At 43.3% G+C, this 576,716-nt stretch overlaps 1 long non-coding RNA gene across 1 annotated transcript; it reads right to left on the reverse strand.

Moving 5' to 3' along the window:
- Positions 1-114,731: 114,731 nt before the first annotated feature.
- On the reverse strand, positions 114,732-368,847 carry LOC137377928 (uncharacterized). The gene is made up of 3 exons (XR_010976516.1): positions 368,762-368,847; positions 361,646-361,764; positions 114,732-114,929 (listed from the first exon to the last, which is right to left on the reverse strand). It is a non-coding gene; the product is annotated as an uncharacterized lncRNA (long non-coding RNA).
- Positions 368,848-576,716: the final 207,869 nt, after the last annotated feature.

Genomic DNA, 576,716 nt, shown 5'->3' on the forward strand with positions numbered 1-576,716 from the left:
GACACAGGGAGAACTTGCAAACTCCACACAGGCAGTACCCAGAATTGAACCCGGGTCGCTGGAGCTGTGAGGCTGCGGTGCTAACCACTGCACCACTGTGCCGCCCAGATGCAAGAGGAAGAATGCATTTATATCTGCCAATATTCCAAGCAAGGCTGGCTGCAACAGAGTCCAAGTGGTAAGAGGATGAAAATCTTCTTTGAATACAGAAGACTCTTTACTATCATGGATGAATTGCTGGCATATGATGTCAGACTGGTGATTCCAAAGTCACTCTGGGCAGATATCTTGGAGAAATTATACCAGGGTCATATGGGCATAACTAAATGTAGAGCATGGGCTCAGTGTGGTGGGCAAGAATATCGAAAGTTATAGAAGAAATGATTTCAAATTGCCACTTATTTTGCCCCAAATCCCAACCAGACAGTGGAAATGCCTGGCGATGCATCTATTCATATTTAATGGAAAATCCTATCTGATTACTTATTTGATTACTTACCTATTTATTACTTTTCAAGATGGTTAAATGTTTGTACACAATGACAACTGAGACAGTCATTCGAATGTTACAAGAAATCTTTGCAACACATGGCATACCTTTTAATATCGTGTCCGAAAATGGACCACAATTTGCAAATAACTACTTCACGCACTTTATGGAAAACTGTGGATTTGTACATCTAACAAGTTCCCCTAGATAGCCACAATCTAATGGAGAAGTAGAGTGAGGGGTCAGAACTATTAAAGCATTGTTAAAGAAAAATGAAGATTTTCAAACAGCACTTTGAACTACTCCATTGCTATGCAGGGCAGCACCATCAGAACTGTTAATGGGAAGGAGGCTTAGAACACAACTTCCAATCCTAACCAGAAAGTTACTTCCAGGGCTACAAGTCCATGATTATCAGAGAGTTAAAGACAGAGATAAGTCTAGAGAAGACAACAAGACTATAATTATAATAGGAAATACTGTACCAGGAACCTACCGAAGTTGTTAGAAAGACAAAAGGTATGGATACAAGACCAGGAGAGAAGGAGTAATTGACCAGAGAGATGAGAATTAACAAAGATCTTATTTCGTACAAACTTCAGAAGGTCCTATAAGAAGAAAAAGGATGAATTGTATTTCTATTCATCAAAGACATAAATGAGTCATACATTTGGACGAATCAGATGTTGAACCTGAAATTCAGAAAGCACCGGATACTGCGAACGTCAATGAAGGCCGTCCAAGTCAAGAAACAAGAGGTCAGAGAAAGACTATTGATCTTCCGAGTCTGACAACAACACGATTAGGGAGAGTTGTGAAGCCTCCTGACAGATTGAAGCTGTGAGGGCAGAGACTTGGGGGGAGTTGGGGTAATATGTAAAAATAAATATAAATGAATGTACGTAAATATATATATTTGGATAAAGGCTTGGGGGAGATGTAGTATAAGGGTCTGAAAAGGTTAATGTTGAGAAAGTATAAAGAACGCCTCCTACCATGATGACGTAAGAGATCACATAGAGTCATAGAGTTATACAGCACAGAAACAGGCCCTTTGGCCCAGCGCATCAACACCGACCATCAAGCACCCATCCAATTTAATCGCATTTTCCCGCACTTGGCCCGTAGCCTTGTATGCTATGGCATTTCAAGTGCTCATCTAAATACTTCTTAAATATTGTGAGGGTTCCTGCTTCTACCGTACCTTCAGGCAGTGTGTTCCAGCTTCGAACCACCCTCTGGGTGAAAACATTTTTCCTCAACTACCCTCTAAACCTCCTGCCCCTTACCTTAAATCTATGCCCCCTAGTTATTGACCCCTCCGCTAAGGGAAAATGTTTCTTCCTATCTATCCTATCAATGCCTCTCATAATTTTGTATACCTCAATCAGGTCCCCCGTCAGCCTTCTCCGCTCTAAGGAAAACAACCCCAGCCTATCCAGTCTCTCTTCATAGCTGAAAGGCTCCAGCCCAGGCAACATCCTGGTGAATCTCCTCTGCACCCTTTCCAGTGCAATCACATCCTTCCTCTAGTGTGGTGACCAGAACTGTACACGGTACTCCAGCTGTGGCCTAACCAGCATTTTATACAGCTCTAACATAACCTCACTGCTCTTATATTCTATGCCTCGGCTAATAAACGCAAGTATCCCGTATGCCTTCCTAACCGCCTTATCTACCTGTGCTGCTGCCTTCAGTGATCTATGGACAAGCACCCCAAGGTCACTCTGACCTTCTGTACTCCCTCGGGTCCTACCATCCATTGTATATTCCCTTGCCTTGTTAGTCCTCCCAAAGTGCATCATCTCACACTTCTTAGGATTAAATTCCATCTGCCACTGCTCCACTCATCTTACCAGCCCAACTAAATTGTCCTGTAATCAAAGGCTTTCCTCCTCACTACTTACGACACCACCAATTTTCGTGTTGTATGCGAACTTACTGATCATACCTCCTATAGTCACATCTAAATCATTAATGTACACTACAAACAGTAAGGGTCCCAGTACCAATCCCTGCGGTACCCCACTGGTCACAGGCCTCCATTCGCAAAAACAACCCTCAACCATCACCCTCTGCCTCCTGCCACAAAGCCAATTTTGGATCCAATTTGCCAAATTGCCCTGGATCCCATGGGCCCTTACCTTCTTAACCAATCTCCCATGCGGGACCTTACCAAAAGCCTTACTGAACTGCTTTCAATTTAGTAAACTGTATTCGCTGCTCACAATCTTGTCTCCTCTACACTGGGGAAATCAAATGCAGATTGGGTGGTCGCTGTGTGGAACAGCTCAGTCCACAAGCCGTGCTCAAAACTTTCCCGTCGTCTGTCATTTTAATTCTCCGCTCCAGTCCAACTCTGACTTTTCTGTACTCACCTTCCTACACTGTTCCAATGAAGCTCAATGCAAGCTCTGGGAACAGAACCTAATCTTTTGACTTCTCCATCTGCACCTCCTCCAGGTACATCTTTTGTTTTTTTACTTGTACCTCTTAATTTGGCCGGCTGCAACCGGCCAACAAAGGAATAAAATGTTGGTCAGATCCTGCATTAAATTCGGGAAAGTGTGAGGGAAACCTGTTGTTAAAAGTTTTCTGACTTCAATCCAGTCATGTCCCCCCACCTACCTCCGAGTAAAATTCCAGTCCTTTATCACTCTGGTTAAAAAAAAATGTCAAAAATATTTCAATTAAATCTTTGCAACAGCACTTTCTTCCTGTGTTCAAGTGCTTTACTTTTTGTCTTCTTTGATAATAGCAGATTTAAAATGCTCATTTGAAGCACAGTAGGACATGATTGATTTTTGTCTATCTTTCTTGTGCGTAAAGAATTGACTGGGAGAAGAGCTGGAAGATTGGTAACCCGTGATCCTGGTTGGGAAATGCGCACAAAGTTGTGCATTTCTCCATTGATCTTTTCTGTACTCGTTGCAAGTTACGAGGGAGATAGGGGAAAGATTGATTGTTGGAATTGATTTGCTGTAGTCTGAGAGATAGGTAGAGTAAAATTTGAAGGACAGGTTACTTCTGTCATCTCTAATTGCCAAAAACAGAAATTGTTCTTCTCCACTGGAATTGTCCAACTGCTTTTGTCCTGCTTGGCTTCATGCCTGCCTGGTTTTCACCTCTGTGAAATGATGTCTTATACCTTGTTCAAATCAGGTGTCGTACACATTAATTCAACCTATTTCACTTTCCCTACAATTGTGAACTTGCTTATTAAAAGGTGATTTTGCCAGAGGCAAACAATTATGGATGAACCAATGAATTTTTATAGAACAATCAGATCAAACTTAGAAAATACACATATTGAAATGGAAATACAGAGACAGTTTACCACATGAATGATACTTTTTATTTTGTGATTATACCCTTCTTCTGCTCCAGTGTTGTTATCAAAAATTGAAAAGACATATTGGGCACAAGAAGTGAATAAATTATAAGATCTCCTGACATAAAGGGAAGAAAGAATTTGCATTTATATAGCAGCTTTCATGAGCTCAAGCCATCCAAATTTGTGCACAACAAGCTCCCACAAACAACAATGAAATAAATGGCCAGCTCATCTGTTTTAGCTATTGGTTGAGGGATAAATGCTGACATAGTGCCATGAGATCCTTTAAATCGACCTGCGAGGGCAGACAAGATCTTTGTTTAACATCTCATCTGAAAGATTGCACCACTAACAGTGCAGGGTTCCCTCAGTACTGCCCTGAAATGCCAGCTAAAATTTTGTGCTCAGAGTTGTGGATTGAGACTTGAATCTGATACTTTCTGACTCAATAAGTGCATTTGTGCAATGATCTCAACCACATAAACCCAGCTTTTCACAACAGATTTAGCTTTCAACATATTAAATTCTGCTGCGTGTCGATGTTGTAGTTATAGCATAGTAAGGATGTTGCAGAGAAAGTCTCAGATTCTGGATAAGGTCAACTAATAACTTTTATTATTCACCCAACACTATTTACACTCTCCTCATGCCTCCTTAGCGAGCATCTTTTGCACTGCTACTCACTTCTTCCAAAGCCCAGTATCAAATGGATGCTACATCATCACCCTTACAGTGGGAGGGGTTGCTCACCCTGCCTCTGATATTAACCCTTACATGTCCTTATACTACATCTCCCCCCAAGTCTTTATCCAACATTTTCTTAAACATATTCTTGATTTTATCAACTACCCTTTCTCCCCTCAAATCTCTGACTTCACAGACTTTGTCTCTTAGGAGCTTTCATGACTCTCCCCAATCTTGTTGTAGTCGGACTGGAATGATCAGTAGTCTTCCTTGTAAGTCTGGAATGCTGACTTCGGTTGCTCTTTACAAAAGATTATAGTATTCTGTTTGCTTTGGTTTTGTTCATCTTCATCTGGGTCTTCCAAATGAATGATGGACTGCTACATCTGGGGAATAGGGATAATGTTTCTCCTATTCCTATATATGTTCCCTTCAGTTGTATGTACCACATACAATCTCTGGTAGTTTTCATTTCTGTGGATAACAGTATCTTCCCTTTCTAGGTCACATATCCCTACTCTTTGGCCATTATTCAGCTTCGGCAACTCTCTGACATGAAATGTTTTGTTGTATTTTCAAGTTTGCTACCTTCTATAAGAGTTTTTCCAGTATCTTACTCTCCCATTGTCCTGGACATTCAATCCCAGAAGCAATTCTTTAGGCAACACAAGAAGTTGTGCTCTTATCTTCCTGCCCATCAGTAACTCTGCAGGTGATAGCCCACACAACAACGGTGCAGATTGATAAATTAAAAGTGAAGATCTTCATTCTTTTTTAATAAGGACTTGATGGTTCTTACACCTCTTTCCATTCCACTTTACCAGTTGACTGTGGATCACATGGTGAGCTTGAGATGTTGAAAAGCCATTGTTGTCGCAAACTGAGTGAAATATTCATTTGCAAACTATGGTCCGTTGTCTGACAGTATCACATCAGTGATACCACGTGTCACAAAGATGTCTTATAACTGCTTCAGTTGTCGTTGAAGGCAACCTTCACACTTTTATCCACCTTGAGAAATAATCACTGATGATTATGTAGGTCTTCCCTTTGAACGTGAATAAGTCCATACCTAGCCGTTGCCAAGGTCTGGTTGGAAATGGAGTAGCTAATAGAGATTCACGCTGATTTGGTCTTTGTATTGCACAGATCTGACAGCTCTAGATCAGATGCTCGATGTCTTTTGATATTCCCAGCCACCACACTGATGATTGTGCCCTTGCTCTACACTTCATTATTCCCATATAGCCTTGACGCAGATGTTCCAAGATATCTGATCTCAGTGAACTGAGAATGACTAGTCTGTCATTGTAAACTAGAAAATCGTCAATAATCGTGAAGTATTTTCTTCATTCATGGAAAGTTTTCATTGTTTTCCCACTAAGACATTCCTGTGGCCATCCTTGTGTGCAATACTGTCTTATGCAAATATATTCTTCATCGCTTTTTGGGTTTGGTGAATTTCTGTTTGCTTGCTGGCCAATTTTCTGTGACTATGACTCTTTCCCTTGCACAAAATTCATATCTCATTGTGTTGGATGGTCTACCGTCACTCTGGATAGCGCATCAGCAGATGTTTGCATCTTAACCTGGATGTACATGGTCTCATACTCATTTCTCATCAATTTTAAATGAAACCTTTGGATTCTTGGAAGCATTTTTGCAATCTCCTTTTCATCCAACAAAGATAGCAAAGGTTTATGTCTCGCTGATGACTCACAATCCAACGAAGTAGTTAGAAAATTTTTCACGTGCCCATATGGCAGCAAATGCTTCTTTTTCAATCACCTTGTCTCCATCTCAGACAAAGCTCCAGATACGTAGTACACTGGCCTACAAGAACCATCCAGTTGCTCCTGGCAAAGGACTGCCCCTAACCCAATGGGGGAGGCATGTGCCGCTATCGTTGTTGGTAGTGTAGGGTTATAGTGTGCCAATATGTCCGGCGATATGAGCATCTCTTTAATCTTCCAGAATGCTTGTTCTTGATGTGAACTCCAGTACCACACTTCTTTTTTTGAGAAGTTGTCTTAGTGGTTCTGTTATCTGTGCCAAATGAGGTAGAAATTTGGCTAACTGATTCACCATTCCCAGGAATCTTTGGAGCTGCTGAACGCAAGTAGGAGTAGGAAATTCTGCAATGGCCCATGTCTTCTGTGGCTCTGCCATTATACCTTTACTGCTTACCACGTGTCCCAAGAAACAAATTGAGGTCTTGGAAAATTCGCTCTTCTTGTTCAGAGTTAGCTCTGTTTCTTGAAGTCGTTGTAGAACTGCTCGAACTCTGTGGTCATATTCCCCTACTGACTACTCATGTATCAGGATGTTATCCATGTGACAAATAACTCCTTTGAGCCCTTCTAAGGTGTTAGATGTAGACCTTTGGAAGATCTCTGGGGCGGATGTTATACCAAACGGTAACTGATTGAAACAAAACCTCTCAAAAGGTGTTATAAATGTGGTTAGTAATCTTGAGGGCTCATCTAAGGGTATCTGTCAAAACCCACTATTGGCATCCAGTTTGGTAAACATGGTGCTGTGAGACAATTTTGCTAAACTGTCATCGACTGTGGACATTGGGTGAATCTCATGCACTACTGCTTTGTTAAGCTGCGTTAAATCCACAGAAATATGTATAGTTCCGTTTTGTTTTGGGACAGGAACCATAGCTGAACAACACTCCGTTGGTTGTATAACCAGAGAAATGACCCCCATTCTTGTCATCTCTTCCAACTGGTCTTGAACTTGGTTCATCAAAAGGTGAGGTATCTTTCTGGGTGTAAAGATACATATTGGCCTGATATTTTCTTTAAGTGTGATTCTATACTCTGTCCTGAGTCTTCCGAGGCCTGTGAAAAAGTTTTGGATAGTCGACTTGAAAGCGAGTGTTTACCTGCGGCTGTTTGACTTCCTCAATCATCTTGATCAGATGCAGGTCTGAGCAAACTTTTTTTGCTTAGGAGGGGAAATTCTTGGTTTTGCAAGATGTATAAGGTTTCAGTAAATTCCGTAAATTCAAGCAACTTGGAGAACTGTGTGTCCACCAGTTGTATGCAATGTCTCATCAACCCTGGCTCTTGGTCTGACAGAACTGTGACACGAGGACCTGTGTCCAATTTGAAAGTCATTAGGTGTCCTTTTGTGCAGATTTCTCCTAGGACCTCTCCTGGTTCCTTTTCTTCTGGAAGTTGGTGCGCTTCATTTACCGCTCTTTGTGTGAAGGTCTTTTGTTTTGCAAATTTGAGCGAAGAGGTCTTGTTCTGGCACTTTCTTCCACAATGCCCGGTCTTTTTACAGTTGAAACATTCCACTTTACTAGCTGGACACTGCTCCCATCTGTGGATATTCCTGGTTCCACAGCGCTGGCACAGTTTCCCAGTGTCATGCACCTTCTGCCCTGTGTGTGTCTTCTTCCCAATAGATTGCCTCTCCATCTTTGTACAGTTCTTGAAGCCAGTCATTGGATTTCTTCTAATATAAGGCTTCTCTTCAGCCCGCAGAATGGCTCTATTTTGTTTACAGACGTCAACCTCTCATACGATCTGAAATGCCTTCTCGAGTGTAAGGTCATCTTTCGATTGTAAGAGATCTGACAAAGATTCATCAACTATCCTGCCAACTATTCGGTTCCTTATCAGTTCCACCTTTAATTCTCCATAGTCACATCCCTCAGCCAATCTGTACAGATCATTTATATAAGAATCTATGGATCCATCTATCTTCTGGACTTGCTTGTCAAATCTTGCTCTTTCCAGAATTTTGTTGCTGCATAGATTGAAATATTTGTCAAAAGCTTGAAGAAGCTTGAAGTACATCCTCAAATTTATCCTAAGCCTCATTTATCCCTTGCCTCACAATCACATCGTCCGTAATAAGAGGGTATTTACTTGTTCTGTTTCTGATTTAGAATGCAGTTTGGTAGCAATCCTAAATCATAGGAATCTTTTACTCCATAAGATCCAATTTTGTACCTAAGTTCCCTTATCGTGGAAGCTTTCAGGCATTCCCAATTTCAGATCCATTTTTCTTCCCTAGGCTTTGATTTTCCTTTCTTTTTATTTTTAGGGTATTCCACCACTCTGTAAATGGTTTAGGCTTTTCTGGAATTGTTCGCCATCTTTCTTGGGATTTCTCGTGCTTTCTGACGGGTGCTGCACTTTCTCTCCATGGTCTGGTTGGGTAATGGCTGCCGACTGTGCCCGACTCCCAAATCGCCTTATCGATCGATCAACATCTCTCCCTGCTTTTTACCCGACCCAGAGCGCCGTTAGCCAAGAATGGCCCCTTTGAAATTATCTCACCTGATCCTGGACTTGCTGGACCTGGGAGTTTTGTTGCAGAGCACTACGCTTCTGTGGTGCAGTCTAAAAGCCTGCACCTGCTGTCTGCCTCTTTTTCAGGTGAAGAGCAGCTCTGGAGCTCGTTGCAATACTCGCTTCTTCCAAAGCCCAGTACCAAGTGACAGTTACATCATCACCCTGTTTCCGGCATTAGCCCCTACGTGTCTTATACTACAAACTCAAATTTGTCATCATCAATAACTACGATAAGTGCAAACATATCCAACTTATGACTCAATAGAAGTTGGGTATGTTCTTATTGTAAGCACAGCTGTTTGATGCTTGGAAATTCAATATAATTTATTCAGTGTTTATATCATATATTTTATAGATTTTCTCTTCCTGCATGAAAGGGTATACAGTATACTCATGGGAGTTGTCAAAAAAGTGCGCGGTTGCCCAATTGAACAGACAGCAGGAGAGGTAGTACTAGCCTAACTGTTATCTATTAAATCCTCCTTACATTTTTATTAATAATTCAAACACTATAACTGCTAACACACGTTAACTCTGCTTCTCTTTCCACAGATGCTGCCAGACCTGCTGAGTGATTCCAGCATTTCTTGTTTTTGTTTCAGATTTCCAGCATCCGCAGTATTTTGCTTTTACTATAACTGCTAATATTGGAGCATGTATGGTCACTGAAATGAGAGTTAATTAAATGTCATTATTTAGATCAAATGTTTATCTATAGATTAATAAGAAAATTGGCTTCTGATCAATCAAAAACAGTAATTCTTATCTTGGTAAAGTTCCGAAGGTATATTCATTATGACAACTTGAAGATATATCAATCAAGTGAGTTAAATATAATTCAATGTACATAAAGGAATTAAACTAATTGCGTCATAGACTTTCCACATATCACAGGGTACCTAGAGGGTGCATACATAATGCTAAAGGAGACGCACATGCTAATGGAACCGAATCTATATTTGTAGATCAGGTTTATTACAAAATAGAATTTTCATCTGCAACTCAAATACCCTAAATTTCTTACACAGGCAAAATGCCCTGATATTCCCTTGCTTAAAATGCAATATTCATTGTAAAAATACATGTTTACCAAACTAAAAGGCTTTCTTATTAATGGGCACATTTTGAAGAAATATTTTTTGCTTAGCATGCTCCCTCTTTTATGAAGGAAAATTGAAGTTTTACCTGAAATTATCTTTGCATTTCTTGGGTCAATTTTATTGATCATGTGGAGAGCCCAGCATAGGCAATCAGGAACCATAAAAGGTAGTAAAGTTTGGTTCTAGCTCACCGAGTAGGCTGTGGATGCTAGGATAATTGGAACATTCAAGACTGAGATAGATTGATTTCTGTTAGATAACTGTATCAAGGAATACGGCGGCACAGTGGCGCAGTGGTTATCACCGCAGCCTCACAGCTCCAGCGACCCGGGTTCAATTCTGGGTACTGCCTGTGTGGAGTTTGCAAGTTCTCCCTGTGACCGCGTGGGTTTTCACCGGGTGCTCCGGTTTCCTCCCACAGCCAAAGACTTGCTGGTTGATAGGTAAATTGGCCATTGTAAATTTCACCTAGTATAGGTAGGTGGTAGGGGAATTGAGGGAAGGTGGGGATGTGGTGGGAATATGGGTTTAATGTAGGATTAGTATAAATGGGTGGTTGATGGTCAGCACAGACTCGGTGGGCCGAAGGGCCTGTTTCAGTGCTGTATCAATAAATAAAATAAAATAAAAAAAGTTGTTTGTGTTGTGGCACTACGGAGACTTAAAGCGATTCTTGGGGTCAGATAGCACCTTGGATCACTAATTGTGTGGCATGCACTGTGTTCCTCATTGATAACTTGAACAGAGCTACACAGGTAGCTGCCCGCGATGCTGTCTGCCCCCAGGGAATTGGCATAGTCTGTGCAGTGCTGCTTTAAGTGCTATGCAATTTTCTTCTCTATACAGCAGAAAAAAGGAGTTGTCATATGTAATGTATCCTATGTTATGAGCATGCCCCGTGTGTGATGATATCATTAAACGTGATCTGGCCATCTTGGTATCTGCCTGTTCCTTACCAGTTCCTCCCAATATATAATAGATTTTAGTGACAAAATGGGATCAAAGTGCAAAAGTGTTTGAAGCAAATGGCAGTAGAAACTATGACGAAAAACATAAGCTCAATCCCAGGACCTACCTGCGAGGATGGTGAAGATTTTTGACTAGATTGCATGGAGCTTCATTGTTTCTGAAAAAGTGTGGCTGCTCTTAGTTGATTCTACAGAGTCCTAATGTACATCTGATTCAACTCCTGACTACGCTAGCTTTGGTGAGTTTGTTCTGATTAGGCTGACTTAGCTTCTGTATCACTCTTACAGACAGCCACAGTAAAGTGTTTACTGGATCACTGTTACATTTAAAACTGGGACAAAATGGCTGCACACACAGGATACATCGGAAGGCTCAGAATGTATGGCAGAGTTTGATAACTATTCAGTTCATACATGGAAAGAATGGACATGTTCTTCAGAACTAATAATATATTAGAATTCAAAGATAAAGTGAAGAAGCCCACACTCAGAATAAGACAATTCTTGAGTGCAAGAATATAATGAGTTCTTTATATTGTCTTATGCAACATAAATGAGATGCGTGGACTCCAGTTGGAAGAAGATCTCAAACAGGTTTATTACAGCTAAACTATTGTATAGTACAGAGCTAACTATTTACAGAACTTGCCTCAAGGTGTCACAGTTGCAGGGTGACTCTGGCTCCGAGTCAATGATTGCATCCTGGTACTTAGCTCATTAACATGCTAAGATCTAAAAGGGACATCACTTTGAAAGGCAACAACAAGGAAAGCAATTTTGCCAACAGAGATTGGCCCAGAAATGTATGGCACGCATATAAACCCCTTGCTCCCAACAAGGAAAATGTTGTGCCATTCAAAATAATTATTATCAGGTTGGAGGAACATTTAAATGCTAAGCCACCAGAAATAGCAGAAAGCTAGAAATTTGGAACCAGAAACCAGAAAAGTAGTGAAACAGTTGGTGAGTACATTGTGACACTGAATAATTTATTTTTACATTGCAACTTTGGTATATTCTTAGACTGTGCAATACGATACAGATTTGTGTGTGGATTCGTGGATGAAAGAATCCAGTCGAAGTTACTAAACACACAAAATCTTACTTTTGAGCTAGCGTGTAAGATTGCTTCTACCATGGAGATGGCATCAAAGAATGCTTGGAATTTCATCCTATCCAAATGACTTTTACAGCTTCTGTCCACTGTCTTCTGCAAGTCTAAAGCAGGGAAACCAGATCAGAAGAGTGCTGTTGATAAAATTTTAGCGTCTTGTTATCGCTGTAAGGGCAATCTTATTCCCACAGATATGTCAGTACAGAAATGACAAATGCTTTAGTTGCCAAAAGATAGGCCATATTTGCAAATGCTTGCCGAGTGCAGGATGAAACAGGAAAGAGAACCCTTTCCAGTAGTAATGGAAAACAGTGACGTCACAAGGATGGAGATTACAATCTTCAAATGAATCCGGTGTGCCTAAGCAAAGAGGAGCTAGGGTTATACGTCATTAATACCACCAGCAATTACTTAAATGACAGAAATTTTTTACAAAGGGGTCAGTAATCAACAGTACATCAACATGCACATTGATACAGCTGCAGATTGCTTAATTATGTGTAGAGACACGTATGAGAGCAAATTCAGTGACGTTCCTCTAACTGAGAGCACAGTTCAGTGGAAAACCTACTCTGGTGAGGTGATAGAAATGTGTGGACAAACGGAGTGTAATGTCAAATATAAGGGCAAGTCCCTCAAATTACCCATTGTTTTACCGACTTATGTCAACGTATCAGCATTACTGGCCAAAGGCTAGCTTCGTAAGCTAAAGTTAGACTTGAAGAATGTTTTCCAAGTTGTGTTGACCAAGAAACTTGATCAGCTATTGAATAGTTACAGGGACATTTTTGAGGATCGTTATGAAGGTAAAATTGGTGTGAAAGCGCACATCCAAATTAACCCTGATATAAAACCAGTAAATTGCAAGGTTGGGCTGGTTCCTTATGTTCTCAAAGCCCAGGCTGAAGAGGAACTAAAGAAGTTGGAGAGAAAAAGTGTATTATTTAAAACTGCTTGCAGTAATTGGGCAACCCCAATTGCCGATGTGCTCAAGTCAGATAAAACCCTAGACAATGTGTGGACTACAAAGTCACAATCAACCAGGCAGTGGATGATGAACAGTATCCATTACTGACCTCTCAAGATTTGTATGTGGAGTTTGCAGGATCCAGCTATTCACAAAGTTGGATTTGTCCCATGCTGATGCACAGCTCAGTGTGGATTGAGACATTCAGCAACATCTCATGATAAATAAGCACATGGGCCAGGATTTTGTGAGGTGACCTGAGGCGGGGTTGGAGGCAGGCGGGGCACGAAGTATCACGACAGGTGGTGGCAGGGGGGAGGGCCTGTTGCCTCCCCATCACCCAGCGATCTTCCCGCGGGTTGGATAGGCCGGCGACACCATCCTGCCCAGAGGGCAATTGAGGCCCTTAAGTGGCCTATGAACGGGATCTTACCAGTTGCAGGGTGGCCTCCACCGTGCGGGAACGATGCCTTGTAAAACAAGGCGCCCTCCCTACAAGCTTGGTGGGGTCCCTCCTTTGTGGGCAATTTGTGGCCCAAAGAGGACTACTACCAGGAACAACTTTATCCCTGGGACCCCCTCCCCCTGGACTGCACGACCATTACTCCCACACCCTCTCACTGGGGCCTTCCGGACTGGCCCCGGCGACCCCGCCTCAACTACCTCTGTTCCGGGGTTCCAGCGCTGGTCCTGGGTCCGAGGCCTTTGCAGTACTGCCAGTGGCTACTGCTCCCAGTAGCTCTTGCAAGCGGGATCCCTGTCCCTTTAAAGACTTAAACTTTGGTTCTTTGATTCAAAAAGACCAGAGGATTGCTTCAGGAGTGGCAGGGGTGGGGGGCACAAAAAGGCCTTTTCGGCCAGGTGCCGGGGGCCTCACCTCCAGCACAAAATCCAGCCCACATAAAGCTGGCCTTTGCTATGAAGTCTTCTCCAAAAATCTTCCAAGCTACAATGGATAAGATTTTGCAAGGAGTGCTGCATTGCTTGTGTAATCAGGATGAAGTGCTGATTGCAAATGCACTCGAGGAAGAGAAACTTCAAGTGCTGGAAGAAGTGTTAAAATGGCTCAAAGATCACAATGCGAAGTTGAAAGGGAGCGAGTGTGTTTATGTATAATCTAAGGTATTGTACCTTGGTTTGAAAATCAATGACAAAGGATATACTCAGTGAAAGAGAAGATAGAGGCAACTGTAAATGCCCCAAAGCCAAAAGATCTTTTCTAGGCACGGTTCAACACTACTCGCGATTTCTGCCTGAGTTTGCATTGGTATTAGCTCCACTACATGAGTTTTTGAAAAAAGATGTGAAATGGGAAGGTCTAAAGCACAACAAGGTGCTGATGATGCATGTAAGAGAAGCTTAACCAGGATGCACTACTCATTCATTACAACACAAACCGTGACCTGAAGCTAGTATGTGATGCTTCAAACTATGGAGTTGGAGCAGTGATTTGTCATGTCATAGATGACGGTCAAGAGAAGCCCATAGCATTTGCATCATGTACTGTTATGACCAGGTGAAAAAGAGGTCTAGGGTTCCCTTTCTGCCTTCACCTGGCCGTACTGTAACAGGGCTTAATTTTAAACATACCATTTTGTTTAGCTCCCCCTTGTGAATCCTTGTTCACTAACTTCCAATTATAAGGCAAAGAAACTAGCCAAACAGGTTTTCTTAGGTTTAAAGAAAAGAGATTGAACTTTATTAAACTTAAACTCTAAGTCGGATAGCACCTATGGATACGCAACATGCTCACACTAGCATGTATATGCAATACACACACGCAGATAGAGACAGGAAGGAGCAGAAAAAATAAAGTGGAAAAGTTTGAGGCAATATCTGAAGATGGTTTTGGTTACTGTTCTTCGAGCTCACTGTAGAGTCCTTGATTGTAGGTAGGTCTTGCTTTTCATTGGGCCCCAGTATTCTTCTTAAACCTTGTTTGATGTAGGAGACTTTTCTCTCTTGCAGTTCATGTGTCCTCAGTGTGTCCGGAAACTTGTGAGAAAGAGGTAGGAGCAGACAGGAGAGGTCTTCTCACTCTGGGAGCAAACAGTCTTTCTTGGGTTCAAAAACTCTGTGGCAAGTTCAAAAAACCCTGGACCAGCCAGTTAGTCATGTGACCAGCTGGTTTAACCAGTCCTGGCTTTTGTGGATTGTATCATCTTAGCAGTGGAATCAAAAGGTTTCACCAGTTTTTGTTGGATAGAAATGTATGCTTGTTACAGATCATAAACACATCGTAGCTATTCTGAATCCAAAGTCTGTAATACTGACAATGGCAGTGTCAAGGATGCATCGATGCGCTGTACTTCTCTGACAGTACGACTACAACATTGAATATTGTAGTTCGAAGGAGAGTGCTATCACTGATGTACTGTCATATTTGCCGCATGAAGATTCAAAAGTAGGCTGTGAAGGTGTAATCTTCATAACAGAAGTTGTGGATGAGGACTTTCCAATCACTGCAACTGAAATTGCAGTTGAAACTCAAAGACCCAGGGTGGAATTTTATGCTGTTCCCTGAGGCAGATTTGGAGGCAGGGAGAGCATAATATTGGTTAGGATTGTGGCGGAGAGGACCCCGCCACCATCCTGCCTCTGCCGAAATTTAGTTCGGGGCAGGTAGGTCTGTGAACGGCCTTTCTGCCCCGCCGCCAATTGAAGCCCTTAACTGGGTAATTAACCCCCAATTAAGGGCCTCTTTTCCCGCCACAGCCGTAATTACCCATGCAGCGGGTGGCCCTGTTGCCGCATGGGAAGCACAGCATGAAAAACCAGCCCTAGGTTGGGGGGAGGGTGACCCTCGTTCAAAGGCACTACTGAGACCCGGCATCAGGAAGGGGGGAGCCCGCTGAGGGCCACCTCCCTGCCCTTGCTGCCGCCTACCCTCCCATCCCGCGAGACACTCCCGCCATGACCTACCTTAAGCCTGGTTCCAGCACTGCGCATCAGTGTCCAGAAGCAATGTAACAAGTTTTGGTGTGAACAGGGATGCATTACGTGGGGTCATGGAGTGGTGGTACCTGATTCTTTAAGGGACAAGATTCTGGCAGAACTTCATACTGTACACATTGTTATAGTTAACATGAAATTTGTAGCCATAGGTTTTATGAATTGGCCTGGTCTAGATGGTGATCTCAAATCATTGGTTAGCAAATGTACAATTTGTCAAAACTGCAGGCATAAGCCACCAAAGACTCCTTTACAATGCCATGGTCAAGGGTGACTCACCCATTTCAAAGTATTCATTTAGATCATATGATTCCAGTGAGGGTTGATCCAAATCTTCAGCATGACCTACTTGATAGCAAGCTTTTTCCAGAGTGTGAGCCAGTTCAGATTTCAGTGTCTGAAGGATCAGTTTCAGAAAAAGAAACAAGATCTTCAGTAAGTCCTTAACTGAAAGCAGACAATGCCAAACCTGACTCTACACCAAAACCTGTGAGATCAGGAAGACTTTGTAAACCAGTTGTTAGGCTTTATTTATAGATGTTGTTTATAGAAAAAGTTAGTTTTTATTTTGCCAAGTGTGCATATTCTCAAGATTTGTTTGCTTTTGAAGTTGTATAGTTAGCGTAGCAGAAAATAGTTTATTAAAAAAATTAAAAGGGGAAGCAGTGTAATGTATTCCTATGTTATGAGCATGCCCAGTGCATGATGATGTCATTCAACCCGTGATCTGGCTATCTTGGTATCTGCCTTTTCTTTATAAGTTCCTCCAGATATATAACAACATACAGCTCAGTGATTCCAAATGAATGATGAAATAGATTTGAGGGGTTGAATCGACTACTTCTGTTCTTAAGTTCCTATGCAAAAGTGTCAGCTGTGGCTTAGTGAGTAGCACTCTCACCCCTGAATCAGAAGCCTGTGAGTTTAGGTCCCACTCCAGGAGATCTGTGCACGCAAATGCTCTAGTGCAGCACGGAGGAAGTGTTGTACTGTCTGAGGTTAAACTAAGGGTGCATCGACTCCCTCAGGTGGCCCTAAATGATCACAGGGCACTATTTCAAAGCATTATCCCTGGTGGCCTGGACAATACTTACCTTCAATCAACATCACTAAAACAAATTGTCTATTCATTATGAAAGTGCTGTTTGTAGGACCTTGCTGTGTGCAAGTTGACTTGTGTTTCCTACATCACAACAGTTCAAAAGTACTTAATGGCTGTAAACTGCTTTGGGGCCTGAGGTCATGAAAGGTCTTAATTAAATGTAAGTGTTTTTTTTTTATTTCCCCCTCCTGAATTGATCACTCTGATTATGTAAATGATGGAGAATGTGCTGAAGTAACTTCATTGCAACCAGTGAATACAGGGATGAAGGGGGAGATAGTAAAAATTCAAACTGCCCATTTCAGAGCCAACTGGCACTAGAAAACCACACTACGTGATTTTGCACCTTTCATTGTCGTTTTCTGGAACTGAGCAGCTCTGGATTGACTCTGAGGATGTCTTGAAGTAACACAGTTTGATAGGAAGCCACTCCAGAAAGCATGTCAAAGAAATTTCAATTAAAAAAATGGTCTTCCATAAAAGAAAGGGATAATTTAAACAAAAATACTCAGAACAGAATTTATTTTCCTTTCAAGTACTCTGCTTTTTTCTGATTCTTTAAACAATTATTTAGTTTTTAGTTACTGCCTTTTTTTTCAGTTTCTCCCCTCCTCAGTCGAAGGATGGGTTATAGTTCCAGAGGTGCTGGCAACCCACTGTTTGCTAATGTGTCTATTTTAACATGTGTACATCTGGATCACTGCCTCCAGAGAATCCTTGTCATCAGGTGGCAGGACCGTATCTCCAACACAGAAGTCTTCGAGGTGGCCAACATCCCCGGCATATACACCCTAATAAGCCAGCGGCACCTGAGATGGCTTGGCCATGTGAGCCGCATGGAAGATGGCAGGATCCTCAAGGACACATTGTACAGCGAGCTCGTCACTGGTACCAGACCCACCGGCCGTCCATGGCTCCGCTTTAAAGATGTCTGCAAACCCGACATGAAGTCCTGTGACAATGATCACAAGTCGTGGGAGTCAGTTGCCAGCGATCGCCAGAGCTGGCGGACAACCATAAAGGCGGGGCTAAAGCGTGGCGAGTCGAAGAGACTTAGCAGTTGGCAGGAAAAAAGACAGAAGCGCAAGGAGAGAGCCAACTGTGTAACAGGCCCCGACAACCAATTTTATCTGCAGCACCTGTGGAAGAGTCTGTCACTCTAGAATTGGCCTTTCTAGCCACTCCAGGCGCTGCTGCACAAACCACTGACCATTTCCAGGCATTTACCCATTGTCTCTCGAGACAAGGAGGCCAAAGAAGAAGAAGAAGACATCTGGATAGTGAGTGTTGGTTGGCTCGTTCTTCCTTGGGCCCATAACAACTCAGCTTGATCCTATCCATGCTTATTCTCCTCACACATACATTTTCCAACATGGGCCACTGGATAATTATTGAGAGAACCATTGCTTAATTTATCCCTCCATATTAAGTCTATTTAAAAATTCCCATTCATGAGGATACAACTCCTTTGTTGTCGAGATTATGTTATCGAGAGGAAAATGTATTAAACTTGAGTTTGAAAGGCCCAACCCTCCCAATTGCTCACAGTGCATTAAAGACAAATTTATAAAGCTTTTCACTGGTATATGACTAACCTGTATCTTATGGTACATGCATATTTTAATAAAGAATATTTTAGAAGGTTTTCACTATAAACACTGTTATGGAATGTACTGTTGTTAGTTGTTATTCTGCTCCAACTATTCAGATCATTATACTTATGTGTGAAGATATTGCTTCAATGTTCAACAATTAAATAAATCCTTGAGCTAGTATATATTTAAAAGAGAAATTAGCTCTTTAACAGGTTGTACTCTACTTAAAGTATATTTAAATTATAATAGTTTGTAAAAGACAGCAAACAATTTATAATTCAAGTTCTAAAACCTGAAGAAATTAATTCTAATTAAAACTAAAGATGATCAAATTTTGACTTTCCCATTACTTCGGTCTTACTGGATGTATTTACTTCTACACTGCATAAAACGTACAACGTTAAACAGTTGCACAGGATATTTTAACGATGATATGTTCTGGGCCTGGAATCCAAAGAAAATGTGGAGCGTCAGCTTGAAGCCTGCAACATGCCTGAAATAATTTGGGTTGTCACCAGAAAGGGAACTGGAATTCTGTGCAGAAGCTGTGGGCAAAGTTAGTTTGGAATGGGAACTGAAGGGAAGACTACAACTAAATATAAACAAGGAAGCGCCTGGATCCCTGTTGGTGCCAACTCTGCTCAACGCCTTGTGCTCTTCATTTAATATTGGACAATCCTCCCAGTGCTGATTGGGCAGCCAACTGTGATGGTTGTTGGCAACTAAAATGCTGACTCTGATACTTCGGCTATGTTATGAGACTTTTAAATATTTCCACAGCCCATCTGACTGAATCCCACCCGTTTTGGGGAGGTTAAAATATCTCTGAGTAAAGCTTTCAATGAAGTCATTAAAAGATATTAAAGTGCATACATTTAATCATATGATTTTTTATGGAACAATTTTCAATTAATTTCAACCTTTATTTTGAACATTAGTAATTTCAGTTCACGGGGGAAAAATGAAGGATGAAATAAAAATATCAGAAAGCATTTTAATTGATCTGTGGGAACCCATGCTAGGAATTCACTAAAGGGTTGTCCTGACCAACTGCCGTAACATCGGTGGAAGAATGGCATTAACTCCACTTACATCGGGCATACACAGCCGGTACTGATCTCCTGCAGAAGTTATAGTGGTCGATCGGGAGATTCGAAACTCCTGATGGTGGTCCCCACATTGTTCAATTCATCTCAGCAGCTACTGTGTGTCACACAATGTGACACCATTAGCATTTATTAGGCCGATTATAGAGCGGCCTGAGCAGCAGTTACTGCGAGTTCTTGTGCTGTATGCAATTATATACCTTATTTAATTGATAACTGATCTCCAAATAGCCATAACATATTGTTTTAAGTCTTCTAGCAGCTTATGTGACAAAAATAACCAGAAAATTGGGGACGCTTTAGGAAGAAACTTAAATACACAAACTGTGGGGTTGACTTTCTGCTCAGCTCTTGGGCAATTTGCTCAAAATCGGAGTAAACCGCACCAATGATCGTGGACTTTTAAGCATAAATTATGCTCACCACAATTCAAGTTCCACATTCTTTTGCACAAGCTTAAAAACCATTGTGCAAGAAGCCGCCCCTAGCACAACAAAAGTGGTCGCGCCCCAAGGGTGAATTAATCATCATTGGGAGTTTATGCTAACTGCTCTTATTTACAGGCTCCAAAAATTAGACTTTTTTTTCATGCAAGGACACTAACAGATACGTTTTAAAAGCTTTTGAATGTAATTTTTGTTTTTGTTTACCAAGAAATTGACTACTGTACCCCAACATAGCTAGGAAACGTTTCTGCATACTTTTTAGAAATTGTTTGCAGTTATTTAAAATTAGGTTACTCACAAATGGTGGATGGATACCATGATTAGAAATGATTTTTTGTGATAAAACCATTTTCGGCATTATTAATCAAACTGCACCAAGTTACCACTCTTCAATGTATCGAGAAATATTTTTAAAGCATTTTTTTTAAATGACATTTATACATGTACATTGTGTTCAGCAATATGCAAATGAGTTTGAGCAGAGACCCGAAAAATAAGAACACTTCGCAAAGCCGGCACAACCCTGAGCGTAATTTGCATCCAAAGTGAAAACTGCAGTATTATCTTTTAATGTGACTTTCTCTTAAAGAAGCAAAGGAGGAATGGGAGATTTTAGTAATTTAAATTTGAAGTACTCTTCTCTGTCTAGTGAATGTGAAAAAAAATGCTTGTACCTTGCAAGAACTATTGATAGTTGCAATGTCTTTTCCTGTCCATACAGACCTGCCATTTTGAATATCTGCACACAACAGGGAATCGCTCAGGTGTGTCACCAGCTGGTACGAGTCATCTGGTTCAGATGCTCACCCAGAATCAGCAAGAAGATTGATTTGTAGAATTTCCAACACAATTTCATGGGATGCTTCCTGAGCTGATATTACTTTAGCATCTTCCTACTGAGAGGGAGATCTGAAGTGATCCAAATAGAACATCAAAGTTGCAAATTCTGCACCTTAGGACTTCATTTTTGGCCCTTGCTTGGGGTGGAGGTGGGAAGCTAAAAATAACCCGGCTGGTCAGTGTGCCGGTTCCCCAGCTCTATCCTGCCTCTGGAGCAGCAGAGCTACCCATCCGCACACGGTGGAAAACTGATCAGGCAAATTAATAGCCACTTGAAGTTAATTAAAGGAGGCCAACTGAAATTTCCCAGGGGGGTCAGCACTCCAGCCAGGCCTAGAGACCTTCCCTGCCTACCTGGGTGCAAGAGCAGCTACAGGCTGCCCTGTAGATGGACTCCTCCTCACAGCGGTGGCCTGGCTGCAAAAGCATTTTTTAATTTAAGATTTAAAACTGCTGGAGAGAGGGCACCTCCATCTTGAAGCGTCCTCTCTCTTACTTACCTTCCATTGCATCCTGCTACTCCTTTCAAGCTTTTGATTGGTCCTCCAGCTTTGAGAGCTCACCTGTCATCCTGAATTGGATGGCAAACTTGTCTCCACGCTCCATGAAAATCACAATGAGTGCCGGGGTCAGGTTCGGCACCCGGAAATAGTCCCAACCTATGTTTCCCGTCTCCAGAGGGAAAATCCTGCCCAAGTATGTCACATCACTAAAATGAAATGTGTTTTTGATGTTTTAAAATGTAATGTCCATGTGGCGAAATAAATTTGCATCATTCTTGGCAGGTGTGGGCCTGCATGACATTGGCTAGGCCAATATTTATTGCCCATCCCTAATTGCCCTTGAGAAGGTGGTGGAGAGCTGCCTTCTTGAACCGCTGCAGTTCTAAGAAAAGAAGGCCTATTACAAAGGTTTGCCAAGCCCCTGGTTGGAAAGACATTTTTTTTTTGCATACTAGCAGACAGTATTGGAACAAATGAACCAGTCCCTGCTCCAAATAAACAGAAGAAACCTGGTCAAACCAGTCAGTCACGTGACCACTTGCTGGCCAACTAGGGGAGTTTTAATTTAGAGAAACAATGCTTGAAGACAGAAAGCTGTTTGCTCCTGGGCTGAGAAGACCTCCCTTCTGCCTGCTGTCATCTCTTTCTCACAGAACTGAAAACCCATTGAAGACACTTGAACCCCAAGAGAGAAAAGTCTCCTACAGTGAACCAGGTTTAAGAAGCATACTGGGCTCCAATGAAAAACAAGACTACCTGTAGCAAGTCATGTTACAGTTGTATATGACTTTGGTTCGGCCACATTTGGAATACTGCGTGCAGTTCTGGTCGCCACATTACCAAAAGGATGTAGATGCTTTGGAGAGGGTGCAAAGGAGGTTCACCAGGATGTTGCCTGGTATGGAGGGCGCTAGCTATGAAGAGAGGTTGAGTAGATTAGGATTATTTTCATTAGAAAGACGGAGGTTGAGGGGGGACCTGATTGAGGTGTACAAAATCATGAGAGGTATAGACAGGGTGGATAGCAAGAAGCTTTTTCCCAGAGTGGGGGATTCAATTACTAGGGGTCACGAGTTCAAAGTGAGACGGGAAAAGTTTAGGGGGGATATGCGTGGAAAGTTCTTTACGCAGAGGGTGGTGGGTGCCTGGAACGCGTTGCCAGCGGAGGTGGTAGACGCGGGCACGATAGCGTCTTTTAAGATGTATCTAGATAGATACATGAATGGGCAGGAAGCAAAGAGATACAGACCCTTAGAAAAAAGGCGACAGGTTAAGATAGAGGATCTGGATCGGCGCAGGCTTGGAGGACCGAAGGGCCTGTTCCTGTGCTGTTATTTTCTTTGTTCTTTGTTCTACAATCAAGGACTCTACAGCGAGTTCGAAGCACAGGAACAAACCCCCTTCAGAGATTGCCTCAAACCTTTTCACTTTATTTTTCTTCTGCTCTTTTCTGTCCCTATTTGTAGTGTGCATCGCATGTGCATGCTAGCGTGGGTGTATCGTGTAGCCGTAGGCATCAACTGAATTAGAGTTTAAGTTTAATAACATTTCACTTTTCTTCTTTAAACTTACAAAAGCTTGTTTGTATTCATTTATTTACCCTATAATTGGAAAGCTGTGAACAGGAATTCACCAAGGGAAAGCTCAAAATACAGTGTGTCTAAAATTAAATCCCATTACAGTAAGACCAGGTGAATGCTGAAAGGGGCCCCTAGACACCTTTCTCACCTGGACGTACCACCAGCAATGCCCACATCCCATGAACGAATAAAAAAAATTGTGTGGGAGCCAGCCAATTAAGGATCAAGAGTCGCGGGGACTTTACACTCAGAGGACAGAGGTGGCAGCAGAGGAGGCGAATGCAGCATCAGGTGATGCTGCGGAAGCTCCAGGCGCCATACTCAAATGGCTGATAGCCCCTGCCTGACTGCTCAGAGCCTTAACTTAGCCCTTTCATTCAGGAGTTGTATGTATCAGCTTGGAAGTCTGCAGGCAGAATAGCAGAAGGAAGACCCCGGGTGGCCCCATGGTTCAACATTGTCTTCCTCCAGACTCTGCTTCAGGCTGAAAAAGAAAGGCGGGAGGTCCTCTTTCCCAGGATGGGTGGAGGAGACCAGCCCATCTGATGAAGCACGCCTGGGTGGAGATAGCAGAGGAGGTCAGCAGCCATGGGGTCACCTCAAGGATCTGGATCCAGTGCTGGAAAAGGCTCAATGACCTCATCAGATCTGTCAAAGTGCGTGTTTCATTCCATTCCATTCCAACCCTTTGTGCCTAGCTTATGTCAGAGCGAGAGAATGTATTTGTTGGAGAGGGAGGGACAATCCAGGCATGGCAATGTGTTTTTGGAGTCACCAATGGGGTTTGAGATATGTTAGCACCCCTGTTAGAGGTGTCAATTCATTCCCCTGCATAGACCCTTGAGAGTGGCCACATGCAGGAGGCATATGTGAGCCCCCATCATGGCTCGATGGTCATTGATCATCAGAGGTCTGGGGCTTTAACCTGCTGGCAGTCTAACCACATGCATGTGAAGCCCGCCCTCCATGTTGGCTACCGATGGGACTATCTAGCAGGGACGTCACAATGTCAAACTTCCTGTAGGACATCTTGCATCCCAATTTTATGCCCCAACTACCTCTGTTGCCATCTCAAATGGCCCCATAAAATCCAGCCCAATGGGTCAAATGGCCTTCTCTGCGTTGTATGATTACATGATAATGAATGTTTGAAGATGGTATCAATTTGAGTGAATTTATTGATGGATTTTGGCTCAAAATCAATGAAGTGACTAACTATGAATATATGTTGGGAGAAAATAAAGAAAACAGTAGCTTGCAAAATAAATAAAATATGACTGCTGATAGATCTATATCCAGTGATGATATCTCTTTCTTTTGCTATTAATTTTGAAGGTGCCTATATATTCTCCCTCGCTCATCAGGCCTGTACTCTATTTGCATTGATTGAGTGCAAGTAAAGTCTCTCTGTGGAATAAATCTGAAATTATTTAAAATAGTTTAACATTTGATTGCATTTTACTTAATAGATTATCAAGAAAGACAAATTAAGGCGTTTGCCCAAGAGAGAGGATCAATTTATATTTGCAAGCAAAATGAACAAAATGAACAAAAGGGGGATGAAGCATAAATCCACTGTAACAGTTAATGAATCTAACCCCTGAAATGCTTATTGCAAGAACTATGCAATTCTCAACCAACCTCCGACTACTTAAGCTGTTCGTTTGATGGCGTATAAGAACAAAACGTTTTTCCGATGGTATTTAAATAATTTTTGCCAGTGACCATTTTGCAGCATTGTGGAAATGCTCTGTTGAAGATTTGGACACTTCCAGTAATGCTGTTTGCTTTATTTCAGCAAAGTTACATATCGATCAGATTGCCTCTGACAATTAGAGGCAATAAAATAGAATCTGGTGAATTCCACGCTGTCACTGAAAAAGCTATAACAAACAATATGAGTGTCAGTATCTCTTTAATGCAATCTATATTACCCAAATTATAGTACCTGTAATCATGTTATGCAAACATTACTCATTATTAATTTTGTTCTGCGTTAAACTATTTACTCAACTCCATGCACATTTTCCTGCAAATAACCTACTAATATTCCTATCAACTTGTCCAAAGGTGATTTATCAGGGCTGTCAGAAGTCATCTGGATAGGCAGTCTCTCTGATTACCACAATTCCCAATCCCAAACCCATCACACAACATAATCTTTGAAACTGGCTGCAACTGACATTCTTGGGTCAGGTTGTGTAGCACCGCTTTATGAGTGTCAAGCTGAGGATCAAAAGGATCAGGTTGGAATCCCTGTAGGGCTCAGCCAGCTTTCAGTCTTCCAAGATGTAAAACAATTCCGTCTGAATTTCATACCATAGAATTCGGGGAGGGGGGCAGGAAAGGATGAAGTAACTGGAGGTGAGTAGTGCTTGTCACACTGTTGCAATATCTTCTTACATTTGGCTGTGAAAATGAGAAATTCAGTAGGCAATTCAAGCCATGAGAATGGCTTCTACAGGTATTCTCTCTTGGACATCTTTAAGATTTGCGCTTAGATTTTAATGTTTCATATTTAGAATCATTTCCTATTCATCAAAATATATTATTTTCCCAATTACTTTTTTCACTTGTGCTTGGATAACAACAGGTGCATACAGAAATCAACAGAGACAAAAGCCAGAAATTCCCTTCGAACTTCTCCTGCTCTGCTGCTGTAACTTCTCCAGAATTGTAACATTGCATTACTGCAGATAAGCTAGCTTTCCCCCACGCCTCTGCCGACGTGAGGCACTGGAACAAGGGCATTCCTGGCCACAGAGGCCAGTTTTCCAGGGGGCCATGTTATAAAAAAAAACACAAATCATGGGCAGTGTACAAAAGTAGCACTATACCTGACACGAGTATTGTGCATCCAGATTTTGTCTCAGGCCTTACTTTTATCTCCTGGGCATTTTGTAGGTGGCTGCCTCCACAGACAGCTCACACAGCAGGTGAATGGAATTTCAGTGGCCATCTGGTAGGTTCCAGGATTGGGGAAGAGAACTGGTGGGGGAGCTGATGACAGTCCAGCAGTGGCTGGCAGTAGGGCCATGGAGCTGAGAGGGTTATTTATGTTCCTCTCAAGAAAATGTTACCCTTAAATGAAATTACCTTTCATTGGCTGTAGCGGCTGCTAAAGAATCCTTGCGTAAGGGGCCTAATGCCTGTTTTAGATGAGCACCAGGACAAAATGGTCCAACCCAATTTTTGGTGGTGTGGGGCATTAGTTCCCACAACTGGGCCCATTGTTAAATAAGGTTCAATGTCTGCCTCAATGCTCAAAACAGATCAAACTGTTTTCCATCACTCCTTGGAACATCTATGATAATCGTATAGTTTGCAGATGATTTTTGATTTGTACCTTCTGGTGATTTGACAATGCAGCCTTTTCTTATTGAGTCTTCTCAGAAATACTCCTCCCCGGCCTTTCAGTTTCAGTCATCCCCATCTACCAGAGGAATTTTACTTTTTGGGTAATGTTTCTGAAATCAAGAAACTGGGCCCATGGTATTGTTTAGCAGCTGTAAGGAAGCAGGCTAATGGTAGAATTATATTTTTGAATTGTTGGCTCAGATTTCCCTCTCAGCGACAAAGGAAGAGCTTTCACCATTCATCATTCATACAGATGGCCACAGACCTTGCGTGGGCTTGTCAGAGGAGACTTCCAGTCATCCAGCATCTGTTTCAATGTGGTGCCCTCTGCAGGGGATCTCTGGCACCCCTCAACAGGGCAAGCAATGTTGAGACTTTTCAAATAATCAGGTTGAAGAATTTTCACTGAGCTGCACAGGTCACAAAATTCGGTTGTGCAGCGAACTTATTTTCAATGCAATGGATGCCATTTTGTTCCAAAATGGAATTTGTGGTGCGCACACCATGCTTCTGGTGTGAGTTGTGTTGGAGGCCATCTTGGATAGGGTCTTGGATAGGTGTTAGCGCAGGTGCAGTGAGTATGCAGGGTATGCTGATTAGAACATCAGTCAGCGTGTAACATTGATTTGATGTCAGCACTGCCATGTTGAAGCTCAACACTCCAGCTAACGCCATCGCTGAAGCTCGCATAACTGAACGTACATTCAGCAGCAGGAAGGACCCGCCTACCAGTACTACTTAAAAGGATCTTCAACTAGTTTCAAGTTAGGTGCTGATTGATTTCTACTGGTTGTTGCTGAATTTGGAGAAGTGTTTGTACTGTTATTTAAAGTTGCTGAAGTTTACAGGGAGTGGTTTGGCAGCTGCTGAAAAACTTGGTCTTGATTTTAAGGCTTCTGTTCTGATCACATGCTCCTAGACATTGGTGCAATAGGTTCAATCCTCATTGGCCTGCAGCATGACAGGGGGAATGAGCAGAGACAACCCAGAAGAGAACAAGTTGCTCAAAGAAGGAGGAGGAGGGGGAAGAATGGCTCTCAGCAGGAGGCCATATCCACCCAGCGTGTTCAGGGAGCAATTTTCCTGCCTCGATCTAAGTGAGGAGCAGTGTTTAAGATGTCTCCCCTTTACTAAAGAGGTGCTCACTTAAATTTGCCACCCACTGCAGTCAGAGCTGTCACCTAAGAGCAGGGCAAGGACAGCGTTACCAGTGACTGTGAAGGTGACTGTGGCCATGAACTTTTATGCGTCTGCCTCCATCCAGGCTGGAGCAGGTGATGTTTGCAACATCTCCCAGTTCATCATTCACTGCTGTCTAAGGGTCTGAGGCTGAGGCTCTGTATTCCAAGAGAGCAAAATACAGTTCACTCTCTCTTGCCAGAGAGAAGCAAGCAGAGCGAGTGTGTGGCTTTGCATGGATTGCTAGCTTCCCTATGGCACAGGGTGCCACACGCGTCGCTTTGTGGCTGCCACATGCCAATTCTGAGATATACCACAACAGAAACAGATTCTACTACCTCAATGTCCAGCTGGTATTCAAGCATAATCATGCAGCTCAATGTCAAATATCCTGGTCGCAGACATGATGCCTTCAGTCTCTGGCAGTCTGCTGTGCTAGCTGTATTTGAGCCACCACGACAAAGGAGAGGGTGGCTGCTGGGTAACAAAGGTTATTCGCTGACCACATGGCTCATGTCTCTAGTGCACAAGAAGAGAAAGAGAAGGGAGGGAGGAGTCAATCAACACATTCCCTTTCTGCCAAGCTATCCATGGTAGACTCATCCAATTGCAGTATCAGTGAGCACAACCCAATTGCCCATTTACCAACAATCCCACCAACCTTCTCTCTGTTACTGACAATCACAGCGTCCTCTTGACTACAATGCTGAAATAAAGGCCATCCCAAAACAAAAATTCCAAGTCAATTTTATAAATCAAGTCGTCCAAAATTCCATACAGAAGTCAACTAATCACCCTTGTACATTCCGCAAGTGCCTGTCTTCTGTGTGCCTTTACCTGTCCTCATGCTCCTACACTGTGCTACCCCAGGGGCTGCAGCTTTGCTGATGGAAGGCTGCTGACTTTCAGTGGGGGAGACTGCAGATGGCCTTGCAGCATGACCTTGAGCAGCTCTGGCCCTACAAGGTCCAGCTTCAGACTGCACTGTCTCGACATGGGCGGCAGCAATCTGGGCTGGCTTGTTGACAGGCAACAGCAAGGGGAACACGCGGAGTCGCAGTAGTGAGAAGACAGAGGCTGTCACCCTGAGAGAGGACAGCAGGTTTGTGCTCCATGGAGCCACTGCCACTCCTGTTTCAGCAATCCTAGCAATGTGTTGGAGGACAGATTGCTGGACCACTGTGAGACTCTGCAAGCCCCTTTAAACACTGGTATCTGCATCTAGATGGCAGCAAGTTAAGCTTCCACTGAAATACCCATACATTGAGTGGCCTCTGCTTGTGCTGTAATGGAAGCAGAGACATTGGCCAACTGATGCTGCATGATGATTGAGACCACACATTTTCTCATGGATCATACCATCACTTCCATGCTGGAAAGGATGGACTCCAAGCTCGGCACACATCCCTATGCCAAGTTGATACCGGATTGCTCCATGCTCCTTGACATTTGCCACAGGCTGTCTGGCAGACCTGTCAATGCACGAAGCATCTCAGTATGCATACCCATCAGCCTTCTTCTGTATGCCACCTCTCAACGCCCTCTGCAGCAGAAATCAGTGTGACCTTGCTCTCCTGGGAGCTGGCACCTGTGCTAACCTTGTCCCATGCCCTGGCTGCAGGTCACTCATGCCCAGTGTGTCAGCACAAGCAGATCCCACCTCTAAACTTCCCTCGAAAGTACTTGCTGTGTCAGTATCTGAGCTGATGGCTGCATGCGTGAGAGCAAATGATGAGGCTCCTTCTTTATCAGCATCTGCTTGCTCTTCCAGCTCTTTCTCTTCCACCACTGCCTGGCCAGGTTGCAGGCTTTTGGGTATCTGATGGAAGAAAGGCACAGATAGAGTTGTCGGCCTGAATTTTCGGGCCCCGCCTAGGCTGGTATGGGAGGCCGACAGGGCCCTAAAATACCACCACTGGTCAGTTTCCTGATGCCATTTGCAGCGCCGGCTATGTTCACCAGGGCAGGGGAAGGGCAGGATCGCGAACCTGCTATATCCCCCATTAAGGCCAATTAAAGTGTTTGCAGAGCTCATTAAGAGATCATTAATTGGGGTGTTGAGAGTTTCATGGGGATGTACACGCTGTCTGGGGCCGACCAGGTGAAAGGAGACGGGTACAGAGTGGGAAGCCATTCATGGCCATCCCAGAGAATTATTCCGGAGCCATAAAAGTTTCAACAGTGCAGAGGGGGACTCAGACATTGGAAAACAGCTGCCCTTTAGCGCTGCACAGGTGTCAGGTAGTGTGGGCAGTCAGCTCTCAGGCAGTGTTGGGAGTCGTCACCCGCCTGGCAAAATGGGAGTAGAATAGCTGGGGGCAAGGCTGCCAAGGCAACCAGCTGACTACAAGGAAGGCAGCAGTTGGCAATAAGGGCATGACTCTTGGATTTTGGGCCCAGTGATGAAGAAGAGGCAACATCCTCTGCAGGAAGGATGGTGCCCCAGGCATCAGCGGGGTAGAAAAGAGGAACAGGGGGCTGGAAGGACAGGGAGGCCATACCCTACACATAGATCGCCTGGCGAAGAAGGAGCTGCCTGGAAATGACTCAGACCCAGTGCCGCAGGTAACTGCTACTCACTAGGCAGTTGGTCAAAGACCTCTGTGTCCTTGTTGCCAAAGACCTCGCACCTCATGGCACTGGTCATCATGCCCTGCCAGTAGATGTCAAAATCACTGTGGCATTGCACTCCTTTGCTTCTGGCTCCTTCCAAGGATCAGCTGTGAAAAATGGTGATATCTCGCAAACAGCAGCACACCACTGCGCCTCACAGGCCACTGATGCCCGATATACAAGAGCTGGACAATACAATCGTTTCACCACAGATGAGGCTTCACAGGTGCAGAAGGCACTGAGTTTCACTGCTATCACCGGATTCTTTCAGGTGCAGGGCATTCAAACATACGAATTAGGAGCAGCCTGCTTCACCATTCAACAAGATCATGGCTGATCTGATTGTAACTTCAACTCCACATTCCCACCTACCCCCAATAACCTTTCACCCCTTGCTTATCAAGAATCTATCTACCTCTGCCTTAAAAATATTCAAAGGCACTGCTTCCACCAACCTTTGAGGAAGAGACTTCCAAAGACTCACAACCCTCTGAGAGAAAATATTTCTCCTCATCTCTGTCTTAAATGGGCAACCCTTTATTTTTAAACAGTGACCCCTAATTTTAGATTCTCTAACAAGAGGAAACATCGTTTCCACATCCACTCTATCAAGACCCCTCAGGATCATATATGTTTCAATCAAGTCACCTCTTCCTCTTCTAATCTCCAGCAGATACAAGCCCAGCCTGACAATATTTCCTCTTAAGATAATCCACCCATTCCAGGTATTAGTCAAGTAAACCTTCTCTGAACTGCTTCCAATGTATTTACATCCTTCCTTAAATAAGAAGACCAATACTGTACAAAGTACTCCCGATGTGGTCTCACCAATGCCCTGTATAACTGTAGCATAACCTCCCTACTTTAGTATTCAATTCCCCTCATAATAAACGATAACATTCTATGAATCCTTCCTAATTACGTGCTGTACCTGCATACTAACCTCTTGTGATTCATGCACTAGAACACCCAGATCCCTCTGCATCTCAGAGCTCTGCAATCTCTCAACATTTTTCTGCTTCTTTTTTATTCTTCCTGCCAAAATGAACAGTTTCACATTTTTCCACATTATACTCCATGCACCCAAATGACCATCCAGGCACCCAGTGACTGGGTAGTGAGATTCATCAACAGGAAGGGCTTCCATTTCCACAATGTTCAGCTGCTCTGTGATTACAATGAGTTTCCTGCATGTGTGCTCTCCCTTTCCAACAGCTTCCCTGACTCCTTAATCATCCACCAATCCAGGCTGCCACAGATCTTCACTACAACCCCCAAATTCCGTGGATGGATTCTAGAGGACAAGAGATATCCCTTGAAGAGATGGCTACTCACAACTCTTCGGGAGCCCCAGAAAGAGGCACAGAGGCAATACAAGCAATGCTACCTGCTCGGTAGAACCACCATTGAGCAGGCCATCAGGTTTCTGAAGATGCGATCGGTCGATGGCGCCCTCCAATACCCTCCTGCAAGGGTTTCAGTTATTGTGCTGCTCTGCTGCGCCATCTCTTCCTCCTGCACTTAAATGAGGGCCGATCACAGAAGCTGATCAGGCCTTTCCCCAATGTCATTGAGGCAGGCAGAGTGGATGCCCATTTGCCACCTGCTTGATATATGCCAAAAATGAAAACCTACACCAAAGCATCAAGAACACTTTTCATAATGAAGCAATTGTGTCACCATTTATAATAATGAAAGATAAAGAGGAATATGGTCTATAAAGCAGCAATTTCCACACAAACTATAATTGGGAAACAGTTCCTGCAGGGTAAAGTTCCACTTGGAAAAGTGTAGACATTTTGAGTACAAATCAAAATAAATCAGTCCATTACACTTGGATTCATTTGATTTAGCATTTCTGAGGGTCAGGTTTTATTTTGCAATTTATCAAGCAATACTAAATTAATTACAGACAAGCAAGAATCAAAATCATTGACTAAATGCTAACTGAAGAAGAAAAGATGTTCATTCAGTTTCAATTACCTAATGCTGCCTAACTTGCCTTCAGTACAAAAGCAAAATACGGAGAATGCTGGAAATCTGAAATGAAAACAGAAAATGCTGGAAATATTCAGCAGGTCAGGCAGCATCTGTGGAGAGAGAAACAGAGTTAACATTTCAGGCTGATGACCTCTATTCTGTTGAAAGGTCATCGACCTGGAACGTTAACTGTGTTTTTCTCTCTCCATCGTTGCTGCCTGACCTGCGGAGTATTACCAAAATTTTGGCTGAAGAACAAGTCTCTGGATTTCATCATATCATCTCACAATATACTGTATTTCCTATTACCCAAATATAAGGGAAAATTACTAACAGGTGTTTTTTTTTGAACATTCATTCAAGGGATGTGGGTGCTGCTGGCAGGACATTGTTGCCAATCCCTAATTGCCCTTAAACAAAGTGGCTTGCTAGACCATTTCAGAGGACAGTTAAGAGTCAACCACATTGCGGTGGGTCTTTTTTAATTCATTTGTGAGATGAAGGTGTCGTTGGCTAGGCCAGCATTTATTGTTCATCCATAATTGCCCTTCAGAAGGTAGTGGAGAGCTGCCTTCTTGAACTGCCGCAGTCCTTGGGTGTAGGTACACCCACAGTGCTGTTAGGAAGGGAGTTCCAGGATTTTGACCCAGCGATAGTGAAGGAAAGATGATATAGTTCCAAGTCAGGATGGTGGGTGGCTTGGAGGGGAACTTGCAGTTGGTGGTGTTCCCATGCATCTGCTGCCCTTGTCCTTCTAGGTGGTAGAGGACGTGGGTTTGGGAGGTGCTGTCGAAGGAGCCTTGGTGAGTTGCTGCAGTGCATCTTGTAGGTGGTACACACTGCTGCCACTGTGCATTGGTTGTGGAGGGAGTGAATGTTGAAGGTTGTGGTTGGTTTGCCAATCAAGCGCGCTGCTTTGTCCTGGATGGTGTTGTGCCTCTTCAGTATTGTTGGAGCTGCTTTCATCCAGGCAAGTGGAGAGTATTCCATCACACTCTTGACTTGTGGTTGGACATGTGGACAGGCACTGTGGAGACAGGAGGTGAGTTACTCAGTGCAGAATTCCCAGCCTCTGACCTACTGTTATAGCCACAGCATTTATGTGGCTGCTCTAGTTAAGTTTCTGATCAATGGTGACCCCAGAATGTTGATAGTGGGGGATTCAGCAATGCCAGTGAATATCAAGTGGAGGTGGTTAGATTCTCTCTTGTTTGAGATAGGTCAAGAAAACCCCATATGCCAAATGAGAAATATTAATTTCATTAGTTGGAAACTTACATTAGATTTTTCTTATTAACATTTAAAAAAACTAGCATCCAAGATGGCCACTGCAATTTACGTCTGAAATACTAGGAGATTGAACTGGAGACAAAGTCTATCAAGATGCCCAGCCACAACAATGCTTTGGCTAACTGAGTAGATTATCCAGATCATCCTCGTTAGCGGGCCATTCAAATTCATCTTGAGGTTTTCATAAGTGGAGATGTCCCTCCAGGGGATATACACTGACAACACCACCTGAGAGAGCGTTTTGATTTTGGACTTTGGACCTCATTAAAAACAATGAGGATTGAGAGAACCATGTGACTGTCTGTCCATCTGTTAAAAATCTGGGAGTTATTATACTCACAGAAGACAAGCAGTAACTGAGTGTGCAGCAGCAGAGAAGGCTGTGTGCTTCCCTTTAATAAAAGCAAAATACTGCGGATGCTGGAAATCTTAAACAAAAACAAGAAATGCTGGAATCACTCAGCAGGTCTGGCAGCATCTGTGGACAGAGAAGCAGAGTTAACGTTTCGGGTCAGTGACCCTTCTTCGGGTCACTGACCCGAAACGTTAACTCTGCTTCTCTTTCCACAGATGCTGCCAGACCTGCTGAGTGATTCCAGCATTTCTTGTTTTTGTGTGCTTCCCTTTCTCGCTTTCTCTCTCCAGAAAACACCAAGTTTGAAAACTGTGTGTGACTGCAGACCCAGACAGAGACCAGAGGAGGAGCGCCAACTACAATTCTGCCTTCAAGATAACCCTGAGCAAAGCAGGCCAACCAGAAAGTGACCAGCGAGGACTTCAAGAAAAAAACAGGGAACTACAGACCAGTGAGCCTTACATCAGTAGTGGGGAAAATGCTAGAGTCTATTATAAAGGATGTGATAGCAGAACACTTGGAAAGCATAAATGGGACTCGGCAAAGTCAGCATGGGTTTACAAAAGGGAAATCATGCTTAACAAATCTACTAGAGTTTTTTGAGGATGTAGCTAGTAGAATAGATGAGGGAGAACCAGTGGATGTAGTGTATTTGGATTTTCAGAAAGCTTTTGATAAGGTCCCACATAAGAGGTTAGTGTGAACAATTAAAGCACATTGGATTGGGGGTAATATACTAGCATGGAATGAGAATTGGTTGACAGACAGGAAACAGAGAGTAGGAATAAACGGGTCTTTTTCCGGGTGGCAGGCGGTGACTTGTGGGGTACCGCAGGGATCAGTGCTTGTGCCCCAACTATTCACAATATATATTAATGACTTGGGTGTGTAATTCTCATGTGAATGTGTGCGTGAATACATAGCATAATTTTTTATTATTTTTAAATCGGGGTTAGCATGTCAAGTATAATAAACTTACCTCTTTCTTGATTAAACTCAAGAAAACCTGTCCAATTGGCTCTTTCACAGTCACAGTAAAGGAAAAAGGTAAAACACTCACAGAGGTGGTAAGCGCAACCACTGTTTAAGAAGGAATAACCCTGTTACAGTCAAATAAGAGAAAGGGAAAGAGGGGCGACTGTGACCCGCTCCTTACTTGGCCGTAACAATGGTCATTGCCTGGCATTTGTGTGGCACAAATTTTACTTGCCACTTATCAGCCCAACACTGGATGTTGTCCAGGTCTTGCTGCATATAGACAAGGGCTGCTTCAGTATTTGAGGAGTTGCGAATGGTGCTGAACATTGTGCAATCATCAGCAAACATCCCCACTTCTGACCTTATGATGGAGGAGAGGACATTAATGAAGCAGCTGAAGATGGTTGGGCCTAGGACACTGCCCTGAGATACTCCTGTAGTCATAGGTCGGCCAGACCAGATAAGGACAACAGAGGACATTAGTGAACTGGATGGGTTTTACAATAATCAATGATAGTTTTCATGACATCATTAGTGAAACTAGCTTTCAGTTCCAGATTTTTATTACTTAATTGTATTTAAATTCCACTAGCTGTCCTGGTAGAATTTGAACCCGTGTCCTCAGAGCATTAACCTGAGCCTCTGGATCACTAGTCCAGTGACATTACCACCATGTCACCATTACCCCTGGTGTCATATAAGTGAAATTATAAAAATGATTAAGAAACATTGAAACAGGTGAAACAAATGAAAATGGTGGATACCAGGAGATAGAGTTAGAATTGACAGATGCTGCCAGACCTGCTGAGTGATTCCAGCATTTCTTGTTTTTGTTTCAGATTTCCAGCATCCGCAGTATTTTGCTTTTATTTTAGAATTGACTGTGTTGGCCATGGTTCACCTCTGAATCACAAGGTTCCTGGTTCAAATAGAACTTGAACAAAAATCAAGACTGACACTCAAGGCTGAGGGAGTGCTGCACTGTTGGAGGTATGGCTAGGATTTTGTGAGGCCCCTTGAGGCAGGGTCAGAGGCGGGTGGGGGGGGGGGGCACAGAGTATTGCAACGGGTGCCAGGGGGGGCAGTGGGGCAGAGGGTCCATTGCCTCCCCTTCACCCAGAGATCTTCTCAGGGGCGGTATAGGCCGACGATGGCCTTTCCACTCAGAGGCCAATTTAGGCTCTTAACTGGCCTATTAATGGCCAATTAAGGGCCTCTTTCCACCGTTGCTAGGATCGTACCAGCAGCAGGAAGTCTCCCTGCGGGCTTGGGGGGGAGGGGGTCTCTCCTTTGTGGGCAATTTGTGGTCCACTGAGCACACCCACCAGGAACAACTTTATCTCCCGGGACACCCCCCTCCTGGACTGCACAACCACCCTCTCACCCACCCCCCCAGACCCCCCTGCCAGGAACTTCCAGACTGGCCCTGGCGACCCCGCCTCACCTACCTGTGTTCCGGCATTCCAGTGCTGGGCCTGGGTCCAAGGCCTCTGCAGTACTAGCAGTGGCCACTGCTCCCAGTGGAATGCTGATACTACTGAGCTGCCGGCCCTCTGATTGGCTCCCGTTGCTTTGAAGTCTTTAAAGTGACAGAATCCTGCCTCTTGAAACTTTGATTCGGAAAGACCTGAGAATTGCTCCGGGGGCGAGGGGACACAAAAAGGCAGAGGCGTGGTCCCCCCACCTTTTCGGCCCAGTGCCTCAGTCCACCGACTTCCGGCTGAGACATTAAACCAGGACCCGTCTGCCCTCTCCAGAGGACATAAAAGATCCCATGCCACTACTTCAAAGGCAAGCACAGATGTTCTCTCTGGTGTTCAGGCCAATGTTTATCCCTCAATCAACATCACAAAAAAAAATAGATTATCTGGTCATTATCACATTGCTATTGTGGTACCTTACTATGCGCAAATTGGCTGCCGTGTTACGGTCATTACAACAGTGATTACACATCTAAAGTATTTCATTAGCTGTAAATTGCTTTGAGACATCCAGTGGTCATACAAATGCAAGTCTGTAATTTTTTATTTTATAGAATAAGCCAGAGCCATTCAGCTAATTGTGTATTCATATGAAGGCAAAGTGTAAGAGGTTTGGAAGTGTGATGTGAAATGTAGCGCGATGTGAATAGCAGAGATACTTTAACCTGGATGTATTGTGACACACTATGAATAAGAAATGGTTTGGAGATTTTAAGCTGTAAGATAAATTAATTATAATTTTGGTGTTAATGTATTTGACAGTATCTGCTCTACTTTCACATACTTAGTGCCAGCACATGTTTCTTTCACAAAGGATAATGTTTCAGTCATAAAGTTCTTGAAGAAAGAACTGGAGGATATGTTTAGTGATCCCTTGCACCCAGCAGGGAAACTTGCACATGAAATGAGCACACATTGAAGATAGGGCCTCAGCTTTGTAGTCCGAACTCTCTGACCTGCTTGCTCTTTTAACCTGATTCCTAAACTGTCAGCATTGCATCACTGGATTTACCCTCAAGTTGTTACTTTCAGGCTGTAGTTTGATAGTTATAGTTTCAGATCTATTTATATTGCTTAGCTTCGAATCCAACACAGACAGCTGAAAATGAGCTCTGCATATAGATGGTTATCTAGTTGCACAAAGCTCTGAATTCTGGGTGGTAAGCTGTACATGCAATGAGAGCACAGATAAGAGCTTTTACACCCTCAGAAGATTTAAGTCTAGTTTATATAATATCCAGGACGTCCAATGATCCCTACTGTACATTCTTCAAACTTAACTTGACACTGAACTGAATTATCTTCCATGCAGTGTCAAGTCCAAGTGGAATAAGCAGATCTCCATGAGTGAGTCTCACTTTGCTTCACTCCAGCTCAGGTCAGGACCTGTCCCCAGAGTTATACATCAACTTTGTGTTGCTGCAAATGGAAACCACTTTACAGAATTGCAAAAGTGGCAGTCTGCTACATCCAAAGCTGTCCAGATTAGATTGACGATTACAGAATTTTTAGCTTAAAGCCACAGCAACTACAAGCAGGAACTCTTTGTTAATTTGCTGGGCAGAATAATAAAGAATGAATACATTAGACTTATTTGTTGTCTGTAGCAGAAATTTTCTTGCATTAAGTTGCATGCTTAGAATGATGTTACTTGCATGGGGTAATGTTGCATCATCTGAACAATTACACTCGTAAAATAATACATCACATCAACCAAATATAATTTATTCAGTTGACTAAAAATTGAGGCAGCCTAATACTAATTAGGTTTCAATTTAGATCATTCAACTTTCACAAATTTCTGTCTCACTGGCCCTTAAACTCACTGTGACCCAACAGGGATTCTTTTGTTTCATAAGATGAAGGGTCCCAGTTTAAAATGAATAGATTTCACTTTGAAATCGTGCCTCTTGTCTGCAGTCTCTATAACAATACCAAGAGATGAATATACCATCATGGGCTGATCTGAGAACAATTGTTATTCACAGACAAAATAAAACATTCTCTCTCAGCATGTAACTGTCTTTCTGCCTCCATACTATCTCTATTATTTTCTGCATTCCTATCTTTGTGTCCTTGTGTTTCTATTCCACTCATTTCGCCATCTCTTGGTTTACCTCTCATAATTCTCCCATTGTGGTTGTATCTCTATTCTCTAACTCTTATTCTGCCCTACATGTCTTTCACTCTCTCATTGCCTTGTCTTTTCTGTATAGCCCCTAGTCTCAATGTAAAACTCTCATATATTTTCCTTTGTCAATTGAAGTCATATGAAAAACCTAGGAGTATGTAGTGAGTGACAGGTGGGCACTAAGATCAGGTGAGGAGAGACTGCCTGGGTGTATACATGTTGGTGGGGGGGGAGGGGCGTGGATCTGGGGTGGGTTGGTGGGGAGGTCGGTGGTGGATAGCAGCCCTGAAATTTCACGAAGCAATTTACATCCCTAAGTTGGGATGCGTGCCTGCCCATTCTCTCTGGCACTAAACCCATTGTAAATATTACAGTCACTCAAAGCACCATGACACCAAGCTGCCCAGGTACAAGCTCCAGAGAATCACAGGATTAGGATTTTTAAAAAAGCATGTTTAGCCACCCAGAAAGCATGAGGGGCAATTTTAACCTAATCCGCGGAGTTTGCGTTCAACACTGGTTTTGCACCCTATCCAATTTTACTCTCCATTGGAGGTCCACCCGAGCGAGTTAAGTTAAAATTAGCCCCATGGTGTCAGGAAAGAGTAGGCTGGCTTATGGTCATTTTTCAGTTCCTAGTATTAAAAGACAACGAGCACTTAAATCTTGCTTTATTATTCATGGAAATTATAATCAGATAGTAAAGGTCCATTTGTTTCATACTGAGTTATTCAAATAAATGATTAAGACTTGAATGTTTATGTAGGACCAGAGAAATTTGATGCAATGTGATGTGAGGTAAGGTGATTATTTTGGATGAATGACGTTCGGGTTGAAGGAATGCCAGTTATTTGAAAAGACATTATGGCAGTTGTGACAAAAACAGACTGTGTTAAGCAGGTGATAAATTGTGTTCTGATGTCCCTCAGTTATCACCGAAGAGTTCTCTGAGTGATGATCATTCTAGTGCTCTCTTCTGTGTTTTTTTGCCACCAAAGCAGCAAGGATCACCTCTGCAGGAATATCCATTTTTTGGATGCCTGAATTGGGCAGGAAAATGTAAACTATAGCTATGCAGGACACCCAATCTAGAGTATATTACAGAGCCCCTCCTATCTAGGTACTGAAAGTGTCCTATTAAGACTCCAATGGTCCTCTTAATGACTACATTAATAGAAGTAAATTCTTCATTGTAATGCTCCTCAGCTGCTTTCTTGCAACTCTTGGTTATATCATAATAAGAATTATGGGGGCAAGGGGTATGGTTTGCCACCCACAAGCCATACATTTACATGAGTATCTTCCTTGAAGAGTTCAGAGAGTGTAGAACTCTGAAAGATTCATACATTAAGGTAACTTCCAGGAAATGTCTTCTCATACACACTGGGCTGAATTTTACAAGTGTGCCACATTTCACGGCAGCGCACTCCAAAAACGGCGTGCACCCGCGCGGATGCACCGCCTCTGAGCTCATTTAAATAGAGGGGATGGAGTGGCCGCTCCCGATGAGGTAAGGGGGCGGCCACCGTGCCCCAGCAACGGCGTCCAACGCCACCGCACAGGCGCTGATGCCATTTTTAAAGGGCTGTATGCCCTTCAGTAGCCTTTTAAAATTGAAAGGTCCCGATCTCTGGGATGTAACAATACAATGTCATGTCAAATAGAAATCACTTCTCCCACCTCCATAATGGGTAAATTAAACATTAATCAGACTCTTGCTCTATAATAAGCCTATAATAGTATTCCAAACTTTCCCCCCAAAACTTTGTTCCCTTTGACCCTCAACCCCTTCCCACCATCCCATTAGCCAGTAAAGATTGCTTACCCCGCTCCTCCGCCCCTCCCGCCCCGAAAATTCGATTGCTCCCCCCTCCCCACCAGGTTCTTGCCCAGAACTCCATGCGGAGTTTCGAACACGCGCAGAGCATGAACAGCAGCAGTATTATCGGTGTGGGACGGCTGCCGCCTCAAGGTAAGTTTATTTGCATGTCATTTGGTATAGTTTGCAAATGTATATGAAGGCCCTGCCGCCTGGTGGCGGGGGGCGGGGGGCGCACCGAGGTCTCCCCGCTGCCGGTAATATGCGGCGGGCCCTTCTCGATGTCACAGGTCGAGGCGGGCTTCTCCCTGCAGGATTTTACCGGCCCCCACGCTGCACCTTGTAGTGTCGAAGGGCAGGTAAAATTCAGCCCACTATCTGGGAATTCAATAAGTGGTAGTCTTTCCAGATATGAAATTGAGAAGGTTAGTAGTAGGCGCTCACAATGCTACATGGATGCCATCTATTGTATGCTTCACTTTGGGGAAGTCAGGAATGCCACAAAACTATATGGCCCTATCACAATGCCGCCTTGCTGATGTACCAGGCTGTTTGAATTCCCCAACTCAGTGGAAAGACACCTGATGAATGCATGCCCAATAGCACCAAGGCACAGCTGTCTGAACAGATGACCTCAAACACAGGTCTTCATGGATCAGGGTGTGCAGCTCTCCTATTGATCCTTTAGTGAAGTGCATTGTTTTAACACAAAGCTCCTGTCTAATGTTTACTACACGGTCTGCATAACATGGGAATGTAATCCTCAAATGCTGCCTCACTCTTCTTTCCTCCATCTTCTGCTGCTGGTACTCCTCAATTAGAATGACAAACAAGGAAGTCAGTGGATGTCAATAGCCCAGTTGACAATGTAATCTTGATTTCAGAAAGTCTTTGATAAGGTTACACATGGGGCTGAAGATGGATCCTAGGTGGCAAAACATTGCAGAGACCGAAAATTGATATCAAAACATGACAAAGGCTTGGAGTGGACTGTCAATTAGCCAAAGAAACCTAGTGAAAACCATAAGTACATTGAGAGGCCTGAAACAAAATAGAATTGAATCCAGGAACTAGAATGTAATGTGTATATGCATATGCAACAACGAGATGGCAGAGGGACATGATGCTGTGGCCTGAACAAGTGCAGAAAAACACAGCAGTGAAAAGCAGAGAACTAGCAAGCAAAGGAAACTGCCAGAGACAAGTCCTCAACTACAAGCGAAGTAAAATATCCCAGCTCTGGGAATGTGCAAAAGGGAAAATAAGTCTCCTGAATGACAGGCAGGACAAAGTAGGACTATAAGCGTAATTTAAGCATTTTCTTTTGTAAAATGTTCTTTCCAGTGTATATGTATATATACGGGGCTCAGTGATAAAACAAGATGGACACAAGAAAGAAGCTTGTCAAATGTCTTGAGCAATTTGATTAGGGAGTTTATTAATGCATGCTAGCTGTGTATTATTACCTTATTGGTCGATACTTGCTGCTCATTGGGGCACTTTGGCTCTTGTTAGCTTTCTTACCCGTGATGTAATTTTGAGCTGATCAGTTAATGCTACTTGATTGTAATTAGTTTTCTCAATTTAAATAATATTTGAGTCAATAGGTATTTTTAGCCCACAAACAAAAACAGGGGGTGATTGATACTTCCCCACACCCTACTAGTTGCAGGAATTATAATTAAATTGGTTCCATAGAGAAACAACTTCATCATCTCCATATATTTACCATGCTATATTTTCACTTGTATATGTGTGATAGACAGGAATAGCCTGGCCATGATCTGTAAACATTGTAAACACATTCTCCTCTGCCAGCAGCTGTCACAACTGATCGGATCTGGGTTTGATTGCCCTGATTAAATGTAGTCTGATCTGACTACTGTTCACACCATAGTTTTGTCTTTAATTAAAATATACAACAGATGGAACACCACATGTCTGAGGCATTTGCGTTGTAGACAATGGAGTGTTGCTGCAATCCCAGTCAGATTTACTAGTCTATTGCAAATTAAATTATACTGCTGGAGATTTTCAATTTACCAGTGAAGGAGAGGTGTTGCAACATTTGAAGTAAGTTCATTCACAACATTTTCAGACAGTGCGTTTTAAGTAAAAGAGCCGTCAATCTGTATCAAATCTGAATTCATAACCAAACCTACAGCTTAAAACTTGCCTTTGTTCAACAGATTTCTTTCTGATTCTTACCAATCCAAACGAGCATGCAAACATTAATATATTGGAAAGGTTATTATAAATATAGATCTTAGATTCAGATTTAGCTTTACTTGAAATAAGATTTTAACTATAGTTGTGGAAGTACTGACCTGATCTCTTAAAAGTTCACTCGCAGCTTTTAAAGCATTCTATAATAAGGTCCATCAATCAACTTCCCTTCATTTTCACTGTACAATATTTTGTTTGAATGCAGAAATGACAGATGTTTGGGGTTCATTACTAGAACTATGTGCCTAGTGATTGCTGTCAGCGATGCTACCTTACGAAGACTTAACAAATTCTTTTGTTCATTTTCATAATGAGAGATGTTAAGTCATTTAAAGGATGTGGGACAAAATGGCCAAAAGAAGAATTTGCTATGAACGTATTAATTGGTTGGAAGATAAAATTATTCAGTGTTAATAGAGCTATTGTCCTTCGCAATGCTTTTCTTCTATTCTGTCCTGTGCTGATATGAATGTAGATTAACTGGTTATTGGGTTAATTTGAAAAATTCTATGAGGGCAGATTTCTATCTGTTGTACATTAAAATGATAGACATATTGCTCTAGCAAATCACACACTTTAAAACATAAGATCAGCAGCAACATGATAGCCACCTTTCAATAACTTCACACTCACTATGACAATCACAGTTTAGTACCTTAACTAACAGGAATTGAGCCTCCTGAGCCTAGTCACATACAATTTATCCAGTAACTCAGATACACTGATGAGAAATGTGTGCTTTTCGTTCAGAAAGAAAAATGTTTTATATTACAGATATAGAAAGCAGTAGTCTCCAGGAGAGTACCAATTTTCAGCAACTTCATCCTCCTTCCCAATTCATACACCAGGAGGTGAATCTGGAAGAACAAATCTAGCAAATGCCAACTCCACCACTCAACAGCCTAACATTTGATGTGAAAGGTCATTGACCTGAAATGTTAGCTCTGTTTCTATCTCGGCAGATGCTGCCTGATCTGCTGACTGTTTTCCAGCATTTTCTGTTTTTATGTCAGATTTTCTGCATCCACATTTTTTTGCTTGAGTTTTATTGTTGCATTCATTACCAGTTCTCTTCCATAAATGCCCAACTTGAAGCAGTTTTGTTCTTCACTGACAGGATTTCCATTTTTGATGAAGGGTCATCAACCAGAAATGTTAATTGTTTCTCTTTCTACAGATGCTGCCTGACTTGTTGAGAGTTTTCCAGCATTTTCTGCTTTATTTTACCAAATTAAAAACCAACAGTACATAATCGCGACCACTGGAGGGGAAACAGGAACATAAAGTGAATACAGTGGAGTGTTTGAACCTTATGAGTCTGTAGGGAAAGGGATTTAATCAGGACTAAGGTCAATGCAGATATAATCACAAACAAATCCAATGTCTTCCTTGGGTGTTAGGTTATCTACCACATCTTACCTGCCATTAATAATGATCATGAAACTGCTAGATTATTGTAAAAATCCATTTGGTTCATTAATCTCCCTCAGGGGATGAAATCTGCCATCCTTAACCGGTTTGGGCTACATGTGACTCCAGACCCACAGCAATGTGGTTTACTCTTAACTGCCCTCTGAAATGGCCGAGCAGGCCGCTCAGTCGTATCAAACCACTATCAATAAGTTGGATAAGAATAAAACTGGATGAACCACCTATATCAATTTAGGCATCAAAAACAACAAAGGCACACCCTGCGCAGTCAACCCTGCAAAGTCCTTCTCACTAACATCTGGGGACGTGCCAAAATTGGGAGAGCTGTCCCATAGACTAATCAAGCAACAGCCTGGCATAGTCATATTCACGGAATCATACGTTACAGCCAATATCCCAGACTCCTCCATCACCTTCCCTGGTATCTCCTGTCCCACTTGCAGGACAGACCCACCAGAGGTGGTGGCACAGTGGTGTGCAGTCAGGAGGGAATGGCCCTGGGAGTCCTTAACAATGGCTCTGGACCCCATAAAGTCTCATGACATCAAGCCAAATGTAGCCAAGGAAATCTCCTGCTGATTACCACCTACTGCCCTCGCTCAGCTGATGAATCAGTGCTCCTCCATGTTGAACACCACGTTGAGGAAGAACTGAGAGTAGCAAGGGCACAGAATGTACTCTGGGTGGGGGACTTCAGTGTTCATCACCGAAAGTAGCTCAGTAGCATCACTACTGACCGAGCTGGATGAGTTTGGAAGGACCTATCTGCCAGAAATAGGCCTGCGGCAGATGGTGAAATACATGACCTCGTTCTCACCAATCTACCTGTCACAGATGCATCCATCCATGACAGTATTGGCAGGAGTGACCATCACACAGTCTTTGTGGAGACAAAGTCCTGTCTTCACACAGAGGATACCCTCTATTGCGTTGTGCTGTACTACCACCATATGAAATGGGATAGGTCCAGAACAGATCTAGCAGCTCAAAACTGGGCATCATGGGGCACTCTGAGCCATCAGCAGCAGCAGAATTGTATTCAACCATTATCTGTAACCTCATGACCTGGCATATCCCTCATCCTACCATTGCCATCAAGTCAGGGGACCAACCCTAGTTCGATGAGGAGTGTAGAAGAGCATGCCAGGAGCAACACCAGGCATCCTAAAAATGAGGTGCAAACCTTGTGAAGCTACAACACAGGGCAAGCATGTTAAACAGCGGAAGCAGCATGCTATAGACAGAGCTAAGCAATCCCATAACCAACGCATCAGATCAAAGCTCTGCACTCCTGCCACATCCAGTCGTGAATGGAGGTGGACAATTAAACAGCCAACTGGAGGACGAGGCTCCACAAACATTTCCATCCACAACAATGGGGAGCCCAGCACGTCAGTGCAAAAGACAATGCTGAAGCATTTACAACCATCTTCTGCCAGAAGTGCCAAGTGAATGGTCCATCTTGGCCTTCTCCTGAGGTCCCCACCATCGCAGTTCTTCATACAATTCAATTTACTCCACGCATATCAAGAAACAACTGAAGGTACTGGGCGAAGCTAAGGCTATGCACCCTGACAACATTCTAGCTGTAGTACTGAAGACTTGTGCTCCAGCCATGCTCTTAGCCTAGCTGTTCCAATACAGCAACAACAAAGGCATCTACCCGACAATGTAGAAAATTACCCATGTCCTGACCACAAAAAGTAGGACAAATTCAATCCAGCCAAATACTGCACCATCAATCTACTCACAATCATCAGCAAAGTGATCAAAAGTGTTGTCGACAGTGCTATCAAGTGGCACTTACACAATAACAACCTGCTCACTGATGCTCAGTTTGGATTTGACCAGGGCCACTCGGCACAAGACCTTATTACAGCCTTGGTCAAAAAATGGACAAAAGATCTGAATTCCAGAGGTGAGATGAGAGTGATTGCCCTTGACATCAAGGCAGCATTTGACTGAGTGTGGCATCAAGGAGCCCCAGCAAAATGTAGTCAATTGGAATCGGGGTAATCTCTCCACTAGTTGGAGTCATTCCTGGCACATAGGAAGATGAATGTGGTTTTTTTGAGGACACTCATGTCAGTCCCAGGACATCACTGCAGGAGTTCCTTAGGGCAGTGTCCTGGGCCCAACCATCTTCAGCTACTTTATCAATGATCTTCCCCCCCCATCATAAATCATAAGTGAGAATGTTCACTGATGATTGCACAGTGTTAAGTACCATTCACAACTCCTCAGATGCTGAAGCAGTCTGTGTCCACATGTGGCAAGACCTGGACAACATTGAGGCCTGGGCTGATAAGTGGCAAGATACAATCACACCACACAAGTGCCAGGCAATTACCATCTCCAACGAGAGAAAATCTAACCATTAACCATCTCCCCTTGACATTCAATGGCATTACCATCACTGAATCCCCCACCATCAACATCCTAGGGGCTACCATTGAGCAGAAACTTGACTGGTCATATAAATACAGTGGCTTCATGAGCACTTCAGAAACTGGGAATTCTGCAGCAAGTAACTCACCTCCTGACTCTCCAAAGACTGTTCACCATCTACAAGGCACAAATCAGGAGTGTGATGGAAAAATCTCCACTTGTCTGGATGAGTGCAGTTCCAAAAACACTCAAGAAGCTCAATACCATCCTGGACAAAGCAGCACACTCGATCCGCACCCCATCCACCACCGTAGGTATTCACTCTCTCCACTAATGGCATACTGTGACAGCAATGTGGACCATCTAATAGATACACTGCAGCAACTCACCAAGGCTCCTTCGACAGCACCTTCCAAACCTCCATACTCTACCACCTAGAAGGAAAAGGACAGCAGACTCATAGGAACACCACAACCTGCAAGTTCCTCTCCAAGTCACACACCATCCTGACTTGGAACTACATCACTGTTCCTTCACTGTCATTGGGTTAAAATCCTGGAACTCCCTCCCTAACAGCACTGTTGGTATACTTACACCATGGACTTCAATGGTTCAAGAAGGAGGTTCACCAGCACCTGCTCAAGGGCAATTAGGGATGGGAAATAAATGTTATGCTCACATACCAAGAGCAGTTTAAAAATGAGGGATAGCCTACACCAATAATCAGAAATCAAGATGTTGTATGCTTTCCATACAACTCTTGACAGTTATACAGCAATATTCTATGCATAACTACCTTCTTTGTTGCTACAGAAGAACCTAGACCACCAAGACAGCAGAGCACTACAGCTCCGTAAAGCATGTCAGATGCTAATGTACCATGCATCACAGCAAATGCTACTGTACAATATACCACAACAAATGTTATTGTGCCATGCACCACAGCAAATTATAATGCACCATAAACCACAACAAATATTACTGTGCAACATGTCCCAGCCAGGACTACTTTTCCATAAAGTGTGCCAGATGCCACTGTACCATACACCACACCAAATGTCACTGTACCATACAGCACACCAAATACATCAGCACTACTTCATTTCATTGCTTCTATTCAGCTGTAGGCTGAAAGGCAGCTGTTGCTTCAAGTTTTATAGTATTTTTGTTAACCTTGCTCTAAAAGGAGGATGCACCACAACCTGCAAGTTCCCCTCCAAACCACACACTATCCTGACTTGGAACAATATCGCCGTTCCTTCACTGTCGCTGGGTCAAAATCCTGGAGCTCCCTTCCGAACAGCACTGTGGGTGTACCTACCCCACATAGACTCCAGTGGTTCTAGAAGGCAGCTCATCACCACCTTCTCAAGGGCAATTAGGGATGGGCAATAAATGCTGGACTTGCCAGCGATGCCCACATTCGATGAATGAATAAATAAAATGCAGCATTTGCTATTTGCTATTTCCTTCTGCTATTAAAACAAAACCTAAGTGAACAATATGGGGATGAATTTTTGCCAAGGAGGTATGAAACAGGAGCTGGGTTTGTTTTAGGGTCAGAAAACTGCCTCTGGTGGGAAACTAATAACAGTTAAGATTTTGGCGTGGGGAAGCCCTTAACTGGTATGGAGATGGGTTACCAGTCCACTGAGGGTGGGGGGTGGGGGGGAGGCGGGAAAGGAGGCGGACAAACTGAACTGTGGGACTTGTTTAGACTCCCACAGCAGCTATCATTGAGGTTGCTGATTATCCTGAGAGAGAGATCTGAGGTTTGTGCCAAAGTCTTCCGCTGCACAAGAGTGAAGTGAGATGTCATAGGGGAGCTGAAGGCCTAGCACCTGGGGCAGGGCAGGGCCCCGCTTCATTGATGCTGACCTGGATCTAATGCTTGAGGCTGTGAGAGAGAGGAGGAACATCCTCTTCCAGGAGGGTGGCAGGAGGAGGCCACCTCATTGTGCAGTAAGGGCACCTCTCTGTTCTGCGTGATCTCCCTCCACCTCCTCTTCCCACTCTTCTCTTACCTCCTGTTACTTCTCTTCCCCCGATGAGCTGTAACCTTCCAGAGCCTCATTGTCCTCAAGGTCCACTCCGCTTTGGAGGGTCATGTTATGGAGAGAGTAGCAGACCACCACAATGAACGAGACTCTTGCAGACAGGTATTGGAGGGCACCACCCAACCGGTCATTCATCAGAATTGCACCTTCAGAAGCCAGATGGCCTGCTCGATGGTGGTCCTAGGGAGCAGGTGACCTTGGTTTTATCACCTCCATACCTCTGTCTGGGGCTCCCATAGAGGGGTGAGTAGCCATCTGTTTGAGGGATATCTCTTGTCTCCTAAAATCCATCCATTCACTTTGGGGGTTGGAGTGAAGATCTGAGGCAGCCTAGATTGGCAGAGGATGAATGAGTCATGGCGGTTGCCAGGAAAGTGAGCATGCACTTGGAGGAAGCTCCTGTTGTGGCCGCAGACCAGTTGGATGGTGAAGGAGTTGAAGCCCTTCCTGTTGATGGATCCTTTGGTTGGTCACTGGGTGCCTTGATGGTCACATATGTGCAATCGATAATGCTCTGCACCTGCTGATGATTGCACAATGTTCAGCACCATTCACGACTCCTCAAATACTGAAGCAGTCTATGTAGAAATGCAGCAAGACTAGGACAATATCCTGGCTTGGGCTGATAAGTGGCAAGTAACATTTGCGTCACACAAGTCCCAGGCAATGACCATCTCCAACAAGAGAGAATCTAACCATCTCCCCTTGACATTCAATGGCATTACCGTCGCTGAAGCCCCCACTATCAACATCCTAGGGGCTACCATTGACAAGAAACTGAACTGGAGTAGCCATATAAATACCGTGGCTACAAGAGTAGGTCAGAGGCTAGGAATCCTGCGACGAGTAACGCACCTCCTGACTCCCCAAAGCCTGTCCACCATCTCCAAGGCACAAGTCAGGAGTGTGATGGAATACTCTCCACTTGCCTGGATGGGTGCAGCTCCAGCAACACTCAAGAAGCTTGTCAACATCCAGAACAAAGCAGCCCGCTTGATTGGCACCCCATCCACAAACATTCACTCCCTCCACCACCGACGCACAGTGGCAGCAGTGTGTACCATCTACAAGATGTACTGCAGCAACGCACCAAGGCTCCTTAGACAGCACCTTCCAAACCCGTGACCTCTACCACCTTGAAGGACAAGAGCAGCAGATGCATGGGAACATCACCACCTGCAAGTTCCCGACCAAGTCACACACCATCCTGACTTGGAACTATATCGCCATTCCTTCACTGTCACTGGGTCAAAATCCTGGAATCCCTTCCTAACAGCACTGTGGGGGTACCTACCTCACATGGATTGCAGCAGTTCAAGAAGGCAGCTCACCACCACCTTTTCAAGGGCAATTAGGGATGGGCAATAAATGCTGGCATAGCCGGTGATGCCCACATCCCATGAATGAATTTTAAAAAAACCTGGGAGAATCCAGCGATGGAGGCAAAACCCAATGCCCAGTGTCTCTGCGATTCCATGCCTGTCATTAAATGAATGTGCTGTCCAGCTCTGACAAAGTGGACATCAGTGACCAGTGCAATGCAGTGGTGTGCAGACATTTTTGAGATGTTGCTAAGGCCTGCAGATGATCCTTGGAAGGAGCCAGAAGCAAAGAAGTTCAAGACCACAGTGACTTTGACGACCACTGGCACGGCATGGCAATCAATGCTGTGAGATGCATGGCAATCAATCGGTGACGAGGGCACAGATGTCTGTGACCATCTGCCTGGAGAGTCAAAGTCTCCTGCAACACTGGGTTTTGGTCATCTCCAGGTAGATCCATCTTTGACGGTATATCCTCTGTTGAGTGTTTGGCTTTCATTGCCTTCTTGCCATCTTTCCTCACCTGTGCTCTCCGAATTTCTAGGTTTCTGTCCTTCCTACAGAGGGTGGTGCCCCTCATCGTCATTGGGTCCAAAATCTGATATATGTGCCTTCCTTTTAGGCAGGTGGCTACCCAATTATGTTTGGCAACCTTGCCTCCTGCTTTTCTGCCCCTGAGATGCCAGGTGGGGTGACAATCCGGTTCAATGCCTGAGTGCTAAATGCTAATTGTCCCTGTCACCTGTGCTGTACCAAATTCTGTGTTCCCCTTTGTCCCACTGACCCTCTTAAGGGGTGGGTGTGGTGCCCGAGGCAGCCTTGACTGACTCCCTACTCTGTACCTGCCCCCCTTCAGCTGATCAAAAACTGACAGCTTCTGAAACCCATGTGCATGTTGAAATATTCTGCCCTTCCCCTCCAACAAGCTCTTTTTGAGCTTTTTAACTGTTTTAATTTGCCTCACTTGGAAGGAGAGTGGGCTTCCTGTTGCACCCTGGCTATCATGGCGGGTGCCGGGAATGGCGTTCTGTAACTGGCACACCAGCCAGTGCTGGTATTTTCAGGGTCCCCCTGCCTGTTCCTGACTTGGCGGGGACCCCGAAAATTCAGCCCATGTAAAATTTCTGGAGCAGGTATTTTTGAAATAGAGTATACTTAACTAGAAGGAGGGTAAGTTAAACAATATGGCATTACATCCACTATTCTTGTTAGATTTATATCATGGTTCAAACAGCTAATGACACCATTTCCACAAGGAGATTAGTGTATAAAATAAACTTACTTATTCTACCAGCAGCAATATTTTGTGTCATTGCACCTAGCAATTTAGATCTTATTAGCTTATGTTTTATAAGGACCATATTTTCCTCTTTTTGTTTTACAAACATGTTTTTCATGACCTTTTTTCATAGATTTTAATATCATACAATCAAAAATTACAGATGCACATAAATTTTGTACAGGTACACGAATGTAACTTCATTTTGTTAGTGAGAATGCCAGAAAACTGGCCAATCACCTGTTTTAATAAACAATGGACATTTGATTGGTAACATATATGTACATTTTGTGAATCCAGCTTTGGAGAGCACTACAGTTGAAATTAGCTCAGCAACAAAATTGCAACTTCTATTTCATTGACGAATCATGGAGATCCTTGTCATCTGTATGAGAGAGGAACATGAGAATCTTTTTGAGAAGACAGGGCATCCCATAAGCAGGTTCCAAAAGAAGCTGGCTGGCAATATGTAATTCATCATATAACTTAGGGTTAACTGCTGTGAGAAGATGCAGGGAGGTCCAGAGAAAGTTCCATCACTTAAAAAGAGTACCAAGATTAGGTAAGAATATCACTGTGCAGTGATGGAACAGGATGGATTACACAGATGATGTTAAGTAGTAATGGTTAAACCTATATGCAAAACCACTGTACTGATATTATCACATCTGCTCTCTTCACAGACCAGGAAGAATCAAGTGTTGTCCTGGCCTTAGCTGAATAGAAATAGTCAGCAAGGCATCAGTTATCAGCATACACTTCAAGCAAGCACTGGATAGTGACAGCTAACAACAAATATACTATGATGGGGATGAGGGAGTGCAAGATGAGATACACAGTACAGACGATGCAGAACTCACAGAGGTTAAAGTTTAATAAGGACAAGTGTGTGCAAGGAAGAGGTCCAGAATGCTGAGCACTCCTCGTGTTATCTCATGATGGAGACCTTTGTGGGCTTGCTTTTAAAGAAAGGATGTTACAACACATAGAATGGGTTGGACAATCACTTGGTCTTCAAACACATGTCCGTGCAAAGTCATGTGGCTAGATTGGATGCAAGCTGTTGTATATGTATATATTGTTGTACTATCTGTAAAGTGTTAGGAACTAATTAGCTAGGAACTAGTTGTTTTGTGTAAGTGTTCCAGTGGGGGGCCTCATTCATGGCTGCACTGGGGGAGCCATGTCATATGTAACACAAGAACCAGTTCAACCAGGTTCTACAGCACAAGCATGGTGTTGAAATATACAAGACTGACTCAAGCCTTTTCCAAAATTAAAGTATGATTCTTTCCAACGTCTGGTAACCAGAAACAACATAACGATGAAACACAAGCGGTTATCTATACTGTAGTTGCTATTGTGCAGAACAGATCCAGAAAGCTGCCACTGCTGTGATGGATGCTGGGGACTATGAAGCAGTCCAGAATGTCTTCAACCTGCTTAGAAGATAATTACAGAAAAGCATGATGCAGAATTTCAAAAGCTATGGAATGAAGCTTCAGCTAAGAAGAAACAGTTTGGCAATCTGTTTTCCATTTCTGTTCACACTGACATCTGATACAAATTTATTATGCAAATTAGTACATCACAGTCCAACTTTTACCCCTATGACTTCTAAGAAATAAAGAAAAAAAACTATCTTTTATATAGCACCATTCACCACCTCAGGACATCTCAAAGTGCTTTGCGCACTATCACATTGAAATTTCCTCTATTTGAATGTTTGGGTATTTCACTTGCAAAAAATGGGCTCTTCAAGTTCTGCACTCTTCATTTGGGTAGTAATGTCATATTCAGCATGTGGTCTAGCTTGATGCTGCTTTTTTTGACTGGAGTGAAATTAAAAGTTCAGCAGAATTGCATGGCCTTATAGTTAGGTATGATGAGCAATTATATCACATTACATGATTTGATAAAGTCCACAACTTAGCACATCTACACCTTTGTACAATATATTTTGAATGAAAGCAATCATGATTTTAGTGGCCGACAGGTACTTACATTGCTGAAAGTGCAGATTTTTTGCATAAAGAACATATACCATTATCACATGTACTTCATATTTAACTAACTAGATGGTGTTTGACCACAGAGGTTATGACGAGCAATGGAACTGTATATGAGAGCTGTCTTGAGTCAGTAGGATAATTTCCTCTAACCCTCCCATAGCAACCATCATGTTTCAAATTATGATCTACACTTAGATTTGGGACTGATTTTTCTGAACGAGGTCGGATGATTTCCAGGTCCTGACCCCACACCTCAGCTGAGTTGCAAACACGACGCGATCTTCAAATGTAAATGGCCTAATTGGGTAGAAGGAGAGGTTGGTGCTCAATTAGCACAAGCAGCAAAGGCAACCATGATGGGGCTTGCTGCTGCCTTGCCAACAAGAGCAGCTGGTCCATGGAGGGCTTGCGGAATTAAAAGGTGAGGCATCGCTTCCAAAATAAAAAAAGTTGTCCTGCGCTGGGCCTGTCGCACGATTGCCATGGGCCCCAAACATTTCATCTCCCACCAAAAATGTTTGCCGCCTGCCTGCTGTCAGCCCGACAGCCATGCACTATAGTGCACTAGACTGCACAAGACTAGCTGCAAACTTCATTGAAAATTGCTATGTTGCTCCCCACCCGGCCCCTTAACAAGTTCCTCCAAGAACTTAAAGAGCCGTTAATTGGAGGCGAGGGAGGCTTCCCTGTTCCCTCCTCCATTCCCTCACATTGGAGATTGCCGACTGTCCTGGAGGCATCGGTTTCCTGAGATGATCCCCGAGACTGTGGTTTTGGAATCAAGTCCACAACTTGTCCCAACCCCCCGCCTCTTTGAAAATCCGGCCTTTGATATCTTCACCTTGGTTCATAAATCAACTTTCAGTTTGCATTTTCACTTTTATTATTTACATAATCAGCACTTTACAAATGATAGGAAATCAGCTTTAGGTGATTTTAACACAGTTTGAACGGATTTTACACATTACATCACCAGCATTCACACTATAATCTTTTGGTATGGTATACATCAAGAAGAACATATGGGCCAGTATGACATTTCCAAAGCCAATAATTACTTAAATTAGATCTTTTGCTATTTGATATCTATTTTCAACATGAATTTGAAGCTCCCAGTGATAATTTTTCTCTGAATATAGTTTGAATAACAAATAAATAACAATATGCAAGTAAGCTTTTTTTTAAAAATTAGGATACTATGGGCAAACAGAATAAGGCAAGGAGCAGAAATGCAGGTTAAGCAATAATTAGAATAAATACTAACCTTTGCGTCTTAAACTTTGCTACAAATAGTTTTTTTTTGTTAGTCCGAACAGATCCCACAAAGATAATTCTTCATGTATGTACTCTACTTCTCGAAGCTCAATTCTGATAAATCATTTATTATTTTTCTATCTTGATTACAGATTTTTTTTGTATTCTATCTTTGGTTTAGTATTAGAAGCATTCTGAAACCTAAATAAAATAAAATAAACCTACACTTTTATAAACACTGACATCCATTCACTTTATCTTATGCTTATTAAAACAATTGTTTTTCTCTAAATATATCTCAGCATGGCTGCACAATTGTCTTCATAAAGGTAATTTTCAGTGGAATAACAAATTTCTTTGTTCATGGCATTTTAAAATAGGAGACTATATCACTGATTCATAATGTCAGATAATCCAATTACAAATTTGTATTGTACAAATCCTTCTTCAAAGACAAGAAACTCAGCACAAAAAATACATTATAGGATTGCAGTATCACACCTCGCATCACCATTAATTCATCTGGCAAAAAAGAAATAAGGGCCAGAAGGGCATGTGTGATAATTTAGTAGATTAAATTAGCACACATTTAATTCATTCAGTTTATTTCATTACCATACGTTACTTATCATAGTTAGGTCTACTGTTAACTAATTTGGATTACAGTGTATTGCAGCACAGTGCCAATGTAAGAATCATAATACGACATGACAGAGTTCATTTGAAGCTGATTTGGCTTTACATAATAAATTGATTTCTACTGCAGTTGCTTTAAAGTAGGATTACATATAAGATTTGCTCCACATCTGCAATTTTTCTGATGTCTTGTTAACAAGGTACATGTTTTGCAAATTGCAAAAGAAAAATGTTTCAACCAATATTACTTTCCTTGTTAGAAATGTCGCAGGGTTCATTCATAAGAATAGATGGTGAGTGGGCGGGTAGGGCACAAATTTCATTTTGTTCACTTCACATTTTACAATTGACAATTGGGGGAGAGGAGTACAAAGAACAAAGAACAGTACAGCACAGGAACAGGCCATTCGGCCCTCCAAGCCTGCGCCGATCTTGATGCCTGCCTAAACTAAAACCTTCTGCACTTCCAGGGACCGTATCCCTCTATTCCCATCCTATTCATGTATTTGTCAAGATGCCTCTTAAACGTCACTATCATACCTGCTTCCACCACCTCCCCCGGCAGCAAGTTCCAGGCACTCACCACCCTCTGTGTAAAGAACTTGCCTCGCACATCCCCTCTAAACTTTGCCCCTCTCACCTTAAACCTATGTCCCCTAGTAACTGAATCTTCCACCCTGGGAAAAAGCTTCTGACTATCCACTCTGTCCATGCTGCTCATAGCTTTGTAAACCTCTATCATGTTGCCCCTCCACCTCCGTCGTTCCAGTGAAAACAATCCGAGTTTATCCAACCTCTCCTCATAGCTAATGCCCTCCAGACCAGGCAACATCCTGGTAAACCTCTTCTGCACCCTCTCCAGAGCCTCCACGTCCTTCTGGTGGTGTGGCAACCAGAATTGCACGCAATATTCTAAGTGTGGCCTAACTAAGGTTCTGTACAGCTGCAGCGTGACTTGCCAATTTTTATACTCTATGCCCTGACTAATGAAGGCAAGCATGCCATATGCCTTCTTGACTACCTTATCCACCTGCGTTACCACTTTCAGTGACCTGTGGACCTGTACGCCCAGATCTCTCTGCCTGTCAATACTCCTAAAGGTTCTGCCATTTACTGTATACTTCCCACCTGCATTAGACCTTCCAAAATGCACTACCTCACATTTGTCCGGATTAAACTCCATCTGCCATTTCTCCGCCCAAGTCTCCAACTGATCTATATCCTGCTGTATCCTTTGACAATCCTCATCACTATCCGCAACTCCACCAACCTTTGTGTCGTCTGCAAACTTACTAATCATACCTGTTACATTTTCCTCCAAATCATTTATATATACTACAAAGAGCAAAGGTCCCAGCACTGATCTCTGCGGAACACCACTAGTCACAGCCCTCCATTCAGAAAAGCACCCTTCCACTGCTACCCTCTGTCTTCTATGACCGAGCCAGTTCTGTATCCATCTTGCCAGCTCACCTCTGATCCCATGTGACTTCACCTTTTGTACCAGTCTGCCATGACGGACCTTGTCAAAGGCTTTACTGAAGTCCATATAGATAACATCCACTGCCCTTCCTTCATCAATCATCTTCGTCACTTCCTCAAAAAACTCAATCAAATTAGTGAGACATGACCTCCCCTTCACAAAACCATGCTGCCTCTCGCTAATAAGAGTGTTTGTTTCCAAATGGGAGTAAATCCTGTCCCGAAGAATTCTCTCTAATAATTTCCCTACCACTGATGTAAGGCCTATAATTTCGTGGATTATCCTTGCTACCCTTCTTAAACAAAGGAACAACATTGGCTATTCTCCAGTCCTCTGGGACCTCACCTGTAGCCAATGAGGATGCAAAGATTTCTGTCAAGGCCTCAGCAATTTCTTCCCTTGTCTCCCTCAGAATTCTAGGGTAGTTCCCATCAGGCCCTGGGGACTTATCTATCTTAATGCTTTGCAAGACACCCAACACCTCCTCCTTTTCGATAATGAGATAACTGAGACGATCTGCACTCCCTTCCCTAGGCTCATCATCCACCAAGTCCTTCTCTTTGGTGAATACTGATGCAAAGTACTCATTTAGTACCTCACCCATTTCCTCTGGCTCCACACATAGATTCCCTTCTCTGTCCTTGAGTGGGCCAACCTTTTCCCTAGTTACCCTCTTGCTCTTTAGGAGTAATCTTGAGGACCTTCATCAGAAATACCAAGGATACATTGGGCCTTTGATACATTCACCTGGGATAATAGAGCTCGCACAAAAATGTATCTTATGAGAGTTGGAAAATAGTTACTATAATGAAAAAGACATGAGTGCCCTTGCGGGATCAGTAGGCTCCATATGCCCACAGAATCTGCACTAGAATTCAAAGTTTGTGGTTCACCCAAAGTTCTGTTCTGCAGTTTTGCTCCATTGAAAAGGAGTAAACTTATTGATCCCAATTATAGTGGAAATCAGAAAATGCCAAAGATTCCAAAATGCCAACATTCAAACTCAGCCGACACAAACACTGATATAATTAGGATCATGTATCAGAGTCCAACAAGTAAAAGTGGTGGACAGGAGTCAGCAGGAGTCAGAGGGAAAACAGTGCCAGAGACCAACGGGTAAAAGCAACTGACCTGAAGGAATTTCATGGGTGGCACAGTGGCGCAGTGGTTAGTACCGCAGCCTCACAGCTCCAGCGACCTGGGTTCAATTCTGGGTACTGCCTGTGTGGAGTTTGCAAGTTCTCCCTGTGTCTGCGTGGGTTTCCTCCGGGTGCTCTGGCTTCCTCCCACATGCCAAAGACTTGCAGGTTGATAGGTAAATTGGCCACTATAAATTGCCCCTAGTATAGGTAGGTGGTAGGGAAATATAGGGACAGGTGAGGATGTGGTAGGAATATGGAATTAGTGTAGGATTAGTATAGATGGGTGGTTGATGGTCGGCACAGACTCGGTGGGCCGAAGGGCCTGTTTCAGTGCTGTATCTCTAAATAAAAAAATAAAAATTTTGTCCCAGCATCCGGAGTGAGTGTGTGCATCAGGGAACGAGGTAAAAAAAAACTTAAGGTGACATCAGCACAAGGGAAGCTTGTTATGTAAGTCTTTAATAAGTCTTTAGTTTATTTCTTTTAAATTTAGTTAGTTTAATAGATAGAGGCATAGCATAGCACCTCAATCCCATGGAGTGTACATCCTGCTCCATGTGGGAACTCCAGAATGCTCCTCATGTCCTGGACAACCACATGTATAGGAAGGGTCATCAGTTGGAGGAGCTTGAGCTCCGGGTTTCGGAGCTTGAGCAGCAGCTGGTGTCACTGTAGTGCATCTGCATAGCTGAGAGCTACACGGATAGCACATTTTTGGATGTGGTCACCCCACAACCTATGGGTGTGCAGGCAGAGAGGGAATCTGTGATTACCAAGCAGTCAAAGAGAACCAGGCAGGTAGTGCAGGGGTCCACTGAGTGCATCACACTAACCAACCTGTATTCAGTCCCAAATACTGGTGAGGATGATCTTTCATATGTGGAGTGTAGACAGAGTCAAGTCCACAACACCACAGATGGCTCAGCTGCACAGGGAGTTAGGAGCAAGTTTGGGAAACCAATAGTGATAGGGGATAATCTATTAGGGGAACAGCTGGGCATGTCTGTGGGCGTAGATGTGAATTCAGGATTGTATGTACTCCCCCTGGTGCTAGGGTCAATTATATCACTGAGTGGCTGCAGAGCACTCCGAATGGGGAGATTGAAAACCTAGAGGTCACGGTCCATATTGGTACCAACGACATAAGTAGAAAAAGGGATGAGGTACTGGAGACAGATTTTAGTGAGCTAGGAAGGAGAATAGCAAGCAGGACCTCAAAAGTAGTAATCTCCGGTTTACTCCCACTGCCATGAGCTAGTGAGTATATGGAGAGATGGTGCAGGAGGGAGGGCTTTAGATTCCTGGGACATTGGGACTAGTTCTGGGGGGCTGGAGCCTATACAGGCAGACGGGTTGTACCTCAAAAGAGCTGGATGGTTTGCTAGTGCTGTTGGGATGGGTTTAAACTAACTTGGCAGGGGTGTGGGAACCAGGATGTATGATTAGAAAGGAGAAACAAGGACAAGGATTAGGAGAGACAGATAGCACCAGGGTAATAAAGAGTAAGGTATAAGGTAGGATCAAAGTAAGAAGGAATGCAACAAGGTCTAAATTAGGTTTACAGTGCATGCACATAAATGCACAAAGCATCGTAAATAAGGTTGGTGAACTGCAGGCACAGCCAACCACATGGGAATATAATGTTATGGCAGTACCAGAGACTAGACTCAAAAAAGAGCAAGACTAGATACTAAATATTCCTGGATACAAGGTGTTCAGGAATGATAGGGAGGGAAGGAAAGAAAGGATGAGGGGTGGCAATATTGAATCAGGAAAATATTACAGTGCTGGAGAAAAAGGGTGTCCTATGAGGGCTCAAGAACAGAATCTATTTGGTTAGAGTTAAGAAACAAGAGGTACCATTACACTACTGGGTGTATTCTATAGGTCACCAACTAGTGGGAAAGATATAGAGGAGCAAATTTGCAGGGAAAGTACAGACAGGTGCAAAAACTATAGAGTAGTAATAATGGGGCCTTTAATTATCCCAACATATCAATACATTAAGGGTAAGAGGATAACTAAGGAGAGAGTAGAACCCATAAAAGACCAAAAAGGTAACCTATGTGTAGGAGCAGAAGATATTGGCATGGTTCTTAATGAATACTTTGCGTCTGTCATCACAAAAGAGGGGGACGATGAAGATATTGTAGTTAAGGAGGAAGAGTGTGAAGTATTGGATGTGATAAACATAGGGAGAGAGGAAGTATTAATGGGATCAGCATCCTTGAAATTTGATAAATCACCAGGGCCAGGTGAACTGTATCCTAGGCTGTTAAAAGAAGCAAGAGAGGAAATAGCAGAGGGTCTGACCATTATTTTCCAGTCGTCACTGGATACAGGGGTGGTGCCGGAAGATTGTAGAATTGCTAACGTTCTACCTCTGTTTAAAAAGGGAGCGAAGGATAGACCAAATAATAACAGGCCAGCCTAACCTCAGCAGTGGGCAAATTATTGGAATCTATTCTGAGAGACAGGATAAACTGTCACTTAGAAAGGCACAGATTAATCAAGGATAGTCAGCATAGATTTGTTAAGGGACGATCTTGTTTGACCAACTTAATCAAATTTTTTGAAGAAGTAATAAGGAAGATAAATGAGGGTAGGCCAGTTGATGTGGTCTAGATGGATTTTAGCAAGGCTTTTGACAATGTCCCACATGACAGACTTGTTAAAAAAATTAAAGTCCCATGGGATCCAGGGAAATGCAGCAAGGTGGATACAAAATTGGCTCAGTGGCAGGAATCAAAGGGTAATTGTTTTAGCGACTGGAGGGCTGTTTCCAGTGGTGTTCCACAGGGTTCAGTATGGGGACCCTTGCTTTTTTGGTGTAAACGATTTGGACGTAAATGTAGGGGGCATGATCAAGAAGTTTGCGGATGACACAAAGATTGGTCATGTGGTAGCTAGTGAGGAGGATAGCTGTAGGCTGCAGGAAGATATTAATGGTCTGGTCAGATGGGCAGAAAAGTGGCAAATGGAATTCGACTTGGAGAATTGTGAGGTGATGCATTTGGGGAGGTCAAACAAGGCAAAGGAATACACGATTAATGGGAAAATACTGGGAAGTGTAGAGGAAGTAAGGGACCTTGGAGTGAATGTCCACAGATCGCTGAAGGTGGCAGGACAGGTCGATAAGGTGGTGAAGACGGCATATGGAGTCCTTTTCTTTATTAGCTGAGGTATAGAATACAAGAGCAGGGAGGTTATACTGGAACTGTATAACTCATTGGTTAGGCCACAACTTGAGTACTGTGTGCAGTTCTGGTCACCTCATTACAGAAAGGACGTAATTGCACTAGAGAGGGTGCGCAGATGATTTACAAGGATGTTGCCAGGACTGGAAAAATGCAGCTATGAGGAAAGATTGGACATGCTGGGGTTGTTCCCCTTGGAACAGAGAAGGCTGAGGGGAGATCTGATTGAAATGTACAAAATTTTGAGAGGCCTGGATAGCATGGTGGTGAAGGGTCTATTCATCTTAGCAGAGAGGTCAGTGACGAGGAGGCATAGATTTAAAGTGATTGGTAGAAAAACTAGAGGGGAGATGAGGAAAAACTTTTTCATCCGGAAGGTGGTGATTGTCTGGAACTCACTGCGTGAAAGGATGGTTGAGGCAGAGACCCTCAACTCATTCAAAAGGAGTCTGGATATGCAACTCGTGCCATAATCTGCAGGGCTACGGACCAAATGCTGGAAGGTGGGATTAGAATAGGTGGATCGTTTTTTGGACAGTTCAGACACGATGGGCCAAGTGGCCTCTTTTAGTGCCTTAAACTTTCTATGATTCTATAAACTGGACTAGTAATAGTCTAAATGGCAGAGAGATGGAAGAGCTTTTTGCAGTGTGTTCAGGGAGGAAGGAGGCATTGTTGGATCTAGTTCTAGGGAATGAAGTGGGTCAAATGGATCAAATGTCAGTAGGGGAAAATTTAGGGAAAATAGATCATAATATCATAAGGTTTAGTATCGGCCGTCCATGTCTCCGCTTTAAAGACATCTTCAAACGCGACATGAAATCCTGTGACATTGATCACAAGTCGTGGGAGCCAGTTGCCAGCGTTCGCCAGAGTTGGCGGGCAGCCATAACTGCGGGGCTAAAGTGTGGCGAGTCGAAGAGACTTAGTAGTTGGCAGGAAAAAATACAGAGGCGCAAGGGGAGAGCAAACTGTGTAACAGCCCCGACAAACAAATTTTTCTGCAGCACCTGTGGAAGAGCCTGTCACTCTAGAATTGGCCTTTATAGCCACTCCAGGCGCTGCTCCACACACCACTGACCACCTCCAGGCGCTTACCCATTGTCTCTCGAGATAAGGAGGCCAAAGAGAAGAGAGGTTAGTTGTGGAAAAAAACAAGGAGCAATCTAGAGTAAAAATACTTAGTTGGAGGAGGCCCAATTTCAGGTGGGTGAGAATGCTCCAGGTAAATTGGAATCAAAAATTGGCAGGGAGAACAGTAGCAGAACAATGGCCTGTCTTTAAAGAGGAGACAGTTCAGGTATATTTGAGGTACATTTCCATGAGGGGGAAAGTAGGACAACCAAGTAAGAGCTCCCTTTTTGATGAAAGAGATGGAGCGTAAGATGAAGCAGAAGAAGGGTACATATGGCAAAGGTTAGGTTGATAACGCATCAAGGCTCCGTAGACAGCACCTTCCAAACCCGCGACCTCCACCACCTAGAAGGACAGCAAATGCATGGGAACACCACCACCTGCAAATTCCCCTCCAAGTCACACACAATCCTGACTTGGAATATTTCGACGTTCCTTCACTGTCGCTGGGTCAAAATCCTGGAACTCCCTTCCTAACAGCACTGTGGGTGTACCTACCTCACGTGGACTGCATCTTGATACTAAATGAGCACTTTCAGTCTTTGCCAAGGAAGAAGATGCTGCCAAAGTCGTAGTGAAAGAGGAGGTAGTTGAGACACTGGATGGGCTAAAAATTAATAAAGACGAGGATATGGAAAAGCTGGCTGCAATTAAAGTGGATAAGTCACCAGGACCATATGGGATACATCCGAGGATTCAGGAAATAGGAGAGGAAATTGCAGAGACACTAGGCTTTATCATCTGATTCTCCTTAGATACAGGGGTGGTGCCAGAGAACTAGATATTGCAAATGTTACACACTTGTTCAAAAAAGGATGTAAGGATAAACCCAGCAACTACTTGTCAGTCAGTTTAATCAAAGTAGTGGGAAAGCTTTTAGAAATGATAAACCAGAACAAAATTAACAGTCACTTGAACAAGTGTAGATTAATTAGGGAAAGCCAGCATGGACTTTTTAAAACCAAATTGTGTTTAACTAACTTGATTGAGCTTTTTGATGAGGTAACAGAGAGGGTTGATGTGGGTAATGCAGTTGATGTCATGTACATGGGCTTCCAAAATGCTTTTGGTAAAGTGCCACATCATAGGCATGCCAGAAAAGTTGAAGCCATGGAATAAAAGAAACAGTAGCAGTATGGATACAAGTTGGCTGAGTGACAGGAAAGAGAGTAGTGGTGAATCGTTGTTTATCAGACTGCAGAAGCTATACAGTGGGGATCAACACTAGGACCATTGCTGTTCTTGACATATATTAATGAACTAGACAGGACACAATTTCAAAATTTGCAGATGATACAAAACTTGTAAGTGTTGTGAACTGTGCAGAAAATAGTGATCGACTTCAAGAGGACATAAGACAAGGTGGTGGAATGGGTGGACACATGGCAGATGAAATTTAATGCAGAGAAGAGTTAAGTGATATATTGCGGTAGAACGAGCGAGGAGAGGCAATATATTCTAAACAGTACAATTCTAAAGGGGGTGCAGGAACAAAGAGATCTGAGAGCATATGTGCACAAATCATTGAAGATAGTAGGGCAGGTTGAGATAGCGGTTAATAAGGAATATGGGATCCTACGCTTTACGAATAGAGGCATAGAGTGCACAAGCAAAGAAGTTATGATGAATCTATAAAACAATGGTTTTGCCTCAACTGGAGTATGTGTCCAATTCAGGGCACTGCACTTTAGGAAGGATGTGAAAGCTTTAGAGAAGGTGCAGAAAAGATTTACAAAAATGGTTCCAGGAATGAGGGACTTCAGTTAAGTGGATAGATTGGAGATGCTGGGGTTGTTCTCCATAGATAAGAGAAGATTGCAAGCAGATTTGATAGACGTATTCAAAATCATGAGGGGTCTCACAGAGTAGATAGGGAGAACTGTTCGCATTGGTGGAAGTGTCAAGAACGAGAGGACACTGGCTTAAGGTGATTGGAAAAAGAACAAACGGCGGCATGAGGAAAAAACTTTTTATGGAGCAATTGGTTATGATCTGGAATACACGGCCTGAGAGAGTGGTGGAGGCAAAGGTGGCTTCCAAAATGGGAATTGGGTAAACACCTCAAGAGAAAAAAATTGCAGGGCTACGGCAATAGGCAGAGAAATGGGGTTAGCTGAGTTGTTCTTGCAGGGAGCCAGCATGGACATAACTGTGCAGTAAATTCTATTATTCTAAATGTAGATATCTTGCCTAGTTTTAGAAGCCAAACTATTTGCAGATCAAATCACTGAAAAAGAATTAATTTACAGTTGATTTCAAAATAAATTGAGTAGTTAAAATAACACCCAACTCCAAATGTAGCGTTTTGATTCCTGAATTTGTAGGTTTGATCACTGACCAGTACCTTTCAAACATCACTCAGCTCTAACGTGTGGTTAAGAATTTTTCAATTCCTTGCTGTTTGCCGCCATATTTGGAGAAGTTACCTTTCTGTTTTAACACTGTCCAAAAATAATTGAGTTCCCCTTGGAGGAGGGGCATTTGGGCAATTATTAGATCAACAATAGAGCAAGTGTATAGAAAAGAGCAACTGATTTCCTGTTCTTACTACAAAGTACATCAACATGGGTCAAATTTAATACGATCAATAAAACCCAGAATAGCGCAGTTGCTGGAAATCTGAAGTAACAACAAAAAATGTTGGAAAGATTCTGCAGGTCATGCAGCATCTGTGGAGAGAGTAATGTAGGGGTAACATTTCAGGCCTGATGCGAGCTGCATCATTAATTCTGCCTCTCTGCCCACATATGCTACCTGACCGGCTCAGTGTTTTCTGCACTTTCTGTATTTATTTCATATAACAACTGTCTGCATTTTGAATCCTTGTACACAAGATTCTTTAACTTCTCTGCTTTCTCAACTTTCTGAAGGAATAGTTTTCCTTCATGATTGTTTTTGCATGTTAGAATGGATCTGAATGACCATGTATACTGCAGAAGTGTCCTATTTCCATTGTTACACAACAGAGCACCCAAACATCATTTACTGTTGGTCAAATTTGCAGCATGCAGCACTTCAAGTGAGCAGCACTATTTCTTCCCAAATGCAATTTCATTTGGCTTAATGGTTGTGCTGCAGTGAAATGAGTTACTTCACCCTTATCATCAGGTTGCACGAGGAAGTGCTTTCACAGTAAAAATAACAACCAAGGTCACCATAATAGACCCAGTGGCCGTTCTGTTCAACTGAATCTGTGGATAGCAGCTTGAATCAGATTTCATTCAAATAACTGATTATCAGGTGTCAGCTGTGGCTCAGTTGGTAGCACTCTCATTGCTGTATCAAAAGATTGTTGGTTCAAGTATTGCTCCAGGGACTTGAGCACAAAATCTGGGCTGACATGTCAGGGGAGTGCTGCACTGTTGGATGTGCCAGCTTTCAGATGAGACATTAAACTGTGATCCTATCTGCTCTCTCAGGTGGTTATAAAATATCCCATGGTGCTATTCTGAAGAAGCAGAGGAGAGTTCTCCCTGGCCAATATTTCACACTCAATAGTACACTAAACTCTCACAAATACAGATTGTCTGGTCATTATTCCATTGTTCTTTGTGGAAGCTTGGTGTTGTGCAATTTGGCTGCTTGTCTTTCCTATATTACAATGGTGATCATACTTCATTGGCTGTAAAGTGCTTTGTGATATCCTGAGGTTGTGGAGGATACTACATAAATGCAAATCTTTCTCTTTCTTGAATGTCAATTATACTCTTCCCAATCCTGGTAAAGGAAAACTACCAGCAAAGATCACAGTGCCAGTATATTCAACAAAGGCAGTATGAATAACCTCTGTAGAAGCCTTACTGACATCAGCAGCAGCACTACAGAACAATATTTTGGCAGATTTTACTTTTTTCTACAGGCTTGTCACTAATTTTTTTTTCTCCTCATTTTTACTAACTTTTCCTCAGCTGTGAAAAACAGAACACTTTAAAGTTACATATTGGGATGCATGGTGAAATGATCCAAAACAACAGATGTGACCTTTCTGGCTTTAAAACTCGACAAGAAATGTTAGAGGCTGTGTCCTGAGGGGGTGTAGTGATGGAAGTGGTAGGAGTAGTAATGAAATCAGCAACGGGGTTGGGGCATGTGCAGGGGGTGGGGATCTCTCACTGGAATTTCTTCTAGATGTGAATGTTTTTTTGAAATAGGCATGATTTGGACAGGACCTTGTCTTCAATATCTTTCACTGATCTGTTACTTCAGTGGTAGGAATACATCACTGCCAGTACCTCTTCATTTCACTTGGTCCTTTTATAATTACATAACAGATTTTAATAAACTGGCAAAGTAATATAACTTAATCGGCAGGACAATTATCAGAGAAGTAATACATTATATTGTCAATGGTGATAATTAGACATTGCACTCTGATTTGAAGGCTTAAAATTCAAGTGCGCTGAATCAAACGTTTGAACTTAACTCAGCTGATTCTGTGAGAGGGCAGAGTCTCCATTGGCAAGAAGTAGAAATATATGCTGTCACTAAATCCCTCGGGAAAAGAGAAATATACGCATTGAACTATCATGTAAAATGGTTTGAACTGCAAAAGCACTGTTGTGAAAAAATCTTTTTCCTTCCTGTGTAGCTGTTGATAGTCTGCAAAGGAGGAAGATATTTAGTGTAAAGAACAAAATGGCATTCCACATATATTAATGTCTATTTTTTCTTTTTGCCTTAAAGGGGAAGTCGTATTCTACCAGAATAAATATCAATCAGATATGTTAAGGCCAGGTTGGATCCCTGCTTTGGATTTACTTCTGATTACTGCCTGTTGCCTTATTTTCTAGGGCATCTCTTCTGTGATAAATTCAGTAATAATTTATGGAAATAACAGAATGCAGTCAGGCTGCAATTATATTGTTCATGTCCCACAAATAATGCAATAGTTCTTTCAGGCTAACATTTTTTTCTGTTTTGAAAATAATAAAATGAAATATGTACTCACAACAAAATGGCAAAATCGGCCTCTCTCATTACAATAAAACAATTGTAACATTTTAAGTTGAAATATGAATCAACCTGCATCCCAATCAATTATAAAGCAGACATTTTGCTATAGTAAAGACATTTGTTTTAAATTAATTCTGCTTGATAAGTCAAAAGGCCTTTCCTGTTCAAGAATAACAACTTACATTCTTATAACACCTTTAATGGTGTAAATGTTATGTATTATTTTCTTTTTATATCTTAATCGAGTCAAATACAATGTTTTTTAACCTTATACAATACAGAATATTCCAGATGAGTCTCTTTTCTTTTCATAAGAAAAAAGCACGTGCAAAAGTCAGGGTCAGTTAGCAGCAAACAAGATACCAACAATTAATGACCTGTCCTTGAGTACAATGCCAGCCAGTAAAGAATTATACAAAAAGCACATGGACTAAATGACGAGAGTGTGATTTTCAGAAATTGGACGCTCTGTAACAATCTGCTACAGCAGCGTGACTTCAATTCAGACAACCTCTCTGCTTTGTTTAGAGCCTCTTAGTCAATCAAAGAAAATAATATTTCCTTGTTCATCTTTGGCTTACAAATGCAATGGTACTTTACTCATTTTTGGGATGGTCATTTAATTCCTCTTTTAATTTAAGCTGATTAGAATTGAGACAGTTTAAAAAAAAAATCCAGTTGGATCATGTCTGATGTGCGAAACTGATGTCTGGGATGTTTCACTATTGCTGTAGTTTAGTCCCAAGGGTGCCAGTGAACATTAGGAAGATTCAACCAGAGGTGCACTGTTTGCAACCAATTTTCCTTGATCAGCTCATTAGTAGAGCTTCAGCTGCACATTAGGATGGGTGTAGGGAGTACCACACTAGTGGTAGCAAAGGAAAAGCATGTGAAAGTGAAATTTAAAGGGATTGAGACAATCAAAGGGAGTATCACAACAGGAGGACAAAATGCTGGAGAGTGGAGTACCATTATAGACTGGCAAAATTTCTGCAAGGCTTTGAAGGAATTCAATCAATTACAAGTCTTTACCAAGGCTGAAGACAATATTTAACATAGAAACCAGAAAATATATGGCACAGAAGGAGGCCATATGGCTGTTCATGACTGTATCAGCCTAACCTCATTTTCCAGCTCTTGGTCCATAGCCCTGCAGGTTATGGCACTCCAAGTGCATTTCCAAGCATTTTTTTAAATGCGATGAGACTTTCTGTCTCTATCATCCTTTCAGGCAGTGAGCTCCAGAACCCCATGATCTTCTGAATGAAAAATTTCTCCTAGACTCCCCTCCAATCCTTCTGCCAATCACAATTTGATCCATTCACATAAACTAATTGCCAAGTCATGTATGTAGCTTGGGTCACATACATCTTCTAGGAACATGGGAGATAGGAACAGGAGTAGGCCATTCAGCTCCTCGCACCTGTTCTGACATTCAGTTAGACCATGGATGATCTGTACCTCAACCCCATTTACCTTCTTTTGACCCATATCCCTTGATACCCTGACTGAGCAAAAATCTATTGCTCTCAATTGAAAATTTCAATTGACCCAGCATCTCGACCCTTTTGGAGGTAACAGTTCCAAATTTTTACTACTTTTTGTGTCAAGAAGAATTTCATTGATTTCTCTTCTACCTGATACAAAAGCGAAATACCATGGATGCTGGAAATCTGAAAATAAAACCGAAAATGCTGGAAATACTCAACGGGTCAGGCAGCATCTGTGGAGAGAAAAACAGAGTTAATGTTTCAGGTCAATGACATCCCAGTCTCTGCTCATATGACCAGCAATTGTCAGCTCGTACACTGTTATGAAAGTGACTTGTGTTCAAAAATATTTTTTTTTTATAAAGGGATTTTTAGTAAGCTAAATAAATGTTTAATCAAGGGGACGGTGAGGGCTGATTCGCAACAGTATTACTGTTTGTCACCTGGTTCAGGCTAAGCTTAAGGCAGAAACCATGGCAACAGGAGCAAAAAAATTGACAACTCTCCTTTGATTGGACAAGTCTAGTGGAAGGCACAGAACATCTGGGTGGAAAACTGCAAGCTCTTTGGCTGTCAGTCTGAGTGTGCGTGTGTCAAGTCTGGAAGGAGAAAAGTCAAGAGCTGCTAAAGTGCCAAAGAAGGACAGAGAAAGAAAGAATTCCAAAGAAGAACAGAAGATTATAACCCATCTCCTTTTCTCGCAATTCCATAAAAGACTCGATGAATTTCAGTGTGTCATTTTGTCTTATTCCTGCATTTCAAGAAGGCCTGCTAAATTGTTTTTCAATGCCACCTGTAAAAGAACTGTTTTTAAAAGTCCTGTCTACGTGCTCAGAAGGTTGGACTGAATATCAGTTTGGAACAACATATCTCATCTGCTGTTTCCTTCAAAAACCGAGCAAGTAGTTAACACAAATGCTTTTTCTCTGTCACAGAGCTCTGATATAAAAATCTCTTTTTACTTTTTCTGGTTAACGATTTAGGTATAAAAATATATATGTGTGTGAGTGCGAGTGTGAAGGGACTAAGGTTAAAAAAGGACTTTAAAAATTGGTTAAGGCAGAATAGAGGACTTTTTCAAAATTAATGTTGGATATTTAAAAATTTGATCTATGTGCTATTGTTTTAGCTCGTTACTAGTTAATACTTGTTTTATAGTAAACTGGTAATTTTGTTGTTCATTAAAGAAACCTGGTTTAGTGTGTTTTATTCTGAGGAGATAAATAGTGTATCCGATTGATTGTTTCAACAAGTGGAAAACTGTAAAGAACATGTTATGACCTGTGGAGAAGTAGGACTGAATTAATAGTGCACTCCTCCCGCCTTGGTCACAACAATACTAATAAGTAGATGCAGTCGCAGAGCCAGCTGCTAAGCTCACCTCCATTCCTGAGGGCAGACACCAACCAACATGCAATAGTTATCAACTATACTTCCTCCTCCTATTAAGAGAATACTTAAAATTCTTATGATTAAGAGGTAGAAGGAATATATTGTCCACATTCACTAAGGAGAAGCATTGGACAAAGCATATCTGCACCACACACCATTACAGTGTATAGGGCTCTGGTTAACTGTCATTGTAATGTGTCATCAGATTTCATTTAAGTGAGCAAAGTAAGGTACTTGTGGAGAACTGCAGTAGCATTCATAGGTCTTGATGCATACATGAGGTCAGTTGAGGTAAAGCTTTAAGTGACCAAGGTATTGAGTAAATATGCAGGAGGACTATTCTGCTTTGGAAGCTTCAAACAGCTAACTAACTGTAACATTTATCACAGTCTTCCATGTAAGTTTTGCTGATTGAGCCAACTTCACTTTTTCCGACTAGGGCCATTTTCTGCCTCTGTGCGCTGTTTCAGCTTGCTTCATGGCTTCACTCCTTCAAAATGTAAAGTGTGTAAGACACAATAACAATTTTGAACACCAAAGCCTGGATGTACTGCAGCACTCTCCTTCATCAATCCAAATGTCTGAGACTTTGTTTCATAATGCCAATGGACCGCTACTCCCAAGACACTGGTAGCAATGTGTTTTATGCCATCAGTCTTTCGGTCAAATCCTCAGATGCCTCATTAAGGTAAATAGCCATGGTTGTAACCTTGGCTCACCAGCAGCCATCTTGGGTTGTCATGGATTTGTAGAAGATGAATGATTGATGGTAACTGTCAGGCCAGAATGTATTCTTATACATGAGTATGGACAAACAGGTTGGAGGCAACCAGAAAGGGGTGTGATCGGGTTGGGAATGGGAATGGTCGGATTGGGATGTAATGGTGGCCTGAAAGAATGTCATCCTGGTGACCATGAGCAGCATGGTGGCAGGCATTGGTCTACCTTCTTTGGGATCTTTTGGATGAATTTTTGAGCACCCCTCCTCCTTGCAGCTCTACATTTTAAAATCTTGTTCATTGAGGTCTAATGTCGGCCTTTTTTTTCTGAGTACAGCTAGCGCTTGCACCGGGTGCCTCAGGGCAAACCAGTCATGCAGTGGGGGCCTCAAACAGGTATTAATCCCTTTCTTTAAACATGCAAATGGTCTGATGCCTCTTTCAGGCACGGTCACAACATGCTGACTTGCTTTTCGTTGCGCAAAAAGGCGAGTGGTGCACTTCCGGCTCGTAATGACTGTACACTTTCTGCCCACCATGTTGGAGGGTTAGGAGGCTGTTTAACAACTGTAAAATGAGCCCCATTGCAGAAGAATATCTAGGGCATGTTATTTTCATATGGCTGTGTCCAGACATGCTCATTTCCAACTCTCTGGCCTTGTATACGCAGACAGTGAATCAAGTGAATGTCTTCAGTGGGCATCTAAGATAAAAATGCAGCTGTCTAGCATGCATCTTTGTTTAAGGCTGCAAATAATCAGTGTATAGCCCAAAGGGCTTCCTAATAGGAGCACACAATGAAACATCCTTGGGAAACAGGCAGACGTAGCAGATAGCATGCAGCACTAAGACACTGACTGTCAGTTCCTTTGTGACAAAAATGCAAAGCAGCTGAACAGCAATGCAGAAAAATAGATGGAAAAAATATGCAATAGATAGTAGCAACAAGTTCAAATAAAACTTCCAACTTGACACAAATGGCTTTCCTTACAGCGATTGTTTAATAGGGGTGTTGAGCATCTGGAATGCTGCTTAGATTCTCGAGCTGCATTATATAAGCTTGTTCTTATTTAAATATTTTAAAAACCCTTAAGGAGATTAGCACATAGCAAAGTTGACTTAGACTTTCGAGTGACGAACTACCAGGGTGCACACACTGACCATCTTAAACTTAAAATAGAAACATGGGGCCTAGGACCCCAATTCACATATTGAAATAGACAGACACTTTTGGCAATTGGCAGTAGGCTCCTTTCAAAATGGTGCTAGGTGCATCATCGGGGTCAATGGGACAGTAAGGCTACCAACCCCAGTTTAAGGCCATCAGTGCCCCATTAATTCCAGACACAACAGGTTAAAATTGACCCCAGCATGTACATAGGCTTTCAGCTTTTGGAGCACAATATGACAACAGATGCTCTGTGCACTGAGTAGGCCTCAGTTCCCACAATGTGAGCTCAAATGACAAGGATAGCATTGCCTTCGGCATTGAAGATTGCATTGTTAGTCCCAGTGTTCTGATTATATAATTGAAATTTCAAATTCCACCTCTTCTCCCATGTTGAAGTCCAATATTTATTTAAAATGGGGCAGAAATTCCTCCAAAAATACATCCTGCAGATTTACATGTCTTATTGACATATATGATATGAATCTCCATCAAAGTTTCAAAGCAACAGAAGATAAAATGAAGATAAAAGTTGTCTGTTTAGTATTATGAAGTGATAGCCCTGATTTACCTTAGACAAGGGGAGTAAGGAGGCTTACTAATGGATCCTGAAATGCCAATGTGTTTTGTTGAATGATAATTTTGTTTAATCCACTGACTGGAGATCTGAATTTATATATTTTTTAAAAGACATTTTAAAAAGACAAGCTGCCAGCAAAGTCATCCTTAAGACCAGCTTCAGATGATCACTTAGTTTGTCACACTGTATCCTACATTGCAAAGGACTGTGAAGAGAGAGAATTACTCGTCTGCTAATTTCCCAGCAAGAACCAAGACCCAGAAAGTATAAAGGAACTACCTGTTCTCTCAGAGAAATACTGCTATCTGCTATGTTTTAATGACTGAGTGACTGTCATGTGACAAGCCACTCTCCATCTGTGGTATTAAGCTGGTGTTTTCTCTGCAGCAGAGGAGAAGCAACTGGACCCTGACATGAGCAGACCCTAAGTGGGGAACCCTCTCTCTCTCTCTCTCTCTCCATTCCAGCTTGAAAGCTTTCAAATCCTGCTTGTTGACTGACCACCTTTGCATACTCTGGCTACAATCAGAAACCCCATTGGAGGAAATCATCTGCATCACTATCTTCAAGAGACTCACCAAACCAGTCATCTACCTCTTTAAACTAAAAGCCTCAGGACCACTGAATTCAGCTGGAAGCCAGCCAAATCACCAAGCTTCATAGCCTGTATACCTTATTTTATGGACTCTAACTCAACCAATCTACCTTTCCCCACTCTGTAACCTATTTGTGTGTGTGTCAACCTCTAGTGTGTGAGTGAGAGTGAAAGTTGGCGCATTGCTTATTATTTTATTAGTTCGGTTTAGGTACAATAAAGTTAACCTCTTTCTTTGTTCACTCAAGAAAACCTGCCTGATTGGTTCTTGTTATGATCATAGCAAGTAAGTAATCAAACACCTACTGAATTGGCCAGTACATCCACTTTATGAAAGAATTAAACCTGTTGTGGTCTAACAAGGAGAGAGAGAAGAGGGAAGCCCTTCGACCCCTCCTCCCTTGACTGTAACAACCCACTGACAGAAGTGGGCAATGGGTGAAGTCAGCAAGTGTAGTTGTTATTTGCTTTGCTCTTCTGGGGATTGACTCCCTTTATCAACATCAAGATGCAGGAGCAACTTAAATAAAACCTGAGATCAATTCCAGTTTCTTATGCATCCCTAAGTTCCTTCGCCCCCACCATTTGTGCCCATGCCTTCAGCTGTCAAGGCCCTAAGCTCTTAAATTCCTTCTCTAAACCCCTCTGCCTCGCTATTTCTTTCTCCTCTTTTAAGGTGCGCCTTAAAACCTAAATCTTTGACGAAGCTTTTGTCACCTGTCCTAATGTGTACTTATGTGGCATGGTGCCAAATTTTTGCTGATAATGTACTTTGAAGCTCCTTGGGACATCTTACTGTGTTAAAGGTACTACTTAAATGCAAGTTGTTACACTAAGCAAACCTACAAGGAGGCTCATTAGGGAGCAATTTGAAGCTGAGATAATTGAGGGCACCATTTCAAACTGTTAAGAAAACCTGACATTCCAAAGAAGGATTTTTTAATTCATCAATTGGAAACCTGCATTAAACATTTTTCTGAAACAAAAAGAGCTGGAATTCTATGGTTAACATTTTTTTTTAAAAGCTGGCAGCCAAGATGGCCACTGTAATTTGCATTTGAACACCTTGCACATTCTAAGGCCTCAAAGAGGAGACACATGTCTGATGAGCCTGTACCAAATCAATGGCTTTCTCTATTGAGTGATCCACAGGAGATTGCTTTCATTAGCAGGATATTCAAAGCCATTGTGGCACATTAACCTTGAAAGGGCCAACCCTTCCAGATGTAAACGTTAACATCCTGAAGCCTGAGGGACTGAAATTCCTAAACTTGAATCTCATTATAAGGTTCCAGACAATACACTGAGGCAGTTTTGTTAATGGCTGTCCATCTCTGTGAAAGCTGGGAGTTTCCCTTGGACAAAACAGTCAAGCCAGTGACTCATTCTGGGCAGAAACCAGAAGGGCTGTCTCCCTCTCTCTCCCTCTCTCCCCAGAAGGCCTGGTGGGGGCATGCAAAGCCTAGCTGCTGGTTGCTGGATCCAAGACAAAGACAACAGGGAAAGAAAGCCACCAACAATTCTGCCGACAGTAAAAGTCTGAACCAGGTGAGCCAGCCACAAACTGCACATTTACCAGACAAAGACTTCAGGAACACAACTTCAGCAGGAAGACAACAGAATCATGCAACCCCACAGACTGTGTATTAATTTTTATTTGTCTGGGCTCTAATCCAGCCATAAATCTACCCCTTATCACTCTGTAATCTATTTGTGTGGGTATGATTCTTGTGTGAGTGTGTGTGTGAATGTGTAGCATAATTTCATTTTTTTTTGATTGAGTTCAGATTAAATATAAAAACTCATCCCCTTCATGTTTAATCTCAAGCAAACCTGTCTGATTGGTTCTTTTATGATCACAACAAAGATAATAGGTAAAACACTCACTGACGTGGTAAACACATTGTTATGCCAATGTGTTTTGTTGAATGATAATTTTCTTTAATCCACTGACTGAAGATCTGAATTTATATTTTTAAAAGACATTTTTAAAAGACAAGCTGCCAGCAAAATCTTCCTATCAGCTTAAGACGATCATCTAGTTTTCTTCACTGTATCCTGCACTGCAATGTTTGTGAGGAGAAAGACAAAATGTCTGCTAATATCCCAGCAAGAACTAAGACCCAGAAAGTTTAAAGGAACTACCTGTTCTCTCAGCAAGCAGAGGAATACTGTGAATTGCTATGTTTGAATGACTGAGTGACTGTCATGTGACAAGCCCCTCCCCATCTGTAGTTTTGAGCTGGTGTTTTTGTCTGCAGCAGAGCAGAAGCAACGTGACCCTGACATGATCCGACCCTAAGTTAGGGTCTCTGTCTCTCTCTCTTTCTCTCCATTCCAACTTGAAAGCTTTCAAATCTTGCTTGTTGACTGATTACCTTTGCATACTCTGGCTACAATCAGAAACTCTGTTGGAGGAAATCATCCACAGCGCTATCTCCAAGAAACTCATCAAACCAGTCATCTACCTCTTCAAACTAAAAACCTCAGGACCACTGAATTCAGCCAGAAACTAGCCGAATTACCAATCTCCATAGATGGTATATAAAAACAAGAAATGCTGGAACCACTCAGCAGGTCTGGCAGCATCTGTGGAAAGAGAAGCAGAGTTAACGTTTCGGGTCAGTGACCCTTCTTCGGAACTGACAAATATTAGAAATGTCACAGGTTATAAACAAGTGAGGTGGGGGTGGGGCAAGAGATAACAAAGGAGAAGGTGTAGATTGGACAAGGCCACATAGCTGACCAAAAGGTCATGGAGCAAAGGCAAACAATATGTTAATGGTGTGTTGAAAGACAAAGCATTAGTACAGATAAAGTGTTAATGGACTGAATATTGAACAGCAGCCAGTGCAAACATCTCATCTACCGATTAGGCACACTACAGCCTGCCGGACTGAACATTGAGTTCAATAATTTCAGAACATGACAGCCCCCCATTTTATTTTCATTTTTAGTTATTTTTTCTTTTTTGCTTTTTTACATTTTTTACAATCTTTTTTTTGCATTTATTTTATTTCATCTTAGTTTGTTCAGTTTGCTTACCCACTGTTTTTTTTTCATGTTTGCACTTGCTGCTGTACAATATTCAGTCCGTTAACACCTTGTCTGTATTAATGCTTTGCCTTTCAACACACCATTAACATATTGTTTGCCTTTGCTCCATGACGCTTTGGTCAGCTATGTGGCCTTGTTCAATGTACACCTTCTCCTTTGTTATCTCTTGCCCCACCCCCATCTCACTTGCTTATAACCTGTGACATTTCTAATATTTGTCAGTTCCGAAGAAGGGTCACTGACCCAAAACGTTAACTCTGCTTCTCTTTCCACAGATGCTGCCAGACCTGCTGAGTGGTTCCAACATTTCTTGTTTTTATTTCAGATTTCCAGCATCCGCAGTATTTTGCTTTTATCCATCGATGGTATACCTTTCTTCTATAGACTCCAACTCAACCAATCCACCTTTCCCCACTCTGTAAGCTATTTGTATGTGTGTAATCCTCTAGTGTGCATGTTATAGTGAAAGTTGGCACATTGTTTATTATTTTATTAGTTTGGTTTAGGTACGATAAAGCTGACCTGTTTCTTTAACTCAAGAAAACCTGTTTCATTGGTTCTGTTTATGATCACAGCAAGTAAGTAATCAAACACCTACTGGATTGCTCAGTACATTCACTTGAATAAAGAATTAAACCTGTTGTGAACAAACAAGGAGAGGGAAAAGAGGGTAGCCCTTCACTTGACTGTAACAACATCCACTGTTCAAAAAGGAATAAACCCTGTTGCGTCAAATAAGAGGAAGGACAAAAGGAGAGCCTTGTGACCCCTCCTCACCTGATTGTAACAAAACTCTTTTTACTTAAGATGTGAAGCAGAATGCAGAGTTTTCATGAACCAATATTTGAAGCTTTCTGTCATTAAAGAACAGAGGGCTTTTTGTAGGCGCATCTGCAATTGGATGCTGTTGTTTACCTGTTTTATGTGTCAGATCTCTATCTGTGTGAGCATATGCAAATCAAAAATTAAGGTAGGAGATGCATGTCATAGCTGGTCAAAATTCTATTCCTGTTTGTCATCACTTAAGCTATATGATGTGAGGGTCTTTCTTTCTGCTTTGAGAGGATATAGAAAAGCAGATCGCCTGTATATAGTGATGTAATGTAATGTCGGTTGATGTATTACTATTATGGTTTATTGTTTGTATTAGAGATAGACAAATTGGTAGAATAAATATATCTATATGTAAAGTATTAAAGCATAATCACCAAAGTATAGCCTGATAAAATTAGACCTGCAAGTACATCACTGAATGTACATTGGACATGCCCAGAATTAAAGGGGAAATTTTCTGCATCTGTGCTCCAGGCATAACCAATAACTGGGAAATGTAGCACCTCCACCCACCCATTGCCCTTCCATCTCCCATTCCCCTGACCCTCTCCCCCCACCCCCACTCTCGCCTGTGCTTTTCTGTCCATTAAAATGAATAGATGGAAAATCACTGGCTTGAGTGAGCAATTTTCTAACAGGCACACCAGGGTTCTGCCAGGGCTGCTGAAGTTGAAATTGTCCCTATAAACATCAAACAATACAATCTTGCCAAATCCTCGAAATTTACATGAAGTACTTGCTTCTCCTGATTTTGTTGTACATAGTTGCATCCACCATTTCATTTTAATTTGGAAATAAAATAATAAAGGGGCTATCACGAAGGTGGGCCTTAGAACCGAAGCCTCCTCTGTAATTAAGAAGACTGTGATCAATCCCCAATGATGTAGACCTATGGCACATCTTCAAAATATGTTAAGCGTCCATCCACTGTAGTCACTTTGGGACATTAGGGGATTATATAACCCAATGTTTCAGATTAGCGTCAGGCCTTCATGGAGGAGAGACAGAGGTCTGTGGAAAGTTTGTTTTTGTCTTTGTGAATCTAAAAATAAAAGTACGCATGAATGCTGAACTGCCTTTAATTGACCAGCTTGATTTGGTGGCGAGGACATGAGAGGGGTGACAAAAGTGATGGCCAACATAGCACAAGGGGCAGATGATCACATGCGATGTAAATAGCATTTACTTCATTTTTCCAGGTCTCTTCCTCTGAAACTATAGTGGAGGTTACAATGGTGATACAACAGTTTTAATTGATAAAACATCACAGCCCTCATAGCAATGACAGGTTGAAACAACAGCCTGTTGCCAAGTAGCAGAGGCTTCTTTCAGCTGCTACTTTGTTTTGGTCATACTATACAAAATAAAATACAAAAAGGAAGAACTTTCATCCATATAGCACCTCTCACAACCTCAAGATCCCTCAATGAGTCTCACAGCCAAAGAGGTGCTTTTGAAGTGTAGTCACTGCTGTACTGCAGGGTAAATAATTGTGTATTATATTTTTTATTGATGATCACTCTATTCAAGTTGATTGCTTTTAGTTTAGTTTAGTTTAGTTTAGAGATACAGCACTGAAACAGGCCCTTCGGCCCACCGAGTCTGTGCCGACCATCAACCACCCATTTATACTAATCCTATACTAATTCCATATTCCTACCACTTCCTCACCGTTCCCTATATTTCCCTACCACCGACCTATACTCGCGGCAATTTATAATGACCAATTAACCTATCAACCAGCAAGTCTTTGGCATGTGGGAGGAAACCGGAGCACCCGGAGAAAACCCACGCAGACACAGGGAGAACTTGCAAACTCCACACAGGCAGTACCCAGAATTGAATCCGGGTTGCTGGAGCTGTGAGGCTGCGGTGCTAACCACTGCGCCACTGTGCAGTACTCTGTTGTTACAACTTGTAATAGGTCTCCATTTGCTCCATTAATAAATCATTTAAGGATTACCGTAATTTCAAGAAAGTTCTTTTTCTACTGATCTTCCCAAATAAACTTAAACACATTTGGAGGTCCCAGAGATACGATAAAAATTGCAAACCTCAGTTAGAAGTTCAAACTTTGGCTTTGCTGAGAGTACATATTGTGCCAGACTTGGCCTAGCTACATGGGGGACAAAAGTAAAAGCATTTATTATGCATCTGACAGGTTGTGCTTTGAAGATATCTATGCACAAGCCTGCCAGCTAGACCATCTCACTCCTCCTCCTTCCTGATTAAGGAGGATAGCATTAATGTAAGTGTTGACTTATGAACAGTGGGGAAGAAAATTTTGGGAGCAGGTGTGGGAGTAGGATCTTCAATGTTGACTTAATGAGGTAAGCAATACCTTTTGTACATTTATCATTAGCTATTTTACTCTGGACAGTAACCGATGGATATCTTTTCCACCAACATTAGTCGCGATGCTATCTAACATTGAAGGAAAGGCACTGCTTTCTTTTCTTCATCCACAATTAAGTGATTGTACTACTTGGCCTCCAGTGTTGTCTTTTACTGGGAGCAGAAAATATCTGTGGAGACAGTGTTGTCTTATACATTATGCAGTAGATCTTTCTGGCAGCACAATGCCATTGCTTATTTGCGCATGGTTTTCCTCTGAAACGTTTTGCATATAAATGTGTCATTATGTGTGCATCTTTTCATCTTGTGGCTTGCTTTGATTTACACACAGAAAGCTTTTATTAAAGAATATGTACCATGCGAAACCTCATTTAGCTCTCGCACTGGTTAATCCCGTGCTACCTTGTGCTGCCTTGCACTGCCACCTAGCAGATGCACTGCTGCTTTGACAGTTATATTCAAATGTTTTTTGATAACATGCTCAAGGCATATATATTTATAATTAAGACAACTTAGTTAATTTAGATGTAAGAAGGGTATACATTTTGATAGGATTTTTAGACATCATTATTTAGTCATTCAAAATTGATTCCAATATTACTTATTGAGGAACATGGAAAAAACTAATTATACTTCCCAGCAGATGCCCGTTACTTTGTGCTGTTTAGTCTGCAGGAGAGAGCTGAAACTTTGCATGAAGGACCACTTTATTCATTCTTCTTCCAACATGTTGGTGATGTGTTTGGCAGTAACAGTAATATGGACATAATACTGTCAGATGTAGATTGGATGTGTTAACACAGTCAGAGCAAGCTCTGTTGTGCCATGAATAAGGAATGTGAATACTTCAAAGAAACACAGCTGTTCAGAGGTTCCATCACAAATTATATAAATATGGTGGAGAGAAAATAATAAATGTTCCAGAATGATTAAGGCTGAACTGGGAGACTGAGGGACAATCAACGCAACAGGACACATCAACAGATAAACACATACTCATAATAGCTGAAAATTGCAACTGTACTAAGTTAAATAAACAAGGATAATTTTCTAAAATAAAAGCAATATACTGCAGATGCTGGAAATCTGAAACAAAAAACAAAAAGTGTTGGAAATACTCAGCAGGTCTGGCAGCATCTGTGGAGAGAGAAGCAAAGCTAACGTTTCAGGTCTGTGACCTTTCATCAGAACTGTTCTGTTTTTCTGTTCATCTGTAATTTTAACATGGACATACAGCACATGAGAAGTACAATTGTATTTTAAATGTATCATTCAGGCAGTGCTGATGCTGATTTCATCGGAAATAATGTCAGTTTCTGATGGTCAGATTGTTTTGATTGATCAATTTAAGGGGCACATCTATTGGTGGGTTTATTTGGTGGGTGGTGCCTGGTGCACAAGCAGGCATGTGCGACATGTGGAAGACTGGAGCATGTGACGCACTTGTGGCTGCTAATGGTTGGTTGTGGTGGCAGCAGCGACAATAGGGTCAGGGTGGGGGGGGGGTGCTTGTGGGGTTAGTATTGGTGGAGAACAAAAACACCAGATAGTTTAGGAACTCCCAAAAACAGTTACCCTAGCTGGAAAGATTGTTTCTGTGAAAGATGGGATGGTACTAATGAGAGGGATAGGGATGGCAATAGTGAGATGGGAATGGCATAAGAGAGATGGCATGGGAAGGATGGAATGACATGGATGGGGATGGCTTGGGAGGGGTGGCATGGGAGGGGTGGAGGAGATGTTGGAATTGGTTAAATGTGACAAAATGGCGGGGACCATAATTTGATGCAAAATATCATTTAAAAGCTATTCTTTGTGCTAAAAATTAAGATTCAGTATATTTGAATGAAAACATTTTAGCAAGGCTGTCAGGTAAATTAAAAGAATACATCAGCATTGAGTCTATAGACGAAGAAGATGGTAACAATCTCTAGCCTCCATTGAACTTACACAGTCAAATTCCAAGGGGCATGCCACCGCACAAACTTAGACTTAAGGAAGGACCAGTTATAATGTTGCTAGAAACTTGAATCCTAAACAAGGAATTTGTCATGGAACAAGATTGCTAGTTGGGAAGCTGTTTTCTTCGATGATAGATGCTGAAATTAGAACAGGCAGATTTCAAGGAAATAAATGGCAGGATTTTATATTGCTGATGGGCTGGAAGGTGGAGGGGTGGGTTGGTCGGGGGGGGGGGTGGGGTGCATGGGGGATGACATCGCCTCAGCGTCTAATGGACTCCTGGCCAAATTCAACGGCAGGCAGTTAATTGCCTGCCTGCCGTTGGGGACGCTATCCCTTTAAGGGACAAAATCCCACCTCCAAGAGCTGCTGCCCAATCGGAGGGCCAGCAGCTCAGCTGTACCAGCAGCGCCATTAGGAGTGGTGGCCACTACTGGTACTGCAGGAGGCCCAGAGCAGCACGGATGGAGGAGACTCTGGGACAAAGAAAAGTGGGGTCGGGGTCGCCGGGCCAATCAGACAAGCCCCGATGAGAGGGTGGGGAATGGTTGGTGAGGGCAGGGGGGTCTTGCCGCGGGGACAGCCTTTGCCCTGGGATGGCCCTCTGTGGGCCATGGAATGCCTCTAGAGGAGGGACATTCCCCCCACTGAGCTTGCTCAGAGGCTCTCAGATTTCACCTGGCAGTGTCTCCATGTGGCCAACACTGGCTAAGTGCCAGCAGAAGCGGGGCACAGCCCTTAAGTAGCCCTTAATAGGCCACATAAGTGGCTTAATTGACTCCCAGCGGACTTCCCATCTGCCACGGTGCCCGCCACGGGCAAAATGACATAGGAAAGGACAACATGGTGCACACCACCTGATGCCACCCTACACCATTTTATATGCCCCCCCGCCTCCCACCCTGTCTCCAAGGGCATGATAAAATCCAGCCCCAAGTGTTTATTCCTCAAAGAATATTGAGCCAATCAGATGTAAATCTGCTTGTTCAATTCAGGAGAAAACATATTCTATGACCATAAACACAAAGCCAGACTCTTGAATTTGTATTTATATTTACGCTCCTATGTCTGTTTTTGCACACGGACAGCTTTATGTAGCTTCTTTCAGAGTGAGAAGTTTTGATTCTGTTGAAGCCTTTGGTGAAAGAATAACTAGAAATCCTGTATTTAAAGAAGTACTGTTGCAATAAAAATTCTAATTTGACCACAAATGTTTTGCGGGTCTCTGCTAGTTTTAAAATATTAGTTTAGAACAGCAGTGACGTCTTCTCACCATTGGGTCAAAATCAGCAGTTAAACTAAATGTTGGGTGGCAGCTTCAATTAATTTGAGTCATGTTTCATTTTCCAAATAAGTATGTGGTGGACACACATGAAAATAATCAGTCACACTCAGAACTGGGTCTGCCAATTGGTTCACTGGTTTTCTTTAATCCAGCTGTTCATACAATATAAATATTGTGACTTCCCATTCTTCCAGTGGTTATATCAGAGATACTGGGCTGAATTTTATAAGCCTGCCGCCAAAATTGGCGGCGGGCGAAAAAATGGCAGCCCAACGCCAAAGAGCCACCGCGATTCCAAGCGCAGCCGCTCATTTAAATAGCCAGGTCGGGTCGTCCACCCCGATCATGTGGAGGGGCAGGCTGTCTGTCCCCAGCAATGGTGTCAGCTGCCTGTGCACAGGAGCTGACACCATTTTTAAAGGGCTGTCAGCCCTACCAGGAAATTTAAATATTTAAAGGGCATTTGAATTTAAATAAATAAAATCATCTCTTTTGCCCCTCTTTCACCGCTCACAATAGCAATTAAAGTAATTATTTGCCCTTCCCCCCAAAAACACTTAGCTTTACCATCTGACCTTCCCCCTAAACTGCACAAACTTTCAACTTCAACCCTTCTCACCATCCCCTACACCCATGATGCTAATTGGACCCTGTTCCCCCACTTACTGCACTGATAAACTTGCCTCCACCCCCCACAAGTACTCTTCCTCGTTTCCCTGGACGGGGATCTGAAGGCGCGGGAGTGCTGGCCGCCGGGATGAAGATTGCAGAGGGACATCAGGAGGAGACATGAGATTCATTAATGCAATTATTTCAATTTATTTAAATATTTAAATTGTGATCCCATCGGCAAGCAGAGGGGGGCACTGCCATGAGGCCTCGCCACTGCCAACAATATCAGGCCGCACCCTGCCGGCGTTGAGGTCTGTGCCGTGCATCATCCAGGGCCATCTTCAGGCATCCCCAACCACCAAGGATCCCAACGTCAAGGGCTCCTTAAAATCCATTCTACTGTATGTGGTACTTACAAAACACTGAACTAAGCTGCATCACACTGTTAAATTATAGTGTTTAATAACTTTCTGAATTGCATGTAATCATATGATAGCTTATATGCACGAAACACATCAGACCACTTCAGTAAGATGTCACAATCTGCTATGATGGAATCTGCTCCACTTATATATGAACATATGAACATACGAATTAGGAGCAGGAGTAGGCCACTAGGCCTTTCGAGCCTGCTCCACCAGTCAATAAGTTCATGGCTGAACTGATTACTCCACATTTCCATCTACCCCTGATAACCTTCCACCCCCTTGCTTATCAAGAATCTATCTACCTCTGCCTTAAAAATATTTAAAGACTCTGCTTCCATCGCCTTTTGAGGAAGAGAATTCCAAAGACTCATGACCCTCTGAGAGAAAAAATTTCTCCTCATCTCTGTCTTAAATGGGCAACCCCTTATTTTTAAACATTGACCCTGAGTTTGAGATTCTCCCACAAGTGGAAACATCCTTTCCACATCCACCCTGTTGAGACCCCTAATCAAGTCGCCTCTTACTCTTCTAAATTACAGTGGATACATGTCTAACCAGTCCAATCTTTCCTCATAAGACAGCCCACCCATTCCAGGTGTTAGTCTAGTAAACCTTCTCTGTACTACCTCCAATGCATTTACATCTTTCCTTAAATGAGACCAGTACTCCAGATGTGATCTCACCAATGCCCTGTATAGCTGAAGCATAACCTTCCTACTTTTGTATTCAATTCCCCTCGAGATAAATGATAACATTTTATTAGCTTTCCTAATTACATGCTGTACCTGCATACTAACCTTTTACGATTCATGCACTAAGAGATCCAAATCCCTCTACATCTCAGAGCTCTGCAATCTCTCACCATTCAGATAATATGTTTCTTTTTTATTCTTACTGTCAAAGTGGACAAGTTCGCACTTTCCCATATTATACTTCATTTGCCAGATCTTTGCCCACTCACTTAACCTATCTATATCCTTTTGTAGCCTCCTTACGTCCTCTTCATAAGTTACTTTCCTACCTATCTTTGCGTCATCAGCAAATTTAGCAACCATACCTTCGGTCCCTTCTTCTAAGTCATTTATATAAATTGTAAAAGTTGAGGCCCCAGCACAGATCCCTGTGGCACAGCACTCGTTATATCTTGCCAACCAGAAAATGACCCATTTGTGCCAACTCTCTGTTTCCTGTTGGCTAACCAATCTTCTATCCATGCCAATATGTTACCCCTACACCATGAGCTTTTATTTTCTGCAATAACTTTTGATGTGGCACCTTAACAAATGCCTTCTGGAAATCTAAGTACACTACATCCACCAGTTCCCCTTTATCCACAGCACATGTAACTCCCTCAAAGAACTCCAATAAATTGGTTAAACATGATTTCCCTTTCACATAACTATGTTGACTCTGTCTGATTACCTTGAATTTTTCTAAATGCCCTGCTATAACATCTTTAATCATAGCTTTATCACATTCAATAATATCACATTCAATCTTTGTCAGCTGTTGTTACCTCAACAGCCAAACCATACACCAACATTAACTTAATTTGGTTTGTGCATTTGTGGCCACTTGTACACTGTATCAAATAGAAACACATGGGGCAGTGCCTCAACAGTGTGACATTCACTTAGGGCCTGATACTACTCAGTCTTGGGGATTGTGATTCATCGTGTCTGGTGAACACTTGAATGGGGCACAACTATCTTCCTGTTAACATCGATCTTTGTCATAGAAAAGGTGAATATTGTTGTAGAATTCCTTTAAGTTTGATTGCTGAGCTGTGAATTTTTAAATTGATGAAAATTGCATTTTTCAGCTCTAATCTATGACACAACAGTGTCTACAAATAGTTAGCTGACTTCATGGGCAGTTATAAGCGTGGCATCTGGAAATGCATTGAGAAAGATCTGTGCTTCAAGCAGAACAATATTCCCTGGCATATCAAATATTTTCTCAACTGTACAAATAGCATTACTTGTTAATGTTAGCAGCCAAACTTTCATACCTTTGCTGTTCCTGGGATTGTAGATTCCAGGAAATGTTTATATCTCAGTTCTGATTTCGATACAACACAGCAGTTGGTATGACAGTTGTGATGTATTTCACATCGAGTCACATCACCAGGACTGAGCCCGCCCAGATGGATGCCAGTATCATGGGCGGGTTATTACCGGCGGCAGTCGGGACTGCTGTCCAATTGAAGACGGCAGCCTGCCCCTCCAAACCACTGGCTCAATCAGAGGGCTACCAGCTCAGCAGCCTTGGTATTGCCACTGATAGAGGTGGCTGCTGCTGAGACTACAGGAAGAAGAGGGTCCCTCCATGCTGAGGCGCCCTTGCAGGCCAAGTAAGGATTTTTTATTCAATGTGCCAGGGCCAGGCTGCCAGGCGCTGGTGATCAGAGGGGTGAACCTGCAGCAGCAGTGTTGAAGCTGCAGAGGTGGCCATTGCCATGGAGCAGCCATAAAGGAAGGCCACCCCTAGGAACCCATTGGGAGGCCCCCATGGTTTCCCTGGTGGTCCCCCCAAGTGGCGGGGGCCCATCCCATCATGGGAAGTGGCTGTTAATTGGTTAATTAATTGATTTAATTGGCTGCCCACCTCTGGTCGGCAGGCAACTGGGCCGCTGCTGTTCTTGCCATTGAGAATATCCCGTGGTGGCAGGAAGATATTGAACTCCCCTCCTAATGCCTTTCATTGCTATTTTATGAGGCCTCCTGCCTCACAGCCCATTTCCAGAGGGCTGGTAAAATCCACTCCAATGAGTTACTATGGGGTACTCAACATCAGCCCGTCTTCCCTGCCCTGATTTAAAAGATTTCTGATCTGTTTTGTCCTGTTCTCTGAAGGTGCTGGCTGATGTTGGTGCAGTTTCACAGATGTGGGCTGCTGAGCCATATCTTGCCCAAATGGTTAGTCTTCATGCTTGATTTTGGACAAATTTTCAGCTTAGTACTGGCCTGGTGAGACTGCAATTGTGCATACCCTCAAGATTTTCTGATCATTTTTACCAGTGGGTGAGGCTCCCCAGTGGCAGTGCAAAAAATAGGAAAAATTATCCCTTGTATCGTGAGTGCTCAGCAGCTATTCGATCACTGGGGTGGGTTTGGGAGCTGACAGCTGAGTTTCACCATTCACATATGCACAGTTTCCAACTGGGGCCATTGTATAGTGTTCAAGAGCAAGAACAATAATTGATCTCCAGTACAGATCCCTGAGGAACACCACTTGTCACAGCCCACCAGTCAGAGGTGTTGCCTTTAGTTCTACTCTCTGTCTCCTACCACCCAATCAATTATCAACCCATGTCACAAAGTTACCTCCAATTCTGTGCACATTCAATGTTGATAACAAACACTTAAGTAGAACCTTATCAAATGTCTTTGGGATGTCCATACAAATAACACTGTCATGAAAATGTGCTATGCTGAATGATGATTTTGAATTTATCGGTTGGAAACTTAAATTAAAAAAAGGAAAGCTGGAATCTGAAATTCAACTTTAAAAAAGATAGCAGCTAAGATGGCCACTGCAATTTGCATTGAAATACCTCACATTCCAAGGGATTGAGGGGGAGATGCATGTCTGAACAAGCCCTCATCCAGAACAATGGCTAGAGCAATTGGATAAAATATCTGATATAACCCTCGTTAGCAAGGCATTTAAAGACATCTTGAACATTAACCCTAGTGGAGACGAACTTCCAGGGGCTAAACGTTGAAACAATGAGATGTGAGAGAGATTGAAATTCTTAGACTTGGATCTCATTAAAGTGAAAAAGAAAACACTGAGAGAATCATGTAACAGACTCCCAATCTGTGTGAAAACTTGGAGTTTTTTTTGAACACCTCAGACAAGCTTTGAGAGCTAATCAGCGCAGGACCCCAGTGGGGCTCTCTCTCTAGGTAATACTGTACATTTTGAACCCAGTCTGCGAACTGTAAAACATCAAAGTCTATCATTGCTGCAGACAGACACTCCGGAGAGAAAACCATCCACATCACTGTCTCCAAGAAAACCCTGAACCATCTGGCCACGTCTGTCAGCCAGGAAGTCAGGGCCACAGATTCAGCCAGAATACAACTGAATTACCAGACTCCACAGACTTTTAAAAATTCTTTCATGGGATGTGGGTTTCGCTGGCTGGGCCAGCATTTATTGCCCATCCCTAATTGCCCTTAAGAAGGTGGTGGTGAGCTACCTTCTTGAACCGCTGCAGTCCATGTGAGGTAGGTCCACCCATAGTGCCTTTAGGAAGGGAGTTCTGGGATTTTGACCCAGTGACAGTGAAGGAACGGTGATATAGTTTCAATCAGGATGGTGTGTGACTTGGAGGGGAACTTGCAGGTGATGGTGTTCCCATGTATTTGCTACCCTTGTCCTTCTAGTTGGTAGAGGTCGCAGGTTTGGAAGGTGCTGTCTAAGGAGCCTTGGTGCGTTGCTGCAGTGCATCTTGTAGATGGTACACACTGCTGCCACTGTGCGTCGGAGTGAGTGAGTGCTGTGCAGGGAGTGAATGTTTGTAGTGGGGTGCCAATCAAGTGGACTGCTTTATCCTGGATGGTGTCGAGCTTCTTGAGTGTTGTTGGAGCTGCACCCATCCAGGCAAGTAGAGAGCATTCCATCACACCCTGACTTGTGCCTTGTAGATGGTGGACAGGCTTTGGGGAGTCAGGAGGTGAGTTACTCACTGCAGAATTCCAAGCCTCTGACCTGTCCTTGTAGTCACAGTATTTATGTGGCTTGTCCAGTTCAGCTTCTGGTCAATGGTAACCCCCAGGATGCTGATAGTGGAGGATTCAGCGATCGTAATGACATTGAATGTCAAGAGGAGTTGGTTAGATTCTCTCTTGTTGGAGATGGTCATTGCCTGGCACTTGTGTGGTACGAATGGTACTTGCCACTTCTCAGCCCAAGCCTGGATATTGTCCAGGTCTTGCTGCATTTCTACATGGACTGCTTCAGTATCTGTGGAGTCGTGAATGGTGCTGAACATTGTGCAATCATCAGCGAACATCGCCAACTCTGACCTTATGATTTGAAGGAAGGATATTGATGAAGCAACTGAAGTTGTTTGGGCAGAGGACACTACCCTGAGGAATTCCTGCAGTGATGTCCTGGAACTCAGATTATTGACCTCCAACAACCACAACTATCTTCCTTTGCACTAGGTATGACTCCAACCAACAGAGAGCTTTCCCCCTGATTCCCATTGACTTCAGATTTGCTCGGGCTCCTTGATGCCATACTCAGTCAAATACTGCCTTGATGTCAAGGGCAGTCACTCTCACCTCACCTCTTGAGTTCAACTCTTTTGTTCATGTTTGAACCAAGGCTGTAATGAGGTCAGGAGCTGAATAGCCATGGCGGAACCCAAACTGAGCGTCACTGAGCATGTTATTGCTAAGCAAGTTCTGCTTGATAGCACTGTCGATGACACCTTCCATCACTTTACTGATGATTGAGAGTAGGCTGATGGGGTGGTCATTGGCCGGGTTGGACTTGTCCTGCTTTTTGTGTACATGACACACCTGGGCAATCTTCCACATTGCCGTGTAGATATCAGTGTTGTAGCTGCACTGAAACAGCTTGGCTAGGGGCATGGCAAGTTCTGGAGCACAGGTCTTCAGTACTATTGCCGGAATATTGTCAGGGCCCATACCCTTTGCAGTATCCAGTGCCTTCAGTTGTTTCTTGATATCACGCGGAGTAAATTGAATTGGCTGAAGCCTGGCATCTGTAATGCTGGGGACCTCAGGAGGAGGCCAAGATGGATCATCAACTTGGCATTTCATGTTGACGATTGTTGCCTTATCTTTCACAATGATGTGCTGAGCTCCCCCATCATTGAGGATGGGGCTATTTGTGGAGCCACCTCCTCTAGTTAGTTATTTAATTGTCCACCACCATTCATGGTTGGATGTGGCAGGACTGCAGAGCTTAGATCTGATGCATTGGTTATGGGATCATTTAGCTCTGTCTATCGCATGCTGCTTATGCAATTTGGCACGCAAATCATCCTGTGTTGTAGCTTCATCAGGTTGACAGCTCAATTTGAGGTATGCCTGGTGCTGCTCCTGGCATGCCCTCCTGCACTCTTCATTGAACCAGGGTTGGTCTTTTGGCTTGATGGTAATGGTAGAGTGGGGGATATGCCGGGCCATGAGGTTACAGATTGTGGTTGAGTACAATTCTGCTGCTGCTGATGGCCCACAGCGCTCATGGATGCCCAGTTTTGCATTGCTATATCTGTTCGCAATCTATCCCATTTAGCATGGTGGTTGTGCCACACAACATGATGGAGTGCATCCTCAATATGAAGGCAGGACTTTGTCTCCACAAGAACTGTGCGGTGGTCACTCCTACCAATACTGTCATGGACAGATGCATCGCAGCAGGCAGATTGGTGAGGATGAGGTTAAGTATGTTTTCCCCTCTTGTCGGTTCCCTCAGCACCTGCCGCATACCCAGTCTAGCAGCTATGTCCTTTAGGACCCGGCCAGCTCGATCAGTAGTGGTGCTACTGAGCCACTCTTGGTGGTGGAATTTGAAGTCCCCCACCTAGGGTACATTCTGCGTTTTGCCACTCTCAGTGCTTCCTCCAAGTGGTGATCAACATGGAGGAGTACTGATTCATCAGCTGAGGGAGGGTAATCAGGTGGTAATCAGCAAGAGGTTTCCTTGCCCATATTTGACCTAATGCCATGAGACTTCATGGGGTTCCAATTCGCTGTTGAGGATTCCCATGGCAACTCTCTCCCGACTGTAAACCACTGTGCCGCAACCTCTGCTTGGTCTGTCCTGTTGGTGGGACAGGACATACCTAGGGTTGGTGATGGCAGTCTCTGGGACAGCTCTCCCAACTTTGGCACAAGGCCCCAGATATTAGTCAGGATGACTTTGCAGGGTCGACAGGGCTGGCTTTGCCATTGTCCTTTTAGGTTCCTAAGTCGATGCCAGGTGGTCCGTCCGGTTTCATTCTGTTTTACTGATTTCGTAGTGGTTAGATACAACTGACTGGCTTGCTGGACCATTTTTTAGAGTCAACCACATTGCTGTGGGTCTGGAGTCACGTGTAGGCCAGACCAGGTAAGGATTTCCTTCCCTAAAAGGACATTAGTGAACCAGATGGGTTTTTACAACAATCGACAATGGTTTCATGGCAATCATTCGAATTAAATTCCACTTTCTGCTGTGCTGGGATTCGAACCCATGTTCCCAGAGAAATACCCTGGGTCTTTGCATTACTGGTACAGTGACAATGCCACTATGCCACCGCTTCCCCTTACTATGAATTTGTTCTGGACTCTAATCCAACCAATCTATTCTTCATCACTCTGTAACGTGTGTGTGTGTGTGTGTGTGTTTCTCGTATGTCTGTGTGTGTGAAAGTTGAAGTGTAGTTTATTATTTTTAGTTATATTGGGTTTTGATTTTTTAAGTACAATAAATTAACCTCTTTCTTGTTTACACTCAAGAAAACCTGTCCAATTGGTTCTTTTATGATCATAGCACATAAAGGGTTAAACACTCACTGAATTGGTCAGCACATCCACTGTTTAAAAGGAATAAACCCTGTTGCAGTCAAACAAGGAGAGAGACACGAGGGGAGCCTTTCAACCCCTCCTTACCTGATTGTAACAGAAATTTGAGGGCTCGTGTCTGGTTTCAAAACCCAAAGACAAATGAAAACTTGGAAGTGGGAAATCAAACTGATCCCTAGTAAAAAAGTTTAAAACTTAATACAGATTTTCTTGCGGTTTTCTGTGCTAGAGTACAAAGATGCCCACATTTGAGGCCAATATCTTCCAAGACCAGAGTGAAGTAACGTGGGACATGTTAAAAGCCCTATTTTTTGAAGAGTTGAGGAATGTAGCTGGGCATTAAGTGATTACTATCTGTCCAAAAGCTAGGAAACCCAAATTCCTAAAACATGTGGTCAACCATTTTGCATTGGAAACTGAGGACTCAGAATCAGTTTTAGAGGCGGAAACAGACAGGGTAACATTAGCTCAGATACAGCTAGAACAGAGGAGACTGGAATTAGAATTCTAAAAAAAAGAAAGAACTTTCCACAGAAAGAAAGAGGAGAGAGAACTTGAGGAAAGGGAGCTTTCCAAAGGGAGGTAAAGCAGCTCGAATTAACCAGAGGAAGTCTCAATGCACCCAGTGAAGGCATTGTTAGTGAAGGAACGACCCCTAGCTCAGGACCGCATGCTGAGTTCTTAGGGTTCTCCCAGTTGATCCCAAAGTTCATGAGGGGGATGTGGAAGCATTTTTTGTCTCTTTTGAAAAGCTTACAAAACAGCTGAAATGGCCAGCAGAGAGCCTGACCCTATTATTGCAAAGCAAACTAACAGGGAATGCCTGTTTATTCACTGTTGCCTGATGAGAGTTCATCAGACGACGAGATGACTTAAAATGTTACCCTGAGTACATAGGAGCTGTTACCGGAGGCGAGCGCCAAAAATTCCGAACCCTCCAAAAGCAACCTGAACTAACGGACCTCGAGTTTGAAAGAATTAGCAACTCGCCTTTGACCAATGGATACGGGCTCTTAAGATACAGCCCACATATGAAAACCTCAAATAGGTGATCCTTCTCAAGGAGTTCAAAAGCTTATCTCCCCTTTCCATTAATACCCATGTAGAGGAACAAAAGGTTCCAAGAGCCAGGCAGGCAGCAACCCTGGCTGATGAATTTACACTTGTCCACAAGCCCTTATCCCAAGGGAAACCTTTCCCTAGTCACCTCCAAAAACCCGAAAAGGATAAAAAGTGGGAGGGTGATAGGAGCCTGAACAGCCATGGGCGAGAAGGGAAAGCTAGACACACACGGGCCCTCCTCAGGCCAGAAAGGATGGTGCTGAGAGCAGGAGTGATGCCCAGGAGCCTGTGTGCTTCCATTGTAACAAGGTAGGTCACCTTCAAGGTGACTGCTGGAAGTTACGGGGAAAACCTGTAGGATTAATCAGGGCACACCAGACTAGTGCAGGAAAAGGGGCCTTGATGGAAAGCACAGCAGATCAGGCCGTGTCTTTAACAGCGGCAATAAGACCCAGTAAACATACTGCTGTGAGCATGGGAAAACTTAACAAAATCCCTGAGAGTTACCAGGATTTTGTGTCCCAAGGAAAAGTGACCCCATACCCCTCGAGTGAGGCAAGCAAGCCCATAGTCATACTTAGGGATACAGGGGCCACCCAATCCCTTCTGCTAGGAAAAGGCATGACCTTTCCTCCAGAGAGTGCATTGAATGCTAGAGTGCTAGTAAACAGTATTGGAAGAAAGTATGCCCATACCTTTATATCGGATGCACCTTGGTGTGTGACCTTGTTTCAGGGATCGATAACCATGGGGATTGTCCCTAGTTTACCTGTGGATGGAGTCGACTTGCTGCTGGGTAATGTTCTGGCAGGGGCAAAGGTGTTAGGTTCCTCAGTGGTTTTAGAGAGGTCAGGGAGATAGAGCAGTTGCAGGAGAAGATCCCTTGCATTTTTCCTGACTGTGTGGTGACCCGGTCCATGGCCAAACAAGCTCCATCAGAGGGGTCTGAACTGGCACTGCAGACAGATGACCCTACTGTCTGGTTATCTGAAATCTTCTTTGCGAAGTTAGAAGAACCAAAAGATATATTAAACAGGTCTTCCTTGGTCGAGGCTCAGCAAGTCTACCCAGTGTTAAAAAAGTTAGCACAGACTGATCAAACTGAAACTGAAGCAGAGGGAGTTCCTGAGTGCTAGTATTTAAAGAATGAGGTGCTGATGAGAAAGTGGAGACCACCTCACAGACCTGCTGATGAAAAGTGGACAGTGGTTCACCAGATAGTGGTGCTGCCGAGGTACCATAAGGAAATACTAAGAATAGCCCACAAACTTCCAATGGCTGGACATGTCAGTGTACAAAATCCCAAGCCCGCATAAGACAGCATTTTGACTGGCCACAACTTCACAAGGATGTGGTGGAGTTCTGTAAAACTTGCTACATCTGCCATGTTGTGGTGAAGCCCCAAACTACAATAAAACCTGCACCCTTAATTTCTATGCTGGCTTTTGGAGAACCCTTCAGCAGATGCTGGTGGATTGTGTGGAAGCCCTGCCAAAAACTAAAAAGGGGCTACCAGTATCTTCTCACCATTATGGATGTGGCTACCTGATTCCCAGAAGCCATTCCCCTAAGAACTATCTCTGCAAAGGCACTGGTGAGGGGCTAACCCAATTCTTCACCTGATATGGGCTGCCTGCCAAGATCCAGTAAGATTAATGCACAAATTTCATGTTTGGTATCTTTCAAAAAGTCATGGGTAATCTGGGCATAACCCATCTAAAGTCCTTAGTGGCCATGCCAGCCTGCTGTTCACCCTGAGGTCTGGGATGGCATTGGTGAACGGTCTCCAATGCCTGGGCACTGGCCAACTCTGGAGTGATCCATTCCACCTCTTTGTCCTCCTCTTCTTCCTCTTCCCAGTCCTCCTCCGAGATGGAGTGACATTCCAGGTCCTCCTCTACCTCCAGCTCCAGCCCTCTTTGTACTGTCATGTTATGCAGGGTGCAGCAGATGACCACAATATTAGACACTCTGGCTGGCTTGTATTGGAGGGCACCGCCCAACCGGTCAAGTCAATGGAAGCGCATCTTCAAGATGCCAATGGTCTTTTCAATGCCAGTCTTGTTGTTGCGCATCTCTCCATCCATGTCTGGGTAGCAGATGGGCGTCAGGAGACAACTCTTTCAGGAACAACCCTTATCTTCTGAGCCAAACTGAAGTCAATGGGAATCAAGACGAAAACGCTCCACTGGTTGGAGTCATTCTTAGCACAAAGGAAGCTGTTTGTGGTTGTTGGAGGCCGATTGTCTCAGCCCCAGGACAGTGCCATTGGAGTTCCTCAGGGTAGTGTCCTAGGCCCAACCATCTTCAGCTGCTTCATCAATGACTTTCTCTCCATCATAAGGTCAGAGGTGGGTATGTTTGCCAGCTGGCCTAATCAGTCCTGGCCCTTGTGGATTGTCTTCTCCTAACTGACCTGGGAATGTCTCTTCTACACACAATACCTGGTGATCAAAGATCCATTGTGGGTTAAATTGGAGCAGGGAATAGCCCCTTTGTTCTTTCAAGTGCCATCTGTTAATATGCAAAAATGTCTTTCCAGCCAGTCTGGCAGCCCTTGTAATCGACCTTCTCTGTTTCCCAGCAACAATTTGAAATTTAATGTCCATGTGGCAAAATTAATATGCCTCATTCTTGGCAGGTGTGGGCCTGCATGACACTTCCAATATTAAAGTCATTTTTATACATATCTATTATATATATAATATATATCAGAAAACAATGATCCTAGCACTGATGGACACCGCTGTCTGCCATCCTCCAGTCTGAAAAACACTGTTTTCTGTCTTTAAGCCAACTTTTTTTTTAAGCTAGGCTGACACTAACCTTCTTATTCCATGAGCCTCAAGTTTGTTAACCAGTCTTTTATGTGGTACTTTCTCAAACGCTTTCTTCAAATCCATATGGACAACATCCATTGCTTTTCCTTCATCAACCTTCTCTGCTACTTCATCAACAAAATCAATTAGACTCGTCAAGCATGATTGCCTTTTGCAAATCTATTCTGACTCTCGTGAATTAACTCAAACCTCTCCAAGTGCTTGTTGATTTTTCCCCCCAATTATTGTTCTGAAAACCTTACCCAACGACAGGTGTTCAACTGACCAGCCAGTCATTACTAGGAATGTCCTTACACCCTTTCTTGAATAAGGGTATCACATTTGCCACTCTCCTATCTTCTGTCACCTCCTCCTTATCTTGGGAAGATTGGAAGATTATGGAAAGTCCTTCCACTATCTCCACTCCCACTTCTTTTAGCAACCTGGGATGCAAGCCATCCGGACCAGGAGACTTAACCACTCTAAGCTTAAACGGCCTTTCCAGTACATTCTGCCTATTTTCACCCCATCTATTATCTCTACCATCTCTGCTGCTACCACTATGTTGTCAGCATCCTCTTCCTTAGTAAGCACCGAAACAAACGACCCATTAAGCATTCCAGCCTTTCCCTGTGCCTCTAAGCATATATCACCTTCTTTGTCCCAAATAGTCCCCACCCCATCTCTTGTTACCATCTTACTATATACATGCCAGTGTTACAGTCAGTTGAAGAGTGGTACTAGCTCCCATCTCTTTCTGCCTCTTGGTTGACCGCAGCAGGTGTTTTTTAAAGAATTTGCTTTCTAATTTAGTGAGTGTCTAACTGTTTAAGGGCTGTGAATGTAAAAGACACATGCAGCCAGGTTTTCTTGTAAGGCTCAGTGGTTAGCACTGCAGCCTCACAACTCCAGCGACCCGGGTTCAATTCTGGGTACTGCTTGTGTGGAGTTTGCAAGTTCTCCCTGTGTCTGTGTGTGTTTCCTCTGGGTGCTCCAGTTTCCTTCCACATGCCAAAAGACTTGCAGGTTGATAGGTAAATTGGCCATTATAAATTGCCCCCAGTATAGGTAGGTGATAGGGACAGGTGGGGATGTGGTAGGAATATGGAATTAGTGTAGGATTAGTATAAATGGGTGGTTGATAGTCGGCACAGACTCGGTGGGCCAAAGGGCCTGTTTCAGTGCTGTATATCTAAAATATAATAAAAGGAAATAGTATTTATTGTTTTTAATACCTGATAAATAAACATAATAAAAATGCTCCAATTCACACTCACACGTGCACCCAAGAGATTCACACACACACACAAGTAGGTTACAAGAGGGAGGATAGGTTACAGTGTTTAAGAGTGTCCAAATGAAAGTCCATCATATGCAGATCCTGTAGAATACACAAGAAAGGTTGATGTAGGTTGATGCGTTAGATGGTTTCAGGCCATATTTGGTAATTTTCCCTGGATTCTGCACAGAGATGATTTAAAGTCTTGACTGACGATCTCTGTCATTTCCTTTGAAATGAGCAGCTGTTTGGTTTATGTTGGAGATGTTGCCTGTGGTGTTTGGCTGGGTATATACAGGCAGGCAACATGCTTGCAGACGGCTGCAGAGAGAAAGGGACCACGAGTTTTCTTCTCACGGTTATCCACTCATGGCCTGTCTGCAATTCTAACCCACTGGAGAAGCAGTCTCTTTCTAACAAAGGGCTTGCTTGCTACCACATGATGTCTATTCCCAACTGAGCCGGTTACCAAATACGGTCACAACAAGCTGCAAAATCCTCATTCTAGTCCATTCTCTAAAGTGATGAGTTTAACTGCACCCACCTGAAGAAACAGATTATGTCTAAATATCTGTGAGTAGTTCAGGTAATGGGCCATTCACACTCGCTTATGCGGATTTTTCTGCAGTTCACTTCCAGATAGCCCGCTCCTTTCTGATAGCTTTGTAATTTGCAAGGGGAAGTCGTGTAAATGTTCGTCCATTTTATGAACTACTGTTTGTCACTCTTTTTAAAACTTATCCTATGGTTTCAATCCACTCAATAAATAAAGTCATTTTTCATGAAACGTGGTTTTATAATCCCAGTAAAAAATATTTGGGTTGCCTTTTATGTTAACTGCCTTCTCTCCTCATATTCTCTCCACCAGATTTTCCTCTTCACTTACCCTCTCAAACTATTGTATGCGGCCTGGTTCTCACTTGAAGAATTCACCTGACATGCATCATATTCTCTATCTCCCTCGTCATTCAAGCAGCCCTGGCCTTGGTTCCCTTTCCTTTCACCCTTGTTGGAATGTACCTAGCTTGTGCCTGAAACATTTCCTCCTTAAGGATCACCCTTTTTTTCATGTCAATCTTAGATTCCATTTTACCCTGGCTCAATCCCCTCCAATCCCATTGAAGTTAACCCTCTTCCAATTTAGAAGTTCTACTTCAGATTGTTCCTTGCTCTTCTCCATTACTAATGTAAACCTTATGTTACAATGATCACTCTTACCCAATGTTACCCCACAGACACTTAGTCCACTTGGCCCATCTTATCCCCAGCACCAGATTCAGCAATGCCTCTTTCCTAGTTAGATCGAGAACCTACTGGTCAAGGAAGTTGTCTAGAACATATTTTCAAAATTCATTCCCCTTCTTTCCTTTTACTGCAACACTACTCCAATTGATATTGGAGTAAATCAAGCCCCCCACTGTCACCACTCTATAGTTCTTCCACATCTCTGTCATTTCCCTGCAGATTTTCTCCTCTGTCTCTCACTATTTGGAGGCCTCTAGAACACCCACAGTCGCATGATCATCCATTTTTGCTTATCAACTGTAACCAAATGAATTATGTCTTTGCCCCTTTGAGGACATCCTCCCTTTCCAACACTACAATGTCTTCATTAATCCGTACTGCCACTGCACCTTCCTTTGTTTTCTTCCCTACCTTATTTGAACACTTTGTATCCTTGAATATTAAGCATCCAGTCCTCATCATTTTCAAGCCATGTTTCCATTATTGCCACTACATCATATTCCCACATGGCTATTTGTGCTTGTAGATCACCAACCTCATTCAGCACACTTTGTGCTTTTATATATATTGTCACACACACCAGAGTGTGATGATTCAACAATCATGGAATAATTCTGAAGAGTTATGAAAAACTGACTTTGTCTTTAAAAAATTAACCTTTATTTTTAACAGTGAACAATGGTGCAAAATGGCCACCAAATAAAAGGGGATTGGCCTTTTGTGTATTCAAACAGTCTGTCAAAGACAAAGGACAAATCATCAAAGCCAAAATATGTGAATGGAACCAATCTTACACCTGTCCTAAAACATTCCAGAATTGAATGTCTTCTGAAACAAAGGAAGTATGAAGTAGCCACATTGTGGGCTAATGTGCAATCACCATGGGGAATAGAGGAGAATGTCTCCTACCAGGAGGTGAGAGGTGACACAGTTTTACCTTTAAAAGAAGATAGCCAGAGAAAGAGAGAAAGAACTTGAGTTCCAGCCAAGCCAGAAAGCACAGTGCCCTGCTGAAAAAAAAAATCCAACATCTACAGTATACAGCAGTGAGAGTTAGAAGTAACCCGCCACCTTCAACAGAAACGTCAATCAAGAGAGAAATCTACAATCATCTCAGGTCTACATCCATCTAGAACTTCATTCTCAAGAGATTTCAACAGGTTTATCATGACATTTTCCCCCACTATAAACTCCCTTGCTCCTTCTCTTCTAGATTTGTGTGTGTGTGTGTGTGTGTGTGTGCGCGCGCGCACGCTAGCTAATGTGTGAGTGGATGCGGCTGTGACAATTTCAGGATAAGATGCATTGATCACTAAACAATTGACTTTCTGTTTTTAAAACCTACTAGAAAACCTGTTGCTGTCTCTTTATTTGAAAAATAAAACACTAAGGGCTGAATTTTATGAGCGCAGCACGCTCCAATCTCGGCGGTCTTTCTGCATGGATGCACCATCGCTGACCCCCCACAATATTTTGCGCAATGGCTCATTTAAATGGACGGGGTGGAACGACCGCCCCCGATGACGTATAGGGGGCGGTTGCTCCGTCCCCAGCAATGGCATCTGGCGCCACTGCGCAGACTCTGGCACCATTTTTAAAGGGCTTCAATCCCTGCAGTCTCATTTAAATTTTTAAAGGTCCCATTTCAAAGACAACTGCTGAATACTTTTAATTTTACTATGATTCCCCTCCGCACCCCCCCACTGAGTCTTCATTTAATAATTTGACAGATCCCCCAAAAAATACCTTTTGATACTCTGAACTTTCCCACTCTGACTTCCGCACCTTTGACCCTCAACCCTTCCCATCATCCCCACAACCAATAACAATAGTTCTCCCTGCTCCCCTCCCCCCGCCCTGAGAATTTTACTCCTCTCACCTCCCTACCAGTGTCGTGCCGCGATTCCCCAAACGGGGATCTGAAGGCATAGGACTTCCAATCACCGGCCGGAATATCGCCATGCAACGGCCACTTGGTCCAGGTAAGTTATTTAACTTTTATTTGCATTCATTATAATATGCAAATGAAGGTTCCGCCGCCATGCAGCGGGGGCGGGAGCCACACCGAGGCCTCGCCGCCGCCGGTAAAATGCGGCGGAGCCTTCCCAGCATTGGGGGTCATGGCGGGCCTCTCCAGGAAGAACTTCCAAGGCCCCCCCGCCATATATTACAAACCATCCCAGAACCTATAGATCAGACCTATTTTGAGCTCCAGACAATTAGGCTAGAACAAATTTGAGAACAGCGAAGATGGATTGTATTTCCAACTTCCTTCTCTTCTTAGAAGCAGGGTGCATTTGCGATTGAAATGATTCCAAGATGACACACCTCATGATGGAATATTGGAACACAACAAACTCTGCTATCATCTCAAGACCTGAACTGTACTCCAGTTAACGATTGGTAAGGCTAATTTGCTTATTAATGGGACTTGTTATTGGTTGGAAATATTCTCCCTTAGCTCCACATAACTGTGCACAACCAAACCCCGAAGGTTAACATAGCCCCAGCTAGTCGATCATCGGGTACCTTCCAAGTGGCCTCCCTGGACATTACTGGGCTCAGATCCAAAATCTGAGCTCAGTAATTTCAAGGTCAAGGATTTTATTTGCTTTGAGGCAAGTGAGTTAGGAAGAATTGTAAACTCTTTGTCATTAAATATAGAATTTACATTTAATACAACAATACTAATAGATTGAAGGCTGCAACATAACCAAAGGCTTTAGAAGAGTTGCATAAAGTAATTGAGATTCATTCCCACAGTTTAAGAGATCTACTTGAGCCCACAGATTGTATAGTTGTATGGTACTCTGAAATATCTATTATTCAGTGTATTGTATATCAGACAGATAAAGAATTCAAATCTATGTCTCAGGCTGGACATAAAAATAAATTCATTATTATTTAATCTGAACTATATGGAAAGTTACTCTACGCTAAGCTGTTGATTACTATGTAAATGTTTACAAAGGCCTGGACAACGTATGCCAGCCAAGAGCGACGTCTCAATTCATTCCATCTTCGCTGCCTTCGGAGAATACTTGGCATCAGGTGGCAGGACTATATCTCCAACACAGAAGTCCTTGAAGCGGCCAACATCCCCAGCTTATACACACTACTGAGTCAGCGGCGCTTGAGATGGCTTGGCCATGTGAGCCGCATGGAAGATGGCAGGATCCCCAAAGACACATTGTACAGCGAGCTCGCCACTGGTATCAGACCCACCGGCCGTCCATGTCTCCGTTATAAAGACGTCTGCAAACGCGACATGAAATCCTGTGACATTGATCACAAGTCGTGGGAGTCAGTTGCCAGCATTCGCCAGAGCTGGCGGGCAGCCATAAAGACAGGGCTAAATTGTGGCGAGTCGAAGAGACTTAGTAGTTGGCAGGAAAAAAGACAGAGGCGCAAGGGGAGAGCCAACTGTGCAACAGCCCCAACAAACAAATTTCTCTGCAGCACCTGTGGAAGAGCCTGTCACTCCAGAATTGGCCTTTATAGCCACTCCAGGCGCTGCTTCACAAACCACTGACCACCTCCAGGCGCGTATCCATTGTCTCTCGAGATAAGGAGGCCCAAAAGAAAATGTTTAATCCTTTGCTCCGACAACAATCTTGTACTTCATCAACCAATCTGCCACAAAACTAAGAGCTTTCCACAATGAGCTTAAGTCATCGAAAGCCCATTTGCAGATGGGGTTCATATGATAAATGAATAAAAAGTATTTCAATAGATCTTACAGCTTCTGCTAAATACATTAACGATCATCTAATTTGAGGTTGAAATGCATAAACAATCCAGAATCTTCCACAACTGCAATCACTGCTGAATTTGTGGTTAATTATTTTCATCCTGAGTGTGTAAACATGCAGATGTTTTGCTCAGAGAGTTGGTTACCACATTTCAAAACCATCTGTGGGCCCTGTGGTAAGCTGCACAAAACCTGTGCCTGACACGATAAATGGCTAAGCTTGGTGTGATGTAAACATTAGCTTTAAAAATCAAATGTATCCATCTCGTACTGGAGCAGATCTGTGCATTCCCATGTGGGAGAAAATATTACAAAAACCAATCTAATTTTTGCTTTTCTTGGACTGCAGTTCAAAATCAATAATATGAAAACTATCAAACATGCCTTTTAAATTGTCTGAGCCTTGAGACAGATACTCTACTAATGATCTGAATGGAGCACAGTATAGTAATTATTTAAATCTTATTTAAATAAATAATCAATAAAGTCAGTAGAAATTGTAATCTCATTTCATTAAAGATACATTCATGATAAGTACGAGACAATGGTGTGTAGGCTTTTTTTTAGAATCTGGAAAATGCAGCTTAGACAGATGTTAGCTTTAATCTCTGCAGATTTGCAAGCAGAACTTTAATAAGCTCCAAAGCTTTCACATTGATATTATTGAATATAAGTGTAGCTGAATGCAGTTAAACCCCTGTTCAAATGAACAACAGTATCATAATTCTCAGTCTCCTTTAAGGACTCCCAGTTCACATGAAAAACGTTACTAGAATTCTCATTCCCCTTTCCCTTTTTATTGTTTTTATTATGGTTTGAACTTGGTTGCTTCCCAAGGAAAAATAGTTTTGTCAGACATTTGTCATGCTAACTGTTCCTTTAAGCCACACGGTCAGTGGTGGTGATGAGGAAACAGCTGTTGTGCATAATGTAACAGCAATACCAGTGAATCATCTCTGGACCTGGTTTTACTGAAGGGACTCATTACTACAACTGACCATCTGTGAGCATGGCTAATAATTATGCAAAATAACAACTTAACATCTTACTTACATATGAGAGATTTGGAAGAGTACTACAGAAAGTCGAATGCATATTTCAGAAAGGTCAGGTTTCACAGTAAAACATGAAAATGTATCCCATAGCCTTGCAATGACATGCAACATTGTGAATTGAATAGAACCACACATACTTTTTATTTGGGGAAGTAATTTTGCGCACTTCAAAGTGAAGAATGTTCGGGCTGAGGACTAGAAAATTATACAACGCTAGATCCAGTGTCAACATTAAACACTCCTAGCTTTACTAAAGAATAAGTCAGATGCATGGGTAAAATTCTTTCTGCACTGCTAAACAATATAGGTTATAGGTTCACCTCAACCTCAGAATGACTGTGGTACAGCAATAGCATTTCTATCTTCCTCCTGCTTCCTGATGGAGGTTTACATCATCTATCTTTCAGATGAGACATTAAACCGAGGCCCTGTCTGCCCTCTCAAGTGGGTGTAAAAGATCCCTTGATACTATTTTGAAGAGAGCAGGGGACTTCTCCCCTGTGTCCTGGCCAATATTTATCCCTCAATCAACATCACAAAAACAGATTATCTGGTCGTTACCACATTGCTGTTTGTGGAAGCTTGCTGTGTGCAAATTGGCTGTCACATTTCCTATATTACAACAGTTACTACACTTCTAAAGCACTTCATTGGCTGTAAAGTGCTTTGAATTGTCTGGTGGTTGTGAAAAGCACTATATAAATGCATCATTCTTCTTTAAATTTCCAACTGATCTTCCTTCTACAAAAGCTGATTGGCACGCCTTGCAATTCTAGCAGGGGTTTTTTTTTTGCCATTGATTGAGCTTTCCAGTTGTTATGGCTCACCTTTTAACCTGGAACATTTCCATTTCCTGCAATAATTCTCCAGCCACAAAATTCAGCACTGTAATGTGATGGTACTTCTGGTATTGCTGACTGAGATGAAAAATTGTGTGGGGTACACTTCTGGCAACTTCCTGGGTGGCCACGCTGATCAGCATGTTTGGAAGGGCAATAGTGTGGGTGTGCCGTGCGTATGATGGAAGCATGTGGAATGGTCAGATCGTGACGCCAATCAGCATCTATGATGCTGATTTCATGCCTGACCTGACATTTTGGACTTCACAGGACCTATTAGCGGTCTTTCTTGTACACTCTCAGCCGAACATGCGTTTAGCTACATGAGAGACCAACCTTAGCAATGCTATTTAAAGGATTCCATTCAACTTGCAATTCAGTTATTTATTGCTATCTGCTGACTCTTGCAAAGTTTGTGGAAGTACTGTTAGAAGACTTCTGAAAAGTTGGGAAGGTCTGCGGAGCATGGTGCCGGGCACTGGAAAGACAATGGCTGTTACTGAAAGGTCTCTGAGTACACCACTTGTTCACATTCATGGAGGATATAGTTTCAGCCCCCTTTAGGCTGCAGCACCAGAAGGAGATGGAGCAGAGGCAGCAAATTAACAAGCTGCTCAAAAAGAGAGGAGAAGATGAGGGCTTTCAGCAGGAGGCCTTACCCAAATAGGGTCTTCAGGCAACACTTCTTCTACCTGCATCTAAGCCAGGAGCAGTGTGTTTGGCAGCTTCGCTTCACCAAGATGTGATTGGAGAACTCTGACACCTCTTACAACCAGACCTGCAGCCTCAGAGCAGGACTGAGTTGCCAGAGCCTGTCAAGGTGACAATGGCTCTGAATATTTTCAGCAGCGGATCCTTCCAGGCTGGAACAGATGACATAGCAAACATCTTGCAGTTGCTGTCCATGGCTGCATCCAGGAGATCACTGAGGCTCTGCATGCCAGGAAAGGGAACTTCATTGTTTTTACTATAAACAAAGAGAAGCAGAAGGAGCAACTACATGGCTTTGCCAGGATAGCTGGTTCCCCATGGTGCAAGGTAATATTGACTGCACATACGTGGAGATGTACCAATACCACAAAGGGTACCACTGTGCAGTTGGTGTGAGACCATATCCTGCACTAGCAGCAGTCAGGAGGCATTCATCCTGAGCCAGTCCACTGTGCCAGCAATCTTTCAGTCACCATGGAAAACCCAAGGGTGGCTGCTTGGTGATAAGGGCCATCTGCCCTACGCCTGGCTGATGATTCCCCTCCACAACCTCATTACTCATACAAGAACACTGTGCTGTCACGAGGAATATCATCAACAGACAATCAGGGTGCTGAAGCAGGACCCCCTGTCCAGACTGCTCAGGATAAGACCTCCAGTACTCATCACAGATGGTGTCCTGATTTGTGGTGGTCTGCTGCATCCTCCACAATTTGGTCTTCATGAGGGTGCAGCCCTTCCCACATGCGTTCCGCGACACCACATTAGGAGGAGGAGGATTATAGGAGGAGGAATATCCACATTCCGAACTGGATGTCCGTCAGAGCATTATCGGACCTCAGTTCCCCTGAATGAAACCATAGATCCGATGCTTACTGCTTCACACTTCCCCACCTTATGGTCCCTTTGCTATGGACCATCACAGCCACAATCCTGAAATAAAAGACACAACAAAACAACCATTCCATACCAACTTTATCCAATACTCCATACAATAGTCAACTATTCACTCTTGTGCATTCCCTTGGTGCCTGTCATCCATGTGTCTTTGCCTGTCTAGCACTCCCATTCAGTGCTTGCAGTTGTTGCATCATGGATGGTGGAAGGTTGTTGACTTTCAATGGGGGAGTTTGCAGATGGCCTTGCAGGACACCCTCGAGCAGCCCTGGGCCTTGAAAGCCCGGCTTTGGACTGTATGACTTCGGCATCGATGGCAGTAGTCAGCGCTGTCTATCTGTCAGGCAGCAGCAGGGCACTGGCAGAGTGGCAGTGTTGGGAGCACAAATGCTGTCATTCTGTGAGAGGATAGCAGGTTTGTGCTCCATGGCACCAGTGCCACTACCAGGGTGGCAGCCCAGCAATCCTAGTAATCTGCAGGAGTACAGATTGCTGTACTATTGTGGGACCCTGCAAGCTCTTTTGAGCACTGGTATCCACAGTGATGATGGCAGCAGTCTGATCCTGCATGATGGCAAGCTGAGATTTCATGACCTCAGTACAAGCTGCTACTGCAACACTCAGGCATTGGGTGGCTTCTGCCTGTGCTCGGCTATCGAACACTGTGTCACAGTTGGGTTGGTAAGTGTTCTTATGAAGTTGGTCACCACTTTCACAGTCGAAAGGATGGACTCCATGTTCTTAGCAAAGCCCTGTGCCAAGTTGGAACCAGAATTCTCCATGCTCCTTGACAGTGACGACAGGCTGTCTGGCAGGCCTTGCAATACACCAAGCATTTCTGTGTGCGTGTCCGCCTGCCTATTTCAGTACACCACCCGATTAAAGTCCTCACCAGAGTCTTCTGCAGCAGAACTCGTGTGTGACCTCTCACCCTGGCCACAGTGTCAGTGACAACTCCTCTAATTATCCCCAGTACCACCTCCTCCATGGAGGCCTGCACCCCCCCACCCCCCCCCCCCCACCAGTTTGCTGCTACTGCCTTCCATCATGGGTCACCAAAGAGAGGGAAGCGTGTCTGTGAGTGCATCAGTGAATGTGTTGCAATGAAGTGCCTGCCACAGTTGAATAGATGGCATTGTGTGCAAGCTGTGAGGTGTAAGCATGAAGCTTTCAATGTATGAGGATGAGGTGAGGCTATGAATTTGAGGTATGAGTCATGATTGATAGAGATTATTGGTAGGCAAGAGAAATGGGTGTGGTGAATGGAGCAGTTTGTGAGGCTTATGGTGCATTTGGAAGGATTTGACATGTAAGGGTGCATTCACTGACCTAGACCACTCATGTGAGGTCATTAAACTACTTGCGGCACTGCAACCAGATTCTCGGCGCCAGACTGATGGTATTGACCAGCAAGGCCATCTGCTCCCTCTGCCTTCTGAGCACTTGTCTGGAGGGCCTCCTGGCCCCCTGAGGGAAGAGAACCTTTCTCCTCTAGTCCATCTGTTGCACCAATGACCACAGGGTGACATCCAACCATCTGGGGGCACACTCTCTTCCGTGTTGCACCATTTCAGGTCCTTCCTGAAGTTCTTCAAATGTTGCCTGAGCTGTTTTAGCCACTGCTCCAGCCAGCATGCACCTTGCCTTTAAAAGGTGCAGTCTGGTTTTAAGTTGTGCAGGTTAGTTTTAACTCGCATGAACTTGCATCCCCTGCTGAGGTGTGCAACCACAGCCATTCAGCAGTGCATTCAGTACGAGGGTGCGCACCACAATCATGGAAATGAACAGACAAATCGAAGTTTGTATGCTGCCTGCATCACTTTGACCCAGTGTGAATTAATAGCGCTCGTGATCCCCATGCCCGATTTTGGGGTTATCTCATTTAGTCCCTTCCAAATTGATCTCTGATAATGGGCAGTTAATTCACTATTGCCCATTTTGTGCCGACGTGGAATTTGAATTTCACTTCCGAGATGGCTATAACCTATACCGGGTATGTCTAAAATAATTTTCCTACAGCACCCAAAGAGGTTTTAGAGGTAGAACAATGGTGTCCTAAGCCACAGCACCATCTAGTTTCTGTAACTATGTGGACTTTCCTCCTAAACCTTTTCACCTTGCTACCTCCCCTTCCGCCTTATAACCTATCCTTTTTGACTGTGCCTCGAGCCAGCTCTCCTAAAACCTTTACTGCTTGGTCTATCCTTCGCCCATGCAAGGTACCTTGGAATATTTTACCATATTAAATACATTATAAAATGTAACTTGCTCTTGTTGTGTGTAAGTTGTATAATCTGAATAACCTAGAAACTAATACCGGTTACATCAGAGGATGAATGGTTAACATGTTCGTACAATATTGCTATGTCTGTTTTTTTAATGGAAGCATTAATCAGATTTAAATAGGTTAAAGCTTCAGTAAGAATGTTGGACAGAGGAATATCATCCACTAATATCTTCAACAGTAATTTGTAATGTAATATATCTTCTTTAATGGTATATTTATAGTGAGAGTTGGGATAATAATGCAGCTTTGTGACACGCCTAATGCAGCTCATTTACCCAATTCATACAGTTTCCTTCAAAGTGTGTCAGCTGCACCATTTTTTCATCAATGACCCAGATTTTGCTGCAGCAGGGCATCTAATGGTATCTACAGGTAGTTAAACTTGCCCTTGCATGCTTAAGTGGTATAATTTATGCATGGCAAATTGCTGAAAACGCAAGCTAATAGCATCACAGTGAGGGAAACTGGGCCTCTAGGACCTGAGTGAACAGGACAAGCAACTCTGTATCTCCTTAATCAATCAGATTGAAGGATTATGAAGTAGTGCTGGGACTGAGAAGGAAGTGTAAATTAGAGTGGGTGAATTCAACATCAAATCATGTACCGGAAGAGAAATAGAGGGGGAAAGAAAGATTGGATTAAAAGAGTGAAAAAGAGACAGAAAGAAAAAGTAAAAGAAAGTAATATTTTTCATTTTTAGAACTCCAACAACAATCAAGACCTGGAAGGATTGAGACTTAACACTTGTAATCGTTAATTTTCAGTGCCAGAGAATTTGTTTGGCAGCAATTAATACTGATTACACTGTTAAAAGGGGACTCGGACATAAAACGGCTTAAGGATAAAAAGGATGAGGTAAAGCAGACAATGAAATGCAATTTTTGGGAGCTAATGATGGAGCGGTGTAACTTGGACAGCAACTTTTGCACATTGGTATTTAACCATACATTTGGACCCCGTCATAAATCAGGGTGAATGCCATTAACCTCGTCATTACTTTAACTCAATGTATCATTCATGTTGGCAAATTATAAATGATGATGAACACTTTGTCACAATATTAAGATTGTATTTGGCTTTGAATCCATGCAGTTTCTACTGGAGGATGCCAAAATCAAAAGAGACTTGGGATCCTTCTAGTGAATCAACTTCAAATCAGCACCAATTCAGCCCATGTAGTTTGAGTAATTTATATTGTCAATTGGAAGTCAGATTTTGGTTGATTTCAGGTGCAATCGGAGTCCCCAAATGCCAGTATTTGCATTCAACCATTTTACAGTCTGCTGCAATGCATGTTCAAACTTCACATCCCTATGCGGATAAAGTACTCATTTGCAGTCACTGATTAATGCCAGATGCTTTCTGTGTACTACTAATTGCAGACTAGACAAATGAGAATAAATCACTACTCCCTCCAAAACTTACTTTTTCAGCATTGTCTACTGTGAGATGCCTCAGCATCCTTGCCAAAAACAATCAGATTCTATTGATAGGCACTGAAAAGGGCTTGATCGGTACTGAATCACACTTTCTAAGAACTGTCTGTGTGGTCACTACAATGAGGGCCTGTCAGGATGAAAGCTCAGTTTCATTACATCACTGCCAAGGACAATAGAATATTGTAGACTCAAGTGATGTCGCTGGAAAAACATTATGTGTTTTGCCATGATAAGTAATGACTGGAAAAAAACTTGTCAGTGCATCCATGCAGTATCCAGAAATTTGTGCGCAGATTTTCCTGGTAGAATGCAAAACATCAAAACATATTTGTCAATGTCATTGTCATATCCTTTATTTAAATAATGTCACTGCACAGTTAATATTCCTGTTGTCATCTTGTCTCCACTCCACAATATGAAGTGTTTAATTTTCTTTAAAGTAGTGCATCTAATTTATCATTATTACTCTGCAGTCCGGATCACGTTTAGTACAATTCTTTAGCAATAATCAGGGAAGAGGGAAATCAGTGGTTAGTTTTGGCATCAATCACTGTGAATGTCATTGCCATTTTTAACACACCAATTGATATTATATAGATTCTAGTTTTAGGAACAAGATTGTGTTGACATGCTGCTTTACTTTGTATTCAATATTCATTATTGCTGAGACCTAAAGGGACTCAGATCCTGGCTGTTGATGTTCACATATGTCTGTTACAACGCCTGTAATGATTTAAAATAACTTATCCTTAACTATTTCAGAGCATGACAGCCCCCCACTTTACTTTCATTTTTAGTCATTTTTAGTTATTTTTTCTTCCTTTTTTTTGCATTCCTTTTTACATTTTTTACAATCTTTTTTTGCATTTATTTCATTTCATCTTAGTTTGTTCAGTTTGCTTACCCACTGTTTTTTTCAGGTTGTTTTTCTTCAGGTTTGCACTTGCTGATGTTCAATATTCAGTATATTCACACCTAATCTGTACTGATGCTTTGTCTTTCAACACACCATTAACATATTGTTTGCCTTTGCTCCGTGACCTTTTGGTCAGCTATGTGGCCTGGTCCAATCTGCACCTTCTCCTTTGTTATCTCTTGCCCAACCCCCACCTCACTTGTTTATAATCTGTGACTTTTCTAATATTTGTCAGTTCCGAAGAAGGGTCACTGACCCGAAACGTTAACTCTGCTTCTCTTTCCACAGATGCTGCCAGACCTGCTGAGTGAATCCAGCATTTCTTGTTTTTGTTATCCTTAACTATCTTCTTCTTAACTTAAGAAAAACTTCAATGTTAGTGCCTAGTTGAGCACTTATTTCGGCTTTTTTTCTCTTTCTTCTCCCTCCTGTCTTGAAAGCAGTAACATACTGGGATATGATTGCACATCAACCAGAATCCTTTTACTACCTTGCTCAAGTGAGCAAGAGCTCCAATTAACACAAGGACATTCCGGACCCTATGCTTGTAGCTTCATGCCTGTCTGCTCCTGATTCTGCTGTCTTCTACACTCTGGCCTCTGAATGCATAATATATTAAAATGGTCCTGTGCCTGCACAAACATACAATGCCAATCCATAGGACTTCCCATGGAGCTGTTCTGTTTCATTGCATTAACCCGTATCAACAATTAAACAACTTGGTATAAGGAAGACAAAATAATTCGTTCCAAAAAGATGGAAAATACTAATAAACACTGGATTATCCCCAATTAATAAAAAGCGAAAGATCTTGCATTTACATAATGCCTTTCATGATCTCAAGCACTTTGAAGTCTAGTCACTGTCACAACATAGGAATCATGGCAGCCAATTTATGCACAGCAAGATCCCACAAACAGCAATAGATTAATGATCAGACAATTTGTTTCTTTTAAATGATATTGGTTGAGGGATAAATATTGGCCAGGACACTGAGGAGAACTCCTCTGCTCTTCTTCAAAATAGTGCCATGGAATCTTTTCCATCGACCTGAGAGGGCAGATGGGCCTTTGGTTTAATGCCTTATCTGAAAGGCAGCACCTCTGATAGTGCAACACTTGCTTTTAAAACTATTTTTAACATTACTTGGAGAGGAGAATACTTTTCATTCAAAGTACCTGCCTCTGCATTATCCTTATCCTTTAGTAAAGGTTGTAGAGAATATTTTAAGGGCATTAAAAATTCCTGGATCAAGTTCATTGTCAGTGTATAATATTTAAAAAAAGTCAAAATCAAATCGCAATAACACTGAGATAACCTTCTGGGACATCAGTGCATAAATGCTTAGGACGCTTTTTCTTAAATTCCTTGCCCCAGGATTTTAGCAGAGGTACTAACCTGTTTTAATAAATGGTTAATACCTGGAATAAGATAGTGAAGAGGGGAATTTCAGTTAAGTGCATTAAACTTTTGTACATCAAGATCCACGGTGTATCTTCAAGCATCAAGTGAATCAAATTGGACATTGGATTAAGCTCTATCTTGTTGTGACTCAGCTTACATGCTTTTTGATGTATAATCGGTCACACATCTTTTTGCACAATACACTATATTCTGCAATTGTTCCGTCTGCTTTCACACATTTGTGCACTGAGCAGAAATCATCTATTTATGCAGCAAGTTTAGCTTCAGTTCGATGTGGCTACTGTTGTAATATTATAGTTGCAGCATAAATCTGGAATAACACCCTGATCTGTATAGAGAGGCAATGTGTGACCTCTGAAGCAGGCAGTCTGCCGCCACATGTGGTATCATTCCAGTTCCATGTAGTGACTGCCAATTTCTATGACTTCAATTACAATTCTTACTTTGTTAATCCAGAACAGAGCACAAGGTGTCAGGAAGGAGAACATAACAGCAGAGGACTGATCAGATAGCCACAAAACTATAAATGTTACTGCTGCATTTGTGTTCTGTGAACCTATGCAACACTCTGAAAAACGACACTGGGGTTCAAATTGGGCTCTGCAGCACCCATACCCATTCTTTAGGTGTTATGCAGCAATCTAACGCTTGAAAATGAGATCTAAGATGCGTGTGCAATTCCAACAGGAAGTGCGCAGGAAGCTATCTCGGTAAAGGGCTTTATGAGCACGCTCCTAGCGACTGCTAGTAGCATAGAGAACAAGCAGATCATATTGATTTGCTGTCAATGCTGCCATTTTCAAACTCAGCACTCCAGCCAATGCCTTGTCTTAATCTCACGCTGCACCAATGAAAGGGATCATGAACTACTTACGGGTTATTTGCTGGATTATTTCTTTCTGGTGCATTTGTAAATGTTTTTAGAGTTTTTCGATACTTGGTTAAAGTTTGATTACTCCTGGCATTGACCTTCACTGCTATTTACACCCACTGACTCCTAAGCATGTGTCTGGTGAGCCTCCTGCTACCTCTACACCATGTAGATACAGGACATCACTCCTTCCTTTTACCTCTTCCACCGAGACTTCCAATGTATTGTCTGAAAATATTAATACATGTTCTTTTGCATGTTTAGCCATTCTGCAAAGTATCACAGCCCAGACTGCCTTTCAAAAAAATTTCCACTATTTCTCACAGCCACAATGCACTTCTCCCTTGACAGTTACAGGCTGCCTTTAAGTAGCGTGAGCCAGTCACGATATTGAGCCCCGTGCTGATGTGTGCAGCCAATGAACAGCGTGGGTAGCACTTGTTGCATGCGGAAATAATTTAAAACACCAAACAGCAACAAATTGGCATGCTACCTGCAATGCAATAATAGCACATGTTAATTGTGCACCACGATTCACCGCACCTATTTTTGGAAGTTAACCAATTTAGTCCCCAATGTCTTTCTGTGGAACCACTCCCAATATTGCAGTCTAGAGTTCCCAGCATCATTCCAGAGACACTTGGCAGCACTACCAAGGGATCATTTTGCATTTACCAGTAGTAGCCCACACCTACAAATTATCATTATCATTGGTTGACCATTGTTCCTGCTCCTGTGTCAGTCCTCCATATCTCTTTATTCATCATGCAATATATTATTCTCCGATGGGAATTTTTATATCCCATACAATATTGTACTTAATTCTCGGTTGGTCTCTATTTAATTCAATGTTTCAGTTCCTATAATATTTCTGAAACTAGTTCCACTTTTACTCTGAAGGAATGGTCTGTAAAATTTTGCCTTTCAGAATGATACATCACAGAAGGAGGCCACTTGACCCATCATACCTGTGAAAGAGCTAGCCAATTAGTCCCATTCCCCTTTCCCTTTCCCAATAGTGCTGTAAACATTTCTCCTTCATTATTTATACAATCCCCTTTTGAAAATTATTGGCCGGAACTTATTGCTTGCCGGACAGGAGCTGTCCACAGACCGAAAAGTCGGTGGGATCACGCCTCCGCTTGGCCTGGGGATCCAGATAGGATTTTACGATTCCCAGGCCCTCAATTGGTCTTAGGAGGGACTTTCACCTCATTGAGGCAGGAAGTCCCGCCTAATGGAGCTGTCGGCCAATCAGCGGATGAAGAGGAAGGACGGCCCTGGAAAAAAGGTGAGATTTTGGGGCCACGCCGGGGGTGATCAGTTGGGCCCCGGCGAGGCAAGGGGAGTCAATTGGGAGAGTGGGTGGGGGGGTATGTTGGGCATTGGGGGTGGTTGGGGTATCAGAGGCAACACTGATTGGGCACAGGGTGCCCAATTAGGGGAGCCCCCACATGCTATCAGAAGGCAGCCTACTTCTATCAGAGGGCTTTTCTCAGGCCTGAGCTACCCGCCTGCCAATGATAAAATCCCCGTTACAGTGGACAGAGGCCCTTAAGTGGCCATTAATTGGCCACTTAAGGGCCTTGATTGTCCTGGGGCGGGAAGGTCATTCCTCACCGCCGCCGCCCTGCATGAAATGGTGGCAAAGGCGGGAGCGGATTGGGAAGGGCCTCCCGAGCCTCCCACTCCATTTTACACCCCACACCCCCGTCACCAGCCCGCTCTTTGTGGGGGGCCGTAAAATTCCAGTCATTGTTTCTGCTTCCACCAACCTTTCAGGCAGTGCATTCCAGATCATAACAACTCACGGTGTAAAAAGAAACTCCTTATCTCGCCTCTGCTTCATTTCCTAATTACCCTAAATCTGTGTCCTCTGGTTACCAACCATTCAGCCTCTTGAAACAGCTTCTCCTTATTTACTAAATCAAAACACTTTATAATTTTGAACATTTACCTTAAATCTACACACAACCTTCTTTGTTCTAAGGAGCACAAACCCAGTCTTTCCACATAACTGTGGTTCTGCATCCCTGGTACCTTTCTAGTAAATCTCTTCTGCACCCTCTCCAAAGCCTTGACATCCTTCCTAAAATGTTCATCTCCTCTAGCTGGGGCCTAACCAGTGATTCATAATGTTCAGCATATTTTCCTTGTTTTTGTACTCTATTCCTCTATTAATAAAGCCAAGGATCTCGTATGCTTTTAGAATAGCCGTCTCAGCTTATCCTTCCACCTTCAACAATTTGTGTACATACACCCCCAGGTCTCTTTGTTCCTGAAAACCCTTTAAAATTGTATCCTTTAGTTTGTATTGCATCTCCTCATTTTCCCAACCAAAATATATCACTTCACACTTTCCTGTGTTAAATTTCATCTGCTTTGTGTCTGCCTATGTCACCAGTCTATATCTGTGTTCTTCTGAAGTCGGTTACAATCTTCTTCATTGTTTACTACATTTCTGAGTTTCATTTCATCTGTAGGCTTTGAAATTATGCCTCATAGATCTGCAACTGGTTTAGTCATTCACTTTCATATCTGGCTGGACCATATAAAGCACTGTCAGGTCCTGCTTGCCTCTCTAAAATCTGCTCACTATTCCTGGATCATGCTGAAATGCAAAAATAACTTCAGGTTTCTTTTCCTTACTGCATACCATATTCTTAAATCCATCTCCCCTGTCTCCTTCACCCTCACCTCCAACTATAAGTGTGAGGAGGTCATGGACTTCTCTGCCACTAAGGTTTAGACCATCCTTTCAGCTGTCTCTTCTGCTTCCCTCCCTTCCCCTAGCCCACCAAGTCAAACTTCCCCAAAGGTTTCCCTAGGCCCTAGTCCTGAACTTTTATCTTTCTCTAGGTTCTCTTCTATCTCCCCTCATGTCCTCTCTGATCTCATTCATAGTCCATGAGACACACTTCTTGCTTCCTCAATCCTATTCCCACTAAATGTTGGACCATTCAACTTGCTTGTCCTGGACCTCATGTTAGCTGATATTGTTAACAGATTCTGCTCCTCCGAAACCCTTCAAATTTGCCTTCATCACTCACCGCCTCAAAAAAATAAACCATTGATCCTACTGTCCTTGCCAACTACGACCTCATTTCCAACATCCCTTTTCGCCTGCAAGTCCTTGAATGTGTTGTTGCCTCCCAAATCCAAGCCCATCTTTGCCACAACTCCCTATTTGAACCATTCCAATACGATTTCTGCCCTTGCCACAGCAATGAAATGGCACTTACTAAAGTAGCAAGTGAAATCCTATGTGACTGTGATCATGATAAACTATCCATCCTCTTCCTTCTCACCTTGTTTGCAGCCTTTGACACAGTTGATCATCCCATCCTCCTCCAACACTTCTCCTCCATAGTCCAAATGGGTAGGACTCCCTCATCTGGATCCTTTCTTATCGATCCAGTCATAGCCATAGAATCACCTGCAACAGCTTCTCTTGCTGCTCGTGCACCGATCTAAAATTGCCACTTCCCTTATTGATTCCTTGACATCCAGATCTAGAAAACAAAATTGAATGCATTCTATGAACTTGTCCTCTATACTATTCTTGCACATTTTGTTTACTAAGTCTATATGAAGATTAAATTCCTCATGATTACTGTATTTACCCTTGTTACATGCATCTTTAATTTCCTGATTCATATTCTGCCTGACAATATAACTACTGTGAGGGGGCCTATAAACTACTTCTACCATCGTTTTCTGCCGCTTGTTTCTTAGCTTTCTCCAAACTAATTCTACATCTTGATTTCCTGAGCTAATATCCTTACCCTCCACTGTCTTTATCCCATCCTTTATTATCAGGGTTACCCCTCCTCCTTTTCCATTTTGTCTATCCCTTCTAAAAGTCAAGTATACTGGACAATCTAATTCCCAACCTTGGTGGCTCTGCAACCATGACTCCATAGTGGCCATTCGATCAACCCCATTAATTTCTCTCTGTGTTACTAATTCATCTAATTCATTGTGACTGCTTCACACATTCAAATATAATGCCTTTAGTTTTACTTTATTTCTGGTTTTCTCTGATGTCAGCCTAGTACCTAATGCCCCATCAGCTTTGTTAAGCATTCTGTCCTTCCTGACCCACTCTGCTTATTTTTACTCTTCTACAGCCTTGACATTTCTCTTATTACTTTAAAATCTACCCTTTCCTGAATCCTCCCATCCACCATTGCCTGTCTTCGACCCTGCCTCAGCTCATTTGCTGCTGGAACCCTCATCCATGTGTTGCTTGGCTTTGAACTCAGCTATGCAATACTATGGCTGCCCACCTTGCACCCTCCCTGAACTTAGGCTCATCCAAAACCCTGCTGCCCGTGTCCTAACTTGCACTACATTCTGTCCACGCATCATCCCTGTGCTTATTGACCTACATTGGCTCCCACTTGAGCAACATCTTGATTTTAAAATTCTCATCCTTGTTTTTAAATCCCTCCACGGGCTCTCCCCTTCCTATCTCTGTAACCTCCTCCAGTCCTACAACTCTCCGAGATCTCTGCGCTCTTCCATTCTGGCCTCCTGTGCATCCTGATTTTAGTTGTTCCACTTTGGTAGTCATGTTTTCAGCCACCTAGGCAATAAGCTCTGGAATTCCCTCCACATTGCTAGCTCTCTCTCCTCCTTTTAAGACGCTCTTTAAAGCCTCTGACCAAGCTTTTGCTCATCTGTCCTAATATCTCTTTATGTTTCTTGTTGTCAAATTTTTATTTATTTATTTAGAGATACAGCTCTGAAACAGGCCCTTCGGCCCACAGAGTCTGTGCTGACCAAGAACCACCCATTTATATTAACCCTAGAATAATCCCATATTCCCTAGACTACCTACACTAGGGGCAATTTACAATGTACTTATCACCTGCAAGTCTTTGGCAGTGGGAGGAAACCGGAGCACCCGGCGAAAACCCACGCAGTCACAGGGAGAACTTGCAAATTCTGCACAGGCAGTACCCAGAATCGAACCCGGGTCCCTGGAGCTGTGAGGCTGCGGTGTTCACCACTGCATCACTGTGCCGCCCTAATGTTTGCTAATGCTCTGCGATTTATTATCACATTAAAGGTGCTATACAATGCAAGTTGTTGTTGTATACCCTGTTCCAAGACATTAATATAGCTATCAAATCGAGCAATGATCCTACCACTGACACCCAGGAGACACAGTAAATTTCCACCCAGTTTGAAAAACACAATTATTTACCACTACTCTGCTTTCTGCCCCGTAGCCAATTTTGTATCGATAAACCTCATTCCTCCACCTGATGAATATACCATTTCAGTTTTATTTGGTGTTCTAAAGGATGAATTCTACCTCTTATTTTACAACATTTAATATTCTTATTTCATCTAGTGCAGCAGTGTTGTTGTTCTGCTGTAGTTTTTGATTGTTACACTTTGCCTCTGTACAATGTTTTTTTCTCGGTTCTCTTTACTGTTCTGATCAACCTTTCGATACACTTCTGTTTGTTCCTATATTTATTTCAGTCCTCTTCTCTTTTCTCCCTAGTAGGATTTGTAAGGACTATTTCCCTCTTTATTTCATTATTAATTTGTTTTTTTTTTGAATCCATGTAGCTATGCTTGTTTAGTCTGAGACTAGTGTGCTGCAGGCTGTTAGAATATTTTAACATTGTTAGAACTCTAAAAAGTAGTCAAGAATCCCAGCTCGCTTTGCACCAGCAGTGGAAAGGGAGAAACTGACTTGAATCTGTGCGTGTGAACAAAAGACAGCTTGGCTACTCAAAGACAAAGAATAGATAAGAGGGTTGGTTGCTAAGAGACCCACATATCTAAAAAAGACTTGGAAGCATGATGCAAGGTCAGTGGTAAGTTGGTATTCTGATAATAGAAGCTCACACATTCCTGAGAGGAATTGTTTTTCCAGCCTAGATAAGAGATGATTTTTGGCACTACTTGGCAATACATGGCATGATCCATCCATTGTCAGCTAATGCAGAGGTGGCACAATGGCACAGTTAATGATCAGAAGATAAAAATAGAGATATGTACATTCAGCCCAAGACAGCCAAATAATGTAAGAATAGAGCACTCCCCTTTTAAGGTTAGAATTCTTGGAATGCTCAGAAATCCACAGCCAAGGAGGCAGCCTACAAGTCAGGTCTGATCAATTCTGGGTCTTCGAACCAGATTGTATTACTTGCTCGTCATTTAACGAAATATGAAGACAGTTGTATTATAACACTTTTGAATGAATAAGTATCAAAACATGTTGTGAAATAAACCACTAGGAGCTGAATCATGTGGAAGTTACTGTTGAAGGACTCACAGCCCTTTGATGTAACAGTAAACACAGTAGAAAACCATTTTCACAAGCTTTAAGAGATATTTCAGTTATCTTATGAAATGTTGGTGAACATCCACCCCAAATCCACTTGTTTTAATTCTGATCTCATTTGTTTATTTTTTTTTCAAATTTAGTTTTTTTTTAAGTTGTAAGCTGGCTTCTGATCTATGAATTCCATATCATGTTAAACTTGACCATTCTATGTCACTGTCTAAAGGTATGTTATAACTTCCATTTCCTGCATACTGTCTGGATCATTTGTGAATACTAGGTCATGATGTCCTCTGCCTCTTAGGGCTTCCCTCGCACACTGATTCATAACATATTCATTATATTTACTAACTCATTGCCAATGCAGACTTGGTTGAATTTCCCCATAAAAATAACACTCCTGTTCTCATATACCGTTCCTATCTCTGTGTAGAGCACTGTCTACTTGTTGCATTAAATTAGAGGTCTGCACTAAACTAATGGTCTGAACCATACCTTTAGTATTAGATTGGATTTTTCTTAGGAGAACCAAAATGGTTCCTTATGCAGCTTAACTCCTCCTTCCCACAGGATCAACTTTTATTACCCTCCCATTGTCCTTATCATACTTGGCTCCATGTTTTCTCGTCCGTCTGTGATTTTTGAATATGCTGTGCCCTTGACTGTTAAATTCATTTTAATTCTTTGGTGTTAACCATGCCTCTGATATTCCCATCATCTTGTGGTCCCCTACTATCACAACAGCTTTCTGTTCAGGCACGTTTCTTCCAATGCTTCTAGCATTCCTGTATAAGGATGTCAGCGTGGTCAAGTTTTGTCCCCTTCGGTGTTGGCCTTGACTCAGTGATACCATTCTCATCTCTGATGGTTGAAGCCCCACCCAAGAGACTGCAGTACATAATCCAGGCTGACTATTTTGTGTAGTACTGAGTGTGTGCTGCATTGTTGAAGGTGCTGTCTTTTGATTGAGACATTAAATGAGGCCCTGTCTGTTCCGTCAGGTGTTCATGAAAGCTCCCCTGCATTATTTGAAGAAAAGGAGGGAGTCCTCCCATTTCATGGACAATATTTATCCTTCACATTCTCACTACAACTGGTTTATCTGGTCATTTATCTTACTGTTGTTTGGGGGAATCATGTTGTGTGCAAGCTGATTGCCACATTTTCCTACATAACACAGTGACCGCACTTCAAAAGTATTTTGTTAGCTGTGAAGTACTTTGGAACATCCTAAAGTCATGAAAGATTCTATAAAAATGCAAGCTATTTCTTTCTAAAACTATTTTGTGATGTAACTATACAGTTTTGCCAACCTGTAATTGGTACCTACTGTTGAAGCAGAGTTCACTAACTCTTTTAAGAAGAAATTAGTTAGTTGCTTAAAAACTACCCCACATGGACTGCAGCGGTTCAAGAAGGCAGTTCACCACCATCTTCTCAAGGGAAATTAGGGATGGGCAATTAATGCTGGCCTAGCCAGTGACGCCCACATCCCGTGAATGAATAAAAAAAAACGAATATTAAAGGGTATGCTAAACAATCAGGAAATTAGGTGATTTGTGGAGAAAGGTGACAGTGCAGACATGAGGACCTGAATAGCCTGTTTCTGTGTTGTAGCATTCTATGATTCTACCTCCAAGTGCTGAGAGAGAGAGAGAAAGACAGAGATGGAAACAGAGAAAGAAACAGAGAAAAAAGTCACAGAATTCACCAACAGAGATTGGTCTTGTTTATATACATATTTGGTCCATTGAGCTCCACTCCTATTACTGAGGGGATGAATTTTCATGATTTGCTCACTGGGGTAAATTATAAAGTTCCTCCCCAACTAGCTTAAGCATCTGAAACATTACTTTCAAATGGCAAATATTTACTTGACTTTCGTTGTTTGAAATCTTGTGTTTATATTGCTTTTCAGTTGAGCTACAGCAGGGAATAAACTAGCAGTTCAACCTTACCTTACCTGAGAGCAATTGTGGAATGACTGATTGCCTCAGGATATAGATGTTATGCATGTATCTAGTTACCTAGTATTTACTTTTTTGATACTTCAGCAGTGTTCAGCTGCTGTCAATACATTCATTGCATATCATCTCCTGTTCACGTAGAACATAGATTCACAAATCAGTCCTGAAAAGACCCACATGTCCTATCAGTTATGCCCTGTATTCTGGGAAACTCAGCATAGTAATAAAAATGTGAATGCCTGTTCTGTTGGAAGTGATTGAAGCTTCTAAACTTTATGTAAGTATTGCTGTGGCAATAGAGAGTTCAGGAGCAATACTCAAGGTGGATCAGGCACCTCCAAGACCAATAGGTTTTCTCCCTATGGCCCTCAGCTCCTGTGAGCTCTTCTCCTGCTCATCCTGTTCATTTCTCCATAAATGCTAATTACTCTAACATTGAATAGGATCCATTACTGGCAACAAGCCAGTAATTCCTGAGTTTAGGCTATGCTAGCTGCTAGTATACAGCTGTGCTGTCTCTGTATGCTGCAGTTATACTTATTTAAAGTTGGCTTAGAATATACCCGATATGTGTACATTACGAGGCTCGTGGACTTTTCACTAGGCAGCCGTAATCGGCATTTAACAAGAAATTAACATATTAAAAAAATATATTTTATGTAGATGAGGAAGACTCAGTTAAAATGGTAAAAAATAAATGTTGGTTGTGCAAACTTAAAATTATTGTTCAGAATTTACCTCTAATCCTTGTGCTAAATGATGTGAGGAGTTTTGAGCATTTAATCACATAAGGTAGGCAGCATGGTATGGTTGAGAGGTTATACTGTATTACATAGAATTACATGGAATGTACAGGACAGAAGCAGGTTATTTATCTCAAGTGGTCCATGCTGGTGTTTATGCTCCACACAGCCTCCTCCCACCCCTCTTCATTTATCCCTATCAGCAGAACCTTTTACTCCTTTCTGTCTCATGTATTTATCTTGCTTTCCCTTAAATGCATCTATACCATCTGCCTCAACTGCTCCATGTGGTATCAAGTTCCACATTCTAACTACTGTCCTGAATTCCCTATTGGATTTTTGGTAACTATCATATTTCTGGTCTCTAGTTTTGGTCTCCCAAGTGGAAGCATCTTCTCCACATCTCTCCTATCAAATCCTTTCATCACCTTAATGAACTTTATTAGGCCATTCCTCAGCCCGCTTTTTTTCTGGAGAAAAGATCACCAGCCTGTTCAATCTTTTCCGATCGGTATGATTTACTAGATAGGTATTGCCTTTCCCAAGAGGACTTTTATGGTGATCAGTTAACCATCCTCGCAACTCCTCACCATGCACCTGCCTAAAAACTTTGCCAACCTCATCAGATCAGCTGAACTGTAGATTTATTCTGTCCTCTGCAGGGATTCCAATCGGCAGCCACAGAAGTGTGAAGCAAGTGTTTACTGCTGCACTGCTAAGATCCTCCAGCAGAAAATCAATGTAATAGCTTTTTCAGAGCTGCCAAGAATGACAAAATGTCCACATTATCAGTTATATCTACAGTGTTTCCATTATTATTTCAGCATGCTTCCCCACCATAGGTAATGCTCCCTTCATCTTTCAAAGCTTTTACACAGGCTTTCAGTTTATTCCATTTTACTTTACATTGAAAAAAAGTATACAAGAGGCTAAATGATTTAAGGGTTGCGCAGTGACACAGAGTATTGGAGCCCGAATGCTAAGTGGGCTTATGCCTGTGTGCTGAATTTCTGCTTTCAGCTCTGCATTAATAGAGAAGCAGTAGACTCTTTTGTACCTAGTAGATATGATGCAACCCATTTCTTCCACTGCAGTCTGCCCTGAGCAAGATTCTTGACTCTATTGGAGTATCAACTTGTCTTAAAATCCAGCATATTGTGGTTCTCTACAATTGATGTTTAAGTGTGTAACAGATTCTGTTTGTCTCTGGACTATATTATAACAAAAAGCATCTTTATGTGGACAGATCATTAGTCTGACTCACAATAACAACAATAACTTATAATTGTATTGCGCCTTTAATGTTGTGAAACATCCCAAGGCACTGCAGAGGAGTGTTATCATACAAAATGTGACAGCGAATCACAGAAGATGATGTTGGGGCAGATGAGCAAAAGTTAGGTCAAAGAGATAGGTTTTAAGGAATGGCTTAAAGGAGGAGAGAGAGATAGAGAGGTAGAGAGGTTTAAGGTGGAAATTCCAGAGCTTAGGGCTTGGGCAGTTGAAGGCATAGCCAACAATGGTGGAGCAGTTAAAATCTGGGATACGCAAGGGGATAGAATTGGAGGAGCGCAGATATCTCGGAAGGTTGTAGGGCTGGAGGAGATTACAAATGGAGAGGTGAGGCCATGGAGAGATTTGAAAACATGGTTGAAAATTTTAAAATTGAGGCTTAACTCAACTGAATGCCAATGTAGGTCAGTGAGCACAAGGGTGATGGGTAAATGGGACTTGGTGTGAGTTAGGACAGGGGCAACAAAGCTTTGGATGAGTTTAAGTTTATGGAGGGTGGAATGTGAGAGACCAGCCAGTAATGCATTGGAATAGTCAAGTTTAGAGATAACAAAGGCATGGATGAGGGTCTCAGCAGCAAATGAGCTGAGGCATGGAAATGCTACAGAGGTATAAACAGGCAGTCTTAGTGCTCTATGGTTGGAAGCTCAACTTGGGGTCAAGTATCATACCAAGGTTTCAGACAATTTCGTTCTGCCTCAGACAGTTGCCAGGGAGAGGGATGGAGCTGATTGCTAAGGAATGGAATTTGTGATGGGGAACAAAGACAATTCCTTTGGTCTTCTCAACATTTAGTTGGAAGGAATTTCTGCACATCCTGTACCGGAAGACAAGCAGTCTGACAAATGGGAGATGATGGAGGGGTTGAGAGAGGTGGTAGTGAGCTAGAGCTGTTGTCGGTGCACATTTGGAACATGAGGTTTTGCTTCCGAGGAGCATGTAGATCAGAAATAGAAGCAGGAGTTGGGGGGGGTGGAAGATTCCCTTTAGACTGCCTCCTAACTTCTGATCTGTATTGTGTTGATATGAGTACGACTACTTGTCTAACATCCAGTCTTGCATAAGCCTCAAATTTCTCTAAGTTAAACATTGGGAAGACAGAAACCATCGAATTGGTTCCTACCATAAAATCTGCACCCTTGTCACCAATTCAATTTCCCTCCCAGGCCACTGCCATAATATAGCCTGCCTCAGCCCATCGGCTACTGAAACCCTCATCCATATCTTTGCTACCTTCAGATTCAGCTCATCCAATGATCTCGTGCTCAGCCTGCTATTCTCCAGCCACTATAAACTACAGCCCATCCAAAGCTCTGCTGCCTTTATCCTATCATGCCGCAAAATCCCACTCACCATCTACTCTGATTTCTGGATACCAACACCTCCGATTTACAGTTATCATCCTTGTATTTTAAATCTCTTCATGGGCTTGGCCCTTTCCTTCTGTGCCAACTGTGAAACTAATTCCTCTGATTGTGAAAACAAGAATGAAGAGGGATAATCTTAAAATTAGAGCTAAAACATTTAGGAGTGAAATCAGGTAGCACTTTTTCCACACAAATGGCAGTAGAAATCTGGAATTCTCTCCCCAAAAGGCTATGGATGCTAGAACAATTGGACCTTTCAAAATTAGAGACCTATAGATTTTTGTTAGGTATGCATATCAAGAGATCTCGAGCTAAGGTAAATGGAGTTGAGGTACAGACCAGCCATGATCTAATTCTATGGCAAAGAAGGCTTGGGGAACTGAATAACCTATGCCTGCTTCTATGCTCTGTGTTGATATGTTGCTCTTGTAGCCTTCCTGTGCATTCCCCCCCCCACTGCTGGTTCACTCATTGGTGGCTGAGCCTTCAGGCATCTAGGACCTAGGACCTGGGGTTTCTGTCCAGGCCCATCCACCTCCTTCTGTTTTAAGAGCCATCTTGTACCCTACCTGTTGATGAATCTTTTGGTCACCGTTATGTCCACCTCAATGCCCATTATTCCATCTCTTGAGAAATGCCTTGAGGTGTTTTTGTACGTCAAAGGCATTATGAAGTGAATTTACATTGTTTTTCCTGGCTTTCCAGAGCTGCTCCACAGAAGTTATGGCAAAGGTTCTGGAGAATCTTTACAGAAATTTCCTTAATAAATAAATGCATTTTTTGTTGCTAGTCTTCTTCTTAAATCTGACTAAAAGCATTCCCATCATCCGTTCCTTCCCCTTTAGCCTTGTGCTTACAAGGTATGATGTCATTAGAACCCTCAACAATATAACTGCCTCATTATTATTCTGAGGTATTACCTATTCCCTGTATAACTTCAATAAGGGAGTTATCAATTGTTGGAGAGCATGGTACTGAAGCTGTGTGAACTGAGATGTGAGTTGAATTGTTCTATGATGTCAATGCAGATAAAAGCAAACAAAAATGGAAACAATTTTAAACTTGCTGGGGCAGCATTTATTGATTGTACAAATTTCCTTAGAATTTATTTCAGAAGTCTCATTAATTAAAATCTGTTTCTTGCACAGGCAAAGCAGTACCCTTAATGGATCACTATGAACATGTGTAAAATGGTTTTAACATACTTTAAAGCACCTTTAATTTGGAGAAAATGCCTTCATGTGAAGTGCAAAATTATATAATTTGAATTGTGAATGTGGTAATATATGCATCGTTAACATAAACAAGAAACTTTCAATGGAATTTGGAAAATAAATATTTGAATAATGTAAACAGAGACAAAGTCATAGCTCTGAGATAATCATTATATGCAATTGTGTTTCTGTTAGTTAGAGTCATCCTTAGATGAAACTAGAAAAAACTATTTTGATTTAAATGGCGTGGAATTGTATTTTACATTGCAATTTAATAGATTGTGTTTAAGTTCGATTCACTCCGCGTGATATCAAGAAACGACTGAAGGCACTGGATACTGCAAAGGCTATGGGCCCTGACAATATTCCGGCAATAGTACTGAAGACCTGTGCTCCAGAATTTGCTGCGCCCCTAGCTAAGCTGTTCCAGTACAGCTACAACACTGGCATCTACCCGGCAATGTGGAAAATTGCCCAGGTATGTCCTGTACACAAAAAGCAGGACAAGTCCAACCCGGCCAATTACCATCCCATTAGTCTACTCTCAATCATCAGTAAAGTGATGGAAGGTGTCATCAACAGTGCCATCAAGCAGTACTTGCTTGGCAATAACCTGCTCAGTGATGCTCAGTTTGGGTTCCGCCAGGGCCACTCAGCTCCTGACTTCATTACAGTCTTGGTTCAAACATGGACAAAAGAGCTGAACTCAAGAGGTGAGGTGCGAGTGACTGCCCTTGACATCAAGGCAGCATTTGACTGAATATGGCATCAAGGAGTCCTAGCAAAACTGAAGTCAACGGGAATCAGGGGGAAAACCCTCCGCTGGTTGGAGTTATACCTAGCACAAAGGAAGATGGTTGTGTTTGTTGGAGGTCAATCATCTGAGCTCCAGGACATCACTGCAGGAGTTCCTCAGGGTAGTGTCCTGGGCCCAACCATCTTCAGCTGCTTCATTAATAACCTTCCTTCAATCATAAGGTCAGAAGGGGGGATGTTTGCTGATGATTGCACAATGTTTAGCGCCATTCCTGACTCCACAGATACTGAAGCAGTCCTTGTAGAAATGCAGCAAGACCTGGATAATATCCAGGCTTGGGCTGATAAGTGGCAAGTAAGATTCGTGCTACACAAGTGCCAGGCAATGACCATCTCCAACAAGAGAGAATCTAACCATCTCCCCTTGTCATTCAATGGCATTACAATCACTGAATCCCCCACTATCAACATCCTAGGAGTTATCATTGACCAGAAACTTAACTGGAGTAGCCATATAAATACCATGGCTACAAGAGCAGGTCAGAGGCTAGGAACTCTGCAGCGAGTAACTCATCTCCTGACTCCCCAAAGCCTGTCCACATTTACAAGGCACAAGTCAGGAGTGTGATGGAATACTCTCCACTTGCCTGGATGGGTGCAGCTCCAACAATACTCAAGAAGCTCGACACCATCCAGGACAAAGCAGCCCGCTTGATTGGCACCCCATCCACCACCTTCAATATTCACTTCCTCCACCACCGATGCACACTGGCAGCAATGTGTACAATCTACAAGATGCACTGCGGCAACGTACCAAGGCTTCTTCGACAGCACCTTCCGAACTCACGACCTCTATCAACTAGAAGGACAAGGGCAGCAAATGCATGGGAACACCACCACCTGCAAGTTCCTCTCCAAGTCACACACTTTCCTGACTTGGAACTATATCACCATTCCTTCACTGTCTCTGGGTCAGAATCCTGGAACTCCCTTCCTAACAGCACTGTGGGTGTACCTACCTCACTGCAGCAGTTCAAGAAGGCAGCTCACCACCACCTTCTCAAGCACAATTATAGGGATGGGCAATAAATGGTGGCCTAGCCACCGATGCCCACATCCCATGAATGAATAAAAAAAAAGTTAACATTTTGCCAGTAAAATGACACTCGAATAATCAAAAACAGGTTATCTTTGCTTTGTTTGTGCAGCCAACTAAATAATTCTCACTGTTCAGTAGACATTCGCATTGTTTAATGTTTCAGCATATACTCACAGGATCCAATTTTAACCACTTCTGCTTGGCATAAATGGGCAGTACCTGCCCCAAGATGACACCAGAATTCTTAAAGCCTTGTTTAAGCTGGCATCCCAGATGCTGCCACCTTGCCCACCTGTCTCAGGTGTGAGGCCAGTTTTAATATATAAATCAGGATGATCCGACGCACATTATACCTCCAAATGCTATTGGAGTCCTAACGGACAGAGTGTGTGTGTTGCTCACTCTCTGCCCATTGAGCAGCCCAGCCAGTGGTCCTTAAAGTAACAGTTGGCAGCTGCTCAAAAGAAATGGCTTGAATGATTTGTGAACTTTTATTTTTGTGGGTTCAGGAGGAACAGGAATGTAATCCGGCTGACTGCTGGCCTGTGTGCGGCTTTCTCTACTCCCTCCACCCCTCCCCTTCCTGCCCCAAATCATCTCCCCTTCGAGGTTCTGACTGTAAGTCGACCAATTTGCTGCCCCTCCCAAATAGTGCGCTGCCTCAGGGAGTTGGTTTGGCACAACAGGCGAACTCCACCCATCTGCCTCCCCAACTTGTGCGCCTAAACTGAAAGTCGGTCCCACAACAATGTGGCTTTATCTATTCTGACAATCAATTTGAAAAGAAAGAAAATAAATAAATTCTTTGTTTAAAATGTGAAGAGAAAGCTGCAACAGAAGAAAGTATATACAAAGTTTTACCACTGACGTGACATTTGGGATGGCTCATTACATTACTCAGGCTGCACAAAACATATATTCAACTTGTGAACTCAATACAATAAAAGGTATTCAGAATGCTGATGACAAATTGGTACAATATTTCTGAGTTTTGTATTTCAGTGAGAGAGACCATTTCTCTGCTACCTTTGTAAACAGTCAGTGTTCAAATAATCACTTTGGTAACAGCTGTTTGCTTAGAATTGAACATGGGGTTTGATTTGATGGCAATCAGAATGAATTATATATTTTCAGTCAATTTTGTCCCCTCCCAATTTCAGTCAGGAAATAGGAAATGATACAGCACTGTACTATGAGAACATAATGACATCCCTCTACCTGTGACATCCATGGAGTAATTATAACCTTGCTAATCAGAAATGTTCACTTATCACATGCAAATAATTAACTGAAATCAACTCTATTGAAGAATAATTGTGTCTATCATTCCTCAGCTGCAACCCACAGCTCAAACATAAGAGTCCGAAAGTAGTGTCCTTTACCTGTTGTGTAAGCTTCAAATTAGAGTTTGAGGTTGATGGGTTGTAAAGATAAATATCATCAGTTTGACTATCTCTCCTTTTTTCATTTTTCTGTGTGAAGGGTCATATCCTTAATACGTGTGTCTTCGGGTACTTTGCATTGCCTTTTCTCCCCCAGCTGCAAACACTGCTAGTGTACCGGATATTTTTATTATCTACATTTTAATAAGAGCGCCATAGTGCTAAGAAACAAAATGGTATAATTTATTTCATGTACAGTTATTCATGGACTGACACTCAACCTGTACGGGCAATAGAGTAGTCAGTCACAGCAATGGGTACAAACTGATGTTAAAAAAAATGCACAGATCTAGCCCTGGAGATAGGAGGCCATAGGAGGCCATTCCCCCAACACAGGATACAGCTTCCTGGGCATGCCTGAGCACCAGTGCCTCAGGAGGCTGAGTTTCCCATTAGGTGGTCACTGACATTTGCAGCCTCCTGGAACAAGCTCTCCTTCCCAATGAACCAGGTGGACACAAATTATCAGTAGCTATCAAGGTCACAACAGCCCTTAATTTTTTTTCGCCTCCAGCTCCTTCCAGGGCTCTGTTGATGATATTTATCGTATCTCACATCCAGGGCTCTGTTGATGATATTTATCATATCTCACAATCTGCTGCCCACAAGTGTACCTCACAGGCGATGGATGCCATGTTTGCCAGGGCCTTCGCATACATGCACTTTGCCACTAATGAGGCCGGCCAGAATGAGCGGGTGCTTGACTTTACTGCTTTGGCTAGCATCCAGCAAGTCAAGGAAATCATCAACTGCACCCCCAGATCACAATGGAATCTTCAACTAATCAATGTCCATCAGCTGGTTTGCAACTACGAGAAGATCATTTCACATATCTGTGCAAGATTCTCAGAGAGTTACCATGATGTATTCAACCTGCTCCAGTCAAATCTCCCACAGATATTCACACATACAAGTAGAATCAGCGGATGGCTCCTTGGAGACAAGGGCTATCCTCGAAAGATGCAGCTGATGACACCTATGTGGAGTCCAAGCACTGATGCCAAGGAAAGGTACAGCTGAAGCCATATGAGCACCAGAGTAGTAACTGAGCAAGCAATTGAGATGCTGAAAATCAGATTCAGGTGCCTGGACAGAATTGGGGGACTCTTCAATATGCACTGTAATATTACTTGTCCTTTGATATGTGAACTATTGTAAGGCTCACAGGACTACAAGTAATATCCAAAGAAAACATGTGTTTTTATAATACTTTAACTAGAACATATATATACAAATAGATACTGCAGGAGCCACATCTAAACACATCTCACTCTATCAGGCTACACCTACAGACATCTCCCTGGTCATGTGTGACACAACATGACTTCCTCCAGTGACCTTCACTTACAGCTTCTTAAGGTGGTCCACTCTTAAGGTCGTCCCACAACATACCCCTTTATTCCAAATGTACAATATATAATGATATTGTAGTTCAGACTAACTATATATGAATAAAGCAAAATGTTAATTACAGGTAAGTAAGTTCAACACTCGATAAAACGTAAAGGAGGTTTGCATATTCATCCTGTTCTTGTTATCGTAAACCTCTTCTCAGAGCTGAGCTCACCTTGATGAGTCCTCTGAGACTCTGCTGACTCAGAACTCTGGTGGCATGTTTTTCCTATGTGCCCTTAGCCTCTGTACATTGACCTTCAGACCTTGGGCTGGATTTTACCAACCCCCCCGACGTCAGGGGCCATGGCGAGGGAGGCCCAGAAAATACTTCCGGGAGAGGCCCCGCCCCATTTTACTGGCAGCAGCGAGGCCTTGTGGTGGCCCCTTCACTGCTTGGCGATGGAACCTTAATTTAAACAGTCAAATAAATGTTCATGAATGAATAATCACTTAGTTCATCCCAACAGCTACCCCACGCCGATATTCTGGCCTGATGCCGGAACTCCCACGCCTTCGGAGATCCGAGGCATAACACTGGTGGGGAGGGGGAGGAGTGAAGTTTTCAGGGCAGTAGGGAGGGTAGTGGGGAAAAATGTCCCTATTGGTTGTGGGGATGGTGGGAAGGGGTTGAGGGTCAAAGTTTCTGAAGTGCAGGGAAGAAAGTTTGGGATCGCAAAAAATGTTTTTTGGGGGCGAGAGGGCAATTTACATATTGATTTCTCATTGTGGGGGGATGGGAAAGGAGATTAAAAGTGCAATTAAAAGGTTAATTTTATTTTTTGGACAGTGGGACCTTTAAAAATGTAAATTTCACTGAAGGGCTTGAAGCCCTTTAAAAATGGCAACGGTGCCTGTGCGGAGGCACCGGACGCCATTGCTGGGGACGGAATGCCCGTCCCCCTCTATGTCATCGGGGGTGGTCGTTCCACCCCCTCCATGTTAATGAGCCGCCGCGCAAAATATTGCGACGGCTCTGCAGCGCACATCTCACTTGTGCGCCGTGCCGTTCCTAAAGCTCGCTGCTGAGATTGGCGGCAAGCTTTCAAAATTCATGCCTTTGTGTCCCTGATGCCACAGGGTTGTCACATATCACACAGATCTCTGAGTTGACTTTAGTACCATCTGAGAATCGCACTATTGGGTGGCTGAACCTCGTACAATCCGGGCTGGTCTCATATTCTCACAACTTCTGAGGGATACAAAGTTCCCGATGCATGACTGAGGACTTTGACCTTCTATCCTACTCACAATCGAGCTAATTCCTGTCCTGCTTGCTTGTCATATGATGCTTTTCATCTTCCCTTGCTTAGACAGAAGTATATCCTTTACTGTGGAAAACTTAGAGAGATGATGACTCGGCAGGGTAGTTCTTACCTGCCTTCCAAATATCAACTCTGCAGGCGATGGTCAGCCCATATTCAATGGAGTAGTTCGGAGGTGCAGCATTACAACCTTGAGATCTTGTCCTGCCTGCCTGCTTGCACTTTATAATTATTGATTTGATGGTGTGCACCATGTGTTCAGTCATGCTGTTGGACTGTGGATAATGCGACGCAAATTTCACTTGACGGACTCTCCACCTCGCACACATGTCTTGGAATGATCTTCCTATATATCTTCTGGCATACCAAATAGGCTGAACAGAGCACTGACTGTATCAGCAACCACTGCACTTGATATATCTCAGTAGCTGCCTGATAATCAGAAACTTGGTGAAGTAATCCATAACAAGGAGGAAATCATCACCTTGAATGTAAAATAAATCTGTGCCAATCTTCACCCATGGATGTGAAGGTGTTCAATGTGAGATCCAGGGTTCCTTCTGTTGATTTGACTGACAACCATGACATGCCTCACAGGAGTTCACCACCATCTCAAGATCACTGTTGATTCCTGGCCAATAGACTGTCTCTCTGGCAGGCATCTGGTATATTTTATCCCTTGATGCAGTTGGGTTAGAATATCAGAACGCAGAGCCTCGGGTATTGTTTCCCTTTGAAAATCACCCCTTGTGATATACCGAGCTCATCGCGATATGGGCAGAAACAGCATAGACGTTCAGTTACTTCCTGTATGGTGTCAGGCCATCCTTCCACAACAACAATAGGGTAGGGTCACATGCCATCTCATCTCTTAGTTGCTTGCATTTGTGGGGTCCAAAATTCATGAGGTCGATCTTCAGGACATCTTCAATCTCTATATCCACACCGTGGACAAGCAAATCTAGAGGGACATCTGCATCTTTATTCAGGTGAGGCAACCTGCTCATGGTGTCCCATGTGACCATTTTGCTGCCCAGTTTATATCAGATGTCACAATCGTAGCCCTGGACCTTCACCAAAAGCCTCTGCAACTGCGGAGGAGGGTTCGTAAGTAGTTTGCGCCATATGGTTTCAAGTGGCTTGTGGTCAGTCTTCATGGTAAAATGTATTCTGAACAAGTAGCTGTGAAATCTAGCAACAGCAAAAACCAGAGCTAAGGTTTCATGCTCGATGTTAGAGTAATTGAATTGGGTTTGTGACAAATTCTTCGACGCAAAGGTGACTGCCTTCCCTTACTGCATGATGCGGGCGTCTAATCCCTTCTGGGAGGCATCAACCTCGATCATGGTCTCTTTGGTCAGGTTCTAATGCTGTAGTATGCTGTATGACTTGACAGAGCTAACTTTAAGGACTCAAACACCTGCTGGTGGTCTTTCTGCCACAAGTAAGGGTTTTCTTTACGCAACAGTTCCCTGAACAGTGCTGCTCACTCAGCAAAATGGGGGATGTACAGGGCCAAAAGGTTCAACAGCCCTAGACACCGTTGTAGGTCTTCCCAGTCCTGAGTTAGCATGGCTCTGACATCTTCGATCCTGTCTGGGACTGGGCATATTCCTGCGGTGGAATATATCGCCCCAAAGAAGTTGATGTGCCCAATGTTGACCTGGCACATCTTGCTCTTAAACACAAGACCCTCATGAGGAGGAGCCAGCAATAGCAAATGTTAGTTTCGGTCATGCTCTGCCTTGGTCCGCCCCATCATTGCAATATTGGCAGGTATACAGATACAGCCTGGGACATTTTCTGTTATCCTGTCCATGCAATGTTGGAAAATGTCCTGGCTGATGCACAGACCAAAACGCAACCATCTGAAACAGTATCTTCCAAATGGCATTCTAAAAGTTGTGAGTAGCTGGGACTTCTTAGAAACTTCCAAGCCTATTTGTGAAGAATACGCCGAGACTAGGATGCTTTGGTGGAGACTGTTTATTGCTCGCCACAGAACTTACTACTCCACTCCTAACAACACCAAGCCAATCCTGGCTGGCTCTTTATATATACATCTGAGTACAATTAACTAATCAAAACCTAACACTGTTCACCCTACTACTTTCAACTACTAGGTATTTAAGATCCATCAACAGAACTTATTAGACACAAAAAGATTCCCCTCTTTTCTTTAAATTAAATACATATTTAAATTAAAAACTAAAATGAAGAGTGACAAAATGATGATACATTCGTCTTTATCTTACATTATTATACAATCAACCTTCAACAGCACCAGCCATTAACATACTGTATATTCCCCCCTTCTATTTTTAACAACAAAAAAAAACTTGCTGAAAGAATTATAAAGCGATCTTAACATAAAAATGCCCATCGTCTATCAACTCATCATAACACAAGATGGCCCTCTTCGGAGACATCCAGCAATTTCTTTAAACAAGCACTTCTTTTCATAAAACAATCCGACACTGATGAGTCACGTTGACCCATTTTATTTTGGAAATTTCTTCTCGTTCAAAATTTTCTTTCATACTCACAAGATCAATACTCAACCTCTTTTCCGTGACACTTTTTGTTGAATGGACATTGTCCCAGAGAGAATGGTTATCTATGTAGCATTCTATAGTAAAATTTGTCTCCAAATGCCCCTTATATGAGTTCCTTTAAAATAGTCGATAGATACATACCCATATCTATCGCTTCTACCAGTGCAAGTGTCTCAGCAGCTCATGTGCTCTTAACTAGCCTCTTTATTTTCTTCGATTCCCAAGCAAATGGACAACATTTATAATTTTTTTCCCACCAAAAATATAATGAACCCTGCTGTGCTCGAAAAAACATTGGGATGATTAGCGTGTGAGGCGTCACTAAAAATGACTAATTTCATTTCTTCTGGATCACCCAATGCTGGAAACCTAGTGTACATTTGTCTAAACTCAATATCTTTAATGTTGTATTTGCTTTCAGCACTTCTCCAACAGTAGCATGTTTCAGCATGGTACATCATAGCAAGCATCTGGCATAGTTTGCATGAACAGCCAGTTTAATTGCCCGATTAAGTTTCTCAACTGGTCTGCTTCTTCCTTGGTTAAAGGGTCTTCCTTTTGTGAGGATCTGGCCTGATTTATTGGGATCCTATTAACATTCTCTAGGTAAGACTGTTGATTTAGGATTACCCCCAACTTAGTCTGCCTAACGTCCAACCCTATATATTTAAAAACTCCGGAAGCCCGACTTCCAATTTTAAATTCTTTTATTACTTTACCACAAATTTCTCAAATGCCGCAGATCCTCCCCAGAGAAAATTGTCCACATGCATCAAGAAAATGCCTGTTATTTTTTCTACATAGTACCAATAAAACATTGCTGGATCAACTTTTAGCTGAATACAACCAGCTTTTAATAGGACGTACCTAACTGAAAAATACCACAACTTGGATGCATCTTTTAGCCCATAATGTCCCTTCTACATTTCCAGCTTCTTTTGGTTGCTTTAAAAATACTTCTCTTTGAAATTTCTCCCCTTGCAAAAATGCTGCTTTGACGTCAATAGTCTTAAATTCCCATGAGTGTGTTCCTAAAAGGGCTAGGAAAATCTCCAACTCACTTTTCCTGCTGTTGGGAAGTCTCCTCTAACTTCTTGGCTGCCTAGTCATTCCTCAAATCCCCAAGTTATGAATCTGACCTTAGCTTTATACGTATCATGGGGAAGTACTTTCTCTGTACATATCCAGCTATGGGACAATGCTGGTTGTCCTCTATTGGGCACTTCCGTGTATACGCCAAACTCTCTTCAACTGTCAAGCTATTTTTGTTTTGCATTCTTTAACAATTTACAATTTAAACTGTTAGTAGCCACTAGAGCTTCTCCATTGTAAGGGCTCCTACTTCTTGTGGCGCTCCTCACCTGCTCTTTGGTCCTCGCTCTTGTTAAACTACGTCCCCCTACTAGATTTCCTATCCTTTTCTGGACTGCTATTACTCGACCTGTCCCTCCTACGACCAGACTTCCTCTCACAAATTTGTGACCCTTTTCCTTGGACTCACTTCCTTCTGCCAATCCATAGGCCTGATATCCTGTCCCTTGTCTTGCACATTCAGCCAATGTTTGTATTTTCCTGTGGCCTTTCTATAATGATGGCTTCCCACCATTCACTAACCCCTTCTGACATATATGTCACTCTAGTCCCAACTTTCAGTCGTTGACCTTTGGGATAAATAGTCTATTCACGATCTTCACTATCACTTTGTTCACACGCGGTTAGCCCATTATTTGACATAACATTTTGCTCACAAAGCTCAGACATATGTGCATGCAAAATTCATGGTGCATCATCAGTTTCCATCATTTGTTCAGATTCTGTCAGTGTATAATCAGTGCCAATAAGCCACAAGGAATGTACTCTAACGGTTTGGTTGCCATGTTGCAAATTACTGTTTTGCCATCAGTGCCTATAACTTTTCCTGGGCCTCGCCATTCTTTCTGGCCTTCTCTTTTGTAATAAGTATAAACATTTTTTTCTGATGGTCTGATCTGATACCTCAAAGCTCTCCTGATTTTTTCTGCAACCTCCGCCTTAATAAATGCTCTTCTCCCTGCATGCATAGCATTCAAATGTTCTGCAAAAATTTAACTAATTGTCATCCCTTCTAAAGCCAGGGGATGATCCCACATTTTCAGGTTTCTGCCATAACCTAATTGATAGGGACTCTAGCCCCCAACCATTTGAAGCGTGTTTTTCACATGTACCGCCCATACCAGAGCAATTGTCAATTTACAATTTGGTTGGTCAATTAAAATTTTAAGGAGCATTTCGTCAATCACGGTATGATTTCTCTCACAAATCCCATTACAAAAAGGACATTCTGCTGCCATGTGCATTGCTACAATATTCATATTTTCACACATACTCCTGAACTCATCATTGGCAAACTCTCCTCCGTTGTCAGTTAGAAATCTAGCCAGTGCTCCCAGACCCGTTCCTATCCATCTTTCCATTACCTTGTCCACTATTACATTTTTGTCTTTGCTATGAATTACCGTTGATAGACCGAATCTAATTGCTATATCTAAAACGTATAGAAGAAAAATGTTTTTGTTTTAATCCCATACCTTCAAGTCCGTCGCTATGGTTTCATTAAAGTCTCTCACTGAGGGGAGACTTACTATGGGTCGCGATGGCATCCTCCTGTATTTTTTACAGATATCACATTTTTCACTGATATCCTCAATAGTCATTATCTATTACCCCAATCTATTACCCCAGCATCTTTGAACAGAATCTTCAACCGATGACAAGATGGATGTGCAAACTGTCGATGTAGTTTTGAAATAATCTACTTTTTCTCCTTTAAATCCCTACCTCCGGATGCCATTAATACCTATTTAACATTCTGCTTAAAGATGTTAGTTCTTGTTAAAGGAATACAATAGCGTCCCGACTGTGTAAACTGCGAGTCTATAAATTTCCCAAAGACAATCGCCATATCATGTTCCAATTCCAATTTCATCTGAGCCTCTTTCATACACGGCTTACTAAACAGCAAGGGTATTTCACTGGATACTACATCTGTATGAATAAAGTGGTTTATCCCTGCTATCTTATATGGAATTACCACTCTTTTTAGACATCTCAATGTGTTGTCATCCCCAAACCTGAAACAGGTAGAACTGTCATATTCTTTGACCTTACTTTGATCTTACTTACTTAAAGAATCCATGCAACACTGTAACCAGTCCACTCCATATACTATGGACATACACCCTCTGTCTAGTACTGCGCAATTGAATGAATCTGTGATTAGGACAGTCATTACCGACTGAGGCTTCTCGTGACCAGTACAATTCCTTCCGATCAACCTGTATCGTCATCCTTGCCTTCCGAACCTTCCACGTCATGTGTCATCTCAAGAACCCTGTTATTCCTTCTTGGACAATTAAAATCTGGAACATTTGTTGACCACTCCTTGGTTATTCCTGCGGTTCATCTTTCTGCCATAACTGCCCAATTCCTGCCATCTGTTATAGCTGCCAAAAGGGTCCCTATCCTCTTGTGATTCTTCTTTCATACTGATGTTTAGGCCCCACATTGGAACGGCCTCAAAATGCTGCTAGCCTCGTATCCTCCATCTTCAGTGTCACCGCTGAAGAGCCCATCTGTACCATGAAAACGGCTGGAAATGAATGTTTTCCCAAAAAATGTTTTTAAGGCTTCAGACATCTGATCAAAAAACGTATCTTTCCTTGAATCTAACTCCAGTCAAGACTGAGAGCCTATCCATGTTTGATGTCCGAGCACAATCCAACAATTTGAAGGAAAGTACTAATTTAGGAATTCCAAGTAGAATCGCTGCAATCTTGCATATAGTTGGTATATTCTTCTATGGAAGAACCATCCATTTTTCTAAATTTATCAAAGTCTGACCACGCCTCACAGGTATTCAATAAGTCATCTTTCATATAAATTTTATCCATAAATTTTAAGAAAGAGTTGTCTAAAGCGGGCTGGGAAAATAGACTAAGGGGAAGGTCACTGTGAGCTGTGGCAGACATTTAAGCAGATATTTCATAATGCTCAGCAAAAATTTATCCTGGTCAAAAAGCAGGACTCGATGAGAAGGATGAACCACCCGTGGTGAACAAAGGCAGTCAAGGAGAATATCCAATCAAAAACTAAGGCATACAAAGTGGCAAAAACTAGTGATAGGCCAGAGGATTGGGAATTTTTTAGAAACCAGCAGCGGATGATTAAAAAGCTAATAAAGAGGGAGAAAATTGATTATGAAAGTAAATTGGCAAGGAGCAAGAGCTTCTACAAGTATATAAAAAGAGAGTAGCTAAAGTGAGCGTGGGACCCTTGGAGGATGCGACTGGAGAATTGATAACGGGGAACAGGGAAACAGCAGATAATTTAAACCAATATTTTGCATCGGTCTTCACAGTGGAGGACACAATAAACATCCCACAGATATCAGATAAGCAAGGAGCTAATGGGAGGAAAGATCTTGTAACAGTCTCTATCACGAGGGACAAAGTATTTAACAAACTAATGGGACTAAAGGCAGACAAGTCACTCGGACCTGATGGCCTACATCCAAGGGTTTAAAAGGAAGTGGCTGCAGAGATAGTGGAGGCATTGGTCGAAATATTCCAGAACTCACTGTATTCCGGAAAGATCCCAGCGGATTGGAAAACTGCTAATGTGATGCCCCTGTTCAAGAAGGGAGGGAGACAAAAAGCAGGAAACTATAGGCCCGTCAGCCTAACATTGGTCATTGGGAAAATGCTAGAGTCCATTATTAAGGAAGAAATAGCAGGATATTTAAAAAAGCTTAACGCAATCAAACAGAGTCAACGTGGTTTTGTGAAAGGGAAATCATGTTTGACAAATTTGTTCGCGTTCTTTGAGGATATAACAAGCAGAGTTGATAAAGGAGAACTGGTAGATGTAGTGTATTTGGATTTCCAGAAGGCATTCGATAAGGTGTCACATAAAAGATTATTGCAGATTATTGCACAAGATAGGAGCTCACGGTATTGGGGGTAATGTATTAGCATGGATTGAGGATTGGTTAACTCACAGAAGACAGAGAGTTGGGATTAATGGGTCTGTTTCAGGTTGGAAAGACCTAACTAGTGGAGACCCACAAGGATCAGTCCTAAGGCCTCAACTATTTACTATCGATATTAATGACTTGGAGGAGCGGCGGAGTGTAATACAGCCAAATTTGCTGACAATACAAAAATAGGTGGGAGGGCATGTTGTGATAAGGACATAAGGAATCTGCAAAGGGATATAGATAGGTTGAGTGAGTGGGCAAAAATTTGGCAGATGGAGTTTAATGTAGGAAAGTGTGAGGTCATGCACTTTGGTAGGAAGAATCAAAAGGCAGACTATTATTTAAATGGAGAGAGATTTAAAAAAAGTGCAGCACAGAGGGATCTGGGTGTTCTTGTACATGAAACACAAAAAGGTAGGTGCAGCAAGTAATTCAGAAGACAAATTGAATTTTAGCCTTTATTGCTAGGGGGTTGGAATTTAAAAATAGGGAAGTCTTATTACAACTTTAGGGCGGCACAGTGGCGCAGTGGTTAGCACTGCAGCCTCACAGCTCCAGGGACCCGGGTTCGATTCTGGGTACTGCCTGTGTGGAGTTTGCAAGTTCTCCCTGTGTCTGCGTGGGTTTTCTCCGGGTGCTCCGGTTTCCTCCCACAAGCCAAAAGACTTGCAGGTTGGTAGGTAAATTGGCCGTTATAAATTGTCACTAGTATAGGTAGGTGGTAGGGAAATATAGGGACAGGTGGGGATGTTTGGTAGGAATATGGGATTAGTGTAGGATTAGTATAAATGGGTGGTTGATGGTCGGCACAGACTCGGTGGGCCGAAGGGCCTGTTTCAGTGCTGTATCTCTAATCTAATCAAAAAAAAAAACTGTACAGGGTGTGGGTGAGGCCGCACCTGGAGGACTGTGTACAGTTTTGGTCCCTGTATTTAAGAAAGGATATACTGGCATTGGAGGCAGTTCAAAGAAGATTCACTAGGCTGATTCCTGGGATGAAGGGGTTGACTTATCAAGAACAGCTAAACAGGTTAGGTCTTTATTCATTAGAGTTTAGAAGAATGAGGAATGATCTTATTGAAATGTACAGGATTCTGAGAGGGCTTGACAGGGTAAATGTTGAGAAGATGTATCCACTAGTGGGGGAATCTCGAACTAGGAGACATAGTTACAGAATAAGGGGACACTCATTTAAAACTGAGGTGCAAAGGAATTTCTTCTCTCAGAGGGCAGTGAATGTCTGGAATTCTCTATCCCAGAGAGTTGTAGAGGCTAGATCAGTGAAAGTATTTAAAGAGGAGGTAGATAGATTTTTGAAATATCGGGGAGTTGAGGGCTATGAGGAGCTGGGCGAAAGTGGAGTTGAGGTCTGGGGCAAATCAGCCATGATCTTATTGAATGGCGGGGCAGGCTTGAGGGGCCAAATGGCCTACTCCTGCTCCTTTTTCTTATGTTCTTAGGTAAACCTTCCTCATTGTCCAATTGAGTCTCGACCTATGAGAACACTTTGCACCTGATTTTGCTTCTGGCGGGCAGCGTAAGTGCAAGGACTATTCCTTGTTTTTTCTTTGGTAAAACATAACCCGTCTCCATAGATCAACTTAATTCTTCCATTGATCGTAAGGTTTGGCTTCACAAAATAGCGGTGGAAAATCAGATCACAACACCTTACAAATGGTTTCAGTCATCTTTCTTCAAAAACAACTCCAATTACAGTCTTCTCAAAAAAAAACTCCAATTCTAATCTCCTGTCTGAAAATAAATCTTAGTCTCCAATCTTCACCTTTAGGCAGCCATCCTCTACTAGCAATGTTCGAGAAACTTCCAAGCCTGTTTGTGAAGAATACATTGAGACTAGGATGCTTTGGTGGAGACTGTTTATTGCTTGCCACAAAGCTTACTACTCCACTCCTAATAAACTCCAGCCAGTGCTGGCTGTCTCCTCTTTATATATACATCTGAGTACAATTAACTAAACAACACCCAACATTTGTTCACCCTATTACCTTCAACTACTAGGTATTTAACATCCATCAACAGAACTTATTGGACATTAACAAGCTTTGCGTTGAGCTTTGAAAAATACTTAGCACCAGTAAACTTAGGATTCAGCTCCTCCAGAGTCGGGATCTTATACAGGCATCTCATGAGGGCTAAATTCAGTCATCGCAAGTCTAAGCAAATCCTGATATTGCCATCTTTCTTCAGCATGCAGGTAATGGAGCTCCACCAATCGGAATGCTGGTGCACTTGGCAGATGACTCCGTTGCGCTCCATCTCATCCAGCTCCACTTTAAGCTTCTCCTGAATGTGCAGATTGCACCTCCTTGGCACGTTGATAGTAGAAACTGCATCCTCCTTCATGTGCAATATGGCTTCACCCTTAAAATCATTGATTGCATCAAACTTGTCTGGTAAGGTAGTTTCAGATCTCTAATCGACTCAATGCACTCAGTGTTGCAACCTTCCGTACCTTTTGGTGCGGCGCTGACCTCATGGATTGTGATGAATTGTAAATCTTGGCATACTGGAAGTCCTGCGACAGCTGGTGCAGTTGTGTCTACAATATAAAACATTTGTGGTCACCCCTCTGAGCTGCATAGCTGCACTGTAAGGTTATCATTCCTATGCACTTGATTGGAGAACCATTGTAGGCAGTCAACCTAGCCATGGTGGGTTGCACCATAGATCCCCAATTCTTTAAGTACATGTCCTTCAGTATACGGATGGGCAGAATATTTGCACTTGCCCCAGTGTTGATTTTCACTCTGAGCTTATATTTGCCACTCTTCTGCAGACATATAATTCCAATCACAGCTAATGCCTCAGATTGTATGATAGCATTGACATGCTGATCCAAATTAACTATGTGAAATGCTTGCTTGCTATTCACACGAGTGCATTCTTCATCTATGTCCTCCTGGCAATCTGTCTCTCTGCTGACCTGATGCATCTGTTTGGGTTTTTGTAGTGTGTTGGCATACCTTTTGCTGCATTTACCATCCTGTCTTGCAGACATTGGCTCTGCATGTGATCTGCCACCATTCCTGTGTGCAATATCTGAGCTCGGACCTCTGCATTGCCTTGTCCATTGTCCTCGCATGGCACAAGCTTTGCACTGGTCCTGGTATGCTGGGCAACTGTAAATTAGGTGAGTCAAGCCACATTTTCCACAAGGCTTAGCAAACTTTTGAGCCTTGGCTACCATACCAATTGTCGTAGCTGCCCAACAACATCTGCAACAGTTGGCACCCAGCCATGATGGCTTCAAATTTCCTTCCATCATTGAATATTACATATTCAATGTGACCTTTCTTCTTTTCGAACAGATCTTTTTCAAAGGCCCCTATTGGGGTAGATGTAATGACTAGCCCAATAACCCATTCTGATAATTTGATATCTGCAAAGTCACAATATTGAGCTTTGTGACGGCATGTTGCAACAAATTGGTCAATGGACTCATCTTGCCTTTGCAGGTAGGTCATAAGCTCAAGCCTATGTGCTTGGAAATTTACCTTTACCTTCCGATGCTGCTCCAGGAATGTCCATGGTTTGCTACGGTCCTTCTGATTCATCAGCTGATAATCCTGATGCATTGATCCATTGCTGGCCCTTGTTGCCCAGTGCGATCTTGATCTTGATAGCTTGTTTCTCTGGTTCGCTCACATCTTGATCTGGGAAACATAGTTCCATTCGCTATCAACACAGTTTAAATTCAGACATTATGTCCAACGCCTTCCAATCAACAACTGGGTATCAGAAAGCCATTGTCTTAATGATCCTGCATTTTTATAAATATAGGACTTTTTACAAGTTTTCTTTTTCACGGGCACACTTCTTTTTTTCTTGTTTTCTTGGGTACATAGAATCACAACAGGTGGAAGGGGTCAGAGTGCCCATCGCCACCGTGTCACCAAGCGGTTTTCCCAGGGGTGGGATAGACTAACAATGGCCTTCCCGCCCAGAGGCCAATTAAGGTGCTCAAGTGGCCTATTAATAGCTACTTAAAGGTCTCTTCCTGCCACCACTGGGATCTAACCAGTGGTAGGGATGCCTCCGGCACATGGGGAGGGTGCCTTGTAAAACAAGATGTACTCCCTGCGGACTTTAGGGTGTTCCTCCTCCATGGGCAAGCTGTGGCCCACAGAGGACACCCACTGGCAAAATCTCTATCTCCAATGACTCCCCTTCCCCAGGACTTCATGTCCACCCCTCCCAAACCCTCTCGCTGAAGCCTTCTGCACTGGCCCTGGGGACCCCGCCTCACTTACCTGAGGTCCAGAGTTCCAGTGTCGGGCCTAGGTCCAAGGCCTCTGCAGTAATGGCAGTGGCCAACACTTCTGGTAGTACTGCTGATACTGCTGAGCTGCCAGCCCTCTGATTGGCCGGCAGCTCTTGGAGGCGGGATCACTGTCTTTAAAGGGATGGAGATCTCGGCGCTGGAAACTTCGCCTCCAGAACAACGGAGGATTGCGCTGGGGGCATGAAAAAGACGAGGCAGGGGTCTCCCCGCCTTTTTGGCTTGGCACCGGGAGCCCCGGCGTCTCCACAAGATCCCAGCCACCATGTGCCAACCCAACCACCTGCCTTGGCAGGTGTGTATCTGAGTTTGTGGAGTGTGCGCCTGTGTCCTGTGATGGGGCATCCTCAGAGTGAGTGACTTCCCCTGAGAAGACACCATCCTCCTGTGGCACCACCTCCTGAAGGACACTTGCAGGATTATGTTGGAAATGAAAGACACAAATTGTACAAGATGAAAGGGTTCTCAGTCATCATGAGCATGTGATCATATTTCAGTGGCTCCTGACATTAAGTCAACATGAATAAGTGTTGTACGCCATGTGGTTGTGTGATATTTAATTTTGTCACTAGGTGGCTTGGAGACCGCCATGTTCCATCTCTGTTGACTGGGCACACCAAGACCCAGCATATCTCTATTTTCTCCTCCTCTGCAGCCATCAAATGACTGGAGGCCTACTTCCAGTTTTCTGCCTCTTCCAGGTGTTCTGTGCTCTCTTCTCCTGCAGAGAGAAAGAAGAGACTTATGGGTGTGAGCTGTGGAATGTTTTGAGAGGATAGAAGGACAACATTTGTGGAGGGATAGATGTCTCATTGCTATAAGATGAGGGTGAGTGTCAGTGCTGGTTGGTCAGATGGGGATTTGAGATGGCGCTTTGAGAAAGAGGGATGGATGCATCTGCAAGTTGTACTGGTCTGAGGAGTAATATGCGGGAGAAGGCTGGGGAAGGCCAAGTGAGGGGTTTGTGCTTGTATGTTCCATGCCACTCAGCTTTCTTGACCTGATTAGGTCATTAATTCTCTTGTGGCACTGTATCTTGTGTGCTATACTGGTCAGCGTGCCAATAATATTAAGTGAGAATAATAGACTTTGGGTCAAAGGAACAAGTGTTTATTTACATGTCCTAAGGGTCAATTCGGATCTTTCACTCACTGATACCACAGAGACAACAAACAAATGATAACCTAAAGGTAGGTGATGTAAGCCGAGGGTAAACATTATGGGAAGAGGCATGAGATAACGACCTACAGCTAAAGCATAAAAATAGGACTAATATAACAAGATGTTAGAAACACCAGGGCTGACTACCCTATTATTGAGGACAGCAACTGTAACAAAAGCTGAGGGAGACCTCACATTACAATTTCTGAGTTCAGTAATAGTGTCTGTTATCTGTACGTATTATGTCGTTTAATAAATCTATAACATTGTAAGACTGCATCTTGAGCTTTCATTCCCGGCACAGATGACTCTAAGCTTGTCGCTTTCTTATTCTATAACAGAGAGCAATGAAAGCATTACATAAACATAAGTTCATTCTTCCTTTCTTTTTCTCCCCCGATATACTTGTCTTTATTTTTGAAGAAATATTTAAACATTGAGCAATTACTGAATATTGACGGTTTGCATGAAAGACAGTATAAAGTTTCTTTATCACTCTAATATCCTGGCTACAAAGTCTGTCAAACATAGTGAATAATCATTCAGTACTGAGTTAAATACAACTGTTTCTTAACCACTTCAATTTGTGTTCTTGCATGCATCGAACACAAAGTAAAGCAATGGCTGGGATACAATATTCAGGTTCTCATCATTTTCCATTCCATATTAGGTGACTGAGCCTTTCAATATTTTGCGTGTGATTGTTAATGTCATTTAGAAAATCTATTTCCATGTAACCTGAGCTTTGCTTTTCTCTAATCCCATGTCATGCATAAGATGAAAGTGCCTAATGCTGGTGCTGAATAAAAATAGAAAAATTGGCAATGCCCAAATAGATGGGTACGATAAATATTCATAAAAATAGTGACATGAATAACAAGTTTTATAGAAAAATAATTAAAATGTGACATTCAGAATATTTCCTGACTTGTGTGTCCTTTCTATAATAGACAGATTAGAATTGCATGGGAAGTTTTTCTTTTGTATTAACATTTTGGACCTGCATAAGTAAAGAAGTCATCTAATTTATATGGTGGCATATTTTTGACTAAGCTTACTTAAAATAGGCTGAACCAGAATAGAAAAGCAATTGGGATTTGAAAATACTGCTTTATATTTTAAAATTCAGCCCAAGGCCAACTAGTAACATTCTACCACATTACTTCACATTGTGTTCACTGATACGATAGTTCACAGATAATTTTCTTACTCTTGGTAGGTGCTCATTGAAAAGATTGTTTATTTATAATTTACTTACCCTTATACAATGATCTGGATGAAAATCAAGTTTCCGGCACAGAAATCATTAAAATGTATTGTTCCAATGAATGACATGAAGCTATTAATACAATGTCGTTAATACAATTTCTCTTTTGAGGATGTTGCAATAACCTTATATGTATCATTGCCTTTGTCCTTTTGCATTTTGCCATGAGATGTTACAGAGAAGGTGTTTTGTTTCAGTTGTTTTCACCAAGATGCTTTAATACAAGGTCAGCTAATTTCAATAAATCTTCTTCATACCCAGAGCAATGCACATGCTGTGCCAGGAATGCCCATGGAGAAGGTTATCTGTCGGCAGTAGATCTTGAAGGGTTACTGGTCATCCATGAAAGGAAAATGGCTGGATGTAATAAAATGGCAGAAGCAATAATCAGCTGCAGAACAGCACCATTCCAAGAGATTGCTTTGGAGGTGCTTCTGTTAATTATTTGCTGAACCAGGAATTCTTAAGCTTCCATTAAGTTATGGGAGAGCAGTGATTTGTCAATCAGTATCTCAATATAACATTCAATAAGCAGACAGGCTTTAGCACAATAACGAGTAAGTAGAAAGCATTGATTGACTGTGTTCATTGGTCTGCTGCAATATCTATGGATAAAGCAAAAATAATTGTTGTGACTACAAATTAAATGAGAAGTTATGTAAAAGAGCCAAGAAGAAGGGATCTGGATTATTCATTTACTCTGTGTAGTGTACCACTCCATTCTGCACTGAATCAAATGTATATCTGTGATACTGCTTTCTCTCAGAATTATAGCTTTTAAAATAATTTAATGATATTAATATCCAAATAGAATCATAGAATCATAGAGTTATACAGCACAGAAACAGGCCCTTCAGCCCATCGTGTCCGTGCCAGCCATCTAGCACCTAACTATTTCTAATCCCATTTCCCAGCACTTGGCCCGTAGCCTTGTATGCGATGGCGTTTCAAGTGCTCATCGAAATACTTCATAAATGTTGTGAGGGCTCCTCCCTCTACCACCCCTTCAGGCAGTGTGTTCCAGATTCCAACCACCCTTTGGGTAAAAACATTTTTCCTCAAATTCCCTCTAAACCTCCTGCCCCTTACCTTAAATCTGTGCCCCCTAGTTATTGGCACCTCCGCTAAGGGAAAAAGTTTCTTCCTATCTAACCTATCAATGCCCCTCATAATTTTGTATACCTCAATCATGTCCCCCCTCAGCCTTCTCTGCTCTAAGGAAAACAACCCTAGCCTTTCAGTCTCTCTTCATAGCTGAAGTGTTCCAGCCCAGGCAACATCCTGGGGAATCTCCTCTGCACCCTCTCCAGTGCAATCACATCCTTCCTATAGTGTGGTGCCCAGAACTGTACACAGTACTCCAGCTATAGCCTAACTAGCTTTTTATACAGCTCCATCATAACCTCTCTGCTCTTATATTCTATGCTTCAGCTAATAAAGGCAAGTATCCCATATACCTTCCTAACCACCTTATCTACCTGTGCTGCTGCCTTCAGTGATCTATGGACAAGTACACCAAGGCCCCTCTGACCCTCTGTACTTCCTAGGGTTCTACCATCCATTGTATATTCCCTTGTCTTGTTAGTCCTCCCAAAATGCATCACCTCACACTTCTCAGGATTAGATTCCATTTGCCACTGCTCTGCCCATCTTACCAGCCCAGCTATATCGTCCTGTAATCTAAGGCGTTCCTCCTCACTATTTACAACACCACCAATTTTTGTGTCATCTGCAAACGTACTGATCATACCTCCTATATTCACATCTAAATCATTAATGTAAACTACAAACAGCAAGAGTCCCAACACCGATCCCTGCGGTACACCACTGGTCACAGGCTTCCACTCGTTAAAACAACCCTCGACCATCACCCACTGCCTTCTTTCTTTTTCTTTTGGGCCTCCTTATCTCGAGAGACAATGGATATGCGCCTGGAGGTGGTCAGCGGTTTGTGAAGCAGCGCCTGGAGTGGCTATAAAGGCCAATTCTAGAGTGACAGGCTCTTCCACAGGTGCTGCAGAGAAATTTGTTTGTCGGGGCTGTTGCACAGTTGGCTCTCCCCTTGCGCCTCTGTCTTTTTTCCTGCCAACTACTAAGTCTCTTCGACTCGCCACATTTTAGCCCTGTCTTTATGGCTGCCCGCCAGCTCTGGCGAACGCTGGCAACTGACTCCCACGACTTGTGATCAATGTCACAGGATTTCATGTCGCGTTTGCAAACGTCTTTAAAGCGGAGACATGGACGGCCGGTGGGTCTGATACCAGTGGCGAGATCGCTGTACAATGTGTCTTTGGGGATCCTGCCATCTTCCATGTGGCTCACTTGGCCAAACCATCTCAAGCGCCGCTGACTCAGTAGTGTGTACAAGCTGGGGATGTTGGCCGCCTTGAGGACTTCTGTGTTGGAGATACGGTCCTGCCACCTGATGCCAAGTATTCTCCGGAGGCAGCAAAGATGGAATGAATTGAGACGTCGCTCTTGGCTGACATACGTTGTCCAGGCCTCGCTGCCATAGAGCAAGGTACTGAGGACACAGGCCTGATACACTCGGACCTTTGTGTTCCGTGTCAGTGCGCTATTTTCCCACACTCTCTTGGCCAGTCTGGACATAGCAGTGGAAGCCTTACCCATGCGCTTGTTGATTTCTGCATCTAGAGACAGGTTACTGGTGATAGTTGAGCCTAGGTAGGTGAACTCTGGAACCACTTCCAGAGCGTGGTGGCCAATATTGATGGATGGAGCATTTCTGACGTCCTGCCCCATGATGTTCGTTTTCTTGAGGCTGATGGTTAGGCCAATTTCATTGCAGGCAGCCGCAAACCTGTCGATGAGACTCTGCAGGCACTCTTCAGTATGAGATGTTAAAGCAGCATCGTCAGCAAAGAGGAATTCCCTGATGAGGACTTTCCGAACTTTGGACTTCGCTCTTAGACGGGCAAGGTTGAACAACCTGCCCCCTGATCTTGTGTGGAGGAAAATTCCTTCTTCAGAGGACTTGAACGCATGTGAAAGCAGCAGGGAGAAGAAAATCCCAAAAAGTGTGGGTGCGAGAACACAGCCCTATTTCACGCCACTCAGGATAGGAAAGGGCTCTGATGAGGAGCCACCATGTTGAATTGTACCTTTCATATTGTCATGGAATGAGGTGATGATACGTAGTAGCTTTAATGGACATCCGATCTCACCCACTGCCTTATTGCCAAATTATCCTATTTCAGCCTTTATATAGGAATCCCTTGAAATTCAAGAAACATTCCACTGCCAGTTATTCTCTTACTAAATCAGATACAGTTGGTTTGAAATGTCCAGAATTAATGCATAGCACTGAAGGGAATATGTGGAGATCTGTGAGAACAGCAATAATTTAACAATGTTAGATTGGTATGAATACCTTACCAGCCAGCTATCACTTAATCTATGTGAATGTCGGGTTACTTAGATTAAGTTTTTTTAATAGTTTGCTAGTAGTCTCTGGCACACGTTTTACCATGCTAGTGCATGGTGCCACTTATTGACATAGATTTTACAGTAGTAATGATGATGAAACTGTTAGTCTTCACAATCATTACTCCTCTGAAACTGACAGCAACTTCTGGAGTCTGCACATGCTCAGTGAAACACAAAAATCCAGAAGTTGTTGTCAGTGATTCTGCATTTCTCGGAAGGGTGCACTTTTGATGTCATCCCAGACTGTAATCAATTAGAAATCACTGAACTGATGAGAACTTCCACTCTTAGGCTTTTAGTCCAGTTGTAAAAACCCTTGAAAAAGTTCCGTCTTGCTGAATGGGGTGTAACTGAGTTTTCAACAACCTATGAAGTTCATAATCACTGCTAGACAGCCTCACTAGCCCTGAAAGAGTACTTTCATATTTATTGAATGCCAAATGTCTCCATTATGATCAGTATTTCCACATATTTTTAAAATAATATTTATCTTAAAGTTTGTTTATGATATTTTAAATTCTACCTTAATCCCAGGTGTATGTCCTTCTATATTCATTTCTCTATCAATAAAATTTAAAAATTCAAAGTGAAGGGATTCAGTGGTTTTTACTTCTTGGTTTGCTGTCCATGAGAATACTTCAATGTGTTTGGAGGCTGACCCTGTGTGATGACATCATTGTTGCTCAATGCCTGGAGATCACCTTGAATTGGCACAACATTCAAATTAATATCGGGAAAGGGGAAATCCACACCACAGAGATTGCTGATCTTTGTGGAAAGCTTTCTTCGAGGTCAGCGGTGAGCACAGTTGCTTCACAGCTGACTGCAAAATCCAGCCCATTGCTTAAAACAAATAACTTCACAGTTTAACAGTTATATTCAACAGAAAAATGTGTTTGGCATTCTAAAACCCCCATCTCAGGATGACAACATAATTAAGCAATAATAGGAGAGTGAAATGAAACATGTATAAGACTTCTCGTATGATTGGAGGAGTTGGAGATGTTGAATTCTTTTCCCTTAAGTCCGAGATAAGTTGAAGCTCATACAGACATAAATGAGAAGCTGCCCTTTCCTCTCAGCTCCATTAAACATTCATCCACTTTATGTACTGAACAATGTGGGCTGAATTTAGTGAGCCCACTGGGGCTCCTGGCAGCAGACCTGGAAATGGGTGCCATTCCCACTAGTCATGTGGGTAGCCACCCCACCACAGTCACGCAGTGTGCATTTTCCATAAAGGAGGTGCGGGGCCCGTCCAATCACACATGGGGGCGGGATGCAAGACACGGAATACGGCGTCAGATGACTCCGAAGCAGGTGCAGACACCATATTTAAAGGCTTGCTCACCCTGCTTGTATTGCTTCCTTGCACTCATTTGCTGCTAGCTCGTCAAAGCTAGATCCGTGTTGCAGTGACTCTGGACTCCTTACCTCTTTGAGGTGAACCCCTCGGGATAGCAGAGGCAAGAAGCAGGGTGACCTCATGGTTTAGTGATGCCTCCCTCGAGCTTCCCTTCCAGGATGCAAGGGAAAGGCAGGAGGTCCTCTTCCCCAGCGATGACAAGAAGGGGTCCTCCTGCCTGACCAAGCAAGCCTGGATGGAGATCACTAAGGAGGTCAACAGTTGTGAAGTCACCCCCGGAACAGGGTACTGTGCCACAAGAGTGTCAACGACCTCCTCTGTTCCACCAAGGTGACTGCTCCATAACTCTCTCCTTTTTAGTGATTGCAAGTGGCTACGCAGGAGGAAATGGGACATGGGGAGGGAGGCACTACAACGACGCTGGTAGAGGGGGTTAGGCATCACTTCATCCTGACAGATGCATGGCTGCATCTCGGCCACAGGCCACCTTCTTTCACAAATCACCCCCATTAACTCCCCTGAGAGCAGACGGGAGCATGAGCTATACATGATACCCAAGTAGAGGACGAGGGGCTGACACTAGCAGAACTGTCATCTAGATCTCTCTGCAAAGTATGATTATCTCCATCTTTACATTTGCAGGATAAGAGGGCCCATACCAGGAAGGAAACAGCCTGGACTGGTAGAGGCATGCTAGATCTTTGGTCTCTCCCCACAGCAGAAGAAAAGACATTCGAATTGGCGGGGACCCAGGGTGGCTGCTCTATATGAGATGGAGAGACAATAGTCTGCACAAGAGAGAGAGGATTGGCTTCCATCAACATACAGTTCACTTCTGGAGACCCACATCATGTATGGTTGGCATGAGAAGATCTGCACAGCCCAACCCACACATGTTTATGTTCTCTCATGCAGGTCGGCGTCTTCAGGAGATTCAACCAGAAGGGGGATAGCCGTCCCCCTCTGAGCAGGAACAGCACTCAGTGGAGGCACCATCCCATGGCTCTCCTGCACCTTCCACCAGGGCAGATACTTTCACCTCTGTGGATTTCCACTCGGCATTGAAATCAGGTCACAAGCTGGTGAGAGCATGCACACAGGCCTGAGCAGCTGACTGAGGCTTTGATAGCCGACGTCTCTCACAGTCAGAGGACTTTGGGTGGCCAGGCCTATGCTGAGTCCCAGGTTGAAGACGAACCTCTGGTATCGGCAGCACTGGCATGCTGGAGTTGCAGAGAGGGGTAAGGCAACATTTGGCAGAGATGCCAGAGGCCATGTGCAGCCATGAGCTGATGATGGAGGAGTCCATTCATGCCATGATGCTGTCATGTCTCAGGCATGTGAGCGTACGGTTTCCTCCATCACAAGGTTGGAAAGCTAGATCCTACAAATGCATTCAGACCTGCACACCATCACCTTGGCCATGAGCTCAACGCAGCAGTGGAAAAGCCTCCAGAGTGTTGTCGATGCAGAGATGACCCTGCCTTGACAACTGAGGTTTTGTTACTTCCCCCAGCAGACTCTGATGGCCCTCAGTGCCCACCCTTGCTGATAGCTGACCCTTTCATCCATCAGTATGGGCAACCAAACATCTCACCCAACAGTTTGTTCACCCAAAACAGCCACCCAAATCCAAGCCCACCGCCTCCCCCTCCCTGCAGAGCAACCAAACCCAAGTCCCCCCTTGCAGAGCACCTGAAACCCCAACCCTCTTTGCAGAGCACACAGCACTGTAGGCTGGCAACAGCCTCCTGAAGAAGTAGCAAAATCTCAGTTGCCAAGGCAGGATTGTCTCTGCATCGACAGTGCTCTGGAGGCCCACTGGTCACTCGGCATGGGTCTCATACACCCTGTCTTTTTGGACCCCCTCTTCCCCTATGCAGTGCTGGTCATGGCTGCCTACCCTTCATGGTACTGAAGCCTTGCCAGGTGCCACCAACTTTTAATGGTCAGGAATCCGAAGGCACATGAGTGCTGCCCTCCGTCCACCTAATCCCAAGCCCCCCATTGAATCGCAATGAATTAGGTGTCAATGTATTAAAAGTAAGTGCTCAGCAATTTAAAACACATTCCCATTGAAGTGGCAATTCCACCTTGGTTCTTGCTCACCACTGACTAAATCCAGAACCAATGTCATGATGCTGGATTTCAGGGCGGATGCTTCCGACACAATTCTCCGCTACCTCCCACCCCCATGCCACCATTCTTCCTTCAAATAGCCACACTATATTCAGCCCTATGTGACAATTCATTCATCTTAAGATGGGCGCTTTCAGGGTTGTCAGCCAATGGCAAGTCCCCTTTTTATAGAATGAAATGAAACCAAATGTACATAGAATGACAATGCAGTCTCCAACTGGAGGCATGCTTATTTGCTCAGAATATAACATCCGTTGTTTTCACAGAACAAGGAGAAGTTATTTGCCCCTTGCCCAACCCGAAGAGTCAATTCATCAAAGCATCAACTGTAAATATATTAGCATAAATTATGCTGTGGGAGAAGTAGATAGTATATGGATGACTGTCCATACTGTCTCCCCACCTTGTGCAGGTAACTGACTTTCTTTCATAATCGACCAATGCCTGGGGTGATACCCACTGCAAGTCATACACCCTCTCATGCTCTCTGTGCTGCTGGGCTACCACCTCATCCTCCTGCTGCACTGCAACACGCTTCATCTATACTTGTACCAAAAGATTCCACTGTACTATTCACATCTATCACTGTTGCTATTTCAAAATTTCCCCATTCCTCTACCTCACTACTTGCAGAGAGCAGATGAGTCCTTGGCTTAATGTCTCATCTGAAAGAGAATTTCATAAGAATTTCCTACAGTACAGCACTCTCTCAGTAATTACACTGGACTGCCAGCCTATGTTTTTATGCCCATGTCTCTGGAGTGGAATTTGAACCCACAAGATTCTGACTCAGAGGTGAGAGTACTACCAACTGAGCCACGGCTGACACCCTTGAGAAAAATAGTTCCCAGGGTGAGCTGTCTGCACCCAAGAGTTGGCTTTCTAGTCACCATACAAATACACTGCAACAAAAACTCAGAGGAGCATGCTACAATATCATATGTTCTTGTGGCATAACAGGATCTGATTATTACATAGTAACCAGTTAGAAGCAAACAATGGAGCAGGTATGAACTGAGGAGTAAGTAACTAGACTGAAATCGTCTAAAAACTCACTGCGCTGAGAATTTTGACAGAGCTGTAAAAGTGTGGAGAACTTTGCTCACTCTTTTGCACTGGATTTAAATTTAGGACCCAGATATATAAGGTCAATATTCTAACTTAGCATCAAGTATCCTGTGTCAATGGGAATCTTTACTTCAGTATCCTCTAAACACAGGTTAAACCCACAGTTCAACAAACTAGTCCGGTTGTTGTAGTCATTAGGCACTGACATAGTCTGTATACTGAGTGCTTTTCTACAGCTATCTCCACAGTTCATACTTAAGCAATTCCCATCAAGGCTAGTGAAATAATGTAATTCCACTGTTTTCCTATTTATTAGAATGTTTTCACTTCAGATCTGTTTGAACTTCTGATGCCACTGGCTGGTCAGCTCAGGTAAGTGCAGCTGTAAATCCTCTGACAGGCATTAGAGCTCTGAAAACCGAATGCAGCATTTCTCCAAAGTTCTTCGTTTTTGCTGGATTTTTAGTGTCACAGATTTTGTACATGTTAAGAAAATAAATGATAAATGAATTTCCATTGAGAAGTAATCTTCTACTAGAACTACAGTGTGAGACAAAGAAATTAGTATTCAACTGTTTATATTTCAGAAGTCATGAAATTTAAATCTTCCAAACAGCATTTTCCATTATGAGGAAAAGTACAGGAATCTTAATGCAGTATCCAAATTGCTCATCCAGTCTGTTTGAGCTGAATTCTAAACCTGGTTGCAGAGGAGAAAATCACAGAACCAATTTAACGGCCTAGAAACTCGATGGCACTACACTCATTGTTCAAGCACAAAGTGGGCACCTAAGCTTTCAAAATAGAGGGTGGAGTGCCCTCATTATATCTGGTAATGCACTGCGTGCCTTATAAGTGAAGGCAGAAAAGAGGCTCACAGGGTCCGTGCCTGAAACAGGCATGTATATGCAAATAGGAAGTTTCATATCTCTTTCAGATACCCTTTGTAAAATTGGGCTTCCATGAACGCATCCCGCATTGGGCCAAATGTATTCAGGAAAATCAGGTTGACCTACGGCCCAACCATCCATCCTTCAAGAAACTGCTGCAGGCCGCCACCAAAAATGTACGTTTGTCAAAAAATACATCCCTGAATATAGAGCCGGGAGATGCAGAAGTGCTCCTTCCACCTCCACTGCAGTCCATATCACATTCCTTCCCCCACACTCCTGAATGGCGCATCTTGCTTCAAAACTCTTCCCCACCCACCAGGACCTACCCGAGGACTGCTGCTGGCAATGCAATGGCTCGAAAATGAAATTGTCTTCGTTTGCAAAGCTGCTTGGGGATTTCCAACAGCATCTGCAGCTCTCTGCTCTCATATAAATGAGACCCAATATCAGATGTGACTTGGACCGACCAGTTCAAGTAAAGAGATCAATCCCAGTGCCCAATTCCTTACTAACCAATTTCTAGGCTAATGTATTTTTATAGAAGCAAAACAAACTCTAGCCCTGATTCCATGAGGGACATTTAAGAAGCTGATTGACGAATTTAAGGTGATCAAGGTAGCCCAGACAGTTCCGAAGAAGGGTCACTGACCCGAAACGTTAACTCTGCTTCTCTTTCCACAGATGCTGCCAGACCTGCTGAGTGAATCCAGCATTTCTTGTTTTTGTTTCAGATTTCCAGCATCCGCAGTATTTTGCTTTTATTTTAGTGTTTAATTCACTGCCACTTCTCTTCCAGGAATGCCTACCTTGAAGAAGTTCTGCTCTTCTCTCCGACGGGATTTTCGTTTGTCTCTTTTACCTTGTTCACCTTCATTGCTTTCTATTTCCCTCCTGGTGTTTGATAAGGTATCTACCGAAACTCGTTTTCACAGCCACATCTCCTTCCTCAGTGACTGTCTCCGGCTCCGACTGATTCCACGTGGATTCCAACTGCAGTTTCACCCATCATGCTTTGAAACCACCCAGGATCACAGGTATCTCCGAGAAATACAACGTTCCTCGGACTGCTACTCTCGCCGCATCCTGAGATCTACACTCAGTGCTATGCGCCGCCATATGCACACACTGGACCTCTCTCTCCAGCAGCACCGTCTCACCTTATCTCAAATCTGTTCTACTCCGCAGTTTCATCTCATCTTACGTCTCATCCGACGCATTAACAAAAAACTTTTTTTCTTCCTTTCAGGTGTTAAGGAACGCAAGCTCCAGCAGCTGATAGGGACTAATGCCCCTCCAGATCCTCCTTCCGCTTCACTTCCCTCTGACCCCACCCCTTCTGATCTGACCCCTTGCCGTGTATTCACTATACCCTCTGACCTCCCCCTCTCTGATGCTGAGCGTTCTGTACTCAGCAAAGGACTCAGTTTTATCCCCTTACGCCCCCACCTCAATGAATTACGCGCTCGGCATGACGTTGAGCTCTTCTTCCGTCGCCTCCGCCTCCGGGCTCACTTCTTTGACCAGGAGTCCTCCCCCCGACCAGCAGACCCATTCACCCGCCTCCAGCATTCTCCCTCTACCAGGACCCCTCACCCTGGCCTCTTACCCGCTCTTGATCTCTTCATTGAAAACTGTCGGCGAGACATTGGTCGTCTCAATTTCTCTGCCCCCCTCACTCACTCTAACCTGTCCCCCTCTGAACTTGAGGCACTCCGTTCTCTCAGGTCTAACCCCGACATGGTCATCAAACCTGCAGACAAGGGTGGTGCTGTTGTTGTATGGCGTACCGACCTCTACCTTGCAGAAGCTCAACGCCAACTCACAGACACCTCTTCCTACCTCCCTCTGGACTATGACCCCACCACCGAACATCAAGCCACCGTCCAAAGGACTGTCACTGACCTCATCTCCTCTGGAGATCTTCCCTCTACAGCTTCCAACCTCATAGTCCCGCAACCCCGGACAGCCCGCTTCTATCTCCTTCCCAAAATCCACAAACGGGACTGTCCCGGCAGACCCATTGTGTCAGCCTGCTCCTGCCCAACTGAACTTATTTCTTCCTATCTAGACTCTATCTTTTCTCCGCTGGTCCAGTCTCTTCCCACCTACATCCGTGACTCTTCTGACGCCCTACGTCATTTTGACAATTTCCAGTTTCCTGGTCCCAACCGCCTCCTCTTCACTATGGACGTCCAATCGCTCTACACCTCCATCCCCCACCAGGATGGTTTGAGGGCTCTCCGCTTCTTCCTGGAACAGAGGCCCAACCAGTCCCCATCCACCACCACCCTCCTCCGCCTGGCTGAACTTGTTCTCACATTGAACAACTTCTCCTTCAACTCCACGCACTTCCTTCAAGTAAAAGGTGTCGCTATGGGTACCCGCATGGGTCCTAGTTATGCCTGTCTTTTTGTGGGATATGTCGAGCATTCTTTGTTCCAGTCCTACTCAGGCCCCCTCCCCCAACTCTTTTTCCGGTACATTGATGACTGTATCGGTGCCGTTTCCTGCTCCCGCCCCGAACTCGAAAACTTTATCAACTTTGCTTCCAATTTCCACCCTTCTCTCACCTTTACATGGTCCATCTCTGACACTTCCCTTCCCTTCCTCGACTTCTCTGTCTCCATCTCTGGGGATAGGTTGTCTACCAATATCCATTATAAGCCCACTGACTCCCACAGCTACCTCGACTACACTTCTTCACACCCTACCTCCTGTAAGGACTCCATTCCATTCTCCCAGTTTCTCCGTCTCCGACGCATCTGCTCTGATGATGCTACCTTCCATGACGGTGCTTCTGATATGACCTCCTTTTTCCTCAACCGAGGATTTCCCCCCACTGTGGTTGACAGGGCCCTCAACCGTGTCCGACCCATTCCCCGCACCTCTACCCTCACCCCTTCCCCTCCCTCCCAGAACCGTGACAGGGTTCCCCTTGTCCTCACTTTTCATCCCACCAGCCTCCATATCCAAAGGATCATCCTCCGCCATTTTCGCCACCTCCAGCGTGATGCCACTACCAGTCGCATCTTCCCCTCCCTTCCCCTGTCAGCATTCCGAAGGGATCGTTCCCTCCGCGACACCCTGGTCCACTCCTCCATTACCCCCACCACCTCGTCCCCGTCCCAGGGCACCTTCCCTTGCAATCGCAGGAGGTGTAATACCTGCCCATTTACCTCCTCTCTCCTCACTATCCCAGGCCCCAAACACTCCTTTCAGGTGAAGCAGCGATTTACTTGTACTTCTTTCAATGTAGTATACTGTATTCGCTGCTCACAGTGTGGTCTCCTCTACATTGGGGAGACCAAGCGCAGACTGGGTGACCGCTTTGCGGAACATCTCCGCTCAGTCCGCAAGCAGGACCCTGAGCTTCCGGTTGCTTGTCATTTCAACACTCCCCCCTGCTCTCATGCTCACATCTCTGTCCTGGGATTGCTGCAGTGTTCCAGTGAACATCAACGCAAGCTCGAGGAACAGCATCTCATCTACCAATTAGGCACACTACAGCCTGCCGGACTGAACATTGAGTTCAATAATTTCAGAGCATGACAGCCCCCCACTTTACTTTCATTTTTAGTCATTTTTAGTTATTTTTTCTTCCTTTTTTTTGCATTCCTTTTTACATTTTTTGCATTTATTTCATTTCATCTTAGTTTGTTCAGTTTGCTTACCCACTGTTTTTTTCAGGTTGTTTTTCTTCAGGTTTGCACTTGCTGATGTTCTATATTCAGTATATTCACACCTAATCTGTACTAATGCTTTGTCTTTCAAAACACCATTAACATATTGTTTGCCTTTGCTCCGTGACCTTTTGGTCAGCTATGTGGCCTGGTCCAATCTGCACCTTCTCCTTTGTTATCTCTTGCCCAACCCCCACCTCACTTGTTTATAATCTGTGACTTTTCTAATATTTGTCAGTTCCGAAGAAGGGTCACTGACCCGAAACGTTAACTCTGCTTCTCTTTCCACAGATGCTGCCAGACCTGCTGAGTGAATCCAGCATTTCTCGTATTAGTTTCTATATGTTTAAGCCAAAGTTACAGGGCATGCAATTGCTTTGCACGGCTCAACTTGCTGCAGGGGGCTTGTGCCACTTTGCATGGGTGCCCTCTGCTGCTGGTCACTTCTTGCGTGGCACATGCGCGTTCTGGGAGGGTAAGGGCACACACAGATTCATCCTCTGCGTGCATCAGAAGAAGTTGAATTGGCACTATCCTGATGTCACACAACCCAACCGGCTGATGTGGCGACAGGATCTAGAATTTCGACAATGGGGAAAGAGTGTAATCAACAAGAGTGGGCTACTTGTGTTGTGGAGTCATGAATATCAATTTTCTGCATTATTTTGATAACTGATAAAATTAAGTGCGATTTTTGGTTGGGGCTGGGTGAACTGGGTGCCAAAGACTTGCGGGTTGATAGGTAAATTGGCTGTTGTAAAAAAAATTGCCCCTAGTGTTGGTAGGTGGTAGGAGAATTGAGGGAAGGTGGGGATGTGAGAGGGAAAAATGGGATTAACATAGGATTAGCATAAATGGTGGTTGATGGTCGGCACGGACTCGGTGGGCCGAAGGGCCTGTTTCGGTGCTGTATCTCTCTATGACTCTAATGCACACGTCGGCAGTCTCTTTGTTCACTAAAGAAAACACAAGTGTTGAATTGTAAGTTGGGCCCTGCACCAATGTTATTTTAAGTGACAGGTACACTTATTGCAGGTAAGGTAATTTCTTATAAAATTTTCTATTGCAAAGTGTCTGAAAGTACTATGGAGTGTTTTTGGAGGGGTTTTGGTGAGTTCCTGAATTTTCCAGATGTGTGTTGCTAATCCTCATGGGGGGGGGGGGGTGCGGGGTTGGGGGCTGGGGGGAACAGAGGAGTAGGTAACCTGTCCAGACAAAGGCTGGAACAGGTAGGGAGGCAGCAGTGGCAATGTCTCCGGGTCTGCAGCCCAACAGAGAAATGAAACAGAGACAGCAGAGACAGCAAGCTCCATGCCATGCCCTCTGCCAAGTTGGAGCTGGACTACTCCATGCTCCTTGACAGTCACAAGACACTTTGTGGCAGGCCAGCCAATGCACCCGGCATCTCAGTGTGCATGCTCTTCAACGCTCTCCTGTATGCCGCCCCATCGAGGATCTCATCTGAGTTCCCTGCAGTAGTACTCATTTGCCATCTCATGCTCTAGTGAACTGGTAAACAAACCATCTTTTACCCCTGGCCTGGCCGCAGCCAACTTGTGCCCAGTTGACTCACAATGTGCTGATCTCAACTCTGTACTGGCCTCCATGATACTTTTTTTTATTCTTTCATGGGATGTGGGTATCACTAGTAATGCCAGCATTTGTTGCCCATCCCTAATTGCGCTTGACAACTGAATGGCTTGCTAGGCCATTTCAGTTAAGAGTCAACAACATTGCTGTCTGGAGTTGCATACAGGCCAGACTAGGTAAGGACGTCAGATTTCCTTCCCTAAATGACATTAGTGAACCAGATGGGTTTTTACGACAATCAATGATGGTTTCATGGCACCGTTACTGAAGCTGGCTTAACATGCAGTGCGAATAGCTGATCTGAAGGCTGCACATGTTGGATCACGTGATGGGGCCTTTTCATCAGTACTACGCTGTTGCTCTCTTTCCTCCTCCTGCGGCTCCTGTGGCTGGGCAGGTGGCAGTTTTTTGGTGTCTGAAAGCAGGAACTCAGAAGGGGAAGGCTATTGCAGGGGAAGGGGGCTGGGGTGGGAAGTAAGAGGTCCATGGCCACATCATCAGCAGCTTGCTCATCCTGCCAATAGCAGGATTGTGCTGAGAATTGAGAAGGGGCATGACACAGGAACATGACATCATCCGAAATGTTCTGAGTGATGTTGGATGCCACGGGTTCCCTCATAGCTGGCCCCATTATGCAGACAACCATCTCCTCCATAGGGCTTAGGAAATGCAGGCGGCCTTGTCCCCCACTAGCTCTGTTCTGCTCTATTCCATTGTGTGCTACTTTGTCCTGCAAGAGAAAGGGCAAAATGTTAGTGATTGTGCAGCACTGTGATATGCCTGCTATAGCTGAAGGTATGTGGAGGAGTGAGATGTGGGTGTGAGGCTGACAGCATTGGTAGGTGTGCGAAGGTGAGATGGAGTAGCAGGATGTTAGGCATGAGTCCTGAGTGCCAGGGAGTGCTGCTGGGTAAGTAATGGCGCTGTGAGGCACTGAGCAGTGTGACAGCGTGGTGGGTAGGAGATGTCATGTGGAGATACATTAACTAAACTTGACCACCTGTGTGAGGTCATTAGACTTCTTGTGGCACTATTGCCAGATCTTTGGTCCCTCTCCCTCTGAAAGTGGTCCTTGAAGACCTCCTGGCCCCAGCGGTACCATGATATCTCTGCTCCTGCCCACCTGCATCATTAATGCCTCCATTTTTTCAGTCATTCTGGAACCCTACTTTGTAATGATTTACATTGCAGCAATATTTTTGTGCAGCTTCCCTTTAAGGTACAGCCTGCCTTTAAGAAGGGCAGGCTGGCTGTATCACATGATTGGAAAAGAACACTAACACGCAGGCAGGTTGCGAATCGCAAACCCCCACACCCAAAAACCAGGGCAACTCAATTTTTAGCTCTTGGTGTTGTAGCGTAGATGAATAGACCAGTAGATGTTATATAAAATTGTCATAAATTTGTCCATTAAGTAGATACTGTTCCAGGTAAATAGCCTGAATGTTTCTTGAACCTTTATATGTTAGTAACAGAAAGCAATATTTTTCCAGCAAATGCAGAATAGTTAATGGGCAACTATGTTTTATCCCTACAGAACATGAACAGCAGTGAGGTGTTCTCAAAGTCCTTTAATTGTCATTTCAACTCTGTCGTGAGTCCTTTTCATTCTTGGTCAAATGGTTGCAAAATGCTCCATCTCAAATAAAAGGAAATTAAGAGTGAATCTTTTTCCATTGCAGCTAAGTGAATTGATAGAGAAATCCAGTGGAGACCAGCCATCCTCACGCCTCAAGGAATCCAGCAGAGACAAGAAAGCAACAGAAGAGATGTTATTGCACAATGTTCTCATGATCTACCTTGATAAACTGTATGACAACTAACTGACCATCAGTGTGGCTTTTGTGACTCACCCTGACAATGCAAACTGGCCTTTATGCACAGTGGAGTACTGCACAAATATCAGTATGTGACAATAGATTTGTACTGTTTGAACTCAGCATTATCGAATCAGAGTGTTTATAGCACAAAAAGAGGTCATTTGCCCATTGTTTCCATGTCAGCTTTCTGCAAGAGCAACTCAGCTAGTCCCACTCCACCATCTTTCCCCATAGACCTGCAAAGGTTTTCAGATAATTATCCAATTCCATTTTGATAGCCACAATTGAATCTGCCTCCACCACACTCTCGTAGTGCGTTCAAGATCCTAACCGCTCAATGCGGTAAAATAATTTCCTCATGTCGCCCTGCTTCTTTTGCCATTTACCTTAAATCAGTGTCTCCTCATTCTCGAGCCATCCACCAGGTTCTCCCGATCTACTCTGTCAAGACCCATCATGATTTTGAACACCTTTATCAAATCTCCTCTCAACTTTTGAGGAAAACAGCCCCAGCCTCTCCAATCTATCCATAGAACTGGAACCTCATCACTGGAACCATTCTCAAATATCTTCTGCAGTGTCTCAAATACCTTCACATCCTTCCTAAAGTGTGGTGCCCAGAATTAGACCCAATACTCCAACTGAGACTGAACCAGTCTTATAAAAGGTTCACCATAACTTCCTTGCTTTTGTACTCTAATATATTAATAGAGTCATTATGGCATAAAGGGGGCTATTCGGCCCATCGAGTCCATGACGTCTCCCTGTAGAGCAATCCAATCACTCCCATTCCCTCACTTGTTCCCCGTAGTTGTGCAAGTTTTTTGCCCTCAAGTGCCCATCCAATTTCCTTTTGAAATCATTCATCGTCTCCGCTTCCACCACCCTTGTAGACAGCGAGTTCCAGCTGATTGTCACCCGCTGCATAAAAAAGTTTCCTCAAAACCCCCACTGCAATTCTTGCCCCAAACCTTAAATTTGTGACCCCTAGTTCTTGTATCATCAGCTAATGGGAACAGCTTTTCTTTGTCTTTATCTAAACCTATCATCTTTTAACACCTCTATTAAATCTCTGCTCAATTTCCTTTGCTCCAAGGAGACCAACCCCAACCTCTCCAACCTAACCCTGTGGCTAAAATCCCTCATCCCTGGAACCATTCTGGTAAATTTCCTCCTTACCTTCTCAAGGACCCTTACATCCTTCCTAAAATGCGATGACCAGCAATGCTCTAGTTGCGGCCTAACCAGAACTTTATAAAGGTTCAGAATAATTTCCCTGCTTTTCTACTCAATACCTCTATTTATGAAGCAGAAGATCCTATAAGATTTGTTCACTACTCTCCCAATATGTCCTGTCACATTCAAAGATCTATGCGCATGTATCCCTCTTTCCCTGTACACTCTTTACAACTGTGCCAGTCTATATTGCCTCTCCCTATCCCTTCTGCCAAAGTGCTTCACCTCACACTTCTCCAAATTAAATTTCATCTGCCACTTGTCTGCTCATTCTGCGAGCCTATCTATGTCCTATTGCAGTCAATTGGTATCCCCTCACTGTCTGCCACACCTCCAATATCACTCTTACCCAAGAGTTCCCCCATAGACATTTTGTCCACTTGGCCCACCTTATTCCCCAGCACCAGATGGACCTGACCCCCCTCAAGGACATCCTCCATTTCCAACACTACAATCTCTTCCCTAATCAGTAATGCCACCCCACATCCAACCTTTTTCCCTTTCCTATCTTTTCTGAATGCTTTGTATCCTTGAATATTAAGTTCCCAATCCTCACCATTTTTAATCCAAACTTCCATTATTGCCCCTACATCATATTCCCATATGGCTATTTGTGCTTGTAGCTCACCAACCTTATTTACCACACTTTGTGTGTTTGCATACATGCATTCTAAATACATCTTTGTACTCCTTGTAGTCCTTCTTAGTCTGCTTCTATCTAATATTGTACTACATCTTTCTCCAGTACTTTACAACCTTATTCTTCTTTTCTACTTTGATATGCTGGTACCCAACTCTCTGCTAATTTAGTTCAAACCCACCCCAACCACACTAGTGAACCTCCCCACAAGGCCATTGGTCCTGTTGAGGTGGAACCCATCCCTTTTGAATAGGTACCTCCTTCCCCAGAACTGATCCCAGTGTCCCAAGAATCTGAAGCCCTCCCTTCTGCACCATGCATTGATCCTCTCTATCTTCCTATTTCTACTCTTATATAGCATATACCATTGGGAATAATCCAGAGATTGCTACCTTTGAGGTTCTACTTTTTAAACTTACACCACAGCTCCTGAATGTTTGACTGTAGGACCTCAATACCTGCTCTGTCATTGGTATCAACATGTACCACAGCTTCTGGCTCATTTCCCACTGCAGAATATTTCTGCATCCTCTCTGATGTCCTTTACCCTGGCACTAGGGAGGCAAAACACTATGTGGGACTCACGATGACGGTTACAGAAATGCCTGTCTGTCCCCCTAACTATAGACTCTCGTATAATGACTGTATTTCTACTCTTTGCTGTTCCCTCCTATGCAGTCCCTTGTTCATTGGCACTATGGTCTGGACTGCACTCGTTCAAGGTGCAGTCACTCCCAGCAGTCTCTAAAGCTGTGCACCAGTTTGAGAGAGGCACACACCTCAAAGACTCCTGCACCTCCTGCCTCTTCCAACTGGCCACCCATTTACTATCCTGACCTCACTGCCTGAAGGGTGACTATCTCCTGGAACATACGATCCAAGAAACACTCATCCTCCTTGATGCTCCACAGTGACTCCAGCTGCCCCTCAGGCTCAGAAATTCTTGCACACACAATCCCCCAAGACACATGAAGTGATTGGAATTTCCCATATGGCACAGGAATTACAAGCAACGGGTCTCAGCTACCCATCCGTGATCCAAGAAAAAAAATGTCTCCTCTCTTTTAGAATCTGGTTAATACCTTGTATAAACTATTCATTTTAATCAATACCTCTAGGTCAGCTCTGTGCTCATACTCATAATACAAATTCCCTTACTGTCATACTTAACCCAACTGAAATTTTATTAATTAGTTTACCTAGTTCAGGAATAAATTTAATACAGTACTTTATAGTTTCCTGGTCCTCATTTAAACCACTGCCCTTGTTTTTTAAAAAAAAACAAGTATTTAACCAATCATCTACCTGCTGTCCTCAGACATCAGAGTTCCAAAGAAGGGTCACTGACGTGAAACGTTAACTCTGCTTCTCTTTCCACAGATGCTGCCAGACTTGCTGAGTGGTTCCAGCATTTCTTGTTTTTATCTCAGACATCATTTCTTGCTTTTTGCCTCTATTGATAAAGCCCAGGATCCTGTCTGCCTTATTAACGCTTTCTCAACCTCCTCTGCCACCTTCAATGATTTGTGTACATTCACCCCCAGGTCTCTCTGCTCCTGCACCCCCTTTAGAATTGTATCCTTCATTTTATATTGCCTCTCCTTGTTCTTCCTGCCAAAATGCATCACTTCACACTTCTCTGCATTAAATTTCATCCATCATGTGTCCATCCATTCCACCACCCAGTGTATGTCCTCTTGAAGTATATCACTATGTTCTCAGTTCACAATACTTCCAAGTTTTGTGTCATCCACAAATTTGAAATTGTGCCCTGTGCACCCAAGTCAAGCTCATCAATATAGATCAAGAAAAGCAGTGGTCTTAATACAGACCCCTGGGGGAACCCCACTGTATACCTTACTCCAGTCCAAAAAACAACCATTCACTACTACTTTCAGTTTCCAATTACTCAACCAACTTCATATCCATACTGCCACTGTCCCATTTATTCCATGGGCTTTAACTTTGCTGACAAGGCTGTTAATTGGCACTTTATCAAATGCCCTTTGGACGTCCATGTACATCACATCAACCACATTACCTTCATCAACCACCTCTGTTACCTTGTCAAAAAAATCAAGCAAGTTAGTTAAACACAAATTGCCTTTAACAAGTCCATGCTGGCTTTCCTTAATTAATCACATTTATCCAAGTAATTGTGAGTTTTGTCCTGGATTATCATTTCTAAAAGCTTTCCCAAAACTGAGGTCAAACTGATTGGCCTGTTGCTGGGCTTATCCTTATATCCTTTTTGACCAAGGAGTAACATTTGGGGCTGAATTTTATGAGTGCTGTAAGGATGGGCAGGATGGTGTGGGGCCCCATAAAATTGCAATGGAAGATGGGGGTGCCCATTGCCTTCCCGACACCATAATATTTAGTCAAGGGCAGGGAAGGTTGAGGGCAGCCATCCTGACCAGAGGCCAATTGAGGCCTTTAAGAGGCCAATTAATGGCCACTTAAGGGTCTCATATCACTGCCACTGGCATTTTACCCGCAGCGCAGGCCCTCTGCCAGTAACACCATGCAGCCTCCCTGTGAGTTAGTGGTGGTGGGGGGAGCCTCCTTCTTTGGCAACCTGTGGCCCACGGAGGGTGCCCAGTGGCAAAGGTCACCACTGTGCCAACACCACACCTCCCCGCCTCAACAACCCACCCACCCTACCCCTCGCCAGGGCCAGTCAGGCAGGCCCTGGCGAGCCTGCCCCACTTACCTCCTCTCCCTGGTCCTGGGCCTCCTACAGTACCAGCAGTGGCCACCGATCTGGTGGCGTTGCTGGGACTGCTCAGCTGCTAGCCCTCTGATTAGGCAACAGCCCTTAGAGGCAGGATCCCCATCCTTAAAGGAATGGGGACCCCAGCAACAGGAAGGTAATTGCACGTGCGCCGTAATATGCATCCAGAAGTCTCCCAAATGGCCGAGGTGGGTTTCCCCTTGCCTTTCTGGCCCAGAGTGGGGTCCCCCACTAGATGCATAAAATTCAGTTCTTGCAGTTCTCCAGTCCTTTGGCACCATCCCTGTATCTGAGGAGGACTGGAAGATTATGGCCAGTGCATCTGCAATTTCCACCCATTACTTCCTCCAGTATTCTCAGATGAATCTGGTCTGATCCTGGTGACTTTAAATACAGCCAGCCTTTCTAATACCTCCTCTTTATCAATTTCTGACCCATCCAGTGTCTCAACTACCTTCTCTTTTACTATGATTTTGGCAGAATCTTCTTCCTTGGTAGCTCAGCCATGCCTTCTGTCTCCATATGCAAATCCCCTTTTAGGTCCTTAATTGGCCCCACTCCTTTTACTACCCTTTTACTTTTAAAAGCCTTTAGAAGACTTCTGATTTCCTTTTATATTAGCTGTCAGTCTCTTCTTAAACTTTCTCTTTGCTTCTGTTATTTCTTTTCTCACTTCCCCTCTGAATTTTCATATATTCAACCTGGTTCTCACTTGTGTTATCAACTGACATCTGATATAAGCACCCATTTTCTGCATCATCTTACTCTCCGTCTCTTTCATCATCCAGGGAGCTCTGGCTTTGTTTCTTTTATCTTTCCCCCTCATGGGAATGTACCTCAACTATACCCAAACAATCTCCTCTTTAAAGGGAGCCCATTGTTCCATTCAGTTTTGCTTGTAGTTACTTGTAGCTAAGTGGTCCAAAATGAATTTGATTGAAAACTCTTGGTACAGACTAAGGGATAACTGCAGGCAAAATCCTAAACGGTCCCATCCGTCTCTCTCTTACCACTTCTACAAACTCTTTACAGAAAATATGTACAGTAAAGTGTAAGCATCATAATGGTATAATGTGGCATTTGAAGAGTAAGCAGATCTCTCTTGTCATTGCCTGTAAGTTACAAGATCAGAAGTGGTTTAGTGTATTATACTCAATATGCAGTTCTGTTGCAAACCTGAAGCTGTGCCCTTTAAGGCTATAGCACGATATGTTCTATCTTACAGTTTACTAGGACACAGGTCTGAAGTTGGAGGTGAGCTGGTGATTGTTTCTCAATATTCGCGTTGTGGTCAATACAGATCAGGCTGCAGATCGCAACCTCGTTTTCTATTGACAAGTCAATGAAGAATGTGAGAGATATTATAAAACAGGCTCTGTCTTGGAGGGGTGGAGCTGAAAAACAACATCTTAGAATTGCTTTACATCGTTAAAAAAGGTACTTGAATGCCAATTATCCTGACCGTAAAAGACATAGTTTAAAATGTCTGAACTTTCGTAGTGTTAGACTTAGTTGGGAATTTTTTGATTGGTTTATTTTATTTTATTTTAATTTTATGTGGTCTACGGCAGCTGTTGAGAAATGTCAAGGCTGTCAAGGCCATGGCTGGGAGTCAGTCACCTGGGAATAGGGATATTGAGAAGAGGTCTCTGGGATGTGGGAGCACAAGGTAATGGTGTCTTGGGAGTGTCACAGTGTTGCAAGGATTTCTACACTGTGGGATGTCTCTGAGGGAGGTCCCGAGAGCTGGCAGCACTGGGAGGATGACCCTGAGATGTGGTAGCACTGGAGGAAGGAGGTGCTCCACTGACATTACACATATTGCGTTACCAATAGCCTATTGATCACCGTGTGGGTTACACTTTGTCAAAAACAGGGTAATTGTTTTGTGGCCATCATGTTTGCGACAACCAGTGAACAAAAAAAAGCTGTAACTGAAATGTATGAGTTTCAATTTCACTCAACTACTTCACTCCCAATCAAAACTGTCACCAGTTATATTTCCATTATATAATTTTAGAAGTTCTGTTGTCACTGTTCATCTGTTATTCATTATCAACCCATGCATAGTCTATGGATAACAATCAGAATCCATGGCTAATGATTCCTTCAAAGCCAAAATCTCTTGGAATAAACAGAATAAAGTCACAACTAATCTCAGTCAGGAATGATAACTCAGAACACCAAAACAACCTCACTACAAAGATGATGACAATTAATGTATTGCATATGTGACACAGAATGAAAATCTGTCTAGACAAAAATTTAATGAAGTGCTTATTTTTCACACTTTGAAGTTTTGGAACAAAAATCAAATTATAATAAAGAAGTGACATAAAAAAGATTGTACCAACTTATAATAATGAAGAAGGGTGACAAATGAAGTGAGTAAAATTGTTTCAAATGAATTAGGAAAAATTCTGACAGTAAACAGTTTCAAATGAGGGCGATTCATTTCTTAGCACAAGTGCAAAGGAATGAGGATCAATGAAGTTTTGAAAGATATATATTCACAAGAATAGAATATTGATTGTGTTTTCAATTTACAACAGGGTCAAATCTGTAGCAAAGGCTACTGTGATGATGACAAGTGTGCTTTCTATTTAAACAGATTATTTTGACATATACAATGTCAGTAAACAGTGGGTATAACCTTTAATTGCCAATATTGAGCATGCATTCCTTTTGGCACTATCTCAACTAATTCTGAAATATTTTTCAACTAGTTTAGAGTCATTGTCCAGTTTTCAAAGTTAATTTATGATGAAGTGGGTAAAGTCATGGGTTGCCATTTTATGTGCATAATTGTCTGCAGCAGATATATTTACTCTATTAGTAAGGCTAATGCTTTTAGAAAGTGGTCATAGCCTGAGAAAAGGCTCTTATGCTAAATGCCAGCTCTGGAGTTTTTAGACATACGATACATGAAGTTAAGCTATTCGATACTGACAGTTGACAGCTTTCAGCAAGAAGATGGTATTATCAGAGGATAATGAAAATTCAGCAAAGATTTATTAGTTAAGCATTTCTTCATCATCAAACTGTTTAATCCAGTAATAAGATTGAGAATGGTTGAATTTGAATAGTTTTGATGCTGAAGGTTGTCCAATTGAGAAGCAGATGCTTCCCACAGTGTCGTTGGCATGTGGAATAGACGTTCAAGCAAGGTAATTAGTACTTTATCAAGCAATTCTATTAAGGAATAACTTGAAGAAGATCTGGCTAACAAAGAGATTAAAGGTCAAAAAGATAATTAGAGCCATAGATGATTAAACATAATACGAGACTGTATGGTTCAGACTCTTGGGCCCATGGAATCAAACCAGATACGATTGAACAATGCAGATTCCAACATAAAATTGACATCTGGAAGTTTCACTGCTTTATTTTTGTTGATCAGGAATATATTTTAGCGTTTATCCTTTGATCATAAAAATTGAAGGCATTTGAAGAAGTGTTTAATGAGTTAAAAGACTTAACATTCCATATTTGGATACATTATACCTTTATTGATGCATTATTATGCATTCCGTGAAAGTGGAGGTAAGGGCAGTAAGTGCCCTTCAAATTTGATATCTATAAAGAAGTAATACAAAATTATATTTTCACTTTTTTACATGTGGTAAGAACAGATTTGACATTGATGTACACCTGTATTGCTTCCATTCTTAGTAAATTACTGTGATGGTGTGGTTCAAGTTTTCTTTGAAATAAACCAAAGAGGAAGTGTGGTTTTGCAGTATGGTCAAATATCTGTGCATTGTAGATTTGATATCTACTCCTCATGGTGACCATCTGAGGACTCTTGATAATATTTACAGACCTTTTCTTCCTTCAAACACTGCAGGTTGGCTGTGCTGCTGAAATTATTTCCTGCTTGTATCTACTGATATTGCGAACAGAATTTCCATTAACCCCAAGTTCAGATGCCACAAACGTGCCAGAGTTTGAGTGCAGCATATCAGAGTTGCACAAATCTGTTTCAGTGAAATCTTTATTAGAATTGCAAACAGTTTGCATTTCTGGGAGTGCCAGGCTGAAATTATTGGTTCAAAGCAGATTCATGCTGAGGGCGCATATTTACCAAAACTATGCTGATGAGCATTATCTTTGAAGCATCATTCAAACAAATTATTTGAACTAATTGTTTTTCTCCAGTAATAATAAATGTATGCTTGATTTTCAAATGTTTTCCCAACAGGCAACAGGAGACACCTTTAAAGCAGTGTTTTTTTGAACTTTTCTATGTGGGGGACATTACAAATAGTACCACATTCCCAGGAAAATATTGCAAAATATTGACACAGTCCCCAAGACTCCCTATTCTAACTCCTCAAAAATATTGTCAACTATGCATGGGAAAACAGTGCTACCATTGCAGATTTTTTTTTCAATGATGACAGTGACAGAAACGATAAATATGGAAATCCAAAATGGCCTCCCTGCTCTCCTAGTTCCCGCAACTTCAGGTTGAAAACCTCTGTTTTAGATATTAAAGCATTTTTAAAATTTGTTCCTGGAATGTGGGTATCACTGGCAAGGCCAGCATTTGTTGCCCATCCCTAATTGCCATGAAGAAGGTCATGGTGAGCTGCCTTCTTGAACCATTGCAGTTGCTGTGTTGCAGGCACATCCATTGTGCTGTTAGGAAGGGAGCTACAGGTTTTTGACCCAGTGACAGTGAAGGAATGACGATATATTTCCAAGTCAGGATGGTGTGTAGCTTGGAGGGGAAGTTGTAGGTGATGGTGTTCCCATTCATCTGCTGCCCTTGTCCTTTTAGGTGGTAAGGGTTGTAAGTTTGGAAAGTGCTATTTAAGGAGTCTTGGTGAGTTGCTGCATTGCATCTTCTAGATGGTACAAACTGCTGCCACTGTGTGCCAGTGGTGGAGGGAGTGAATGTTTAAGGTGGTGGGTGGGGTGTCAATCAAGTGGGCTGCTTTGTCCTGGATGGTGTCGAGCTTCTCGAGTGTTGTTGGAGCTGCACCTATCCAGATAAGTGATGAGTACTCCATCACACTTCTGACTTGTGCCTTGCAGATGGTGGACAGGCTTTGGGGAGTCAGGAAGTGAGTTACTTGCTTGAGAATTCCCAGCCTCGGATCTGCTCTTGTAGCCACTGTATTTATATGGCTGATCCAGTTAAGTTTCTGGTCAATGGTAACCCCCAGGATGTTGATACTGGGGTGTCGGCGATGGTAATGCTGTTGAATGTCAAGGGGGGGATGGTTAGATTCTCTCTTGTTGGAGATGGTCATTGCCTGGTACTTGTGTGGTGCGAATGTTACTTGCCATTTATCAGCCTGAGCCTGAATGTTATCCAGGTCTTGCTGCATGCGGGCATGGACTGCTTCTGATAGAAGTTGTGAGTGGTCATGAATACTGTGCAATGATCAGTGAACATCCCCATTTCTGACCTTATGATGAAGCTAAGATTGTTTATGAAGCAGCTGAAGATGGTTGGGTCTAGAATAATGCCCTGAAGACCTCGTGCTCTAATGTCCTGGGGCTGAGTTGAATGGCCTCCATTACCACAGCCATTTTCCTTTGTGCTAGGTAAGTCTTCAGCCATTGGAGAGTTTTCCACGTGATTTCCACTGACTTCAATTTTGCTAGGGCTCCTTGATGCCAAACTCCATCAAATTCTGCATTGATATCAAAGGCAGTCACTCCCATCTCATCTCTTGAGTTTATCTCTTGTCCATGTTTGGACCACGGCTGTAATAAGGTCTGGAGTTGAGTGGCCCTGTGGAACCCAAACTGAGCATCAATAAGCAGGTTTTTGCTGAATAAGTGCTACTTGAGAGCACTATCAATGACACCTTCCATCATGTTGCTGATGGGGTAGCAATTGGCTGGATTGGATTTGTCCTGCTTTTTGTGGTCAGGACATACCTGAGTAATTTTCCAAATTGTTGAGTAGATGCCAGTGTTACCAGCTTTGCTGGTAGTGCAGCTAGTTATGAAGCACAAATCTTCAGCACTATAGCTCGGATGTTGCCCATAGCCTTTTCTGCATTCAGTGCCTTAGACTGTTTCTTGATATCACATGGAGTGAATCGAATTGAGTGAAGCTAGGCATCTGTGATGGTGGGGACCTCAGGAGGAGACAGAGATGAGCCATTCACCAGGCACTTCTGGCTGAAGATGGTTGCGAATGCTTTAGCCTTGTCTTTTGCACTGACGTGCTGGGCTCCTCCATCATTGAGGAAGGGGATGTTTGTGGAGCTGCCTCCCCCAGTTATTTGTTTAATTGTCCACCAACATTCATGACTCTATGTGGCAGTTATGTGACTGTAGAGCTTTGATCTGATCAATTGGTTGTGGGATCACTTTTCTCTGTCTATCATATGCTTCTTCCGCTGTTCAACATGCATGTAGTCCTGTGTTGTCACTTCACCAGGTTGACACATCATTTTTAGCTATGCCTAGTGCTGCTCCAGGCATGGTCTCCTGCACTCTTCAATGAACCACGGTTGATCCCCTGAATTAATACTAATGGTAAAGTGAGGGATATGTCGGGCCATGAGGTTAAAAATTGTGGTTGACTATATTTCTGCCACTGCTAATGGCCCATGGCACCTCATAGATGCCCAGTTCTGAGCTGCTACATCTGTCTTGAATCTATCTCATTTTGCACTACAGTAGTGCCAAACAACATGATGAAGGGTATCCTCAGTGTGAAGATGGGGCTTGGCCTCCATAAGGACTGTACAGTGGCCATTCCTACCAATACAGTTATGGACAGATACAACTGTGACAGATTGGTGAGGGCAAGTTCAAACAGGTTTTTCCCTCTTGTTGGTTTTGTCACCACCTGTCGCAGGCCCAGTTTGGCAGCTACGTCTCTCAAGACTCGGCCAGTAAAGGTGCTATCAAGCCAGTCTTGGTGATGGTCATTGAAGTCCCCACCCAGAGTACATTCTGTGCCCTGGCTACTCTCAGTGCTTTTTCCAAGTGGTGTTCAATAGAGGAGCACTGATTCATCCGCTGATGGAGAGTGCTAGGTGGTAATAAGCCTTGCCCATATTTGACCTGATGCCATGAGTCTTCATGGGGTCCAAAGTCATTGTTGAAGACTCCCAAGGCCACTCCCACCCAAATGTAGACCATGCGCCACCACCTCTGGTGGGTCCACTCTGCCGATGGGACAGGACACACCCAGGGATGCTGATGGAGGAGTCTGTGACATTGGCTGTAATATATGATTCAGTGAGAATGACTATGTCAGGTTGTTGCTTGACTGGTCTATAGGACAGCTCTCCCAATTTTTCCACAAGTTCCCCAATGTTACTGAGGTGTACTTTACAGGATGTCCCTTTGTCATGTCTGGTGCCTACGTCGTTGCCGGGTGGTTTGTCTGATTTTATTCTTTGCCGACTGTTCTGTAGCCTGTTTGATGCAATTGAGTGGCTGGCTGGGCCATCTCAGAGATCAGTTAAGAATTAACCCACATTGCTCTGAGTCTGGACATGTCAGTAAGGGCAGCAGATTTCTTTCTTTAAAGGATAATAGTGAACCAGATGGGTTTTTATGACAATCCCATAGTTTCATGATCATTATTACTGAAACTAGCTTTTTATTCCAGATTTGTTAACTGAATTTAAATTCCACCAGCTTGTTCCACAAACTTCCACAAGTTTGCAGACGACACTAAGATTGGTGGAGTAGCAGATAGTGAAGGGGACTGTCAGAGAATACAGCAGAATATAGATAGACTGGAGAGTTGGGCAGAGAAATGGCAGATGGAGTTCAATCAGGGCAAATGCGAGGTGATGCATTTTGGAAGATCTAATTCAAGAGTGAACGATACAGTAAATGGAAAAGTCCTGGGGAAAATTGATGTACAGAGGGATTTGGGTGTTCAGGTCCATTGTTCCCTGAAGGTGGCAACGCAGGTCAATAGAGTGGTCAAGAAGGCATACGGCATGCTTTCCTTCATCGGACGGGGTATTGAGTACAAGAGTTGGCAGGTCATGTTACAGTTGTATAGGACTTTGGTTCGGCCACATTTGGAATACTGCGTGCAGTTCTGGTCGCCACATTACCAAAAGGATGTGGATGCTTTGGAGAGGGTGCAGAGGAGGTTCACCAGGATGTTGCCTGGTATGGAGGGTGCTAGCTATGAAGAGAGGTTGAGTAGATTAGGATTATTTTCATTAGAAAGACGGAGGTTGAGGGGGGACCTGATTGAGGTGTACAAAATCATGAGAGGTATAGACAGGGTGGATAGCAAGAAGCTTTTTCCCAGAGTGGGGGATTCAATTACTAGGGGACACGAGTTCAAAGTGAAAGGGGAAAAGTTTAGGGGGGATATGCGTGGAAAGTTCTTTACGCAGAGGGTGGTGGGTGCCTGGAACGCATTGCCAGCGGAGGTGGTAGACGCGGGCATGATAGCGTCTTTTAAGATGTATCTAGACAGATACATAAATGGGCAGGAAGTAAAGAGATACAGACCCTTAGAAAATAGGCGACAGGTTTAGATAGAGGATTTGGATCGGCGTAGGCTTGGAGGGCCGAAGGGCCTGTTCCTGTGCTGTAATTTTCTTTGTTCTTTGTTCTTTGTTCTTTGTACCTGCCTTTGATACATATCTCCTTACTGAATAAAAATCTGTTGCTTTTCAATAGAGCTAGCACCCACAGTCTTTTGGGGAGTGAGTTCCAGATTTCTTTGTGTGAAAAAGTGCTTCCTGATTTCACCCCTGAGTTGGCTAACTCAAATTTTAAAATCATATTCTTTTATTCTGGATACCCCCACCATTGAAAATAGTGGGCTCAATTTTCCCTGCCCTTGAGAGACGGGCTGCAAAATTGGGCGGGGGTGGCGGGGGTGCGGTTTGGAACATAAAATAGTGAGGGAAAGCAGGATGCCCGATGCCGTTCAATTTTGTCAGGGGCGGGGAACGCCAAAGACGGCCTTCCCACCCAGAGGCCAATTGAGGCCCTTAGGTGGCTAATTAATAGCCACTTAAGGGCCTCTTCCCGCTGCTGCTGGAATTTTACCAGCAGCTGGTGGGAGCCCCACCACATGAGGAGGTTGTTCAGTAAAACAAAGTGGCCTCTGAGCTGGGTGGGGGCAGTCTGTGCCCCAGGGAGGGCCCCCGGCAGCAAATGTCACCCTCTGCAAACAACCTTCCCACCGTCAACAGCCACCCTCACCGGGGCCTGCCAGACTGGCCCCAGCAAGCCCGCCCCACTTACCTGAGGTCTGGGGCTTCAGCGCTGGTCCTGGGCCTTCTGTAGTACCAGCTGTGGCCACTTCCCCTGGTGGGGCTGCCGGTACTACTGAGCTGCCAATACTACCTAGCTGCCGGACCTCTAATTGGCCGGCAGCTCTTGGAGGTGGATCCCCATCCTAAAGGGGCAGGGACCCCAACAGCAGCCAGTGAATTGTGTTCCTGCCTTGGAATTTGGCCTGATGTCCAAAACCCATTGTCAGGACCTCTGAATTCAAGATAAAATCCAGCCTAGCATCTCTGTGCCTACCCTATCAAATATTTTTCTCATCTCAAAGACCTCAAGTAGATCACCCCTCAAACTTCTAAACTCAAGGGAATACAAGACAAGTTAATGCAACCTGTACTTATAAGTTGGCCTTTCAAACACTGGCATCATTCTGCTGAATCTGCACTGTATATCCTCCAAGGTCAATATACAATATATCCTTCTTGAAGTGCATTGTCTAAAATTAATTCAATATTCCAGATGAGGTCTGATCAAGGCTCTGTACAACCGAAGCATAACTTCCACCCCTTTCAATTCCAACTCCTTGAGATAAAGGCCAACATTTCATTAACCTTTTTAATTAATCTTTGCACCTGTGCACTAGCTTTTAGTAATTTGTGCACCCGGGCTCCCAAGTTGATTTGCTCCTCCACAGTTCCTCATCTCCCACCATTGAGAAAATATTCTGATTTGTCTTTCTTGGTTCCAAAATGAATGAGTTCACAGTTCCTCAAATTGAACGCCATCTGCCACAGTTTTCCCCACTCACTTAATCTATGTTCCTTTGAAACTGTCTGTTCCTATCTGCACTACTTACTGTGCCTCTTAGTGTCATCTGCAAGCTTGTATGTACAACTCTCTATGCCTTCATTCAAGACTTTTCCAGAAGCTGTTAAAAGCTTCATGAGTCCTACTTTGCATGTTTTTTTTTAAAATTTGAGTTTGTAAGTTAATAATTTGCTTTCAAGTTTAACATACTTGTTAACCTCATATACCTCATTGAACAGGAGTTCCTCAGGGTAGTGTCCTAGGCCCAACCATCTTAGGCTGCTTCATCAATGGCCTTCCTTCAATCATAAGGTCATAAGTGGGGATGTTCACTGATGATTGCACAATGTTCAGTACCATTCATGACTCCTCAGATACGGAAGCAGTCCGTGTAGAAATGCAGCAAGACCTGGACGATATCCAGGCTTTGGCTGATAAGTGGCAAGTAACATTCGCGCCACACAAGTGCCAGGCAATGACCATCTCCAACAAGAGAGAATCTAACCATTTCCCCTTGACATTCAACGGCATTACCATCGCTGAATCCCCCACTATCAACATCCAAGGGGCTACCATTGACAAGAAACTGAACTGGAGTAGCCATATAAATACCGTGGCTACAAGAGCAGGTCAGAGGCTAGGAATCCTGAGGCGAGTAACTCACCTTCTGACTCCCCAAAGCCTGTCCACCACCTACAAGGCACAAGTCAGGAGTGTGATGGAATACTCTCCATTTGCCTGGATGGGTGCAGCTCCAACAACACTCAGGAAGCTCGACACCATCCAGGATAAAGCAGCCCGCTTGATTGGCACCTATCTACAAACATTCACTCCCTCCACCACCGACGCACTGTGGCAGCAGTGTGTACCATCTACAAGATGCACTGCAGCAATGCATCAAGGCTCCTTAGACAGCACCTTCCAAACCCGCGACCTCTACCAACTAGAAGGACAAGGGCAGCAAATACATGGGAACACCACCACCTGCAAGTTCCCCTCCAAGTCACACACCATCCTGACTTGGAACTATTTCACCGTTCTTTCACTGTCGCTGGGTCAAAATCCTGGAACTCCCTTCCTAACAGCACTGTGGGTGTACCTACCCCACATGGTCTGCAGCGGTTCAAGAAGGCAGCTCACCACCACCTCCTCAAGGGCAATTAGGGATGGGCAATAAATGCTGGCCTGGCCAGCGACGCCCACATTCCATGAATAAATTTTTAAAAATACTCTTTATTCCATTTATGATGTTAAGCATTTCGCTTATCCTCCAAATGCACAATGCTATAAAAATCTCATTCATAAACTGGGATGTTGAAACATCCTTTGATCACAGTGCTTAGGAATTCCAGCATGCAATAGTATCATACAAATATTCATCACATTCACATCGAATTTTGTGTGTACTATTTTAAATGATGCATTATGTGTTAATGCCTCAGTTAAAATATCAGACAAAGAAGTTTAATAGAAACACATTAATTGTCCATATAATAACATTCCACAGTCTAATTCAGAGCTGGAAGATGTAGGTGAGGTTTTAAATGATTACATTTCAACTGTGTTCACTATGGAGAAGGATGATGTCAGTATAGAGATCGGGGAGGGGGATTGTTATATACTCAAACAAATTAGCATTGAAAAGGAAGAGGTATTAGCCGTTATAGCAGGCTTAAAAGTGGATAAAGCTCCAGGCCCAGATGAGATGTATCCCAGGCAAGGGAGGAGATAGCAAGGACTCTGACACAAATTTTCAAATCCTCTCTGGACACAGGAGAGGTGCCAGAGGGCTGGAGGACAGTGACTGTGGTACCATTATTCAAGAAGGGTACCAGGGATAAACCAGGTAATTTCAGGCCAATGAGTCCAAAATCAGTGGTAGGGAAACTACTGGAAAAAATTCTGAGGGACAGGATTAAGCTCCACTTGGAGAGGCAGTGATTAATCAAGGATAGTCAGCATGGCTTTGTCAGGGGGAGATCATGTCTAACAAACCTGATTGAATTTTTCGAGGCGGTGACTAGATGTGTAGATGAGGGTAAAGCAGTTGATATAGTCTACGTGGACTTCAGTAAGGCTTTTGATAAGGTCCCACATGGTTAAGAAGGTAAGAGCCCATGGGATCCAGGGCAATTTGGCAAATTGAATCCAAAATTGGCTTCGTGGCAGGAGGCAGATGGTGATGGTTGAGGGTTGTTTTTCCGATTGGAAGCCTGTGACCAGTGGTGTACTGCAGGGATCGGTGCTGGGACCCTTGCTGTTTGTAGTGTACATTAATGATTTAGACGTGAATATAGGAGGTATGATCAGTAAGTTCACAGATGACACGAAAATTCGTGGTGTCGTAAATAGCGAGGAGGAAAGCCTTAGATTACAGGATGATATAGATGGGCTGGTAAGATGGGCTGGGCAGTGGCAAATGGAATTTAATCCTGAGAAGTGTGAGGTGATGCATTTTGGGAGGACTAACAAGGCAAGGGAATATACAATTGGTGGTAGGACCCTAGGAAGTACAGAGGGTCAGAGGGACCTTGGTGTACTTGTCCATATATCACTGAAGGCAGCAGCACAGGTAGATAAGGTGGTTAGGAAGGCATATGGGATACTTGCCTTTATTAGCCGTGGCATAGAATATAAGAGCAGGGAGGTTATGATGGAGCTGTATAAAATACTCATTAGGCCACAGCTGGTGTACTGTGTACAGTTCTGGGCACCACACTATAGGAAGGATGTGATTGCACTGGAGAGGGTGCAGAGCAGATTCACCAGGATGTTGTCTGGGCTAGAGCCTTTCAGCTATGAAGAGAGAATGGATAGGCTAGGGTTGTTTTCCTTAGATCAGAGAAGGTTGAGGGGGGACCTGATTGAGGTATATGAGATTATGAGGGACATAGAAAGGGTAAACAGGAAGAAACGTTTTCCCTTAGCGGAGGTGCCAATAACCAGGTGACATAGATATAAGGTAAGGGACAGGAGGTTGACAGGGGATTTGAGGAAAAATTCTTTCACCCAGAGGGTGGTCGGAATCTGGAACGCACTGCCTGAAGGGATGGTAGAGGCAGGAACCCTCACAACATTTAAGAAGTATTTAAATGAGCACTTGAAACGCCATAGCATTCAAGGCTACAGGCCAAGTGCTGGAAAATGGGATTAGAATAGATAGGTGCTTGATGGCTGGCATGGACACGATGGGCCGAAGGGCCTGTTTCTGTGCTGTATAACTCTATGGCTCTATGACTTTAATTTCCAGGTTGTTAAGTCCTTTTCTTCCTCCAGATAAATCAGCTGGCACTGAACAGTATACCTTTGCAACAGTAGTATCCAAACATTGACCTGAAATATAAATTGGAGTTTAATGAGCACAAGACCAAGAATGGAGAAACCCTGTTTTATTAATGAACCTTGCTGCCAGAAGCACTTTTTCCTCCTTCAAGACTGAGATTTAATACATGTAAGAGCTAATCTCATCACCAATTATGTTGCCAATTACGTATAGAAGTATTTTCTTCTATGCTGAGAGGAATGTTAGATGTGGCCGTTGTTGAATCCTGGGTTACATTTCCCTCCTTTCATTAATATTAGCAATAAAAAAGTGTGAGCATGAACAGGGCTCCCCACTTTATACCCCTGTAAGATCTTTCACCAACAGTAAATATATATCATTACTTCTACTTTCTTCAAATTTACCATTTTAATTTTTAACTTATTTTTTTCATCCCACCTGTTTAAGTCCTCCAGTGTCATGTACTGAAGCTTAGCCGAAAGGATAGACTGCTGACTTCTGTTAGTGGCTATTCTGCATCTGCTCGGTGCTGCTAATAATGGGTCATTGGAAGATCATGCAAGCAGATGTGCATCCAAACATTCTCTGGCAAAGCACATTGGAGCAGTAACATATCAGTGTTTTCTGATGCAACAGAAAGCTGCATTGTACAAAACAAAACAATAAGAGAGAAGCAAGTGCTGAAAAGTACGATTTTGGTAGCATCTGAAATCAAAAATATCCATCACTCACATCTGTATTTAATAGATTCAAAGCAGAATAAACAGTCTCAATGCCAATAGGCATGAAAAGGTCAGTGAGCAAATTTAGAAATGGAATCCCTACGTGAAAGATATTATGCACTGTTGGTTTGCTGGCTTCTAGATTATTTTTGAACAGAAATAATGGTCAGACTCGATACAGTGCTGATGAAAGTATACCACTCTACAATAGTCAGCAGCTGAATGGGGGTGGGGGTGGGGGGGGATGTAGAACTAAGATTAGTGGCTGTCCTGTAAACTCTGAGTCCAAGCCTCTTGATATCCATTTTGATCTAGGAGCATTCCTACTTCACTTCATTCATTTAGAATTCACTCTCATGGTAACTGTCTTCCAAGCAAAATATTTGATATCATTAGCCATACTAGTTGCCTGCTAAGTAAAATTGGAGCAATGTAAGTTATGTTAAATTCAACAAACAAGGGTTCCACTTGATAATCAGTAAAACTGACTTTTCAGAATCTATCCAAGTCCTATTTTAAAAAGAGTCTAACAGCATATATGGGGTAGAATAGGAACATTGACCAACAGTTCATTAAAGCATGTGTATTTGCATATTATTAACTTGTCCTATCCCATAATTAGGAATTGCCTTAAAGGCAGCTTATTAGTCCCTGGCTAGCTGCAGTTTTCCAAAGGCCATACAATGTTTTTCTAAATGTAAATGAAAGAGGACTCAACCAAACATGAGAAACAAATGTGTCTAAATTGGATTTTGAGAGCAACAATTTTTTTTTGTAAACAATGATAGACATTCACTGATAAAAGCACTGTTCAAATATCCAAATCAGGATATTGGGAATTGATGGAAGACATGTTCTACCCTGGCACAACACAGATTTTTATAGCTAAAAGGGTTAACGATTTCACTAACAGTATGACTGGTGCTGGTTTGCAAACTTTAAACGTTTAGTTTTAAATCACTACAATAACCATAAGCCAGAACTAAGAAACAAAACAGACAGCCTGTCACTGCAGATACATGTGGGAAATGCTCAGTGGAATTACATTAATCTATTTTGCTTGTAATAAAGATTAGAATTCCAGCAGCCACTGGGAAATAGCAAAAGAATCATTGAATGTCACAGACACTGCAGTAAGTTGATGACCAAGTCCCTCATGTCTATAACATATGGTATTTGTCATTCCAAAGATCAGTCTGTACTCTGCAACACAAATCCTTTGGTGTAGGCTGATGTAGAAAATAGGAAACAATACATACAGGACTGTGATTTACCTTGTGGGCACTGTGGTACTATTACCTTTGATTTTTAATTTCCTAATTATACATTTTCACCCTGTTGCCTTTTTAAATATTTGCTAGCAGAAGTCCTGGTCCATTTCCCATAATGACTCAGATAATGTGCTACTTTATTGTGACAGTGATTTTATACTGTGCAGTACAAGGTGTGTCATTAAGAAGCTAAGGAGCATTTGTGTTTAAAATGGCTGGTCAATTTAAGACCACAAAATCCACTTGCTGTAAGTATAATCTCATATATATGGCACTGCACTACACTGATACATACTCAACTCATTACTAGATAAATTACTCTTTATATCGCCTAACATTATACGGATTGAACACAACTTCCATTAACCCAGTGCTTGGCCAATACCTTCAAGAAAAACTGATGTGTGTTCCTCTACATATCCAAGGAAAAGGAATACTCTGCCATTACATGGAGGGATCTGGAATCTCCCAGTGCTAAATTTAAAAGAAAGAAATTTTGGAAGACTAAAAAATAATTTTTTTTATTATTCGTTCATGGGATGTGGGCATCACAGGCTAGGCCAGCATTTATTGCCCATCCCTAATTGCACTTGAGAAGGTGGTGGTGAGCCGCCTTCTTGAACCACTGCAGTCCATGTGGGATAGGTACACCTGTTAGGAAGGGAAAATGAGCAACTCATTAAATAGGATTGGAAAAAGGAAGGAAAGGACAAATACTCCAATCACAGACAGGGAAGTTAATGGCTTCAATGCCCTTCAAGCCACACAATAGGAAAGCAAGGAATGATAGAGAATATGAAGAGAATCTTAGATGGAGTAATGGCAAGGGTTGATGAGGATACTGTAGTTGATATTGTGTTCATAAGGCATTTGGAAAAGTATCATACAATAGATTTGTTAGTAAAGTAGAAGCCCATCTAATAAAAGGGGCAGTGACAGCATGGATCCAAAATTGCGCAAGAGACAGAAAGTGGAAATAGTGGTGAATGGTTGTTTTTTGCAGACTGTGACGAGGTGTTCACTGGTGTTCGCCAAGGACAACTGCTCTTTTTGATGTATATTAAAGATATGGACTTGGGCATATATGGCATAATTTCAAAGTTTGCAGATGTTTGCAGAGAGGCTACAGGGTCATTTAGACAAGTTGAGTGAGTGGGCAAATGCATAGCAGATGCGGTATAATGTGGATAAATGTGAGATTATCCACTTTGGTAGCAAAAACAGGAAGGCTGATTATTATCTGAACAGCTATAAACTGAGAGAGGGGAATATGCAACGAGACCTGGGTGTTCTTGTACACCAGTCGCTGAAGGTAAGCATGCAGGTGCAACAGGCAGTAAAAAAGGCAAATGGTATGTTGGCCTTCATAGCGAGAGGATTCGAGTACAGGAGCAGGGATGTCTTGCTGCAATTATACAGGGCCTTGGTGAGGCCACACCTGGAATATTGTGTACAGTTTTGGTTTCCTTACCTGAGGAAGGATGTTCTTGCTATAGAGGGAGTGCAGTGAAGGTTTACCAGACTGATTCCTGGGATGGCGGGACTGACGTATGAGGAGAGATTGAGACATTAGGAATATATTCAGAAGAGTGAGGGGGGATCTCATAGAAACCTAGAAAATTCTAACAGGACTTGACAGGGTAGATGCATGAAGGATGTTCCCATGGTGGGGGCGTCCAGAACCAGGGGTCATAGTCTAAGGATATGGGGTAAACCATTCAGGACTGAGATGAGGAGAAATTTCTTCACCCAGAGAATGGTGAACTTGTGGAATTCATTACCACAGAAAGCAGTTGAGGCCGAAACATTGTATGTTTTCAAGAAGGAGTTAGATATAGCTCTTGGATTTAAAGGGATCAAAGGATATGGGGCGAAAGCGGGAGCAGGTTACTGAGTTGGATGATCAGCCGTGATCATAATGAATGGCGGAGCAGGCTCGAAGGGCCTAATGGCCTACTCCTGCTCCTAGTTTCTATGTTATGAAACTCGAAAATGTAGTAAACATCAAGGAGGGTAGTAACAAGCTTCAGGATGACACAGACTCACTGGTGAAATGGATAGACATAGAATGATGAAATAGCAGAAATATAACGTGGAGAAGCATGAAACGAGACACTTTGGTAGGAAGAATAAGGAGAGGCTATATCAAATAAATTAAGCAATTTCAAAGGAGTGGAGGAACAGAGAGAACTGGGGGTATATGTACACAAATCTTTGAAAATAGCAGGACAAGTTGAGAAGGCTGTTATCAAAGCATATGGGATCCTTGGCTTTCTAAATAGAGACATGGGGAGAAATTCATTCACATAATGCCATTTCTAGTGTTATGTGGACTTATGTCAGTGCACAGGAGCAGGCAGCTCCTCAGGATGCTAACTATGCAGTGTGCTTCAATGATATCAATGAAGAATGCTGCGCGGACTGCATAGGCAGCGTCCCATGATGTTGCCTGTCTGCAGGGAATCTATATAAGTCTGCATAGCAGCTCTACGCCAATGAATTTCTCCCCCATAGAGTACAAAAGCAAGGAAGTTATGCTAACCTTTTAAAATGCTGGTTAAACTTCAGCAGGGGTATTGTATTTAATTCTAGGCACTAAACATTAAGAAGGATGTCACGTCCTTCGCAAGGGTACAAAAGAGATTTACTTGAAAGGTACCAGGAATAAGGGACTTCAGTTATGTTGAGAGACTGGAGAGGTTGGGGTTGTTCTCCTTAGAGCAGAGAAGGTTAAGAGGCGGTTTGACAGAGGTGTTCAAAATTATAAACAGTTTTGTAAGAGCAGCAGAAGAGTCAGTAACCAGAAAACACAGATTTAAGGGAATTGACAAAGGAAACAGAGGCACAACGAGGTAACAAGATTTTATGCAAGGAGTTGTTGTGATCTGAAATGCACTGCCTGAAGCAGAATCAATAGAAACATTCAGAAGGGAATTGGATAAGTACTTGAAGGGAAATATTTGCAGGGTTACGAGGAAAGTGGAGTGGAACTATTAAGATAATGTAGCACAGGCACGATGGACTGAATGGACTCCTTCTGAGCTGTAAGATTCTACGATTTTACATTTTTTTAATTCTATCATGGGATGTGAGCGTCGCTGGCTAGGCCAGCATTTATTGCCCATCCCTAATTGCCCTTGATAAGGTGGTGGTGAGCTGTATTCTTGAACCGTTGCAGTCCAAGTGGGGTAGGTATACCCACAATGCTGTTAGGAATGGAGTTCCAGGATTTTGACCCAGCGACAATGAAGGAACGGTGATGTAGTTCCAAGTTAGAATGGTGTGTGGCTTGAAGGGGAACTTTCAGGTGGTGGTGTTCCCATGCATCTGCTGCCCTTGTCCTTCCAGTTGGTAGAGGTCGCGGGTTTGGAAGGTGCTGTCTAAGGAGCCTTGATGCATTGCTGCAATGCATCTTGTAGATGGTACACACTGCTGCCACTGTAGTGAAGGGAGTGAATGCTGAAGGTGGTAAATGGAGTGCTAATCAAGTGGGTTGCTTTCTCCTGGATGGTACAGAGCTTCTTGAGTGTTAGTGGAGCTGCACTCATTGAGGGAAGTGGAGAGTATTCCATCACACTCCTGACTTGTGCCTTGTAGATGGTGGACAGGCATTGGGGAGTCAGGAGATGAGTTACTCGCCGCAGAATTCCCAGCCTCTGATGTTTTTATGAAGGAGATCTGAAATGAAAAATGGAAAATGCTGGAAACACACAGACCCAAAAGGGAATGAAAATAGAGAACACCTTGGGTGCAGAGCACCACCTTCCCACCTCCAACTTTCTCCGCACCCCACCCCACCAGAATAATATTCTAATGATTGATCGACACCTGAAAATGTAATCTACCTAACATCTCTCCTTCTGCCAATAGCAACTGGCTCATCACATATCTCAACATTTCCTAATGTGAGGGATATAGGAGCTATAGCCAAGGTCTGAAGTTCTAGGGGTGGATTTTACCATGGATTTTACCATGGGCTTCGGGACCAAATGGGGATCCCAAGCCTGTACTTGTTAGAATCACGCTCGCTGGCACAAGCTTCCAAGAGGCGGTCTTCTAATTGGCTATTGCCACATTCGCCATCCTATTAAGGACAGCAGGCAGGCTCTTGATTCTGCCGGCCCAATCAGAGGACTGGCAACACTGAAGCCTCGGCAGCTCCACCGGTAGAGATGAACGCTGCCAAGGCAGATTGGGGACAATAAGGGTGCCTCAACATGGAGGCACTCTCACTGGTGTTCATGAAATTAAAAACTGAGGAGGATCAAAGCCGGTAAGGCCCCTCAGAGCTGAAGGGAAACCCCTCCGGAGAATTAGTTTGGGCCACGGGGTGAAGCCCATCATGCCCGTGGTTCCTTCATTGGGGCATGGAGCTTCTGGCTCAGAAGACAACCTCACCCCGGCCTCCCTGCGGTAGGCCGTCTCCATTGAACTGGGATCACTACGCTGATTTCAAAATACCAGTGAGACCACAAAATCATCCCTAATTGACACCTTAATCAACTTAATTGGCTGTTTGCCTCCATGGTTCGGACAGCCAATCGGGTTCCCTCCCTGCCCGTGGGAAAAGTCCCTGGTGGCGGGAATGCATCAGGAAGCAGTCCTGATGCATCTGCTCTCTGTTTTCCTGAACCCCTGCATTTTTTTGAATTTGTTTTTGGATCATGGGCATTCCTGGCTAGGCCAGCATTTATTGCCCATCCCAAATTGCCCACGAGAAGACGGTGGTGAGATGCCTTCTTGAACCACTGCAATCCATGTTGTGTAGGCAAATCCACAGTGCTGTTAGGTAGGGAGTTCCAGGATTTTGACCCAGTGACAGTGAAGGAATGGTGATATATTTCCAAGTCAGGATGGTGTTAGGCTTGGAGGGGAACTTGCAGGTGGTGGTGTTCCCATGCATTTGCTGACCTTGTCCTTCTAGGTGGTAGAGGTCGCGGGTTTGAAAGGTGCTGTCTGAGGAACCTTGGTGAGTTGCTGTAGTACATCTTGCAGATGGTACACACTGCTGCCACTGCGTGCCGGTGGTGGTGGGAGTGAATGTTGAAGGGTGTGGATAGGGTGCCAATCAACTGGGCTATTTTGTCCTGGGTGGTGTTGAGCTTATTGAGTTTAGTTGGAATCGCATTCACTCAGGCAAGTGGAGAGTATTCCATTACACTCCTGACTTGTGCCTTGTAGATGGTGGACAGAAGTCAGGAGGTGAGTTACTCACTGCAGAATTCCCAGCCTCTGACCTGCTTTTGAAGACACAGTTTTTACATGAGTGGTCCAGTTAAGTTTCTGGTCAATGGCAAGCTCCCAGGATGTGGATGGTGGGGGATCCAACAATGATAATACCTTTGGACATCAAGGGGAAATAGTTAGAAACTCTCTTGTTGAAGATGGTCATTGCCTGGCACTTCTGTGGTGCAAATCTCACTTGCCACTTATCAGCCCAAGCCTGAATGTTGTCCAGTTCTTCCTGCATGTGGGCATGGACTGCTTCAGTATATGAGGAGTTGCAAATCATACTGAACACTGTCCAATCATCAGCAAAAATCCCCATTTCTGATCTTATGTTGGTGGGAAGTAGCCTAGGACACTACCCTGAGGAACTCCTGCAGTGATGTCCTGGGACTGAGATGTTTGGTCTACAACAACCACAACCATCTTCCTTTGTGCTAGATACAACTCCAACCAGCGGAGAGATTTTGCTCTGATTCCTATTGACTTCAATGTTGTTAGGACTCATTAATGTCACACTCAGTCGAATGCTGCTTTGATATCAAGGGCAATCACCCTTACCTAACCTCTGGAATTTAGCTCTTCTGTCCATGTTTGGACCAAGGTTGTAATGAGGTCTGGAGCTGAGTGGCCCGGGACAAACCTAAACTGTGCATTGATGAGCAGGTTACTGCTAAATAAGTGCCACTTGATATCACTATTGATGACAACTTCCATCACTGTGTTGCTGGTTGAGAGTAGACTAATAAGGTGGTAATAAGTGGGATTGGATTAGTCCTGCTTTTTGTAGACATGACATACCTGGGCAATTTTCCACAATGTTGGGTAGATGCTCGTGTTGTAGCTGTACTGTGTTACGAATGCTTCCACTTTTGGGGGTAAATTTTGAAGATTTGTGTTTTTAAATTGAAAGGATTCCATAGATGCTGGAACTTTGTATTTGTGTTTTTAAGGGAGATCACCAGAAGGTTTTTGGACTGAGCTTGATAACAAGCAATTACTGGAAGGCACCTGTCTGCAGATAATTACCCAGTAGGTGTTGTTTTCGACTTGGAGAAGATGTTTACAGAGAAGTGACGGGTCAAGATTTATAGAGGTCGGAAGGCTCGTTTCTTGTGACATTGTTTATGGTTTTGCTTTGGACAGTGAGTTGGGATGTGGACAATGGTTTTAAAAAAACAGTTGGAGAAAACTTTCCAAGAAGAACAAACTATCCCAACTCAGTCTGTTCCAGAAGTTTGGAAAAAGTCTTCCAGTTTTCCATCTCTCAAACAGCTGAGAAACAAGTGTAAGAAACAGACTGAAACTGTGGCTGCATTCCTCCTATAAGGCCTGTGTCTGAAATCTCTGTTGCTGCATTTCCTGGAAGCCGTCCAAAACTAATCTTCAATGTTGCCTGAAATGAACTATTCTAGGAAGATCCCAGTGACAGCCATCTGTATGCATTTGGGACACCAAACCAAAACAAAGGACATCTTTCCATATCTTCTCTTTCTTGTTCAAGAAATAGCAAGTATTTAACCCAAATTTTTTTTTGTACTAGAGTTCCAAATGCATAACCCCCCTTTATTTTTCCAGTTAACCAGTGTATGTGTTTACATGTGCGTGTGAGGCGCTAATGTAAAAAGGGAACTTTAATATTTCAATCTGTGTGTTTATGCTTCGCTTCATTACTGGTTAAGACTTGTTTCATAATAAATGATAATTTTGTTGTCGATTAAAGAAACCTGGTTGGTGTGTTTTATGCTGGGATAAAAATAGAGTCTATGATTGACCGTATTGATAAGTGGGAAAAATTTTAAATATATGCTGTGACCTGTGGAGAAGTGGAACAAGCACAAAAAGTGCACTTCTCCCGCGTCAGTTGTAACAACGGGAAAAACTTGGCTAAGCGTGCAGCTAGTTCTGGAGCACGTCTTCAGTACCATAGCCAGGATGTTGTCAGGGCCAATAGCCTTTACTTCATCCATTGGCTGCAGCCGTTTCTTGATATCATGTAGAGTGAATCGAATAAAACCGGACAGAGCACCTGTCATCAACCTTGGCAATGGAAATGACAAAGGAACACCATGCCCAGTTGATTCTGCAAAGTCCTCCTCACAACATCTGGGGATTTGTGGCAAAATTCGGTGAGCTGTTCCATAGACTAGTCAAGCAACAGCCTGATGTAGTCATAATCACCGAATTACATCTTACAGTTAATGTCCCAGACATTTCCATCATCATCCTTGGATAGGTCCTGTCCCACCAGCAGGACAGATCCACCGGAGATGACGATCCAGTGGTGAACAGTCAGGAGGGAGTGGCCCTGGGAGTCCACAACATTGACTCCGGACCCCATGAAATCTCAGGTCAAACATGGGCAAGGAAACCTCATGCTGATTACCATCTACTGCCCTCCCTCAGCTGATGAGTCCATGCTCCTCCTTGTTGAAAACCTCTTAGAGAAACACTGAGTTAGCAAGTGCACAGAATGTACTGTGGGTGGGGGAGTTGAATGTCCATTACCAAAAGTGGCTCAGTAGCACCACTACTTACTGAGCTGGCTAAGTCCTGAAGGATATATTTGCCAGACTAGGCCTGTGGCAGGTGGAGAAGGAACCAAGGAAAGGAAAAAAACCTAGCTAACCATGTCTTCAAAAATGTACCTGTCGCAGATGTATCTGTCCATGACTGTATTTGTAGGCGTTACCACCGCACAGTCCTTTTGGACACAAAGTCCCTTCTTCACATGACCCCCCTCCAGCAAGTCCTGTGGCACTACCACCATCCAAAATGGGATAGATTTTGAACAGGTCTAGCAGCTCAAAACTGGGCATCCATGAGGCACTGGAGGCCATCAGCAGCAGTAGAATTGCATTCAACCACAATTTATAACCTCATGGCCCGGCATATCCCTCACTCTACCAGGACAGGAGAGGTCACCTGACCACTTACTCCATTTTGTCTTGAAGCAAAATTGTCTCAATTTTGGGAGGTTAATTCATCAGTTCATTTTTATAGTTCATAATTGCTCCTTACATGAGTGTGACACCAAGTAAGGACACAGATTTTCTCTCCTGAAGGATATTAGTGAACCAGATGGGTTTTTACAACAATCTGGTGGTTTCATGATCATTATTGAGACTAGCATTTTATTCCAGATTTATTAATTAATTGAATTTAAATTCCTCTATATGGTAGTTGAACCCATGTCTCCAAGGGGCTGGGAAAATTCAATCCATAACGTTAGACCCAAGGACTACATACTTTAAAGGAGAAAAATGAAATGCTGTTCCTCAAACTTTTGCTGAATTTCGTTGCAACAGTGTAGGAGGAAAAAGATCGTGAGGTGTCAGTGCAAATTATATGGTCCTTATCTGCCAAGTCACAGGGAGGTCAGGTTCTCACCTGTGGATTTAATGGAGATGTTTGGCAAACTGTTCTCCACTACGAGAGATTGGCGACATTCCATTTTACAACAGACTGGTTTAGAAAAGAAACCATTTAATGCACCTAGCTTTGATGCCTTGGCTCCAACCTGAAATTCGCAACCACTCAACAATATGCTGAAAATCAAAACTTGATACACAAAGCATTCATTCCCATTTGCAATGGAATAAAAATATCCCTTAAATTGGCTGAGTTATTGATAAACCTTGCCAAAATTCAATCTGCAAAAGCGGGAGTAACCTGCCTCGGATATAAAGTAGGGCAAGGACAAGTATTGCCAAGTATAAGCATTGGTGGAGATCCCCACCCCAGGACTAAACGGTAAACCATGATGTTCTTGGGGATGTGTGATTTCTACTGCAATTTTGCACAAATTTTAGTACTATAGCTACTCCACTGATAGCTTCATTACAAAAAAAGAAAACCAAGGTAGTATGCTCAGGGGATTGCCAAGCATCTTTTGAGAGGCTGAAAAACATTTTGATTAATGAACCAGTGTTGGCTGCTCCAAATTTCACGAAGCTCTTTAAGGTAGCAATCGATGCTCGTGACCTGAGGGTCAGTGCAAGATGATGAATCGGGCATAGAAAGGCCAGTGGGATACTTTTCTAAAAAGCTAACTCAAAACCATAAAAGATATTCAACAGTGGAAAAAGAAACCCTAGTCTTATGACTAGCTCTTAAGCATTTTGAGGTGGATGTCCACCAGGACTACAGAGAGCCGCTGGTGTATGCTGAACATAATCCCTAGCCTTTGTGGAAAAATTCAAAAAGAAGAATGCCAGACTATTCCGATGGAATTTACTATCACAACCTTATCGCTTAATGATTATCCACATTGCAGGAGAAAATAATGGCCTGGATTTTATTCGCACACTGCGCTCCTCAGTGGCACACTTTCAACTCGGCAGCCTTCTGACACAGAAGTGCCACCCAGGAGCCACTGCGATATTATGCGGGAGGGGGCTCATTTAAATAGTGGGGTGTGGAGCAGCCAGCCCTGATGATGTGTAGGTGGCGTCCGCCGCATCCCCAGCAATGGCGTCTGGCGCCACTGCGCAGGCGCTGGCGTTGGCACAATTTTTAAAGGGCTTTAAGCCCTTAGCAGAGATTTTAATTTTTAAAGAAACCAGGACTTTATCTTTTAATAAAAAACAGTAAATTTTACATCAAAGTGCCCTTCCCAATGATCACGCAATAAATTTATTTCCTTCTCACCCCCCAAAAACCATGCTTGACAGTCTTGAACTTTAAACCCCAAGCTTTGCACTCTTTGCCCTTCAACCCCTTCCCACCACCCCCACTGCCAATGAAAATTTTTTTCCCTGCTCCTCCACCCATCTTGCCCTAAAAAATTATTCCTCCCCCCTCCCCACCAGGTGCTCACCTCAGAGCTCCATACGGAGTTCTGAAGGCCATGCGGGCTGGGTTTGGAGTCGGTAAAATTGGCGTGGGATGTCCCCTGCCTGCAGGTACATTTATTAGCAACTAATTTAGTTTAATTTGAGTATGCAGCTGAAGGGCCCACCCCCAGGCGGTTGTCGGGGGGGGCGTACCGAGGTCCCTCCGCTGCTGGTAATATGTGGCAGGCCCTTCTCGACGTCGCGAGTCGAGGTGGACCACTCCCCGCATAATTTTGTCACGCCCCCTGCTGTGATCCGCGGCATTGAGGGGCCGGTAAATTTCAGCCCAATGTAATTGCTGATGTTTTGTCTAGAATTTAATCTTGCTTTGAGTTATCTGAGTGCAAAGATGGTGTCAAAGCAAAATTGTGTTAGCTACAGGTACAGGTGAAGACCTGTGCTCCAGAACTTACCGCCCCCCTAGCCAAGCTGTTCCAGTACAGCTGGAACACTGGCATCGACCCGGCAATGTGGAAATTGCCCACGCATGTCCTGTACACAAAAAGCAGGACAAGTCCAACCCGGCCAATTACTGCCCCATCAGTCTACTCTCAATCATCAGTAAAGTGATGGAAGGTGTCATCAACAGTGCCATGAAGCGGCACTTGCTTCACAATAACCTGCTCAGTGACGCTCAGTCTGGGTTCCGCCAGGGCCACTCAGCACCTGACCTCATTACAGCCTTGGTTCAAACATGGACAAAAGAGCAGAACTCAAGAGGTGAGGTGAGAGTGACGGCCCTTGACCTCAAGGCAGCATTTGACCGAGTATGGCATCAAGGAGCCCTAGCAAAACTAAGGTCAATGGGAATCAGGGGGAAAACCCTCCGCTGGCTGGAGTCATATCTAGTGCCAAGGAAGATGGCTGTGGTTGTTGGAGTCAATCATCTCAGCTCCAGGACTTCATTGCAGGAGTTCCTCAGGGTTGTGCCCAACCATCTTCAGCTGCTTCATCAATGACCTTCCTTCAATCATAAGGTCAGAAGTGGGGATGTTCACTGATGATTGGACAATGTTCCACACCATTCGTGACTCCTCAGATACTGAAGCAGTCCGTGCAGAAATTCAGCAAGACTTGGACAATATCCAGGCTTGGGCTGATACATGGCAAGCAACATTCATGCCATGCAAGTGCCAGGCAATGACCATCTCCAACAAGAGAAAATCTAACCACCTCCCCTTGACATTCAATGGCATTACCATCACTGAATCCCCCACTATCAACACCGTAGGGGTTACCATTGACCAGAAACTGAACTGGAGTAGCCATATAAATACCGTGGCTACAGGAGCAGGTCAGAAGCTAGGAATCCTGCGGCGTGTAACTCATCTCCTGACTCCCCAAAGCCTGTCCAACATCTACAAGGCACAAGTCAGGAGTGGAATGGAATACTCTCCATTTGCCTGCATGGTGCAGCTCCAACAACACTCAAGAAGCTCAACACCATCCAGCCCACTTGATTGGCACCCCATCTACAAACATTCACTCCCTCCACCACCGATGCACAGTAGCAGCAGTGTGTACCATCTACAAGATGCAGTGCAGCAACGCACCAAGGCTCCTTAGACAGCACCTTCCAAACCCACAATCTCTACCAACTAGAAGGACAAGGGCAGCAAATGCATGGGAACACCACCACCTGCAAGTTCCCCTCCAAGTCACACACCATCCTGATTTGGAACTATATCGCCGTTCCTTCACTGTCGCTGGGTCAAAATCCTGGAACTCCCTTTCGAACAGCACTGTGGGTATACCCACGCCACATGGACTGCAACGAAGGCAGCTTAGGGATGGGCAATAAATGCTGGCCTAGCCAGTGTTGCCCACATCCCATGAATGAATAAAAAAAAGGTAAAGAGTGAATGAGTATGAGTGTAAAAAATTGTTTTAAACTATTTTTCAGCTTCTGTTTTTTCCCACTCTTTGTAATGAAACACATTTGAAAATGGCAGTTCATTCCTGCAAGGATTGAGATGTTGTGATGGTGCTTCTATATTTTTTGTTAAGTTTTTTTTGAGGACTCATCTATTTTAGAATTATGGATCTTATGGATTTTTTTCACAGGGGTTATTGAAAGGGCATTGAAAAGTCTTGTTTGTAAACAACATTTACTGGAAGTCACCTGTCTTCAGATAAATATCTACAGGGACTTTTTTGACTTGGGGAGATGTTTACGGAGAAGTGACAGGTCAAGATCTATAGGGCTCAGGAGGCTTGACTCATGAGCTATTGATTTTGTCTTTGCTTTGAACAGTGTGTTGGGATATGAATTGATTTGAAGGCAATTGGAGAAAACCAGCAAGAGAGCAGTCACGATCAGCACCCTCTTCCAACTCTTTGAGAGTTTCCTGAGAATCAAGTGTAAGAAATAGAGAAACTGATGCTGCATTTTTCTGAAAAGCCTGTCAGAAGCTCCTGATGCCACATTTCTCCTGGAAAGCCTACCAAACTGATCTTCAATGTCACCTGAAAAGAAAGACCTCAGTGACAGACGTATACGCATATTTGGGATGCCAAACCAAAAAGGGACAAATGACATATTTCCATATCTTCTCTTTTTTTGTCAAGAGTTACCAAGTATCTGGCCAAGGTATTCTTTTTGGTATTTTTTAATAACAGAGCTCGAAAGAGAAAATATCTATTTTTCAGTTAACCGGTATGTGTGTGTGTGTGTGTGAGAGAGGGGCTAAGGTAACAAGGGAACTTTCATATTTCAATCTATCTGTTAATTCTTTGCTTTATTACTGGTTATGTCTTGTTTTATAATAAACTGATAATTTTGTTGTTTATCAAAAAAACCTGCTTGGTGCATTTTATTCTGGGATAAAGAGTAGAGTATATAATTGACCACATCGGTAACTGGGTAAACATTTAAATATATGTTGTGACCTGTGGAGAAGTGTAACTAGAAAAGACAGTGCACTCCGCCCACCTCGGTCATCACAAATGTTTGTTGGAGGTGTCTGCTACCAACACTGTAAAAGTTGTAAAGGGTATGTTTCACTTCGGGAGTGTTTGGAAAGCTGGCACTTGCAGATCACCTGACTGTTCTACACCCCATCTGCTATACCTTTCCATTAAAGTCAATTTGAACTTCAAAGTAAAGGTAAATCTGGTAGAGTGGATAACAGGCGATTTGTCAGTTTTCTGCACATCCACTCCCCTGTCAAAAGTTAAAAATGAAAGAAATGTATTCATAGGGCTGAAATTTATACTCCCGCATTGGCGGGCGAAAACAATGGCAGTGTGCCCACACAAGCCGCACGTCACAGAGCCGCAACGATATTAAGCCCGGCAGCTCATTTAAATAGCTGGGGGCGGCCCGCGCACCCCAATCATGTGGAGGGGTGAGCTGGCTGTGCCTGGCAATGGCACCAGCTGTCTGTGCACTGGCACTGACATCATTTTTAAAGGGCTTTGAGCCCTATCATTACATTTAGATATTTAAAGAAACAGTGAGTAAGAAACAATAAATACATTTATTTTGCCCCTCTCCCACCCCCATAACCATAAAATTAATTACTTGCCCTCTCCCCACCCAAAACACTTACTTTAACCCCTGACCTCCCCCTAAAGTGCATAAACTTTAACTTAAAACCCTTCCCATAATCCCCTACACCAATGATGCCTCTTTGACCCTGCTTCCACCACACATACCCCACCCCCGCAGCCTTCCCACACTGAGAAACTTACCTCCCCCCCACTCCCAACCTGTGTTTAGCCTCGTTTCCCTGGGTGGGGATCTGAAGGTGTGGTGTTTCGGCCGCAGATCGTACCGGGACAGGCTGCGGGAGCATAAATTTAGTTAATTCATAGATTTTAATTTATTAGAAATTTAAATGGCGGTTCCGTCGCCGAGCGGCGGAGAGGCCATCATGAGGCCTCACTGCCACCGGCAATATTGGGATGGGTCCTCCCGGCATTGGGGTGCATTGCGGCCCTTTCCTGGAGGCATTTTACGGTTCCCCCCCCCCAACCCTGCCATGACCCTCAATGATGGGGGGTCTGTAAAATTCAGACCATAGTCACCATCTTTGATCTCATTTACCTTGAGGAACATAAAGTTCATTCCATTTTAAAAAATTAGGTTGATAAATGTGTCACCAGTATGTTATCCTGTCCTTTTCCTTTGCACAGGCTTAGTGTAAGGACTAAGAAAACCAGAATATTTAATGAGTCATCAGTTATAGCAGAAACACATGATAAAACTTTGCAGAAAGCTATTTTGAGTTTAAATTTCACACTTTTTTAAGCCAAACTCAAGTTCATACCTCTTGCAAATCCCACCATAGACTGCTCCCTCTCACCTTTTAGAGCGCCAATTTTTGCTCTTAGTGTTCTGATATTCTTGGCCTCGTTATCCCTTTTGATCTCAAATAGAACTCTCACATTTCCTTCATTATGACAGCTGCCTCCAAGATGCTTGGTTTCCTCTTTAGTGCCGAAAACATCTTTTCCTTTCAACAACTTTTTACTCTTTATAAAGCCTATCCCTACTGAGGAATTACATGCCAGTTGGCTCAATTGATTGTACTCCTACTTCGAAGTCATCAAGTTGTGGGTTCAAGTTTCATTCCACAAAGTTGGCATATAATTTAGACCAGAACTCCATTGAAGGAATTTTTGCAGTTCTGAAGCTGCAGTACTTTTAGATGAGAAATTAGCCTTCCTCTTCAGATGGCTATTTGAAGAGGACCAAGGAGCTCTTCCAGTGCCATTGATAACATTCTTCCTTCAATGTCACCATGAAGGGGTTCCAATGCCATCTCATTTGCTGTTTGTGGGACCGGGCTGTGCAAAAAATGACTGTCATGATTGCCTATACAACAATAGTGACTGCACTCAAAAGTAGTTCTTTGGCTGAAAAACGTTTCAGGAAATCCTGAAGATCTGATAAAGTGTAATATAGATGTCATTTCTTTGTTTTTTTAAATCCCTACGCTGATACTCAAAGAACTGAAGCTGAAGCCATAGTTTTCTCTCATCGTTTCTCTGCTTTCTTTAATCTACAATTCTTCCAATTTTCTGTGCTCTGCTTTCCAGTTTCTTTATTTCACCCTGTCTTGTGGTATTTATTGATCCTCATTAAGAAATCATTTTCCATCCTTATGAGACCTCATATCATTTATAATACTTCTTTATTCTTTACTCTTGAGCTCCAAAAACTATAGGGTAGATATAGAAAAAATATAACTCAAAAAGAGGGTTGACTGGAGAATTATTTGAACAAAGCTGAGAATGTGAGAAGGAAAAATAAAAACTGTGGTGAATAAAACTCATATAGCCTGAAGGGTATGGTTCTTTCTCTGCTTTGAGAATGTATTCAATATTTCACTGCATTGAAATGCCCATTTCATTAATTTGACTATGTCTTTTTATAATCTTCCACATTCTTCCTCGCATTCATCATCCTCCCTAATTTGGTATCATCAGCAAACAGTGATATCATTGCTCTGATGATTTTGTACAAATCATTTATATGAATAGAAAATAATGGGCCCACCATAAATCCCAGGGGCAAATCACTAAATATGTTCTGCCAATCCGATAAACATCCATTCCAATTCTTTGCTTTCTATTCCGAAACTGTCCCTGCATCAATGCATCTACATTCCCTTTAATACCATGTAACTTAATTTTGTAACTGGTTTCAAATGTGCTACTTGCCGAAAATCTATATAGACAACATCTACACATTCACTGTATCTTTACAGCTATCATTTCAAGACCTGTTTCAAATCCATGCAGATTGGTTCACTTCTAAAATCTTTCAGATGAGACATTAAACCAAAGCTCTGTTTGCTCTCTCAGGATGATCTAAAAGATCCCATATTTGAAGAAAAGCAGGCAGTTCTCCCAGTGTGCTGACCAATGTTTAATCCTCAGCCAGCATTATTGAACAAGATTGTCTGGTCATTTATTTCATAGCAGTTTGTGGGACCTCTCTGTGCACAATGCTGGCTGCCATATTTCCTAATTACAGCAGTGACTACACTTCAAAGTACTTCGTTGGCTGTAAAGAACTTTGGGACATCCTGTGGTCATGAAAGGCAGTATATACATGTGAAACTTTTATTTTCCTTTTAAATGTTCACTAATTTCTTCCTGTATCATGGATTCAAAGTTTACCAACAACTGCATCTATTATTTCCTAGTCCTTATTTTCATCCATTTAAATGAGGGAAGACTGACTAAATTGATCTGATGGCATTGGATCAATCTTTGAAATTTGAAACAGATTTCCAGAATAACAGCTACACCCAGACTGAGAAAACTCTGACATGCACTTGAAAGACTAAAATGGGGGAGGCACTTATAAGGATGTGTCCAAATTGTGCAGCACCAATAATATAAAGAATTACAAGACCAAAGTTCAAACATCTTAAAGGTGTGGAGATAGAGCATCCAAAATTGGCCAAACCAGAGCAAAAGACTGCGGAATTTCAAATGCAAGCTACGTGCAGTGCAAATCAGGTTTCTTCGATCTTTCATCCTGGTTTAGAAAACATTGCGCAGAACCGGCCCTGTCCACAAAACTGCCCACACCCCCAGATCAAATGAATTACCATGGCATGTTTCCTATAATTGCGTCCACTTGTGGCTTTTCAAGAAGGCTTAGAATTGAGCTTTGTTCAGGTGCAAGGGCACTAATAGACACATTATAAAAGAAAAGAATATTAAGAAATGATTAATTTACCAAGAAACTGACTAGTGTACATTCATAAAACTGGAATGTTTTTCTGTACAAAGTCATTTTCAGTTAATTAAAATCAGGTTACTCACATGTAATGGAGAAGACATTCTGATTATTTTTTTTTGTAATTAAACCCATTTCAGCTGTATTAATCAAACTGCACCAGGTTTCTTTTTTTTTTCTTTTGGGCCTCCTTATCTCGAGAGACAATGGATACGCGCCTGGAGGTGGTCAGTGGTTTGTGAAGCAGCGCCTGGAGTGGCTATAAAAGCCAATTCTAGAGTGACAGGCTTTTCCACAGGTGCTGCAGAGAAATTTGTTTGTCGGGGCTGTTGCACAGTTGGCTCTCCCCTTGCGCCTCTGTCTTTTTTCCTGCCAACTACTAAGTCTCTTCGACTCGCCACATTTTAGCCCCGTCTTTATGGCTGGCCGCCAGCTCTGGTGAACGCTGGCAACTGACTGCCACGACTTGTGATCAATGTCACAGGATTTCATGTCGCGTTTGCAGACGTCTTTATAGCGGAGACATGGACGGCCGGTGGGTCTGATACCAGTGGCGAGCTCGCTGTACAATGTGTCTTTGGGGATCCTGCCATCTTCCATGCGGCTCACATGGCCAAGCCATCTCAAGCGCCGCTGACTCAGTAGTGTGTACAAGCTGGGGATGTTGGCCGCCTCGAGGACTTTTGTGTTGGAGATACGGTCCTGCCACCTGATGCCAAGTATTCTCCGGAGGCAGCAAAGATGGAATGAATTGAGACGTCGCTCTTGGCTGACATACGTTGTCCAGGCCTCGCTGCCATAGAGCAAGGTACTGAGGACACAGGCCTGATACACTCGGACTTTTGTGTTCCGTGTCAGTGCGCCGGGCTGTGTTCTCGCACCCACACTTTTTGGGATTTTCTTCTCCCTGCTGCTTTCACATGCGTTCAAGTCCTCTGAAGAAGGAATTTTCCTCCACACAAGATCAGGGGGCAGGTTGTTCAACCTTGCCCGTCTAAGAGCGAAGTCCAAAGTACGGAAAGTCCTCATCAGGGAATTCCTCTTTGCTGACGATGCTGCTTTAACATCTCACACTGAAGAGTGCCTGCAGAGTCTCATCGACAGGTTTGCGGCTGCCTGCAATGAATTTGGCCTAACCATCAGCCTCAAGAAAACAAACATCATGGGGCAGGATGTCAGAAATGCTCCATCCATCAATGTTGCACCAGGTTACTACTCCTAAATATATGAAGGTATATTTTTTAATGCAAGCAAAGAAAAATTCACAATTGCATTCCGAAATGCTGTCCGATTGTGTTGGTTCATGGAAGATTTTATGTTTGTGATTATGTAAATAAGTTTGAGTGGAGACGTGAGCCATAACTTCACTCAGAAAACCAGTGCAAGTTTGAGTGCAACAACACATCGCACAATATGTATCCATGTGTTCCTACTACATATTTGTATTTTTATTCAATTTATGTAGTATCTTAATCCAAGAACCAAATTCTTCCTGGATTCCTGCTGTACCAAAGACAAGTGTCCAATTTTTAAAAATAAAGATTTGCAGCTTTTCTTCACTCTCAGCAGTCCTGGTTTTGCTGTTATTTATAAGCCCCCTGCCCTAGGTTTCTGAAGCAAAAGTATCAAATACTCTAAGGAGGTCTGACCCTTTCCTCCTTTGACTCCGACAAGATCCTGAAATACCACAAGTACCAGCTCCCCAACATTACTGAATTCAAAGACAGTGAAATATAATTGCCATCTGTGCTGGAGCAAACCCTCAATTTAACCCAGTGGCAAGCTTGAAAATATCCAGGTGTGAATGTAATCAGCTGGAAATCCTCCACCCCTGCTGCATTTGTGGTATAGGCATGTTTACTATCAGCCAGAAATCATTCCTGGAAAAGATGACACTGCATCTGAAGTAAATGCATTACATCAGTGTGACCTTCAATCAGATCGTGTTTTGCATTTCTTTTCTGCACTCATTGTTGTGGAATTCTCTCAGTCAGCAAGGTCACTGAATTTCAATCCTCATGGACTAATTATTGACTCACATACGAACCTCCAGAATCCACCAGCTAGATCAAGTCCAACACATAATACTGAGCAGCTGACTATCGATGTATTTCAGGTCAAACAACATAGTATTATGGTGTCACATGACTCAAAAATTGACCAAAAATATTTCATCCAATACAGTAAAACCAGCAATTTTCTTTGAAAAGGAATATTAATTCATAAAGACAATTGTTACGACCTCAGTGAGACCATTAATGTTAAAACACAAGATATGCACTCCCAGACCAATTTAAAGAAGGACATGGTGGGATTTCATGCTTTAAGCCTTTTACTATAACAACTAAACTAAAAATCAACATTAACTAAACAGTTCTTTGTAAGTGGCTAATACGCTAAATTACAGAGAAAGATATTTCCCTTTAACTTATTAAAACATGTGAAATATCACACCACATATATATGTTACACAATGTCCTCACTGATGCAGTATCTTTGCAGTTAAAAGTCCAAAACTCCTCCCAGTTGTAATGGGTTGTATCTCCCAGTCTTTCGCAAAGTCAATGTCCTCATCGCTCACTTCTTCTGAGCACTTTCAACCTGGACATCCGTGAATAAGGCGATCTCTGGTGACCCAGTTGGTCTATTTTCCTTCACAAACCTCAGCTTTTGTACTGGGCTCAAGACTCAGCAGCCTTTCACTGTATCAGTCTTCTGAGAGCAGATGTTTTTGCTCTCTCTCTTCAAAGGTTGCCACTGCTGCTGTTCATCTACTGGTCTTCCATTTAACCTCCTGACTGCTGAAAGTCTGTTGAATTTACCCAGAACAAAAAGTCAATAGCCATTTTTCCAATATGCAGAGTCCACAAGTCTGGCCACAGCAGAACCACCCAGGCATTCCTTTGTTTCCAGGTGTTAAAAAATTCAACTTGAGTTTGCACCTTCACAGCCCCTGGCTCCTTGTTTATAATCTGCAAGTCTGGGATAGTGAAACTCATTGTTCTTCAAATGTTACAACTGTGCTTTCTGCTTGTTTTTGATCTGGGTTCCTTGATTGCATGATAACCAGGATCCTTGTCTTGTCTCTAGGTAGAGTTGGTGTGAGGTCATATGTTTCCTTTGAATCCTTCTTACACTACATTAAAAATCACAGCTTTTAAAAAAATAATCATACTGCAAAGTCCAGTGTTCATAACACAACAATTTGTCCTTTTAAGTATATGGTAGATTTTCCTCTTCCTGAAATGTTTGAACAGGAATGGTGCACGCATATGAACAGTTAACATTTAATCCCCTTAGATCTTCCAAACTCAGCCTTAATAAAATACGTGTACTCAAGTTCCAGACTGGACCGTATCTCCCACTGAGAACTTGCTTAAAAGGATGCCAGCATAGTCAAGATTGGCTGCAGCTCGTAAAGTGCTGAGGCTGATCTAATTTATTCAGGTGACCCCACTTAAGGCAACACATTGCAATGATTGTGAAATGGATTCAGTTCCCCCTTTCTGTATACTGGTCTCATTCTGTTCATCCATTCAAAGTCTGTTTGTAGACTGTTTTCACACAGAGTCTTTCTGAGTTTCAAATGCAATTTCAGTCACAGTGACTGGAAAGTCATCATCTACTATTCCTATTGTGAAGATTGCACCTTCTCAGCCTACTTCTGAGTCCTCATGTGGTAAACAAGACAGTGTGTCAGCGATATTTGATGTTGTAGTCATATTGAGAGAGAAGTACAGCCCACTGCTGCATCCTTGACGCTACCATCTTCAATATTGCAGACTTCTGTCCCAGAATAGCTATGAGGGGTTTATGATCTGTTACTTCCTCTGTTGCAGTTGTGATCAACACATCATCTGATTACACAAGCAATGTGGCACTCCTTGGAAAATCTTATTCATTATAGCTTGGAAGATTTTTGGAGAAGACTTCACACCATAGGGTAGCTTCATGTAGGAGTATAACCCCATGTGCGTGTTTAGCATGAGATACTGCTGACTCTCTCGATTCACATTGAGCTATGCATAAACAAATCCAGCTTCATGAATAGCTTGGATCCTGCTAACTCTGCATACAAGTCTTGAGATGTTGATAATGGATACTTCTCAATATCCACTGCCTGGCTGATTGTGACTTTGTAGTCCTCACATAGTCTTACAATTTTGTCTGACTTGGACACTGCTACAATTGGGGTTGCCCAATCACTGAGATCTGTTTTCACTAGCACACCATTTTTCTCCAGCTTCTTTAGCTCCTCTTCAATCTGGATTTTGAGAGCCTAAGAAACCAGCCTCGCCTTGCAATATACTGGTTTTGCATCAGGCCTAATTTGGATGTGCGCTTTCACACTGATTATGTTTTCATACCTGTCCTTGAAAATGTTCCTGTAACTATTCAATTGCTGATCAAGCTTCTTGGTCATCTCAACTTGGAGAAAAAGGAATGAAACCGGACGGACCACCTGGCATCGACCTAGGCACCGAAAACGGCAACGGCAAACTCAGCCTTGTCGACCCTGCAAAGTCCTCCTTACTAACATCTGGGGGCTTGTGCCAAAGTTGGGAGAGCAGTCCCACAGACTACTCAAGCAAAAGCCTGACATAGTCATACTCACAGAATCATACCTTACAGACAATTTCCCAGAGACTGCAATCACTATCCCTGGGTATGTCCTGTCCCACCGGCAGGACAGACCCAACAGAGGTGGTGGCACAGTGGTATACAGTAGGAAGGGAGTTGCCCTGGGAGTCCTGAACATCGACTCCGGACCCCATGAAGTCTCATGGCATCAGGTCAAACATGGGCAAGGTAACTTCCTACTGATTACCACCTACCGCCCTCCCTCAGCTGATGATTCAGTACTCCACCATGTTGAACACCACTTGGAGGAAGCACTGAGGGTGGCTATGGCACAAAATATACTCTGGGTGGGAAACTTCAATGTCTATCACCAAGAGTGGCTCGGTAGCACCACTACTGACCGAGCTGGCCGAGTCCTAAAGGACATAGCTGCTAGACTGGGTCTGCGGCTGGTGGTGAGGGAACCAACACGAGGGAAAAACATATGTGACCTCGTCCTCACCAATCTGCATGCTGCAGATGCTTCTGTCCATGACTGTATTGGTAGGAGTGACCACCGCACAGTCCTTGTGGAGACGAAGTCCCGCCTTCACATTGCGGATACCCTCCATCGTGTTGTGTGGCACAAGCTAAATGGGATAGATGTAGAACAGATTTAGCAATGCAACACTGGGCATCCATGAGGCGCTGTGGGCCATCAGCAGAAACACAATTGTACTCAACCACAATCTGTAACCTCATGGCCCGTCATATCCCCCACTCTACCATTACCATCAAGCCAGGAGACTAACCCTGGTTCAATGAAGAGTGCAGGAGGGCATGCCAGGAGCAGCACCAGGCATACTCAAAATGAGGTGTCAACCTGGTGAAGCTACTACACAGGACTATCTGTGTGCCAAACTGCGTAAGCAGCATGTGATAGACAGAGCTAAGCAATCCCATAACCAACGGATCAGATCTAAGCTTTGCAGTCCTGCCACATCTAGCCATGAATGGTGATGGACAATTAAACAACTAACTGGAGGAGGTGGCTCCACAAATATCCCCATCCTCAATGATGGGGGAGCCCAGCACAACAGTGCGAAAGATAAGGCTGAAGCATTTGCGACAATCTTCAGCCAGAAGTGTCGAGTTGATGATCCATCTCGGCCTCCTCTTGAAGTCCACAGCATCATAGATGCCAGACTTCAGCCAATTCGATTCACTCCGCGTGATATCAAGAAACGACTGAAGGCACTGTATACTGCAAAGGCTATGGGCCCTGACTATATTCTGGCAATAGTACTGAAGACCCGTGCTCCAGAACTTGCCGCGCGCCGAGCCAAGCTGTTCCAGTACAGCTGCAACACTGGCATCTACCCTGCAATGTGGAAAATTTCCCAGGTATGTCCTGTACACAAAGTGCAGGACAAATCCAACCCAGCCAATTACCGCCCCATCAGCCTACTCTCAATCATCAGTAAAGTGATGGAAGGTGTCATCAACAGTGCCATCAAGCAGCACTTGCTTAGCGATAACCTGCTCACTGACACTCATTTTGGGTTCCGCCATTGCCACTCAGCTCCTGACCTCCTTACAGCCTTGGTTCAAACATGGACAAAAGAGCTGAAATCAAGAGGTGAGGTGAGAGTGACTGCCCTTGACATCAAGGCAGCATTTGACCGAGTATGGCATCAAGGAGCCCTAGCAAAACTGAGGTCAATGGGAATCAGGGGAAAACCCTCCGCTGGCTGGAGTAATACCTAGCGCAAAGGAAGATGGTTGTTGGAGGTCAATCATCTGAGCTCCAGGACATCACTGCAGGAGTTCCTTAGGGTAGTGTCCTAGGCCCAACCATCTTCAGCTGCTTCATCAATGACCTTCTGTAAATCATAATGTCAGAAGTGGGGATGTTCGCGGATGATTGCACAATGTTCAGCACCATTCACGACTCCTCAGTTACTGAAGCAGTCCGTGTAGAAATGCAGCAAGACTTGGACAATATCCAGGCTTGGGCTGATAAGTGGCAAGTAACATTTGCGCCACACAAGTGCCAGGCAATGACCATCTCCAACAAGAGAGAATCGAACCATCTCCCCTTGTCATTCAATGGCATTACAATCACTGAATCCCCCACTATCAACATCCTAGGGGTTACCATTGACCAGAAACTGAACTGGAGTAGCCATATAAATACCGTGGCTACAAGAGCAGGTCAGAGGCTATGAATCCTGAGGCGAGTAACTCACCTCCTGACTCCCCAAAGCCTGTCCACCATCTACAAGTCAGGAGTGTGATGGAATACTCTCCACTTGCCTGGATGGGTGCAGCTCCAACAACACTCAAGAAGCTCGACAAGCAGGACAAAGCAGCCCGCTTGATTGGCACCCCATCTACAAACATTCACTCCCTCCACCACCGACGCACTGTGGCAGCAGTGTGTACCATCTATAAGATGCACTGCAGCAATGCACCAAGGCTCCTTAGACAGCCCCTTCCAAACCCACAACCTTTACCAACTAGAAGGATAAGGGCAGCAAATACATGGGAACACCACAACCTGTCAGTTCCCCTCCATGCCACACACCATCCTGACTTGGAACTATATCGCCGTTCCTTCACTGTCGCTGGGTCAAAATCCTGGAACTCCCTTCCTAACAGCACTGTGGGTATACCTACCCCAAATGGACTGCAGCGGTTCAAGAAGGCAGCTCACCACCACCTTCTCAAGGGCAATTAGGGATGGGCAATAAATACTGGCCTGGCCAGCATCGCCCACATCCCATGAATGAATTAAAAAAAACATGCTTCTAGTCTAACTTCAGCTTGCGAAGCCAGTCTTTGCCCTTTTACGTTGGTTTGTTGAAATATCTCGCGACAACAGTGGGTAACGTGAGGGACTTGCCCTTATATTGGACGTTATACTCCATTTGGCCGCACATTTCTTACATCACACCAGAGTAGGTTTTCTACTGAACTGTGTCCTCGCATGTATCTCTACTCATAATACAGCCCTACAATGTGCGTGTTGATGTACTGTGATTTATCAACATCATTGTAAAAAGGTCTTTGTCATCTCAGTGATTGCAAGTGGCAGAAATGCTGTCCAGTCCTAGCTCCTCTTTGTTTAGGCACATTGGATTCACTTCAAGATTGTGAACTCCACCCTTGTGACTTGGTTATTTTCCATTACCACTGGAATGAGTTCCCTGTGCTGCTTTGGCCTTCTCTCCACAAGTTGCAATATGGCTTTTCTTTTGACAATTAAAGCACTTAGCATTTCTGTACTGACATGCTTGTGCCATGTGGTTGCCCTTTCAGTGATAACAAGACACTAAACCTCTATCACCAGCGCTCTTCTGATGAGCTCTTTCCACTTTAGTCTTGGCAGAAACCTTTTGACAGTGGACACAAACAGTACTACTTGTTGGCAGAGGATGAAATTCCCAAGTATTTCTGATGCCATCTCCATAGAAAGAACAATATTACATGTAAGCACAAATGTAAGATTTTGAGTGCTTAGTAACTTTGATTGGATTCTTTTCTACACCAATCCACACACAAATCTGTCTCATAGTGCATGGTCTGAGAATGTGCCAAAATTGCAATGTAGTGATAAGTTCTTCAGTGCCACAATGTACTCACCAACTGTTTCACTACTTTTCTGATTTCTGCTTCCAAATTTGTAGCTTTCTGCTATCTCTAGTTCCTACAACTTGGTGGTGATTGTTTTGAATGCGTATCCTTTGCCTTGTTGGGAGGAAGGTTTGTTAGCGTACTATAGACTTCTGGGCCAATTTCTGTTTGCAGAATTGCTTTCTTGCACTCAAGAATTGCCTTATTTTGAGTCTTGACTTCTTCACTTTCACCTTCAAGTTCCAAAAAGTTATCAGCTCTGAAAAACATGTCCATTCTTTCAATAAATGAACTGAGTGGTTCTTCAGAACTCTCATATGTTCCCAGCCTTTCGATGTATCCTGTGTGCACAGCCATATTGTCCTGTTTCCAAATTCACAGTCCTCCAGAAAACACTTTACTGCGGCTGCCTTTCTAACAGCGATACCTAAAACCAGTCTAATTGGTGGTTGAAAATATTCTCTTGCCCAAATGAGCACTTTGGATCTGATGCACATGAGGACCCTACAACATCCCATCAACTGAGAAGACAGTTTGAGGCACAGGCTTCCCACAAAGCAGCCAAAATCTCCACCATCCGAGTAGGTAGGTCACCAGGACCTGGCTGATCTTGTTCACTGAAATCCCTGCTTCTGTTTGCAGCCCACATTTGCGGACCTTTATCCCATTCTCATTGCCATTTCTGTAATATATTCGGGTAGCATTGGCACAGAAAATGGATATCAAACATGGCCAATTCAAGGAAGTGTTTATTTATATCATTACATCATCATGTCATTACATCATTAGCATAATATACAAGTACATTCCAGCTGCTATTTAAAGGGAAGTATGTACTAGAAGGAGAAACATCAAAAAGATTTTGTGGAGACTGGAAATGGTGCAGCACTATTCAGAACTCATTCACTAATGCAGATTTGGAGCTTCTGATGCACAAATTGGGCCTATTTGGCACTGTAAGGTATCCTTCCCACAGGAAAGAAGAAATAAATATTTATGTTTATATAGCAACTTTCATGACCTCAAGACATCCCAATGACTTTACAGCCAATGAAGGACATTTGAAGTATAGGTACTGTTGTAATGTAGTAAATTTGGCAGTTAATTTGCACACAGCAATCTCCCACAAACAGCAATGTGATATTTATCAGATAATCTGTTTTAGTGATGATGGTTGAGGGATAAATATAGGCCAGAACATTGGGGGGAACTACTGTCCCTTCTTTGCTAGATGGGCCCTTGGTGTAACATGTCAGTCAGCCAGTTCACTGAGTTTCAATCCTCATGGATGAATTACTGACTTGCTTGCCAACCTTCAGACTTAGTTTACCAGCGGGTTTGGAAGGTGCTGCCTAAAGAGACTTGGTGAGTTGCTGCAATGCATCTTATAGATGGGTACACACTGCTGCGACTGTGCGTCGGTGGTGGAGGGAGTGAATGTTTGTGCATCGGGTGCCAATCAAGTGGGCTGGTTTGTCCTGACGGTGTTGAGCTTCTTGAGTGTTGTTGGAGCTGCACCCATCAGGCAAGTGGACGGTATTCCATCACACTCCTGACTTGTGCCTTGTAGGTGGCGGACAGGCTTTGGGGAGTCAGGAGGTGAGTTACTCACTGCAGGATTCCTAGCCTCTGACCTGCTCTTGTAGCCATGGTATTTATATGGCTACTCCAGTTCAGTTTCTGGTCAATGATAACCCCCAGGATGTTGATAATGGGGGATTCAGCGATGGTAATGGCATTGAATGTCAAGGGGAGATGGTTCGATTCTCTCTTGTTGGAGATGGTAATTGCCTGGCACTTGTGTGGCGCAAATGTTACTTGCCACTTATCAGCCCAAGATATTAGTTTAGTTTATTTTAGAGATACAGCACTGAAACAGGCCCTTCGGCCAACCGAGTCTGTGCCGACCATCAACCACCCATTTATACTAATCCTACACTAATCCCATATTCCTACTACATCCCCAACTGTCTCTATATTTCCCTACCACCTACCTATATTAGGGGCAATTTATAATGGCCAATTTACCTACCAACCTGCAAGTCCTTTGGCTGTGGGAGGAAACCGGAGCACCCAGAGAAAACCCACGCAGACACAGGGAGAACTTGCAAACTCCACACAGGCAGTACCCAGAACTGAACCCGAGTCGCTGGAGCTGTGAGGCTGCGATGCTAACCACTGCACCACTGTGCCGCCCCTGTCCAGGTCTTGCTGCATTTCTACACGGACTGCTTCAGTATCTGAGGAGTCACGAATGGTGCAGAACATTGTGCAATCATCAGCAAACATACCCACTTCTGACCTTATGATTGAAGGAAGGTCATTGATGAAGCAGCTGAAGATAGTTGGGCCTAGGACACTACCCTGAGGACCTCCTGTAGTGATGTCCTGGAGCTGAGATGATTGACCTCCAGCAACCACAGCCATCTTCCTTTGCACTAGATATGACTCCAACCAGCAGAGCGTTTCCCCCCTGATTCCCATTGACTTCAGTTTTGCTAGGGCTCCTTAATGCCATACCTGATCAAATGCTGCCTTGATGTCAAAGGCAGTCACTCTCACCTCATCTCTTGAGTTCAACTCTTTTGTCCATATTTGAACCAAGGCTGTAATGAGGTCAGGAGCTGAGTGGCCATGGCAGAACCTAAACTGAGCATCACTGAGCAGGTTATCGCTAAGCAAGTGCCGCATTTTAGCACTGTTCAACGACACCTTCCATCACTTTACTGACGATTGACAGTAGAGGATGGGGCGGTAATTGGCCCGGTTGGACTTGTCCTGCCTTTTGTGTGCAGGACATACCTGGGCAATTTTCCACATTGCCGGATAGATACCAGAGTTGTAGCTGTACTGGACCAGTTTGGCTAGGGGCACGGCAAGTTCTGGAGCACAGGTCTTCAGTACTATTGCTGGAATGTTGTCAGAGCCCATAGCTTTTGCAGTATCCACTGCCCTTGTCCTTCATGTTGGACCTGATGTCATGAAATGTCATGGGGTCGGGGGTCGATGTTGAGGACTCGCAGAGCGACCCCTCCCGATTGTACCACAATGCCGCCACCTCTGCTGGGTCTGTCCTGCTTGTGGGACAGGGGCATACCCAGGGATTGTGATGGCGGTGTCTGGGACATTTTCTGTAAGGTATGATTCCGTGAGTACGCCTAAGTCAGGCTGCTGCTTGTCTAGTCTGTGGGATAGCTCTCCCAACTTTGGCACATGTCCCCAGATGTTAGTAAGAAGGATTTTGCAGGGTCGACAGGGCTGAGTTTGCCATTGTCATTTCCGGTACCTAGGTTGATGCCGGGTGGTCTGTCCGGTTTCATTCTTTATTGACTTTGTAGCAGTTAGATACAGCTGAGTAAAATAAAAGCAAAATACTGCGGATGCTGGAAATCTGAAATAAAAACAAGAAATGCTGGAATCACTCAGCAGGTCTGGCAGCATCTGTGGAAAGAGAAGCAGAGTTAACGTTTCGGGTCAGTGACCTGAAGAAGGGTCACTGACCCGAAACGTTAACTCTGCTTCTCTTTCCACAGATGCTGCCAGACCTGCTGAGTGATTCCAGATACAGCTGAGTGGCGTGCTAGGCCATTTCAGAGGGCATTTAAGAGTCAACCACATTGCTGTGGGTCTGGAATCATATGTAGGCCAGACCAGGTAAGGACAGCAGATTTCCATCCCTAAAGGACATTAGTGAACTAGCTGGCTCTAGAGTTCAGAATGTGTGGTGGGAGTTGGCAGAAAGGGTAAATGCAGTTTCAATCATTCTGAGGATATGAGAATACATAAGAAAAAAGATTGACATGCTCAGAAAAGCCATGAAGAAAAACTGCTATCCAGCACTTCCCTAGACCAAGTAGGTGAGGAAAGAATGCCTACCAAGTGTTACCTTTCAATTTATTGCACCTTGACTGAGGTCACATGTATAGCACCTAGCTTTCCAGCATTGATATGCAAATCATACTGCAATGGATCAATCTTTCTAGCTGCAGCTTAAAGCTGGAGCTTGCAAAGATGTATATGGAAATCAAACTTCCAGCACAGCTGTATGATGCATGCTCATTTAATCCCACATGCTGGGATTCAGGATAGGCACTCAAGTGCCACTGTACTTTGAACTTTCAACATCTTAATACTGGTACAGCACAAGCTGGTACACAACAGGAAGTAACAAACCTGTATTGGATTTGGGTCCTGAAGTACACTCGAAAATGTCATGCCTTTAATTGAGGCTATAAAGGGAATGGGTATAGTGAATCCTGCACATGAAGGCATTTGATAAGGTGCCACGTCAAAGGTTATTGCAGAAATTAAAAGCTCATGGTGCGGGAGCTCTCTCCAGTCTTCACATCAATATCATCCACCCATACCCTATGCACTTGAGCTCCTCCATGGTCTTCAATGTGGCAATGGGATCAATGTTATTTTTAATTCATCAAAGGTATTTCCTGCATATTTCTCCCTAAACCAACTAACAACCATCATCTCATAAATTTAATAGTTCGGGCAAATTTTCTTCTTCATCTTTTGACATTTGTGCCTTCAATATTACCTCTTCAAATGGAACGTCACATCCCCTCCACTCTTAAAACTTCATTCAAGAAGTTTGGTTTCCTCTTTCATGCCAAACTCTTTACCTTTCAACAACTCTTGATTCTATAAAGCTCAAGTCCATCCAGGATTTAATTACTACTTTCGTATTTCAGTATGCTGTCATAATAAAAGGCTTATCATTTTGATAAACAATTCCATTTCATCTACAGTCTTCAACTTCTGCTACTCTGTTGTGCAAACTTTCTTGTCTTTCGCAATTTGATCAATATTATTCTCAGTGTTCTTCTGAGCATTTCTGTTTGTTTCTTTCAAATGATAAATATGCCATTCTATATTCTGCACGCTCTTCCTTCTTCCGCCATCCCTTTTGCATTGAACTTGAGACTCAAAACGCTGTCCTCTACTGTAACTCTTAACCTTAATTAATTCTTTCCCAAGCCTTCACAATGTGGAACTACTTATCTCCCTTAATCTTCCCTTTATACTTTTAAAATCCAAGTTTGACATCACCTAAACACTTGTTTCAGAAGTGTTTTGCCTGTTTTATTATCAGCCTTGAAAGGCCTCAAGACATGCTGTTAGTTCTCATTAATTAGAACTTTTTAATTATTCAATCGCGGGATGTGGGTGTCACTGACAAGACTGGCATTTTATTGTCCATCCCTAATTGCGCTTTAGAAGATAATGGCAGGATTTTGAGCCAGCAATAATGAAGGAATGGTGGCAATAAAAGTCAGGATAATGTGTGACTTGGAAGGGAAATTGGAGTAATGATGTTCCCATGCATCTGCTGCCCTTGACTTTCTAGGTGGTGGAGATAATGGGTTTTGGAGATGGCACTGAAGAAGCCTTTAAGAGATGCTGAACTGCTGCCTGCAGATTGTACACACTGCAGCCAGATACACGGGTGGTGAAGGGAGTGGATATTTAAGCTGGTGTAAATCAATTGGACTGATTTTTCGTGGATAGTTCTCAATTTTTGAGAGATTGAGGTCCTAGGTTTTATATCTGTTATGACCGGGGTGGGAGGAGTGCACTGTTTTTTCTCGTTTCGCTTCTTCACAAGTCACAACATACATTTAAATATTTACCCAGTTACTGATACGGTCAATCATATACTCAACTCTTTATCCCAGAATAAAATGCACCAAGCAGGTTTCTTTAATAAACAACAAAATTATCAGCTTATTATAAAACAAGACATAATCAGTAACAAAGTGAATACACAGAGTGAAATATTAAAGTTCCCTTTTACCTTACACACACACACACACTGGTTAACCAAAAAAAAAATTCTCTTTAGAGCACTGTTACAAAAAAAGACAGAAAAGCATACTTTAGCCAAATACTTGCTAAATCTTGAAGAAAAAAAGAGAAGATATGGAAGGGTGTCATTTGTCCCTTTTTGGTTTGGCATCCCAAATAGGCGTAGATGGCTGTCACTGGGATCTTTCTGGAACAGTTCTTTTCAAGCAACATTGAAGATCAGTTTGGCAGGCTTTCCAGGAGAAATGTGGCAACAGGAGTTTCTTGCAGGCCTTTCAGGAGAAATGCAGCATCAATTTCTTATTTCTTACACTCGCTTCAAAGAGCTTCTCAAAGAGATGGAAAAGCTGGCAGGCTTTTCAAAGAGATGGAAGAGGATGCTGATAGTGACTGGTCTCTTGGCTGGTTTTCTCCAACTGCCTTCAAAACAGTTCACACCCCGAAAACACTGTCCAAAGCAAAACCAAAAACAATATCTCAAGAGTCAAGCCTCCTGACCCCTATAAATCTTGATCTATCACTTCTCCGTAAACATCTCCCCTAGTTCAAGGTTCCTGCTGTTTAGTTATCTTAATTGGTGACAGGTGGTTTCCAGTAGATGTTGTTTTAGCATTCCTTGATCCTTCCAGTAAGTATTTTCAGTCAAGAATCCTTTCAATGAACTGTCAAGAACAAAGCAAAGTGCAGCTTCTCTGAAATCTTCAGCCTTCTCCACAAATCCATCTCCACAATTTAAATATAAATCCTCAGAAAAATACTTAATAAAAATATAGAAGCACTGTCATAACATAGCCAAGAATTTAGATTGGCAGGAGGGACATGGAAGCTGCTTTTGTGCTGCCTTTCTGAGATAAGTGGTTGTCTTCCAGGACCTACAGGTGAGTACACTGGGGCAGGGTGCAAGGAAATTAAGGATTAGTGAAAATGAACAACAATTCTGAATGGTTTATGTGGAGACTTATTCTAACAAAATTAATGTTCAGAAAAAGATGACGTCTGAAACATGGTGCCTCAGCCTTCATAGAGGGACCTATAGGGGGCTAAACTGGGCTGTGTTGCATGTGTTTTTGGTGCTATTTTAGATCTCAAGGCCTATTTTCAGGGTTTGGTCAATTTCACCACCATAAGGTTTTTACGGGGTAAAAGAAAGAGGAGCGAATGAATAAAACATTTCAAAAAAATTATTTTTGTGCAACCATAGGAGAAATACTTGCTTTAAGAGTTTAGATAAGCTAGACAAAGAACGCTGTTCATATTAGCTGATGGTACAAAGACTAGGGGACACAGATATAAGGTTTTGGATAAGAGATGCAAGGGGGATGTAAGGAAGACTTTTTTTATGCAGCATGTGGTAATGACCTGGAACTCACTGTCTACAAGGGTGGTGGAAGCGAAGACAATGAATGATTTCAAAAGGAAATTGGATAGGCTCTTGAGGGAAGTAAACCTCTAGGCCTATGGTGATAAAGCGGGGGAACAGGACTGATTGGATTGCTCGACAGAGAGCCGACATGGACTTGATGGGCTGAATGGCCTCCTTCTGTGCTGCAATGACTATATGACTCTAATCCAGTGGTTATCCACATCCTCAGTGCCAGTGCTGCCCTTTTCAAGTTATTCTTTCTCCCCACGTTCAATCAGTTACATATAAATATTCAATCAAGCACAACACCATGACACATAGTTTATTGCCAGTTAGGTACCATCTGTTGGGGCATTTTTAGCCAAGAGGTCTCAGTTACACAGAAATGGCTGTCTCCTCATTGTACTAGCATCACTTACTCCTTCTGTCGTAAACAACTTATGTACATCTATCCTGCAGAACTGCGATAGTCAATTTGAGGAGAAATCTGCCTGAGCAGGAGCATGAAGTGTCAGCAAAGGAGGAGCAGAAACCTAGTCGCTGGAGGGCCTGCTGCTGTTCTTCCACTGTCACAGAGCTCTGGAATGTAGACCCCACAGGGTAGACATGACGTCTGGAACATGGTGCCTCAGCCTTCACTAGAGGGACCTATAGGGGGCTAATTTGGGCTGTGTTGCACATGTTTTTGGTGTTATTTTAGATTGTTACCTGAAGGCAATTATTCTCTAGTCATTAGTGTCTGTTCAGCTCACTATACAGCACCTAGAGAAGAATCTAGTACTTGCATCTGTGCAGTTATACACAGCATCTTATGAAACTACAATTCACAGTGGAGTAATTGGACAGTGCAGAGACTGAGGCAGTAGCTTTGTCCCCTTAATAGCGATCATTTACAGTGGGACCATCTCTCAGGAATGTCCATGTTGCTGCAATGGCTACAATGGTCTTTAATGTACTGCAGGCTTTCTTGTCTCATTTCAATATGCTGAGGGGTCGGACTGAGATATCCATTATTCAGAGTTTCACAATTCTCACTGCTATCCTTGTACATCAAAGGGCAGGTGAGGGAATGCTGAACAGCAGATGCATGGACAAAGCAGTATAAATAAGGCTGCAATCTCTCAGACCAATGCAACAATGGACTTTTTAATTGCCCTCAAGTGCTGGAAGATGTGTTAAAAACTAGTCAGACTCAGGCAACTGCCACAGTGTCTAACATGAGGCAGCCAAATACAGAGCCATCTTCTGGTCACTCACAAGGTAGTACTGGACCACTTCAATCCTAAGAGGCTTTCAATGGGAAGGAACCGAGAGGAAGCATGAGTACATATTTGAAGAGACACACAGACAACTAGGGAAAGGAGTAGGTGAAATGTACTAAGCATATAGTCATATACCTCTAGGTGATTAATGTGATTTCAATTTATTTCAATGTTATCCAGAGAGTTTAAGTACAGAATTAAAAAGCAGTAGATCAATGCAGGAAATTCTCTTGTAGTTAAAGTAACACAGAAGACAATGTTGGTGAAGGGAAGGGTGTGCACACCTAATTATGCTGCAGAAAAATGTGGATGCTCTGTTGCAAAAATAAGTGCTTGGAATTTTTTTTCTTGGTGGTGAACTATCAGCATTTACCATCACTACCCCTCTGAATTCTGAATCTGACCAGAACTTCAGATTTTAGCTCAAACATGGATTAACGTGGAAATCCTGAAATTGCAGTCCATCATTCACTGCTTTGCCACAGGCTGCACTGTGGACACTCGCAAACCACCAGAGCCAGCAATCAGTGAGATATCCTTGCTCCACTGCTGACCACAAAAAGCCAGGCTCATTTGTTTAAATATTTTTGAAGCCTCTTTCATTCAGGACTCACTCTTATGACATATCATTCGTGGCAATAAATGTAAGGAAACTATCTATTTGACTGCCTGCAAAATATAATAGAATACAAATAATTAATATCACACCAAATGATTCTTTTTCCTATTTCCTATATCGTTTGAATGTTTGCTCTTGATTTGCCTAAAATTTCCTTTTTCCACTCTCATATTGTTTTTAGAAACCCCATAAAAGGTTAAGCCTTGTTCAATTAGATGTAACTTTTTTTTATTCTTTCATGGGATGTGGGCATTGCTGGTAAGGCCAGTATGTTTTGCTCATTCCTAATTGCCCTTGAAACTGAGTGGCTTGCTAAGCCATTTCAGAGGGCAGTTAAGAGTCAATCTCACTGCTTTGGGTCTGGAGTCAAATGTCGGCCAGATCAGGTAAGGACAGCAGATTTCCTTCCCTAAAGGACATTGATAAACCAGATGGGTTTTTATTACAATTGATGCTAGTTTCATGGTACCATCACTGGAACTAACTTTCAATTCCAAATTTTAATTAATTAATTAATTAATTGAATTTGAATTCCACCAGCTGCTGTCCTGGGATTTGAACACACAACTCCAGGGCATTAGCCTGGCCTTTAGATTACTAGGCCACTGCAATAGCATCTCCCCAACTAAGTTTCAAACAGTGATGTGAGTAATAGCTATTGCTGAACAATAGATCAAGCCCTGAAAAAATAATCTTATATTTGTAGGATGTTGTTAAATCTCTCCATTATGATTAATTAGCAGATCTTTTTGAAACTAGATTCTTTAAATAAGTAATTTTTTTGAAGTCTGTTCATGATAATTCAGCTTCTACCTTAACCCTGTGTGTAAGGCCCAATCTTTACTCTGCTCTCAGTAAGATTTTTAAAAAGTGATTTGATCATTAGTGCCTTTCATTTCCCGGTTGGCTATCTGTGAGAATTCTTTAATGTGATTGGCTGCTTGGACAGCTTGATGACATCGCTGCAGCTTGAAACTGAGAATCCCCATTAAACTACACTAAAATCAATTACACAGCAAGAGCCAGGCCAATAACTTTAATATTTTTGAAACTTCCTTCATTCGGGACTCACTCTCATCCTTGACAATAAAAGTAAAGAAAGTATCTATCTGATTTCCTGCAAAATAAAATAGTGTACAAAGAATTAATATCACACCATGCGATTCTTTTTCTCATTTCCTGTACCTTTTAAATGTTTGCTATTATCACAAGCAATGTTTAAATATTTTACTCTATGACTGGTGTCACAGCGCAGTGTTAACAACTCCCACTCTGGTGCAACTTTGGCCCCAGACTTCCCTTCCAGTCCTCCAATTCTCCCGCCCTTCCCCAAGTCCCCTATTATCCTCTTCCCAACACTAACCTCTGACCTCCGATCTGATCCCCAACCCCACTTGACCCCAGGATTGGGAGCCACTCAAACATTTCCAGCAGTAGTGCACATCCTTGGAAAGAGATTGGAGGAGTCCATCTCTAGCATGAGTGCCATGATGTCTCAGGTATTTGCACTGATGACCGCCTCTATGGAAAGAGTGGCCATCCTCATGGCGAATCAGACTTGACAGGAATCCATATGCATGTTGGCCCAGACCAATGGCCTGCACACTCTGACTGCCAGCATACAGAGGATTGAGCAAAGCATCACTTTTGTAGCTCAATGCGTCACTGACTTTCAGCCAGGTGCTCTCCTACTCTTGGCGAGCACGGAAGTGCAGGTGGGCAATGACAGGGAAGCTGGAGAAAGGGCACATGGCAGTGGGGACTCTTCTCAATGCACTCCCACTTCTCAGCCCTTGGTTCCTCATACCACTCACCCAGACAGAGGTGCACAAGCTGCTTCATGTCCTGATGGCCAAGTCTGTCCCTGCATAGGTGCAGGTGGGGCAGTCTTTGGCGGGGCCCGAATAGGCATCTCATATGTCGCAGCAGGCAAATAAGCAGCCTGCCTCCAACTCAACTGAAGCCACAGAGGAAGAGCTACACAGGAGTGATGGAAAGAGGAAGAGTTAAACTTCTTAGCTGCACAAAGAGGATCACTTGGGTGCTTATAACAATTTTAATGTAGTAATAATGATCTATATTTCAATGAATGGAAGGCTTTATTTGACCTCCTTATTCTCCTTGTCTCTAGTTTGTTGCATTCCCCAATCACCCTTGATAGTAACCTTCAGCTGAATGGTATGATCAGCCTTGATGAAGAGGAAAGGGTGTAAATATAATGACTGATTGGTTGACTGTTGGAATGAAGTGTGTTAGGGGTGGGTGCACAGGGTTTATGATGGAACTCTCAGATGGCTGCAAGCACACATATTAAGTGAAGCAGTACCTGAATGAACCTTCGCGGGCTTCTCTGGCAGTCAGGTATGTGGATGCAGGAATCATGGGCACATCTGGCTCCTCATCCTCCTCCTCCTCCTCAGAAGTCTAGGCTATTGCAGCATTGTTTGCTCCCATGCTGCAGTGAAGGCTGACATTAAGGAAGTTGCAATGCAGGTGAGTATACTCAAATGCACTAAAAGTAACTCCAAAAATGTGCACTTGACTCTCAAAGTAGAGATTTCAGGATGCCAGAGGTACAAGCCTTTCACTGTGGCTAACCACAAGCTTGTTAATTTCAGTCTTTGAAGCCTTCCTGGCCCATCAATTTCAGCAAACAATCACTCCCACTGCGCTTTCGCCTCCTGCACCCTGGTGAGATGCAGAGAGTTTGTGGAACCCATATGCTGGCTGTTAAAGCCAGAATGCAAAGTGAAAGGCACACTTAATCGGGTCTTTGAATATTTGAATTAGTTTCCTGACAGCTGTATGGGGCTTCCCCACTCACCTCCAAACCCACCCGGGTCAAATCCAGAAGTGGGCGGAATGATGTCAGGTTCCCGACCCGAAGCCACTTTTCAGGGATTTCACCCTACATCACACTGCAGCCATCTCCTCTTGCCTATTAAAAGTATTATGACTAAAGCGGGAGGAATGCACTGTTAATTCAGTCACACTTTTCCATGGGTGACAGCATATCAGTAAATTTTCCCACCTACTGAAAACCAGCCAATTCCATAGTCTATTTGTCTCTGAGAATAAAGCATACTAACCAGGTTTCTTTAATCAATAACAAAATCAACCATTGATTAATAAACTAAGTCTTAACCAATAATGAGATAAATCTGTATTCGAAAAGTTCCTTATTTCCCTAGCCCTCATGCACACACATTCAAAAAAAAAAGGGTAACCAGGGTAAAATTATGCTTTGGCTTACAGTTGTTTCTTAAGAATAGATGGAATAATAAAATAAATCAGTTTGCCACATTCTGGTAGGAAAGTCTTCGGTTTGGTGAGGTGTCCCAGAGTCGAACAGTCAGATGCCACTTGAAGTCTTTCCTGGCAAGGTTGATGAACAGTCTATGATGGTTATGCATTCAACTGCAGCAGACTTCACATAGGTCTTTCAGCAGGGATGTAGCAACAAGTCTGCTTAGGTCTGACAGCAGCAGTATAGCAGTAGAAGCAACAGGAACTACACTTGATGCAGGGATTTTTCAGAAATAGGAGGCAATAGAAATTTTCTACCTCTGACAATGAGGGGTTTCTTCCCAAGAGATGCAGGCTTTCTTTACAGAGAAAGGTAACACTTTTTTCTGGGTCTTCCTCTCTGCTCTCCAAGCAGGTCGAAGCCAAATTTCAAAATGCCTGCTCTTTGTCCAACTCATAGTTTTTTAAAGGGTCCAACATGAAAACAAAACCTTCCTAAGCAAATCACATGTCCAGACAGAGAGTCTCCCTTGTCATTCAAAGCTGCTCTGAGGAGTTCAAACACCTTCCTGGTTTCCTTGAAATCGCTTGCTTTCCTGTCCTTGTATATAATTTAAGCTTCCTTTCAAACCATGTATAAATTCAGCTTTTGTTTTGAACTTCCTTTCAAGACATAGCAAAATTTTCAGCTATTTGCAGGTGGGATTTTTTCAGTTTTTTTGTTCAGTTTTTTTAAAAACACACAGAATTCTAAGTTTTTAGTGCAAAAATAAAAACCTTGTAACAAAAGTCCCCCCAATATGTCTTTTGTGCAAGTGAACATGCCCTGCATCTTTCTTTCTACTTTAAGTGTCAGCTTGATTTATTTGTTGTTTCTGAGTTATCAGACCATGAGTTCACTCCTCATTCCAGTGGACAAGCATATTATTTAGGCTGACATTTCAGTGCAATACTATGAAATTTCTGCACAGTTGGAAGTGCCATCTTTTGGATAAGACAAAACCAAGAGCTGGTGTGTGTAGACACGAAAGATCCCATGGCGCATTTCACCGAAGAGCAGTGTAATTTTCCCAGTGTCCTGACCAATATTCTTCCTTCAGGAACATGACCATAAGCAATTTTCCACTCATTCAGCATTTACTGTTGGAAGGACTTTGTGCACATTTGTTGCCAGGTTAACCTCCATAATATTGACAACACTTTTAAAATAACCCATTGGTTGTGAAGTGCTTTGGAATGTACTGAGGCTTGATAAGGTGCTATACAAATGCAAGTTATTTCCTCTTCTGCTTCAAAAATATTTAGAGAGATGCACTCAATTCAATAACCATTTTAAGAATTTAGATTGTGGAAATGAAAAATTCAACAATATAGCTTTAACTACTTACTTACATGCAAGACAAGAACCAGCATGCTCTTCACTGCACAGAGTACATAGGTGAGCTGAGTGCACAGCACATTTCGAAGGATAGAGTCAGGAACTTACTCGATCAGCTACAGGACTTTGGTGAAACTTTTGCACATATCATGCCAGAGAACTTTAGGCCAAGCAAAGAGGGCTGCCGGAAGATTACACAGAACCCGAACTGAGGAAGGATCTGGCAAAAAGCCTGATTTCCAATCCCTTGCATGCCCATTCTGCACGGGCTGGAAGATCTACATAACTATAGCTCTTCAACATCCCTGCAGTTATACTAAGCTGTAATTTAAATGTACCATCGTCAGTTTCTTTTGACGACCCTTCTGCAAACTGGTCCTAAGCATTCGATTTTTAATTTAATAAATATCATGTGGGTTTGTTCAGATATTAACTTAAACATCAAAATAATATGGTTAAAGGTTTATACTGACTATTCTTAAAAAATACTGTCAACATGTAATCTTTAGAAAATAATATTTATGAAGCCACTTTGAAAATACAGTAGCTTTTTTTAAGGGTAGATATATTACAAAGAATGGCAAGCTAATCACCTGCAATAATGCTGCTGAATCACCCATTATCCATCCAAACAGGCATACAACCAGTATAAATTATACAAAGTGGACCAATCCAGTGGAAGAGTGCACAAACTGGAATATTTAATGGAGCAAAAAGCTTGCTTAATCTTCTGGGGTCTGCAAATTATTGTTTACCGTATGTGGGAATAGAAAATTGTCCACATTAGGGCACAAGGCAGACAGAAAGGCAAGAAGAGAGGGAGGAAGAGAGGGAGAAGAGAGGAGGAAGAGGGGGGAAGGGAGGATGGGTGGAAGGCCTGAATTTGTATTGCACCTTATCATGTCACTCAGCAATGTCTCCAAGCATTTCACAGAAAAGGGTAATTCAATGATACCAGTTCCAAAAGTGTATTAAGGATTGGGATACAACACTAAAGTCCCAATTTCCACACCTTTGAATTAGCCCAATTAATGAATAAGAGAATAAAAGTGCAGCTACTGCTGTTATGTAGGCAAATGGACTGAGTATTTTGTATACAGCAAGATGCCATAAAGATCAAAAAGGTAAGTAATTAGTTCATCTATTTTCTGTGGTGTTAAATGAGAGAGAAATGTTGGGCTGCATTTTATCAAATGGCGGCGTGCACGCGAGAGATTGACACCACGGAGTCGCCGCGATATTTAGAATGGCGGCATAGACGGGGTGCACCGCCACCCCCTCCTCACCCCATGATGACGTGGAGCATGTGGGTACTCCGTCCCCTCTGGCGCCAGCGCCATTTTAAAATTGCATCAAGCCCTTCCATTACACTCAAATTTTTAAATGTATATGCACGATACAATTAAAGTTATAAATTTAATTAAAGAATCAAGCTCCTCTACCCCCCTCCCCCCACAATGTATTAATTGTTCTCTTCCCCCTACAAAAAAACTTATCTAGCAATCCTGAATTTCCCCTCTGAACTTCATTAACTTTCACCTTCAACCTCGTCCCACCACCCCCTCCACCAATCGCAATAGTTTTCCTCAGTACCCCCTCCTGCCCTGAAAACTTACCTCCTCCCCCACTCCACCTGCGTTCCGCCATGCTTCACTGGTCAGGGATCGGACAGCGCGGGACTGCCGGCCACCGACTGTAATATGGGAGCGGGACAGCTGGCACAACGAGGTATTTATTCCTTCATGAGCATCCATTAAAATATTTAAATTTCGGCCCTGTCACCAAGCAGCAGGGGGGCAATCATGAGGTCTCGCCGCTGCCGGTAATGTGGGGTGGGGTCTTCCCGGCGTCACATTTTCTGGGCCCCCCTGCCATGACCCCCGATGTCAGGGGCCTGGTAAAATTTAGCCCATGGAGTAAGGTTGAACCCAAAACAAGTCTGTTACCAAGCTGACATTAGTAATGGAACAGAATGACATAGAGCATGAACATAGGATTCCCACCAATGCACATGCTTAGAACAAAGTGCTAAAGCAAGCAATGAATACCAGTTATCTGAATGCAGATATCCAAAGAGGTTGTAGAATTATGACATATACTTTAAGGAAAAAGTGTTGTTTAACCTGACAATATCCAGTACTAAGCTGAGGGTGGACCTCAAAATAATGGGAGTGCAGAGAAGTTCATAAGTAGAAAGACCACAAAAAGCAAAGACATGAATTTGCAAACGAGAAAGATCGATGTTTAAGGATTGGTAGAACTGATAATGCGACTGTATTCATTTTGCTGTTCAAACTTCAGCTTGCAGGGTACACATTTTTTTTTACAAAAGAGGGTAATCTTCATTACAGAATGTCTGAAGACTGTTGACGCAACTCCATAATAAAATTCTTTGCGCAGGAGCAGGAGACCACCATGGAGAATGCTGCCGTTTGTAGCGGACACAATGCTCTTGGTTTGTGCAATGGTAATCTCTGCAGCAAAGATTTTGACATTCAGTAGATTAAAAACAATGTCTGCCATAAAATATAGCACAGTGTGTACATGCAGCAGCAATATGTTAAACTTTGACATGTTTTCACACATTAAGACACTATGTAAGTGGAATTTATTTTTGTGGTGGCAAACACTATAGAATAGAGAAACAATATGTAACATTTCTATTTTTGCTTTTTCTCTGCAAATTAGTGAACGTCAACTTAATTTGCATTGTTCTAGAATTATTTTAAAATGTAATAGCTACAGTTAAAAACAAAAGTATCAGCAATGGTCCATCAAGGACATTGCAGTTATTCGAAAGACCTTCATAATTCATATATCCTTGGACCCGATGAGTTTCAAGTCTGCATAACTGTGAAAGCAAGATGTCAATCACAACCTCTCATGCTAACTTAATAATGCAAATATATGAGTACTCGTGTACTAACCTAGGAATAGGAAAGAATGCGAACCGAAACATGGGAATGCATAACTTCTGGTGTGCTAATGGTAATGGTAATTTAAGACCATGCCTGAGATTGTTTATATCTACTTTAATAAGGAAAGCACTCAAGAATGTTACTTATGTTTACAGGAATCAGCCATAACTACCATAATTGTAGGAGGAAGATATAAGATAACATATTAGAATATGATAGTGAATACTTTTTATGGTAAAATAAAATCCTCATAGCCTTTAGATCAAAACTGGTTTGCTTCACTGTTGTTTCAATATCTGTTTCAACTTTTAATTTTGTTGAATAAGTCATTGTGAGCAAAAATAAGGAGCACAGTTTATTTGACCTCCTGCTTAAGTTTTAATGGCTAATATATTGAATGCTTTTCACAGAATGGTCCACTGGATATGAAACAGAATGCAGACAATAACCCAATAGTCATGATACTTAAAATAAAAGCATTTCTAAGCAATAAAACAATTTTTTCCAAATAGCATTCACAAATACCAATTATATAAATTCCCTCATTAATGGATCCCTTATAATTGGTTACTGTTTGCTGTGATTCTGCATATGCATGGATTTCTTGGATGAAGCTAAACTGAGCTCACACCAATGGATTCAGTACACTACAGTATTTAACCATTCCCCCATCTACTTAGGATGAGAATGAACACAAAGCTTTTAAAGCCATTTTCTTTCCTTTTTTTATGATTTACTTTCATGCATGAATAGTTGACTCATTGGTTATCTTTTCAACACTGACAGTAATCATTTTATTTTACTGTTAGTGCAGCAATTTCACTGAGTTCCATGTAAGCTTTCCATCAGCTAGCAGAAATTTGGCAATTCTTATTGAGGGTTATGACAGCCAGCATTAAATTTTCAATTTAAATGATGAAGTGTCCAGGATAAGTGTTTTCAAATGCATGTATTTATAAGCAAAATGTTTAGAAAAATGTTCAAAGTAGAGGCCTCATAGCCCACAGTAATTGCAATCACTGCGCATTTTTTATTTTGAGACCACACAATGTGCCGTACTGGGTAATAAGATTGAAAAACAACGCATAGAAACCAAAAAAAATGGAGAATTAATTCATCAGTCATAGAGTCATAGAGTTATACAGCACAGAAACAGGCCCTTCAGCCCATCGTGTCTGTGCCAGCCATCAAGCACCTAACTATTTTAATCCCATGTTCCAGCACTTGGCCCGCAGCCTTGGATGTTATGGCATTTCAAGTTCTCATCTAAATACTTCTTAAATGTTGTGAGGATTCCTGCCTCTACCACCCCTTCAAGCAGTGCGTTCCAGATTCCAACCACCTTCTAGGTGAATTTTTTTTTCCTCAAATCCCCTCTAAATCTCCTGTCCCTTACCTTAAATCTATGTCCCCTTGTTATTGACCCCTCCCCTAAGGGAAAAAAAGTTTCTTCCTATCTAACTTATCAATGCCCCTCATAATTTTGTATACCAAGATGCATTTTAGACAAGACTACAAAAAGGCTTTTCAGTTCGTTTACATTTTTATTTAAATTTTTCTTCTCCCACATGTCCATTTGTCTCAGTTTGACTCCTGCATTTTTGAGACTGCATTATCTTACATTGCATGCTTCTACTCTGCTCATTATTGTGCCACAATTGGGTCTCAGATGCTGATGACAAGAATAGCAGAGCTCCTCACACTCACTCTCACCTCCTCAGGTTTTCACTCATAGCATAATGTACACGTCAGCTGTAACTCAGTGGGTCGCACTCTTGTCTCTGAGTCCCACTCTAAAAACATGAGCACGTAATCCAGATTGACTCACCAGTGCAGCACTGAGCGGGTGCTGCACTGTTGAAGATGGCAACTTTCAGAGATGTTAAACCCAGACCTTAACTGTCCTCTCAGGTGAGCATAAAAGATCCCATGGTATTACTTGAAGTAAAAAAAGAAGTTCTCTGGGTGCCCTGGCCAATATTTATCCCTTAACTAAATCAAATTATCTGGTCATTTATTTCATTGCTGTTTGTGACACCTTACTTTGTGCAAATTGGCTGTCGTGTTTCCTATTTTATAACACTGACTACATTTTTAAAAGTACTTCATTGACTGTGAAGTGCTTTGTGACACTTCACAACCAGAGGTTATAAAAGGGGTTCTATAAATACAAGTTCTTTCTTTACATATTAGAAGGCAAGTTTTATTGTATTTTTGGGTTACTGCAATGAAGTCTTTGCTCTACGAGAATGCAAGTTGTGTAATTTGATAACTGGCATCGGGCATGCAACCACCTGGAGGGAATTTATTTTTCTTCTTCAGGGTTGCACCAGTCACAGGACAACTAGCATCAAGGAGCTTTCCAAGTTTCCAGTTTGAAGTTTTAAGAAGAGGTCAGCTTGATCTGTTGCAGAGTGGCTCTTAGCTAAAATTCACCATCAGCTGTTTAAGTTCCCAGAGTACTGAAGGAGGTGGCTATAGAGATATTGGATGCATTGGTGGTTATCTTTCAAAATTCTGTAGATTCTGGAAATGTTCCTGCAGACTGGAAAGTAGCAAATGGAACCCCACTATTTAAGAAAGGAGGGAGAGAGAAAACTGGGAACTATAGAACTGTTAGTTTGACATCAGTAGTGGGGAAAATGTTAGAATCTGTTATGAAGGATGTGATAACTAGACACTTAGAAAATAATGGTATGATTGGGCAGAGTCAACATGGATTTATGAAAGGGAAATCATGTTTGACAAACCTGTTGGAGTTTTTTGAGGATGTTACTTGTAGTATAGATAAAAGAGAACCAGTGGGTGAGGTGTATTCGGATTTTCAGAAGGCTTTTGATAAGGTCCCACACAGGAGGTGGGTGAACAAAATTACAGCACATGAGATTGGGGGTCATATACTGGCATGGATTGAGAATTGCTTAACAGATAGAAAGCAGAGAATAGAAATAAACAAGTCATTCTCAGTATGGCAGGCTGTTACTAGTGGGGCACTGCAAGGACCAGTGCTGGGGCCACAGCTGTTCGCAATCTATATGAACGATTTGGATGTGGGGACCAAATGTAATATTTCCAAATTTGCTGATGACACAAAACTAGGAGGTAATTTAAGTTGGAGGAGGATGCAAGGAGGCTTCAAGGGGACTTGGACAGGCTAAGAGAATGAGCAAGAACATGGCAGATGGAATATAATGTGAATGTGTGAAGTTATCCACTTTGGTAGAAAGAACAGGAAGACAGAGCATCTCTTAAGTGGTGAGAGGTTGGGAAGTGTTGACGTCCAAAGGGACCTGGGTGGCCTTGTTCATGAGCCACTAAAAGCTGGCAGGCAGGTGCATCATGCAATTAGGAAGGCAAATGGTATGTTGGCCTTCATCGCAAGAGATTTTGAGTACAGGAATAAAGAAGTCTTGCTGCAATTGTATAGAGCCTTGGTGAGATTGCACCTGGAGTATTGTGTACAGTTTTGGTCTCCTCATCTAAGAAAGGAGATACTTGCCATAGAGGGAGTGCAACGGAGGTTCACCAGACTAATCCCTGGAATGGTGGGATTGTCTTATGAGGAGAGATGGAGGAAACTGGGCCTGTATTCCGTAGAGTTTCAAAGAATGAGCGGTGATCTCATTGAAACCTACAAAATTCTTACAGGGTGTGACATGATGGATGTAGATAGGATATTTCCCCTGGCTGGTGTGTGTAAAACCAGGGGACATAGTCTCAGAAGAAGGAGTAGGGCATTTAAGACTGAGATAAGGAGGAGTTTTTTCACTCAGAGGGTGGAATTTTTTGGAATTCTCTACCCCAGAGGGCTGTGGAAGCTCAATCATTAAGCATGATCAAGACAGAAATTGATAGATATCTGGATTCTAACGACATCAATGGATATGGGGATAATGCAGGAAAGCGGCATTGATGTAGATGATCAGCCACGATGTAATTGAATGGTGGAGCAGACTCGGAGGGCTAAATGGCCTATTCCCACTCCTATGTTCCTAAGTACAATTGAGCAAAGTCCTGCTTTTTTTGCTGTCTCCAGGGAACTTCTTGCCTCTCCCAGCAGACTTTGCAGTTAAGGGCATGATAAAGGGTACACCAAATCTGAATGGGGAAACTAGATAATCCTGTGGATCTTAGCATGCCCTTCTTTTCACACATTTCCACTCACTATAAATCAGACACGAATGTCAAAAACATAAGAACAAGCAGTGCATTAGGCCAGAGACAAGAATCATGAAAAAACTCATGATTGAGGCAGAAATCTCCAACCTGAAACCACTGAAAGATAAATATTCAAATAATACAGTGCACTTCTATCTGTGGGCATATGATTTAAATATTTTTAAATTGATGTCATAAATGTTATTAACTATATATTATGATTGGTCCTGATGACTTTTCTGTTTTATTGATTTAATTTCCAGTATAACTTAATGTTCTGACTTTGGAAAACCAATACAAATAAAAAAAATCATGTTTTATACATTAAACATATTTACTCAAAAATTTCCTGTTGATGCACAGATCAGTCATGAATGGCAGAACAGGCAAAAACTCCTTGATTTTAAAATTCTCAGCCTTGTGTTCAAATCCCTCCATGGCCTCAATCTTCCCTCCTCCAGCCCTGCAATCTTCTGAGATCTCTGTGCTCTTCCAGTTCTGGTCTCTTGCGCGTCCCCAATTTTCATTACCCCACCACTGACAGCCATGCCTTCAGCTGCCTGGGCCCAAAGCTCTGGAATTCCACCGCTCTGCCTCTCTTTCTTTCTTTATGATGCCCATTAAAACTTTTATCTTTGACCAAAGCTTTGGTCACTGTCTTAATATCTCCATAGGTGGCTCGGTATCAAATTGTGTTGAATAATACTACTGCGAGGCACCTGGGAACATTCGACTGCGCTAAAGGAACTTTATAAAGTCATTGTTGAGGGACTGAATGACCTACTTATCTGGTGTGAGACCCATCACCAAGGCTTTCTGACCAGTCAAAGTAAATATTCCAGATCTTGTTCTTCACTGTAATTCAGGTCTTTGTCTTCCTTTCTGGACAAGGCAGAGGCCAGTCCAAGATTGCAACAGAGTGGACAGCCCTGTTGTGCCACTGCAGATACCCACTCCAATAATTTAAATGGTCCACGGAATTTGGGATAGGGTCATTACCCATCGCATGTGCAAGTTCCGCCCTGCTGCACATCTCACAGTACAGTAGCATTGCAGAGTCTTCCCCCTACAGCTTTTTCTATACTGAACATTTACATATTTGTCATACACATCAGGATTACCCATGAAACCTTTTAGGCAATTTCTCCCTTGAAAGATCAGTCTCCTTTGCTTGGTTTAGTGCTATGTCTGATGATCCAATTGAGACTAACACCGTACCAAATCAGGTGGCAGGAGGAAAATCATAAGTGTTAAAATTGGCCCAGGTGAACATTGAAAGCTGGGCCCTGATAAACAAGGGGCTGTGCATTTGGTGCCAGGTTTTACAGTGGGGGGAGGGGGTGGGTGGTGGTGGCAGTTGTGCGGGGGTGAGTTGGCAGGGTGGTGTAGTTATGGACAGAAAACCCAGAAGTACATCTTTTAAACTTTTTCTCCAGGTTTCCCACCTGACAGGCTGATTGATCGGCTGACAGACAGGCTGATTGTTGGATGGGAAGACCTGCAGCACAAGGATCCATTGAGTAAAAAGCAGGCAGGGAGGAATGGAGAGATTGCAGTTGGGTGGGGGAGTGGGTTGGTAGTCGTGGAAGGGGGACAGATCATTGGGGGGAGGGGTGGGTGATGATATTCAGGGGAAGATGGTGGTCAGGGGGAGATTGTGTTTAGGGGAGATGATGGTCAGGGGCATAGATTGTGATCAAGCCAGGATGTATAATGTGGAGTACAGGATGGTGGTGCTCATGGGACAGAACATGGTCTGGGGGTAGATCATGGTGGGAAGGGTGATGGTGGTCTGGGTGGGAGGGGGAATCCAATCGTGGGGCTTGGGAATCAAGATCGTAGAAGTGGCATTTACTGGGTAGTTTGTTGGGCCTGGAGGAAATACCCCTGGTCCTCCTGAACCACAAGAAGTGTTGTAAAGGTACTTAGCTTATGGATCTAACCCTTCCCGCCTCCTTTTACCAATCGAGTTTCCCAAGGCCTGGAAAACACAGCCAGCATCACTTTAAAATAATGACAGGCATCCTCTTTAAAAGGTTCCAATGACCAACCCACCTCCTGCAGGTAGATTGGTCACCTGCCCCTCATCCTGCCTCTGTTAAAACATAGGCTGGACCCCTGTTGCAGATTTTTAATTTTTTAACCTTCCATCCGACACAACCCATCCATTTTGAGAGCTAAAATTATCCCCTTTGGGTCTCCAACTGCAGGCTGCAGTATGGTTTAGTACAACATACAATCATGTTGCCTTTGCACAAACCTTTCATGGTGATTGCCTTATCATAACAGTAAGGTTAGGCATCACATTTCTGCAGAATATGCAGCACAGCAATAATTTCACTTAAATTACAATGATGTCATTTTGCGCTACTCATATTCATTATAACTGTTGATATCTGTACCCAGTTGCAGTATGAATTTCCAGTAGGAAGAGTGATGTTTAACCTGTGCATCATGCAACTGTTGTTTGTAGGACAAAACATCACAAGAATACCAAATAAAATGTGATTGTTTTCTTAATGACTGAATGACTGTCCTGAATAACAGGAGGAGATGGATAAAGTGCAATTATGCAAGTTTGGTCAGAAAATCCATTCTGAAAAATAAGTGAACAGCCCACTCAACCTTTCATTGACTTCACTGGTAAAAGTCAATTAGTAAACAATGTTAAGTGGAACTGGTCACTATATGACCCAGAATCTTTTGGTTTTCAGGCAACAAATCAGCCCAGATTTCTTTCTGATGAATGGACAACTAAGATAAGCATATCCAGTATCTTTCAACTATGTAACTGCTACTTTAAAAAAAATATGTATTAATTTACAGCAAAACAAAAATAATAGAATAATAGAATTGCATTCTTTGATGTTTCATGGTTATAAATCCAAAACACTCTGTTTATAAACAGTCAGAATTCATCAAACTCTGCAACAGCACCCCAGGATAAAAGAATCTTCAAGCAACAACCTAAGAGAGCAAATTTTCCACAAAACAGATTGACCTAACTATTTAATTGATGTTAAATTCATTAATGCCGAAGTGGTCTTGCTTTGATGACAGATTTGATCTCACCAAGCTCATGTAATTGATGCTTTTAAGAGCCTTACCTTCTTTCTTTGGGGACCATAGTGAAGTATAGATATTATACTGAGTAAAATTATATTCCATCAAGTTTACAATGTATGGGGACAATATTGGACAGGGTCCAAAAATGGGCACGGGAATCAAGATATGAAATTGTCCCTTTCCCCTTGCTTCCGATACAGACAATTCACAGACTTAATTTAAATGATTGCAGCATGCATCCGTCTCGAAGCCCACTGTTGAGTGACTGCACACCTGAGCAGTGGCTGAAAATTTGTGAGAGGCTAGCATGGGTTCAAGATAGTCTGCACGACTTAAAGCTCGCCTGCAACTCTTAAAGGGGAATAATGAAATAAAAGCAAAATACTGGAGATGCTGGAAATCTGAAATAAAAACAGAAAGTGCTGGAAATGCTCAGCAGGTCTGGCAGCATCTATGAAGAGAGAAGCAGAGTTAACGTTTCAGGTTTGTGAGCTTTCATCAGAACGTGATTTTGATGTGGGGAGCACTCAATAATGGTACAAAAATGGCAGAGAACAGGCTCCAAGATTTTCTGATGCTGAACTTGGTGCAGGACGTGGGGAGGAGGAGCGATGTGATCCATCCATAGGGCGACAGGAGGCCTTCCAACTAAAGGCAGTGGGATCAATAGGCATAGCCGTCAATGCCAAGAGTGTAGCCCCAAGGACCTGGATGCAGTGCCGTAGAATGTTCAGTGACCTCAAATGAGTGCACAGTGGCACAGTGGTTAGCACCGCAGCCTCAGCTCCAGGAACCCGGGTTCAATTCTGGGTACTGCCTGTGTGGAGTTTGCAAGTTCTCCCTGTGTCTGTGTGGGTTTTCTCCGGGTGCTCCGGTTTCCTCCCACATGCCAAAGACTTGCATGTTGATAGGTAAATTGGCCATTATAACTTGCCCCTAGTATAGGTAGGTGGTAGGGAAATATAGGGACAGGTGGGGATGTGGTAGGAATAGGGAATTAGAGTAGGATTAATATAAAATGGGTGGTTGATGGTTGGCACAGACTCGGTGGGCCGAAGGGCCTGTTTCAGTGCTGTATCTCTAAATAAAAAAAAAATAAGTTCAGTGCAGGTATCTTCAAATGCTACATCCCACCAACTGCACCACTAGTCTCACACACTGCTCAGTGCACCACACTCTCACTCACCTACCACCAATCTGCATCAATCACAACTCAGACCCAAGATTTATAGCTTCACCACACCCTCATGCACTTAGCATTATAGCAAGCCTGACACTCCCATCTCTTTGCTTGCACAAACTGCCAGATATTCAATTATAACAGCCCCATCACCCAAACGTATTGCACCATCTTCAGTGACACACTTTCATCTATCTTGCTAGACATGTCAGCACATAACTGGAGGCAGCAGGACCTAACCGACGGGGTACAGACACAACTCCTATGGCCTTACCACACTGAGGAGACGTTGCTCACGATAATAGAGCAGACATTGCTGAGGCCGGGGCCAGTGGCACTGCTGAAACTATTGAAGATGCTGGTATCCTCATTCCTAATGCTCCGCAAATTCCACATGCCCATAATCCCACAATCTCTTCTGAGTTAAAAGCTGCAGATGGTGTAAGCATGCACCTCTTTCTTTCCCCACGTCCCTCACCACAACCTAACACTTGTGCCTTTTTCCTTTCAGATACCCACGAAGTGCATCAGAACATAAGAACTATGAACCCTTGAGCCTGCTCCACCATTCAATAAGATCATGGCCGATCTGATCTTAGCCTCAACTCCACTTTCCTGCCTGTTCCCCATAACTCTTGCCTCCCCTAAAGTTCAAGAATCTGTCTATCTCAGTCTTGAATATATCCAATGACCCAGCCTCCACAGATCTCTGGGGTAGAGAATTTCAAAGATTAATGACTCTATGAGAGAAGAAATTTCTCCTCATCTCTGTATTAAATAGGCGACACCTTATTCTGAAACTATGCCCCCAGGTTCTAGATTCCTACACAAGGGGAAATATCCTCCCAGCATCTACCTTCCCAAACCCCCTCAGAATCTTATATGTTTCAATAAGATCACCTCTCATTCTTCAAAACCTGCTGAACCTTTCCTCATAAGAAAACCCCTTCATCCCAGGAATCAATCTCATGAACCTTCTCTGAACTTCTCTGATTGCAAGTATATCCCTTCTTAAGTAAGGAAACCAAAACTGTACACAGTCCTCTAGGTGTGGCACTGTACAGTTGTCGCAAGACTTCCTGACTTTTATACTCCATCCCCCTTGCAATAAAGGTCAACATTTCATTTGTCTTCCTAATTAGTTGCTGTACCTGCATGCTGACTTTTTGTGATTCATGTGCGAGGACATCCAGATCCCTCTGTACCACAGCATTCTGTAATCTCCCTCCATTTAAATAATATTTTCCTTTTAACATGACCAGGTAGTGGTGGAAGAGCAAGAAGATAGTGATGAAGAAGAAACACCATCACTTGATTTCACACTCGCAGCCAACAGCTCAGGCAGAGCTAAGTGATCCCACAACCAACAGATCAGATCTAAGCTCTGCAGTCCTGCCACATCCAGTCATGAATGCTGGTGGGCAATTAAACAACTGACAGGAGGAGGAGGCTCCACAAATATCCCCATCCTCAATAATGGGGGAGCCCAGCACATCAGTGCAAAAGACAAGGCTGAAGCATTTGCATCTATCTTCAAACAGAAGTGCCGAGTAGATGATCCATCTCGGCCTCCTCCTGAGGTCCCCAGCATCGCAGACGCCAGACTTCAGCCAATCCGATTCACTGCACGTGATATCAAAAAACGGCTGAAGGCACTGGATATTGCAAAGGCTATGGGCCCTGACAACATTCCGGCAATAGTACTGAAGACTTGTGCTCCAGAACTTGCCGCGCCCCCACACAAGCTGGTCCAATCGAGCCACAACACTGGCATCTACCCGGCAATGTGGAAAATTGTCCAGGTATGTCCTGTGCACAAAAAGCAGGACAAATCCAACCAAAACAATTACCGCCCTATCAGTCTGCCCTCAATCATCAGTAAAGTGATGGAAGGTGTTTTTGACAGTGCTACTAAGTGACAATTGCTCAGCAATAACCTGCTCACTGACGCTCAGTTTGGGTTCCGTCAGTGCCACACAGCTCCTGACCTCATTACAGCCTTTGTCCAAATATGGACAAAAGCGCTGAACTCCAGAGGTGAGGTGAGAGTGACTGCCCTTGACATCAAGGCAGCATTTGACTGAGTATGGCATCAAGGAGTCCTAGCAAAACTGGAGTCAATGGGAATCAAGGGGAAAACACTCTGCTAGTTGGAGTCATACCTAGCACAAAGGAAGATGGTTGTGGTTGTTGGAGGTCAATCATCTCAGTCCCGGGCCATCACTGCAGGAGTTCCTCAGAGTAGTGTCCTAGGCCTAACCATCTTCAGCTGCTTCATCAATGACGTTCCCTCCATCATAAGGTCAGAAATGGGAACGTTCGCTGATGATTACACAATGTTCAGCACCATTCATGACTCCTCAGGTACTGAAGCAGCCTATGTCCATAGGCAGCAAGACCTGGACAACATCTAGGCTTGGGCTGATAAGTGGCAAGTAACATCCACGCCACACAAACACACAAACAAGAGAGAATCTAACCATCTCCCCTTGTCATTCAATGGCATTACCCATGCTGAATTCCTCACTATCAACATCCTGCGATTTACCATTGACCAAAAACTGAACTGGACCAGCCACATAAATACCATGGCTACAAGAGCAGGTCAAAGGCTGGGAATTCTGTGGCGACTAACTCACCTCCTGTCTCCCCAGTGTCTGTCCACCATCTTTTAGGCACAAGTCAGGAGTTCAGTGGAATACTCTCCACTTGCCTGGATGGTTGCAGTTCCAACAACACTCAAGAAACCCAACACCATCCAGGACAAAGCACTCAGCTTGATTGGCACCCCATCCACCACCTTCAACATTCACTTCCTCCACCACCGATGCACAGTAGTAGCAGTGTGTACCATCTACAAGATGCACGACAGCAACTCACCAAGACTCCTTCGACAGCACCTTCCAAATCTTCGACCTCTATCAGATAGAAGTACAAGGGCAGCAGATGCATGGGAGCACCACCACCTGCAAGTTCCCTTCTAAGCCACACAGTATCCTGACTTGGAACTATATCGCCATTCCTTCACGATCGCTGGGTCAAAATCCTGGAACTCCCTTCCTAACAGCACTATGGGTGTACCTACACCCCAAGGTCTGCAGCGGTTCAAGAAGTCAGTTCACCACCACCTTCTCAAGGGCAGTTAGGGATGGGCAATAAATGCTGGCCTAGCCATTGATGCCCACATCCCAAGAACGAATAAAAAAAATTACTGGCACTGTGCATAATTAAAAGGATAGCATAGAGGTGGGATCTTCACGTGGTGAGACACCAGACACGAGTTGCCTGCAGCTAAGGCAGAGGGCAAGGGTAGTACAGATGCCATGTCGGGGAGCAAGTGATTGGTGCAGAATTCTTGAAGTCAGGCTAAAGTCCTTCAGCACATGCCACACCACTCCCTGTAGACTTTATCATGTTTGGCATCCTTCCATCAATGAAAGATGATGGACAAGCAGCAAACAATCCATTTAAGTGGTTTGTTTTCTCTTGATGCACCTTGATGGCTATGAAGGCCAATTTTTGAGAGGCAGGTTCTGCCACAAGTGCCGCACATGAAGCTGCCAAGTGATGCTGTGAGTTGTTGTTTTTGATGTTGGCGCCTGTTACCAAGCTGCTGAGCAACTGGTCATCATGGTAGTGTGCACCAGGCCACAGGATGTTTCGCCATTTCCTTCTTTTTCCAGCTAGTGATCCCCCAGGTGCAATAGTCGACATTTAGGGCCTTCATTTCACGCTTGCAAGCATCCTGGAAATGGAGCTTTAGATGCTCCATTGGTCTTCTGGCCCTGGCTACCTCACTAAACAGAAGATCCTTGATTATGCGACCATCTTCAATCCTGCAGACGTGTCCAATCTACCAAAGCCGCCTCTGTTTGATTAGTGCCAACATATTTTGGAGTTCTGTCTTTGAGAGGACTGCCATATTTGTGATTTTGTCCTGCCAGGATAGACCCATAATGCACTGCAGACAGCAAAGGATGGAAATTATTGAGCTTCTTTTCCTGATAGCTGTAATTCGCCCATGTTTCACAGCCATACAGCAAGGTGCTGAGGACACAGGCCTTATAAACCATCAGCTTGGTCCTAAGGGTCAGTTTGGTGTTATCCAATGCGTGTTTCGCAAGTCGGACAAAGGTGGTAGCTGCTCTCCCTATGTGTGTATTGAGTTCTGCATCAAGGGACAGATTGACTGTCACCGTGGACCCAAGGTAGCAGAATTTGCTAACCACTTCCAATGGGGTGTTATTTAGTGTGATCAGGGGTGAAGATGCAACACCTTGTCCCATGACCATGAATTTCTTGATGCTTATACTCAAGGAGAACAAGTTACAGGCATGGGAGAGACAGTCTTTGTAGCTGAGTTTCCATGTGAGCGACTAGTGCAGCATCATCAGCGTAGAGGAGTTCTCTGATCAGGATGGGATTTGTTTTTGTCTTCGCTTTCAGCCTTGATAGATTGTAGAGCTTGCTGTCTGACCTAGTGTACAAGTAGACTCATTCCATATATGCAGGGAAGGGGAAGGTCAGGAGCATAGAGAACAAGATGCCAAACAGACTGGGGCTAGGGCACAACCCTGTTTCACCCCATTCTTAACTCCAAAGCAGACAGAAGTGGAGCCTTCAAACTGTGCAGTACAGTGCATGTTCTCAATGGAATGAGTGGATGAGACTGAGGAACTTTGGTGGACAGCCAATTTTTTCCCAGAATCTTGTACAGTCCTGCTCTTCTGACAGTGTCAAATGCCTTAGAGAGATCTACAAATGTAAGGTAAATGGTTATACTCTGTTCCCTACACTTCTCTTGTAGCTGGCATATGGAAAAGATCATATCCACATTAGTTCTGCCAGCACGGAAACCGCACTGCACTTCGTACACTCGGTCTGCAAGTAAATTAAGTCTTTTAATTACAACCCTAGTCCCTGTGACTCTAAGGAGTGAGATGCCCCTGTAGTTCTTGCAGTCTCCTCTCCTTTGTTTTTGTGTAATGTGATGATTTTGGCATCACGGATCTCTTATGGAACAGAGCCTATTTTTACAGCAGAGAAGGAGAAGGTCATAAAGGTGTGGCAATAGATGGGACTTTCTGTGCTTGAACAGGTCGGCTGGGATTCCATCCTTGCTGGGTGCCCTTCTATATGCTGGGCGATCTATGGCCTTCTTGAGCTCCAGCGATGAGGGTTCTTCATCTAACTCATCCATGACAGGAATTTGCGGGAGAGCATCAAGCGCAGACTGGAGATGTCCGACTCACAGGAGTACAGCTCACAGTAGTGTTCAGCCCAATGGGACATCTGTTTACTTCTATCGGTGAGTACTTCACCATCTGCTGACATCAGGGAAGCAACTTTGGAGACGCCAGGGCCAAGCGTCCTCTTGATCCCTTCATACATAGCTTGTAGATTTGCTTTGTCATATTTGGATTTTTTGACATAAACTAATCCAGTGCTAGTTTGCGCTGTCTTGGCTATGTTCAGGTCATGCAGTGTCTTAGCTGTTGGGTTTATTTTGTGCATCATGTCAGCTTTGTTTTTTGCATCGATGACAGATTCATCTCATCTGAGTAGGTCTCAAACCAATCCTTGCTGCAGGTTTTGCTTTTACCAAATGATGCTTCTGCTGCTTCATAGATGATTGAGCTTAGTGACTTCCAAGTTTCATCAATGCCAGCATTGGTGCTTCCTGTTAATGCTTTGGAGGGTAGCAAGTGTTCTTGCGACAGTGCAAAGTGCTGGTATTTGGCATCTTTGCTTATGCAATTGATGTTGATACGTGGCAGGCCGTCAAGTTTACAGCTGTGGAAACCTTTGGTGGTGCACCTTCTCTCTGCTGCTAATGAGAGTGGTTGGTGTCACAATCTGTGCTATGATAGGTACGTAGGTGCAGGTGTAAAGAACACAAGGCAGATCGTGCCTCCTCATGATGACTAGGTCTATGTGGTGATGCCATGATACCTTGTGTTGATGTCTGCCCTGGAAGAAGGGGTTGGTGATGCAGAGTTCATTCAGGGCACAAAGGTCAAGAAGACGTAGTCTGTTATCATTGATCTTGCCTACCCCATGGCGGCTGAGGCACATTGGCCATGAATCACTGTCTGCCCCAACACGTGTGTTGAAGTCAGCCAGGGTGAATAGCCTCTCGCCATTTGAGATGTTCTTCAGAATGTCACCTACGGAGTCATAGAAATGCTCTTTATCTGAGATCCTGGCATTCAGAGTTGGTGTGTAGATGCATATGAAGCTGACTATGCCTCCATCGGATGATAACCGCAGGGAGATGAGGTGATCCGAGGTTGCTACTGGTGGCTCAATTGACGGTGTCAGCCGGTTGCTCATTGCAAAGCCTACACCATGCTCACGGCAATCTTCAGCACACTTTCCATGCCAGTAGAAGGTGTAATTAACCTCTCAAATAGAGCCTGTGTCAGCTAATCTGGTTTCAAGTAGAGCGGCAATGTCGGCACTAAGCTTGTGTAGCTCACGATCAATCAGGGCTGTCTTACGTACACTAGCTGTGGAGTGTGGATCGCTGTTCATTCCAGCTTCCAAACTGAAAGGTTACCTTTGCTTGCTGCATAGCCTGGGCATGGTTTTAGGAGGTGCATACTTGCCTACATCTGAACACCCTCACCCACCCCTGACTTCTTAGACTGGTGTCCAGAGGAAGTACAAAAGCCTAAACGTCTGGAGCCTATTCGGTTGCAGGAGTCGCCAAAAGGGAAACACCAACCATTTTGTCGTATGAATCGCCTTAAGAGTGATATCCTTTTACGATCTCAGTATGCTAATAATTACCAGGATGCAGTCATGTGACTACAAGCCATGGTCACTCAGCAACTGTATCACCCAGATGAAGGTTCTGTAACTAGTTTGCTCTGTACTGTAGTGTCTCTTCGTGCTCCAGCGACTTAGAAGAAGAGATTGATGTTGTAACCACTGAGAAGCAAAGGCTGGCAGTGGGGAGCATTCCCATGAGAAAATCCCCAAGGACCAGAACTCACTCGCAGACTCTGACCAGCATCAAATGGTGCAGTCTGGAAACCCAGCAACAGCAAAGATATGCTGCGCCTTTACTCCTGCTCACTATAGAAATGTCAACACCACAACCAGCCAGAACAGACAGACATCTCCACGAGGCCAAGTACTCCTCCCCCAACAAGTCCTCGACCTTGAGCCTCAGGTCTTCAGACGCAGAGGATGAGGAGAGGCAAAGGACACGCAATTTCCTAAAGAGGCAGAGAAGGAATGAATTGAAGCATTGTCTGATGGCTCTTCGAGATTAGATGCCAGAACTCTCCAAGAATGACAAGGATTCAAAAGTGGTCAACTTGAGAAGAGCAACAGAGTATATTAGCAGGCTGAAGGTAGAGCAACAGAACCTGAATGCAGAGAGGAGAAAGTCAGAAAAAACAGCAACAGATGAGATGCAAATTCTCTGACACACCACCAAAATGATATATGGACTCTTAAGCTCCTATACTTGTAAATTTTATGATCTATATCAAGCATAACTAATTTTGATGTTATCTAATTTTATGTATTTTTACTTTTAGCATACGAGACTTATCTTTGAAAAGAAAAGGGATGTTGCATAATTTCCTTTAAGAGTGATATCTCTTTAAGATTTAGTATGCTGATGAGTTGAGTACCAGGACAGTCATGTGACTCAAAACCAGAGTCACTCTGCAACTGTAACACCCAGAGTACTGTTCTGTAAATAGTTAGCTCTGTACTGTATAATAGCTTAGCTGTAATAAGCTTGTGAGATCATCAACCAACTAGACTCTACACATCTCATTTATGTTGCATCAGACAACATAAAAGAATTCATTCCACCTTCATTCAAGTCATTAATATAGATCGTAAATAGTTGAGGCCCAGTACTGATCCCTGAAGCACCTCACTAGTTACAGTTTGCCAACCTGAAAATGCCCCATTTATTCCAACTCTCTGTTTCTTGTTAGTTATCCCCAACGCAATGAGCTCTTACCTTATGAGGGAACTTTTTATGTGGCACCTTATCGAATGCCTTTTGGAAATCCAAATGCATTACATCTACTGGTTCTTCTTCATCCATCCTCAAAGAACTCTAATAAATTTGTCAAACATGATTTTCCTTTCATAAAACCATGTTGACTCTGCATGATCGTATTATGATTTTCTAAATGTCCTGCTACTAATTCCTTAATAATGGATTCTAGCATTTTCCCAATGACAGATGTTAGGCTAACTGGTCTGTAGTTTTCTGCTTTCTGTCTCCTGCCTTTCTTGAATAGAGGTGTATTTTAGAACATTTTTCTCCTTCCATTAAGAAACATTCATGGATTTATTTAAAAGTGGTAACCTGCTGCAGTTTTATTACCACAGCTGAAAATAGATTTATCACAAAGAATAAGTATTTTAATCAGTGTTTAGTCAACCACCCTTGAGTAACCCAATTTTAAACAACGGAAAATGATTTTAAAATACTACACAACAACCATTTACTAGTTACGTTGTTGTACAGTGGACAGTTTCTTAGTAACTTAAAAAAAAGTATTTAAAATCTTTTAAAAGACGGCCTTGTGCTTGTGCCTAAAAAAAGATTAATTTTAGGAGCCACCTTGCAAGCCTGCAAACAGTTGCAATTCACATAAACTTACTATGCTGATTAATTCGATCTGGGGGCGTGGTCAATTTTATGAACAGGGCCTGCTTCTGGCACAAAGTTTTTTAAACCAACGCAAAAGAACATGAAAACATGTTTTGCACTGAATGTAACTTGTGCTTGAAATTCCTTGGTCTTTTGCACTGATTTCACTGATTTCTGCCAAATTGTGCTGAATAAACCAGGCCATAATGATTCCAGATGAAGGAATGTATTCTTTTTCCTGTAGCTTCAGCAAAGGTGCACCAAGAGAAGACAACACACCTAAATGGATTGTTTGCTGCATGTCCATCATCTTTCATAGATGGAAGGATGCCAACCAATCAGAGGATAAATGAAAAAGTGGTTGAAGGAACAGCCATGACTCCTATTTTAAAAATCATAAGAGTCCTGACTCAGCGCAGTTTAAAAAAAAACATATAACACAGAAATTTTCTAGCAACAAGCATTACAGAGCCCTGTTATTTTGGAAAGGAATATTCATACACAGAGCTGGTAATATTTGCAAGCAATTTACCAACATATGATATCGAACTGCATGAGCTGAGGAAACCTTTAATGTTTAAGTAGAATTGAGAATAGGTTTCCACAGTTATAACATAACCTTATGCAACTTTTAACACCTTACAGAACATCACAAAGGAGACTTAGAACTCTTTTGCAATCATGTAAGAATTCAGCACCATGGGATGCTTGTCTCTCAAGGACCAGGTGTACAGTACAAGGTAGCAGAGACATTTGTAAAAAAAAGAGGTTACGTGTAACACATCATAAAAAGAATTCAGAATGATTGTTGAACATAGTGTCATTGTGCATGGAAACCCTATTCCGAAGCAATCACTTTCCACCTCCGGAGACTCGGCCTTAAATCTAGCACTGGGATGAACGTTGAAACACATCCTTTTGATGGCAGTTGAAGGTTACAAGAAGAATTTCATCAAACAGCAGTACAGCTCTCTGTACAAGACTGTTATTTGTATTATACTTTTACATCTCATTAGTTGTTTAACATCTTATTGCCATTTGATGTTATATAATTTACTCATTAGACATCCAACATAATCATAATTTAGTGTAGTACTCCTTGTCAGCCACTTTGAGCAATATTGCATCTCAATCATTTTGTTCAGCATGCATTGTTGATCATTGTGCAGATACAATATACTTCTTTTTCCTTCTTGCTTTATAACATTTTGTGGATATGCTTTTTTTTCATTGCACTGTAGTTTTTCACCCTTTTTATATAACAAGAAGTTTCACCTCAATAGCTGAGACCCTGGCCCTAAATACTACACAAGCAAAAACTGATAGGAACTTGGTATTTTAAGTTAATACAGCTTAGTTACTTCAATTCAGGTACAATAAAAAATAAAAGTGTGCAGCTACAGAGGAATGTACTATTCCACATGAACTGGTGGGTTCCGGCAGCTGCTGGAATTCTTCCTTTTGTTTTTTTGTACATTTTTCTGTGGGAGCTGAGCAAGAGCAAAGTGGAGTAAAAGGCGCAGTTGCAGAGCAGGCCCGAGACCAGGAGGAGCACAGGCAGAAATTGAAGGTATGACATTAGAGTGAGGTCAGAATTAGTGCAAAGAGGAAGGAGCAGCAGAACCTGAAACAACAAAGATTGGTATCAAGGGTAAGTATTGAGGTAAGGTCCAAGATCTAAGATAAGGAACTAGAATAATTAAATTGGGTTTTAAATTTCAAGTTTGTTTTTAAAGTCTTAAGATTTATTTCTTATGAATTTAGTTAGTAGTCCAATAAACAGCGATATGCCAAGGCACTTCAGTCCCGTTAAATGCACATCCTGCTACATGTGGGAACTCCAGGACACTTCTTGTGTCCTGGACAACTATGTGTGCAGGAAGTGTCTTTAGCTGGAAGAGCCTGAGTTCCAGGTATCGGAGCTTGAGTGGCAGCTGAAGTACAACATTCCATCCATGAGACTTAAGAGTTTCATTGAAAAGCATATTTCTAGAGGTGGTCACCTCACAACTTAAGCAAGTGCAGGCAGAGAGGGAATGGGGGATCACCAGACACTTAAGAAGGACCAGGTTGGTAGTGCAGGAGTCTCCTGAGTGCATTTCACTCTCCAAGCAGTATTAAGTTCTGAATACCATTGAGAGTGATCGTTCCTCTGGGGAGTGCAGCCAGAGCCAAGTCCATGCCACCACGGGTGGCTCAGTTGGCCAGGGGGGCTGGAGGAAGATTGAAAAAAAAAGTGATAGGGGATTCTATAGTGAGGGGAATAGACAGGTGTTTCTGCAGCCTTGGTGTGATTCCTGGATAGTATGTTGCCTTCCTTGTCAAAAATGTCACGGAGCAGCTGCAAAGCACTCTGAGAGGGGAGGGTAAACAACCAGAGGTGGTGAGCTAGAAAGGAGACTAGCAAGCAGGACATCAAAGGTTGTAATATCCAGATTATTCTGGGTCCCATGCACAAGTGAGTATGGAAATAGAAAGATAGAGCAGATGAATGCATGGCTGGAGAAATGATACGGAAGTGAGGGCTTTAGATTTCTGGCTCATTGGAACCGGTTCTGGAGGATATGGGACCTATACAAGCCAGACGGGTAGCATCTCAACAGAACCAGGACCAACGTCCTCATCCGACAGTTTGCTAGTGCTGTTGAGGAGAGTTTAAACGCATTTGGTAGGATGATTGGAACCAGGGTGTTGCATTAGAAAGGAGAAACAAGATGCACAAAGGATTGGGACAGACAAATAGCGCTAGAGTAAGAAATAATATGGTATTAGATGGAGTCAGTCTAAGAGGGAATGCAATAAGTTCTAAATTAGGTTTACAGCTCATGTATGTAAACACACAAAGCATGGTAAATAAGGTTGGTGAGCGACAGGCTGAAATTGTCACATGGGAATATGATGCTGTGGTGATTATTGAAACCTGTCTAAAAAAAGGGCAGAATTGGATACTAAATATTTCTGGATACAAGGGGCTGCATTTAAAAAGCCCATCGCCGAATAGGCATCGGGCAGAAAAATTTGTGGCCCACACACATGGGGCCCATGTCACGGAGCTGCCCTAATTCCAAATGCGGCGGCTCATTAGCATGGCCGGGGTGGCCGGCCACACTCCCCGCCCCCCAGTGATGTGGAGCGGGGGGGGTCGAGCTGCCCCTGACAATGTCGTCTGGGGCCAATGCGCCAGCGCCAGCGCCAGCACCATTTTTAAAGGGCTTACAGCTTTAACTGATCATTTAAATTTTTAAAGCCACCATTAATGTAAAGTTAATAAAAATTAATTTAAAAAATTTCTGTGCCCTCTCCCAACCCCCCAATGGCATTACACATCATTCCTGCCCTTCCCCCTCCTCACCAGAATACCTACCGTTAATATTGGACCTTTCATCTGCCCAAAGTTAGGAACCTTTGTCCTTTACTCTTCCCATCACCCCCTCGACCAATGCAAAGATTTTGACCCCATTTCCCGCCTCCCGCACTGAGAAAATTACCTCCTCCCCACTCCCCAAGGTGTCGCGCCTTGTTCCCCCGAATGGGGATTCGAGGATGCGGCATTGCCGGCCGCCGGAATGAAGATCCCAACCTGCTGGCAGAATTACCGCAGTCTGCATATTAATGAAAAGTAAGTACCCATTTGCATTTTTATAATGCGGGTCCCATTGCCAGGTGGCGGGGCGGCCGCCACGAGGCCTCGCCACTGCTGCCAAGATCGGGACAGGTCCTGCCAGGGTCGGGGTCGGTGGCAGGCCTCATCGGTTGAGATCTTCATGGACTCCCTGTCACCGTTCCCAGCGCCGGGGACACTTTAAAATCCAGCCCTAGGTGTTCTGGAAAAATAGGGAAGGAAAGAAAGGTGTCAGAATTGATTTAGGAGAACATTACAGTGCTAGAAAGAGAGGATGCCCTGGAAGGGTCAAGGACAGAATGTATGCGGTTAAAGTTAAGAAACATTTGAGGTACCACTGCACTACTGGGTGTATTCAATAGACCACCAACTAGTGGGAAAGATATATAGGTGCAAATTTGCAGGAGAATTACAGAGGTGAAAAATCTATAAAGCAGTGATAATAGGTGACTTCAATTATCCGAATATAGAGTGGGATAGTACTAGTTTAAAAGACAGAGAAAGGGAAAAGTTTCTGAAGTGTGTTCAGGAAGATTTACTTGATCAGTGTGTTTCTGGCCCAATGAGGAAGGTGGCATTTCTGGATCTGGGATTGGGTAATGAGGTGGATCAAGTGTCAATAGTGGAACTTTTAGGGAACAGCAATTCTAGTATCTTAATGATTAGGTTAGTTATGGGAAAGGACAAGGAGCAAACTAGAGCAAAAACATTTAATTGGAGAAGGGCCAATTTCAGTTGGATGAGAATGGATCTGTCCCAGGTAAATTGGAATCAAATATTGCCAGGCAAAACTGTAACAGAACCTTTAAAAAGAAGATGGTTCAGGTACAGTTGAGGTACATTCCCATGAAGGGGAAAGGTAGGGCAACCAAAGCCAGATCTCCCTGGATGACAAAAGGGAAAGCAAGATGAAGCAGAAAAAGTGTATATGAAAGATGTCAGGTTGACAATACAAGTGAAAACTAGGCTGAATAAAGCAAGTTCAGAGGGGAAGTGAAAAAGGAAATAAGAGACGCAAAGAGATAGTATGAGAAAACACAGCCTGTTAACATAAAAGGGAATCCAAACATCTTCCAAAGGCATATAAACAGTAAAAAGATAGTAAGAGTTGGGGTGGAGCTGATTAGGGAGCAAAAAGGGGATCTACGCATGGAGGCAGAGCATTGGCTGAGGTTCTAAATAGAAGCATAGAAACATAGAAAAATAGGAGCAAGAGTAGGCCATTCGGCCCATTGGGCCTTCTCCGCCATTCAAAAAAGATCATGGTTGATGGTCTAATTCAGTACCATGTTCCCAACTTCTCCCCATATCCCTTGATTCCTTTGGCATTAAGAAATATATCTATCTCCTTCATGAATATATTTAATGACTACGCCTAAACTGCCTTCTGTGGTAGAGAATTCCACAGGTTCACCCCTCCTCTGAGTGAAGAAATTTCTCCTTATCTCAGTTCTAAATGGCATACCCTGTATCCTGAGACTGTGACCCCTGGTTCTGTACTCCCCAGCCATCGGGAACATTCTCCCTGCATCCAGCCTGTCTAGTCCTGTTAGAATTTTATAGGTTTCTATGAGATCCCCTCTCATTCTTCTAAACTCTAGTAAATATAGGCCTAGTCGACTCAATCTCTCCTCATACATCAATCCTGCCATCCCAGGAATCAGCCTAGTAAATCTTCTTTGCACTCCCGCCATGGCAAGAACATCCTTTCTAAGATAAGGAGAACAAAGCTGCACAAAATACTCCAGATGTGGTCTCACCAAGGCTCTGTATAACTGCAGTAAGACATCCTTGCTCCTGTACTCAAAGTACTTTGCATCCATATTTACCAAGGAAGGAGATGCTGTCAAAGCCATAACGTAAGAGGAGGTAGTTGAGATACTGGATGGGCTAAAAACTGATAAAGAGGAGGTATTAGAAAGGCTGGATGGGCTTACAGTTGATAAGTCACCAGGACCAGATGGGATGCATCTGAGGACGCTGAGGAAAGTAAGGGTAGAAATTGTGGAGGTACTGCCGATAATCTGCCAATCCTCCAAAAGCAAAATACTGCAGATGCTGGAAATCTGAAATAAAAGCAGAAAATGCTGGAAGCATTCAGCAGGTCTGGCAGCATCTGTGGAGAGAGAAACAGAGTTAATGTTTCAGGTCTGTGATCTTTCATTAGAACTAGGAAAAGTTAGAAATGTAATACGTTTTAAGTAGGTGAAATGGGGGAGGGTGGAAAAAGAACAAAAGGGAAGGTCTGTGTTAGGATGGTAGATGGGAGACATTAAATGACATAAGTCAGTTTGTCAGAATATTAAAATTCATGCTGCATATTGCTTTCTATTTGTCACCCAACTAAGTTGCCCTGTTTTCCCTTCTTTCACTCTGCCATCTACATAAGAGAGGTATATTCTGGAGATAGAGATTTCCTAGCTTGAAATCACCAGGGAGGATTTCCTATGTTTACGATTGATAGCAAAATTGTAAATAAATTCTTTATAAAACTTTATGATTCCACCATAAACAGTACAAAGAGAAAATCTTTAGACTGTGTTTTACAACAACCACAAATGGCACTCCACAGAATATATCATTACAAAATGAAATCCCAGCCAAAGAAGGAGGTATTAAGGAGTAGGAATTTCTGTCAGCCACTTTTGGTACCTGAAATTGTGCTACCTAAGCAGGCAGCCTAAGGCTTCCACCCCACCCAATATTGTGTAGGGCATCATTTAGGCATGCTTGAGGTGCAAGATGTTGGTTGCCAGAATTAGGCCTTGTTGTACCTATTTTAGGTTCATAAAACAGACATAAAGTCTAATTTCTACCCTCAGGATTGGTCAAAGAGGTGAGTTTTAAGCTGGGTTTTAAAGGAGTCAGAGGTACGGCGAAAGAATGGCAGAAGGGCTTGGAAAGAATTCAAGAATATAGGGCAAACTGAAGGCTTGGACATTGATAGTGGGGCAAAGTGAGGAGAGAATCAGTAGAGGCCAGAGTCAGGATCACACAGGATTTTGTGGATGGGTCGGGGGGGGGGTGGTGTAGGGGGGCAGGCTTGTTGGGCTGGAGGAGATTAAAGAGAGAGGGAGATTCAAGGCTATGTATATACTTAAAAGTGAAGTTGACAATTGTATTGACCCATGTAGGTCAGTGAGCACTATTAACCATGTGTTCTTGTAACTGAGCAAAAACCTAAAAGCAGAGTAACATGTTGTTTGGTACAAATTTAAGCCTGCCATAGATATCTTCTCGGATTCAGTAGCATTAGTCACTTTTATAAGCACATCATACATCTCTTACATTTCAATGTTGACTTACACTTCCCTGTATTTACTTATATCACATTGTAACCTGGGAGCGTAGCAGTGTGTGCCCCTTAACATACAAACTGGATATTGTCTCTGTTGCACATATCCTCACGTCTGCTTCTCCAGTCATTACATTTTAATGAGATGAGGCCAGAACAAAGCACTGTTGTTTTATTTCTCAGACAACAAGTGAACACACAGAGCTGCAGTTCTAATCAGACTCACTTAATGCAATCAGTGCAACTTGTCTTTGCATAATAATACAAAATAATGAACACTTTCCCAGATCAGTGAGTCATCTTGCTTGATTTAAATGAAATAACTTCTAATTATCTTCTTGCATCCTATTCTTTTGAAGCTGGCCAAATCCTTCCCTGTAAGCTTTCTGTCTAAAAACCTGACTCAAGGCCTGATTTTAACCAAGTGTGGGAATCGGGAGGGGTGCATTGGGGGGAAGGCGGGTGGGGTGATGGTAAAGTGAGTTTAAAATTGCAGTTAAAATGCTTGTCTCCTCTTGACAAACGCCTGAGACATCCAAATAAAATAGCTGTGAGGTGCTGATTGATGATCAATCCAGGCTAAGCAATTATGTATTGCTTTTAATCTCTGGGGATCCAAATTAATGCTTAACCTATTTGTATTTTATCCACCTTTTATTTTATTTAAACTTATGCAAATATATTTGGCTTGAAAAACCCACATTTTCCAACTCCTTTCTATAGAAAATGGTAAAACAAATCTCAAATTGGGACAATGTCGCTCCTCCTCAATAAAGAGCATAGCAACATATAACTGAGGGAAAGTTGACATTTTTCTTTGTAAAGAAAAGACATTTTTCCTTGTTCATGGTTCCTATGTGTAATTGAATTGTTAGAAGGGATACGTGCACATTTTTCCACAATTTAACTATGTATTTGGGCTGGGATTGGTTGATTTTTCTTTCAAGTTCTAAAAATATGAGAGCATTTGCCACTTTAGTGAAGTATATATTGAAATTAGTCTTAATTAGACGTCTGATTAATTAGAAATTAGACGTCCGCAAACGCGACATGAAATCCTGTGACATTGATCACAAGTCGTGGGAGTCAGTTGCCAGCGTTCGTCAGAGCTGGCGGGCAGCCATAAAGACAGGGCTAAAATGTGGCGAGTCGAAGAGACTTAGTAGTTGGCAGGAAAAAAGACAGAGGCGCAAGGCCAACTGTGCAACAGCCCCGACAAACAAATTTCTCTGCAGCACCTGTGGAAGAGCCTGTCACTCTAGAATTGGCCTTTATAGCCACTCCAGGCGCTGGTTCACAAACCACTGACCACCTCCAGGCGCGTATCCATTGTCTCTCGAGATAAGGAGGCCCAAAGAAGTCTTAAATCAGTTTAAGGTTTATTAGCGAAATCATTTTTTTTCACTGAATCCCACTTTATAAGATGTAATAGCTAGAGTTTAGTGATTTTGCTACTTCACTGTTGCAATTTCTCTCACAGCCTTGACCTCTATTCAATAGTAACCAGTAATATTTTACAAAGGTAGAAAAAAGAGACCTCTTCCAGTAGCAATAACCCTGTCAGCAGAGGTGATGTTGTGCAGAAAACCAGACGTGTGTACTCTCCTGCCAACTCTCTCAAATGCATTCACATATCACAAAGGATTTATTGTATGGCTGACTTTGCGGCAGTATCAGAGATGCAGCCCTCAGCAGGTCCATCTTGAGATGTAGCTGCTATTGTTCATGCAGTGGGCAACAAGTGATAATCAGAAGAAGATCTTTTCTTTCCCTAATCAACTTGCTGACCATGGTTGCCTTCCCCAAGCTCCTCCAGGACACCTGTGTGTAAACTTTTGACATACTAGTAATACCCTTGACATCCAGTTAGACCATATTGAAGAGCGCCATCTCCCACCAATCCCAGAACCTGTTATGTAACTTGAGAATACTTATAGTCTGCAGTATAGTTACTCTGGTGGTGGTCAGCACTGCTCAGTGGGACTTCAGGGAAAGCACTAAGGTTTCATCAGTCAAAAGTCTTAACTCCCACTGTTAACTTCCTGCCCCTGATAAGAGCGTGGGTGGGGAAGTTAAAATAAAGACAGCGAGGCTCTCACCTTGATCCTGCTAACTTTGGACTGCAATATGATTTTAACTCCGGGTCATGCTCAGTGCCGACCCCGCCAAGGGAAAGTGTGATGAAGTGGATCCAGCAGTAAAAGTGTTCTCGATAAGGCAATTTTACATTTTAAAAATATTTTTTTGTGAGCCTAATGGATAGGAGCATTCCTCCAGGCCCTACAAGGATTCCTTGGGCCTCCTTTGCCCAGGAACCTAGAGCTGCTGTATTTAAATAAAGTCCCAGAATTGAAACCACCATTTTTCAGTCCAATATCTACATAAATAATGATAAGGCCCAGGGATTATAGAAGAGAACATTTTCTCTGTACACCATTAACTGGAATGCATCATACAGGTCCATCTCAGGTCTGAACTGTCCTGACATGTTCATCATTTCAAAACCTCTCCTTAAAGACAGACTGAATAGACACTCTTACTAAACTGCTCACTCAGGCTTTTGAACTAACAAGTGGTTTATTTAAAATAGATGATTGGAACAGTATATCACAGTACAACATGCATTTCTCTACACTCCAGCAAACAGCCAGCTGACCCTTTGGTTAGCAATCCCATGGTAAAGCAGCTTCCTGATCGGAATACAATTCAAACCCTTTGAAGTTGTAAGAAATGTAATTCATTTACAAAAGGCTGAACTTCATTCATCAATATTAGAACAAAAAACCTGTGATCAATATTGAATATAGAGTGGATTTCTGATGATGACTAAGATTCCATGTATCGACAGCAAGTTGATTGAACAATTAGCTTTTCAGACCATTGCTGTGGGAGCTGTGAGACCCAGTTTTAAAATGTTTTAGCCAAAGTTTCTGCCTTAATCTGGTGGATTTCTTTGGAGAAAACCTTTGTTAGGCCTTGGGCATTAAAAGGGATATTCTGAACGAAAAAAAAACTGCAGCTCCTCTGTCCCATACCATATTGGTCAGAATGGAAACCCTATTGCGGAAGACACAAAGTAACATGTTCAAGCTGTAATGGGTAAGAAAAATAATGTGAAAAAAAATCGCCAAAATTGATTTAGTAAAGCACCTTTTAGAAGATTGTTCCATTACTTTAAATGGTTTCCTTAAATTACTTTCAACTAGATGCGGCTTCCTAGCTCGATATCTATGTTATGGAAGTGCGCTAAATATTGGTCCACGAGTAAGCATCCAAGTCACAAAAATAGATGCATTTGGCATCAGAACCTCATTTGCACATGATATAAATTAACCTACAATGACGTACTTGGATTACACTCTCAGCAACATAGCCAGTCAAACTATGTCGCATGTGGTGCATGAGCGGCAAGAGCCTTTATTTTTCTACATTGACGTCAGAGGTCAAACCATATCTGAGCATCTCATTACATGTGTATGGCAAGCCAAAGTGTGCAAAGGTATTTATCCAAACATCTCCCTTTCATAGAAGACAAAAATGTATGCAAAAATGATTGCAAATTAATTCACATACGAGTGTAGAAAAAAATTTTGCTCTTTCTTGTCCTTTCATTTTTGTCTGTCCCTACACAAGAGTTTTACACATAAAACACATAAAGTGTTCTGGTTGTTTTATGGTGAGAGTGAAGAGGTCTACCCCCAGCTCCATCCATGGTGTGTCTGGGATATTATGAGTCATGAGGGGCTCTTTAGCTTGCTCAGCTTGATGTTCATTGCAAGCACTGCACTGGCTGATGTGGTCCTTATTCTCATTGCTCATGTTTGGCCAGTAGAGCACTTCCCCGCCTTCCTCAGACTAGACGCGATTCCTTGATGGCTTGCATGGACGTGTTTCAGCATCTCTTTTCTCATCTCTTTAGGGATAGTGACCCTGGTCCCTTTGCACAAGATGCCATCTTAAACAGTCACTTCATCTCTGTATGCCCAGTACTCGCTTACAGCAACAGGTGTGTCTTTGATGGTTTTAGGCTATCCTTTCATCAAAACTTCCTGTAGCATTTGAAGAGTTGCAACTCGTTGCATAGTTTGCTTGACCTCAGCAGGACACTTACCTGTCAGATTCAATGCATCTGCTGGGTTGATGACTTCCAGAGCATGTTGTGCTGTTGCTTCTTGTTGAATTTGTAAAATTTCAAATTCTGTACTAGCATCATCAACTTCCTTCAAAGGGCATGCAGCACTCAACCAAATGTTAGCAATGTTCATCTGCTTCTATTCCTTGAACTTCACTTTCAAATGATATCTCTGTAAATGAAGTAACATCCTTTGCAAACTCTTTGGAGCAGATAGACTTGTTTGAGAAAGATGCTTTGAAGTGGCTTGTGGTCAGACTCTACCATCACTTTCTCTCTCCCAAACAGGTACTGGCTGAAATGCTCACAAACAAAGACAATAGCGAGGCGCGCTGTCTCGATTTGTGCATAGCGTCATTCAGTTTACATTAATGTTCTGGAACCAACGCAACTTTTTAAAAATTTGTTCATGGGATGTGGGCGTCACTGGCTAGGCCAGCATTTATTGTCCATCCATAATTGCCCTTGAGAAGGTGGTGGTGAGCTGCCTTCTTGAACCGCTGTAGTCCTTGGGATGTAGGTACACGACAGAGCTGTTAGGAAGGGAGTTCCAGGATTTTGACTCAGTGACAGTGAAGGAACGTCGATATAGTTCCAAGCCAGGATGGTGTGTGGCTTGCAGGGGAACTTGCAGGTGGTGGAGTTCCCATGCATCTGCTGCCCTTGTCCTTCCAGGTGGTAGGAATCGTGGGTTTGGAAGGTGCTGTCGAAGGAGCTTTTGTGAGTTGCTGCAGTGCATCCTGTAGATGGTGCACACTGCTGCCATTGGTGAAGGGAGTGAATGTTGAAGGTGGTGGATCGAGTGCTAATCAAGCGGGCTGATTTGTCCTGAATAGTGTTGAGCTTCTTGAGTGTTGTTGGAGCTGCACCCATTTAGGCATGTGAACAGCATTCCATCACACTCCTGTTTTGTGCCTTGTCGATGGTGGACAGGCATTGGGAAGACAGGAAGTGAGTTACTCACTGCAGAATTCCCAGCCTCTGACCTGCCCTTGTAGCTACGGTATTTATGTGGCTGGTCCAGTTCAGATTCTGGTCAATGGTAACCCCCAGGATGTTGATAGTGAGGGATTCAGCATGAGTAATGCCATTGAATGTCAAGGGAAGATGGTTAGATTCTCTCTTGTTGTTCTTGCTGCATCAGAGTGGCTCCAAGTCTTGTTTCACTGGCACCACACTGCAGAGTGACTTTATCATTGACATCATAGTACCTCAACACTGGTGTTGTTGTTGTCACTAGTTGTTTGATACGAGTGAAAGCTGCTTCTTGTTCTGTGTACCAATACTATTGAACATCCTTTGCACTGAGAACAGATTGGGCAGGAACTTGGCTACAAATCCAACCAATTGTTGAACTGCCTTCACATCTGTTGGTTGCTGCATCTCTACTACAGCTTACACCTTATCATTTTTTTTAATTCATTCATGGGATGTGGGCGTCGCTGGCCAGGCCAGCATTTATTGCCCATCCCTAATTGCCCTTGAACTGAGTGGCTTGCTAGGCTATTTCAGAGGGCTTGTAAGAGTCAACCACATTGCTGTGGGTCTGGAGTCACATGTAGGCCAGACCAGGTAAGGACAGCAGATTTCCTTCCCTAAAGGACATTAGTGAACCAGATGGGTTTTTACAACAATCAACAATTGTTTCATGGCCATCACGAGACTAGCTTTTTAATTCCAGATTAATTAATTGAATTCCAATTCCACCTTCTGCTGTGGTGGGATTTGAAACCATGTCCCCGAGCAATACCCTGGGTCTCTGGGTTACTAGTCCAGTGACAATACCACTACGCCACTGCCTCCCCATGATAAGGGTGAAGTCCGTTACCTGTCAGTACATGACCTATGGACTTGACTTGAATCATCTTCAGCTGCAACTTTTTCTTGTTCAACTTCAGGTTCATCTGGCTAGCTCTCTCTAGCAGTCTCTCTAGATTCCAATCACGGTCTGCATTGGCATCTTCCATTGTATCTCCTCATCCAGAGACTAGAAGATCATTCATAATCGCTTGCACTCCTGGTAGACCATTGACTGTCTCATGCGTGTCTGCGTTGGTACTCTTCCATGTGCACCCACCAGTACCTCCTAAATGGTGCCCAGAAAGTAGTCAGAAAGCTGCTGCTTTCATCCAACTTCACTTGCTAGTATCCATCCTTAGCATCTAGGATAGTAAAGACCTTTGCCTTGGCAAGCTGATGCAGAATCTCTTCAATGGTTGGTATAGAGTGGTGAGATCTCTTCAGCTTTATGGAGGTCCCTTGGATCTATACCAACTCTCAGTTTTCCGGGTTTTTTCACTGCTTCCATGCTGCTAATCCAATCTGTAGGTGTTGTCACTTTCTTGATTACTCGCATCTTTTCAAGTTCCTCTATCTAGTCTTTCAGGCTGGGCTTGAGGTCAGCTGGAACTCTCCTTGGAAGATGTTGAGTTGGCTTCAAACATTCATCTACTTTGAGATGATATTTGCCAGAAAGGCATCCAAGACCTGTGAAACATCTTTGTAATCTGTTAGGACTTGCTCAGCAGTCATTTGCTTGGTGTCATACAAAACACTGCAAATCTCTTCAGGTACATGGAGGGTTACCAGTCCAAGCTTTTGACTTGTTTCAGCTGAGATGAGGGGAGTTTGCTTAGTGTCCACTATCTGGAGCTGAAGTTCTTCTTTCTTCCTGTTGCATTGGACACTAAGTTTATGCTCTTGGGGTGAGGTTGTTCCATCATAGAGCCTCAACTTTACATTCGACAGCTTCATATTCGGATCACCATCTTGAGCAACTTCATACAAATGTGCGAAGCTCATGATGTTACACGTAGAACCGGTGTCTATCTGACACCTCACATCCGCTTGATGCTGTCCTTCTGCAGTCATCATTCCAACAGTCACGTACCACCTTCTACCTTGAGACTTGACCCGTTCTAGGGTGTAGAGTGATTTGTTAGAATCATAATCCGTCATCTCTCCAGGAACCATCTGTACGGCTGTTGTTTAGCCACCTCAGAGCTTCTGCACGTGTCAATAACTTTTCTGAGAGTAAGCTCCTCTTCTCTCAACAGACGTGCTTTCACAGTGGGATCCTTTGTTCCTAAAACAATCCTATTTCTGATGAGATCATCCTTCAGTTGCTCAAACTCACAAGACTCAGCTAGACATCTCAATACAGTCACATACTGATTAATATTCTCCCTCTTTTCCTGAGCTCTTGTGTTAAACATAGGGCATTCATAAATGACATTAGTAGAAGGTGCAAAGTGGAACTTCAAGGCCTTCAAAATCACACAAGCCTTGCTTGTCATCTCCTCAGTGAGATCTAGGGTGGAGGAGAGCTTGTAACATTTCTTCCCCATCAATGATAATAGAGTTGCTAATCTTATCGGTTTGCATTTCTTGTCCAACTCTGTGTCATAATTCAGCCTTTGAGGCTGGAAGAATTGCCAGTTCTCTCTCAAATCTCCCTTCATGTCCATAGGAACAGGTATTGGAAAAGTTGAAGCCATAATGACTTATCCAGCTAAAGATGCAGACAGAGATTTTATGACCCGGCTCCCATACAAAATGCACACGTGAGCAAGGGAGAGATTCTTTGGCTTTTTAATATGCTAATCCAGTCATCCATGGCCAGGCCCGAGCAGGTCAAACTTCTGCTCAAAATTACACTCAAACATTCCCTGCTGGAACTCCATTGGGCATAATAATCCTCTGATGTTTTGCACATCTGTTGGCTGGCTATCAAAATCCTCTCAAATCCTGGCAGCTCACTTCTGACACCATGTCCCATGTGGTGCATGAACGATGAGAGCCTTTATTTTCATACACTGATATCAGAAGTCAAACCATATCTGAGCATTGCATTACATGTGCATGGTAAGCCAAAATGTGCAAAGGTATTTACCCAAAGAAACTATAGGCTTTTATGCTTTACTTCTTACTCATTCTGACAAAAGGTCATCAGCCTGAAACATTAACTAATTTTCTCTCTCCACAGAGAGATTTGCTGAGTATTTTCAGCATTTTCTGCTTTTATTTCAGATTTCCAGCATCTGCAGTATTTTGCTTGGCATTGAAATTAACATGTCTGGATTCTAGCCGAAACTTCTACCTGCAAACAAAACTTCCAGTGGAAATTTTCAAATGGTATTTTCAGTGACAGGGATCTGGTATAATCTCTCTCCTAGCCATTTTGTACCCCTGCTGGCTCAAAAGCAGACATAGGAATCTTAGATATCCAGATATAAATATTTAAATTGAAAGATGATGAATGTTCCAAAAGTGTTACAAGACATTTGAAAAGTATGTTAGGCCTCAGTTGTCCCAAACGACTTCCTTGTTTTGTCTCCTTCACATCTTCTCAGAGTTAGATTTTGAAGTTTATCCATTCTTGCTTTTTTTCGAAGGAAATCCATTGAAAATCTCAGAACTTTTAAGAACTGTTAAGCTTTATTTGCCATCTCTGTATACAAAGCACATCTAAGAGGAACCTAACTTTACCTAACATTTCTAATCAGCTTCCTTCTGCAAACCTGCACAACTCTCCAGGAGCTTTGAGATATTTTCACTTTCTTGGGACGGGGAATCATGTCTTATATCCGATTATAGTCTACAGCAATTTCATCAATTAGTTTTTTTTGACTTTGTACCTGTCAACTTCATCTGATTGACTTCACAGCATTGACTAGTCAATCCAAACATGTTTTCTGCTTTTGTGTCCACTCTTGTTGTTTATTTCATCTTTCTGTTCAGGTGGACGGTAAATTGAAGTAAAAATTGTATCAGAAGGATTACTTACTTCAAAAATATAATGTTTTTTTCAGGTTACTTTGCCTTCAAAGCACTCTGCACTACCTTTTTCAAGGGTTTCTTTAAACTGGGCCAGGGAATAAAAATAAAAAAACATAAGATTCTATAGTTTGACAGGTTATGTTGCTGTGATTATAATCCAAGTATATCACTGTATTTATAATTGTATACCAATGTGACAATATGTATTTGCATATTTCTAAGAAAACAGAGGAACTGAAATTAGATTAAAACAGTCTGGAATTTAAAATGCTCATCCTTGTGTTGAAATCCCTCCCTGGCCTCAGCCCTCACCATCTCTGTAACCTCCTCGAGACCTACAACCCTCCAAGAACGCTGTGTTCCTCCAATTCCAACCTCTGGTGCATTCCCCTCCCCACTCCGCCCCACCCCTACCCACCAACTTCCCCCACTTACTTCACCCCACCATTGACAGTTGAGGTTTCAGCCATCTTGGCTCCAAACTCTGGAATTCCCTCACTAAACCTCTCCAGTTCACTACCTCTTCCACTGCCTTTGAAAGTGCTCCTTAAAATTACCTCTTTGACCAAGCATTTGGTCACCTGTCCTTATGTCTCCTTCTTTGGCTCAGTGTCAATTTCTGTCTGCTTATGCTGCTGTGAAGCCCCTTCAGGCCTCTTGCTACGTTAATGATGCTGCACAAATGCAAGTTGTTGAATCTGTATCATATAGAGGTGGAGATTTTTGGCTCTTTCCTACTCCATTGCGCTTAAAAATATGGCGATGGAGGAGTCAGTTTTATCCAGAGCCTGCTTGTCCTCAATCTAAGTATCCCTGAGAGATGCTGCCACTAATGTCACAGACTCTTGCTGGGGTAGCTTCAACTGCAGGATTCATTGTGATAATTATACACTTCATGGTTGACTGCAGAGTATTGATGGCATACATCAGAACACCACACAAGTTGGCAGTGGACTCCTGACATTTCTGGAAGCTCCCTGGCAAACAACCCAATGAGTTCAGCAATTGCTGGCGCACAGAAATCATCTTTTTCATAAATGCTGCCTCCTAAAGTCAGAATCTCCGTCCTCTGCGGCAGAGTTAGGGCTTGAGATGGCTTTCCAGTAAAGACTTCCCTGGGCCAACTTTGTCACCATCACTTACTCCTACTCATTTATGTTCAGTGACTCTCTCAGTGTAGACCTCGCTAACTCACTAGCAAATAGTATCCCAATTTGTAGACTTGTGCTTGAAACGTAAGAACTGGCGATGGTTACATCTTATGGATGGTTCCTATTCTCAGTCTCTGACTGGAGTGGTCCAGCTGTCTGATTGACCTATAAAAAGGAGTTGGGGAAAGCATTATCATGTACTTGTAAGGGTAAGCACCAGATCAGAGGCAGCACACTGCAACAGCAGGTTGTCATGTTGAGCATGTGAGTGTGAGTATTAAATAGAGAAAAGGAAGATACTCAAAAACCTTACCATACCTAGACACCAGCCTTGCCATCTCTGGTGCTATGAGCCCCCTGTCTACCAATGATGTTGATGGTAGCCTCTTTCACCAATATCTGCTAGATTGGCAGAACCTCCTCCCAAAAAGGTTGACTCCCTCCTGTTGTATGGAAGCTTCTCCAGCAAAACCTGGGTTAATTGGTGTCCTATGTAAGGGCTTTCAACAAGTATGGGGGTAGCTTAGCATGATGGGCATGATGATGGGAATAGGCAGCAAGAAAGGCAGAGAGAAAGTGAGAGGAATAGCAGTTTTTGCGATTATGAATATAAATAAAGACATCTTCCCTGCTTACTTATGGACAGCCATGGGAAACAGGGAGGGAAGGATTGGCAGTTCTGAAGCAAAGCTATGGTCCTTCAGGGATGTGAAGAAAGAATGAATTCCTATGATGCAATTTCACAGGAAAATCTGGAAGGCATTTTCCCAGATAAGGGGAGGCAGGTATGGGTGCGTGCGGGGAGCTAAATCCCTTAAAAGCGATGTCAGGCCAGGAGCCCGACATAATCCCACCCTCTTCTGGCTTTCACCCAAGCCTGTTCAGAGGCGAGCAGGGATCCCCTGTCCAGCTGTAGGGATGCTAATTAAGATATGCAAACATCTAATTATGTCCGACTTTAAACTTGCATTCTGCTTTTAAATGCCAGCGCACAGGTTCCACGATGTTTCAATGTCGCCAGGCTGAAGGAGGCGAGTGCACAGCAGGAAGTCATTGTTGATGATTGAAATCGACCAGCTAGCAACAACATAAAGGCTGAAATTGGCAAGCTTATGCCAATAAGCAAAAGCGCTGACAGGATTAGTTCTTTCTGGTGGAATTCACCAGTTTCAAAAGGAATTGCAACATTGTGCAGTAACTTTAAAGTGCCTTGAAGTCTATTGAGCTGAATCACAACTTTGTGGCTACCAGACTTCCCTGCAACATGGGCGCTGCCTAAGCTGCAGTAGCTTGGACCTCAGAGGAGGAGCAGCAGCTTGATCCAGCCCCGCAGCCACAGCAACAGCAGCAGCAACTCCAGCAGTAGCAGCAGCTGCCTGTTCCTCAGCTACAGGCCGCTCCATGGTTCAGAAGGTATGGACACAGAACTGTACCTCGAAGGAGGCGATACACCCAGCATAGGGTCCATAGGCAAAGGATGAGCTTCCTCAACATGTTAAAACAACAGTACCTCAGAAGGCTGAGGCTCTTGCTGCTGGTAGTCACAGACATCTGCAACCTTCTGCAAGCAGAACTTCTCCCAAGAGGGGCAGGTGGCCACGCATTGCCCCTGGCTGTCAAGATCAGCACAGCCTCAATTTCATTGTGCCTGGCTCATCCCAGGGGATCTTCTGGTGACATCTGTAGGATTTCACAATCTGCTGCCCACAACTGCATCACCGAGGCACTGATGCCTTTTTTGCCAAGGCCATATATCTATTTTGACACAGATGAGGCAAGTCAAACTGAGAGGAATGTTGGCTTTGCTTCACTCACAGGTTTTCCACATGTCCAAGGGGTGATTGATTGCAGTCATGTAGCAATCAAGGCACCATTAGATCAGCCAAGCAGCTTCATTAATCGGAAAGGCTTCCACTCTCTTAATGTGCAGATGATCTGTGACCATCGCAAGATCATCAAACATGTCTGCACCAGGTATCCAGGCAGCTGCCAGGACTCCTTCAGCCTTCAGCAATCTCATGCACCACCGATGCTCTCTGCACAAAATAGCCTCAGCAGTTGGCACTTGGGAGACAAGAGCTGCCCACTAAAGACCTGGTTGCTGATCCCAGCAAGCAACCCTACCACAGAGGGATAGAAGAGGTATAACAGAAACCATGAGCTGGATTTTGTCATGCAAGTGATGTCCCCAGCATCAGACTGAAAAGGCGAGGGGAACCCTTTTCATGTCCCCCAGCACAATTCAACGGCCCTCAAGCACTTATGTGTCCAGCACCGGGAACCCTGTCCCTTTAAAGCTGGGATCCTGCCTCCAAGAGCTGCCAGCCAATCAGAGGGACGACAGCTCAGTAGTATCGACAGTGCCACAGGGAGCGGTGGCCACTGCTGGTACTACAAGATGCCTTGGGTCCAGGCCCAGCGCTGGAGACCCAGTCCTGGGGCAAGTGAGGCAGAGTCGCCGGGGTTGACAGGCAGGCCTCAGCGAAGAGGGTGGGCTTTTAGTTCAGGGAGAGGGGTGTTCACATAGGTGGAGTGTTTTCTGGTGAGGGCCACAGATTGCCCACGGAGGACGGTCCCCCAAGCCCGCCAGGAGGTCACCTCATTTTACTGGGCGACCTCCCTGCATGGCGGAGGCCCATCCCCCCCCCACTTGCACCGTGGCTGGTTAAATTCCAGTGGCGGCGGGAAGAGGCCTTAAAGTGGCCGGTAATAGGCCACTCAAGGGCCTCATTTGGCCGCTTGTTGGGAAGGCCGTTGTCGGCCTATCCTGTCCCTGACTAAATTTCGGTGCAATGGGCCCTCCACCCCCTGCTGCTATTCTATGGCCCCAGCCCCCCACCTCCAAACCCCTCTCCGGGAGGGCCCATTAAATTCAGCCCCATGTTTCCACCAGGGCACAATACAGCAAGTTTTCTCAAGGTGAGGTGCCGATGCCTTGACACATATGGAGGCGCCCTTCAACATGTCCCAGCAAGTGTCTCCGGGATTGTTGTGGTCTGCAGTGCCCTTCACAACATGGCGCTGCAGAGAGAAGTGGAGCTGGCGCAAGAGGAAGTAGAGAGCACCCAGCATCCTCTGAGGAGGAGGGGGCAGCTGACGTGTCCATGGTGCCTGCAGCCATACACTTGGTTGCCAGAGGAGCCCATAATGTACTCATCAAGGCACACTTCACCTGAAAAGCCTGCTTGCAGAAATCTGAGAATTCTATCAAAAACCCTGTACCACCAGCTTACCTGACCCCACACCACAACCTGCAACACTCCTCATTTCTACAGTCAACCAGTCAACCATTACATTCACACCCTTTCCTCCTCATCATCGAGTCATATATGTCACAGAAGGAGGACCTTCAGCCCATTGAGTCCATGCCGGCTCTCCACGGAGCTATCCAGTCAGTCCCACTCCCTGGCTCGATCCCCGTAGCCCTGCAAGTCTATTTCTCTCAGGTGGCATTCATCTTCCTGTTAAAGTCATTGATCGTCTCCATTTCCACCACCCTTGTGAGCAGTGAGTTCCAGGTCATTACCACCCGTTGCATAAAAAAGTGCTTCCTCAAATTCTCCCTGCATCTTTTGCCCAAAATTTTTAATCTGTGCCCCATAGTCCAAGTACTATTTGTTTATGGAAACAGTTTTTCCTTGTCTAACTTAACTAAGCCTGTCATAATCTTGTACACCTCTATTAAATCTCCCCTCAATTTCCTTTGTTCTAAGGAGAAAAAACACAGCTTTTCCAACCTAACCTTGTAACTAAAATTCTCCATCCCTGGAACCATTCTGGTAACTCTGCTCTGCAGCCTCCCAAGGACCCTCACATACTTCATGAAGTGTGGTGGCCAGAATTGGACGTAATACTTCAGTTGCAGCCTAACCAGAGCTTTATAAAGGTTCAGCATAACCTCCCTGCTTTTGCACTCAATATCTCTACTTATGAAGCCCAAGATCACATATGCTTTACTAGCCACTCTCTCAATATGTCCTGCCATCTTCAAAGATCTATACACATGTACCTCCAGGTCCCTCTGTTCCTGCACACTCTTTAGAACTGTGCCATTAAGTATGTATTGCCTTCTGTCAAAATGCATCACCTCACACTTTTCAGTATTAAATTCCATCTGCCACCTTTCTGCCAATTCTGATAGCCTATCCATGTCCTGCTGTAGGCGGTTCATGTCATCCTCACTGTTTGCCACACCTCCAAATTTGGTGTTGTCAGCAAATTTTGAAATTCTACTCTGTATTCCAAGATCCAAGTCATTTCTATATAGCAAAAAAAGCAGTGGTTCCAGCACTGATCCTTGGGGAACACCACTGTCCATCATCCTCCAGTCTGAAAAGCAACCATTTACTTCGACTCTCTGTTTTCTGTCCTGAAGCCGATGTTTTATCCAATTGGACACTGATCCTCCTATTTCATGAGCCTCAATGTTCTTAACCAGCCTTTTATGTGGTACTTTATCAAATGCTTTCTTAAAATTCATATAAACATCCAACACATTCCCTTCAGTAACCTTCTCTGTTACTTCATCAAAACTTCAATTAGATTAGTCAAACATGATCTTCCCTTTACAAATTCATGCTGCCTATCCTTAACCAACACAAACCTCTCTAAGCGTCCATTGATATTTTCCCTGATTATTGTTTCTGAAACCTTACCCACTGCTGATGTTAAATAACTGATACATAGTTGTCAGGACTGCCCTTACACCCTTTCTTGAATAAGGGTGTCACATTTGCCACTCTCCAATCCTCTGGTACCTCCCCCATAGCCAGGGAAGATTGGAAGATTATGGCAAGCCCTTGTGCTATCTCCACCCCCACTTCCTTTAGCAACCTAGGATGCAAGCCATCCGGACCAGGTGACGTATCTACCCTAAGCATAGCCAGCCTTTTAGTACTGCACACCACTCAATTTTTACCCTATCCAATGCCTCTACTCTCTGCTACTGATATTTTATCATAAGGCTGGTCATTCCTTTCACCGGAAGCAAACTGACCAGGATAAATGGAGAATGCAACAAAGTAGAGGCCGTGAGAATGAGGAGTACACAGAAAGTCATGCTTTCATTGAAATCAAGATCAATATTGAAATATTAACACTGTTATAAGCACCCAAGTGAATCGTTTTGTGCATCTAGGCTGTCTCCCTCTTACACTTTCTATTAATTCTATTTGGTGCTACCCCTGTGGATTCTGCTGTGTTGGAGTCAAGCTGTTCATTGTCTGCTCTGACACAAGATGCCCAAAGCTAGCATCTTCTGTGTTTTGGAACCAGTGAGGGCCCCACCAAAGACAGCGCCACCTGCACTTGTGCAGGGGCAGACTCGGCCATCAGGACAGGAGATAGCTTGTGTACCTCTGTCTGGGTGAAGGTGGGGGGACAAGCCTGAGAAGTGGGGGCACCTTCAGAAGAGTCTCCACTGTGTCATCAAAATATTAAATGAATTGTACAATTAAGAGTTAAAAGGAATAAAATGGCATAATTCTGTTTTGGTACACAATCATTGGAAACTACAGAAAAAGAGATTGCATGTAAAGTGATATTGTAAAGGATCAGAACAGTTCTGCTCTGCTTTTTATTACTAAAGGTTGCTTTCTTTAGTTGCTGCATTATAGAGCAATAAGGCTTCATACTTTTAATTCTTAGCATGTTCCCAATGCCAGTTAGGCCATGCAAAGGAGATCAATACAGTCAAGGTCTCACACTCCTGGGAAACCATTGGAGTATAAATTAACATGAGGCTATTTGTACATCATCCAGTCACTATCTATTAACTGGATTTAGAAAACAGGAAATGGACTATTGGATACAAACTCAATTTGATTAAAAAGTGGAAATAATTTGAAAATCATACGTGCCAGCGAATATTTGAGTTTGAGTTTTCAAATACTGTACATTTGTGGTTTTGCGTAAATTGTAAATATTCCTGGAACAATGTATATTATTATTAGAGTTAGGTGAGTGGAAGTGTTGATTACATCATCAAAGAGTCAAACTATTTGATTTTGATTCGAGATACAGCACTGAAACAGGCCCTTCGGCCCACCGAGTCTGTGCCGAACATCAACCACCCATTTATACTAATCCTACACTAATCCCATATTCCTACCAAACATCCCCACCTGTCCCTATATTTCCCTACCACCTACCTATACTAGTGACAATTTATAATGGCCAATTTACCCATCAACCTGCAAGTCTTTTGGGAACTTAGAAAAAAAAATCAGAGAATATTGTAAACTGTGTTTCACTGTGTCTGTGAAGACTAGGCAAACTTCATGAGAAGAAAGGTAGCTGGGCTTGACTTCTCAGGCTTCTCATGTTCTCCTCTCAATAGAGCTTTTAAACAGAATAATCAATGTTACGGAATTTATCTGACTTCATTCAATGATGCAAGAAAATATATATTGCCATATGCTGTTTCTGGATGACCTTTTCAGTAGTTCATGAAGGGCAGTGGGATGTTCACATATGTCACAGCCTATTTACTCCAAATTACTTTGTGCACCAGAGTAAATTCAGGCTATGTTCACAAGCAAGTACTGAATACCTCCTCTGGTTTCTTTAGTTATCCACTTAAGAGTAACTAGTTCATCTTTTGTTCACAAATCCAAAGGTGGAAAGCTAATTATTATTTAAAACACTCATTAAAAAGTTGTCTTTATTTGAAGATCTTTTCAATTAATGAGCCACATCTCATGCAGAATAATCAGATACAAGTCTGGTTGCAAGTCTGGTTGTTTCTGTCACTCTCTCTGATTTTGATGCCTGTGTTTTTATGAACTCTTCAATTATTAATAACCATCAGATCCAATGACAGCAAATTTTGCGACAGCAATTGCTGTCATAATGATTGTCATGCAGGCCCCCATCTGCCAAGAATGAGGCATATTAATTTTGTCATATGAACATTGATTTTAAACTGTTGCTGGAATGAAGAAATGACTTGTTTGAAGATCACCAGACGCTGGGCTGGAAGGACATTTGCATACTAAGAGACGCTGCTTGTGGAGACAAAGGACTATTGCCTGTTGATTTTGATCACCAGACATTGAAGGTGTAAGGAAGCACTTTCCAGGGCCTGCTTAGATCATACAATCCACAAAGTCAGAAGTGATTAAACCAGCTGGTCACATGACTAGCTGGCTGGTCCAGGGCTGTTGAACTAGCCACAGTACAGTTTGAAGACAGAAGGCAGTTTTTGCAACTGAAGCTGGAACAAGCAAGTCTCTCACCTGGCTGTCTCTCTTTCTCCCCTTCTCCAAAGCCACCGGACCCACGGATGACACGTAAACCTCAAGAGAGAAAGGACTCCTACATCGAAACAAGTTGAAGTGTGAACTGGGCCCCAACGAATAGCAGGACTTACTGGCAACCAAAGACTCCACATTGAACTCAAAGGACAGTAAATAACTAACAGATATTGCCTCAAACTGTGCCCATTTATTCTTTCTACTTTTTCTGTTTCTATCTGCGTGTGTGTTTATCGCATACGCCTGCTAGTGCAGTCACGTTGCATATTCATCGTCGTTAACCAGATTAGAGTTTAAGATTAATAAACTGCTACCTTTCTTGTTGAAATCAAAGGAAATCTGTCTGATTTCTTTGCCTTACAATTGGAGCAGTGAACAAGGATTCACTGAGGGAGAGCTAAAAACATGGTGTTTCAAAAATTAAACCCTATGGTTAAAACTGGCTGGTTCCCTGGTCATAACTGAAATTTGGGGGCTAGCATCCTGAATTTGACCCCCAAACAAATGCAAAATTGGAAATGGGACACCAAATTGATCCCAAACAAAAGAGAAAAGATTTTAATACAGGTTTTCTTGTGGTTGTGTGTGCTAGAATATTAACATGGCCGCGACTGAAGCCAGTAGCTCCCCAAGCCAGGGTGAAGTAACTTGGGATAAGTTAAAAGCACTCTCTATGGAGGATTTGAGGAAAATGGCTCAGCTGTGTGGGATCACTGCACGTGGCAAGGCTAGGAGGTCTGAATTCCTAAGACGAGTGGCCAACCATTTTTCCCTTGAATCTGAAGAAGCAGAAGCAGGGTTAGAAGTTGACTCTGTCAGGGTATTGCTAGCAAAGCTACAATTGGAACAGTGGAAACTTGAATTAGAGAAGAAAGAAAGAGAGAGACAAGAGAGAAAGAGGGAGCCTTCCAGAAGGAATGTGAAGACAAAGAGAGGAAGGAGAGAGAAAGAGAAAGAACCTTCCAGAAAGAATGTCAAGAAAGGGAGCTGAGATGACTGGAGTTAACTAGGGGGCGGCAGAGTAACGCCAGTGAAAGCATGGCCAATATGGAGGAGTGTAATTCAGGGCTGGGTACAGGATTGTTAAAACTTTCCCAACTAATCCCAAAATTCAATGAGGGAAACGTGGAAGCGTTTTTTTGTGTCTATTGAACAACTGGCAAGACAGTTAAAGTGGCCAATTGAGGTTTGGACTCTGCTGATAAGAGAAAATTAGTAGGAGAAGCCCATGAGGTTTATTCCATGTTGTCAGATGAGAGTTCATCAGATTATTAATTGACACAACATGCTATCCTTGGGACATATGAGTTAGTACCAGAAGCCAATCACCAAAAGTTTAGAACCCTCAAGAAGCAAACTGATCAAACTTACCTGAAGTTTGAGAGAAATAAGCAGCTGGCTTTTGACCAGTGGCTGAGGGCTCTAAAGGTACAGCTCAGCTATGAAAATCTCAGGGAAGTAATTTTGTTAGAGGAATTTAAATAACTCTCTCCCGCTTTCCAAAAAGACACATGTGGAGGATCAAAAGGTTCATAAAGCCTGGCAGGCAGCAGTCCTGGCTGATGAGTTTGCTCTCATTTATAAGTCAGTTTCCCATGGGAAAACCTTTCCTAATCACCTCTATAAATCGGAAAAGGACAAAGGGTGGGAAAGTGATAGAAGCCCAAACAGTCCTGGTATGGTAAGAAAAGCAGGAGACACATGGGGCCCTCCTCCAGCCAAAAAGTTAGATGCTGTAAGTCGGACTGAGAGCGGGAGATCTGTGTGCTTCTATTGTAATAAAGCAGGGCATTTACGAGCTGACTGCTGGAAACTAAAGGGAAAACCTAAACGCTCAGTGAAGAAGTGAACCTGATGGAAAGCACAACACAACAAGCTGTGGCTTTAACTTCAGTCAGAGTGAGACCCAGGAAGTCTACTGCTGCAAGTGCAGGAACATCTAATAGGGTTCCTGAAGGTTATCAGGGTTTTTTGTCTGAAGGGAGAGTAACCCCATACCCCTGAAGTGGGGCCAACAAGCCCATAGCAATTCTCAGGGACACAGGGGCCACTAGATCTCATTAAAAAACCTGACCTTTCCCCCAGAGAGTGCAGTAAACACCAGAATGGTGGTGAATGGTATTGGAGGGCAGCGTATGCCTGTACTTTTACACTGGGTGCACTTGGAGTGCGACCTTGTTTCGGGACTGGTGACCATAGGGATTGTCCCTCGTTCACCTGCAGATAGGGTTGACCTGCTCCTAAGTAATGATCTGGCGGGGGTGAAGGTGGTAGCCGCCCCCAACTAGTAAAAGAAAGACTGCCGGAGGTCAGAGAGACAGGGCAGTGGCAGGACATGGTTCCCTGCAGGTTCCCTGAATGTGTAGTGGATCAGGCCATGATCAAACCAGCTCCCCCATAGGAGACTGAATTGGCACTGCAGACAGATGGCCATGAGGTCTATCCATCTGAGACTTTCTTTGGAAATTTAGATGACCCAGGGAATGAATTAAATGGATCTTCCCTCGCTGAGGCTCAGTGAGCTGACCCGGTATTGAGAGAGTTAGCATAAGCTGCCCAGTCTGAAAGCTGAGGGAGTCCCTGAATGCTACTATTTAAAGAATGAGATACTGTCGAGGAAATGGCGTTCTCCTCACAGACCTGAGGGCAAGAAATGGACAGTGGTTCACCTGTAAGTGGTGCCGCAGAGGTACTGGAGAGAAATTCTAAGAATGGCTCATGAGGTTGCAGTGGCTGTACATGTCAGTATATGAAAAACAAAAGCCCGCATAAGACAGTAGTTTGACTGGCCAAAACTCCACAAAGATGTGGTGGAGTACTGTAGGAGTTGCCACATGTGGCAGGTTGAGGGGAAACCTCAACCTACAGTGAAATCATCACCCCTGTCCTGTATTGGTGTTTGGAGGACCTCCAGCAGAGGGCTGATGAACTGTAAGGGACCCCTGTCGAGAACAAAAGGGGACAGGCAGGCACAAGGCTGGCAAAAGGTTAGAAGGGAAAGGGGAAAAAGGGACCAAGAGAGCAGGTTAGAGGAAGTCCTGGAGAAATCCCAAATGGAAACACCTACTGTCCGGTCAGCCAATCAGCCAACCCCAAAATGTTTGAAACATTAGACCATACATCCTCCTGTGTAAATGCAGACAATGAAGTACCTGACCAGCATTAGAAACAGCATTTACAGTGATTTGCAAAGACAAAAACAGTCCTCAAGAGGGCAGAGAAACAGTGAGGGTGATGCCTCACCTAGTCGGTGTTGCAGGGGAGTGCAGTAGAATCTGAACAAATACCTGCAAGCATGAGTGTCCCAGAGGACAAAGAGAAGATTAGCAAAGAATCCTTCCCCACAGCCAGGAAAAAAGGGGAACCAGCCATCACCTAAGGTGAAAAGCCCTTGCATGACTCATCAAAGCACTGAAAGAGAGTTCAGAGTGGAACCGCCCACTGCCACTGCCCCTGAGCAGAATTCCAACCGAGGGCTAATTAAATCTAACCCTCCCCCTGCAGACCTCAACAAGAACAAAGAAACCATGGGCAGTCGTGGAAATGTGCAAACTGAGAACCTTCCCCAAAAACCATATGTTTATTGAGATGCCAAAAAGGGCAGTTTAAAGCAGCACTGCTACCAAGAAAAGACAGGCTGTAATAACTGTTAGGATTTCTGAATGAATGAGAGAAATGCATGTGTGTTTTCTTGTACTTATCTTCTCTCTAGTACCTTTTAATGTAATGCTCTTTAAAAAAAAAAATCGCATTTCATTCTGCTGGGTGTGAAGACCCCCACCTGCCAAGAATGAGGCATATTAATTTTGTCAAATAAATATAAATTTTAACCTGTTGCTGGAATGAAGAGATGACTTGTTTGAAGAGACCAGCAGTGGCTGGAAGAACATTGGTATACTAAGGGACTGTGCTTGGAAAGACAAATGAATTGCTCACTGATTCAATTAATAAAGATTGGTCTGGGCAATGGTGATCCACATCTTGTCAGTGGAAGAGACAGCACTACATTCCCCACCGAGAGCTTTGGATCCATAAATCCAAAAAACTTAGGCACATGACTAACCAGCTGGCCAACTTGGAGTTCTGAATTGTGCTCACAGGACAGTTTAGTCAGCCTCTCTTCTGGCTGGCTCTCTTTCGCTTTCTCACAAGCCTCCTTTATCCTCCACTTCTCTTTTTGCCCTAACAGCAAGTGAGAGATTGGCAAAATGGGATAAAGGGCTATCACTTGCACACTTGTCTCCTCTCATGATCTTGCACTCAGCAGATGCATTGCACTAGAATCTGATCCATGGATCAACCAGAGCCCTCATCAAATAAACTACTGGACTCCTCAAGGAACAATTATGTTGTCTGGATGGTTCACTAGCTTCTTGCAAAGCAGTCTGAAAAAAGTGTTCTCTGTGATGGTGGTTTGTTATAACATTGTTCATTAATGGGGACAACATCCAGGGAATGTCACATTGAGAAGGAGGTGTCATGCAGACCCCCATCTGCCAAGTATTAGGCATATTAATTTTGTCATATGAACATTGAGTCAGCGAGCGGGAAAGAGCGAGAGCGGAGCTGGAGCATAAAGAGACTGGAAGAGACCGAGAGAGTTCACTCAGTCAGCGGGAAACAGCGAGAGTGGAGCCAGAGCATAAAGAGACCAGGAAAGAGAGAGAGAGAGTTCACTCAGACAGCGGGAAACAGCAAGAGCGGAGCCAGAGCATAAAGAGACCAGGAGAGAGACAGAGAGTTCACTCAGACAGCGGGAAACAGCGAGAGTGGAGCTGGAGCACAGAGACCAGGAAAAAGAGAGAGAGTTCACTCAGACAGCAGGAAACAGCGAGAGTGGAGCCGGAGCACAAAGAGACCAGGGGAGAGAGAGAGCGACAGTTCACTCAGACAGCGCGAGTTTTGAAAAACAGTCAACAGTGACATCGCAGGAAAGCTGCAAGGTGTTTGATTGGTGAGTAACTGCTGTTATGGAATAACTCTAAATAGCTGGATTTGTAGCTAAAATAAAGAGAAAGGTCTACAGTTGTTTTTTAATATAGTAGGTAGTGTTTTTGGGGGGGAATCAAGGTTCCTAGTGTAAATAATCTAATTTTTGGGTAATTTAAGGGAGGAAGGACAGAGTGAAAAAAAACAGTGACATCACAGGAAAACCGTAAGTTCCTTGGTTGGTAAGTCACTGCTAATTTGAATGACCTATTCTAAGTTGATTTCAGATTAAAGGTGAATAGGAGAAATATTTTACAGATTAAAAACTAAAGATGGGTCAGAAATTTAAAAAACAAATTAAAATCTAATTAAATAAAATAGAGATGCAGAGCCAGGCGATGTGTTGTACCTGCATGATGTGGGAGCTGGTGGACCCCATTGTGGTTCCTAGTGACCACATCTGTAGCAAGTGTTGGCTGCTCAAGGAACTCCGGCTCAGAGTTGATGAGCTGGAGTCTAAGCTTCGGACACTGCAATACATCAGGGAAGGGGAGAGTTACTTGGATGCTGTGTTTCAGGAGGCAGTCGCACACTTTAGATTAACAACGTTGAATTCGGCCAGTGGTCAGGGATAGGAGGGTGTGACTATGAGTGAGGCAGGTAGAGGGGTCCAGGAGGTAGTGCTGCAGGACCCTCAGCCAGTGTCCTTGTCCAACAGATTCGAGATTCTTGCTCCCTATGTGGACGAGAGCAGAGATTGTAGGGAGGATGAGCAAACTGACCACAGCACCGTGGTACAGGGAGCCATTCAAGTTGGGGGAGAAAAGAGAAATGTAGTTGTAATCGGGGATAGTATAGTTTCGGGCATTGACACTGTTCTCTGTGGCCAGAATCGAGAGTCCCGAAGGCTGTGTTGCCTATCTGGTGCCAGGGTTCGGGATATCTCATCTGGGCTGCAGAGGAACATGGAGTGAGAGGGAAAAAATCTAGTTGTCGTGGTCCATGTAGGTACCAACGGTATAGGTAGAACGAGGTTAGAGGTTCTGCTGAGGGAATATGAGCAGCTAGGGGCTAAATTTAAAAGCAGAACCAAAAAGGTAATAATCTCCGGATTACTACATGAGCCATGAGCAAATTGGTAAAGTGTCAATAAGATTAGAGAGGTAAATGCGTAGCTCAAAGGTTGGTGTGGGAGAAATGGGTTCGAATTCGTGAGACATTGGCAGCAGTATTGGGGAAGGAAGGAGCTGTTACGATGGGACGGGCTCCACCTGAATCATGCTGGGACCAGAGTCCTGGCGAATTGCATAACTAGGGCTGTAGATAGTGCTTTAAACTAAAAAGTGGGGGGGAGGGTTCAGTTGCCTGGAAAAACAGGAAGTTAAAGGAGAAGGTAGGAGTGCAGTTTAGTGGTGAGGCTGATTGTTACCAAACTGCAAGAAGTATACTGGTTAAACCAGAAGAGAGAAATAATAAACAGGCGAATAAAGCATCAGTGCTGAGAGACAGGTTAGGGGGTATAGCCCAAATAAGAGTTCTATATACAAATGCATGGAGTGTAAGGAATAAACTAGATGAGCTGCAGGTGCAAATTCAAATAGAAGATTATGATGTGGTGGCCATTGCGGAGACGTGGCTGCAGGATGGTCGGGACTGGGAACTAAATATACCTGGTTATAAAGTTTACAGTAGGGACAGGGAAAATGGCAGAGGGGGTGGAGTAGCCTTACTGATTAGAAATAATATCACCTCATTGGTGAGGGAGGATATAATGAGGGGAAAGCATCCAGTGGAGACCTTATGGGTGGAATTGAGGAACAGAAAAGGATCTAAACTGTAATAGGTGTTGTGTATAGACCCCCTGGTAGCAGTTCTGCGGTGTTAGATTGTATAAATGCACAAATTAGGCAAGTGTGTAACAAAGGCAGAGTAGTATTAATGGGGGATTTTAACTTACACATAGATTGGGAGAGGCAGACTAGCACCTGTCAGAAAGGTAGTGAATTTCTGGAATGTGTCTGGGATAGTTTCCCACAGCAATATGTCCTAGATCTAACAAGGGGACAGGCAATATTAGATTTAGTTATGAGTAATGAGCCAAATTTAATTAGTAGCCTAACTGTGCGTGACCATTTATCAAATAGTGATCACAACATGATAGAATTCAAAGTAGCGTTTGAAAATGAAAAGCACGAATCAGCTACTAGAATTTTAGACTTGGGTAAGGCTGACTTTACCGGGATGAGACAGAGACTGTCCACGGTAAACTGGATAGATCTGTTCATGGGTCAAACAACTGAAGAACAGTGGAACATATTTAAAACAACATCTCACCTGTTCATAACTCGATTCATGGATGATACCCACTGTTATGGTCAAGTGAGGCAGGGTTGAGGGGCTTCCCTCTTTTCCCTCTCCTTGTTTTGACCGTAACAGACTTAATTCTTTCATAATAAAAGCAAAATACTGCAGATGCTGGAAATCTGAAATAAAAACAAAAAAATGCTGGAAGTACTCAGCAGGTCTGGCAGCATCTGTGGAGAGAGAAGCAGAGTTAATGTTTCAGGTCAGTGCCCTTTCATCAGAACTGGCAAAGGTTAGAAATGTAATAGGTTTTAAGCAAATAAAATGGGGGTAGAGCAAAAGATAACACAAGGGAAGGTGTTGGTAGGACAGAGGGTCACAGAGAATAACTGACCAGAAGGTCATGGAGCAAAAGCAAAGAGTGTGTTATTGATGTGGTGAAAGACAAAGCGTTAGTGAAGAGAGGGTGCAAAATGATGGAATAATGAACAGCCCTGGACAAAAGCACAAATATAAAAATAAAGTGGGCAGGCACATAGTAAAAAAATGAATGATGAAACAAACTAAAATGAAAGAAAAAGAAAAAGAAAAAGGAGTGTTTGGGGCGTTGGATAGTGAGGAGAGAGGAGGTAAAAATGCAGGTATTACGGCTGCTGTGATTGCACGGGAAGGTGCTGTGGGGAGGGGATGAGGCTTTGGGGTAATGGAGGAGTGGACCAGGGTGTCACGGAGGGAATGATCTATTCAGAATGCTGACAGGGGAGGGGAGGGAAAGCTGCATTTGGTAGTGGCATCACGCTGGAGGTGGCAGAAATTATGGAGGATGATTCTTTGGAGGTGGGCGCTGATGTGGTGGAAAGTGAGGACGAGGGGAACCCTGTTGTGATTCTGAGAGGGAGGGGAAGGGGTGAGGGTAGAGGTGCGGGAAATTGCCTGGACACAATTGAGGGCCCTGTCAACCACAGTAGGGGGTGACTCTTCGGTTGAGGAAAAAGGAAGACATATCAGAAGAGATCGCGTGGAAAGTTGCAACATCAGACCAGATGCGTCACCAACAGATAAACCTGTAACCCTGGTTGGATTCAAAACATGAAGGATGAAACTTCAGTTGGGATCCACGTGGAATAAGTTGGAGCTTGGAGACAGTTGCTGAAGAAGGAGATGTGGCTGCGAAAACAAGTTTTGGTAGACACAATATCAAACAACAAGACGGAAATAGAAAACAATGAAGGTGAACAAGGTGAAAGAGACGAACAAAAATCCCGTTGGAGAGAAGAGCAGAACTTCAAGGTAGGCATTCCTGGAAGAGAAGTGGCAGTGAATTAAACACTAAAATAAAAGCAAAATACTGCAGATGCTGGAAATCTGAAATAAAAACAAGAAATGCTGGAAATACTCAGCAGGTCTGGCAGCATCTGTGGAGAGAGAAGCAGAATTAACGTTTCAGGTCAGTGACCCCTCATCAGAATTGGCAGAGGTTATTAAAGTAATAGATTTTAAGCAAATAAAGCAGGGTTAGGGCAAGGGATAACAAAAATAAAGGTGTTGATAGGACAGGGTCACAAAGAATAACTGACCAGAAGGTCATGGAGCATAGACAAAAGGTATGTTAACGGTGTGCTGAAAGACAAAGCATTAGTGAAGAGAGGGTGTTAATGGACAGAAAAATGAACATCCCTGGCCCAAAGCACAAACATGAAAACAACAGTGGGCAGTCACATGGTAAGAGAAATGAATAATGAAACAAACAAATAAAAAGAAAAAAAAAGGAAAAAATAACTAAAAATAAAAAAGGGGGGCCCATCATGCTCTAAAATTATTAAACTCAATGTTCAGTCCGGTAGATTGTAGCGTGCCTAATTGGTAAATAAGATGCTGTTCCTTGAGCTTGCATTGATGTTCACTGGAACACTGTCGCAAACCCAGGACAGATATATGGGCATGAGAGCAAGGGAACGTGTTGAAATAGCAAGCAACCGGTAGCTCGGGGTCATACTTTCAGACTGAGCAGAGGTGTTCCACAAAGAGGTCACCCAATCTGTGTTTGGGCTCCCCAGTGTAGAGCAGACCACATTGTGAGCAGTGAACATAGGATACTAAATTGAAAGATGTACAAGTAAATCGCTGCTTCACCTGAAAGGAGTGTTTGGGGCACTGGATAGTGAGGAGAGGAGGTATAAGTGCAAGTATTACACCTCTTGTGATTGCACGGGAAGGTGCTGTGGGAAGGGGACGAAGTGTTGGGGGTAATGGAGGAGTGGATCAGGGTGTCACGGAGGGAATGATCCTTTCGGAATGCTGACAGGGAAGGGGAGGGGAAGATGCGTTTGGTAGTGGCATCATGCTGGATGTGGCGGAAATGGCGGCGAATGATCTTTTGGATGTGGAGGCTGGTGGGGTGGAAGCACTGTCGTGGAAGATTACATCATCAGAACAGATGCATCGGAGATGGAGAAACTGGGAGAATGGAATGGAGTCCTTATAGGAGGCAGGGTGTGAAGAAGTGTAGTCGAGGTAGCTCTGGGAATCGGTGGGCTTGACAGGGCCCTCAACTGTGTCTGGCCCATTTCCCTTCCCCTCCCTCCCAGAACCGTGACAATGGTCCCCTTGTCCTCACTTTTCCCCACAAGAACCAATCGGACAGGTTTTCCTACATTAACAAAGAAAGAGATGAACTTTATTGTACCTAAACCGAACTAAGAAAATAACAAACAACACCTCAACTTTTATTCTCATACACACTCTGGAGGTTTATGCACACACACACAAATAGGTTACAGAGTGGGGAAAGGTAGATTGGTTGAGTTAAAGTTCATAAAAAATATACAGTCTGTGGAGATTGGTAATTCAGCTGGTTTCTATCTAAATTCAGTGATCCTGAGGCTTTTAGTTTGAAGAGGTAGATGACTGGTTTAGTGAGTTTCTTGGAGATAGCAATGCGGATGATTTCCTCCAATGGAGTTTCTGATTGTAGCCAGAGTATGCAAAGGTGGTCAGTCAACAGGCAGGATTTGAAAGCTTTAAAGCTGGAATGGACCGAGAGATAGAGGGACCCACAGTAAGGGTCTGTTCATGTCAGAGTCCAGTTGCTTCTCCTCTGCTGCAGTGAAAAATACCAGCTTAACATCAGAGGTGGGGAAAGGCTTGTCATGTGACAGTCACTCAGTCAGTCAAACATAGCAGTTAACAGTATTTCTCTGCTTGCTGAGAGAACAGGTAATTCCTTTAAACTTCCTCAGTCTTGGCTCTTGCTGGGGAGTGAGCAGACATTTTGTCTCCTCACAGTCCTTTACAATGTAGGATTCTTTTTCTTTTTTCTTTTCTTCTTTCTTTTGGGCCTCCTTATCTCGAGAGACAATGGATACGCGCCTGGAGGTGGTCAGTGGTTTGTGAAGCAGCGCCTGGAGTGGCTATAAAGGCCAATTCTGGAGTGACAGGCTCTTCCACAGGTGCTGCAGAGAAATTTGTTTGTTGGGGCTGTTGCACAGTTGGCTCTCCCCTTGCGCCTCTGTCTTTTTTCCTGCCAACTACTAAGTCTCTTCGACTCGCCACAATTTAGCCCTGTCTTTATGGCTGCCCGCCAGCTCTGGCGAATGCTGGCAACTGACTCCCACGACTTGTGATCAATGTCACACGATTTCATGTCGCGTTTGCAGACGTCTTTATAACGGAGACATGGACGGCCGGTGGGTCTGATACCAGTGGCGAGCTCACTGTACAATGTGTCTTTGGGGATCCTGCCATCTTCCATGCGGCTCACATGGCCAAGCCATCTCAAGCGCCGCTGACTCAGTAGTGTGTATAAGCTGGGGATGTTGGCCGCTTCAAGGACTTCTGTGTTGGAGATATAGTCCTGCCACCTGATGCCAAGTATTCTCCGAAGGCAGCGAAGATGGAATGAATTGAGACGTCGCTCTTGGCTGGCATACGTTGTCCAGGCCTCGCTGCCGTAGAGCAAGGTACTGAGGACACAGGCCTGATACACTCGGACTTTTGTGTTCCGTGTCAGTGCGCCATTTTCCCACACTCTCTTGGCCAGTCTGGACATAGCAGTGGAAGCCTTACCCATGCGCTTGTTGATTTCTGCATCTAGAGACAGGATACAGTGTAGCAAACTAGATGATCATCTTAAGCTGAAAGCATGACTTTGCTCGCATCTTGTCTTTTTAAAATCTCTTGAAAAAAATATATGAATTCAGATCGCCAGTCAGTGGATTGAAGAAAATTATCATTCAACAAAACACATTGGCGTAACACCACAATTACTGATAAAACTAAATGTGGGCTGATGGCTAGGGTAATAGGAGGTACAAAATGCAATTTGATTGTTTTAACTAAGTGGCATGGTGATTAATTGTGAGTATATAGTGGGCAGAATTTCTTTACAACAGCCTGGAATGGGTTGCCAGGAAGATAGTTAGGACAAGGATACTGGACTCATTTAAGTAACATTTAACAAATAGATAGAAACTATAATGGGAAGAGGCTCGGGATGGTGCTATAAAATGATGAGCTTCATCATCCGAACTGATCTATGGAATAAAATAATTGACAGGATAGCCCAATCAGAGAGCGAGTAGCTCACCAGCATTGGCAGCACTATCGATCGGGAGAATTTGTTTCCCTGGAGGAGGGATTCCCCCCTGACGTCTCCCGTTGCTATTTTATCAGCCCACCTGTCTCCTATCTATCTCCAGAAGGCTGGTTAAATCCCATTCAGAGTTTACATTTCAGGTCGATGAGTTGCTGATGAAAGGTCATCGACCTGAAATGTTAAGTCCGTTTCTCTCTCCACACATACTTCCAGACATACTGTTTCCAGCACTTTCTGTTTTTATTTCAGATTTCCAGCATCTACAGTATTTTGTTTTTGCACTAAGGAAGCAATACTTGCACTACAAAGTGAAAGAGGGCAAAGCAGCAACTTTCTCCTACATACTGGGGACATGGGCATTAGAGACATAGAGTAAGACAGCACAGAAACAGGCCTTTCGGCTCATTGTGTCCTTGACGGCCATCTAGCACCTGTCTATTCTAATCCCATTTTCCAGCACTTGGCCCATAGCCTTGTATGCTATGATGTTTCAAGTGCTCATCTAAAAACTTCTTAAATGTTGTGAGGGTTCCTGCCTCTACCACCCCTTCAGGCAGTATGTTCCAGATTCCAACCACCCTCTGAGTAAAATTTTTTTCCTCAAGTTCCCTCTAAACTTCCTGCCCCTTACCTTAAATCTATGACCCCTGGTTATTGACACCTCCGCTAAGGGAAAACGTTTCTTCCTATCTACCCTATCTACACCCTTCATAATCTTGGATACATCAATCAGGTCCCCCCTCAGCCTTCTCTGCTCTAAGGAAAACAACCCTAGCCTATCCAGTCTCTCTTCATAGCTGAAATGCTCCAGCCCAGGCAACATCCTGGTGAATCTCCTCTGCACCCTCTCCAGTGCAATCACATCCTTCCTATAGTGTGGTGCCCAGAACTGTACACAGAACTCCAGCTGTGGCTAACTAGCATTTTATACAGCTCCATCATAATCTCCCTGCTCTTATATTCTATGCCTCGACTAATAAAGGCAAGTATCCCATATGCCTTCCTAACCACCTTATCTACCTGTGCTGCTGCCTTCAATGATCTATGGACAAGTACACCAAGGTCCGTCTGACCTTCTGTACTTCCTAGGGTCCTACCATCCATTGTATATTCCCTTGCCTTGTTAGTCCTCCCAAAATGCATCACCTCACACTTCTCAGGATTAAATTCCATTTGCCACTGCTCCGCCCATCTTACCAGCCCATCTATATCGTCCTGTAATCTAAGGCTTTCCTCCTGACTATTTACAACACCACCAATTTTCATGTCATCTGCGAACTTACTGATCATACCTCCTATATTCACATCTAAATCATTAATGTAAACTACAAACAGCAAGGGTCCCAGCACCGATCCCTGTGGCACACCACTGGTCACAGGCTTTCAATCGCAAAAACAACCCTCGACATCACCCTCTGCCTCCTGTCACAAAGCCAATTTTGGATCCAGTTTGCCAACCTGCCCTGGATCCCATGGGCTCTTACCTTCTTAACCAATCTCCCATGTGGGACCTTATCAAAAGCCTTACTGAAGTCCATGTAGACTACATCAACTGCTTTACCCTCATCTATACACTTAGTTAGCTCCTCGAAAAATTCAAATTTGTTAAACATGATCTCCCCCTGACAAAGCCATGCTGACTATCCTTGATTAATCCCTGCCTCTCCAAGTGGAGATTAATCCTGTCCCTCAGAGTTTTTTCCAACAGTTTCCCTACAACTGGAATGTAATTTCTTGGATTATCCCTACTATCCTTCTGGAATAATGGTACCACATTCACTGTCCTCCAGTCCTCTGGCACCTCTCCTGTGGCCAGAGAAGATTTGAAAATTTGTGTCAGAGCCCCTGCAATCTCCTCCCTTGCCTCACATAGCATCCTGTGATACATCTCATCTGGATCTGGGGATTTATCCACTTTTAAGCCAACTAAAACAGCTAATATCTCCTCCCTTTCAATGCTACATTGTTCAAATCAATCCCCTTCCCTGATCTCTATACCTACATCATCCTTCTCCATAGTGAACACAGATGAAAAGTAATCTTTTAAAACTTTACCTACGTTCTCCGGCTCCGCACAAATTGCCACTTTGGTCGCTAATGGGCCCTACTCTTTCCCTGGTTATCCTCTTGCCCTTAATATACGTATAAAATGCCTTGGGATTGTCCTTTATCTTGCCCGCCAGTGTTTTTTCATGCCCCCTCTTCGCTCTCCTAATTACTTTTTTAAGTACACCTCTACACTTTCTATACTCCTCTAGGGCCTCTGCTATTTTCAGCCCTCTGAATCTGTCATAAGTCTCCTTTTTTTCCCTTATCCAATCGTCTATATCCCTTGACATCCAAGGTTCCCTGGACTTGTTGGTCCTACCCTTCACCTTTACGGGAACATGTTTGCCCTGAACTCTCGCTATTTCCTTTTTCAATGACTCCCACTGGTCTGATGTAGACTTTCCAACAAGTAGCTGCTCCCAGTACACTTTGGCCAGGTCCTGTTTTATCATATTGAAATCGGCCTGCCCCTAATTGAGTAGCTTTATTTCTGGTCCATCTTTGTCCTCTTCTGCTCGAGCACAAAATCTTACAATGCTTTATTGGAACTTTATTTTTGTTTTACTAAAGTTGAGATAATGGAATAAATCTTAACCCCCATCCCACCCCACCACTGACCAAAAGGGTAAGGTGGGTTGAGGAATGAGATGAGATTTAAAGTTTTAAAAACTCAAATCTGACCCACACCCACCTCAAACCTGCCCATTCCCAGGTTTAATAGAGATGGGACAAGGAGCAGGCAGCTAACCCATTCCCAGGAGGTAGGTAGGCAATTTAAATATTTCAATGAGGCTGGTAGTCTCTGATTTGACCTGCTTTGCAGGTTTAATCCTAGGTGACATGTTTCCCAGGCCTCAGGATAACCGGCAACAGAAAGAAGGCAAAGACAGCTTTGAGGAGAAGGAATGTGCTTCACCCTACCCCTCTCAGAGCCATCGTTCATAGACAATGGGGTGGCACAGTGGCGCAGTGGTTAGCACCGCAGCCTCACAGCTCCAGCGACCCGGGTTCGATTCTGGGTACTGCCTGTCTGGAGTTTGCAAGTTCTCCCTGTGTCTGCGTGGGTTTCCTCCGGGTGCTCCGGTTTCCTCCCACATGCCAAAGACTTGCAGGTTGATAGCTAAATTGGCCATTAGCAATTGCCCCTAGTATAGGTAGGTGGTAGGGGAATATAGGGACAGGTGGAGATGCGGTAGGAATATGGAATTAGTGTAGGATTAGTATAAATGGGTGGTTGATGGTCGGCACAGACTCGGTGGGCCGAAGGGCCTGTTTCAGTGCTGTATCTCTAAACTAAACTAAACAACACTGCCCCCCAGAGTCAGAGTAGGACTCCCTCTCCAGTGTCACACAGCACCACACCCATCTACCCCCCTGCCCCCACCCTGAGTCAGGGATTGGACCTCTCCATGTCTCTTACGAACAGCAGGAGACTTAAGTGTGGCTTCCACCTTCTCTGAAGTGTTCCCCGCCTAACTGGAAGCCAGGCTGCCTTCTGGGCACGGATCCTGTCAAAGACCACCGACATAGGCTTTAGAGTCATAACTCCACAGCAAATGGGTCTAGCTGAACTTCTGGATTTACTGTCTGAAACTCTGCACCCCCACCTATGCAGCTCACCCCTGTCAAGATTGGGGCCAGTATTATTACAACACACTAACCAACAGAATTACCTAACCACACTACGACTGTAGCCTTCTCGATTACTGACATGCTAAAATACCCTACAAGATATTGTATCTTTGAATAGCACTTATTATCACTATGTAATACTCCATGCACTTCGAAGTTCTATAAAGCACATCTTTCACTGATTACATGTTACTTTTGCCATGAAGACCCCCATCTGCCAAGAATGAGGCATTTTAATTTTGTCATATGAATATCAAATTTAAACTGTTGCTGGAATGAAGAGATGACTTATTTGAAGAGACCAGCAGTTGCTGGAAGAATATTTGCATATTAAGAGAGAGTGCTAGAGAGACAAAAGAATTGCTCACTGATTCAGTTAACAAAGATTGGGCAATGGTGATCCACATCTTGTCGATGTAAGAGACAGCACTATACCACACCCCCACCTCCCATCGCACCATGAGCTTTGGAATCCACAAATGCAAGAGTTGGTTGAAAAAAACGTAGTCACATGACTAACCTGCTGGCCAACTTGAAGTTTTGAATTGCGCTCACAGGATAGTATTGGTCACACTGCAGTTTTGCAAACAGAACCTGGAACAAGACAGCCTCTCTCCTGGCTGGCTCTCTCTCGCTTTATCACAAACGTTGGGACCCACTGAAAACATGTAAAACTCAAGAGAGAAAGGACTCCTACATCGAAACAAGTTAAAGCATGCACTGGGCCCCAACGAACAGCAAGCCTTACTGGCAACCAAAGACTCAAAATCAAACTCAAAGGACTGTAACCACAATCCATATATTGCCTCAAACTTTTCCCCTTTATTCTTTTTTTTTCTGTCTCTATCTGCATGTGCGTTTATCCCATATGCATGCTAGCGTGGTCACGTCACATATCGTAGCCGTTACACGAATAAACTTCCACCTTACTTGTTTAAATCTAAGAAAACCTGGTCTAATTGATTTCTTTGCTTTACAATTGTAAAACGGTGAACAAGGATTCACTGAGGGGGAGCTATAAACATGGTGTTTCTAAAATTAAACCCTGTTACGGCTAGACCAGGCAAAGGCTGAGAGGGAACCCCTGGACTCCTATGTCACCTGGTCGTAACAGAAATTTGGGGGCTAGCATCCTGGATTTGACTCATAGACAAATGAGGAAATTGGAAGTGGGAAGAAAAATTGATCCCAAACAAAAGAGAAAAGATTTCAATACTGGTTTTCATGTGGTTGTGTGTGCTAGAATACGAACATGTCGGCAACTGAAGCTAGTAGCTCCCCAAGTCAGGGTGAAGTAACTTGGGATAAGTTAAAAGCACTGTCTATACAGGAGTTGAGGGAAATGGCTGAGCAGTGTGAGATCACTGTACATGGCAAGGCTCGGAAGTCTGAACTCCTAAGACTAGTGGCCAACCATTTTTCCCTTGAAACCAAATAAGCAGAAACAGGGTTAGAGATAGACCCCGACAGGATATTGTTAGCAAAGTTACAATTGGAACAGTGGAAATTTGAATTTGATGAAAGAGAAAGAGAGGCAGGAGAGAGAGAAGGAAATAACCTTCCAGAACGAACATGAAGAAAAAGAGAGTGTAGAGAGAGAGAGCAAGACAGGAGAAAGAAAAAGTGAGAGTGAGGAGAGAGAAAAAGAGCCTTCCAGAAGGAATGCGAAGAGAGAGAGCTGAGGCGACTTGAATTAACTAGGGGGCGACAGAGTAACGCCAGTGAAAGCATGGCCAATATGTAGGAGCATAATTCAGGGCTGGGTACAGAATTGTTAGAACTTTCCCAACTGATCCCAAAATTCAATGAGGGAGACGTGGAAGCATTTTTTGTGTCTTTTGAAAAACTGGCAAGGTAGTTAAAGTGGCCAGCTGAGGCTTGGACTCTGCTGATACAAAGCAAATTAGTAGGAAAAGCCCATGAGGTTTATTCCATGTTGCCAGATGAGAGTTCATAGATTATGAACTGACAAAAAATGCTATCCTTGGGGCATATGAATTAGTACCAGAAGTCTATCACCAAAAGTTTAGAATCCTCAAGAAGGAAGCTGATCAAACTTGCCTGGAGTCTGAGAGAAGTAAGCAGATGGTTTTTGACCAGTGGCTGAGGGCTCTTAAATTGCAGCTCAGCTATAAAAATCTCAGAGAAGCAATTTTGCTCGAGGAATTTATAAATTCTCTCCCGCTCTCCATAAAGACACATGTAGAGGAACAGAAGGCTCATAAAGCCCGGCAAGCCACAGTACTGGCTGATGAGTTTGCTCCCCTTTATAAGTCAATTTCCCATGGGAAAACCTTTCCGAATCACCCCCACAAATCTGAAAAGGACAAAAGGGTGGGAAGGTGATAGAAGCCCAAGCAGTCCTGGGAGGGAAAGAAAAGCAGGAGACACAGGGGGCCCTCCTCCAGCCAAAAAGGAAGGTGCTGTAAGTAGGAGCGAGACCCAGAGATCTGTGTGCTTCCATTGTAATAAAGCAGGGCATTTAAGAGCTGACTGCTGGAAACTAAAGGGAAAACCGGTAGGGTTAATCAGGGCACACCCGCTCAGTGATGGAGAAGGGACCCTGATGGAAAGCACAGCAGAACAAACTGTGGCTTTAACTTCAGTAACAGAGAGATCAAGGAAGCCGATGACTGCTAGGGCAGGAAAATTTAGTAGGGTTCCTGAAGGTTATCAGGGTTTTGTGTCTGAAGGGACAGTACCCCCATATCCCTCGAGTGGGGGCAAGCAAGCCATAGTAATTCTCAGAGACACAGGGGCCACTAGATCCCTTTTACTGGGACAAGGCCTGACCTTTCCCCCAGAGAGTGCAGTAAATACAAGAATGGTGGTGAATGATATTGGAGGACAGTGTATGTCTGTACTTTTACACCGGGTGCACTTGGAGTGCGACCTAGTTTCGGGACCGGTGACCATAGGGAATGTTCCTAGTTTGCCTGTGGACGGGGTTGACCTGCTCCTAGGTAATGACCTGGCGGGGACAAAGGTGGTAGCTTCCCCAGTAGAGAAAGAGAGACCACAGGAGGTCAGAGAGTCAGGGCAGTGGCAGGAGAGGCTCCCCTGCAGTTTCCCTGAATGTGTAATGAATCAGGCCATGGTCAAACCAGCTCCCCCAGAGGAGACTGAATTGACACTGTAGGCAGATGGTCATGAGGTCTGTCAGTCTGAGACTTTCTTTGGAAAGTTAGAAGACCGAGGGAATGAATTAAATGGATCTTCCCTAGCTGAAGCTCAGCGAGCTGACCCAGTACTGAGAGGGTTAGCATAGGCTGCCCAATCTGAAATTGAAGCAGAGGGAGTCCCTGATTGCTACTATTTAAAGAATGAGGTACTGATGAGGAAATGGAGTTCTCCTCACAGACCTGAGAGCAAGGAGTGAACAGCAGTTCACCAGTTAGTGGTGCCGCAGAAGTACCAGAGAGAAATAGTAAGAATGGCCCAAGAGACTGCAGTGGTTGTACATGCCGGTATTCGAAAGACCAAAGCCCGAATAAGACTGATTGGCCAAAACTCCACAAAGAAGTGGTGAAGTACTGTACGAGTTGCCACATGTGCCAGGTTAAGGGAAAACCCAAACCTGCAGTGAAAACTGCACCCCTAAGTCCTGTATCAGTGTTTGGAGGACCCTCCAGCAGAGGGCTGATGAACTGTAAGGGATCCCCGCCGAGAACAAAAGGGGACAGGCAGACACAAGGCTGGCAAAAGGTTAGAAGGGAAAGGGGGAAAAGGGACCAAGAGAGCAGGTTAAAGTTAGTCCGGGATGAATCCCAAATGGAAATCCCTACTGCCTGGTCAACCAACCCCGAAGTATTTGAAAAGATAGACCCCACATCCTCCTATGTAAATGCAGACACTAGAATCACCCCACCAGAGTAGCTAACAGCATTTACAGGAACCTTCAGAGACAAAGAAAGTCCTCAAGAGGGCAAAGAAACCATGAGGGTGATGCCTCACCTAGTTGAAGTGCAGCAGAGGTGTGCAGTAGAATCTGGGCAAATACCTGCAAGCACGAGTGTCCCAGAGGACAAAGGGAAGATTAGCAAAGAATCCGCCTCCACAGTCAGGAAAAAAGGGAACCAACCATCTGCTAAAGTGAAAAGCCTTTGGATGACTCATCAAAGCACTGAAAGAGAGTTCAGATTGGAATCACGCCCACTGCCATCGCCCCTGAGCAGAACTCCAACCTAGGGCTAATTAAATCTAACCCTCCCCCTGAATACCTCAACAAGAACAAAGATACCCTAGGCAGTCATGGAAATGTACAAACTGAGAAACATCCCCAAAAACCACATGTTTATTGGGATGCCAAAAAGGGCAGTTTAAAGCAGCACTGCTACCAAGAAAAGACAGGCTGTAACAACTGTTAGGATTTCTGAATGAATGAGAGAGATGGAGGTGTGTTTTCTTGTACTTATCTTCTCTCCAGTACCTTTTAATGTAATGCTCTTTAAAAAAAAAATCGCATTTCATTCCGCTGGTTGTGAAGACCCCCACCTGCCAAGAATGAGGCATATTAATTTTGTCATATGAATATCAATTTTGAACTGTTGCTGGAATGAAGAGATGACTTGTTTGAAGAGACCAGCAGTGGCTGGAAGAATATTTGCACACTAAGAGACAGTGCTTGGAGAGATAAATGAATTGCTCACTGATTCAATTAACAAAGATTGGTCTGGGCAATGGTGATCCACATCTTGTCAGTGTAAGAGACAGCACTACATTCCCCACCGAGAGCTTTGGAATCCATAAATCCAAAAAACTTAGGCACATGACTAACCTGCTGGCCAACTTGGAGTTTTGAATTGTGCTCACAGGACAGTTTAGTCAGCCTCTCTTCTGGTTGGCTCTCTCTCGCTTTCTCACAAGCCTCCTTTATCCTCCACTTCTCTTTTTGCAAGTGAGAGATTGGCAAAATGGGATAAAGGGCTATCACCTGCACACTTGTCTCCTCTCATGATCTTGCACTCAACAGATGCATTGCACTAGAATCTGATCCATGGATCAACCAGAGCCCTCATCAAATAAACTACTGGACTCCTCAAGGAACAATTATGTTGTCTGGATGGTCCACTAGCTTCTTGCAAAGCAGTCTGAAAAAAGTGTTCTCTATGATGGTGGTTTGTTATAACATTGCTCAGTAATGGGGACAACATCCAGGGAATGTCACATTTAGATTTTCTGAATTAGTCACACTTATCAAGGACAAACATAGTGAAGAACTTGAGGTCCTCTATAAATCTACTGTCCATGGCTATACTCAAACCAAATCCTGTTCATCCATCACCCCTGTGCTCGCTGACCTACATTGGCTCCCAGTTAAGCAACAGTTCAATTTAAAAATTCTCATCTTTTTTTCAAGTTGCCCCATGACCTCACCCGTCCCTATCTCTGTAAGCTCCTCCAGCCCAACAACTCTTCGAGATATCTGCATTCTTCTAATTCTGACCTCTTGAGCATTCTCGATTTTAATTGCTCCTCCATTGCCAGCCGTACCTTCAGCTGCCTAGGCCCTAAGCTCTGAAATTCCTTCCCTAAACCTCTGTGCCTCTCTCCATCCCCTTTCTCCTTCACTTCTTAAATCTTACTTCTTTGAGCAAGATTTTGGCCATTTGCCCTAATATCAAAATTTGACTAATAACATTTGTGTGAAGTGCCTTGGGATGTTTCATTATGTGAAACAGGGCTATATAAACACAAGTTGTTGTTATAGGTGTCAATTTTTTTGATAACGCTCCTTGAAGTGCCTCGGGATGCTTTATTACATTAAAGGTGCTATATAAATGCAAGTTGTTGTTATCATATCCTGCCGCTTTTCATGTTTGTTAATAGCAAAATTTTTGGACTGTTATATCAAAGGCTTTCCCACAAAAATTAGAGAATAAAACATACTTAGCAGATCCTTCACACAACTGTCAGATTAAGAGAAACACCATCTGTTTACAGGTTAGCTTAAACTTTGAGCCAAGAATTAACTGAATTAATGGAACATTTTTCAAAACATATTGCCCATTTCTTCTAGAGTTACATTTTGTAGAGTTAAAATGCTGAAATTTAAAATGGGAATAATATAAATTAGTACACCAAACATTTCTAGAGCACTTGAATCAAAAGAGAATCTCAGAGTTATACAGTTAATTAAACATAATTGAGTATAATTTGGCGACCTGTTTCAGTTAGTCAATTACTTTACTAAAATCTTCTTTCATAATTTAGATACCATTAGAACTCTTTGACTACTGGAAGTAATTTACAAAATTACAAGAAAATTATAGCTGAGCAAGTTTGTTCAACCGATCTTGATTCATTCATCCAGTGAGATCCTATCTTTAAAATTTTATAACCAGCACCATTTTTGTGGTAGAGCTACTTTAATGTCTCTAATCAACCATGGCATTGTTCATGGTTAGTTGGAGGAAATGGGGTGGTCTAGAAATTGACATAACAGGAGTTTCAAAGGAGCCAATATGCTAGGGCATGTCCATGGGTATATTCTGCACTAATTGTGCGCCCCTGGACATATTGGTAAAGGCTCCCAGGACCCATGCCTGAAACAGGCTTTAAGCTCCCTATTGTATATGCAAAGGGACTAATACTTATTTGTAAAACTGAGCTGCCCTCAACCACTAACTCTAAACATGAATTCCACAGACTTACAACTCTCTGTGTAAAGACATTTCTCTCATTCTCATCATACATTTAATCTATGGCTTCTCAGTCTAGACCCCTTCCAGCTCAAATTACTTTTCCAGTCAGTTTCTTCAGATGTTTACTCACCTAGCTGGCAGGATACATGTTTAGACCCCACCCACTACTTTAGTGGTAATGCAGCTTTCTGAGGAGTCCTTGCAACTCTTCAAAGTTCTGAGATGAAGCCACCTCACATATTGCAGTCAAGCAACTCTGGCATCCACAGCCCTTAGATATTTCCTTAATGTAGCACTGATATAGATTTAAGAACAGCACAGAGAAGCAGGAGGAGTAGGATTGGTTGTAATAAGAAGCACATGCTGTAAATACATAAGCGCGCTGTCAAACACCTTTATGATATAGGGTAGAATTTTATGCTTTCCCCCACGGCAGGTTTCGAGGTGAGGAGAGCATAAAATCAGGAGGGATGGTGGTGGGGGGCTGGGTGGGGGTTGCCACCACTATCCCACCTCCGCTGAAATTTAGCCCGGGACGAGAAGGCCCCTGAACGGCCTTCCTGCCCCACCGCCAATTGAGGCCCTTAACTGGGCAATTAACCCCCAATTGAGGGCCTCTTCCAGCCACAGACACAATTACCTGTGTGGCGGGTGGCCTTGTCGCCGCACGGGAAGCATGGTAGGAAAAATCATGCGGGCTGCTTCCCGGCTCCAGGCAGGAGTGAGGGGGTGGGTCCCTCGTTCAAAGGCACAGTGCCTGAATGAGGGACCCGGCCTTGGGAAAGGGCGGGTGGGCCCGCTGAGGGCCACCTCCTGCCCTTGCTGCCGACCCTCCTTCCCCTCCCCCCTCTATCGTGACCCCCCCACGCCGTGAGACCCCTCCCGCCCCGACCTACCTGGCTCCAGCGACACTCCTCGGTCACCAGGACAGTCACCTCCAGCAGCAGCCACCGCCTCTGTGGTGGCGCTGCAGCTGCTGGTCTCTGATTGGCCAGCAACTCTCCAAAGGCAGGACTTCCAGCGATGGGTTCCTAAATTGTATGGAAGGCCCGCTGCTGTCCAAGTAAATTCCTGACTGGCACAAAATTTGACGGACCTTTTAGAAAAGAGGTGATGCGGGGATCTTGGCATTGGTTTCTCCTGACTTCGAGACCCCTGCCGCCAGCATAAAATACCCCCATGATTTCCAGTCTTCAGTCTATGCCTTGATTCGTTCACTTCAGAGGATATTTGGAGGTCTGTTTGGAGCAGGGGTCAGAGTTCCTTCAATGCCTCCTTAATCAGAATTCATCAGAAATATCAAGGTTTAGTATGGTCTATGGACTCTAATAGTATGGTATCTCAAAGCTGGTCTTCCTTTGCTTTTGTGTAGCCTTTTCCTACATATCTCTGTCTCCTACTCATGCTCTGCCTCCATTCTCAGGATATAGATCCAAAATTCCATTATGAACACTGTTATGATCCTGTAGTTTTTTGGGGGAAATATGCAGTGTGTCATTAAGACAGCAAAGGATCAGTACTGCTTTAAGAATAAGCAGGCCTCAGGACTTACTAAGAAGATGCATTATCATTGCCTTGTATACAGCCATTCAGAGACAACGATTCAAAGAGTGCATTCTCATTACCTTGGATACAGCCACTAGGACTGAGCATCAAGAGATACATTTACTACAATTTAATTTTGAACTGGCTTATAGTGCAAGCATACTGTCCTAAGAAGAACAGACAGACAGCTGTGTGTTAGCACCTGAAAGGAGAGTTCTCTGATAATTTAAACTGAACGAAGAATTTAAACTGTGACTATTTTTAAGCCTCAAAATTCTAAAGCCAGATTGATTCTATTGAAAGTGGTTGTGATTTGTTGATCTACTGTAGTCATCATTGGAGGAGGAACGCATCACTTACTGCTGGAATTAGACTACAGACTATTCTACTGTTGAAGAACCTTTCTCGCTCCAATGAACAGCTGTGAGGACTTCAAGCAACCTTGGAATTTTTCACTGCCGGCAATGGCGTAAATTTGCAAAGACTCAAATTTTTTTCTATTTTAAATGTTGTTTATATCTTCATAGTGTTTAAGAATTTAGTTTATACTTACATTAAACAGTTAATTTGTTGATTTAAAGACACCTGGTTTGGTTAGCCTCATTCAGGGATAATAGATGTTACAATTTGGCTGGTCTTTCTTGAATTTGGAAAGTTTAAAATGATATGTTAGGCGATCTGTGGAGGGATGAGATTGAACTAACAGTGTGTTTCTCCCACCACAATCAGAATGGTATTTTTTTGGGGGGCTTTGACTGGAGCAGTCGGTCTTAACATATTAATTGGGGGCTCGCTCGGGATTTGAATCACATATTAATTGGGTTTCTCATCTGTGTATTTGAATCATATCTTAATTGGGGGCTCGCTTGCAGTTGTATCATATTTAACTCAGTGGGTTTGCGTCTGGGATCAGAATCAGACTAATCTGGAGGGCTCTCATTCGCAATCATATTAATTACTCGTTTCTGAGATAATATACTTAAATTGGGGTCTTGCGTTTGGCATCAGATTAATTGCTCTCGAGTCTGGGACCTTATCAATTAGAAAATCGATTGTTGGGATCTAAATCTAACACCAATTACAAAGAAATTAAAAGAACAGGTCTCTTGTATAATAAGTTATAGCCTAGACCATTGTTATGGCATTAGTGGTTGCAGCAGAGTTTTTGGGAAAGCAGAATGTTTCCCTGAGTGACTTGATAACTTTAACGAAGAACAAATTAAAAGAATTGGCAGCAAAATTAGGGTTGGAATGAAAATCAGGTGCCAAAAAAGCAGAGTTAATTGACATAACAGCCGAATATCTGGAATTAGTAGAAGATGACGATGATGATACAGATGAAGGGCAATACGAGGAACAAGAGAGGGAATATGAGAGACAAGAGGGCAGTAGGTTCAAAGGTCATGCAGTGGAATTAGCTGGGATTCAGTTAGAAATGATAAAACTCGAGCTTCAACAGGAAAAAGAATTAAGAAACTTGAATTGGAAAAAGAGAAAAGGGAGAAAAAGATAGCATTTTGGAGAGAAAGTTAAAAGAGATGGAACTAGGACAAAAGGGTAGTCTTGAATCCAGGGAAAATTTGAGTCAGGAAGAATCTGAATTTAGATCAGGACCCAGCGAGAAGTTGTTTAAATTTATACAGGCGCTTCCTAAGTTCAAGGAAAGGGACATAGGGACATTTTTCATATCTTTTGAAAAAATAGCCAAACAGATGAAATGGCTGAAAGAAAGCTGGACATTGCTCATGCAGGGCAGGCTGGTAGGCAGAGCTCATGAAGCTTATGCCATGCTTTCTGAAGAGGCTTCTGCAGATTATGAGATGACAAAAAAGGTTATTCTCTCTGCGTATGAGCTAGTCCCTGAAGCTTACTGTCAGAAGTTTCGGAACTTATGGAGATTGGTTAGGAAGACATATTTAGAATTTGAGAGGGTGAAGCAAATGAATTTTGACCGTTGGATACGGTTATTAAAGATAGAAACCACATATGAGAACCTTCGAGAATTGATTCTCTTAGAGGAGTTTAAAAACTCCATTCCTTCAGTAATAACTTGATAGCCAGATAATCTGAAAGTTTTTAAAGCTGGGCAAGCAGCAGAGATTGCTGATGATTTTGGACCGTTGAAAAAGCCAACCTATTTTATCCATCACCCCCATAAACCCAAGGATAGAAAGTGGGTGAGTGAAAGAAAGGCAAGTAGCCGGGGACAAGAAGCAACAGCTGGGAATGGCCCAGGATCACCTCCTTAGGTCAGAAAGGAAGGTGCTGAGGGGAGAAGTGAGGCTCGCAAGCCAAAGTGTTATGACTGCAACAAAACGGGTAATTTTCATTCAGAGTGCTGGAAATTGCAAGGTAAACCCATAGGACTTGTTGGGGTTCACAAAGTTAGTGCAGAGGAAAAGACTCTGACTGAGAGTATAGTAGACCAGGCTATAATGACAGCTGTGAATGTGAAACCAGATACTAAAACTAAAAGGAGTGTAGAGGTTAAGAATAAAATACCTGAGAATTGTAATGAATTTTTATCAAAGGGGAGAGTAACTTTACATCCTGTAAGTGAGGCAGGAAAACCTATCATTATACTCAGGGATATAGGAGCAACCCAAACACTCTTGCTGGGGAAAGATATGAGGTTTCCACCAGAGAGTGCCTTGAATGCTAAAGTTTTAGTTAATGGAATTGGTGGGATGTGTATACCCATACCTTTGTATAAAGTACACCTAGAGAGTTATTTAATATCTGGGATAGTTACTGTAGGTGTTGTCCACAATTTACCAGTAAAGGAAATTGATCTACTCCTAGGAAACGATTTGGCTGGATCAAAAGTATCAGTTTTTCCTATAGTTACAGAGGAACCAAGTGAGATTAAGTAAACAGAGCAATTACAGGAACAAGTTCCAGGAATATTTCCTGCGTGTGTAGATACCCGAGCAATGGCTAAACAGGATCCATTGTCGGAGGTAAAAGGGGCACCACAAGTAGATAGCCAAGTATCTGAAACCTTATTTGGGGATTTAGATAATCCAAATGAGTTGTTTAGCAGATCATCTATCATTGCAGCACAGCAAGCTGATCCAGAGATATACCAAATAGCACAGATGGCTCTGTCAGAAGCTGAGGTGAAAGGAGTTAAGGAAGGCTATTTTATGGCAAACGGAGTTTTGAGGAGGAAATGGAGACTGCCTCATAGACCTGCCGAGGAAGACTGGACAGTTGTTGAACAGATAGTGTTACCACCTAAATATCAACAAAGATTATTAAGGTTAGCACATGACATTCCTTTAGCAGGACATCGGGGAATTCGGAAGATCAAATCACATATAAGCAAACATTGTTACTGGCCAGGTCTTACAAAGGATGTGAGACAATTTTGTAGGACATGCCATACCTGTCAAATGGTGGGAAAACCACAACCTACCATAAAACCAGCACCGCTACTTCTCATACCAGTGAGTGAGGAACCATTTAGCAGGGAGGAGGATAAGCCAGTCCAGGTATGCCTGATAATCGGGACTGTTGAGAAGGAAAAGGATAGTGAGGATGAGGCAGAAGTAGGCCTAGGAAATTCTCAGATTGATCCTCCAACTATCCCATTAGCGAATGCAGAATTGCTAGGAAAATTAAACAATCGGCTTTCACACTTAGAGGCAAAACAGCATGAAGTCCTAACCAGGGTTTTCACAACGTTTCAAAAAGTTTGTAGGGATAAGCCAGGATTTATAAAGTTAGCCACACATGATATGGGTATAGAGGAACCATTCCTTTTAAACAACATCCTTGTCACTTAGGTCCAGACAGACAGGCCCAAATGGAAGCTGAGAAACAATGCATGCTAAAGGGAAGCTTAGTTAAACCTAGTCAGGACAGCTGGAATTTGCATTTGCAAACCTGGTGGCTTGACTCAAACTTGCATAGAGTCTAGAAAAGTTACTGTGGGAAAGAAGGCAGACTTCTACCCAAATTCTTATTTAGAAGACAGTATGGACAGATTGGGCAACACACTGTATCTTAAAGAGACAAATGTGTTGGAGGAAACTTGCCAAATTCCTTTGACACCCCAGGGTAAGAAAAAAATCAGCTTCTGTTATACCAGACAGGGTTTTCCAGTGTTAAGTGATGTCACATAGGTTAAGGGGTACTCGAGAAACATCTCAGAGAATAGTAAACCCAGTAGTTGTCAGTGCTCCTAACTGTGCAATTCACCTGGCTGAGGTGATGGACACTAGGGAAACTAGGAAGGAAAACATAAAACAATTGGAAGACTAGGCTTGTAAATTTAAAAATGGATTAACTGGGGACAACCTTTTGAAAATTTAAAGACAAAAAGATTCTTGTGGAACTTGTTGTTGTCGTTTTAACATTTTAGAAAAATGTATGCCTGTAAATGCTAAAATAAAAGTGTTAGCGTTTATTCAATTTGTATCTTTTTTACCCATTGTATGAAACACATTCCAGGAATGGTGTTTCATTCCATCAGGGGCAGAGGTGTTATGATCCTGTAGTTGTTTTGGGGGAAGTATGTAGTGTGTCCTTAAGACAGCAAAGGATCAGTACTGAGAACAAGCAGGCCTTAGGATTTACCAAAAAGGTGCTTTCTTGTTGCCTTGGATACCTTGGATACAGCCACTCGGACTGAGCATCAAGAGATGCATTTTGTTACAATTTAATTTTGAACTGGCTTATAGTGCAAGCAGATTGTTCTAAGAGGGACAGACAGACAGTTGTGTGTTAACACCTGAAAGGAGAGATCTCTGATAATTTAAACTGAAGGAAGAATTTAAACTGTGACTATATTTTTAAGCCTCAAAATTCTAAAGCCAGATTGATTCTATTGAAAGTGGTTGTGAGTTGTTGATCTACTATAGTCATTGCTGGAGAAGGAAAGCATCACTTACTGCTTGAATTAGACTACAGACTGTTCTACTGTTGAAGAACCTTTTTCTCCCCATTGGACGGCTGTGAGGACTTCAAGCAACCTTGGACTTTTTCACCTCCGCATGAACGTAATATTGCAAGGACTCTAATTTTTTCTATTTTAAATGTTGTTTATATCTTCATAGTGTTTAAGAATTTAGTTTTTTCTAATTAAACAGTTAATTTGTTGATTTAAAGACACCTGGTTTGGTTAGTCTCATTTGGGGGTTAATAGATAGTACAGTTTGGCTGGGTCTTTATTTAATTTGGAAAGTTTAAAATGATATGTTAGGCGATCTGTGGAGGAATGGGATTGAAGCAACAGTGTGTTTCTTCCACCACAATCAGAATTGTATATTTTCATTGGGGGCTGTGACTGGAGCAGTCGGTCTTAACAACACTGTGTTAAGATCTCAAACACAAAAGGGAAACAAGCATAAGGTGCATGCAATTGCTGAAATGCAACTTTCAACAACCTTTTTTAAAGAAAATAAATACTTGTATTTATATTGTGCCTTTCATGATCACAGGGCATCCCAAAGTACTTTACAGCCATTGAAGTACTTCTGAAGTGTAGTCACAATTGCCATGTTGAGAACATTTTTTGTGACCACTTCATGTAACTTGTAACTTTATCTTTGCAAGATAAATTTAAGTCAGGTATAATTCTGGTGTAACTGGGTGTAATTTCTAAGATAGCAGCTCTAACCCTCATTATCCTGTCATTTGGGAAGCAGTCACTTTTTCTGCCAGAAACCAATTCCACTGGAATTTAGTGGATATTTTAGAATAGTGGGACCATGGCATATCTGATTTACACCCCAAATTTAACTCCCCAATGCCAGTACTCCATCACTTTTATATTCAAATATAAAATGAAATTTCAGGCCCCCTGTTTTTTGGACATATAGAAACATAGAAAATAGGAGCAGGAGTAGGTCATTCGGCCCTCCGGGCCTGCTCCGCTATTCAAAAAAGATCATACCTGATTGTCTAATTCAGTACCCTGTTCCCGCTTTTTCCCCATATCCCTTGATCCCTTTGGCATTAAGAAATATATCTATCTCCTTCTTGAATATATTTAATGACTTGGCCTCCACTGCCTTCTGCTGTAGAGAATTCCACAGGTTCACCATCCTCTAAGTGAAGACATTTCTCACCTCGGTTCTAAATGGCATACCCCGCATCCTGCGACTGTAACCCGTGATTTTGGACTCAGCAGCCATCGGGAACATCCGCCCTGCATCTGGCCTGTCTGGTCCTGTTAGAATTTTATAGGTTTCTATGAGATCCCCTCTAGTGAATATAGGCCTAGTTGACCCAATCTCTCCTCATACGTCAATCCTGCCATCCCAGGAATCAGCCTAGTAAATCTTCTTTGCATTCCCTCCATGGCAAGAACATCCTTCCTCAGATAAGGAGACCAAAACTGCACACAATACTCCAAATCTGGTCTCACTAAGGCCTTTTATAACTGCAGTAAGACATCCTTGCTCCTGTACTCAAATCCTCTTGCAATGAAGGCCAACCTACCATTCACCTTCCTAACTGCTTGTTGCACCTGAATGCTTGCTTTCAGCGACTGGTGTACAAGGACACTTAGGTCTCGCTGCACCTCCCCCTTTCCCAATCTATCACCATTCAGATAATAAACTGCCTTTCTGTTTTTACAATCAAAGTGGATAACCTCACATTTATCCACGTTATACTGCATTTGACATGCATTTGCCCACTCACCCAACTTGTCCAAATCACATTGGAGCCTCTTTGCATCCTCCTCACAGCTTACAGTACCACCCCCACCCCCCAGCTTTGTGTCGTCTGCAAATTTGGAAATGTTACATTTAGTTCCCTCACCCATTCATTAATATATATTGTGAATAGCTGGGGCCCAAGCACTGATCCCTGCAGTACCCCACTAGTCACTGCCTGCCACCTGTTTATTCTGACTCTCTATTTCCTGTCTGTCAACCAATTCTCAATCCATGCCAGTACATTACCCCAAATCCCATGTGCTTTAATTTTGCACACTAGGCTCTTATGTGGGACCTTATCAAAAGCCTCCTGAAAATCCAAATACACCACATCCACCTGATTCTCCCTTATCTATTCGACGAGTTACATCCTCAAAAAACTCCAGCAGATTTGTTAGCATGATTTCCCTTTCGTAAACCCATGCTGACTTTTTCCAAAACCGTTTCTGCTTTCTAAGTGTTCTGCTATCACATCCTTTATAATAGACTCTAGCATTTTCCCCACTACTGATCAAAGTCTAACTGGTCTGTAATTTTCTGTTTTTTCTCTCCCTCCTTTTTTAAATAGTGGGGTTACATTTTCCACCCTCCTATCTGTAGGAACTGCTCCAGAGTCTATAGAATTTTGGAAGATAGCACCAATGCATCCACTATTTCCAGGGCCACTTCCTTAATGCACAATGCAGTTGCGATTTCACAACACTGCAGCACTACATACCTTCCCTTCTTAGTAAATGAGAGACATTACATTTTTAGAAACAAAACATTGAAACATGCAAACAAACTCAAACATAAATAGTTCATTTTGTAACATAGTCACTTAAGTATGGTAGGCATTTTCTCTCACGAGTAGGATGTAGATGTAGTCTCTTTTGACTTATGTTCTTCATCTGAGGTGTCGATGTTGGAATCAGAATCAATGCTTGCGAGTCGTGTTTACAGTATTTTGAAGAATGGCGTGTTTCTTGTGATGATTATGAACCGCGCTTCGCAGTGATCACGGATCCTTTTATGTTGGTCACAACAAATGGTTGGATGTCATAAGGGGTTTTTTGCTTTCCAACATGACCATTACATTTCACAAGTACTTTGTCTCCTGGCTTTAGTGGTGTAGCTCTTGGTTTCAAGTTTCACTCTGCATGTACTTTCAGTTGATCCTTCTGTTCTCGATCGTGCTCACATATATGTTGATCATTAGCTCTGCAGGGTAGCTCAGTAAGGCGTATGTGCATAGGATGTGAAAAGATGAGTGTAGCTGGAGGTTTTCCAGTAATAGAGTAAGGTGTCGCTCAGTAATTATGAAGAAAGTGATATAATTCTTGCTTCCCTGGCTTGTTCTCAGCTGTAGTGTATCACTTTTTTTCAAGGTTTGCATAAATCCCTCAACTTCATTATCTCTTTGTCAACGGGCTGTGATTTTCCTATGAATGAACTTGAAGTAGTTTGCGAACTTACTGAACTCATCGCTGTTGAATGGAGGTCTGTTGCCAGTTCTTATCGTTTGAGGGGTTCCAATCTAGTCAAGCTTTGGAATGGCTGCATTCGTTGAAGTTGACATAACTATTTCAATGATTGGGAATCTGCTGTAGTTGTCAGTGACAACAATTAGGTGTTCACTTGCGAGCAAATCTGTGAAATCAATGCTAACTTCAATCCATGGTCCTGGAGGTGGTTCAGACATCTTGAGAGGATCATGAAGATTTGACATTGTGGTTGCTTGACATGGTAAACACTGAGAGTACGAAGTCAATCATATGGCCAATTCCTGGGAACCATACCTTTTCCCTAAGGAATTGTTTGGTATTGACTATTCCTTGATGTCTTTCGTGTGCTATATCGACAACACATTCCCTCGATGAGTATGAAATAACATAATACAGGATCAGATGTGTTTGTAACGGTGAGCTCATTTCAGACATTGTGAAGACCTTGTAGTGTGTGACTTGATTTCATTTGTAGATGCTTCCTCGATCACATCTTTCCAGTTTCGTCGTTCCATAGCCTTTGTACATAGTTGCAAAGGTTCATCTTGTTTGGTTTCTGCTTTGATGTCGGCTAGTTTTAGTGACCTTGGCACCGCATTTGTGCTTACATAATTAAGATGTTATTCAGCAACTTTGTTCTCTCAATAAGTAGGACCAACTGACAGCAGCATATGTCGCAAAAGATAGTCCATTGGGTTAAGCTTGCCTGGCTGAGACTGAACTTGGAACTCGTACTCTTGTACTTTGAGTATCCAATGTTCTATTCAAGTGGGTGGTTTGCTATATGGATTGTTGAACAAGCTCACTCGTGGTCCATGATCGGCATTACTTTAAATTCACTTCCACATAAGTAAGATGAAAGTGTAAGATTCCCATGTGATTGAGAGCACTTTGCTCTCTAATTGTGAATAACACTGCTCTACAGGCATTGACAATCTGCTTGCCATCACAACAAATCATGGCTTACCTGTCTTGTCTTTCTGTATGAAAACTGCACCTAAGCCAACCGGGCTTGCATCCACGACTAGCTGGGTGGTTTTCTCAGAGTGGAAATAGGCATTTGTGCAATGTGCTAACAAACATCTTTTGATCTCGTGTACCACCTGTATGTGTGATTTAGTCCATTCCCAACTGGTGGTCTCTTTTGTCAGATCGCGTTAGGGAGCAGATAGCGTAGCAAGGTCAGGAATGAAGCGACTGCAGTATGTGATAAGTCCTAACAGACACCAGACTTGCACGTTTGTAGGATCCGCAGTGTTTTCAATGCCTTCAACTTTCCGTGGATCTGGTGAAACTCCTTCACCACTGAACACATGACCAAAGAATTGAATTCTGTTTTCATTGAACAAGTACTTGTCTTTGTTCAAGGTGAGGTTACATTCTCTGAGATGTTGTAGGCATGCAGGTAAACGTGTCTTGAGTTCCTTTTCCGTAAATGAGAATGTCATTATTGATGTTCAGCATGCCTTCAAGTGCAGATTGAATCATGCGCAGAAATACCTCAGCTGCTGAATTGACTCCAAAGTTAAGCCTCTTGTATCGAAAAAGTCCAATGTGAGTGGAGAATACAGTAAGATATCTTGATTCTTCTGCAAGCTTGATTTGCTGGTAACCTGCATTGAGGTCAAGTTTAGCAAAGTGTTTAGTGAAGTGTTCAGCACCATTCGCTTTCTCTATGATGTCATTGATTGTGGGTGTCAAACGTATTTCTTGTTGTATGGTTTGGTTTGGTGATCACGTATCAACACAGAATCTAATCTGGTTTTCGCTTTTAGGTTTCTTGACGACTTGTATGGGTGAGACCCAAAGGGTAGGCTCATTCCCAACTTTCTCAATAATGTCAAGGTCAAGTAGACATTGCAGTTCCTTCTCTGTCTGTTTCCTGACATGAAATGCTATTTGTCACCTTTGAAGCGCAACTGGGGGCACATTAGGGTCGACATGCAGCTTGTATGTAACACCTTTCAGCTTGCTGATACCAGTGAAGTGATCAGCATACAGCTCAAGAATGTTTTTGTTATGTGAAGGAATAGTGCATGTAACTGCAATCATGTGCAGATCTGTTGCTATGTGGAAACTGATAAGCACGTCACATTCTCCAGATATGACATAGAATACAGCATTCATTCTAGTTTCTTTGGATAAGACTGGCATATCAAAAGTCCTGCTGATTTTCAGTGGTTTGTCACTGTTGTAAGGGAAAATTTTCCTGTTCCCTGGTTTGCAGAGAATGGGAAATCAAAAAAAGTTTGTCGAATGTTTTGTCTCGCATGAAATTGACAGACGCTCCTGTGTGTATGAGAGCACCTACATCCAAGCAGCCAATGGTCGCTGTCACATGTGCCTGTTTGCTGTGTCTGAGAGAGAGCTCAAAAGTATGTTCAGGGTCATGCACCACCACTTTAGCTACATTGTCTCACTTTTTTGCTGTGGTCCACATACGTGGCACCCTTCTGTTGGTATTGGTCATAGTAGTTGATTTTGCTGCTGAGCGACAAACACAAGCAAAGTGGTGAGGTTTTCCACAAGCTTTACACCATTTACCAGTAGCAGGAACTCTGTGCAGTGTGGGTAATCATAGCCACAGTGGAAATATTCTTTGGATAAGTCGCCACTGTGTGAGATAGCCGTGTTGCTTTGCAGATGATTTCCTGGCACATGAGTGATGAACAGTGTTCACAGAAGTTGAACTTGGAGTGTGATAGTTACTGTTATCAGCCTCAACTTGAGTTCAGTAGCACTGAATTCTGAAAGCCAGCTTGCTAACTCCAGCAGCTCTAATAGCTTTCTGTCTTTCTTGAGTGTTTTTCGACATAGTGGACTGGACAGACAGCCTTCGATTGTTTGCGTTTTGATTTTCTATTCGACATATTCAGCATCACCAAAGTCACTTTTGGTTGCTAGCTGCCTTAAACACGTGCAATATTGGCCAATTGTCTCATTTGTTCTTGTTCAATGCATCAGAAGACAATGATTTTGTTTGTTCTGTTTTTTCTTGGGCATGAAGTAGGTTGCCAGCACATTTTCTGCTGAATTGTAGTCATTTTGCTCAGGCGTAAATGTCACATAGATATCTTCTAATTCTTCACCTCGATAGTGTAGAAGCAAGGCCTTTTCCGTTGTGTCGTCTTTGATTGCGAAACCTGCCACCACACCTTTGAAACATCACAGCCACTTTTGGGAATACAGATGATGGCTCTGAATGCACATCAAAATCTGGCAGATTGGGCACAGACAGCAACACAGTAATCAAGGATCTGGGATTGCGTTCCTTTCAGAGAAAACTTCTCTGCAGTGATGTGAGATTATATATTTTTTGATAGCATTTTGGAAAGATCAGTGTCAGAGTATACACTGTACTAGCTTCCTGTGAGTACCCAACACAGTCTCCAAGTTAAAATGTTGACTGTGATAGTAGATAAAAACCTTCCAAAATGTTCATACCGGAGAGCAATGTTTCTGTGTTTTTTTTTCTTCCTTTTACTGTTTACCACGTTGCCTTTGTGATGTCTTCAGAACTGGAGTCAGGTTTAGCCAAGTCTGGTGTATGAGGTATGAGGCAAAGACAGAGAGACAAAGACTGCAGCAGCTGAACACAAAGGCTTCTCCTGTTATTCTGTCTGTTTTAGTTTCATGCTAGCATGTGTGTTCTACAGCAGCCTTTAGAGTACACTATGCAATTGCACTTTCGAAACACAACAACACTACAGTGATGGTAATTTTGACTTTGTGTGATACTGTAAAATGAGCAATAGTGAATTGAAAGCCCATTTAGATGTAAAACAGGCTATCGATTTGCTATCATACATTCTACATTGCATTGTCAAAGGAACACTGTCCCCACCATCACCACACCACCCGCCCCCCCCCACCACAACCAGCCAAAAAACTCCCTCATCATTTGCCCTAGTTATGTTTGGTACGTATAATGCCGGTGCTGATGATTCCCAAATCAAGATGTGGTCTTTCATTTTGTTCAGAAAATATTCCCCCATATCGTTCCCCTTATTTAAGAGGAAATAAAGTAGAAGCATGTTAAGAGTATGAAATAATAAAGGGTGCCTTGCAAGTGACTTTGTTATTGGAACAATCTTTCACAAGCACTAACTAACATCAGAAATATTGCACTAAATATAGCTGCAGAATACACAGAGAGCTACTGTTGACATTATGAGCTAACTTCTCATTACCATACTATTGGTGTTTGATTCATCATCATCGTATTGTTACAACCAGGTGAGAAAGGTGTCTAGGGGTCTTTTACTGTCTTCACCTGGTCTTATTGTAACAGGGTTTAATTTTAAACACACTGTGTTTTGAGCTCCACCTTTGTGAATCCTTGTTCACAGCTTTCCAATTATAAGGCAAAGAAATGAGCACACCAGGTTTTCTTTAGGTTTAAAGAAGAAAAATGAAATTTATTAAACCTTAAACTTAAACTCTAATATGGTTAACGCCTACGGATATACGACGTGCCCACGCTAGCATGCACACGCGATACACACGTGCAAATAGGGACAGAAAAGAGAAGAAAAATAAAATGGAGAGTTTTGAGGCAGTCTCTAAAAGGGGGTTTCTTGTTACTGTTTCTGTGTTTCCAGCTTGCTGTAGAGTCCTTGATTGTAGACAGCTGTTAATTTTTGTTAGGGCCCAGTATTCTTCTTAAACCTTGTTCACTGTAGGAGACTTTTCTCTCTTGGGGTTCATACGTCTTCAATGGTTTCCGAAGCTGGTGAGAGAGAGATGTGAGCAGACAGGAAAGAGGTCTTCGCTGACCAGAAGAAAAGTGCTTTCTGGTTTAAAATTCCTTGTTGGAAGTTGAAATTCAAATAAACTCCAACAGTCAGTCATGCGACCAAACTGGCCCAACCACGTTTGTTTGTGTATTCGGCCATCTTAGTAGTTAACCTGGAATGCTTCAAATGTCTGGTAATCAAAAGTCATTGTAGATTAAATTGGAGCAGGGAATAGTCCTTTGCACTTTGAAGTACTTGTCTGTTGATATGCTAATGTCTCTCTCCAGCCAAAGTCTCCAACTGTTTTTTAAAGCAAGTTCTTTCTTCACCATCAGCAGTTTAAAATCAATGTTCATGTATCAAGATTAATTTTCCTCATTCTTGGCAGATGGGGGGTTTGCCTGACAGTATGCAAGCTGCAAAAATGTCCAAAACCATCTGGCTTTAAACCATGGTTAGTTTTCCTTGACAGGCTAGCACTGCAAGAGTTTTTCTTTTTTCAAAAATAAAGAGAAAATTGACTGTACAGGGAAGTTCTAAGAGCAATGTGATTCACGTGATTTAGATCAACCATTTAAAAAACAGCGTTAGCAGTATGTCCCCTGTATAAGGTGTCCTCCTACACGACTGACACCTTTGAACTACCTATTCTGTGGGTGGCTGGCTTGTGGTTGATCTTTTGATTTCTTGATTCTTGGGATATGGGTGTGGCTGGCAAGGCCAACATTTATTGCCCATCCCTGGTTGCCCTTGAGAAGCTAATGGTGAGCCGCCTTCTTGAATTGCTGCAGTACGTGCCATAAAGGTGTTCCCACAGTGCTTTTAGGTAGGGAGTTCCGTGATTGCAATCAAGTGACAAGGAAGAAATGACAAGTCAGGATGGTGTTATGACCAGGTGAGGAAGGGGTCTCAGGCTCCCCTCTCGCCCCTTCTCTGGTTTGGCCATACAGGCTTTATCTTTTTAAACACAGTGATTTTAGTTTACCACCTGAGTGAGTCCTTGCTCACTGCACTCTAATTACAATTGCAAATAAACAAATCAGACATGTTTTCTTGGGTTATACAAGAACGATGTAAGTTTATTAACCTTATCACTCTAAACTGGTTAAAATTATTAAAATACGCGACACATCCATGCTCACATGCATACGAGAGGCACACACACACAAATAGATACAAAGGGGAAGAAAACGTTGGGAGGTTGAAGTACAGTTAGTAATAACTGGAATACGAATAATGTCCCTAATGTCCTTAATGTAATGTCCTTAATTGAAGTTAAAGTCTTGGACTCCTCGCTGGGGCCACATGCACAATTTCAGGCTTGCTTCACTGCTACCAGAAGACCGAAAAAAGGTTTTGTCTGTCTTTTTAGTGGTCGCATGTAAAGGTCTGTTGTCTTGAAGTGTAGAAAATGCCACTCTGAGCTTGTGTGGCTGAGTCTGTTTTATCTGGTTCCATCCAGTACTGTCTCTTATGAATGCTGATGTAAGTGGCGGTACATGCACAGCATGTCAACAATGCTTCAAATATAATCTAAGTGTCCACTCATGATAGTCCTGATCCTCCGACATCTGGATGAACATAAATCCCACCAAACTCGAGTTGTGCAGCTTTCCTCATTTTCTCTGGGACTTTGCTGGGGAGAAAGAGAGAGAGAGAAATTCTTTCTCTTCAAGTTCAGTTGCAATCTCTTTTCTTTCTGAGGCACAATTCAAAAACCTCAGTGTTACACCAGCAGGTAGGTCATGTAACCATCTCTTTGTTTGAAACAGCAGTTCCTGGAGGGTTGTTGAATTTCAGAGTCTTTCAGACATACGCGGTGGGGGGTGGAGTTTGGCTCTGACAAAGTCAAAGGGGTGTCACCATCTTGATTGGAACTTTTGTCAGAACCAATCTCGCTAATTGAATCAGGAAGCACCCCCATTGTTCCAGCTAGACTGGTACTTCACTTCTGTTTCTCAGCCAGCCTTTGTCTTCTCAAGATGCAGATGTGCTTGGCCATTTTTTTTAGCTGTTCAGTTCTGCTTTTTAAAAGTTATTTGCAACGTCCCGTAAAAAATTCAAGCAGTATTCCATATAACAAAATTAATGTTTCCATTTGGGTATGTGTGATTTCTGTCACAATGGTGTGTGACTTGAAGGCAATCTTGGAAGTGATGGTGTTGCAATCAGGTGAGAAAGCGGTCTCGTGTTTCCTTTCAGCCTTCACCTGGTCTTACTATAACAGGGTTTAATTTTAAACACACTGTGTTTTTAGCTCCCCTTTGGTGAATCCTTGTTCACCGTTTTCCAATTATAAAGCAAAGAAAATGAGCACAAACAGGCTTTCTTAGGTTTAAAGAAGAAAAGTTGAAATTTATTAAACTTAAACTCTAATTCAGTTAACGCCCAAGGATACACGCCGTGCCCCACGTTAGCATGCATACGTGATGCACACATGCAAATAGGGACATAAAAGAGCAGAAGAAAAATAAGGATGAAAGGTTTGAGGCAATATCTGAAGAGTTGCTGTTACGGTTCTTTGAGCTCACTGTAGAGTCCTTGATTGTAGGTAGATCTTGCTTTTTGTTGGGGCCCTGTATTCTTCTTAAACCTTGTTTGCTGTAGGAGACTTTTCTCTCTTGGGCTTCATGTATCTTCAGTGGATTCAGAGGCTTGTGAGAGAGAGATGGGAGCAGGCAGAAGAGAGATCTTCTCAGCCCAGGGACAAACAGGCTTTCTGCCAAAACTGTTTGTACAAATTCAAAAAACTCATGTTGCCCAGCAGGTTAGTCATGTGGCTAACTGGTTTGACCATGTCCATTTGTGTATTTGGCCATCTTAGCAATCGACCTGAAGTGCGAACGTCTTCAATGTCTGGTGATCAAAAGTCCATTGTGGGTTGAATGTCAGGGAATGGTGCTTTGTCCTTCCAAACACTGTCTGTTAATATGCAAATGTCTTTTCCAGCCACGGCTGATCTGCTTAACAAGTCTTCCCCACACTCCAGTAACAGTTTAAAATCAATGTTCATGACAAAAGTAATGTGTCTCATTCTTGGCAGGTGGGTGCCTAGTATGACAGATGGTTTTACGTACTGCTGCATGTGTAATGTTATTTTATACCAGTGAAGTATCACATTTCATTGCCTGGCACATATAATGCAACTTTTTCAAGCAGTAGGTACCCTTGACATGCCAATAAAATAGAAAAGGAATGCATTAGATGGCCAATGCATAAACATGTTGCTGTGGAAATGGCAAAAAGTGAAAAAATAAACTTTTAGTGGCATAGAACCCTAATTAAAAAAAGTTGATATCTTGACAAAACCAAGATTTATTGCTCTTGACAGCATCCCACTTTTCTTGCTGCATGCATTACCTTTAATCACATCTTTTGCTGAATAAAAGTAAATCCCTTCTGCCAAATCCCGAAGACCCCCGTTGTGCATAAATGAGACGGGTTTATCAGTTTTGCTTCTATGCTCTTTGATTTTTGCTATAATGAGCAAAATCAGAAGTCAGATGTATTTAAGAAGGAATACGAGCAGAAACATCTACTGCTGCAATATAAATCCCTTCAAAAACAAATGTGGTACATGCTATGCTAAATATGCTTGCTTAAAATCCAATTAGTCCTGTGTACTTTTATCAAAAAAGCGGCCCTGCAGCAACATTTTTTTTTTTAACTGTTACTACAAATTAAAGTTCTTTGCTGGTTGTCAAAGCCCAACTATATTTACAGTTGCAGTTCCAATTCCATCTAATTTTCTCCCAATAAGATAATCATACATGTCAAGGCGAGGTGAAGTACCAATACAGTGCAATGCAAGGCTAACATTGAACATAATTCACATTGGCAGAAACATTCAACTTCTGCTCAAAGCAGATGTGAAGCGTGTGCGTCAACTACTGCGTCCATCCAGGAACATGGGTGAAAGGCACAAATCAAATATGGGCATGTACCCTATGTGACTGTGACGAACGTGTAGTCAGCAATACTCACTTTGGCTATTAGCAGATTGCCCATTGAGTGAGGGAACAAATCAGTCAGCAGTGATACTGCTTAAAGGCAGCCTACACCTCTTAAAAGAGGGGTACACTTTGTAAGTACTGTATGCTTCAATGCTTGAAAGTGGAAAGTACTATAAAGTCCCCAAGCTTTTTGGCTAGTGCTGTGCAAGTGCTTGTGAAGAAATTCAGCAGAAAGAATACATCATGTTTCCAGCTTATATGAAAAGACTGCCACAGCAAATCAACTTCCAAATGAGTAGAGGAGACAGAGTAGATGCGTGCAAGGAGCATAGTGCCCACTTCCAATGTAGGAAGAAGTTTAATGATCTAATCTGAGCTGCTAAGATAAGATTCTCACTCACTTCTCACTGCCTTCTTAGCCTGCACCACCTGTATCCCTAGTACACATAAGGCTTCCCTCCCCACTTCCCATCATTCTCCCCCAACCACAAACAACTCACTTATATGAACCTCCTTCTTTACCTGTTATGTCCTCACAAGTACTTGTTTTTTATTCTTTCATGGAATGTGGATATCGCTGGCTGGGCCAGCATTTATTGTCCATCTTTAATTGCCCTTAAGAAGGTGGTGGTGGGAGCTGCCTTCACTTGCCCACTCTTGTGGCATCCATCATGCACTATCCACACTATTCCAGCCTGACATGCACATCTTCACAACACTTCAGCAGGGCAAACACTAATACAGTTCATTTCATATTTATGGACAAGCTAGCATACAATAAATTGGAGCAGATGCACTCAGGAGGAGCCCACCATCATTGCAAGTGCTGCTCACACTGATTGTGGTGGGCAAAGGCCAGGCCAAAAGCTTCATAACTGGTGAGGTTGGAGGACACAATCCACAGGATGCTTGGCCACCTTACCCTCCTTTTCTCTTCTCAACCATACAGTGTATAAAAAAGTGATGCTGCATTAAGCTGTCACTCATCTGTTTCCACTTCCCCTAGTCATTCTTTTCTCTTTCCATGTGTATCTAAAGTTACAGGCCCAATTGGAACAGAGGAAGGAGTGGATGTCCCTTCTAAGATACACCATCACTCAACATTATCCTTGGAAGCACTAGCTCAACAACTGGCACCGTGTGTAGTTTAGAGATTCAATTAGAGAAGCTTACACTGAGCGATTCACAGAACACAAGTGCACAGGAACAAAGGCAGGGGGATAGGAAGCCCAGGAAATAACTCACTGGAGGAAAGTTTCTCATCCAACCCTGCTGCAGAAAGCACAGAAGAATACCTTCAAATCCCTATTAATAGAAGAGGAATGATGTCTGTACACTCGATTCATTGGACTGCCTGCCAAGGAGCCTGCCCAGGGACTGAGCAACATCCGCAGTGTAGCCAGAGCTAGTTTGTGCAGAAGCTCCTGGGCAGAGATCGTCCTGCAGTTCTAAAAAAAAACTTGCAACAATTGTTGTAGTCAATTATATCAGCAACACAGCCAGAAATAGGCAAAAAAGTTTACTGGGAGTTTAAAACATCGGGCCAGGTACTTACCTAAATGCAGTTGTGTATCCCTTTAAATTCTTTCTTTTCTTTTGGGCCTCCTTATCTCGAGAGACAATGGATACGCGCCTGGAGGTGGTCAGTGGTTTGTGAAGCAGCGCCTGGAGTGGCTATAAAGGCCAATTCTGGAGTGACAGGCTCTTCCACAGGTGCTGCAGAGAAATTTGTTTGTTGGGGCTGTTGCACAGTTGGCTCTCCCCTTGCGCCTCTGTCTTTTTTCCTGCCAACTACTAAGTCTCTTCGACTCGCCACAATTTAGCCCTGTCTTTATGGCTGCCCGCCAGCTCTGGCGAATGCTGGCAACTGACTCCCACGACTTGTGATCAATGTCACACGATTTCATGTCGCGTTTGCGGACGTCTTTATAACGGAGACATGGACGGCCAGTGGGTCTGATACCAGTGGCGAGCTCGCTGTACAATGTGTCTTTGGGGATCCCTTTAAATAATGATGCCTTAATCCTAACTTTTCTGACCAGGATTTGTGGCAAATTCGACCGTGAGGACAATGAGTTTTAGCAGAAGTCTTTAAACAGGTGCAGGACTCTCTTTTACACATATTAATTAGCCCCACCCCGCCACCCCACAAATGGCCATTGCTTTCAGGCAGGTAACCTGGACAACTAAAGTGCACCTGACTCAATATGACATCAGACACAATTCTGGAGCACAGCTGGAGTGAGAGTTTGCCACACGAAATTCAGAACAGTAACGTCTAATTTACAGGTACAAAATAGGCAGCCATGTGCTGAATTTCTGCTCCCTTGATATCTAGTTTTGGAGACTTTTAAATTGCAGCTAGGTTCCCTGGAACTGTCTCTGCTGCTCTTTCTTCACAGCAAACCTTTAGTAATTCACTGCTGAATGATTTCTGATAGCCTTTACACTCAGGAAAAACAATGTGAAAAACTTAATCCCCTCCATCAACTTTCAGACAGATGTGCTTCCAATATTTTCTCTAATTGCCTACTCAGAATTAAAATAGGAATTCCAATTCTGTGGATGAACAGTTGGATGGCCAGTGCTTTTAAAGGTAGCACAAGGCCATGTTTTGTGAACTGTTTGTAGTTCTGGCAATTTAAAAGAATGCACTTCTGTTGTGATATGTCTGCATTTTCCATTGTTCCAGTCTCCAGTTTCTGATGAATCTGATTTCCCTGATGGTCTAGGGTACATTTTTCAGTAGTGTTTTAATCCTGTGGAGGTCTAATGTGTCTGACGGTCCACTGTGTCTGTAATGTCTGATTGCCCTGCTTGTGTACCAGCATTTATCATAATATTTCTATTTGGAAAAACCTTTTTATTTTCCTGGGCTCTGAAAGCAAGGTTTTCAAAATGTTAATCCCCATTAACCCCCATTTGTGGATCAGTGTTCCAGTGATCCCAAGGAGCAGTTTTCAGTTCTGCTTGTCTGCTCATCTCACCACTGGCTCACATTGAATGGACATTGGAGCCAAAGAAAATAAGGTAAGCAGTTCCAAATACGACAAAAATAAACCGCAACTCCATAGTTTCTGTGAAATTCTCCCATCCTCGATTTCCAATTAAGATCAACAGAACCTTTGATTGCCTTCAAAAAATTAAGATTTGCTAGAAATTGTATATTAGAGCAACAATATACAATTTTCAGGCAGTAACTTCAATTACAAAAGTCAACATTACAAAACCCATGACTTACACCTCACACATACAGTACACTGCAATAAAAACATGCCCAAAGATACATTGGTTGTGTAATTTTAAACACCATAGGTAACACAGGGCAATTTGTTATGAAATGGCATAGGATAATTCCCATTGTACCAAACTTCCACATTTTAATGCTGGTACTGCATTAATAAACTATTGCTACTTGGAGTGAAAACTTTGTTTCATACAGAAAGCAGTATCACTAAAAGCTTTTAATAAATGTAATTATTTTAAATGATGCTATTAGTTCATTTATTTATGGAAATTTTGTGCTAATTGAGGTGAGGGTGTTGGAGAATTTTCCATCTTCGCCCCCAGTGTCAAGATGAAGCACTCCCACATGAAATACTGCATTGTGAGAAGCAGAGGAAGGGTTCCCATGCTCTGCCAATTGTTGTGCATCAGTCCTAACCTAAGGCAGGCACTCTTAAATACAATAATAAGACATTTTTCCATTTCTCACACCAGATATCCCAAGCAATCCAATTGAAATTGCCAATTTAGTGTCTAATTATGGACAGTTTATGCACTAGGAACTGGAAGAAGACTGGCCAAGTTCAATTCATATAGGAATATTTACAATCACCAGATGTTTTCTCCTCAATCTGGCCTGGATTTGAGTGTGCAGTAGCAAATAAGCATTATGACTCTGTTTAATATACAACCTGAATTGGCTGCAACACTGCACTTGCTTATAAAAATCGGTTCAAAGAAAACATTTATAAAACAAATCATGGAGGATATCTGTGGATTATATAAACATACAAAGCACGCACAACATTATATATATATTGAATAAACACAGAAATATGAAAAGCTCACCCTTCAGAGAGAAATTTCTTTAACATTGTAGTTCATGAAGAAAAGATACTTCTTGCTTCTAAATCACTTCAGGATTTTTTGTTATAATGAAGGTTGTATAAATAATAAGCTAATGACTGTTGTATTGTTATGAGTGCTTCCATTTTTTTTGTTAAATTTTGAAGATTTATGGTTAAAAACTGAAAAGGAGTCCATGGATTTTTTTTTAGAAGGATCACTGAGAGGTCTGGACTGTAAACAGTTACTGGAAGGCACCTGTCTTCAAATAATTAACAAGCAGGTGTTGTTTTTGCTTTGAGGAAAGATATTTGCAGAGAAGTGACAGGCCAAGATTTATGGGGATCAAGAGGCTTGTCTCTTGTGACAGTGTTTATGGTTTTGCTTTGGACAGTGAGTTGAGATATGGACAATGGTTTGAAAAGTCATAGAAAACTTGTCAAGAGAGCAACGCCCAACTCAGTCTTTTCCAGCTCTTCGAAAAAGGCTACCAGTTTTCCTTCTGTTGAGAAGCTGAGAGGCAACTGTAAGAAACTGCCTGAAACCCCTGTTCCTGCATTTTCCCTGGAAAGCCTGCCAAACTGTTCTTCAACAATGCCTGACAAGAACTGTTCTATGAAGATCCCAGTGATCGTGGTCTATACATAATCGGGATGCCAAAACTAAAAGGATTTCTGACATCTTTTCATATCTTTGCTTTTTTCTTCAAGAATTTGCAAGTATTTTGGCCAACGTATTCTTGGTTTTTTTTTGCACCAGAGGTCTAAAGAGTAAATCTCTATTTTTTCAGTTAACTGGTGTATATGTATGTGTGACAGGCTAAGGTAAAAAGGGAACTTTTATATTTCGATCTGTGTTTGTGCTTTGCTTCATTACTGGTTAAGACTTTTTTTTATAATAAACTGATAATTTTGTTGTTTATTTAAAAAATCTGATTGATGTGTTTTTATTCTGGGACAAAAATAGAGGGCTGCATTTTACATGTCCGCCGCCGAAATTGGCACGTCACAGAGCCACCACGATATTGAACGCGGTAGCTCATTTAAATGGCCAGGGCAGACCCCCCCCTCCCCCCCCTCGATGAACATGGAGGGAGCAGGGAGTCCTTTTCACAGGTGCTGATGCCATTTTTCCATTTAATTTCAATATTTAAAGATATAGTGATTTAAATTTAGTTCAAAACAATTAAATGTTTCTAGCCCCTCTCCCACCTCCCCCCCCCACCCCAATGACCATAGAATCCATTCCTTGCCCTCTCTCCCCACAGAATCACAGAATCGTTACAGTGCAGAAGGAGGCCATTCGGCCCATCATGTCCACACTGGCTCTCTGAAAGAGTAATTCCTTCAGTTCCATCAATCCCTTCAATCCCCTGCACATTCTTCTTTTTCATATAACTGTCTAATTCCCTTTTGAATGCTTCAATTGAACCTGCCTCCACCTCGTTTTCAGACAGTGCATTCCAAACCATAACCATTCGCTGCGTGAAAAAGATTTTCCTCATGTCACTTTTGCTTCTCTTACCAAATACTTTAAATCTGTGTCCTTTTGTTCTCAATCCCATCACGAGTTGGAAAAGATTTTCTCTATCTACTCTGTCCAGACCCTTCATGATCTTGAATACCTCTATCAAATTACCTCTCAGCCTTCTCTTCTCCAAGGAAAACAATCCTAACTTCTCCAATCTATCTTCATAACTGAAATTTCTCATCCCTGGAACCATTTTCGTGAATCTTTTCTGTACTCTCTCCAATGCCCTCATGTCTTTCCTAAAGTGCGGCGCCCAGACTGAATGTAATACTCCATCTGAGGCCGAACTAGTGTCTTATACTCGAAATACTTACCTTGTGCACTTAACCTTTCCCCCCACCACATTTCATAAACTGTGAACTTTACCCCTTCCCACCATCTCCTACACCAATCAGATGAGTTTGACCCCGCTCCCCCTCCCCACACTGAAAAACCTACTTGCTCCCCCCTCCCCACCAGTGTCCCGCATCGGATCCCCGGCGGGCATCTAAAGGCGCGGCAGTGACGGCCACCAGCAGCAATATCGCTCCGGAATGGATGACGGGAACGGGTAGGTTATTTATTCTACCATCAACATTATTTTGCATATGTAAATTTGCCTTCTGTTGCCAAGCAGTGGGGGTGGGCACCACGAGGCCATGCCGCTGCCAGCAATATCGGGCCGGGCCTTCCCGGCATCGAGGTCCGTGGCGGAGGCATTTTCCAGTCCAGCAACACCCCCCCCCCGCCGCACCTCACTTCGACCCTGGGTTGGGGGGGTGCCCAGAGTTTATGATTGACCACATTGGTAAGTAGGAAAAATGTTTAAATATATGTTGTGACCTGTGGAGAAGCAGAACTAGAATAAACAGTGCACTTCTCCCAAACACTCCTTTCAGGTGAAGCAGCAATTTACTTGTGCTTCTTTCAATGGAGTATACTGTATTCGCTGCTCACAATGTGGTCTCCTCTACATTGGGGAGACCAAACGCAGACTGGGTGACCGCTTTGCGGAACACCTCGCTCAGTCCGCAAGTAGGACCCTCAGCTTCTGGTTGCTTGCCATTTCAACACTCCCCCCTGCTCTCATGCTCACATCCCTGTCCTGGGATTGCTGCAGTGTTCCAGTGAACATCAACGCATTCTCGAGGAACAGCATCTTATTTACCGATTAGGCACACTACAGCCTGCCGGACTGAACATTGAATTCAATAATTTCAGAGCATGACGGGCCCCCCATTTTACTTTTATTTTTAGTAATTTTTTCTTTTTTACATTTTTTACATTTTTTGTATGTTTATTTCATTGCATCTTAGTTTGTTCAGTTTGCTTATCCACTTTTTTTTTCATGTTTGTACTTGCTAGGGTTCAATCTTCAGTCCGTTAACACCCTATCTGTACTCATGCTTTGTCTTTCAACACACCAAAAACATATTGTTTGCCTTTGCTCCATGACCTTCTGGTCAGCTATTCTGTGGCCTTGTCCTATCTGCACCTTCTCCTTTATTATCTCTTGCCCCACCCCCGCTTTACTTGCTTATAACCTTTTACATTTCTAATATTTGCAAGTTCCGAAGAAGGGTCACTGACACGAAACGTCAACTCTGCTTCTCTCTCCACAGATGCTGCCAGACCTGCTGAGTATTTCCAGCATTTCTTGTTTTTATTTCAGATTTCCAGCATCCACAGTATTTTGCTTTTATTTTAGTGCACTTCTCCCGCCTCGGTTGTAACATTATGTAGAAAATTAATTAGCATCGCTACCGAAGGAAGTCACGGTTTAAACACATTTCATTTGAAAGGTAAAGGATCTAACAATGCACCAACCAGTCTCCTTGCTAACAGTGGTGTTTTTTTAAGAAATTACAGATCACCAATATAAAGTCCATATAATGCCTATTAGTGTACAGACTGGCAGTGGCTGCTGTTAATATGTGCCAAGCATTGTCATTCTATTGTTCTATATGGTCCCCAGTAGCAAAATACTAACTGGAATTAAATCTTCAGATTCAGCCCATGAAAACAACATTAAAAACTTGCATTTATATTGAGCTTTTAATGTAGTAAAATAAGAACAAAGAACAGTACAGCACAGGAACAGGCCATTCGGCCCTCCAAGCCTGCGCTGATCTTGATGCCTGCCTAAACTAAAACCTACTGCACTTCCGGGGACCGTATCCCTCTATTCCCATCCTATTCATGTATTTGTCAAGATGCCTCTTAAACGTCGCTATCGTACCTGCTTCCACCACCTCCCCCGGCAGCAGGTTCCAGGCACTCACCACCCTCTGTGTAAAGAACTTGCCTCGCACATCCCCTCTCAACTTTGCCCCTCGCACCTTAAACCTATGTCCCCTAGAAACTGACTCTTCCAACCTGGGAAAAAGCTACTGACTATCCACTCTGTCCATGCCACTCATAACTTTGTAAACCTCTATCATGTCGACCCTCCACCTCCGTCGTTCCAGTGAAAACAATCCGAGTTTATCCAACCTCTCCTCATAGCTAATGCCCTCCAGACCAGGCAACATCCTGGTAAACCTCTTCCATACCCTCTCCAAAGCCTCCACATCCTTCTGGTAGTGTGGCGACCAGAATTGCACGCAATATTCTAAGTGTGGCCTAACTAAAGTTCTGTACAACTGCAGCATGACTTGCAAATTTTTATACTCTATGCCCCGGCCGATGAAGGCAAGCATGCCGTATGCCTTCTTGTCTACCTTATCCACCTGCGTTGCCACTTTCAGTGACCTGTGGACCTGTACGCCCAGATCTCTCTGCCTGTCAATACTCCTAAGGGTTCTGCCATTTACTGTATACCTCCCACCTGAATTAGATCTTCCAAAATGCAATACCTCACATTTGTCCGGATTAAACTCCATCTGCCATTTGTCCGCCCAAGTCTCCAACCGAACTATATCCTGCTGTATCCTCTGACAATCCTCATCACTATCCGCAACTCCACCAACCTTTGTGTCGTCCGCAAACTTACTGATCAGACCAGCTACATTTTCCTCCAAGTCATTTATATATACTACAAACAGCAAAGGTCCCAGCACTGATGCGGAACACCACTAGTCACAGCCCTCCATTCAGAAAAGCACCCTTCCACTGCTACCCTCTGTCTTCTATGACCGAGCCAGTTCTGTATCCATCTTGCTAGCTCACCTCTGATCCCATGTGACTTCACCTTTTGTACCAGTCTGCCATGAGGGACCTTGTCAAATGCTTTACTGAAGTCCATATAGACAACATCCACTGCCCTTCCTTCCTCAATCATCTTTGTCACTTCCTCAAAAAACTCACTCAAGTTAGAGAGACACGACCTCCCCTTCACAAAACCATGCTGCCTCTCGCTAATAAGTTTGTTTGTTTCCAAATGGGAGTAAATCCTGTCCTGAAGAATCCTCTCTATTAATTCCTCTACCACTGACGTAAAGCTCACCGGCCTATAATTTTGTGGATTATCCTTGCTACCCTTCTTAAACAAAAGAACAACATTGGCTATTCTCCAGTCCTCTGGGACCTCACCTGCAGCCAATGAGGATACAAAGATTTCTGTCAAGGCCCCAGCAATTTCTTCCCTTGCCTCCCTCAGTATTCTGGGGTAGATCCCATCAGGCCCTGGGGACTTATCTACCTTAATGCTTTGCAAGACGCCCAACACCTCCTCCTTTTTGATAATGAGATGACTGAGACTATCTACACTTCCTTCCCTAGGCTCATCATCCACCAAGTCCTTCTCTTTGGTGAATACTGATGCAAAGTTCTCATTTAGTACCTCGACCATTTCCTCTGGCTCCACACATAGATTCCCTCCTCTGTCCTTGAGTGGGCCAACCCTTTCCCTGGATACCCTCTTGCTCTTCATATATGTATAAATAGCCTTGGGATTTTCCTTAATCCTGTTTGCCAATGAATGACCCCTTTTAGCCCTCCTGACTCCTTGCTTAAGTTCCTTCCTACTATCATTATATTCCTCAAGGGCTTCGTCTGTTCCCAGCCTTCCAGCTCTTACGAATGCTTCCTTTTTCTTTTTGACTAGGCTCACAATATCCCGCGTTATCCAAGGTTCCCGAAACTTGCCAAACTTATCCTTCTTCCTCAGAGGTACATGCAAAATGTCCTAAGGCACTTCACAGGAGTGATATCAAACAAAATTTGGCACGGAGCCACATGTGGCGATATAGGACAGACAACCAAAAGATTGGTCAAAGAGGTAGGCCACAAAATTCAGATGTGTAACACCAGTAACTTTGATGCTGTGGGTGCTGTTTCAGGTCCAAAATGGCCTCCATGCTGCGTACACAACACTTCTGCTGCAGGCCACGCTCGATACCATTTTGGGGAGGTCGTCTATATGGGTGCTGGGAGCATGTACTGGATGTTTTCAGAGTAGGCAGATCATTACGCTAGTCACGGTGTCATGCTGATTTGAAGCCAGTGCGACTATTTCAATCTTAGCACCCCAGCTGATCCCTCTTTTAATCTTGCACAGCTGAACATGTGTTCAGCAGCAAGAAGAACCCCCACAAGAACTATTTAAAGGGATCATTGACTACTTTCAGGTTAATTGCTGACTGATTTCTACAGGCTCTGCTGAGTTAGTAGAAAATGTTTGGTGATTTGTACTGTTACTTAGAGTTGGTGAAGTCTCCAGGGAATGGTGTGGTACTTGATGAAAGTCTCAGTTCTCATTTTAAGGGTTCTGTTCAGACCACTTGCTCCCATGGCTGCTGCAGTTTCTATTCCTTTGGTTCAGCAATATTTTTTTAATCATTTATGGGATGTGGGTGTCGCCGGCTAGGCCAACGTTTATTGCCCATCCCTAATTGCCCGAGAAGGTGGTGGTGAGCTGCCTTCTTGAACCGCTGCAGTCCATGTGAGGTAGGTACACCCACAGTGCTGTTAGGAAGGGAGTTCCAGTATTTTGACCCAGGACAGTGAAGGATCGGCGATATAGTTCCAAGTCAGGATGGTGTGTGACTTGGAGGGGAACTTGCAGGTGGTGGTGTTCCCATGCATTTGCTGCCCTTATCCTTTTAGTTGGTAGAGGTCGTGGGTTTCGAAGGTGGTGTCTAAGGAGCCTTGGTACGTTGCTGCAGTGCATCTTGTAGATGGTACACACTGCTGCCACTGTGCGTCGGTGGTGGAGGGAGTGAATGTTTGTGCACGGGGTGCCAATCAAGCGGACTGTTTTGTCCTGGATGGTGTTGAGCTTATTGAGTGTTGTTGGAGCTGTACCCATCCAGGCAAGCGGAGAGTATTCCATCACACTCCTGACATTACCATCAAGCCAGGAGACCAATCCTGGTTCAATGAAGAGTGCAGGAGGGCATGCCAAGAGCAGCACCAGGCATACCTCATAATGAGGTGTCAACCTGGTCAAGCTACAACAGAGGACTACTTATGTGCCAAACTGCGTAAGCAGCATGCGATAGACAGAGCTAAGCGATCCCATAACCAACGGATCAGATCTAAGCTCTGCAGTCCTGCCACATCCAGCCATGAATGGTGGTGGACAATTAAACAACTAACTGGAGGATGTGGGTCCACAAATATCCCCACCCTCAATGATGGGGGAGCCCAGCATATCAATACAAAAGATAAGGCTGAAGCATTTGTAACAATCTTCAGCCAGAAGTGACGAATTGATGATCCATCTTGGCCTCCTCCTGAAGTCCCCAGCATCACAGATGCCAGACTTCAGCCAATTCGATTCACTTCGCGTGATATCAAGAAACGACTGAAGGCACTGGATACTGCAAAGGCTATGGGCCCTGACAATATTCAAGCAATAGCACTGAAGGCCTGTGCTCCAGAACTTGCCACACTCCTAGCCAAGCTGTTCCAGTACAGCTACAACATTGGCATCTACCCGGCAATAGGGAAAATTGCCCAGGTATGCCCTGTACACAAAAAGCAGGACCAGTCCAACCCAGCCAATTACCATCCTATCAGTCTGCTCTCAATCATCAATAAAGTGATGGAAGGTGTCATCAACAGTGCCATCAAGCAGCACTTGTTCAGCAATAACCTGCTCACTGACTCTCAGTTTGGGTTCCGCCAGGGCCACTCAGCTCCTGACCTCATTTCAGCCTTGGTCTAAACACAGACAAAAGAGCTGAACTACAGAGGTGAGGTGAGAGTGACTGCCCTTGACTTCAAGGCAGCGTTTGACTCAGTATGGCATTAAGGAGCCCTAGAAAAACTGAAGTCAATGGGAATCAGGGGGAAAAATCTCTGCTGGTTGGAGTCATACCTAATGCAAAGGAAGATGGTTGTGGTTGTTGGAGGCTTTATTGATGCCCAGTTTTGCATTGCTAGATTTGTTCGAAATCTATCCCATTTAGCACGGTGATGGTGCCACACAACACAATGGATGGTATCCTCAATGTGAAGGCAGGACTTAGTCTCCACAAGGACTGTGCGGTGGTCACTCCTACCAGTACTGTCATAGACAGATGCATCTGCGGCAGGCAGATTTGTGAGGACAACGTCGAGCATGTTTTTCCCGCTTGTTGGTTCCCTGCACTCCTGCCGCAGACCCAGTCCATCAGCTATGTCCTTTAGGACTCGGCCAGCTCGGTCAGTAGTGGTGATACCGAGCCACTCTTGGTGATGGACATTGAACTCCCCCACCCAGAGTACATTTTGTGCCCTTGCCACCCTCAGTGCTTCCTCCAAGTGGTGTTCAACATGGAGGAGTACTGACTCATCAGCTGAGGGAGGGCAGTAGGTGGTAATCAGCAGGAGGTTTCCTTGCACATGTATGACCTGATGCCATGAGACTTCATGGGGTCCAGAGTCGATGTTGAGGACTCCCAGGGCAACTCCCTCCCTACTCCATACCACTGTGCCGCCACCTCTGCTGGGATAGCGATGGCAGTATCTGGGACATTGTCTGTAAGGTATGATTCTGTGAGTATGACTATGTCAGGCTGTTGCTTGAATAGTCTTTGGGATAGCTCTCCCAACTTTGGCAGAAGTCCGCAGATGTTAGTAAGGAGGACTTTGCAGGGTCGACAGGGCTGGGTTTGCCGTTGTCTAGGTCGATGCTAAGTGGTCCATCCGGTTTCATTCCTTTTTATTGACCTCGAAGCGGTTAGATACAACTGAGTGGCTTGCTCGGCCATTTCAGAGGGCATGTAAGAGTCAACCACATTGCTGTGGATCTGGAGCCACATGTAGGCCAGACCAGGTAAGGACAGCAGATTTCCTGCCCTAAAGGACATTAGTGAACCAGATTGTGTTTTTTTTTACAACAATCAACAATGGTTTCATGACCATCATTAGACCAGTTTTTTAATTCCAGATTTTTTAAAAATTGAATTCAAATTGCACCTTCTGCTGTGGTAGGATTCAAACTCATGTCCCTGGAGCAATACTCTGGGTTATTAGTCCATTGACAATACCACTATGCCACCGCCTCCCTGAGTATGACAGGGAGAATGAACAGAGGTGAATAAGGGGAGGTCAAGCTGTTTGAAGAGGAAGGAGGGGAAGGAGAAGGGCTCTCAGCAGGAGGCCATAATCAGTAGGAACCTATAGGGAGTATTTCTTCTCCCTCAACCAAGAAAAGTGTAGGCAACACTTCAGTTTCACGTCAGGCTCCTTCCAGGCTGGAGAAGGGGGCATCTCCAACATCTTGCAGTTCACCATCCACTGCTGTCTCAGGGAGGTGATTGACGCACTCACTGAATGTAAAGTAAGGGAAATATATTTCCTTCTCTGCTTCCAGAGAGAAGCAGGCAGAGCGTGCACATAGCTTTGCCAGTATACAGGGCATCACCATGGTGCAGGTTGCTGCACACACATTTCTTTGAGGGTGTCAAATCTAATTGCAGAGATGTACCATAACCTGTAAATGGTTCCAGTCGTCCCATGTTCAGCTGTTGTGTAACCATGCTTAGCGCTTCATGCAGTTCAATGCCAGGTATCCTGGAAACCGTCCTGATACATTTATTCTACACCAGCCTGTTTTACCATCAATATCTGAGCTTACATGAGAGACCAAAGGGTGGTTGCTGGGCAACATGGGCTATCCGCTGACTCCCGACTCATGACTCCGGACTACAACTCAGACACGTGGGCAGCATGGATATCGCGAGAGCTATGTTGCACATGAAATGGCATCAAGCAGACCATTTGGGTGGTTAAGCAATGTTTCCACTCCCTGGATTGCTCTGGAGGAACTCTGCAGTACTCTCCAGAGCACGTCACGATTCATCGTGGTCTGCAGCATCCTGCATAACTTCACCATTATGAGGGCACAGCCTTGTCATCAAGTATATGATGAGTAGCTGAGGAGGAGAAGGAGGACGAGGAGGAGGAGGGGAAGGGAAAAGACAACCAACACATCCCCTTTCTGCTCGAGCTGTTTGTGATTGGCTGATCCCACAGTGGTACCAGTGGACACAATCCCAATTCCCCATTCAATAACAGCCCCACATTTTACCTTCACAACGTCCTCTTGGCCACAATGCTGAACAATAAGCTGCCACAAAACGAACACTCTACACCAATTTTATCAAACCATCCAATATTCCATACAAAATTCAACTAATCACCTTTGTGCATTCACATAGTGCCAGTCTTCCATGTGCCTTTGCCTGGCCAAGTACTACTATGCAGTGCTATCCCAGTTGCTGCAGCATGGCTGGCGGAATGTTAATTATATATCAATTTTAGGTTAATTGTATTCAGGTGGTGGACATTAATTGGGGGCTCACCTGTGCTTATATATATAGGAGCAGACTGAAATTTTGTTGTTTGGTTGGAAGTGAACAATATGTGATACGTTTCTCTGTAAATAAAAGTTTTTAAGTAAATAAAGACTATGTTCCAGTTCTATCCTTCACTACCTGGATAGCAGAATTGTAACATGGAAGGAAGCTAACTTTCTGTGGGGGGAGGCAGCAGGTGGCCTTGCAGGATGACCTCACGCATCTCTGAGCCTAGAAGACCCAACTTCGGACTGCACCTCGGTACAGGCAACAACAGTCTGGGATGGCTAGCTGACCGGCAGAAGCAAGGGCCCTGGCAGAGTAGTAGCAGTGACAGGATGAATGAAGTTATCCTGAGAGAGAACAGCAGTTTTGAACTCCATAGAGTCACTGACACTCCCCCGAGACAGCACCTCAGCAATCCTAGTAACCTGCCAAAGCACAGATTGCTGGACTGCTGTGAGAGCCAGCATGCCCTGCTGAGCACTGGGATCTGCAGCCATGATGGTAGCAGTCTGAGTTTATGTGGCAAAAGCTGCACTTACATGATTTCAGTCTGAGTTTCTACTGCAGCATGCAGACATTGGGTGGCTTCTGCTTGTGCTGCAATGAAAGCTGAGACGTCGGCTATCAGGCATTGCATCATGATTGGTCTGTGATGGCTATCTGTTCCCGTTGCCTTCTGAGAGTTTGTTGGGAGGGTCCCCTTGGCCCTTATGGATAGAGGACATTCTCCTCTTGTCGACCTCCTGCACCAAAGTCTTGAGTGCTGTGTCTGAGAATCTTGGAGCATTCTGTCTGCCCTGTTGCGCCATTAAATTAGTGTTGTTGATGCTCAGAATGTCTTCCTCACCAGTCCCAGCACTTGCTCTAGCCAGAATGCCACTTCCCTTTTAAGTAGTGCAGGCTAGCTTTGTGGTGCTAGATTTGCACGAACTTTCACCCTGTGCTTCATGCTGAGGCATACAGCCACTCAACAACACATTTAGCACGAGGCTGCACGCAGCTATCATGTAAATGAGCAGGCAGCACAAAGAGTTTGCATACTGTCTGCATTGAAAGGAACATGCATGGGTTAATCTCGCATCATGGCTCTGCACCTGTTTCCAGTGACTATCCAGTTTTGCTCCTTAGGCTTTAAGCAGTGTCTCAAAGAAGATGGGAAAGGTGGAGAGGTTTAAGGAGGGAATTCTGGAGCATAAAGATAAACTGTACAGACATCTTCCTTTGATGATTCTCAATGATATTGGTACCACTTCTTTTTTTGTCAGATATAGCTGGTAAATAAATATATATATTGCTTAAGCAACATTGCTTGCACCCAGCTGAAAAATATGCCATCTTTTTCTCTCTTTGCAAACCTTCAGCTAGAAATTACTGTTGCTGGTATCAGCATTGAATAATTACCACAATCATGTCATGTCTCTATCCATTATTTTAACCATAGTGTTAGCCTGTTTAAAGAAATTAATTTCTATTTTTCCTATTTTTTTTCTTCTTAGAAACTTTGTACCATAGTGTTTCCATTGTATAAATATAGATTTGTTAGCAGGAAAGTTAAAGCAGAGGTGACACATGAATGAACTTATTGATTTAGTGCACTGAAAATAATGTTTGTAGCGATGTTTTGCAGCTGCGTATTCAACCCATTTCTGACTGTGGAGTCATTAATAGAGTTATTCCTGTGTTTAATTACATCGTCACAAGTCACAAACAGCACAGGCCACAAATCTTTCCTGCTTTATAGGAAATCATTGCAAAAATCCAGAAAACATTTATCTAACAAATCAAGGAGGACTGATTATATTGATAAAATAATTTATAGAGACATAAAAGAGTGGCCCTTCAGCAGAAAGAAATTGCTTTAATAAAAGTGTCCTTGTAGTTTATGAAGAAAAGACACTTCTTGCTTCTAAATCACTTCAGAATTTTCTAGTCTAATGTGGTTTCCATGGATAATGCTGCCCATGACTGCTGTGTCATTCTGTAGAAAATTAATTAGTATCACTACCTGCTGAAGTCATAGTTTAAACACTTTTCATAATAAGAAATCTAAATGTCATGATCTGATTCCATATTGGAGACAGAGAGCAAAATTCATCTTAATTAATGGAGATCTCAGATCAAATGTTTTTTCTGCCCTTGAAAGAGGGAATATAAATGCTTTATTTGTGATATTGTAAAAGTAGCTCTTAAAAATTTCATCATCTTCCAGAGAGACAGTGACCTTCGAGCTAATTGAAAGTCTGCATTCCAATAACTTCTACAAAAATCAATCCAATTGCTATTACGTGGCTTAGGGATTATTGAGAGTTTGTCTACAGATCAAGATATTTGAAATCAGAAAGCAACTGAGATATGCTCACCTCATACCTAATGAGCTGCTACAGTAAAGCATAACCTGAAAAGAAATCTCTTTAGTCATTACAATTTGTGCAAATGGATGTAAAACAAAGCAAAAGCATATTATCAACAGGTGACCAGAAATTTGATGAAATTTGATGTTGATCAAAGTGTACATAGGCAATCTTTGATAGTTCAAATATCTATGTCTAGTAAAACTTAATTTTCATGGTCAGATTATCCACTATTTTTTGAAGTTACAACATCACAAACCTTACCATCGCAAGCACCAGCTGAACAATTGGCTGGTAGTCCAGAGATTCAGTTAGAGGGGTTTACGCTGGAAGATTCACAGAGCAAAAGTGCATAGGAGCAAGGGCAGGAGGATAGGACAACCTAGGAAGCAAAACACTGGAGGACAGGTTCACATCCTAGCCCTATTGCAGAAGGCACAGAAGAATACCTTCAAGGCTATGTCGATAGATGGTTAAGCGCCATCAAATGCTTGATTCATTGGACAGCTTGCTAGGGACTGAGTAGCATTCCCAATGTTGCCAGAGGTAGTTTGCACAGAAGCCCCTGGGCAGAGATAGTCCTGCAGTTCCAAAAATTAACTGGTAACAATCTTTGTAGTCAACTATAGCAATCAACACAGCAAGAAATAGGCATGAAAGCCCACTAGCAGCTTAAAACATCAAACCAGGCACTTACCTAAATGCAGATGAGGATCCTTTTAAATAATACTGGTTTACCCTCAATCCTGACTGCTCTGCCCAAGTTGTGTGGCAATGTCATCAATGAAGATGTTGAATTTTTGAAGAAGGGTCTTTAAACATATGCAGAACCTTTGTTTACATATATTAATTACGCCCCTGCCCCACTCCTGCCATTAGTTTCAGGCAAGTGCTCTGGATTTTTAAAAAAATGTACTTTAAAGGCATGGGGATAATTATGAACGCATTTAAGGGGCTATGGTATTCATTGTGGAGTAAAGTGCTCATCAAATCATTATTGGACCTCAACTCTAACAACCATTAAAACAGCAGTCAATGTCCTGTTAACTTAGTTTTCTAACTGCTACTTCCAGCACACTTTGGTCTCAAATGAGTACTTTGTGAAATAGTGATGCTAATAAATATCATGATACTTATTGATAAAGGGATAAACCACATTAAACTTTATATTTTCCAAGTTCTATACCCTATTGCATTGTTGATAAGTAAAACAGCAATAATCTAATTGGGTTTGTCCATACATATAGGAGCAATCTCACCCCTGAGTCATGGATATAAGCTCAACACCAATGACTTCATAGAATCATAGAATGTTTACAGCATAGAATGAGGTCATTCAGTCCATCGTTTTCATGCCAGCTCTCTGCAAGAGCAGCTCAGCTAGTCCCACTCCCCCACCCTTTTTCCATAGCACTGTAAACATTTTCTCTTCAGGTAATTTTCCAATTCCCTTTTGAAAGTCACTACTGAATCTGCCAGTACCACACTCTGAGGCAGTGCATTCCTAACCACACGCTGTGTAAAAAAAGTTTTTCCACATGTCACCTTAGGTTCTTTTGCCAATCACCTTAAATTGGTGTCCTCTAGTTCTCGACCCTTCCACCAACGGGAACTGTTTTTCCCTATCTGCTCTGTTCAGACCCATCGTGATTTGACCACCTGATCCATGTTTACACTTCATTGCAGTACTGAGAGAGTGTTACACTATTGGATTGAATATCAAAACAAAATGTCTCCCATTGTGCTGGCCAATACTTATCGCTTAAATCCTCAACAAATTATCTAACCATTTATTTTAGTGCTGTTTGTGAATCTTTGCTGTGGGCAAATGGGATGCTGCATTTCCCTGCATTATAATAGTGGCTACACTTCATTAGTATCTTATAACTGCAAAATACTTTGGGATATTCAAAGGTCATGAAAAGAGTCAGAGTCAAAGAGTAATTATGGCATAAAAGGAGGCCATTCAGTCCATCAAGTCTATGCCAACTCTTTGTAAAACAATCCAGTCAGCCCCATTTCCCTGCTACACCTGTGTAGCTCTACAAGTTTATTTCCCTTAAGTGCCTAGCCAATTTCCTTTTGCAACCATTGATTGGCCCCGCTTCCACCACCCTCATAGGCAGTGAATTCCAGGTTATTACCACTTGCTGCATAAAAATGTTCTTCCTCACATCCCCCTCACCCATAAACTTAAACCTGTGTCCCCTCGTCCTTGCAACATCAGCTAATAGGAACAGCTTTTCTTTGTTGACCCTATCATAATCTTGTACACTCTGTCAAATCTCCCCTCAATCTCCTTTGCTCCAAGAAAAACAAACCCAGCTTCTCCAACTTAACCTTGTAGCTAAGATCCCTCATTCTTGGGAACCATTCTGGTAAATCTCTTCTGCATCCTATTTTTTATATTCGTTTGTGGGATGTGGGCATTGCTAGCCAGGCCAGTATTTATTGCCCATCCCTAATTAAGAGTCAACCACATTACTGTGGGTTTGGAGTCACATGGAGGGCAGACAGTTAAGGACGACAGATTTCCTTCCCTAAAGGACATTAGTGAACCAGATGGGTTTTTACAACAATCAACAATGGTTTCATGGTCACCATTAGACTAGCTTTTAATTCATGATGTTTTTATTAATTGAATTCAAATTTCACCATTTATCATGATGGGATTCGAACCCATGTTCCCAGAGCATTAGCCAGGGTCTCTGGATTACTAGTCCAGTGACATTACCACTACACCACTGCTTCCTCTCAAGGACCCTCGCATCCTTCCTAAAGTGTGGTGGCCAGAATTGGAAACAAAACTCCAATTATGGCTTAACTAGACCTTGACAAAAGTTCAGCATAACTTTCCTGCTTTTGTACTCAATAGTCAGGATTTATGAGTCCTGCGGCATTCCCTGATGTTGGGATTGGAAGCAGGTATAACTTCCGCTTCCGCCATTTTTCCTGTATCCCACACGATTTTAGATATAAATGAACCATGCAGCTATAGGCATGGGAGACATGTCGGATTATACAGCGGGAATGTCTTTCATTGGTAGAACCCACCATCACTGGGCCAAGCACCATGGTCGCTGCAGATATAAAGCATTCTGTGCTGGCAGCCTCAAGGATAAGGAGCCTTCCTGTCATGTAAGTCTCTGCATAGGAGCCTAAAGTAGAGCTTGCACTGAATTCAAAATGCCTTTGCCTCCCTTAATTTTTGTAATCCAGCACTGACTTCATATCATTTATTTTTCTCTGCAGAAACAGCAAAGGAAATGTCAGGCAGCAGGCAGCATCCCTTCCCACATTTCAGTGATGCCTCTCTGTGGGTTGTCAAGAAAACACTATATGCCAGATGAGAAGTATTAATTCATTGGTTGGAAACTTACATCAGACTTTTAATAGGGAAAATCCTAGTTAACTTTTAAAAAATACTGGCAGCCAAGATGGCTACCGCAATTTGCATCTGAAACACCTTTGCACTTTCCAAGACCCAATCGGAGCCAGAAGTCTAACAAGATGCCCAACCAGAACAATGCCTTGGCTAACTGAGTAGATTATCCAGATCACCCTCATTAATGGGACATTCAAAGTTACCTTGAGGCTTTCATGAACGGAGTGGGTAAACAATGACAATACCACCTGAGAGAGGTTTTGGGTTTCAGACTTTGGACCTAATTAAAAAAGGGGATTGAGAGAACCTTGTGACCTTCTCCCCAGACTATGAAAAACTGGGAGTGTTGTTACACACAGAAGAGACAAGCAGTAACTGAGTGTGCAGCAGCAGAAAAGGCTGTGTGTCTCCCTCTCGTTCTCCCTCTCTCTCCAGAAAACATCAAATTTGAAAACCGTCTGTGACTGTTTTCCAAGCCTACAGACTGCTACAGCCAGAGACCAGGGGAAGAGAGCCACCTACCAGTCTGCCTTCAAGAAAACCCTGAGCAAAGCAGGTCAGCCACAAAGTGCACTTTGACCAGCCAAGGACTTCAAGAATACAGCTTCATCTGGAAGAATGCCGAATCATCCAACCCCACTGATTGTGTATTTAACTTATTTATTCTGGTCTTTAATCCAACCAGAAAACCTACTTTCCACTTTGTAATCTATTTATGCGTGTGTGACTCTCGTGTGAATGAATATGTAGCATTTTTAAAAAATTATTTTTACATCCGGTTTAGCTTGATGAGTATAAGAAACTTACCTCTTCCTTGTTTGAACTCAAGAAAACCTGTCCGATTCATACTTTCACGATCACATTAAAGATAAACATTCACTGAGGTGGTAAACACAACCATTGTTTGAAAGGAATAAACCCTGTTGCGGTCACATAAGAGAAGCAAGAGGGGCAACTGTGACCAACTCCTCACCTTGGCCATAACAAGGTTCTCCTCCAGACCATTAGGGAAAGGCAGGAGGCCCTCTTCCCTGCAGGTGGAGTCAGAAGATCCTCCTGCCTGACCAAGATGGCCTGGATGGAGGTAGCAGAGGAGGTCTCAAACCATGGGGTGACATGCAGAACCTGGGGGCAATGTCACAAACCAATCAATGACTTGCTCAGATTGGTGAGGGTAAGTAGTCATGACGAGGCTGTTACATTGTTTTTCTCCCTGGCTATATCTCTTTAAGCGAGAGGGCAGACAAGGAATGCAGTGAAATGGATAAGCAGCTTTAGTGCCATACACTTACTGATTGTGTGCAAAGTTGACAATTGGCATTGTTGATGTGCTTGGAGGAGTCGTGCGAAAGCCAGTGATGAATGAGTGATGTCAATGCATGTTTACAATGGTTGTGGTTCATCTTTTGACATGTTATTAAATCTACACTGTCTCCTGCACGATAAATGCACCCACAACTAGCGTGAGCAGGCAAAAACAGGTGGAGGTGTCCCAGACACTGGCTGATGAGGAGGCTGCAGAAGTTGAGAGAAAGGAGGGAGGCTGGTACCCATCCCCTGCAAATTTAGTTTAAATGCTCCCCAGTCACAAAAGTTAACCTCCCCACAAGGACATTGATCCCAGTCCTGTTGAGGTGCAACCTGTCCCTTTTGAATAGGTGCCTCCTGCCCCAGAACTGGTCCCAATGTCCCAAGAATTTGAAGCCCTCCCTCCTGCACCATGCCTCAATTCTCCCTATCTTCCTATTTTTACTCTCACTTGTGTGTGGCACTGGGAGTAATCCAAAGATTATGACCTTCAAGGTCCTACTTTTTAACTTCTTCCCGAACTCCTGAAAATCTGACTGTAGGACCTCAATACCTGCCCTTTTTATGTTGTTGGTACTGATGTGTACCACGAGTTCTGGCTCACTCCCTTCCCCGGCAGAATATTCTGCACCCTCTGTATGATATCCTTTACCCTGTCAGCATAGAGAGAGATACAGCACTGAAACAGGCCCTTTGGCCCACCAAGTGTGTGCTGACCAACAACTACCCATTTATACTAATCCTACATTAATCTCATATTCCCTACCACATCCCCACCATTCTCCTACCACCTACCTACACTAGGGGCAATTTACAATGGCCAATTTACCTATCAACCTGCAAGTCTTTGGCTGTGGGAGGAAACCGAAGCATCCGGCGGAAACCCACGCGGTCACAGGGAGAACTTGCAAACTCCGCATAGGCAGTACCCAGAACCAAACCCCGGTTGCTCGAGCTGTGAGGCTGCAGTGCTAACCACTACGCCACTGTGCCGCCCGTAGGGAGGCAACACACCATGGTGACAATTACAGAAATGCTTGTCTGCCCCCATAACTATGAAATCTCCTACAACAATTGCATTTATCATCTGTTGTTCTTTCTTGTGCCTTGCCAATTAGTGCCATGGTACAGACTGCACTCCATCAAAGTGTCATCACTCCCAGCAGTCGCCAATGCTGAGTACCAGTTGAATATGTCACACACCCCAAAGACTCCAACACGTCCTACCTCTTCTACTCTTCCAGATGGCCATCCTGAACTCTTACTGTCTGTGGGATGACCATCTTCTGGAATGTACGATCCAGGAAAGTTTCATCCTCCCTGATGCGCCACAGTGACTCCAGCTGCCCCTCAAGCTTGGAAATCCTGAGTTGAGCCCAAGCAGCTGGAGAAACTGCCCACGCGTGTTCCCTCAAGACTCATGAAGTGTCCTGAAGGTCCCACAAAGTGCTATATAAATGCAAGTTCTTTCTTTCTTTATTTCAAAAAATAAAGATGGAAATGGATAATCCCTTATGGATGTTGTCAAGCTGCTGGATTGCCTGTGCTGCAATGATAGGACAATTGATAGTTTCATACAATAGGAAGAATAGTTAAAGGAATTTCTCTGATCTTTGAACTGAAATTACTTTACTGATGATTAGCAATGGAATCTTTGATTTTTTTTCGCAATTACTATAGAAGAAAAAATGTTGGGCATATTCAATTTTCTGAAGTATTTTATAGGAATGGCTGCTAAATGGACTATTTAGTATCTCTATCAAACAAACTAGAAATAGATGCACAGCTATATTTTTATCATATTGAAGTTGATATTTAAAAGAATACTCCAGGAGTTAAGAAGAGTTACAACAAATACAGGTTTCTCTAAAGATCCTAACATTAACTGAGTCAGCACCAAACAGTTTGAGAGTAAAGCAAATAATTCTCAAGAGCATAGAGAACATTATGTTAGCCTGTGAAACCAAGCTTCCTTGTCAACTTTTGTGTTCTGCCATGGAATAAGCTCCACCTGTTCCATTAGAACATAAGAAATCGAAGCAGCTATAGGCCATACAGTTCCTTGAGCCTGCTCCGCCATTCAATAACATAATGGCTGATCTTTGACCTCAATTCCATTTGCCTGCCTGATCCGCATATCCCTTAATTCCCCAAGAGTACAAAATCTATTGATCTCAGCCTTGAATATACTCAAGGACTGAAAGTCCACAGCCCTCTCGGGTAGAGAATTCTGAAGATTCACAACCATGAGTGAAGAAATTCCTTCCCGTCTCAGTCTTAAATGATTGACCTCTTATGCTAAGACAATACCTCCTAGTTCTAGATTTTTCAGCCAGGTGAAATGACCTTTCGGCATCTACCCTGTCAAGCCCCCTCAGAATTTTATTAGTTTCACTGAGATCTTTTTTTATTCGTTCGGGGGATGTGGGCATCACTGGCTAGGCCAGCATTTATTGCCCATCACTAATTGCCACTGAGAAGGTGGTGGTGAGCTGCTTTCTTGAACCGCTGCAGTCCTTGGGGTGCAGGTACACCAACCGTGCTGTTAGGAAGGGAGTTTCAGGATTTTGACCCAGCGACAGCGAAGGAATGGCAATATAGTTCCAAGTCAAGATGGTGTATGGCTTCGAGGGGCACTTTCAGGTGGTGGTGTTCTCATGCATCTGCTGCCCTTGTCCTTCTAGGTGGTAGAGGCCACGGGTTTGGAAGGTGCTGTCGAAGGAGCCTTGGTGTGTTGCTGAAGTGCATTTTGTATATGGTACTCACTGCTGCCACTGTGCATCAGTGGTGGAGGGAGTGAATGCTGAAGGTGGCGGATGGGTGCCAATCATGCTGGCTGCTTTGTCCTGGATGGGGTCGAGATTCATGAGCGTTGTTCGAGCTGCACCCATCCAGGCAAGTGGAAGCTATTCCATCACGCTCTTGACTTGTGCCTTGTAGATGAAGGCATTGGGGAGACAGGAGGTAAGTTACTCGCTGCAGAATTCCCAGTCTCTAACCTGTTCTTGCAGCCACAGCATTTATGTGGCTGGTCCAGTTCAGTTTCTGGTCAACGGTGACCCCCCAGGATGGTGATAGTGAGGGATTCAGCGATGGTAATGCCAATGAACGTCAAGGGGAGATGGTTAAATTCTCTCTTGTTTGATATGGACATTGCCTGGCACTTGTGTGGTGTGAATGTTACTTGCCACTTATCAGCCCAAGCCTGGATGTTGTCCAGGTCTTGCTGCATCTCAACACGGGCTGTTTCAGTATCTGAGGAGTCACAAATGGTGCTGAACACTGTGCAATCAGTGAACATCCCCACTTCTGACCTTATGATGGAGTGAAGGTCATTGATGATGTAGCTGAAGATGGTTGGGCCTAGGACACAGCCCTGAGGAATTCCTGCATTGATGTCCTGGGACAGAGATGATTGACCTCCAACAACCACAACCATCTTCGTTTGTGCTAGGTATGACTCCAACCAACGGAGACTTTTCCCCCGATTCCCATTGACTCCAGTTTTGCTAGGGCTCCTTGATGCCATACTCGGTCAAATTCTGCCTTGATGTCAAGGGCAGTCACTCTCACCTCACCTCTGGAGTTCAGCTCTTTTGTCTGTGTTTGGACCAAGGCTGTAATGAGGTCAGGTGCTGAGTGGTCCTGGCGGAACCCAAACTGAGAGTCAGTGAGCAAGTTATTGCTGAACGTGCCACTTAATAGCACTGTCAATGATACCTTACATCTCTTTACTGATGATCGAGAGTAGACTGATAGGGCGGTAACTGGCTGGGTTGAATTTGTCCTGCTTTTTGTGTACAGGACATATCTGGGCAATTTTCCATATTGCCGGGTAAATGCCAGTGTTGTAGCTGTACTAGAACATCTTGGCTAGGGGCACGGCAATTTCTGGAGCACAGGTCTTCAGTACTAATGCCGGAATGTTATCAGGGCCCATAACTTTTACAGTATCAAGTGTATTCAACCATTTCTTGATATCATGTGGAGTGAATTGGCTGAAGACTGCCATATGATGCTGGGGACCTGAGGAGGAGGCCAAGATGGATCATCCAATCAGCACAACTGGCTGAAGATGGATGCAAATGCTTCAGCCTTATCTTTCGCACTGATGTGCTGGGCTTCCCCACCAATGAGGATGGTGATATTTGTGGAGCCTCCTCCTCCTGTCAGTTATTTAATTGTCCACCACCATTCACGACTGGATGTGGCAGGACTGCAGAGCTTAGATCTGATCCATTGGTTGTGAGATCTCTTAACCCTGTCGATTGCACACTGCTTCTGCTGTTTGGCACGCAAGTAATCCTGTGTTGCAGCTTCACCTGACTGACACCTCATTTTTAGGTATGCCTGGTGCTGCTCCTGGCATGTCCTCCTGCACTCTTCATTGAACCAGGGTTGGTCTCCCCGCTTGATGATAATGGTAGAGTGGGGAATATGCCAGGCCATAAGATTACAGATTGTGGTTGAATACAATTCTGCTGCTACTGATGGCCCATAGCACCTCATGGATGCCCAGCTTTGAGTTGCTAGATCTGTTCGAAATCTATCCCATTTAGCACGGTGGTGGTGCCACACAACACGATGGTGGGTACCCTCAATGTGAAGACGGGACTTTTTCTCCACAAGGAGGTGGTCACTCCTACCAATACTGTCATGGACAGATGCATCTGCTACTGGTAGGTTGATGACAACCAGGACAAGTAGGTTTTTCCCTCTTGTTAGTTCCCTCACCACCTGCCACAGATCCAGTCCAGCAGCCCAGTCCTTTAGGACTTAGCCAGCTCAGTCAGTAGTGCTGCTACCGAGCCACTCTTGGTGATGGACATTGAAGTCCCCCACCCAGAGTACATTCTGTGCCCTTGCTACACTCAGTGCTTCTTACAAGTGGCATTCAACAGGGAGAAGCACTGATTCATCAGCCAATGTGGGCAGTAGGTGATAATCAGCAGGAGCTTTCCTTGTCCATGTTTGACCTGATGCCATGAGATGCCATGGGGCGCAGAGTCAATGTTGATGACTCCCAGGGCAACTCCCTCCCGACTGAATATCACTGTGCCACCATCTCTGGTGGGTCTGTCCTGCCGGTGGGACAGGACATACCCAGGAATGGTGATGGTGGTGTCTGGGACATTGTTTGCAAGGTATGATTCAGTGAGTATGACTATGTCAGGCTGTTGCTTGACTAGTCTGTGGGACTGCTCTCCCAACTTTGGGACAAGCACCCAGATGTTTATAAGGAGGACTTTGCAGGGTTGACAGGGCTGAGTTTGCCATTGTCATTTCTGGTGCCTAGGTCGATGCGGGATGGTCCGTCAAGTTTCATTCCTCTTCTAAGACTTTGTAGCCATTTGATACAACTGAGTGTCTTACTAGGCTATTTCAGAGGGCTGTTAAGTGTCAACCACATTGCTGTGGGTCTGGAGTCACATGTAGGCCAGACCAGGTAAGGATGGCAGATTTCCTTCCCTAAAGGACATTAGTTAACCAGATGGGTTTTTACAACATTCGACAATGGTTTCATAGTCACCACTAGACTAGATCATCTCTCATTCTTCTAAACTCCAGTGAATACCAGCCCATTCTCTGCAACCTCGCATCATAAAACAACTCTCTCATCCCGAGAATTAATCTGGTGAATCTTTGCTACACCGCCTCGGAGGCAAGTATATCCTTCCTTGGATAAGGAGACCAAACTGCACACTGTGCTCCAGGTATGGTCTCACCAAACCCTGTACAATATACAATTCCATTTCAGGAATCCATTAAAGGTGGTATATGCAACACATTTTCTCATTAATATCTTCTGTTACCCATGATATTAGTACATCCTTCCCCAAAAATAGTTTCAAACTCAACACCCTATTTCTCACTGTTCTACAATATCCATAATAATTCTCAAATTCTCTCAAGGATCTTGACTAGTTTCCATTAAGGGCTACTTAAGGGCTGCCTTTTGCCTCCATTGGCATTTAGCCAGTGCCGGACCGGCCCACCGCCACATGGAGACATCACCAGGTGAAATCTGGTCACCTCCGAGAGAGCTTGGGATGGGGGGGTGGTCCCTTCTCTGTGGGAAATCCATGGGTCATGGAGAGCTCTACGGTAGCAATGGCTGCGCCCCTGCGACAAGACTCCCTGCCCCCGCCCTCACCAACCAACCACCCCCTCCAATACCTCACTGGAGCATGCCTCACTGGCCCTGGTAACCCCGACCCTACTTACCTGGGTGCCAGAGTCTCCTCCATCAGCACTGCTCTTGGCCTCCTGCAGTACTGGCAGTGGCCACTGCTGTCAGTGATGCTGCTGAGGTGCCATCCCTCTAACTGGCCAGCAGCTCTTGGAGGCGGGATTTAGTCCCTTAATAGGACAGTGTCCCTGAGGGCGGGCCGTTAATTGCCTGTCCTCTGTCGAATTTGGCTGAGGATCTGACAGAGGGCCGAGGCAGGGTCAAACCCATCACCCCCCCACCCCGCCTTCTGGCCTGTTACCAGGACCCCCATCGCTGATATAAAAATCCTGCTCTGTGAGCTCAAGCTCCAACATGGCAGTTTGAAAATTTGAAATCAGTTATAAAAAAAGCTGCTAATAAAAATTTGGTATCAGTAAAAGTGATCATGAATCTGTCACATGGCTGTAAAATACAAACTGGTTCACGAATGTCCTTTTGGGGAGGAAACTTGCAGTCCTTACCTGGCCTACAGGTGACTCCAATCCTGCACCAATGTGGTTGCCTTTTACTTGCCCTTGGAAGTGGCCAGGCAAACCACTTAGTTGTATCAGAACATTACAAATAATCCTTACAGACTGTAGCAGTTCAAGAAGTGGGTTCACCACCACCTACTCGGGACAACAAAGGATGGGCAATAAATGCTGGCTTTGTGACACCTACATCCTAAAAATGAATAATAAAAAATCTTATATATTAAGTGTGTTTTTGATCATCTTCTAACCTTAACTGCAAGATACAATAGGGAAACAAGAATAGTCTATTTTGTTCATTATGCCTATTCATTCTATTTTACTCTTATCTATCCATCTAATTTAATCTCTTGCAAAAGATCTTGTAAGGTCTTCCTGCTTAGAACTAAAATACAAGTCACATAATTGATTGAAAATGATGCATGAAAGAGTGGATGAGTTCCCCTGAAATGAGAGGTCTTATGCTTCAGTTAGAATATGATGTGAAGCTCTGTATGTCCCCAATTACTTCAGTGGACATTTCTTGAAAGCTTGACCAGTTTATACTAGAGAATGAGAGTGATATGTATATAGTAACACCTATAATATTGATATATTAATGTTAAATGCCAGATTTATTATGCTAGCAGGAAATGTGTCTGTGGGGTAGAGGAATAAAATCTCTAGTGATACAAAGTGCAGCGTCCAAAATCTGTGACAAGGATGTCAAACTACTCCAGAGTTTGGCAGAAAAGAACATCTGTCTGCGTTCAAAGAAGATGGCAAACACAACATTGACAGCCGCACAGAATCAAACTCAGTAGTTGGTCATCACTCATTCCAATCATTATAGTTGGACTAAACTAAATGTAATGGGTGAAACTTTGAACTTCAGTGGGGTGAGAAATTGGCAGGATCTGGCTGGTTGCCTGTTTATACACCTCCCCCTCCAGTTTCTTTTCCAATGGAAAGGTGAGGTGCATAACAGACAGCCAATCCAATACCTCTGCCTTACACCACTGTAAAGTTGAAAGTTCCACCGAATATATTTTGTCCAGCTCAATCGGTTTGTTTCAAGTCCTCTGATTGGTGGTAAAATGCTGCAAGTATTGAAAGTTCCTTCCCAACTTAGCATAGAGTGTTTTCTAGGTCAGCTACTGAACTTTGGATACCAAGATAATATAATTTCATGAAGTAATCCACAATTCCTAATGACTGTCAACAAAAAAAAAACATCAAGAGCTGTGGTCTGTGGAGACTGAGAGTAGAACACAAACCATTTGAGAAGCATCTTCAGTGTTCTGAATACCACCTCTCATGTTCCCTTTTGCTTTCCTAATGAGTGCATAAGACATCACAGTGGGCTTACCCAGACAGTATTTCAAAATCATATATTTGCTTTACTTGAACCACCGAGATAACCTTTGCTATAAAATTTAGAGTCATAGAGTCATACAGCACAGAAACAGGCCCTTCGGCTCAACACATCCGCGCCGACCATCAAGCGCCCATCCAATTTAATCTCATTTTCCCGCACTTGGCCCATAGCCTTGTATGCCATGGCATTTCAAGTGCTCATCTAAGTACTTCTTGTGAGAGTTCCTGCCTCTACCACCCTTCAGGCAGTGTTTTCCAGATTCCAACCACCCTCTGGGTGAAAAAGAAATTCCTCAACTCCCCCCTAAACCTCCTACACCTTACCTTAAACCAAAGGTAAAATCAGACCTGTGTGTCTAAATAATTCAAAAGTGTGTGGACAATTGAACAGTAAATATTCATCCTATAAATATTTCTTCTTCTTCTTTGGCCTCCTTGTCTCGAGAGACATTGGGTAAGTGCCTAGAGGTGGTCAGTGGTTTGTGGAGCAGTGCCTGGAGTGGCTATAAAGGCCAGTTCTAGAGTGACAGACTCTTCTACAGGTGCTGCAGATAAAATTGGTTGTCGGGGCTGTTACACAGTTGGCTCTCTCCTTGCACTTCTGTCTTTTTTCCTGCCAACTGCTAAGTCTCTTTGACCTGCCACTCGTTAGCCCCGCCTTTATGGCTGTCTGCCAGCTCTGGCGATCACTGGCAACTGACTCCCACGTCTTGTGGTCAATGTCACAGGACTTCATGTCATCTTTGCTAATGAGGCATCGCTATGCTGAATTGTGCCTTTCATATTGTCATGGAATGAGGTGATGATACTTAGTAGCTTTGGTGGAATTCCGATCTTTGCCATTACTCTGAAGAGATTACGTCTGCTGACAAGGTCAAAGGCTTTGGTGAGATCTATGAAAGCAACACGGAGGGGCATCTGATGTTTGCGGCATTTCTCCTGTAGCTGGTGAAGGGAGAGCAGCATGTCAATGGTGAATCTCTCTGCTCGAAAGCCACACTGTGCCTCAGGGTAGACACGCTCAGCCAGCTTCTGGAGTCTGTTTAAAATGACTCGAGCGAAGACTTACCCCACTATGCTGAGCAGGGAGATTCCATGGTAGTTGTTGCAGTCACCGCGGTCACCCTTGTTCTTATAGAGGGTGATGATATTGGCATTGCGCATGTCCTGTGGTACTGCTCCCTCATCCCAGCACAAGCAAAGCAGTTCATGGAGTGCTGAGAGTATAGCAGGCTTGGCACTCTTGATTATTTCAGGGGTAATGCTGTCCTTTCCTATTCAGGTCATGTTTAATAGTTAAGAATCATTTTTACTATATGGAACATGTATTTGTTCAAAAGTTGAGCTCTTGAGACTGAAAAATGACTGGCTCTCTCATCAGTGCAAATTGAAACGGTGACAACTTGGGAGTAAAGCATCGCAAAGAGAGTGCAAAAGGAGGTTGAAGAGTGCAATGTAAAGGTAGAAAAAATACTAACTATTAAGGAGAAAAATAGTGGTAAACTGACTACTTTCTTTCAATACTTTTGAAGCAATCCTCCATGGTGAACAGGGAGGCTGTCTGCTACAATTTGTTCTCAGGAAACTTGTATTCAATATCTGATGTTCCCTTGGCTTAACAATGTAATCAAGCTACTTCAACCTATTGCCATCACCTGAAAGGAATTTCATGTTATAATCATAAAGAAAGTCTGCTGTGTTGAGCTTTTCCCCTTCACACTGCAAGTTAATTTTAAATTGCTGTGAACTTTGCCCTGAGCTGACATGGCTGAGAGCAAACTGGCTGATCCCCACTTCACTTCTCAGCACGTGTCACACACTGGTGTCAGTAAATGGTGTGCTTCTTTACAATATTTTGTGCTGCAATCAATATCACTTTCCAAAGTAAGTAGCACTGTACAATTCCAAATTAAAAACATTTCCTGTTTGAGATATTGGGGACAAAACTTGATAGCCCCTGAAAATTCGCACGGGGATCACAATGTATGATTGACTTGTGCCTCTTCCTTCCAATGCAGGCGACTCACATGAGGACTTTGATGGGATAGCATACAGAAGAAAGTTGATGAGTACTCAAGCTGAAATGCTTGGTGCATTGGCAGGCCTTCCAGAAAGCCTATGTTCAATGTCAAGGAGCACGGAAAAGTCCAGCACAAACTCGGACAGGGCTTTGTGCAGAGCTAGGAGCAATCCTTTCCAATGTGGAAGTAGTGACCAGCTCCATGAAAGCACTTGCAGAACGAACCATGATGCAGCATTTGATTGCTGATGTCTCAGCTTCCATTGCAGCACATGCTGAAGACATCCAATATTTGGGTGCTGCAGAGGAAGCTCAGAGTTCAAAGTGGCTTGGAGGATGGGACAGCTGTCCAGCAATCTAGCTTCCAATACATCACAGTGATTGAGAGGTACTACCCTGGGGGTGCAGTAATGACTTTGTAGAGCACGAACCTGCTGCCCTCTCTCAGAAAGACAGCATTCTTCCTCCCACCAATTCCACTCCCCTGCTGTTGCCTGTCAGCCCAGACTGCTACTGCCCATGCTGATTAGGTGAAGTCCAAGTTTGGGCTTTCTAGAGCCAGAGCTGCTCGAGGTTCTCCTGCAAGACCATCTGCAGTATCTACCTGAAAGCCAGTAGCCTTCCACAAGCCATTTCTTCATCATTCGTTTCCAGGGATGTGAGCATCACTGGCAAGGCCAGCATTTGTTGCCCATGCTTAATTGCCCTTGAGAGTGTGGTGGTGTGGTGCCTTTTTGAACTGCTGCAATCCATCTGGTGTAGGTACACCCACAGTCCTGTTAGGGAGGGAGTTCCAAGATTTTGATCCGGCGACCGTGAAGGAACAGTGATATATTTCCAAATCAGGATAGTGTGTGGCTTGGAGAGGAACTTGCAGGTGGTAGTGTTCCCATGCCTCTGTTATCCTTGTCCTTCTAGGTAGAAGAGGTTGCGGGTTTGGAGAGGCAGTGACGTAGTGGTAATGTCACTGGACTAGTAATCCAGAGGCCCAGGCTAGTGCTCTGAGGACATGGGTTCGAATCCCATCAAGGCTGATGGTGAAATTTGAATTCAATTAATAAATCTGGAATTAAAAAGCTAATGTAATGGTGACCATGAAACCATTGTCGATTGTTGTAAAAGCTCATCTGGTTCACTAATGTCCTTTAGGGAAGGAAATCTGCTGTCCTTACCTGGTCTGGCCTACATGTGACTCCAGACCCACAGCAATGGGGTTGACTCTTAGATGCCCTCTGAAATGGCCCTGCAAATGCTTCAGTTCAAGGGCAATTAGGGATGGACAATAAATGTTGGCCCAGCCAGCGATGTCCACATGCCACAAATTTATTAAAAAAAGGTGCTGTCAATGGAGGTATGGTGAGTTGCTGCAGTGCATCGTGTAGACGGTACACACTGCTGCCACTGTGTGTCAGTGGTGGAGGGAGTGAATGTTTAAGGTGGTGGATGAGGTTCCAATCAAGCGGGCTGCTTCATCTTGGATGATGTCAAACTTCCTGAGTGCTGTTGGAGCCACACTTATTCAGGTAAGTGGAGAGTGTTCCATCTGTCATGTTCATGCGAGGAGAAATTATGACTATAAATGAAATGATTAATTGAACTCAAAACAGATACCTTTTGCTGCAAAACAAGATGGAGTAAGAGGTCAGGTGACCTCTCCTATACTGCGAATACACATGGTAACTGCTGGAACCTTGAACAAGTCATCATATCTGGTCAATTTCAGCTATGCTGCAGCCACTCAGGCAGCATTGCATAGAAGCACTAAGGGAATGCACAAGGGTGCATGGAATATTGGATGCTTTGATTTATAAATTTGATTTGGAGTGGTTATTTTGTGTTGGCTTTTATTTTAGCATTGTGGCCAGGAGGACATGTGTTGGTCAGTAATGAAGGGAAGGTAAGGTGGGGGACTGTTGGTGAATGGAAAACTGGGCTTGCATTCACTGGTACCATTGCCAGATGAGTTGATCATGGACAGCCCAGACAGAAAGGGAATGTGTTGGTTGCCTCCTCCCTTCCTCCTCCTCAGCTGTTTGCCATATCCCTAGTGGCAAGGCCTGTGCCACCATAATGTGAAATTGTGCAATATGCTTTAGCCCACTATCAATCCTGACATGCCCTCTGACAAGTATTTCAGGTTTCCTCCAGAGCAGTCCAGGCAACAGAAGCATTGGCCGGAATTTTACAAACTGTTGCCTCCCTGGAAGCAGACCATGCCCGGTGTCCAGCAAAAATGACACAGCAAACTGATGCCAGGTTACCAAAAATGGAGCTGCATGATTCACTGAGTATGGTCGCACCTTCCAATTGTGGTACGTCTCAGAATTGACATGTGGTGCCCACAAAGCAATGTCCGTGCCATCACTGGCACCCTGCACCATGGAGGAGCCCGCAATCCCTGCAAAGCCATGTACTCCCTGTGCTTGCTTCTGTCTGGCAAGAGGGAATGAAATGTATTCAGTTCTCTTTGCATACAGAGTCTCAGCCTTATGCAACAGTATGCAAACTGCGAGATGTGCAAATATTGCCTGCACTAGCCTGGAAGGAGCCCAATGTACAAAAGTTCATGACTGCAGTCCCCTGCACAGCCACTGGAAATGCCATTCTCGCTCTGCTTTGAGGCTGTAGTTCTGGCTGCAATAAATGGCAGATTTCAGTGAGCACCTCCTTCATGAAGCTGACATATCTGACACACTGGGCTGGATTTTGTTTTGGAAGCATGTCTCTCGGCACCAGGTCGAAAGGCGAGGGGAACTGTCATGTGCCACACCACTCCCTGTAGACTTCATCTTTAAATTATAATACAAACCACCAGACACATCTACAAACTCAGCACAGCAAGCAGAAATCAAACAGCAACTAACCTGAAAGTAGCTGATGATCCAGTGCTGGTGGAGGTGAAGTGGGTTCTTCCTGTTCCTAAATGCATGTTCAGCTATGTGGGGTTAAGAGAGGGTGTCACCTGGAGTGTTGAGGTTATAAATGGCAGCGCAAGTGTCAAATCAGCATTACTGTTGATTGATGTTATGATCAGTCTACTCTGCATACTTCTGGCATATGCTCCTTGCAATCATGCTAAATGCCTTCACCAAAAAGGTGTTTGCAGTGACCAGCACCAGAAGTGTGCACTCGTGGTGCAGATGCCATTTTGAAATCAAAATGGCACCAGTAGCCCCAAAAACACAGGCACTACGTAATCGAATTTTGCAGCCATTTAGTTCAGAAACCATTTATATTTGCCATTATTCTGACTGCTATTTCCATTGACAATATCACCTGATAGAGGTTATGGTTATGGATCATTCTGTTCATGTGAGGTGGTGTCAGCAGGGCTAGAGCAAACATGAGGAAATAGAAGGCTATTAAATGAAGCTACGGTATTATTTTCAATTGATTCTCTCTACAAGTATCAAAAAACTTGCACAGGGACTTCAGAGCAATATGGTGGTAACAATTTCTCACAGCAGTATTGCACAGATTGGGAATAGAGGTCTTTTGGTGTCCTGGTTTGATTTGGTAAAAAGAATTTCTACAACCTGAAACACTTTTCTAAAAAAGTTTAATTTGAGACATGAAAACTCATCACAAAATAATTATCTGCTGAAAGCTAATTTCAAGTGAACATGGAGTATGTTATGCAATAAGTCACTGCCATTCTTCTTTCTTCTTCTTCTTTGGCCTCCTTGTCTCGAGAGACAATGGGTAAGTGCCTGGAGGTGGTCAGTAGTTGGTGAAGCAATGCCTGGAGTGGCTACAAAGGCCAATGTTAGAGTGACAGACTCTTCCACAGGTGCTGCAGATAGAATCGGTTGTCGGGCTGTTACACAGTTGACTTTCTCCTTGCGCTTCTGTCTTTTTTCCTGCCAACTGTTATGTTTTTTCGACTCGCCACTCTTTAGCCCCGCCTTTAAGGCAGCCCGCCAGCTCTGGCAATTACTGACAACTGACTCCCACGACGTGTGATCAATGACTTCATGTCGCGTTTGCAGACGTCTTTGAAGCGGAGACATGGCCAGCCGGTGGGTCTGATACCAGTGACGAGCTCGCTGTACAATGTGTCCTTGGGGATCCTGCCATCTTCCATGCGGCTCACATGGCCAAGCCATCTCAAGCGCCGCTGGCTCAGTAGGGTGTATATGCTGGGGATGTTGGCCGCCTCGAGGATTTCTGCGTTGGAGATATGGTGCTGCCACCTGATGCCAAGGATTCTCCGGAGGCAGCGAAGATGGAATGAATTGAGACGTCCCTCTTGGCTGACATACGTTGTCCAGGCCTCGCTGCCGTAGAGCAAGGTACTGAGGACACAGGCTTGATACACTCAGACTTTTGTGTTCCATGTCAGTGTGCCATTTTCCCACACTCTCTTGGCCAGTCTGGACACAGCAGCGGACGCCTTTCCCATGTGTTTGTTGATTTCTGCATCGAGAGACAGGTTACTGGTGATAGTTGAGCCCAGATAGCTGAACTCTTGAACCACTTCCAGAGCGTGCTCGCCGATATTGATGGATGGAGCCTTTCTGACGTCCTGTCCCATGATGTTCGTTTTCTTGAGGCTGATGGGTAGGCCAAATCTGTTGCAGGCAGCTGCAATCCTGTCGATGAGACTCTGCAGACATTCTTCTGTGTGGGATGTTATTGCAGCATCATCAGCAAAGAGGAGTTCCCTGATCAGGACCTTCCGTACTTCGCTCATAGATGGGCAAGGTTGAACAACCTGCCATCTGATCTTGTGTGGAGGAAAATTCCTTCTTCTGAAGACTTGAACACATGTGAGAGCAGCAGGGAGAAGAAGATCCCAAACAGTGTAGGTGCGAGAACACAGCTCTGTTTCACACCACTCAGGATAGGAAAGGGGTCTGATGAGGCACCACTATGCTGAATTGTGCCTTTCATATTGTCATGGAATGAGGTGATGATACTTAGTAGCTTTGGTGGACATCTGATCTTTGCTAAAAGTCTGAAGAGACCACGTCTGCTTACAAGGTCAAAGGCTTTGGTGAGATCAATGAAAGCAATGTAGAGGGGCATCTGTTGTTCGTGGCATTTCTCCTGTAGCTGGTGAAGGGAGAACAGCATGTCAATGGTGGATCTCTCTGCCCGAAAGCCACACTGTGCCTCAGGGTAGACACTCTCAGCCAGCTTCTGGAGGCTGTTTAAAGCGACTCGAGCGAAGACTTTCCCCACTATGCTGAGCAGGGAGATTCCACCGTAATTGTTGCAGTCACCACAGTCACCCTTGTTCTTAAAGAGGGTGATGATATTGTCATCATAAATCACTGCCCATATTTATCAAAATCCAGCATACATTTTCTTTACGTAGGATGTGTACTTGAATTGGCTCCATTAAGTGAATGGGAGGGCTGGTAAGGGGGTAGGGTGGTTTAGAAGTATGAGAATTAGCAACTTGAATATTTGCTTTATAGATGAAAAACAGTAAGAATTAAGCCCCAGACTGGGTCATTTTGCTGAACTGAATTTCCAAGTGGCCACTTAAGATGTCTATGCTGTTCAAACTCCATCTTGTCAGTCATGAAGTTATTGAGCTTCACATCAGGGGAGCAGAACTAACATCTGTTTTTATAGATCACATTTCCAGTCTGTGACCTATTTGGGCAGGACTAAGTGGATGCGACAGAAACTTTGGTTTGGAGAAAGTAAGGGAAGCACTTACTGAAAATTATATTGTTCAAATGGCTTTCAGCCTTGTCATTTGAATGTCCAATTTGTATCTTATGATTCAAACAGGAATGACACAAGAGATGCAATACAACTACTGTTACTTGCAGACCAGAATAAATAGTAATGAGAGATTGAAAATAAAGGCTGAGGTAAAATTGATGAACTGAATCATTTTAAATGGGTCATCATTGGCATTACACTTGGAAAAGCTGGGCCAAAGTGTTACAATTTTGTATTTTACTTTCAGAAGGCATTTGATAAAGTGCCACATAAATGAACCAGTTAGCAGAATGGAAGACCATGGGATTAAAGGGGCAGTGGCTGCATGAAAACAAAACTGGCAAGGAGACAGAAGGCAGAAAGTAGTGGTGAATGGGTGTTTTTCAAACTGGAGAGAAGCAGACAGTGCTGTTCCCGAGATGTTGTTATGAGGACCTCTGCTCTATTTGATATATATTAATGACCTGGACTTGGGTAAAGGGGGCTTAATTTCAAAATTTGGAGAAAACAAAGCTTGGAAATGTAATGAACAGTTAGTACGTTAGTAGCAGACTTCAGGACGACATAGGATGAAATAAGCAGACACATGGCAGATGAAATTTATACAGACGCTGTGAAGTGATACATTTTGTCAGGGGAAATGAGAATAGGTAATATAAACTACATGGTACAAATTTAAAATGGGTGCAGAAACAGAGAGACCTGGGAGCTCACATATTTGAATGTGGCAGGACAATCAATTAAGCTGTTAAAAAGCAAACCGATCCTTGGCTTGATAAATAGAGGCATAGAGTACAAAATCAAGGAAGTTATTCTAAATCTTTATTAATCACTGGTTAGACCTCAGTTGGATTATTGTGGTCCAGAATGGATATCACATTTTAGTGAGGATGTCAAAGCCTTGGAGAGTAGGCTTACAAGAGTGTTATCAGGAATGAGGGACTTCAATTATATGGAGAGGCTGGAAAAGCTGGAATTGTTCTCCTGAGAGCAGTAAAAGTTATGGGGAGATTTCATAGAGGTGTTCACAATTAGAAAAGGTTTTGATAAAGTAGGTAGAGATAATCTGTTTCCACTGGCAAGGGGGTTGGTAACCAGAGGACACAAACTTAACATTATTGGCAAAATAAATAGAGTTAAGAGGAGAATTTTTTTTTTACGCAGCATGGTATTATGATTTGGAAAGCACTGCTTGAAAGGGTGATGGAAGCAGATTCAATAGTAACTTTTAAAAGGGAGTTGGATATATACTTGAAAAGTAAATATTTGCAGTGTTATAGGGAAAGAGCAAGGGAGTGATATTAATTGGGTAGCTCTTTCAAAGAGCCAGTGCAATCATGATGGACTGACTAGCCTCTTTCCATGCTGTACGTCTATGATTCTGCCATTCTGTGTACAAGTAAATGTACAAGTAAATCACTATTCCACCTGGAAGGAATGTTTGGGGCACTGGAAAGCAGGAGAAAGGATAGGTTTTGCATCTCCTGCGCTCGCATGGGAAGAATGGATGCTGAAGGTGGTGGATGAATGGACCAGGGTGTCACAGAAATCGCTGTCCCTTCAGAAGACCAAATGAAGATTGGGTAATCGCTACCCCTTAGCATCACCACTTAGCTTCTGTTTCTTTTGTAAACCACTGTCTGCCTCTTGCTTTGTCATTTAAAAAAAAAACGTTGACTTTTTTCATGCTCATGGTACCTCTGTGTCTTAGTCTTGGTCTGTCCTCTCTGTACCTTTGAGCATTCTCACCAACAAGATGCATGCACATTTCTGGTGCTATTTTGATAGTTCAACAACTGTTGCTAGTATGGTGCCATTTTACAGATAGAATGATAGAGAAGCAGGTGGATAAGCCAACTCAGTTCCGATATTTTTCAAACCTCAATTAGATGAACTATTCAGAGGTGAATCGAACACAAAGGGGGCCAATGATGCAGTCTGAGTGGTGACTCTAGAAATGCTGAACATTGGACACTGTGCACATATCTGGGATGGGCGGCTGATCTTGCACCAAAAAAAAAGGCCTATTCATTTGAATATTATGTTGGCATTCTCAGCACTTCGTTTAAGTTTCCTGGGAATGCTCAGAAGTCAAGGTGGGATTTCCAATGCAAGCAGCTCTTCAAGCTACTGGCTGCTCTCAAAATTTATTTCTGCATTGAATCAAAAATGGTCAGGGACAGAACAGAACCAATCTGAAATCAGGCATGGGAGGTTTGGCAGTTAACATTTATCTAATGTGGAAAAGAAGAACAACCTCTCATGAAGAGTATGGCAGAGCAATTTGGATGGAGGCGACATAAGTGCAGTCTCAGCTTTGACCATAAAAGTCAAGTGCATTAAAAAGACTGTACCAGACATCTCTAGGATAAATAACATTTAGCTCAATTGATAAGGAGTTGTAAAATGCCTTGAGGATGAAGAAGAATAAAATAGCTAGGGAGAGATGACTTTGACTTTGCCTGTCCTGAGGTAAGTCTGTGGTCTTAAATGTTTTGTTTGATCAGGATATTGGGTGCAGCTGACTGGTGCGTGTTGGCTGTTTAAGGTACTTCAGTGCATTCTTATCTCTTAGCATTGGCATTAAGATTCTTGATGACTGTTCTGTCGTGTAGATATGACTTTTGACTCTTGGTCAGGATTAACTTCTGCTTTGATTGATGCTCTCTGCTCACTCTTGCTCACTCTATGGAAATGCCCTTTTGCAGGACAAAGTTGTGTAAGATACAGCAGCCATTAATATTTCAGGCTTGGCTGTGTTGCAACCGTCCCCTGGATGTTTCAGGTATCTGTATATTTGTTTAAGGATGCTGGTAGTCTGCACCATCGAGAGCTTCATATACCTCATTATAATTCTTTTCAGAACTTGTCCTTGGGTCTCTCAATGGGTTGAGAAGCCAGTCTGTAGTCTTAATTTCTTTATAATCCTAGGAATGCTGGTGTAGGATGAAGAATCATGGCAATTTGCAGGGCAGCAGGCATTAATACACATGATTAACTCTATATGATGTTATGAACGCTGGACTTTCTAGTATGATTATGTTTTAAAAACTGATTTTTTTTAATGCAGTGTAAAATGGAGATGGAGGAGACATGTGACATCAGACCAAGCCTGCCGAGAAACAGGCCAGGAGTTTTGCTTACCATGCAAACAAGGGACCCAAATTAAAGACCATTTTGAAAGCTGAATGTAAGGTTGTAACACATAACAGACAATAGGTTTCGATCTCCCAGGCTCTCAGATCCTAAACAGAGAGCCAAGTGTTAAACTCCAGAAAGCTTGCTATGGAAGGATAATGCTGGAGTCTATCTTTACTCAGTTTCACATTTATTGGATAGAGTAAGAGGATAACAAGCATGTAGCTCCTCACTCAAACCTGAGAAACCAGTTTCAGTAAGTGTCTGATTATAAGTACTCAAGTAAGACCCCAATTGACACCCTCCACCTGCACATAATCAAACAATTGATGCACAATTAATGGATTAAAAGATTCCCTTCTTTCTTTTATAATCCAACTTGGCTTAACATACTCAAGATAACTTCCATATTATGTACCAAGTATTAAAATGCTCAAAGAACACTTCAAAATAAATCAAAATAAATTCCACATTGGGTACAAATTATTACATTGTGAGACTCCCCTCCTCTAGCACCCCTAACAATTTCTTTGTACGAGCATTTCTTTTTGTGCAACAACCAGATAGCTGATGACTTGCACCTACCTATTTAAGGTTGGAAATTTCCTTTTTCTCCAGCATTTGTTTCAATCCAGCAAGGTTAATACGTGGTCTTTTCTCACTCACACTTTTTGTGGAGTGTACACAGCCTCACAAAGAACAATTATCCACATAACATTCATTGGGTATCCTATCTTCAGTATGTCCCTTGTTCAGAATTTCACCCAAAATATTTGACAAATATAACCCCATATCCACTGGCTCCACAAGACCCAGTATTTCCGCAGCTAAAGTGCTTTTAACGACCCATTTTATTTTCATAGCCTCCCAAGCTAAAGGACAACATTTCCCATTTTCAACCGTCAGAAATATGATGAAACCAGCTGCACTCAAATACCCATCAACAAGATTAGCATGTGAAACATCACAAAAAATTATTAGTTTCATATTCTTTGGGTTACCTAAGGATGGGGACTTCAGTACACATTTCTCCAGATTTTTTTTTACTGTTTTATTTGCCCTTAAAACTCTCAACTTTCAGATGCTTCATCATTGTGCTTAACTCCAGCACATCAAAACTGGCATCAGGCCTAGTCTGAGTGCACAACCAGTTTAATCAAGCTTCGCAATTGCTCAGTCTCTGCTTCAGATATATCATCATCTTTCTGTGATGACCTAATGCAAGTAACCGGGATGGAAGTAGGACTCTCTAAATAGGATTGTTGATTTAAAGTTATTCCAGACTTAGGCTGCTTAATATCGAAACCAATATATTTAAAGGCCCACAAGCCTGACTCTCAATCTTAAATTCTGCCCTAATCTTATTAATAATATATTTCTCAAAATCCGCAGTACCACCGCATAAGAAATTAGGGCGGCACAGTGGAGCAGTGGTTAGCACTGCAGCCTCACAGCTCAAGGGACCCGGGTTCGATTCTGGGTACTGCCTGTGTGGAGTTTGCAAGTTCTCCCTGTGTCTGCGTGGGTTTTCTCCGGGTGCTCCGGTTTCCTCCCACAAGCCAAAAGACTTGCAGGTTGGTAGGTAAATTGACCATTATAAATTGTCACTAGTATAGGTAGGTGTTAGGGAAATATAGGGACAGGTGGGGATGTTTGGTAGGAATATGGGATTAGTGTAGGATTAGTATAAATGGGTGGTTGATGGTCGGCACAGACTCGGTGGGCCGAAGGGCCTGTTTCAGTGCTGTATCTCTAATCATGAAAAAAAAAATCATCAACATGCATCATGAAGATGCCTGGAAGTTTCCCTTTATGCTACTGTGACAGAAACCACATCAGCCAAATGGAAACATATTAATTTCGTCATATGAAACACTAGCTGAGTCTTTTTTACTGGACATTGCACATTGTGCAGCTAAAAACATGGTTTCATATTTGCATTCTGAGAGATAGTTGCATAGAGAGATAATGGGAATGCTCCCTGATTCAAGTAGTGAAATGGGTCTTGTCAATAGTGGTGATCAAATGACATTGAGAGCCATTTATTTTTTAAGAGACAAACCTCCAACCCCACCTCCCCGACCAACTGTCTGGAAGACTCTGAAGTCCAGCAACCCTCTGAGAAGTTGTTATATCAAACAAAGAGATGAATGAATGACTTACCTGCTGGACAGACTGGATACTATTTGAATTGTGCCTCACAGAAAGGTAACAGACTACAAGTTGAGAACCAAGGAAGAAGGTCTCCTCTCTCTCTGTTTCTTTCTCAAGCAAAGTCCGAGGGACCCATAGTAACAGCTTAGGCCTCAAGACAGAGCACCTCTTCAGCCTTCTGGTACCAGAGAAGAAAGTCAGAAATTGTGCACCAGGCCCCAGTGAGAACTTCAAGACCTCAATTTTTATCAGACATTTCCACCCAGTAACTGAATTCTATTCATTGCCAACTCTACTTCAATGCCCCACCCCAATTCTTTCTTCCCCTCTGTATCTATTTCTGTGCATGTGTTTCTCCGGTACGCATGCTAATATATTTGTGTCACGTATTTCAGTAATTTTTAACCAAGTTAGAGTGATAAGGCTAATAAACCTACATCTATTTGTTTAAACCTAAGAAAACCTGTCTGACTGGTTCATTTGCGATTACAATTAGTGAGCAGTGAGCAAGGACTCAGAGGTGGTAAGCTAAAAACACAGTTTTAAAAGATAAACCCTGTTATGGCCAAACCAGGAAAGGGTCAAGAGGGGAGCCTGAGACCCCTTCCTCACTCGCTCGTAGCAATACCAACAAAATATTGCAGGATCTACATTTAGTTGAACATAACCAATTTTCAACAAAACAGATTTCACCGAGAAACGCCACACCTGGGAAGCATCATTAAGGCCATAGACACATTTGTTCAGTTTCCATAGCTTTCCTTCTGCACCTACTGCCTCTTTGGGTTGTTTCAGAAACACTTCTCTATGAAAAGTATCACCCTGCTGAAATGTGGCTTTTTTGTCGCAAGATCTACACTCCCATGAATATGTGGCCAAAAGAGCTAAAAAGATTTTCAAGATCACTTTTCAAGCTATGGGAGAGTCCACCCTAACATTGGTATCACCCAGTCGCTCTTCAAAACCCCTTGCAACTAGTCTTGCTTTAGCCTGAGTTTCATCAGGAAATAATTTTTCAGTACAGATCCATGTATGTGACAAGGCTGGCTGTCCCCTATCTGGTACCTCAGAAAAAACTTCAAACATTTTTTCCAACTCTCTAATTCCTTATGTTTTGCTTCCCTTATTAGTTTATCCTCAAGTTTATTGGCAGCCACTAAAACCACATGGTCATGAGGACTTCTGCTTCTAGTTCTATTCTGAGATTAGCACTTTGATGTCTTTCGGGATTATGGCTAGAAGATCTCCCTCACACATTATCGGAGGCTCGTTCCTTAGTAATGATTGCTTCCCAATGCAATAGTCACTTCCAGACTATTAGAACTTGTAATGAGCTTTCTTACCCTCCACTCTTTCACTTCATTCTGCCAGTGCATGGACCTTGCTTCTTGGCCATCATCTTGAACATTTAACTATATTTAAACTTGCCTATAGATTTTCCCGCACGTCCCGCAATTGTTGCATCCCTCCATTTATTAGACCCTTATATGTCACCCGAGTACCTACTGGGGGCAATTGGCCTTTGGATGCAATAGCTCTATGCAGAGCATCATAATCGCTCACATTACTCTCCAACCCTTGATATACCTCGTTCTGTTCCTCAGGACTTTCATCACAAAAGACATAAGTATTAAAGGTACAATGTGCATCGTTTCCCTCTATCAACGGCTCACATTCTGAGATTTTGTAATCAACCACAATCAATCGTGAGGAATGAACCTTAGTATGATTTCCATCCTTGATAACTACTGTCTTACCATTATCTTACCAGGGCCTTTCCATTCACTACGACCCTCTCTGATATAATACTCCAAATCTCCTGAATTAAATTCTGCCTCTGATGGCCTTATACGATGCCTCAGAGCTCTCTGAATTTTCTCAGAGGCCTCAGTCTTGATGAAAGCCCATCTGCCTGCATGTAAAGCATTCAAATGTGTTGAAAAAAATGGAACTAATTGTAGTACCTTCTAGAGCAGGAGGACTGTTGCACAGTACAGAAGGCAATTTTGGGTTCCGCCCATAGACCAATTGATAGGGACCATATCCTTCAATTATCTGAAGTGAATTCTTTGCATGAACCACTCATGCCGAGCAGTTGTCAACTTGCAGTTTAGTTGGTCAGCTAAGATTTTATACGGCATTTCATTAACCACTGCATGATTCCTTTTGCAGAGCCAATTGCTGAAAAGACTTTCAGCTGCAGTATTTATAACCATAATGTTTATGTTTTCACACGTCTCTGAACTCATCATTGGCAACTTCCCTTACATTATCAGTCAGAAACGTAGCTGCTACCCCAAGTCCAGTCCCCATCCATTTCTCCATAATTTTGCCTATGATCACCCTTTTGTTCTTGCTATTTATTATTTTAGATAGACTAAATCTAGATGCGAAGTCCACAAAATGTAGAATGAAAATATTCTTGTCTTTGTTCTATAACTTTAAATCCATGGCAACTACCTTGTAAAAGTCACGTGCCAATGGAAGGCTGAGAATAGTACTTGATAGTGTTCTCTGATACTTTTTACAAATTTCACACTTTTCACTAATCTCTTCTATTGTCCTCATATATTTTCTATCAATCACACCTGCATACTTTAGCAGGGTTTTTACTCACTCACAAGAAGGGTGAGCAAATTGGCTGTGTAACTTTAAGACAATTTGCTTTTTATTTCTCTGATTCTTAACACCTGATGCCATTGATACTTGTCTTACACTCTGACTAGAAACATCAGGTTTTGTTAAGGGGATACTATAATGCCCTGAGTGGGTAAACTGCAAATTCACTGACTTTCTAAAACCAATTGCCTTATCATGCTCCATATCAAGTTTCATTTGTGCCTTTTTCATTGAAGTCTTACTCAACAGTAAAGGTATCTCACTAGATACCTTTATCAGTACTGATAAAGTGGCTTCCTCTAGCTATTTTACAGGGAATTATAACTCTCTTCAGTGACTTCAATGTGTTGTCATCACCAAACCTAAAGCTGGTCCTACTTTTATACTGCTTAACCTCGTGTTGATCCTCACTACCGCGTGAATCCAGATAGCATTAGGTAACCAATCAGTTCCACATACTGTCGACATGTAAGCACTATCTAATACAGCACAGTTAAACGAATCTACAACTAACACATTCATCACAGGACTAAAACCCCTTGTGACTAGTGCAATTCATTCAGATTCATCAGTATCTTCCTCTTCTGCCTCAGAATTCTCTGTGTCATTTGTTATTTTGGGGACTCTGCCCCTCTGCTTAGGGCAGTTCATTGCATAATGACACTTTGAGTCATCTATTAACTGTTCCTTGGGCATTCCTGAGATTGATTCACCTATGATTGTCTTTCACTGTAATAGTCAGACCTGCGAAAGGTGCTTTCATCCTCATTCCTCTGTCTTCCACTCTTCCATTGTACTTATGCCTGCTTCCAGTATCTGGACCATTTTGAAATCTAGTAAACATTGGGCTGGATTTTATAGATGCCTCGACGTCAGGATCCGTGGTGTAGGGGGGGGTATTAAGATTACCCCAGATGAGGCCTGCCACAGACCCGGATGATGGCAAGGCCTGTCCCAAGATTGTTGGCAGTGGCAAGGTGTCATAGTGGCCCTCCGCCACTCGGTGACTGGACCGCAATATAAATATTCAAATAAATTTACTTCGCTGCATTAATGTCCTTCCTGTTGACTCCTGAAGTGCTGCTGTGATCTTTATCCCAGCAGCCGTCACTGCTGCACGTTTGAATCCCAGTCTGGGGAAAGGAGGTGCAACACTGGTGGGGGGGTGGGGGGAGGAGGTAAGTTTATCACTGCGGTGGGGTGGGTGGGGAATGTGGTTAAATGAACATCATGGCTGTAGGAGATGCTGGGAAGGATTATAGTTGAAAGTATGTACAGTTTGGGGGTGGGAGGGTGGTCAGATTGTGAAGGTAAGTGTTTTTTGGGGGCAAAGGGAAAATAATTAATTTAATTGATATGGGGGGGTGGGAGAGGGGTAAAAGAAATGTATTTATTTTCTTTCATTTAATGTTTCTTTAAATTTACTGGTAGGGCTAACATCCCTTTAAAAATGGCATCAGCGCCTGCGCGCAGGCAGCTGACAGCATTGCCGGGGACAAACAGCCTGCCCTTTCCACGTGATCAGGAGGGGTGGCCCGCCCTGGCCATTTAAATGAGCTACCGTGCTTGGAATCGCACCGGCTCTTTGGTATGTGGTCTGCACGAGCAAGCCGCCATTGTTTTTGCCCACCAATTTTGGCAGTGGATTTCTAAAATTCAGCGCATTGAGTCTTCCATTCTTTGTGTCACTACAGAATGCCCTGTTCATTCTACCAGGGCTGCAGGAAATGACTGTTTCCCCAGGAATTTCTTTAAGGCAGCAGACATTTGATCCAACAGGGAGTCGTTGACCAAGAACAGAACTCCAGTTAAAACCAGGAGCCTGTCCATGTGACACCCTAGCACAATCTAGTAATTTAAATGCTAGTACTGAACCAGGGATCTCCAAATTGAATTTCCTTCAATACGCTCATTTAAAGTCCATGATATAGTCCTCCATTATATAGCCATTTCTTTTCCAAAACCTATCCAACTCTGACCATGCCTCATACACATTTAATAGGTCACCTTTCTTGTAAATTTCATCCAGGATTTCTAACAAAAGATCCAGTCCTTCATCAGTATCCAACTGGCGAGCGTTCAGTTCACAAAACACGTTACTTCTGATATTACATTTGGTAGGAAGTGAATACGCCAAGGCCATACCTTGTTTCCTCTTTGGTATAATATAACTCATGTCCACATATCCACTTCATTCTTCCACAGGTCATATGGTTCAGAGTCAGAAAACATCAGAGGGTAATCATACCCTGACAATTTACACTTGCTTTCTGCCATAGTTTCCAAAATAGCCCATGAAGTTTCCAATCTTCAGCTTTAGGCAGCCATTCTTTGCTACCATGTTAAACTCTGGTAAGCTTGTTATGGAAGGATAATGCTGGAGCCTATCTTTACTCAGTTTCACATTTATTGTACAGAGTAAAAGGATTATAAACATATAGCTCCTCACTCAAACCCTTCACCAGTCTCAGTAAGTGTCTGCTTATAAATGCTCAAGTAAAATCCCAATTAACACCCTCCACCTGCATATAATCAAACAATTGATATGCAATTAAAAGATTAACGCCAATGACTCAAAATGCAAATTCGAATTGCAATTGCTAACACCCGGAAACAAAGGAAGTGGTTTTGATGTGGCCAGACATATGGACTCTGAATATTGTAAAAGGAAAATGACTGTTGACTCTTGATAAATTCTAAAGGCTTTCCTAAATCATAGAGAGATACAACACTGAAACAGGCCCTTCGGCCCACCGAGTCTGTGCCGACCAACAACCACCCATTTATACTAATCCTACATTAACCCCATATTCCCAACCACAACCCCACCATTCTCCTACCACCCACCTACACTAGGGGCAATTCACAATGGCCAATTTACCTATCAACCTGCAAGTCTTTGGCTGTGGGAGGAAACCGGAGTACCCGGTGGAAACCCACGCGGGTCACAGGGAGAACTTGCAAACTCCGCACCGGGAGTACCCAGAACCGAACCCAGATCGCTGGAGCTAACCACCACTCCAATGTGCCGCCCTGTAGGTACAGTCTGTAGGCCTTACAGGAAAAATGAAGGCAAATAAACCAGCAGGAGCTGCACAGCTTCAGAAGAGAGAGAGAGAGATAAAACAGCTGCTCCCAAAACAATGTTACAGCGAAAGGCTGCTACGATTTGAACCCGGTTCAAAGGCTTCTGCTTTGCAGGGGGAAAGAGACCAATAGGGTCACCAGAGATTACCTTATTCACAAAAGTCCAGGTCGAGTGTGCTCGGAAGAAGTCAATGAAGTGGACGTTGGCTTTTTTAAGGACAGTGGGGGATCCAACCCATTGCAACTGGGAGGAGTTTGGGATATTTAACTGCAATGATACCGATTTAATGAGAACCCTTTGTAAATTGTAAATGTGGTGTGGGGTTTTCAAGTGTTTCTGATAAGTTAATGGGTAATATCTTTCGCTATAATTTAGTGTATTAGCTACCTACTAAGTACTGTTTAGTTAATGTTGATTTTTTGTTTAGTTGTTATAGTAAAACTCTTAAAATGTGAAATTTTGTTGTGTAATTCTTTAATTGGTCTGGGGAGCTCATATCTCTTGTTTTAAAGTTAACGGTCTCAAATAAGGTCATAACAATGAGCACAAACCAGACATTCATGGAGTAGAATTCCCTTTTGTCAAGACTGGTCAGAGCTTGTGCTGCATAAAATCCAACTCATTTATTAGGCTGCAGTCTAATTAGTGGTCCATAAAGGGACTGGTGGAGGTCACTGAGGAACCAAGAAGTGCAGATGTACACCTCTTGCTTCCACATTAATACTGCAGGCAGCTACAGGCCCATGTCCATCCTCTTCTAATTTGACCCACCCCTGGTTTGCTTGTGGGCCAGCCCAGCACTTGAACTATCCAAGATGTGAAGGATCAAGATCAATTTGGAACTGCAGTTCACCATAATTATTCCAATTAGACCTGAGCATGAATTTAGGACAGTCCTCGGGAATCTTTCTTCAGGAAGACAGTATTCGTGCCCCCATCACTCTCACTTTGACAGTGGCCCTGCTGATTTCTCTCAGCTAGCCAGCACAGACTGTTGCTGCCTATGCTGAAGCGGTGTAATCCATAGTTAAACCCTGAAGGCCCAGAGCTACTCAACAACATCCTGCAAGGCAATTTGCAATCTCCCCCAGTGAAAGTCCGCAACCTTCCACCAGCCATGTTGCAATCACTGGGGTAGCACTGCGTAGGAGCACTCAGCCAGACAAAGGTAGCCTCAAGACAGGCACTAAGGAAAAGCATAGGGAATAGTTCAGTTTTGCATGGAATATTGGAAGTGTTGGATAAAGTTGTTATGAGAATGTTTTATTATAGTGTCTTTTATTTCCTGATTTTGCCCAAGAGAATGCTGTGATTGTCCGTAGCAGAGGGATGGAAAGGTATGGAGTTATGGAGCAACAGAGATGTGGGGTAGTTTTTAGTGGAACCGGATTCTGATTAGCCAGTCATGCACAGCCCACTGGAGCAATGCTGTGGCAGTCCCTTCCTCTTCCTCCTCCGAGGTGTTCACTAAAGGCCTGATGGCAACAGCTGCACCCCCTTGAGAGCCAGGGCCGTACCCTCATGAGAACCAGCTTGCGTAGAATGCAGCAAATCACCATGAATAGTAGTCACACTCCACTGAGTATTGTAGGGCTCTCTTTGAGTGGTGCAGGCAGCAGAACTGTTGTCTTAGAAGACCGATGGTTTGCTCCAGTGTTCCTCACCGTAAAATAGCTCTCATTGTACATGTGCTGTCCATGTGTGGTCAGGTGTCAGCAGGAGTCATGAGCCACATTTAGAGTGGGTAGTCTTGGCCACCAAGTCTCAACCCTATCGCTCAACATAGTGGTTCGAATATGGCAGGCACAGCTGACTGACACAGGATAAAAGCATTGTGGCTGCTCCCAGGATAGTGGGCATTCTATGACATGATGCTGTGTGCATGTTCACACACCGACTGCACATTAAGGGAGTGAAACCCCTTGGGTTCCAATACATTTCTGGTTTAAGAAGCAGGCCCTGCAGATCCACGTGTGTGTTGTTGATGGTTACCTGGATCATTGGGAATCCCGCTACCCTGGCAAAGCTATGTGCCCACTCCTCCTGCTTCTCTTTGCTTAGAGAGGAGACTAGGACCTCCCTGATGTAGTGAACTCTGAGATGTTGGTGATATTGCTGGCTTCAACCTGGAAGGGTACTGAGGCATAGAACTTTAGGGGCATATTGATCATCAGTGCCACTGGCAGTGGTGTCCTCATCCTGCTCTGTAGCTGTAGGTTGGAAGAGGTGGCGTAATTCAATGACCACCTCCTTGGTGAATCATAGCCATCCCAGAAACTGATCCTGGCTAAGGTGGAGGTAGGATAATTGCTCTCCAACTACTCCACATGGATACAGCCTTCTATTGAGAGCCTTCTGTTGTGTTATTGGAACACAACACAAATGTCTGAGCTGTCACCCTTCCAAGCATGGTAATCCACACAGGTCACAATAGAATTGGATAGAAGCAGATTGACCATCATATTCAACACCTCTGGGCTCCCCTAGTGCCAACACCAGTGGTGCTATAGAGCCCAATTTTGCAGCCTCATTCTCCTCATAACACATGCATTATTCACTCTTGAAAATATTTGGGCTATCACATGAATCACTGGATCTGAAAGTTGACCACAGTCTTCATTTGTGCAGACTTATGTGAAGAATTCATTAATACAAATGCCTTATCCCTCATAATATCACTCATGAGTGCAAATTACTTGATGGTTTATTTTAACTGCAATACCTAAATTACAATTACTTTTTGGTTTTAAAAGCAATGAGCATCTTTATAGCTTTGAGCTTGAGAATGTCTGAAATAGTTAGCAAACTCCATTAATCATAACAGTAAAAGCTATTCCCATATGCAAAGGGATAAGTTGAGGGAAGATTACTGAAGCTTAATCTTTATATTCCAGAAAGGAGATGGTTAAGAGGGGAGTTCATTGAAGCTCATCAAATATTAAATATTATAGTTATGACTTTCAAGAGAAGTCGCACCAGTAGGCATTTATGAAAAGTAATGGAACTTAAATTCAGAACAGATATCAGGAACAAAACACATCTTTACTCAAAGTGCCAAGTGCAAACATGATAACAGCAACAAAATATTGGGATTATCCAAACTAAGATTGGATGCCATGATTGGAGAGTTAATGTTCTGAAATTAGGAACTTTGAATAAATAAATGGCCTTAACTCATCCTTGACTTCACTTATGAACACTTTTAGTTGTTCTCAGGATGTGGGTGATGCAGGTAAGATGGTACTTATTGTCCATCGTTAGTTGCCCTGAGCCTCTTGCGGTGGCAGTGCCCCCACAATGATGTTGGGATACTCCAGGCATTTGACATGGAGACAATGTAGGTCAGTGTCCAAGTCAGGATGGTGAGTGACTTGAAGGGGAACTTGCAGGTGATGGTATCCTTATGACATTGCTGTACTTATCCATCTTGGCAGTGAAGGCCACAAGACTGTGAAGTTCTGTTGAAGTAAGTTTGGTGTGTATCTTGTATACTGCAGTCATAGCTCATTGGTGATAGAGAGGGTGTATATTCAGTTCAATGACAGGGTCACTGACCAAATGGATTGCTTTGTCCTAGATAATGTAGAACTTTTTGAATATTGTTACATGCATCCAGGAATTCCATCATGTGGTTGATGTGAGTCTTATAGAGGAGAGGCATTAAGTGGCCAGGAGGTGAACCATCCATCACAAAATACCCAACCTCTGCCCTTCTCTTGTAGTTCAAGTGATGACATGTCAATGGCTGAGACTCACAGTGGTATTTTCTTGTAAGTCAGGGAAAGTGGTTGGGCCTTCACATGTGCGAGATGGTCATTCTTTAGCACTAATATGATGTGAATGTTACTTGTCACTTGTGACACATTTAATATTTATATTCACTAAATGAAGCCTCCACATCTAGTTATACCTTCCACCACTTGCCCTGCCAAAACTGTCGCACAAATCACACCTTGGCCTGACCCCCCTGCTCCTCTGACACTTTTTTCTCTTTTGAGGATCTCACCTTGTTTCACCTGTCATTTAAAATCCTCATTCCCTACCACTCACTTAAGTACGATAAAAATTTTCTCACCAGAATATCTTCACTACTTTCCTCCCATTCCAACTGATTTGACATTTGCTTCAGGAACTTCATCTGTGCATCTCCAAACAATGCCTGTGCTGCCAGCTGATCAGGTGTCCAGCAGAGCTAGGGGTCCCCTAAACAGGGGCCAGGTGATAACTTGCAGGTGAGGTGCTTTTGACTTACTTCTGCTTCGACTGAGTTTGTGAAAGTCTGTGCTGCATTTTCACAGGTCCTTTGGAGAGTTGGTGCTTAAAATCAAGGAGGACACAGGATTTGGTGACCTAGATATAGGGGCTGTGTTGGCAGGGTCCCTTGATCTGCAACATTTCCATCAGGTGGAGCACAGGCTGCAGCAAGGGGAAACTCTGTAGAGAGGGAGGAGGAGGAAGGCTGTCCACAGTGGCATGACCAACCATAGGTTTTCCAGGAGCACTTCTCCTATTTCTACCTCACCCAGGATCAGTGCCTGTGGTGACTCAGGCTCAACAAGGAGATTGTCACTGAACTGTGCCACCACTTACAACCCAAACTGGAGCGTCACACCAGGGCAAGGATGGTGCTGCCAGTGGCTGTAAAGGTATGGTGGCATTGAACGTTTTTGCATCCGGGTCCTTCCAGGCTGGAGTGGGAGACATATCCAGCATATCTCAGTACACCATCCATCAGAGCATCCAGGAAGCCACGGAGGTCATCTATTCCAGAAGGGGACAGTACATTATCTTCTCCCTCAGCGTGGACAAGAAATTACATTAATGATTAAGACATGAATCTAGGAGGTATGATCAGTAAATTCGCAGATGACACGAAAATTGGTGGTGTCGTAAATAGTGAGGAGGAAAGCCTTAGATTACAGGACGATATAGATTGGCTGGTAAGATGGGCAGAGCAGTGGAAAATGAGAAGTGTGAGGTGATGCATTTTGGGAGGACTAACAAGGCAAGGGAATATACTAATGGATGGTAGGACCCTAGGAAGTACAGAGGGTCAGAGGGACCTTGGTGTACTTGTCCATCGATCACTGAAGGTAGCAGCACAGGTAGATAAGGTGGTTAGGCAGGCATATGGGATACTTGCCTTTATTAGCTGAGGCATAGAATATAAGAGCAGGGAGGTTATGATGGAGCTGTATAAAATACTAGTTAGGCCACAGCTGGAGTACTGTGTACAGTTCTGGTCAACACACTTTAGGAAGGATGTGATTGCACTGGAGAGGGTGCAGAGCAGATTCATCAGGATGTTGCCTGGGCTGGAGCATTTCAGCTAAGAGAAACTGGATAGGCTAGGGTTGATTTCTTTCGAGCAGAGAAGACTAATTGGGGACCTGATTGAAGGATACAAAATTATGAAGGGCATTGATAGGATAGATAGGAAGAAACGTTTTCCCTTAGTCGAGGGGTCAATAACCAGGGGGCATAGATTTAAGGTATGGGGCAGGAGTTTTAGTGGGGATTTGAGGGAAAAAAAATCACCCAGAGGGTGGTTGGAATCTGGAACACACTGCCTGAAGGAATGGTAGAGACAGGAACCCTCACAACATATAAGAAGTATTTAGATGAGCACTTGAAACGCTGTAGCTTACAAGGCTACGGGCCAAGTGCTGGAAAATGGGATTAGAATAGATAGGTGCTTGATGGCCGGCACAGACACGATGGGCCGAAGGGCCTGTTTCTGTGCTGTATAACTCTATGACTCTATGACTTTATGAATGGCTACATGGCTTCATAGTATCTGTTGGAGGACAGATTGCTGGACTGCTGCGAGAGCTTGCATGCCCTTTTGAGCACTGAGATCCACAGTCACAATGGCAGCAGTCTGAGCTTGCATGGCAGCAAGCAGGAATCTCACAACCTCCCTCTGAGCTTCCACTGCAGCACTGAGATGTCAGGTGGCTTTTGCATGTGCTCCAGTGGAGGCTGAGATAGTGGCTACAAGACGGCTCCATCACTGTTGGGTCTGTTAGTGCTGTCGTAGAGTTGCCTACCATTTCCAAGGTAGAAGGGATGGTCTCCAAGCTCTGCGTAATGCCCTGTGCCAGGTTGGAATCAAACCCCTCCATTTTCCTTGACAGTGACAACAAGCTGTCTGGCAGGCCTGTCAATGCACTTAATAACTTGGTGTGTATGTTCATCAGCATTCTCCTGTATGTTGCCCCAGAGAGTCCCCTGTAACAGAACTTGTCTGCAACTTCACCCTCTGGGGAGCTGGCACACCAACCAGTCTTTTCCTCTGGCCTTGCTGTAACCCACTCATGCAGATCCCTATTACACTACTCTATAAAATATGTGCAGTGGCAGTATCTGAGCTGAGATCAAGTGATGGTGCTTCCTCAGCACTGATGTGGGGTTGGTCACTCTTTCCCTCCTGTCTATACTGTGGCTGGCCAGGTGGCAGTTTTTGGGTATCTGAAAGAATAAAAACAGAAGGGTAGGGTTGGGATGAGGGAGGGAATGTGTTTTAAAGCAAGCGATGCATGGTCACACCAACTGCACCTTTCACTTCATGCCAAATAGCAGGATGAGGGTGAGGAGGAAGTTGAGAAGGTGAGTATGGCAGTAACACACTGTTATCCTTAATGGTCTCGATGATATAAGATCCTGAGGGGTCTTGACAGGGTGGATGTGGAAAGGATGTTTCCTCTTGTGGGAGAATCTAGAACTAGGGGTCACTGTTTAAAAATAAGGGGCCGCCCATTTAAGACAGAGATGAGGAGAAATTTGTTCTCACAGAGGGTCGTGAATCTTTGGAATTCTCTTCCTCAAAGGCAGTGGAAACAGAGTCTTTGAATATTTTTAAGGCAGAGGTAGATAGATTCTTGATAAGCAAGGGGGTGAAAGGTTATCGGGGGTAGGTGGAAATGTGGAGTAATCAGTTCAGCCCTGAACTTATTAAATGGTGGAGCAAGCTCTAAGGGCCGAGCGGCCTACTCCTGCTCCTAATTCGTATGTTCGTATGCTGGGTGCTACGGGCTCTGTCGCAGCTGGTCCCATGCTGCGTAGCACCATCTCCCCCATTGGTCTTAGTTCATGAAGGTGTGCCAGCGCTGGTTCTCTGCTGCTTTCTCCTGTTATAGGGAACCTTGCCCTGCAAGGGAGAGGGCAGAATGCCGGTGATTATCTTGCACTGTTTGTGTGATGTGCCTGCCATAGCTGCATAGTTGTAGGTATATGATGACAGTGAGAGGCGAGTTTGAAGCTGGCATCACTGGAATGTGTGTGTGTGGGTGTGTGTGTGTAAGGTGGAGAATGTGAATGTTAGGCATCAGTCCTGAATGCAAGGGACTGCTGTGGGCTGAGTAAAAGGGTGTGTGGTGCATTGAGCAGCATGAGTGTCTGGTAGTTTGGAGCATATGAGATGTGATGTGAAGATACATTTACTGACCTCGACCACACATTTTTTTTCTTTCATGACATGTGGGCATTGCTGGCTAGGCCAGCATTTATTGCCCATCCCTAATTGCCCTTGAGAAGGTAGTGGTGAGCCTTCTTCTTGAACCGCTGCAGGACATCTGGTGCTGGTAAACCCACAGTGCTGTTGGGGAAGGACTTCCAGGATTTTGATCCAGCGACGTGAAGGAATGGTGATATACTTCCAAGTGAACTCATTGAATTTCTCGCGGCACTACTACCAGGTCCACGGGTTCAAACTTTGGCACTGACCTCCCTTGCCACCTGCTGTCACTCCCTTTGGAGTGTTTGCCTTGAGGGAACCATGGCCTCTCTCCTTCTGATTGCCTCCGTCACTAATACTTCCAGTGCCACATTAGTGAACCTGGCAGCCCTCTTTCTGTCCTGCTATTCCATTTCCCTTGTTCAGAATTTCAGCAACAGCATTCAGCATCAGCCTCCTGAGATCCAGTGTAGCTTCTTTCAAGAGGGACAGACTGTCTTTAAGAGCTGGAGGCTAGTTGGAACATGTGCTAGCCTTGCATGATACGAGACTCCCTGTTGAACAGACAGTCAGGTAACAGCGTGGGTTACACTGAGCTGCACGCTGAAATCTTTCTAATGAGAAGGTGACACGAAGTTGGCGTGGTGCCAGCTTCCACGGCAATGGGCACAACAGGTCAGAAATTGTGACCTCCCCCCCCTCCCCCACCCCATGCTCAAAAAAGTGTGCAGATCAATTTCTACTCCATATTTTCCACACTGCATTTTGAGTCTTTTCTCACCTTCATACCCTTTTATTATTTTGGGTGCCATACTTCTCATAGTTGATTCACAATTTTCTAAAATTTTGAGTGTCTTCACTTGCCTTGGGATCTGGGTAGCCTTTTGATAATACAAATCAAGGAATTGAACAGCAAATCCTGCATGGTATTGTTCAGTATGGGGTCAGCACTGCCATGGTGATGCATTTGTTGTAAACTTGAGTCCACATTATTCTTTTCCATAAAACTATTATTTGAAATGCTGTGGGAATATTGTCAGCACTTATGATCTAAATATTCAAAAGTATTAGCTCGTATACTGTAAAATTTAATACTGGAGCTGCACTTAATGCTGCTGATAAATCTAATTTAAAAGCACACAGTGGAACCTTCTCTTCATCATACCCAGGTTGCCAGTGAAATTTATAGACTATAGCAAACTGTCATATAGCTGTTTTGTCAAAGATAAGTAATATAAATCTTGCTCAGATCATCTTTCTTAGACAGCAGATTTATAACAATATGAATGCAAATATTTTTGATCTCCTCCAATCTACATTGTTTATGTCTGCTGCCAAAATTTGTTCTGCAGAATCTAGTACAATAACTTCATTAATAGCAGGTGGAGAAATCACCCAGCCTGATGTGATGTCGATTGAGACTTTATTGTCTTTCCATTTGTTTTGACAAAATAGTGCAAGTAATATGAAACTATAAATGAAAATCATTTTTTTGGAAGATGTGAAAAGCCAACATTGTTTTCTTGATAAATTTGGTTTTAAATTAATATATTTAGATATTTGGCTAACGAGAGGGAGGTGATCCATTTCTTTAACTTGGGAAGACACATTATGATATTTTAGAAAGTCTCTGTATAGTTTCATTGCTTTGTACTCTGAGGATTGCTAACACACTGGGGATGAAGAGAAGAGAATTCATTTGTAAGAGTTTAGGTGATTTAGTTATGGTGCCTGGGGTTCTGTTAAGCTAGGGGGAGGAACATTAAATTATTTCTGTGGATTATCCATTATGTTCATTGAGTAATAACCCCTTGGAGGGATTTGAGCTGAGTGCTGCTGTTAGTCTTTTCCCTCTACACATTGGTTTGTATTTTTCTTCCCTTCCTGAGGCCCGATGATGGGCATTGGGGTGTTGGGGAGTTGGGGGTGGGGGAATTGTATGCAGGAGCTTTCATTCAGTTGACTTCCCCTGGGATGCCCTTATTTGTACACAACCAGAAATATTGAAGTTTGTGGTGAAATTCTTCCTGTAAAATTAGAAGTAACTAATAATAGTACTGTGCATACAACAGCATCACCAACAAGGACAGCTAATTGATGGATATGCCACTAATTTAAGCTCCTGATGTGATCTTTTCGACACAAAAAAAGTCAATTGCAGCAGTTAGAGGTGAGAAGAGAGGAGGCAGTCTGTGAACAGCAACCATGTTGTCATTTTTCCAGTGATGTTTTCCAGCAATATGAAAAAGGTGATTTAACCATCAATCATTACTTACTATCAAAGGGTAGAAGCTCTGATATGTCTCTGATGTTGCAAAATTGCTCCCAGTAGAAGTGGTGCCTGAAGCTTTTGCAAGCTACTTGTATCGCACATTCGCTCTGTTCTTACTGCGAACTAGATAAAGAGAACCAATGACAATTCTGAAGCAACTGCACATTCACAAGATTATGCATATTTTAAAAATAGTGATCCTTTCCTGCACCTCTTTAATCCAAAGTCTTAAAAAAGTATTGAAGCGATTGTTGCCCAATAGATGAGAAAAAAAAACCAAATGGAGTATGCATGATGTCCTTACACTTAGGTCATGATCAAATATGCAGATTATTTCATTCCTCAGTTAGTACAACAATAAAGGCATAAAACAGGCTTTATAATTACATTGGGTAAGGTTGTATACAAAGGTATATATCTACAATATATTTTAACAATATTACATTTATATACTTCCTGTCCACTTCTCCCATTATAAATTCCAATGTCTACGTTTCTAATAGAAACTGCCTCAGTAAATTTGTCACATTGTACTTATATACTGCCCACAGTGGAGGCGCTACAGCAATTTCACTGAGGATACAGTGTAATTACAGTGTGACAGATATACATAAGACAGTCTCCATTATAAATGTAAATAAAGGGGTTTATAACAGAAACCTAAACATTTTTAAGAAAGTATGTATGATTTTAAAATGGGAACTGAATTGCATTTGCACGTCTTGGTTCAATTATCTGGATGAAAGGTCATCGACCTGAAATGCTAACTGTTTCTCTCTCCACCGATGCCTGAGTTGCTGAGTGTTTTTAGCATGTTTCTGTTTTTAAAACATAAATTTGCCATTCTCTTCAATATTTCTTTGAATTAATTAACAGCTAGTTTATAATTGCTTCAGCTGCAACAGACAACAGTTACTGTTATCCTGTGATAATTCTTTCTCCTGTTGTGTACAAAAAAAAGTACATTCAAGAATGAAGTATATTTAATTATTTCATTAAGCTAGTTAGAAATATTAATTTGAAGTAAATATTACAAAATCTTAGAAATTAAGGTTAGTTATTATTGTTGAACTTGCAGAACGTGCAACAGCTGAGCTCCACCAGATGGCACAAAAAATAAAACAGCTGGAGTCCTCCAGACGGCACAGTTGGTAAGTAGACTTCCAACTGAGCAAGTGAGTCATATCAACCAAGTTTAATCCCCAGTCCCAGATTCAATCCTTAAACTCAGCTTTCTTAATTTAGGGAGGGGAAAAAGTCAGCCAGGGTTATTCCTCTTGATTCTCAATGATGTATTCACATTGAATCTTGGGTCTTTTCGAAGCTTCATATCCTATATTATATTGGTTATCACACCTCTCGTGAGTGAGCTTCAACTTTCTATATTTTATGTGACTATGTTTCCTTGCCTTGATAACATTTCAGTAACACAACTCAAAGAAACAAAATCCTGTCTAGTAATTGCTTTCAGCTACTGAACTTGTCCAATGCTTGCATACAATCTCACTCTAATCTTTTATTGTAATATAATTGCAATATAATACAATTGCAAGCATGTTTGCAACTTAAAATCTAAAGAAAATTATGTTTCAAAAGATGATCAAACACAAAGTATAGTCATGTGATATTATACATTTACATGAGACAACCATCCACCTAAATCATTGAATGGACAAAAAGATCATTCACCCCAAAAAATAACCTAATCCTTCATCTATGGCCATTAAGGCTATTTGGTTTGTAACTACTCTCTAACCATGCAAAACTACTGCCCAAATATTAATATGTCAGCTAGGGTCTATGAAAGCACTGTTGGTTCTGATTCAAAAGGTCATGAATTCAACTTTTAAAATATTTCTCCTGTTATTTAGGGATATCAAACTGACTGGCTGTTTCTCTGAGGTTTTAAACTATCTGCCCTCACAGGATTTTCCAATTGTCCCCTGATTTAAAGAGAATAGTTTAAGTTTATATCCCAAAGAGGAGTTATTAGGACATCCTAGCATTTGAATCACTGACCTCTCAAATTTGAAATAGTAATGGCAGGCAAACACAGGCTAAATCAGTCAAAATATTTTTAAAAATTCAATTCTCTCTCACTCAAGCTTGCACATGTATCTGACAAAACTTGTAACATTGGGGGTGAAATTAGTCTATGCCAACAGTGCAAAACGAGCTTGAGACAAATTGAAAGACAAATTTTCATCACGCTGATATTCTTTCCACTGAAGTTCACAGAACAATAGTTCAAACTGTTTTAGGAGACTTGTTTCCTAGTGTCACTCTCGCTTTTCTTTTGTTCGCAATTAAAAATCTTGGCAATATTTTCCAAATGAATGGAAAATAAAAACTGTCGCAGTGATAAACAGCTGCTGATTTGCTACAAGCCCATTTTGAGCTGTTGGCTTAGACCAATTTCACCACCATTGTGTTCAATTAGAGTCATAGAGTTTTACAGCACAGCAACAGGCCCTTCAGCCCAACGCACCTGCGCCGACCATCAAGCACCCATCCAAACTAATCCCATTTCCTGGCCCGTAGCCTTTTATGCTAGGGCGTTTCAAGTGCTCATCTAAATACTTCTTAAATGTCGTGAGTGTTCCTGCCTCTATCATCCCTTCAGGCAGTGTGTTTGCTATGCGATCCTGAAATGGCTTAAGCTTATGATTAGATTTAGAGATGCAGTCATTAACCATTTAAGTAATTTTCATCACAATTTAGCTAGCTATTCTTCATTGGATATATACAGGTTAGATCAGGATTGCTTGTGATATGCTGGATACACACAAAGTCCTTGATTAAAATCAACTCATCTATGGCCATTAAGGCTATTTGGTTTGTAACTACTCTCTAACCATGCAAAACTACTGCCCAAATATTAATATGCCAGCTAGGGTCTATGATAGCACTGTTAGTTCTGATTCAGAAGGTCATGAATTCAACTCCATTCCACAATTTGAACATATAATCTCGATCGACATGTGCATGCAGAATTGAGGCTGTGGTACATTCTTTAGAATGAGGTGTAAGACTGAAGCCTAATGTTGCTGGAGAAAAGGACATCATGCCTTGACTACACAGCCTGGAGGAGAGTGAGCAGGGAGGCATTGCTGAACTGTGAAGCCACCCTGGAGTATACCTCTGGCTGCAAGGTTTTTCTTACACATGCTTGAAAATGAATGCAGGACTAATGAGGAAATCTCTACTGTTGTTCTGGTTTCTCATCTATGACAGATAGACATATGTAACTGGGAGGAGGGTAAAAGTATCAGTAATGGCTTAGGTGAACACAGAAGGAACTCATCACAGTATAAAATGAAGAAGGAGTTCTCCCATTGTCCTGGCCACATTCCTCCATGATTAATAACAGATAAACCGATCATTCATATTTATGTTTGTAGGTCCTGACTGTGCAAAGTATTTGCCATATTTTCTACAAAAACAGTGATTGTGCTTGAACAATCCATTGGCTGTGAAACACCAATAGTTCCTGAGGTCATAAGACATTCTATAAACGCCATTGCTTTCTTTTAAGAGTGCAATTTCCTGCTTTTTAACATGATGATTTACTCCTGATGGCATGTTTAGCCATCTAGTGGGACATAACATATAAAAATAACAGTACTTTCAAAATTAAAAATCATCATTAAAGCCTTGAAATATCCTGGTACTTAGGAACTCTTGGTATCATTAAAAAAAACTTTATTTTGTGCCTTCAGGAATTGCTTTTTTGAATGAAGAGATATCAGGAACGCTGTCCAATTACAATCACGCAACCAAATTGTAACCGGGTAAATGTCCATTTCCAAGGACTTTTGCTGCATCCACATTGGCCAGCTATTACATATTCTTTACACTGTACACATGATCTTTCCAGGCCTGGAGATTTAATTCTTTTCCTGTTGAAAAATTTAAAGTTTCTTCTTTGCTTGAGGAGTACATTAATTTGATAACTACCTCAAAAGACAAGAATTCAAGAACCAATTAAATAGGAACTGTTCTTTTCTAAACCAATCATTTTTAAGAAGGCAACACTTATTTTAAAATTTATCAGATAAGATAATTTTTAAAAACGTCACTAAATACTGCTCCAATTCTGTTAATGAATAACACAATTGAAATCGTTTTCTCAAAGTATAAGGATTGTAATTAGGAGATCCTCTCAGTATTTCATATTTTCAGAAATTAATTTATGTTGAGATCATTCATCCAAAATTAATTGCTGCATATTCAATTAGAAAAGAATAGGAAATAATGATTTAATTTGATAATACAAGATATCTAAAATTAATGGCAATGTTACAAACTTAGGAGGGAAAATTACTTCTTTAATTAATCAAAGGATTGGATAAGGTCCTTGAACATTATATCTGATTTTCCATTTAACGCATTGCTCTCTGTATTTGAATTCTATTGGTTTATGTTCCATTCATAAGGTATTATGCAACCAATCTGTATATTCATATCTTGCAAGATATCTCCACAACAGAAACTTAAAGGGTCCACAATCTTTTCACCTATGTGGCATATCATTTGAAGGAAATGTATGGTTGCTCTGAATTAGAAGGAGACCTGTTACTTTTTCTTGTTTGTAATCATTTTAAGACAAACTATTTTGTAAAGCTTTAACTTCAGAAGAAAAATGTTACAAAAATTCCAGTAGTTCTGTGCATAATTGCGTTTCGGAGACACAAATTTGCTGAAAACTATGTCAAATTGAGGGTTTTTGATTGCATTAAAGAGGGAAAGCCATTTGGACTGGTTGGTGAATCTGTAACTGGAGGGGATAACTTAAGATCATCAGAATAACAACAATAGGGAAGGTTAGGAGTTTTATTTAATGCAAAAGATTGTTCTGACATCAAATGCCCCACCAGAAACAATGGTGGTAGCAGATAGTTTCAAAAGGCAAGTAGATAAATATTTGAAAAAAAAAATCAAAAGGGCATGAGAAAAGGGAAGAGAAATAGGACTAAGAGGATAGCTCCTTCAGAGAGCTGGTGCAAATGCAATGAGCTTGGTGGCTTTCTTCTGTACTGCTTAATTCTATAATTCAGACAAGTTTCCTGTGTAACGGAATAAATGTTACAGATTTGTGACTAAGTATTTGAGCTGGAGGTAATGTTAAACATGCCTTTGGGTGCATTTCCACAGCAGACACAGCTCAGAGATGCAGTTTTGGTTCCAGCCAAGTGAGAACCAAGCAGTATAAATACAGTTCAAGATTACATTGCTTGGCTCCAGCCTGGCTCAAACTTTAACAGTTATGCCCAGAAAGGAGCTCTGCTTCAGCCTGAGTACAGAACTCTCTAAATATGTAAATAGAACAGACTCCCTGAGCACTTTTTAAAGATAGATTTGACACACTGGGTTTAAACCAAAGCAGCAGATGACTATCACCTCCATGATTCACCTTACTAAAGTGTTCAGCTGGAACTGCAAATGCATCTGAACCAATAGGAGTATAACTCTTGTGTCCACAGTCAAGTACATGAAGTTTCATGAAGTTATTGATTAATAAAAAACGTGTCTGTAAGCAAAGTCTTTTCTCATTTGGTACCAACTGATGTAAACAACAAACACAGCAGCATTCTTGTAACACCACAAACCTTGGCTCAATTTAATCAGATCTGCTAAGTGATAATTGCTTTAATTGATGTTTTAAACACAATGCATTAATCCACTATAAATTCTTAATTCAGTACAGAAAATGCCTGTTTGAGATACTTCAGTTAAAATTAGTGTAGACTCCAAGAACAACTATCCCAACAGAAGTAACAAGGACATCACTCTCACAATTTTCTCCTTTGTACTCCAAATGTGTTTGAGGAACAAGGAATATTGGTCAAACAGAAACTTCCATGAAGTTCTTGACTTTACATTGCTCGCTACTAGAAGTGATAGTTTGCAGGTTTTTAACTTGGAGATCCTGTTTGTAGGTTCTTAATTTAGATGTAATATGGGCTAAGAATTCAAATATATTGCTCACATCAGACAAATAGCATAATGTCCCATTTACAATTTTCCAATTCCTGTCATAGAATTGTTAGCAACTTTCTTTGGAAGTGAGATACAAGCAGGGTTGCAAAGTATTCATTCTTGGCCACTCAGCAAACATTAAACTATCATTGTAAACAGCATATATTTTAGTCCCACTGCCAACAAGCCTAAAGTTGTTCAGACAGAACAGTTTCACAGTGGTAGGTTCAGAATCCCCATCATGATGCCTTCGCCTCATCCTGAACTAATTATCAGGCAATCAAAATAGTCGAGTGGAAAGGTAGTAAATGATCTAGACCACCAGTGTGTTCTACCTTTTTCACAAAACTAATTTAGTGAATGTTGGGGACTTTAGGGATCTAGTACATATTTAACATACAACATAACACAAAGAAGAAATAAAACATCTTCATCGAATCACACAAAAACAAAACAGCATTCGTCAGTTTTAACTTAAACTTCACTTAAAGTGAAACCCTCAGCCAGAATCTGAATCTAAACATTTGAATACACTACTACGAAAATTGATGCAGTGTTATATTAGTAACAAAAGCATAAGGAGTTTAAATGAAATCTATTTGTCCTTTATTTTGACAAAAGCTTTGAACTGTTTACAGGTTGATGCCTTTGTTCAAATAGTAAATGAAGGAATTTCATATAACTACATTAACAGATCTGTCATTAATCTTGAACAGCAGGATTGAACTTTGTACATTTTAAACCATGATTAATTTGTTCAGCTGGAGGGTCAAACATTACAGTCAAGGTCTTAGAAGAGAGAGATCATTGCTAAAATAACTGCAAATGTACCAAAATACTGCGCTTGTCAAGGGCTGGATAGATCATAAATGTTAACTAAATGTTGATTTTGCAAGCTGCTATCGAAAGTAGATAATAAGATTGTAAGAACTTAACTATATAAAATTGAAGTGTTTTCAATTTTAACTGTGGAATAAGGCATTAATTTATCTCTATAGCAGTGGAGAAATGTCAACAATCAGCATTAACTAGGCCATTAAGCATTGTACAAAAACAGAACAGAAGCCCTGCATCCGACAATTGGACGAAGAAGCAAATTGTTTGGCAGCATTATGAGCACTGTGCATTTGTCATAACCCACCATCGCCATGTTCTCATCTTTCCCCTCAGCTTTGTCAATCGCTATGGCAATATCCTTCTCCTCCCCTCCACCTCCTCTTTGACCAGTTTAGCTTGGATTGCCAGCCAGACAGGAAAAGTCAAAATATATGCAAATGCAAACTGAGGCATTTCTACACCAGTAACTGACTAACTCTTCATGCCAGAGATTAACTTTGAATTCTTCTTCAAATATATTTGGGTTTTCAAGGAGAAAGCACCCTGCTATCAATTACCTGTCTATATGAATAAATTGATCAGCCATAATAAAAATGCCTGTAACACTTTCCCTGATTTAACAGTTTTCAATATAATTCAAAACTAAGAAATAAATAACCACTCAGCTACACAATCAATATATTTTTGGCACAAAAATCAATAATCCTCGCATTCTTAATTAAAGTATTTTACAAGCTGCGTAGGGCAGTTGTACAGATTGTATAGATATTACTGCTGGTTTTAAAAAAATATACAGCACTGTAAGCAACATTTATTCTCTACAATTTAATGCAAAAATCAGCATTGCTTCCCTTTGAACAGTTTTAGTGTACAACATTCAATAATTAAGACCAAGATTACCACTTAAAAGCAAGATAATATCAGTTCTCATCAGATGAAGCAAGAGACAAGCTGCAGCACTTGCCATGCCCTGAATAAATTTAGGATGCAATAGTTTTATGTAGGTGAAGTAACATTTTAATATGGAACCTTTTTTATTTAATTAGCAATTTCAATGTGTTCTTTTGTTTGCTGACCACTCCAGAACATTTTGGGCTCCCTGGCCAGCCATGTTTCAGCCCCCACATTGTGGTGCAGAAATAAACTCTAATATTGCAGCAAGAAAGCTATTCAGATCTCAAAAGAGACCTTATTATGACAGTATTACGCCTTTCCTACAAAAATAAACATATGAAAGACTCATATTATTTTGCCTCTTCCTTATGCTCTCTTTTTATTATTTTAGCTTTATTTTTACTTCATTTAAACCAAGGCCTAGTTTAATATTATGCAATCTATCCACAAAAGAGAAAATAAAACTTTCGTATATATTAATATTCTCCCTACTGTCAGAATGTGGGAGATTTTTCTGTAATCCCTAGCTTAATTGAGGTCACTTTTTATTGAACTTTCCATTCAATGTTAAGAATTCATTAATAACATGTTTTTTGATGAATCTGTGTAACTTTCGTGTTACTTTAATAATGTCGAGCTGACTAATGTTGAACGTACAAATAAACCCACAGTTATCATTTCCTTAGGTACGGGTGTAACAACAAGCTCAATGCATAATTCCTTGCACATATAGATTATGAATTGTTTTGCTGCTTGGGGTGGGGAGATCTTAGCTAATGAGATGAAAAAATAAGCAGATCATACTTAGCAAGCATGTAATGACTTAAGAAATGAACATAGATGTATCATAATTACAATATAATTCTCACATATTAGGCATGTTGGTAATATCTTGGGCACTTGCATCTGAGACAGTGAGGAGAAAGAGGATGAAGGGAGGAGGAAGAGGAGAAGCAAGAGGAAGGGATAAGTCAACCATCTCATACCCTTTCCAGCCAGGCTGTCCATGATCACCTCCTACGACTGTGGCACCAGTGAACACAACCCCAATTCCTCATTCTACATAACACCTTGTCTTCCCTCTGTTACTGACCATCACAGTGTCCTCTTGGCCACAATGCTGACATAAAAACCACCACAAGAAAACCATTCCAAACCAACTTTATCAATCAAACTATCCAATATTCCATACAAAAGTCAACTAATCACAAGAAGGGTCACTGACCCGAAACGTTAACTCTGCTTCTCTTTCCACAGATGCTGCCAGACCTGCTGAGTGAATCCAGCATTTCTTGTTTTTGTTTCAACTAATCACACTTGTGCATTTCCTTAGTGTTTCTCTTCCATGTGTCTTTGCCTGTCCTTGTGCTCCTATGCAGTGTGACCATTGCAGCATGGCTGGTGGAAGGCTGCTGACTTTCAGCAGGAGAGACTGCAGATGACCTGCGGAATGAACTTGCCCAGCTCTGGCCCTGGAAGGCCTGGGTGTGGACTGCTCCATATTGGCATGAGCAGCAGCAGTCTAGGCTGGTTGACAGGCAACAGTTGGGGCACTGGCACAGTGATGGTGGTGGGAGGAGGAGTGCTGTCACTCTGAGAGAGGACAGCAGGTTTGTGCTCCATCGAACCACTGCCACTCCTCCAGGGTGTTGCCTCAGCAATCCTAGTAATCTGTTGGAGGACAGATTGCTGGACTACTATGAGGCATGGTAAGCCCCTTTGAGCACTGATATCCACAGCTATGGTGACAAGCTTGCATTACCTCAGTCTGAACTTCCAGTGCAGCACTCAGATGTTAGGCAGCTTCTGCTTATGCTGCAATGGAAGCTGAGACATCATCAATTAGACACTGCATCCTGGTTGGGTCTGCACGTGTTCTCATGGAGTTGGCCACCACTTCCACGCTGGAAAGGATGGACTCCAAGCTCTGAATCAAGTTGGTACCAGACTCCTCCATGCTCCTTAACAATGACTACAGACTTTCTGGCAGGTCTGCCAATGCACCAAGTATTTCATTGTGAATGTCCATTAGCCTTTTTCTGTACATTGCCTCATCGAAGTCCTTATCTGTGTCCCTTGTAGCAGAGCTCATGAGCGACCTCATCCTCCCGCAAGCTGGCACCTGTGCAATCATTTCCCCCTGCCCTGGCTGCAGGCCAGTCATACCAGGTGACTCACCATGTGCAGATCCCACCTCAAAGCTACCTTCTAAAGTGCAAGCAGTGTCTATATCTGAGCTGGTGGCTGTGAGTGTGAGATTGAGTGATGGTGTTTCACCATCTTGTTCCTCTTGGATATCATGTTCCCACACCACTGCCTGGCCAGGTTGCAGTTCTTGGGTATCTGAGAGGAGAAAAGCACAAGGGTACGGTTGTGGTAAGGGGAGTGTAGGAAATCAGCCACAGATTGTGGGATGAGGGAAAAGTAGGATGTGAGAATGTATATTATGTAGAAACCATTATCTTCAATAGTTTCAGCTCTGTCACTGACCATGGTCTCAATTATGGTCGCTTCAGTGATGGAGAGCACTGTCTCTTCCATCGGGGTGAGGACATGCATCCGATGCTGTTCCCTACCAATTAGGTGCTGCTGCCTTCAGTAAGGCGCCACCTTGCCCTGCAATAAAAAGATAACTGTCAGTGAGTGTGATGCAATGTGTTTGGGTGATGTGCCCATCATAGTTGAATAGCTGGCAGTTTGTGCAAGCTCTTTAAGAATTGCAGGCTGGCTTTAAGTAGTGCAGTAGTTACAACACTGGTATCTGTCTGGCAAGGTGGAAAATTGCCCAGATATATCCACAAAAAGCAGGACAAATCCAACCCAGCCAATTACCGCCCTATCAGTCTACTCTCGATCATCAGCAAAGTGATGGAAGAGGTCGTCGACAGTGCTATCAAGCAACACTTGCTCAGCAGTAACCTTCCGCTAATGCTCAGTTTGGGTTCTGCCAGGGCCACTCAGCTCCTGAACTCATGCCTTGGTCCAAATATGGACAAAAGAGCAGAACTCAAGAGGTGAGGTGAGAGTGACTGCCCTTGACATCAAGGCAGCATTTGACCGAGTATGACATCAAAGAGCCCTAGCAAAATTTGAGTCAATGGAAATCAGGGGGAAAACTCTCTTCTGGTTGGAGTCATATCTAGCGCAAAGGAAACTGGTTGTGATTGTTGGAGGTCAATCATCTCAGTCCCACGACATCATTGCAAGAGTTTCTCAGGGTAGAGTCCTAGGCCCAAACATCTTCAGCTGCTTCATCAATGACCTTCCCTCCATCATAAGGTCAGAAGTGGAGATATTTGCTGATGATTGCACAATGTTCAGCCCCATTCTCGACACTTCAGATACTGAAGTAGCCCGTGTCCAGATGCAACAAGACCTGGACAACGTCCAGGCTTGGGCTGATAAGTGACAAGTAACATTCGTGTCACACAAGTGCCAGGCAATGACCATCTGAAACAAGAGAGAATCTAACCATCTTCTCTTGATGTTCAATGGCATAACCATCACTGAATCCCTCACTATCAACATCCTGGAGGTTACCATTGACCAGAAACTGAACTGGACCAGCCACATAAATACTGTGGCTACAAGAGCAGGTCAGAGACTAGGAATTCCGTGGTGAGTAACTCACCTCCTGACTCCCCAATGCCTGTCCACCATCTACAAGGCACAAGTCAGGAGTGTGATGGAATACTCTCCACTTGCCTGGAATGGGTGCAACTCCAACGACATTCAAGAAGCTCAACACCATCCAGGACAAAGCAGCCCGCTTGATTGGCACCCCATCCACCACCTTCAACATTCACTCGCTTCATTGCCATGCACTGTGGCAGCAGTGTGTACTACCTACAAGATGCACTGTAGCAACTCACCAAGGCCCCTTCAACAGCACCTTCCAAACTTGTGACCTCTACCACCTAGAAGGACAAGGGCAGCAGAAGGGAACACCACCACCTGCTAGTTCCCCTCCATGCCATACACCATCCTGACTTGGAACTATATCGCTGTTGCTTCACTGTCGCTGGGTCAAAATCCTGGAACTCCCTCCCTAACAACACTGTGGGTGTACCAATACCCCAAGGATTGCAGTGGTTCAAGAAGGCAGCTGGGCAATAAATGTTGGCCTGGCCACATGCCCACATCCCATGAACGAATAAAAAAAAGGCTAAATTTAAGTGGTGCTAGCCCGTGCAGCCACCTGACAGCATGTTTACTGCTGGACAGCACGTAACTATAATTTAATTTAGTGACAACTCAAAGCCTGCATTGAAGGATGGGCATGGGTTAATTACGCATCGTGATCCCCGTACTCGTTTTTGGGCCTGATCCAATATTTCCCCCAATCTCTCTAATGCAGGTGCTTTGCTGGTGATGAAGCTGTGATGTCAGCAGTTAAATTTTTTAAAAACAATTAAATATTTATCACTGGACTTTGAAGGCAGTAGCGAACATTTGATCGACTATGTTGAGTCTCAAAAGCTGATTGTAGTTTAAAAAAGAGTTTAACTAAGGTTGTTAGTAACACTAGCTTACAAATGTTGTTTTATCCAACCCTAAACCATTTTGTTGTGTTTGTAGCGGGGCTGGCTATATAGACTGTAGCTGAGTGAGACTATCTCTCTTATAAACTACATTGTGTATTCGAACAGGGTTGCAGACAAGGGAAGCTAAGCAGATTGTTTCAAATGGAATGGCGTGCTGCACTCTTTCATGAAAATATGCTCAAACCAGGGATAGCTCAGTTCACCAAATTAAGGCATGGAAATGCTGAAGCAAAGACATCAAGAGTTCAGACCTAATCTTGCTTCTAACTTAAAGATAACTTTTGTCTACACACTGTAACACTACAAATTTTCAATAAAATTTTAACATGTGGGCTATGGTGTAATTTGAAAAAAATATGGCATGTGTTGATTACATATTCCAGCCTGTAACATCTGCAGAATATTTCAGTCTATAATGAGGCTGTTATCATTTGACTGAATCAGCAATTAAGGGGCTCTTGAATCACTTTTCACCTGATTTGCTTCAGCTAAGGATTAAATGGTAATGTGCAAACCTTTACATGTGTAAAATTGACTCATTTAAAAAGGTTCCATGCTGTTATGCTTGCATGGTTCATAATGTTCAACAAAATATGCAAACCTTTTATGAGTGAAATGTATAGTGAGAGCTACAGTCACCTGCAGATGGACCCATCCCAATTTAACCTTGTTTTCTTGTAATTACAACTTTCATTCATTTTTAATAGCTGCAATACATATTAAAAGTGATTTCCAGCTGCTTTTAATAAAAGGCATTGTGCACCACTCAGCACCGAAGGCTGATTTGTTTCTATAGATTAATTAATCATTTTTAGGGTGCATTGATTCACAAGCTTTCCACTGGTGAGAAATGGTTCCCACCTCATAGCAACATTAGATTTGAGTACTGTAAATCTTGAGTCAAGGCCTGATCATAATTCAGTCAGTCAGTTTTAACATAATTATGGAAAAGGACAGAGATAGAACAGGAGTTAGAGTTCTCAATTGGGGCAAGGCCAATTTTATTAAACTGAGGAGTGATTTAGCGAAAGTAGACTGGAAACAGCTACTTGAAGATAAATCAGTGTCAGAGCAGTGGGAGACATTCAAAGGGGAGATTCAAAGGGTTCAGAGTAAATATGTTCCCACAAAGAAAAAGGGTGATTCGGCCAAATCTAGAACCTCATGGATGTCAAGGAGCTTACAGGGTCTGATAAGGCAGAAAAGGAAAGCTTATATCCGGCACCGAGAACTCAATACTACAGAAAGCTGAGAGGAGTATTGAAAGTGGAGGGGTGAAATTAAAAAGGAAATTAGGAAAGCAAAGAGAGGGCATGAAAGAATATTGGCAAGCAAAATCAAGGTGAACCCAATGATATTTTATCAATTTATTAAGAGTAACAGGATAACTAAGGAGAAAGTAGGGCCCATAAAAGACCAAAAAGGTAACCTATGTGTAGGGGTGTAAGATGTTGGTATTGTTCTTCATGAATACTTTGCGTCTGTCTTCACAAAAGAGGGGGACGATACAGATATTATAGTAAAGGAAGAGGGGTGTGAAGTACTGGATGTGATAAACATTGGGAGAGAGGAAGTATTAATGGGATTAGCATCCTTGAAAGTTGATAAATCACCAGGGCCGGATGACATGTACCCCTGGCTGTTAAAAGAAGCAAGATAGGAAATAGCAGAAGGTCTGACCATCATTTTCCAGTCCTCATTGGATACAGGTGAGGTGCCTGAGGATTGGAGAACTGCTAACATTTAAAAATGGAGCGAGGGATAGACCGAATAATTACAGGCCTGTCAGTCTAACCTTAGTAGTGGGCAAATTATTGGAATCTATTCTGAGAAACAGGATAAACTGTCACTTAGAAAGGCACAGGTTAATCAAGAATAGTCAGCATGGATTTGTTAAGGGACGATCTTGTTTGACCAACTCGATTGAATTTTGGGGTTCCGCAGGGCTCAGTACTGGGTCTCCTGCTTTTTGTGGTAATTATTAACGATTTGGATGCAAATGTAGGGGGCATGATCAAGCAGTTTGCAGATGACACAAAGATTGGCCGTGTGGTAGATAGCGAGGAGGATAGCTGTAGGCTCCAGGAAAATATTGATGGTCTTGTCAGATGGGCAGAAAAGTGGCAAATGGAAGTCAACCTGGAGAAGTGTGAGGTGATGCATTTGGAGAGGTCAAACAAGGCAAAGGAATACACGATTAATGGAAAAATACTGAGAAGTGCAGAGAAAGTGAGGGACCTTGGAGTGAATGTCCACAGATCCCTGAAGGTAGCAGGACAGGTCGATATAGTGGTAAAGTAGGTATATGGAATCCTTTCCTTTATTAGCTGAGGTATAGAATATGAGAGCAGGGAGGTTATGCTGGAACTATATAACTCATTGGTTAGGCCACAATTTGAGTAGTGTGTGCAGTTCTGGTCACCTCATTACAGAATGGATGTAATTGCACTAGAGAGGGTACAAGAATATTGCCAGGACTGGAAAAATGCAAAAATGAGGAAAGATTGGATAGGCTGGGGTTGTTCTCCTTGGAACAGAGAAGGCTGAGGGGAGATCCGATTGAAATGTGGAACATTTTTTGGAGCCTGGATAGAGTGGAGGTGGAGGGTCTATTCACCTTAGCAGAGAGGTCAGTGATGATGGGGCATAGATTAAAAGTGATTGATAGAAAAATTAGAAGGGAGATGAGGAAAAAACTTTTCACCTAGAAGGCGGTGGCGTCTGGAACTCACTACCTGAACGGGTCGTTGAGGTAGAAACCCTCAACTCATTCGAAAGGAGTCTGGATATGTACCTCAAGTGTCGTAATCTGCAGGACTATGGACCAAATGCTGGAAGGTGGGATTAGAATGAGTGGATCGTTTTTCGGCCGGCACAAACACGATGGGCCAAGTGGCCTCTTTCTGTGTCTTAAACTTTCTATGATTCCATGATTCTATGACTCCAGAGTGAAACAAAGTAAAACCCTTTATAGACTCTCACTCTGCTAAACTTGTGTCAGGTCAAGTGGTAAACCAGTGTTACACAGCATTTGCTTTCTTACCATTTTATTGGTTGGGTTGCCGTACCTATGATCAACTCTCAATCTGCTGTGCAAAGGGGCTGATCTCTGGGCAATGATTCTCGGAGAGATTTCAACAGAGAGGCGAAGTAGTTTCCAAATCTTTGCTGCCAAAATACTCTGATTCACAACCTCTGATAACTCTTGTGATGCTGCTCCAGACATAGGATATTCAATAGAAATCAAGGAAAAATCGTTAAGTATACCCATGATATAAATCACAGTCCAACTTAATTTTTCGGTAACCATAGGTGGACTGTGCACTTGGCATGCACCATCATTTGGTACCAGGCCTCAAGTAGACTTGAAGGAACCACTGTTTGAGAAAGACTGCATATTTTGTTTTGCTTGTTGTTGTGCCAAAAGTAGCAAGAAAGTTCCTTATGGCCCCAAACAAAACTACTGGTCTGTAGCAAGCCCATCCATGGCCTTCACCAACCCCTCCCCCACCCTATCTCAACTAGCTTGTAAGCGCTATTTCAGTAATTACAGTTTGAGAACAGGTGCATCCCTCAAAATGGCTCAGGCATCTTGGCAGAGCCTTTTGGGTGGGTGGCATGGTGGCATCATCTCAAATTTCGTGCATGGCCCACTGTGCTTCTTCAATCATTAGCAAAATCCTACCAAATGTCTGTGCAACATTTGGCTCATAGTCCAGTTTATTTCCACTTCATTGGCCCACATGCAGTTTTTGAAAATTAGAAGCAATACAGAGAAGAGGTGCAACCTATGTGAAATTAGTTGTTTCATATGTAAATATAAGAACGTTTTTTTTAACAATGATGATTAGTATCAGTAAACTACTGACTGAATAATTTACAGTTTTTGCCTCCCAGACTTGTACTTTATATCCATTCTCCAGATGCTGGCTGTGATTCTGATTCACGAATACCACTGCCAGCCGTTTGAACATTGGATTTACTTTTTTTAAAGCTTCCTTTTAACCCTTGAGTCTTTGCTCTCAAATGCTGCCCTCCCCATCTGCTGTGCTGAACCTGGTCTTTCCCTCTTCTGTTGTGCTGATCTTCTATTCAATCTTGTATTCAATTCAAACTTGACACTAGGCACCCTAAAGCTTCTAAGGATTTATAACTACATAGTCAAAAATCAGTTCTGCACTCACAAACATATTCACCATTTCAAAAAGGAAAGAGGACATAGATCTGTATAGATGATGCAGTCTGAATACGGTTCCTCTATTGCAATGTTTAAAATCACACCAAACATCTCATTATTTTGGAAAATATTACACTAGAAATGCTTGCTTTCGACACCGCAAACCTGGTTATTCGTAGCAGCCCAGGCAAAAGTGACAACATAATGGCTACTATTCATAATATTCAGGTATTTCCAACATTATCGGAAAGTAGCACAGCTCTGCTGCTACCAAAGAGAAATGATAGTGGCAGAAATTTGATGGATTCAGGAGCTAACAAGGAGCAACTGCACACATTACAAGCCAGAATGTTTGGTGAAGAAAGAAAAAGTGTCTGTGATAGCTGTTGAAGATGCAGTGGAGTGAGGTACAGTGGGCAGTAAACTATAGTCACATCACTCAGTCGGTGTAACTAAAATGTGAGGTAATAATGTAGGACAGTATTTGTGGTAGACATTACGGTGAGCTAACGATGCTCGCTGATAGGTACATGGAAATCGGACAGCAACTTCTACTGACTGCAAATGTGCAATTCGAAGCAGAAATTCAGAAGTTGATGTCTGAGATGCCTTGCTCCTCCAAAAGCTGCACGAAAATGGTATTTTATTTTTTTAGAGATACAGCACTGAAACAGGCCCTTCAGCCCACCGAGTCTGTGCCAACCATCAACCACCCATTTATACTAATCCTACACTACTTCCATATTCCCTACCGACCACATCCCCACCTGTCCCTATATTTCCCTACCACCTACCTATACTAGGGGCAATTTATAATGGGCAATTTACCTATCAACGTGCAAGTCTTTGGCATGTGGGAGGAAACCGGAGCACCCGGAGGAAACCCACGCAGACACAGGGAGAGCTTGCAAACTCCACACAGGTAGTACCCAGAATCGAACCCGGGTCGCTGAAGCTGTGAGGCTGCAGTGCTAACCACTGCGCCACTGTGCCTTGTATCTTGCTGACTGACTCACCATTCAAAAACATTGAGTAGTATGAAATTCCTGTACCTACCTGATATAAACACGAAATCATCAGAAAAAGTTAGGCCTTGTCAATTTCAGTCTAAGTTTTAATTAATTAAGTCTTAATTATTGTCAAATAACCTCTCTGGCACTGAAAATTTACTGTTAGAAGTCTCATTCTTTCAGGTTTTAATGACTGGATATTTAAATAACCTTTTCAACTTTTTCTTTCTTTCTTACTCTCCTTATTTCTCTTTCTGTACCTTGATGCTATGTGATGAGGACCATCTTAAGAGGAGCACCTTAAGAGGACCACCTTAAGGGGCTGTTAGTTGAAGTCACTGGAGAAAGTGATGTCATGTCACACTCGACCAGGGAGTTGTGGGTATAGCCTGAAAAAGTGAATTGGGTATTGGTGTGGCTCCTGTAGTAACCATGTATATATCTGTTCCAGTTTAAGTATAATTAAAAATATATAATTTAGCTATTATTTGTAGTCCTGTGAATCTTACAACAGTTCACATATCAAAGGAATAAGTAATATTACATGGTGGCAATGTCTGGGATATATATTTCTGAAGACCACCAAATAGTACAGCGTGACAACTTTTGATTTTTTTTTCTGAAGAACATACCAAGAGAGAACAAGGAACAGCTAATTGCTTATCTGGAGTGGCTGAAGATTCAGGCAAGAGACTCCACAACAATGCATTGAGCTAGGACCATAGACAGGACCCTGGGAGTACAGCAGGCAAATTGCCAGGAGATCAGAGCCTTCAACTAATCTGGCAGTGGGTTGAAAAAGTTGAGAAGAGGCAGTACAGCCATAATTGCTTTAGTTTGCCCAGTTTTTTTGCTTTGTGGGTGTGGCCTAAACCAAAAAGAGTAGGAGGAACATAACCGTGCCACTAGAGGTCCAGCACAAAGTAAAAGGCTGGCTGTGGCAGCTGCCGGTAGTACAAGCTGCAGTGCCCCCCATTGAGAAAAAAACTGCTCTCCCAGCTTAAAATAAACTTAGCTGTATAAACAAAAAACAGCTGTCATCTCACTCTTAAAAGGGACAGGCCTGCTAAAATGAACCAATCTAAAAAAGAAACAGAAAACTGTATATGTAAAACTGAAGACCTGTAAAGCAGAGAGCCTGTAAAAGTATACCTGTGAAAAAGAAAACTTGTGCAAAGTCCTATATTTATATATTAAAAAGCAGGATCATCCAGAAAATGGATGCCAGGTAACCAATTATGGATTTGAATGCTTCGGACATAGCATCCGCACTTAAACTGTTCTGCCAGCAGATGAAACTGTGTTTACTGGATCAAAATGTGAGTGAACCAGAGATATAAGCTGTAAGAATCAACATTGCACTGGGTACAAGAGCCTGCAATGGACCAATACATCAGGATTGTCAGCTGAGGATCAGAAGGACCCTAGCAAGCTATGGGTATTCCTGGAAGACCAACTCAGGGTAAAGGTTAATGTCCAAGTACATAGGCTTGAGTTTATGACCAACCCGCAAAGGCAAGATGAGTCCATTTAACAGTTTGTTGCAATGTGCTGAGACAAAGCTCAGGAATGCAGCTTTGCAGATATCTAATTGTCAGAACAGGTTATAGAGCTAGTAATCGCATCGAACCCTTTCAAAAAGACCTGCTAGAAAAGAAGAAAAGGCAACCATGGGCTGTAATTTAAGACTCCACTGCCGAAGTAGGCAGCGGACATAAAAAAATGCACCCCACCTGCATGGGCACCACATGTTTAGTTTAGTTTAGTTTAGAGATACAGCACTGAAACAGGCCCTTCAGCCCACCGAGTCTGTGCCGACCATCAACCACCCATTTATACTAATCCTACACTAATCCCATATTCCTACCACATCCCCACCTGTCCCTATATTTCCCTACCATGTACCTATACTAGGGGCAATTTATAATGGCCAATTTACCTACTAACCTGCAAGTCCTTTGGCTGTGGGAGGAAACCGGAACCCGGAGAAAACTCACGCAGACACAGGGAGAACTTGCAAACTCCGCACAGGCAGTACCCAGAACTGAACCCGAGTCGCTGGAACTGTGAGGCTGCGGTGCTAACCACTGCGCCGCGATTTCAAACATCAAGGCACATTTGCACGGCTGCGGCGCCCGCCTCCCACAATAACATGGAGGGAGATTTAAAAATTAAAGGGCCAGGTCAGTTGAATTACCAAAAAGCAGAAATTAATTACTTTTAAATTCATTTTCCCATCCCCTTAATGGCATCTCAAAACATTCCTGCCATATCCATCCCCCAAAATTCGTTTATTACGAATTTGACCTTCCCCCCCCACCAAGGTTCGGCATCTTCGCCCTTCACCTCTTCCCATCAACTCTCTGACAATCCGCCGCGATGTTACTCCGCTCCCCATCTCCCAAACAGAGTAAAAATCCTCCTCCCCCCTCCCCACAGGTGTCGCGCCACCTTTCCCTGGACAGGGATTCGAAGGCGCGGCATTGTTGGCCGCCCGAATGCAGATCGGTGCAGTGCTTAAGGAGGTGACGGGACCCTAATTAATTCAGGTATGTAAATTAGTTTACATATTGAAATGGGGTCCCATTCCTGAGTGGCAGGGCGGCACGGGGCCTTCCGCCATCGGGGTCAGTGGTGGGCCTCTGCCGCACTGATCTTCATTGCCCCACCGCCCCCCCACCCCTCCGCCAACGTTCCTTGCGGCGGAAGGGCTTTAAAATCTAGCCCCATCGATGCACTACTTAATGATGGAAGGAAATTTGAAGCCATCGTGTCTGGGCACCAACAGTTACAAGTGTTGGGGAAGCTGAAACAATTGGTATGGTGATCAAGGCTCAGAAGTCTTGTAAGACTTGTGGCAAATGTGGTCTGACTCACTCAATTCATAGTTGTCTGGCATACCAGGACCAGTGCAAAGCTTGTGGCATATGAGGACATTGGGCAAGGCAGTGCAGAAGGTTGTGCTCAGATACTCTACACAGGAATGGTGGCAAATCACATGCAGAAAGATTTTGTGCAAGACAGGATGGTAAACAGAACCAAAGGTATGCCAACACACAACAAAAGCCGAAGCAGGTATGCTTTCATCTTCCCTTGTTTAGAAAGCTTATAAAAATTATGCATGGCAACATCACTAATCACTGGCAATCCCTCTGGCCTCTGGATACTTGCTGCAATGAACTGAAGCCCGAGGAGAGACTCCCGGTCATATCGCCTCTTCATGTCAAGGCTCCCAACCTTTCTGTCATCATTTACATGGACCTGGATATTTTCTACCATCTTCAGTGCATTACTGACTTTATGTATTGTGACAATTCCAAGGCCTTGGCATACTGGGAGCCATGCGACAGGTCAATAGATTGCCAGGACAACATGGATGAAGAGTGCACTTGTGCGGACAATGAGCAAGCATTTCACATAGTTAATTTGGATCAACGTGTCAATGCTATTACGCAATCTGAGGCTTTTGCCATGATCGGGATTATATGTACACAGAAGTGTGGCAAGTATAAGCTCAGAGTGAAAATTGACACCAGAGCAAATGCAAATATTCCACTCCTCTGTATACTGAAGGACACGTACGTAAAAAAATGGAAATCTAAGAAGCGACCCATCACAGCTAGGCTGACTGCCTACAATGATTCTCCAACCAAATGCATTGGAATGATAACCTATAACCTTGCAGTGCTGCAATGGGAGCTCGGAATGGCGACCACAAATGTTTTATATTGTAGAAACAATTGGACCAGCTGTCGCAGGACATCCAGTATGCCAAGGCCTAGGAATTGTCACAATACATGTAGTCAGTAATGCACTGAAGATGTAGAAAATATCCAGGTCCATGTAAATGACGATATAAAGGCATGACATGAATAGGTGATATGACTGGGAGTCTCTCCTTAGGCTTTAGTTCATTGTAGCAAGTATCCAGAGGCGAAAGGGATTGCCAGTGATTGGTGATGTTGCCAGCCAACATTTTTATAAGCTTTCTAAACAAGGGAAGATGAAAGCATCATATGACAGGCAAGCCAAACCAGAATTGGCTCGATTGCGAGTAGGACAAAGGTCAGAGTCCTCAATCATGTGTCGGGAACTTGGTATCATGCAGAGATTGCGAGGATATGTGACCAGCCCAGATCTTATGAGGTCCAGACACCCAATGGTGCAATTCTCAGACAGAACCGAAGTCAACTCAGAGAGCTGTACGACAACACTACATGTGACAACGCTGCGGCATCACGGACATGTTCAAAGGCAAAGTCTGAAGGTGAACATCCAGAGGCTACGAGCACAGAGGAAGAACATGTTAACCAGAGTTCTGAGTCACTAGAGTTTCAGAGGAGTCGTCAAGATGAGCTCAACACTGGGAAGAGGTTCATGATAACAAGATCGGAATGAATAAGCTAACCTCCTCTATGTTTTAGTGTTAAACTTTCTTAATTGTAAATAATGTTTTGTTCTAATGATGTATAGTTAGTCCAAACCGCAACATCATTGTATTCTGTACATATGTTTTTATCTTTGGAAAAAAGGAGCATGTTATGGGACCATCTTAAGAGGACCAATTTAGGAGGCCATAAGTGAAGGTTACTGAAGAAAGTGATGTCGCTTCATACCTGAACAGGAAGTCGTGATTGTAGCCCGACAGATGAGTTGTGAGTTGTGCGCCTTCTGTAGTAGTTGTCTAAATATCTGTTCTAGTTTAAGGATAATAAAAACCCACGTATTCTTTGGATTTTACTTGTAGTCCTGTGCATATTACAACAATTCACATACCAAAGGAACAATTAATACTACAAGGCCTAGTCTATTGAACTGCCAATCAACTTTGCCATCTTGACAGATAACTTTCTCTGCCCTTCTGTGGTAACTGGTGGCATTCAGTCTTCCTCTACATCAAAGTCCCCTTACCAGTGTATTGAATGAAAACCCATTGTAGATTGTGTTACAAAACATTGCAGAGCCCACAATCTTGGCCTTGCAGAAAGCTGGGGAGGACCTCTTCCTCCACAATTGCAGGGTCTACCTTATAGCTCTAGGTCTGGGAAGTGGATTGGTCATCCAAAGATTTTTTTTTAATGCAATGGAGCCCCCACACAAATGGGGGACACAGGGTGCTGAATTGCTGCCACATTTTGTGGCATTACATATCAGGGTGACCACCCATGACCCCGCCTACTCTGAAAGAGCTAGTGGTAGAGGTCAGTGATGGATCCATCCAATTTGCCGAATCATTTCCTTGATGATGTCCAAGGCCAATATTTTCTAATTATATTGAAGAGAAGATTTCTTCTGTGCTGTTTGTGAAGAATGGACTTATGATATTGCTACATATGGAGCATACAGAAAATACTTCTTCCCCTCCTTTCCATCTCCCCTGCCACCTCCCTCACCCCCTCTCCAACCCATTATTGTTGCCTTCCATGTTCAGCTTTATGACTTACCACTGAAGACTGTTGGATTCTTTAAGAGTTACTTTGATAGGAAAGACAAAACTGTGTGCTACTCTTAGATAGACAAGCTGTCTAGTCCTTAGCTGCCACCCTATCATCATTCAGAACTATGATTTATATTCCATCAGGTGCAAAAGAATATAGGTCATTAATATTGGGGCTGCAGCAAGTAGCATTTGATCACCACTTCTCACTCAAATCAATCATGGCCTAAAAAAAAGACTTCTCTGGAAGCCCAAATAGAGCCTTGTGTAGGGGGCAACAGGGTCATGTGTCTGAATTTACTCCGAGGATTTATGATGGGCCAGACCAGCAGCTTGAAGCATTTCACAACTGGACACACAAAAACCATTGCTACAGTTTGAGGTGACAGACGGATTGCTTCCTAAACAACAATGGCCCCAAACACCAGACAGGAGAATAAACCCACAGACAAATATATTCTTTCATTGTGGGTTCCAGACAGCTGTGAAAAACTTGAACAGACTGCTGGTGCCATAGCTGACAAAGATGGCAATTGACAAAGCATGTAAAAGTGTCTCTTCATGATCTGAACATAGCAATGTTTGGTAAAGCTTATTTTTCCCAAAAGTGTGGGCTGGAATTTTACGTCACCCCAGCGATTCGGATAGTGGCAGGCGGGGGGGGGGGGGGCGGCGTTGGTGGGGCGGGGAGGTGGGGTGGGGTGGGGTGGCCTAAAATTGAGTGGGAGGCTATGGGAGGCCTTCCCCACCCACTCCCACCTCCGCCCCATTTTACGCAGGCCGGGGGAGGGGGCGATCAGCCCCAAGCCAATCAAGGCCCTTAAGCAGCCACTTGACGGCCACTTAAGAGCCTTCACCCGCCTCCAAGGGGATTTTACCCATGGCAAGCGGATGTCCGGGAGACGTGAAAGGCCGCCCAGTGAAACCTGGAGGCTGCTCAGCGCAGCGGGGGGGCCTGGACAAATGGGCATAGGGTGTCCGATTGAGGGCTGCCACCGCTTCCCCAACCACCCCCAACACCCGAGACGCCCCCCCTTCCCCACAAACGACCATCCTTGTCTCACCAGGTCGCGACCGATTACCCCGGCGAGGCAACCCTAACTGACCTCGACTCCTAGCTCCATGTCCTCGGCTGGGCTGCAGTCCCAGCAGTGGCCTCCGCTTCCAGTGGCGCTGGTGGCTCTAATGTCGTCCATGTCGTCCATGTTACTAAATGTTTATTTTACCAACAATATTAGATTTATCATTTGGATCCATTTAGTACTTGAATTTTATTTTTTTTTATTTAGAAATACAGCACTGAAACAGGCCCTTCGGCCCACCGACTCTATGCCGACCAAGAACCACCCATTTATACTAACCCTACAGTAATCCCATATTCCTTACCACCTACCTACACTAGGGGCAATTTACAACAGCCAATTTACTTATCACCTACAAGTCTTAAGTGGTGGGAGGAAACCGGAGCACCCGGCGAAAACCAGCACGGTCACAGGGAGAACTTGCAAACTCCGCACAGGCAGTACCCAGAATTGAACCTGGAGCTGTGAGGCTGCAGTGCTAACCACTGCGCCACTGTACCGCCAGAGGCAAACTGTTTCTATGTGTACTAATCTTAGACTAGTTCAGATTAGGACAGGTGAAGTGGTCCTGATTTTCTCGCACTGACATCAGCGACTGGAAGAAATTAGGTGGCTACTGATATAATTACTTGTTAATTTATGTACTAATAGCTGGCTGTGTTCATCAGTGCATAAAACAATTTTAATCACAGCATGTTTACCATCTTAATTTCACAGTTAAGAATGAAATTATTTTTCACATTGACAGGCATGAATTTCAGGTTTGTGAGCTGTTTAAACTGCATTCCTGTTGTATTTCACACTTTAGAAAACTAATGCTGTACTTAAGTTTTTGATCAAGCCAGAACAAAAGTGCAATATATTGCTGCCGGCACTCTCTGACCTCTGTGCTGGCAGTGGAAACAAGGCAAGGGAGCTGATGAAATTGTTCATTCTGCTCTCTTCATCCTTATATCCTCTTATATCTGTCTGATGGTATTTTTCAATTTTTCCTGCTTGAGGACAAAGATAACATGTTTGCAGAAGAAAACAAGAAAATATAAGAGATTGCATAACTCACCGTCCACTAATACAAGTGTTGGTCTGCACATGGGCAAAGTACCAAGGAGCTTTACAGCCCCTACTTGTGACTGGTTAGTAGAAATAAATCCATTATATATACAACTGCTGTGCAGTATTGGAAAACCTGTATGCTGTTTAGTGTACGATTCAGGCTTGTTGTTTGCTATTGATGAAACCATCTGGATTATGCTGCAGCCGAGGTTACCAACAAAAAAGAGAAAAACAATGGCCTGGATTCTTCTCTCAGCAGTGAAGAAATGGCACTTGCCGATTACCTCGCTGCCAGCTGCCTACAAAGTTTCTCAGGGCTTTTCAGTGTTGATTTCCTGCAATCCACGATCTTGTCCATAGCAACTCTCTCCACAGGGGATCTGTGGTATCTGACAGCAGGGCAAGCAACAGCATGTCTCTTCAACCAATCAGATTGAAGAATCTCTACTGAGACACCCAGGGTATGAAATTCCGATCTGAAGCGCTGCTGGAGACAATGCTTTGGAAGTCGGAGACCCTTCGAGTGGGTTACACTGTGACTCCAACTGCTTCTGGTGCAGCCCACTGCAAGAGGGGTCTAGCACTCCCGTTATTAAGAGGGTCGAACAACAACATGTAGGTGGGGTGTTTTTGACCTGCTTAGGCTGAGATTGTGGAAGTACTGCGGTGTATTTCTGGAGGGTTTTTTTTGACAACTGGTGCTTAAAATCTGGAGGACTCAAGAAATGCTTCCCGACTTCTGGGGGCAGTGCCTCTTAATCTGCAACATGACCATGAGATGGAGTAGATGCTGCAGAGAGAGAAAACATTGCACAGATGATCGAGGAGGAGGGCTCCGTATAAAATACTTGTCTCACCAAGGGTTTTCCAGGAGCACTTCTCCTACCTTCGCCTGACACAGGAACAATGCCTGAGATAACTCAGGTTCAACAAGGAGCTGGTCACTGAGCTGTGGCACCTCCTACAATCTGACCTGGAACATCACACCAGGGTGGGGACGACACTACCGGTGGCTGTGAAGGTCACTGTCACCTTACATTTTTATGCGTCCGTGTCCTTCCAGGAGATGGAGGCAGCGCCAACATTTCCCAGTGTGACATTCATCAGAGCATCCGGGAGGCCATCAACTGAAACTGAGGACAGTACATCATCTTCTCGCTCAGGAGAGTCAAGCAGGACAAGCGGGCACATGGCTTTGCCAGGATAGCAGGATTCCCAATGGTGCAATGTGCCATCGACTGCAAGTAAGTGGTTCTATAGGCCACTCATGACAATGGAGAGGGCCCCAGGAATCGCAAGGGCTACCATTCTATCAATGTTCACTTGGTGCATGACCATGCCAACAACATCATGTTGGTGAATGCCTGCTATCCAGGCAGCAGCCACAGTGTGTCTATCCTGGGCCAGTCAGCCATATCCACTGTCTTCAGTCCTCCTAGAGGAACCAGAGGCTGGCTACTTAGGAACAAGGCCTACTGCTTTTACATGTGGTCTATGACCCCGCTTTGGTCACACCAGACAAGCAGAGCATACATTTAAAATCATGGAACCACATGAAATATCATCGAGCAGGTAATTTATGTACTGAAACAACAGTTCTGCTGCTATAATCACTCGCAGGAGTCCTATTGTACAGACGTGAGGAAGACTCTAAGTGTGTGGAAATCTGCTGCATCCACCACAAGATCAGCATTATGAGGGCACTACCATTGCCCCCAGGTATCTGGAGGCCATCTCAGGATGAGGAAGCTGTCAGAGAGTGCTTTATCAGAGTCTCTTTTCAATGAAGCTGCTTCTCCTAACCACCATGCACCCATCATTCCCCACTGTCACATTTCAGTATGATAAAATCCCTGCCGATTTCAGTATGAAAAAACAGGATCTGGCTAAAGTGGACTGGGAGCAGCTACTTTTAGGAAAGTCTACATCAGACCAGTGGGAGTCATTCAAAGAGGAAATAGTGAGAGTTCAGAGCCAACATGTACCCATTAAGGTGAAGGGTAGGAACAACAAGTCCAGGGAACCCTGGATGTCAAGGGATATAGAGGATTGGATCAGGAAAAAAAAGGAGGCTTATGGCAGATTCAGAGCGCTGAAAACAGCGGAGGCCCCAGAGGAGTATAGGAAGTGTAGGGGGGTATTTAAAAAAGTAATTAGGAGAGCGAAGAGGGGACATGAAAAAACACTGGCAGACGAGATAAAGGAAATCCTAATACATTTTCTAAGTATATTAAGGGCAAGAGGTTAAGCAGTGAAAGAGAAGGGCCCATTAGGAACCAAAGTGGCAATCTGTGTGTGGAGCCGGAGGATATAGGTGAGGTTTTAAATGATTACTTTTCAGCTGTGTTCACTATGGAGAAGGACGATGTATGTGTAGCGATCAGGGAGGGGGATTGTGATATACTTGAACAAATTAGCATTGAAAGGGCGGAGCTATTAGCAGCTTTAGTGATCTTAAAAGTGGATAAATCCCCAGGCCCAGATGAGATGTATCCTAAGCTGTTATGTGAGGCAAGAGAGGAAATACTGGGGCTCTGACAAAAATTTTCAAATCCTCTCTGGCCACAGGATAGGTTCCAGAGAACTGGAGGACTGCGAATGTGGTACCATTATTCAAGAAGGGTAGCAAGGATTAACCAGGCAATTACAGGCCGGTGAGTCGAACATCAGTTGTTGGGAAACTATTGGAAAAGATTCTGAGGGACAAGATTAATCTCTACTTGGAGAGCCAGGGATTATCAGGGATAGACAGCATGGCTTTGGCAGGGGGAGATCGTGTTTAACTAACTTGATTGAATTTTTCGAGGTGACTAGATGTGTAGATGAAGGTAAAGCAGTTGATGTAGTCTACATGGACTTCAGTAAGGCTTTTGATAAGGTCCCGCATGGGAGATTGGTTAAGAAGGTAAGAGCCCATGGGATCCAGGGCAATTTGGCAAATTGGATCCAAAATTAGCTCAGTGCAGGAGGCAGAGGGTGATGGTCGAGGGTTGTTTTTGCAAGTGGAAGCCTGTGACCAGTGGTGTACTGCAGGGATCGGTGCTGGGACCCTTGCTGTTTGTAGTGTACATTAATGATTTAGACATGAATATAGGAGGTATGATCAGTAAGTTTGCGGATGACACGAAAATTGGTGGTGTCGTAAATAGTGAAGAGGTTTGCCTCAGATTACAGGATGATATAGATGGGCTGGTAAGATGGGCAGAGCAGTGGCAAATGGAATTTAATCCTGAGAAGTGTGAGGTGATGCATTTTGGGAGGACTAACAAGGCAAGGGAATATACTAATGGATAGTAGGACCCTAGGAAGTACAAAGGGTCAGAGGGACCTTGGTGTACTTGTCCATAGATCACTGAAGGCAGCAGCACAGGTAGATAAGGTGGTTTGGAAGGCATATGGGATTCTTGCCTTTATTAGCCAAGGCATAGAATATAAGAGCAGGGAGGTCATGATGCAGCTGTATAAAATGCTAGTTAGGCCACAGCTGGAGTACTGTGTACAGTTCTGGGCACCACACTATAGGAAGGATGTGATTGCACTGGAGAGGGTGCAGAGGAGATTCACCAGGATGTTGCCTGGGCTGGAGCGTTTCAGCTATGGAGAGAGACTAAAAAGGCTAGGGTTGTTTTCCTTCAAGCAGAGAAGGCTGAGGGGGGACCTGATTGAGGGATACAAAATTATGAGGGGCATTGATAGATTAGATAGGAAGAAACTTTTTCCCTTAGTAGAGGGGTCAATAACCAGAGGGCATAGATTTAAGTTAAGGGGCAGGGGTTTAGAGAGGTTTGAGGAAAAAAAAATTCACCCAGAGGGTGGTTGGAATCTGGAACGCGCTGCCTGAAGAGGTAGTAGAGGCAGGAATCATCACAACAGTTCAGAAGTATTTAGATGAGCACTTGAAATGCCATAGCATACAAGGCTGCCGGCCAAGTGCTGGAAAATGGGATTAGAATAGTTAGGTGCTTGATGGCCAGCACAGACACAATGGGCCGAAGGGCCTGTTTCTGTGCTCTATGACGCTATGATCTGAGTTGCCTCAACACAGCATCCCTTTGGCCACCATCCAAAAATGAAGGCCACCACAAAAACCTTCCCATTAACATTTTTATCCAACTAAATATCCAGCTATTCAAATAGAAATGAACAATTCACCCTTGTGTGTCACCTTAGTGCCTGTCTTACTGATGCCTTTGCCTTTCGTCCTGTTTCGATGCAATGCTACCCCCATGGCTGCATCATCTCTGGTGAAAGTATGCTCACTTTCATTGGCCTGGCAGCATGACCTCAAGCAGCTCTGGGCCTTGAGGGCCGGACTTCGGATTGTACCACCTAGGCATGGGCTTCAGCAGTCTGAGGTAACTAGCTGAGAGACAACAGCAAGTGCACTGGCAGAGTGACAGTGGTGGGAGCACAAATGCTTTCATCCTGCAGGAGGACAGCAGGGTCATGCACCGGGGTGCCACTACCACTCTCATGTGGTGGTAAATCTGTAGTCCTAGTAATCTGCTGGAGCACAGATTGCTGGACTGCCGTGAGAGCCTGCAAGCCCCTTTGAGTATTGAGATCCGGAGCCATGATGACAACAGCCTGAGTTTGCCTGGCAGGAAACATGGATCTCATGACATAAAAACAAGAAATGCTGGAAACACTCAGCAGGTCTGGCAGCATCTGTGAAAAGAGAAGCACAGTTAACGTTTCGGGTCAGTGACCCTTCTTCGGAACTTGAGTTCTTGTCTGCCTCTTACTACATGACAATGTCAAGAGGCTGTCTGGCAGGTCTGCCAATGTACCAAGCATCTCAGTTCATTCATGCTCTCCATAGGCTGCTGCGTCAAAATCCTCATCTGGCTCTCCTAAGTGCTGAAAATCTCACCATTTTTATTACCAAAACATCAGGGCTAATGACTGCGGTGAGCAAAAAAGATGGTTTCCACTAAGTCAGGTACTTCATTCCCATCTCAAACTCATCTCAAGCCTTCTGGGTGTAAAACTGACGTGGATCAGTTATACCTTTTGGGCTGCATAAGAGTCCACTGCCGAAGTAGGCGGCAGACGTAAATAAATGTGGCCCGCATGCACAGGCACCACGTCACGGAGCCACTGCAATTTCAAATGCAGCGGCTCATTTGCATGGCCGTGCGCCAGCCCCCCACAATGATGTGGAAGGGGCGGGCAATCCGCCGCAGGCAATGACGTCCAGTGCCAATGCGTAGGCACCGGCACCATTTTTAAAGGGCTTACAGCCCTCAATGCACATTTAAAATTTAAAGAACCAGGTAAGTTAAAGTTTCGCAAAACACAATTAAATGACCCTCCCATGCATTTTCCCACCACCCCCCCAATGTCATTTCCAAACATTCCTGCCTTTTTCCCCTGCCAGATTTCCAATATTGACAATTTAACCTTCCCCCCTCCCCCACCTAAGTTCGGCACCTTTGTTCTTTACCCCTTCCCATCACCCACCCCCGACCAATCCGAAGCATTGTAACCTTGCTCCTCCCTCGAGAAAAAAACCTCCTCCCCCCTCCCCACAGGTGTCACGCCACATTTCCCCGAACGGGGTTTGAAGGCGCTGCATTGTCCAACGCACGAATGAAGATCAGTGCAGCGATTAAGGAGGGAGCCTCATTAAATCAGGTATGTAAATTAGTTTACAAATTGAAAAGGGGGTCCCGGCGCTGAGTAGCAGGGCAGCCACCATGAGACCGCTGAGATCGGTATGGGGCCTGTCACCGTATTGATCTTCATTGCCCTGTCGCCACCATTCCCGTCGGCGGAGGGCCTTTAAAATCTAGCCCTATAGATGCCATTTGATCTTTGCCTCCATTGATTCCGATGGAAATGAATACCAGGCAGATTCTTTTATTGATGGTCTACCAAAACACCAGTTTCATGTCCAAGTTCCAATGGATTGCCCACGTTTCGTGGAAAAGTAAAATTCCTGCAACATTTTTAAACATTGTTTATTTGCATTTATCTATTCACAAACAAATTACATCAAATTTAGGAGGAATGAACCAATTTTTAAATATCAAAAGTTTCAACTTGTTTTTAAACTGAGATATCTCACCAACACAATTCATCTCAGTGATTTTACATTACGCAAATAGTAATCTTAATCAAATCTCTACAGTGCTCTTGTTTGAAGACTACAGGTTTAATGAACAGATGTAAATATTTAATGCGTGGAAGCACAGCAGAACTGAACAGAACTTCAAAATATTAGAAAGATTTGTGGAAATACTAAATCCAAAAACTTTTATCCAAGACATAAATGTCTCACAAACTTTATTTGATATATTCTTTTCTTTTATATAAATATTTATATTATAACCTTCATTCTAAAGGGAATCACTCCCACAAAATGTATCATAATATAACACAATTGGGATAAAATATTATATTAGGTATTTGATTTTACAAGGCATCATAGTGTTGCATACTGTGTTTGACAGTTACTTTGAAAATAATTGCTTTTGTGCATGTCATAAGGACACAGCAAAAGTTCTGAGGAATGTAAGAACTCAAGATAAATTGGCTGTTGGAATTACATGTTTTATTTCTTGCAGAATGGTACTCCAAAGATAATGAATCCCACGGCTAACATCTGCAAGGGTTCTCGAATGTAAGAAGATGTAAACTAGTGAGACTGTGGGAATTTAGAAACAAATTTCTGAACAAGTATCTCCCAACAAGATAATCCATTCTCTTACTATTTGCTCTGGCACATATGACAATAGGTCCTCAGCAAACAAACATCGCAGATCATTTATACTGAACAGTAAAATGGATTATATATTCTATTTTGAGATACAGCACTGAAACAGGCCCTTCGGCCCACTGAGTCTGTGCTGACCAACAACCACCCATTTATACTAACCCTACAACAATCCCATATTCCCTGCCACCGACCTACACTATGGGCAATTTATAATGGCCAACTTACCTGCAAGTCTTTGGCTGTGGGAGGAAACCGGAACACCCAGCAAAAACCCACACGGTCACAGACAGAACTTGCAAACACCACACAGGCAGTACCCAGAATCGAACCCAGGTCCCTAAAGCTGTGAGGCTGCGGTGCTAACCACTGTGCCGCCCCAATTTGCTTCTTTAAATAAATATTCAGTTAGGCCAGCTGTTTGCTAAATGTCTGCTAGTTAGCCATTAACTAAAATTGGGCATATTCAGAGTAACAAAAACATTACTGAATATAAAATGGAACTGAGAACTGTGTCATTTCAACTAGCATTATTACTGTTTATATTGATCAAATTGTTATAACCTATCAAATGGTATTGACCTGATCATCATTCTTCACTCAACCAACACCATAAAAAAATTAATTAACTTTTTGTACACTGTTTATTACACTTGAATTTAGTAGAAATTATTTCTCCATAGTGAGTTATGAAAGACAAGTAATGTATGACCCAATAATATTAGTCCAATGCTTAACCTGCCTAAACGTAGAAATTTGCAATACCATACTGGAACACTTTATTTCAAGCAATTCATGTGATAAAGGAAAAGAAAGAGTTGGGAGTTTTCACTTTGGCGGAATCCTGGTGTATCTTCAGTGGAGTCCCAGCCACCCCAATGACCAACTCTTGATCCCTCTCAGGGTCATTTCTGATGGGATTCCCAGTTCTGCTGAAAGACTTACCTCAGGGCGGAGGGACAAGATGTGGGAAGAATGGGTAGTTTAATGGGGTCAGTCACTTCTGGGGCAACTTTAGAGGAGCACCCAACTGGTGTAACTCTACCCAGAATGTCCAACTTGTTACTCCCATTATAAAACAATGAGTTTACTCTTTGTACAAGCAGAATATATAATTATTCGTCTGTGATAATGTAATGGAAATAAAATAGCCACTCATTATTTGATAAAATCCACTGGCCACAGAATTTCCTGGTTATCAACTGCAGGTTATTCCTTGATAAACAAGCAGTAATGTTTCAAGATCAATAATCCTACAGGATGCATGCCATCACCCCTAACATGATTACACTGACAGATGACATCAGCAATAACAGCAGTTGGCACAAATATATCCTGAAATCCAATGTAAAATGAAACCACCACATATTATAGGAAATAACAAGTACCACTGAGTGATTTCAAGGTTGTAATACAACCATGAAATTCGAAACACTATAAAATAAAGAATAAGAAATAAATAAAGATTATGAAATGATTGCACTCTCATCGTCTGAGAAATCCATTATTCTGTATTAAACATGTATCTATTTATTTTCTGGTAAGCCACTTTTTTAAAAAGAAGTACACAAAACATCCTACAACTTAGCTCATTTGCTGTGAATTCCACTGAGATTCTTTGTTAAATCCTCATTTTTTTCTCCTTGTTACTCTCCAGGAATGCATTTGCCCACTTTTAAGCAAATGACTGAACATGTTGTAAATTTTAAAACTTAAAGCGATTTACATCTACATATTACCCAAGACATTACATAATTTGATGACCTTTCATTTATTTTTCACAGAGCATTTTACTGTCTGCATCCCTTCCAATGTCTTTGAGGCCAAAGTTTGCTAAGACCCATTTTTGGGCACAGGATTCGCAATGCATGATTACCCTGTACCTGGTCTTGTTGAGGCAGGCAGCAGACAATCCTTATGCTGCCTCCTCATCTATACGATTTCAGCATGCAGCCCAGTGTGGAACGCGATGCTGACTGGCTGCCCTATCAGCAAAGGACCCAGCAGTGTGTGCGGCTATCACGGCACACAACTAGCCTACACCTCTTAAAGGCATTCTGCCTCTCTTAAAGGGGAGCTGCACCCATTCTACAGAAGCTGCTGCAGACTTTCTGTCAAAGACTTGTTTTTTTTCTGATGCGATGCTGGAGGCATTAGTACAGGTGGTGGAAAAGAGGAGAGATGTCATGTTTCCACAAGGCGTCAAGACACCCTTAAGGCATACCCTGAGAAGGGAATGGGAGAGGGGCCAAGGAGGTGAATTCTAACATTCAGATGCTCAATCTCACCCTCACACACACAAACATACACATCAATGCTTTCAGTCTCACACTCAAGTTTCACAGCTTCCACAAGCTTCCAGCTATTCAGCCTTGGCAGGCACATCACCCAAACATATTGCAACAAGCTCACTGACATTCTTCCCCCTCTCAGAATCAGAGAATTGTTACAGCAGAGGAGGACATCATTCAGCTTATCATGGCTAGATGTCTCTCCGAGTGAACAATTCACTAGGTGCCATTCCCCCGCCTTCTCCCCATAACCCTGTTTTTCCTTTTCAAATAACTATGTAATTCCCTTGTGAATGTCACAATTGAACCTGCCTCCAGCATACTCTCTGGCATATCCTAACCACTTGCTGCCTGAAAACGTTTTTCCTCATGTCGCCATTGCTTCTTTTGCCAATTACTTTAAATCTGTGCCCTCTTGTTCTTGATGGTTTCAGGAGTGGGAACAGTTTTTCCCTATCCACTCCATCCAGACCCCTCATGATTTTGAATACCTCGATCAAATCTCCTCTCAGAGTTCTCTTCTTCAAGATAAACAGTCCCAACTTCTCCAGTCTATCTTTGTAAATGAAGTTCTTCATCCCTGGAGTCATTCTCGTGAATCTTTTCTGCACTCTCTCCAGTGCCTTCACATCTTTCCTTAAATGTGGCACCCAGAACTGGTTGCAATACTCCAGTTGAGGCCGAATCAGTGTTTTATACAAGTTTAATATAACCTCCTTGATCTTGTACTCTATGTCCCTAGATACTGTATACTTTTTTAACTGCTCTCTCAACTTGTCCTGCAACCGTCCATGAGCTATGCACATTTACACCCAGGTCCCTCTGCTCCTGTACCACCTTTAGAGTTGTACCCTTTATTTTATATTGTCTCTCCATGTTCTTCCTACCAAAATGAAACACTTCACACTTCTCCACATTGAATTTCATCTGCCATATATCGGCCCATTCCACCAACTTGTCTGTCCTTTTGAAGTTCCACACTACCTTCCTCACAGTTCACAATGCTTCTAAGTTTCTTATCATCCACAGATTTTGAAATTGTGCCCTGTACACCAATGTCTAGGTAATTAATTATATCAGGAACAGCAAGGGTCCCAACACTGACCCCTGGGTAACTCCACAACAAACCTTCTTCCAGTCCAAAAAAACATCCATTAACCAGTACTCTCTGTTTCCTGTCACTCAGCCAATTTCATATCTATGTTGCTACTGTCCCTTTTATTCCATGAACTATAACTTTGCTCAGAACTCTGTTGTGTGGTACTGTATCAATGCCTTTTGGAAGTCCATGTACACCACATCAACAGCATTGCCCTCATCATCTCCTCCTTTTTGATAATGAGATGACTGAGACTATCTACACTCCCTTCCCTAGGCTCATCATCCACCAAGTCCTTCTCCTTGGTGAATACTGATGCAAAGTACTCATTTAGCACCTCGCCCATTTCCTCTGGCTCCACACATAGATTCCCTTCTCTGTCCTTGAGTGGACCAACCCTTTCCCTGGTTACCCTCTTGCTCTTTATATACGTATAAAAAGCCTTAGGATTTTCCTTAATCCTGTTTGCCAATGACTTCTCATAACCCCTTTTAGCCCTCCTGACTCCTTGCTTACGTTCCTTCCTACTGTCTTTATATTCCTCAAGGGATTCGTCTGTTCCGAGCCTTCCAGCCCTTACGAATGCTTCCTTTTTCTTTTTGACGAGGCTCACAATATCCCTCGTTATCCAAGGTTCCTGAAACTTGCCAAACTTATCCTTCTTCCTCACAGGAACATGCTGGTCCTGGATTCTAATCAACTGACGTTTGAAAGACTCCCACATGTCAGATGTTGATTTACCCTCAAACAGCCGCCCCCAATCTAAATTCTTCAGTTCCTACCTAATATTGTTAGAATTAGCCTTCCCCCAATTTAGCACCTTCACCCGAGGACTACTCTTATCCTTATCCACAAGTACCTTAAACCTTATGGAATTATGGTCACTGTTCCCAAAATGCTCCCCTACTGAAACTTCGACCACCTGGCCGGGCTCATTCCCCAATACCAGGTCCAGTACGGCCCCATCCCCAGTTGGACTATCTACATATTGTTTCAAGAAGCTCTCCTGGCTGCTCCTTACAAATTCTGCCCCATCCAAGCCCCTAGCACTAAGTGAGTCCCAGTCAATATAGGGGAAGTTAAAATCACCCACCACTACAACCCTGTTACCTTTACATCTTTCCAAAATCTGTCTACATATCTGCTCCTCTATCTCCCGCTGGCTGTTGGGAGGCCTGTAGTAAACCACCAACATCGTGACTGCATCCTTCCTATTCCTGAGCTCCACCCATATTGCCTCGCTGCATGACCCCTCCGAGGTGTCCTCCCGCAGTACAGCTGTGATATTCTCCTTAACCAGTAATGCAACTCCCCCACCCCTTTTACATCCCCCTCTATCATTAATATATACCACAAACAGCAAGGGACCCAACACTGAGGCCTGTGGAACACCATTGCAAACAGCTTTCCATTCGCAAAAGCATCCGTTAACTACTATCCTTTGTTTCCTGTCTCTAAGCCAATTCTGGATCCAACCTGCACATTCCCTTGTATCCCATGGGCTTTCATTTTACTGACCAGTCTGCCGTGTGCGACCTTGTCAAGTGCCTTACTAAAATCTATGTAGACCACATCCACTGCACTACCTTCATCAATCCTCCTAATTACTTCCTCAAAAAACTCAATTAAGTTAGTAAGACATGACCTTCTCCTAACAAATCCAAAGGGGCGGCACAGTGGTGCAGTGGTTCGCACTGCAGCCTCACAGCTCCAGCGACCCAGGTTCAAATCTGGGTACTGCCTGTGTGGAGTTTGCAAGTTCTCCCTGTGTCTGTGTGGGTTTCCTCCGGGTGCTCCGGTTTCCTCCCACCGCCAAAAGACTTGCAGGTTGATAGGTGAATTGGCCATTATAAATTGCCACTAGTATAGGTAGGTGGTAGGGAAATATAGGGACAGGTGAGGATGTGGTAGGAATATGGGATTAGTGCAGGATTAGTATAAATGGGTGTTTAATGGTCGGCACAGACTCGGTGGGCCGAAGGGCCTGTTTCAGTGCTGTATCTCTAAATCTAAAAAAAATCTAAATCCATGTTGACTATCCCTGATTAATCCATCCCTTTCTAAGTGGCAGTTTATCCTGACCCTCAGAATTGATTCTAACAATTTACCCACCACCAAGTTCAGGCTGACCGACCTATAATTATTTGGCCTATCCCTCGCATCCTTTTTAAACAATGGTACAATGTTTGCAGACCTCCAATACAAGGGAATGTGGCAGGTTGGATCCAGAATTGGCTTAGAGACAGGAAACAAAGGGTAGTAGTCAACGGATGCTTTTGCGAATGGAAAGCTGTTTGCAATGGTGTTCCACAGGCCTCAGTGTTGGGTCCCTTGCTGTTTGTGGTATATATTAATGATAGAGGGGGATGTAAAAGGGGTGGGGGAGTTGCATTACTGGTTAAGGAGAATATCACAGCTGTACTGCGGGAGGACACCTCGGAGGGGTCATGCAGCGAGGCAATGTTTGCAGAGCTCCAATGTCTGGTACCTTGGCCATATCTAGTGAGGATTTGACCCCTCTGGAACATCCTCTCTCTCCAGCACTGTAATGCTCTCCTTAATAAATACCGCCACCCCTCCCCTTTTTCTTCCATTCTTATGTTCCCTGAACATCTTGTATCCAGGAATATTCAATACCTAGTCCTGCCCTTCTTTGAACCAGGTCTCTATTATAGCTACAGCATCATATTTCCACATGACAATTTGTATCTGTAAATCACCAAACTCATATACCACACTCTGTGCATTCACATGCATGCACAGTAATCCTGATTCAAACTTTATTACATTCTCGCTTACTCTTACCCCACCTAATAACTTACTATTCCCTTCTCCAGTGCTATCTGTTTCTGCCAGTATTCTGTGCACCTTAGTGTTCATCTCTGATATTACCTCCTGGTTCCCACACACCAGTTTAATACCTCCCCAATAGCACTAGCAAATTGCCCTCAAGGAGCTCAGTCCCGGCTCTATTTAGGTGCAACCCATCTGACCTGTACAGGTCCCATCTGCCCAAGATCCAGTCCCAATGTCGCAAGAATTTAAAGCCCTCCCTCCTGCACTATCTTTTCATCCACACATTCATCTGCTTTATCATTCTCTTTCTATACTCACTTGCATGTGGTACTGGGAGTAATCCAGAGATTACTACTTTTGAGGTCCTGCTTGCTAATTTCCCACTTAGCTCCCTAAATTCTGACTGCAAGACCCTATCTCTCTTTCTGCATATGTTGTTCATACCAATGTGGACCATAACTGCTGGCTGTTCACCCTCCCCCCTCAGGGTGCTCTGCAGCCGTTTAGTGACATCCTTGACCTGCCACTAGGGAGGCAACACGTTATCCTGGATTCATGTCTGTGACCACAGAAACGCCTATCTATTCCTATATCGAATCTCCTTTCACTATTGCTTTTCCAGTCTTCTTTGGGCCCCACTATAGAGCTGAGCTACCTGTGGTGCCATGGACTTGGCTCTGGCTGCACCCCCCAGATGAACCATCATTTTATCAGTGTTCACAACGGAATACTGGTTGGAAAGTGGAATGCACTCAGGCGACTCCTGAGGCTGCTTTTAAGGGCTCTCCAACGCTGGGAACGGTGGCGGGCGGGGAGGAACTGAAGATAGCAACGGAGGAGGCCCGCCATCAACCCCGAAGCCGGCAGGCCCCGTACCGATCTCAGCGGCGGTGGCAAGGCCTCATGGCAGCCACCCCGCCGCTTGGCGATGGGACCACGATTTCCATATATAAATTAATTTACCTACCTGAATTAATGAAGGTCCCATCACCTCCTTATTTGCCACATCAATCTTCATTTGGGCAGCTGGCAATGCCACGCCTTCGAATCCCCATTCAGGGAAATGAGGTGCGACACCTGTCGGGAGGGGCAAGGAGGTGATTTTCTCTGTGTGGGAGGGGGGAGCGGGGTCAGGTGCGGTGATGGGAAGGGGTAAAGGACAAAGGTTCCGAACTCTGCGGGGGGAAGGGGGGTGGGAAAGGTCAATTTTTCACAGTAAGTATTCCGGGGAGGAAAAGGGCAGAAATGATGTGTAATGCCATTGGGTGGGTGGGAGAGGGCAAGGAAAGTTTATTTTATTCATTTTTAAAAACTTAAAAGTCACTGTACGTTTAAAATTTAAATGCTTATTGAGGGAGGTAAGCTCTTTAAAAATGGCGCCAGCGCCTCTGCATTGGCACCAGACACCGTTGCCAAAGACAGCCCGTCCACCCCCTCCATGTCATCGGACGGGGGGCGGAGGGACGGCTGACCCGGACATGCTAATGAGTTATCGCATTTTGAATTGTGGCAGCTCCGCAACACGGGTCCCATGCATGTCGTCCGCAAATGTTTCCACCTGCCGCCTATCTCAGCGGCGGGCTTTTAAAATGCAGCCCCTGCACTACCTGCCTCTTTCTTCTTAACTGTCTGGTGGTCACCTATTCTCTCTCTCCCTGCAAATTCTTAAGCTGTGGGGTAACCCCATCTATAAACGTGCTATCCACGAAGATCTCAACCTCACGGATGCACCACAGTGACACTAGCTGCTGCTCAAGTTCCGAAACCCAGAACTCAAGCTGCAGCAACTGACAACACTTCCTGCACATATGGTTATCTAGGACACGGAAAAGGTCCTGGAGTTCCCAGATAGCACAGGATGTGCACTCTAGAGGTTGGAGTAGCCCTGCAATTCCTCTATCTATTAGTTTATAAACCTTGCTCCTGCAATAAACCTTACTCTGCTAAGTGCTAATAAATATTACTACTGCTAATAATAAACCTCACTAATATTAAAAAACCTTAGCAGGACTAGTGAACTTTACCACTATTAATAAATCCTACCAATGCTAATAAACCTTCCTACTATTAATAGACCTTACCCATAATAATCATAACCTTACCAATGGTAACAAACCTAACTCATAGTCATTAATCTTACTGATAAAATAAAGATAAGATTCACCAGCTACTTACTTGTTACTTGTTAATATTTAATATTTTTAACATTTTTAAACTCCCAGTTGTTTAGATTCAGTCCATAAGCAACAATACTCACCAGCCAATCAGCTCACAAGTTTCCTGTGAAGTCAACGTTTGATTCTCTTGCATGAAAATGTGGCCCACAGCCATAGGGAGCAGAGCAGAATGGGTGGGGAAAAGGCATTCGTACATCACCTGCGCCGCTGGAGGAGATAGTGCTTTGCATTATAGGGCTGACTGTGACTGAGGCCATTGCATTCGGCATTGCCAAGAACATTACATTTCTGCCTAACGCCCCTTCTCAAATCCCAATTCATCCTCATCCTGCTTTCTAGCATGTAATGCAAACTACAATGGTGTGACCATGGACCACTTGCTTTCCACCCCATTCCCCTTTCCTCTCTCCAGCCCTTCCCTTCTGCATTTCTGCTTTCAGATACCCAAGAACTGCTTCCAGGCCAGCCAAATCAGCCACAGCATGAAAGGCAAGAGGTACACACAATCCCTGATGAAGAAGCACCGTCACTTGATCTGACAATCGCAGCACAACCTCAGAAACTGGAACCATGTGACCTTTAAAAGGTAGTACAGAGTTGGGATCAGCAGGTGCTGAGTCACTGGGCATGAGTGGACTGCAGCCAGCACAGTGGGAAAGGATAGTTTATGTATCTGCTCCCCAGAGGCCAAGGTCACAGACAAGTTCTGCTGCACAGCACTTAGATGAGGACGTCGATAGGGCGGCATGCAGGAGAATGCTGACGGTCATGCACACCAAGATAGTTGGTGAATTGGCAGTCCTGCCAGACAGCCTGTTGTTACTCGCGAGGAGTTTGAATGAATACAACTCCAACTTGGCAAAAGGCTTCGTGCAGAGATTCAAAGTGGTGGCCAACTCCATGACAGCACTTGTGGACCAACCTGTGATGCAGTGTCTGATGGCTTCTGTCTCAGATTCGAGTACAGCACAGACAGAAACTGCCCAACATCTGTGTGTTGCAGTGAAAGCTCAGACTGAAGTCATGAGATTCATGCTTGTCGCATACAAACCAAGCTTGGTACTGTGCAACTCAAACTGCTGCCTGCATAGCTGCGCATACCAATGGTCAAAGAGCTTTCAGGTGCTCACAGCAATGCAGCAATCTGTCTTCCAAGAGATTGCTAGAATTGCAGAAGTGCCATCCTGCAGGAGCTCCAGTGGCTCCTTGGTGCACAAGCCTGCTGTCCTCTCTCAGGATGACAGCATTTATGCACCCACAATTGCCTTTGTGCCAGTGCCCTTGCTGTTGCCTTTCAGTCAGCCAGCTCAGACTGCTGTTGCACATGTTGAGGTGGTACAGCCCAAAGCCAAGTCCACAAGATAGTGGGCATTTACCGAGAGAATCGTCTAGTCATGGTTACACGCCATTTGGACGTTAATAGAGTGATATGGAATATCTCCTCAGTAACATGTGGGGCCCGCAGATCCATGTGCATGCAGTCGTTGCACCCTGCTCCATTGGGAATCTCGCCAGCCTGGCAAATGCAAGCACTCTCTCCTTCTGCTTCTCTTTGGTCAGTGAGAAAATGATGAAGTTTCCTCTTCTTCTATACAAGGCCTCTGTAACCTCCCTGATGCAATGATGGATGGCAAACTGTGAGATGTTGCTGATGTCGCCTGTTCCCACCTGGAAGAATCCGCTGGTGTAGAAATTTAGAGTGACAGTGACCTTGACAGACACTGGTAGTGCCGTACTGGCTGGGCTGTAGGAGGAGGCACAGTTCAGCAACTTGGTTGTTCATCCCCCTGTGTTTCTTGTTGAAACACAGGCACTTCACACAGTTCTCCTGGCTGAGGTGAAGGTAGGAGAAGTGCTCCTTAAAGACCCTTGGTGGGTACAGCCTTCTATTGAGGTCCCTCCTCCACTTTCTTCTGCATACAGCTTCCCCTCTCTGCTGCCTGTGCTCCATTTCCACGTCTTGCTTCAGCCCAAGAGTGACAGGAACTATAGCCCTCATTACAGAAGCAGGCTTTCTCCAATCCCTTTAAAACCCGAACAGTTAGAAAATTTCCTTCAATAACACAGTACACAGTACTTGCACTAACACTGTGTCAACAAAAGTAGGCAAAAGCAGCTCACTTGGAAGTTGGATGCTCAGCCTTTTAAATAATGCCAGTGGGGTTTCCTCATGCAGCTGAATACATGCTTAGCTGGAAGTGATTAAGGGAGGACGTTAACAGGACCTGCATGATCCAAAGTGACAGAATGTGCACCAAATCAGCATTAGAGGCTGTTTGACGACACTATCTTCCAATTCTGCATGCTTCCGGTGCACACATGCACCCATGCTGGCACCCTTTCATTCAGGGCACGACGTGCAGGACAGACTGGAAGTGGCTGGAAGCATTTCGGCTGACTTTTTTCCAGTTTCCGGCTTCCATGCACCTGCATTAGTGGCACTACAGAGCCCAATTTCATAGCCCTACTTCTTAATGCCATACTGTGTCTCTGTGTAGACACAGGCTTTGAATTGGTTGCTCATGACACTAGCACAAAATACATAATAAATATTAAGTGTGGCGAAGGTGCAGGAAAAATGCAAATCATCAGTGTCCATTCAGCAATTTAAAAATAAGAAGGAGCTGTTTAAATTTCACTGCTACGATCACAATAAAAATCAATGCATGTTGTGCCCTGTGCCAAATGGGATGTTGACTACCTGATAAAGAGCAACAAAAACAGATGCCAGATGGAGGTGGATGACCATAATGATGCCCCATCACAAGAAGACAGTCGTTGGCGATGTGCCTTTTATCACTCTTTAACTAGGCACAACAGTTGCATGCTCACAAGTAAGTAAATAGGTGCATCTCTCATTTTGCTGTCATTCCTGCAGAGAAAAGGGCTTAGAATGCCAGGGAGACAGAATATTCATGTATGCAAACTTTTTTTTTGGAATATGATGGGACTGTATTATTTTTAGCAGAATGCTATGGGGAGAAAATTGAAATTCAGGAGATTTTTCCCAGTATGAGTGATTTCAAAAAATAGAAACTAGAACTAAGAACAACACGAGTACTGAGATTTGGATTGCTGTGTTCGGCCAGAATAGTGTAGCAGAAATGGCCATTGACCTTTAACCCTGTACAGGCACAATAGCAGTACCTTGCCCATCTGATGGCTCGAAAATAAGAGAAGCACTCTGGTCCTATGCTAGACAGAAGGGATCAAAAGGTCCTTCAAAAGCTAAAGTTTTTGAATATATCAAGTCTCTGCAGGGATCAAACTGGCTGAATGGAGAAGGTGATCCAACCATGGATACAAAACTTGAATGCCGAATTCCAGGCAACATTTGCAACACAAGTGCTGGGTAACGATCATCTCTAACAATAAAAGACACAATTGCCTTGCCTGACCTTCAACTGAAATATCATCAAGCCTCTCACCATCAACATCCTGGGTGCCACCATTGACCAGAATCTTAACCGAACCAGCCATATCTGCACCATGGCCACAAAACAGAACAAAGACTGGGTACTCTCCAATGAGTAACTTGTTTCCCGAGCCCCTCAAAGCCTTCAACTTCTACAAGGCTCAGGTCAGAACTGTGATGATGTATCACTTGCTAGGATGGGTTCAACTGCAACAGCATTCAAGATGCAGCATTACAATTAACAGGACGTACAGCAGCAACTTATCAAGCTTAATTCAATAGGGTAGACCAGCCTTGGGACCTTTATTATCAAGAAGGACAAAAGTAGCAGTTCATAAGAGCAGCTTCACCTCCAAATAAAACACCATCTTTAGTCACTGGGCCAAAATCCTGGAATTCTCAACCCAACACCATTGTGGGACCATTATCACCACAAGCAAATCAAGGAGAAGGCCCATCAGCATCTTGTCAGGGCAACTAGGGTTGGGCAATAAATGCAACTTTGCCAGTGTACACATATCGTGAGAGCTATCTTTTTTTTTAAATGTATCCCCTCCGGAATTAATTACTTTTCTCTTGAGTAGTCTTGGGCTTTTACTTAGCCCTACAATGGAACTCATACCATCTGTCATATGGTATGAGTACAACTGGGTCAAGAATCCTGGACCTTCCCCAAACACACTCCTAAAGTAGTCATTGAACACGGAGGATGTAGACAAAAGGTCTGATTCGCCCACCCACCCCAAAAACACTTTTGGCCAAATTAAATTATGACCCAGCAGATCTGGGTACTGCCCTTAATCCGGCCCAACCACTAACCCCCCTCCCCATGCACCCCCCACCCACTCCCCCCACCCACCCCCCCAGAGGAATGCGCCCTCCCTGAGCAACAGAAATTTTGGACCACTGAATGTGGCCTAGAAATGATTATTGCAAGCACTAACCCGTTCATTTTAAATATTAACCCCTCTGGTAATTTGGCAAGAGGAGACATTTCAGCTAAAGGCATTAAGCATTCGTATGCCAGCATCCTGCTGTGCAACGTCAAGGCCAAAATGTTTATTTATTTATTGCAAAATTCCTCTGTTGATGTTTCTTTTATTTTGTGCTTCAATTAAATCAAATTAAAGATTTCAGTAAGCATGAAGGGAGCTAGACAGCAGCACTGGGGTTTTAGCAGTTGCAGTAAAGCAATGGCCACACTCAATGGAATTATTCACATTCACTGAACCTCGAACCAGTCCTCAAGAGAAAACCTAATTTGTAGAGCAATGTGCAACTTGCGTGTCTTCTATTAACAGTCACAGCTTCACGACAACATGTTCTGTAGAGATAATAACATTGCCATAACTGTAATTTTATCCTTCCAAACAAAAGAGGAAAAATGTAGTGAGGATCTTTCAAAAATGAGACCTTTTCAAAATTATAGTCAGTGTTTGGGTTTTCAGAAATGCACATTTTAGTTTTATAATCTCAAATGCTGCCATCATAACTCTTCTTCACTGGACAGCGATGCTGCAAAACTCATCTATTGGAGTTACTCATGAGTCATTGCATATGTGGAGTGTACACAACAGTATTTGTTGTGAATATACTTACAACAATTTGCATTTATATAGCACTTTTAACAGTGTAAAACATCCACAGGAACATTACCAACAAAATTTGACACCAAACCACATAATTTATTTGAGGACAGGTGAGCTAAATCTTGGTCAAAAACGTAGGATTTAAGGAGCATCTTAAAGAGGGAGAAACAGATAAAGAGGCTGAGAGATTTAGGGAGGGAATTCCAGAGCTCAGGGTTAGGCAACTGAAGGCATAACTGCCAATGTTGGAATAATTAACATCAGGGATTTGAACTGGAAGAGTGCAGAGTTCTTGGAGGGTGTAGGGCTAAACAAGGTTACAGAACTAGGGAGGGGTGAGGCCATGGAGGGATTTGAAAACAAGGTGCTTTAAAGTTGAGGTATTGCTTAACTAGGAGTCCATGTCGATCAGCAAGCACAGAGGTAATGAATGAACGGGAGTTGGTGTGCGTCAGGACACAGGCAGCAGAGTTTAGGATGAGCTAAAGTTTATGGAGGATGGAAGATGGGAGGCCAGCCATAAGAGTGTTGAATAGTCAAGTCTAAAGATAATAAAGGCCTGGATGAGGGTTTCAGCAGCATGTGAGACAGTGGCATAGTGGTAATGTCACTGAATTAGTAATCTATGGGCCCTGGCTAATGCCCTAGGGACACAGCTTCAAATTCTACCAGAGCAGAATAATTTCAATTAATAAAGAAATTGAAAGCTAGTCTCGGTAATGGTGCCGTGAAACTATCATCGATTGTCATAAAAACCCATCTAGTTCACTAATGTCTTTAGGGAAGGAAATGTGCTGTCCTTACCTTACAACAATGTGGTTCACTCTTAAGTGCCCTCTGAAGTGGCCCAGCAAGCCACTCAGTTCAAGGGAAATTAGGGATGGGCAACAACTGCAGGCCTGACAGTGACGCCCACATCCCATGAAAGAATTAAAAAAGATAGATGAGGTGGGGGAGTTGAGTGATATTACGGAAGTAGGAGGTTTTGTTATTGGAGTGGATATGTAGTTGGAGGCTCATCCCAGGGTCAAGGTTGCAAATGATCTGGTTCAGCCTCTGACAGTTGTCAGGGTGAGGAACGGAGAGGGGTTTGTGAAGGGGACCGAAGCCTTGGTCTTCCTAATATCCAGTTGGAGGAAATTTAAATCAGTAATAGTGACACTCCAATCTATTGGAATGTACAATAAAGTACACAGAATCCATCAACCATTAAAATCAGGCACTGTTCAATTAGAAATTTCCATTACCTTTTCTGGTCAGTGAAGTTGCAGAATTTCTATATTTTCGAATATCAGAGACAAACTGAATCAAAACAATCTAAATGTGTCTTTATTTGAGCTCATTCTATTGCTTGTATGCTCTGAATTGCTATACTATAAATGTTGTTTTATTTCATCCACTTACAGTATTTTCAACTATGTTTCAAGGATTGCTTACTGTAACTACTTTTAATCCTCTCAATCATACCTCCTACGCCTAGTCAGTAATAATCATACACAGCTGAGATTCTCTTACTCCTGGCAAAGATAAGCAAGTAGATTAGTGTGCTCAATATTATCTCTGAATATTTTTCCCCCAATGAATTTGTAATGAAATGCAGTTTCTCAGTGAATCAAATACAAAGTTTAAGTAGATTCCCACAGCAAGAATTTAAATGAGATCGATTCTAGAAGCAAGCTGGGTGTCTCTAATTTCAAAAGATCATTACTAACAAACAGCAATGATTCAGAAATGAACATACACAATATGAGTTCAATGCACCTTGTAATATATTGAATAGCCAATTTTATGGTTTAATGTGGCAAAAGTTAGTCAATCAAAAATAAATGGACTGTCAAGAAAACCCTATATGCCAAATAAGAAATATTAATTTCATTAGTTAGAAATTTACATTAGACTTTTAATGGAGAAAATCTTGCAGTTAACTTTAAAAAAAATATCTAGCAGCCAAGATGACCACCACAATTTGCATCTGAAACAACTTTTCATGTTCAAAAGATCCACTCGGAGCCAGAGGTTTGAACAGTATTGACCCAGGACAATGGCTTGCTCTAAGTGATTGAATTACTTAAAATGGCTTCATTAATATGGCAGTCAAGGCAATCCTAACACTTTGACTTTGAAGGAGAACCCCTTCTAAGTGGAAATTGACATCCTTGGGCCTATAAAGCCAATTCTTAACCTTGAACTTAATTGGAAGGCTCCAGAAAACCTGAAGCAGCCATGTGACCATCTGTCCATCTCGGGGGAAGCTGGTTTTTGTTTTCCTTGGACAAAGAGACAAGCAGTAACTGACTGTGCAGCAGCAGAGAAAGCTGTGCGCCTCCCTTTCTTTCTCCATCTCTCTCCAGAAAACAACAAATTTGAAAACCTTCTGCGACTGTGGACCCTCCAAGTCTACAAACTGCTATAGTCAGAGACCAGGGGAAGAGAACCACCTTCCAGTCTGCCTTCAAGAAACCCTGAGCAAAGCAAGCCAGCCACAAAGTGTACTTTGACCAAAGATTTCAAGAGTATAACTCCAGCCGGACAACCACCAACATCCAACCTCAAACTGTGTATTTAACTTTTATTTATTCTGGACTGTAATCCAACCAAAAACGTACTTTCCATTTTGTAATCTATTTATGTATGTATGATTCTCGTGTGAATGTGTAGCGTATTTTTTTATTATTTTTAAATCGGGGTTAGATTGTTCAGTATAATAAACTTACCTCTTTCATGTTTAAACTCAAGAAAAACTATCCGGTTCTTTCAAGATCACAGTAAAGGAAAAAAGGTAAAACACTTACTGTTACAACCTTACAACCCTGTTGTAACCTTCATTACAACCCTGTTGCAGTCAAATAAGAGGAAAGGCAAGAGGGGCGACTGTGACCCCCCCCCTCCCCCTCCTCACTTGGCCATGACAGTACTAATAAAATAATATAGTACAGAAGATGCAGCGTTTGCAATTATAACTTTATATTCTGTACTCTCAAGAAATTAATGGTGGTTATGTCTGGCGCACTAATATGACTGAAACAAAAAAAATATAGCAAGCAATTTATAAAATAGATTACGCTGCTAGAGATGTAGTTAGATACTTCAGTTTCACTATTCAGGCAGTCCAAGTAGTTTTGGGCAGCGTGAATACCTGCAAGGTAAGTGTGGCAGGTGACACTGTGACTCAACTTTGAACATTTTAATCATACATTATCTAAATATTGGGTCATACATTAATCAGTGACAATTTGTGCAATGAAAGTCTTTTCAAGTGGGAGCAACAGAAAGGAAAATAAAATATTAACAAATTAAAATAACATTTGAAACCATTTTCAACAATTAAAATCTGATTTATTTTTTAAAGCGGACTGCTCCTTTCACAAGAGTTCATTTGAAATAACTGGCACAAATTGAAACTATTTTTTAAAGCTAATAATCTTAAATAATGTTCTTTCCACTTGCATATTGCAATTAACACAAATTGTATTCATCACTCATGAAATGCTTTTGCAGTTTTGAAGTGAGATTCTACCTTCCTCCATGTTCACTTATAACATGTCGAGCCTGATTACAAGTTACTCTTCCACCCCAGTTACATAACTTTCCAAAATGCAACTGCAACTGGGGTTTACTTTTCATTTGCTGAAATAATAATCACACTCTTTGAATCAAGAAGCAGGAATTAAATTAAATTAAACATTTCACCTATGGTAAATATTACCTTTCATAAACCATTCTTCATTTCTTCTGTTATTACATTTAGCAATAATTTGACTTATGTTTTGATTTTACTAATGTAAATTACCATTATAAACTGTAAAATTGTCAATGACAATAAATAAATCCAGAGTTATTTAGCTTAAGTATGTTGGATATGGTTCACCGGTACTAATAAGTATGGGGGAACATACTGCAATAATCATGTAATACAGATACCAAATAACATAAAAGATAAGTTTATTGTTTGAACTCTTCAATGAAATATTTGAATAATTTTTTAAAAATCAATTGAATCATTTCAAATGCCTATAGCTGTGATACAAGATTAGAAGTTGGTTAGCCCCATTTTTTGGGTTTGGGGGTTATTATTGCAACCTGTCTGTGTCTGTTCAGGTTGAGTTGGGCAAAAGGCAAACTTTGTGTACTCTCTTAATCGGAATGATTTTGGCATTGACCCCAGTGGCCCTGCCGCAGCCATCTGCTCCAGAACACTGACTGCGTCCCTGCGCACAAATGGAGCACGCAGCAGCGTTGTTTGCAGACCCTGTGGTACAGCCAGCCCACTATTCTTAAAGGCAGGCTGTATCATAAAGGGAAACTACACAAAAATATTGCTGCAATGTAAATTATCGCAAGGTAAACACCAGGACACATAAAGGGATCCATACTGATGGATGCAACGCTGGATACATTAATGTTGCAGGTGGGCAGGAGGAGAGATGCTATGGCTCCGCAGGGGCCAGGAGACCCTCAAGGAACACCCTCAGAATGGAGTGGTAGCAGATGATCAAGGAGATCAACTCCCAGAATCTGGACCTGAGCACCTGGCAGCAGTGCCACAAGAAATCTAATGACCCATGCTGGTGGTCAACGTAGTGAATGCATCTTTACATGACATCGCCGACCCACCACAACACTAGCCTCTCATACTGCTCAATGCACCACACCCCCATCACTCACCCAGCAGCACATCCTGGCACTCAAGACTCATACTAAACATTCACCTCACCCTCACACACCTACCAATGTTGCCAGCCTCATACCCACCTCTCACTGCCTCCACATACTTCCCACTATTCAACTATGGCAGGCACATCACCCAAACACAACAACTGACATTCTGCTCTATTTTGCAAGACAAGGTGGCACATAAAAGGGAGTACAGCAGAACCAGTGAGGAACAAGGATGCCTACATCTTCTGAGCCCCAAGGAGATGGTTGTCCGCATCATGGGGCTGTCTGTGACAGGTCTGTGGCATCCAACATTGCTAAGAACATTAAGGATGATAGTATTTCCCTGCCTTATGTCCCTTCTCCCAGCACATCCTTATCCTGCTATCTGCTATCATAAGCAAGCAGCTGATGGTGTGACCAGGGACCTTTGGTTCCCACCTCACCTGACTTCCTTCACACCAACCTTCCCCATCTGAGTTTCTGCCTTCAGACACCCAAGAACTTCCATCTACCCAGCCACAGTGGCCCCAAGAGGAGGGGAGAGAGCAACAGCACAGCACTGATGAAGAGGCCACATCACTTGCTCTGATACTTGCAGCCACCAGCTCAGATACTGGCACTGAACTTACCTTGGAGGCTAGTATAAAGTTGGGATCATCAAATCGTCTGTCACCTGGGTATGAGTGACCTGGAGCCAGGCCAGGAGCAAAGGATGGTTCATTTGCCAGCTCACTGGAGGGCAAAGTGGCTAATGAGTACTCCATAGAGCCCTCAGATGAGGACCATGATGGGACATCATACAGAAGAATGCTGAATGGGCATCAAGATGCTGGGTACAAAGGTTGGTCTACCAGTCATAGAGAGATACAGCACTGAAACAGGCCCTTCAGCCCACCGAGTCTGTGCTAACCAACAACCACCCATTTATACTAATCCTACATTAATCTCATATTCCCTACCACATCCCTACACTGGGGGCAATTTATAATGGCCAATTTACCAATCAACCTGCAAGTCTTTGGCTGTGGGAGGAAACCGGAGCACCCAGCAGAAACCCACACAGTCACAGGGAGAACTTGCAAACTCCGCACAGGCAGTCCCCAGAACTGAACCCGGGCCGCTGGAGCTATGAGGCTGCGGTGCTAACCGCTGCACCACTGTGCCACCCCAACACAGTTAAGAAGCATGCAGGAATCCGGCTCCAACTTGGCAGAGGGCATCATGCAGACTTGCCTTCTAAACAGTCTCTGCTCTATTTCTGTCTTCCTGTAAGTTCAGAAACACTACCACTGCTCCCCACCCACCTGTTGCAGCCGTTGTGTGGATAGGTCACCTACTCCTCCGGTTCCCCACTGTGAGGATGCAGCAACACTCTGTGGCAAATCCAGAAACTCAAAGAAACACCTCCACAAACACTCCAGAGCACTTCCAGACTGTTTACAATTGAAAACATTTCAAAGATTTAACTTGCCTGCAATCAGGATGCCTGTCCCTTTAAATAATACTACTGCAGGACCCACCTTGCAGCTTCACATTTCTTTTTTTCTGAGTAAATAACGCAGAGGCTGCCAGGATATTCATCGCCAAATTTGGTTGGGCTGTGTGACATCAGGTAAATCAGACCTTTCCCGCACATGCTAAGAATGCACCTGTGTGTGCCCTTATCCTGGCAGAATCCCACATAGTTTGCACAGGAAGTGGCTGGTAGCACGGGGGCACAACAAAAGCAGCACTAAGTGTCTGCAGCCTACAGTGTTTAAGCCATGCATTAAGTACAAGAGTAGACCCTACCACAGAGCTATGGCATCTCATGAAAAACACCACTGTTCAGTTTAAATTCATGATACATTTTGCATTTTTCATGGATTTTTTTACTTCTGTCATTTGAATGCAAAGCACAAGCAGCAAGTGTTTTCAACTAAACTATGATCTGAGTCTCAGTAGATGTCATAACCAACCCTCTGGTTTCATTATCTTGCTCAGTTGCTAATGATTTTTACAGCCTAAAGCTCAACTCAGGTCTGGTTCCACACTGATAAGTGAAACAACCGTGGGATAAGTCACATTAATTAACAGGAAATGTTATCCTGACCCACAAAGATGGAATGAGATTTTTTTCTTTGTTTCTCAACCTTAAAAAATATCAAGTTGGTAATTTTGAAATCAGCATTGAGAATTATATATGTACTGGGTTAAAAAATTGGATAAAGCCCATTAACAGGGACGAGTATGGCGATGCATGATTAACCCACACCCATTGAAAGTAATGCCGGCAGCAGGTAAACTTTGTGTTGCCTGCTCATTTCCAAGATTGTGGCGTGCAGTCCAATGCTAAACGTGCTGTTGAGTGTTTGAATGCTTACTAGGGGCCCAAGTTCTTGCGAGGCTAGCACCACTTAAAGCTACCCTGCACTTCTTAAAGTCAGCCTGCATCTCTTAAAGGGGAGGGGCATTCTCACTGCAGAAACTCATTGAACTGGCTGGGAAACGCTTGTGGAGCAGGAGCAAACTGGAGTAATGGTGCAGCAGACCATAGAAAGGGTTCCTAGGTTCTCTGATGCAGTGCCGGAGGCTGTAGTGCAGGACGTTGAAAGGAGGAGAGAGGTGATCTATCAGCAGGGGGCAGGAGGCCCTCTAGACAGACACTCTGAAGGCAGAGGGAGCAGACAGCCCTAGAGGGCAATGCCAGGAGCCCTACCCCGAGACCCTGGAAGCACTGCAACAAGAAGTTCAATGACCTCACACCAAGTGGTCAAATTTCATATCCTAGTAACTGCATGACCAACCCTACAAACTGCTCAATGCACCACACCCCCATTATTGATTCATCCGCAATTTCTAGCAATCAGAAATCATGCCTAACATTCATATGTCTCATCTCATCCTCACACACCTACCACTGCACTCTCACACCCACATCTCACAGATTCTGCATACCACTAACTATTCAATTATGACAGTCGCATCAGCCTAACACATTACAGTGAACTCACTGACACTCTTTCCTCTCTTTTGTAGGATAAAGTGGCCCATAACAGGAGGAAGCAGCAACAAACTAGGAGGGGACAGGCAAGACTGCATCTCCTCGGCCCCTTGGAGGACACAGTGCTCAGTATTATCGGCATGACCATCACAGAGGCTGTGGCAAGTGGTGTCACTGAAGCCATTCAGGATGACAGCCTATTCTTGACTTAGGCACCATCTGCAATTGCACCTCACCCCCCCATCCTGCAATCTGCAGATGGTGTAAGTGCAATCGATCTGAATATTAGGTGCTGTGTATAATGGGCGGCTAATCTAATACCACTACCTGAGTCAAATATCATTCCCCCACAGGTGGGTAAGGCCTCCTGCTGAAAGCATTCCTCCCCGTCCCTCTTCAAACAGAATTTCTCCTCTGCAGCTTCTGTTCCATTTCCCTGTGATTCTGCAGCCCAAGAGGAACTGCAACTATAGCCCCCATGACTGGGAGAAGGTGGTGGCCTCAGAGGTCTTTCAAATCCATAGCACTCCTTCTAAAAATCCAGCACCACTCCCTTCTGACTGAAAGACTTCTGTTAACTCCTCCAACAAGACAGTATTTCCACAAACTCTGTAGCACTAAATAGAAAGTCTAAAGCATCTCACCTGAAATTTGGATGGTGATGCCTTTAAATAGGGCTGTTGGGCTGTGTGTGTTTAAGAGAGAGCATTAACAGGATCAGCAAGGTCGAAAATGGTAAGTCATGTGTCAAATCAGCATGAGATGCTGAATGATGTCATGGTCCAGCTACTTTGTCTACTTCTGGTACATGCACGGGATGGCCATGCTATGACCCTTCAGAACATGGTGATTGGCAAGAGCTGCACCGGAATGGTTGGGGGCGGACCCCATGTCATTTTTTTTCCCTGAACTGGCTCCCATAATGCCTCAACTAATGGCGCTACAATTTTGCAACCACTGTGTTTTTGACTCAGTGTATGATTCATTTGAATGATACAAATATTAGTCCAAAGAGATGTCCATTCACTAGACAGCTTCCATGTTTTATGCGTGACTTGGAGGCAGGGAACATTTATTGTTAATTGATTAAAAAATATTTTTTGGATTTTCTACTTCTGTGTTGTCATACTGCTTCAGCAGATCACATGAACAGGACTGACACCAGGACAAGGTTGAAACTCCACAGCATACAAGGCTACGGACCAAGTGCTGGAAAATGGGATTAAAATAGATCAGTGCTTGATGGCCAGCATGGACACTTGGGCCAAAGGGCCTGTTTCAGTGCTATATGCTATGACTCTAAGGTGAACTCTGATGACTTGAAAACCAACAGTTCTTCTTACAGAAAGACTGTTACATATTGGGAGGAACTTATAAAGAAAGACAGACAATAAGATGGCCAGATCACATATTTAATGATGTCATCACACACTGGGCATGCTCATAACACAGGAATATATCGCAAAGATTTTCAAATCCATCTGGAATGCTGATATTGAAGATTGTTTGTCCAATATCTGCCATCAACTCTTCAAAACCAATGAGCAATACCTTGTAAAAAGAATGACATATTTTTAAGTATTTTGCTTCCATTTCTTTAAGTGTATATTCTAGCCACCCAATGAAATGGGCTAATATTTTTATCATAAAGGAGTAATTTTGATCAAAATAACATTGGCCCTAATGAAAGACTTTGGATCAATAGATGATTGTTCTTCCTGTAGACATTATTCAGGCACTCAAATAAATTTAGTCCATTCCCATCACCCACCTCCCCATTCCCCCACTGCCAATGCGCAAGGATTAATTAAAGCACAGTGACAGTATCTACTATTTGGAAAGCACCATAATGAGGTATTGTTGTCTTCTGTTCCTTGTTCACAGTTAAAACAAAAAAGAGGCTTCATATCCAGGCCGACAAGAACATAAGAAATAGGAGCAGGAGTAAACCATATAGCCCATTGAACCTGCTTCACCACTCAATACGACCACGGCTGATCTTCAGCTTCAACTCCACTTTCCTGCCCAGTCCCCATGTCCCTTGATTCCTTGAGAGACCAAAAATCTGTCAAACTCAGCCTTAAAATAATTCAGTGATGCTGAATCCACAATCCTCTGGGGTAGAGAATTCCAAAGAATCACAATGCTTTGACTGAAGAAATTTCTCCTCATCTCAGTCTTACATGATTGGCCCTTATCCTGAGACTGTGCCAGAGTGTTCTGGAATCCCCAGTGAGTGGAAACAACCTCTCAGTGTCTACCCTGTCAAGTTCCTTCAGATGACGTCCACAGAATTCTTAACTGTTGGATCATATGGTATTTGGTGTATTTGAAATGCAGAAGTTAAAGGTTGAAATGTATGATTTAAAACATTGATATTCCCTTCTTATTTCCTATATACTGCCCCCATAGCCTGGGCATGTCTAGGATGCCTACTGAAAAAATATGACAAAATAGTCATTTAAAACTGAAAATAATTAAACATCGTATTATGACCAGGTGAGAAAGAGTTCTAGGGTTCCCTTTCAGCCTTCACCTGGTCTTACTAAAACAGGGTTTAATTTTAAACACACTGTGTTTTTCGCTCCCACTTGGTGAATCCTTGTTCACCATTTTCCAAATATAAGGCAAAGAGATGAGCACAAATAGGCTTTCTTAGGTTTAAAGAAGAGAAGTTGAAATTTATTAAACTTAAACTCGAATTCGGTTGACGCTTACGGATACACGACACGCCCACGCGAGCATGCATAAGTGATACACACATGCAAAGAGAGACAGAAAAGAGCAGAAGAAAAATAAAGTGGAAAAGGCTGAGGCAATATCTGAAGAATTGTTGTTACTGTTCTTCGAGCTCACTGTCGAGTCCTTGATTGTTAGTAGATCTTGCTTCTCGTTGGGGCCCTGTATTCTTCTTAAACCTTGTTCGCTGTAGGAGAATATTCGCTTTTGGGGTTCATGTGTCTTCAGTGGATTCGGAGGCTGATGAGAAAGAGGTGGGAGCAGACAGGAGAGAGACCTTCTCAGTCCAGGAGCAAACAGACACTCTGCCCAAATTGTTCGTACAAATTCAAAAAACTCAGGTTGCCCAGCAGGTTTGTGACTAGCTGGTTTGACCATGTCCATTTGTGTCTTCGGCCATCTTAGCAGTCAACCTGGAATGCGTGCTCCCCCACCTTCAATGTCTGGTGATCAAACGTCCACTGTGGGTTGAATGTCAGGGAATGGCTGCTTTGTCCTTCCAAACATTATCTGATAATATGCAAATATCTCTTCCAGCCATGGCTGATCTGTTTAACAAGTCCTTTCTTCACTCCAGTAACAGTTTAAAATCAATGTTCATGACAAAATTAATGTGCCTCATTCTTGGCAGATTTGAGAAAAGTGCATTTCATTAAAAGGGTCGAGAGAAAAATAGAAGATACAGAAAAAAAACATGCATTTAACTCATTCATTCCCATTCATTCATAATCCTAAAACTTATTAAAACTGTCTTCACTTGCTGCCAGTGCTGCTTTAATTGCCCCTTTCTTGGCATCCCAATAAGCATGTGGTTCTTTTTTTTGGGGGAAGTTTTTGTTCTGTTTGCCCATTTCCAAGGCTGCCTCGGGCTTTTGTTCCTGCTGAGGTAATTTCTTTTTTTAAAAAGAGTCAGTAGTGGGTGTGTCTATCCTGAACACTCTTTCAGCGTTTGCGGAATCATTCAAAGCCTTTTGACTTCAGGGGATGGGTGGTTCGCTTTTTTTCTGACTGTGGGGGAGGATGCTTTGTTAATATTTCCTTTGTCCCAGAGGACACTCCTGCCTGCAGGTATTTGTGCAGACTCCACTGCACTTCCCTGTGGAACATCAACTAGGTGAGGCATCACCCTCATGGTTTCTCTGCCCCCCCACCAGAGGTCTTTCTTTGTCTCTGCAGGTTCCTGTAAATGTTGTTAGAAACTCTGGTGGGGTGCTCCTAATGTCTGCACTTACGTAGAAGAACGTGGGGTCTAACTTTTCAAATTTTTCAGGGTTGGCTGACCGGACACTAGGGGTTTTCATCCAGGATTCCTCCCGAACTACCTTTAACTTGCCCTCTTGGTCACTTCTTCCCCTTCTCTGTCTAACCTTTTGCCAGCCTTGTGCTTGCTGTCCCCTTTTGTTCTCAGCGGGGGTCCCTTATAGTTCACCAGCCGTCTGCTGAAGGGTCATCCTAATACCAGTACAGGACTTAGGGGTGCAGCTTTCACTGTCGTTTGGGGTTTCCCCTCAACCTGACACATGTGGCAACTCCTGCAGTACTCCACCACATCTTTGTGGAGGTTTGGCCAGTCAAACTGCTGTCTTATGCGAACTTCGGTCTTTCGTATACCAGCATGGACCAGTCACTGGAGTCTCGTGGGCAGTTCTTAATATTTCTCTCCAGTATTTCTGCAGCACCACTAACTGGTGTATTATTGCCCACTACTTGCTTTCAGGTCTGTGAGGGGAACTCCAGTTCCTCATCAGTACCTCATTCTTTAAATAGTAGCAATCAGGGACTCCCTCTGCTTCACTTTCAGACTGGGCAGCCTGTGCTAACTCTCACAATATTGGGTTGGCTCGCTGAGCCTCAGCAAGGAAAAATCCATTTAATTCATTCCATGGGCCTCCTAACTTTCCAAAGAAAGTCTTGGACAGGACAGACCTCATGGTCATCCGCCTGCAGTGCCAATGCAGTCTCCTCTGGGGGAGCTGGTTTGATCATGGCCTGATCCACTACACATTCAAGCAAACTGAGGGGTCTGTCTCCCGCCACTGCCCTGTCTCTCTGACCTCCTGCGGTCTTTCTTTCACTACTGGGGGGCTAACACCTTCACCCCCGCCAGATCATTTCCTAGGAGCAGGTCAACCCCGTCCACAGGCAAACTAGGACCAATCCCTACGGTCACTGTTCCCGAAACTAGTTCACACTCCAGGTGCACTCGGTGTACAGGTACAAGCATACACTGCCTTTCAATACCTTTCACCACCATTTTGGTGTTCACTGCACTCTCTGGGAGAAAGGTCAGGCCTTTTCCCAGTAAAAAGGGTCTAGTGGCCCCTATGTCTCTGAGAATCACTGTGGGCTTGCTTGCCCCAATCGAGAGGTATGGGGTTACTCTCCCTTCAGACACAAAACCCTAATAATGGTCAGGAACCCTATTAAATTTTCCTGCACTTGCAGTAGTAGACTTCCTGAGTCACACTTTTGCTGCAGTTAAAGCCACAGCTTGTTCTGCTGTGCTTTCCATTAGGTTTGCTTCTTCACTGAGCGGGTGTGCCCTGATTAACCCTACAGGTTTTCCCTTTAGTTTCCAGCAGTCAGCTCTTAAATGCCCTGCTTTATTACAATGAAATTAAACAGGTCTTCGGGTCTCACTCTTGTTCACAGCACCTTCCTTTTTGGCTAGAGGAGAGCCCCCTGTGTCTCCTGCTTTCCTTTCTCTCTCAGCACTGCTTGGGCTCCTATCACCTTCCCACCCTTTATCCCTTTCAGATTTGTGGGGGTGATTTGGAAAGGTTCTCCCCTGGGAAACCGACTTATAAATTAAAGGAAACTCATCAGCCAGAATGGTCTATTGTGGGGCTCTCTGAACCCGCTGCTCCTGTACATGGGTCTGTATTGAGAGTGGGAGAGAGTTTTTAAATTCCTCTAACAGAATTACTTCTCTGAGATTCTCATAGCTGAGCTGTACTTTAAGAGCCCTCAGCCACTGGTCAAAAGCCAGCTGCTTACTTCTTTCAAACTCCAGGCAAGTTTGATTATCTTGCTTCATGAGGGTTCTAAACTTTTGGCAATGGGCTTCGGGTACTAATTCATATGCCCGTAGGATAGCATTTTTTGTCAGTTCATAATTTGATGAACTCTCATCTGGCAACAGGGAATAAACCTCGTGGGCTTTTCCAGTTAGCTTGCTTTGTAGTAAAAGGGGCTAGGTCTAAGCTGGCCATTTTAGCTGCCTTGCCAGTTTCTCAAAGGACACAAAAATACTTCTACATCCTCCTCATTGAACTTTGGAATTAGTTGAGCTAGTTTTAACAATTTTGTACCCAGCCCTGAGTTATGCTCCTCCATATTGTCCATGCTTTCACTGGGGTTACTCTGTCGCCGCCTAGTTAACTCAAACCGCTTCAACTCTCTCTCTTTGCACGCCTTCCAGAATATTCTTTCTCTTTCCCACTTCTCAAATTCAAGTTTCCTCTGTTCCAATTGTACCTTTGCTAACAATATCCTGCTGGAGTCTGCTTCTAACCCTGTTTCTGCGTCTTCAGATTCAAGGGAAAAATGGTTGGCCACTAGCCTTATGACTTCAGACTTCCTAGCCTTGCCACGTACAGTGATCCCACACTGCTCAGCCATTTCTCTCAACTCCTCCATGGACAGTGCTTTTAACTTATCCCAAGTTACTTCACCTTGGCTTGGAGAGCTACTAGCTTCAGTTGCAGACATGTTAGTACTCAAACACACAAAACCAAAAGAAAACCTGTATTAAAATCTTGCTTATTTTTGATTGGGAACAATTTGACTTCCCAATTCCAATTTCTCTTGTTTGTCAGTGGGTAAAATTCCAGACGCTTGCACCAAAATTTCTGTTACGACCAGGTGAGAAAGAGGTCTAGGGTTCCCTTTCAGCCTTCTCCTGGTTTTACTATAACAGGGTTTAATTTTAAACACACCATTTTTTTAGCTCCCCCTTGGTGAATCCTTGTTCACAGCTTTCCAATTGTAAGGCAAAGAAATGAGCACAAACAGGGTTTCTTAGGTTTAAAGAAGAAAAGTTGAAATTTATTAAGCTTAGACTCTAATTCGGTTGAAGCCTGTGGATACACGACATGCCCATACTAGCATGTATACGCGATACACACATGCAAATAGAGACAGAAAAGAGCAGAAGAAAAATAAAGTCGAAAATGTTGAGACAATATCTGAAGAGTTTTTGTTACAGTTCATCGAGCTCACTGTAGTGTCCTTGATTGTATGAAGATCTTGCTTCTCGTTGGGGCCCTGTATTCTTCTTAAACCTTGTTCACTGTAGGAGACTTTTCTCTCTTGGGGTTCATGTGTCTTTAGTGGATTCAGAGGCTGATGAGAAAGAGATGGGAGCAGACAGGAAAGAGACCTTCTCAGCCCAGGAGCAAACAAACTTTCTGCCCAAACTGTTTGTACAAATTCAAAAAACTCAGATTGCCCAGCAGGTTAGTCATGTGACATGTCCGTTTGTGAATTTGGCCATCTTAGCAGTCAACCTGGAATACAAGCTCCCCCACCTTCAACGTCTGGTGATCAAAAGTGCATTGTGGGTTGAATGTCAGGGAATGGCTGCTTTGTCCTTCCAAACATGGTCTGTTAATATGCAAATGTATTTTCCAGCCACGGCTTATCAGTTTAACAAGTCCTTTCTTCACTCCAGTAACAGTTTAAAATCAATGTTCATGACAAAATTAATGTGCCTCATTCTTGGCAGTTGGGGGCCTAGCATGACAATAGTATAACAGAAAACCATCCTGGTGACAGCATAAAGCAGGTAATGCTCACATTCTATACCAGTTCTTATTTGGTTAACTGAACATTCTTTGTGACAATGGATTTGTCAAGAGTAAATGTTTTGATCTGCTTGTTTGAGAACTACATGGGCCTGATCTTTTAACCTGCCATAGGTATATGTGTCTTGATGTCCTTTGAATACTGTTCTTTGCAGGACTCAATAAAAATGGCTTGTAATGTTTGTGTTTTGTGCACCCAGGCAGAGAGACCTCTTGCACCTAATGGTTTCATTATAGTTTCCTACAGATGAATATTCTGGCCAATCTGATATTTTTATCCTGCAGAAACCTTTGTTAAATGTGATGCACACCCGTGAGGAACAGGCTTTTTTTATTTGTTCATGATATGTCAGCATCGTAGGCAAGGCCAGCATTTGCTGCCCATTCCTATATTGCCCTTGAGAAGATGGTGGTGGTGAGCTGTCTTCTTGAACCGCTGCAATTCTTGTTAGATAGGTACACTAACAGTGCTGTTAGGAAGGGAGTTCCAGGTTTTTAACCCAGTGACAATGAATCGCCTAAATTCCATTTAAAAATTGAACAAATAGATTAACTGTAGGTGAGCCACACCAAGGGTAGCTATCACTGTCCACAATATTATCATACAAATCATGATCTCACCACATTCCCTTCTGCCAGAGATGCTAAATCATTTACTTTGAACTTTTTAATTACTCTTTTTAAAATGCAGGAGGAGGAATTTGGTAAAGTCTGTGAAGTGTTTTTTTTACAATAACACCAACAGCAATTTCTACCTTTTCTTCAGTGAAATTAGACATATAAATAAAATTTAACAATTATAAATGTGAGATATTCCACATTACTTAGAGGAGCGAGTATTGCTCACACGTAGTAAATGAAACTGAATTGGCAGAATAACACTTCGAAAAGAGTGTTGGGAGCAGTAGTTGTCCAGTTACTGAAAAGTCTAAGTCAATGTGGCAGTCATGAAATAAACAAATATAATGTTTGGATATAATATCAGAACATTACATTTTCTAATACATTTCTATAGGTTTTCCCAAGACTTTACAATGAACTTGTCAGAATATGCTGGGAGTTAGGTAACTAATTCTGATACTACAACACAGAAAATACAGGCAAACATTGGGGAGGATAAAGGAAAAAAATAAATGACATCTGCAGTGTAAAGAGGATGAGATTTGAGAAAGATTAGAAAAACTGACCTCTACAGCATGGGAAGAAGAAGGAAACATCATTGAGGTTTTTAAAGCATGGAATGATATGTAGCTATGGTAAATATGGTAAATTCAGAGTTAACATTTCAAAATAAACTTGTACAATAAAACTGGTGTAAAGTCAATTTAAAATCGATCATTTGAAGAACTTGCTTGCTCACAGAGTGATAAAAGCTCACAATAACCCAGATGGGGTCGAACAGAAAAAAAAATTAGTGACATTTGAAGAGCAGCTGCTTGTTATAATGGGGAGTCGAGCTTCTGGATGAATGAGATTCAATGAACCATTGATCTTTCCATATCCTTAACATTTTCTTACATATTTCTTACATATAACTTTCAATGCAAGTGACTCATTTCAACTTACTTCTTCATCAGAGAGTTAGTCCTGACCGTGAAATGGAAGGTTTACATTTTTTGCCCTTTCTTGTAGGAAATGAAAGCTCTGTTTAGTGTATGAAGGACAACCTCGGTGTATAGTTAAAGAGGTAATAAAATATGCTTGATAATGAAAACATGCATTGATATGGCTAATGACCTTACTATTTAACATGCAGATATGACACTAGTTCCAAATCAAATCGATAATTTATTATCTCAACTGTTCAAGTGACCTTATGTGTAATTTAATATGCACACCCTTGATTAGAAATTAATGCAAACATGCATTGTCTGCATAACTATCCAGATGGAATGTAGACAATGATGTATAAATGCAGCATTTCAATGTTTCTACTGTATAGTGTTCAAGTTAACCATTACCTTACCACTTATTAATTCTTAGTGTATGTCTCAAAGGATTGTTGGATGACACAAGTGTAACAATTACAACGCAAGCTGCAGCAGCTGATGGGGACTAATGGCCCTCCAGATCCTCCTTCCGCTTCACTTCCCTCTGACCCCACCCCTTCTGATCTGACCCCTTGCCGTGTATTCACTATACCCTCTGACCTCCCCCTCTCTGATGCTGAGCATTCTCTACTCAGCAAAGGTCTCAGTTTTATCCCCTTACGCCCCCACCTCAATGAATTTCGCGCTCGGCATGACCTTGAGCTCTTCTTCCGTCGCCTCCGCCTCCGGGCTCACTTCTTCGACCAGGAGTCCTCCCCCCGACCAGCAGACCCATTCACCCGCCTCCAGCATTCTCCCTCTACCTGGACCCCTCCCCCTGACCTCTTACCCGCTCTTGATCTCTTCATTGAAAACTGTCGGCGAGACATTGGTCGTCTCAATTTCTCTGCCCCCCTCACTCACTCTAACCTGTCCCCCTCTGAACTTGAGGCACTCTGTTCTCTCAGGTCTAACCCCGACATGGCCATCAAACCTGCAGACAAGGGTGGTGCTGTTGTTGTATGGCGTACCGACCTCTACCTTGCAGAAGCTCAACGCCAACTCACAGACACCTCTTCCTACCTCCCTCTGGACCATGACCCCACCACCGAACATCAAGCCACCGTCCAAAGGACTGTCACTGACCTCATCTCCTCTGGAGATCTTCCCTCTACGGCTTCCAACCTCATAGTCCCACAACCCCGGACAGCCCGCTTCTACCTCCTTCCCAAAATCCACAAACGGGACTGTCCTGGCAGACCCATTGTGTCAGCCTGCTCCTGCCCCACTGAACTTGTTTCTTCCTATCTAGACTCTATCTTTTCTCCGCTGGTCCAGTCTCTTCCCACCTACATCCGTGACTCTTCTGACGCCCTACGTCATTTTGACAATTTCCAGTTTCCTGGTCCCAACCGCCTCCTCTTCACTATGGACGTCCAATCGCTCTACACCTCCATCCCCCACCAGGATGGTTTGAGGGCTCTCCGCTTCTTCCTGGAACAGAGGCCCAACCAGTCCTCATCCACCAACACCCTCCTCCGCCTGGCTGAACTTGTTCTCACATTGAACAACTTCTCCTTCAACTCCTTGCACTTCCTTCAAGTAAAAGGTGTCGCTATGGGTACCCGCATGGGTCCTAGTTATGCCTGTCTTTTTGTGGGATATGTCGAACATTCTTTGTTCCAGTCCTACTCAGGCCCCCTCCCCCAACTCTTTTTCCGGTACATTGATGACTGTATTGGTGCCGTTTCCTGCTCCCGCCCCGAACTAGAAAACTTTATCAACTTTGCTTCCAATTTCCACCCTTCTCTCACCTTTACATGGTCCATCTCTGACACTTCCCTTCCCTTCCTCGACTTCTCTGTCTCCATCTCTGGGGATAGGTTGTCTACCAATATCCATTATAAGCCCACTGACTCCCACAGCTACCTCGACTACATTTCTTCACACCCTACCTCCTGTAAGGACTCCATTCCATTCTCCCAGTTTCTCCGTCTCCGACGCATCTGCTCTGATGATGCTACCTTCCATGACGGTGCTTCTGATATGACCTCCTTTTTCCTCAACCGAGGATTTCCCCCCACTGTGGTTGACAGGGCCCTCAACCGTGTCCGACCCATTCCCCGCACCTCTACCCTCACCCCTTCCCCTCCCTCCCAGAACCGTGACAAGGTTCCCCTTGTCCTCACTTTTCATCCCACCAGCCTCCATATCCAAAGGATCATCCTCCGCCATTTTCGCCACCTCCAGCGTGATGCCACTACCAGTCGCATCTTCCCCTCCCTTCCCCTGTCAGCATTCCGAAGGGATCGTTTCCTCCGCGACACCCTGGTCCACTCCTCCATTACCCCCATCACCTCGTTCCAGTCCCAGGGCACCTTCCCCTGCAATCGCAGGAGGTGTAATACCTGCCCATTTACCTCCTCTCTCCTCACTATCCCAGGCCCCAAACACTCCTTTCAGGTGAAGCAGCGATTTACTTGTACTTCTTTCAATGTAGTATACTGTATTCGCTGCTCACAGTGTGGTCTCCTCTACATTGGGGAGACCAAGCGCAGACTGGGTGACCGCTTTGCGGAACATCTCCGCTCAGTCCGCAAGCAGGACCCTGAGCTTCCGGTTGCTTGCCATTTCAACACTCCCCCCTGCTCTCATGCTCACATCTCTGTCCTGGGATTGCTGCAGTGTTCCAGTGAACATCAACGCAAGCTCGAGGAACAGCATCTCATCTACCGATTAGGCACACTACAGCCTGCCGGACTGAACATTGAGTTCAATAATTTCAGAGCATGACAGCCCCCCATTTTACTTTCATTTTTAGTTTTTTTTACATTCCTTTTTTTTACATTCCTTTTTACATTTTTTACAATCTTTTTTTGCATTTATTTCATTTCATCTTAGTTTGTTCAGTTTGCTTACCCACTGTTTTTTTCAGGTTGTTTTTCTTCAGGTTTGCACTTGCTGCTGTTCAATATTCAGTATATTCACACCTAATCTGTACTAATGCTTTGTCTTTCAACACACCATTAACATATTGTTTGCCTTTGCTCCGTGACCTTTTGGTCAGCTATGTGGCCTGGTCCAATCTGCACCTTCTCCTTTGCTATCTCTTGCCCCACCCCCACCTCACTTGTTTATAATCTGTGACTTTTCTAATATTTGTCAGTTCCGAAGAAGGGTCACTGACCCGAAACGTTAACTCTGCTTCTCTTTCCACAGATGCTGCCAGACCTGCTGAGTGATTCCAGCATTTTTTGTTTTTGTTTCAGATTTCCAGCATCCGCAGTATTTTGCTTTTATTATTGTAACAATTACATACTTTTTAAGTAAACTGATTTTTTTTGAAAAGTCTTCATTTGTAAAAGGCATGTGTCTGAACCTGAAACTATCTCAATCAGAAATTATTAGATATTTCTGTTGAGAGCAACATATGGAGGCACAGCACCCGGTCTGTGCTTCCTTCTTCAGGGTGCAGTTCAATTCAGTACAAATTCCTATTTATCCTGACTGAATTCTATTTTTCAAGGTTGCTGCAAAGAAAAGCTCAACAGTAATACACAAGTCCAAACTGTCTATGTTGTGTACCACACTATTTGTAATGATACATAACACAAGTGCCTGCTTATAACTGCGCAAACAGATAGGGATATCAGAACAACAGAAGTCCATGCATCCCCTCAAGCCCAAAGTACCATTCAAATAGATCATGTCTGAGCTGTATTTTAACTCCATCTTCCAGCCTGGTTCTGTAACTCTCGATATCCTTGTCAACAGAGATCTATCAATCTCAACTTTGTAATTTTCAATTGACACAGCCTCAACAGCTTTTTGGGGAGAGAATCCAGGTTCCAACTACCTTTTGTGAAGAAATGCTTCCTGACATCACCCGAAACAGTCTGATTCTAATTTTACAATTATGCTTCTATGTTCCATTAAATCAGACCAAGTGCTGGCAACCAGTATTTGGGCGCTATAGATGCCGCTTATCCAAAATAGCATATGTGGGATGTATGCACTCTTTTGGGACAAGTCATACCTGATCTATCCTCTAAATTATGCCCAGTGCCAGTATCTGAGCTAGTGGATGCAAGTGTGAGATCAAGTGACGGTGCTGAGTCTTCATCTTCACTGTCTCTTGTTACTCCGCCACTCCCTGGCCAGATTGCACTTCTTGGGTATCTGAAAGGAGAAAGGCACAAGGATAAGGTTGTGGTTCAGGGAGCGGGGAAAATTAACAGGTGCATGTTTACACCATCTGCAGCTTGCAAATCAGAAGAGAGTGTGGGATGAGGGGGAGGTGGGATGTGAGAAGGAGGGTTAGGTATCAGGATATCATCACCTTCAGTGGTTTCAGCACCTTTACTGACCATAGCTTCAACAATGGGTGCCCCAATAATAATAGCCAGCACTGTCTCCTCCATGGGGGTGAGAATATGCAGGTACCCCTGTCCTGCTCCATTTAGTTGTTGCTGCCTCCAAAATGTGTGCCACTTTTTCCTGCAAGAGAGGGGTAAGTGTGTCAGATAGTATCGTGCAATCTGTTTCTCTGCTGTGGCTGTCATAGTCGAATAGCTTGCTGTGAAAATAGTAAGCTGTGAAAAGTGTGTGTAAGGCTTGCAGCAGTGCTAAGTGTGTAAGGATGCAATGTAGCGTGATTGATAGAGATTGTTGGGAGGTGAGCATGGAACCTTTTGTGAAGAAATGCTTCCGGACATCACCCGAAATAGCCTAATTCTAATTTTAAGGTTATGCTTCTATGTTCCATTAAATCAGACCAAGTGATAGCAACCATTATTTGGGCGCTACAGATGCCGCTTATCCAAAATAGCATCTGTGGCACGTATGCACTCTCTTGGGACAAGTGTGTGAGGCTCGTGGTACAGTTGGTAGGATATGGCATTTGAAGGTGCGTTCACTGACCTTGACCACTAGTGTGAGGTCATTGAGCTTCTTGCGGCACTGAATCCAGGTTCTTGGGGATTGACTCTTTAAATTGATCGGTACGGCTATCTGCTCCCACTGCCTTTGGAGTGTGTGCCTGGAGGGCCTGCTGATGGACTGCAGATACAGGACATATCTCCTCGGTTGCACCTCCTCAACCAAGACCTCCAGTGAAGCATCCTAAAACCTTGGAGAACACTCTCTCCCATGTTGTGCCATTCTACACTGTTTCCTAGGTCAGATTCAGCTCACAAGGGACTGACTGATCTTGCTCCTGCCACAATGCACTTCCCCTTTAAGAGGTGATGTCTGACTTTAAGCAGTTCCTAAGTTTTAACTGTAGCGAGGCACTCATGATATTGCTCCCTGTTCAGACAACAAGCCAATCCACAGCATTGTTAGTGCTGGCTGGATGCAGCAATCATGCAAAGCAGCAGGCCGCACAAAGTTTGTGTGATTCCTGCATTATAGTCAACAAGCACAGGTTAATCACACATTGTGATCCTCACACCTGGTTTTGGGGGATATTGAATTCAGCCCCCAGTTTTTCACCTCACTGGGCCAGCTAACAGTTGTTTTATAATTAGCCTAATTTAGCCCAAACCATCTCCAAATGTATCATGACATCTCTATTCTATGTACCTGTGATGAAAACCCCTAGTTGTTGATTGACCATTTAACAGAAAAATAACCTAGGCCTATCCCAATTTCCCAACCTCATCTTACTCTACATCATAAAATAGTTTCAAAAGTTGAAATATATTTTGTCTGTCCTAAGAAATAAAAGGTCTAAATTATCACCATTAAAAAAGCCTTGAATTCTCATTGTCAGAGTAAATATTTGGCAGATGATGGCATGTGGATTGTCAACCATTATTCTTTGCAATGGATACAAGACAATTATTTCAATAGGAATTGTATGGCTCCACCACAGGCTCTCTTGCACTTACTACTGCCATTTTTCCTTTGTGCTGGTCTTGTTGTCTTCTGAATATGACAAATCATATTTAGGCTCTTTAAATGCTGTGGCAGCATATGATCTCCTGTGTACCAACACACTAGCTTGCAATTAAAAAAAATCAGCAACATGCATGGGGTCAGTGCACACCTACTTCTGACGTATCAGCAATCAGAAAATTGAGGAGACACAGTCTCAGGAACGGAAGCACAGTCTCAGGATAAGAGGCCAATCATTTAGGACTGAGATGAGGAGTCTTTGGAATTCTGTACCCAAAGGGTTGCGGATGCTTCATTATCGAATATATTTAAGGCTGAGATATGAGATGTTTGGCACCTCAGGAATCCAGGGATATGGGGAGTGGGTGGGAAACTGGGGTTAAAGCCAAGGATGAGCCATAATCGTATTGACTGGCGGAGCAGGCTCGATGGACCATGTGATCTTCGCCTGCTCCTGTTTCTTATGTTCTTAAGAAATTGGACATGGGTGGGAATGTGAAACAGGTGGAATTACTGTTACATGCCATGGCGAAATCCAGTTCTGTTGAAGCCAATTCAACTGAATGCTGGGCAAGGGATGTAACAGGCAACCAAAGCAATACCAGCGGCTGTGCGTCCCCACCCAGATCCAAAAGCAACCACCTGCACTTTTATGTCAGTCAATATTCTTATCTTTAACAGAAACAAATACATCACCATAGACTATAGTTAGTCCAATTTACCATCCAAGCAAACAAATAATGTTAGTAAGTCAAAGATTTACACTGGCTGATCAGAATGTTGTTCATGCTGCACCTCCCCTGATAATTTCAACATTTTATTGCAGAAAACTTAATGTTTCATTATACAAGATACTGAAAGTACCATTTGAAATTTGTATCAAAATGGGATATGCACATTTCAGTTCAAATGAATCTCAGAGAAATCACTGGCATTTAATTGCATACTGTGCACAGTTCAATTGAAGTGCACATTACATATGCTTTTTTGCTTACTTGGGAGCCGACCAACAGGAACAACGGCCTTTGTTTTCCTCTCGTGAATGTTAGAAAAAAAGCAGAGTAAAAAGTGACGGACTATTCGTTCATGTTTCGAGCCTCTTAGAAGGCTCCTCCTACTCCAAAATCACTCCACAAGCAAAGGGATAGAGAAAAAGGCTAATATAAGTTATAAGACGATAAGGCAGAATTATACAGCTATACATAATTATACACTTGTAATACAGGTTTTTTTTTAGCAGGTTAAATTTAGCATTATTGAGCCGAGCAACAATAGAATATTTGGAAGTATCACCACAGCAATGATAGAAATGGAAAAGGATTAATCTGTCAATGAAAAGTTAATGCAGAGATGATTGCTAGGTATCTCAGTGTAGCAGTAGGGGAATAAGATAGGCTGAGAGTTTGGAGGGCATAAGAAGCTCCGGCTTAGGGCAGAGCTAAGACCTGTAGGACAAGTACTACTGCACTATCAGTCAACGTGATGGTTAGCAATGCCCTAAATGCTTATTGATCAGACCCAGCCTGACACACACAGGGGCATTCTGAGGAATCAGCTATTTTGCCACATGCATCTCCTTTAAGGTTACAACATTTTTGCCTTGCACCCTGCTACTCAGACTTCAGCAACTACCAGCAACACAAAAGTCAGTAACAGGTTTTTCAAATTATTGTTTTCCCCAGGGAACAGAGCATCACTGATTGTATATGCATGACCAATCATACACCCAATAACAATTGTAAGGTATGCCCAAAGAGGAAGGGTTAGTGGTTCCATCGATCTGCAAATGGAAGGTGACTTTCAGTAGTCCCAAAGGCACATGTCATGCTTTCTTTTCAAACCAATCAAATGTGACTCAGCTCTTTGAAGGAGAAGGAATAATGGAGGCTGCCTCCTTAGAGAGTGGACTATGCAGTACAAGCATATCTGATAATACCTTGGAACGTCTCTCCAATTTCCTGAGCAGACAGCAGATCAGAAAAAATAAGGGACATGAATGAACCAGGACCTTCACTGAACAGATGTTATGTCTGCCAAAGCAACATTTTGGACCAGTAATGAGAGACTTCTTATATGCCCCAGGCAATCTTCAAAGTTAGAAAGGTATTCGGAGTGCTGCACAATATTGTAATGGATAGAGGCGTCAGCATAGACTTGTATGCGGAAGAACTACAAACTAATTGTGGCATGTATGCGAGGGTTTCATATAAAATTTCTCAAGTTTGCTGTGCAATTAGTCACGATTACTTTTTATTCAGGATATGCACAACTGCAGAACAATTTTATCTGCTTTGTTTATACATAAAAATTGGGCAGGGCATGAAAATAGGCACAGGGATCACATTGTGGGATTACCCAGCGCCCATTGCTTCTGATGCAAGCAGCACACACAAACTTTATGTTGCCTCATAAATTAAATAATTGCAACAAAGCTATTGAGTGGCTGCACACCTAAGCAGGACCTGCAAAATCATGACAGGCCAGCATGAGTCCTGCTTAAAACAAGCTTTCGCCTCTTAAAGAGGGGGTGCACTGTGGCTGGAGCAGGTACTGGAAGTCATGCTAAAAGTGATTTTGATGTGGGGAATACTCAATAATGATACAACAATGGCAGAGAGCAGGCTCAAGATTTTCTGCTGTTGCACTGGAGGCCTTGGTGCAAGAGGCAGAGAGGAGGAGAGATGTCATCTATCCACAGGCAGTTAGAAGGCCCTCCAGCCAAACTTTGTGAAGGCAGTGGGACCAGATAGCTGTGGCAGTCAATGCCAGGAGTGTCGCCCCAAGGATGCTGCAAGAAGTTCAATGACCCTCCTATGAGCTCTCAAGGTCAGTGAATGTATCTTCAAATGGCAGATCCCACCAACTGAACCACCAGCCTCACACGCTACTCAATGCAGCACACCTCCATCATTCATTTACCAACAATTTCTATCTATCATGACTCAAACTTAACATTCATATCTTCACTTCACCCGCACATACGTTGCACTGCTGCATGCCTCACTCAACCTCACAGCACACATACCCTGCCAGCTATTCAGCTATGACAGCCACATCATCCAAACACATTGCACCACACTCACTGACAGACTTCCTTTTCTCCTGCAGGACAAGGTGGCGCCTTACGGGAGGCAGCAGCACCCAACCAGTAGGGCACAGGAATGGATACATGTCCTCACCCCTATGGAAGAGACAGTACGTATCATCATTGGAGTGGTCATGACTGAGTCTGTGTACAGCGGTGTTTTGAAACCAATCCTCCATCTCACATCCCACTTCCTCCTCATCCCACAATCTCTGCTGATTTACAAGCTGCAGATGGTGTAAGCATGGACCTCTTGCTTTCTCTCACTCCACTCACAACAACCCTACCCTTCTGCCATTTTCCTTTCAGTTACCCAAGAACTGCAAGCTGACCAGGCAGTTATGGAAGAGCAAGAGGTGGAAGATCAGGAAGACAGTGATGAAGAAGAAACACCATCATTTGTTCTCACACTCATAGCTCCCAGCTCAAATACTGACACTGCGGATACTTTAGAGGGTAGCTTAGAGGTGGGATCTGCATGTAATGAGACACCAGGCATGAGTGGCCTGCAGCCAAGGGCATGGTAAAAGGATAATGTAGATGCCAGCTTTCCAGATGGTGCGATCACACACAAGGGGTTAAAATTTATGTTGCCGCTGCCATGAGCAGTGGCGGCCGTGAACAATGGCAGCCTACACATGTGGGCCAAGCTTCGCAGAGCCGCCACGATATTAAATCCAGTGGCTCATTTAAATGTCTGCACCCCCCGATGATGTGGAGGGGGCGGGTGGTCCATGCCCGGCAACGGCATCAGGCGCCACTGCGTAGGTGCTAATGCCATTTTAAAAGTGCTTCAAACCCTACAGAACAAGTTAAAAGTTTTATAGCGATAGTGCAGTAAAATTTATTTTTAAAAATTAAATAAATGTTTCTAGCCCCTCTCTCCCCTCCCCCCCCATAACCATACACTCATTCCTTTCCCTCTACCCCCTGAAAATACTTACCTTGTGTACCTGACCTTCCCCCCCACAAAGTTCACAAACTTTAATCTTTACCCCTTCCCACATCCCCTTCACCAATCAGAAGAGTTTGACCCCGCTCCCCCGCCTCCCACACTGAAATTCTTACCTGCTCCCCCCTCCCACCAGTGTTACACCTCAGATCTCTGTCTGGAGATCCGAAGGCGCGGGAGTGCCGGCCACCGGCAGCAACATCAGAGTGGAATGGACGATGGAAGTGGGTTAAAAAGTACAATTCATTTATTTAAATACATTTGCCGCTACTGGCAATCTGGGGCTGGGCCTTACCGACGTCAGGGAGCGTGGCATTTTCCGCCCCCCCACCCCGGCCAACGCCATAACCCCTAACATCAGGGGTGGAGGGGGGGTGGCTGTAAAATCCAGCCCAAGTTCTGGTGCAGAGGATTCAGATGAGAACTTTGATGGGACAGCATACAGAGAAAGGTTGATAGGTATGCACACAAAAATGCTTTGTGTATTGACAGCCCTGCCAGAAAGCCTGCGGTCGATGTCAAGTAACATGGAGGAGTCTAGCAGCGACTTGGCACTGGGTTTTGAGCAGAGCTTGGAGCCAATCCTTTTCAGCGTGGAGATGCTGGCCAACTCCATGACAGCACTTGCAGATCCAACCATGATGCAGTGTCTGATGGCCGATATCTCAGCTTCCAGTGCAACACAAGCTGAAGCTGAAGCCACTCAATGTATGGGTGCTGTTCAAAGAGGATTTTCACAGCAGTTCAGCAATCGGTCCTTCCACATATTACTAGGATTGCTGAGGTGCTGCCCTGGAGGAGTAGCAGTGGCTCCATAGAACACAAATCTGCTGTCCTCTCTCAAGATGATAGCATTTGTCCTCCCACCACTGCCACATCAGCAAAGCCCTTGCTGTTGCCGGTCAGCCAGTCAGTCCATACTGCTACCATCCATGCCGAGATGGTGCAGTTTGATGCCAAGACTTCTAGGGCCAGAGCTGCCTCAGGTTGTTCTGCAATGTCATCTGTAGTCTTTCCCACTGAATGTTAGCAGCTTTCCACCAGCCATGCTACAGCCACTGGGCTGGCATTGATAAGAGCATTGTCGTCATCATCATACTCCCTCGAAACAAGGATGACATCCGCCAGGGTTCGTGATTTGTGTGTCCTCAGGTGACTCAGCAGGCCAATCCTGGAACCACAGATCTTTGCGCAGAGAGGACATGTTGCCTTGGGGTGGGGAGGTGGGGGGGGTGGCGGTGGTGGTTCTCGAACCAGTGTCTTGCTCTCTCTCCTTCCGCTTTCGATGCTTCTCCGCAGCAGAGTTTATGCGGTCAGTCTCTAACTGTGTTGTGGCTTGTTGGATGAGGTGTCGCCACATGGCACGGTTAGCGCCAAGTTCCTTCCACGCACCAATGTCAATTTGTCCCTTTTTCAATGGGGCTTTCAGAGTGTTATTAAAATGTTTTCTCTGTCCTCCTTGAGATCGGGTGCCATCCTTAAGTTGTGTAAAGAAGATCTGCTTCAGAAGCAAATTATTTGACATGCAGATGCAATGTCCAGACCAGCAGAGCTGATTTTGCATGATCATAGTTGTGATGTTGGAGGAATTGGCTTTGGTGAGGATGCTGGAATTAGTTTGCTTGTTTTCCCACTTGGCTTTGAGTATCCTGTGGTGACACCGCTGGCCTCTGATAAGAGCACTAGGACAGGAAAAAGCACACGGAGGACAGGCACTAAAGGAATGCACAAGTTGATGTTTGTTTGCAATATGACATGATTTGATTTATAAATTTTGTTTCGAATATTTATTTTGTGTGGCTTTTATTTTTGCATTGTAGCTAAATGCACACTGTGATTAGTCACAGAAGGAAGGTAAAGTATGGAACAGTTGGTCAATGGAGAATTGGGGCTGTAGTTACCAGAATCGCACTTGGATTAGTTCTTCGTGAACGACCCTGCCAGAAAGTGGCTGTTGAGGTTGCCTCATCTCTTCCTCTTCCTCCTCTTGCTCCTCCTTCTCAGCTGCTTGCTGGAAAGCTGAGAGCAAGGGCTGTGCCCTCATGATGGAGGTTGTGCAACACGCAGTAAACTACCATGAATCCAGACAACTGCCTGCCAAGTACTGAAGAGTTCTTCCAGAGTGGTCCAGGCAGCAGAAGCTGTTGTTTGTGCACCCCTATAATCTGCTCCATCAAACTTAATGTGGCAGCATGGTCTTCGTTATCTGCATTCAGCCCACATAGGTTGTGCACTGGAATCAAGAGTCATGTTACCCAATAGCCACCCTCTGGTTTGTCGTGTTGGCTCAAATGCAGATGGCACATTGGACTGGTGCAGAATGAAGGAACCATGACTGCTGCCAGGATATCAGGCATTGACCTGCATTATATGCTGCGCATGGTCACACAGCAGTTAGAGCTTGAGGGAGCAGAGTCCCTTTCAATTACAGTACATCTCAGAATTAACATCTGGCATCCAGGACCATGGGAAAGCCCGCAATCCTTGCAAAGCTCCATGTTTTCTCTGCTTCTTTCTGTCAAGAGAGAATTAAATGTATTCAGCTCCAATGGCATACAAAACCTCGGTTACCTCCCTTATGCAACAGCAGATGACAAAATGTAAGATGTTGTCAATGTAGTATATTGTTAATTTACTGTTCATTTTATATGTAGTGCATTGTTCATTTGAGGCTACCGTACACAAGACGTGCCACAAGATGGAACCGATAAAGGTTCAGTTTACAGCAGCAATCCAGAAGGTAGTGCCTTGTGTTTCTGCCCTGAGATTTATAATAGCAGATCTACAATGTGAGATCTTACAGCAAGTACCTCCAGTTCCAGTTGAGAAGGAGCCAGATGCAATAAAATTCATGGCCACTGTCACCTTCACAGACATTGGCAATGTCATCTTCGCCCTGCTGTAAGGCTGCAGTTGCGGCTGCAGCAGATAGCAGATTTCGGTGCAGACATCCTTAGTGAAGAGAAGGCATTTGAGACACTGTTCCTCATTGAAGTTCAGGTAGGAGAATAGCTTCCTGAATACCCTGGGTAGTTATGGCCTCCTGCTGACAGTCCTCCTCCCCCTCATTCTCCTCCCTCTTCCAGTAGCTTGATTTGCTCTGTGTTGCCTCTGCTCATTCTTTCTGTCAAGCAGTAGTGCAAGGAGAATGTATAGTACTGCACCCATGTCTGGACGCAAGTGTTTTGAGCAGAATCCTTGAAGTCAGGACAAAGTCCTTCAGCATGTATTACATCACTCCCTATAGAATTTAGCAACTTCAAATACCTCTAGAAAGCACAAACACTCTATTATCACAGCAAGAACCAATAGAAATCAATCAGCAACCAACCTGAAAGTGGTTGATGATCCCTTTAAATAATACTGGTAGCCAGTCTTACCTGCTGCTGAACATGTATTCAGTTGTGTGAGGTTAAGAGACAGTGTTAGTTGGAGCGTTGAGCTCCAAAATGGTAGTAGTGGTGTCAAATCAGTGCCACAGGCTAATTGACATCACGTTCTGCCTTCCCTGTATACTTCCGATGAACGTTCATTACATGCACGTTAATATTCTCATCAAATGAGCATCCAGTGTAGCTTACACCATACACGTGTGAGCGCACTGCAGATGCCATTTTGGAGCCAAAACGACACTTGTAGCATTGAAAAACCAGGCGCTAAGGAGCCAAATTGCACAGCCTATATGTTCTGTTTTGTTTAGTTCTGACAGCTAATGATCCATCTTTAAAACCATAAAAGAATGACAGATTCTCCGATATATCAAAAGGGAATACACTTCTGGTAAGCAGCTGTGAGTCAAGCTGGCGACCTTTCCATATAAAACAGATACTTTGTTAAGGAAACAACTCGGAGAACCAATGTGAAGCAATGGAAGAAATGAGTTGCCTAATATGCTGCTAGGCATAGGAGGGAAGAAGAAAGAGAAGGAGATGAAGAAGAGAACAATCATCTAGTTTTGGAACTCACTTTTCTGCTCATATTAAATGCAAATAGTATTATTGAAGAGGATTGAGTTTCTATGTAATATATACACAAAACTGGCTTTAATGCTTGCAGCTCAGCTCTAATTATCTCTACAGGGGATCAAGCAACATCATGAACACAGGCTATATCAGCAGGAGTTGATACAGATGAAGAAGGTAGCGATCTTCTTCTAGGCAGCTGATCAAACAGCAAGATCAGTCGAAATATTGGGGCCATAATTGGGCAGACAGTGCCTCATGCAATTAAGTTTCTAATCATGACAGAAAGACAAGGTGGGTTTATTCTATAGCAATTATGTAGTTAACAGGGACAATAGTAAGTATGAGATTAAATGGGATGCTTGCCAGAAACCCCTGGTGTTAACAGAGAAAATAATCATGCACTGCACTCAGCAACTGGAAAATGGTGATAAGTAAATCAATAATTTTATCTGATGTTTGAGTGTTAAATGCACCGTGAACATTTCTTTGCCACGCCAACATGTCTTTTTTGTGACATGTTGAGAAATCCTCCCAGCAGAAAATCCATTAGCAAGTTGCAAACCTCAGAATGTTATTTTTAAAAATCCATCCTGCTTCAAAATGCATTTTGAAGAACAAAACAAAAACGAAGAGAGTGCACATAAACATTAAGAGGAGCAAAGCCACAAGTGAATGATTCTTGCTAATGCCAAAATGAGTTTGTGAGAAAGTAACTGAAAAATTATAGCCTCTCCTTAACTTCTTTTGAGATCATCATAAATTTGTGCTCTCTTGTTACCAACTTCCATCGCCAATGTATCACTATTTACCCCATAATGTTTTTCAAAACATGTTCTTGACATGAGGGTAGCAACAGCAAGGCAGCATTATTGTCCATTCCTGGTTGACCTGAGGATGTTAAGAGTCAACCACAGAGCATGGAACTGGAGTCACATGTAGGCCAGACCAAGTACGGGTGGCAGCTTCCCTTCTCTCAAAGACCTTGGTGAATGAGTTGGGTTTATATAACATTCCAACAACTTTCATGCTCATGTTCTTTCCTTGTGTTAACCCAAAGAACCACAGCTCTTCATAATCATGAAGACACCTCGCAGGTTATCTTCAACCTTATCAGTAATGAAAAGCTCTATCTTCCATGCATGCCAACCTAGAAAACGAGTTAAAGTGAACAACAGCTTCAAAAAAACTGGCACCTCCCCAAAACCTGACAACTTAAAAAGCCAGGCTTAAAAAAAACAGTTTCATAGGCTTTGTAATTTAAACTGTAGTTAAACTCAACATTCATTCTGTATGTGTCAGCCTTTGCTCAACAGAAATACATTAGTTTCCAAGTCAAAAAGATTGCGATTACAAACCCTTCTCCAGGGCACGAGCATAATAATCTTGGCTGCCACTCCAGTGCAGTACTGTCGGAGTGCTACTCTGGCAGAGGTGCTGTCTTTCAGATGGCATGTTAAATAGAGGTCACATCTAGCCTCTCAGGAAGACATAGAATATCATAGTACTATTCGAAGAAGAGCAGGTAAGTTCTCTTGGTGTCCTAGTCAACATTTATCCCACACACAACACCAATAAAACAGTTTAATTGCTGATTGTCGAACCTTGTGTACAAATTGGTTGCCCTGTTTCCCCTATTACAATAATGAGTACATTAGAATTAGAATTAGAATTAGAACATTACAGCGCCGTACAGGCCCTTCGGCCCTCGATGTTGCGCCGACCTGTGAAACCATCTGACCTACACTATTCCATTTTCATCCATATGTCTATCCAATGACCACTTAAATGCCCTTAAAGTTGGCGAGTCTACTACTGTTGCAGGCAGGGTGTTCCACGCCCCTACTACTCTCTGAGTAAAGAAACTACCTCTAACATCTGTCCTATATCTATCACCCCTCAACTTAAAGCTATGTCCCCTCGTGTTTGCCATCACCATCCGAGGAAAAAGACTCTCACTATCCACCCTATCTAACCCTCTGATTATCTTATATGTCTCTATTAAGTCACCTCTCCTCCTCCTTCTCTCCAACGAAAACAATCTCAAGTCCCTCAGCCCTTCCTCGTAAGACCTTCCCTCCATACCAGGCAACATCCTAGTAAATCTCCTCTGCACCCTTTCCAAAGCTTCCACATCCTTCCTATAATGCGGTGACCAGAACTGCACGCAATACTCCAGGTGCGGTCTCACCAGAGTTTTGTACAGCTGCAGCATGACCTCGTGGCTCCGAAACTCGATCCCCCTACTAATAAAAGCTAACACACCATATGCCTTCTTAGCAGCCCTATTAACCTGGGTAGCAACTTTCAGGGATTTATGTACCTGGACACCAAGATCTCTCTGCTCATCTACACTACCAAGAATCTTCCCATTAGCCCAGTACTCTGCATTCCTGTTACTCCTTCCAAAGTGAATCACCTCACACTTTTCCGCATTAAACTCCATTTGCCATCTCTCAGCCCAGCTCTGCAGCCTATCTTTGTCCCTCTGTACCCTACAACATCCTTCGGCGCTATCCACAACTCCACCGACCTTAGTGTCATCCGCAAATTTACTAACCCACCCTTCTACACCCTCTTCCAGGTCATTTATAAAAATGACAAACAGCAGTGGCCCCAAAACAGATCCTTGCGGTACACCACTAGTAACTAAACTCCAGGATGAACATTTGCCATCAACCACCACCCTCTGTCTTCTTTCAGCTAGCCAATTTCTGATCCAAAGCTCGAAATCACCTTCAACCCCATACTTCCGTATTTTCTGCAATAGCCTACCGTGGGGAACCTTATCAAACGCCTAACTGAAATCCATATACACCACATCCACTGCTTTACCCTCATCCACCTGTTTGCTCACCTTCTCAAAAAACTCAATAAGGTTTGTGAGGCACGACCTACCCTTCACAAAACCGTGCTGACTATCGCTAATGAACTTATTCTTTTCAAGATGATTATAAATCCTGTCTCTTATAACCTTTTCCAACATTTTACCCACAACCGAAGTAAGGCTCACAGGTCTATAATTACCAGGCCTGTCTCTACTCCCCTTCTTGAACAAGGGGACAACATTTGCTATCCTCCAGTCTTCCGGCACTATTCCTGTCGACAATGACGACATAAAGATCAAGGACAAAGGCTCTGCAATCTCCTCCCTAGCTTCCCAGAGAATCCTAGGATAAATCCCATCTGGCCCAGGGGACTTATCTATTTTCACACTTTCCAAAATTGCTAACACCTCCTGCTTGTGAACCTCAATCCCATCTAGCCTAGTCGTCTGAATCTCAGTATTCTCCTCGACAACATTTTCTTTCTCTACTGTAAATACTGACGAAAAATATTCATTTAACGCTTCCCCTATCTCCTCTGATTCCACACACAACTTCCCACTACTATCCTTGATTGGCCCTAATCTAACTCTAGTCATTCTTTTATTCCTGATATACCTATAGAAAGCCTTAGGGTTTTCCCTGATCCTATCCGCCAATGACTTCTCGTGTCCTCTCCTTGCTCTTCTTCGCTCTCCCTTTAGATCCTTCCTGGCTAGCTTGTAACTCTCAAGCACCCTAACTGAGCCTTCATGTCTTATCCTAACATAAGCCTTCTTCTTCCTCTTGACAAGCGCTTCAACTTCTTTAGTAAACCACGGCTCCCTCGCTCGACAACTTCCTCCCTGCCTCACAGGTACATACTTATCAAGGACACGCAGTAGCTGCTCCTTGAATAAGCTCCACATTTCGATTGTGCCCATCCCCTGCAGTTTCCTTCCCCATCCTACGCATCCTAAATCTTGCCTAATCGCATCATAATTTCCTTTCCCCCAGCTATAATTCTTGCCCTGCGGTATATACCTGTCCCTGCCCATCGCTAAGGTAAACCTAACCGAATTGTGATCACTATCACCAAAGTGCTCACCTACATCTAAATCTAACACCTGGCTGGGTTCATTACCCAGTACCAAATCCAATGTGGCATCGCCCCTGGTTGGCCTGTCTACATACTGTGTCAGAAAACCCTCCTGCACACACTGGACAAAAACTGACCCATCCAAAATACTCGAACTATAGTATTTCCAGTCAATATTTGGAAAGTTAAAGTCCCCCATAACAACTACCCTGTTACTCTCGCCCCTGTCGAGAATCATCTTCGCTATCCTTTCCTCTACATCTCTGGAACTATTCAGAGGTCTATAGAAAACTCCCAACAGGGTGACCTCTCCTCTCCTGTTTCTAACCTCGGCCCATACTACCTCAGTAGATGAGTCCTCAAACGTCCTTTCTGTCGCTGTAATACTCTCCTTGATTAACAATGCCACACCTCCCCCTCTTTTACCATCTTCTCTGTTCTTACTGAAACATCTAAATCCCGGAACCTGCAACATCCATTCCTGCCCCTGCTCTACCCATGTCTCCGAAATGGCCACTACATCGAGATCCCAGGTACCAACCCATGCTGCAAGCTCACCCTTCTTATTCCGGATGCTCCTGGTGTTGAAGTAGACACACTTTAAACCAGGTTCTTGCTTGCCAGTGCCCTCTTGCGTCCTTGTAGCCTTATTACAAAATGTCTTCATTGTCTGGAAAGAATGTTGGGATATTTTGAGGTAGTGAAAGGCACTATATAAATGCAAGTTATTTATTTATGTGTACACAACTGTCATTCACTTGTTTTGGAGGGCAAAAATAAACAAAAGTACATGAAAGCCTGAACAGGAAATCCGAACATTGAATGCACAAAACTAGCAATGCAATTATAGTGCAGTCCTTGGCCATACTCTCCTAAAAATTTAAATTGAAAGATTTTCATTCTGGCTAACTTTAAAAATGTCCTTACTTTATAATTTATAGATTTTTAGTTTAACGGAAAAAAATACATGGTCATTTGGATTTTCAACTGATCAACCAGAGCATCAATTACTCAAAAGCTACCTGAACAGTCATTGTATCACATCCAATCCCATATCACCCCAATTCGCAATGCCCTCTGCCTAGTTCAGACCCAGTTTATATAGTTACTGTACTCCATCCAATTCTCTGCTCTTTCACAGAAACACTCTGCTCCTTCAATTCTTCAAGTTCTTTCCTCGCCTCTTCAGAATTTATGCTACCACTATCTCTCTTTGTTTCCTTCCTCTCCCACCCCAAAGGGCAGCTCAAAGCTTCTGCTTCCTTCAGTCACCCATCATTGCCATCCATTCCCTCTCCTGCCCATTCAATCTTGCTCCTAACAGAGTCTGAAAACTGAATTTGTCTACTTGTCGGCAAATCTGCTCATTAATACATTTCATGACAGCAAAGTGCATAAAGAGAGCTATACTGGCAATAGATCAAATTAGGAAAAGCTCCACCTTAGAAAAGATCTGCTCATATGGTACTTACACTTGTCATACAAGGCAGAATTGGAACCACCGTCCAACACTGCATGAACAGAGGGATACAAAAAATTGGTAACATTTCAGAAATTAAGGTAATGAGATTGACCAAATTAATTCATAGCCTGGGCTGTACTTTAAATCCCGATCTCAGAGGTCAAAGGACACTATTGCAAGCAAGGAGGGAGAAATGCACTGCTAATTCAGTCCCACTACTCCACAGATCACACCATATCAATAACACTTCACACTTACCGAAGAATAGCCAAATTAGACACCCTAGTTGTCCCCCAGAATAAAGCACACCAAACTAGGTTTCTTTAAACAACAACAATAACTATTTATTCGAAAAGAAATAATAAATCTTAACTACTAGCAAGATAAATCAATATATTATATATAAATATAATATATTTACTGCTCCAACCCCAGTAGTAGCGTCTGGTGCCACCCCACAGGCGCTGGTGCCATTTTAAAGAGTTTCAAGCCCTGAGGAAGAAATTGAATTTTTAAAGGCACATTTCTGCGCAATATCTTTTAAAAAAAATAATTAAAAGCTGGAGCAGTTTCCCAACCCCCGCAATTTTTTTTTTATTGGCCTTTATCTCAAAAATTTATTTTATTCCCAACCCAAACTTTTCCCCTCAACCTCATTACATTTGCCCTTCAACCACTATGCCCACAGCCAATAAAAAGTGTTTCTCGTGCTCTCCCTCTCTCACCTTGATAATTTCACTCCTCCCCTCTCCCCACCAGTGTCTTGTTTTGAATCTCCAAATGGGGTTCAGAAGGCATGGGACTTCTGGCCACCAGCAGCAATATTGGCGTGGGATGGCTGCCGGGTAAGTTAATTAACAATTTTTTACATAAGTTTGAGTAGGCAAATGAAAGCCCCACAGCTTGGCGGTGAGGGGTGGGGGTGGGGGGAGGGCGGTGCTGCACTGAGTTCCTGCCGCCACTGGTAAAATACGCGGGGCCTTCTCAGCGTCGGGGGGTCGAAGCAGGCCCCTCCCGGCAGAAATTTAGGACCCCCCTGCCATTACCCCCGACGTCGAGGGGCTCATAAAACTCAGCCCAGTGACTCCAGATGCAAAGCCAAGATGATAGGTGGGAAATAACACCACTTTATCAAGATAAGCCACATTCAAACCCCATTGTGTAACAATGGCCCCACATTCAAAGACATTGAATGGACACACCAGGGGAGAGCTTCTATTGTCATATGACCAAAACCCAGCCTGATTAGGGTTTTTCTTTAAAAGAAGAGATTCCTCTGTGTGCAAGAGAGAGAGAGAAAGCCAGTGAGTGAGGAAGCTGGGACATCCATTCCTGCCAAGGTTAAGACACAGACTGTAACACCTTTAACTCACTGAGGCACAGACTCCAAAGTTGACCTTGAAAACTCTCCACCTGAACATTTTTAACAAAGTTGCCCACCGACTTTGACTGAGTTGTAAACAAAGGAATCTGCAAGACTTCAGTGAACCAAGACAAGGAACATCAGGCCTGCAAAGCTGTTCAACATTCCTCCCAGAAAACCAAGAAAGTTCCAAAGTGAACTCTTTTTACAACAATTGGACTTAAATACATGCTATCCTCTAATCTCTATCTTTTCTCATAGTGAATGGGTGAGGTTGCGAATATTTTGGGGAATTATTTTAAGAAATAGTTATGTTTCTTTTTAAACCTTTGAGAAGACACATCATTTCCCTGCTTATTTGACCCTTAAAAGAGTTAGGAACTCCGGGACTAAAATGCTATTGAAAATAAAAACTGCTTGCAGTCAGTTGAAAGGTGAGAAGTGGAACTCAGCCACACCATTTCCCATCTGTCTGTAACCATATTAAATACCAGCAGTTGTGGTCCACATTGTTACCAATGACATAGGTAGGAAGAGGGATGTGGTCCTGTGGTCAGAGTTTAGGGAGTTAGGTAAGAAATTAGCAATCAGGTTCTTAAAAGTAGTAATCTCTGATTACTCCTGGTACCATGCACAAGTGAATATAGAAATAGGAGGAGAGTGCAGATGAATGCGTGGGTGGAAAGATGGTGCAAGAGGGAGGTCTTTAGATTCCAGGGAAACTGGAACCAGTTCTGGAGGAGATGGGACCTGTAAAGGCCAGATGGGTTGCACCTGAACAGAGCTGGGACAAATTTCCTTGAGGGGCAATTTGCTTGTGCTATTAGGGAGATCTTATATTAACTTGACAGGGGCATAGGAACCAGGAGATAATACAAGAGAGGAACACCAAGATGCAGAGAATTGGGAGGGACAGATTGCACTAGCGTAAGAAATAGTAAAGTATTAGGTGGGATCAGAGTGAGAGGAAAAGTAATGCAGCCTAAATTAGGGTTACTGTGCATTTTTGTGAATGTCCAGAATGTGGCAAATAAGGTTGGTGAGCTGCAGGTGCAGACAGCCACATGGAAGTATGATGTTGCGGTGATAATGGAGACCTGACACAAAGAAGGGCAGGACTGGGTGCTAAATATTCCTGGATACAAGGTGTTCAGGAAAGATAGGAAAGGAAAGAAAGAGATTTGGAGGTGGGGGGTGAGGTGGGGTGCAGTTTTGATTAAGGAGAACATTGCAGTGTGTTGGGGAGAGAGGATGTCCCAGAAGGGTCAAGCACAGAATCTATTTGGCTAGACTGAAGACCAAAAAAGGTGCAATTACTTGGTATAGTTTATAGACCCACCAACTAGCAGGAAAGATGTAGAGGGACAAACTGGCAAAGAAATTACAGAGCGGTGCAGGAATTATAGAGTGGTTCTAATGAGAGCCTTTAATTATCTGAATATAGACTGGGATAGTAGTAGTGTAAAGGGCAGGGAGAGGCAAGAGTTCCTAGGGTGTGTTCAAGATAATTTTCCACAGCAGTATGCTTCCAGTCCAATGAGAAAGGAGGCACAGCTAGACCTGGTTCTTGGGAATGAGGTGAGTCAAGTTTCAGTAGGAGACCATTTATGGGACAGTGATCATTGCATCATAAGGTTTAGGTTGGCTACAGAAAAGGACGAGGAACAATTCAGAGTAAAAATAATTAACTGGGGGAAAGTCAACTTCAATGGGGTAAAAATGGATCTGGCTCAGATAAATTGGAAACAAAGGTTGGCAGGCAAAATGGTAACTGAACAAAGAACCGCCTTTAAAGAAGAGAGAGTTCGGGCACAATCAAGGTATATTCCCATGAAGGGGAAAAGTAGGTCAAACAAATCAAGAGCTCCCTGAATGATGAAAGAGATCGAGATTAAGATGAAGAAAAAGTGTGCTTATGATAGATGTCAGGTGAATAATACAACCGAGAATTGGGCTGAATATAGAAGGTTGAGAGGCGAAATGAAAAGGCAAATAAGAGAAGCAAAGGGAGAGTATGAAAACTGTCAGTTCTGATCAATAGTCACTGACCTGAAATGTTAGCTTTGCTTCTCTCTCCACAGATGCTGCCAGACCTGCTGAGTATTTCCAGCATTTTTTTTTTGTTTTTCTTTTTTTAAAAGGTCTCTGCAGAGAGAATTTCTTTATTATTTTCTGTGCGTGTGCGTTTGTATGTTGGGCATTTAAAAAGGGAACTTCCATATTTCAATCTGTGTGTTAATGTTTTGCTTCGTTACTGGATAAGTCTTGTTTTTATAATAAACTGATAATTTTGTTGTTTATGAAAGAAACCTGGTTGGTGTATTTTATTCTGGGATAAAGAGTAGAGTTTATGATTGACCATATCGGTGACTGGGTAAACATTTAAATATATGTTGTGACCTGTGGAGAAGGGGAACTAGAAAAGACAGTGCACTCCTCCCACCTCGGTTATAACATGTAACTGGGGGCTCTGTGTGGGATAACCCAAAGCCAACAATGTGCAATTGTAAGTCGGGTAATAATAATTGACAATAGGAAAAGGAAAAAACAGGTTTCTTGTGCATTAAAGTTTACATTGCCAGAATAGATTTTTCAGTTGTTATGACATTTCTGGAGAAGGAGCTCTTATCTCTGAGTGATTTGAGAAACTTAACCAAGGTTAGGCTCATAGCATTGGCAGCAAAACTGGGGTTAGAGTTAAAACCAGGAGCTAAGAAAGCAGACATAATTGAAGTAATAGCACAACATTTACAATTGGAAGAAGAGGAAGGAAATCTAGATGGTAGTTCAGTTGAATTAGCTAGGAATCTGTTACAGATGAAGCAGCTTGAACAGGAAAAAGAGATGAAAAAACTTGAGCTTGAACAAGAAAGAGAATGGACAATGAAGAAACTTGAACTTGAAAGAGAGGAAAGGACAAAAGAAAGAGAAAGAGAAGCAAAGAAATTCAAATTTTAAAAAAGCTGGAACTAAGACAAAGGGTTGCACTTGACACCAGTGAAAAGTTTGGTGACTCCAGCTCAGGACCCAGTGGTGAGCTGTCTAAATTTGTGCAAGCCCTCCTGAAGTTTGAGAAATGGGAAATGGAATGTCGCGATATTTTTCATTTCTTTTGAAAAGATAGCCAGACAGATGAAGTGGCTGAAGGAAAGCTGGACACTGCTTATACAAAGCAGGATGATGGGCAGAGCTCATGAAGTTTATGCTATGCTTTCTGAGGAAGCTTCTGCAGATTATGAGATAGTAAAAAAAAGGCTATTCTCGCAGCTTATGAAGCTTACCGGCAGAAATTTTGGAACCTCCGGAGACAGCCTGGGCAGACTTATATAGAATTTGAGCCATTAAAGCAAATTAATTTTGATCATTGAATGTGGGCACTAAAGGTAGAGGGCATGTATGTGAACTTTAGGGAAATAATTCTCCTAGAAGAATTTAAAAATTCACTCCTGCCGTTAGTAAGAACCCATGTGAAGAACCAGAAAGTTTCAACAGCCAGACAGGCAGCTGACATTGCTGATGATTACGAGCTTGTGTACAAGCCAAAACTTTTTGTCCATCACGCCCATGATCCCAAGAAGGATAGAAGATGGGAGGGTAAAAGAAAGGCAAGAGCTGGGGACAAGAAGGGACAGCTGGGAATGCCCAAGGATCTCCTTCTCAGGCCAGAAAGGAAGATGCTGAGGGTGGAAGTGAGGTCCGAAAGCCTAAGTGTTACCATTGCCACAAGGTGGGACACCTTTGTGCAGAATGTTGGAGGTTGCGGGAATTATGGGGGTACACAAGGCCAATGCAAAGAAAGGAGCCCTGACCGATAGTACAACAGAGCAAGCTGTAGCTCTGACTGCAGCTGTAAGGCCATGCACAAAAGGCACCGTGAGTGCAGGAGTTGTGATTAAGATACCTGAGAGTTATAGGGAATTCTTGTTAAGAGGAAAAGTAACTCCTTATCACTCAAGTGAGGCAGGTAAACCTATAGTTATACTTAAGGATACAGGAGCCACCCAAACTTTTCTGCTGGGGAAAGGCATAATTTTTCCACCAGAGAGTACATTGAATGCCAAGGTTTTAGTGAATGGTATTGGTGGGGGCGGAGGTGTATATACCTGTACCTTTTTATCAGGTGCACCTGGAGTGTGATCTAGGGCTGAACTTTATGTCTCCCCAAAGAGGGGAAGGTGGTGGACAGGGGTGGCATAAAATGGAGCGGGATGCTCCAGGGGCCCTTCCTGGCCCGCTCCCGCCTCCGCCAGCATATTACATAGGAAGGTGGCAGCGAAAAGTGGCCTGCCCGCTCCAAGCCAATCAAGGTCCTTAAGTGGCCACTTAAGGGTCATTTCCTGCCTCCACGGGTTTTTACTCATGGCTGGTCGGGAGGCCGAGGACCGAGAGAAGGTGCCTGTCAAAATCAGACAGCTCTCGACTGGCCCAGGGGGAGCCCTCATGATCAGGCACCCTGTGCCCAATGGAGGGCCGCCCCTGCTACCCCAACCACCCCCAACACTGAACACGCCCCCCATCTCCCCAATTAACCATCCTTGCCTCGCCAGGGCCCTGCCGATCATCCCCAGTGAGGCAACCAAGACTTACCTTGGTTCAGGGCTCCCCGACATCTTTTCTTCACGCTGAACTGTAGTCTCAGCAGTGGCCACCACTCCCGGTGGTGCTGCTGGGACTAAGAGCTGCCGGCCCACTGATTGGCTGGCAGCTCTATAAGGCGGGACTTCCTGCCTCAAGCAGGTGGAAATCCTGCCTCAGAACAATTAAAGCCCGGGGACCCGCAAAATACAGGTCGGATCCCCAGGCGAGGCGGATGCTGGTTGGTCACCGACTTTTCAGTTGGTGGCTGGCTCCCGTCCACCCAGGGTAAAATCCTGGCCCCAATGTCTGGAATGGTAACCATAGGAGTTTTCCTTAGTTTGCCTGTACATGGATTTGACCTATTCCTGGGGAATGATTTGGCCACAGCGAAGGTAGTAGCTTCTCCAGCAATCACGGAAAAACCAAGTAATGTCAAAGAGACAAAACAGTTGCAGGAAAAGGTACCAGGATTTTTTTCTTGATGTGTAGTGATCCAAGCAATGGCTAAACAAGTTCCATTGTCGGAGGTAAAATTGGCACCAGAGACAGATAGCCGAATATCTGAAACTTTCTTTGGGGATTTGAATAATCCAAAGGGAAATGTTCAATAAGTCTTGTCTGATCAAGGCTCAGCAAGCCGATCCAGAGTTAAATAAAGTGGCACAATCAACTATAATGGAAGCTGAGGTAAAGGGAGTTCAGGAAGGCTACTATATTAAATATGGGATTCTGATGAGGAGGTGAAGACCTCCTCACAGACCTGCAGAGGAAGAATGGACGATTGTTCACCAGATAGTGGTACCACCCAAGTATCACCGGGAAATATTAAGGATAGCATATGAAATTCATATGGCGGGACAGGTAGGGATCCGGAAGACCCAATCACGTATAGGTCAACATTTTACTGGCCAGGTCTTTCCAAGGACATAGTGCAGTTTTGTTAAAGGTGCCATACGTGCCAGATTGTGGGAAAACCACAACCTGCCATAAAATCGGCACCTCTAATTCCCATGCCAGTGTTTGTTGAACCATTTAGTAAGGTGTTGGTAGACTGTGTATGACCTTTACCAAAAACAAAAGAAAGGCACCAATATATACTCACTATCGTGGATATGGCTATACAGTTCCCAGAGGCCATTCCCTTGAGAACAATTTCTGCTAAGGTAGTGGAAGAGAAGTTAACCCAATTCTTCACTCGATATGGATTATCGATTGAGATTCAGTCGGATCAAGGTTCCAATTGTATGTCCAAAATGTTTCAGCAAGTTATAGGTAATTTGGGTATAACACAGTTAAAATCTTCAGCATACCACTCACAGACACAAGGGGCTTTAGGAATTTACCATCAGACCCTCAGAACGATGATCAGGGCATACTGTCATGAATATCTCCATGATTGGGATAAAGGGCTAGAATTTCTTTTGTTTGTCACTTGGGATTCACCGAATGAGTCTACCGGTTTTAGTCCTTTTGAGTTAGTTTATGGACATGAGTAAAGAGGCCTTCTAAAACTAATCCAAAATGTATTTCGAACAGAGGGACGAATCTTCTGTGTTAGATTATGTATCCATCTTCGGGAGCGGCTCACAAGAGCCTGCAAAGTGACTTAGGAATACCTTAAAGCTTCCCAAACAAACATGAAGAAATGGGCAGACAAGCATGCCAAGACACGAACTTTTCAACCAGGGGATGAGGTGTTAGTACTATTGCCTTTATAGGGTGAACTGCTGAAAACACGGTGCAGTGGTCCATATAAAGTAGTCAAAAGAATTGGTGAAGTAAATTATTTGATTGACACCCCAGATCGCTGGAAAAAGAATCGGCTGTGTCATATCAATATGTTGAAACAATATCATGCCTGGCGGAGGATCAGCAAGCACAGATATGTCAGGTAGCAAGGACAGTAAGGGATTAAAGGGATCGTGATGATAAGGCAAAGGAGGCCTAGACAATTCTCAAATTTAACCTCCTACTATCCAGTTAGCTAATACTGAATTGTTAGGGAGATTAGATACTATACTTTTATACTTTGACGCAGAACAACAAGAAGACCTAACAAGGCTACTCATAGCATTTAAAGGAATCTGTGGGAACAAACCAGGCTGTACAACCTTAACCATACATGATGTGGATGTAGAGGAATTCTTTCCTATAAAACAGCATCCTTATCACTTAAGTCCAGAAAAACAGGCCCAGGTGAAAACAGAAAACCTATACATGTTAGAAAGCCACCTAATTGAACCTAGTCAAAGTAGCTTGAGTTCCCTCGTCATGTTATGCCTAAACCTGATGATTCAACTAGATTCTGCATAGACTACAGAAAGGGTAATGTAACAAAGGCAGACTCCTACCCAATTCTACGCTTGGAAGACTATTGATAGAGTGGGCACTGCACGTTTCTTACAAAAATAGATTTGTGAAAGCGATACTGGCAGGTTCCTTTAACACCCCAATCTAAAGAAATATCAGCCTTTGTCATACCAGACACTCTTTTCCAATGCCGGGTGTTGCCATTCGGGCTAAAAATTGCCTCAGCCACTTTTCAGAGACTATTGAACCAAGTGATAGTCAGTGTTCCTAACTGTGTGGTTTACCTTGATGATGTGCTGGTACACAGTGAGACTTGGAAGGACCACCTGGAACAATTAGAAGCTCTGTTTAAAAAATTACAGTTGGCTGATTTAGTAATAAACCTTGCCAAAAGTGAATTTGCAAAAGTGAGCATAAACTACCTCAGGGTAGTAGGGAAAGGACAAGTGTTGTGAAGAGCAGCAAAAGTACAAGCATTGGTGGAGTTCCCGATGCCTAAGAATAAGCGAGAAATCGTAAGATTTTTGGGTATGTGTGGTTTCTACCGCAAGTTTGTACCAAATGTTAGTACTACAGCTGCTCTACTGATGGATTTGCTTCAAAAAAAGAAAACAAAGCTTAGTGTGGTCAGGGGAGAACCAAACATCTTTTGAGAGGCTAGAGCCATTTTGATTAATGAACCAGTGTTGGCTGCTCCAAATTTCACTAAGCCCTTCAAGGTAACAATTGATGCTCATGACCTGGGGGGGTCAGTGTGCAGTTCTATTACAAGACCATAAATCAGGCAGAGAAAGGCCAGTGGGATACTTTTCCAAACAGCTAAATTGACACCAAAAGAGTTACTCAAAGTGGAAAAAGAAACCCTGGGCTTCTTACTAGCTCTTAAGCTTTTTGAAGTCTATGTCCGCCAGCACTATAGAGACACACTGGTATGTACTGATCATTACCGTCTAGCCTTTGTGGAAAAATTCAAAAAACAGAATGCCAGACTATTCCAATGAAGTTTACTATTGCAACCTTATCTCTTAAAGATTATCCACATTGTGGGACAACATAATGTAATTGTGGTTGCTCTGTCTAGGATTTAACTTTGCTTTGAGTTATCTGAGTGCAAGAATGGTACAAAGCAGAACTGTATGAGCTACAGATAAAGAGTGAATGCGAATGAGTGTGTAAATATGTTGTAATATGTTTTTGCTCATCTTCTGTTTTTCCATACTTTGTAATGAAACACATTTAAAGATGGTGTTTCATTTCTCCAAGAATGGAGGTGTTATGAAAGTGCTTCCATTTTTTGTAAAATATGTTTTGAGGACTCATACTTAAATTGTGGAAATGGATTCATTTTGGAAGGCTGAAGATTTCATCGATGCTGGACTTTGTTTTGTTGTTGAAAGTTCACTGAAAGGACAAGGAGAGGTCTTGTTTGAAGACAAATATTTGCTAGATATCACATGCCTTAAGCTCAATAAACAACAGAAACCTTGGTGACTTGAGGAAGATGTTTACGGAGAAGTGACATGTCATGATTGATGAGGGTCAGGTATTGGTTTCACTTCTGGGATATTGTTTTGTTTCAGTTGTGGTGTGGACAGTGTTGAAAAGCAGTTGGTTTTGTAGCCTGCTGAAAAAAGAAACCCCCAGTTCATCCTTCCTGCAACTCTCTAAGAGACCCTGAGAAATCCAAAGTGTCAGCTTCTCTTTCTCTACCTCTTTGAAAAAATTCTGCGAATCCAGAGTGTGATAGCTGAAATCCTTAATGCCACATTTCTTCTGGAAAGTGTACCAGACTAATTCTCAACCTCTTCAGAATGAACTGCTTCTGAACAGATCCCAGTGACCCATCTCCGTGTACCCAGATGCTACACCAAAAAGGTCAACTGATATCCTTACATATCTTCTCTTTTTTCGGAACAATTTTCAAGTATTTGGCCCAAATATTCTTTTGTCTTTTTTTTTGTAAAAGGCCGCTGCAGAGAAAATTTCTTCATTTTATTCAGTGTGTGTGAGTTTGTGTGTGGGATATTTAAAAATGGAACTTTCATATTCAATCAGTGTGTTAATGCTTTGCTTCATTGTCACTGGATGAGTCTTGTTTTTATAATAACCTGATAATTTTGTTGTTTACTAAAGAAACTTAGTTGGTGTATTTTATTCTGGGCTAAAGAGTAGGGTATAGGATTGACCATATTGGTAACTGGGTTATCATTTAAATGTATGTTGTGACCTGTGGTGAAGTGGAATTAGAAAACAAAGTGCACTTCTCCGTCTTGGTCGTAACAAGTTTGAGGTGCCTTAACTCTCATTCCTGTTTCTCCTTCTCAAAATCTCTTTCTTACTCCCTTTCCTGGAATTCTCTCTCCTCCTTCCATTCCTGTCTCTCCCTTTCGTTTTCTTTTTCTTGGAACTCTAGCTCTAATCTCCTGTATCTTTTTAAGAATTCATTTGGGGGATGTGGGCATCGCTGGCTAGGCCAGCATTTATTGCCCATCTCTAATTGCCCTTGAGAAGGTGGTTAGGAGCTGCCTTCTTGAGCCACTGCAGTCCATGGAGTGTAGGCACACCAACACTGCTGTTAGAAAGGGAGTTCCAGGATTTTGACCCAGCGACACCAAAGGATGGTGATATAGTTCCAAATCAGGATATGTGGCATGGAGGAGAACTTGCAGGTGGTGGTGTTCCCATGCATCTGCTGCCTTTGTCCTTCTAGGTGGTAGAGGTTGTGGGTTTGAAAGATGCTGTTGAAGGAGCCTTGGTGAGTTGCTGCAATGCATCTTGTATATGGTACATACTGCTGCCACTGTGCACCGGTGGTGGAGGAAGTGAATGTTGAAGGAGGTAGATGAGGTGCCGATCAAGCAGGCTGCTTTGTCCTGGATGGTATCAAGCTTCTTGGTAGCTGCACCCATCCAAGCAAGTGGAGAATATTCCATCACACTCCTGACTTGTGCCTTGTAGATGGTAGATGGGGAGTCAGAAGGTGAGTTACCCACCACAGAATTCCTGGTTGCTGCCTGCCTCTTGAAACCTTTTGTTCCTCCACGTGGGATTTGATGGAAAGGGGAAGCAAGTTTTTAAACTCCTCGAGGGGGATCAACTCTATGAGGTTTATATAGGTGGGCTCTATCTTAAGCGCCTCTACTCATCAGTTGAAAGTGAGTTGCTTAACCCTTTCAAACAAGAGGTAAGTTTGTTCAGGCCATTTTCGGCGAGTTTGGAATTTATGGTGGTTGCATCTCCAGTACCAACTCGTATGCGCTCAGGATAGCAATTTTTGTCATCTCATAGTTTGATGAACTCTTGTCAAATAATAGGAAATAAACCACATACGCATTTTCCGTTAATTTGCTTTGCAGTAGGAGGGTCCAGCCCTCCACTGGCCACTCAAACTGTTTTGCAAGCTTTTGCACACACACACACATTGTCTCTCTCCTGCAGAGAAAACACCAGCTTAAGCACACGAAGGGTGAGCCTGTGACATGATCATCAACCAGTGATTCAAGCATGGTGGCTACTAGTGAGTATTCCCTCTTGCAGCTTAATCAGTCCATGTCTAGGAATTCCCTTCTCACAGTCACGGTCCCATTGTTCAAGTGATTAAGTTTGAGTGGTTTGTCTCTACCAGTTGAATATTCAGGTTTTGGTATTGATGCCTTGCTAATGGGAGCAGGATAGGCGATTCACTCAGATTCCAAAGGTCATTGTTCTTAATAGGTTTGTACAGACATGCCATCTCCATTTCAATGCTTTGGAATGTGGAAAGTACAGTGATGCAAATTGGGTGGCCATCTTTAGCTGTCAGCATCAAGTCACCTTTTATCTGTTTTAAAAAAAATGCAATTCAGGTTTCCAGCTGCTGGATTAAAAATCATCATTCAACGTAACACATTTTCGTGACACTGTACTTAAAGTTGATGAGGCACCAGGACCGGTTGAGATGCATCCAATGCTACTGAGGGAAGTGAGAGTGGAAATTGCAGAGGCACCAGCTATAATTTTCCAGTCTTCCTCAGATTCAGTGGTGGTGCCAGAGGACTGGAAAATTGGAGATGTTACACCCTTGAAAAAAGGGTGTAAAGATAAGCCCAGCAACTACAGGCCAGTCAGTTTAACCGCAGTGATGGGGAAGCTTCTAGAAACGATAATTCGGAACAAAATTAATAGTCACTTGGGCAAAGGCGGGTTAACTAGGTAAAGCCAGCATGAAGTTATGAAGGGCAAATCATGTTCAACTAACTTGCTGGAGTTTTTTGAATGCAAAGGCCATAATTAATTCACTAAATTAAGCTATTCTGAATTTTACTTACAAAGTGGGTCAATGTTTGGATCAAAATAAAAATAAAATGATGGTGTATAAAAAACGTCAATTAGCTCCCTGTAATACATTTCAATTAAAAGAGGCCCAGGGCATTTACAACACTTCGAACAAGTGAAGTGTTGTTGATGAAAACAGCTTTACCTGACTACCTCTATTATTAATGTTCATTGCTTGAGTAAGCATTGTAGCTCCTAACCTAAGCATGTGAGAAGGTTAATTTTATTTTTATTATAGTACTCCTACAGAAATATATTTTCTTTCTTTTATTGAACTACAATGTGCATGTTGCAGGCATTCATTTATTATTTTTAAAAAGTCAGACAATGTATGATAGACTTCAAACCTTACATCAGATTACCTAAAACACCATGTCGTCTTCTAATGCTGAAATATTGTGTTTGAAGTATATCCCCAACTTACATAATTAATGGAAAGCCCCAGGCTCAGAACAGCTTAGATGCTCAGAACAGCTTAGATGCACAGAACACTCCTCCAATATCCAATCCTGAGCACAAATCAATTCATCTCACTTCATCAACATAGCAATAGCAAATATCAAAGTTGAGGCATTCAACTTATATTACTGATGTTCGGATACAGGCAGTTGAATAAATCCTTTAACCATCTTTTTCTTTATATAATTTATTTAGGATTGTAAACTAGAAAAAAGTTCTTGCTCGCCTTAGGCCTCAGAACTGCCTTGTTTAATTCTCAAAATATAGTTTAGTGTAAAGGTTAATCATAGCACAAATCCAAAGTTTTATCTGTTTGAGTCACCATTTTATAAAACTGACAGTCAGAAAGGAACTGAAGTGCATAGTATCTCCAACTCGGGTATTTAATGACAAAGCTGCATGCCCTGCTGGAATATTTAAATTCTTGTTCATATTTAAAATGCCAAAAAAACAGGCAAGCTGTAATTTCACTGGTTCATAACAAATTAGTCAACTATTTAGTTGTTGCATTCTACTTTTCTAATCTGCATTTTTAATCCTCATGAACAGGCCTTTCAAAATGGTGAAGAAAATATTCTAAGAGATGACACCTGCTTCTTTGAAAAACTTGAGCATCATTAAAGCATTTTAGCTTTCACAAAAACTAAGAATGAAACCCTGATATGATAACCAAAATTTGAAATTTTGTAAACCAGGTCAGAATTTTCCTCATGCTTGTTGCAGTAGCTATGGAATGCATTGATGCATTCATCTCTAGTCTAGAAATCGCTAGATTTCCTAATATGGATAAAGAGTGCTACAGAGGGTCAGAATATTGTTTCCTGAGCTCAAGGGCCTGAATATTGATTTAGCCCAGAACAGTGGGATAAATGACTTCTCCTGCCAGCTGCACAAGTCTTCAATGGAATGAGTTTGGGTAAGATTGATGTGGTTCTCAGTGGAGATGAGTCAACAGCACAAAACTGCACTTAATACTCTACTAATTGGCATTGAATTTGTGGTCTCGCACAAGCAATTCACAATGCCGCTGTACGGTAAGAACACAGAATATGGGTTTGTTTTAAACAGTGTCATGCAGGCCCCCACCTGCCAAGCATGAGGCATATTAATTTTGCCACATGGACATTAAATTTCAAACTGTTGTTGAAGTGAAGAAAGGACTTGCTTTAAAAACTTGGGCGGCACAGTGGAGCAGTGGTTAGCACTGCAGCCTCACAGCTCCAGGGACCCGGGTTCGATTCTGGGTACTGCCTGTGTGGAGTTTGCAAGTTCTCCCTGTGTCTGCGTGGGTTTTCTCCGGGTGCTCCGGTTTCCTCCCACAAGCCAAAAGACTTGCAGGTTGATAGGTAAATTGGCCATTATAAATTGTCACCAGTATAGGTAGGTGGTAGGGAAATATAGGGACAGGTGGGGATGTTTGTTGGGAATATGGGATTAGTGTGGGATTAGTATAAATGGGTGGTTGATGTTCGGCACAGACTCGGTGGGCCGAAGGGCCTGTTTCAGTGCTGTATCTCTAATCTAAATCTTGGCTGGAAAGACATTTGCATATTAACAGACAGTGTTTGGAAGGATAAAGGACCATTCCCTGACATATTCAACCCACAATGGACTTTCGATCACCAGACATTTCGATCGCCATTCCCTGACACATTCAGCCCACAATGGACCCTTGGCTGGAAAGACATTTGCATATTAACAGACAGTGCATGGAAAGGACAAAGGACCATTCCCTGACATATTCAACCCACAATGGACTTTCGATCACCAGACATTGAAGGTAGGGGGAGCTCGCATTCCAGGTTGACTGCTAAGATGGCCGAATACACAAACGGACATGGTCAAACCAGCTCGCCACATGATTACCCTGCTGGGCAACCTGAGTTTTTTGAATTTGTATAAACAGTTTCGGCAGAAAGCAGAATGCTCCTGGACTGAGAAGATCTCTCTTGGCTGGCTCGCCACAGTCTCTCCTGTCTGTCAGCTCCCATCTCTTTCTCATGGAACTCCAACGCCACTGAAGACACATGAACCCCAATACAGAAAAGTCTCCTGCAGCGAACAAGGTTTAAGAAGAATACTGGGTCGCAACGAAAAGCAAGATCTATCTACAATAAAGGACACTACAGTGATCTTAAAGAACCGTAACACAAAAACCCTCCTCAGATATTGCCTCAAATTTTTCCACTTTATTTCTTCTGTTTTCTTTCTGTCTCTATCTGCATGTGTGTATCGCATAATCATGCTAGTGTGGGGAGCATTGTGTATCCGTAGGTGTTAACTGAATTAGAATTTAAGTTTAATAAATTTCAACTTTTCTCCTTTAGACCTAAGAAAGCCTGTTTTGTGCAGGTTTCGTTGCCTTATAATTGGAAAGCGGTGAACAAGGATTCACCAAGGGGGAGCTAAAAAAACAGTGTGTTTAAAATTAAACCCTGTTCCAGTAAGACCAGGTTAAGGCTGAAAGGAAACTCCTAGACCTCTTTCTCACCTGGTCGTAACAACAGTCAAATGCATTGTGGTGATGTTACTTAAATCACCTTTTTCAGCCATATGATCCTAACTCTTACACATCTCCCTGCATCTTTCTATTTCAATTATCCAGCTGACTGTTCCTGTTACAGCAATAGAATATATAAAAACTATTGTGTCGATCCTTAATCATGGAATGATATTTCTCCAATGTTAGGGTTAAGGGATGTTGTTGACACATATTGGAGAGCTATCCTCTGCAGCTGTCCTATGCTGTACTCAATCTGAAAACACTCGATATGGACAGCAGGTATCAAATGAGTACAAAATTTCACTACAACAATCTGGGTTACCTCACCATTCCAGAGAGGTTCATATCTGGAAGTGTTACATAAATAGGTCTGACAAGGAAAAGTAAGGTAAAAAACAATTGCACTCACTCATTATCTGTCCCATCCCAGGATCATATAACCCACTGTTACTCATTAATTATCTGGCCCCATCCAAGATCAGATAACCTACTGACACTAATTCTCAAATTTCTAGCCTCACAAGTTAAGAAATGTCATTTGAGTGAAGTACCAGATAACTGTCTCTGTACATAGAGTTATATCCCATAGGAGCTGTTACCATCAGGACCAGAATAACATAATGAAAAAAATTAGGAAAAATAATGGTATCAGAGCAAATGAAAGTAAGTTAGATGCCTGAAAGGAGAAAGTCGCAAGGAAAATTGTTGGTGAACTATATCTTCCTTTATGCCTATGTCTTTCAAGTTGTGTTACAAAGCTTGCAATGTTTTACTACCAACTTCTATTGCACGATGATCTCTGGAACATTAATATGTGGCATTTTCAGACCCAGTCATTCTGATAGCATCCTACATACATCTAATATGTATGTACAACAAGATTCTGATTGTTATTACATTAAACCAATGTTTTCCTGATGTGGCCTTGAAATGACAGACAGTGGAACTGGCACTTCATCCTTATTGTGACCAGGAGAGGTACTTGGGAATTCATGCACTAATTTAATAAAAGTAAACTATCCAAGGTTAATTACTTAATTATTATTTCACTTCATTAATTAATCTACTAAGGTATGTAAGTGAAAAAATTATATGAGCAGAAACTACAGTCTTGGGTCATGTTCAAGTTCCAGCCAAAATATAATATTGAAAACAGCTTGCATTCATACAGCACCAATAACAAAGTAAAATGTTTCAAGGTGCCTCACAGAAGCATGATCAGGCAAAATTTGAAATCAAGCCACATAAAGAGATATTAGGAGAGATGACTAAGAGCTTGGTCAAAAAATAGGTTTTAACGAGTATCTTAAAGGGGGAGAAATGTCGGGAGGTGAGGAGGTTTATGGAGTGAATTCCAATGCTTAACACCAAGGCAACAGAAGGGACAACCACCAATGCTGGAGTGAAAGAAATCAAGGATGCACAAGAGGCCAGAATTGGAGGAAGCCAGAGTTCTTGGAGGTGTGAAACATTGACAAATAGCTGATCACTAGTATTAGAGACCAGGAATTATGAGAAAAGACTGGAATAACTCAATCTCTTCCATGCTGAAATGGAGGAAAATTAAAAAAAAACCTATGGAGTACAAAAACTGAATTGAAAAGTTTGGAGCACAATTTTCAGTTAAATTACCATTGCAAGATAAGGAGACAATACCACAATCCAGTAAAATATGAGTCTTCATGTAAAGACTGAACAAGACCTGAAACTTTCTTTTGGGTCGAGTAGTGAAAACATTCAAAATGCACTTAGAATATATGATGGAAACCATTAGGTTGCTACTGAAGGATGATATAGATGGGTCAAGTGACCAACCTTATCTGTACTTTTCTTTGAGACTTTGGCAAAAGATCTATCCAGAAAGAATGCAAATTCCAACAACATTTTGCTTTTTCTCATTGGTAAGACTCTTACCTCCAAAGCAGAAGTTGTGAGTTCAAACCTCACTCTAGAAGCTTGTAATATAATCTTAATCTTGGTGCAGTGGGAGAATGTTGCATGTTGGACATTTTTCAGATGAGATGTCAAAGCAAATCCCCATGTCATCTCAAATGGACATTAAATATCTCTTGGCACTATCCAAAGAGCAGTGGAGATGTCCTGGCGAATGTTTATTGCTACTCCAATATTTATTTGTTTTATTACATAAAAAACAAATGCTGTGCACAAATTAGCTGCCACATTTCATTAAATTACAACAGTGGTTACTCTTCAAAACTAATTAAGTGGCCATGAAACACTTTGGGATGCCTGAGGTCACAAATGGTGCTAATTATGTTGCTATTTTGATGATAATTTTTGTTCGACCCCAAGTGGTTTGCACAGAATTTGTGATTGTGTAAGATATGTATTTTGAGAGAAAATTTGTTTCATTTTGTTCAATTTTATTTTGGCAATTAAGCAATTCTGATTTTTTCTGTTCAATGTGGTATAATTTCTTTCCAAACATTATGCTGTCTGTGTTGGCTTGTTAAATATACCAGATAAATCAGGCATTCTATTTGGTACACTATTCTTCATTCAAAAATATTAGATTTAATGGGTATGATGGTAGCTCCGAAATATGGCATGTGCTTGTCCAGCTAGTCTGTAATTTTCTGCAAGGATCATATTTGAACTTGTATGGTTTACATTTCATGGTCTTGGTCTATCTGGAGGTGGACCCAATATTTGTGCAGTAAGTCTTGTCTACGTATTCTAGGTAGTCATGTCTATAATTGTCTAAGTTCAGTATCAAGTTGCCTCACTTCATAAAGCAGAATCTATTTCCCTTGTTCCATTATGTCTGCCTCCATTTATATCAATCCAGCAATGCTTTTGCCAAAGAACCCTCATTTTTTTTTCATGCTGCAGGCAATTGGTTGTTTCTACTTTTTCTTGGAATCATTAAATCTTAGAATGATACAGCACAGGAGATGACCATTCGGCTCATTGTGCCTCTGCCGATTCTTTGATTGAGCTGTAGAATTAGTCCCACTCCAGTGGTCTTTCTGCAGTGCCCTGTAAATTTTGTTTCTATTTATCCAATTCCCTTTTGAAAGTTCCTATTGAATCTGCTCCCACTATCCTTTGAGGCAAGATGTTCCACATCACAAATCGCTGTGCAAAAAAATGTTTCAACATGCTACCTCTGGTTCTTTGCCAATCATTTTAAATCTGTGTCCTCAGGTTACTGATCATTCACCCATTGCAAACAATTTCTCCTTATTTACGCAATTAAAAAAAATCATGATGTTGAATAGCCCTATCAAATCTGCTCTTATCCTTCTCTGCTCTAAGGTGAATAACCCCAGCTTCTCAAGCCTCTCCACATAACTAACATCCCTTGTCCCTGGTACCATTCTAGTAAATTGTTTCTCCACACTCTCTAAGGCTTTGGGATCATTTGTAAAGTTCACTGATCAGAATTTTTTTTTCCATGGGATCTGTGTGTCACTGGCAAGCCCAGCATTTATTGTCCATCCCTACTTGTCCATGAGGAGGTGATGGTGAGCTGCCTTCTTGAACTGCTGCAGCCAGTATGGTGTAGGTACACCCTACTGTTAGGTATAGTTAGTTAGGTATAGTTTCAAAATTTTGACCTGAATTGAACACAATGCTCCAGCTGAGGCCTAACCAGTGGTTTATAAAGGTACCTTTGTTGCTTTTGTACTCAATGGGCAAAACCTTAATTTCCAAGAGTGTGGGGGGGGGGGGGGGGGGGGGGGGGGGTGGGTTGGAGTGCATGTTTGGGTGCAGGAAGGGGTTTAGTGCCCCAAAAAAGTGGTGTCGGATTGGAAACCCAGGGAGGGTTCAGTGGCCAGTGGGAAACCTCCATGGATCTGTCGGGTAAGCAATTAAAATATTCAATTAGGCAATTGATTCTGCTTTTAACCACGAATTCCAGCTTTAACAGCCAGAGTACAGGTTTCCAGAGTTTTGTGGAACTCGCAGATTCAACCAGGCAAAAGCACAGTGGGGAGCTATGATTCATTGAAACTGACTGGTGGGGAAGCCTTCAAACAGTGAAACTGAATAGCTGCAGTCTTGCCTAGGTGAGAGGCTGCTACTCACAGCACTTCTGAAAGTTTACTGTTACTGCTTGACAGGTGATTCCCAACTTCTTGGAAGTCAGTTCACCTGTCCTGCACTTCACTCACCTAGATCTGCACTTTCCCACTGTCGGCCTTCACCACAGCAGGGGAGCAGCTTATGCAGCTGTAACTTGGACCTCTAATGAGGAAAAGAGGATCAGCACCTGCAACACCAAAAGTACCAGGAGCTGCAGGAGCAGCACCTCCAGCAGCACCTTTCAGCACACGTGCCACTTCATAGAACAGAGGGGATGGACATAGAGATCCAGCTCGAAGGAGGCGAGACCCCAAAACAGGGCCAGCGGGTAGAGGATCAAATCTCTCCACATGTAAGTCCTAGTACCTCAGGAAGTTCAGGCTTTCACAGCAAGTCATTGCTGATATCTGCAGGTCCCAATGCATGCAGATCTATTTGCAGAAAATTCCATCTGATGTCTATTAATAAAGCCAAATATTCTGTATACTTTATGAAATTCTCAACTTGTCCCGCCACCTTCAAAGATTTCTGTATATATACCCCCCAGGTCTCTCTGTTCCTGTACCGACTTAAAATTGTACCATTTAGTTTATATTGGCTCTCTGCAAACGTGACTCCAGGATGGTATGTTGACTCCCTGGTGCTAGGGTCAAGGATGTCACAGAGTGACTGCAGGACATTCTGAAGGGGGAGGGTGAGCAGTCAGAGGTTGTGGGACACATTGGTACCAACGACATAGGTAGAAAAAGGGTTGAGGTCCTGCAACAAGAATTTAGGGAGCTAGGTAGCAGATTAAGAAGCAGGACCTCAAAGGTTGTAATCTCTGGATTACTCCTGGTATCACATGCTAGGAGGCTAGAGCAGATGAATGAATGGCTGAGGAGATGGTACAGGAGGGAGGCTTTAGTTTCCTGGACCACTGGGTCTGTTTCTGGCAAAGGTGGGACCTGTACAAGTTGGACGGGTTGCACCTGAACTGGAATGGGACCAACATCCTTGCTGGAAGGTTTTCTAGTGCTGTTGGGGGTGGGGGTTAAACTAATTTGGCAGGGAAATGGGATACAGAGTGGAGGTACAGTAGGGGGTGATGCACAGTCAAATAGAGAAGAGAAACTGAGTCAGTCTGGAAGTCAGAGCAAACATAGACCTGTTAAGGCACAGTGAAAAATGCAAGGCTGGTTGCATTTATTTTAATGCAAGGAATCTTACTGATAAAGCAGATGAATTTAGGGCATTGATTAGCACATGGCATTATGATATTATTGCTATCACAGAGACATGATTGAGGGAGGGGCAGGACTGGCAACTCAATATTCCAGGGTATAGAATCTTCAGGCGCCACAGGGGAGGGGGGTAAAAGAGGAGGTGGCATTGCATTGTTGATCAAGGAGTCAATTACTGCAGTAAGGAGGGATGATCTCTTAGAAGGTTCCTCAAATGAGGCCATCTGGGTAGAACTTAAAAACAAAAAAGGGGCAATCACTTGACTGGGATTGTACTACAGGCCTCCAAGCAGTCAGGGAGAGATAGAGGAGCAGATATGTAGGCAAATCTCAGGGAGGTGTAAAAATAATAGGGTAATAATAGTAGGGGATTTCAAATTACCTAATATCAACTGGGATAGTCTTAGTGCAAAAGGCTTAAAGGGGTGAAATTCTTAAAATGCATACAGAAGAGCTATTTTAGCCAGTACGTAGAAAGTCCTACAAGAGAAGGGGCGGTACTGGACATAATCCTAGGGAATGAAGCTGGACAAGTGGTAGAGGTGTCAGTGGGGCAGCATTTCGGGGATAGTGACCTTAACTCTGTAAGATTTAAGGTAGTTATGGAAAAGGACAAAGACGGGCCGGAAATAAAGGTACTGAATTGGGGGAAGGCCGATTTCAATCTGATAAAACAGGATCTGGCCAAAGTGGACTGGGAGCAGCTACTTGAAGGAAAGTCTACATCAGACCAGTGGGAGTCATTCAAAGAGGAAATAGTGAGGATTCCGAGCCAACGTGTACCCGTTAAGGTGAAGGGTCGGACCAACAATTCCAGGGAACCCTGGATATCAAGGGGTATAGAGTATTGGATCAGGAAAAAAAAGGAGGCTATTGGCAGATTCGGAGCACTGAAAACAGCGGAGGCCCTAAGGGAGTATAGAAAGTGTAGGGGGGCACTTAAAAAAGTAATTAGGAGAACGAAGAGGGGACATGAAAAAACATTGTCGGGCATTGGGGCGGCACCGTGGTTAGCATTGCAGCCTCACATTTCCAGGGACCCGGGTTCAATTCTGGGTACTGCCTGTGCGGAGTTTGCAAGTTCTCCTTGTGACCGCATGGGTTTTCGCTGGGTGCTCCGGTTTCCTCCCACTGCCAAAGATTTGCAGGTGATAGATAAATTGGCCATTGTCAATTGCCCCCAGTGTAGGGAGGGAATATTGGATTACTGTAGGGTTAGTATAAATGGGTGGTCTTGGTTGGCACAGACTCGGTGGGCCGAAGGGCCTGTTTCAGTGCTGTATCTCTGAAAAAAAAAAGATAAAGGAAAATCCTAAGGTGTTTTATAAGTATATTAAGGACAAGAGGATAACCAGGGAAAGAGTAGGGCCCATTAGGAACAAAAGTGGCAATCTGTGTGTGGAGCCGAAGGGCATGGGTGAGGTTTTAAATGATTACTTTTCATCTGTGTTCACTGTGGAGAAGGACGATGTAGGTGTAGAGATCAGAGAGGGGGATTGCGATATACTTGAACATATTCACATTGAATGGGAGGAAGTATTAGATGGTTTAGCGGGCTTATAAGTGGATAGATCCCCAGGTCCAGATAAGATGTATCCCAGGCCGTTATGTGAGGCAAGGGAGGAGATAGCAGGGGCTCTGACACAAATTTTCAGATCCTCTCTGGCCAAGGGAGAGGTGCCAGAGGACTGGAGGACAACGAATGTGGTACCATTATTCAAGAAGGGTAACAGGGATAGACCAGGTAATTACAGGCCGGTGAGTCTAACATCAGTGGTTGGGAAACAATTGGAAAAAATTCTGAGGGACAGAATTAATCTCCACTTGGAGAGGCAGAGATTAATCAGGGATAGTCAGCACAGCTTTGGCACGGGGAGGCTGTGTCAAAAAAACTTGATTGAATTTTTCGAGGAGGTGACTAGATGTGTAGATGAGGGTAAAGCAGTTGATGTAATCTACATGGACTTCAGTAAGGCTTTTGATAAAGTCCCACATGGGAGATTGGTTAAGAAAGTGAGAGCCCATGGGATCCAGGGCAATTTGGCAAATTGGATCCAAAATTGGCTTCGTGACAGCAAACAGAGGGTAATGGTCGAGGGTTGTTTTTGTGAGTGGAAGCCTGTGACCAGTGGTGTATCACAGGGATCAGTGCTGGGACCCTGGCTGTTTGTAGTGTACATTAATGCTTTAGACGTGAATGTAGGAGGAATGATAATTGAGTTCACAGATGGCACAAAAATTGGTGCTGTCATAAATATTGAGGAGGAAAGCCTCAGATTACAGGATGATATAGATGGGCTGGTAAGATGGATGGAGCAGTGGCAAATGGAATTTAATCCTGAGAAGTGTGAGGTGATGCATTTTGGGAGGACTAACAAAGCAAGGGGATATACAATGGATGGTAGGACCCTAGGAAGTACAGAGGTCAGAGGGACCTTGGTGTACTTGTCCATAGATCACTGAAGGCAGCAGCACAGGTAGATAAGGTGGTTAGGAAGGCATATGGGATACTTGCCTTTATTAGCCGAGGCACAGAATATAAGAGCAGGCAGGTTATGATGGAGTTGTATAAAACGCTAGTTAGGCCACAGCTGGAGTACTGTGTACCTTTCTGGGCACCACACTATAGGAAGGATGTGATTGCATTGAAGAGGGTGCAGAGGAAATTCACCAGGATGTTGCCTGGGCTGGAGCATTTCAGCAATGAAGAGAGACTGAAAAGGCTAGGGTTGTTTTCCTTAGAGCAGAGAAGGCTAAGTTGGGACATGATTGAGGTATACAAAATTATGAGGGGCATTGATAGGTTAGATAGGAAGAGATTTATTCCCTTAGCGGAGGGGTCAATAACCAGGGGGCATAGATTTAAGGTAAAGGTAAGGAGGTTAAGAGAGGATTTGAGGAAAAAGAAATTCACCCAGAGGGTGGTTGGAATCTGGAATACACTGCCTGAAGGGATGGTAGAGGCAGGAACCCTCACAACATTTAAAGAAGTATTTAGATGTGTACTTGAAATGTCATAGCATACAAGGCTACGGGCCAAGTGCTGGAAAATGGGATTAGAATAGTTAGGTGCTTGATGGCCGGCACAGACACAATGGGCCGAAGTACCTGTTTCTGTGCTGTATAACTCTGTAACTCTATTCCTCCTTGCGAAATGTATCACTTCACACTTTTCTGTGTTAAATTTCACCTGCCACATATCAACCTTTTTTACCAGTGTGTCCATGTCCTCCTGAAATCTGTTACTGCTCTTTTCATTGTTTATTACATTTCCAAGCTTTATGTCACCTTCAAACTTTGAAATTCTGCCCTCTATACCGAAGTCCAGATCATTAATATATATCAAAAACAGCAATGATCCTACCAACAACCTCTGGGGAACAGCAGTGTATATTTTCCTCTAATCTGAAAAATGACGACTGCAACATTTGATGCAACCCAAAAATGGGAGCAGGGATCGTGATGGCCATTAACTTGCAGCCTTTGCTTCTGATGCAGGACACTGCCCTGAGGAACTCCTACAGTTATGGCCTGGGGCTGAGATGATTGTCCTTCAACAACCATAACCATTTTCTTTTGTGCTAGGTATGACTCTGCCCTCTTCCAGAAGCTTGTCCTGGCTGTGTCATCTCTGCTCATTCATCTTGTCATACTGCAGATCAAGGGGGATGGTAACTACAGCATCCAAGTCTGAAAGCATGTGGGTGGAATCCTTGAAGCCAGGACTAAGTTCTTCAGCACATACCACCCCACTCCATATAGACTTTAACAATATTAAACAACCCTGTAACCCACCAAACACTTCCATAATCACAAGAAGAGCCAAATGAAATCTATCAGCAATTAGCCTGAAAGAAATTGATGATCCCTTTAAATAGTAATGATGGGGGTTATCTTCCTGCTGCTGAACACATGTGAGATTAAAAAAGGGCATTAGTTGGAGCACTGAGCACCAAAATTGCAATTCTGTCATCAAATCAGCATTACACACTGATTGATGTCACAGTCTGCCAACTCTGCATACTTATGGCGAATGCTCCCTGCAGTCACTAACGCCCTGAATAAAACTGCCTCCAAAATGGCCAGCAACAGAAATATGCACCACAGATATAATTGCAGGCAAAACAACACCCACAGTGCTGAGAAAAATGGCATCACACAACTGAATTTTGCGCCAACCATTCAATAGTATTCTCTTCTTTCTGTTCCTTAACCAACTTTTTACGCACGCTGACACTATTCCTTTAATCTCATGGACTCCAATTTTGCGAACAAGTCTATTATGTGGTGCTTTGTCAAGCACATTTTGAAAGTCCAAAAACACAACATCAATCACACTACCCTCATCAATTCACTCCATTACTTCAAGAACTTAATCAAGTTAGTCAAATACAATTTGCCTTTAACAGATCCATGCTAACTTTCATTTATTAATTCATACTTCTTCAAATGCCAATTAATTTGGTCACAGATTATTGTCTCTTCAAGTTTCCCCACCACAGATGATAGGCTGACTGACCTGTAGCTGCTCCATTTATCGCTCTCCTCTTTTTAAACAGGCCTGCATTATTTGCAATCCTACAGTCCTCTGGCACCACTTGCAATTGTGGCCAGAGCCTCCACAATTTCTACCCTTACTTCCCCTTAGTAACCTAGGATGCATCCGATGTGGACTGGGCGACTTTTCTAATTTGAGAACCGCCATTCTTTGAAGTACCTCCTCTTTATTTTTATCCAATCAAATATCGCTACTATCTGTCCTTTATTGTTTCATTGACAGCATCCTCTTCTCCACTCAAGTCAGATGCAAAGTACCTCAGCCTCCCTATGACTATATCCTTTTTTGTCCCGAAATGGTACTTGCCTTCTTTTGTTTCCCCTTTTACAATTTATGTGTTTATGAAAGACTTTTGGGATTCCTTTTAGGTTAGCATCTAATTTATTGTCAGACTAATTTTTTTCCCTCTTGTTCCATTTTTAAAGCTCCTCTGTACTTTTATTTTCAGCTTGGTTCTCTCCTGTGTTATGAATCATATATTTGTCATAAGCCTCCTTTTTATGACTCATGTCATGCAGGCCCCCAGCTGCCAAGAATGAGGCACATTCATTTCACCACATGGACTTTAAACTTCAAATTGTTGCTTGGAGGAAGAGAAGGCCTAGTACAAGGAATTGCCAGGCCCCTGGCCGGAAAGACATTTTTCCATATTAGCAGACAGTGGTGGAACACAGGTGCTACCCCCTACTCCCAATACACAGAACAGACCTGGTCAAACCAGTCAGTCACATGACCACTCTGCTGGCCAACTTGGGGAGTTTTAAAATGTAGAGACAGTGTTTGAATTGGCAGTATGCTCTTGGCTCCTGGATTGAAAAGAACCTCTCCTGTCTGCTCCCATCTCTTTCGCATGGAACTCCAAGACCCATTGAAGACACATGAACCCCAAGGGAGAGAAAAGTCTCCTACAGTGAACAAGGTTTAAGAATAATACTGGGCCCCAACAAAAAGCAAGAACCACCTACAATCAAGGACTATACAGTGAGCTCGAAGACCAGTAACAAACTCTTCAGATAATCCTTCAAACTTTTCCACTTTATTTTTCTTCTGCTCTTTCTGTCCCTTTCTGCATGTGTGTATCACATTTTTAAAAGTTCATCATGGGATGTGGGCGTCACTGGCTAAGCCAGCATTTATTGCCCATCCCTAATTGCCCTTGAGAAGGTGGTGGTCTGCTGCCTTCTTGAACCGCTGCAGTCCACGTGAGGGAGGTCCAGCCACAGTGCTCTGAGGAAGGGAGTTCCAGGAATTTGACCCAGCGACAGTGAAGGAACAGCGATATAGTTCCAAGTCAGGATGGTGTGTGGAAGGGAACTTGCAGGTGGTGGTGTTCCCATGCATTTGCAGCACTTGTCCTTCTAGTTGGTAGAGGTTGCAGGTTTGGAAGGTGCTGTCTAAGGAGCCTTGGTGCGTTGCTGCAGTGCACCTTGTAGATGGTACACACTGCTGCCACTGTGCGTCGGTGGTGAAGGGAGTGAATGTTTGTAGATGGGGTGTCAATCAACTGGGCTGCTTTGTCCTGGATGGTGCGGAGCTTCTTCAGTGTTGTTAGAGCTGCACCCATCCAGGCAAGTGGAGAGTATTCCATCACACTCCTGACTTGTGCCTTGTAAATGGTAAACAGGCTTTGGGGAGTCAGGAGGTGAGTTACTCGCCTCAGTATTCCTAGTCTCTGACCTGCTCTTGTAGCCACAGTATTTATATGGCTACTCCAATTCAGTTTCTTGTCAATGGTAGCCTCTCGGATGTTGATAGTGGGGGATTCAGCGATGGTAATGCCATTGAATGTCAAGGGGAGATGGTTAGATTCTCTCTTGTTGGAGATGGTCATTACCTGGCACTTGTGTGGCGTGAATGTTACTTGCCACTTATCAGCCCAAGCCTGGATGTTGTCCAAGTCTTGCTGCATTTCTGCATGGACTGCTTCAGTATCTGAGGAGTCGCGAATGGTACTTAACATTGTGCAACCATCAGCGAATATCCCCATTTCTGACCTTATGATTGAAGGAAGGTTATTGATGAAGCAGCTGAAGATGGTTGGGCCTAGGACACTACCCTGAGGAACTCCTACAGTGATGTCCTGGAGCTTAGATGATTGACCTCCAACAACCACAACCATCTTCCTTTGCGCTAGGTATGACCCCAATCAGCAAAGAGTTTTCCCCCTGATTCCCATTGACTTCAGTTTTGCTAGGGCTCCTTGATGCCATACTTGGTCAAATGCTGTCTTGATGTTAAGGGCAGTCACTCTCACCTCCCCTCTTAAGTTCAGCTCTTTGTCCATGTTTGAACCAAGGCTGTAATGAGGTCAGGTGCTGAGTGGCCCTGACGGAATGCAAACTGAGCGTCACTAAGCAGGTTATTGCTAAGCAAGTGCCACTTGATGGCACTATTGATGACATCTTCCATCACTTTACTGATGATTGAGAGCAGACTGATGGGGCGGTAATAGGCCGGGTTGGACTGTCCTGCTTTTTATGTACAGGACATACCTGGGCAATTTTCCACATTGCCGGATAGATGCCAATGTTGTAGCTGTACTGGAACAGCTTGGCTAAGGGCATGGCTAGTTCTTGAGCACAGGTCTTCAGTACTGTTGCCGGAATACTGTCAGGGCCCGTAGCCTTTGCAGTATCCAGTGCTTTCAGTCATTTCTTGATAACACGCGGAGTGAATCGAATTGGCTGAAGTCTGGCATCTGTGATGCTGAAGACTTCCGGAGGAGGTCGAGATGGATCATCAAGTCGGCACTTCTGGCTGAAGATTGTTGCAAATGCTTCAACCTTATCTTTCGCACTGATGTGCTGGGCTCCCTCATTGTTGAGGATGGGGATATTTGTGGAGCCACCTCCTCCAGTTAGTTGTTTAATTGTCCACCACCATTCACGGCTGGATGTGGCAGGACAGTAGAGCTTAGATCTGATCCGTTGGTTGTGTCTTAGCGCATGTCTAGCGCATGCTGCTTACGCAGTTTGGCACACAAGTAGTCCTATGTTGTAGCTTCTCCAGGTTGACACCTCATTTTTAGGTATGCCTGGTGCTGCTCCTGGCGTGCCCTCCTGCACTCTTCATTGAACCAGGGTTGGTCCTCTGGCTTGATGGTAATGGTAGAGTGGGGATATGCCAGGCCATGAGGTTACAGATTGTGGTTGAGTACAATTGTGGTGCTGCTGATGGCCCACAGCGCCTCATGGATGCCCAGTTGTGCATTGCTAGATCTGTTCGCAATCTATCCCATTTAACACAATGGACGGTATCCTCAATATGAAGGCGGGACTCCGTCTCCATAAGGACTGTGCAGTGGTCACTCCTACCAATACTGTCATGGATAGAAGCATCTGCGGCAGGCAGACTGGTGAGGACGAGGTCAAGTATGTTTTTCTCTCTTGTTGGTTCCCTCACCACTTGCTGCTTACCCAGTCTAGCAGCTATGTCCTTTAGGAGTCGGCCAGCTTGGTCAGTCGTGGTGCTACCGAGCCACTTTTGGTGATGGACATGAAGTCCCCCACCCAGAGTACATTCTGTGCCCATGCCACCCTCAGTGCTTCCTCCAAGTGATGTTCAACATGGAGGAGTACTGACTCATCAGCCGAGGGGGAGGGGCAGTAGGTGGCAATCAGCTGGAGGTTGATTACTTACCTTTGCTGATTATGCAGCCTGCCGCCCCTCCATTGACACTTCCGGAATTTTCGCTGAACGGGCGGCCGTCTAGTGCCGTCCTGTTCACGATTTGAAAAGCCAGCAAGTCCTCAGAGGCAGAAGTTGTCACCAGCGAAGCTAAGTTCTGTTATTCAGGGGTCGCACTCTGCATTGCGGAAGGGAGGAGGGAGGGGGGGTATATTCAGGGGTCGCACTCTGCATTCTTAAAGGGAGGACGGAGGGGGAGATATTCAGGGGTCTCACTCTGCATTCAAAGGGAGGAGGGAGGGGGGGATATTCAGGGGTCTCACTTTGCATTCTTAAAGAGAAGAGGGAGGGGGGGATATTCAGGGGTCTCACTCTGCATTCTTAAAGAGAGGAGGGAGGGGGGATATTCAGGGGTCTCACTCTGCATTCTTAAAGGGAGGACGGAGGGGGAGATATTCAGGGGTCTCACTCTGCATTCTTAAAGAGAGGAGGGAGGGGGGATATTCAGGGGTCTCACTCTGCATTCTTAAAGGGAGGTCGGAGGGGGAGATATTCAGGGGTCTCACTCTGCATTCTTAAAGAGAGGAGGGAAGGGGGATATTCAGGGGTCGCACTCTGCATTCTTAAAGGGAGGACGGAGGGGGAGATATTCAGGGGTCTCACTCTGCATTCTTAAAGAGAGGAGGGAGGGGGGATATTCAGGGGTCTCACTCTGCATTCTTAAAGAGAGGAGGGAGGGGGGGATATTCAGGGGTCTCACTCTGCATTCTTAAAGAGAGGAGGGAGGGGGGATATTCACAGGTCTCACTCTGTATTCTTAAAGGGAGGATGGAGGGGGGAAATTCAGGGGTCTCACTCTGCATTCTTAACGGGAGGGGGCGGGATATTCAGGGGTCTTACTCTGCATTCTTAAAGGGAGGATGGAGGGGGGATATTCAGGGGTCTCACTCTGCATCACCGAAGGGGCCACTGCGATTCCGCCATCCGTAATGGTTGGCAGCTTGTGCCATTGCCTGCCACTGTCATTGAAGGAGCAATGGCACTCAAGTCACCCTGTATGTGGCGAGAGTGCCAGAGATGGTAGGCATGTGAAGCTTATACGTATTGTGGGTCAATCTATGCAGCATGTTCAATCTTTATGTGATCATGTAGTGCCACTCTTGGTGGGAGCTAAGATGGGCAATGTTTTGCGATACCACACAGCTGCTGCAACAAAGCACCTGATGTACCACTCAAGATCAATCTCTGCCCTGTCAGGAACCTTCGAAGCATTGAAAGAACTGAGTTGAATTGCAACTTGAAGATGGGGATGGTTCACCCTATATTCAGTGATGTGCTCCTTGAGAGCATCCATATGTACCGCAGGCAAAACCAATAGGCAGATGCAGCGCACATAGAGGTCCCCAATCGTGAGCAGCAGCACCCAAGGAGAGCTCACCACTACAGATCGCCGTGCATCTACAGGTCTCGCATGACATACTGCAGATGTCAGAGCGCCAGTGTCAGAGGCGACTGCGGATGTGGAGAGAGGTTCAATTCTAGGTACTGCCTGTGTGGAGTTTGCAAGTTCTCCCTGTGTCTGCGTGGGTTTCCTCCAGGTGCTCCAGTTTCCTCCCACATGTCAAAGACTTGCAGGTTGATAGGTAAATTGGCCATTAGCAAGGTAGGTGGTAGGGAAATATAGGGACAGGTGGGGATGTGGTAGGAATATGGAATTAGTGTAGGATTGGTATAAATGGGTGGTTGCTGGTCGGCACAGACTCGGTGGGCCGTAGGGCCTGTTTCAGTGCTGTATCTCTAAACTAAACTAAACTTATCACCTGCTGTACCTGCGAACTAGTTTTCTGTGATTTATGCACGAGGACACCCAGATCCCTCTGCACTGAAGCACTCTGAAGTTTCTCTCCATTTAGATAATAATTTGCCTTTCTATTCTTCCGAACAAAATGGATAACCTCACACTTATCCACATTAAAATCCATATGCCAAATGTTGGCCCATTTATCTAATCTATCCATATCCATTTGTAGATTTCTTATTTCTTTACTGCCTGCAACTTACTGTCCCACCTATTTTAGTGTCATCTGCAAATTTGGCTATAGTACCTTCTATCCCTGCATCCAAGTCATTTATATAGATTGTAAATAGATGGAGCCCGAGGACCGAACCCTGTGGCACCCCACTAGTTACATCCTGCCAACCAGAAAAAGACCCATTTATCCCAACTCTCTGTTTTCTATTGTTTAGCCAATCCCCTATCCGAGCCACTAAATTGCCCCTAACCCCATGTGAACATACCTTGTGTATTAACCTTTTCTGCGACACCTTATCAAATGCCTTCTGGAAGTCCAGATAAACTACATCTACAGGATCTCCATTATCCACTTTGCATGTTACAGATTCGAAGAACTCTAGCAAATTAGTCAAACACGATTTACCCTTCATAAAACCATGCTGAATCTGATGGATTGCGTTTTGACTTTCTAAATGTCCTGTTATTACTTCCCTAATAATGGATTCAAACAATTTCCCAACGACAGATGTTAAACTAACTGATCTATAGTTTCCTACTTTCTGCCTCCCTCCCTTTTTGAATAAGGGCGTTACATTAGCTTTTTTCCAATCTACTGGAACCTTCCCGTATCCAGAGAATTTTGGAATTTTATTTATTTAAAGATACAGCACTGAAACAGGCCCTTCGGCCCACCGAGTCTGTGCCAACCAAGAACCACCCATTTATACTAACCCTACAGTAATCCCATATTCCCTACCACCTACCTACACTAGGGGCAATTTACAACAGCCAATTTACCTATCACCTGCAAGTCTTTGGCGGTGGGAGGAAACCAGAACACCCGGCGAAGACCCACGCGGTCACAGGGAGAACTTACAAACTCCGCACAGGCAGTACCCAGAATTGAACCCAGGCCGCTGGAGCTGTGAGGCTGCGGTGCTAACCACTGCGCCACTGTGCCGGAATATTATAACCAATGGATCCACTATCTCCATTGCCACTTCCTTTAAGACCCTAGGATGTAGGCCATCAGGCCCTGGGGACTTGTCTGCCTTCAACCCCAATAGTTTGCTCAGTACTTTTTCCCTGGTGATGATGATTGTTCTAAGTTCCTCCCTTTCTATAACCTCTGCATTACCTGGTACTATTGGGATGGTACTAGTGTCCTCCACCGTGAAAACTGAAGCAAAATACTGATATGGTGTCTCTGCCATTTCTGTGTTCCCTTCAAGTAACTCCCCAGTCTCATCCTCCAAAGGACCCACATTCACTTTAGCTACTCTCTTCCATTTTATATACTTATAGAAGCTTTTGCTATCCATTTTTATATTTTGCACTAGTTTTCTTTCATAATTTACCTTTGCTCTTTTTATTACTTTTTAGTAACCCTTTGTTGATCTTTAAAAGTTCCCAATCTTCCAGCCTGCCATTGGCCTTTGCAATATGGTATGCCTTAGTTTTTGTCTTTATGTTATCCTTAACTTCTTTGCTTAACCATGGATGATTTTTTCCCCCTCCTAGAATCTTTCTTCCTCTCTGGGATATATTTTAGTTGGGATAAATTGAATATCTCCTTAAACATCTGCCACTGCTCGTCAACTGTCCTACCTTGTAGTCTTCCTGCCCAGTCCACTAGGGCCAAATCTATCCTCATGCCTATATAATTACCTTTGTTTAACTCCAGAATGCTCGTGTGGGTCTCCAGCTTCTCGCCCTCAAACTGAATTTGAAATTCTAGCATGCTATGATCACTCTTCCCTCGAGGATCCTTAACTATGAGATCATTAATTAATCCCCCCTCATTACACAACACCAAATCTAGAATAGCCTGCTCCCTGGTTGGTTCCACAACATATTGCTCCAAAAAACAATCTCTAATACATTCAATGAACTCTCCCTTGAGGCTACCCTTGTCAATTTGACTAATCCAGTCTATATGAATATGAAAATCACCCATGATTATTGCCGTACCTTTTTTACAAGCCCCCAGTATTTCCTGGTTTATACTGTGCCCCACTGCGGAACTATTGTTTGGGGACCTATAGATTACTCCCACCAGTGACTTCTTTCCCTTGCTATTTCTTATTTCTACCCAGACTAATTCTGCGCCTTGATCTCCAGTGTCTATATTGTTTCTCATTACAGCACTGATCTCTTCCTTCACTAACAAAGCTACACCACCTCCTTTTCCTTTTTGTCTATCCTTCCAAAATACTGAGTACCCTTGGATATTCAATTCCAAAACCTGGTTTCTCTGCAACCACGTCTCAGTAATCGCCACTAAATCATACCCATTCGTCTCTATTTGTGCTGTTAACTCATTTATTTTATTCCGAATGCTTCGTGCATTCCGATACAAAGCCTTTAAGTTTGCTCTATTATGAAATTTCCCTATTGTTGTACGATTTCTTGGTGTAATATGACGTTCACACGTTCTGTCCCTTCCTTTTATTTTCTGGTAACAATCATCCTCACCACTAACCTGCACTCCTACCTTCTCCTTTAACTTCCTATTTTTCCATGCAACTGAACCCTCCCCCCCACTATTTAGTTTAAAGCCCTATCTACAGCCCTAGTTATGCGATTCGCCAGGACTCTGGTCCCAGCATGATTCAGGTGGAGCCCGTTCCATCGGAACAGCTCCCTTCTTCCCCAGTACTGGTGCCAATGTCCCACGAATTCGAACCCATTTCTCCCACACCAATTTTTGAGCCGCGCATTTACCTCTTTAATCTTATTGACCCTGTGCCAATTTGCTCGTGTCTGAGGTAGTAATCTGGAAACTATTACCTTTTTGGATCTGCTTTTTAATTTAGCCTCTAGCTGCTCATATTCCCTCAGCAGAACCTCGAACCTCGTTCTACCTATATTGTTGGTACCTATGTGGACCACAACAACTGGATCTTTCTCCTCCCACTCCAAGTTCCTCTTCAGTCCAGATGAGATATCCCGAACCCTGGCATCAGGTAGGCAACACAGCCTTCGGGACTCTCAATCCTGGCCACAGAGAACAGTGTCTATGGCCGTAACTATACTATCCCCGATTATGACTACATTTCTCTTTTCTCCCCCCAACTTGAATGGCTCCCTGTACCACGGTGCTGTGGTCAATTTGCTCATCTTCCCTACAGTCTCTGCTCTTGTCCACACAGGGAGCAAGAATCTTGAACCTGTTGGACAAAGACAATGGCTGAGGCTCCTGCAGCACTACCTCCTGGATCGCTCTACCTGCCTCATTCGTAGACACACTCTCCTATCCCTGACCACTGGCCAAATTCAAGGTAGTTAATCTAAGGGGTGTGACTGCCTCCTGAAACACAGCATCCAGGTAACTCTCCCCCTCCCTGATGTGACTATATCCACTTCACAACGGAGCTTGAAAGCCAGGACCATCGGTTTCTGTTCCATCGCGGGATTCCCACAGGTGCAAGAGGTCATAGACTGCACCCATGTGGCCATCAAGGCTCCTGCCGGGTGACCAGCTGAATATATAAACCATAAGGGCTTCCACTCAATCAATGTGCAGCTCGTTTGTGATTACTGGAAGCGATTCATGCAAATATGTTCCCACTTTCCAGGCAGCTGCCATGACGCCTTCATCCTGCGTCAGTCGCAGTTGCCATTGCTGCTCACTGAAATGGCTCAGATGGAGGGGTGGCATCTTGGAGACAAGGGATACCCCTTGCACACATGGCTCCTGACACTGGTGAGACACCCCAGCACTGCTGCAGAAGAGTGATACAATGCCAGCCACAAGAGTCAGCATTGAGCAGGCAATCGGCATGCTTAAAATGCAATTCCGCTGCCTGAATAAATCAGATGATGCCCTGCAGTACAAGCCGGAAAGGGTAGCTCACATCGTTGCTGTTTGCTGTGCTCTGCACAGCTACACAGTCAATAGGGTGGAAGCCTTGCAGGATGAGGAGAGACATGAGCAGGACTCATCCTCGGACGATGATGACGCTGAGGTCTTGCAGGAGGGAAGGCACATGGGAGGACAGAGAACATCCGGGCACCTCATGCAGGGGGAGCAGCAAGCTAGGGATGCACAGCAGTGCCTCATTGCTCAAAGGTTCTCTATGCCGTAGGAACCACCATGGGCTCTGCACGCCACACAGCATCCTCATTCACCTGTTGTGTAGCAGTCCGCATCTGCAACATCTATGCGTTCACCATTACTGGCAGCAGAATACTGAGCCATTGTCCATATTACTGCATCCGTGGAGATGCACATGAGTGATACTGGCATGGCAATGATGCTATTCCATACATTGGCAATTCCCAAAGGCCAATGCTGTAATGGGAAGAGCCACAATCAGTACATACTTCATTCACACAGTAAAAGAGCTGCAATATTAGTGAAGATGACTCTGTTTCTGGCCTTTCTAGAGTGTCGTGTCACCCATGCAGACCCATTTGTGTCAGGATGCTTGTTGGAAATGCTTGAAGATTCTCCTATGCGGTGCCACTTCTGCGCTAACAGCCTAGCTGTAGGAAGGCTGCTGCTATGATAGCCCTTTGGCAGTCATACACTGAGTGCATGAAGCTTTGAGAGCCCCAAATGGCTGGGAGAGTGATCGTTCATCCCCTTCCGGCATTGGACCCTTTGATGCCGGATGGCCCCACGGCTACTCACCTTCTCTGCCATCTCCAGCCCGACTGCCTTGTTCAGGTGGGAAAGCCTCTTCTTACCATTGCCGATGAAAAGGACCTCCCGCTTTGCCCGCTCAGCCTGGAGGAGATGAGCAGGGAGGCTTCACTACACTGTGGGGCCATCCTAGAGCACCCCGCTGCATCCTCTGCTTTTGGTGTGGTCCTTTAAATGCAAAGGTGACTCCGTCGTGTAACAGTTCTAATGTCTGGCTGCAAGGTTTGTCTTGCACTTGTTTGAAAACCAATGCAGCACTGGGGCGGGGTAATCTTTGCTGCTGTCATGGTTTTTCAACTATTACACATCAACACATGTTCACGAACGCTTTGCTTCTGTAGCAGCTGATCATATTTGTTGGTGTAATATTTGCAGTTTGCAATGCAGCTAGAATATGAACATATTTTCCTGTTTTTTTAACAAAGATGGTATAATTGCAGTTACATGTATTTTCAAATAACTGTTAGCAGAGAAATGAATACAGATTCCAAATGCATAGTCGTCTGTGCCTTTTCACAGTCAGATGATTAGATGCTCACAGTAGGTAATTATTCTTCAATTATGGTTTTATTTCTGTTGTGTATTTGCCTTTTATGGTACATTTAAGTCTCACATCATGGAATGTGCAAAATTAAAATTATTCACCCAGGTGCGGCACGACTACAAGAAGGAATGTTACACTGGAGTGGAAGAAGAGGATCGTAACTTTATAGGACACTGGGACAAAGCAGGGTAAGAATGTGACAGCAAAGCAGAAAGTGCTGGAGAAACCCAGCAAGTCAGGCAGCATCTGTGGAGAGAGAAGCAGTTAACTTTCAGGTCTGTGAACTTGGTCAAGTTAACTCTGCTTCTCTCTCCACAGATGATGCCTGACCTGCTAGATTTCTGCAACACTTTCTGCTTTGCTGCCAGATTGACAGCAGCCCCACTCTTCAGCAGTCAGGTAAGTATTTCTTTGACAGCTGTCAGGAAGCAGGTGCTGGGGCGCTTAAAATAGGGCCCCAGCGCCTGCTGCACAGCTGTCAAAACTATCTCGCTGCGCCGCATGTCCCGCCTCTCCCCACATAATATGGAAATGAGCCCCCGTGATTAATATCGCGGTGCGCCAATAAAATTCAGCCCACAGTGTGTTTAAAAATAAAACCCTGTTATAGTAAGACCAGGTGCAGGCTGAAAAGGACCCCTGGACACCTTTCTCACCTGGTCGTAACACTCATTTTAACCTCTATATGGGGTAGAGTTTCTGCTTTGGGTGCAATCAGCATTGTGGGTGCACATTGTGCTCAAAATTGTGCTCGTTTTACAAGTGAGTTTATGGCTCAAGTTCCTACTCAAACAAAATTTGCACATTATAAACATAAAAATGTCCATGAATCCATGCAATCAGGCAACGTTTTAAAGCATAATTGTTTATTTCATTTCCCTTGTATTAAAAAATATTCCTATATGTGTGTTAACCAGGTGCAGTTTTATCAGTTCAGCTGAAATAGGTTTCTCACACAAAATAAGCATTTTTAATCAGTGACTGGTACACCACAAGTGGATAACCTGATTTTAAACACTGAAAGAGAGTTTACAAAATCTTTACAGACCATTTATTAGTTTAATTGGTGTACACCAGTCAGTTTCTTAATAAATTAAATATTCTTTCATGTTTGAAAGCTTTTAAAGGATGTGTTTTAGTGCCCATGCATCTAGAAAATCAGTTTAATTTTAAGGGCCTCCTCAAAGGGCCACAAATGGGCACAATTAGCAAAAGATTGTCATGCTGATTAATTCAGTTTTGTGGGTGGGACCAGCTTCCAGTGCGATACTTTTTAAACCAGCATAAAAGATTGCTCAAACTTGATTTGTGCTGGTCATAGCTGTGCTTAAAATTTTACAATCAGTTGCACTGATTTGGCTGATTCCAAATGGAAACTATAAAACCTATGGGCTGAATTTTACTGGCCCCTTGCGCCGCGGGTCACAGTGTGGGGCTGGGGGGGGCGGTAATATGCTGCAGGGAGAGGCCCGCCTCTTATCTGCAGGCAGCGGCTGTCCCACTCTGATATTACAGCTGCCGTTCATGCTTCGCGTGCCTTCGGAACTCCGTATGGAGTTCCGGGCGAGAACCTGGTGCAGAGGGGGGAGGAGTGGAGGAATGGGGAAATCAATTTTTATTGGATGTGGGGATGGTGGGAAGGGGCTGAAGGGCAAAGATTGGAGGTTGGGGAGGGAAGTTTGGGTATTTGAACAATCAATGGATGGTCATTTCATTGCCTAAATGACCACTGGGGGGACTTGAGGAAGGGCCTCCATCATCTTTTTTTATATATAATTAACATTGTCCCTTTAAAAATTATACATATGTGTAAGGGCTTATAGCCCTTTAAAAATGGTGCCAGCACCTGCGCGGTGGTGCCAGACGCCATTGCTGGGAACGCGGAAGACACCCCCTCTATGTTATCAGGGGCGGCCGCTCTGCCCCCTCTATTTAAATGAGCCCCCGCATGTGCGTAAATAGGTTGTTTCTGATTATTAAGCAATGACGAGTGAAAGCATTTAATTCTGTACCCTGAGCTTGGGTGCATTATGTAAACCTTTATTAAGTCTACCAGGTCATTTTAACGACTCACTTATTAGCTCTGTTTATTTACTTGCGTCATGAAAACAGTGCAATTAAAAATCAGCTTGACTTAGTATGCACAAATTGGTCTAGCAGTCAGAACTGTGGTACTGTGTAAAACATTTTAGCACTGCTGCAGTTACCAATCTGTGAGCAAGATCTGAAAAGTACAGTGAGCAGCTAGCAGACCCGAGTTATATTGAAGACTCACCTCAGTCTGACCCCAAGTCAAAGTGCACAGGGGCAGAGCAGCACTCCTAAGTGGTACGACTACGTTGTTATTCTGCCAGTTAAACATAGGCAGGAATATCTTCTTAGTGCAACATTAAAACATTTCATAAAAATCTTTTGGGTACAGTTTCACAATGGTTGCCGTTTCCCAGCTCTTGGCTTTCATGTACCCAGTGGTTAGGTTGAATTTGATACACAAGTTAAAATCCCATTTTTCACGTGATGTGCTACTGCAGCCACTTAGAATCAGAATGGGTACAAAACAGAAGGAAGCCATTTGGCCCACCATGTCCCTGCTGGCTCTCTGCAAGAGCAACTCAACTAGTCCCACTCCCCTGCCTTTCCCCGGCAGCCTGCACATCTTTTCTCTTCAGATAATTAACCAATTCCCTTTTGAAAGCTACAATTGAATCTGCCTCCACCACACTTTCATGCATTGCATTCCAGATCCTAGCCACACGCTGCATAAATAGGTTTTTCCCCATGTCGCTCTGGTTCTTTTCACTTTAAATTGGTGTCCTCTAGTTTTTGACCCTTTCTCACCAACATTCCATCAATTTGAATGTGCATTTCACCACCCAAACCAAGGTTTCTAAAGAAATTGTAAGTTTGTCAAGGGTTAATGTAATTGTTTTGATTTCTTCTGTGCTCTTCATGAAGCTCAGTGCTCCATAAGATGCAACGTTAGTTATTTCTTGCCCTAACAAAGATGTATAAGAAAGATCACACTATAGGAATACAAGCCATTTCTAATTCAATCCTTAACCAGGCTGGGTCTGTTCTCCAGGAAAGCTGGACAAATCCATTTTAATTGACATTCTTGCTGAATCCAAGACGAACAGTTTGTCTGACAGATACACTGAAAATGATTATAAAATTATACAGCACAGGAAGCCATCATTTGGCCCATCATGCCTATGCCAGCTCTTTGAACAAGTTATCCGATTAGTCCCATTTCCCATTACTGAAATATTTGTTGACAATCATTGATAATATAACATGTGCTAAGGGCACAGTGCATAACCACAGAGTGCAATGTAAACTGAGTGCACCAAAAACATAAAGGAAAGTGTATAATTTGGTGAGAGTAGGAGTTCGGTACAGAAGGGGATGAAGGTGCTTCTTTTTGCCTTCAATATTTGCAGTTATTTGTGTAATCTGGAGGCAGTAAGTAAAGCAACAGATTTAAAAAGTGTGGGAGAGCTGGCAGCAGCAGAGCCTATCAGGAGAAACAGAGCAGCAGGCAACAGACAAACAGAGGGATAGACTCAAAAAGTGACATAGTCAACACAGTGTGTAGAGCATCCTGAATAAGTTACAGATAAGTATTAAGTTTACTGCCTAGTGTTTTTAGTGGTTAGTGTTCTTAATTTAGTGGCTACCTTTTATGGTTTGGTGTTCGCTAAACAGTCAAATAGTCTCAAATTAACAATAATCTATAATACATTTTATCTATAAATAAATATTGACTAAGATATGGCACAGCAGGTTGTGTATCTGGAGTGCAATACGTGGGTGTTTGTGGACAGAACTGCCCCAAGCGAACACATCTGCAGTAGATGTCTCTGTCTCAAATCTCTGAAGCTCAGAATTATTGAGCTAGAATCGGTAGGAGCTACTCCGATACATAAAGAAAGGGAAGAGGTATCTAGACAGTTGGCTCCAGACTTCGATCACAAAAGTACAGCCTCAGAATGGGGTTGGTACTGATAGCATACAGAGTTAGGAGAGCCCAGGTAAGATAGAGAATGTGGAATCACAGAAATTGCTCCTATCTAAAACAGATACAATGTACTCGCTACCTGTGGGGATAAGGATAAAGACTGTCGGAAGGACAACCAGAATGTAGATCTTGGCATCTTGTAGCAGGAAGCTATCCAAAGGTAGGAGGAGGGGAAGCGTAATGTGGCAACTGTAGGGGTGTCAATAATTTGGGGGCATGGATAGCATCTTTTGTAAGCAGAATTGAGAGTCTCACATGATACGTTGCCTACCTGGTGCCAGGGTAAGGGACATCTTGAACTGGCTTGAAAGGATATTGGAGAGAAAGAGGGAAGATTCAGATATTGTTGTCCATGTTGGGGGCAACAGCATAGGAAAGAGTAAGAAAGAAGTCCTGTTCAGAGAGTACCAGAAACTAGGAGCTAAAGTGAAAAAAAACATGGCTTCCAATGCTCGAATAGTTGGACTAATACCTAAACCACATGCATATTGGCACAGGTATAAGTAGATTAGGGAGGTGAACACGTGGCTGAAGGTGGTGTGGGAAATTGGACACTGCCACCAGTACAGGGACAGGAGGGAACTGTTCTGTTCAGATGGGCTCCACCTGAACCAGGCTGGGGCCAGTATTCGAGCAGAAATAATAAATAGAGCAGTCACAAGGACTTTAAAAGAGTAAATAGGGAGTTGGTGGGAGGGCTCAGGTAGAAAAAAGTAGTATAAATAATAGGTCAAAAACAAATCAAACAGAACAGAGTAGCAGTCAGAAATTGTACACTTGGCACTACAGGTAAAGAGAAAACTAAAAGAAGAAATTAAATCGGGAGAGAGAAATAAGAAATGGGTGATAAAAATCAACAGAAGAGCAAGACAGGTTTGGTTTGTGGCCCAAATAAGCGCTCTTTATACAAGCACATGACATACAAGGAACAAATTGAGTGAATTGAAGCCGCAAATTCAATGTGGAGGGTATGACATGGTCGACAGCATTGAGACAAAGATGCAAGACGGTCAAGATTGGGAACCAAATATACCAGGTTATATGGTCTGCAGGAAAGATGGAGGCCAGAATTTAATGTAACCTGGCGGGGTCAGGGATCAGAAATGGAAGCAGGTGGTGAAGGCCCTCCCGCTCCAACCTCCACACATACTGTGATTGCACATCGGCCAGCCAGTTAGCACAAGCTGGTGGAGTTGATGACGAATAGGCAGGAGGGTCAGCGGCGGCAAGGGTGGGCTTTATGCCCGGAAAAAGGTTCCAGCAGCCTGTTCAAAGGGCTGCTACCACTCGATATGGCTCTGAGATGCATGTCATCACTGTTTAGTTTTGTGAACAATTATCACACACCCGTGAGCTGCACTCAGCACTGCAAACCATCCTCCAACTTGCCCTTCAGTGGGGTACCAGGAACCCAGCTTCAGCCTGGGACTACCCTCCAGCCGACTCAGACCATCTCTTCATCTGCCAGTGGCCACAAAGGCACCCCACCAGGCTCACAGTATCCCACAGATCACAGCATTGTTACAGTGCAGAAGGAGGCCATTCGGCCCATCATGTCCGCGTTGGCTGTCCAAATGATCAATTCCCTCAGTTCCATTCCCCTGCCTTCTCCCCATAACCCTGCACATTCTTCCTTTTCAGATAACTGTCGAATCCCCTTTTGAATTGAGCCTGCCTCCACCACACTCTCAGGCAGCGCATTCCAGATCCTAACTTCATGAAAAAGTATTTCCTCACATCACTTTTGCTTTTCTTACCAAACACTTTAAATCTGTGCCGTTTCGTTCTCGATCCTTTCACGAGTGGGAACAATTTCTCTCTAGCTACTCTGTCCAGACCCCTCATGATTTTGAAAACGTCTATCAAATCACCTCTCAGCCTTCTCTTCTCCAAGGAAAACAGTCTTAACTTCTCCAATCTATCTTCATAACTGAAGTTCGTCATCCCTGGAACCATTCTTATGAATCTTTTCTGCACTCTCTCCAATGCCCTCATGTCTTTCCTAAAGTGTGGTGCCCAGAACTGGATGCAATACTCCAGTGGAGGCCGGACTAGTGTCCTATACAAGTTCAACATAACTTCCTTGCTGTTGTACTCTATGCCCCCATTAATAAAACCCAGGATACTGTATGCTTTATTAACCGCGTTCTCAACCTGTCCTGCCACCTTCAATGACTTATGCACATATACACCTAGGGGTCCTTCTGCTCCTGCACCCCCTTTAGAATTGTACCCTTTATTTTATTTGTCTCTCCATGTTCTTCCTACCAAAATGAATCACTTCACATTTTTCTGCATTGAACTTCATCTGCCACCTGTCTGCCCATTCCACCAACTTGTCTATGTCCTTTTGAAGTTCTACACGATCCTCCTCACAGTTCACAATGCTTCCAAGTTTCGTTTTATCTGCAAACTTTGAAATTGTGCCCTGTACACCAAGGTCTAGGACATTAATATATATCAGGAAAAGCAAGGGTCCCAACACTGATCCCTGGGGAACTCCACTGCAAACCTTCATCCAGCCCGAAAAACATCCATTAACCACTACTCTCTGATTCCTGTCACTCAGCCAATTTCGTATCCATGTGCTACCATCCATTTTATTCCATGAGCTACAAGTTTGCTCACAAGTCTGTTGTGTGGCACTGTATCAAATGGCTTTTGAAAGTCCATGTACACCACATCAACAGCATTGTCCTCATCAACCCTCTCTGTTACCGCCTCAAAAAACTCCATCAATTTAGTTAAAGATGATTTTCCCTTAAGAAATCCATGTTGGCTTTCCTTAATTTGTCCATGTGACTAATAATTTTGTCACGAATTATTCGTTGTAGAAGCTTTCCCACCACCAAAGTTAAACTCACTGGCCTGTACACCAGAAGAGCTTGAAGCCTATGTAACCTGTTTGTGGCCATGGCAGAGGCAACAACCTGGGTGTCCCCACGGTTTGGTGATGACTCCCTGCATGTCCTCCTCCAGACTTCTGAGGCAAGGCGGGAAGTCCTCTTCTCTTGAGAACGAAGGAGGAGACTTCCCCAGCGAACCAGGTAGGCCTGTATCGAGATAGCAGAGGAGGTAAGCAACTGTGAGGCCATACAGAGAACCTGGGTTCAGTGCCACAAGTGGGTCAACGACCTTCTCTGCTCTGCCAGGGTGAGTGGGAAACCTCAGTCTCCCTTGGGTCGGAGGCAAATGGGTGAGTGTACGGGTGCAGATGCTGGGGTGAGAATGCTCACCAGATGGAGGGAATGGTTGCCGCTCTGTCAGGGGTCATGTGCCTGGCACAGCTGACCCACACAAGGGTGCAGTCGAGTGCCAGACTAACACATGCATGGCACTGGCCCCAGAGGCTGCAGCAGGTGTGAGGAGCGGATGTTCTCTGAAGTCCGAGCATTTAAATGATTCTCACGTATCTCCAGGGAAGAAGAGAGCCCAAAATGCCAGAATAAGGGCACGGACCAGTGGTGGTTTACCCCTCTTGGCCATCTTGATGCCTATTGAAGAAGAGGCTCTGCAACTGACTGGTGATCAGGGAGGCCGACCCATCACAAGGCTATAACACCTATTGAGGAGGATGAGTTCCTCAGGTGATGAGCATATAAGGGGGGGAGCCAACAGGCGAGCATGAGGGATGGTCGCACGATCCAAGTTACAGACATGTGACCGAGCTGCAGCCAACACTGTGTGCTTCTGTCTGAAGTGTTGCACAGGCCTGACCTTTCTGTTTTCTCTCACAGGTCAATTGCAGGACCAGACAGATGCCATTTCTGGGGCCATCCATCCACCTCTGAGGAGGGGGAGGGACCTCAGAGGATTCACCGTCACTTCCTCACCCTGCACCCTCCACTATCTCAGATACAGTCACCTTGGTGGGCCAACACATGAGTAGAGATTTGAGGTCACAACCTGGTACTAGCACTGCACAAGTCCCAGTCAAGCTGTTGGATGCTGTGACAGCCAAGACCTCTGACAATTGAAGGACTGTGGGAGACCAGGTCCATGCTGAGCCTCTGGAGCTGTCCATAAGTTGGCAGATGCTGAAAGTGCAGTATGAGGTGCGTGGGGATCTAATGGAGATTCCAGAGAGTATGTGCACCCTGGCTGAGACAGTAGAGGAGTCCATCCAAACCATGAGTGCTGCCTTTTCCAATTTGTCTGTGAACTTGGCTTCCTCCATCAAGAAATTGGTGACTCTCATGGAGATCCCGAACCTGCAGACCAATCAGTGGCTGCAGGAGATGCACGCAGAGCTGCACACCATTGCATTGTCCATGAGCTCCATGCAGCGATGGCAAGGCGAGAGGGGGACGAGGCACCTGGACTCTCCACCAGGTTCTCATCCTTTTCAAGTGAACGGGGAGGTACAAGTGAGCCTCGTGATGGCGGAGCAACAACAGCAGTCTGCATCTGAATGGTTCCTCTCCGGGCATTCCTGGTGCAGTCAGCAGCTCCTTAGCCCCTCTGTCAGTGACACCAGTGCCTCAAGTTGCTAGGGCAACAGAGGAGAATCCTGCACTCTTCAGGAGGCCCTCAGTATGCCGAGGCTCTCCTGGCCTCAGACAGCCAGAGGATGGCTGTCAAGTTCATCCCTGGCCACAGGGTAGCTGGTCAGTAGCCTGCCTGCACCTCAATTGGTGGTGAAGGGGGAGCAACTCGTAGGAGCACTCGAAAAAACATTTAAGAAATCACTGTAACTGCACTTGGGCTTCATGGGTGTGAGTTCAATTTTGCGGTATTTTGAATGGTGTGGTAAGTCTTTATTAAATGTCACTTTTTGATTATAACTGTCTCAATACAGTGAAGGTGGTTATGAATGTGTGGTAGATGGCAAAGCAGGAGCTGGTTGGGGTTGACCATGGTGCATGTGCTGATCAGATCGACCATGGTGCGTGTGCTGATCAGATGGACAATTGCCAAAGCACTACGTGTTGATGGGCAAGTATTTCTGTGCTTTCAGCAGATGTGAATGGCTACAACAAACCTGGAATATGGAACTCTGGTGGGCTTGGTGGCTGACAAGCTGCAGTTCAGGAAAAAAGCCTTAGTATAAGAGCTTCCCGAGCCTCGTTGGCATCTAAATTTTGAGACGCTTCACGTGGTCCCCCAGGCTAGTCAAGAAACTGCGGTTGCTCTTCAGCACCCTCCTTTTCCGAGGATGCCTCACACTTTACCATGTCTTTAGCAGCCAGGGCCACTGCAGCGCCAGGTTGTGCAGGGTGCAGCAGACAGCCACATTCTGGAGACCCTTGCTAGTGCATACTGAAGGGCGCCTCCCAAGCAATCCAGGCACCTGAGTCTCATCCTGAGCAGACCAATCATCAGCCATCTCTTCAGCAGTTAATACATGGGAACACCACCATCTGCAAGTTCCCCTCCAAGTCACACACCATCCTGACTTGGAACTATATCGCCGTTGCTTCACTGTCGCTGGGTCAAAATCCTGGAACTCCCTTCCTAACAGCACTGTGGGTTGACCTACCCCAAATGGACTGCAGCGGTTCAAGAAGGCAGCTCACCACCACCTTCTCAAGGGCAATTAAGGATGGGCAATAAATGCTGGCCTGGCCAGCGACACCCACATCCCATGAATGAATTTAAAAAAAACCCTGTCACCTGGTATCCATCCTTGCAGGCACGCAGCAGGGTGAAAGGATGTAGCACCTGGGAGTGCTGGAGAATGTAAGCATTGTGACTGCTCCTGGATAACGAGCACATACATGCAATATCCATTGGCAGTGGTCACAGATGATTGGACGTTGAGGGAGTGAAATTCCTTCCTCTTGATGAAGGCCCCTAGCTGACCTGCGGCATTCATGCAGTTAGTGATTCCTTGGACCAGAGGGAATCCAGCCATGGCACTGATGCCTCTGGTTGTCTTGGCCTGATCGTCTGCATCAGTTGTAAACTTGATGTATTGGTTGCCCTCCTGAAGAGGGCATCAGCCAGAACCTTAATGCAGTGATGTGAAACTGATTGAGAGATGTCGCATGTGTCTCCAGTGACACTCTGGAATCAGCCTTAGGCATAGTGGTTAAGGGTAATTGTGATCTTCGGAGCCACCAGCATCGGATGGCCACCCACACAATTAGAGCTGACCTCTGCCGTCATCATTTCGCACAGAGCTGTCACAGTGTCTCGGGACAGGCACAGTCATCGGAGACACTGGTTCTGACATCTGGAGGAAGGTCATCTGCTGCCGGTAGATGCTGCCTACTGGGTAGCCTTGTCTCCTCACAGTTTTTGCACCCGGTCCACTCTGTGGCCTTCTGCCCTTTCCCCACCATGAGGCTGCACCTGCAGGTGGCCAGCACGTCATTGTTGTCCTTGACCCACCTCTCTCTCCTTCTCCAGATCTCCTCCTCACTGGAGGAGCTTCCTCTGGATTGGACGATTCCCATGGCCCCTTTCCAGTGATTGCTGAGAACACATGTAACCCAACCCCCTCTTAGAAATCTCTTCCAAGATGGCCCTGCCAGGAGGACCAGTTACTCAAGTGGGCCAATGATTTATGCACTTCAACTTTCATTTGCCTTTAATTTGATGTTTCAACCTCACTAGCCCGAGTCCTTCAGGCCCCTTCATCTGCTGCCCCCTCCTGCTGATTTAAAGCTGCCAATGCTCCGACACTCTTCAACCCCCCCATCCCCCTCTTGCAACCCATGCGTGTTCCACAAAATGCTGTGGAGCACATAAAATGGAAGTCAATTGGATTTCCAATTACTTTAAGTGGCCTTAAATAAGCTTTTTAACTGAGCTGAGTTCCCATCTTGCTTGCCATCTGCTGCATGTAAAAGGGCATTCAGGCGAGATGCCGCCGGGAGCCTGAGTTGATGTCATTATGCGCCATTTTTTGTTCCCCTACCTCTGACAATGTCTGCATTTCGAAAGTAAAATTCCGGCCAGAAAATGGCTGCAGTGGGGGATTGGTGGGGGGGGTGCAATGGCTGGAGGTTGGTTAAGTATTAGTGATTAAGGATGAAATTACTTCGATGATAAGAGAGGATAAAACAAGAGGTAAGCAGATAGTGGAGACTTTATGGGTAGAATTAAGAAATAGAAAAGAATTTAAGACTGTCGTGTGAATTGCGTATAGCCCTCCACCCACCCCCCCGACCCCCCCAATAGCAGCTGTAGGTGGCGGAATGTATCAATGCAAGAGATAAGACAAGCACGTCATAACGTTAGAGAGCTGAATTTAATGAACCCGCCACCGATCTTGGTGGTGGGCCCAGAAAAGGCGCTGTTCCCTTTCACCACGTAGGCAGCCACCCCACCACGATTATGTGGTGGGCAGCCATTTTGCATAGGGGAGGCACGGTTCCCCCCCCCCCCTCCAATTACATGTCGCGGGTGGAAGGTGAGTCGCTGATAACAGTGTCAGATGAATCCAGAATAGGTGCTAGTGCCATATTTAAAGACCTGCCAGCCTTGCATGCGCTCCTGCCTTAGAGTCATTTGCAGCTTTGTGCAGCCTAAAACTTTGCTAGACTGGTTCCTGTACCCCAGCCAGCCCCCGAGGAGGGCAGATGATGATGGCGGAGGCAAGACTCAGGGTGGCCCCACAGTTCAGTGATGACTCCCTGGAGATTCTCCTCCAAGCTGCAAGGGAAAGGTGGGAGGTTTTCTTCCCCAGCGATGGCAAGAAGCGGTCCTCCCACCTGACCAAACAAGCCTGGGTGGAAATCGCAGCTGTGAGGTCACCCAATGTAACTGGGTCCGGTGCAGGAAGAAGGTCAACGACCACCTGCGTTCTGCCAAGGTGAATGCTCCATATCACTCGCCTTTTTGAGGATTGCATGTGACTATGTGGGATGGTGCACAACATGGGCAGGATAGCACTGCCATGGCGTTGGCTGAGGGGCTAGGGTTTCATTTCATTCTGATAGATGCATGGCTGCATCTCAGCCACAGGCCACCTTCCTTCATGGTTCACCCTGCTTAAGTCCCCTGACAGCGAGTGTCAGCATTACATAGATCAGATTCCCCAACAGGGGGTGAGGGGCTGACGTGAGGAGAACTGTCATGTTGACCTGTCTGCCATTCTCTACTATCTCCATCCTTCCTGTTGCAGGTCAAGAAGGCCCATAATAGGAGGGACTCACAAAGCACTCCCAGAACTGTGTCCACTCACCTTCGCCGAGGAAGAGGCATTGGAGCTGGCGGGCACCCAAGGCGGTCACGCTATGTCAGAGGGGGAGATTGGAGTCCCTGTACAAGAGAGTGAGGATTGCCTACTATCGGCATGCACATTAAAGCTGGAGACCCGCATCATGCATGGTTGGCATCAGGAGATCTGCACAGCCTAACCCACATGTTTGTGTTCTCTGATGCAGGTTGCCATGCGCAGGGGACCACAGCCACAGGGGGACAGTTGTCCACCTCTGCAGAAGAGGATCACTCAGAGGATACACTGTCCATGACTCTCCTGCACCCTCCACCAGCACAGATACTTTCACCTCAGTGTTTACACATTCAGCATTAGAATCAGGGTTAGAAGCTGGTGAGGGCACCGCAGAGGCACCTGTGCAGCTGGCTGAGGCTGAGACAGGTGGATGACTGTGGGCGTCCAGACCTTTGCTGCGCCCCAGGCTGATGATGACCCTCTGGTGTCAACAGCACAGGGCATGCTGGAGTAGCAGGGAGAGGTAAGGCAACATCTGGTGGAGATGCCAGAGGTCATGCGCAGCCATGAGTGGATGATAGAGGAGTCCATACATGCCATGACTGCTGCCATGTCTCAGGCCTTTGAGTACATGACTTCCTCCATCGAGAGGTTGGTGACTCTCATGGAGAGCTAGATCCAACAAATGCATGCAGACCTGCACACCATCGCCTCAATATGAGCAGCAGTAGTAAGGCGAGAGAAAGAACAGTAGCCCGGAGACTTCTCCAGCTCCTGGTCCTTCTCTGGTGAGCAGGGAGGCTCAGGAGAGCCTTCAAAGCGGGAAGGGAAGGCTGCCATCCAAATCTGGGTACTCCCCTCAGGGCATTCCGAGCGTGGCCACCCGCTCTTCAGCCCCTCTGCCAGTGAGCCCAGCTCCAACAGTCACGAAGTCTGAGGAGAATCCTACACCAGTCCAGGACACCCGCAGGCAGCCTGAGCCTTCAAAGTCTCAGGCAGCCAGAGGCCAAGGGGCAGCCTGATCAGCAGTCTGCCTCCAGCCCAGCTGCATCCACCTGGATCACACCGCATAGGAGCACTCACAGAAGTATTAAGAAGACCACCTAGTCACACTACGGTTCTCACAGTTGTAGGATATATGTTTTGAGCTAAGTAATTAAAATATCCTTTGTTCAAATCATTATCCATCATTGTATGAAAGTCATGTACCATTATACCTTAATTGGGAGATGCTGACCTCTCCCTTCTCCCTTAGGGCTATGCCAATGTGACTACAGCCCTCATTAACATGTCAATGTGATGAGAGCCCTCATTAACATGTGGTCTCCCATGGTCACTAGCGTGCATTCACAAGACAGGAACTGCAAATGGGATGGAGGCGATAGAATTCAGGCATGAAGGTGAGCTTTTATTTGACACTTTGTGAATGGGCACCAGGATGGTTGTAAATGAGTCATTATGAGGTTGTCTCTTGATTCCTTTGTGTATTTCTCAATCAGTCTGGCCTCCTGCCTTGGCAACTGAGGATCTGGCAATCCTGTCAGCGGAGGTGCTGATAGTCCCTGGAGCCCAACCTTAATGATGACCCACCCTTTGTTCCAGCAGTGTGAGCAAACAGATCCATTACACAGCATTTTGACAACCTTATACTGACATCCCCACACCCCCGCCCCCCCAAATACACATTTAGCCCCCTTGCACAGCCCCTAGTATCCTGGACCCCCTTGCACAGCCCCTAGTATCCTGGACCCCCTTGCAGAGCACACAGCAACACAATCCTACAATGGCCTATAAACACCCGTCTTTCCCTATGCAGCAATGCTCAAGGCTGCCTACCCATCGCAGCAATGTGGCATCGCACCTCAGTACCGGCAGATTTTTACGGTTGTGTATCCGGAGACATGAGTGCCGCCTGCCGTTCACAGAATCGCTCACCAATCATTAAATTGCTTTTAATTATATTTAGATGTGTGTAAATCGGCATTTTAACAATTTAAAATTGGTTTATGTTGCGTTGCGGTGGCAATGCCACCAATGTGCTTTCCCACCACTGGCAAAAACCAGAAACGACGTTACAATGCCGGATTTCTGGGTGGATGGTTGCGTTGTGATTCTCCATCCCCCCACACCACCATTCCTGCCCTTGACGGCCACGTTAAATTCAGACCACATGGTTTTGCTTGAGGATTCTAACTCCCACATAGATTTGGATAAGCAGACAAGCCCATGTCAGAAAAGTAGTGAATTTGACAGCTAGAGGGCAAAAATACAAGGATCTAGAAGTCATGCTGCAGTTATACAAAGCTCTGGTTAGACCATGCATGGAGTTTTGTGAGCAGTTCTGGATATCACAACTTTGGAAACAATTTTTGGTCCTGGAAGTGCAACATAGATTTACTAGAATTATACCTGGACTCCAAGGGTTAAATTACAAGGAGAGATTACATAAACTAGGGATGTATTCCTTGGAATTTAGAAGGTTGAGGGGTGATTAGATGGAAGTTTTCAAGATATTGAGGGGAATTGATAAGGTAGATAGAAAGAAACTGTTGCTGCTGGTTGTGGAGTCCAGGATTAGGTAATATAGGTTAAAAATTAGAGCCAAGCCTTTCAGGAGTGAAGGTAGGAAACATTTCTTTCTACACACAAAGGGTCGTAGAAGTTTGGAACTCTCTTATACAAATGGCAATTGATGTTAGGTCAATTCTTAATTTTAAAGCTGAGATTGACAGATTTCTTTTGACCAAAGGTATTAAGGGATATGGGGCAAAGGCAGATATATGGAGTTAGGTCACAGATCAGCCATGATCTAATTGAATGGAGGAGCAGGCTCAAGGGACTAAATGGCCTATTCATGTTTCTACATTCCTAATTGGAACCAGAATTGAACTGAATTCTAACTTGTTTAGTGACTCAAATATTTTGAGCGCTGCTGAAGTTTATTGCATATTATGAAGGAAGACAGCTTCAATATGATATCATACAATATATATGCTATAATATGCCAGTAGTTAACTGCATGCCTTTTGCTAAAGACATGCCTGTATGAAATAGTTATTATGATCAACCACTCCAAGTTCAAGCATATTCTAGTTAAACAGCTTATCATTAAGCATTATACCTGTACATTAGTATTGTTTAGTAACCAAATGTTTTCAGAAGCTTACCAAATGAGTCCTAATATTGTTTTCAGCCAACAATGCCACAAGTAAATCTTTTAATACAGAAATGATTATACCTGTTATAATGATTAGAATATAAAGTGAGAAAGTGCAGAAGAGAAAAAAATAGATTGCAGCATCAATGCTGATCCAAAAGCTGGCACTAAGCCAGTTTGGAAATGGGCAACAATACCTCATGACAAGCCCCATGCTATCTATTGAAATGAAAAATTGGAGAACATTTTTATATAAGATCTGTTTGATAGGGAGGTGGTCAAGAAATGCCGTGGTAAAATAGAGTCAAACTGCTCCGTACTGGCATCATGGAATGAATAATCTGAAAAGATACTATGGGCTGGATTTTGTTCTCTCCCAAGCGCCGGGGTCTGTGGCGGAGTGGGGAGCCGGGGGTGGGGGGGGGGGGGGGTTGGTAACGAGGTCAAAGTAACACCATTGGTGTAGGGGATGGTGGGAAGGGTTGTAGTTTAAATATGCAGTTTTGAAAGGGAAGATCAGGTGGATAAGGTAAGTGTTTTGGGGGGAGAAGGCAAATCATCAATTAAATTGTTATGTGGGGGGGTGGTGGGAGAGGGGCAGAAGAAATGTCTTTGTTTATTTTTATTTACTTGCGCGTTAAATACTTACATTTAACAGTAGGGCTCAAAGCCCTTCAAGCCCTCTCCATGTGATCGGGAGGGACGGCCCACCCCACCTATTTAAATAAGCCGCTGCATGGAGGATTGCACCAGCTCTGCCACATCTGTTCTCTTCGCCCGCTGTCAACATTGGCGGCAGGCACAGAAGATTCAGCCCTATATATCAATGATGAATGCATAGAAAATTTATACGAACATACGAATTAGGAGCAGGAGAAGACCATTCGGCCCCTCGAGCCTGCTCTGCCATTCAACAAGATCTGATTATAACCTCAACTCCACATTCCTGCCTACCCCAATAACCTTTCACCCCTTGCTTATCAGGAATCTATCTACCTCTGCCTTAAAAATATTCAAAGACTCAGCTTCTACCGCCTTTTGAAGAAGAGTTCCAAAGACTCACGACCCTCTGAGAGAAAAGAAATTCTCCTCAACTCTGTCTTAAATGGGCTACCCCTTATTGTTAAACAGTGATCTGTAATTCTAGAATCTCCCACATAGGGAAACATCCTTTCCACATCCACCCTGTCAAGACCCCGCAGAATCTTATATGTTTGAATCAAGTCGCCTCTCACTCTTCTAAACTCCAGCGGATACAAGCCTAGCCTGTCCAAGCTTTCCTTGTAAGCTAGCTCGCCTATTTCAGGTATTAGTCAAGTAAACATTCTCAGAACTGCTTCCAATGTATTTACACTCTTCCTTAAATAAGTAGACCAATACTGTACACAGTATTCCAAATGTGGTCTCACCAATGCCCTGTATAGCTGAAGCATAATCTCCCTATTTTTGTATTCAATTGCCCTTGCAATAAATGACAACATTCTATTAGTTTTCCTAATTACTTGCTGTGCCTTCATACTAACCTTTTGTGGTTCATGCACCAGAACACCAAGACCCCTCTGCATCTCAGAGCTCTGAAATCTCTCACCATTTAGACAATACAATTCTTTGTTATTTTTCCTGCCAAAATGGACAATTTCTCATTTTGCTACGTTATACTCCATGTGCCAGATCTTTGCCCACTCACTTAACCTATTGTTATCCATTTGTAGCCTCCTTATGTCCTCTTCACAATTTACTTTCCTACCTATCTTTGTGTCATTGACAAATTTAGCAACCATACCTTCAGTCCCTTCATCCAAGTCATTTATATAAATTGTAATAAATTGAAGCCCCAGCACTGATCCCTGGAGCACACCACTCGTTATATCTTTCCAACCAGAAAATGACCCATTTATGCCTACTCGTTGTTTCCTGTTAGCTAACCAATCTTCTATCCATGCCAATCTGTTACCCCCTACACCATGAACTTTTATTTTCCACAATAACCTTTGATCTGGCACCTTATCAAATGCCTTCTAAGGGCAATACATCCACCGGTTCCCCTATATCCATAGCACATGATACTTCTTCAAAGAACTCCAACAAATTGGTTAAACATGGTTTCCCTTTCACAACGCCATGTTGACTGCCTGATTATCTTGAAATTTTCTAAGTGCCCTACGATAACATATTTAATAATAACATCCAACATTTTCCCTGTGACTGATGTCAAGCTAACTGGCCTGTAGTTTCCTGCTTTCTGTCTTGCTCCCTTTTTGAATAAAAGAGTTACACTGGCTATTTTCTAATCTAATGGAACCTTCCTCGAATCTGGGGAATTTTGCAAAATTAAAACCAATGCATCAACTATCTCACTAGCCACTTCTTTTAAGACCCAGGGGACTTGTCAGCCCGCAGCTCCAACAATTTGTTCAGTACCACTTCCCTGGTGATTGTAATTTTTTTGAGTTCCTCCCCCCTTCCATTATCTGATTTACAGCTATTTCTGGGATGCTACTTGTATCCTCTATGGTGAAGACCGATATAAAATACCTGTTCAATTCATCTGTCATCTACTTATTTTCCCTTATTAATTCCCCAGTCTCACTTTCCATAGGACCAAAGCTCACTTTCTTAACTTTTCTTTTTTAAATATCTATAGAAACTCTTACTATCTGTTTTTATATTTCGAGCCAGCTTTCTCTTGTACTCTAATTTTTCCCTTCTTATTAATCCTTTAGTCATTCTTTATTCCTTTTAATATTCTGTCCAATCTTCTAACCTGCCACTCATCTTTGTGCAATTATATGCTTTATCTTTAAATTTGATACTCTGTCTAACTTATTTAGTTAACCACAGATGGTGGGCCCTCCCCTTGGAATCTTTTTTCACATTGGAATCTATCTATTCTGTGTATTCTAAAATATCCCCTTAAATGTCTGCCACTGCATCTCTGTTGGCCTATCCCTTAAACTACTTTGGCAGTTCACTTTTACTAGCTCTGCTTTCATACCCTCATAGTTGACCTATTTAAGTTTAAAATACTAGTCTTAGACCCACTCTTCTCTCCCTCAAACTGAATGTAAAATTCAATCATATTATGATTGCTGCTGTCTAGAGGCCCCTTCAGTATGAGATCATTAATTAATCCTATCTTGTTGCACAATATAGCCTGCTCTCTGGTTGGCTCCAGAACGCGCTGTTCTAAGAAACTATCCCGTAAACATTCTATGAACTCCTCATCTAGGCTACCTTGGCCCATCTGATTTTTCCAGTCTATGTGTAGATTAAAATCCCCCATGATTATCGTCATACCTTTCTGACAAGCACCCATTATTTTTTCCTTCATACCCCTTCCTACCGTGTGGTTACTATTAGGGGGCCTGCACACAAGTGACTTCTTGCCTTTATCATTTATCATCTCGACCCAAACCACTTCTGCATCATGGATCCTGAACCTCGGTCATCCTCTCTATTATAGCATGCTATGTTGATGGTGTATGAAGATTATCAGTAATAGAAAATGCAGCTAATGGGCTGAATTTTACCAGCCCCTCCACACTGTGGGTCGCGGCGCAGGGGCCGGAAAAATTTTATGGGGAGAGGCTGCCTCGACCCGCGATGTCGAGAAGGGCCCGCCGCATATTACAGGCAGTGGAGGGACCTCGGTGCAGCCCCCCCACCCCATGGCGACAGGTCCTTCATCTACATATTCAAATGAACCTAAATTAGATGCTAATAAACTTACCTGCAGGCAGTGGACGTCCCACATGATTTTACCGACTCCGAACGCAGCTCGTGCACCTTCGGAACTCCATATGGAGTTCCAAGGTGAGAACCTAGTGAGGAGGGGCGAGGAATAAAATTTTCAGGGTGGGAAGGGTGGAGGAGCAGGGAAACTATTTTTCATTGGCTGTGGGGATGGTGGGAAGGGGCTGAAGGGCAAAGAGTGCAAAGTTTGGGGTTTAAAGTTCGGGACTGTCAAGATGGTTTTTGTGGGGGGAGAGGGAAATAAATCTATTGTGTGATCATTGAGGGGGGGGCAGTCAGTGGAAGTGGAACTTTTATGTGAAATTTACTATTTTTCTTCATATTAAATTCCTGATCTTTTTTAAAATTAAAATTTCTGCTCAGGCCTTAAAGCCCTTCAAAAATGGCCCAAGTGCCTGCACAGTGGCGCTGGACACCGTTGCCGGGGACACAGTGGCCGCCCCCCAATGACATCACGGGGGGGGCCACTCTACCCCCACTATTTAAATGAGTCCCTGCGCATAATATCGCGGGGGCTCCTCGGTGGCACTTCTGTGTTGGAAGGCTGCCAAGTTGAAAGCACGCTGCCAAGTAGTGCAGCGCGTGAATAAAATTCAGGCCAATGAATGAGAGAATAACAAAATGAAAAATGGGGAAAAATAGTATCTTCAAATGACATTGACTAGTTTCATCCTTAAATTTTCACATACTACAGCTCTGAAAAAACAAAATCTGCATCTCGCAACATATATTACCAAGTTACAGCAATGCAATTACAGACACACATCCCACAGTTTCGGGTCGATTCATTCCATTTGTGATAAATTCAGCCTGGGTTTCATTATGCAGTTAGCAAGCTGATTGATGCATGAAGTATTCAAAGAGAGTGTGAGCCAAAGCCAGATGGTTGAAGAAGGTGCTGCAATGACAAATAGTACAATATGTGCAAGTGTTTTCAATAGAAATGTATTCTGTGTCTTTCATTCACTTTAATAACAACATGCCATATGTTCCTATCAATTTCTATAGAATAGGGTCTATCTCTAAAGTTAGTTTAATTTCAGAATGGACAAGGGGGTATCCCACAATCTAGGTTTTCTATATGGATAACATAATTTTAACCAGAAGAAGAGGACACTTCGCAGCATGTTTGAGAAGCAGAGAAACCGTTCACATTTATGAATTATAGATTAGAATCACCAGCCTAGGTTTTCCAATCTGTATTATTTTAATGTTGACAATAGTCATTTACCGTGTGTTAAAATAAAGTCAATCAGAAAATTTGGACTTCAGAGCCCAGTACATATACAAGTATTTCTCTCTTAAGAATTAAGCCAGCCTTCTAGTTACCTCAACGCTGTGCCACTTTTATTTTTTACTTGTAGAAGAGATGACTGCTGAACTTTATTAATTGTAGGGAAGAAATATCAGAGTAGCTATTTCAACTTACTGTCCTGTGTAAAACTCACATTATGGATCAGCACCACCTCCCCCACCCCACACCCCTCCCACCATGACCCATCCGTAATGCCAGTCTCCTGCCCGGCAGTAATTTGAAAATCTACCCCGTGACCTTTGATTATGAAGAGAGCTGTAATTCAGATTTGTTTATTTAATACAAGTATTATAAACAGTACATTGTGAAATGGAGCAATATTAGCATTTGATATGAAAGAGGAGATAGCAAATTAAAGTTTGAGTTAATATTGTATTATTGTGCCCCTACTTTTCCAGGAGAGATCTAATCAGCAAAGTTGGTTGAAACTGAAACCAATTCCTCAACATTCGACTTCAATGGTGAGGTTCCTTCCTTTTTTGAAAGATACTAACTTATAGTAAGAAATCTATAAACATGGGATTTTTGTTGTTATTGCATGTTTCTATTTTCTTGCTACACTGCAGCAAAAGAACAGAAGCAGAGGATTAGCCAGACAGTCCCACTGATCCAACATATCAAAGCGTGAAGTACACTTCATAAGGAGACTGAAATCACTATATAATGCAACTTCCTTTCCTTTTACAGAATAAAATAAATCCAATTTAGCAGCAAAAACACAAACCAGGGGATTACCAAGTTCACTCCATTAAATAATGCATAAACCTGGATTGACAATTGTGAAATCTGAGTGGCCTGCTGCAAGATCATATGAAAAAGGCACTGCAGGTTTGTGATGATGCTGTTGTCAATAAACTATACTATTTCATCACACACAAAGGAATCATAGATATCAAAAAGTGTATAGTTTTGCTTGGGTGGCTGCAGTGTAGAAAGTAATTATGACAGGAACTTTCTATTCCTCAACTATTACTAAAAAAACAATTTCAAGATAGCTGAAAGCCTCATTCCTTGAATTTCAATGTTTTTCATGAACCACTGCTGCTGCATATTTCCAGTCCTATTGCATTGTTCTGGTACATCTTTATTGCATTATTCCAAACATCAGGCCTCATATTTACAAAGCTGTGGTGGATTCATAAAACTGTCCATTTACAATTTTTCTCCAAATTGGTGTCAAGCATGAGTGGCATGATGTAGATCTGCATGACTCGATCCCAACTCCTGTATTTAAAGGGATAATCCAAAGATGGAAGTTGGAGGAGTTCGAAATGGCAGGGAGAGAAGAGTCTCACAATGGAGTCCAGATGCTCAAAATTCTGCCCCGCTTTAATGGCACCTCCCTTCATGTACTGCTTGGGGCTGTAAGGAGTAGGAGAGAGATTCTATTCCTAGCAATGGGAGGAGGAAACACGTGGCAGAGACCATGAAAACATGGTTAGAGTTTGCCAAGGAGGTCAGCAGCAAGAGCATGGTACCACACCCCTGGATTCAGTGTAGGAAGTGGTTTAATAACACAACTAGGTCAGGAAAGGTGAATACAGTGGCACATTCACCTCCATCCTGCTCTGCGTATCATCCCAACCCTCTTACTCTGCCTTCTCAAGTATGCTCCAGTACATCATTCCTCACACCCACTTACCTTGTAGGTGTACCCATCCTCTCTTTTTTTATCCACTTCCTTACATCCCCATCTATCCATCCACCACTGACTTTCACACTCATCCTTATGGAATTTCATGCCTCTCCCTCATAGTCACCCTTACCAAATGCACACTGCCCTTTGGCTGAACACAGTTCAGTTTTATTCCAGCCTTAAACAGGGGTATACAAGCTCTCTTGGAGCAGCTGCAGCTAGTTACTTAGGTAGCTGGCTTAAATGGGTTGTCAGAAGAATAAATCAGTTGTTTTTCCAAAAGTATAAAAGCAGGGCTTCCTCAGTGCAGTTTGGTTTGCACTGAGTGCTGCTTTGAGTGCACAGAGTGTAAAGTGGGAATTTGGTGAATGAGGGAGATCGGTATAGGAGGTGCTCCTTTCTTTCTTTTTCTACCTTTAATCAGCCTCCAGTAGCTGGCTCTTACTTTGGTACAGGGGAACAAGCTGATTGGTGAGTAACTGGTAAGTTATTCTTGTTATTATAATTGTAATAAATAGTTTTTAAAGTTAAGGTATGGCAGGTCAGCTTGGCCAAGTGCAGTATGTGGGAAGTCATGAACGCATTATGTGTACTAGATGAATACAGCTGCAGGAAGTATCATTGGCTGCAGAAGCTTGAGCTCCGGGTTTCAGAACTCAGGCAGCAGCTGGAGTCACCGTTGTGCATCCGCAAGACTGATGACTACGTGGATATCAATGTTTAGAGAAGTGGTCACACTGCAGGTTAGGAACGTACAGGCAGAGAGTGAATGAGTGACCGCCAGGCAGTCTAAGGGAACCACCAGCAAGTGCAGGAGTCTCCTGAATCTATCTTGCTTGCAAATTGTTTTTCCATTTTATTTATTTATTTTATTTATTTAGAGATACAGTGCTGAAACAGGCCCTTCGGCCCACCGAGTCTGTGCCGACCAAGAACCACCCACTTCTACTAACCCTACAATAATCCCCTATTCCCTACCACCTACCTACACTAGGGGTGATTTATAATGGCCAATTTACCTATCACCTGCAAGTCTTTGGCAGTGGGAGGAAATCGGAGCACCCGGCGAAAACCCATGCGGTCACAGGGAGAACTTGCAAACTCCGCACAGGCAGTACCCAGAATTGAACCCGGGTCCCTGGAGCTGTGAGGCTGCGGTGCTAACCACTGCACCACTGTGCCACCCTAGTGGATACTAGTGAGGGCGATGGTTCCTCAGAAGTGCAGCCAGAGCAACATCTATGGCATCACGGGTGGCCCAGCTGCAAAGGAGGGAAGTAACAGGAGTGGAAGAGCAATAGTGATAGGGGATTCAATAGTCAGGGGATCAGACAGGCATTTCTGTGGCAGTAAATGTGACTCCAGGATGGTGTGCTGCCTCCTTGGTGACAGGGTCAAGGATGTCATAGTGGCTGCAGAACATGCTTCTGGGGGAGGGTGAACAGCCAGAAGTCTTGGTCCAATTGGTACCAATGACATAGGTAGGAAGAGGGATGAGGTCCTGGAAGCAAATTTTAGGGAGTCAGGAGGAAATTAAAAAGCAGGACCTCAAGAGCAGTAATCTCGGAATTACCCCCAGTGCCACATGCAAGTGAGCATAAGAATAGAACGATTGATTGAACACGTGGCTGGAGAATTTATGTTGGAGGGAGGGCATCAGATTTCTGAGGCATTGGGACCAGTTCTGGGGCAGGTGGGACCTGTACAAGATGGATGGGTTACACCTTAACAGGACCGGGACTAATAATCTCGCAGGGAGATTTGCTGGTGCTGTTGGGGAGGATTTAAACTAGCTTGTCAGGGGGATGAGAACCTGAGGGGTAGCTCAAATTGGAAGGAAGTAAACTGGTAACAGGAAGCAGAAAAGTAGCAAGTGAAATTAGAAGGCAGGCGAAACAAAGGTAAGTATCAACTGGGCTCAGAATGCAGAATAATTTTTAAAAGATAAAGTTAAGGGCACTCTACATAAATGCATGCAGCATTCACAACAAGGCAGATGATTTAAAGGTACAAATAGAGGTAAATGGTTATGATCTAAATGCCATTATAGAAATGTGGCTACAGGATGACCAAGACTGGGAACTAAATATTCAAGGATATTCAACATTTAGGAAGGACAGGCAAAAAGGAAAAGGAGGTGGTGTTGTACTGATAAAAGAGAGGATCAGTAAATTAGTAAGGGTGGATCTCAGATCGGAAGAACAAAATGTGAATTTGTTTGGGTAGAGCTAAGAAACAGCAATAGGCAGCAAACATTGGGAGGTGTTGTTTACAGGCCACCAAATAGTAGTGGTAGTTTAGAGCATGATATTAATCAGGAGATTAGGTAGCATGGGTAATACAGTAATCATGGGTGACTTCAATCTGCATATAGACTGGGTAAACCTAATAAGCACTAATGTTGTGGAGGACAAGTTTCTGGAGTGTATTCTAGAGCAGTATGTTGAGAAACTGAGTAGAGAACAGGCTATTTTAGATCTAATATTATGTAATGAAAGAGCTAATTAATAGTCTTGTAAAAGAACTTTTAGCGATGAGTGACCCTAATATGATAGAATTTTATATGATGTTTCAAAGTGAGGTAGTTCAATCTGAAGCCAGGGTGTTAAATTTGAACAAATGAAATTATGAAGGTATAATGGGCAAATTGGCTGAGATGGATTGGGAAAATACATTAAAAGGTAGACAGTACATCGTGAGGAAGATACAAAGTGGTTTCAAGGGGATTTAGACAGACTTAGTGGGCTGAATTTTACCAGCCCCTCAATGCCGCAGATCACTGCGTGGGGGACAGTAAAATTCTGCAGAGGGGGAGGACCATCTCGACCCGTGATGTTGAGAAGGGACCACCACAAATTACCAATGGCGGGGGGACCTCGGTGCAACTCCCACCCTCCTTGCCCCCCTCCCGTGCAGCGGCACCCCAATTACAATATGTTAAGCGGTACTAACCTCTGCAGATTATGCAGCCTGCCATTTAATCACGGACACCTCCGGATTTTTCGCTGAACGGGTGGCCGTAACGTGCCGTCCCATTCACGATTTGAAAAGCTGGCGGGTTCTCAGAGACAGAAGGTTTCTTGGCAAAAGGTAAGTCCCTTTTCAGGGGTCTCACTCTGCATTTTTAAAGGGAGGAAGGAAGGGGGGATTACAGGGGTCCAACTCTGCATACTGGAAGGGAGGTGGGGGATATACAGGGGTCCCACTCTGCATACTGGAAGGGGGGGGGTATACACCGGAGTCTCGCTCTGCATGCTAGAAGGGAGGAGGGAGGGGGGTATACACTGGGGTGTTTTGCCAGAGGACCATAGGTTGTAATGTTCATAGACTGCACTCATGTGGCCATCAGGCCTCCCGCCAGGCTACCACCTGCAGACGTCACCATTAAAGGAATCCTTTCCATTTAGGTGAAGTTGATATGTGATCACCTCAGATGCTTTATGCAAATCTGTGACCCAGCTGCCACCACTTCTCACTGAACTGGCTCAGATGGAGGGGTGGTTTCTTGGAGATAAGGACTATCCCTTGCAGACATGCCACCCAACACCATTGAGAGACACACCACTGCTGAAGAGGAGGGATACAACACCAGCCAGTGAGCTACAAGAGCCACCATTGAGCAGGAGATCGGCACGCTGAAAGAGCACCTCCAATGCCTGTATGGATAGGGTGATGCCCTGTACTGCGGGCCAGAAAGGCCAGCTCCTTTCTTTGCTGCTCTGCACAACTACCCACTCAATAGGGGCTAGGCCTGGCATGATGAGGAGGGATGTCAACAGGATTCCTCCTCAGACTATGAGGACGCTGAGGACCTACAACATGAAAGGCACATGGGAGGGCAGATGGCACCCAGGCTCTGCACGCAGGGCTAGCAGTGAGTTAGGGATGTACGGCAGTGGCTTATCAGACAAAGGCTGTCTGCTCCATAGGAAGTGACATGAGCTCTGCAAGCCACACATCACCCTCACTCACCTGCTGTGCACCAGTCCACATCTGCAGCATCCCTGTGTAAACCATTAGAGGCAGCAGCTGACTGAGCCACTGTCCATGTCACTGCATCTCTGGAGACACTCATGAGTAATGGTGGTGCTGTGCCTAATCCACAGTTACTCTTAAAGAATCCACTGAAGCTGATAGGTATATCAATATTTTATTCACACACTAAATCATCAAGTACAAGCTCTCACTACTTGCACAGTCTTCCACCTATCAAGGCACGAGGTGATCAGTCTCGGACTTGCGGCTGCTCTTCTGTTCTCTGAGCCCTTGGCTCAGAGGTATCTTCTCGAGTGTTCTTCCCCAGGGTTCTCATGCCTTCCCCAGTTTCAGTCGGGGGTTAAGTCTTGTTTCCAAGACCCTCCCCTCTTACTCATAGGGGTCTGGTATAATGACATAATGATGATTCCTTATTTGGTTCAGTGAGAACCTGGTCAGCACTTTCTCATTTCTTTACAATTTCCCACTGTCTACTGAGAGTCTAATCTTATCTTGTCCATAGCAACTCCTTTATCTGGTACATGCAAGGACACTGAGCCTGCTAGCATTGTTGCTGTTCCCATTTCTACCCAACCCCCTATGTTTTGACAGTGTAATTATGTGTAACTAACCCTTTGTTTCAACTAAGTTCTTTTGTGTTTTTACTGGGTCTACAGTCCCCCCTTTGATCTTGCAGGGCTATGCCCAAGGGATCACACACTCATGTCTCTTAGGTACTACACTTGTGCAATTACAATTTCATTTTCAAAGCAAGAGCATTAGCAATGCAATGTTAAATAAAGCACAATTTGAGCATCGTTATTACATAATCAATCACTTGTGCGAACATAATACCCTCGCAATTTCATTTTGAGATTACACTGATCATTCATTAATTCATCTTAAGTATCTATTGCCTTTAAGGTAGCTGTCTAACCTGCATTCATACATCCTCTCTCATTCCTTAATCAATTTCTTAAGTTTCCAAATTAAGTATGTTACATATATCACTATGATAACCAAAACCACTATCAGGACATGGGAGAGAATTCTAAACCAGGGATGTATCTGCACATTTGACCCCCAGTTCCATAAGTCCTCCCACCAAGTAGAATTGTTTATCTCGTCAATCTCATCTTGTAGCTTCTTCAACTGTTCCAGATTGTAGTACACTACAGCAATGGCTTCTAATTGCTGTCTCTCTTTACCCAAGCACATGGGCAATAGCTGAATAGTATATTCGTATTCCCGGAGGTAATTTATCAAGTCCTCCTTAATACTTTCTGTCACAGTTATCGTTTCTGTCTTTCATTTATGTATGTCTGCCAACTCCATCTTTGCTACTCGAGTTGGTATTTTTGGGTTGAAACAGAACATACTATTGCTCATCAGACAAGTCTGGTTATGTCCGTACTGATATTCCTTAGCCGTGGTGGCTAAGCAGTATCTCCCCTTTCCCATATAGGCCACATGGGTTAGCTCTGACAATGCTTTCCTAGTTTCCATGGTGCAATTTACAGTGGCATTAAATCGACATTTTGATTCTGCTGGTTTATATATAGGATGAGGACATATTCCAGACTACATTCAGACAACATTGTTCCAACTATCTCTTTTCCAATTTCCACATCATAGGGTAATATATCATAGTATTTTATGTAATCTTTTCCCCTTATCATCCCTATATTTTCTACTTCATATAATTGCACCCCTAACTTATCTCTTGGAATTACAGGTATTCCCAACACTACTCCAATACTCATAGATCTCATATTTACACACTCCTGACCTTTCCATACTTTAACAAGTTGGCACCTGTTAATTTTATCATTTGTGTGATTAGCTAAGTACTCCAACTGGGTATCATTTATCCAAATTGGCACCTGTCTTGCACCAATTTGCCTCAAATTTTCCTTCGTTTGTTCTAACATCCATGAACTGTGTTCACTACAAACACTTTCATTATTTGAAATGTCGTGGGCCTCCTTTACCTTTTCTATTATATCATTAATAGTATGAGTATGACCTCCCAGTACTCTCACCAGTCCTGTCACTGTGTTTGTCAAATCCTGTCCTACTTTAGCTACACCACTCTGTTCCTTTTGCTCCTTGTTCAAAATATCCTTTACTATTTTCCAAATCTATGGTATTGACAACTGAGGTTCCTATATTAAAGACTGTAGCTGCATCGTTCACTAAACTACGTTTACGTCTCTTTCCCTTTATTATTCCCTCATCACCAAATTCCTGTCCCAACAATTGTTGCAGTAATACCTTGTACAATTCTCAGGTCTTCTCAGGGCACCAGTCAGGTAGATGCATATCTGAGATATTCAATATGACCGGTAACAACTCATGCTGTATATTATCGTATACAATTTTATTAGCTTTTATTATCGCAAGTCCATTTTCTGGTCCTGCAGTTAAGGCAGGGCAAGGGAGATCAGTCACTTGTGGCTGCTGGGTTGTAACCTTACTCATTGGCAATTCGGATGTAGGGGTAACTGTGGGGGTTGGTGCTTCTTGCCCGTTTAATCTCATGACCTGGAAAAGGAACTGTCCTTTTTTTTAATTTTTCCCAACACAATAGAGCCAATAGCCCCTATCGTTGTGTGGTTTCTACAGTCTTTATCGTCGCACTGCCATACAGGGAACTCGGGTGGGGGGGGGGGGGGTCCCTGAAGGTGGTCCCTTTTGGGCATTCGACACATACCCACTGTCCGACAGTAACGTTTACAAGAAAGACCCACTGCTTGTCCTCATCTCCATCATCCTGTAGCCCCTGGCAGTGCCATGTACTTCTGCCGGTCGGCCAACGTCAATCGGATGTCCTCCCCTGTAGAGGAACAGTCAACAAAAAGTTTGATTGCTGGCTCCTTCCCTTGTACACCGCACCGCCCCCCCCAAATGATTTTGACACAAAAGGTCCTTTGAGGCTCTTTGCTGTCAAAACCTGACATTCATGGGGTTCATCCTGGTAGATTAGATTGTCCACCAGGCACGTAGCAGTTCTTTTTTAGGAGATCATATAAAGGGGCTGTCTTGAAGGAAAATCCATCGATATGGTTCCTGCAATACCCAACGAGACCCAAAAATGATCTCTGAGCCTTCATATCCTGTGGTAGGGGGTGTTTGAGGATTGTCTGTACTCGCATCTGCTCTATCTCATGCTTTCCCTGTGTTATTACTATTCCCAAATAGGAAAACTTTTCATTCATTATCTGTCCCTTTTTAGGGTTAACTTTCACTCCAAACTTCCAGAGGAGTCGAAGGAGCTCCTCCTTACTCTGTGCCAACTGCTGGTGGAATATCAATGGACTTTTATGAAATTCCTGGGAGAGACACATCCAGGTGTACTGTTGTCCCTGGAACGTAAACACAAATTTATATTGACACTCCTGTGCCAAAAGTATGGACCAGAATCCATTTGCTAATGTCCAACACTGTAAACCACTTAAACCGTTTTTATTTTTTTTTTGTTTTCTAAAACTTTGATTGTCCTCTTAAATGTCAAATAAATTTCCCTTTGAGTGCTTTAAATAACCACTCATATCAATTAAATTTTATCGATTCCAATTTCTTATGCCCAGACTTGGTGGTATTGCATTTTTTACATTAATGACAGAAGTGCTTGCAACTATCTCTCCTTCTGCAGCACTTTGTCTCATTGATAAAGATGCTGTGACATTTGATGTCTGCAATTAAGTTCTTAAATTCTTAAAGCTGCTGGATCTCTTGCTGTGGCATCAGTTCTCATGTGGCCTTGGAACCTGCCGTCACCTGCTTAAAAAAAACAAAGAATCCATTGTGGCTCTGCCCCAGAGCCCAAAGGGTTAATTTGTCCAATTATATCTGTCAATTTAGAAATTTAAAATTTAATAATGTCCAATATATATAAATTTTACACTCAGCAATGCAAAAATTGTGTGGTGGAATAAATGGAAAAACAATAGCAGCAGCAGAGTTAATTTCTTTGCTTGTCTCCAAGAGGGCAGAGCAAACCCTTCTCAGCTACGTCACTTTAAGCAACCTTTTTTTCCTGATCAAGAAGAACTACACTCCATTTTAAACTTTTTTTTTCAATTCTTTTGATATCCTTAGGGTTTAAAAACAACAAAATCATTAGTAACATTATCAACTTCAAAGGAAAGCATCTCCAACAGGAAAGACAGCATTTTAGATTAAACTCCAATTGTTTCCAAACTTTTAGCATCTTTTGTAAGAGGTTTCTAATTCAAGGATTTTTTTATAAAACAATGATAATTCCAATTCACGGCAATAAACATTTAATAATCAAAACTGCCAATGTTATATGAGCAAGTCTTATGTCCAGAATTAGACTCCCTTAAAACTTGACATATTAAACTTGTGGTCACAAATGAAATTTCCAGTTTTCTAAACTTAACAGGTCAGTTAACCTTTATAGTATAAACTTAATTCAGACTTATTAACTTATAATACTTATTAACTGCACACAGAACAGAATAGCACTTGATTTTTTTTGAAGATAGGTAAATTACATCATTTTTCTTGTTCTTTCCAAAAACTAAAAGTTATTTAACTTTCTTAAAACAAAAGATATAACACCAGCTTCTTACACAAACTTTAAACGGACAGAATCTTTCCCATATCTCCTTTGTTTATCCTTCTCTCCTTTAAAACAATATCCAATTCCTGACCTTTGCTACTTAACAGTCAGTAAAACATGTCTTTAAGTTAAACTGCAAAAAAAACAGACTTTAAACAGGAACTCCTTAAAGCAGTGTTTTAAACTTCAAATTGGATTTCTGTCAGACATCTTCAGATCTTCAAGGCTGAAGCTTATCTCTTAGAAAATTGTGCATTGCCTTTTCACAGTTGCAAAACCAATTTTTAAAATGAAAATAAAAACTTTAATTTAAAATATAATTCACTTTTGTATCCCATTCCTGGGTACACAATCTTAAATTGAAATGAATACACTCAACAATCACTTTTCACACTCATACAATTCCAAACAACTTAGAAAATTGATTCCTGTAATGGGTTATGAATTCAAAGTAAATAAATTTTAGTCAAATTCTCTGCCCTGATGTCAAGGAATACACAGGTTCAACTAGTTCACAACCAAAACATGACTCAAGGTTCCCACAAAATATACACGTGTAAAAATAGAACAAATAACACTCATGCTTTCAACATTAAGGCCAGACAACAACGAGTTAACGACTGTCCGCTCTACAGACCACAAGCTGCACATCCCAAGGACATTCATTTCATTCGTGGAAGCTTCCAACATTCACACATTTGAATCAAAAGACACAGTAACTTGTTTTTACTCACTTGAAATTTCACGAAAGCATAGTCTTTTTATGTCACACTGCCATAAACTTAGTCATGGAGCCCTCTGGCCCCCAGTTATTAATGGGCCATAGGTAAGGCCAGGGTGGAGGCCGAAGGCTCAATTGGGGGTTCGAGCAAATCGGGAGGTGGTCATCCCAAGGACTGTAACCATTGCCATGGTACTTACTGGCCTTATCTGCCAAGTCAGCCCGATTAAAGTCGTCATTGTCATCATCCTCCTTAACAACAAACGCGCATATTATTGAGACTGTAGTTTACTTATCTCCTGCTGACATTTGGTATGATCCGCTGACTGGTACACCCGCTCCTTCTGTGAGCGATGTAGAACCGTCAATGCGGTCTCTCAGTCAGAGCATTTCTGTTCTGCTCTTGTGAGCTGTTCCTTCACCTTTTCCACTTTTCTCTCAGCCTTCTTGTGACTGTGTTCAGCCTTTTTGGCCAGAGACTGGAATTGGCTTAAATGCACCGCCTGTGCTACACTCACTGTTTCTGCCTTCAGGCCCCTATCATGCCAATCATTCAATTCTTTTTCTGACTTTTGCAACTCCTGCTTCAATCTTTCAACCTCACTCTCTTTTTCATCTAATTCCTTCATACAAGCAGTGGCTTTCACTAACTTAGGTGCCTGTTTGGCTTGGTGGGTACGCGCATCTTCCCAATGCTGTACCCCAACAGACCCTTGGCCCGTGTACTGTTTAACTGCAAACTCTATCCACGAGGGACACTTGCCCTTCAAATATTTCAGGAGTTCCAACTCCCACCCTGGCCTGGCCAGGGCCATAATTACTCAACTGTTGTCCTATTTTGTCTACTCAATTACTGAACCGTTCACCAATTCGATCCATCAAACTCATAACTTTGTTTTTTAAGTTAGTCCAAACTCAGTGAGACTATTCAAAATAACTTGAAATAGCAGTACAACCAAGTCCCTGTTTGGGCGCAAATTATGTTGTGCCTAATCTGCACTTACTCTTAAAGAATCCACGGAAGCTGATTGGTGAAAGGGATATCAATATTTTATTCACACACTAAATCCTCAAGTACAAGCTCTCACTACTTACACAGTATCAAGAATCATCAAAGTACAAGCTCTCACTACTTGCACAGTATACTACCCGTCAAGGCACGAGGTGATCAGTCTCGGACTTCCGGCTGCTCTTCTGTTCTCTGAGCCCTTGGCTTCTCAAGTGTTCTTCCCCAGGGTTCTCGTGCCTTCCCCAGTTTCAGTCAGAGGTTAAATCCTGTTTCCAAGACCCTCCGCTCTTACTTACTCATAGGGGTCTGGTATAATGACATAATGATAATTCCTTATTTGGTTCAGTGAGAACCGGGTCAGCACTTTTTCATTTCTTTACAGTTTCTCACTGTCTATTGTGAGTCTAATCTTATCTCATGTCCATAGCGACTTCTTTATCTGGTACGTGCAAGGACAGAGTCTGCTAGCATCGTTGCTGTTCCCCTTTCGACCCAATCCCCCTATGTTTCGACACACTGTGCAAGTATGTATAAGTTGCCCTTTGTTTCAACTAAGTTCTTCTGTGTTTTTACTGGGTCTACAATGGCATGGCAATGATGTTGTTGCATACGTTGGCTCTCCTGAAGGGCCAATGGTGCAAAGGGATGTGACATTTGCGCTACATGCTGGCACACATCATTCGCACAGAGAAAATGACACACATGTTGGTGAGGTACATTTAGTGAAAGACATATTTACATTGCTGTGATACCCATGCATTCCCATTTGTCAATGTGTTCTCTGGAAACCTCGAATACCTTTTATGGTATATTTAAGTATCACGTCCCACAATGTGCAAAATTAAGATTATTCACCCAGATGCAGCACGCCTACAAGAAGGAATGTTACACTTGAGTGGAAGAAGAGGATCGCAACTTCACAGGACACTGGAACACAGCAGGTTAAGTATGTGGCAGCAAAATGGAAAGCACTGGGGTAACTCAGCAGGTCAGGCAACATCTGTGGAGAGAGAAGCAGTTAACTTTCAGGTCTGTGAACTTGGACAAGTTAACTCTGTTTCTCTCTCCAAAGCTGCTGCCTGACCTGCTGGATTTCTGCAGCACTTTCTGCTTTGCTGCCAGATTGACAGCAGCCCCACTCTTCAACAGCCAGGTAAGTATTTCTTTGACAGCTGTCAGGAAGTAGGTGCTGGGGCGCTTAAAATAGGGCCCCAGCATCTGCTGCACAGCTGACAAAAGGTCTTACTGTGCCGAATGTCCCGCCTCTCCCCACGTAATATGGGGGGAGAGGCTTGGCACAGTGATGTTAATGAGCCCCCGCGCATAATATCGCTGGGGCTCTGCGGCGGCAGCTTAATGCTGGCACCCCGCTGTGTTTAAAGGGCACTGCCGTGGAGTTTGGCGCACGAAGAAAATTCAGCCCAGTGAGTGGGCAAGAACATGGCAGATGGAATATAATGTGGAAAAATGTGAGTTTATCCACAATGGTAGGAGGAATAGATGTGTAGGGTATTTCTTAAATGGTAAGAGATTAGAAAGTGTAGATTTTGATGGAGACCACACCGGCCAAATGGAAACATATTAATTTTGTCATATGGAACACGATTTGAACTTTCACTGGATATTGAACTTAACTTGCGTTACGACCAGGTGAAAAAGGGGTCTAAGATTTCCCTCTCAGCCTTCACCTGGTCTTACCCTAACATGGTTTAATTTTAAACACACCATGTTTTTAGCTCCCCCATGGTGACTCCTTGTTCACTGCTTTGCAATTATAAGGCAAAGAAACCAGCATAAACATTTTCTTAAGTTTAAAGAAGAAAGGTTGAAATTCATTAAACTTGAACTTAAACCTAATTCGGTTGACACCTATGGATACATGACGTGCCCACGCTAGCAAGCATACACGGTACCTACATGCAAATAGAGACACAAAAAAGCAGAAGAAAAATAAAGTGGATAATTTGAGGCAATATTTGAAGCGTTTTTGTTACGGTTCTTCGAGCTCACTGTAGAGTCTTTGATTGTTGGTAGATCCTGCTTTTTGTTGGGGCCCAGTATTCTTCTTAAACCTTGTTTGCTGTCGGAGACTTTTCTCTCTTGGGGTTCATGTAAATGGAAAAGTCCTGAGGAAAATTGATGTACAGAGAGATTTGGGTGTTCAGGTCCGTTGTTCCCTGAAGGTGGCAACGCAGGTCAATAGAGTGGTCAAGAAGGCATACGGCATGCTTTCCTTCATCGGACGGGGTATTGAGCACAAGGGTTGGCAGGTCATGTTACAGTTGTATAAGACTTTGGTTCGGCCACATTTGGAATACTGCGTGCAGTTCTGGTCGCCACATTACCAAAAGGATGTAGATGTTTTGGAAAGGGTGCAGAGGAGGTTCACCAAGATGTTGCCTGGTATGGAGGGTGCTAGCTATGAAGAGAGGTTGAGTAGATTAGGATTATTTTCATTAGAAAGACAGAGGTGGAGGGGGGACCTGATTGAGGTGTACAAAATCATGGGAGGTATCGACAGGGTGGATAGCAAGAAGCTTTTTCCCAGAGTAGGGGATTCAATTACTAGGGGTCACGAGTTCAAAGTGAGAGGGGAAAGGTTTAGGGGGGATATGCGTGGAAAGTTCTTTACGCAGAGGGTGGTGGGTGCCTGGAACGCGTTGCCAGCGGAGGTGGTAGACGCGGGCACGATAGAGTCTTTTAAGATGTATCTTGACAGATACATGAATGGGAAGGAAGCAAAGAGATACAGACCCTTAGAAAATAGGCGACAGGTTTAGATAGAGGATCTGGATCGGCGCAGGCTTGGAGGGCCGAAGGGCCTGTTCCTGTGCTGTAATTTTCTTTGTTCTTTGTCTTCAATGGATTCAGAGGCTTGTGAGAAAGAGATGGGAGCAGACAGGAGAGATCTTCTCAGTCCAGGAGCAAACAGTCTTTCTCCAGTTCAAAATCTCTGTGGCTAGTTCAAAAGACCCTAGAACAGCCAGTTAGTCATATGACCAGCTAGTCCAAACAGTCCTGGCCTCTGTGGATTGCATTATACCAGCAGGCCCTGGAATGCGCTTCCCCACCCCCTCACTTTCCAGTGATCAACATCCATTGTGGGTGGAAATTGTCAGGGAATGGTCCTTTGTCTGTTAACCGTCTGTTAGCGGGCAAATGGTTTTACCAGCCATGGCTGATCTGTTCAACAAGTCATTTCCTCACTCCAGCAACAGGAAAAAAATCAATGTTCATAGGAACCAAACCAATGTGCCTCATTCTTGGCAGGTGGGGGCCTGCATGACACTTGCTAAAAAATAACACAGAGCTGAACAGCTGAAAACATGGCTGCACATTTGCATTCTGAGAGTCAGTTGCATAGAGAGACAATGGGATGCTCCTCGATTCAATTAGCGAAATGGGTTTTGTCAATAGTGATGATCAAAAGACATTGAGAGCTGTCTGTGTAAGGGCCAGCACTAGACTCCACCCCCCCCCCACCCCACCCCCAACTAAATCTGACTGGAGAACTTTTGAAACCAATAATCCTCGCAGATGATGCTGTTTCCAACAAAGAGTTGGTCACATGATTAACGTGCTGTCCAACTTGGGGACATTTTAAATTGTGCCACACAGAAAGGGCAGACTGCAATTTGAAGACAAAAGGGAAGGAAGCTATCTCCCCCTCTCTCTCTCTCTGTCAAGTCAAGTCCCAGGGACCCATGGAAGCAGCTTAAGCCTCAAAACAGAGGACATCTTCAGCCTTCTGGTACCAACAAAACAAGTTTGAAAGTATGCACTGGGCCCCAGCGAGAATTACAAGACCTAACTCCAATCAAGGACTTTACATACAAACCAAAGATAGTAACTGAATTCCATTTCCTACACCCCCTTTAACATTCGCACCACACAAGTGCCAGGCAACGGCCATCTCCAGCAAGACTGAATCTAGCTATCTCCCCTTGACATTCAATGACATTACCATCGCTGAATCCCCCACTATCAACATTCTGGGGGTTACCATTGACCAGAAACTGAACTGGAATAGCCATATAAATATCGTGGCTACAAAAGCAGGTCAGAGGCTAGGAATCCTGCGGTGAATAACTCACCTCCAGACTCCCCAAAGCCTATCCACCATCTACAAGGCACAAGTCAGGAGTGTGATGGAATAATCTCCACTTGCCTGGATGGGTGCAGCTCCAACAACACTCAAGAAGCTCGACACCAGGACAAAGCAGCCTGCTTGATTGGCACCACAAACATTCACTCCCTTTACCACCGACGCACAATGGCAGCAGTGTGCATCATCTACAAGATGCACTGCAGCAATGCACCAAGGCTCCTTAGACAGCACCTTCCAAACCCGTGACCTCTACCACCTAGAAGGACAAGGGCAGCAAATGCAGGGGAACACCACCTGCAAGTTCCCCTCCAAGTCACACACCATCCTGACTTGGAACTATATCGCCGTTCCTTCACTCTCACTGGGTCAAAATCCTGGAACTCCCTTCCTAACAGCACTTTGGGTGTACATACTCCACATGGACTGCAGCGGTTCAAGAAGGCAGCTCACCACCACCTTCTCAAGGGCAATTAGGGATGGACAATAAATGCTGGCCGAGCCAGCGATGCCCACATCCCATGAATGAATTAAAAAAATCTTTCTCCTCCTCTGCATCTCCTCGTGTGAGTGTTTAACTTGTATGCGTGCTAGCGTGGTTGCGTCGTGTATTTTTAATAATTTTAACTGAGTTAGAGTGATAAGGTTAATATACTTGCACCTTTCTTGTTTAAAGCTAAGAAAGCCAGTCTGATTGGTTCATTTACAATTACAATTAGAGAGCAGTGACCAAGACGCACTGAGGTGATGCAAAAACACTGTGTTTTTAAAAGTTAAACCCTGTTACGTCCAAACCAGGAAAGGGGCAAGAGAAGAGCCTGAGACCCACAGACAAATGCCAAATTGGAAGTGGGAAATCAAATTGATCCCAATCAAAAAGAGAAAATATTTCAATACAGATGTTTTTGTGGTTGTGTGTGCCAGAATACTAACATATCTGCGACCAAAGCCAGTGAGTCCCCAAGCCAGGGAGAAGTAACTTGGGATAAGTTAAAGGCACTGTCTATGGAAGAGTTGAGAAATATGGCTGAGCAGTGTGGGATTACTTTCCATGCCAAAGCTAGGAAATTGGAACTCCTAAGACTAGTGGCCAATGATTTTTCCCTCAAACCTGAAGAATCAGAGGTACGGTTAAAAATAGACTGCGACAGGGTATTGTTAGCAAAGATACAATTGGAACAGAGGAAACCTGAATCAGAAGACAGGGAAAGAGAGAGAGAAAGGGAGAGACAGGAGAAAGAAAAAGACAGAGGAGAGAAAGAAAGACAGGAGAGAGAGAGAAAGAAATTTCCAGAAGAAACAGCAGGAAAGAGAGCAGAGGCGGCTTGAGTTAACTAGGGGGCGACACAGTAACCCAGTGAAAGCGTGGAAAATACAAGTAGTGCGGGCTGTGTGCTGAGTTTTTAAAAATTTTCCCAATTGATTCCAAAATTCAATGAAGGAGACACGGAAGCATTTTTTGTATCTTTTGAGAAACTTGCAAGGCAGTTAAAATGGCCGGATGAGAGTTGGATTCCCCTGCTACAAAGTAAGCTAACAGGAAATGCCCATGAGGTTTATTCCCTGTTGCCAGATGAGAGTTCATCAAATTCTGAACTGACAAAAAATGCTATCCTCAGGGCATATGAGTTAGTACCAGAAGCCTACTGTCAGAAGTTCCGAAACAAGCTGATCAAATTTACTTGGAGCTTGAGAGATGTAAGCAGCCAGCTAGTGGTTGAGAGCTCTTAAAGTGCAGCCCAGCGATGAAAATCTCAGCGAGGTAATTTCGCTTGAGGAATTTAAAAATTCTCTCCCCCTTTCCATAAAGTCCCATATGGAGGAATAAAAAGTACATAGAGCGAGACAAGCCGCAGTTCTGGATGGTGAGTTTACTCTAATATACAAGTCGGTTCCCCAGGGGAACACCTTTCCTAGTCACCCCCGCAAATCCGAAAAGGCCAAAGGGTGGGAAGGTGATAGGAGCACAAGCAGTCCTGGGAGAGAAAGAAAAGCAGGACATACAGGGGGCCCTCCTCCAGCCAAAAAGGATAGTGCTGAAAGTCAGAGTGAGACCCGGAGACCTGTGTGCTTCTATTGTAATAACTCAGATCACCTAAGAGCTGACTGCTGGAAACTACAGGGAAAACCTGTAGGGTTAATGAGGGCACACCTGCTCAGTGAAGGAGAAAGGATCCTGATGGAAAGAACAGCTGAACAAGCTGTGGCTTTAACTGCAGCAGTAGTAAGACCCAGAAAACATGCTGCTGCGGGTGCATGAAAATTTAATAGGATCCCTGAAGGTTATCAGGATTTTGTGCTTAAAGGGAGAGTAACCCAATACCCCTCAAATGGGGCAACAAGCCCATAGTAATTCTCAGGGATACAGGGGCCATGCGATCTCTTATACTGGGAAAATGCCTGACCTTTCCCCGAAAGAGTGCAGTAAATACCAGAATGGCGCTGAATGGTATTGGAGGGCAGCGTATGCCTGTACCTTTATACCTTGTGCACTTGGAGTGCGACCTAGTTTTGGGACCGGTGACCAGAGCAATTGTCCCTAGTTTGTCTGTGGACGGGGTTGACCTGCTCTTGGGTAATAATCTGCTGGGGGCGAAGGTGATAGCTTCCCCAGTAGTGAAAGAGAGACCGAAGGAGGTCAGAGAGACAGGGCAGTAGCAGGAGACAGTCCCCTGCATTTCCCCTGAATGTGTCATGACTCGGGCCATGACCAAACCAGCTGCCCCAGAGGAGACTGACTTGGCACTGCAGGCAGATGACCATGAGGTCTGTCTGTCTGAAACTTTCATTGGAAAGTTAGAGGACCCAGGGAATGGATTAAATGGATCTTCCCTAGTTGAGGCTCAGCGAGCCAACCCAGTATTGCGATAATTAGCACAGGCTGCCCAGACTGAAATTGAAGCAGAGGGAGTCCCTGATTGCTCCTATTTAAAGAATAAGATACTGATGAGGAAGTGGAGTTCTCAGCACAGACCTGAGGATAAAGAGTGGGCAGAGCTTCACCAGTTAGTGGTGCTGCAGAGGTACCAGAGAGAAATATTAAGAATGACCCATGAGATTACAATGGCTGTACATGTCGGTATACGAGAAACCAAAGCCCACATAAGACAACAGATGACTGACCAAAACTCCACAAAGATGTGGTGTAGTACTGTAGGAGTTGCCACATGTGCCAAGTTGAGAAGAAGCTCCAACCTGCAGTGAAATCTGCACCCCGAATTCCTGTACCGTGTTTTGGGAAATCCTCCAGCAGAGGGTTGGTGAATTTTCAGGGACCCCTGCTGAGAACAAAAGGGGACAGACAGGCCCAGAGCTGCAAAAGGTTCGAGAGGAAAGGGGAAAAAGGGACAAACAGGATGGGTTGAAGGAGGTCTGGGAGGATTCCCAAATGAAAACCCCTACTGTTTGTTCAGCCAACCCCGAAATGTTGGAAAAATTAGACCCCACATTCTCCTATGTAAATGCTGATACCAGAAGCACCCCACCAGGGTTGCTAACAGCATTTACAGAAAGCTGCAGGGACAAAGAAAGTCCTCAAGAGAGCAGAGAAACCGTGAAGGTGATGCCTCACCTCGTCAAAGTGCCGCAGGGAGTGCAGTGGAATTTGGACAAATACCTGTAAGCAGGACTGTCCCAGAGGACAAAGGTAAGATTAGCAAAGAATCCACCCCCACAGTCAGGAGAAGAGGGAACCAACAATGCCCTGAAGTGAACAGCACTTGCATGACTCACCAGAGCACTGAAGGTGAGGTCAGAATGGATGCACCCACTGCCGACTCCCATGATCAGAACTCCAAACCAGGGCTAATTAAATTTAACCCTCCCCCTGCAGAGTCCAACAGGAATAAAGGCACCCTAGACAATCATGGAAATGTGCAAACTTCAAACCTCCCCAAAAATCACATGTTTATTAGAATGCCCATTCCCAACGTATTGCAAGCTGATAGTGAAGAAACTTTAAACCCCTTGGGCAAAACATAACTATCTCAGATCCACCTCAAAGAGAAAGGGGCAGTCCATAGCAGCACTGCTACAAAGGAAAGACTGGCTGTAACAATTTTAAGATTTTTGAATGACTGAGAGAAATGCATGTGTGTGTTTCCCGTACTTTCTCTTCCTTCTAATTTATAATGAAATGCTCCCCCTAATGTCACATTTCATTCAGCGAGAGGTGGAGGTGTGATGGAAACCACACCGGCCAAATGGAAACATATTAGTTTTGTCATATGGAACACTCTGTGGTGTACAGCTACGGGTCTGTGACCATCAGACTGCTGGTACTGGTGCTGATGCTGGTCATGTTGCTCGTCATCTGAGGTCCAATGTAAGACAGCATAAGTGGCACCCATCCTGATGTGACAGAACAAACATCCTAAGTGTTGGAGGCGCAGTTAAACTGAACGACTAACAACCAGGATGGGGATTACGCGCATGCAGCATAACACACTGGAGTGCAACAGGCTGGAGCAGGCATCCTGGTGTGCTGTCACCTTCCCTGGTTTTGACATCCAAGCAATCCACAGGGAGGCCTGGTGTTACTGGGTGGCCTCCCCACGTGGGGAACGCATCCTGCCATTGATAAAATGCCAGTGGTGATGGCAAGAGGCCCTTCACTAGCAATGAATCAGTCACTTAAGGGCCTCAATTGACCTCTATAAGGAAAGGCCTTGGCCGTCGCTGCCCCTGACAAAACTGAATGGCCTCGGGAAGGTGATGGACACTCCATCCCTCACCGTCCCTCACTATTTTATACGGCCCCCTCGCCTCTCTGCCCATCCCGAAAGGACTGATAATATTTAGCACAAAACTGAATTAATTAGAACACAATAAAAATAAGAAGGAAAAATAATTAGGAGGTAGGACGGAGTTATTATGGGGAAAGGAAAACGGGGTGAGTGGAAATCAAAATGGTCAACTTTGTTTAAAACTGCATGTCATATTTTAATTGCACTTAGCTGACGTAAAAATAAAGCTACTCCGGACATTTAAAAAGCTTTATTGTCGAAATGAGAAGGTCAGGTCTCAGCAGACAGTGAATGCTATGAGTAGTTTGATACAACTGCAGCTTTAAAGATATTGGTTATTGTATATTATGAATATTTTTCTTAAATAAAAAGTCTCACAGTTTGCTTGTAATTTTATGATGGCCATGCTGAAGTCGACTGACAGACAGCATGATTCAGAATGAAGAGGGTAAGAACTGCTCATGGTGAAAGAGCAGGAGAAAAAACAAAGCACAATATGGCAGATACTATCCCAAAGATTGAAGTGTCTTACAGGCCAACAACACATTATTGATTTCAAACGGCAAACTGCAAGGGAGAATGTGATGTGGAATATCCTCGTAATGCTCCAGTTTGTATCACTCTTTCCTATAGACTTTGAAGGAATTAGTTGGGGCATTTTTAGTTTGTTCTAGAGAACAATTTACTGCAACCAGACTGGATTACTGGACCTGGCTACAATATTTCCATTTCTACAAGGAGAGAAAATGAAAGACACAGATTTGAACGTATGTAATCTGCTCGAAGAAATAGTTCTATGTGTTTTCAACAAGCAAGTGGTGTTTTAAAGCCTGAACTGTAACAATGGATGAAGTAACTCTTTACTAACATTGATATTCCTTTGTCCTGGGATTCCAGTTTCTCACTAATAGTTTTAAATGGACTCACAATTTCCTCCATCATTATTTACTGCGTAGATGTTTGAAAGTCTTTATTGTTACTCGAGATGTTCTTAGCAATCTTATAAATCAATATTTCTCTTTTCATTCCTTTATGATCATACTCTGTGGCTTAGTCCAGGATTCTTCTGCTGTTTTTGCCAGGAACAGGTCATTTAAATTGCAGTTTTGCAGGTCATCTGACACATAGTTCTGAATTTTTGTTTTGGGGGCAGGAAACAGGAGCTGGAACTGGGATATGTTGGAATTTTCACCGGGCACCCCCTTAATTGGCATAGGGACTGGTTTCCTGTCCAATTAAGTGCGACTGGTGGTCTCTAGACACTAAAGGGACAATCAAAGGCCTTCCAGCTTCAGAGGTGCACCCGGCTGCAGTAAGAGGTAAGTAGTTGAGAAGGTGCCATATCAGCCATTTGTTAAAAAATGTAATTAAAATATAGAGAAAGCAGACAAAACACCAATGTGGTGGGGATTGGGGAGGGACAGCCCCTCTACAAGGTGACTTTTGGCTGCACCCTCACCAAAGCAGGCAGGGAGGGCCTGTAGGCCTGCCTGGAATGCTGGCATGCCTACTCTGCTGGGTGCCTGCCGTTAGGCAACTGATCTGCACCCACCCCCTCCCCCCCATCACTCCTCTACCACATCATGTCATGAAACAGGATACTGAATGGAAAATCCCAATCGGCTTCCTAAACTTACCTTTAACAAGTCTCTTAATGAGGCTAATTGGCTGCCAACACAATGGGGGCGGGCAGCTTTGCTGGGTCCGACCCTGCCTCGACGAAAGTGGCTGACACCAGGAACAAGTTCAGGAAACCAGCACACTATCTCATTCTGGTATTTTTGGGTCCCGTCCACCTCAGTTCATGATCTTGGCAGGGCCCGAAAATCCTGCCCATAGATTGGAACTACATCCAGCCAAATATCCTGTCCATCAAAAAGGCTTCCATTTACTTAACATCACCCACTCCACCTTGCTTCGGCCCATCTGCGGTTGATAGCCTCATCCATACCCTAGTCATCTCCTGTACTTGACGATTCAAATGCTTGCCTCTACCATATGTAAACCTCAGCTCATCCAAAGCTCTCTAAAATATACGATCCTCACCAGGTCCAGATTACCCATCTCACCTTTCTTTGCGGCCCTACATTAACTCATGGTTCCCCAGTGCCTCCAATTTAAAATTCTCACCCTTGTGTTTAAATTGCTTCATTGTGTTACCTTTTGAGCTCAGAAACCTCCTACACACATACAAAGCCTCCTGAACTTTCCAACCCACTGCCCAGTTTCCTGTGCAACCTCGCCCTCTCCTTTTGCACACAATTGGTGTCCTAGGCCCTCTGCTTTGGAACTCCCTCTCTAAAACCCTCCACCATTCCATTTCACACTCTAAAGCCCTTCAATCAAGCTTTTAGTCACTCTTCCTAATTTCTTCTTTGGTTCACTGTTACACCTGTAAAGCACCTTTGGATATTTTGTGTGTGTTAAAGGTGCTCTCTAACGACACATTGCAGGTTTTGTCAGCTGTGGCTCAGTTGGTAGCACTCTAACCTCTAAATCAGAAGGTTGTGGATTGAAGTCCCACTCCAAGGCTTGAGCACAAAAACCAAGACTGACATTCCAGTGCAGTACTGAAGGGGTACTGACTTGTCAGAGGTCCCATCTTTCAGATGAAACATTAAACTGAGGCCTTGTCTGCTCTTCAGGTGGATGTAAAAGATTCCATGGCACTATTTCAAAGAAAAGAAGGGGAGTAATCCCCAGTATCCTCGCCAATATATATCCCTTAATCAACATCACAAAAACAGGTTATCTGATCATTATCGCATTGATGTTTGTATGAGCTTACTGTGCACAAATTGGCTGCTGCATTTCCCACGTTACAACTACACTTCAAAAGTACTTCATTGGCTGTAAAGTGCTTTGGGACATCTAGTGGCCATGAAAGGCATTATATAAATGCAAGTCTTTCTTTTTACTACACTATTGGCTAGCCATGCAACAGCAAAGTAGCCGACAAAAACGCCGAAACAGTCTGGACCAGAAAATCAGTCATAATGTATAATTGCAGTAGAGTCATAGAGTTATACAGCACAGAAACAGGCACTTCAGCCCATCGTGTCTGTGCCGGCCATCAAGCATCTATTTATTCTAATCCCATTTTCCAGCACTTGGCTCGTAGCCTTGTATGCTATGGCGTTTCAAGTGCTTATCTAAATACTTCTTAAATGTTGTGAGGGCTTCTGCCTCTACTACTCCTTCAAGTAGTGTGTTCCAGATTCCAACCACCCTCTGGGTGAAAATCTTTTCCTCAAATCCCTTCTAAACCTCCTGCCCCTTACCTTAAATCTATGCTCCCTGGTTATTGATCCCTCCGCTAAGGGAAAAAGTTTCTTCCTATCTATCCTATCAATGCCCAAAATAATTTTGTATACCTCAATCAGCTCCCCCCTCAGCCTTCTCTGCTCTAAGGAAAACAATCCTAGCTTATCCAGTCTCGCTTCATAGCTGAAATGCTCCAGCCCAGGCAACATCCAGGTGAATCTCCTCTGCACCCTCTCCAGAGCAATCACATCCTTCCTATAGTGTGTTGACCAGAACTGTACACAGTACTCCAGCTGTGGCCTAACTAGCATTTTATACATCTCCATCATAACCTCCCTGCTCTTTTCTTCTATGCCTCAGCTAATAAAGGCAGGTATCCCATATGCATTCATAACCACCTTATCTACTTGTGCTGCTGCCTTCAGTGATCTATGGACAAGAACACCAAGGTCCCTCTGACCCTCTGTACTTCCTAGGGTCCTACCATCCATTTTATATTTCCTTGCCTTGTTAGTCCTTCCAAAATGCATCACCTCACACTTCTCAGGATTAAATTCCATTTGCCACTGCTCTGCCCATCTTACCAGCCCATCTATATCGTTCTGTAATCTAAGGCAAACCTCCTCACTATTTACGACACCACCAATTTTCGTGTCAGCTGCGAAATTATTGATCATACCTCCTATATTCACGTCTAAATCATGAATGTACACTACAAACAGCAAGGGTCCCAGCACCGATCCCTGCAGTACACCACTGGTCACAGTCTTCCACTTGCAAAAACAACCCTCGGCCATCACACTGTGCCTCCTGCCACAAAGCCAATTTTGGATCCAATTTGCCGAATTGCCCTGGATCCCATTGGCTATTACCTTCTTAACCAATCTCCCATGTGGGACCTTATCAAAAGCCTTACTGAAGTCCATGTAGACTACATCAACTGCCTTACCCTCATCTATACATCTCGTCACTTCCTCGAAAAATTCAATCAAGTTTGTTAGACACGATCTCCCCCTGCCAAAGCCCTGCTGACAATCCCCGATCAATCCCTGCCTCTCCAAGTGGAGATTAATCCTGTCACTCAGAATTTTTTCCAATAGTTTTCCTGCCACTGATGTTAGACTCACCGGCCTATAATTACCTGGTTTATCCGTGCTACTCTTCTTGAATAATGGTACCAGATTCACTGTCCTCCAGTCCTCTGATACCTCTCCTGTGGCCAGAGAGGATTTGAAAATTTGTGTCAGAGCTCCTGCTATCTCCTCCCTTGTCTCAGATAACAGCCTGGGATACATCCCATCTGGGCCTGGGAATTTATCCACTTTTAAGCCTGCTAAAACAGCTCATACTTCCTCCCATTTAATACTAATTTGTTCCAGTATATCACAATCCCCCTCCCTGATCTCTACACCTACATCATCCTTCTCCATAGTAAACACAGATGAAAAGTAATCATTTAAAACCTCACCTATGTCCTCTGGCTCCACACACAGATTGCCAATTTGGTTCCTACGGGAGCCTTACTCTTTCCCTGGTTATCCTCTTGCCCTTAATATACATATAATAGTGCGCGTGTGTGTGCCACTTTAAAGCCACAAAGCTTAACTGCTGTTAAATAAACACTCAGAGGTCATATTGAAGTTAGCTCTGAGGTTGCAGATATTTTGTCTCTGGAATTGTGTTCTTGGGAAGATTTTTTCTGCGAGACAGAATTTTGTGTGACAGTGAACTGCGGTGTATAAAATATAGATAGCTGGATGTGCATTGATATATGGTTAAAATAGATCCTTTTCTCAGTTTCCATTTTGAGTTATTTTTAGGCTTATTTCCTTAGGACTCTCTTTGCAACTGAATATAACTTCTGTTTAGAATTTAGAACTAATAAAAGTGTAGCATTCAGAAGTACTGTTGCAAACACAAGGAAATAACTCTACCGTATCAGTACTTCTCATTCTGTTTACTGCTGTACCACAGCTTGTGGCAATTGACTGTCACAGGACACGTTCAATTCCAAACATCACTGTCTTGTATGCACTCAGCAGGCTGCAGTATTCAGACTCTCTCCTGTAGGAAAATAACACTTGCAGCATTTGCAATACAAGATGGTTGTAATTTCCTTCACAATATAGTTATTATGATCCTGTTACCAACAGTTCTCAGATCTGTGGGCCCTACAATATTTTTTTTAAAATCAACAGCACTGGAATTGATTTTAAAGTACCTACCACCAGATCACTGCAGATTCAGATGGCAATCTGAATGGAAAATATTCCGCTTGTGCTGCCCCCAGGTGTGGGCAGGCGAGTACTGCAAGCTGCAGCCTTGACATTTGTGACATCATCATCTTTTGAAGTAACATAACTTTTTGTACCTTTTTGAAAGTAAACACTTCATCAGGAATACTGTGAGGTCTGATTATGTGCTGCTCCTTCCTTTGTAAAGAGAGAACACAATGTTCGAGCATTCTGATCGTGTCTACATCCATGTGAACACACAAAAATGTTGTACAGCAGAAGACTAATCCTTTCCTATACAGTCGGGATGCCTTATGCACCCCAATGCAGACACTCCCTACCCACATGGACAGGGACAATCTTCTGGAAGACCATATTGAGTATGATGAGGATGCTACTGTGCCTCCTCCTACTGTGCTCTCTGTATGGCAATGTTGTGCAGAATTTAGCACACCACTGCATGAGAGGCTTTGTGAGACATATTGTATGGAGTCTCCTGACCTTTCTAGACACCTGTGCATTTGGCTTCAGATGATATGTGTAATGAGTTCCTTTATGTTGTCTGATGCAACATGAATGAGATGCGTGGAATCCAGTTTGTTGAAGATCCCAAACAGGTTTATTTACAGATAGACTGTTATATACAGTAGGAGCTAACTATTTACTGAACTGTATTCTGGGTGTTACAGTTGCACAGAGACTCTGGTTCCGAGTCACATGACTGCATCCTGGTACTGGGCTCATTTGCAGACTAAGATCGTAAAGGGATATCACTCTTGAAGGCAATCATACTAAATCCCCTTTCTTTCCAAACATGAGTCTCATATGGTACAATTAAAAAACACATTACATTAGATAACAACAAAATTATTTACACAGGGATAAATATTATGATTTTTACACATGCAGAAGCTTAAGAATCCATATATAATTTTCGGTGGTTTGACAACTCTTGCTCAGAGAATCTGCATCTCATCTGTTGCTGTTTTTTTTGAAGTTTCTCCCTGTCTGCATTCAGTTTCTGTTGCTTTACCTTCAGCCTGCTAACAAGTGTTGTTGCTTTTCTCAAGATGATCACTTTTGAGGCCTTCTTATTCTTGGAGAGTTCTGGCCCCTCATCTCGAAGAACCAGCAGACAACACTTCAACTCATTCCTCTTCTGCCTCCTCAGGACATTGTGTGTCCTTCGCCTCTCTTCATCCTCTACATCTGAAGGCTTGGGCTCAAGGTCGAGGACTTGTTGGGGGAGGAGTACTTGGCCTCATGGAGGTACCTATCCATCCTGGCTCATTGTGGTGCTGGCAGTTCTCTAGAGAGCAAAAGTGAAGGTACGGCATAGTTGTGCTGTTGCTGGGTTTCCGGACTGCATCATTTGATGTTTGTCAGTCTGCTCGTGGGTTCCAGTCCTTGGAGATTTCTCCTTGGGACTGATCCCCATTGCCTGATTTTGCTCATCAGTGGTTACAATGTCAATCACTTCTTCTGAGTCACTGGAGCATGAAGAGACACTGCCCATTGACGAAGAACTTTCACCATCTGATTTTGGATCTTCTTCCTCTTGGTGTGGCATCTCTGAGGAGAGGCTGATACTCTCCAAACCAGAACTACTGAAATCCTGGAGGAATTGTGACTCAATGTGGATACCATTGGTCTCTTCTGCTGTGATGGGTACCTTGGTACCACGTAGATGGTTATTATGTTGAGGTCCTTACTCACTGGTAGTCCTGCCACTGCTGATCCACTCATGCCTGCAAAGTAGTATGTTTGTGGTTTCCATTCCAACTTGTCATTGCTGCATTGCATTGTTGGTATGCCACTGCAAGGAATGGGTGACCCATTGTATGTAGTTAACTTGGCAGTTGTATCATTGATTTCCAACTACTGCGGTACATAACTTTGAGTATTTGGACTGGTAGGACATTTTCACTCGCACCGATGTCAATCTTGACCCTGAGTGTATGCTTGCCAGCTTTCTTTGGGCACTTGATGTTAATAGTGGTGAAAGCTTCCAGTTGTTTGACATCATCAACATGATGTGTCAGGTTCACAATATGGAATGCCTGTTCATCTTAAATCTGAGAATAATTCCTTGTTGAGTCTTGTCTCAGGACTGTTTCGCTGTGGACTTTGTGTATTAGCTTGCATTTACGCAGGTCTCTGGCACTCTCCTTGCTGCTGTTGTCTTCTTGCTGCGCCTGTCTTCTGTTTGCCTATGTCCTGCTGTGCCTTCTGGCCACATCTTTGGAGCCAGATTTTTTGCATAGGCGGGCCCAGTGTCCTTTTGTACTGCACACCTTGCATAGGTCATGAAATGCAGGGCAGTTTTGCAGTGAGTGGGACAGACCACACTTACCACACAGCTTGCTTGCTCTTTTCGACCTAGTTATGGTGCTGATACTGTTGGCTGCACCTAGTGGTTGCAGATGCTGTTGTCCAGCTACAATGGCTTCGTATTTCCTGCCATCTTCCAGCAGCGCATCAATGCTTTCTTTTTCCCTAAGAGGTCTTTCTGAAATGCTTCAATGGGTGTCGACACAATTACTAGCTCCATTATTCAGTCCGATAGCTCAGTTTCTGAGAAGTTGCATTTGTTGCCCTTACTACGGCATTTACTGACAAACTGGTCTATTGATCCCTGTGGCTGTTGCCTGTAGGACAACAATTTAATTCTAAAATTCACTTATAATCGGATTTGATCTTCTAGTACTTTCCATACCTTTGTGGGATCTTTCTGGTCCTCATCAGATAGTCCAGAGTTGTTGATTCTGTGTAATCCCTCATTTCCAACTGCTATTATTATTTTTACAGCCTGTTTTTCTGGTTCTACAATTATTTGGTCTTTGAACAATAACTGCATTCTTTGTTAGAACAGTTGGAACTCGATAGGATATCCAAGGCCTTCCAGTTCATGCTGGAAGGTTTGGTATCTATATTTCTGCTGTTCTTTTGCTTTAAAACTTGCTTTAAGACTTGTTCTATGACCCTGCACTGTTTCCCCTTTAAGAGACTATTATTTATACTTGCTGCTTTGATTGACAGGAGCACGTATTTGCTCGTGCTGTGTGTTTATCTTGCTTCCAGCACTTAAGCCTGTTCTGCTTCCACAGCTGCTCTCTAGCTGCTACAGTTTGTTTATGTTCTTCATGCTCGAGTGGTTCTAAATTTTTACTGTGCCTTCGTGAATGGAAGCTCTTATTCAAGCTTGAGTAGTTTAATGTTTTTTTTTAAACATTGGCTGCATGGATGAAGGCTCTGCAGTCATCTGGATTTTCCCATGCTTTTTCTAATGGATGCCTTCTGTAATGGTGACGACCTCGATCAGCTCAGGAAAGGAGTTGGGTCTTCCCCATTTTCTTTCTACAGGGAGCTTTGGAAAAAAAACAATCTTTTGAAGGACTTCAAAGCTTTTTTATAAACAGTATCCCTCGACCGTCAACACAATGACTCATCGATTTACTTGCAGCCTGTCGCTCTGTGCTCTGTCTTCTACTACTTGAGGTAAGTTCTTTTTTTTTACTGTCTGAGCCAGTATTTTTTTTTAAACTTTCTCTCCAGTGGCTGTAGGAAAATCATTTTCAAAGCTGTTTTAACCGTGGTCTTCAAACTCAGATTTTGTCTTCTCACCACAGCTGCTGCCATGTACTGTGTGTGTAATGAGTTATTTATGTTGGCTAATGCAACATAAATGAGATGCATGGAGTCCAGTTGGTTGAAGATCTCTAACAGGTTGATTTACAGCTAGACTATTATATACAGTACAGAGCTAATTATTTACAGAACCTTACTCTGGGTGTTACAGTTGCACTCTGGCTCTGAGTCACATGACTGCATCCTGGTATTTGGCTCATTAGCATACTAAGATCTTAAAGGGATATAACTCTTAAAGGCAATCATACAACAATGTGCTCAAAATGATCCTGGTGGCCCCCTATCTTTGACTACCCTAGTGCTACGCAGGCATGGTGAGAGTGCAGAAGGGTGTTATGAGGTATATGTATAATGGGTATCCCTTGTGACACCATAGCCATAGTAATTATATATGTCAGGGTCAATATTATAGGTATACAGTGAATCAGTCTTCACTGCGTGAACCATAGCCTGTTCCACAGGACCGCTATTCTCTGGGAAAAGTAGTTCTGACCTTATGTAAACTTGTGAGTGTGACCCTTGTCCTCTCTAACTGTCCAATTGAAGTAAATTGTCCATGTAAACATAATCTAGCCCCTGTAGTTCTAAACCTCAATCATATCGCTCAGATTCAAAGACATCTCCCACACACATTCGGCTGGATCATAACGCCCAAGTAAGAGTGAGTTTGGGCTTGTGGCAGAGGCTAAAATGTAAAAAATACAGAACAGAAACCAAAGCCACTTGGAACCCACCCACTTCTATTTTTAAGGAAGGGGAGACAAGGGGTGGGTGGCCAATCCACTCGCAAGAAGTAGGTCACTCATTTAAATAAATGAGGCTGTTTGCTTTCATCATAACAGTCATTCTATTTTTAACCATACGTGGCCAGGTTTCCTGGGCCTCAGGAAAACCAGCATCATAAAGGAGGCAAAAAAGGCTGAATCCATGAGGTAAGTGCCTTTATAGCACTGCTTGTAGGCCAGCAGAAGCAGGAGTGTTTTCTCCAGGTCCAACAAGCTTATCAGTAATCCACCTCAGTGATCTTTCTGCTTTCTCCCAACCACCATCCAACACCAGGACCAACATCTAAATCTCCCTACAATCAGGACCCACTTGGACCACAATGGGACCTCATCCACAGTTGGACCCCCTCTGCCCACAGACTGAAGCTCTCACCACCCCAATCAGAAACCTCTGGAAGATCATGCAAATCTCGTTCCCATCACTCGGGCTCCCCCGTCATGATCTGCCTCACTCCCTCAACACACCGACCTGTTCTCGTAGGCTTCGGCCCCTCTGAAACAGGCTTCCTGCCTGAAAAGCCTTCAGCCTGTCAATCAGGCTGCCTGAGCAGGAATCCCACTTAAAAGAGCTCTGCAGTTAAATTTGGCAGGACATTTGGAAAACCCATTCTTTCAGGTTTTCCAACCTGACAACAACAACCCCCACCTTCACCGCCACCACCACCCCCCCGCAACAACTGCCCACCGCCACCCTGAACATAACTCGTCTCTAGGTTAAAAACCAGGCCATTACGTATAGTTCTACAGTAAAACAATATACTTCACATTAAACTCCCTACCTGAGGGATACAGTCGTTACTGTTTTATTCCACAAGACACTTCCATTCCAGGAAACAGAAAGTAATTAGTGCTTTCAATGGCCATTCTGGGTGCAGGTTACAAATTTCGGGTCTGCACTATTTAGTCTTGGATTTGATGTTAACTGGACACTCCTGTAAATGGAACCCATATCAGGAAATTACCTTTACTGCCCAATATTAAGTCAAATGATATTGCGATCTAGGGCTGTCATAATAAGGCCTCTCACTGTATATTCTGGATGCTACAATCTTTCTTGTGTCTCATGCATTTCTGCTACTTTCTGGAAGGCAAGCTGATGAGACTTCTAATGAGACAAGTTTAATTGCAAACTGAGAAACTGCTTTCTTTTACACAATATACATAGCTGTATTGAGCATAGTTTTCAGTGAAACTATCTATTTCGCATCAACCCTTCTAACATTGAAAATAACAAAGAATCCAATGTACCATTGTTAACATTTTATAGACTAGTAATCTCTGAAACCAGCTGGCACCAACCTTAGGGATGAAGAGCCCTCTTCCTTCCTATTTCAAATTCAAACATGAGCAACTGCCTTCTTTTCCAACCAGAGAGAATGATAAAGCTGACCTCTGACCGGCCCTCCCCCCACCTTCCTTAACTCTTTGCTCCAAGGATTGATTCTTGGCACTGCCAATCAAAACTATGATTGCATGTCCACCCTTAATATGAGGGCCATGGCAACACAGTGTCTGGCTATCTAGGATTCCTGCTGACCTTAATAAACAAAGGGAATCTTAACAGTGTGTCCAATTCCTCTCTGAAATGTGATAACAAGCCCCATTTTCTCAATTTAATAAGATGCTAAACAGTATGGCAAACAATACTGTTAAGCCACTTTGTTCTCATCTACTGGATCCAATCCACACTCCCAAATAAATTGTCTTGTGGGGAGTTGATCTCTTGTGTGCTGACTTTAACTTAAAATCAATATCTTAATATAAATTAACCCAAATCTTTCCTACACCAAATAGGCAAAACTCTCAAACTGTAGCAATGTATCCTTTTAAAAATGAATGCCCTGTATTTACATTATTCATGTAAGATCTTTACCTAGGGTTGGGATCCTTCCATTTATGAAATGGACACGCAGCAAACAATCCATTTCGGTGGAGTGTCTTCTCTTGGTGCACCTTTTCTGATGGCTGTGAAGGCCAATCCTTGAGAGGCAGGCTCTGCCACAAGTAAAGCTGCCAAGTGATGCTGTGAGTTGGTGTTTTCAGCTTTGACACTTGTTGCCAAGCTGCTGTAACCACTGGCTGTCGTGGTATTGCACACCAGTTCACAGGATGTGTGTCTATTTCCTTTTTTCACCAGCTAGTGACTGCCGTGTGCGATAGTCAATATTTAGGGCCTTCATGTCACGCTTGCAAGCTTCCTTGAAGCGGAGCTTTGGGCGCCCCACTGGTTGTCTGGCCCCGGCTACCTCACCATACAGAAGGTCCTTGGGTATGCAACCGTCTTCCATCCTGCAGACGTGTCCAATCCACCTAAACCACCTCTGTTTGATTAGTGCCAACACAGTTGGGAGCTCTGCCTTTGAAAGGACTGCTGCATTTGTGATTTTGTCCTGCCAGGATATGTGCCACAGACTGCAAAGAATGGATTTATTGAGCTTCTTTTCCTGGTAGCTGTAAGTCACCCATGTTTCACAGACATACAGCAAGGTGCTGAGAACACAGGCCTTATAAACCATCAGCTTGATCCTAAGGGTCAACTTGGTGTTATCCCATGCACGTTTCATGAGTCGGCCAAAGGTGGTAGCTACTTTCCCTCTGCGTGCATTGAGCTTTGCATCAAGGAACAGATTGTCTGTCACTGTGGACCCTAGGTTTCATTGCAAATTAGATTCAATATTTCTCTTTTCATTCCCTAATGATAACACCCAATGGCCTAATATAAAATTCTTCTGCTATATTGGCTGGAAAGAGGAACATTTAATTGCAGTTTTGAAAGTCATCTGAGATATAGACTGGAACTAATCAGAAAAAATTACATGTCCAAACAACATTGAACTCATGAGCCCTGGCTTTTACCCTGCCCACCAGACAGGAACAGGGCAAAAGATTTGTTAAAATGCAAGTAAACTAACTATCACTGTTTCCACCATACTCCTAACGGCTGCCATTTTAACCATGTCCTTTTAGGAGGAAGCCAACTTGCCTGGTGCAGGAAGAAGGCGGCCATTTGGCCCATTGTGACCATGCATTATCCAGCCTAATTCCACCTTCCAGCTCTTGGGCCGTAGCCCTGTACATTAAGGTACTTCAAATGCATAGCCAAGTGTTTTTTAATTGTGATGAGGGTTTCTGCCTCTACCACCTTTTCAGACAGTGAGTTCCAAACCCCCATCATCTTCAGGATGAAAAGATGACTCCTCAACTCCCCCCTAATCCTTCTACCAATTACTTTAAATCCATGTCCCTGGTAATTGACCTCTCTGCTGACAGGAATAGGTCCTTCCTATCCACTCTATCTAAACCCTTCATAATGTAATACGCCTCAATTAAATCTCCCCTCAGCCTCCACTGTTTCAGAGAAAACAACCTCAACCTATCCAATCTTTCTTCCTAGCTAAAATTCTCCATTCCTGACAACATCCTCATAAATCTCCTCTGTACCCTCTATAGTGTGATCACATCTTTCCTGTAATGCAATGTCTAGAACTGTATGCAGTACTCTAGCTATAGGCTAACTAGTGTTTTATACAGTTCTAGCATAACTTCCTTGCTCTTATACTCTAGGTCTCAGCCAATAAAGGAAATTATCCCACATGCTTTCTTGACCACCTTTTCTGCCTGTCCTGCTACTTTCAGGGATCCATGGACATGCATTCCAAGATCCCTCTGTTTCTCTAAACTTCTCAGAATCCTACCATTTATTGTGTATTCCCTTGCCTTGTTTGTCCTCCCCAAATGCATTATCTCACACTTCTCCAGACTGAATTCCATTTGTCATTGTCCTGCCCACCTGAGCAGTCCATTGATAGCTTCCTGCAGTCTACAGCTTTTTTCTTCATTATCAACCATGTGGTCAAAATGCATATCATCTGCAAACTTCTTAATCATGCCCCCTACATTCAAGACCAAATCATTGCTATTGTCCTGCTAGACCCCCCAACTGCAAAGAGTGAGGCACATTAATTTTGTCATGAACATTGATTTTACACTGTTACTGGAGTTAAGAAAGGACTTGTTAAACAGATCAGCCATGGCTGGAAAATACATTTGCATATTAACAGATGGTTTGAAAGGACAAAGCAGCCATTCCCTGACATTCAACCCACAATGGACTTTTGATCACGAGATGTTGAAGGTGGGGGAGCTCACGTTCCAGGTTGACTGCTAAGATGCCCGTACACACAAATGGACATGGTCAAACTGGCTAGTCACATGACTAACCTGCTGGGCAACCTGAGTTTTTTGAATTTGTACAGTTTGGGCAGAGTGTCTGTTTGCTTCTGGACTGAGAAGATCTCTCTCCTGTCTGCTTCCATCTCTTTCTCACAAGCCTCTGAACCCACTGAAGACTCATGAAACCCAAGAGAGAAAAGTCTCCTACATGAACAAGGTTTAAGAAGAATACTGGGCCCCAACGAAAAGCAAGATCTGCCTATAATCATGGACTCTACAGTCAGTTCGAAGAACCATAACAAAAATTCTTCAGATATTGCCTCAAACTTTTCCACTTTATTTTTCTTTTGCTCTTTTCTGTCTCTATATACATGTGTGCATGCTAGCGTGGGAGCGTTGTGTATCCGTAGGCGTTAACCGAATTAGAGTTTAAGTTTAATAAAATGTCCTTTTTCTTCTTTAAACCTGAGAAAACCCGTTGTGCTGTTTTTTTTTACTTATGCTTGGAAAACGGTGAAGAAGGATTCACTAATAGGGAGCTAAAAGCACATTATGTTTAAAAATAAAACCGTGTTACAGTAAGACCAGGTGAAGGCTGAAAGGGAACCCGAGACCTCTTTCTCACCTGGTTGTAACAATATATACCACATCAGCGAGGGACCTACGACTGAATCCTGCAGAACCCACTGGAAACAGCCTTCCAGTCACAAAACACCCATCAACCATTATCCATGAGCCACTGAGCCAATTTTGGATCCATCTTGCCACTTTGCCTTGGATCCCAAGAGCTTTTCATTTTCTGATCAGTCTTCCATGCAAGACCTTGTCAAAAGCCTTTCTAAAATCCATGTAGATTACATTAAATGTGCTTATTTCATTGACCTATCTTGTTGCCTCCCAAAAACATTCAATCAAGTTAGTCAGACACAACCTTCCATTAATAAATCCATGCTGACTCTTCTTGATGTATCTGTGCCTTTTTAAATGACAATTTAGACCAGCTCTCAGAATTTATTCCAAGAATTTGATTACCACCAAGGTTAGGCAATTAATTGGGCTACGCCTTCTTGCCTTTATAAACAATGGTACAATGGTAACAGTCCTCCAGTCCCATGGCACCACGCCTGTAGTCAGAGAGGATTGGAAAAAGATGGTCAGATCTTTTTCTTTTATTCATTCATGGGATGTGGGTGTCGTTAGGTAGGCCAGTATTTAATTCCCATCCCTAATTGCCCTTGAGAAGGTGATGGTGAGCTGCCTTCTTGAATCGCTGTCCATGTGAGGTAGGTATGCCCACAGTGCTGTTAGGAAGGGAGTTCCAGATTTTGACCCAGCGACAGTGAAGGAAAGACAATGTAGTTCCAAGTCAGGATGGTGTGTGACTTGGAGGGGAACTTGCAGGTGATGGTGTTCCCATGCATTTTCTGCCCTTGTCCTTCCAGTTGTTAGAGGTCCCGGGTTTGGAAGGTGCTGTCGAAGGAGCCTTGGTGCATTGCTGCAGTGAATCTTGTAGATGGTACACACTGCTGCCACTGTGCGTCGGTGGTGGAAGGTGTGAATGTTTGTGGATGGGGCGCCAATCAAGCAGGCTGCTTTGTCATGGATGGTGTCGAGCTTCTTGAGTGTTGTTGGAGCTGCACCCATTCAGGCAAGTGGAGAGTATTCCGTCACACTCCTGACTTGTGCCTTGTAGATGGTGGACAGGCTTTAGGGAGTCAGGAGGTGAGTTACTCGCTGCAGGGTTCCTAGCCTCTGACCTGCTCTTGTAGCCACGGTATTTATATGGCTACTCAAGTTCAGTTTCTGGTCAATGGTAACCCCGAGAACGTTGATAGTGGGGATTCAGTGATTGTAATGCCATTGAATGTCAAGGGGAGATGGTTAGATTCTCTCTTGCTGGAGATGGTCATTGCCTGGCACTTGTGTAGCTCAAATGTTACTTGACACTTATCAGCACAAGCCTGGATATTGTCTGGGTCTTGCTGTATTTCTACATGGACTGCTGCAGTATCTGAGCAGTCACGAATGGTGCTGAACATTGTGCAATCATCAGCGAACATCCCCACTTCTGACTTTATGATTGAAGGAAAGTCATTGATGAAGCAGCTGAAGATGTTTGGGCCTAGGACACTACCCTGAGGAACTCAGATGACTGACCCCCAACAACCACAACCATTGTCCTTTGCACTAGGTATGACTCCAACCAGCGGAGAGTTTTCCCCCTGATTCCCATTGACTCCAGTTTTGCTAGGGCTCCTTGATGCCATACTTGGTCAAATGCTGCCTTGATTTCAAGGGCAGTCACTCTCACCTCACCTCTTGAGTTCAGCTCTTTTGTCCATGTGTGAACCAAGGTTGTAATGAGGTCAGGAGCTGAGTGGTCCTGGCAGAACCCAAATTGAGCGTCACTGAGCAGGTTATTGCTAAGCAAGTGCCGCTTGATGGCACTGTTGATGACATCTTCCAACATTTTACTGATGATTGAGAGTAAACTGATGGGGCGGTAATTGGCCGGGTTGGACTTGGCCTGCTTTTTGTGTACAGGACACACCTGGGCAATTTTCCACATTGCAGGGTAGATGCCAGTGTTGTAGCTGTACTGGAACAGCTTGGTTAGGGGTGCAGCAAGTTCTGGAGCACAGGTCTTCAGTACTATTGCCAGAATATTGTCAGGGCCCATAGTCTTTGCAGGATCTTACTATAGTGTTATGCTGTGTTCTTAAGTTTTCTTTAAATGATAACCAAAGGCTTTATATTCTGATTCAACACAAATTACACTGCCTAACTTCCGGTACAGGTCTCTTCCTTGCTGGTGTTGTCTGTTCTTTGTAAAGCCACATGCTGAGTCTGTGTATCGCAAAATGCTGTCTCTTCCTTGTATATGTCTGATGATGTCATCAGTTGCATCAGTGGCCTCATCTCTTAAAGGTACAGCTGCTTAAAGGTGAAGTTATCACTGTACTACATTATATTATTCCCGACTTTTAATTTTTAAATTTCTCTCTTTTCTTTTAAAAGATTTACACTTGCATTGAACAAAGCTCAGTTGGACTTAGTACCGGACTTTCTTCCCGCCTGGCTCCATTCATCATCAATGCTTGACATCGTCTTTTAATCGGTGAGGTCTCGATCTTTGTGGATCTTGTAGTATCGATCTCAACTGTGCTTAATTTGGCTGAACTGCTTCTTGAATTGTTGCAGGCATGAAGTCATCAAAGTCATCTTCCTCACTTCTTTCTGGAATTGTTTTAGCATTGACATTTTTGAAGAAGGTTACATTTCTCTTCACAATGCAGTCTCACTTCTCTATGATCATGTTGCCTTTTCTTTGAACTATTCCAAGTGCTCTTGGATCAAATGGTGAGCTAATTTTTGATGTTTTCTCTTTCCAAACCAGGACTTTGTCTCCATCTTTTATTTCACTACCTTTTGCATGTATCCATGGCTCTGCATGTGTCTTTATCTGCTGTTTTTGATTCTTCTCCCTATTCCTCAAACTTTCCATTGAGTGCATGAATTGTGCAAGTTTTCACTTTATCTACCTTCCATTCAGAGCAAAGCATGGTGATATACGTATGGTTGAATGAGGGGTTGCCCTGCAGGCTCTTAGAAATCTGAATAGTTGTTTCCAGCTCTTTCCTTCAACGTGAGCTGTTCTTATGGTTTTCATTAGGGTGTGATTAAAACATTCTACCTCTTCATTCACTCTCGGCCATAAGGGTGTGATTATTCGATAGATGAGTTCTCAATGGGTAACAAATTCAGTGAACTCATGAACGTTACATGGCAGGCCATTGCCTGTTCTTACCGTGTCAGGTATCCCTTGTCTTGCGAATACAGCATCAAATTTGGGTAGAGTTTCTCTTGCAGATGTCAATGTCAATATTTCTACCTCTGGATATCTGCTGTAGCCATCTACTATGACTAAAATGAATTCACCAGAGTGAAAAAGTCCTAAAAAAGTCAACTGACATTTCTTCCCAGGGCCTCGCGGGCAAGAGTGTCATCCTACGTGGTTTGGACTTCTCTGTACCATCATTTCTGGCTGCTTGGCATGGTATGCATTCTCTTACAGCTTCTTCGATAATTTTGTCAATTCCAGGGATCCATATCTTCTCTCGCAGAAGGCCTTTTGTCTTTAGGATTCCTTGATGCATTGCATGCATGATCTCAACTTTTCTCTTCAAAGATGCAGGGAAGACAAGTTTGTTGCCTTTGAGTATGAGTCTGTCATATACTTCTGAACTCATCCTTGCATGACTGAAATGGAATGGAATCCTCCTGTATTTTTATTGTTTGGGTTGGCCTGACTCATTTATCTGGACTTGCTGCAGTGTTCCAGTGAACATCAACACAAGCTCGAGGAACGGCATCTCATTTAACGTTTAGGCACGCTACAGCCTGCCGGACTGAACATTGAGTTCAATAATTTCAGAGCATGATGGGTCCGGTCCTCCTTTTTATTTTCAGTTTTTTTTTCTTTTTTTCTTTTTTCTTTTCTTTTATTTTAGTTTTTTCATCATTCATTTTTCTTACCATGTGCCTGCCCACTGTTTCTTTTTCATGTTTGTGCTTTGGGCCAGGGCTGTTCATTTTTCTGTCCATTAACACCCTCTCTTTACTAACACTTTGTCTTTCACCACACCATTAACATACCGTTTGCCTTTGCTCCATGATATTCTGGTCAGTTATTCTCTGTGACCCTGTCCTATCAACACCTTGCCTTTTGTTATCTCTTGCCCCACCTCTGCTTATTTGCTTAAAACCTATTACATTTCTAACCTTTGCCAGTTCTGATTAAGGGTCATTGACCTGAAACGTTAACTCTGTTTCTCTCTCCACAGATGCTGCCAGACCTGCTGAGTAGTTCCAACATTTCTTGTTTTTATTTCAGATTTCCAGCATCTGCAGTATTTTGCTTTCACTAATGTGGAGCCTGATTTTCTTGTTGTTCACTTTGCCGATACCTTCGAATAATTGTAGATATTTCTTCTTTCGTCAGGGAGTTCTGTCCTCTGATACTTATTGTGATCAGCTTCAATTCACTGGCATTTTTGAAACTTAGCAGATTTCCCTTGCTTGAGTCTACAATATGGAACTCAGTCTGACATGTGGACCCATGGGAATATATGACAGTAGCTTGGATGATCCTTAGGACTAGTAGAGTGGTACCTGATCCATAGGAGAAGATTTTAGACATTGTCAGCTTGGTCAATTGCAGTTTCTGTTTTCTCTGTAACTAACAGACCATTGGGGCATCCATTATGTCGATTGTTACTCCTGAGTCAATTATTGCAGAGATTGCCCAATTGTCTATGAACACATTGCACATGGTCAGGCATTGGTTCTTGTGGTTGTGAGCAACAAAAATCTTCTCTTGTGCTGCGAAGATATGGGCTGAATTTTATGATCCCGCTGTGTGCAATGTGGCGGGGGTCCCACTTGTGACTTTAGCGGCCGCACCGCCTTGATTACGTGACAGGTGGCCAATTTGCATAATGGCAGCGGCTAGCTCCCCCAACCACGTGGTGGGAGCGGCAATGGAAGCACCATTCACGGCGTCACCTGATTGAGCAGGTACTGGTGCCATCTTTAAAAGCCTGTCGGCCCTGCATTTACTCTATTCATGCACACAAGCCCCTTGCAGAGTTCCCCTGTTCACACACAAGCCCCTTGAACACTCAACATAGTGGCAATAACCACTGTAAACCCCACTTTCCCCATGCTACTCTGGTTAGGTTACTTCCCCTTTCGCAGCACTGAGGACTCTTGCTTCAGTGGAGCCAGCTTTTCAAAGTATTTGGACCAAGGCGGGAAGAGTGCACTGTTTTCTAGTTCCATTTCTCCATAGATCGCAACATATATTTATATTTTTTCCCTGTTACTGATGCGGTTAATCATTTTTTTCATTGCCAATTCTTTTTCTTTTTTTTTGTCAAGTTCAAGCTGCCTCATCTGTCACTGAATTTTAGCTAATTCAACCTCACTACCCTCTGGTTTTCCTACTTCTTCTTCCAATTGCAAATGTTGTGCCATTACTTCAATGATGTCTGCTTTCTTAGCTCCTGGTTTTAACTGTAACACTAACAGTTCTGCCAAATCCTTTTAGTTGAACCTTGGTTAAGTTTCTCAAATCACTCAGTGATACTTCCTCCTTTCCCAGGAAGGTCGCATCAACTGAGAAAGACATTCCAGTGGAGTAAACATTAATCAAGTGCACAAGAAACCTGTTTTTTTTTTAACTTTTCCGCTTTTCAATTATTATTATCCACTTACAGTTGCATGTTATCAGCATTGGGTTATCCCGCAAAGAGCCCCCAATTATATGTTATGACTGAGGCGGGAGGAGTGCACTGTTTTTCTAGTTCCACTTCTCAACTCACATCATATATTTCATTTTTTTCCCAGTTACCAATACAGTCAATTATTGACTCTATTTTTATCCCAGAATAAAATACACCAACCAGGTTTCTTTAATAAACAACAGCATTATCAGTTTATTATAAAACATGACATAACCAGTAATGAAACAATGCACTAGCACACAGATTGAAATATAAAAGTTCCCTTTTTACCTTAGCCACACAAACTGGTTAACCAAAACAATAAAGAAATTTACTCTTTCGAGCTCTATTACCAAAAAAAACAGAAAAGATGAAAATTTTGGCCAGATATTGGCTAATTCTTGAATAAAAAATAGAGATATGGAAAGATGTCAGATGTCTTTTGGTTTGGCATCTCAAGTACGTGTAGACAGCTGTCACTGGGATCTTCCTAGAACAGTTCTTGTCTGGCGATGTTGAAGATCAGTTTGGGCAGGCTTTCCAGGAAAAATGCAGCAAAATTTTCATTCTTTTTCTTACACTTGCTTCTCAGAGTTTCTCAAGGAGATGGAAAAATTGGCAGACTTTCAAAGAGCTGGAACATACTGAGTTGGGGTTTTCTCCCTTGGCAAGTTTTCTCCAACTGTCTTTTCAAACCATTGTCTATATCCCCACTGCCTGTCCAAAGCGGAACCAAAAACATCTCAGGAGTCAAGCCTCCTGATCCCTATAAATCTTGACCTGTCACGTCTTTGTAAACATCTTTCCACAAGTCAAAAAACTTTTGCTGGGTAATTATCTGAAGACAGGTGGCTTCCAGTCAAGGCTTGTTTTTAGCACTGCTGGTTTCTTCCAGCTGTATATAAGTTCAGTCCAAAAGACCTTCTGATGACCTCTTTTTTAAAAAAAACATAAAGCTGTGGATCTATGGAATCTTTTCTTAGTTTTATCACACAAATCCTCATAATTTAACCAAAAAAAGGAAGCACTTATAATAAAAGTCACAAAACTGAAGGCATGTGAGTGACGCATGTCACCACAAAATTAAGAAACCATCGTCGGATTGCAGTGAATTATATTCAAATTTATTTAGAACAGCATTTCAAAGATACCATCAGGTCAGGTCATCAGTACTGTCATGGTACTTCCCTGCCCCTGACAAAATCGGCACGCTGCAATACAGTGCCAGGTTTTGTGGCAAACAGCTCCACAGAGATTCTCCGATCTCCAAAAGCACCGAACCTGACTCTGACTAGAGAACAAACTTCAGCCCTATCTTCTTTCTGGCAAGCAACTCTACTAATGTCTTGAGCAGGCTTCGATCAGCATACTCTTGCGAAATGTCCCATTTTTCCACAGGCTTTACACTTCTTTCCTCTCATAGGACAAGTTTTTTTAGTGAGGATATGCATAACCACAATGACTGCATATTCGAACATGAGGTGACCCTAATATCTATCTTGGCAGGGAATTTTATGCTCTCCCCCATGTCGGGTTTGGAGGCAGGGAGAGCATAAAATTAGCTGGGATGCTGATGGGGGTTGGTTCTCAACACCGAGTCGCTTCCACCAAAATTTAATCTGGAGCAGGAAGGTCTGTGAACGGCCTTGCCGCCATGCCGCCAATTGAGGCCCTTAACAGGACAATTACTCGGCAATTATGGTCCTCTTCCCGCTGCAGTCGCAATTGCCTGTGTAGCAGACGGCCATCTCGCCAGGGGAAGCACAGCATGGAAAACCATGTTAAAAGGCACTTAGTGCCTGGACGAGGGATCCGGCATCAGAAAAGGCGGGGCCTGCTGAGAGCCATCCCCCCCACCCCGTTCTTGCTGCTGATCCCCCTCCCATGCTGCCCCACAACCCCCACCCCGCGAGACCCCTCCTGCCCTGACCTACCTGAGTCCTGGCTTCAGTGACATGCCTGGGCCTCTGGCAGGTGCACTTGCAGCAGCAGCCACCGCCTCTGTGGGGGCACTGCAGCTGTGGCCGCTGATTGGCTGGCAGTTCTGCAAGGGCAGGACTTCTGGTGCTGGAGTCCTTGATTCCATGGAAGGCCTGTCACTGTTCAGTTAAGTGCCTTATTGACATTTAATTTGGCATGCCTTCCGTAGAAAAGACAACGCGGGGAACTTGACGTCAAGTTCTCCAGATGTCAAGATGCCCGCCACTGAGATAAAATTCCCCCCTTGGCCTTTCTTGATGTATTCAGGGTTTCTTCTGTGTCTGTGTGTTTGGCGTGTTTCTCTGATGAAACCTTTCTCTTGCAGCATTCACGGATTCTGTAGACGATCCTGACCTGGCCTCAGGAGATTCTCGTTTTATGTTATTTGCCTCTTTCCCTTCTACGACTATGGCTTGTCTTTCACTTGCTTCCAGCATTCTGCCAATATTGAGTAACCTTTGCAAGTTTAACCATTCACCTTCTCTGAGAGCAAACCTTCTTAGTCTTGGTGATTGGCAGATCATAATGATCTGGGAGATGATTTCTTTGTCCACATCTGTGAAGTTGCAATTCTGGCTCAGACTTCTGAGTCTCGTCACGTAGGGTCAAGGGTCTCATACTTTTCTTGTTTTGCTTGCCTGAAGACATAAATTTCATAGTGAGGATTTGCCCTCAGTTGAAAATATCTTGTCAGAGCATTCTTCGCTGTATCATAATCATCATCGGTTCCGGTGTCAACGAATCGAAGAAGTCGTCGACTTTTGGTCCAGCATAGTGTAGGAGTAACGCCATCTTTCCTCTGGGTCTATTGATATCAAGTGTCACCATTAGGCCTTCGAATCTTGCTAACCATTTGCTCCAGTTTGACCCTGGGTTGCTGTCCATCTCTGTAAAGACTGGCAATTGTTGCGCACACATTGTGATTTTTTAAAAACTAGTACCTTCAATGCAAGTCTTCTGTATGTTCCTGGTTGTCTGTGTGGTTTGCCTTCTCGTAAAGCCTTTTTTAAAAATGGCTACTGTGTTCAGGTTTGCATCACTTTTAATAATTTAATTCACGTTTATTTTCCTTATTTCAGTGTACCTGTAAAACATTTTTTTCTGTTCCAGCCCACATTTTCTCTATGATCCAGTTCTGGTTTTCTCGACTTTTTTTGTCTGTGTCTGCTTTATTAACGTTGGAACCTTCTGTGCTTTGTCTTCTTTTTTCTTTACTCCTGGTTGCCAGAAATTGTGGTGTGCTCTTATGTCTTCTTTAAATGATAACCACAGGCTTTATATTCTGATTCAACACAAACACGATTTGTTGTATTACTTATTTATACTGCATGATTTCAGGTACAGGTCTCTTCCTTGCTGGTGTGTGCCTGTTTTCTATAAAACCATGTGCTGAGCCTATGGGCTGAATTTTACTAGCCCTCCGATGTCGGGGGTCGTCGCGGGGGTCCCCGGAAAATTCTTCCAGAAGAGGCCCGCTGCGTGCCCTGCAGCGAGAAGGCACCACCGCATTTTACCGGCAGCAGCGAGGCCTCGATGTGGTGCCCCCCCCCGCACCCCCCTCACCCCCCGCGACTGCTTGGTGGTGGGGCCTTAATTTTAATATTAAAATTTATTAAAACACATGCAAATAAACTATCTTGTCCCAGCGGTCATTCCACGCCGATATTCCAGCCACCGGCCGGAACTCCCTCGCCTTTGGAACTCCGTTTGGAACTCCAAGCCGTGCCACTGCTGGGGAGGGAGAAGGAGTGAAATTATGAGGGCGGGGAGGGGGGGGAGCAGGGAAATGTTTTTCCATTGGCTGAGCAGATGGCGGGAAGCAGTTGAAGGGCAAAGATTGTAAAGTTTGGGGGGGGTGAAAGGTCGGTACCGGCAAAAATGGTTTCTCGGGAGTTGGTGGAGAGGGGGAAATAAATATATTGTTTGATCATTGCAGGGATGGAAGAGGGCCTTCGGTGTTTAACTGACAGTTTTTATTTAATGTAAAGGTGTGTGCTCTTTAAAAAATTAAATTGCCGGTAAGCTCTTTAAAAATGGTGGCTATGCTTGTGTTGTGGCGCTGGGCGCCATTGCCGGGACGGAGCAGCCATCCACTCTACTTCATCCAGGGCGTCCATTCCGCCCCCTCCATTTAAATGAGCACCCACCCGAAATATCACAAGGGCTCAGCAGTGGCGGCTCCGCGTTGGCAGACCGCCAGCTTCAAACCGTGCTGCTGCGATTGAGGCATGCTACTAAAATTCAGGCCTAGGTATCTCAAAATGGTGTCTCCTCCTTAGATATGTCTGATGATGTTATCGGTTGCATCAGTCGCCTGATCTCTTAAAGGTACAGTTTTTTAATGGTGAAGTCACCACTGTACTACATTACACTTCCGCTATTTCTTTCCTTGCTTCCATTAGCAGCTTGGGATACATTTCATCTGAGCCTGGGGATTTATACAATTTCAAGGATGCTAAATACCTTAATGTTTTTTTCCTCACTATATTTATCCCATCCAATATTTCACACTGTTCCTTAAATACAATATCTGCTTTGTCCCTCCTTTTTTGTGAAAACAGACGCAAAGTTTTCATTAAGAACCACCCCATGTCTTCCACCTGCACACACCAGTTACCTTCTTGGTCTGTAATAGGACCTACTTTTTCCTTCATTTTCTTTTTTGTTTTTTTATATATTTATAATGTATCTTTGGATTTTCCTCAATTTTACTCGCCAACATTTTTTCATGCCCTCTCTTTGCTTTCTTAATTTCCTTTTCAGTTTCACTTCTGTACTTTCGATACTCCTCTAGGTTTTCTGCAGTACTGAACTTTTGGGATCTGATATAAGCTTTTTTTGCCTTATGCTACTGTGTATGCTCTTTGACATCCAGGGTGGAGGGCTGGGGGGAGGGAGGTGTCTAGATTTGGGAGACCCATTCTTATTATTTGTGCGAACTTATTTCTTCTGAACCCTTTTTAGCTCCTCCTTGAATACCTCCCACTATTCTAACACAGATTTACCTTCAAGTAGCTGTGTCCAGTCCACTTTTACCAAATCACATCCCAGCTTAGTAAAACTGGCCTTGCCCCAATTTAAAACTTTTATTCTTGGTCTATCTTTATCTTTTTCCATAACTCCTCGGAATTGAACTGGTTTATGATCACTCCCACTTAAATGCTCTCCCACTGATACCTCTTCCTCCTGCCTAGATTCATTCCCTAAAGCTAAGTCCAAAACTGCCCGTTCTCTTATTGGGCTTGCTGGTACTGGCTAAAAAAAAGTTTACTTGAAAGCATTTTAAGAATTCTTCACCCTCTTATACCTTTTACACTGAATGTATCCCAGTTAATATTAGGGTAGTTGAAATCCCCTACCAATATTGCCCTTTTCTTTCTACACTTCTCAGCAATTTGCCTACATATTTGCTCTTCTATCTCCCTCTGACTGTTTGGGGGTCTGTAGTATACTTCAAGCAGTGTGATTGCCCCTTTTCTGTTCCTCGGTTCAACCAATATGGTCTCATTTAATGATCCTCCTAGCATATCATCTTCCTCATAGATGTGATTGTTTCTTTGACCAATTTTGCAACCCCCCCCCCTCCTTTTTTATTCCCCTCTATATCCTGTCTGAAAACCTTGTAACCTGGAATGCTGAGCTGCCATTCCTGCCCTTTTTTAAGCCATATTTTAGTAATAGCTATGATATAATACTTGCAAGTGTCTATCTGTACCCTTAACTCATCGGTCTTATTCACAGACTCCTTGCATTGATGTTTTATCATTAATCACTGAGCAACTTCTTTGTTGTCTATTTTCTAGCCTTTGTTTTCTTGGCCTACTCACTCACTAATTTTCTGCCTTCTATTTCAAGCTTTGCTTCTCTTCCTTCTGAATCTATGCTCAGGTTGCTAATCCCCCTGCTGAGCTAATTTAAACTCTCCCCAACAGCTCAACAAACCTCCCCGCACAATATTAGGCCCAGCCCTGTTGAGGTGCAATGCATCCAGCATGGTCCCACCGGTCCCAACTCCTCGAAAACCAATCTCTATGACCCAGGAAGCTAAAGCATTTCCTCCTGTGCCATCTCTCCAGCCATGCATTCAGCTGTACTATCTTCCTATTTCTGTACTTACTAGCGTGTGGAACCATGAGGAATCTGGAGATTACTACGTTTGAAGTTCTACTTTTTAATTTCTTTCTTAGCTCCCTGAAACTTGCCTACAGGACCTCATCCCTCTTCCTACCTATGTCATTGGCACCAATATGAACTCTGGCTATTCACCCTAATCACACCCAACCCCCACCCCGAGAATGTTCTTTCACCACTCAGTGACATCCTTGGCCCTGGCACCAGGGAGGCAACATAGCATCCTGGATTCACATCTATGATCACAGAAATACCTGTCTGTTCCCCTAACTATTGAATCTTTTATTACTATTTCTGTCCTGACCTTCTCCTCTTCCCCCAACCCTCGCATTGCTGAGTCACCCATGGTACCATAGCAGGCCAGAGGAAACATCACCTTCACCATATTCAGAACAGCATAATGAATATGTTTAAATCAGAATCCTATGGAACAATGAGAGGCACAGCACTGTTTTAACAGAAAATTGCAGAAATCTGCTCAATGCTTAACCTGGCAGTAAAGCCTGGCAGGATTGGTCTCACAGAGCCACTCTGGGGCACCATTTAAAGAAGCAGTCACCTATAATAAATTGAATCATAAGATATTTCTGCTATTTGGGTTGTCAGGAGAGGCTCCAGCTTGCAGATCATTTCTTTTCCACTTGTTATGCTTATTTATCCTCAGTACGTTCCACCTGCTCATCATGGATGCGATTACTGCCAGTTTCATTTGAATGGAGGAACAGTTATAGGATGATGAACAGCCTCAGTAACCATCTCGAGCAGGAGCAGGGTGCGGTGGGTGGTTACTTGAAGAAGGCTATAACCCAGTATACAGGATGTACAGGGCAAGAGTCACTTTCGTGGATCTATCTGAGGAGCAGCATATCAGGAGACTGCAATACTCAAGGGAAGCTATTGCAGATCTCTGCAGTCTCCAACAACAAGGCCTATTTATTGCTAGACCAAGGGATCATGCTTTATCAGTGGCTCTTAAAAAAATGTCTTTACCATTGGGTCCTTTCAGTTTATTACAGGACCATCAGCCACATTTCCCAGTCTGCAGTGCACAACTGCATCCTGTTTTCCAGGGCTGCCCAGTACATCACCTTGTCCATTGATCTCAGTAGTCAAGACAAGAGAGTGACAGGATTTGGAGCAGTGGCTGGCTTCGCTCATGTTCAGGCCATCAGTGATGTTGCTATCAAGGCACCTGAACAACAGACAAAAGCATAAGTGAATAGAAATGGACACCACTCCATTAATGTTCAGCTACTCTCTCATCACAGAAACACGATCATCTATTTGAGCAAATTACGCAAGCAACAGTCACAATGCATTTATCCTGCAAAAGTCTGCCAAAGGCCACCACCACTGGCCCAACCCCCCACACCACTAATATTCAACTCTCCCAGGAACGTGGCAGGGTAGTTGCTGTGGGACAAACGATACGTTCATGGCTCACAACACCCCTCTGCAATCCCACTATGCCTGTGCAACACAGGGATAATCAAAACCAGGGGCCATCCAGTGTCATTATTTAACACACCATAGGGATGCTGAAGAAGAGGTTCAGATATCTTGACTGGCCTTGAAGGACTTTACAATATGTCCCAGAAAGAGTCACCTGCATTGTACTTGAGAGAGACTTACACTTGGTGGGGGACTGCTTCCTTACTGCACAAGGAAAACCAGGGTAGATGAAGAAGCAGCAGAAGATGGGCTAGAGTGGTGCCACACAAAAGGTAACAGGCAAGATAAGGGCTCATGGAGTTGGGGGAAACATATTAGCATGGACAGATGATTGGTTAACAGACAGGAAGCAACAAGTGGGCATAAATGAGGCATTTTCAAATTGGCAGGCAGTAAATAGTGAAGTGCCGCAAGGATCAGTGCTGGAGCTTCAGCTATTTACAATCTATATTAATGACTTAGGTGAAAAGACAGAGAGTAATGTATCTAAGTTTGCTAATGATACAAAGGTAAGTGGAAAGGTAAGCTGTGGAAGCACACAGAGTGGCTGCAAAGAGATATAGACAGGTTAAGTGAGTGGATAACAAGATGGCAGATGGAGTATAATGTAAGGAAGTGTGAAGTTATGTATTTTGATCATTAGAATAGAAAAGCAGAATTTTTTTTAAAAAGTATGAAACTTGTATCAATGTTCAAAGAGACGTGGGTGTGCTTGTACAAGGAACGCAGAAAGTTAATGTGCAGGTACAGCAAGCAATTAGGAAGGCAAATGGCATCTTGGCCTTTATTGCAAGGGGACTGGAGTACAGGAATAAGGAAGTATTGCTACAATTGCACAGGGTTTTGGTGAGACCTCATATGGAGTACCGAGTGCAGTTTTGATCTCCACATTTAAGTAAGGATATACTTGCATTGGAGGAGGTACAGCGAAGGTTTACTAGATTGGTCCCTGGGTTGTCCTATGATGAAAGGCTAAGTAAATCCGCTGGAGTTTAGAAAAGTAAGAGGCGACTTGATTGAAACATGTAAGATTCTGAGGAGTCTTGACAGGGGGGATGTGGAAAGGATGTTTCCTCTTGTGAGAGAATCTAGAACTAGGCGTCACTGTTTAAAAATAAGGGGTCGTCCATTTAAGACAGAGATGAGGAGAATATTTTTCTCTCAGAGGGTCCTGAATCTTTGGACTTCTTTTCCTCAAAAGACAGAAACAGAGTCTTTGAATATTTTTAAGGCAGAGGTAGATAAATTCTTGATAAGCAAGGGGGGTTGAAAGGTTATCGGGGGTATTAATAGAGGCATAGAGTACAAGAGCAAGGAAGTTATGTTGAACTTGTATAATACACTAGATTGGCCTCAGCTGGAGTATTGCATCCAATTCTGTGCGCGACACCTGAGGAAAGATTCATGAGAATGGTTCCAGGGATGAGGAATTTCACTTATGAAGTTAGATTGGAAGAGTTAGGACTGTTTTCCTTGGAGAAGGGAAGGCTGAGAGGTTATTTGATAGAGGTATTCAAAATCATGAGGGGTCTGGACAGAGTAGATAGAAACTGTTCCCACTCATGAAAGGATCGAGAACTGGAGGACACAAATTTAAAGTGTTTGGTAAGAGAAGCAAAAGTGACATAAGGAAAAACTTTTTCACGCAGTGAGTAGTTAAGGTTTGGAATGCGCTGCCTGAGAACGTGGTGGAGGCAGGTTCAATTGAAGCATTCAAAAGGAATTAGACAGTTGTATGAAAAGGAAGAATGTGCAGGGTTAAGGGGAGAAGGCGGGGGAATGGAACAAAGGGAGTTGCTCCTTCGGAGAGCCGGTGCAGACACGATGGGACGAATGGACTCCTCCTGCACTGTAACGATTCTGTGATTCTGGGTAGGCGAGAATGTGGAATTGGGGTTACAATCAGATCAGCCATGATCTTGTTGAATGGCGGAGCAGGGTCGAGGGGCCAAGTGGTCTACTCCTGCTCCCAGTTCGTATGCTCGTATAAGTTGGGCCTGTATTCTCTGGAGTTTAGAAGAATGAAAGGCGATCTCATTAAAACATGTAAGATTATAAAGGGGCTGGATAGGGTAGATACAGAGATTATTTCCACTAGTCAGGGAATCTAAAACACGGGGGCACAGTCTCCGGATAAGGGGCCAATTATTTAGGACTGAGATGAGGAGAATTTACTTCACTCAAAAGGTTGTGAGTCTTTGGAATTCTCTACCCTCGAGGGTTGTGGATGCTCCATCATTGAATACATTTAAGGATGGGATAGACAGATTTATGGTCTCTCAGGGAAATAAGGGATATGCTGAGTAGGCGAGAAAATGGAGTTGAATCCTATGATCAGCCATGATAGTTTTGAATAGCAAAGCAGGCTCGATGGGCCATATGGTCTACTCTTGCTCCAATTTCTTGTGTTCTTGTGTTCTTAAGAGAGGCCAGAGATAAGTTAATTGCTTGACGATTCCAGCAACTGCTGAATCCCCAACCTTCAAAATTTATACAGAGCCGCTCTGCTCAACAGTCATTAGATCCTTCTCCGTTTCCTTCATCCTGCATTGAAGAAAATTCAAATCATTCAGAAATGGTGCTAATGTATAGTGTGAAGATGGCAAACAAAGAGGTGGGTATGTTTGGAATGAGAAAGAGTGTGCCCTTTTGGGTGTATACTGAAGGATATGATGGAGAGAAGAGAATTATAGAATGGTGGGAGAAGGGTGAAATGACTGCCAGCACAGGCAAGATAGGCTGAATAACCTCCTTCTGTGCTGTGTTATTTATAATTGCTGGAGAGAAGAAGAGCTGTACTCACCCTGGCTGTTCTTGTGAATTAATTCATCCTCTTTCTGTATTAAACCCAGGTCCCGGGGGTGGTGCTGGTGCAACTGAACTGACAACTACCTCTGTCTATCCTAGGGGAGTTGTTTACAGAGAAGTGACATGCCAAGATTTGTGATGGTCAAGAGTTGGTTTTGTTTTGAATATTGTTTTGAGCCAGTTGGGGGTCAGCCTGCCAAGAGAGAAACAACCAGCTCATCCTTTTCACACCTCACTGAGAATCGCTGAGAATCCAGTGTGGTAGCTGAAATCCCTGATGCTGCATTTCTCCTGGAAAGCCTGCCAGACTAATCCTTGACGTTGTCTGAAGAGAACTGCTCCAAAAAGATCCCAGTGACTGCCATCTGCATGTAGTTGCCAGAATAAAGGGACAACTGATAATATTCCATATCTTCTCCTTTTCCTTCAAGAATTAACAAGTATTTGGACAAAAATGTTTTGTCTTTTTTTTTTGTAAAGAGATCTCTGCAGCGAAAACTTCTTTATTTTTTTCTTCATCTCTGTGTGCGTGTGTGTGTGTGTTGGGCTAATTTAAGGGAACTTTCATATTTCAATCTGTGTGTTAATGCTTTGCATTTTTACTGAATAAGTCTTGTTTTATAATAAACTGATACTTTTATTGTCTGTTAAAGAAAACTGGTTGGTGTATTTTATTCTGAAATAAAAGTAGAGTTGATAATTGGCCGTATTGGTAATTGGGTAAACATTTAAATATATGTTGTGACCCGTGGAGAAGTGGAACTAGAGAAAGACAATGTACTCCTCCTGCCTTGGTTGTAACAACATGGCGAAGCTAAATTGAATATCTGCAAGATAGCGCCAGACTTAAAGAGAAGTGCCAAGGTGAAAAATGAGGGCGTCCATAAGCAAACATAGACTGCCAAATAGTGAAGCTGTCATATAAACAGAAAGCTATTAATGCCAATCAAAATAGGCAATATGGATCAGGTTAGTTGCTCGAGTTTCTTAGTATACTTAAGCCAATTTTATCCAGTAATCTGTTGCAATTGCAACACAAGGAAAATAAAGATGAGGGTTGAAAACTAATACAGCAGGCCAGAAGAGGATAGCGAAGAACTATGCATGGGGAAAGATTGAAGAAGGACCATGTTAACAATTTACATATACAACTGAAAATTAACATGTACTCAGTTACCTCTTATTCAGTATGTAAGACAAATGACAATCAAGAAACCATGCATAAGTCCCTAAAGCCATAATGCATCCAAAATACACAGCCCAAAATTCTGTTCATTCAATTCATATTTTCTTCTCCATACAGGAAAGGGAAATGTACAGCAGTAAGCACCAAGAGCAGACAACTGGAAAGACTCAGGTCAAATCCTTTACACGATTCGAGGATATTGACCTGGATTTTGAGGTCAGCAGCGAAGCAATGGTACTCACAGCTAACCTCCAAGAAATTGCCCACACAAATCTAATGATCTCTGTGGCACGGACTTCCCCTTTCCTGACAGCATTTTAAATCTGGTGCTAAGTCAAAAAGATGTCTTGGCATTGTAACGACCAGGTGAGAATGGTGTCTACAGGTCTTTTTCCGTATTCACCTGGTCTTATTGTAACAGGGTTTAATTTTAAACACACTGTGTTTTGAGCTCCCCCTTTGTGAATCCTTGTTCACAGCTTTCCAATTACAAGGCAAAGAAATGAGCACAAACAAGCTTTCTTATGTTTAAAGAAGAAACCTGAAATTTATTAAACCTTAAACTCTAATACGGTTAATGCCAACGGATATATGACACGCCCACGCTAGCATGCACACGTGATACACACATGCAAATACGGACAGAAAAGAGCAGAAGAAAATATTAAAATGGAGAGATTTGAGGCAGTTTCTAAAGGGGGTTTCTTGTTACTGTTTCTGTGTTTTCAGCTCACCGTAGAGTCCTTGATTGTTGACAGCTCTTACTTTTCATTGGGGCCTAGTATTCTTTTTAAACCTTGTTCACTGTAGGAGACTTTTCTCTCCTGGATTCATATGTCTTCAATGGTTTCTGACACTGGTGACAGTGAGATGAGAGCAGACAAGAGAGAGGTCTTCTCAGTCTAGGAGAAAAGTCCCTTTTTACTTCAAATCTGTGGTATGTTAAAAAAAAAGCCAGCTAGTCATGTGACTAAAACTGGTCTGACCACTTCTTCTGTGTATTGGGGAAGCAAAGACTGGGCCCCTTTGTTCCAACACTGTCTGTTCCTATGCAAATGTCTTTCCAGTCAGGGGTTTGCAATTTTAAGTTTTAATGTTCATGTGGCAAAATAATGTGTGCCTCAGTCTTGGCAGGTGGTGGGCTTGCCTGACAGCATGCAGCAACAGTGATGTCAGCAAGCGGGTAAACAGCCAATCAAGTTAAGTAGTCACAGAAAGCAAACGAGGAATTTAAAAGCAGTTAACATCCTTTACTTGTAATTTAAATTTTCAGATAGCAAAATAAATGATTATGATTGGATTAAGATAGAAGCTAAAATAAAAACAAACTTCTATTTTTAAAAAATATATTTTTTTTTAATATGGATTTTTTATCATTACAGAAAAATGTGATTTTCTACAAATATCAAATTAACTTCTTAGGGCCTGTGAAGCTGTTCAGCATTAATTTTGAAGTTAGTATGCTGTTTAAAACCCAGTCACATCTCATTTAACAAGGTGTAACCTTTTCAAGGGTTTGTTATAGTGAGACTAACAGAGTAAGAGTGTAATTTCTCAGCAATTCAACTAATTTGCTTGCATTCTTGCCTCTGAGTCAAAAGGTTTTGGGTTCAAGTACTACCTCAGGACTCGAGCACAGAAGTCCAGGCTGACAGGAATGCAGTACTGCCGGAGGTGCCGTCTTTCAGATGAGACGTTAAACTGAGGTCCTGTTTGCTTTCTCAAGGTGGACGAAAAAAAATCCCGTGGCACTATTGCGAAGAAGGGTAGGGGAGTTATCCCCAGAGTCCTGGCTAATACTTATTCTCACTCAATATCATAAAAACGTGCTAATTGCCTGCCTTGTTTCCTGCATTACAACAGTATCTACACTTCAAAAGTACTTCATTGGTTGTGAAGCACTTTGGGACATCCGGTGGCCATGAAAGATGCTATGTAAATTGGCTAGATTGGCTAGATTGCTGGAGTGTGGTACAGAATAACACCAACAGCGGGATTTGATCCCTGTACCAGCTGAGGTAGCTCTTGTGGCCTGCCTCCTCACCTTGCCCTGTCATGATATCATGGCATAAACCGTGATTAGCAACCCTTGGACAATGAGCATGCTACATAGAGAGAGAATGAAATGTATAAACCAATGGTCAATCTATATTGGGGCCAATAAGCGACCTAAAAGAGGATTTATGCATGGAGGCAGAGGGCGTGGCTGAGGTACTAAATAAGTATTTTGCATCTGTCTTTACCAAGGAAGGAGATGTTGCTCAAGTCATAGTGAAAGAGGAGGTAGTTGAGACACTGGATGGGCTAAAAGTAGATAGGCAGGCTGTACTTTTTTTATATTCATTCATGGAATGTGGGCATCGCTGGCTAGGCCAGCAGTTATTGCCCATCCCTAATACTTGACGTTCATAAATCACCAAGACTGGATGAAATGCATCGTATGATACTTAGGGAAGTAAGGGTGGAAATTGCGGAGGCACTGGCCATAATCTGTAAATCCTCCTTGCAGGTGTGGTGCCAGAAGACTGGAGAATTGCAAATGTTACACCCTTGTTCAAAAAGGGTGTAAGGAGAAGCCCAGCAACCATAGGCCAGTTAGTTTAACCACGGAGGTGAGAAAGCTTTTAGAAACGATAATTTGGACAAAATAACTAGTCACTTGGAGAAATGTGAATTAATTAAAGAAAGCCAGCATGGTTTTCTTAAAGGCAAATTGTGTTTAACTAACTTGCTTGAGTTTTTGATGAGATAACAGTGAGAGTTGATGAGAATAACGTGGTTGATGTGATGTACATGGATTTCCAAAAGGCATTCGATAAAGTGCCACATAACAGGCTGGTCAGCAAAGTTAGAGCCCATGGACTAAAAGAGACAGTAGTAGCATGGATACAAAGTTAGCTGAGTGACAGGAACTAGAAATTGGTTGTGAGTGATTGTTTTATGGACTGGAAGAGGGTATGTAGTGCAATTCCCCAGGGGTCAGTGTTGGAACTCCTACTTTTCTTTACATATATTCATGACCTAGACTTGGGTGCACAGGACACAATTGCAAAAATTTGCAGATGACACAAAACTTGAAAACATTGTGAATAGTGAGGAGGATAGTGATAAACTTCAAGAGGACATAGACAGGCTGGTGGAATGGGCAGACAATTGGCAGATTAAAATTAATGCAGATGAGTGTGAAATGATTCATTTTGGTAGGAAGAACGGAGAGAGGCACTATAAATTAAAGTGTACAATTCTAAAGGGGGTGCAGGAACAGAGGGACCTGGGGGTATATGTGCACAAATCATTGAAGGTTGTGGGGCAGATTGAGAAAGTGGTTAATGAAGCATATGGGATCCTGGGCTTTATGAATTGGGGCATAGAGTACAAAAAACGAGGAAGATATGATCAAGACGTTTGCAGACAACACAAAGATTGGCCATGTGGTAGATAGTAGGAAGATATGGGCAGCAAAATGGCAAATTAAATTCAACTTGGAGAAGTGTAAAGTGATGCAATTGCATAAAGATGAGGGTGAGTATCAGTGGTGGATAGATAGATGGGGATGTGAGCAATTGCATAGACAGTAAGGGATGGATATGCCAATAAAGAAATTGTGTAAGGAGTGATGTGCTGGAGTAGGCTTGGGAAGGCAGATTGAGTGGGTTGGGGTAATGCGCATATCAGGATATCAGGATGTATATGAATGTATCATTGTTCTCACCTTTTGTGTCCTGTTCAGATCACTGAACTGCTCCTACTTTGTATCCAGGAGCTTGGCACTGCGCCCCTGCTGCTGACGACCTCTGCTATCTCCAACAATGCCATCTCAGTTTTCCAGACAGCCTCTTCCTTCCATCCCTCCCAGCATTTCACAATCTTAAAGTCCAGCCTTTTGTGTCGATGCAATGATTTGGGGACAATATTCTGAGGGCAGAATTCAGGACAGGCATATGGACAGAAGCACAGAATGAATTAAATGGCTTTCATGCCCCTGCCAGCTCTTTGCCTGCATCTGCCTCAGGGCAAGCAACAGGCTAGGCTTTGAGTGCTTGAACCATAAAGGTATAAAGCTAATCACACAAGCAAATCCTCAGCAGACCTCTCAGGGAGCCCCAGCATTTCCTCCTTTAAGTAAAAAAAAATTCATTGGAATAGCATAGAACAACCCACAATGCGCCAGTAAACCCTTCACGAGGAGAATGTGCGGAAGCACAGTACAATAAAACACGCCCTACATAGAACCATAGAAAAATTACGGCACAGCAGGAGGCCATTCAGCCCATCATGTCCATGCCGGCCAAAAAAACTAGCCCCAATCTAATACCATCTTCCAGCACTTGGCCCATAGCCTTGCAGGTTGCAACACTTCAGGTGCATGTCCAGGTACCTTTTAAACGAGTTAAGGGTTTCTACCTCCACCACCATTCCTGGCAGTGAATTTCAGACACCCAACACCCTCTGGGTGAAAAAGATTTTCCTCATGTCCCCTCTAATCCTTCTACCAATCACCTTAAATCTGTGCCCCCTGGTAATTGATCTCTCCGCTAGGGGAAACAGGTCCTTCCTGTCTACTCTATCCAGGCCCCTCATAATTTTGTACACCTCAATTAAGTCACTCCTCAGCCTCCTCTGTTCTAAGGGAAACAGCCCTAGCCTATCCAATCTTTCCTCATAGCTGCAACTTTCAAGCCCTGGCAACATTCTTGTAAATCACCTCTGTACTGTTTCCAGAGTAATGCAGTGACCAGAACTGTACAGAATACTCCAGCTGTGGCCTAACCAGCGTTTTATACAGTTCCAGCATTACATCCTTGCTTTTGTATTCTATACCTCGGCCAATAAACGAAAGCATTCCATTTGCCTTCTTCACCACTCTATCTACCTGTCCTGCCAACTTCGGGGACCAGTGGATAAGCACTCCAAGGTCTTTTACATCTTCTACCCCTCTCAATCTCCTCCCGTTTATTGTGTATTCCCTCACTTTGTTTGCCCTCACCAAATGCACTATCTCACACTTCTCTGGATTGAATTCCATTTGCCACTTTTCCGCCACTCAACTAAACCATTGATATTGTTCTAGAGTTTACAGCTATCCTCTTCACTATCAACTACACGGCCAATTTTTGTGTCATCAACAAATTTCATTTAAGTCCAACTCATTAATATATACCACAAACAGCAAGGGACCCAACACTGAGCCCTGTGGAACGCCACTGGAAACTGCTTTCCATTCGCAAAAACATCCGTCAAATATTGCCCTTTATTTGCTGTCACTGAGCCAATTTTGGATCCAACCTGCCATATTCCCCTGTATCCCATGGGCTTTTATTTTACTGACCAGTCTGCCCTGTGGCACCTTGTTAAATGCCTTACTAAAATCCATGTAGACCACATCTACTGCACTACCCTCATCAATCCTTGTTATTTCCTCAAAAACTCAATCAAGTTAGTAAGACATGACCGTCCCTTAACAAAATCCATGCTGACTATCCCTGATTAATCCGTGCCTTTCTAAGTGGCAGTTTATCTTGTCCCTCAGAATTGATTCTAACAATTTACTCGCCACCGAGGTCAGACTGATAATTATTTGGCCGATCCCTCGCACCCTATTTAAACAATGGTACAACGTTCACAGACCTCCAATCGTCTGGTACCTCAGCCATATCCAGTGAGGATTTGAAGATGATCCTCAGTGCATTTGCTATTTCCTCCCTAGCTTCCTTTAACAGCCTGGGATGCAATCTATCTAGCCCTGGTGATTTATTCACTTTCAAGGATGTCAGACCCTTTAGTACTTCCTCTCTCATTATGCCTATCGTATCTAATATTTCACACTCCTCCTCTTTAACTACAATGTCTACATCAACCCTCTCCTTTGTGAAGACAGAGACAAAAAACTCATTAAGAAGCCTGCCCACATCTTCTGCATCCACACATAAATTCCCTTGTACATCTCTGATAGGCCCTACCCTTTCCTTCGTTATCCTCTTGCTCTTAATGTATTGATGAAACATCTTCAAGTTTTCCTTGATTTTGCCTGCCAATAATTTTTTATATCCTCTCTTGGCTTTTCTAATTTCCTTTTTTACTTCACCCCTGCACTTTCTATACAGCTCTAGGCTTTCTAAAGTATTACGTTTTTTGTGATCATCATAAGCTTTCTTTTTCTGCTTTAACTTATTCTGTAAGTTTCTAGATAGCCAGGGGCCTCTAGATTTGGCTGTACCACCCTTTATCTTTGTGGGGACATGTCTACAGTGTGCCTGTAGAATCTTGCTTTTGAATGCCTCCCACTGGTTTGCCACTGATCTTCCTTTAAGTAACTGTATCCAGTCCATTTTTGCCAGGTCACCTCTCAGTTTCGTAAAATTTGCCTTCCCCCAATTTAGAACTTTTACTCCTGTTTTATCTTACCACTACTTTAAACAAAGGCACAACACACCACATTAAACTTTGCAATCATTGTTTTCTTTCAAAAGTAGTCACATGGGTTTAGTTAGCGGCATAATACACTCTTGAGATTCTACATGTTTTGAAATCTATTATAAGCCACTTCTATCGTCGCTGAATCCCAGCACCATGTATTTGTCAAGTTATAATAAAAAGACATCAGAGACCTGTATAATGCAAAAGTTCATGACAAATTGTCTTATCCTTGCCATTATTGGGAAGGAGCCTAAAGAATTGAGCACGGTTGTCCCTTTCACACCAAGTCCTGCCTCCACCCCCCAGCCAACCAAACCCCATGCTGGTCTGGCTCTGTGGTTGGAGGTATGGTTCTAGGACATGGATCAATTCATCCGCTGTTTCCTTGGTGAAAACTAAACCTAGTGGAAGTGTGGCAGTGCAGCAAATGCCCCTGATCGGCCTTTACTATCCTGCATAATGATGCGGTCAGCCCAAATAACATAAAGGCACGCTCCCAGTGTGAAAAGTGCCTGTGATTCAGAGCTTGCCATTGCAGGATGGGAATTAGGGTGGGATGGCCACTGACAGAGGCCACTAATACTGAACACTGCTGTGACATGCAGGGATGACACCATCGTGGTTCGAGATGGAAATGATCCAATTGCAAGTCAGTGAGAGACAATGAGGTGGTTGGTTGGAGGGGTGGGGGGTGGGGTTGGAAACATGAAAACAAACCTGTGTTTTCTGTGTCCCAGTTGGTGTGAGGCTGCTGCAGACAGGGAAAGGAACAAGCACAGAATCCTGCTGGTGCTGCTTTGCAGTAAGTGTACTAAGGCACAATATATCAGACATAAAGCCATCCGGTACCGGACGTGGGACCACTGGCTAAAAACCTGACCGGATCAATAGCCACCCTAGAATTAAGGTGCAATTCAAAGGTCTGCTATAACTTAAATGTAACCCTTATGGCTTGTGGCTTTACAAAACTGCAACCTTTCTTGGCACTTCACAATACCCAGAAGATGCTCAGTGATACAGACAACCTCACTTTCTAGGTGTATCATTGGGAATTCTGCTGCAACAGGTGAAGCACAGGATGGATATTCTGATTGGGATGAAATTACACAGCTACATCATGATAACTGTGGGAGATGACTACCAGCATGAATGCCATCAATAGCACACATGAAACTATGGCAGAAGTATAATGCCATTACCTTTAATAAACTCAACATATTGAGCATATATGGTGTTAATAATCACCTCCCCCTTCCAGCATATTAAAGTACTTTAAATACTGGCCATGAATACCCGTTGACTACAGGGTACATTTAACTATCAGCATTCTCCAGAATTGTTCCTTCACTCACACCTTGAATGCATTTTGTCCCATATAGTATAGCAGTATAAATGCCAACTTCAGATGATGTATTTTGTTGTCTCAAAACTGTCATGATCCATGGCTGAAGAGGACATCCTTGATCACCCCAGAGCTACCCTGCCACTTCCCATTGTAGATCAAATATTGGTAGAACAATGTATTGCTTTAAATAGAAGGTGCCTGACAGCTGCCTGGAAACAAGCTTTCCTTAATCCTGTGAACATGAGTGGAACCTTTTATGATTTTTGAAGGTTGTGGTATTGTGCAGTGGAGCACACAGGATCATCTGGGTGCAATCTGTAACCCACTCCACTATAACAAATTTTACCACTGTAAAGTTCCTAAGTCTTCTTATGCTGCCTTTTTAGTGGGGTGAGTGGACAGAAGTCTATACACAGCACAGGGAAAGTGAAGACATTTTCTTGAGCAAACAATAACAGTCACTTGGTCTATACATTTGTGTATTGCAGATTGATTAATGTAGTTCATGTCGCTCATGGTGCCTTGAAATGGTCCAGAGGTTGTGGTTTTCAGAAGAGCTGGCAGTGCTGTGCCTGTGGAAGAGTTTGGCTGCAGGCCAATTTGCAGCATACAGGAGAATGCCACAACCTGCACAAGAACTGCTCCTCTGACATACTGAACTATATGTGCCTCAATCTGTAAATGCAGGTGAGAGGGTACCAGCAAGTGATTGCACAGTGCCACTGGTAAAGTTCAATCAGTCTTCTAGCTATCCTCTGCTTCTTCCAACAGACAACAAATGGGACATGAATACTCCCATGGGGGTATCCATCGCTCAGCTGTTAATGTGGATATTATTGGTCCTCACTCATTATTATTATCACAAAAAAACAACTAAACAAGATATATAGATGGCTGTTAAATACTTGCTCCAATCTGCAGAAATTGTTCTTCGAAGCATTTTTTAAAATTCATTCATGGGATGTGGGCGTCACTGGCCAGGCCAGCATTTTTTGCCCATCCCTAATTGCCATTGAGAAGGTGGTGGTGAGTTGCCTTCTTGCTGCAGTCCATTTGGGGTAGGTATACCCACAGTGCTGTTAGGAAGGGAGTTCCAGGATTTTGACCCAGCGACAGTGAAGGAACGGCGATATGGTTCCAAGTCAGGATGGTGTGTGACTTGGAGGGGAACTTGCAGGTTGTGGTGTTCCCATGTATTTGCTGCCCTTGTCCTTCTAGTTGGTAAAGGTCGCGGGTTTGGAAGGTGCTGTCTAAGGAGCCTTGGTGCATTGCTGCAGTGCATCCTGTAGATGGTACACAGTGCTGCCACTGTGCGTCATGTGGTGGAGGGAGTGAATGTTTGTAGATGGTGTACCAATCAAGGGGGCAGCTTTGTCCTGGATGGTGTCGAGCTTCTTGAGTGTTGTTGGAGCTGCACCCATTCAGGCAAGTGGAGAGTATTCTATCACACTCCTGACTTGTGCCTTGTAGATGGTGGACAGGCTTTGGGGAGTCAGGAGGTGAGTTACTCGCCGCAGGATTCCTAGTCTCTGGCATGCTCTTGTAGCCACGGTACTTATATGGCTACTCCAGTTCAGTTTCTGGTCAATGGTAACCCCTAGGATGTTGATAGTGGGGGATTCAGCAATGGTAATGCCATTGAATGTCAAGGGGAGATGGTTAGATTCTCTCTTGTTGGAGATGATCATTGCCTGGCACTTGTGTGGCACGAATGTTACTTGCCACTTATCAGCCCAAGCCTGGATATTGTCCAGGACTTGCTGCATTTCTACACGGACTGCTTCAGTATCTGAGGAGTCACGAATGGTGCTGAACATTGTGCAATCATCAGCGAACATCCCCACTTCTGACCTTATGATTGAAGGAAGGTCATTGATGAAGCAGCTGAAGATGGTTGGGCCCAGGACACTACCCTGAGGGAACTCCTGCAGTGATGTCCTGGAGCTCAGATGATTGACCTCCAACAACCACAACCATCTTCCTTTGCGCTAGGTATGACTCCAGCCAGCGGAGGGCTTTCCCCCACAATTCCCATTGACCTCAGTTTTGCTAGGGCTCCTTGATGCCATACTCGGTCAAATGCTGCCTTGATGTCAAGGGCAGTCACTTTCACCTCACCTCTTGAGTTCAGCTCTTTTGTCCATGTTTGAACCAAGGCTGTAATGAGGTCAGGAGCTGAGTGGCCCTGGCGGAACCCAAACTGAGTGTCACAGAGCAGGTTATTGCTAAGCAAGTGCCGCTTGATGGCACTGTTGATGACACCTTCCATCACTTTACTGATGATTGAGAGTAGGCTGATGGGGCGGTAATTGGCCGGGTTGGACTTCTTTTTTTTTTAATTCATTCATGGGATGTGGGGGTGCGCTGGCTCGGCCAGCATTGATTGCCCATCCCTAATTGCCCTAACTGAGTGCCTTGCTAGGCCATTTCAGAGGGAATGTAAGAGTCAACCACATTGCTGTGGGTCTGGAGTCACATGTCGGCCAGACCAGGTAAGGGCAGCAGATTTCCTTCCCTAAAGGACATTAGTGAATCAGATGGGTTTTTACAACAACCAACAATGGTTTCATGGCCATCATTAGACGAGCTTTTTAATTCCAGATTTATTAATTGAATTCAAATTCCACCTTCTGCTGTGGTGGGATTTGAACCCATGTCCCCAGAGCAATACCCTGGGTCTCTGGGTTACTAGTCCAGTGAAAATACCACTACGCCACTGCCTCCCCTTCTCCTGCTTTTTGTGTACAGGACATACCTGGGCAATTTTCCTCATTGCAGGGTAGATGCCAGTGTTGCAGCTGTACTGGAACAGCTTGGCTAGGGGAGCGGCAAGTTCTGGAGCACAGGTCTTCAGTACTATTGCCGGAATGTTGTCAGGGCCCATAGCTTTTGCAGTATCCAGTGCCTTCAGTCGTTTCTTGATATCACGCGGAGTGAATCGAATTGGCTGAAGTCTGGCATCTGTGATGCTGGGGACTTCAGGAGGAGGCCGAGATGGATCATCAACTCAACACTTCTGGCTGAAGATTGTTGAAAATGCTTCAGCCTTATCTTTTGCACTGAAGTGCTGGGCTCCCCCATCATTGAGGATGGGGATATTTGTGGAACCACCTCCTCCAGTTAGTTGTTTAATTGTCCAACACCATTCACGGCTGGATGTGGCAGGACTGCAGAGCTTAGATTTGATCTGTTGGTTATGGGATTGCTTAGCTCTGTCTATCGCATGCTGCTTACGCAGTTTGGCATGCAAGTAGTCCTGGGTTGTAGCTTCACCAGGTTGACACCTCATTTTGAGGTATGCCTGGTGCTGCTCCTGGCATGTCCTCCTGCACTCTTGATTGAACCAGGGTTGGTCCCCTGGCTTGATGGTAATGGTAGAGTGGGGGATATGCTGGGCCATGAGGTTACAGATTGTGGATGAGTACAATTCTGCTGCTGCTGATGGCCCACAGCGCCTCATGTATACCCAGTTTTGCATTGCTAGATCTGTTCAAAATCTATCCCATTTAGCACGGTGATCGTGCCACACAACACGATGGACGATATCCTCAATGTGAAGGCGGAACTTCGTCTCCACAAAGACTGTGCGGTGGTCACTCCTACCAATACTGTCATGGACAGAAGCATCTGCAGCAGGCAGATTGGTGAGGACGAGGTCAAGTATGTTTTTCCCTCGTTTTGGTTCCCCCACCACCTGCCGCAGACCCAGTCCAGCAGCTTTGTCCTTTGGGACTCGGCCAGCTTGGTCAGTAGTGTTGCTACCGAGCCACTCTTGGTGATGGTCATTGAAATTCCCCCACCCAGAGTACATTTTGTGTCCTTGCCACCCTCAGTGCTTCCTCCAAGTGGTGTTCAACATGGAGGAGTACTGAGTCATCAGCTGAGGGAGGGCGGTAGGTGGTAATCAGTAGGAGGTTACCTTGCCCATGTTTGACCTGATGCCATGAGACTTCATGGGGTCTGGAGTCGATGTTGAGGACTCCCAGGGCAAATCTCTCCCTACTGTATACCACTGTGCCACCACCTCTAGTGGGTCTGTCCTGCCGGTGGGACAGGACATACCTAGGGATGGTGATGGCAGTGTCTGGGACATTGTCTGTAAGGTATGAGTCTGTGACTGTTGCTTGACTAGTCTGTGGGACAGCTCTCCAAACTTTGGCACAAGCCCCCAGATTTTAGTAAGGAGGACTTTGCAGGGTCGACAGGGCTGGGTTTGCCATTGTCGTTTCCGGTGCCTAGGTCGATGCCGGGTGGTCCGTCCGGTTTCATTCCTTTTTATAGACTTTGTAGCAGTTAAATACAACTGAGTGGCTTGCTCGGCCATTTCAGAGGGCATGTAAGAGTTAACCATATTGCTGTGGGTCTGAAGTCACATGTAGGCGAGGTAAGGACAGCAGATTTCCTTCCCTAAAGGACATTAGTGAACCAGATGGGTTTTTACAACAATCGACAATGGTTTCATGGCCATCATTAGGCTAGCTTTTAAATACAGATTTATTAATTAAATTCAAAGTCCACCTTCTGCTGTGGTGGGATTCAAACCCACGTCCCCAGAGAAATACCCTGGGAGTCTGGGTTACTAGTCCAGTGATAATATCATTACGCCACTGACTACCTTTGGTCAACATTTCAAGTCTCAAAAACCTTGGATGCTTATTTTATATGGGAAGATGGATAAATGAATAATAACGATGAGAAAAAATAAGGTAATTGCATGAAAAACATTTTAATGTCATTTGAAGGCTTGTTTCCATATTGAAGTCATCAAATAGCTAGGCATTGCAAGTGCAAGAAAATCCAAGTGGAAAATTGCATGGGATGCAAAGGTTGGAATCTTCAGCACTTTAAAAATTTTCAGGTTTCGGGACCATTTGCGGGTCCCAACCCTGCTCATGTCGGAGGTGCGCCCTGCGGTGCGATCTTACAGAACGTGACCAATTAATAGCTCGCCTCTGCTGTTATATATGTATATATTGCTATACTATCTGTAAAGATTTAGGAACAAATTAGCTAGGAACTAGTTGTTATGTTTAAGTGTTCTAGTGTGGGGGGGGGCCTCATTCACAGCTGCACAGGGGAGTCATGTTATATTTAAAACAAGAATCTGGCTCTACAGCACAAAGCATGGTACTGTAATAAACAAGACTGACTCCAGCCTTTTCCAAGTTTAAAGTGTGATTCTTTCCAACATCTGGGAAGCAGGAACAACATAAAGATGAAACATAGTGGCCGTGAGTGTCTGTGAGTAAACCTAGAACATTTTTAAAAGCATCAGATTGAGAAAAGGGACACAAATTAGTGCCAGAGAGAGAGAAAGAAAAACTGAGTGACTCGTGCGAAAACTCATACAAAAAAAACGTCAGCTGGGACAGGAATTAATGCACTGCTACAGCCCATCATGAATTGGGAAGCTGATGATGTTGTAGAGGCATTTGAGAAGTTTAAATAAATTGCAATTTGGCATTCAGTAGTTTCCTAAAAGGTACTATTGCAGAGGAGATTTAACAAGTCGGACCTAAGCGAAGAGGACATCAGAAACCCAGACAACATTTTTGAAAGATTCAGCACCCATCTCCAGCCAAAATCAAATTACCGGATATACCGAAATGAATTTCAAAGCCTCAGACAGGAACAAGGTGAGCCTATTGACAATTTTGCAGCAAGATTGAAAAATGCAGCCAGAAAATGTAAATTTAAGGACACAGATGAACGGCTGATAGATCAGCTCATTTGGGGTTCTGCACATCCTGAAGTACAGAAAGCTCTCATCAGACAGGACAAGCTCACAATATCGCAGGCTGTAGACACTGCCAGAGCACATGAAGCCACGAGCAGACAGATGAAGACTTTGACCTCCCAAATGGCTAGCCTTCAGTTAAGCCAAGACAGGCAGCAGGGTCGATGCAGTGAAACAACAACTAAAGAATGTACACCAAACAGAGAGAAAGAGATGCAGGAGCTGTGGATGACCACATGAATTGATAGATAGAAGGAAATGTCCCACATATGGATCAATCTGCAGAGCTTGCGGAAAGACCAATCACTGGGAAAAGATGTGCAGAACAGGCAAGATAGTGGTTGATGAGTCATCAGAGCCAGAGTAACAGGGCGAATATAGTCAAAGAAACCAAAACATCCATAACCTGGAAGATGGCGATGGGTTTGAGAACATGATAGACATAGGAACCATAGAACTGCATGAAATGTCTGGATGTGACAGTTCCTGAAGAAAAGAAATTCACACAACCATTCAGACCAGGAAAAGGCTGAGAAATAAGCCCACAACAATAAATCTGAAGGTATAGATCAATACTAGAGCACAGAGTAACATCATCTTGCTCAGAAGATCTTTCCTGAAAGTTTGGAAAAAAATGTTTATCCAAGGAAAGGTGCTCTGAAACTAAACAACATCATACTAACAGCATACAGGGGGACTGAGATTCGACAGCTAGGAACAATCCAAATCAGAGGGACACATAAAGGAAAAGATGTTAACTGTATGTTCTACGTCACAGAAACAGATGGTCCAGCTATCCTGGGGTTGAGTAATTGTGAAGAGCTGCAGATTATCTCAGTAAACCATGAGGTGAAGGAGGTGACACTGAAGGTTGAAGATAGTACACCCGTTGAAAAGCGCCCTCCGATCAGAAGCAAAGAAGATCTGCTACAAATTTACCCAGAGGGTTTTGATGAGACGGTTGGATGCTTCAAAGATTTTGAATATCACATCACTATTGACCCAGCGATGAAACCTATGATTCATCCCCACATCAAGTACCAGCAAAACTAAAAGGAAAGCTTGAAAGAGAGCTCCGAGAAATGGAAGAAAAGAAGGAGATTGTCAGAGTCACAGAGCCTACAGACTGGGTAAATTCCATCGTCTGAGAGAGAAGCCAAATGGATGGCTAAGAATTTGCCGAGATCCCAAAGATCTTAACCAAGCAATAAAGAGGGATCACTACCCTATTCCATCACTGGAAGAAATCACACCAGCACTGGCAGGGGCAAAAGTTTTCAGCAAGCTTGATGCCAGAAATGGCTACTGGAATGTGAAGCTAGACGCTGAATCTTCACTATTGACAACATTCAACACACCCTTTGGACGGTACAAATTCCTGCATCTACCCTTTAGCCTCCAAGTGAGCCAGGATGTGTTCCAACAGAAAATAGTCGAGACATACAGGGGATGCAAAGGAACAGTCGGCATTGCTGATGATATACAGATATATGGTGTAGATGGAAAGATCATGACAACCATCTACATGAAGCCCTGGAGAGAACCAGGAAAGCTGGGAATAAGCTAAACAAAGACAAATGCATTGTGAAATTGACAAAATGCCAGTTCTTTGGAATGGTGTACACACCAGATGGAGTTAAGCCAAGCCCTGAAAGAATCTCAGACATCTCGGGGATGGAAGCCCCAAGAGATAAGAGAGAGTTGAGAAGTTTCCTTGTTTTGATACAATACATGAGCTCCTTTATTCCACACATGTCAGAACACACAGCAAACCTGCAGGAGCTGAAGAAAGAAGATGTAGAGTACCAGTGGTCAGAGTCACATGACAGGAGTTTCAACAAACTCAAAAAGGTAGTGTGCAAGGAGACAAGTTTGTCATACTACAACAGAAAGAAACCTGTCACTTTGCAAGTAGATACTTCCACTAAAGGATTGGGAGCAGCCCTAGTACAAGAAGGAAAGCCAATAGCATTTGCATCCAAAGTTCTGACATCAGCTGAGACAAGATACGCCAACATAGAGAGAAAGCTTTTTGCAGTCATGTATGGATGTGAGAGGTTCCGCACATATCTCCATGGGAGTAAGTTCACAGTGGAGAGTGATCATCGTCCACTGGAGCAGATCTACAAAAAAAATCTATGTAAAGCACCAGCAAGACTGAAGAGGTTACTCCTGAGGCTTCAGAGTTATGATTTCATTCTGAAATATAAGCCAGGAAGAGAAATGGTGCTGGCAGATACCCTATCTCAGTTGTCACCACAAGAGAAACATGAGATAGAAGATCATAGAGATTCATCACCTAGTGAACGTAACACCACCGAAACTGAGTCAAATTAGAGATGAAACCAGCAAAGATGAGGAGTTACAGATGCTATCTCAGCAAGTGATCCAGGGATGGCCTGATAGGATACAGCAAACACAGCCAGCAATACGGCAGTACTGGTCTATAAGAGATAACATCTCACTAGAAGATGTTGTTCTGCTGGCCGGATCCAGAATAATCATACCCAAAATAATGCAGGAAGAACTTCTCCAAAAGATACACGAAGGTCATATGGAAATGGAGAAGTGTAAGCTCAGAACCAAATCAGCTGTGTACTGGATAGGCATATACAATGATATTGAAAATATGGCGTCTACATGCAATGTCGGCCAGCAGTACAGAAACTCCCAACAGAAAGAGGAGATGATAGCTACTGAAGTACCACGCAGACCATGGTATACTGTCGGAGTCTGTTTATTCACGCATAATCAAGAATGATATCTCATAGTCGCAGACTACTACTCAAAATTCCCTTTTATCCGGAAAATGAAAGACTTGAGAGCCACAACAATAATCTCAGCAGTACGAGTTCTGTTCACTAAGCAAGGGATTCGGAAAGGTTAATATGTGACAATGGCACTCAATTTACATCTAGAGAATTTAAGGAATTCGCTGACCAGTATGGGTTCAACACCATCACCTCATCACCACACTACACATAGGGACACGGATTTATAAAAAGACACATCCAGACGGTCAAAAGAGTACTTGTGAAATGCCAAGAGATGAAGAATGACCCAAACCTGGCCTTATTGTCATTCCAGTCCACACCTCTCAAGGCTGACATGAAATCACCTGCAGAGCTATTAAATGGAAGAAGATAGTAGACAACTCTACCAAGGAAAATACATCCTTCAAGTGACCAGGAGGAAGAGAGACAACAACTCACTGAAGCACAGGTAAGAGGAGAGCAGCACTTCAACAAATATGCTAAATCCCCACCTGAATTATTGAAAGGACAAACTGTACATATACAGGATCCAATCATGAAAACCTGGAGCCCAGCAAAAGTTGCTAGTGAAGCTGACACTCCAAATCATTGAGATTGAAACCAGTAACCAAATGAGAAGGAACAGAATCTATGTTCGGCCTACACCTGAGCTGGAACAACAGAAAAGACCATCAACAACACTGGAAACATCACTATCCAGCCGGACAACATTAACAACATCACCAGCAAGTGACACAACATCGTCTGTACAGCGTGCCAACTCACCAAGAAGAGCAAAAAATGCCAAATCTACAAGATGGAGGTACATCATCTTACCGCCCAAGCGATACCATGAATAATATTAAAAAAAGAATACTTGCTATAAAAGACTCTAAAAAAGGACGTTCAGATTATTTCCACAAGTCGGATGATAATCTTCTTTATTTACACTGACAGTTATATTGATATGGGCATTATGTTTTAAAGAAAGAGGGATGTTATATATGTATATATTGTTATACTATCTGTAAAGTGTTAGGAACTAAGTAGCTAGGAACTAGTTGTTATGTTTAAGTGTTCCAGTGGGGGGTCTCATTCACGGCTGCATTGGAGAGTCATGTTATATGTAACGCGAGAATCAGGCTCTATAGCACAAAGCATGGTACTGTAATAAGCAAGACTGACCCAAGCCTTTTCCAAGTTTAAAGTGTGATTCTTTCCAACATCTGGTAACCAGAAACAACATAAAGACGAAACATCCGCGTTCGCTGTCCAATTAGGAATGATGGGCAGGACATGAATGTGGGAAGCCCTATGGGGGGCCAGCAGGACTGGCTGGCTGGCAGCCACACTGAGAGAAGTAGGTGCTTCTGATGCAGAGAGCAACTGTGAGGGCGCCTCAGAATGGAGGTGCTGTTGAAAGACTTCTGAGGATCCATTAAAAATGAAAGCTCAGAGCCATCAGTGTGGAAGGGGAGCCCCTGAATGAGTCAAAAGTCTTCTGGCCAAGGCTGTGCCTGTTTCAGCCTAGCAGCTCTGTAATAGCAGCATGGGCAGCAACCTTCGAGGTCTTTCTGACCTTCTGTTGTTAGGCTGCCTCTGATACCCTGCCGGGCTCCTGGCTCTGCGCAGGGCTTGCGCGTCTCCCATAAGAATGCATTACTGTGCACAATAAAGGACTAATTTCCCTTTTACATACCTTGATTGGCTACCCGCTGCAGATGGGTGGGTAGACACTGCCACAGGGAGCCCGCCTCTGGGAAACTCTCGTGGAGGTGGGAACACATCTTGAGTGGACCCGACGTGCCTTGGAATGATTTTCTATGTCTCACCTCCAAAGCCGCTTCCACAAGGCTGGGAAGAATCTGCCCAAAGTAAGAGTTCTCCAGCCAAATTTCCTGTTGGCTTCATCCAATTAAAGTCCATTTTTCCAAAGACGCCCATCAGAAAATCAGTATTGCATTCTCCTTGATGACACTTCCTAATGTGTATCCAATTCAGTTGTTCCTACAACTACAGCCTCTGTGTTAACCCCTCGTCCTCCCACCCTAGCCCCCCAATCCACTATTGTAATGCCACCTTTGTACTCATATCATATTTGCCTTTTATCACAGAATCACAAAAGCGTTACAATGCAGAAGGCCTGTCTGCACTGGCCCTCTGAAAGAGCAATTCCCTCAGTTCCATTCCCCTGCCTTCTCCCCATAACCCTGCACATTCTTCCTTTTCATATAACAGTCTAATTCCCTTTAGAATACTTCAATTGAACCTGCCTCCACCACGTTCTCAGGCAGTGCATTCCAGACCTTAACCACTCACTGTGTGAAAATTTTTTCCCCATGTCACTTTTGCTTCTCTTACCAAATACGTTAAATCTGTGCCTTCTCGTTCTCGATCCTTTCACGAGTGGGAACAGTTTCTCTCTATCTACTCTGTCCAGACCCGTCATGATTTTGAATATCTCTATCAAATCACCTTTCAGCCTTCTCCTCCAAGGAAAACAGTCCTAACTTCTCCAATCTATCTTGAGAACTGAAATTCCTCATCCCTGGACGCATTCTCGTGAATCATTTTTGTACTCTCTCCAATGCTGTCGCATCTTTCCTAAACATAGAAACATAGAAAATAGGAGCAGGAGTAGGTCATTCAGCCCTTCGGGCCTGCTCCGCCATTCAAAAAAGATCATGGCTGATCGTCTAATTCAGTACCCTGTTCCCACTTTCTCCCCATATCCCTTGATCCCTTTGGCATTAAGAAATATTATCTATCTCCTTCTTGAATATATTTAACGACTTGGCCTCCACTGCCTTCTGCGGTACAGAATTCCACAGGTTCACCACCCTCTGAGTGAAGAAATTTCTCCTCATCTCGGTTCTAAATGGCACAACCCGTATCCTAAGACTGTGACCCCTGGTTCTGGGCTCCCCAGCCGTCAGGAACATCCTCTCTGCATCTAGCCTGTCTAGTTCTGTTAGAATTTTATAGGTTTCTATGAGATCCCCTCTCATTCTTCTAAACTCTAGTGAATATAGGCCTAGTCAACCCAATCTCTCCTCATATGTCAATACTGCCATCCAAGGAATCAGCCTAGTAAATCTTCTTTGCACTCCCTCCATGGCAAGAATATCCTTCCTCAGATAAGAAGACCAAAACTGCACACAATACTCCAGGTGTGGTCTCACCAAGGCACTGTATAACTGCAGTAAGACATCCTTGCTCCTGTACTCAAATTCTCTTGCAATGAAGGTCAACATACCGTTTGCCTTCCTAACTGCTTGCTGCACCTGAATGCTTGCTTTCAGCGACTGGTGTACAAGGACACTCAGGTCTCGTTGCACCTCCCCCTTTCCCAATCTATCACCATTCAGATAATAATCTGCCTTCTGTTTTTTTTTGTTTTTAAAGTGTGGATCCCAGAACTGGACACAATACTTCAGCTGAGGCCGATCTAGTGTCTTATACAAGTTCAACATAACTTCCTTGTTCTTATACTCTAGTCCCTATTAATACTGTATGCTTTATTAGCTGCTCTCTCAACCTGTCCTGCCACCTTCAATGACTTATGCACATAAGCACCGAGGTCCCTCTTCTCCTGCAACCCCTTTAGAATTGTCACCCTTTATTTTATACTGTCTCTCCATGTTCTTCCTACCAAAATGAATCACTTCCCATTTCTCTGTATTGAACTTCATCTGCCACCTGTCTATGTCCTTTTGAAGTTCTACACTATCCTCCTCACAGTTCACATATCGTATCATCTGCAGACTTTGAAATTGTGCCCTGTACACCAAGGTCTCGGTCATTGATATTAGAATTAGAACATTACAGCGCAGTACAGGCCCTTTGGCTCTCGATGTTGCGCCGACCTGTGAAACCATCTGACCTACACTATTCCATTTTCATCCATATGTCTATCCAATGACCACTTAAATGCCCTTAAAGTTGGCGAGTCTACCACTGTTGCAGGCAGGGTGTTCCACGCCCCTACTACTCTCTGAGTAAAGAAACTACCGCGAACATCTGTCCTATATCTATCACCCCTCAACTTAAAGCTATGTCCCCTCGTGTTTGCCATCACCATCCGAGGAAAAAGACTCTCACTATCCACCCTATCTAACCCTCTGATTATCTTATATGTCTCTATTAAGTCACCTCTCCTCCTCCTTCTCTCCAACGAAAACAACCTCAAGTCCCTCAGCCTTTCCTCGTAAGACCTTCCCTCCATACCAGGCAACATCCTAGTAAATCTCCCCTGCACCCTTTCCAAAGCTTCCACATCCTTCCTATAATGCGGTGACCAGAACTGCACGCAATACTCCAGGTGCGGCCGCACCAGAGTTTTGTACAGCTGCAGCATGACCTCGTGGCTCCGAAACTCGATCCCCCTACTAATAAAAGCTAACACACCATATGCCTTCTTAACAGCCCTATTAACCTGGGTAGCAACTTTCAGGGATTTATGTACCTGGACACCAAGATCTCTCTGCTCATCTACACTACCAAGAATCTTCCCATTAGCCCAGTACTCTGCATTCCTGTTACTCCTTCCAAAGTGAATCACCTCACACTTTTCCGCATTAAACTCCATTTGCCATCTCTCAGCCCAGCTCTGCAGCCTGCCTATGTCCCTCTGTACCCTACAACATCCTACGGCACTATCCACAAATCCACCGACCTTAGTGTCATCCGCAAATTTACTAACCCACCCTTCTACACCCTCATCCAGGTCATTTATAAAAATGACAAACAGCAATGGCCCCAAAACAGATCCTTGCGGTACACCACTAGTAACTAAACTCCAGGATGAACATTTGCCATCAACCACCACCCTCTGTCTTCTTTCAGCTAGCCAATTTCTGATCCAAAGCTCTAAATCACCTTCAACCCCATACTTCCGTATTTTCTGCAATAGCCTACCGTGGGGAACCTTATCAAACACCTTACTGAAATCCATATACACCACATCCACTGCTTTACCCTCATCCACCTGTTTGGTCACCTTCTCGAAAAACTCAATAACGTTTGTGAGGCACGACCTACCCTTCACAAAACCGTGCTGACTATCGCTAATGAACTTATTCTTTTTAAGATGATTATAAATCCTATCTCTTATAACCTTTTCCAACATTTTACCCACAACCGAAGTAAGGCTCACAGGTCTATAATTACCAGGGCTGTCTCTACTCCCCTTCTTGAACAAGGGGACAACATTTGCTATCCTCCAGTCTTCCGGCACTATTCCTGTCGACAATGACGACATAAAGATCAAGGACACAGGCTCTGCAATCTCCTCCCTGGCTTCCCAGAGAATCCTAGGATAAATCCCATCTGGCCCAGGGGACTTATCTATTTTCACACTTTCCAAAATTGCTAACACCTCCTCCTTGTGAACCTCAATCCCATCTAGCCTAGTAGTCTGAATCTCAGTATTCTCCTCGACAACATTTTCTTTCTCTGCTGTAAATACTGACGAAAAATATTCATTTAATGCTTCCCCTATCTCCTCTGATTCCACACACAACTTCCCACTACTATCCTTGATTGGCCCTAATCTAACTCTAGTCATTCTTTTATTCCTGATATACCTATAGAAAGCCTTAGGGTTTTCCTTGATCCTATCCGCCAATGACTTCTCGTGTCCTCTCCTTGCTCTTCTTAGCCCTCCCTTTAGATCCTTCCTGGCTAGCTTGTAACTCTCAAGCGCCCTAACTGAGCCTTCACGTCTCATCCTAACATAAGCCTTCTTCTTCCTCTTGACAAGCGCTTCAACTTCTTTAGTAAACCACGGCTCCCTCGCTCGACAACTTCCTCCCTGCCTGACAGGTACATACTTATCAAGGACACGCAGTAGCTGCTCCTTGAATAAGCTCCACATTTCGATTGTGCCCATCCCCTGCAGTTTCCTTCCCCATCCCACGCATCCTAAATCTTGTCTAATCGCATCATAATTTCCTTTCCCCCAGCTATAATTCTTGCCCTGCGGTATATACCTGTCCCTGCCCATCGCTAAGGTAAACCTAACCGAATTGTGATCACTATCACCAAAGTGCTCACCTACATCTAAATCTAACACCTGGCCGGGTTCATTACCCAGTACCAAATCCAATGTGGCATCGCCCCTGGTTGGCCTGTCTACATACTGTGTCAGAGAACCCTCCTGCACACACTGGACAAAAACTGACCCATCTAAAGTACTCGAACTATAGCATTTCCAGTCAATATTTGGAAAGTTAAAGTCCCCCATAACAACTACCCTGTTACTCTCGCTCCTGTCGAGAATCATCTTCGCTATCCTTTCCTCTACATCTCTGGAACTATTCGGAGGTCTATAGAAAACTCCCAACAGGGTGACCTCTCCTCTCCTGTTTCTAACCTCGGCCCATACTACCTCAGTAGACGAGTCCTCAAACATCCTTTCTGCCGCTGTAATACTCTCCTTGATTAACAATGCCACACCCCCCCCTCTTTTACCATTTTCTCTGTTCTTACTGAAACATCTAAATCCCGGAACCTGCAACATCCATTCCTGCCCCTGCTCTACCCATGTCTCCGAAATGGCCACAACATCGAGATCCCAGGTATCAACACATGCTGCAAGCTCGCCCACCTTATTCCGGATGCTCCTGGCGCCAGGTTGAAGTAGACACACTTTAAACCAAGTTCTTGCTTGCCAGTGCCCTCTTGCGTCCTTGTAACCTTATCCCTGACCTCACTACTCTCAACATCCTGTACACTGAAACTACAATTTAGGTTCCCATTCCCCTGCTGAATTAGTTTAAACCCCCTCGAAGAGCACTAGCAAATCTCCCCCCCAGGATATTGGTACCCCTCTGGTTCAGGTGAAGACCATCCTGTTTGTAGAGGTCCCACCTACCCCAGAAAGAGCCCCAATTATCCAGGAAACCAAAACCCTCCCTCCTACACCATCCCTGCAGCCACGTGTTCAACTCCTCTCTCTCCCTATTCCTCGCTTCGCTAGCACGTGGCACGGGCAACAACCCAGAGATAACAACTCTGTTTGTTCTCGCTCTAAGCTTCCACCCTAGCTCCCTGAATTTCTGCCTTAAATCCCCATCTCTCTTCCTACCTATGTCATTGGTGCCTGTGTGGACCACGACTTGGGGCTGCTCCCTCTCCCCCTTATGGATCCCAAAAACACGATCTGAGACATCACGAACCCTGGCACCTGGGAGGCAACACACCAACCGTGAGTCTCTCTCGTTCCCACTGAACCTCCTATCTGTTCCCCTTACTATGGAGTCCCCAATGACTAATGCTCTGTTCCTCTTCCCCCTTCCCTTCTGAGCAACAGGGACAGACTCTGTGCCAGAGACCTGTACCCCATTGCTTACCCCTGGTAAGTCATCCCCCGCAACAGTATCCAAAACGATATACCTGTTGTTGAGGGAAACGGCCACAGGGGATCCCTGCACTGCCTGCTGGTTCCCTCTCCTTCCCCTGACGGTAACCCATCTACCTACTTCTTTTACCTGAGGTGTGACTACCTCCCCATAACTCCTCTCAATAACCCCCTCCGCCTCCCGAATGATCCGAAGTTCATCCAACTCCAGCTCCAGTTCCCTAACGCGGTTCTCGAGGAGCTGGAGTTGGGTGCACATCCCGCAGATGCAGTCAGCAGGGACACTCTTGGCGACCCTTACCTCCCACATTCTGCAGGAGGAACATTCAACCGCCTTAACCTCCATTCCCACTGTTCTAAATTCCCAACAAATCTACTGAAAAACCAAAAAAAAAGTCAAAACTTGTTCGCTTCGCAATCCGACGGACAGAACTTTTTAAATAAAAAGCTTACCTTATCAACACACCAGAGTCCTTTTTATTTGGTTAGAGGAGCAGGGCGGGTGGGAGACACTACACGTGTAGTGTCTCGGGTACAGCCTGATATATATCAGGAAAAGCAAGGGTCCCAACGCTGACCCCTGGGGAACTCCACTACAAACCTTCCTCCAGCCCGAGAAACATCCATTAACCACTAATCTTTGTTTTCAATCACTTAGCCATTTTCGTATCCATGTTGCTACCATCCCTTTTATTCCATGAGCTACACATTTGCTCACAAGTCTGTTGTGTGGCACTGTATCAAATGCCCTTTGAAAGTCCATGTATACCACATCAACAGCATTGCCCTCATCAACCATCTCTGCTACTTACTCAAAAACTCCAGCATGTTTGTTAAACATGATTTTCCCTTTCCTTAATTAACTTGCATTTGTCCATGTGACTATTGATTTTGTCCAGAATGATTTTTTCTCCAAGTTTTCTCACCACTGAAGTTAAACTGACTGGTCTGTAGTTGCTGGGCTTATCTTTACACCATTGCTTGAACAAGTGTGTAACGTTTGCAATTCTCCAATCCTCTGGCACCAGGGTCGAGTCTAAGGAAGACTGAAAAATTATGGCCAGTGCCTCTGTGATTTACACCCTCACTTCCCTCAGTATCCTTGGAT

Source organism: Heterodontus francisci, chromosome 15 (assembly GCF_036365525.1).
Source record: "Heterodontus francisci isolate sHetFra1 chromosome 15, sHetFra1.hap1, whole genome shotgun sequence".
Taxonomy (NCBI): domain Eukaryota; kingdom Metazoa; phylum Chordata; class Chondrichthyes; order Heterodontiformes; family Heterodontidae; genus Heterodontus; species Heterodontus francisci.